At 45.4% G+C, this 534,150-nt stretch overlaps 5 protein-coding genes and 1 long non-coding RNA gene across 7 annotated transcripts; 5 read left to right on the top strand and 1 right to left on the bottom strand.

Moving 5' to 3' along the window:
* The first annotated feature begins 49,385 nt into the window (after window positions 1-49,385).
* On the top strand, window positions 49,386-342,331 carry LOC131592838 (exocyst complex component 4). 2 transcript variants are annotated; one of them, XM_058864649.1, is made up of 18 exons: window positions 49,386-49,509; window positions 65,664-65,853; window positions 69,296-69,490; window positions 83,949-84,133; window positions 85,594-85,703; window positions 93,218-93,461; window positions 98,456-98,633; window positions 132,790-132,935; window positions 136,232-136,320; window positions 197,129-197,225; window positions 268,135-268,354; window positions 287,203-287,339; window positions 294,487-294,642; window positions 300,065-300,243; window positions 314,373-314,514; window positions 316,304-316,482; window positions 317,724-317,883; window positions 341,067-342,331. In XM_058864649.1, exons 1-18 carry the CDS (start codon window positions 49,424-49,426, stop codon window positions 341,302-341,304), a joined length of 2,931 nt encoding a protein of 976 aa, XP_058720632.1. In that variant the 5' UTR covers window positions 49,386-49,423; the 3' UTR covers window positions 341,305-342,331. The 2 variants fall into 2 exon arrangements, with proteins under 2 accessions (XP_058720632.1, XP_058720633.1); XM_058864650.1 differs by lacking the exons at window positions 197,129-197,225; window positions 268,135-268,354; window positions 287,203-287,339; ... (4 more) ...; window positions 317,724-317,883; window positions 341,067-342,331 and adding an exon at window positions 180,523-180,642.
* Window positions 342,332-351,790: 9,459 nt separating this feature from the next.
* On the top strand, window positions 351,791-401,341 carry LOC131592670 (leucine-rich repeat and guanylate kinase domain-containing protein-like). The gene is made up of 20 exons (XM_058864343.1): window positions 351,791-352,009; window positions 353,773-353,880; window positions 354,498-354,579; window positions 355,632-355,732; window positions 356,126-356,207; window positions 357,009-357,133; window positions 360,268-360,411; window positions 362,648-362,728; window positions 363,350-363,436; window positions 365,225-365,331; window positions 369,071-369,190; window positions 372,421-372,517; window positions 374,964-375,077; window positions 378,363-378,564; window positions 379,566-379,695; window positions 383,880-384,024; window positions 388,438-388,496; window positions 395,181-395,303; window positions 400,555-400,718; window positions 401,025-401,341. Exons 1-20 carry the CDS (start codon window positions 351,830-351,832, stop codon window positions 401,339-401,341), a joined length of 2,568 nt encoding a protein of 855 aa, XP_058720326.1. The 5' UTR covers window positions 351,791-351,829.
* A 3,267-nt stretch (window positions 401,342-404,608) lies between these two features.
* Window positions 404,609-416,400, bottom strand: LOC131573484 (nucleotide sugar transporter SLC35B4-like). Its single transcript, XM_058827482.1, has 10 exons — window positions 416,196-416,400; window positions 412,723-412,836; window positions 412,150-412,252; window positions 410,905-410,954; window positions 410,186-410,267; window positions 408,725-408,785; window positions 408,226-408,335; window positions 407,980-408,055; window positions 407,201-407,276; window positions 404,609-406,372 (listed from the first exon to the last, which is right to left on the bottom strand). The coding sequence occupies exons 1-10, from the start codon at window positions 416,270-416,272 to the stop codon at window positions 406,126-406,128; spliced, it is 996 nt and encodes a 331-aa protein (XP_058683465.1). The 5' UTR covers window positions 416,273-416,400; the 3' UTR covers window positions 404,609-406,125.
* Window positions 416,401-417,262: 862 nt separating this feature from the next.
* On the top strand, window positions 417,263-420,089 carry LOC131592555 (uncharacterized). Its single transcript, XR_009280656.1, has 3 exons — window positions 417,263-417,328; window positions 419,012-419,177; window positions 420,008-420,089. It is a non-coding gene; the product is annotated as an uncharacterized LOC131592555 (long non-coding RNA).
* A 16,298-nt stretch (window positions 420,090-436,387) lies between these two features.
* Window positions 436,388-518,192, top strand: LOC131592669 (collagen alpha-1(VII) chain-like). Its single transcript, XM_058864342.1, is given in 74 exon segments — window positions 436,388-436,457; window positions 439,570-439,750; window positions 440,262-440,421; window positions 441,090-441,183; window positions 442,139-442,312; window positions 443,320-443,480; window positions 444,614-444,743; window positions 446,899-447,015; window positions 447,536-447,691; window positions 448,360-448,476; window positions 450,421-450,567; window positions 450,716-450,835; window positions 451,450-451,608; window positions 453,585-453,713; window positions 453,946-454,095; window positions 454,841-454,978; window positions 455,375-455,521; window positions 456,233-456,352; window positions 458,382-458,528; window positions 458,656-458,844; window positions 459,203-459,342; window positions 460,470-460,593; window positions 461,807-461,950; window positions 462,641-462,950; window positions 463,252-463,345; window positions 463,905-463,985; window positions 464,066-464,092; window positions 464,286-464,330; window positions 464,942-465,010; window positions 465,106-465,183; window positions 465,407-465,433; window positions 465,591-465,644; window positions 466,302-466,373; window positions 466,617-466,676; window positions 466,850-466,885; window positions 467,395-467,430; window positions 468,256-468,288; window positions 469,556-469,618; window positions 469,925-469,984; window positions 470,704-470,739; window positions 474,180-474,251; window positions 475,501-475,554; window positions 476,778-476,816; window positions 476,991-477,026; window positions 477,730-477,855; window positions 478,417-478,533; window positions 486,186-486,224; window positions 486,834-486,869; window positions 487,748-487,783; window positions 488,711-488,770; window positions 489,364-489,489; window positions 490,092-490,163; window positions 490,317-490,352; window positions 490,669-490,728; window positions 491,485-491,529; window positions 492,585-492,620; window positions 493,658-493,693; window positions 495,421-495,477; window positions 495,583-495,654; window positions 497,022-497,093; window positions 497,561-497,596; window positions 502,118-502,198; window positions 502,963-503,016; window positions 503,272-503,325; window positions 504,842-504,904; window positions 505,314-505,376; window positions 506,563-506,679; window positions 509,262-509,339; window positions 510,362-510,415; window positions 511,624-511,672; window positions 512,455-512,493; window positions 512,946-513,110; window positions 516,800-516,970; window positions 518,179-518,192. Coding segments are annotated over 74 exon segments (6,660 nt in total).
* Window positions 518,193-530,416: 12,224 nt separating this feature from the next.
* Window positions 530,417-530,875, top strand: LOC131573893 (urocortin-3-like). The gene has a single exon (XM_058828239.1). The coding sequence runs from the start codon at window positions 530,417-530,419 to the stop codon at window positions 530,873-530,875; it is 459 nt and encodes a 152-aa protein (XP_058684222.1).
* Window positions 530,876-534,150: the final 3,275 nt, after the last annotated feature.

Here is a 534,150-nt window from a genome sequence, read left to right as displayed (position 1 = left end):
ACTCGAGCAGCCGCCAGCACCTCAGCGGTGCTGAAAATCCTCTGAGGAGCGACTCAGGGAGCTGGGAAGGGGCTCAGAGGGGACCTTGTGGCCCTGCACAACTCCCTGCCAGGAGGGGACAGCCAGGGGGGTCGGGCTCTGCTCCCAGGAACAGGGACAGGAGGAGAGGGAACGGCCTCAGGCTGGGCCAGGGGAGCCTCAGGGTGAACATTGGGAAAATTCCTTCGTGGAAAGGGCTTGTCCAGCCGAGGCGGAGTCCCCATCCCTGAAGGGATTTAAAGCCATGTGCATGGGGACATGGCGGCCCTGGCAGTGCTGGGAATGGTTGGACTCGATGGTCTGAGAGGGATTTTCCAACCTAAACAATTCCATGATTCCCTGGTGTGCTGTGGGGCGAGTGCCCCAGGGCCTTGCTGCAGCCCTGGATCTGAGCTGGCGCCTCATCCCCTTTTCCACGTGAAATTCCCATTAGCACAGCCCCTTCGGGCATCTAATTTTCTTTAAAATAGATTAATAATGTTATTAACGAATTGCCTTTTCAGCCTACAAGATAAACTGCATCTGGATCTGGCCATTCTGGGGACCTCTTCTTTTACCTTCTGAAGTCCCAAATCTTCTGCTGGGTCAAATGGTAACAAATAGCAACAACCATGATATTTGGGAAACTTTCTCTTTGGTTCTTTTCCTCTTCCACGTCCTTCATTTCTTGCCTCAAGGAGGGAAAGCCCATTTGCACCGAGGTGATCCCAAAACCTTCCCCTCCCCTTTGTCCCAAGGTGGTTTTTGCACAGCTTTTTGCAGCCTGTGTGGGCTGACACCTCTCATTTCTCTGCCTCCACACAAACACCACCAGCAGCATCAACAGAGCTGCTCCTGCGTCCTTGATACATTTTCACAATTTTTATTTGGATATAAAGTGTCTGTCAGCCAACATTGCAGCAGTGTCTGCCTTCCTTGGGGCTTAAGATATTGCTGGAGCCTTGGCTGATGGCCACTTTGCTACCAAATAAAAACTGCTGGGGAATATTTCAAGGACATGAAGCTGTTCTCCTGAGGGGTGTGATGTGATGTTTATGGGCTGTTTTTATAGATGTTAAACCACTTTCTACGAGGGGGCACTGTTAAAAATTCACCATCCCTGCATCTGGGTTTTTTTTCTTCAAGGAATAAATGTGGATCTCTCTGTCTTCATTCTGAGCACCAACAAACTGATAGCATTCAGTTTTCTTTATTTTTCTCCTCTGGGAATGTTTTTAAAGGGTCAAATTGTGTTTATTCAGTGAGTGATGGAACTTGTGGAAATGCTTCAGCTCCAAATCAGAAGCAGCTCTTCCCAATTTGGCAGAGTCCAGACTCAACCCTCGCCTCGCTGAACAGAAAGATTTATATTTAGGAATTAAGGTTTTAACAACAGCTCTTTCCTACCAGGGGCTTTTTATGATTGTTTTCTATGGCTGGAAATTACAGAACATATGCAGAGATTTCAGCAGGGTGGTGGGGGAAAAAGGGACAAATGGGCAGAATTAAATCTCAAAATGGCTTTGGGTCATTTTGCTGTGTCTGGGAAGTTCAGAGCCGGTGGAAAGAGCAGGACTGAGGCACCCCAGAATTTATGGCTCCCCTATAATAGGTGGAAATGAAAGACTCTTTGCTGCAGGCCAGGGCTATCTATATGTCAGGAGCTTCTCTCTGTCGACTGTCAGACCTATTGGAGAGCTCTTTCGAGGGTATTGCTAGATGGGAAAAAAAACCCCAAACTATTAGAAATTAATGTTGGAAAAAGCTACAACAAATTTGCAGTCCAAAAATCATTTGCTAACTACTGGCAAATGAACTCGTGTCCAGCTCACAACTCTCAGGAGCAATTTGCAAATAGAAAGGGAAGCTGTGCTGTGTAAAAGTGGAACATTTTATATGTTCACATAAATAATGTGCTTATTTTAAGAGTAGTGTAATTGTGGTACATGGTATTGTTGGAGTTCCCTTCAGGGGTTAGTAGAGAGTGCATTTCTACCAGGGAAAAAGACAACAAAATAAGCAGAATGGCAAATAAAAGTGTAGCAATCGATATACATCTATTAATTGCTTCTGATGTTGATTGATCTGAACCCACTTCAGAGATGTGTAAGCAGAAAATCCATCTCAAACTGGTAAACTCCAGGTATTTAATTGAGAATCTGGAAAACAAGCAGAAACTTTAAATCAGAGAATCACAGAAAAATTTGGAAAAACCCTTTAAGATGAAGTCTGACCATTCCCCAGCACTGCCAAGGCCACCACTGAACCATGTCCCCAAGTGCCACCTCCACAGGACTCTGAAATCCCTCCAGGGGTGGGGACTCCACAGCTGGGCCAGGGCTGGACAAACCCTTTGGGAAGGAATTTTCCCAATCTCCACCCTGAGGCTCCAGCCTGAGGCCGTTCCCTCTCCTCCTGTCCCTGTTCCTGGGAGCAGAGCCCGATCCCCCGGCTGTCCCCTCCTGGCAGGGAGTTGTGCAGAGCCAGAAATTCCCCCTGATCCCCCTTTTCTCCAGGCTGAGCCCCTTCCCAGCTCCCTCAGCCTCTCCTGGGGCTCCAGACCCTTCCCAGCTCCATTCCTGGACATTCCCCAGCCCCTCAAGGTCCTTCTTGTCATGAGGGGTCTCAAAACTGAACACAGGAATTGAGGTGGGACCTCACCAATGCCCAAAACAATGGTTGTTGTTATTATTATTATTATTATTATTATTATTATTATTATTATTATTATTATTATTATTATTGTTGTTGTTGTTGTTGTTGTTGTTGTTTTAGGTTAAAAGCTTTCACTCTTTGTGCTCCCATGTGCTTTTCCATATTTTCCATTTTTATGGCCAGATTATAAATGCCTTTTTCAAAATACAACTCTCTTGTCCAGTCCTGTTTGTCTTAGTCTGAACATATTCCATTGTGGCAGAAACATTTCTTCTGCCTCTCAACGCTCAATTTTTCTGATGTTCTCAGCCACTGAAGGACAGCCTTGCCAGGCATTCCCAAATAAATCCTAACGAGCCCAGGGACAAATAACGATTAAAATTCAGGCTCTTGTGTCAGGAACTTTTAAAAATGCCGTGGAAACCCTGGATAGGTGAGGTGCAAACGGCTCATTGCACTCCTGCTGTCAGGTTTTGTTCTGGGGAGCATCATCCTGCTCACTCACCCGGCTGACTTTGCCAGGTGTCCCTTGGTGCTCCTCTGCTCCATGGAAATGCTCAGCGTGGAAGGGCTGGGATTGTTCCTCAGCTCCTCCTCAGCAGCCTCTGATCTGCAAGGTCTCACAGCATGGGAACAGCTCCTTCCTGGGGCATGGAACACGGAGCCTTCTGCTGGAAACGGGATCCCATGAGCAAATCATGGAATGTATCTTCAGGGCATGCAGACAATCAGGAATGGGATGGGTGGGAAGGGACCTTCGAGACCATCCAGTGCCACTCCTGCCATGGCAGGGACACCTCCCACTGTCCCAGGCTGCTCCAAGCCCCAGTGTCCAGCCTGGCCTTGGACACTCCCAGGGATCCAGGGGCAGCCACAGCTTCTTGGAGAATTCCAGCCCAGCCAGGAATTCCTTCCCCAGATCCCATCCATCCCTGCCCTCTGGCAGTGGAAGCCATTCCCTGTGTCCTGTCCCTCCAGGCCTTGTCCCCAGTCCCTCTCCAGCTCTCCTGGAGCCCCTCCAGGCCCTGGAATGTGCTGGAAGCTCTCCCTGGATCCTTCTCCTCTCCAGGGGAACATTCCCAGCTCTCCCAGCCTGGCTCCAGAGGGGCTCCAGCCCTGGAGCAGCTCCATGGATTCCTCTGGATTTGCTCCAGCAGCTCCAGCTCCTGCTGCTGTTGTCCCCAGGGCTGGGGCAGCTCTGTGGGTGGGGTCTCACCTGAGTGGGGCAGAATTCCCCCTCCCTCCCCTGCTGCCCATGGGGGGTTCTGGCTCTCAGTGCCCCTCAGGGCATGTCCAGCTCTCCGCCACCAACACCCCCAAGTCCTTCTCCCAGGACTCTCCCCCCATTGTCCCCCCAGCCTGGATTTGTGCTTGGGTTGCCCTGACCCTTGTGCAGGACCTTGGCACCCAGCCCTGGTGTGCCAAACCCCGGTTGGTGCTGTTGGCACAAGTTCCAGTCCCTGTCGGGTTCACACTCTGATCAACGATGAATTTTTCTTTTTCTGAGCAAAAAAAAATAAAAGGTGAGTTCAGTCCTTATTGTGTTACATGCAGGACCCTTGGATTTACCTATGGACTTCAAAGTGTGATATAGTAACATAATGCCACATTAATCTGTGATAATTTATGTTGATATCCTTTTATCTGACTGGTGTGGCTCCCATCAGCAGCAAGTGAGCTGTGGGATTTGTAGCCAGCACAACTGTCATCTCCAAGTCCAGATTTGATTCATGGTCTCATTTCCTGTTTTTTCCTCCCACTGCTCACAGACCTCTTTTTTTTTCTTTCCTTTTCCATGGTCCATTTATTAAATGTAGAGTTAGAAACACAATTAGAATTTACTCAAGTCTATAATGTCTGAATATTAAATCTTTGGAGCAATAAAAACTCTTTCTCAAATATTTCTTATCTGTGTTTTCTCTTCAGCTGATGAACTCAGGCCTAATTACTGAATGAGTGACCGAAAAAAAAGGACCTGATTTGATGCAGTCCAAGCAATACCTGTGTGAATAATCCTGACATTCCCAAGCACAGATAAAGCTTCTCTAATCTTAAATTAAGCCTTATTCCAGCACCCAAAACCTGAACTTCAGGGATGATTCTCATCCATTCCTCAGTACAAATAAAATATAAATGAAGATGCTTGTGGTCTTATAGAGCACGTTGTGTATCGGGGTTTTTGTCTTGTTAACAGAAAGGACCAAGGGACTGCAAAAATGAATTTTTAAGTGGCTGTTTAGAGCAGAGGGGATGGACTGGATGCCACAAAAGAGCTCCGTGGGTTCAGGTGATCCCTAAGGACAGGGATTGCCTGTCAGGGGTGGTCTCCTGAGCCTGGATAAATCCAGGAGGGCAGGGCTGAGCACGGAGCTGGGCTCCAGCTGCTCGGCCACAAAAGCAGGAGGATTTCGTGTTTAACATCAATGTCAGCTCCGATGTTCCCTGACCTTCACCAGGCTCTGCCCCCCGTGGAGATTTTCATCAGAGAGCTTGGCTGGGCTGGAGCATCATCCAGGACACATCCGAGAGCCTCCTGCAGGGAGCATCAAGGGCTCGGGACTTCCATGGAGAGAGCTGCTGGCCTCGCTCCTGGTGCTGTCACGAGGCCTGGGAGCTGCGCTTTCACCGCCAGGGTTTTGATCATTGTCTGTCCTTTCTGCTCTGTCTGAACAGAGAGAGAGATTTGAAGTTATTTCAGTTAATATTCACATCTTTCATCATATCATTAAACACCTCTCTCCCTTTCTTGGTTGTGTTTTGTTGTTTGGTTTGGTTTTTTTTTTGTGGGGGTTGAACTGCAGAATTCCTTTCTGGAAAACATTGTCTGAGATCTCTCTTTATTTTTTGTGCTTCCTCAGCAGCCAGGCCTGGTGTGCACAGGGAGCACAGGGGAAAGAGCAGCGTGCTCGTGGTGAGCTCCATGGAAACGTGGAAGAGTCACCAGGAGGGACCAGGTGTCCATGGGGAGATGGAGATTGCTGAGGAGCTCAGCCTCAGCCTGGGGGTGGCCTGGACACCAGGAAAAAGGCTCAAGAGGGGAAGAAGAGGAAGGAAAAATTAGAAGAGAAATTTACTTTTCCAACGTGCAAGGTGGGATCTCCTTGAGGGAGCCTATGGGGAAAAGCTCCAAAATCACAGAGGATGGGGAAGTCTTTACTGTCCCCCAGTAATGCAGGAAAGGGGGTCTGAAAAAAAATCAGGATACAAATATTTGCTTGGATATAAATACAACCGTCTTCATCCTCCTGTAATTAAATTTTCTGTGCCTTGTCTCTTGATTTATGAATAGGATCCTTCTACTTCCGCACTGCTCTTGTCCTGAATCCCATTCCCAGTCCTTCCATGACATGAGAGGAGTCATCCCATGTTGGGACATCACCTTCACTGTCACTAAAATAGACTTTGTCTGTAATGCAGCTTGTCCAGGCTGTCCAACATATCCAACATTGTGTGAAACAGCAGCTCATAAACTAAGTAGGAACCTTAAAATGGTGTAGGATGCAACTTAAAAAATGTGTAGGATACAGCTTAAAAATGGAGTAGGATGATGTAAAATTCTTCAGAGTTTTTGATAGTTTACTGTTCAAAAGAAAAAAATCTTAGTAATCCTGGGTATTCATTCATTGAAACCCCTCCATTTCTTCAGGGAAATTCAAGCCTCAGTCTTAGGGTTCATCTTTGGGGGAAAGTGAAACCCTTGGTTAAATCCAGTGCCCTAAAGTTTATTAGAGGAAAATGGATCAACATCACTTTGCTCCACATTGCCTAATGCCAGAACTATTTTATTCTTCAAGAGACCTTAATTCCGTGTATCCAAACCCAAAATGGAGAGCAGTCGGATTGTTTCTTTACACAATTTTCTTGGCAAGCTTTCCCCAGGGAAATCGTGGTTCTTTAATTGAAATGTGCCTGTATTTCCTTCAGCTCATTACAGCAGCTTTAAACAAGACCCAGTCTGTGGGAATCAGCAGGGAAAAGTCCTGTATTTGCCATCCAGGTTACTCCACTGGCACTGTTTGCTTTTCCAATAGTAAATTTTCCAACAGGCTGACAGCTCCGTTGCTAAAGTGCCACGGTAATTAAAGAGGAGATTAAACAATTCAAGAGAACGGTGACTAATTGAAGGAGGTGAATTTCCCCCTGAATGCAGCATGAGGGACGCCAGTGGTGACATTCTGCCCCAAAAATGTCTTCCAGAGGTTGGTGCAGTGTGGGTTGGAGCCCAGGAAGCAACTCAGCAAGCTTTGAAATAAAGCTTGGCAGTGAGTCAGGGAGCTCAGTGCTTCTGCCTTGACTGAAAGATGACTGATGGGTTATTTGATTACAGAGCTGAAACACTTCCACAAGCAGAGAACATTGGAGCTTTTCAACCTCACAGAAGGAAGTGCAGCAGAGGATGGGTGTTAAAGGAGGAGAAATGCGTTTTATGAGACAGATCTGCAAGGATTTGGGACAAACCTGAAGGAAAACCTGTGTCCTCCCTGAGTGCCTGGAGCAGGCTTTCCTTCAGGAGTGCTGGCAAGGGAAGGAAACTTCGTGGCAGGAGGGCAAAGTGGATTAACTGACCTCCACTGGTATGAAAAATCCTGTCCCTGTAGCTGCCAAGGAATTCAAAATCATCAATTAATCTTCATATTGTGGGCACGTGGATGATCACAATGAGGAACAGACTCTTGTGCTGCTCTGAAAATTCAGGTGTCTGCTCAGATTGGATTGGGGATATCCTGTGGGAACAGCAGGGGGAATTCAGGGAACTGTCCTGTCTTACTGCTGCTGTCAGGCACCTCAGTCTGCTGAAGGTGTGATTTTAGGAAGAAATTCTTCTGGGTGCCCAGAGAAAGTGTGGCTGTCCCTGGATCCCTGGAAGTGTCCAAGGCCAGGCTGGACAGGGCTTGGAGCAGCCTGGGACAGTGGGAGGTGTCACCTATGGCAGGGGTGGCACTGGATGGGCTTTCAGGTCCCTTCCCACCCAAACCATCCTGGGATTCTGGGATTCCCAGAAATGGGAGCTGTTTGAGTCTCAGAAGCCTCAAAGCATCCTGCCACTCTCATTTTTGCCCAACACAATTCCTTCCAGAGAGGCCAGAGCTTTCAGAGTGAGCTGGATGAAATCTCTGCTCCATGGCCAAATTTGCATCACCCTAACAAGGAGGGAGCAGTGGCCCTTCCATGACGAGCCTGAAATGGGAAAATGGCCTAAAAAAGGATTGTGGGGATCAAAGTGGGGAAGAACTTCAGTTGCCCTTTCCTTTGGCACAACCTTAACAAGGACCTCTTGCCTTTTCTGGTACCTCAGCAGATCTAACAGATTAAAACTAAACATATTCCTGAATTTTTTTCCTAATCAGATTCTTTTTAAGATACAATAAACCAACCAATAAAATGAATATTTCTGTCTGTAGCAGCTGTTGTGGCCACATTCTGGGGAAAGCTGGATGGTGCCATGTTTCTGCAGACGTTTGATCCCTTATTGGGGAAGGTTTTTATCTCTAATGTTCCACTCACACAGCCCAGTGCTCTGAGGTTTGTGTGGGGAGGTCACCAGCTTCTCCAGAGGCTTGCTCTGTGAAATTTGCTCTTTTCCTTTCTGGAAGAAATCACGCAGTCAACTGCTTGTGTGTGCAACAGAGGCAATCCAAGCAAAACCCAGAGTTGTGTGTTATTTGCCAGGATGGTGAAACAGCAAACTGATTAATTATGCATGACCCAAGCAGATTATTTACTCAGTCAGACACTAACACAGGATCTTTTGTCTTGTTTTCGGTCTTGCTTGCTAATCTGTTTGATTTGGCAGTTTGTAAATAACTGGTTAATAAAATTTGGGAATATTAAACTTGAGTGGTGAGTAAAGGGCAGCCAATGCTCACATGAAAGGGCAGCGAAAGAGACGGATCTTCTTTCATCAGCTGGAATGGGGAAGAAGAAAGCAGGGAGAGGAAACAAAGACAGACACCCAAAATGCAGTTTTGTGACCTCACCTGGGGTGCTGTGCCCAGGTCTGGGGCTCAGAATCATCTCTGCTACTGCACCATTTCTGTCTGCCACAACTGACATTACCCTGTAAAAACCCATCATGAAATATTTACCAGCTCTAATTTAACAGTGGGTTCTTTGGTGTAGTTGTTCGGGCCATGGACTGAACGGTGCAGATGAGAGGAAATTGTTCATCAGTCACACACCAAGGCAGCACATTTTGTGTTGCCATCTCCCATCCCTGTTATCACTCAATCTCTTATCTCAGGGTTGTGGCTGCCCCTGGATCCCTGGAAGTGTCCAAGGCCAGGCTGGATGGGGCTTGGAACAACCTGGGGTAGTGGGAGGTGCCCATGACAGGGGTTGGAATTAAAAGCACTTTAAGTTCCCTTCCAACCCAAACTATTCTGTGTTTCCCTTGTTATAGTTTCTTTAATTACAGCTTTAATTTACATTGAGAAATGCACCTATAAAATTAATATATAATATGTAATATGTAATTTATAATGTATAAATCAATTGATACTGAATAACACCTTGCTCACAAAGGCCTTTGGAAAGGGAAGCACTTTTATCCCCATTTTAGGTACAAAAAGCGAGGCACAGAGCAGGAGAGTGTCTGGCTCGGGATCACACAACCCCTGGCAGAGCTGAGAGTTCCTCAGGGAAGATGAGGAACTCATCTCCAGGAGATGGACCCTGTGGGGGATCCCAAACATCTGGTGTGACGCCCATCCCGATCCCATCCCCGTTCCAGGTTCATTTCCAGCTCCATGCTGTGCTCCACGAGGTCTCTGACCCTACAGGGGCCCATTTGCTGATCCCTTGCAGTGTCTGTGCTGGAGGAATGTTAAACACCTGATCCCACAGAGATTCCTCCTGCAGGACACATCCCTTCCGTGCTGGGATAACGGGGTGGGTCTGATCAGCAGCCATGGCAGGGTTTGTTTCCACACCCTGGGGCTGTGCCTGGCCCCACACTTTTCTTTTCTGCACACTCTTCAATCCCAGCTCTCCAGGCAGTGATTAATGCTCTCAAGGACTTCTCCATGGCAACAATCAATCTGCCATTCCCTAATTTTCGAGTGCTTTACTTTGCCACATTAACAGGGTTTCCTGTAAAAGGACGTGTGTTGTGTCCTGTATGTTTTTAATGAAGGATTTTAATCCTGAATGGGGAGCTTAAATTTGTATATTTCCTTCTATTCCAAAGATTTCTGAGGTAGCAGCAGCAGAGAGTTTTTCCCTCCAGAAGATGTGGTGGCCTGTGATGACTGGGAAGATTTTTGTCCTGTATTTCTATCTAGGGTTAGTAAATAAATGATTCCACACTGCAGAGATGCAGAAGCTGACAAGAGCATCGGAATCCATTGGAAGAGGGAGGCAGGAGGTCCAGACAGACACCAATGGGAACAGCAAGAAACAATTTCCTTCTCAATCACGGAGCCTGTGCCCAGCAGTGTGTCCTCAGCAGAGTCCAGTATGTAAATTGGGTTTCTATTTTCGTGGCTTCGAGGTAACCAGCAACAGATGGTGTTTTGAAACACTCATAATTTTGGCTAATAGAGTCGCTGCTGCCAACTGTGCTGTCCTCCAAGCAGTGATTAATACATTATTAGTAATAAATAATACCTAATGATGATACAAACAGTCCAAACCCTGAGTCCTTAGCCCTGTGCAACTCCCACACTCTCCAAGACTTTGTGCTCCTGCCTTTGGATGACAAAGTTTTTTCACTTGATCCGCATTCCCAACCCTCATTATTATTAACACACATCCTCCAGATGCCACCTGTCCAGTGGGAATTCCATATGGCCATCAGGAACGGAGCTTGCTCGTGCAGGATTCTGCCATGGAAACTTTGATCAGAGCTTCCATTAAATTCCATTAAATTCCATTAAATTCCATTAAATTCCCAGAGCATGGGAGTCAAAAAACTCGTCTGCTCTGCTTGCTCGGATCCAGATGGTTCTTTCCAACTCCATGGGAAGAATTTGAAAGGAAAAGTGAAATCCCATCTTTTATGGTTGTTGCAATAAGCTGGATGTGGCTGGAAGGAGAGCCAGTGACTTCTGCCTGAGTGAGTGAGCGGTGCAGGGCCAAACATTCCCGACAAAGGAGATTCTCGTGCTCCTGCCTGTTTGGAAACAGGACAGAGCACATGGAAAATGCAGCAGAAGGTGGGAGAGAGTCCAGCTTGTGGCCAGGCTTCAAAAAAAAGAAGCAGGATAACCCTGGAAGTCACTGTGCTGTAAAAGCAATGCCTACACTTACATGAAGGAGAAGAATAATGTGAGGGGAAAAAAAGCACTTCAGGATAACTCAGTGTTATCCTGAAGGATCAGGGGAGACCAAAGTGAAATGGAGATACTCAAGCCTGGAATGACAGGTGCAGTACAAGCAAAATGTTATATTATTCTATTCTATTCTATTCTATTCTATTCTATTCTATTCTATTCTATTCTATTCTATTCTATTCTATTCTATTCTATTCTATTCTATTCTATTCTATTCTATTGTATTGTATTATATTGTATTATATTGTATTATATTGTATTATACTATACTATATTATATTATATTGTATTATACTATACTATATTATATTATATTGTAGTATAGTATAGTATAGTATAGTATAGTATAGTATATTATATTGTAATATAGTATAGTATAGTATAGTATTACATTGAATTATATTACATTATTTATATTTTATTATATATTATGTATTATGTATTGTGTATTTATGTTATATATTATGTATTTTTATATATTATATTTTATATTGTATTATTACATTGTATTATATTACATTATATCTCATTATATATTATATTTTATATAGTATGTATTATATATTGTGCATTTATGTGATATATATTACGTATTTATATAATATATATTATATATATTCTATTCTATTATTTATATTCTATTATTTATATTATATGATGTTATTCCAAGTGGACAAACTCAGCTAACAAAAGGTGCAAACACCTTGCACAGCCGTGCAGCTCAGAATAACCTTCCCAAAACCAGCACCCCAGGAATATCATCCCTCTCTCAGAGAAAGCAGCAGCATTTCCATTCTCTCCTATTTAGCACATCCAATGTTTTCAGGCAGCTGCTGAAATAAAGAAATGGCTGCTCTGAAATTCCTGGATTACTCTCAGTGCCCAGGTGGAACGTGCTGCTGTTCCCTGGAGTCTTGCTCCTACTCCTCTCCACGCTTTGCTCATCCACACCAATTTCTCTGGCACTTTTGCCAGAGAAAGCGTTGATGATTTAAAAACTTGGCCCAAAACTTCAGAGCAGCCAAGGCAATAAACATTAGTCACTGTAGCAAACTAATTTGTTTTCCATATGGCATTTTCAATGGAGTGTGGAAGATTCACAAGTGAAATAATAATTACAAATGAGGAATACTTTGAAAAAAAAAGTGTTTTTCTCCCAGTGCATCACTTAAAAGGGTTTCTAATTAAGTCAATACTTGATTATGCTGAAGATGACATTGGCTGCCAAATTACAGTTTGTTGGGTTTTGTTCTCAGGGAAAGATTGTTCCCAAGGGCAGTAAAATTCCTGCATTTATTCAGCCTGCGGGGCTGCTGAGATGTGAGAGAGGTGAGAGAGGTGTTCAGTTCCCTTGGGAATATCAGGAGGTGAACATTTTCTTAATAACACTCCTGCCTATAATAGAAAATTCTGCTCAGCAAGATGAGGTTCTGATATTACTGATTCAGCCGAGCCAAAGACAGATGCTCTGAGATACCCTTGATCTGTACCTGGCAAAATCCAAATCCAGATCAGAGCTGGGAATTATTCTCCAAGGGAAAAGGGACAGAGCTTCCTGAGATCTCAGCCCTAAGATAACAGAAATGCAGAAACACCTTGTTCTCCTTCCAAACTCTGCTGGGGAGAGCTGCCACCACCCTGAGCTCTTCCCTGTCAGGGCTGTGCTGTCCATGGGGGATTCTTCTCCTCGCTCCTGTGTCCTCTGGGGTGTGTCCATCCCCCTGTCCCCATCCAGGGCTGGTTTTTACTTGGCAGTGGCCATGGAGGTGTCCCCAGAGCTGAGCTCAGGACAGGACCCTTGTTCAGGGGACATTTGTGGTCACAGGGACACCCAGCTCAGCAAGAACTGCCCTGAGACCTGAGACCTCTTGGTGTTGAATCAGTCCACAGACTTCTGCAGGTGGTGGCCAAAACCCCATTTACCAGGCTGCAGTTTCAGCCCAGACTCTGAAGCACTGGCAGGTTTCAATTTTAAAATATAAATATGAATTTATACATATAAATTTATAAATGTAAAATATAAAATGTAAATTTTGATGGAGATCCAAGATCTCTTTCAAGTCTCTGCTCATTTTCCAGTCTAGTCTTCTAAGGACATCTTCCCTGCAGGGAGTTTTGCAGAGATTTTCTACCTGTAAATAGGAAGAAATGTAAGAGTGATTTGTTCCTACTCCCTTGTAACCAAATTTGACAAGTTTTACTCCAGCATCCGTTTTCCACCTCCCAAAGCAGGTTCAGGCCAGTCCTCAGCTCTGATTTTCACTGCCAGTCAATCAGGGAACTTGCAGAAGCGCCACATCCACAGATGACCGAGCCTGAGCAAAGATTCAGACCCCATGACTCATTTTTTCAGTAGTACAAATGCTGATTGTGCTTTTCTTTCTTTCATGCCACTTGGGCCCTGCCTATTCAGATCTTTATATAAATTTGGATTGCAGCTCTTATCTTTTAATGGTTGTCCAGCACATGCACAGAGCGGCCGTGGCAGGGCCCTGCTCGGGAGGCAGAACATCCTGACGGGCTGGATTAATTAAATGACCCTCGCTGAAAGGAAGCCAAGGCCCGAGGCCTCACATCCCACAGGGAAATGTCCACTTCTGTCACATTTGTTGTTCCAGGGCCTAAAATGCTTTAAGGGTGAGGTTTTTCAAATGACCCCATGGAGAATGTAATTCTTCTTTCTCTCACTCGACTCCTTTTGGGAAGTGCCCAAACCAGACCTTTTTTTTGGTCAGGATAATCCCAAAATAGGCCACAGGCCGTGTTTTGCTGCGGTTGAATTTGGGGGAACATTTTCTCTTTTGCAAATGTATCCAGTCAGCAGAAGAGATGGAAAAGTTGAACAGCAGATTCATGAAAGGTTTGGGTTGAAGGGACCTTCAAGATGATCCCATTCCAAACCCCTGCCATGGGACACCTCCCACTATCCCAGGGTGCTCCAAGCCCCATCCAGCCTGGCCTTGGACATTTCCAGGGATCCAGGGGCAGCCACAACCCTGAGATAAGAGGCTGAGTGATAACAGGGATTGGAGATGGCAACACAAAATGTCCTTCCTCAATGTGTGACTGATAAACAGTTTCCTCTCATCTGCACAGTTCAGTCCATGGCCTGAACAACTCAGCCAGAACAACCCAATGTTAAATTAGAGCTGGTAAATATTTAGTGATGGGAGGGGAAAAGCTGCTAAAACCATGAAGTATTTACAGGGTAATGTCAGTTGTGTCAGACAGAAATGATTAGCAGATATGATTCTGAGCTTTAATATCTGATTTGAGGCTATTCCAGGCTTGGGAATGTGCAGCACTATTGCCATGGAAATTTATGAACAAACTCCTGAGGCCACATTTGTTTTCTGTTTATTGTTTTTCCTTGACTTTCATGACTGCAGGGTTGCCAGTGCTGGAGGATAATTGGTGTTGATTTTTATTGTCTGGTGTTATATCATCACCATTTCCCACCTGGGTTTGGGGTTTTTTTCTTTCTTTTTTATTTTTTTGCTTGGTGGAATTCTAGAATATCATGAAACTTGTAAAAGTCAGAGCACAGACCTCTAATGTGACTATCAGAGAAATTGTCTAGAAGTCATTTCCATCTGCCCTCTCCCCATTCTCCTTTGCCAGGATTATGCTGAACATGACAGATTTGGTACATGAAGTGCCTGAAGTGCAGAGAGGAGGATGAGAGACGATTACCCCACATCAGAATATGCAACTGTGAGCAGAGGAAAAAACCCTTGCCCTCAGGAGAGGCGTAATGAAATTAACTCACATGTCAAGATCCTCACTTTGAACACAAAAAGATTCACATCACATTTAAAAGATGTCAGAAGAGGATTCAATTGTGTCATTGTGCAGTTCAAGCCCTTAAAGAACTTTGCCAAAATTGTTAAGACTCTCTTCATCCTTGGGTGTTAATTAAGTGAGATAATGCAAGCTGTGGTATTACTGAGGTTGCAGCGTTTGAAATGGTCCCTGTCAGCCTCTGAAAACTCTGCCAAAATATCGCTTTGGGGGTGACATTTTCCACAAGGTTTGTCTTCAGAGCAGGGGCAGCATCTTGCAGTTGGGAAAAGATGCCTTGGCATGATTTTGGGGAAGAGCCCACCTAGGAAAGGCTGCTGTGCATGAGCCAAGCGAGGCCAGTTTAACTCCGTGCACCAGCAGCTCCTGTGGAACTGTGTCAGGTTGGATTTCAGGAAAAGGCTCCCCAGGGAATGGGCACATTCCCAAGGCTGCTCCAGGACAACGCTCTCAGGGTGTACAGGATGGGATTGTTGGGGTGTCTGTGCAGGGCCAGGAGCTGGACTGGATGTATCCAACTCAGGATATTCCGTGATCCTCTGATTCTATAATGACAGAACAGGGATTAAATCACTATGGAACTGCAGGGTGGGGGATTTGAGACAGAGATCACTCGAGCTGGAATCCAGCCAGGTCACTGGATTAACCCCCTGGCTGCTGGGAAATGCTGAGGGGTCTTTCATGGCCCGGAGTGTGGAGGAGCTCCTCTCGTCTACTGGCAGGAGAGGGAGGAATTATTTACTCTCTTTAACACTGGCCTTCTGTACCACCAGTGTCACAAAAGATATTCCTTCTCAGGCAGATGTTGGCTGCCAGTGGGAAGCTGAGAAATGCCAGTTTTAATTAAAAGCTTTATTTTCAAATACAATCCGGAGATTATAAGCGGTAAGAGGGACTTCTCCGCTGGGAGGCTTCAATGTGCGGCCCTGAGCAAAACAGCAGTAATTGAAAGACAAGGCCTAATTCCCCTTCTCCCAGCTGGGTCTGAGCACGAGGCAGGGACATCAATCCAGCCCTTGAAGGAGGGCTGGCAGCATCTCAGATTTGTCATTGCCTCTGTTGTCAGAGGGAAGGCAGCCAGAGCAAGGCTTTACATCCTCCTGTCCCTTCTCTCTAAAGTCGGCTTCGGAGGAAAAAACAAAGGAGAGGGGCAAAAAGGAGAAAGCTGTGCAGATTCCCATTACAAAATGGAGTTTTCACATTATTTTTGGTGTGCTTGTGCCCATTTCTATCCATTCCTGGATGGTTCTGGGTGACAGGAAGGCTTTTCTGGATTCAGCAAACTCACCCATTTTCCGTCTCGAATGAACACATAGGAAAAATGGGACGACACCAGACACGAGCACTCTATGCTGCCTTTCCTTAGATGGATAATCCCCAGGGCTTTTGCTGGACACTTTTAAAGGCATTCACTTCTTTTTAACAAAAAATCAGCTCACATCAACAGCTCCATCTGTTCTACAAATCATCCTCAGTGTACCTACCCTCTGTCTTTGGGGAGTTTTTGTGGTATCTGCACATCAGCTTCTGATTCCTTGATGGGTCTGTTCTGCTTCTCACTTATTGGAAGTCAAAATAAAGGAAACAGAATCAATTCTTTCCCTTTTGGATGTAATTCCTACTTTCAGTTATCCACACATCATCCTTTAGTCCTGGACAGCAGTGACCAAAGCCTTGCTGGGAAACTTCTTCCAGTGCCTGACCAGTCTCATATCAGAATTTGTCCTTATTTCCAGTCTGAGCCTCTCCTGCTTCCGTGCCCACTCCCTCCAGTCCTCCCACAAAGCATCACCACAAAGAGCCTGGTTGAACTGGTCAGGAATGATTTATGCTTGGCAAAAATCCATTCTAACCCTTCCTGATGGTTTACTCTCCTTGTCCTCAGGGATACATCACAAGAATCCCACCATGGTTTTTCCAGGGATCAAAGTGAGTCCTTTACATCCCCACATCTTTTTTTTTTTTTTTGGCCTTTTATATTTTTTTTGTCAGCCTAATCACAGAATCATGGAATGGTTTGGGTGGGAAGGGACCTGAAAGCCCATCCAGTGCTACCCCCAGCCATGGGCAGGGACACCTCCCACTGTCCCAGGCTGCTCCAAGCCCCAAAGTCCAACCTGGCCTTGGACACTTCCAGGGATCCAGGGGCAGCCACAGCTTCTGTGGGCACCAACCTCTGAGGAAATCCAGGTCACCTTACCTATCGAATTCTACTGAAATATGAAAACAGATTTAATAGTAACAAAAGAAGGATAATGATGCAGTTTTTATAGGACTGATAAATAAAAATGGGTTTGCTTTTAAAGATGTTGTTTTTTGACTAAAATAGCAGGGAAATCCAGAGTGAAAAGCATGAACTCTGGGGGCTTTTTATGGAATAGGCTGAGTTAGAAGGGATCAACAAGGATCCAGCTCCTGGCCCTGCACAGACACGCCAACAATCCCACCCTGTCCCTGGGAGCATTGTCCAAACACTCCTGGAGCTCTGACAGCCTTGGGAACGTGACCATGGATTTCAGGGAATTTATGTCCCAGGTTGTGGCTTGCCCTCAGCTGAGATAAATGTGACCCCTTTCCTTAAGTTCTTCTTAGTTTATATTGGCCTGAACATGGAAAAATCCTAAATTGGGGCAGATCTGCAGGGCTTTTCCTCCCCCTTCCCAGACTTTTTTTCCCTGCCTCTCCCAAGCCCCGCTGCTGTTGTACCGTACCAAGTTCTGTACATATATTTAAATGTAATAAGATAGATTACAAGAATTGATTTTCCCCAGGGTCGGGTCGATAAGGCTGCATAAGCAGGGAATATACAATGGATCAGGAAGAGCTGGCTGGAGTAGATTAATTAATGAGATGCAGGATAGAAACATCCAAGGAGCCGTGGCTCCTCTCGGCTCACCTGAGCTATTAACGGGAATCTCTGGCGGCATCGAACGCTCGCTGCCGACCCAACAATACACAAATTTCTCTTGGAGTAATCACAGCAGTGACAGAGCTTTTGAAGATCCAAAGGTTACTCTGCCCTTACTCTTTCAAGGAGAAATCACAGTGGGAAGTAAATAAACTTTTGAGCAGCACAGCGCTGACCTACCTAATCTTTATTGCAATCTAACGGGGGAAAATAAAAACCTGCTGTAAATTCTGAGTCACTTCTTGTTTTCCCAGGGATATTCAGTGTTTGGAAACAACAGGGAAAAAAGGAGTGGAAATAAAAGAGATGCTGCTTTCTGGCAGCATTGGGAAAAATTGTATTGGGTCAGCTGCACTGAGTAATGTATTTTTATTCATGGAATCATGGAATTCTTAAGGTTGGAAAAGATTATTGAGTCCAACTGTCAACCCAACACCGTGGTCACCATTAAATTATGTCCTCAAGTGCCACATCCACACATTTTTTGAACACTTTCAGGGAAGGGACTCCACCACTGCCCTGGACAGCTGTGCCAGGGCTGGACCACCCCTTTGGAGAAGGAATTTTCCCAATATCCATCCTGAGCTTCCCTTGGCCCAGCCTGAGGCTGTTCCCTCTCCTGTCCCTGTTCCCTGGAACAGAGGAGCATACCTTGCATGTGCTGCATCCTCCTTATTACATTTATTTTCTTTTATCCTTTCTTGGCTGTTTTTTGGTTTGTTTTGGGTTTGTTTGGGTTTTTTTTGCCTCCAGATAAAATGTTTGTTTAATTTTTTTTTTTTTTAATTTCCTGTGAAAGAAAAAGACATTTTATATAGCAAAACTTTCTTCTGAAAGACATTGCTAATCTCCTCAGGAAAAAATGGGTTAAAAGTTCAGCCTGAGCCGACTCTGACACGTGGTGCAGTCACTGCAACTTCAAGATCATTTCAGAGCAAGGACAGGGTTTAGCTCTGTGAATTAGGACAGGCTGGACACAAAAGAACCAGGGTTGTAACACTGGATTTTCACACCAGATGTGATTTTCCAAGCTCATTCACCGAGCAGTGAGACTTTCCTAACAGTTTGCTTGACCTTTTCATTACCATTATTTATGGGCCAGTAATGTGCAGCATCTTTTAAAGCCTGGAACGAGCCCTGCTGGGTGAAAGGTTGATATTTTAAGGGAACTTTCTTCTGCTTCAAGTTTATTATTGCTGAAAGTGGTGCTGTCGACACCTGACATTTATGGAGTCTGTTTAACCTCTGCTAATCCCTGAACATTTGGCAAATGAATGACCAGGTGCTGAAGGTTTTCCTGCCTTCTGCAATATCACCAGAGACATCCTAATTTACACCAAATGTCTGTATGGGGGCTGGCAAGGCAATGTCCTTAGTCAGGACAACTGATTCCTCCCCAAGAGACAAATTTTGGGATGCTTAGCTGCTTCTTTATGATTTTTCATGATCCTTAGAGAAGCTGGGGACCCTCAGCCCTTGTCTGTGTTTTCCAACTTTTTTTCTCTTGATCAGTTTGTCACCACTCCCTCTCCTTCACATCCTTGGGCAGCCACAGAAGGTCAACTCTGATTTTACCAATATTTCCTTGAGTTTTGTGTGTGCCGTGAGCACTGCATGCAACTCTGAATTCCCGGTCTTGGGAAGGATAAAGCAGAGCTGGAAAAGGTTATATGGGAAGGTTGGGAAGCAGTGGGATGCTTCCCACAGCAGGAATGGTCCTAGAAGGTACCACAGTGTATGGGAAAATGAGGAAAAATTAAGAGGAAAGGGAGAATTATGTCAGAAATCTGTAAAGAGATGAAGGTCTTGGAGAAAGCAAATTTGAAACAGTTTTTCACTGACTTTTTAAGCCAAGAATTAAGGGAACACCAGTGAAATGAGGAGGTGGCTGGCTCAGAGCACAGAAGGAAAGGCCTCACGCTCCCTGCTGCAAGAGGTGGGTGCTGAAATTTCCCAAGCAGCTCAGAGAAGTGTGAGTGCCCCAAAAAAGCCCCCAAAAGTTGTTAAACACTAAGATGACAATTAAGACACACAAAATTCATTATCTACCAATTTCTGGAGGCTGGGAAAGCACACCAAGCAAGTCTGGGTGTTTGAGCAGGACACTGAACAAGATACACCCAAGGGTAAGCTGGGATATTTTCTCTTATGTTCCTGTCTATAAATTTGTAAAATTCGGGTCCTTAAATTAAAGAAGAGTCCAGGCCTGTCTGACTATTTTTTTTTGCAGTGGAATGACCCCATTTTTCCTTTTTTTTCTGTGGCTGCTTTAAACAGAGACCTGGCAACTGAGATCCATTTCATCTGGAAGCAAATCCACAATTCACAGCGTAAATTGGAGGAACAGGAGCACTGGGATGTTTTCTGAATGGGAATTGTCGTGGTGCATTTGATGCAGACCTCAGATTCTTGATGTGATGTGTTCCTCTGTCTAGGAAATGCTTCATTTGTCTTTTCCTCCCAAAGGTGATTTCACTTGGTGTTTTCATTCTGGGGTTTGAAAGTGGTGATAGCACGACATGGAATTTAGCAGCAGTGCTAAATCCGTGCTGGGGAACTTCTGACTTGAATTAGTTATTCCCCAGTTGTGACTGCAAATGGAAAAATGAAATAGATGCTAAGAGAACAGCTGAGTTTTATTTTATTTATCTCACTGCCTTGCCTGACTAAGTGCTCTGACATATTGCACGTGTTCCCAGCATGTAAGATGAGGGTAACGCAGGCTGCTGGGCTGGATCACATCAGCCTGGGCTCCTCAGGTGTTTCATGTGACAGGTTATGGCAGAAAGTGCTTCATCCCACCCCAGAGAGCTCAGCTCAGCACACAGACACATCTCCACTTAGACCAGACTCAGAATGGCTGTGGGATCAACAAGGATTCCTTGTGAGGGGTCTGTGTTTCCACATCAAACCAGACAGGCTGGGGAGTTGATCTTTGGTTTCTCCTGGGCAGGAGACATTCCCTGTCTCACCTGTGTTAACTTTCTGCTCAGCAGTGCCCTTGGAGCAGCTCCAGTCTCTCTCCATTGCCTGCAGAGACAAATCAGCCAATGTAAACCAGAGAACCACAAAAAAAATCAGTGGGAAGGGACCTTAAAGCTCATCCCATTCCAACCTCCTGCCATGGGCAGGGACACCTCCCACTGTCCCAGGGTGCTCCAAGCCCTGTCCAACCTGGCCTTGGACACTCCCAGGGATCCAGGGGCAGCCACAGCTTCTCTGGGCACCCTGTTCTAGTGCTTGACCATGCTCTGAGTAAAGAATTTATTCCTAATATCTAACCTAGCCCTGCTCTCTGTGAGTTTAAATCCTCTCCCTTCGTCCTGGTACTATCTGCCTGGATAAAATGTCCCTCTGCCTCCTTTTTAGAAGCCCCTTTAGGCACTGGAAGGGGCTGTAAGATCTCCCCAGCCCCTTCCCTTCTCCAGGTGAACACCCCCAGCTCTCCCAGGCTGTCTCCATAATGGAATAGTGTGTAAATACTCACAGCACTGGGCTTTGTGGTATTTGGACATGCAGCATTATCAAACATGACACTAAACCAGCATTCCCGTGGCTCAGTGCCAATGCAAGAAGCAGGAATGCTGTGGGTCTTCCTCCTGCCTCTCCTCATCCCATCCAGTTTGTTATCCCGCTGTCGATATCCTGGGTGTCGGAGCTGCTGTGCTGCTGCTGGAATGCCAAGTGAAGTTCAAGCACGGTGCCCCTGCTGTTTCTCTGGGTGTCTCAAGCAGGTCCATGGAGGGCAGCCCTGCTGTGCTGGCCTGATGGCCTCAGCGTCCCACTGACACCCTGGACCCACTTGTAAGAGACGGTCCAAAGATTCCCTCATCTGTCTCACAACCATCTGAAGGACAGAGACCCTGAATATCACAGGGGGCTTGGTTTGGGGGTTTGGGCCTAGCTGAGGTGGATGTTTGCTAAGTGATTGTTTGCAGGTGGTTGCACGGTGCACTGCTCTCGTTCCTGCTGGTGAGCAGAGGTTTGTGTGTGGTACCCTGCACCATGGATTTCCACAACACACTGCCCTCATTCCTGCTGGTGAGCAGAGGTTTGTGTGTGGTACCTGCACCATGGATTTCCATGACACACTGCTCTCATTCCTGCTGGTGAGCAGAGGTTTGTGTGTGGTACCCCACACGATGGATTTCCAAAGCACATTGCCCTCACTCCTGCTGGTGAGCAGAGGCTTGTGTGTGGTACCTGCACAATGGATTTCCATGACACACTGCCCTCGTTCCTGCTGGTGAGCAGAGGTTTGTGCATGGTACCCTGCACGATGGATTTCCAAAGCACATTGCCCTCATTCCTGCTGGTGAGCAGAGGTTTGTGTGTGGTACCTGCACAATGGGTTTCCACAACACACTGCTCTCATTCCTGCTGGTGAGCAGAGGTTTGTGTGTGGTACCCTGCACAATGGATTTCCATGACACACTGCCCTCATTCCTGCTGGTGAGCAGAGGTTTGTGTGTGATACCCTGCACCATGGATTTCCATGACACACTGCCCTCATTCCTGCTGGTGAGCAGAGGTTTGTGTGTGGTACCCTGCACGATGGATTTCCAAAGCACACTGCCCTCATTCCTGCTGGTGAGCAGAGGTTTGTGTGTGATACCCTGCACCATGGATTTCCATGACACACTGCCCTCATTCCTGCTGGTGAGCAGAGGTTTGTGTGTGGTACCCTGCACGATGGATTTCCAAAGCACACTGCCCTCATTCCTGCTGGTGAGCAGAGGTTTGTTGTGGTACCCTGCACGAAGGGTTTCCACAACACACTGCCCTCGTTCCTGCTGGTGAGCAGAGGTTTGTGTGTGGTACCTGCACCATGGATTTCCATGACACACTGCCCTCGTTCCTGCTGGTGAGCAGAGGTTTGTTGTGGTACCCTGCACGATGGATTTCCACAACACACTGCCCTCGTTCCTGCTGGTGAGCAAACACTTCCAAGACATGGTTTGCTCCGTACCCTACACCTGCCCCCCGTGCAATGGAATTCATCACAATGATCATCAATCTCCTCTGGTTTTGGCCCTGTGCTCCTCACTTTATAAAAGACTATAAAATTACACCCCAAATTTACCTTCCTTTGAGATCTCCCCAATGGACAGGAGACTCTGCATCATTGGACGGCTGAGTGGACTTCGACGTTGGTAGCTATAATCCCCTTACTCTCTTTTCCTTATGCTTTGCTTTCTCCTCTTTTCCCTTTATCACATATTAGTGCTGATGAGCACTCAATAAAGTGTGTTTTGCTGTTTAAGTCCCTGGTTTGCTGATAATCTTTTGTACTCTAAGATCCAATAAAAGAACCACATCACAAATCCCACCTTGCAGACCGTGACACCGCTCCAGCTGTTCTGAGAAGGACGGCTCGGATGGGAAAAGTTGGAATTTCAGGTTCAAACGGTCCCCAGGGCAGATTGTCGCGGTTACATCGTCATTGCTTCCACTGCCTGCTGGTGGAAGCAGCAAATTCCGTGCTGGGAACGACACGGAGCAGGTGGAATGAAGGATGGGAACACCTCCTACGCCCGGGGATGAGCGGCTGTGTCGGGACTGAGGGTGTGTAGGAGCAAGGGCTCTCTGCCAGTTGACATTTGGAATTATTGCTGCTATTTGTCAGTCTCCCAGTCAGAGAACGAGGTACAGAGCTTGGCACAAAGGAGATGGACCTTGCCCAAAATAGATGTGCCTTGACATGAAATCAGTCCACTACGGGATGGGTTTTCCCTGGCTGAGGATACCAAGCAATTGAGAAGAAAATGAAGCATTTATTCACCTGCTGTGTGAACTTTGCCCTCTTCAGGAGGCAGAAAAGCAAATGAGGCATCTCAGCATGTCTGGAGAGTCTGGGAAAAATGGGACACAGACTGGGACGTTTATTAGTTATTAATCACAGAACCTCAGAATGGTTTGGGTTGGAAGGGACCTTCAAGATCATCCAGTGCCAACCCCTGCCATGGGTGGGAATTCCTTCCACTGTCCCAAGCTGCTCCAAGCCCCATCCAGCCCAGCCTTGGACATTTCCAGGGATCCAGGGGCAGCCCCAGCTTCCCTGGAAAACCTGTGCCAGGGTCTCAGGAGTGGCTCAGCATCAGTTGTGTGCCTCAAGGTACTTGGCTCCAGGAGTAGCAGTGCCACGGGAGCAACATTTTAGGGATTGATGAAGCAAAGATAGACAGAGGCATATTGATTTAGGAAAGGTGGGAAGGTAATTTAGCTGTCAGGACAAATAAGGGAGGGGTGGATTTTCGCAGTATTCAGTAGGAAAGGGGAGAAAAGAGAAGTCAAACACGATCTTTGGTTTCATCAGCCAGAAGGCAAGAAGAAGAATGGTGTTATTAAGTGTGTTTAGTTAACAGAGGTAATGGAGGGGGTTTAGAGGGAAGTGACTCCTTTGGGAAGCTGGAGCTGAATTCTGCAGCTCCTGGAGTGCCCCAGTGGAAATTCAGATAAAGCTGTAAACAACTGCAGATGAGTGGAAGGTGAAAATGAATGATGGGATAAACAAGATCCTGAGTATGAGATGAGGTCAGGCAAAGCAGATTAATGTCACTTAATTGGTGCTCCCCAGATGAAAGAATATGCAAATTGAGACCTCAGGAAGGTGGAGGAAGATGCAAATCAGAAGAGATGGACTGGAGAACAGAAGACAGATGTCTGCAAGCCACTGATGAACAGGAGAGTTTCAAACCTTCCTTGGGTTGGAACTACAGCTCAAAGAGTACAAAACCCCTGAGGATTCCAAAATATAGGGAAAACTGGGAGGAAGAAGGGGATGGCTGCAGAGAGAGAAATACTCAGGGAATATCCAGAGATGACAGTGCCACCAAACCGTGAAAGTCAAGAGAAAGCAAGAAGTCAAAAGGGAAAGATCAAGATGGGGGATAAAAATAAAACAAGGTTTGGCCACTTGCTCAGGTAGGAATCATTCCAAAGTGGTTTCCATGGAGACAGATGATGCTGGGTGGAAGCAGGTGAATGGAGAGGGGAAAAAATGAATATAAGAGAGATAAATGTTTAAAAGAAGTGAAAAGAGATGGGACAATAACTGGAATCACAGAAGAATCTAGAAGAGCATTTTTTGTGGAGGTGAGAGTGTTTTTGAAAGGGGAATTAAAGTATGAAAGGGAGAAGAAAATGTCCATAGAGCTGACGAGAGGGAGTCTGGGAAGTTTGAGCTAATTTTAAGGTTTGAAAGTGAGCTTCATGCAAAATTAATTTAAACCAACACAAGAGTTGCAAAGCTTCAGAAGGAGAAGGTCCCACTTGTGCACGTCCTATTTGAAAAATTAGGAAGAGCCACATTTGCACACAGATGAGATTTTAGATCCAACTGTTCCCAGCTTTATTCCCATTCCATGTCCGCTCTGCACTGAGCTGATCGTGGCAACGTCTGCTTGCTGGCAGCTCTGGGTCTTGCCAAATCCCTCCGTACTTAAATTGCAGCCCAAATTTAATTTGCAGAGCCTGGATTATCACACATAGTGCCCAGACAGAGAAATGAGCTCTCCTCTGCTGTCTGCATTAAAAACCAGCTCTGCTTCGACAGCCGTGGAGAAGCAGGGCCTTGGGAAGCCAGGTGGGGATTTAATTCCTGATGCACAGCAAACCTTACCGAGGGATTCTTGGACAGCAGTGTCCAAAATTTCCATGGACTGGGAAAACCCACCAGCTCTTCTCCTGCAACTCACAGAACTGCCTGAGGTGTGAGTCCTGAACATGAAATTGCCCCACATGGGAAACAATGACATCTCTACCCTTCCCAGGCAGGATTTTCCTCATTTCTTTCAGTAATGGCTCAGTCCAGAAGCCAGCATGGACGGCACTCATTTCACCCTGTCCCTTCCAAAAATTCATACCTGGTAGGAACCTGCAGGCAGAGAGGTGCTGCTGGGTGGCTTCCAGAGGTGCCACTTGGTGGCTTCCAGAGGTGCCACTTGGCTTCCAGTGGTGCCACTTGGCTTCCAGTGATGCCACTTGGTGGCTTCCAGCAGTGCCACTTGGTGGCTTCCAGTGGTGCCACTTGGTGGCTTCCAGCGGTGCCACTTGGTGGCTTCCAGAGGTAACATTTGGTGGCTTCCAGTGGTGCCACTTGGTGGCTTCCAGTGGTGCCAGTTGGCTTCCAGAGGTGCCACTTGGTGGCTTCCAGAGGTGCCACTGGGTGGCTTCCAGTGGTGCCACTTGGTGGCTTCCAGAGGTGCCACTTGGTGGCTGCCAGAGGTGCCACTGGTGGCTTCCAGAGGTGCCACTTGGTGGCTTCCAGAGGTAACATTTGGTGGCTTCCAGAGGTGCCACTGGTGGCTTCCAGAGGTAATATTTGGTGGCTTCCAGTGGTGCCACTTGGTGGCTTCCAGCAGTGCCACTTGGTGGCTTCCAGTGGTGCCACTTGGTGGCTTCCAGTGGTGCCACTTGGTGGCTTCCAGCTGGACAGGGCTGGGCTGGGGCACGGCCAGGACGAAGCTGCAAATGGAAGAAAATTCTACCTTTAAATCCCTTTATCCTTTCTGGGATTAAGCCCAAGTGGCAGCAGCCACAGAACCACAGAATCACAGAATGGTTTGGGTTGGAAGGGACCTTAAAAATCATTCCAAGCCCCTGCCATGGGCAGGGAGACCTTCCACTAGACCAGGCTGTCAGAGCCCCTACCTGGGCCCCATCCAGGGCTCCCCTGGCCAAAGCAAGGTGCTAAATCACTCAGATTTATCTGAAATCCCCACTACATCTGACTAAAATATCCATGATCAGAACTGCTCCTCTGTGTGTCTTTCCACATTCATTCCAAAGAACTATGGCAGATCATAAAAACCCGGCAACATCCCCCAAGCCCAGAGGGTTTAACGAAGAATTAAGGAGATTGTAACCGCATAGCTGAAATAATACTGAGGAAATTGAATTATTCCACCCATATTAAATGCATATATTCTGTAGTGCTTCTGCCAAAATGACTCTGCTAACCCATGGTGTGAAATCCAGGCTGTTTTCACATGGGTGTATTAAACAAAGCTGCCTGGTGCAGCCCTGAAGAGAACGGAGAGGCAGCAGGATGAAAAAGCGCTCCCGACGTATGGTTATGTCAGCTCTAAATTGTCTCACAGATGTTCCTGGCTCCATTAGATGGAAGACTGGGTAATTTATAGAAGTCATTTTTAACAATTTGATTGTTGGTATATATCTGCTGAATTGATTGGCTGGGGAGACAGATCTTTATTTTTATAATGGCAATAACATCCTTTGCAGATTACTGCTCAATTTATCCCTGATGTTCACCGTGCTAGCCAGCAACTCTCCATTTATATTATGCTGTTATTTCTTAATTATCAGCCTAATTGAAGGGAAGAGTCCAACATGGATGAGATTGGCTGGGCTGGACAAGAAACCACACAAGTGAGGGGTTCAGCACTTTCTCCTTGGATCTGCTCCCAGCTCCAGCTGAGATCAGTGGGATTTAAACACTCGAGCTTCGAGCCTTTAAATCTTTTTTGAAGTCTGCTAATCCTGTGTGGATTAGAGTTATAGTTCCCACTGAAATCAACGGGAATTTGGTTACAGATGAAGCCAGTCCAGATAATGTCCCCGTTTTTGCATCTAACGATGCTGGAGCTGCTTGAGCTGGCAAAGAAGGAGCTCCCTACTCAGATGGAAAGGCTTTGGTGGGCACCTGGGGATGTCCATGGATGAGCAGAGCAGTGGCTCTGTAATTCCTGCTGCTGTTTTTGTAGGCAGCCAGTGCCATTTGACTCCCAGGTGGCTCAGCTCCTCCCTGCTGAGAGGAATTTGTCCCCGGCCTCTGAGAGTCAGGATGTGGTTCATACCTTGAAGCTTGGCAGTATTTTGTCTGCTCTGAGCTCTTTTGGAAAAGTGCATTTGTTTCAGCTGCCTGTTTGAATTTGACAAAACAGCATCCACACCTTTGCTTTCAGTCCTTCAATTCTCCAAGCCTCAGCGCTGTTTTGGGACAGTGAGATTTGCAGATTAATTAAGCAATCTTTGATAAAATACCTTTTCACATTAGCTTTGAATTTGTCACCTCTTAGCTTTGTCTCACTGTTCTCAGGATAGAACAGAATGGGAAGTCTCACTCTGCTGTTCATAAATTTCTTATTTTCCTGCATATTTCTGTCAGTTAAATAATTAAAATTCTGAGGTACAGTTGCCTTCTGCATTTTCAGTCACCTAAGAGGAGCCACCACTCAGTGAAATAAAGAACTCAAGTCTTCCTCAAATTCCAGGCTAAATTCCTATGTTTTGTGCTATTAAAACTAGTCCTTGGTAGATAAATTCTTCTTCCAGGTGTTAATTTCAAAAACCAAAAGCAGGAATTCTATTTGGTGTTTCCCTGACCTTGGAGTGTGTTTTGTTAGACCAAGAATATGGGAGAGGGGATTCAGTCCATAGTCTGGTAAGCAAAGGACTCCCTGAAATACTCTGGTTTTCTTAGAGTGAAAGGGTGGAGGAAAGGATTGAAAGAGTTTGTTGGAAAATAACAGAGGGACCTTTTCTGCTTTTTGGACTTGGGAAATTTTGAGGCAGGAAGGAAAAGCACTGGAAACAGAGGTAGCTCGTTCTCCCCTTGCTCAGGGTGAGTTAATAGTAGGTGTAGTGAGCACTTAAAAATCCTGATTGTTTACCTTTGATGCTGCTCCTGGAGAGGTTTATCCCTCTGTTTTCATGTCACAGCCAAGTTTCTTCCACTCAGAGAGTGACACCACTGATTTATAGAATCATGGAATCATGGAATCATGGAATGCTTTGGCTTGGAAGGCACCTTCAAGATCATCCAGTGCCACCCCTGCCATGGGCAGGGACACCTCCCACTGTCCCAGGCTGCTCCAAGCCCTGTCCAGCCTGGCCTTGGACACTTCCAGGGATCCAGGGGCAGCCACAGCTTCTCTGGAATTCAAAGAAATTCCAGCCCAGCCAGGAATTCCTTCCCAATATCCCATCCAGAGGGAAACCATTCCCTGTGTCCTGTCCCTCCATGCCTTGCCCCAAGTCCTTCTCCAATTTATGTCACTCCTGCTCCTCATTCTCTTTCATCAAGGGGTGAACTGTTACTGAAATTCTGCTCAGAGGTTCTTATTTACCCCTGGATTGTTTGGGGATTGCTGAGAGCAGGATCAGAGCCCTGGGTTGGGTTTTTCTGATAAAATCTATTCTGTATGTATTAAAAAGAATTGTGTCCACATTGCTTAAATGTCACCAAGCCCAGCAGGCTCAGGGTGACATCAGTGGCTTGGATATAGAGAGGCACCAGCTCCCCTGGAGTTTTATCAGTGCAAATCAAACCAGTCTCCACTCAGCTGGTAATCCAGGGCTTCTAAGTGATGCTCAAATCCAATTTATTAAAAACACATTTGTTTTTCAAGCACCCAGGATTCCTGATTAATTTCCAGCACCGTGGGGTATTTAATGCTGTGGGTTTCATTGTCATCTTTGATTTTCCACAGAGTGCTTGATTGATAGGAGCTATTGTGAGCCCGTTCTTTGAGCACATTGTTCTTGTCAAACAGCAACGTGCATCTTATTGATGGGAAGTCAGCGTGCCTTTTATAGATGGCAAAATCAGCCTGTGAGCTTGGGGACCATGTGCTGAGCATATGCACAAATGAAGGAAGGGTGGTAAATTCCGCCAGGAAAGTTTAATGCTGTTGGGAAGTTCCTGTGCCAGTCGAATTCAGCTGGTGTGACATACCCAGCAAGCCATGACTCAGATGTTAATCAGTGTTAGATGCTCTTTTTATTTTTGTGCTACTGCTGAGCGGTACAAAATCAAGTGTCTTGTACCGAGAGCGCAAATCAATTTGAAATTAAATTAGCCTTTTGTTTGGGAGGCACTTGGGATTTGTTTGGGCTTTGTTAGCTGCCCCCAGAAATGGCTTTGCAAATTGCAGGTGGTAAAGGGGAGAAGTCTCTGCCTGGTATTTTGGTTTATCCTTCTGCTGCTTGTAGGATTTCACCCTGTGCAGAACCATCTCCTGTGCCCCTGCAGGGGCAAATCCTTCCTGCTGCTCCGAGGTGCTGCTGGGGAAGGGAGAGCAAATTCCTTTTTAGGGGAGCAGTGAGACCTTCAGGCATGAAAACCAGGAGTGAAAGGGTCAGGGCACCCTCACAACTCCCTGCTGTGACACCTGAGGCTGATTTAACTCACAGAAATGCAAATCCTAAGGTCAGGCAACTTGGGAGTGGAGCTGCAGCCTGGAGGAAAGAGGTTTCTCACATTCAGGGTTGCTTTAAGAGTAGAGGAGTCACCTCTGAATATCAATGGGCACCTTCACAGGTGCTGTCATCCAGCTAATGATACATGAGCCACCAAAGTAAATATTTTCCTTTTCTCCCCTTGTTAAGGATAAAGATAAAGATAATATCTTCTCACTCTAATCCCACATAATCAAATGTAGGACAGACAACACATTAGAAGGTGGAAGACAGGAATTAAATTCTTTATATTAGAGTCTGGGAATTAACTTGTTTGTATTAGAACCTGGGAAGGTGTAGAAACCACAACGTTAATTTTTTTCTGCCTTTTTCTGCACTTCTAGCAGGGTATTTCTGGAGGATTCCTTGCGGGTCCAAGGACTTTGTAAGGCCAAAGACTTTGCACATGGGAGAAGAGTTCAGGGATGACTCCATCCCATCCTTGAGCAGAGCCAAATCCTCACCATGGACTGGCAGCTGTGTGTCTGGGTGGGCTGTTCGAAAATGAAATCAGATGCAAGCTCCCACAGTGAGCTGTGGTGGGCCAGGCTGGTTGAAAGAGGATTTTGTGATCAAAATCCTTCTAATCTTCAATCTAAATCCTCATCCTTATGCCACAGCAAGACCTCTTCACGGGGACTTTTTGATATTAGGGTTCATGTCCATGAGTGGTTGTACATCAGCTTGGTTTTTGGCAGTTCTTACTTTCTAAACTCTACAATGAAACTTTCTTGGCTGGTCAAGCTGCCCATAGAGATGCTAAAAATCTCTTTTTGCACTGCTGTCAGTGAGGGAGGGCTTGTGTTTGTGGGGTTTTCTTCCCTGCTATTTGGGGTTGTGAGGGATTTTCTGCCTCTATTTGCCAAATGTGGGGAATTAGGGGAGTGCCTGAGTCAGAGTAAGAAAAATGGCTGGAAAAACTCCGTAGCTGTGGAAGAAAGTGGCTTAAACTTCCTCAGCTCCAAGCCAGCATCCTTGGCTCAGGGCTGAGCTCCTGTGTGCAGATTCTGAACCTTCCCTTATGAATCAGCCCCTCTCCACAGCTGCTCGAAGCTTTCACGTGAAGTTGTATAAATCTCCCACTAAAGTCCCTGATTTTCCCAGTGCTGGTAAGGGAAGAACATTAATTACCTGAAATTGTCTCTGCTCCACTGAGGCACGGAATTTGCCTCCAGCATAGCTGATTTTCCAGGATGAAAGTGATTCCACACATGCCTTCCTCTCCTCTTTACTCTTACCCACGCTTCTTAAAAAATCCCCTTGTACCCCTCAGCGCAAAAGCCCCAAACTTTTAGATTAATCAAGATATAAATTGCTCTCCTGGGAGGGAGAAATTTATCTGTGTCTCAAACCAAAAAAAAATATTAAAAAATCCACATTTTCTACTGTGCTGCAGTCCAGCACCTTGGCCTCAACAGGTGTGCAAGGAGCTGAGAGCCAGCAGATTGTCTGCTTTGAAACTCAGACACAGCAATGCATCAAACATGCAAATCTGCTCTGCTGCTGCAGCTCCTTTCCAGGAAATTTGCCCAAGGGAGCCGAGCAGCTGCTGCAGGAGCTTTGGTAGTTTTAGCACAGGAAAATTATTATTCACACACACACTGAAGGGAGGATTAATGGGGCTTCAGAGTTGTGCAAGGATGTTCCAGTCTATCCAAGATGAGAGAGGAATCTCCAGCTGAAGGAACAGGGTGGGAGTTAAGTCAGCTTTTGGGAGGAGCAGGGCTGACATCACTTCCAGGTGCTGCATCCCGCTGGATGAGTCAGAGGATCACTGAGGGTGGAAAAGACCTCCAAGATCGAGTCCAGCCCTCGATCCCCACCTTGTCAGCCACACCAGAGCAGGTCCAGTTGTTGCTGGAACAATTCCTTGGGCTGTTTTTCCAGAAGCTGTGTGTGGGACAGTGCTTTGTTCACCCTGTGACGAGGTGAGAAGGAGCTGTCCTCTCCTGCCAACCATCCTGTCCTGTCCAACATCTCCTGCCATCACGGGATCATGGAACCACTGAGGTTGGAAAAACCCTCTAAGATCATAGAACCCAACCATTCCCCCAGCTCTGCCATGTTCACCCCTAATCCATGTTCCTGAGTGTAATTTTTCTCTTTTTAATTTTGCTGTACTTCTCACACTTTTGGATTTCTCAGTCTCCTCTGAGCTGAGCTCCTTTGGGATCATCCCTCACAGGGAGTTCTGTTTATCTCAGTTCTCTGGGTCAGAAGAAAACTCCAGAGCTTGTTAGGATCTTGTATCTCGTGTTTATTAGGATGTTATCACAAAACTTGGCAGGTCTCTCCAGACTTTCTGCACAAGTTTAATTCATCCTGCCCCTTTGGCTCACTTTGGCTCTGATGGCACAAAATGGCCTAGAACCACATGGCTGTTTAATATTTATATTTTTTTTATCCAATTAACAATAGACACTTAAATTATTTTTCTTAATGACCCAATGACCCATCACCTGTGTGCTGCACTGTGACATTTTCTGTCCAATCACCTGCTATTACCCAAAAACCTCTAGGAGAAGAAAATTAAGAAGAAAGAAGAAGGAAAAGAGACAACACCCTAAATCCTCCATCTTGTCTTCTATTTTCTAAACTAGTTTAAACCCTAAACTTTAACTTTTTCACCCAGTGACTTAAGAAAACTCTCTAATTTACACACTCACACTTTTAGCTTTTCTATTTAACTTTAACAGCTGTTTTCATGTAACACCATGAAAACATGTGTTGGAGTCTGGAATACAGAGCATGTGCCCTTGTTTCTGATACTTAGTTTTAAGATCCAGAAAAACACTGAATTCCATATAACATGAAATTCATGAGCATGTTTTCATGGTGATAACATGAGAACAAATGTTAAAGTTAGATGGAAAAAGCTAAAAGTGTGAGTGTGTAGATTAGAGAGTTTTCTTAAGTCACTGGGTGAAAAAGTTAGTTTAGAGAACAAGAGACAAGATGGAGGATTTAGGGTGTTGTCTCTTGTCCCTTCTCTCTTCTTAATTTTCTTCTCCTAGAGGTTTTTGGTTAATAGCAGGTGATTGGATAGAAAATGTCACAGTGCAGCACACAGGTGTTGGGTCATTGGGTCATTAAGAAAAAAAATATACGTGTCTATTGTTAATTGGCTAAAAATAGGTATAAAGATAAAAGAGCTGCGTATTTCGGGGCCATTTTGTGCATCAGACATGAAGTGTGCCACAAGGCCTTGTTTGTACCATCAGAAGAAAGAAATGTACCAGATTGCAAAGATTAACCTGGTGTAGCCAGCCTGGAGAGACCTGTTAAGTTTTGTGATGACCTTTTAATAAACACGAGAAACAAGATTCTAATGAGCTGGGGAGTTTTCTTTAAATCATAAGAACTGAGATAAGCAGGGCTCCCCACAAGGGAGGATCCCAAAAGAATTCAGTCCAAAGGAGGCTGAGAAATCTGGGAAGAGACAGAAAAATACAGAAGAAATATAGCGAAATCAGGAAAACAGAAAAAGGATTTTTTGGAGAAAAGTTACAAACATGCCCATAAATTTCATGTTATATGAAATTCAGTGTTCTCTTGGATCTCAGAGCCACATCTACATGGCTTCTTAACCCTTCCAGTGGGATCCCTCTGCCCGCTCTGCCCACCTCCAGAGCTGCCTCCAGCTCTGCTCCCAGCGCAGGAAGGACCTCGAGACGCTGGAGAGAGTCCAGAGGAGGCTCCAGGATGAGCAGAGGAGTGGAGCAGCTCTGCTGGGAGGAAAGGTTGGGATTGTTCAGCCTCAGGAGGAGAAGCTTTGGGGTGACCTCACTGGGCCTGAAGGAAGGAACAAGATGCAGGACAGTTTACAAGGGATGGAGAGGCCGGACAAGGGGGAATGGCTTCAAATAGAAAGAGATAGCTTTAGACTGGATATTAGGAAAAAATTCCTGTCTGTGAAGGTGGTGAGGCCCTGGCAGAGAGTACCCAGAGAAGCTGTGGCTGCCCCTGGATCCCTGGAAGTGCCCAAGGTCAGGTTGGACAGGGCTTGGAGCAGCTTGGGGCAGTGGGAGGTGTCCCTGCCCATGGCAGGGGTTGGAACGAAATGAGCTTTAAGGTCCCTTCCAACCCAAAACCATTCCATGATTCTGATTCCCTGGTGACTCCACCACTGCTGTGGACAGCCAGTTTTGTGCTTGATCACTCTTTGGTGAAGAAATTTTTCCCAATATCCATCCTAAACTTCTCCTGATCCTTAAACCTCCCACATATTTTCTCACCCAAGGCACATTCTGGTGTGCCTCAGACCCTCAGAAGAAACACATCTGCACCTGGGCACAGCTGCAGAGTGTGTCCAGGCACAGATCAGGAGCAGGGCTGGTACCTGGAGATAACACAGAGTTATCCACAGGTGTCTGGAGATAACAGAAGTTTCTCACTCTGTGGCTGGGACACTTGAGTATTGGAGTGTTTTACCTGTGTGCACTCATGCCTTGTATTTTCACCAAAATTTTACAGACACCAGTGAAAAAGAAGGAAACAGAATGATTGAGGTGGGAAGAGAGGTCTGGATGTCACCTGGCCCAGCTGCAATATCTGAAGTAGTGAAGGATTAGTGGAAGCCTTTGGTGAGTAGACAATTAAATCCCTGTGTCCTGAGCCTCACTGATGTGCAAGTCACAATAACGTGTTCTAAAATCCTCAGATTTATCTCAGAAATAATCAGTGTTCACAGCAAGCCCCAGGGCTGGAGAGGTGCAGCACTTGAGGAGACGGAGAAGAATCAATTTTAAAAAGCCCATGTGAGGTCCTCTGGCCTTGGGTCCCTCCTAAACAGCACAGACAATGTTGGCATCTTCCTGAAAAAGCATTTTGACATTCTGATGAATCCTTTTAATTCATCAATCAAACCCTATTTATTTGATCATCCAAATTTCCCTGAAATCCTGATTTCCCCAGAGCATCTTGCTAAAAGTGCAAAACCAGAGGGAACAAAAAAAAAAAAAGAACAAGAAAGGAGAAAGCACAAGTCCTTTTCTCTTTAATGAGTTCATTTGCTGGTGTTCAACTCACAGTTTTGCTATTAATGTTAAATTAGCTGGTTAAATTAGCTTATTATGGAAAATGTGTACAATACTCTCCATTTGGGACAAGTGGTAGAGAAGAGCTACTCAGCTAAACTAGGGAAGAAGTTATTTTTTAAGACCAAAGAAATTAGATAAATAAATTAAATAATAATTAAATTAAATAAATAATTAGATAAATAAAGGAAACATTCAAATCAATCAGTGGTCTCTGCTCAGTATCCTGAGTGTCCAAAATTCAATATTTGAGCAGCCTGGTCTGATGGAAAGTGTTCCTGCCCATGGCAGGGGGTTGGAATGAGATGAATTTTAAGGTCCCTTCCACCCCAAAATATTCTGGGATTGTTTGAGTGAACAGGCCATGTGATTTTGAGGGAGCTGTGTTAATACATTATATATTTTTACATTTTAACATGCCTGGCTACAGGCTGTGTTTGTGTTTGCACTCACTTTACACATGGAAGTACATGGGAGGGCCCCTGTTATTCTGCTGTCAGAATAAATAAACTCAGGAATTCTGGATTCTCTTCCTGGCTTGGGAAAAATCACAGAACGATAGAATTAGTGAGGCTGGAAAAGACCTTCAATATCATCAAGTCCAACCTTAATTGAATGCCCACTAAGCCATGTCACAAAGTGCCATTTCCCCTTTGTTTTTAAACACATCCAGGGATGGGGACTCCACCTCCACCCTGGGCTGGACAACCTTTTCAGGGAAGAAATCTTTCCTAATATCAAAATCTAAAACCTCTCCTGGCCCAGCCTGAGGCCGTTCCCTCTCCTCCTGTCCGTGTTCCTGGGAGCAGAGCCCGACCCCCCTGGCTGTCCCCTCCTGGCAGGGAGTTGTGCAGAGCCAGAAATTCCCCCTGATCCCCCTTTTCTCCAGGCTGAGCCCCTTCCCAGCTCCCTCAGCCTCTCCTGGGGCTCCAGACCCTTTCCCAGCTCCATTCCCTGGACATTCCCCAACCCCTCAGTGGCTTTCTTGTCATAAGGGACCTAAAACAGCCCCCATGTTTTGAGGGGCCTCAGCTGAAAGGGGATTTTACTTTGGGCAAGTGCAGCCAAATAAATGCAAGTCGATTCAATTCTTGGAGTCCACAAGCTGCTCCGAATGACTCCTCCTATCCCTCTGTGTCTTTTGCATTCAGGCACCACACAGAGATTCCTCTGACTGGCATTTGTTGACACTTTAGCATAAATTTACACTTTTTGCTGCCTGTGAAAGACAGCACATCTCATTAAAAACCGATATTGATACACCGTCGTGGCACCTTGCTCGGGCCGCGAATTCAATTTCTCCTTGTTGCCGTACCCTGTTGAGCAAACATATGTCATGGCCTGTGAGGCTGAACGTGGCAGATGTCTAATTGACCTGAATGAATTTCCAGCACACACCACAATGGGTCATTGGAAGGTCCTAGAATCCCCTACCAAATTTTAATCAAACCTAACGAGACCAACGAGTGAATGCAGAGATGAATTGCGCGATGCAGCAAATGCATCCGGAGCCATGGGTGATTAATTCAACCCCAGTTTTCTCTTCCTGGAGCTTCAGAGGGCTCTGCTGGCTGCAAGGCAGGGAAGAGGTTGAAGCAGAGCCATTTAAGAGGCAGTCCAGGTGGATCCCATCCCAGCAACAGCGTGGAAGATTCCTCCCTCCAGAGGGAGTTGTCCTTGTTAGGGAGGAGATCTTGTGAATAGACCTGTCATTAAATGGAATTTCATCAAAGATCAGAGCCAGAAAGCCACAAAACCCTGTAGGACAGAAGAGCTTTGCTAGTAATGAGCTGCCTGCCCTTGGAGGAGAGCCAGAACCAGACATATCCCAAATAATTCTTCAGCTTGAGCTTCCACTTGCAGCTACCTGCTGCAGTGATGGAATGTGTGCTCCCAGCCCAGAATGTCTGAATGCAGATGGAGCTGGAATTTATGTTAAAATCATTTTAAAAGAAGTAGGGCCATGTCAAGCCTTCATATAAATGCGGTAGAAATGCTGAGGTTGAGTGTGGGGGCCTGGGACATCACCCCAGATTTTTGTTACCTCCCCCTAATTAACCAATTCAGCCAAGACTGAGGCTTCTTATTCCAGCAGCACTTGCTTGTGCCACCACGTTGTGCAAACCAATTTGCAAATATGCAAATTAAAGAGTATTTGCTGCTTGCCTTGAGGAGTTGACAGTCCCCATCAGTAACTCAAGGGACAGGTCTGGACAGAAGAGGTGCCCAGCAAGCAGGAATTCCATTTTCAAAGAATTAAGGAGATAAATCAGAGGAAAGTCAGTAAAGGTGGAGAAACAAAGGCATGGAGCAATTTAGGTTTGTGCTTCAGAGCCCGTGAGGAACCAGTTCCAGGCAAGGAGAGGACTCAGGAGTCCTGCACTTGAGGCAATGTGGGATGGACCCCAGAAATGACCGAGGAATCAAGGAATAACTGGACCAGCATCTCACTGAACTCAGGGTATTCTGCATAAACAGGGAGTTTTTAAGAGTTTTCACCGTGATTAAGTGAAGGTAAATTTGCTGTTTCATCCGAGTTTTTCTTTCTGCTGAGGAATCTTGTGATCGAAGAAGATGAAATGGCCTTTGAGCCTGCCAGGAAAATTTGCCTCCATTTCTGACCACAAAAAGCCTCAGGGCTGCTGCATGAGCTGAATGTGCCTTTGGGAAATTTAATCAGATCCTTTTTGTCATGGCTTCCAAAGCAGAACGAAAAATTGGGCGCCTGACAGAAATCTACCAGGTTGGAGGGGGGAAAGGCAGGAGCTGGGAGAAAGTAAAGCACAAAAACGTGTGTTTGCTGTTTCCTGCATTATTGCTGCATTAGAGGTGTCAATCTGCCACGGAAATTCGGGATGCAGAGATGGTGGATTCAGATTCAGCAAAACCCATTACATTTACAAAAGCTCAGGAGAGATGTCCCAGCAAGACAGTGATGTAATAACTACACGAAAATGTATTTTCAAAAAGATGGGCCCTTGGCTAAACTGTGTGCACCAGGGGATCTCTCAGCAGAAAGCTTCACTTATTACTTTCTTAAAATCCTTATTACATTTCCAGCTCTATAAAAACTGAGTAATTACTGTCTTCAATTACCTCTTGGCGCCAACTTGATTAATGTCCTTTACACCGATTGCTTTGTGAACTGTTGGAGAGAGAAGATGATCTGGGTCAACTCTATAAATGACTTTTTCAATGCCTTGTTAAGCTGAAAAATAGGAACTTGTGTTCTCAGGGAAGGGTCATCACTAGATTGCTCTGAGATGCTGGAAAGGACGGACATGTAGGAGCCAGATTTCAAAATCAGGGTCCAAAATTTTGGTGATCCAGTGGATCAGCCTTTCAAAGTCAGTTCTCTTTCTTTCCCCACAAATTCCCCTGCTCTAAATCGCTGGCCCTGAGGCTGCAGAGATGGCACTAAGTGGGAGGATCAATGGTTGTCTGTTCTGGCTTTAATAATTAAAGCTATTGAGCCGTTATGTCTTGGATCAACAAACAGGGCTCACAGGTCACCCTGCCTGGCCTTGTAAATTGATTATTTTTCTACAGACAGCATTAGGGTCAGGGGGTTTGCCTGACCTGTTCTCCCAGGTCTGGATATAAACAACTGCTGATTGGGACCATCTGGCCACGCTTTGGCTCAGGCCATTCATTATTCTCAGCACAAAAAGACTTTTCTCCTCCAGCAGAAGTGAGCAGTGTGTCGGTACTCTGGAGAATGGGACAGCAAATAGGATTTGCTGCTGGTGTAGTTCTACTACAACCTCAGGATCTGATAGCTCATTAAAATCCTGAATTCTCTCTCTTGGCCCAAGTCATTTTGGGACCTGAGTGCTGTGAATAGCTGGACAAACGCTCCAGAAAACTTTATCATTATTAAACTTTATTATTATTAAACTCTCATCTCCTGATTCAGCACCCAGTGCTGACAATGAGGAAAGCGCAGGAATTTCTTGAATTGTCAGGGAATGATCTGGAAGTGGGTAGAAGGAAGGTGGGAGAGGAACACAGCCACTTGAGCAGTGTTGGAGGTACTCTTGAATAACTCAAACTGCCCTAAGAAATCTCACTCTGCCACTTGGCCTCCTGCCCCACAGAGCCCCATTCCCATTGGGATTTGGCCAGGCACTGGGAGGAAGGCTAAGCCAAATCCTAAAAGAGGAGGGTTGGGTCTCCTGGAATGGCTGCTGGTTCTTTCCCTCAACACAGCGGGGAGCAATCCATGGAGCACTTCCAGAATCCAGAGTCTTTGCCACACATCACAATCTCCTTTCTTCCTTCCAAAATCAGACAAGCACTTGTCTTAACTTCCTGATCCCAGCTTTTTTATGGATCCATCACTTCTCCAAAGGTTCCCCACCCCACTTGAGGCAACTCCAAGGCCCCACATGGGCCAGTGTGGCCTGGGAAGTGCAGCCACACGTGGATACTCCAGCTGAGGACTCCACTGTTTGCTGCCAGCTGATTTTTGGGGTCACCTGGACCTTCAAAAGCCCAGCTGCCAGGCTCCAGTTTTAACCCATAGAGCCAATTACCAGCAGCACTAATTAGAGGGACACTGAGCTAAAGACTGCAGCATTTCTGCAGGCAGGGCTTGCAGCTGGCTCTGAGCACCACGCTGTGGATGCTGCCCCTCTCTCTGCCTCCCCAGACAGCTTTGAAAGCTCTCCCAGGCACATCCACATGGTCTGCAGCCACTCTCTGACTGCAGCATAAATGTTTCCATTATGATCCAAGGCTGGGAGACACATTCCAAACCTCTGGCTCTTCCTCCTGCCCAGCTTCCATGTGGCAGGAGAAGGTCAGCCTGAGAACACTTTGTAATTGCTGAGGATTAATGTTGTTTTGCAATGCCAAATCCAGATCCGAGTTGCCAAAGGATCTTCTTTGCACAGAGGATTTTCAAGCAGAGACAATGGGACATTTGCTCCTTGCAGCACAGTAGAACAATTCCCAGCAGAACATTAATCCATGCTTGGGTTTCATTCTGTTATAATCTCACCTGTCTGCACTTTGATATTTAACTCCAGGCTGTGCCCTCTCATTCCTTCATCAGGCTCACAGTGACACTTTCCTAATCAGGGCTTTCTGCGTCTCTCATTCTCAGCCTGAAATGTCTCCTTTTTCCTTTGATACCTGCATGAGTTTGGAACACATAAATTTTACCTGACTTTATGCCAGATCTTGATTTTTTCTTTCTTTCTTTCTTTCTTTCTTTCTTTTTTTTTTTTTTTTTTTTTTTTTTTTTTTTTTTTTTATTTTTTTGCTCATTTTCACATTTTGGGTGGGTTTTGCAATTTGAAGAACTTCAGCCTGGGACTGAAGGAGCCTCACTGATTTCACTGTGGGGTTGTGAGAGCCCCAAGAGGGGAGGGGTGAGAAGAACTGCTCAAGGTTGGATAAGTGTTCTAATCCCTGTGCTACCATCACTTGTTCCTGTGACAGGGGCTCAGACAGTGAGCTCTGTTCATCTCAGTGTGTATTGGATGGGAAAAGGGTGACAACACCAAATTTTTTTAAAGAGTGAGGCAGGACTTGCCTCATTCTGGCTGAGAACAAGGGCAGTGAGCAGCTCTGCTGGGATAAAGAGGCTTCTGAGTTGCAGAATGAAAAATTTCTGTCTCAAGGGATGGTTACTGGTGAAAATGTTGGCACTTAGAGAGCCTGCAGGGATTTCAAAAGGAGAATTTTGCTGCATTCCTGTGATCCGTTATCATCCATCCACACCTTCCAGAGGAGAGAGCTGGACCCAGAAGTTTCAGGTGTGTGCCAGCCCAGCTGCTCCATTTCCTCCTCTCTGTATTCCCTGCTCTTTCCCAGCTCAGGGAGAACTGAGCACGTGGGGGACACTGTGAAAAGAAAGAACCCAAACAAGGGAAAAAAAAAAATCTCTGGGTTTTGTTTTCCTTCTGCAGCATGTTGATTTATATTTCCAGCTGTGGTGGAAATAAAGTTCTCATCGATATTCCAGCCCCTTCTTATTCCGTGGAAGCAAGGGAGCATTAATTTTGTAAGAAATACACTGAGGAATATCTCTACCCCCATGGATTTTCCTGCCATCACATTCCAGCAAGTTCTGTATCCACTGAACTAAACCCACCTCAGACAAACAGCTTCTTGCTGAAGAGGCCGCAGCGTTTTGCTAAGGTTCCAAAATTTACTGAACTCATAATGACCACAGCCGAGACTGCGATTGAGAGACCAAGAGGTTCATAACCCAAGGCTACAAACTTATTGCTTCTTCCCTTGGAAAAATGAAAGTGAGGCTGTGTTTATCTCCTCTGGTTCCTTTCTACCTCAGTGTGAAAAGCACACAGCAAAGGCTTTTCACTGTTCTGCACTTTTCAACTCTTCTTGTCTGCCTAAATCCATGGCTGCCCTGAATAATCCCATGAGCACGGTTGGGTGGGGGCACTCTGCTCCCTGGAACAGTGATCCACGAGGGAATCTTGCTACCAACACAGAGAATTTCAGGAGAACACAAATCTAGCATGGATATTTGTGGTTATCACATACCCAGGTCCTGTAGCCCCCAAGACAAGAAAGATGTTGACCTCAGATTTGTGAGGGTGTCACAAGCACAGGGACGGAGGAAGGTGGAGAGGTCTGGAGATCTTCTGCTGTAATGACATCAAATCACAGAATCCTGGAATCATTTGGGTTGGAAGGGACCTTAAAGCCCATCCAGTGCCACCCCTGCCATGGGCAGGGACACCTCCCACTATCCCAGGGTCCTCCAAGCCCTGTCCAGCCTGGCCTTGGACACTTCCAGGGATCCAGGGGCAGCCACAGCTTCTCTGGGCACCCTGTGCCAGGGCCTGCCCACCCTCCCAGCCAGGAATTCTTTCCCAATATCCCATCCATCCCCGCTCTCTGGCAGTTTGAAACCATCCCCCTGTCCAAAGTCCCTCTCCAGTTTTCTTGCAGGCCCAGGAAATGGCTGAAGGCCTGGGGAAGTTCAAACAGGACACATGGGACACAATTTCAGCAGGAAGAGCAGTTTCTGCTTGGACAGGGTATGATGGGCCTGGGTGAGCAGCCCATCAGCAGATCTTCCTCAGTGACAATTTCCTGCAGCACTCACTGCATCAAGTCCATCTAAATTATGAAAGAAGCAAGAAAAAGTCATCACACGTTCACCTTAAGAGCAATGAAACCAACGTGGGTTCCACAATTTACATTTCAGCCTTCACTGAGGTGTATTTTATTACCCTGCTTAATTATGCTACATAAATCTCCACTGTGCTACAGTTAAAATGTGGCCTCTGCCCCAATGAGTTTATAATTCAAATAGATGAGGTACATGAGTTAAGGAGAAAGATCTGCCAGAGGAATCAGCAGCAGAATGATTTGTAAATTTAGGTTGCGTCACTACAATTTAAAAAGTATCAGTGGTATTTAAAAAATATTAGTGGAAGACATTGGGAAAAAATGAAGATGAAGGAAGAGGGAACACAATGGGAAGCAGGAGATGATTTGGGGAAGGGTAGGGAATGGAGGGTGGCAGTGAAGGGGTTGTGAAAGACAGCAAAAGGAGCAGCTGAATGGCCCTCAGTGTCCAGTCATCTCTAGAAACACCTCTTAGTTTGTGGGAAATAGAAGAGATGTGGCTGATCTAATTTTTCACCAGACCCCTGGAGCTGGGTACTCCTTGAAATGTTTTTCTTCCCCAAACCTGTAAAGATCATGGAAAAAAAAAATTATATTACATTGTAGGACTTGCCTTTCCTGAAGGGGAATTGTTACACAGCAACAGCAGTCACACCAGTGCTGTTTTTAACATAGAGGAGACCTTTTAGTTCATTTTATCACATTACCTTTCATTTTATAGGTGTGCAGCAGGTAACACTTCATTTTCTTGCTGAACATTTAATATTTCCTGACCAGACTTTCAATGGGAATCACAAAACCTCTGCTGAATCATTTGGATACACCACCACCTCTAGGAACTTTTCAGGTGCACTGACAGCTTAAATCCCTGCAATTCCAAGTGAATCTCACAAGAGACTCATCTTTCTTGTGTTCCAAAGGTCATGTGGACCTCAAAGGTCACCTCTGCTCCACTGACATCTTTTAAAGCACTGTCAGATCTTTTGGTGACTGAAAGAGCCCAAAATCTCCCGCCCTGCCTTGTCTCCAACCCTGCAGCAGCAGTGAAGGAGTTGTGGGGTTCATCTGCAAGGATCTGTGCTGTTGATTTTGTCCTTCTTGCTGACAACAACAGAAAAAAATTGGCAACATCAGTCTTCAGCCTTATTCTGTGCCCACAGAACACTGCTGCACAATAAAGTCTATTTAAATCTGTTCCTGTAGGTTTGGTGCTTCACTTGGCCCTTTATCACAAGGCTTTCAACGCCTGCAGCTCTCTGGGCATCCTCACCCTGCCCACAAACCCTTCACACCACCAAATATTTGGGATTTCCAATCACTGACCTTTTGCAGATTGGCTGCTGCTAAACAGGTCCTGGCTGGGACTCAGGCTGCCCGATGGGTTTGTCCAGAAATTTTAGATTTGCCCAGCCTGAGAGTCAGGGCAGGGACTTCAGGGTTCATCTTCCCCACCAAACTGGAATAATTCCAACATGATGCATTGTAAAGTTTTTGAGCAAACCCTTCTCCATCACCTAAGCTGTGGAGCTGAGTCTGGGCACATAAAATCATGGAATTGTTAAGGTTGGAAAAGACCGTTAAGACCATCAAGTCTTACTGTCAACCCAGCACCAACCTTGTTCCCCATGAAACCATGCCCTCAAGTGCCCCATCCTCACATTTTTTGAACACTTCCAGGGATGGTCACTCCACCACTTCCCTGGGCAGCCTGCTCTAATTCTTTACAACCTTTACCATGAAAAAAATTTCCTAATATCCAACATAAACCTCCCCTGGCACAACTTGAGGCCGTTTCCTCTCATCCTGACCTCATGCTGTCCCAGGCACGGGCAGGGATCACAACAGTGGGTGAATTTGACTGGCACCATCAAAGGCAACACAGCCAAAAACCATCAGCCACACGTGACAGACACAGGATCATTCAAGCTCAGAGTGGGATATTACAGTATGGAAGGTCTGAAGGGCTTTTTCTTAAAGAAATTCCCCAAAGAAACCCTTTTTTTCTCGTGGATTTTTATTTTTTAGTGAAAATGAAGGACAAGAAGGTGCTGGTCAAACAGTGGGAGGCTCAGATGTCTAACAGCAGTGTGGGAAGCCATTTCAAAGGCACCTCTCATGCTCTGTAAAATCACAGAATCATTCAGGTTGGGAAAGACCTCCAAGACCATCAAATCCAACCTGTGACCGATCCCTGCCTTGTCCCCAGCCCAGAGCTCTGAGTGCCACCTCCAGACACCTCCAGGGGTGGGAACTCCACCTGAGCACTCATTCCAATGCTTGACAACCCTTTCCATGAAAAAAATCCCTCCTGATGTCCAAACTGAACATTCCTTGGTGCAGCTTGAGGCCGTTTCCTCTCACCCCATCACTTGCTCCCTGGGAGCAGAGCCTGACCAGGCAATTGGTCCTTTCAACATCCTCCAAAGTGCCTGTGTCGAGCTGCACACCGAGCAGAAATCGTTCCAGTTTCTTCTCCTCTTGGCAGCAAATCCTTGAGATTGTCAGGTAAGTGGGGATTGTTGTTGTGGGCTTGATTTTAGCATCCGTGGGTCGCAGTTCCTGCTGTGAAACGGGGGTGTCAGTGACAGATTGACTTTGTCAGGAGCACTCTGGAAGTACAACAACCGTCGTATTATCCTGCTCTTATATCACCTCGGAGCAAATTAAATTTGAGGTCAGCAGGACTGCTCAGCTGCTGAATCTTGTGCTCCATTTTCTGCAAGACAAGCCTTGAAATTGGCTGGCTGATGTCTCATTTCAGGAGGATTGATACCGGCGCTGCTTCCCTTGGAAATACAAGAGCGCGTCGCTGGTACCGGGAGTTTTACTCACCTCAGTTCAGGTTCTTGTTGTTTCTCTCGCCTGGAGCTTCTGCTTCTACTCTGGTTACACAAACCAGAAAATATCCAAAGCTGCATTCAGCAGGATGAAATATTTCTGTGAGCACTGGAATTTCTAAAGTCTTGCTTCCAACGTTTGTCATGCTCAGCTGCCTGTGGTTTAATAAGGTGGAGTTCTGATCTGAGGGTTTTTCCTGGGGTTCTCTTCCTCCCCAATGGATTTGCTGGGATAGATGATCCAAGTGGTCCCAACTTCCCCTCAGTGCCAGCAAGATTTCTGGGACTTTCTTTTCTATCCAGCCACCTGTTTTCCCCCAAACCATAGGAATTTAGGCTTGGGTATTACTTGAGGCAAGAGCTGATTCCCAACAAATCCACAAGTCAAAACACGAGGAGCTTAATGGAGTCGGGTTAAAATAAGAAGTTTGTGGGTGGGATCTAGAAAATTCTTTACAGAAGGGGGAGAAAAACCATAATTAAACCTGGGAGAGTTGGAATGAGAGTGTTGTTTTTTATGTCTCTCATATACCTGAGGTTTTCCATGGTTCCAAAGGAAGATTAAAACTTAAGGATTTTTATTTCCAACAAGCAGCCTGCACCCGTTCACCCGAGGACTTGGAAAATGCCTGTGAACAACTGTAAAAACAACATTCCCTTAGTGAGCATAAAATAAAGGAGAAAAAAATGAACCAAATAACTGGATTTTTTATTTTTTTTTAGTGGTTAAGAGAAGGAGAACATCCTCTCTTACAGCATTTTACCTGCTTTTGCAGAGCAACGCCTCACACCTGCTCTGCTTTCCTTCAGGGACTGCATTACCAGAGGTTCTGTGGCTTTGACATTGGAAATGAAGCAGTATTTTTCCACTTAACTTAATCTTAGCTGTTATTTTTCTGCAGCAGCAGAACACAGAGCAATGTGGGAAATGTCAGGAGGCAAAAAACAATAAGGAGACATTTGAATCATATCTCTGCCTTGATTCCCAGCATTAAGCCAGGCAACTTCTTCTCCTGCCCCAGGAGTTTCTTCTTATTCACAGAGACAAAAAGAATTGATGGCAGCTACGTGCTGGGAAGAGAAACTGATTGTTGCTGTGTAGAAAATCCAAAAAACAACATTAACCAGCTTTAGTTCACACTTATTTAATGGTAAATAGGAATAATGAGGTCATCCAGATGTATGACTAATCCTAGAGCCAAATCCTCATGTTTCAGCACACTTTTACTCAATTCTTTACTCAGGCATTTTGGCAGAGCTTGGTAAAGCTTCATAAGAAAACCAGAATTATTTGTAAGAAGAGGGTGTCTGGAACTTCTGGATTCTTCACCCATGCACCAATTTCAGCTTAATGCAGCTGATGTGGGAGTGACCATCTATGTAAGAAGGGTAAAATAGATTTTATCAAACCAACTGAGAGATGCCAACAGGATTAGACTCACTTTCTACATGCAGAACTGCTCCTACAGCTTAGATGGAAATTCTGGCCTTCACTCTGCTCCCATCTACCCTGCTGGAAGTCAAAGGGGATTTCATTACAACCAATATAAAGGCATTACACATAAGGCAATTACACCTGTAAGAAGTTGGTGTGAGCTGAACCCTTTGGTCTGACATTTTCACTAATGTTTGAAACGAAATAATGAAGTTCCTGTGGTATTTTTTTCAAATGTTAAAGCTGTGGTTGAGAGACCCCCTGTGTACATCAGCCCTGAATCTCTTAGGTTTGGGAATTCCCAAGAATTCCCAGGAAACACTTAGAAAATATCAGGGATATATAATAATATCCATAATAATATAATTATCCAATAATTCCACAATAATTGTGGAAAGGGTTTGCAGGTAGAATCACCTCAGGAAAGGAGGGAAGCAATCCCTCAGTGTCACATAAATCATATGGGGAACGGAACTCTGGCCAGTGGAGCTCGTAAAACATTTCCCAAGGGAATAAATTGTATTGCCCAAAGAACTGCTCTGCCTGTGCCTCTTCAGAATTCTCTCTGGCAGAACTCTGCACTGTGTGGTATTCCCTTGGGAAAGTGGCCCAGCTGATGAGGAATAGCTCAGTACAAGCTCGCCCCTCCTTTCCTTTTTTATTGAAGAGAGGATGGGGAGGAGGAGTGAAGCCATCCGTGATTTCCAGTCCCTTCTGAATGGTGGGACCCTCTACTGAGCCAATCTGATCTCTATTGACAAGTTGTGACAGGGATTCATTCACCATCATGAACATTTTGTCTTTCTTTGGACTTTGGTTTGAAAGCTTGGACTTTCTTTGGTTCGAGTAATCCAGGAACCACCCATTTTACCAGGTACAGCTCAGAGTACTAAAATATCATGTGAAAGGGATGTGAAAAAGTAAGAAAGATTCTTTCCCCTGTTTTCCCTTCCATCAGTTTTCAGACTGAGACCCTTTCTTGTAAATTGCATAAGGGAAAATGATGTCCTCATGACCTTTCAGCCTCATAGTATCATATATTATTAATCAAGAGAGATCTCAGCCTTCACGTGCTGCATCAGCCAGGCCTCTGTTGATTTCTCCCCTTTCATTTAAGGAAAACATAAATTCCCACCTGTGGCTTTGCTTGGGTGAGGAGTGAAGGGAAAGAGCTGCTCAATGAAACCAGGCAGTAGTTTAGCAATTAGAGCTAAAATTTGATTGAAAGCCAGCCAGGTCACAGTTCTGGGGGAGATTTGTCCCGATGAAGTTCCTCCTCCATGAGGGGATTATTGCAGCTGTCAGGAATGAAAAGGTGGGACCCATCGATTTCACCCCCACTGCAGGCTCCAGGCTGTGCTGGAACTGAGCACTCGATGGGAATTGCCAGTTAACAAAAACAATATTGGCAAGTCGGCAGTTTGAGGAAAAAACTCCCTCCAGCCACTGCACAAACCCCTCGCCATTCAAATCACTGTCCTTGGGCAAAGGCATTGGCAAACCTGCTTGGAAAAACAAGGAAAATGAGATTTTTATTTTTGCATAGCTGAATTGGAAATTGTGGAGCTGAGAGCTCGTCTGCACAGGGGAAATGTAGCAGAACAGCTACAGAGGAACACCCTGAAGTGCACACCCTACTTGGAGATAAAAATCACTTTACTTTGGAGTAATTATTCTGTTCTGAAAACACATTGCTTATTCAAGAATAAAGTATCTTTTATTTCAGAATTAAAGTGCCCATGCTCTTACTCTGCCCTTCTGCTAATGATCATAGATACAGCTGTTGATTATAATAAATAGAGGCTCTTCCACAACAGCTACGGTGGAATTCTTCCCCTTGTAAATAAGGAATTATCATGCCTCCAATTACCTCCTGTTTCAAATACAGCTCATCTAAATGGGTACTCTTGACTCACCGACAGATTTCAGCAATTTCCATGCAATTAAATCGTTAAGGTGCAGTTTTGGGCAGAAAAAGCACTTCTGGAGGAGCAGCGTGTTTGACATGATGGAGTGAACCTGGTTTAGAAAACACCCAGCAGCTCCAAGGGATGCAAATGATGGTTCTTCCTGCCTTTCCTAAGGAATTCTGCCTCTGTGACAGCAGTCCTGGCGTTTGCATGGTGTTTTTTAACACAAGCTCTCAAAGGATGTGACTGGAAAAGTGTCCTTATCCCTCACCTAGAAATAGGGAAGTGAGGCAGCTCTTGGGAGAGGTTTTTATGGTGAAAAATGAGTTTTGGATCCCCAGCCCTGGACAGGGTGACATCCACCTTGCCTTTTTCCAAAGGTGATGCTGTGTCAAGGGATGGAGTGTGTCCATGGTAAGGCAAGGAGCTGCTGTGCAGGATCATGGACTCACAGCATTGTAGGATCACGGAATATCCTGTGTTGGAAGAGACACACACAGCGAGCGTTGGGTGTCAGAGCATTTCTGAGGATGTGAACAAATTTCAATTCCAGCCACCTCTGTCTGCTCCAAATCCACAATTCCTGTGCCAAACACTCAGGTTTGCTTTCAGAGCTCACTTCAAGGACCACCTGGGTTGGCTCATCTTTGGCCACCTCACTGACTTCCCACAGGAAACTGGGGAAATTATCCTTAATAACATTGTAGCTTAAAGACATTAGATTAAGCAGCCAGCAGCTCTTGTGGGTGTATTTGTGATCAGACTCCTTCTGGCTGTGACACGCTGTGATTATTTAGCATTACTAATTCATCGAACACGTTAATTTAAATACTTAGCGCACTTTACCCACTTTTAACTCTATAAGCATTTAAATCCCTCACTGCTCCATGAGGGCACTGAGGGAATGCTTCGGTCCCTCATGCCCCCACCCCCTTTCCTGCCGCTCCCAGAGTGAATGACGGCTTTTGGGAGCAGGTGTCTTTGTAGGTGCATCTGTCAGGTAGATAATTTTTTAACCTTTTACTCACATTTGTAACCACCTGGGGAAGGTTTCCGTGGGAATGTGTATCGCCGCCGCCATAAAAACTACAACTCCCAGAAGGCTCCGCGGCGCCGCACCCCACCTTGATTCCGCGTGCCCCGCCCTCCTCGTCTTCTATTGGGTGGCAGCCGGCCCTCCTCGGCTGTGATTGGCTGCGGCGCACCAGCACGCGTGTCTGCGCCGTGTAGAGGGGGAGCAAGATGGCGGCGGGCGATGCGGTTGGGAGGTACCGCGGCACGGTGGGCAGGAGCAAGGACCCCTCGGGGCTGCTCATCTCGGTTATCAGGTAGGGACGGCCCCGCTCCGCATCCTCCGGGCCTCTGAGGGTGACCCAGGGCCGGGTGCGGGCCTTGCTGTGCTGGGGAGGCCTGCCCGGGTCGGGCGTGCAGGATATAGGGTCCATGCTGGGCATTGGGTGACTCTGGGCTTGGGTTCCCGCTGGCCCTGGAGCACTGGGGAGGCTGCAGTGCTGGAGAAAATCTTGTTCTGAGGGCTGTGCCGCTGTCCCGCCGTCCTGCCCGGCTCATTTCCTCCTGCTCCCAGTGCTTTGCTTTATTCTGGGGTCAGAGGGACCTGGGCAGGTTGGATCGAGGGGCCGAGACCAACGGGGTGAGGTTCACAAGGTCAAGGCTCCTGTGTTTAACAACCCCCTGCTCTGCTCCGGGCTGGGGCAGAGGGGCTGGGAATTTGCTCAGCAGAACAGGACCTGTGGTGCTGCTTGACAGGAGCTGAACACGAGTCCAGGTGGGCAGGAAAGCCAATGACACCTGGTCTGTCTCAAATATAGTGTGGCCACAGAGCCGGGGAAGTTATTTTCCTCTGTTCTGAACACTGATGGTGCCATCTCTGGTGCTGTGTCCAGTCCTCGGCTCCTCAACTCAGGAAGAACCTTGAGGAGCTGGAGCGTGTCCAGGGAAGGGAATGCAGCTGGAGAAGGTTCTGGAGCCCCAGGAGAGGCTGAGGGAGCTGGGAAAAGGGCTCAGCCTGGAGAAAAGGGGGATCAGGGGGACCTTGTGGCTCTGCAAAGCTCCCTGCCAGGAGGGGACAGTCGGGGGGGTCGGGCTCTGCTCCCAGGAACAGGGACAGGAGGAGAGGGAACGGCCTCAGGCTGGGCCAGGAGAGGCTCAGGGTGGATATGAAGAAGAATTTGTACACAAGAATGGCCTTCAAACACTGTAGGGACTCCATCACTTCAGGGGCAGAGGTGGAGTCCCCATCCCTGGAGGCCCTGAAAAAATACTGGATGTGGCACTCCGTGCTCTGGTGTGGGTGACAAGGTGGGGGATCTGTCACAGGTTGGACTCGATGGTCCTGGGGATCTTTTCCAAACTGAGTGAGGCTGTGAATAAACCCTGCGGGTCATGCCAGCTTAATGCCACTCATGGAGGCCAAGGCACTGTCGTGTTATTGTTGAGGAGTCCATGAGTGACCCCTACCCTCAAACACAGCAGCACCAAGTACAATTCTTCTGTCTGGAAGTCTGAAAAACCAGTAAGTCCAGTAGGTAGACTCCATCCTGTGTGGGAGTGCCAGCGTGGGCAAAGTGCTGCTGCTTCCAAGTGTGTCTTGTTGGGATTGAAGAGTTATCTCCAGTCATGTTTAGACATTGATTTTTGTCTGCCCATATTCCCAATCTTGGCTCTGCTGGAGGATGATTCTGTGATAGACTTGGATGTGAATTCACTGTTTTCCCCCTCCCAATACGTTCTTTAGTTTCTTGTAAATCTTTTCTATGCTGCTTAAAACCAGTGGATTGGCAGCTGATTGCCTACAGTGAAAGTTTTAAATGTTCTTGTGTGTTTTGAATGTTCTTACGCAGCGGGTGTGGGCTGCTGCAGTCACACCAGTCAGTTGTAATGAGCTCCCAAACTTTGGATCCTACTCCAGTGCCTTGGAGAGAAACTGTAGTCATTCTGTTACTTTGGAGAAGTTATTGTGGCACTAGTTCTGTGTCTAGGACATGTTGTGATTTAAATATCCTCTGTGAATGGTAATGTTCAGGACAAAATTCCATTTTTTTCATCACTCTGGCCTTTAAAATCTTGCAAAACTTGAGGGAGACGTTGGTTCTATAAAAAAAAGCAGCTGGTGCCACTGTCTGTGGAAGAATAATAAACATTCACTGGTTGTGCAGCATTTCCTCATATAATCATCTTTTTTCTATGTTTCCTGTAATTTCCAAGGGTATTTTAAGGTCTTCCTTTTGTACCTCTATTTTAATAAATCCAGGCTTATTAAATTTGTTTAAAACCAGAAGAGTGAGCTCACAGTGCTCTGTTCTCCAAATAAAAAGAAATGTTTGTCTCATAATCTTTGGCTTCCAGGCACTGATACCTTGGCCAGTTTAGGCCCAGTGTTTTAGACACAACATTGACTTATTGACTTTATGAAATTAAAGTTATTCAACAGAACAGCCTGATAACTAAACTTCCAGAATTTAATTAGAACTTGGTTTGGATGTAGAGATTCTCTGCAGAGCTTGATGTGTCAGGTTGAGCCAGACCATGAAAACCTTGAGGGTAGAACTGATTGCAGAGGAAGAAAAAAGTGTTTTGGTGATAATACTGATGTTTCTCAGGCTTAGCCAAGTACAGAATGCAAACGGTGTGAAAATGAATTTAAATCACTTTTCTCTGTACGTTGCTTTTGTGTAGGAGCTCAGGTGAGGATGAACTCTCCAAGCAACAGGTCAATTTTTTAGTGGTTTGTGTCATGAAATACCACTGCAGACAAATTTAAACCTGGGTGGCTTAAATGTAATTTTACTCAGCTTCAGAAAAATATTACAAATCTTAACAGCAAGCTGTTGGTTTGAAATGTGACAGAGTTTCCTTTTGTTGATGTTTTATTTCCAAAACATTTATGCATAATAGAGGCTTCTGCCAATCCTTGTGGTTTTACACTTGCATGTTCCTGTTTATTTAGGCTGTTTATTTTTCCCTTGTTGCTGTGTGAAAGGTCCATAAAGGGAACAGTGGATGAAAACCAGCAAAGCTTTGATTGTATTTTTCTGCTGTAAATACACAAAGCCAGAGGAGTTTCTTCAAGTATTGATGTTTTACTTGGTTATAGCGAAGACAGGGATGTTTTCCAAAAAACAAACATTGTTTAGGTCTGAAAAATCTCTTCATATTGTCTATGAAATGCTTTGAAGTGTGAAGCTGAAAGGCCTTCTGTAAACAGAAATTATTTTATTAATGAAGGGATAATTTCTGATATTTACTGGAGCTTAGCAGCTCTCACTCACAAGAGACTGAATAATTCACTTTTCTGTGATCCCAGATTTATGGATTATTCTTGTTTTCTGACTGGATTTCCCAGGAGAAAGTGTCTCACTTCCAGGGAGAGTGTTTGGGGCAAGATCCATTACAAAGTTTAACTTGCATAGCAGCACTAAAATCCAGTCAGAAATGGGATTTTATGGGGTGTGGGGCTCTGGTTTGGGAATTTTAAGTTATCCCTGCTGTCTGTGGTGCTGCTTTTCAGCAGCTCTAAATACAGAAAGCTCTGAGATGAAGGAAAACCCAACAGGAAAGAGTGTCCCACTTGTGATTCCTGTCTGTCCCTGTGAAGTGTCACTTCTTCCTGTTGTGTCAGGGAACACATTTATTCTTTGGGAGTTGTTTCCTGTAGGAGGATCCATGCACTCATGGAATTCCCCTTGGTTTTCTGGTTGTAGCCAAGAATAGACACTAAAGGCAGCCTCAAGGATGGATTAATTTGGAGGAACGTTGCATGAGCACTGTCAGGAGTGAGGGATGTGCAGCTGTCCCAGGACAGGACTGATCCATCCCAAAAGAATTGGGAGCTCCCAGGGAATTCTCAGATTTAGGAAGTTGTAGTTTTGCCCCCAGCAAGCCTGGGGTCACACTGAGTTCTTGGCCAGTTCTCCTCTTGTTTCTCCCAGAGGAGAAATAAAAAGGGAATGTCCACAACAATTAAACCTTCTGGAAGTGAAGAGTGTCTGGGAAGCTTAATGAGTGTTTGCAAAGTCTGCCCTTAAATTCCCACTTTTGCCGCAGCTCCAGGGAGCTTTCCTTCTTTTCCCTGTGTCTTTTCAGCTGTTGGGAGTATCTTCAATTTGATCTTGTCCTCAGAGTGCTGAGAAGAAATGAGCATTATTAAAACAGCTCCTGGGATTGTGACTTCCAGAGTGGATATTGGATACCAGGACTTTACAACTTCTATCCCTGTGCTGCTGCATTTGTGCTCATTCCTCAGTACAGCCACCTCCAAAACCTGCTCATTCCTTCGTGCATGAGAAAGATCCCTCAACTCAAGTTCCTTAACTAAAAGGTATTTTGTAAGGTCAGGATGCTGTCACAGGAGACCAGAGACTTTTGTTGGAGAAATCTGCTAATCCCAGGAGCTTTGGCAATGTCTTTTTAAAAACCATGCAGATAACGGAGCAAATCTGGCTCACCTGCTGGAGGACAACTTGGGGAATATTTTCTTTTATTACTCAGAGGACAAACACGTGTTTGTATATTGATTTTTCTTAACCTTTTGTTTTGTTGGTAGCTGGCTGAAGCAGCTTTTGTATTCTGAAACAAGCAACCTGGCATTTAGCAAATGCTTTTTTTTTTTTTCACGAGAGAGAGATCTTGTCAGATTTTTAATTGGTGAATGTGTCTGCCTTTTATTTACTGTTGGGTGTTTTTCTTCCCAATTAAAGGTTACTATTTTTTAAAACTGGCCTTTAATTGCTTCTTTAATTGGGCAAGAACAAACTTAGCAGTGACTCCATAAGACCTCAGTGAAATCTTTGTGCTGAGCTTTTACAGAAGCAAACAGATTTCTGCAGAAGTTGAGACTGCAGGCAAAAAAACTTGAACATACTTTATTTTTTACAAGTGGGATTCTTTTTCTTTAATGCTTGTGGCCATTATTTTCATTATAAGTGAACTTGCTGAATGGATTTTTGCTGATGACCTGGCATTTGGTGTTCTCTTTGTTCTGAAGCAGTAGAGATCCCAATTTGTGGTGGAGAGTGAGGAACAGGGATGTGGAGCTGCTGCCCTTGTCGTTGCATTTGAGAAATAGCTGCTACAAGGAATAAACTCGAGTTATTCTGATCTGTAATGGTCTCTTAAAACCACTTTTATTGCAAATGGTATTTTCCAGTGTTATAAAGGTAGCAGTTCTTCTACGAGAAAAGTACTTGAGAAATTCCCTGAAAATAAATTGTATATGGCAGAGTGTGGTTGTAACTATAAATTTCCTTGAAATGATCTCCAGGCACTTGTATAAAATGTTTAGGTATTTGGCAAGTGTTGGGTTGTAGCTTGATACAGACCCTTGGTTGCATTTAAAAATGGGTAAAGGAGCACATATGAATACACAACCACATAGGAAAAGACAAGAAGTGTGACTGTGCCAAGTTAAAAGCTCAAAGTACTTTATTTTTCAGCTCTTATTTTAGCTTTAGCCAGTGCAGAGCTAGAGTTGAACCTACCCTGGCAAAACCAGGAAGTGGAAATACTGAGTTCTGTTAGGAAATGATTGTGCTTTTAACTCTTTGAAAGGTGTTGCCTTCAGCAGCTCTTGGTTTTGGTGCAGTTTTGAAACCTTCAGTTGAATGATTAAATTCCCCAAGCCTCCTGCTGGTTCCTGCAGGGCTGCAGGTGCTTGATACCAGGGATGGGGTCGTGGCACAGCATGGGCTCCCAAAATATTCTTTACACTTTAATTATCTAGGTGACAGGTGTGAGTGGCATTGTCCAGCCTCTGCTCTTGCAGATGTGCAAATACTGAACCTTAGGGCTTTGCCTTTCTCCTGGAATGTGGTAATACATAGAATGGTTGAATTAATTTTTGGATCTAAAATGAATTGCCAAAAGACCTGATCCCTGTGTTTTCCTGAACATGGAGACAGTCCTGGATAGGGTCTCACACAGTGGAGTGGGAGCTGAGTCCCTCTGCTTGTGCCTGGAGGTGTAACCAGCATCTCCTGGGGCTGTCTGCTGCCTCCAGCCCTGTTCCAGCATGGAAAATGTGCAGCTGCTTGGTGTCCCTGGGGTTTTCCTGTGCATGGGATTGAAACTCTTCCTGTGCTGCTGTTGGAGCCATCTGAAGGAGGGGAATTCTGTCAAAGCCACTGCAGGCCAGTCTTTGTTTCAGAAACCAGCTGATGGCTCTCTCCCCTGGCATCATTTGTACTGGTGTGAGGAAATTTGATTAAAGTTTGGTTAATTTAGCAAAATAAAGAATTCTCTGCTGGTATTTAGATGACTGGAGGCTGCTCAGCCTTTTTGCTGTATCTCTCCTGTATCCATCTGCAAGTCCTCAATGATAAAAAGATCACCAGCTTCTGTTGAAAATGCTCTAACCAACTGTGTAAACAGCATGAAAGATTAATGGAATGTAAGTAGAGGAGGAAAATGTTTTAAAATGCTGTTTGCTCTGGGTGCTTAACAGGATTGTGAACAGACTTGGTGCTGCTGTTCTTGTAGTGAGTTATTTCTTTGCACAAGGGAGAGGGAGTTCTCTGCAGGCTGAGTACCTTGTGCTCCCCTTGGTGAGGGTGGAGCATGCCAGCCTCAGGATTTCACTTCTTTTTTAATTTATTATTTATAATTATTCAATCAGTTCTCAGAATACCTCATTTCCCATGCCTGTTGGTTTGGACACCACAATTTTTGGCTACTTTTCTTTCTAGCACCTCATGGTCTCTGAAGAAATCTCTTTTCTGAATGCTTTAATTTCCTCAAATTCAGAATTTCACAGGAACAATCCATTAACCTATGAAAATAACGAGGAAACATCCCACATGTTGCTGCTGAGTTAAATTGTTAAATACCTTTTGGAGTTGGGTTTTTTCCCCTTCTGTCTGGCTTTGTTTTATAAGGACCCAACTTCTACAGTGAGCCTCTGGAGAGGTTTCAAAACATGAATTATCAGATTATACACGTTGAGGTAAAACAGTGCTGGAAGCTGTAGATCACCCCATCTGGGACTTGTCTTTAAGACAACAGTTTTCAATTATAAAATTCAAATAAGTCCATTTAGTTTAATGAACCTGTGGAAATTTGTAGCTCAGTGGAGACGCAGTGGGTTGAAGTAGAGTTGTTCTTGTCCCAGGGAGCTTTATAAAACATTTTTGATGTGATCTCTTGAAATGGAGCTGCTTGTGATGGCTCACGGGGTGTAAGTCAAGGGGAAGGATTTTTGCTGAGCTGCTCTGGACAGGCTCTTTTCCCCAAAGAGGAGGTTTTTACACCCATTAAAACAAGGTTGGAAGCAGGGGGGAGATATGAATAAACCCCTGAATTTCAGAAAGGAGCAGATTTTATTCTGATTAACTCAGGGACTTCAATCCTGGTAAGGTAAACGTGTTCAAAACGTGTCTTTGATCTCAGGTGTTGCTTGACATTTTCACTACAAGGCCCAGTCCCTGAAATGATCATTGTCAAAGCCACCAGGTGATGTTGTGTTTCCAGCTTTGAGGGGGGGAAGGTGGTAACAAATGAATGCATTTCTCATGGATTATTGCTTGCAGAGCACTGAAGTGCATCCTCCTCACCTCTGGGAAGTCAACACTGGATCCTCCCGACAACTTGAACTTCAAACTCCCTCACTGTACCAATTCCTGGGATCATTTTCAGCTTGACAGTGCCTGAGGAGCTCTGTGCTGGGCAGTGAGATGGAGGAGAGAGAGGATCCCTCTCTTCTCAGTTGTTTTGTTCCTCTCCCTCACATGCTGAGCTCTCTTCTCCTCCTGGGTGTCCTTCCCTGGCTCTCAGCACTCCTGCCTGGCTGAGCTGCCGCCCTCGGGCTCAGAGCTGCTGTCTCTGCTCTGCTGTGATGCTGCAGCCATCAGAAGGTTCAAACCCAAATGAGAAATGGAATTGTGTGGTCACGGCCATCAGCAAGAGCAGCCTGATGAGAATAACTGCATTCTTTTTACTCTGCTTCTGTTTTCCTCCTCCTTTTTAATACTGAAGTTTCCTTGGCACATTGCAGCTGCTTCCTGCAGAGAGGAAACTGAGCTTTCTAGACATCCACAATGCTCTGCTTAAATTATTATTTGTTGCTTCTAGCAACTGCTTTCTTTGTTTAACTCCACAAATCCTTTGTTGTTCACAATTGTCTTTTGGCTAAGGCTGTACTTTTCTGTACCTTGTTGTGCACTGGTTTGTGGTTTAGGTCCTTGGTGTGGTGTAACAAGGAGAGTAACAAGCCAAAATAATCCCTTTAATTTTCTTTCCTGAGGGGTGGTTTTGATAGCTTTAATGCTGTACTGTTTATTTTATTATCTGGACTGGTGTAAGTATATAAGTGTGATACAGATAATATAAATCCCCCTGTGTTGGGCACTGCTGAGGTCCCATCTCAAATCCTGGGGGCAGTTTTGGGCCCTGTGTGATAAGAGGGACATTGAAGGACTGGAGAGTATCCAGGGAACAGAGCTGGGGAAGGGTCTGGAGGTGCTGGGGGAGCTGGAAAGGGGCTCACCCTGGAGAAAAGGGGGATCAGGGGGAATTTCTGGCTCTGCACAACTCCCTGCCAGGAGGGGACAGCTGTGGAGGTTCAGGCTCTGCTCCCAGGAACAGGGACAGGAGGAGAGGGAATGGCCTCAGTGGAGTCCCCATTCCTGGAGGGATTAAAAACCCCTGTGGATGTGGCATTTGGAGATGTGGGTCAGTGGTGGGCTTGGCAGTGCTGGAGGAACAGTTTGACTTGATGAATTTATGGGTCTTTTCCAGCCTCAATGTGATAAATTGTGAAACACATTCAGCAGAGTTTTTATAACACCTCTGTGTAGTACCTCCCCAGCATTTGTTATCTGCAGATTTCTGAGTGAGCAGTAAAAGAATTATCCTTTAACTCTTACCCAAACCATAAAACAGTGAAAACCTCACCCAATTTCTTTGGGAGGAATGGATCTTGTGTACCCCAGAAATTCTGGATTTTGCCCAGGGCTGCTGCTGTTAAACAGATTTTTGGTGTTTTTGCTGGAGGAACAGGTCAGTACATCAGTGAGTCCTGCCTTGGCCACACATGAAATGCAGCTGGAGCTTTGAGCAGGACGAGCTTTCAGCCACGCTGCTTTGAGCAGTTGGTACCACAAACTGTGTGTTTGGAGCTTCAAAGGTGTTTTAAAGTGAAGAACTGGGAGCCTCAACAAGGTGTGTGATACAGCACAGAGCACTTGGAACAGGTGGTGGGAAGTTTACTGTGGATTCCTGTGAAAATTGAAGCTCTGTTTGATTCCCCCCCCCCAGTGATTCAGCACTCAGTTCAATTGCACTTCACTAAAATGTTCTTTTTCCTGATCAGATGAGAAATATTTAAATTTGATCAGCTTGCTTCTTTGGTTGGGTATTTTTTTGGTGGTGTTTCCCACTGTCTTTAATGAGTATTTTCATTTGAATGAGCGATGCTGAGTGAAGAAAAGTGAATTGCACGCTCAAAGAAACCTGATCTAGAAGGAAAAGAGGATTATTCCTGGATTTCCAAGCTGCACCTGTGCATCCTGTAATACTCTTTTCTGCCTTTAACCACAAATATTTACGTAAGTCTGCTCTGATGTTGAATAGCAGAAGCAAAAAGGCTTTTAGAGGGACACAAAGGTGCTGAACACCCACAGTTATGGTCAAAAACAGCCTCCTTTTCTATAAGAATTATCTGGTGCTAACTGAGCATTAATTTCCTAAAACTTGTATTTGCATTATCTGTTCCTTCAGTTTTGCATCATAAAAAGAATCTGCAGAAGCATAATGCCCACATACTGTTACTGCAATGTTCTTCCTGTGAAACAAATTTTCTAGTCAAGAAATTGATAATTAAGCCTCAGTTTGCCATCCATAGCTTAGCAGTAATCACACTTAACAGGGCTGGCCCTAGGGCAGGTAAAATAGGCAGACAGTTACACACCCAGCCTGGCTGGAGGCAACAGAAAAAGCAAATTTACAGAAATGAAACATGTATTATTCATTAATGTTAACAGTTTTCTCTTAAAAATTGACATAATCTAATTTTCTTGGTGTTTTATGGGGCAGGTAGGAAGCTGACTGCTGGCTGGCAAAAGGAATTGCTCATCTGCACTAGAAAACAGAGAAAAAATATAACTGTATGGGGAAAAATGAGTCCTCAGTATAAACAGAAATTCTTGCTGGATCTCAAATCTGGTCCCTGCTCAAGGTGTAATTGTGAGGTTGGTGCCTGTAAATGGATCATCTTAAAGGCTGTAGCTGATTTTTTTGCCACAGTGCAAAATATAAGGGGGTGGGGGGCAGCAAAATGCAGGATTTGGTGGAAAAAATACTCCTGTGAAAGGAATGAAGTGACAAGGAATGAGATGAAGTAGGGGGGTGTGGATGGCCCCGCAAATTCAGGTTCACAACACCGAGTTTGTGCATGCTCCAAAGGTATTCAGCACCTTCCAAACCTAAATGGGGACGGATTGTGGGCATTTGGAGCTTGAAAATTCATGGATTTGTGTCTATTGGAGCTATTTTTATTGTTGGTCCTTGTAGAATAAAAGAGAGGGAAAAATAAGACAAAGGGGAATGGCTTTAAGGTGGAGGAGGTCGGATTTAGATGACTTTTAAAGAAGAAATTGGATGGGGAGAGGCTGGAATAGAATTCCCTGAAAAGCTGTGGCTGCCCCTGGATCCCTGGAAGATCCAACCAAGGCCAGGTTGGACAGGGCTTGGAGCAGCCTGGGACTGTGGGAGATGTCCCTGCCCATGGCAGGGGTGGCACTGGATGGGCTTTAGGGTCCCATCCCACCCCAAACCATTCCATGGAAGCAGAGCTGTTTCTCCAGTGCTGCACATTCACAGGGTGCTGTGTGCTAAAACTGAATCTTCCCCATCAAACAGCAAATAGACTTGAAAATAGAGATTGAGGAGACTCCACATTTGTTTAGAAACCATTTTGGTTTTTTTCCACATTTGCTGTGGACATCTGTGTGAACCAAATACTCCATTCCCTGGAAGCTTTGTGGTTTGGCAACAGCAGCTGAGCTCTTTGGCCCTGTGACTGCCTGTAGGACCTGCCATGGTGCCAGGAAAAGCATTTCCTGCCGTTATTCTCAGTTTTGTGCTGAGTTTCTTGGTCTGGGGACTGAGCAGACAAATCTGGTGTGCATTTCATCCACATCAAAGCTCTTTTTGTAGGATTCTGGTACAGACAAGCTGCCCACATTTGTGGGAACAGGAGTGATACACAGAATAACGATTAACCCCTGTGTGCTGCATGTTCTCTGGTGGGATCTACGACGTTAAATCCTGCTTTGAGGCTGGGATGCTTTTGAAGCTGGAAAATATCATTTTTACAGAGGGAGGTGAGTGGTTTCATGGTTCTGCAGCTGATCATCCCTGTAGCATTGCTGTGCTCCTGGAGTTATCTGTTGTGCCACATGATGAGTGGTACAATGGTGTTTGTTTCCTTCTGCTGCTGACTAGCTCAGAAAACATCGTGTTCTCTCAGCTCCCAACAATAACAGAAGTGTATTAGCTTGTGGAGAAATGATAACTTATTTTCTGTCCTTTTACAGCTTCTGCCTGTTCTTTTGTGTAGTTTGAATGCTGGAGTTTACTTTTTCTTCCTTTCCTTCCCAAATGAATGCATCACAGTGTGGGAGTAATTTTAGGCAGAAGATGAGACTGGGTGGTAGTTGTTCGGTGGGCACATGCACATCTGGGCCAGAGCTATGGAAAGCATTGATTTGTCAAAGTACAAAGATATCTAACACTGTCTGTAGTGTGAAATAACTTCCTGTAGAGTGCATGGAGTGTGCTGGTGTTGGATGTCGCTGGGACTGGATAAATTACATTGGTTTGTAAAGGAAAATTCCTTTTATCCCTGCAGAATGTATGGTGGTTTTGAAGCTCTGTCTGTATTTCTGTGGTAAATGCACACCACAATTTTATACCTTATAAAAATGAGACATGGTGTGACTTCCTTCAAGAGTCACAGGACAGGTGGGATTGAAAGGGACCTTAAAACCCATCCAGGTCACGGGCAGGGACATCTCCCACTATCTTGGGGTGCTCCAAGCCCCATGTCCAACCTGGCCTTGGACATTCCAGGGATCCAGGGGCAGCCACAGCTGCTCTGGGAATTCCAGCCCAGCCAGCAATTCCTTCCCCAGATCCCATCCATCCCTGCCCTCTGGCAGTGGAAGCCATTCCCTGTGTCCTGTCCCTCCAGGCCTTGTCCCCAGTCCTTCTCCAGCTCTTCTGGAGCCTTCTCCTCTCCAGGTGAGCACCCCATCTCTCCCAGCCTGTCAAAACTGAGAGAAACATTTCAGTTTGCTCCTCAGATGAAAACTTGGAGACTCTGAGAAAAACCCTTTAATACCACAAGTGGGGTTTTCAACTGCTTCTGAGTACCTAGCTGAGCATTTATAATAAGTATGTAAATCAAAAGTGTTGCATTTCTCTTCACTAAAAAAGTCAGTTACCATTTAGCTTTTGATGGCTACAGTTTCTGCAGCTGCTTTAAGAGGACAGGTGAGAGTAAATTCAAACTTCTTCTGGGTTGTGGCACTTTGTCCCTTCACCTGAGGTGATGAGGCAGAAAGATTCTTGGAGAGCTTGGAGTTCATTTGGTGTTTTAGGTAGGTGCAGCCTCGTGCAGAAGTGATAGAGCTTGCAGTTATATATAAATATATATATATAACTGGGAATTCTTTTTCTTGTGTATTTACCTCTGGAAATGAGCTGTTCCAGGTTTTGATGGGAGCTCTTGATGGAAACAGTTGAAGGCTTTGGGCATTTGCACAATGACAAAGCTTCAGGAATCCTGAAAAAGTCTTTCCATCTTCTCCCTCTGCTCGTTGGGTTGGCTGCTGGAAATAGGAGATGAAAAATGCTTGTGACCTACAGATCAACTTCTACTAAAACAAATAGTCCCAAAGGACTTTTTTTATTAATCTAATTCCAGTGTAAATTCAGTGACCTCAGGGAAATAACAAGGTTCATTTATTTTCTCCTGAGAAAAGTGCTGTACATCCTATGATAAAAACATTTCAGGATTGTGTCTGATCATCTTCTCCTCAATCCTGTCTTCCATCTGTGGGAGTGACTCCAGTGGATGAAGCATTTTGCAGTTCTGTAATCTGTATTTTTAACTATGTAAAATCAGAAGTCAATGAGATTTGGCTCAATGAATTTCTGTTTCACTGTAGCATAAAAATGTCTCTCAGCAGACTCACAGACAGTTGGAATTATTGTAATCCTGGTGAGCTCTTGCTAATGAGACAAGCATCTGCAGCCATCCAGCTGCCAAATACAAATTCCAGGTATCTTACAGAGGAGGAGGATTCTCATTTGGAGCAAATCAAAATGAAAAAAAAATGCAAAAAAACAACCACATGAACTGCTCAGGAATTCCTCCTGGAAACCTCCACCAAGTTCGTCATCTGCTACTCAGGATCTAAACTGATTATTCTTGTTTGTCCTCTGTTTGGAATATTTTTCAGGGAGTTCTGAAATGCTGATGTATATTTATCATAGTTTCATAATCCTGTCCTGTTTTGTGATTCCCCCTTCAAAGTTCTTCCTGCAAAGTTCCTTTCCCAAACAATTTGGATCCTTTCTATTTGACAAACACTGTGTTGACTTTTCTTCTTCCTTGCAACACATTTTAATAGGACTAAAGTAAGCAGAGATGCCCTTGGATTACTTTTCTGCAGTGTTAGCAGGAGCATGTATAATCTCAAGAATATTAAGTATTCCTTCCTTTTCTCTTCTTTTTTCTTTTTTTTTTTTTTTTTGTGCAGAGCAAGATAAAGAAATGGCTCCTGTACCATGAAACTTAGATGAGAAATTCAGGTGTACAAAGTTTCAAATTCCAAGTGGTTAATCCAGACTCGTTATCACTGGAAATAACCAGATCCTAAACCCAAAACCTAACATTTCTAAAACTTACTGGATTTTTCAGTCAAGTGAAGGAAGAAAAAAAAAAAAAATCTTTGTTGCTTTTTTCCATTCAGGTCTTGTGTTTTGGTTTAAGCTCTTTCTCTATCTGTAAGAAAATAATCTATTATATATATACAAGTTGTTTAAAGCAAATTCAGGTGAATGGAGGGCTAAGAAGAAACCTGTTGGGGAAAATCTGTTGTTGTGTGGAATTTTTTATCCCTTTTGGTGCAGGACCTGGTGCCTGGGAACATGATTTAGTGGTGGCCTTGGCAGTGCTGGGTTAATGGTTGGACTCCATGATCTTAGAGGTCTTTTCCAACCTTCATAATTCTGTAATGTTTTGAACCAGAACAGATTGAAGGACTGTAAATAAATGCAAACTTTCTGGTCAAAATTTGAGTGTGGTATTTTTAGTGGTGATTGTTCCCACAGTATTTTCCCAAACCAGGTAATTAAGAAAAGCAGGATGTTCCCAATTACAGGTGTTTATTCTGCATCCAACAGAGGCAGCTGGAAATCCTAGAATGTAGCAACTGACGGAGCCTGAAACTTTGTTCATCTTGGTTTAGTTGTCTTTTCAAGGGTGAGAGGAGACCAGAACTGTCTCATGGTCTTTGTGTGATCTCAGTAGGAATAATCTGGTGGGATCTCCAAGGTTTCTGATTTCCAGCTGTCCTGGCTTTTTCCTTCTGCCACTGTTGGAGTTTCTGAGATCAGGAACTGCTGGGATCTCTCAGGCTTCACAAACAGCTCTGCTTTGCTGGGCAGATGTCAGGTGTTTTTAGCAAAATGTACTTTTTCCTATAGACAGGACAAGCTAAATTCAAATGCAAGGACAAAAAGACTGGGCAACACAATATAAATCTGCTTTAAAAATATGGCTGGGCTTTTTTAGGAAGCCTGAGTTGGATGGGAATTTGCTGGAGCAGTGGAATCCTTGTGGCATCCTCTGACATGAGTGATGTAGTCTTAGCTTTGGAGAGAGATCTTCAGCTTTTGTAACCAACTGCTGGCCCTGCAGATGGATTCTTTGGCAAATCCAAAATTGTGAAATTGAATTTTGTTTGATTAAAACAATGAACTTTCCCAGTCTGTGCTCTGGGCCAATTTGGTTCTGCTGCTCCCTTGTCTGTCTCCATCCAGGATTCTGCTGTGATCTGTGCCGCAGGTCAGAGAGGATGGATGTTTTCATTAACTGCTGGGACAGGCAATCCTGCACGGCTCCAAACCCAAACAAAATGTCAATTCCTGAGGAGGATATTCCTCGTGTCCAGTGTAACCATGCTGAAGAACATTCTTCCAGCAGAAATAAGCAGTTCTCCACAAAGAAAATGGATTTATCTGCAAGAGCTCTTAACAGAGGATGACTTTCTGCCAGCCTTGCACGTGATTTTCATTTTGGAGTCATGGAATGGTTTGGATTGGAAGGGACTTGAAGATGGTCTGGTTCAACTCCCCTGCCATGGGCAGGAAGCCTTTCACTAAAATTTATATTTTCTGGGCCCCAAGCAACCTTGTCTAGTGTTCTCACTTTTCAGATCCTTTTTAAAGAGCTTTGGCTAAAATATAATATTTTAAAAAATCTTTTTTTGTGAAAAGCTGATTTAAGACACAACTAAAAAGGTTTGGGTGTAGAACATTAATGCAATAACATGAGAAAGGATTCCTGTTTCTGTAGCTACCATACAGCATGGAATTTGAAATGTTGCAATGAATTTTATACTTTGGAAGAAGCTGCTTTGAAGGGAGACTCATGGGAGCTGCAGCTTCTTCAGGAGGGGCAGTTCCAATCTCTGCTCCCTGTGACAGGGACAGGTCCTGAGGGACCTTTTTTCAGTGATGTGCAGGAACTTTAAAGGTACGTGGGGCTGTGTCAGGGGACGTTGAGGTTGGATATCAGGAAAAGGTTCTTGCTGCTCTTCCTGGGATTTTTATCCTCTCAAAGGGAGAAGGGGAAGATTTCATTGATTCTTGAAATGTGGAGTGACATCAAGAAGCTTTGAGCTGTGGCCAGTTTCACAAGGTTTTCAGCAGTTTTGTTGTAATCTCAAACTTAATTATTTCAATAAAAAAATAAAAAAGAATCTTAAAATAATTAATTGATGAGGGGGAATAGGATCATGGGGCCTTTTCTTGTTGTACTGGTGTATGTTTGAAAACTGATATTGGAAGACCTGGATAGATTTGTGGTAGATTTCTCTGTGTCCCTGTGACACCCCTTATCTTTGGCAGTAAGTTACAGGAAATACAGCACTGCACAAGTCCCACTGATACCCATGACTAAAGTCAGGATTTTTTCCTTATAGCACTTCATAAATAATAAATCAAGAAATATTTCAGGTGTTATGTTGTGCCTGTATTAATGACTGTCTGGCAGTGTGATAACCAATAGAGAACTTTACCTGAAAATGGGGGAAAAAAAAAGCTCTGAAGGGGTTTGAAAAGTGGCAGAGTAATAAACCACAATATTGATGGTTTTTATTTTCTCACAGTGCATTGATCTGTACCGAGCACCAGCCACGCTGGACTAAACTCCAAATAACTTTTGCCACCTTGGTGTCCTCAGGACTTTATCCAGCAGCGATGACGTGGAGGACCGGGAGAACGAGAAGGGGCGGCTGGAGGAGGCGTACGAGAAGTGTGACCGCGACCTGGACGAGCTGATCGTGCAGCACTACACGGAGCTGACCACGGCCATCCGCACCTACCAGAGCATCACCGAGCGCATCACCAACTCCCGCAACAAGATCAAGCAGGTGAGAGCCAGCCCTGAGTGCTGCTGTGTTTGTGTCAGCTCCACAGCTGAAAATCTCCTTTTTTTTCCTGGCTGCTGTTGTTTTATCGGTGGTTTTGTTACCTGTAGCCGTCGGTGATGGAAGCCCCAAGCTGCCGTTCAATGCTTTTGTTTCTCCCTGTTTTTCCAGCTTTTCGTCATCGTTCTGAATGGAATAAAAATTGAGTTGAGAAAGTGCTGTTACCACTAAATTCCTGCTGAATTCTCACCTGGAGTAATGTGTCCAACTCTGTTGGAACAGGTCCAGAGGAGACTTCAGAGCTGCTCCCAGGGCTGGAGCCTCTCTGCTCTGGAGCCAGGCTGGGAGAGCTGGGAATGTTCCCCTGGAGAGGAGAAGGATCCAGGGAGAGCTTCCAGCACATTCCAGGGCCTGGAGAGGCTCCAGGAGAGCTGGAGAGGGACTGGGGACAAGGCCTGGAGGGACAGGACACAGGGAATGGCTTCCACTGTCAGAGGGCAGGGATGGATGGGATCTGGGGAAGGAATTGCTGGCTGGGCTGGAATTCCCAGAGCAGCTGTGGCTGCCCCTGGATCCCTGGGAGTGTCCAAAGCCAGTCTGGACAGGGCTTGGAGCAGCCTGGGATAGTGGGAGATGTCCCTGCCCATGGCAGGGGTTGGAAGATGATTTTTAAGTTCCCTTCAACCCCACATCTTGGCATGATCGTAATTCTAAGCTAGGCCTGAACAGCAGTGACTGTGTGTCACCACAGGACCATTGTCCCAAGCTGTGTCTTACTGGCAACATTTTCTGTAGGATCTCACTGAGAACAGGAGTCATTAAAAGTCAAACTGAGAGGTGGATGTGAAGCACAAAGCTTTGCAGTGCCCCTGTTCATTTATTGTCTGGGCATGTTGCTCTCAGGGTTTTGAAGTCTCTGGGGCTGCTGAGCTCACACCTTTCCATCTCATCTTTTCATGTTTTGCTATCTTGGCCTCCAGCCACCTCCTGAATAGTCTGGGTGATTCATCAGCTTGCTTCTTGCTCACAGAATATGAATTTTGATGCTGTTTCCAAGCTCAGCTGTGTTGTGTGAATGCCTATGAACCCTGTGCCCCCAAATCCTTCTGCATTTTGAGTGCTCACACTTGGGTATGGTGTCAGTAAATAACTCTGGCACTCGGGGCTGGGGACTTGTTAGAGCTGCTCTGCCCCTGCAGCATCAGATGAGTTCTTTGGGCTCCTATCTTGCACTTCCTGTGCAGTTTGCTGTACCTTAACTTTGCAAACCAGGCACCAAATTTTTCTAACTTCATTTTTTTTCCTTCTGACTCTGTGGAAGTCTCAGCTTAAAACCTTTCCCAGCAGTGCTTTAGGAGCAGCAGATTTTTACCCTTGTGGCGTTAGGTACTGACCCTTCTGACTTTGAAAATTCATTTAACATTTTCAAAGAAAATGAGAGCGTTCTGCTGCTTTCCAAGGGTAAGAGTTCATTCCAGGATTTATGGACAAAGCTCAGCACTCTGAAAGCAGAGATCAATTCCACTAAATTTGAAATCAACTGTAGGCAGTGGCCTGGTTTCACACAGTGTGCAAAGCTTTGCAGAGGTCAACACAAGCAGAGAGTGGTGTGACCTTTGGGTCCCACCTAGAAGAATGACGGTGAGGGTGAGGGACCTTTTGGTATTTAAGTTTGCTTATTAGTTTTGGTCAATATGTATTGAAGTGGTTTTGACCTAATCTCACAGGAGGCCCCAGATCTGGTTTGTCATCAATCTGTGTTACACTCCCAGGCTTGCTCTTCGTGTTCCCCTCTGTGCAAGGTGGGAATTGTACAAGTGACAGATATTCCAGATCCTCCTGTGGATCTGCCTTTTGTAGTCAATTCTTGTGTGAATTACTGGTGGGAAAGGTTTAGTTTTGATTTTAGCTACTGAGGTGTTGCTTCTGTAAAACTGAATTATGAAGCAGAAGCAATTTGGGCTCCCAAGGGGAGGTTTTTTTCAAAGATCTGTTCATTCCTTGCCCTGCTTCCAGATGTGGATGGAGTCAATGATCTTTCCTGTAGGGACAGGAGCAGGAATGTCTGGTGAGATTCCTCCTGGAATTCTGGAATTCCTTCTGACCTAATTTGGCTCTCTGTAGCTGCAGTCCACTGATGAAGCTATGCCAGGTCAGTGAGACATTTCCAATTAATGTATTGAACAGGGATTAGATGTGAAATGATCTCTGTGTGTATTTTAGTTTGCCTCTGCTTTTTGGACACTCTTAGATGGAGTTTTTTGTTGTTGGCTGAGGATTTTTCCATGCTTCTCTTTTCAGAAGGACATTTTGGAGTGCAGTATTGAAATCTCAAACTCTCCTGCCTCTGGACAGAGGCTGTTTTATGGAGCTGTTGTTATTTACCAGTGTCCAGTTTTGGTCCAGTGATGTGTTTTTCATCAATATTTTTTTTTAAACTGCCTTCAGGTGAACAAGGTAGGAGAAAGTGCAGCTGAAGTGGGATTTGTGGAGTGCTTTAAAGGCTCATTATTTAAAAATAAATTGAAGGGCTCCTTCTGAGTGTCTCTCTTCATGTGTAATTCAGTGAGAGTTCAGCCTGAGATAAGGTTGGACCCCAAGTATTCATAACTTCTCACACAACAAGAGTGCTGTGAAGGCAATGTGTGAAGCTGTGCTGCTAATTGCTTCCACGGATTGTTGATTTGCATTATGCAGGAAAAGCTAGGTTACACTGACCTTACCAGGGAAAATCTGAAAGCAGGGAATGCTGTGAATTGAGGGAATGGAAAAGGAAAACTCTTAGGGTTGCCTGAATTGAGAGAAATTAGGGATTTTGCCACTTGGAAGATGGCATGAGGCTTAGAACCAAACTGCATGGCAGCACTAAAGGGTTTGTAAATGGCTTGATAAATAATGGAAATGCTGATTTGGACTCATAAATGTTCTGATTAAATCTTCTCTTCCAAAAAAACTGGTAATGCTCAAGTTATTGGTAAAATTACTTTACTCTTAGCTGGACTTGTTTCAGAGAAAAAACACCAAACTTGAGAAAGGAGGAGGCTGCCAAAAGGTTTAATAGGCAGCTGGAAGATGTTTGCACCAGGAAAGTTATTGGTGGCTTATTTGCTTCCACAGAAAATTGGATTCTTGCTGTTGGCCAAAATACTGAATTGTTTTTGGGAAATGGCCTTGGTTGTGGTTAACAGGATCTGGTGTTTAATTGCATTGTGGTGCTTCAGTTAAATTCTCACTAGTGGTATCAAACTTGTATTAAAGAACATTTCAGTATGAGAGTTCAATTTCTAGGGTCTGAAAAGTTCTCCTCAGCCAAGGCAGTTATGAAGGAAATCAAATTTGGTTTTAGCCTGGTGATATTTTTGGAATTCCTAATAAAGCAAACGTGGGGAAGGGCTGCTCTCAGTTAAAGGGGCAGATGTAATTAACCCTTGCTGTGCTGCTGCAGGTGAAGGAGAACCTGCTGTCCTGCAAGATGCTGCTGCACTGCAAACGGGACGAGCTGCGCAAGCTGTGGATCGAGGGCATCGAGCACAAGCACGTCCTGAACCTCCTGGACGAGATTGAGAACATCAAGCAGGTCCCTCAGAAACTGGAGCAGTGCATGGCCAGCAAGCGCTACCTCAACGCCACGGACATGCTGGTACTCCCCTTTTCCCCCCTTTTCCCCCCTTTTCCCCCCTTTTCCCCCCTTTTCCCCCCTTTTCCCCCCTTTCCCCCCCTTTCCCCCCCTTTCCCCCCCTTTCCCCCCCTTTCCCCCCCTTTCCCCCCCTTTCCCCCCCTTTCCCCCCCTTTCCCCCCCTTTCCCCCCCTTTCCCCCCCTTTCCCCCCCTTTCCCCCCCTTTCCCCCCCTTTCCCCCCCTTTCCCCCCCTTTCCCCCCCTTTCCCCCCCTTTCCCCCCCTTTTCCCCCCTTTCCCCCCACCTGCCTGGAGCATCTTCTTTCTTAAAATCTTACCAATTATTTCAAACCCATTTTTATTATAGAAGGAATTCCTGTGTCCCTCCTCTTTCCTCCCAGAATGCACTCACAACTTTGGTCATTATTCAGAGGGGAAATTCTTTTGAGAGAACAAAGTCTTAAGGTTTAGGTTGGGCATTAGGAGGAATTTCTTCACAGAAAAGGTGATTAGGGTTATTAGAGCTGCCCAGGGAGGTTTGGAGTCCCCACCCCTGGAGGTCTCCAAGGAATGACTGGATGTGGCACTCAGTGGTGGGATTGGCCATAGGTTGGACTTGATGATTTCAGGCATCTTTTGCAACCTACTTGGTTTTGTGACTGTGTTTCTTTTCCCAGGCCTTTTGATCCTTTCTGCTTACTTCCAGCCCTTGTTTCATCTCCTTTTCTTCCTTCCTTCAAGTGTTTTTTTCTCTTCAGTTCCATCTCTTCTATAAGCTTGCTTTTCAGTTCCTGTCTTGTGCAGGAATTTAGAAGCTTCCTGCACTTCTCTAATAACAATCTTTCTTTCATTTTCTAAACTTAACAAGCACATTTCCTCACCAGACTCCAATCCTTCCTTACCTGGAACTGTCTCCTAGGAATTAAAAACAAGGGAGGTGATCTTTCTCTTCTCAGTCCTGACATGTGGAGTGCCCAGTCCAGTCGTGGGCTCTCCAGTAAAGACAGATGGAGTTACTGGGTCCAGGCCAGTGGGGGATTACAGGGATGTTTAAGGAGCATCTCACATGGAGAGAGGCTGAGAGAATCCTCAGGGAGATGTTTTTGATGATTTTTATTGTTACATGGGAGGGTGAAAAGAGAACAGAGCCAGACTCTCCTTGATGGTGCCCAGGGACAGGAGAAAGGAGGAATGGGCACAGCCTGAAACACAGGGAACAGTTTAACCCTAAACCAGCCCTTTTTTACTGTGGGGATGGTTGAGCACTTGAATAAGTTCAAGCTCTATAGACCCAGAGAGGTTTTGGTGTCTCCCTCTGTGGAAAATTTCCAGATCCAGACTGGACATGGCTCCATGCTTGACCAGGGAAGTGGATTTGGTATTCTCCAGAGATCCTTTCTGTCCTGAACCATTTTATGGTTAAAAGTGCAGGCAAAAGCATTTTGTTTCTTACTCTTTTCCTCTTACTTACTTAGTAAGACTTTCTTACTCTTCCTCTGTTTCTTACTCCTTTTTGCCAGACAGTGCCTTTAAGGCCATCTTTTCATTGCTTATTTTGTTGGTTTTTTTCCACTTTACTGTCCTTTGTTGTTTCTCTTAGCTGTGTCTCTTCACTTTTTTTTAATAAGTCATTACCCTGCAGAAGGAAAAGCTGGAAATTGTCACCCTGAACTTTAATTTCCTTTTAGCTTTATCTTATTTTAACTTAAACATGACTTTGTAAAACTTACCTTGTTCCCTCTGGTACATTTTCCACAGCTGGATGCCACTCTCATCCCACCCTCCCATGGCCTGTGGACCCCAGCTGGTTTTTGCTGTTGCTGTCACATCCTCGTGTCTGGTTTCACTCTGCCATCACCTCCCTTTTGTTTTTCTGTTCCTCCTCCTGTGCCAGCCCTGCTGCAGTCACAGCATCATGGAATGGTTTGGGTTGGGAGAGACCTCAAACCTCATCCAGTGATCAAACTTCCACCTCCCACTGTCCCAGGCTGCTCCAAGCCCTGTCCAAGCTGGCCTTGGACAGCTCCAGAATCAAAGTGTGGTTTTTACCTGGTATTTCCAATTGCCAGATGTGAAAAAGGAGGTGTAAATTAAGGGTGTTCAGTGTAGGTACCAAAATATGATACTCACAGTAGCCATCAGTATGAGTTGAAATGCTGGTTCTTTTTTCACCACTTTGCTTGGTTTGGGCTTTTTTTGTGAGTTCCTTTTTAAATTAAAAAAAAAAATCTTTTCAAAATTCCAGACAAGTAATCTATTTCCTATTCGAAATCTGTTAAGAAGTGTAAGAAGAAAAATAACCTTGCTTCAGATTTCTCATACATTATGCTTTAGAAATGGTTTTCAGCCGGTGTATTTGATATCTTACTGGTTTGCAATATTTTGTGTACGTTTATTTTAAATAGGAGCACTTATGTGTATATAAATGTCTGTGCTTGGATAAAGTTGCCTGTGGCTGTGAGGGAGAGACAGCATTAAATCTGTCTGATTTATAGATTTCTGCAGCATTTCTGTTGCTGTTCTGTTTGGTTGTTTTTTTGTTTTCAGCATAGTAAATTTTTTCTAATAAATCAAATAATAATGATATAAAAAGCAGCTGTTAGTTCATGGGCTTTTTTGAATATACATCAAGGAATGCTCAGAAACCTCAAGTAGAAATTGAGCACTCAATTTCAGCCACTCATTGACATTTGCAATTCTCATTTGAAGACAAATGTGCCTGTATAAAGAAACAGTAATTCACCTGCATTTGGAGCTTTTCCCTGGCCAAAAATCACTGCAGGCTCATTGGCTTTTGCCATCTTGTGTTAACACAGCTCTGCGAGGCTGTGATGTTGTAATCACTCACTGGCTGCAGGATAATTCCCTTCTCCTTTGATATGATAGGAACATTATGTAAAATCATTACTGATGTGTCAGGGAGGCGCAGTGTCCATAGATCTGCCTGTCCTTTGGTTTCATTCCTCAAGGTAAACAGCTGCTGGTGGCTCAGGAAAAGCCCAGAGTGACCTGACAAGGAGTTTGTAGCCCTCACCCTGCAATTGCAGCCCTGATTAATGCTGTTCCTGTAGCCTTGTGATCCATACAGTCGGAATCAGACCTTTGCAGCCCTGTGCTGGCTGGATGCAATCCCTCCAAAGGCATCATTCCAGCCTGCTGCATCCCATCCCTGCAGCCTGCTCTTTGTATTCCACTCACATTAATTGAAGTAATTTTGCCACTGAAGCGTGTTTCAAACCTCTGCATTTAAATTGAAATTTTAATTCCCTTATTGTTTGGAAAAGACGGCTGAGGATGGCTTGTTACAGGTTTCATTATCACTCAAAACTCTCCAGCTGCTGGTTCTAATGTGCAGTGACTGAGTAATGCAGGCAAGGATTGTTAATAAAAGACTGGCAGCTTTTCCCAGTCGGATAAACACAATGCAGAGGTGCTTTGTGACAGTTTACATTTGTATGAAGTTAATTTTTTTTTTAAGTGACAGCTTTTTTTTCTTTCTGATTCTGTATCCAGCCAGAGCAGCACACAAATATCAGGTGTTCCCGTTGTGTGTTCCTCCAGCATCTTGATAATTCCTGGAGCACAGGCAGTAGGATCAGGTTTGCTGTCCTATAATTGCACATTACAGGTTGTCTAAAAGAACCCATTTCTAGCATCCTTTGAATTGTGAAGCTTTGGAGAATTTGGGAATGTCTGGAACAGATAAAATACCTCTTTGAGCTGGAATGCATTTTAGTTATTTTCCATTTCTTTATGTGCCTTTTTTATAGAGAGAGTTTGTACGTTTGCCTGAAACGGAGCTGTTTGTTCACACTCTGAATTACTGGCAGCAATATTCACTTTTATGGGGTACTTGAGTGCACGTGCAGCCATTTGTGGGTGGTTTTTGTTTAATGTAAAACAAGGAAAGGATTTGGGGAGGAGGGACCTCGTGGCTCTGTACAACTCCCTGGCAGGAGAGGGGGCAGCTGGGGGGAGCAGGGACAGGAGGAGGAAATGGCCTCAGGCTGGGCCAGGGGAGGGTCAGGTTTATATTGGGGAAAATTTCTCACAGAAAGGGGTGGTGGTGGTGGAGTTCCCATCCCTGGAGGGATTTAAAGCCATGTGCATGTGGCACTTGGGGACATGGGCCAGTGCTGGGAATGCTTGGACTCGATGGTCTGAGAGCTCTTTTCCAACCTAAACAATTCCAAAATTCTGTGATCTGCTGTTGAGGGGAAATTCTGACCCAGGAGGAACTTCCTAAGACCAGTCTCCAGAGAGGGGAGCAGAGCAGGGGCCAGGGACAGATTGATGTCACTTCCCTGGAAGCCTGAGCTTGGCTGCTACAATGAGGAATCCAAGTTCTTCCAGAGGAGTTGTTTTGGGAATGCTCCACACCACCAGAAGCCAGAGCAGAGATCAGCAGCAGGACAGGAGATTCACCCTTGGAGGAAACAGTTTCATGTCCAGTCTTCCCAGCACTGTGCATTGATTATGCTCTGCATAGTAATCAATACATTAATTAGCTCAAGATCGTGGAGATCTCTGCTGTTACTTTAATTCTTCTGATTCCACTGTTGACCCATGAGGTCCCCATAGGTAAAACTTAATATTTGCCATTTGTTTCTATAATTTAAGAGCTGAAATGCTGAAAACAGTGAAGAAATATTGTTGAATAAAGTAATTCAAGGTCATGTCATAGAGTGAAATAAAAACTCCTTAGGCTACTTTGGTTTTGTGTCTGGATTTGCCCTTGTGGCAGGTAATAAACACTGAAACTGCAGGAATCTGTCCATGGAATAAAAGGGAGGATCATTGCTATTTCCAGCTGAATTTTTATTTATTAGGAAGACAAGAAGGAAGAATGAAGGTGGGAAGAAGGAAGGATGGAGCCCTTTGATTATTTTTCACTTGATTTCCCCCCATCCTTGTGTTGCAGAGTGAGGAATTTGTGTTTTCCTCATGGGTGCATCCTTCTCCTGTGTCCTTTTCCCAGGAAATCAAAAACTGTCACTATTTTATTTCTCCAGAAGCAGGGAATGCTCCAACACATACTCTTATTTCTTTTACAGTGTTAAAGACTTAAACTTCAGGTTTTTAATGTCAGGAAAATAATAATATACATCTCCTGCTCTGCTTTCTTGATGTGAGTAATAGCAGCAGGGTTTTTTGGAGCTGCTCACTTTCTTACTGCAAATTTGGCATTTTACAAAAAAAGTGATTTTGTTCTTTTAAAGGCAGGACTTTACAACACAACTGAGTGACTGGATGACAACAGGGGCAGAAGTGGAAGGGGTGTTCATGAGTGGAAATGCTGTGCAGAAATCATGGAATTGCAGAATGGTTTGGGTTGGAAGGGACATTAAACCCTCCCACTGTTCCAGGCTGCTCCAGGCCACATCCAGCCTGGCCTCAGACACTTCCAGGGATCCAGGGGCAGCCACAGCTTCTCCTGGAAAACAAATGGAGGTGGCACAGGAAAGAGATAGAGGAGAAATTAAGCAGGGCAGGGATACCCTGGAGAACAGTGAGGAACCCCACTGGCTGTGGGAACAGAGTCAAACAAAGGCTTTAAAATATTGAAATGTTTTCTCAGGAGCTGAGGGTGGTTTTTGCTCTGTGTGCAAAATATTTACCCTCTTCTTACTCATCCCATAATGAGCATCTCATTCCAGGGAAGCTGTGGCTGCCCCTGGATCCCTGGAAGTGTCCAAGGCTGGGCTGGACAGGGTTTGGAACACCCTGGGATGGTGGAAGGTGTCCCATGGGCACTGGATGGGCTTTAAGGTCCCTTCAAGCCAAACAATTCCATGATTCTTCATCCTCCTCAGCAACCTCCAGCGCTCCTCACCTTCCTGTGCACTCCACATTAATCCTCTGGAAAAGCTCTTGGAGTGACACCACATCCCTGGAAAACAGGAGCTGTTTGTAGCCCTGGGCATGGCTGAGATGTTTCATTTTTATTTCCTGTGGCTTTCCTCAGGATGGCGCAAGGAGAATCTTTCAATTAAAAACACCTTGTAGTGAGCAGAGTTCTTACACCTTAAGTAGCGTGGAATAATGAAATAAATAAAAATAGCAGTGCAGTTCTCAGTCTGCATTTTATTTACTGCCTGCCTTTCAGCTGGAACCAGGAAAATCAATAAAAACACTTTCATTTTGTTTCTGCATTCCTTAGTGCAGCGCTGGGATTCAGGTGCTGCCATGGAGGAGTTTTATATTTTGGAATTAAGTGAGTGGAAATAAGAGACCTGTGTTTGTTCAGGATTCTGTAGAAGTGCCTTTATAGGTAAATTTAAATTTTGGCTCTGCTTGAAATTCTCTTTAGAGAAGTGATGTCTCTGGGGTTGTATCTCATTTCATGTGAGGTTTCTATTAATTGTTAATGATTGGCAAATGCTGATTTCTTAGGGTGAGGGACAGGTGAGAAAGAGACACCTTGTTTTTTGTTAATTTTATTCATTCCACCTGTACCTGGAATATGTTCCAGAGATTCCCAGAACCATGGAACTCATGGGTTTTGTGTGTTTGGTGAAAGATCTGGGGCCACACCAGGAGGATCTGAGGGCATTTGCTTTGTCCCAGTTGAGTTTGGTAGAATCCTGGTAGGTTCACACAGAAGAACTGGGGATATTTATTCTTAGATCACTTTTCACCTCTCTTCTGTAATTTTTTCCCATTTTTTCTTCAAATGCTGCTCTGATTATTTTTTAAATAAACTTCAGGCTAGTTTTAAACACATTAGAACACATTTTTGTTCTAATTCTAATTAACACATAATTCACATAAATTGCCATCCCTTAGAAACACCTTCAATGACTTCCTCTCATTCTTTTCCTGCTGAAATTTGCATTATCAGGGCAGTCTCTTGCATGAAGTTTTAGTACCTAAAGCTGCCTCCTTTGCATGGCCAAGTGCTTGACCCCAGCTCCTCCTCAGGGCCTCTCCAGAGCATCATCAGGGGGCTCTTGCCTCTGCTAATACCAACCCTTCATTTCAGCTGGTGAAAGTTTATTTAATAAGAAATCAGGCTGTGATGAAGGTGGGGCAGAGTTGGAATACAGAGGATGCTTTTCCAGCAATCATCAGTTTTCTGGAATTCTTTTTTAAACTCTGAGGTGTAAGGCAGAATTTTATCCCCAGTAAAACGTTGCAGCAACACCATGAAAAAATTGTTGAAGGCTTATGGGCACTGTAAAATAATGCAGATAAATCTGATTGAATTACTTTGAAAATTCAGCTTTAAGGCTGACAGAAAGGTGTAATAAATTCAGTTTTTACTAAAGCATTTGAAACGTTTGGGATGAAAATGGAAATGAGAAGTGAAAGGGAAAAATCTTGGGTAATTCTTTGATGCCAGTAGATAATTCTGCCATTTCAGGGAAGTCATTTGTCTGTACTGGTGGAGAAATTGCAGAATTTGTGTTCAGGTCCAAGTAAGCAGTTGGATAAACCTCTTGTTTTTAGCCCCTCTTTTCCCTGAGCACCACTTTTGGTTCCAGCACTTTGTTGCTAGAAAGGCATTGATGAATTACAGCGAGTGGAGGAGGAAGGAGAATGATTGATGGGTGACTGAGGCAAATGCAAAAGAATTAAATTTCTGTAGCTGGAGGAAAGGACAGCAAGTGAGGAACATAATTTTATAAATATTTAAAAGTTTGCAGAGGGAAAACAGTCTTTGGTCACTGCCATTGGAACACTTGAGAAAAACAAAAGCCATTTGTCCTTTGTGTTAAGGTGTTTCAGACCAGGTTTGCCCAAAATAACCCTTTTACTTTTGTTTGTACATTTTTTTCACTCCTTCACCCCTCAGATCACTTTGCTTGTCCCAGGATGAGCTGTTTTCCTGTAAACTGAGCACCTTTTTTGTGTGTCTAGCTCAGAATCTCTCAAAATGATTTTCCAAACCTCTCCCCCTCTCAGCTGCAGTCATCTGTGTCATTCCCCCCCTTTCAAATCCTTTCATGCTGTGCAGTGAGTTCAGCTCTTCCCAAAATATTGCAAAGGCACCATAATCATAATTTATAGCTCTTTCTTTGCTTTTTGCTTGTTGATTCTTACAAGATTTTTACAGGTGAACAAAATTGGGAGTAAGTTCTTCCCTCACCTGAATATCCATCATGGCACAAAGAACTCATCCCAGTGCTGTCCATCAGCTCCTCATTAATCCTCGTTCCCTGGGTTCCTTTGCTCCTTCTCCTGTTTTTGGGGAGTCAGGAATATCATCCCTGATCTCTTTTTTTCCTGTTTCCCATCATTTTACCTGAAGATTCTCTGCTTTAGGATCACCAGGGTGGTTTTTGAGTTCAGGGTCATCCTGCCTAATTCCTATTTACTGGCTGGGCTTGATGCCACCTCTCACCTTGGCAATTTGGTAGCAGACAATTCCCAGCCTTTGGATTTCTTAAGTTTTCTTTGTATCCCATTATTTGGCTGGCCCATCCTCAAAGGCCATCAGCTTCATCCTGATTCACCTTGCAGCTGAAATACTGCAACAAATCTACAGCTGAAACACAGCCTTGATAAAACTTGTGTCGAGGTTGGGGTTAAAAGATATAAATGGAGCTTAAGTTAATCAGCTGCTCGTTAAGTGTTGCCAGCAGTGGAGGCTCCAAGTGCCTTTTGGGTGTTATTCTGTGATTCCAACTCTTCTGTGGTTACCTGCATTGTCCAGCAAAAATGTGGGAATTTTGCTGCCTTAAATTCAGGGGCTCCTTACTTATTTTATTGCTAATAAACTTACGAGTGATTTGGAGTTTTGAGGTGGGTAAAAATAGAGAACACAAACAAACCCTGCTGAAGGAAATGTTTTCTCACTGCTCTCCAGGTATGAATCATGTCCAACAGCTTTATTTACTCCCCTCTCTTTTCTCAAGTTGCTTTTTTCCACGGCTTTTGCTCAATCTGTCACAGCTCCTGTGCCGAGGCAGTGGGTGGCACAGGAGTTGGGTGGCAAAGGAATTGGGTGGCAAAGGAATTGGGTGGTACAGGAATTGGGAAGCACTGGAATTGGGTGACATGGGTATTGGGTGACACAGGAATTGCGAGGCACAGGAATTGGATGGCACAGGAATTGGTAGGCACAGGAATTGTGTGACACAGGAATTGGTAGGCACAGGAATTGTGTGACACAGGAATTGGGTGACACAGGAATTGGGTGACACAGGAATTGGATGGCACAGGAATTGTGTGACACAGGAATTGGTAGGCACAGGAATTGTGTGACATGAATTGGATGGCACAGGAATTGAGAGGCACAGGAATTGTGTGACACGGGAATTGTGTGACACAGGAATTGGATGGCACAGGAATTGTGTGACACAGGAATTGTGTGGCACAGGAATTGGATGGCACAGGAATTGTGTGGCACAGGAATTGTGTGACACAGGAATTGTGTGACACAGGAATTGTGTGACACAGGAATTGTGTGGCACCGGAATTGGGAGGCACAGGAATTGAGAGGCACAGGAATTGGGTGGCACAGGAATTGTGTGGCATGGGAGTTGGATGGTACAGGAATTGTGTGACACTGGAATTGGGAGGCACAGGAATTGGATGGCACAGGAATTGTGTGAAACAGGAATTGTGTGACACAGGAATTGTGTGACACAGGAATTGTGTGACACAGGAATTGTGTGGCACCGGAATTGGGAGGCACAGGAATTGTGTGACACAGGAATTGTGTCACACAGGAATTGTGTGGCACAGGAATTGTGTGGCACAGGAATTGGATGGTACAGGAATTGAGAGGCACAGGAATTGGGTGGCATGGGAGTTGGATGGTACAGGAATTGTGTGACACAGGAATTGGGTGACACAGGAATTGGGTGACACAGGAATTGGGTGACACAGGAATTGTGTGACACAGGAATTGTGTAGCACAGGAATTGGCTGGCACAGGAATTGGATGGCACAGGAATTGGGTGACACAGGAATTGGGTGACACAGGAATTGGGTGACACAGGAATTGTGTGACACAGGAATTGTGTGGCACAGGAATTGTGTGACACAGGAATTGTGTGGCACCTGGGAGTGTTTCTTGCTGCTCTTCTGCGTCTCACAGCACTTTGGTTCATGGGTTTGGGTTGGAAGGGACCTTAAAACTCATCCAGTTCCCGTGAGCAAGAACACCTCCCACTATCCCAGGGTGCTCCAAACCCTCACCCCCCTGGCCTTGGAGACTTCCAGGGATCCAGGGGCTGCTCTAGGAATTCTATTCCAGGGTCCCCCAGGGAAGACAGGGATCAGCATTTGTGTCTCTTTGCCCACTGCCAAGTCCCAAAAGCTGCAGTGTGAGGACTTTCCCATTCCACAGCAGTTTCCAGGCTCAGTCCTTATCTCCTGCACGTCAAGTGCAAATGGAATTCAGTGACCTGCTTGTTTAGATCTGCCTACATTTATTTTAGCTGGTTTTTAGTCATTTTCCTTTCCTGTACCTTGTGAAAATGAGTCCCTGGTAAAAGCAGCAGATCAATTCTCCTTTTAAATGTCAGAATTGTTGTATTCACTAGCGAGGCGGCTGGAACCTTCTGGGCTGTTGCTTATTTATTTACTCTTTTATTCTGAGGGCTCAGCTTTTTCCCTTTTGTCAGACTGTGTTTGTGTACGACTTTTTTTTTATCCTGAATTATGACCCACCGCATTGTTTTCTTTTAACCTTTCTCAGTTGTGTGTTCATGTTTTCATATCTGTTGTCTAAATTCAGAACAGACTGGTTTCCCAGCCAGAAGGGATTTGGTTTTCTAGTAAAATAATAAATAATTGAGGATGGAATTCTCCCCTGTGAGGGTGGTGAGTCTCTGGCACAGTTTTCCCAGAGAAGCTGTGGATTCCTCATCCCTGGAAGTGTCCAAGGCCAGGTTGGATGTGCCTTGGAGCAGCCTGGGATAGTGGAAGGTGTCCCATGAGGACTGGGTGATCTTTAATGTCCCTTCCAACCCAAACCATTCCATGATTTTATGGTTCTATCATTATTTTGGTTTTTTTTTTTCCTCTCTCTGGAAAGAAAACCATCTAACTGAGACTTTTCACTTTATCTCTGCTCACTCCAGGCCTGTGGGTGTTCAGCAGAACCTTTGAGGGAATAAATAGATTTCACTGTAAGCAGATTGGAAAACTTTGGCTGAAGTCAGGAAAGAAAGAATTTTGACAAATACCTTGTTAGCACTTAGGTTCTTGTTTGTTGTAAAATGCTGAATTAAACCCTTCCAAATTGCCTGTTACACTAAGCAAGTGTTTAGCTGTGTTTTCTTTTTAAGGCAATTAAGCCCTGCTATAAACTGCCTGTGACCTTTAAACAAGCTGCCTAATGGTGCTGGTGCCACGGTTGTTTTCTATAAACTTGCAATTTTTAGCTTAAACAAAGCACAGCTCTTTTTGCAGGCTTATTTCATCTCTATTTCCTAAAGGGTCTTTGCTTATTGTAGGTACTAATAAGTAGAGAGAGATAAGAAGATTTGAACATCAGGAATTACTATCAGATCATCTAAGCAAAATTCTGTGCTAATCCAGGCCAATATTTTAATTAGTGTTTGACTAAATTACAGTTATTGTGTGTTCATGAGCAGCTTTCAATGGGAGAGAGAGCTGAATTCAAGAATTAAAGGAGGTGCTGGTGGGGACTGCCCATTCTTTTGGTACAATTTGCTCATTGTAAAGCAGTTTTTTTCCACAAGAATAACAGCTTGGCTGTTGTTGATTCCTTTTCCAGCTGCTCTCTGTTGCTGTGGCTCCTCTCTGCACCCCAGCCCCTGCCAAAAGGTTCATGTGGGGGACCTCTTTTACCTGTAATTATCTTTTTTGTCCAGCTAATCTAACACAATGCCATGATCCCCCTGCAGCAAAACAAACAGAAATCACTTTATTTCCGTTTAACTGAGCTGTGTGTGTAGAAAAAAGAGCCAGGAAGGACCAGCAGCTGCTTTTTCTGGACCCTTGAACCACGTGTAGTCCTTCTGTACATCTCATTTCCAGGTTTTCTTGGGCTGCTTTTCCATTATCAGTATTAACTGGAGTCTTGCTCCAGTTCACTCTTCCTCTCTCTATCCAATTCCACATATTTTAGTCCTTTTGGATGCAGCCAGCAGGTGATGGGAGTGTTAAAAACCAGGGAAAGCTGATTGGCATCTCTTGCATAATTCAAATTTTGGTGTGTTAGGAGCTGAGTGGGGGCTTAAAGTCAAAAAAGTTTCTTCTAAAGTTTCACTGTTGATCTGCCTTTTGTGTATATTTAATTTTGCGCATTTTTTATTGATGTTTTTGCTTCCTTTTGGTTGCTTATGCAGTTCTGGGCTGGTATATCCAGCACACAAAGGTTTTAATCTCATATTTTTTATTCTGGAATATAATCCTGGGTGTTGCTTTGTTATCAGGACCTAAATCATCTTTCTGTGAACAGAACTGCAGAAAGGAAATGGTTTGGTTTGGTTTTTAGCATAATATTTATATTTGCTGCCATCTAAACCTAACTGGAGTCCTTCCTTTGACGCCTATGTATATATAATATATATATATATATATATATGTATGAGTATAATAAATGGTTGAATATTCCATTTTTTTCCTTAAAAGATGTCCTTGAGAGCTGTATTTTGGCCTTAATATGTGAGCAACAAACTCTTTAGGAACTGGCAGGACAAAACCAGAGCTGAGGGGAAAGTTAAAGTTCCCGTTCCTCGCGTTTCAGAGAAAACTTTTCCTGGATGTCTTGGAATTTTTTTTAATGTTGCTTTGCTCTGGATTTCACTTTTTTTCTGGCTGCTTTTTCATCTCAGTTTTTCAGTATGACAAATGTTGCTCCTGGTCCTTGCTCTGGTGGGATTTTTGGCCCAGCTCCCAGGGCAGTTCCAGCTCCCCTGAAGCGATGGGGAGGTTCAGGTGCCTTTGGAATGGGGAAATTTGGGGCTCAGCTCCACCTGCCAAAGGAAGAAGAGAGGAATCAACACTTCCACTTCTGCCAGAATTCCCCACAAAGATGGACAGTTTTTGTCTCAAGTGAGGAGATTTAAAAATTAATATAAAAAGCCTGGCTGTCCCATGGATATTCCAGTTTTCTTCTGGGCTTGGAGGGCAGCAAAGGAATCTGCTGGTGATGGATGTTCTTTCAGCAGAGTGCCTTTGGAATGGGGAAATTTGGGGCTCAGCTCCACCTGCCAAAGGAAGAAGAGAGGAATCAACACTTCCACTTCTGCCAGAGTTCCCCACGTGGTGTCTGCTGAGCTGCTCCACCTGTGTGAGCTCTGGCACCTCCTCTGGGGAAAAGGAAATTGGGATTTTCCTTCATCTTTGGGGTGGTTTTGTGACGTGAGGTGGCCAAACTTCCCCAGCTGTTCCCAGATGGATGATGATGGGAAAAAAAGAGAATGGACAGTATTGTGTGTCAAGTGAGGAGATTTAAAAATTAATATAAAAAGCCTGGCTGTCCCATGGATATCCCAGATTTTTCCTGGGCCAGCAAAGGAATCTGCTGGTGATGGATGTTCTTTCAGCAGAGTTAATATTTACTGGTACTGAGGGAGCAGCCCTGGGCTGGGCTGGATCCTCACTGTATCTTTGCTTTTAATTTTTAATGTTTGGCTGACAGGTTTGTTCTGAACCGAGATCCTGAAGTGCAAGCAAATGTCTTACTTCACTGACAGCATCCTCCTCAGTTAGCAGGGAACGGGGTTTTTAAATTTTATTTTCAACTTCTGCATGCCAAACATGCTCTTTCCAATTTCTTACAACGTCAGCACTGAGAGTTTGGAAGCTGCAGAGGGATGCCATCATTTATTTATTAGTAACTGGAAATCTCTGCTAAATAGAAAACCAACTGGGAGGGATGCACAGAGGGAGTGTTGCTTTTAGGCACTGATTTGTCATTCCTGGTGGGTTTTGTCTGTGTTTGGGTTTTCTCCATGTTTATTTTTAGGATAAAAAAGGAAATTAGGAAATTTCAGTGCCCATGGGATGTCAGCTGGTCATTATTTCAGAGGTTCAAATGGTGTGGCCACAGGACATAAACCTTGTGCAGCCTAAAGGATGAGGCTTCCTAAGCTTTTTCAGTCATGACTTTAAGCAAATTAAATTTAAGCCATTTTCTCCCCATTTGTAGAATTTGGAATAATGGTTTTCTTGGTGTTTCTGTAATGGAAAGAATAACAGCCATCAAACACCATTGTCACTATCTTCTTCTAACACTTTTCTACTTAATAATCCTCTTATTTGGGGATAAACCATGCTTTGATTTTTATTAAAGAACTGTGTTTTCACTAACTTGTTTTATACACATGCTTAATATTTGAAGGCTGCACATTAAATCTGAATTATTTGGATGTTGGACCCTTCTGTATAATTTGGGAATAAAGAAATATTACTTCAAGATTTTCTGCTTTAGAAGGGTTTTAAGGATAGAATCATCCTGGGATTCAGAGACTCCAAGAGGAAAATCACAAAACCGAACGAATTGATGGCGAGAGTTGAACGAATTGATGACTAAAAATCATCCCCTGTTTTCCCCCCAGGTGTCAGCAGTGGATTCCCTGGAGGGTCCCCTCCTGCAGGTGGAGGGGCTCAGTGACCTGAGGCTGGAGCTGCACAGCAAGAAGATGAACCTGCACCTGGTGCTGATCGACGAGCTGCACCGCCACCTCTACATCAAATCCACCAACCGCGTGGGGCAGCGCGGCAAGGACAGAGCCAGGCTCGGGTGGGACAGCCTTCCTCACCCCCAGCCCCAAATCTGCCACACAGACTGCAGCTCACACCCCAAATTTGCATTTCTGGAGTGCAAATCCCTCAGCATGGCTGTGGAGAGCAGAAAATTCAGATTTGTTTGCGTTCTTTGGCTTTCCGCGGTGCTTCTCCTGGGGTTTTGCTGCTTCCCACAGCTCCTTTTTGCATTCCTCCCTTCTCTGGTCTTATCCCTTCCCTACAAATGTCATGATCATGAGGCTCAGGACAGGAAAAAACTGCTCATTTTCTAGGAAATATCCAAGTTTTAAAAGCCTCGCCACCAACCATCAGGTGACGAGGTGGAGGCCACAATGCTCAAGTCTCTGAGCTGAAATGGGTTGGTTTTGATGTTTCCAAGGTGTTTTAAAGGTGTTTTAAACTTCTTACCTGGTTGGTGCCTGTGGTCAGTGGAAATTCAGTTAATGCAGGCTATTTTTTCCTGATTTTGCTAATTCTTGTTGCGTGGAAGGAAGAAAGTGGCTGGAAAAGAGAGACACAATATTGGGAGATAATTTTTGCAGAGTAGGAGAGGTGGGGAGCAAAAGGGGAGCCATTGATAGAGATGCAGAGAGAAGATAAATTAGCTTTTTATTGTGAGAATGAATAAAATTCTGCTTGCCCAAAATGCTAGGCAGGAGAGCCAGTTGCATGAAACAAATTTATGAAAGAAAGGATTGATTGAAATTGAAATTTCTACCAAGGAGGGTTGCTAGCAAGTCATCAGTCCCTTCCTTACACATCTTCTTAATTAAAAACAGCCACAAAGCTTTGGTGTTCCCAGACTGGGACACTGCTAATTAACTGCACTTTTGTGTGGCTGCTACAGGGACCTTTCTTTTACTCTGGATTCTCTTTTTTTTTTCACTTCCCCTGATGTACATTGTGGATATTTGATAACAGGAACTCTTGCAGCAAGGCTGGCTTGTTGCTTTGGGTGGTTCTTCTGCAGGATACCGAGCCTGAACCTTGTTTTTTTCATGTTTCCATGAATTTCCATCAATTCTGACCTCGAAGCAAACATCCTGAGCTCCACTGTAGGAGCTTTCCACATTTCTTTCTCCAAAAAATGATTTCTTGTTTGTGTCACCCCACCACATCCAGCAGCTGGGGCAGTGTGACACATTTCTGGCAACTAATACAATGTGAATTTATGATGAAAATAGCCAAGTGGAAAATGTTTTAATTTTTGAGTAAGGAGGTTCATTTGGGAAGGGATGCACATGGGTGTGCTCAGAACAGGAACGTCAAGGGCAGGAAAAAGGGTGGAGGTTTCTGGTGGGAATAAAGAAGTTTGGAGGATTGAGAAGTTGACAGAAGGCATGGAAATGGGAACATCTATTTCTTAGGCTTAAAATGTAAGGAATAAGGGGATTATTTGTTGTGAATAAATAGTGTAAATGATAATTAACTGTTTAATTCTGTCCTCTCACGCAGGTCCCTTGTGAAAGACGCCTCTCCCGTGCCTCTGATGGATGTCACAAATTTATCTACACCTCGGAAATTCCTTGAGACTTCCCAGTTCAGTACTCCTGGAAGCTCCAGCAGTGAGTATTTAAGCCATATATATTCATTTGTAGTTCTTCAGCTGATTTTGCTGGAGTAGGAGGAGGCAAATCATCCCCTGTTGGCTCAGGGGAAACAAAATCCTGGGAGGTGATTTGTGCAGTGTCACAGAACGAGGGGGTGTTGTGTCCAGGGGCAGAACTTACTTTTCTTCCTCATGGAAAATGATCTTTTCTCTCTCCTAACCCCCACCAGCTTCAGTTAAATACACTCAGTTTCCTGTGCCTGTTCTCACCTTGATCGTGTTCTTGATATCCTGAGCAGCAGAGGTTTGCAGTGGGTTCATTCTGTGAGGAGGTTTCCTCAGCATTATTTACTGCAGGCAGCCAGGTTCGTGTAGATATTACTCAAGTTTTTTATTATGTGGGAGCCAAAAGGTCAAATCTGTTCCTTGTGGGAGCTTTGTAACTTTGACTAAAGGTCTGGCTGTACACAGGAATAATCTGGGGCTGATCTTTTATTCGTGTTACTGCAACAAACACCGAGGAAAACTCTTTCACTGGTGCTTTTGTCTGAGCCTTTGGAAGGGCTGCAGGGAGGGGAAATTAATCTTTGTATTGTTTCAGGAGATTAATAAGTGGGGTTGTCCTTGATGAATAATACAGAAGTGACCTCCAGTCTCTTCCCCCTTTCAAACCTGACTGTTTCAGTATTCCTCAAATGCAGAGAATCTTCCCTTCTCTTTTCAGCCTTATTAATTCTTTTGTCCTTTTGTTTCTAGTTTTGTCACACTTGCCTCCGAGATTGTTCCATTTGATTACTCTTATCTTCTGCTCCTGGACGGGTTTTGTTCTTCAGCTCAGCTCCTGCCAGGCTGGTCTTGGTGCCTGGGGCTGTTTTTCTGTATCCTGGAGTTTTATGAGGAGTCACAAACTTCCAGAGCTGGAAACTGCAGCCTGGCTACTCAAAATCTGGAATAGAGGACCCATATGAAAATTCTGAGGAAAAAACTTAAGAATTTTTGTTCTGCTCTGTGATCAGTGGGAAGTTCAGTTCCATTTTCTCACAAAAGATCACAGGATTTTGAGGAACTGAGGAAATAAACCACAAAAACCTGAATCCCAGCATCACCACTGGAAATAGAACAGTTTGATTTGGAAGGGACCTGAAAGACCATGTAGTTCCAACCCCTCTAAATGTTAAAATACTCATTTTCTAGTGATATTTATAGTGTCTGCTATTTTCTCCCCCTAAAATACTGTTCTTCTGTATAGTAATAAAGCCCTAAAGGTCTGAAGTTACGGAGCTGATGGGAATCTCCCACCTCAGGGGTGGGGGACCGAGCAGGAGATGCCTCTCCTGATCTTGTTTTTGCAGATCTCCTCTTGCTCTTCACAGAAAATCTCTTCCCTGGCTCCTCCTTGTGCTCTGCATCACTCAGTGAAGTGCTGGACAAGTGTCCCTCAGCCTGGCAAAGATGTGGATTCTAACAGAAAACATTTCATCGGCATAAAATCTGCATATGGTTCTGCTTCAAGTGCACAATGTACTTATGTAGATTTTTTTCCCCACCCCGTGTAATTTTATTTAAAAGTAGCCTTTTCCAGGACTGCACAATTAGCAGAGAATTTCAAACTTATGTGTATGCATAACAAAAGCTGTTTCTGCCTGTAGTCACTTAAGTTCTTTGGCTTTTTATTGATGAAACAAAGTGTCTGTGCATATTAATGGCTGTCATTCTAAGGCACTGACTCATTCATCCCATCCCAGCTCTGATGCCAAAATTTGGAGTCCTTCCTGCTCTCCCTTCCCAGGGGAGATGTTACCTTGTGCTGTAGAATCTTTATAAGGAAATTAAAGCTGTTCCTGCCACCTGTAAAACAAACAAACCCTTCGGTAATGCTCACCTGAGGATTGGAGATGTGGCAGTTCACCAGTAACGCTTTCCCTTCATGCCAGTTCAGAGAAATAAATTTGTGTTTCTCTGCTTGAACTTTCTGTACTCTGAAGGGTATTTAGGAAGGTTTGCCAGGCTCTTCCTGGAACTCTAAAACGTGCTCACAAACCCAAGAGTGCCTTTTCCTGGGAAACTGGGACAGTACTTCTTAGAAATCCAGCAGAAGATGAGCTGGTGGTGACAATAAATACTGCTGTGGGTGGCATATGTAGATTTCATGCTGAATTGCTAATTTGTATTAATATTTTCTTGGGAGAAAAAAAGAGTTTGTAGGGCCAGGCAGTGTGGTGGTTCTAAGGTCAGGTTTGGGAACTATTCCTGGCTCTCTTTCTTCAAGAACCAGAGACTTCTGTGACAACACGTGGAGACCTCTAAACCTGCTGCTGCAGAATCCCTGCAGGAGCCAGAGCTTGCAATGTTCAATTTTCAGGGTGAATCTAAAAAATGCCATTGTGCCAGTTCGTTGTCACGGGTGCCTCTACTCCAAACACACTCAATAAATCTTCAAAATATTTCTTCTCTTCTTATGAACCTCACCTGAGGATCTGACAGCAGCTGGGTAAATTGCCTTTATCATCTTCTCTTAAAACATGATGATCTGGGGGTGTGTTTGGGGAAGGAAAGGGAAAATCAAGGAGATTTTAGATCTGTGTGGTGAAAGCCAGGAAAGTAACATATAATTGCTGTTTCTGTATAATTCCATGAGTTGTTCCTGTGTGTTGTCCCAACATCAAATAACTGGCTACAGTGCACTTTTCCTTTTTATTTGGAGACTTGCTTTTCATGCTTGTGGAGATTAGGAGGATTTTGAAGTGGGTTTTCTTCTGGGGTTGGTAGTGATGCAGAACAGAAAATTCCCAAAATCTTCCAAATCAAGGACCCATTTCTGCAGGAACTGCCCATTTGTAGCTCCATGAACGTGTCAGAACAAGGATTCAGCGCCAGGAATTAGCAGGTGATGTTCCTGCAAATCTGAAATCACGCCTTTGGGCCACCAGGAACCGGTGTGCTTTCCTCTGGAAGGATTGAAGGTACAAAGGATATCACCAGAAGGACATAAATCATGGAAAATAGTGCATTAAATTTTACAAGACTCCCATAAAAACCCGTGGATAATGAAACCCTCAGTAACGAGGAGCAGCAAATTTTGGCCGTTCACTGGAATGAAAAACAAGACCCAAGAGTCTTTTTTTTCAGCTGCTTTGTTTAAATGAGTTCCCAAAGTTGGCTTTTTAGGGATCAGAGCAGAGCTATTAAAAAGCTCCTTGCAGCAGGTTGGTTCCTTGGGAAATGGCAGCACTGAGCAAACGAATTCCAATTGGAACAGAGGTTTTTGTAGGGCATCATCAGAGCAGGGATCAGAGAAGCTCCTGGAGGTGAGGAATCAGTGGTGCACATGGTTCAGCTTTTAGGGGTTTAACCCACTTTAACCCAGGCTCAGCTTTTGCCTGCTTGAACACAGAGTTGAGCATTTTCAGGTGAAAAATGGTGATGAAAAATTTGTGAAAATGGCTGCAGTTTTATTAGAGAATCTGTCAAAATCATCATTCCTTCAAGCTGTTGTCTTAGAAGGCTTTTGCTAAGATGTATTTAAATGTTCTGCTTCACAAGAAGTTTGCAGACTTTGTCAGGACAAGAGGACCAGCCCAGTCAGAGGGTTCAGGAAAGGCAGGTCCTGCTTGGCCAACCTGATCTTCTGTGGACAAAGTGACCCCCTTGGAGGATGAGGGGAAGGCTGTGGATGTGTCAGGTCTGCCTAGACTTTGGCCAAGCCTTTGTTTCCCAGAACATTCTCCTGGAGAAAGCTGTTTGTGCTCCATCAGGTGAGGGGATCCAGGACACGCTCAGCAGTGACACTGGGCTGGGTGGGAGTTGATCTGCTGCAGGCTTGAGAAGCTCTGCAGAGCCCTTGGGTGGATCCCAGGGACCTGTGAGTGTCCTGGGGGTGTGGACTGACCATTTCCCTTGGATTCTGGGGCTTCCTGTGGGATTCTGGGCCATCCCTGCCTTCCCCAGCAGGGTTTTGCTGTTCAAGACTGAGACAGAAAAGGCATTTGGTGCCTCAGCCTCTTCCTTCTGTCACTATTTCCACCACATCCAGCAAAGGATGGAGATCCTCCCTGGCCCACCTTTGCTGCTGATGTATTTATAGAAATATTTTTACTGTCCTTTACAGCAATAACCAGGTTTAGTTCTAGCTGGGCTTTGGCCCTTCTCATTTTCTCCCCTCACAACCTCACAACATCCTTCTATTCCTCCTGAGCTGCCTTTCTGCATCTTCCAAAGGCCAGGAGCTCTCCTTTTCCCCTGAATCCAGTAAAAACTCTCTGTCCAGCCAGGCTGGTCTTTTTCCTGCCTGCTCATCCCTTGGCTCGTCGGGACAGCCTGCTCCTGTGCCTTTAGGATTTCCTTCTGGAAGGATGTCCAGCCTTCCTGGACTCCTCCAGGACAGGTTCCAAGGGAGTCTCAGCCAGGCTCCTGGACAGCCCCAATCTGCCCTCTGACAGTCCAAGGTGGGACATCTGCTCTCCCACCACTTCCTTCCAAGAATCAAAGCTAAGAATAACTTCTTGATCCCAAAGAATAACAAAGTCATTCATATTCCCAGTTTGTGAGTAAATAAAGCTCTCCCTTCTGAGAGCTGATCCCTAGGGACAGGGATTCCTCACCCACAGACTCCTCTGCCCACAGGCAGCAGCACGTGGGGCTGCAATTTTCCAGGTGAGCTTCGTAATAAATGCCTGGGTCCTTTGATGCCTTTCTGGAAGAGGAAAGGGACAGCAGGAGCTTGTTCCTGGGCCAAAGCTTTGTGGTCAAACAGCCCCTTGATGACATTAAATGGCAGGAGAAGATGTTTAAAGTGCGAGACACGAAGAAAGGACGTCCTCAGTTACCCAGGGTTGGGATCTTGTCAGATCTCACAGATAAATGGGACCCCAAAGCTACTCAGGGCTCCTGTTTAACAGGGACAATGTGCAGGAACACAGTGAAAACAGGATCCCACTGTTCTATCAAACAGCCAGATCTGACAGAGCCTCCAGACCTGTGTGCAGCTCCCAGATATCGAATTGCTCACTTTGCTCTTGTTTGTAACAGATGTAAATCAATGTCCTGACTATTTGAGGATGCTGGAAATTGGTTTGCTCTTTTGAAAATGGAAGAGTGTTTGTCTCAGTGTGCTGGCAGAGTTCTCAGCAAGATTGCTGCTTTTACTCCTCTTAAATGCTGTCCTCACATTTGGCTACAGCTCCATTTCCTTCCTCTTGGGTGTTCATTGTGTGATATTAAGAATAATTTACAGGCTGCTTACAGAGGGGGTGCAGCCTCATGACGAGACCTGTCCTCTGAGAGGCTGCTGAGCTGGGAAATATCTGCATTCAACTCACAGAAACAAGGTATTTAGGGCTTTTTTAAAAAAATAAAAAGAATAGGTTAAGCCTTTCTTCCTGTAGCATTTCTCAGGAAAAACCTGTGTTTTTTCACAGGTCTGGTTCCAAAGAGCTCATTTTCTGTGTCTGGGCCTGAGTTTTGCTGTGGGTTTTGGAGACTAGCAAATAACAATAACAGAGTGAGCAGAGACCAGGCCTGCAGCCACGAAGTCCTTTGCAGTTCTGTGGGGTGAAAGGTCTGTGATGGAGCAGAGCTTTGAGCAGGAATAGTTCTGCATCCAGTTGTTAAATTCCAATTGGTGTTTGAAATGTCTCTATATTATCCTTGCTTTTTTTGCTGTTTGGTTTTTTTTATTAATGCACTCTGTGTGTTTCTAGTTGTTTGTCCTGTAACTTGCTCACATTAAATTGGAAGTGTGAGTGAGAGAGAAAAAAGCACTGTTTGATCTTCCTGATGTTCATTGTCCGAGGATCATGGAACAGTTTGGAGTTGGAAGGATCTTTTTAAAGGTCATCCAGTCCAACCCCCCTGCCAGGGGCAGGGACACTTCCACTGTCCCAGGATGCTCCAAGCTCCATCCAGCCTGGCCTTGGACATTCCAGGGATCCAGGGGCTGCTCTGGGAATTCCAGCCCAGCCAGGAATTCCTTCCCCAGATCCCATCCATCCCTGCCCTCTGGCAGTGGAAGCCATTCCCTGTGTCCTGTCCCTCCAGGCCTTGTCCCCAGTCCCTCTCCAGCTCTCCTGGAGCCCCTCCAGGCCCTGGAACGTGCTGGAAGCTCTCCCTGGAGCCTTCTCCTCTCCAGGAGAACATTCCCAGCTCTCCCAGCCTGGCTCCAGAGCAGGATCCATTCTCACCTGGTGCTCTGTGTTCAAATGTGAGCCCTGTGAGCCGTGAGCTTGGTTTGAGGCAGAGGTGCAGAGTTTGGGATCACACTGCAGGGAAACAGCAGCCTCTTGATTGATTGGGGCTGATGTTGGTGTGAGCTGGCACTGAGGGGAGCATTACCCATTTATTGTGGTTATTTACAAACTGACACCGTCCTGGGGCCGTTGTTTTCTTGATCTTGCTCTGACTTAGCACTGGTGCTGCTCCTCTGGTCAGAGCCCAGCTTCAGGCAGCTCCTTGTGCCGTTCCTCACTCCTGCCATGTTCCTTCCATCCTCCTGCTGGATCTTTTGACATTTCTTCAGCTTCTTGGAAAAGTTTCGAAGTAAAAAAATCTGTCAAAGAGTTGAAACCATGGGAGTCATCTGTCACCCAGCAGCCTTTTCAGAGCCCAGCCCCAGTCAGATGAAACAGCCTTTGGGTTTTAATTTTGATCCAAGGATCTGGCGTGGTGGATGGCACAGAGTGGCTGTAGATCTTCCAAGATGCTTTTAATTCAGTTTGCCTTGAAGACACTTACTTCACATAAGTGTTTAAATATATTTATTAAATGTTTCACCCAGTCTTTAACAGAGCCGTGCTTTTGTTGTTGCTGGGTGTTATCTGTAAATTAAGAAATGTTGCTTAATGAACCTACTTAAAACAAGCAGAGTCTCTCTTGCTTTCCCATCCCCTGTCGCTTAGCAACAGGATTTCTCCCTGTGCAATCCCTGTTACTTCAGGACCATGTCTGCAATATCCTCTCTAATTCTTCTACTTTAGCCTTCTAGAAGCTTTGCTGGAAGATTTGAGTAACTTCATCAACCCCTTGACAGACGTAATAAAGCAGAAAAAGATAAAATCAAACAATCAGTCACTTGGGCAGCGCAAACTTTGCTGAATTCATCAGCAGTCTCTTAAGCTTGATAGTGTTTGTAATGAAAATTCCTCTCTTGTGAAGAAAACAGCAAGGAAAACCAGCTGAGGAAGAAACTGAGGGGGTTTTAGCTCCTTGAAACACATTTGTAGGGATATTGTACCTTCTCATTTATGAATATCTTAATTGCACCAGACTTTATTTCCTAACACAGAATTTACACCACAAATTGTTCCTAAATCAATCCAATGTGCAGGCTGCTGTATTTATGCCTAGGGAAGCCCCCAAGCAAACAGAAACATCCACTGCTTCCCCCCAAAAACCAAGTGTTTCTGGTTTCCTTGCTCATCTTTGGTTTCTCCACGTGCTGGGAATTCTGTGAAGCCACAGGAGCTCCTGTGCTGCTTCTTCAGGGCGCTGATGTTGGGTTCAATTGATAAAATCTGGGATTAAAATCTCTTCCAGTGAGAGACTCAAGCCTTCTGGAGATCAAAGAGGACACAGACCTGGATCCAGAGGAGAACAGCGCTGTCTTCATGGGAATCCTCATCAAGGGGCTGGCCAAGCTGAAGAAAATTCCAGAAACAGTGAAAGCCATCCAGGACCGCTTGGAGCAGGAGCTCAAGCAGATTGTGAAGCGTTCCACCACTCAGGTGGCTGACAATGGTTACCAGAGAGGGGAGAATATTTCCCAAGAAAATCAGCCTAGGTAAGGATATTTCAACTCCCAGCCCTTGATTGCTGCCAAAAAAGAGAGAAAAAAAAGTCCTAATTGATAATATGACTTGAAATGAGAAAATTCAGCTCGGTGATTTCGAGTGTTGCAGAGTCCAATTAAGCTGATGCAGGTGCAAAGCTTTGAAATCATGTATGGAACTAATTCTATCACAAATGTATGGCCAATTCTCTAATTGTTTTGCAGCCCCATTTATGTTAATAACAAGGTGTGGGAGCCAGCTGAGAGCTGTGTTTGTGCTGCTCCTCAGAATTCACTGAAACTGGCCTTTGGAAAAAAACAAACCAGATTCCAGCAGGAATCTCTTCCAGCTGAAATATTCATCTCCACAATGTCATGATCATTGTCCAAAGGGAGTTAATGGCAGAAAAGTAAAGTGTGTATCTTCATTATGTGCAATATTTGTAGAGGAAAATCACTCCCAAGGAAAACATCAGCTTGATAAAGACTCCTTTTTTTTAATTCTTCTCATCAGCACTGTTGTGGAAACAGTTCTGAAGAATTTGTAGAGTCACAGTGCTGATAACTCAGTGAAAATGAGCTTTTTTTAGATGGGTCAGATGGCAGAATTTTAGTTTCTGATGCCAAGAGTGTAACATATTCTTGATACTTGTTTTATGAACCAGTCTGGAGAGCTTGTGTGGCTCCTGGTTGTCTGCTGGAATTGATAAGTTGGATCAGATCATATATCAATGCCATTAACCTGCCCCGAGGGTCGAGTGAGGCACAGAAAGGTTTAAAGGATTTTGGCATTTGTTGGAGACTGTGAGTCTTTAAGATGCTCCTGTTCTAGAGCCATGGAAAGTGTCTTGAATTCTTGTTGAATACAGACATAATTAGAACCGGTTCTAAACCTAAATCACACATGAAGTTTACAGCAAGCAGGTGAATTCATTTATATTGCAAAGAATAAATTACAGTATGGAAAGGTGTCCCCATCCCTTAAATTAGCTTCAGTTTTAAATCAAAGCTCAGAGACTTTCCTGCTGTCAGGGGGAAAATAAATCTGAACAACAAGGCCCTGCTGCTTCAAGAGAGCTCTGTTAGACCCCAGATTTGAGCAGAGTGCAGTGTCCAGAACTGTTCATTAGGCTGTCAGATGATCTTTGAAGTCCCTTCCAACCCAAACCATTCTGTGACCAAGGATGAGACTGACATCTGCTTGGGGAAATTTTGGTGAAATTTTCCTATTGAGACACCATGCAACAATTATTTAGAGCTCTCATTTAGAGAGAAATGATTTGTAGAGCCTGGCCAGAAAAGCTGCAGATCTGATAATGGCAACTGCTGGTCTCATTCTTCTTACTTTTCAAATTTAACTCTCTTTTCATTCCTTCCTTAATAAGCTTTTCCATGTAGGTTTGTGCAGCCACCTTTTACATTTGTGTATAAAAATATTGTCAATTGCTCCCAGATTTTTAAACTCAAGTTTTTTTCTGGTTTGTGGTGACTCTTTGGGTGCTCTCACAGATCCTCAGAGCTTCAGGAAGGGCAGGAGGAGGTTCCAAGTAGCTCCTTGTCCGTGGGGGAAAGGGACAAGATTTTGAAAGCTCTGCCTGAATCTCACCACATTTTAGCTGAGCTCAGCTCTAAGTGGAAAATTTTCAAGTCTAGAGAAATTCTCTAACATATTTAGATCTCTGTGCTTGAAAGGAGTTTATGGAGAAAGGCATAACTATAGGAATTGCCACTGCCTTATCCTTAATTCATCAGTCTCACCTTCAGACTTAGAAATCCTTGTCTGGGGCTGTGGAGAACAAAGTGTCCCAGAAGAGGATGTGCTGAGTTTCCTTGGGCTGCTGCTGCACAGCCTCATGGGGCTCTCCTAAATTTTGGAAGACTTGGGGCTTTAGAATAACAATGTGGATAGATGCCAACTTGAGGGACAGATTTATGGTATATTTTGGTAGGGAAACATTAAAAATCCAGTCCAAGAAGAGATGGGAGATTGACACTTTTGCTCCTAAATCCTCTTGCTTGGATTCCATGTGCTTTTCCCTACACATCCATATTGTATTTTAACTTTTGCTCTCATCTCCAGGCTTTGAAATAAACACAGGAATTACGTCCAGGCCACCCCTCTGACCAGGCACAGACTGAAACACCGGAATTGTCATTAATGTCCTCACTCAGGTGGCAGCAGTCACTGGCAGCACTTCACTCCCATTATTGCCTGGACCATGGAAGTCCCTCCTGGCTGTGTGTCCCTGTCCCCAGCACCTTTTCCCTCTCTCTGGGTGCAGGGGTTGTGAGGTGGCTGTGACAAATTGCCTGAGCCAGGCTTGTGTCCCTGCTCAGCTCAGGGCACTCCCTGCTCCAGCCCCATCCTGTTGTTGATGGGTTTTTGTTGGAGTCTGAGACACAGAGTGTGTTCCCTTGTCTCTGATACCTGGCTCTGACATCCAAGAAAACACTGAATTTCATATACCATGAAATTTATGAGCGTGTTTTCATGGTGTTACATGAAAATAACTGTTAAATAGAAAAGCTAAAAGTGTGAGTGTGTAGATTAGAGAGTTTTCTGAAGTCATTGAGTGAAAAAGTTTAAACTAGTTTAGAGAGCAGAAGACAAGATGGAGGATTTAGAGTGTTGTGTCTTTTCCTTCTTTCTTCTTAATTTTCTTCTTCTAGAGGTTTTTGGGTAATAGCAGGTGATTGGACAGAAAATGTCACAGTGCAGCACACAAGTGTTGGGTCATTGGGTCATTAAGAAAAATAATTTACGTGTCTATTGTTAATTGGGTAAGAATAAGGAGTATAAAGATAAAAGAACTGCGTAGTTCAGGGCCATTTTGTGCCATTAGAGCCAAAGTGAGCCAGGTTATGGTGAATTAAACTTGTGCAGAAAGTCTGGAGAGACCTGCCAAGTTTTGTGATAACATCCTAATAAACACAAGAGAAACAAGATCCTAATGAGCTCTGGAGTTTTCTTCTGACCCAGAGAACTGAGATAAACAGAACTCCCCGTGAGGGAGGATCCCAAAGGAGCTCAGCTCAGAGGAGACTGAGAAATCCAAAAGTGCGAGAAGTGCAGCAGAATCAAAACAGAAAAAAAGTTACAGGTTTTGTCTCGTTGCCTGTGTCTCTTTTGGGGCTGCTTCTTTCAAAAATGACCTGACAGATTTATAACACTTTTAAGGAAAGGGAAAATTAAGGGAAGAAGTGATAAGCTGAAAACAAGGAGATGCGGGAATACAGTGATGAGAATGGAAGATGTGTTGGGGTGGCAGCTGCTGACACTGGAGGGTGGATCTGGGGGATTTCATGTCCAGCAGTCTGGGACATGGGGATAGGGAGACACTGGAATTTCAATCAAAAAGGATCTGATCAGTGTAGTATTATCTTAGAAATGGCTCCACAAACAAGTTGAAAATGTGAGGTCAGACTCAGCTAGTGAGGATAAAGTGAGCTTGCCCAGTTCTCCAGGTAGTTCAGTTCTGCAAAACTGTTCTTTCCTGGGGCAGCAAGGAGGAGTAGGGATAACTGAGTTCTTGTTTGTCATGGGATGTTGGTGGAAGCTGGACTGGCACTAAGAATATTTTCTCAGTGTTACAGAATTAATTGGCTTCCATAATTTTTTAGCATTTGCTGCTATTTTGAAATATGAAGAAAAGGGATATGTACACAGTTTATTTGGCTTTGTCCAAATAGGTATCTTGGTTCCAGTGGCTCTTTATTTTTCAGTCAAGAAGGTCATGAATTAATTCAGAGGGCTGGAGCCAGGCTGGGAGAGCTGGGAATGTTCCCCTGGAGAAGGATCCAGGGAGAGCTTCCAGCACATTCCAGGGCCTGGAGGGGCTCCAGGAGAGCTGGAGAGGGACTGGGGACAAGGCCTGGAGGGACAGGACACAGGGAATGGCTTCCACTGCCAGAGGGATGGATGGGATCTGGGGAAGGAATTCCTGGCTGGGCTGGAATTCCCAGAGCAGCCCCTGGATCCCTGGAATGTCCAAGGCCAGGCTGGACAGGGCTGGGAGCAGCCTGGGGTGGTGCCAAGGGATGATGTTGAGGGAGTCCCCAAAGCCATTCCCTGGTGTGTGAGCACTGCAGGAGGAGCGGGAGCAGCTCCAGCTCCTGCCCTGGGGATCTCAGCTCCTGCTGGACAGACTTGGAGCACGCGGTGGCTCCAAAGCTGCTGCAGGAAATGTGATGGAGCCTGTCTGTCAGAGCTACAAGTGCCTAACATATGGATTTGGGAAGTGTGATCTTCACGTTTTGGTGGGGTTACGTGGGGACTGGAGTTGCTCATTAAACGGCGCTGAACTCCATCGGCATTTTTCTGTTCTCAAATAGTAAAAAGTGTGATGGCACTGCCTCGTCACAAACTGTTCAGGACTCTGCAAAGGTGCTTTAATTACAATAATTGGGCAGTAAGGAACCATGGGAGCAGGTACAGTGCAGAGGATTTAGATGGTGTTATAGCTATAACAAATACAGGAGTAAAATCATGGCAAGTGATGAGTGATATTTTAGCTTTCTGATATTTCCTGTTGTTTGGAACCTGCCATATTAATTTAATAAGTCAAAAATAATTCCTTTTATCCTGTTTGTGTGGGTAAGTCAGTTTTTATTGCTCTGAGACTCACACTTTTTTCTGGGGGAAGAGCAGGATGTTTCCCTCCCTGCCTGCAGCCCTCCCTGGGGGTCTTACAATGGGCTCTAATATTACGTTAGTCCAGTTTAATTATTGTGGAGTTATTAATGGTTTTGTGTTCCCTGTAGGAAGGACACTTTTAAAGTGAGTAATGCTGATATGGGGAAGGGAATGAGGAGAAAAACCCTCAGGAATATTCAGATACCAAACCTGAGCTGAAATGAGCCCCCTGAGCCCACAGAGAGGGTTTGAAGCCAGGTGACCTCAGCATGTCCCAAAAGAGCACACAAGAGCCCAGTGCCCTGTCCCCTGCCCTGCTGTGTGCCTGTGGAACATTCCAGAAGCTGAGCAGAGCTGTTTCTGTGGTTCCCAGGTTGCTGCTGGAGCTGCTGGAGCTGCTCTTTGACAAGTTCAACGCCGTGGCCGCCGCGCACTCGGTGGTGCTGGGCCACCTGCAGCAGACAGTGGCCTCCCCCTGCAGCCAGTACGACGGGGAGATCAAGCTCTACGACATGGTGGATGTGTGGGTGAAGATCCAGGATGTCCTGCAGGTAAGAATCCCTCAGGTGGGCACATTTTCAGCTTGGAACAGCCTTTAGAACCTTGCCAGAGAATACTCGACGTAGCAGTGCTGGGATTTGTCTTTGGTTTTTTTTTTTTTGGTAAGTGGCCACGTTTACAACAGATTGTAAAACTCCAAAAGGCTTAAATATCAGCAAAAAAAAAAAAAATCCCATGGATTCATCCTTATGGTGTTTGGAAAGGTTGATTCCTTTTGCCTACCAAGTGATTTATCAGCAGCTTTCAAAGTGACATTTTTGTTCTGTGTTACCATGTCATGCCTGTCTTATAAAGTGTCACAGCTCTAATGGCTTGTCTTCTGCTGTCATTATGGCTGGGTTTAGGCAGCTGAGACACTTGCTGCCGGCATGTTTGCAGCAAATTCTCATTTGATTCTTCCTCTTTACTGCAAGAGACTAAAGCTGTACCTTGCTTAGGCTTTATTCAGGTGCTGTGCCTCGCACCCAGGGATCTGAGGCTCTCATCTGTCACATCTGTTCTCTTGTTCTTGCTCTGTTAGTATGTTTAGTGTTATATTAAACACATGTTTAGTGGATTTTTTTTTTTTATTTCTTGTTTTGGAGATCACCTTTATACATAGTGCACAGATGTGGAACTTCACCTGCCATGATGATAAAAGAGGTCAAAGAAGCGAGCCTGGCATTATTTACAGGAGGTGGAAGGATTTATGTTGGTCACTCCAGCTCTGGGCTGGTGATGGAAAATGCTCTCTGCCCCTTGCCCTAACTCACCTTCTCAGTTCTGGGCTGGCTTGTAGCTGTTATTCTGCAGGATTGTTTGACTGTGCAGTGATGCAGGTTTTTTTCCTTTACACAAATATCCCAACTTTGTGCATGGTATGAATTTAAATACTTGGAAATGATAAATGTAAGGTGTGGGCCTTCACTCCCCTCCACCCACCTACGAACTCCTTACCCACATATTTTTCTTTCTAAAATAATTATTATTAAAGAAATCTCAATCACTTTCCCTATACCAAAAACCTGCAGCTCCCTTCACACTGTTCTTGCAGAAATTTGCTTGGAAATGTCCAGCCAGAGGTTCTTGAGGGGTTTTCTGGACAACAGGATGTCACACAACTGAAGTGGGAATAAGGAAATGAAGAATAAAAGGGAAGAATTAAATTGAAGGATATGTGGAATGGGTTTGGGGAATCTGCAGCCATCTTCCTGTGATCCGTGAGGTCCAGAAAAACTTTGAGCTTTCATTTCTGCAGATTTTGCTCTGGAAAGAGAAAACCTTGGAGTAAGAACCCTCCCAAGATTGTTCCTTCAGTGCAGCAGAACATCAAGGCTGGATATTCCGGTCCTCTGTGGGAGTTTGGGATGGGTTCAGTCCTGGTGGGTGGTGAAATTTGGAGTGATTTCTCTTGGCTGTTCCTGAACAACGCTGATAGAACTCGAAGCGTGTGGAGGTGTGAGCACCGAGGAGTGAAGGTGCTTTCTGTGCTGGGGAGACAATGTCTGACCAAGATCTCTGCAAAAAAGTGTGCCAAGAAAAACACAACAACCCACTTGGAAAGGTTTCATTGTTCTTGGGTGTCGGGGGAGTCGGAAAAGCTTCCAGAAGAGCTTTTACAATGCATAAAAGCAGCACTTTAAGATCCATAATCTCTTGCTGGTTTAAGGTAAGAGATGAGCATTGAATGGCATGAAAGGGAGGAAATGCTGCATTTCTTTGTTCAAAATCTTGTGGGTGTTTGTAACTTAGTTCCGCTGGAGTGGCTTAAAATATTTTTACCTTAGAGTGTAAGAAAACCTTTGATCCCAAAGCCTAAATTATCTCTAGCCTGCTTTTCTGAGTAAGGATAATTTCTGGAGAGGAGATCTTACGTTTGCAGCAGGGGGAGCAGAAAACTCAGTTTTAAAAGTGTTTAAAGCTGTTGGGGGAGGCTGAAAACTCAGAAGAGGTGGCTCAGGGAAGTGATGCAGTTCCTTCAAATCCCAGTGAATGGAATTTAATCACCACAGCAGAACAATATCACACGAGTGCAGTTCACAGGGATAATGTTCTGTACGTGTGCATTGTGCATTTCTGCCTGTGAAATTCCTTACAGCAGGGTTATCTCTCCACGTCTGGACAAAACAACAGGAGCTCGTGGTGGGCTGGAAATTGGGGGTTGTGGGGAATGAGTTTTCTGCAGCTGATTTTTGGAGCTGAAAGCTCCCTAAAAACTGCACCAGGCGCTCTGGTGTAGTGTGAGAGGTGGCTCAGCATTGAGGTACAAAACATGCAGGTATTTTATATTTTTTACCTTCTCTGAGAATGGAGGAATAACACAGAAGACAGAGTGACCTTTTCTGGTTGATAGTGGAGTGCTGGAAAACAAACTACCAAACAAAAGCACTTTGTCAAAATATTAGAGCAGCCTTGTTCAGGAAAACCCCGTTTGAAGTTATTTCCCTGTCTCACAGCCAGCGTAGCCCTTGGTCATGCTGTTCCATCAAAGGGAGAGGGGGAAATTTGTTTAAATTTTAACTTAGAGTTTGGCATTTTGTGTGGAGCTTGCCGAGCTCTTCAGTGCAGGGGTGGATGGAACATCCCCTGAACAACCTCATTAATGTGGGATCAGGACCTTGGCTGCAGGGAACTGGGAGCCGTGTGCTGATGGGTCAGGATAAATAGGGAGGGAATTCTCAGGTTTTCTGGGACAATTCAGTGTCTGTGCTGGAGCCCCTCTGCTCTGGAGCCAGGCTGGGAGAGCTGGGAATGTTCCCCTGGAGAGGAGAAGGATCCAGGGAGAGCTTCCAGAACATTCCAGGGCCTAAAGGGGCTCCAGGAGAGCTGGAGAGGGACTGGGGACGAGGGATGGGGGGACAGGATACAGGGAATGGTGCAGGACCCCGCTGCAGGAGAAGCTACCAATGACTATTGGTGACATGAGTTTTAACAGCTCAGGCTGGAGCTGTTTGCCTCCAAGGAAGAGATCTTCTCTCCTTTCTTAGTGGTGAATTTGTTGTTGATGATTCTCAGTTTTTTGGGGTCTATATTTTTCTCCCTCCCACAGAAGAGAGGGAAAATCACACAAATTTTCTCTGGGACATAAATCTTTTAGCAGGCTCTCTGGTGGGCTGTCTGCTGAGAAGACACTGACAACTAATATGTTCCTTTTTTGGTTGTTTTTTTTTTTTTTTTCCTGTCTAATGCTTTCCTGTGTTTTCCAAAATTGGTGTCATTTAGCAGCCCAAACATTGCTGAAACCATAAGGAAACTGGGGAAGGAGGAACTGAAGCCTCCTCTCTGCCCACACACTCCTGTTGTGCTACTGCAGAGCTGGGGATATCAGACTCTGAGCACTGGGAAACCTCTCTTAAGGATCCTCATCTCCTTCCTTAGGAAAAGGAATGGCACTTGCTGGAGGCAGCAGGGAAATGGGATTATTTTGTGCCTCGTGGCTGGGTGCTGGGCTGTGGGAGTGATCTTGCAGAAAAGCTGCATTTAAATTGCATTTGCTGTGTCACACTTGTCCAGGAGTCCTGGGAGAGCACTTGGAGATGAATTTCAGGGCTCTGCTGCAGGAACCTGAGCCCCTCTCTGGGCATTTTTAAGGGAATTAATGGCATAAAGTGCTGGTCCCCTTCGGCACCCAGGTGAGCAGGGGAACGTCTGTGCAGTTCAGCATCCTCAGTTCCTCAGTGGGAAAGGTGTGGAGAGGTTTCAGCTCCATCCCAGCCTCTGCCAGCTGTGCTGTCATCCCCCTGCCTCCTTTTCCACAGCCCAGGATGTTTTCCTTGCTCTGGCAGCGCTGCTCATTCTCCTGTCAGGAATTTGATTCAAGGGAGTTGATTTGGCCAAGGGTTTGCTGCTGGCTGCTTCTTCTGCTCTCAGGTCCCTGAACTGTGGCAGGGCTGGCACAGGAGCGGGCGAGGGAGGGAAGGCACCGTGGAAAAGGGAAGGGAAAGGCTTTTTTCTTGTTTTTTTCCTGGCAAGGGAAGGGTTTTCCTACCTGCTGAAGCTGCTCATGGAAAATCCAAGTGGTTTTTGCTGGGTGGCTCAGCACAGGTCTGAACCTTTGCATTTAAAAATTGAACGAGCTGTTTGCGGCACAGTTGGTACTTGGAAAATAAAATAAGCTCCTTGCATGAGAGCTGTTAATGTGCCATAAATCCTGGTTGGAATGCCAGAGCAATATCTGAAATTGCTGCTGCCTTTGGGAAGTTCACCAGGTGATGTTTTGAACCCGAAGCAGTTATTTTTCACAAAGTGTCTCCGCAGACATTTAATGGCTTTGTGGTCATCCTCCAAATAATGGGCCTGACAGTCTTTGTGGCTCTTTTTAAATGGTCTGAAGTGTGTGGAACTGCTGCCCTTGGACTCCTGACTGGTTTGTCTCATTAATGCTTATCTCATTGAGAGAACATTGGTCATAAAAGGGATTTCTCTGCAGCTTTAAAAAAAAAAAAAAAAAAGCGGTTTCACTCAGTCTCTAGCAGAAGAAAGTGAGGAGGGAGAATTCCACTCCTCAAAATGCTGATATTTAAAAATGGAATTTAAATAATTAGAGTAGGTCACTTGATACTTTTCCCTCCCCCTGGTTATTTGAAGTGAGCTCAGCACATGCAGCAATAAATCCAGCAGGGTGTTATAGTGTTTTCTGCAAATATGTGCTGTGAAGAACACGAGAATTTCTGGGGAAGTTTGTAGTACAGGAAGAGTTTAATCTTTCTGGATCTAAGAAAGGACCAGCTGATTTTGCAGGAAGGTATTTCTTTGAATTTTTGCCTTGCCAAGAAGGTTTGTAGTTCCTGCCCCTCCTCTCTATTAAAATGTTTTATAGATTTGCTCCAATTTACCTAAAAATTGAAGTCTTCTTGCAATTTCAGATGACAAATAAATTGGTACCTTTCTCAAGCTCTTAAGAAGGTTCAGTTGGAATCTGGGGTGATGGAAATGGCCTGGACAAAGGGGAAAAAAAATGAGTCAGGAAGTACAGAGAGATTTCATGCAATCAACAAGAGATGGCAATGGCATCCTGGCCTTTTGAAAACAAAGAATATGAAGCAGAAATGCCCCAGATTGATCTGTTTTCACTTTGACTGGCCGATGCTGGCTGAGCTGTGCTCAAAACAAACTGAATTATGTGGTAACAGGTACCTGGACGAGCTCCAGAGCTGAGCTGGCTGCAGACATTGGATCATTTTCTTTCCCAGGAATGGCCCTCATTGACTGAGCTCTGCCATATTTTATTTTATATTCTGTTAGCAGGATGTCAGAGCAGAATTTTTCTCCCATACTCCTGCAGTAACAACTTTTGTTTGGACACTTTTTATCCTGGAGCTATCCTGGAACTGTTGATCCAATAAACACCAACATTTTTGCTGAAGTTCAAAGAAATCAAGCCCAGAATAAAAATTATTGCACAGTTTTAAGAAATATTAACTCCTTTAATGAAATATTTGCAGGTTTGCAAGCAAGGAAAAAAAAATCATCATCTTTGTTCCATGCTGTACAGCATCAAGCTGCTCTAAACTTCATTTAAGGTGGATTTTCCTTTTAATTGTTTATCTCATTTAGTTACACTATAGTTTTAAAGGTGTTTTGGAGTTTATGCCTAAATATTCATGTAACTAAATCCATGTGAGTTAAAAGCAACTTCAGCTCTGCTGAAGGTGCTGAAAAAGGTGCCCAAATTCTTGTAGAGAGAAGTAATTTCGAAAAGCTGTTTGGTGGAGTTGTGAAAGTCAGAGTCAGCTCTGCTGGGTGTTAGGCTGAGAGGAAAAGGTTGGGAATGCAGGATAGAGAGTGACACATTCCCTACTTCGATGTTTGGCAGTTGGCACCAAACCTGTGCCTTGTGAACCCTGGGCCATCATTAAATTCCTTTTAATTGATACAACTTGAGAACACAGACATTTTTTCCAGCTTTTCTTTTTTCCCCCCCAGTGATGCCACTTGGAAGCTTTTCTTTCTCAAGTTGGAAGATTCTCTGAGGAGGACTAAGGGGGTGTGAAGTGACCATCACACCTGATGTGTCTCTGTGATTCCAACAGGCATGTGAGTTTGGGAAGTAAAGGATGCAGGATTTCCCAGCCTGTACAAGGCTTGTTAGCCTCCATCTTCTTGGAGCTGATAAATAATGGGATGATGTGGAAGAAATGGAAACTCTGCTGCAGATTTTTAAAGCCATTCTCTTTTATTTTAACCATTTTTGAACAGTTTTGTCAGCTCTGATGTGGATTTTTTTTCCCCCCCATTTTCTGTCCGTGTCTGCTGCACTTCATCCCTGCTGTCACTGGAATTAGGAGGTGCTCCAAGGAGTCCATCAGCATTTGTGGACATGTTTTATAGGACTATAAAACCTCTCTTTTGACTTGCTGAGCTCATGCTCTGTCCCTGTGTGAGTGCCTTTAAAGGCTTTAAAGACTTGTTCCCTTCCCAGGACCATCAAACCACTGTGAAAGGAAAAATGTTGCATTAAAGAGGACGGGACTCAGTTCTTTATGTAGGAAAAGCCTCTTCTTTATTCCCATAACTCATTTTTATACCATTTTCACAGATTTTGTGTTCAATTGGCTAGTAGTTTTCTCCCCACTCAATTCATTGCTTAGAAGGTGTTTTTGTGTGTACTTGTTAAGACTTTTCCTATTCACAGGTGTTTACATTTTTCCTTCATGGACTCTCATGGGACAGATCTTTTGTTATTACAGGTGTGACTTATTTTTCTCTCCAAGAATAGGTTGTTATGCAGATGGATTCTCATTCTCAAGATTTTTTCACATGGGAACTTAGCTCACTTAGAACAAGCAGCAGGCTCACTGGTAATTCAGCAGAGCAAGGCCTGATTTTTTTAAGGCCTTTCTTTTATAACATTTTTACCTGTATGTAACAGAAAAAGGCCAAAAACTCCTCATGTCCTCCCTGCAGGGCTCCTCCTCTGACAGCAGAGCCGAGGGATCCATGCAGGCAAATTCCTGCTAATGGGAGGCATTATTTATTATTTCTGAGGGAAATGTTTGGAAATTGTTTTGCTTAAATGCCCTTCCTGCTCCTGTGCTGCTCTTCTCGTGTGGCATTTGCAAAACCTTAGGGTAGAATCTTATTTTTTCCTGAGGTTTTCCAGCTCTTGCTGTTTCTTTCCTTACAGGAAATCTCTGATTTTATTTTGGGGACCTGAAGGCTTTTTTTTTTTTTTTTGTTACGTAGGAAACTACAGAATTGCATCAACCAAAATTCTTCCAGAATTGTAGAATGTTTTTTTTTTTGGAAAGGATCTTCCAGATCACCTCATTCCAACCCTGTGCCACGGGCAGGGACACCTTTCCCTAGACCAGGTTGCTCCAAGCCCCATCCAACCTGCATCTGCAGGCTTTGGTATTTTATTTTGTACTTTTTTTTTAATGGTTGTGCTGCCCAGCTGCCTTTTAAAGTGGTTTTATTTAAGAGTTTTGCAAATATCTCTTGGTGGATTTTGAGCAGTAGATCGTTGGGTTTTGATGGACACAAGAGTTTCAGTAGATAAAGATAATAAATGATGGATAATAAAGACATGAGACTGTGAGGGCAGGCCCATCCTCTGAGGAAGTATTGAAGCACATAATCAGCCTCAAAACTTTTGTCTTAATTACTTTACATTTATTTTTTTTTTTTTTTTGGCTTCAGCCATATTTGCTGTACCAACTTTTAACCACTCAGCTCCAAAAGGATGTCATTTCTGCTTCCAAATAACTCATGTAAATGTGTTTGTGGAAGGCAGCAGCAAGGGGCCGATGATTCACCGCTGTTCTCGGGGCTGGGAGAGGCTGCAGAGCTCCTGCCTCTTTTGAGGGAAATGACAAAATCCCAGTTCATGCTGGGAACAACCAATTCCCTCCGCCCCCAAACCCTTCTGTTTCACTCAGCGGGGTTCTGCTCGTGGCTCTGGGGGTTCAGCATTCTTGGACATCTAAACATACACTTCAAACTCCATTTATTTGTCAGAAATAAACTGGGGAGAAGCTGCTTTCCCTGTTTTCATGGCTGAAATGGAAAACCTGCGTTGCATTTCATCCCTTCATTCCTTTGTGGGAAGTGCCAATATGCCTTGGGCAGATTGGAATTATTTTTTATTTCTTTATTATAAATGTTCTGATTTACTCTTTTTTAAGTGAACTGAAAAACTGCTTCAAAAATCTGAACTAAAATAAAAGATTAAATTTGTTTCAGCTCACTTTATTTCTTTTTTTTTTTTTTGGTTGGTTTTACATGCTTTTAGATTGGAGGAATTTTGCAAGTGGAGTGGAATGGTTTGGGTTGGAAAGGATCTAGAATTAGATAAGCCTCAAGATCCCTTCCAACCCAAACCATCCTGTGATTCTAGCACAGGAAAGACCCTTATCTGTCAAAAACCAGAATATGAGTACAGGAACAACAACCAGAGTCACTGTGTCCATGCTAGGAACCACGGAAACCCATTTCCACCTGGGAAAAGGGGGACAGGAGGGACTCAGGTAATTAAATGTGGCCTCTACACAGTGATTTTACTCTTGGGGTGTAATTAAATGCCTTGGAAAGCTCTTTGGGGTCTTTGTTTACTGAAGAACTGTGGCTGTGGGTGTGCCCTGGGTGAAGCTGGGAGCTGCAATCTGATTAAAAAACAAGTGGTGCATTGTGAATCCGTTCTTTCCAGGCAGAAAAGTTGCACTTCTGCTTTGAATTTGCTTGAAAAAAATCCCAAAACATTAAAGAGCAGCACCAGGAGAGAAGGAAAAATCCCCATGTGCTCCACTCTGGGGGCCCAGTGCTTTTATTGAGTTTTTAAAAGTGTTCCAGAGCCCTGGAATGTCCCTGATCACTTCTTGCCACGGTTCCTGTGGGTGAAATGTCATTTTCCAGTGGAAAATGTGGTGGTGGTGCCCACTGTTCCCAGTGCAGCATTGACTGAGGGGCCCTGGAAAGTGCCATAAAAATAATTCTCAACCTGTTAACTCAGACCTTGCCTTTCTGCAGTTTCTGGTGAACCACCCGGTGAATTTCTGTGATGGATGAAGTTTTCCAAAAGAACCAAAGGCATTTAGGATCTAACTCCCTTGGCAATCTGGTGGGAATTGGACAACTAATTACTTTGGATTCTTTGGAAAATCCCAGATCTAATTTTGTATTATAATAACATGATTTTAAATGGAGGTAAACCTCCAAGAAAAACAACATTTGGTGTAATTTTTACTTTTTTTAATAGACAGGAGAGCTGTTTTTCTGGCCAATTCTCCTGTACTGAACCTCCTTTGGAAAAGGCTTGGAGGTTGGATGGATGGGTTGGATGCTGCCTTTTCCAAAGGCTGACCTGTGGCCCTGTGCAATACCTGAGATGAAAACACGAGCAGGACTCTTGTCTGATGCACTCCAATTGCACAGAGGTTAATTGTGTCATTAATTTTCTCTCCTGGGCTTAAGCAGTTGGAATTTGCTGCCCGTGACAGGGAGAATAATCCAAATTAGTTACACCTCCCAGCAGGTCAGTAAATAAATAAATCAGAGCAGTCTCTTAAGTGTAATATCCAAAATCTGTCTGTTTTTACTGACAAAGGACACGGAACAACCCAGCAGATTTATCTGGGACACAGTAAAAAGGATGATGTCACTTTATTACAATGATTTGGTGTTCATTCCCTCGCTGCTTAATCAGGGAGTCACATGCCTGGTGCCCTCTTGGAAAAACTGCATTTTCCAGCCCCTTTTCCTGCCAAAGTGATAAATGACAGTGCCTCTGAATTGTTCCTCTCCTGATGATTTGCTTTAATTCAGGAGGGTGACTTTCCCTTGGAGTCCATTTTGGTCCTGAGGTGGAAAAATGAAGTTGTTCCCAGGGATTCTGTGAATGTGACAGCTGTGGTGGAGAACACTGGAAAACTTTGTGATCTCTCAGGAAAAGTGCTGCTGATTCCTCCCTGTTAAAGTCACAGATCCTGCACTGTAGGATTTCTTTCCAGTGGGGCCAATTTTAAAGCATGGATTTGTGAGGATTCATCTCTGCCAAGTCCACACTGGTTTTTTTGTGTCCTCCTTGCCTTGCAGTTCTTCTGTGCTCACCAGCACTGCTTGGGCATCTAGAAAAGAGGGATTTGAAGGTATTTCTCAGGAAATCTGCACTTTTACTTTCACACTCAGAGGAATAGTGGGGGAAAAAAGGATTCTAGAGAATGGCACACTTGTGAAAATTACTGTGAAAATAATTTCCAGTGCATGGTGAGGTTTTGCTTCTGCTTTTGGTGTGGGGACAGGCAAAAACCCTGGAAAACATCACACTGCAAGCAAAACCTGGGCATCTAGATTCAGCTTTTTAGTTGGAAGTGGCATTGAAGGAGAGAAATTTCCATCCCTGCCTTCATGTGTGGTTCAGGACAGAGCTGTCACACCAGCAACTCGTTAATGCTTTGCCTGGAGCAGAACTGTGACTCTCTTTCTGTTAATTATTAATTTGTCATTGTCAAATCTTAGTATTTTGGAGCTGTTTGGAAGGATGAGGGGGTTGGGACTGGATGATCTTTAAGGTCCCTTCCCAGATTTTATGATCTTTGTGCAACAGGCACCTCAGAGCATCTGGGTTTATGCAGATCAGAGGAGGTGATTTGCAGGAATTTGTACAGTCAGCCTTCCCTTAATGGCAACCTGTGTGATTCCTGCAATTCTCTGAGGTTGCAGGTTGTATAAAGCAGGTTAGAATTTGATCCTCATATTCCCAAATCCCGCTTTCCTTAGCAATGATTCTTTCAGCATAATGTTCTTTGGTTTAATATTCTTCAGAGGCTGAGTTTGAGCCATGTTCTTTGTTACTTGTGCCTCATATCTGCTGTTTTGCCTCTGCTCCCTTTGCTTTATCTCTCAGCTGTGTTTTCTGAGAGCCAGCAAGATGTTAATCTGAATTTTTGTCTGAAATGTGCCCCAACACCAGCAGCAGCAGCAGAACAATTTCCTCGTGCTCACAGTCCACCCAAACACACTTTGACACCGGCTGCAGAGTCACTTGGATGAAAATCCCAACATCAAACATGGAGTGAAGGGATTCTGCAGGCGCAGAGGAGACTGAGATTTTATGAGATTTATCCCCAAGGTCACCAAAAAGTGCTCTGCCTTTGGAGGAGTCCTCATTGTCACCCTGGGTGGGTCATTCCTCGTGCTGGGAGCCTTGGCATTTTTTTGGGAGTGCTTTTCTAAGGCCAGGAGTTCAAATCGAAGGTTTGTTTAAACATTCTTCTCTTTTACATTTAGTTTTGCTGTGAGCTATAAAATTACCCATTTCCTTAAAGATCAACTTGAGGGTTCACAGATTAATTGATGGTCTAAAAGCAGCCTCCTGTGATATTTCCTCATGGCCTGTGTAGGATTATTGTGTGATCTGGTAGGGAATTGTTCTTTTGGATGCATAATTTTGTGCTGTGTTCATGATCCTGAGGGCTTTTGGCTTTATTTTAAAAGGTGGTGTAGAAGGAATGTGAATCCCTTTGACATTTCCAAGCTACAACCCCCTCAAAATTGTAACTCAGTGTCTGCTGAAGGAGTAGATGCTGGAAAACAGGAGCAGCACAGTGAGCAAATGCATCCAGGGCAAGGCAATACAGTTAAATTCAGGGGGAATTTGGTAATTTGGATTAATTTTTTTCTATCTGAGGAATGGACAGGGGGCTCTTCCACACCCTCACCTTCCCTGTCATCCAGTGTCCATGAATTCCTGAAAATGTCTTTATCTTTCCACTGTAGTCCTGGCTGAGATATTGGAAAGGCAAAATTTCCTGAGGGTGTGGGGAGTGTTTAAAATACCTTTGTGAGCAGAGAACTGAAACTTTTGGAGTTTTTGGGTGTCAAAAAGTCTCTGCATGATATTGAAAGAGCTGCCTGTTGAAAATGTGGTTTTAAGTTTCACAGTGCCACATTTGGGGGTTTTGGGGATGTGCTAATGTGACATTAAGGAAGGAAAAAACAAAAAAGCAACGGCTTTTCCATTTTAGGGGAAAAATTGATGGTTTGGGGCTGTATTGAATTGTATTTGAGGGGTTTTTTTTTGCCTTGCTAAATAGTCTGGCTGTGTCAAAATAATCCCAGCCCCAGCAGCTCGGGAAGGTCCTGATGATGTTGGCATTTCTGCACCTGCTTAATTTGGGTTTGCAAGGGAGGCCAGCAAAGCTGCCTGGGAGACTTCACTAGAGCGAGGTGCTGGCGTGGCAGAACAGAGCCTGGTGCATTTTAATGACTCTGAAATCATTTCCACCACGTATTTGCTGAACCTCAGCTTATTTTTGCAATCCTGAAAATGGCTCATTAATTGCTGGGAGCCTGACCATCCCTTTGGACAAAAGAAGTTGGGGCCAAATTAGAGTTTCTCTTAAGCAGAGCTGACTTGTTCCTTTTGATCATCACCAGAGTGGCCCTGGGTAGTTGTGTTTGTTTTAAAGGAGACTTTGGGTTGAAAACATTGATTTTTTGCTTTATCTGCTTCATTTTGTATCTGAATTTTTACAGAATCATGGAATGATATTGGCACACACAATAAGTTTTGAGCCTTCTCTGTCTCAGGCTGCCCCTTGTGCTGGATGCTCTCTCCAGTCACCCAAACTCCTGCTGGCTTCTCCCTCAGCTTCTGAACCATCCCATCCTTGGATTGGGATCACTTTTGCTGTGATATTCTGTTCATATTTTACTGATTTTCCTTATCCATGATACTGTGTTTCACTGGAGGGGGAGGTTCTGCTCTCTAAATGCTCACACAAGTTGTAAATACAATTTGTGCAGTTTGATGTACAAATTGCTTTCCTGCACAGACTGAAAACATCTTGGATTTAAATCTCATTTTCTTTTGGATCTCAGGTGCTGTGATATCCTCTGAGATCCTTGTTGTCCTGTGATCTGGCTGATGGAACAGGCTGGGTTATTTTGGAGTGTCAGACGGAGGCAGAGGCTGTTCAGGAGCTGTTCTGTTGCTTTCCTGGTGTGTTTTCCTCATTCCCCAAACTCCCATCCTCCCTGAATTTACTGCTCTGCTCCTTCCTTACTGCTGCATTATTGTCTGCAATACTTCCTATTGATTTTGTGTGTTGGGGATGATTTCCTTTGCTGGGCACAGTTGTGAGGAATTGGAAGTCATTTGCTCAGAGAAGGGTTTGGGCCTCCTAAGATCTAGAAGATTGTTTAAAATCTCGCCTGTAGCCTCATTTGAGGAGGTTTGATACTCTTGTCCAGGGAATTGTCATTTTATTAAGGCCACTTGGTGCATTCCTGTTTCCTTGGTTGGCTTTGTTTTCAGCCAGCAGGAAAAGCTGTGTCATTTAAGTCTAAAAAACCTTATGTTACACATTAAATTTCATATTCCATTTTGGGGTTCTCCAAACCGTTTACTGAGAGCAAAAAACAGCAAAAAAAAAATCCATTTAGTCACTGTCAGATCAGTCTTGTGGAGGCTTGAGGGAAAAGGAGCATTTTGAGGTGAAGAGAGATTTATTTCAAATATTGCCTTGCAAGTTTTGAGTTGTTGAGAGAGGTGAATAATCCCCATACCATAATCTGTCAGAACTGGAACAGGTTCCTGCAAAATGTTCTATTTCTAGGGTTGAGCCAAGGGTTTAGAAATCACCTGTTCCTTTCTGATGTTTGAGCTGGGTTTTGCTGAGCCTGAATTTGCACCTGGAGGGGTCTCAGGGTTGTCAGGGAGGTTTGATCAATGGTGTGGGGAGCTCTGGCCCCGATCCAGAGGAGCAATTAATGGGATGAGCTGATGGAGGGACCTTTCCCAAGCTGGAAGTGGTACCTGAGGGCTCTGCTGGCTCCTGGCCAGGCTGCCCTGCAGGATAAAGGCAATATTTTCATAATAAATATGATATTTTATATCATTCTATATTTTATATTATTTTAATTTTATAGAAACCCTAAAATTTTAGGGATTTTAAGGTGTGTGTGAGCAGGGCCAGGAGTTGGACTGGATAATCCTGGTGGGTCCCTTCCCACGTAGGATATTCTGTGATTATTATAAATATTTTATAATAAATAACCACAAGTCCAGCCTTTTCCAGAAGGTGGTGGCAGCTCATTTCCATCTCTTTACTGGGAAATAGCCCAGCCTGAATCTCCCACGGTTCAGAGTGTGTTTTATGGAATATCAAGTGTGTTTTATTGAGTATCTCTGGCACTTCTGGACCAGGAGGATAAGGAAATAAAGTTGTCATTTGTATTCTGCTGTTTGTCAACCTGCAAACGGGGGGATCTGGGGATAACAGTTCATTATTTACTTAACAAAATCTGTCACGTTGGGGATTAAAAATGTCATTTCTCAAGAAGTGGAGGGGTTGGATGTGCTGCTGGAGCCAGGCACCTGTGTCAGAGCTGTTGTGTTTCCATATGGGAATGGATAACAGCATTTTCTCCTGTGCTTTCAGCCCTACCCCACACTGAAAATGGGGAATTGGCACTTTTTTAAAGACAGGGGCATCAAATTGCTCCAAGAATTGAAATTCCTGTGTTATCCTTGTCAAAAATCTGCTTTTGGAACTCTGTTCCTGACCTGCTGAACAGATTGCCAAGAAATCCCAGACCTAAAGAGACAAAGCTGATTTACAGCTCCAGTTAAATCACAGAGCCATGGAATCATCCAGATCATCTTGTCCAACCCTCAACCTGTCATCAGAGGAAGAACAATGTGGGAAAAGTAGAGAACTTTTGGGGTTTTGGTTCTTTAGGGTTTTTTCCTCCTCTGGTTCTCCAAACTCATGAACTTCCCCAAAACAGAGTTTTTGAGTCCAAAGGTTGCTCGTGTTTGAGGCACTTGTGAAATCCTCAGTTTAAAACCCTGACCTGGGTTGGGAGAATTGGATTCAAGTGGAACTTTTTGCAGAGAAGTTGCTGCAGAGTTTAGGGAGCAATTAGGGAAGGCAGGAGCCACCTTCTTGTTAATAAAATCCAAGACAGCTCAGTGACCCAACAGCTTAAGGGCACAGAGTAAAGGAGATTTGTTACTGATTATTGTTAAGAGAGAGCAAGTGGGGGTTTATTTGTTTTGTTTCTTTTAAGAGAGCAAAAATGAGTAATAGGCCCTTTCTACAAATAGAACTTAAATACAAGATCTTAAAGGCAGTAGGACAGTGACAAAGAAAACACTTTCTCCACTTTTATCTTTACAAATGGAAATGTCTAAAATCCGTGATGGCTCTTCAGTCAGAGGAGGATGAAGGGGTATTATGTGGATGCATCTTGTTGTCATGATAATTCAAGAGAGACCATTTTCTTATCCATCTGGAAGCTGGGTGGTGATAGATGTCAAATATTTGTCCTGGGTGGTAAAGTAAATATTTGCCATCTACCTGTCCCCATCAGTGAGCAAATCGCTTGCAAACAACACCATATTGCGAGGAGGAGGAGGAGGAACAAAATGGCATAAAAATTAAAGATGAAGCCACTGAATGAAGAGGAGACACTAAATAAACCTCAAAGTTAAATAAAAACGAGGTGGATGGATTCCCTTGTGATGGAGAAAGCCAAATTACAGAGTGCATTATGCAAAGGTGGCGAGATGACAAACGTCAGTGGGAATCTGTGAAGCTGTTTGCAGACGAGGCATGGAAGACAGACTTGTTGTAGGAGGTGGAGGAACATGCCTTTATTTAAAGAATTCCTCTGTCTAGGGAGAGAAAAATTCAGAGTAAGAGGGGGCCACGTCCAGGGACAAAACCCCTGTGCTGTAGGAACTGGAGGGTGTAGGCAGGAATTCTGTCTGGGGACCGAGGAGTGGGAATGGAGTGGAATTTTTCCTGGTGTTTCATGGAATTAAGCTGTGTCAGGAGGTTCAGGCTGGATTTTAGGAAGATTTCTTCCCCCAGAGGTTGGTGGGTGCTGAAGAGGCTCCCCAGGGAATGGGCACATTCCCAAGGCTGCTCCAGGAGCAGTGAATAACGCTCTTAGGGATGCACAGGCTGAGATTTTAGGGTGTTTGGACTGGATGATCCTGGTGGGTCCCTTCCCACTCAGGATATTCTGTGGTTAAACATCCACAGGAACAGGCTGAATATCAAATAATAAAATTAACAGAAAGGAAGGTAAAGCAAAAACCCAAATTCCAAAGTCCTAAACAGACAAAGAAAGTGAAATTCTTCATTGGCTGCTGCTTCTCACTCGTCCAGCCTTGCAATGATCTTGCTCTGGAGAGAAAGAAAAACACCAGACAGACAAACTCTGCCAAGGTTGGAGCTCGGTTTATTTGACACAAATAACTTAAAATGTAGAAATCAAGCCCTGGGAGAGCTGATAAACTGAAATATTTTTGAGAGGAGGCTGTAGGAGGGAAGTGAAGATGGCTGTTGCGGGTTTTGTGGATCAAATCTATTTGATGGATCTTTAGACCCTTCTAAACAAGACACCTGCAGAAGGCATCGTGGGTTTGTTGAATTGCACAAGATTTTGTGGGTTTTTTTTTAAAAAATCAACATTATGGGAAAGAGAAATGAATTCTTTGAAACCAGTCTGGAGTTGTGAGACTGTAGACGAGGAAACAACCCAGGAACTCTTCCCTTCTGATAATAAAAACACCCAGGCAGAGCTGGAGGCTTTAGAAAGAACTTTAAAATGAATTTAAGCTCCAAGGCACGATGTCAGAAGACTTTTTTAGGAAGGAGGAGTCTGAAGTCACTGAGGAGCCAGGAAAAATCAGCAGCCTCTCCTTAAAGCCTCCAGCTGAGGATTGGAGAACAAGCAGAAATGTCTTATTTACATCTACAAAAGAGCCTGCAAATTATTTATGTAGTGGAAAAATTGGCTCTTGTGAGGTTTATGTATTTAATCACTCAGAGCACTTGAAAGGGATAAAGAACTTTGCAATGGGGTTATTTTGTTGCTTGCTGTTTTATTTCTTTTTTATTTTGTTTTTAATTGACCAAAAAAAAAACTGACCAGGAGATTTAAACTAAGAATCGATGGGAAATTATCGTCATGGAAGGAAAAAAGGTTAATTCTGATTTGCTGATGATCCTTGTGGTGCTGATCAGGGCTTCAAAAAGGGCTGTGCAGGGTGACAGCAAATTTGGATGCCTGCCACAAAATCTTCTGTGATATTTGGGACAAAAAGGGAATGATGGATCTGTGAGATGTTTACATTAGTGTGGTGAGGGGGAAAATAAAATTATTTGTGGAGATTCCATGGTTCCAAAAGAGACAAAGGCAGGAAAGTGTCATTTTTAGGAGGCTCAGTGGCAGCTACTGTGAATGTACAAAGTGTGATCCACACTGGGAGAGTGTAAAGGAAATTTTATGTTGTTTTATAGAAAGGAATGCTGGCAGCCTCACTGGAATTGTCTGGGCTCACCCTGGAGGATATTGCAGGACAGGAAGGGATTGGGATTGGGGCAAGGGCTGTTTGTGGCACATTCACTTCCTGCCCTGAAAAGGAGAGGCTGGAGAAGCTGGGTTTGATTCCCTTAGGAAGAGAACAGATGAGGAGGAATGATAAAATAATGAGTGGGAAGTGGAAATTCCTGCTTATTCCTGCTCCGAGATGCAGAATTAGGGAATAATTTGGGTTGGAGGGGACCTTAAAGCCCATCCAGTGCCACCCCATCAATGGGCAGGGACACCTCCCACCATCCCAGGCTGCTCCAAGCCTGGCCTGGGACAATCCCAGGGATGGGACAGGAGCCATCAGCACGGCTGGGGGACAGGGATGGCTGGGAAAAGCTTTTTGGGGCTGCAGTTGAACAGAGGAGCTGCTGCTGGAATCAAACTCCCTCTGCCAAGGTCTGTGCTCATGGAACCATGGAATTAAGGTTGGAGAAAGAACTTGGAGATCACCAAATCCAACCATCACCACTAAAACGAGCCCTTAAATGCCACATCCAAGTGTTTTTTGGACATTTCCAGGGATGGTGACTCCATCATTTCTTCATCATTTACTGTCTCTGTATGGGTTTAAAATTTACAACTAGAAATGGACTGGAGGAGGTTTCAGGCATGAAACACATCCCAAAAATCTGAGTTTCACACATGTTGTTATGGGCAGATTTACAGGTGAAGTGAATGAAACTCCTCATCTGCTCTGCCTGACAAATGCCAGATTTGAGGAGACAAATCAAATCCGTGTGGTTTAAATGCTTCTCTGTGGGTTTTGTTTCCTCTTGCAGAGAATTTTATTATGGGCTGTCACCCTCCTCTCCTTCTTTGTAGTACCAGAAATGAGGTCAGGTCTGAGGGAATCAAAATTAGCTGAAAAGTTGGACAATTCTGAAGAAAATATTATGAAACCCAGTGTTTATTTTAGTGCTCTTTTATATATATTTATATTTATATTTATGTTTATGTTTATGTTTATATTATTTCTATTTATATATGTGTGTGTGTATGTGTGTTTATAGATATAGATATAGATATAGATATAGATATATAGATATAGATATAGATATAGATATAGATATAGATATATATATAGATTAAAAAAAAATGTAACAGTGTATTTATCGTTATGTGGTCCTTTCCAACTCAGAATATTCTGGAATTATTGCATTATCTGAAAAAATGATATGAAATCCACAGTGCAGTGGTGCCCAAGGAAGGTTTAGGTTGGGTTTCAGGGAAAATTCCTTCGTGGAAAGGATTTCAAAGTCCTGGCACAGCTGCCCAAGGCAGTGGTGGAGTCTCCATCCCTGGGAGTGTCCAAAACCAGCTTTGATGTTGGGGTTTAAATGGTGATGGTGCTGGTTGATGGTTGGATTTGATGATCTGGAAGGTTTTTTCCAGCCTGAATAATTCCAGGATTCTGTGATCAAGGATTTAGGAAAAAAAAAACTGAGGTGGAGGGAGGCCTTTGGCTTCAAATCTATCAAGAGAGCTGGAAAGGGAAGTGTAATTGTGTTTTCCAGGATGTGATCCTGTAGGAAGTGCTGAGTTGAAGCCTGGCCAGGGAGACTGGAACATTCCCTGTTTTCCCATCTATCCCAGTGGAGAGTGTGTGTAAGCAGGGAGTGATCTGGGGATGTTTATTGTGCTTGTGTATCCCCCTTAAAAACTTCCAAACATCTCTCAGACAGGACAACATTCCTTGGAGGATGGACTGGGTGATCTCCTGGGATCCAGTTTCCTGGGATTCCCTGAAAATCTCTGGGATTTTCACTCACAGGGATGGGTGAAACAGCAGAGAGCCAATGCAGCAGCTCAGGGGTGTCAGAGCTGTGGAAGTTCTCCTGTGTGATTCAGTTCCAAAGGCTGCCCTGCAGGTTGGGATTGGGAAGAACGTGGCAATTAAATGTGGAATTAACAGGAGGGGGAAGGGACGTGTTGCATTTAACTTCACACTCGTGATTTAAGTGCCAGAATTAAAATCATCAGCTCCCTGTGTGGTCTCCTTATTTGTAAGAACTCAAGTGACATTACAATTGGATTAAAATGAGCTTTTGGTTGAAGGGCCGATATTAAAATCAAGGGAGGCTGAAGGAGGAGGGGAGGGGGTGGTTTCCCTGCAAACTCCCTGTTGGCAGAGGAGAATTGTGTGTTTTTATACAGATGTGCACCCATCCTCCTCCTCTTAAAAGCTTTACCCTGACTGCAGCCATGCCCCAGCATCCTACTTGCCTTGATTTATCAATTATTTACACTTGGGCTGTAATGCATTTAAACTTTAGGAAAATAAAGGTGGATATTAGTGCTGCATTTCTGACTGATAGGATCGGGGGAGCTGCAGCAGACTAATGGAAGGGAATAAAGGGAGCACTTGGGAGCTGCTGGCTCATCCTTGACAGTGATTTGTGTGTCTGCAGGATTTCGAGTGCTCAGAGTGTTTAAAATGTGCCTGTTGCCTTTCCTTTGTCTGGCTGCAACCTGTGGGCCTGGATTTATTATTTTCTTTTTTGCCCTTCCTTGGTTCCTTCTCGATGCCATTTTTATTTGAATCTCGGTGATATTAATAAATGCACTCTGGATCTTTTGGATTCCTGGGCCTGGAGCTTTGTTCCACCCTGTGTGGTCTCTCCTAAACCTCCTCCTTTTATCTCTTGTAAATAAAAGTGACAAATCTCCCTGCCCTCTTGTCCAGCTGAGTAATGGAACTCCTTCCATCCTTCTCTTCTCTCTCAACTTCCATGAACTGATGCTGTGGGGTTTTTTTAACTGATTTTTTTTTTTTTTTTAAATTTATTTTATTTGAAATAATTCTGTTTGCTGGAAGCTGTTCCTGCTGGGAGGGGAAGGGAGAGCTCCTAACTAAACAGCTTTTTTTAATCCATAGGAAGGGATTGGTGTCACACACCAATAAATAGGTGACTCTCCTCGCTGCCAACGTTATTAGATTGCAGGAGACAGTAAATTCACAGACTCCCTCGTGAGTCACAAATGTCTTAAAAAACCTCACAAGTAATTATCTGAAATGGAGACAAGTTAATGTAGGTTTGTCTCTTCTAATTCTTGTTCATGGTTAGAAGCCATGTAGTAATTAGCTTTTTTTTACTGAAGTTATATTTATATGTGCTAAATGTACCGTGACATAACTGGACATGTAAACTGATGTACTGACAGTCCTCTTGATGTTTTTTGAGTTACAAGAGATGCAAGAAGGTGTTTTTTTTTTAAATAATTTTGGTAGCTTGAAGTGATGGGTGATGTCTGTGCAGCGTCCTGAGTAAATAAAATTCAGGATAATAAATAAATGTGCTTTGAACCTCTGAAATTTCGGAGCAGGAGGGAGTTGGTGCTGGGGGGGAGTGGCTGAACCTCGAAGGACAGAATTTGCCGTGGTAGTGGCAGCTTTCCTTCTGGGCAAGCAGCATTTCAGTGGTTGGGAAACTGGCAGAGCTCAGGAATGGATGCTCAGCCATCTGCTTTATCCTGGCTCCACCCTGTGGCATTCCCCTGCCAGTGGCACGCACATTCCAAGGAATTCTGCATCAACCTGGAGCTGGTTAACACCTGGATGAGGTGTTAAACACATGCACACGGTGTTCTCCTGCTCCTGTCCCAGGCAGGGTCGGTTTGGTTTGGAATTATCCATTTCTGTCCCTGTCTTTGTCGTTCAGTACCAAGAAAATGAATATTCAGGGATATTGGAACCTGAATTCAAGTACCCAGCCTTCTGGCCAGATTAGTTGCTGACATGGTACATTTTACCTCTTTCCCTTCAATTTTCAAACCAAACCAGTCCCCAGTTCTCTCATGCAATTGCAGTTCAAGCTGAGAATATCATCATTAAAACCTGACTGTGTGGCCCAGGGATGAGGTGGAGTTTCAGCAGGAAGGAGCAGGCTCTGGGATTCCTGTTGGGGACAGTCTGAATGGGACAGTCTGAATTCACACCCCAAACAACAGCAGAGGTGTTCTGCTGTAAAAGGCAGATGGAGATATCAGGATGCTGTTCAGGAGAGGCTCATTCTGAGCAGCAGCAGCAGCACCAATACTTTGTTTAAATCCTATAAAAACACAAATTGGAGGGGGTTTTTTGTTTGAGGCTTTTAGCTTTAAAGTGGATTCCTGTTGCTACTGCATTTACACTTCCTTTTGGCAATCTGAAGAGCTGTTTTTACCGAGGGGAACAATGATGTGCGTGATTGGGTCGGGTATTGGAAGGCACAGAATGATTCCAGCAGCTCTTACACTCTTCTGGGTAACCAGAAGGGACGGGTGCAGGTCTGGCTGGAGCAGTTTTATCTAAAATGATGTCAACACTTGCCAAAGCCAACGTGTTCTAGCAGGGCACAGAGTGTTCTCAGGGCTGGGGAGTGCTGTGGAAATTATATGGAGGATTCAGGGCTTTCCAGCTGGAGGCTCAGGTGGGGCAGCCCCAGCTTCTCTGGGGAACCTTTGGAGGCTTCCCCATCCTCCCAGCCAGGAATTCCTTCCCCAGATCCCATCCATCCCTGCCCTCTGGCAGTGGGAGCCATTCCCTGTGTCCTGTCCCTCCAGGCCTTGTCCCCAGTCCCTCTCCAGCTCTCCTGGAGCCCCTTTGGGCCCTGGAATGTGCTGGAAGCTCTCCCTGCATCCTTCTCCTCTCCAGGTGAGCACCCCCAGCTCTGCCTTTTCCTTCTCAGTTCCAGTTTCATTCTGATAATCAATTGGCTTTTTTAGCTGCCATTAATAGAGGAGGAAAGATAATCTTTACCTGGGAATTGAAAGCCTCTTGCTTCTCCCTGCCCACTCCTCGTCCCTATGTAGGAATTAATTTCATTGTTCCTACTCCATCCCTTTAAAGGAGTCAGAAGTGTCTTGAAGGTCACATTCCTCCTTGAAACTAATGATGGTGTTTTTCCTAATCCCATTACAAGGCCCCTGGTATCATTAGATGGAGCTGGTAGTGTTGAGCTTCATTTGATAAGCTGATGAAAGGGGGAGGAAAAGGCTCCCTGATGCAGAAAGGCATTCAGGGATCTGCTGGCATGGAACATGTTCACAAACATTATAATCTGCTTAACACTGGCATTTTGGTGCTGCACCTTTAGAGAGCAGCATAAAAGGCAGAAGGGAGCAATCCTGATGGATGCTTTAAAAGCTGGAATGCCTCGTGCACAGCAGCTGGAAACAGCTGGAAATTTTTATTGGTTTTGTTTTTTTTTTCCCCCAAGCCTGAAAATGGGAATCTTGTCTGTGCTGTGAGCTCCCCCCTCTGGCATCACAGTATTTGGAATAGCGTCAAAGGCCCCGAAGCCTTACAGAAATAGGTATTTCTGGAACGAGCTCAGGGGCACTTTCCTTGTTAAAATGTGATTTTAAACCTTCAAAACCAGAGCGCTGCCGGCACTGCTACAACTTCCACCCATTTGGGAAGGGGATGAATATAAAGCCATGGGTATTGTAGGTTTGACAAAGAGGTTCTGTAGCTCTGCTCTCATTTCAAAGACGTCAGTGGCCTTAAAGCTGGGCTTGAAATGGTGGCTGCTGGGTTGGTGTCAAAGGGGAACGTGCCCTTTCATCAACTCTTGGTGGCACTGGGCTCGTTCGTACAGAAACCTCCATTTCTGCCCTGGAATTTTGCTGTTCTTTTGTAGGAACTCTTCATGCCGCTAATTTTTGGGGCCGTGTCTCTCTTTTAGGTGCTCTGCCTGCGGGCCACAGTTGTGAGTTCAGATGTGGTTGGATCTTGGAGGGTTTGGTCAATTAGAAAATGCCAGCGTGGGTTTCAAAGGGGTCAGGAAAGGTTTCGGGGTTGGTCTGGTGCTTGTTAAGGGGGGATGGTGGGTGCCAGGGTCTTAAATCTGAAAAGGGTCTGAAAGCCAATTCTGACACGCAGGGGATGAAATAGGAATTTACAAAATGAAGGATTTTTTTTAAATGCAGCATCACAGCCCTTCCTGTGACATCTCTTTAAAAGCCTTTTACAGATAATGAGGCAACAACCCCGAGATTAACTATAGAAGATTTAATGTTTTTCCTCCTTCACACCGGTTTGTAAATCACTTTTTGGGTGATGTCTCCTGCTACAGAAGCAGATTATGAAGAGGTGGGTGGAAGTTTCCTTGGGTGGAAGTTTCCCTGCTCATCCTCCTTTTTTCGAGTCGCTCTGATGATGTTTTCAATTGATCTGGAGGAAGATGAAGCAACTGGTGGCTCTGTAGTTCTCTTACTTTAATTAACTTTCATTGTTCTTACACCATTTCTTTCTCACTATTTCCTTTCTATTTACCCTCCTTTCTCACTACTTGCTGTTCCAAGGCAAAACTCTCTGCTCCTCAAATCCCTTGCTCAGGTGCAGCCACCCTTCCCTCAGATGAGCATTTGAATAAAATACTAATTTTACAATATTTCGGCCTAAAGCATCCTCGATGGATCCCACAGATGGATCTGGACAGCCCTGCAGGGAAGGGCAGGATGCCCACACTGATCACAAAATCCACATTTCCCTGCCCGTGAGCTGAAATCAGAAACTGGAATCCTGGTTGATGAGAATAAATCTTAACACAGGTTTAAAAAAGGGCTGGGACTCCTGTCTGGGCACCATATTCAGTTTTTATATTGGACATAGCAGCTCTGGAGGTTATAAATGTGTAAATCCAGTAAATTACCAGCACGAGGGAGGGAGCCCAGGACTTGAACTCCTCACTGGGAGCATCGTGGGTGGCTCAGGGTTGGAGCTGAGGAGCAGCAAGCAGCACTCTGGCTGCTCTCAGGAGTGTCTGGCACCAAGACACGGTGCAGACACACTAAATTTCCTCCTGCTGGAGAAGTTTGTGTACTTTTGACTGGTGCTAATTGATGGGCTGTGCCCTGGAGGGGCATAAATCTCCGCGAGTCAGATTTATGAGGACCCTTATGTTTGTTTGGCAGCGTGAGGCTTGTTCCAGGGATAAATGGAGCGAGCAGGGAGAGCTGACACGCTGAAAAATGTGAGATCCTATTTCTCCCTTGGAATCCTGCACTTCCAGAGCCATAAAACTTGAATTCCTGGCGTTTGGGGCGAGCAGCTCAGAGCTGAGGACTGGGAGATGTGCAGGTGTTTCCTGAGGGAAGGATCCCCAGGTATTTTTGTTCCCGTGTGCTGGAGGGATATCACATGTTTTTTTGTCAAGTGCCTGATTAAGTTTGACATTTGAAAATAGAACTTCACGCCGAAATAAGTACTGTACTTGTGAGTATTTAATTAAGATGTTTAGTTCCTGTCAAGGTTGGTAGTTTCTCTTTGCTGTTAAGGGCGATACGTCTTCAACTGCTGAAATTTCAGAAACCTGTACTTAACCTTTACTCGTCATTCCATTTACATAGAAATCTGATTAACAACTTTTAAAGTTCAGAAGCTGCGACTAAATGCAATTAAAGCCCTTGTGGAGTCTGTTATTAAGAGCTGGCATTTAATGAAGACTGAGGGCACACTACTTTTACCATCCACACTGCAGCAGGATGTCTTCAGCAATTAGTTGAAGGCACAGAATACACAAAGTGTGCTGTATTACCCAGCACTGAACATGGTTGGTATTTAAGCAACATGCTGCCTTTTTTTTTTTTTTTTTTATATTTTTGCCCCTGTCTGTGCTGGATTTTCTGTGGTTCTTTGAGCTGCAGAAGCTCATCTTAAGTGGGTTCAACACAGCCCTGGTTTTGCTGTGCTTTAGAATTCTTCCCTGAAAGGTGGATGTGTGGCAGGCACTAAACACGAGTGGAGGAAGCCCCTTTTGTTGTGATTTAAAAGTGTTTAGTTTTACTTCAGTTATGAGTATAAATTTCTAGCTGTATCCTTCCCCACCTCCAAATCATGCAGAGCCACTGGAGCTTGGCTAAATTATAATTGCAGGGCAGAAATCTGCACTCGATTATCTGTTCAACTCTTACACTCCTCCTTGACCTTTTTGTGTGCTTCATGAACAAAAGGAAGTCCAGTCAAACTCAGGGGGATTTAACCCTAAAGGGAAATGCTTTATTTTGTGTCATCTACGAAGCAGGTGGAAATTGCACCTTTCTGATCAAGTTCCTTGTTTTGGTGCATTTTAGGGTGCATTTGGCTCATAACTGGATCAGATTTATTTCATCAACTATCACTCATATCAGAAGGACCATGTTCTAAGGAGATACATGGACTAGAATTGTAGAATCATGGAATGGTTTGGGTTAAAAATCATCTCATTCCACCCCCTGCCCAAGGCAGGGACATCTCCCACTGTCCCAGGCTGCTCCATGCCCATCCATCCTGGCCTTGAACTTCCAGGGATCCAGGGGCAGCCACAGCTTCTCTGGGAATTCTATTCCAGCCCCTTCCCAACCTCCCAGAAAGGAATTTCTTCTTAATATCCCATCAAAATCTCCTCTCCTTGTGTGTGAATGTATGTGCAGACATAATACGTAAAAACACACACACACACAAAGATGTTTTTATTTGGTCGTCACAGTCATAGCAATTACAAGCTACCACCCTGAAGCTGACTGTGTTCAGTTGTCAAAAATTCCAAAAGGATTTATTTTTCTTTATTTGTTTTGTGTTTTGTTTGGATGCCAAGAGCCTGATACCAAAATGAGGAAGTGGCCTTGTTACTCGGATCGTTTCTGCCGCTGTAATCTGTGTTTGCAGAACAGCTGAGGTGCCTGGAGAAAAATAAACGCTGTCCATTTGTTTTATGACCCAGTTAGTCAAATTGACTATTGGTAGCTTAAATAAATTTGTCACCAGTGTTTGTTTGTCTTTTATTAAAATATATAAATAAACCAGCAGAGCTACTGGGAAAGATAGTGGGGGGGAAATGATGGCTCAGATGTTGTTCTCATTTATAAAGACCAGGTTGGATGGGGCTGGGAACAGCCTGGGATGGTGGAAATGTCCCTGCCATGGGATGAGCTCTAAGGTCTCTTCCCACCCAAAATCATTCCAGGATTCAGCACAGCTCATTTGGCTTGAAACTGCAGCATAAAAATGAAATCACTTCTAACTTTTCCCCAATATTAACTCATGGGCCAGGCTGAAAATCCTGGCAGCTCTTGGTGTCCACAAACAGCCTCAAGTTTCCCTTTCTCGCTGCACTGGGAGGTTCCTGGTGCTCCCAGAGTCACCAGCCCCATTTATTCCCCGTGTCTGGACAGCCCCAGTTTGTCACTTGTTCTGCTCTCATCATCCTCATGGAGGATTTTAATAAATCTCACATTTCAGTGGTACAAGTTGTGCTCAGGTTATTAAAAGCCACAGCAAGACAGAACCTGAAAGTCCACTTTAAAGGTACAAGGACCCAGATATTAAAAACATCCACTAAAAAGCCATTTTTTAAGGATTTAACCTCCGTTTAAATCCTTGGACTGGGCACTTGTTACTGGGCCAGGGTCCTTTTCCTGGGATCTGTGGGAGCTGCTGTGGCAGTTTGGGTGAAAGTTGTGCTTTTCAAGTAATTCTGAGGTTTTTTCCTTCCCTTCCTCCTTCCCTGGAGGGAGATGAAAGTTCCCAGGTCTGCACTAATTCACAGTTAGCACTGATAATGAGGGGAGCACTGATAGCATTATCTGCAGACTTCAGGAGGGATTTTTTTTTACTCTTCCCCAAAAACAAAAGGAATTCTTCTTGTACAGGAATGGAATTGGGAGGTGCCTTGAAAGAATTAATTCTGGAAGGGATTTTATTATTATTACGTTTCAGTTAAACGAATTGGAGGAGCAACAAGAAGATCAGATAAAGCAGGTTGAGCAGTATTACAGGTGTTCACAGCCCCTAAAAATTTAAGTTTTGTTCTTTCAGACTTCCCCCTTTGGTGTATTTGCCAGGTGTGTGCTCAGCCCATGTTCTCCATGTGATAAAACTGACACAGGAAGCTCAGAGCTCTTAGAATTCAATTAACTGTTCCTCTTTTTTTATTGAAATGCCACAATTCCTGCAGCATTTTAATTATCAAGACTTTTGATACAGCAAATTACTGGGTAATTAGCTACAGACTGCTGCCTCACCGAGCTTTTCTTGCCTGGTTCTGGCACTTTGTGAACAGTTCTCCTGTCTCTAGAGCTTGGAATCACAGGATAGTTTGGGTTGGAAAGGATCTGAAAGATCCATCCCCAGTTCAGTCCTTGGGAATGATGCCTCTTTTCCACATTTACAATAAGTGCACCTCACAGCAGCGCATCCAGCTTGAATTCCCAGCTTTTTTTCCTGGCAGGATTCACTTGCAGTTGCTTTCCTTGCTCCTGGAATCACCTGTGGCTGGGTATCAGCATCTCTCAGGAGCCTGGTGCCTTCCCTCAGCGCTGCTCCCACTGAACCCTGGGATGTTGGATAACTGGAATCTGCTGTTGTGTTTTTAACCAGCTTTCTTCACTGAAATCCCATTAGGAAATCTCAGCTGCTGATTCCTCCTGCTTGGTCCAACTGGAATGTAATTCCAAAGCTTTCCCAGGGGCTGGCAGAGCTCAGGAGGAGCCCACGGTGTTCCCATGTCCAGGGCACCAAAGCATTAAACTGAAAATAAATTTTGCTCTCAGTGGCTGGTGTTGGACACCAAAATGCCAGAGACATCCTCAGATATCCTGGGGGTCATTTCTGTGAGGTTTTCCCTCTTGGTTTCCCTCAGAGCCTTCAGTTGGGGTTTCATTCCCAGTGGGTGCCATGGACAGGCCTGGGTGAGGAGTTCTCACTGGCACAAAGCCATTCCCAAACACAAACCTTGGCAGCTGCTGGTTTTATTTCCTATTTTATTTCCTGGAAATGGTCCCTGGAGCTTCAGTGGTGATGGTTCCCTGGTGCAGGAGCCACAGAGCTGGCACTGAGTGGCTTTAAGCTGAAGGAAGACAGAGTTAGATGGGATTTTGGGAAGGAATTCCTGGCTAGGAGGGTGGCTACACTCTGGAATGGAATTCCCAGAGAAGCTGTGGCTGCTCCTGGATCCCTGGAAATGGATCCCCTGGATCCCAGCCTGGGATCATGGAAGGTGTCCACCATGGAGGGTGGGATGAGATAGAGCTTTAAGGTCCCTTCCAACCCAAAATTGTTCTGTGAGTGGTGCAGCAGCTTTGTCAAGATCCCACACAGAGAACACAGAGCTCTTGTGGTCTCCTCCCCTAATCCTGATGATTCCATGGCTAAGACAAGCCATGGGATTTTCTGGAATTAATTCCTGTTTGACAGAGGGCCTGTGCTTTAGGAAGTCATCCAGTCCTGACTGGGGGAGAGAGGAGTCAGTGACAGCAAATTGGAACCTTTGCTATCCCTGGTTAATTATGCTCTGGAATTTAGTGCCTAACCCTTCATCACACACAGCTTCAACATCCCAGCCTCTGGATTCTTAACAAAAATCCAGCAGGGAAGGTGTTTCCCCAGCTCTGTTTCCTCGTGCTGGCTGCTGCAGTCACCCCTGAGCCTACTCCTCTCTCAGCTGACGAGGCTGAGCTCGTGTGATGCTGGAATTCCTGTCTGCCAGACTTTTAATCATTTCCAGGCTGCTCTCGTGCACCTTTCACCTCTTTTCCCTGATTTCTTGGTTTGTCACGCCCGGGTTTGATTTGGCATTCCAGATGTGAGATCAAAGCTCTGCTTTTTACAGCCATTTCCAGTGAACTGATTAATACCCATTACCTTTAATATCCCCAAATTTTCCAGAGTCAACTTTACACAATTATCCCATAGATCAAGATTCCTTTACTTTCTGTACAGGTAGAAATTTTCCTCTGCTGACATTGAAATCCTTACAGTACATTGATTATATTTATGAAAAGGGGAATGAAAAGCACTAACAGGAGACGTGATTCTCTGTGTTCACTTTATTACTTGCCATTTTTCTCCCCAAACATTATAATTTATAAACCTTCTCTAGTCATTTTCCATAGGAATGTGAGCCAGGAAAAGTTCAGGTCCATTCAAATCTGGAAAGGGCTTGAAGCAACATTTAAAGAATTTAAATTTAATCCACATTTAAAGCCACATTTAAAGAATCAAGGGATGGTTTGGGTTGGAAGAGACCTTAAAGATCATCCAGTTCTAACCTCAACACCTTCCACCATCCCTGGTTGCTCCAAGCCCCATCCAGTCTGGCCTTGAACGCTTCCAGGGATCCAGGGGTAGCCTCAGCTTCTCTGGGAAAAATCCTTTTTTGTGTGCTTTCATTGATTCAGCTTCTAATTACTGTTGTTTTAAAAATGAAGATGAGTTGATTTGAGACTGAGAAGGTTTCCATCCAACAGAAGAAAAGGAGGCTGGAATAATCTGGTATTTCTTTTGGAATATAGATGATAAAAAGAGGAATTAAGATTTTTGGGAGCTTGTAAAATCCAGTATCAGTGATTTTCTCATTTCTAGTTGAGCATTGTCCTGCACCTGCCTGGATTTCTTTGTTGATTTCTGGTGTTTTGGCTTTTGTCACATCCTTGGTAGACATAAATCTTTATCTCTTTCTGTTTATTTAGAGCTAAATTTGTTATCATCATAAGAATACTTTAACCAGGACTTTTCCATCTTCTGGAAATCCCTGTTGCTGGACATGAATTCTATTATTCTGCCTTAATTCTTGTTTAATAGAATCCTCTATCATCTGTTCTGTGATATTGTCCCTGATCAATATGAGGTGGAGAGGCCAGTAATTACCTGGGCTTCTCATTCACCCTTGGAAAATTCAGAGTGTGTTGGTTTTCCTTGGATTTTCTGGACCCTCCCAAGTATAGGAAGGATGATGAAAATCAGGGCTTGTGGTGTGAGTTTGAAACTGGTTTAGTGATGGAGCAGAGTGTCCACACTGCAGTTCCATCTGAATTCAGGGTATGTGATGGTGTGAAATACCAATTAAAGCTTTTAATTTATAGATCAGAACTTATTCAGAGCTCAGCCCTCCTATCTAAAACTTCACAAAAGCTATGAAAAACAAATTTATCTGTCGCTCTGGCCAGGTGTGTTTTAGAACCCATACTTTGTTCAGGTCAATTTTGGGCATGATAAGGCATAAAAACCTATCCAGCTTGTCCTGGGACTCAGCCAAGGAAGGAAAATGTGGATGTGGAGTGTCCCAGGAGCAGATTTGTCCTTGTGCCAGTGCTGCAGTCCAGAAGGACAGAGCAGAGCATCACCAGCTCAACGTGACGGCCAGGCCACACACACTGCCCTGACCTTTTGGAATTTGACAATTTAATTACAGCCCCAAATCCATAAAAATGGCTTTTTTAATAAACCACTTTGTATTAATTTTCATTCCCAAAGAGCAGTGGGATGCAGGGTGCTTTGTTCTGCTGCATTTATGGACAGCTTTGTTTGTTTGAGGGATGGAAACACAGCCCAGGGACGGCAGGATTCAACCACGGAGCACAAAGTCAAAGTCCTTGTTCCAGATGAATGGGATGCTGCAAACTTTACAGTCCCTCATAAATCTTGCTGTGCAGCCACGTGATTAATGTCTAACGAGGTTTTTGATTGATGCCTCAGCAACTCCTAATCAGGTGTGGGACCAAATCAGGAAATCCCTTACGTGGCTCCTTCAGGAAAGCTCCTTTCACTTACACGGGCAGGAAGGGCCCGGTTTTTTGTGACTTTTTAGTGGATATTTTTAATATCTGGGTCTTTGTACCTTTAAAGTGGACTTTCAGGTTCTGTCTTGCTGTGGCTTTTAATAACCAGAGCACAACTTGTACCACTGAAATGTGAGATTTATTAAAATCCTCCATGAGGATGATGAGAGCAGAACAAGTGACAAACTGGGGCTGTCCAGACACGGGGAATAAATGGGGCTGGTTACTCTGGGAGCACCAGGAACCTCCCAGTGCAGCGAGAAAGGGAAACTTGAGGCTGTTTGTGGACACCAAGAGCTGCCAGGATTTTCAGCCTGGCCCATGAGTTAATATTGGGGAAAAGTTAGAAGGGATTTCATTTTTATGCTGCAGTTTCAAGCCAAATGAGCTGTGTTGAATCCTGGAATGGTTTTGGGTGGGAAGAGACCTTAGAGCTCATCCCATGGCAGGGACACTTCCACCATCCCAGGCTGTTCCAAGCCCTGTCCAACCTGGCCTTGGACATTCCAGGGATCCAGGGGCTGCTCTGGGAATTCCAGCCCAGCCAGGAATTCCTTCCCCAGATCCCATCCATCCCTGTCCTCTGGCAGTGGGAGCCATTCCCTGTGTTCTGTCCCTCCAGGCCTTGTCCCCAGTCCCTCTCCAGCTCTCCTGGAGCCCCTTTAGGTCCTGGAAGGGGCTCTGAGGTTCCCAGGATCCTCTCTCTGGAGATCACTCCTGTCACTGCTCACTCACATTTCCAGTTCATTGCTTCATCCCAAAGAATTTGTGGAATTCAGGGCACTGGAGCAGAGCTTTGATCTGCCTGGCCCAGTTTCTCCTAGCCTTGAATTTTTTAACTGAAAAATGAACTCCCAATTCCTGTTTCTCTGTTTTCATCTTCTCAGAGGTCTCCACATCTCTGGAAGTGTCCCAGGCAAGGATGGACAGGGCTTGGAGCACCCTGGGAGAGTGGAAGGTCCCTGCCCATGGCTGGGGTGGCCCTGGATGGGCTTTGAGGTCCCTCCCAATCCAAACCATTCTGGAATCTGATGAATTTTGAGGAAAATTATCAAAATCAGCTTTCCAGCTTCTGACTTTTTCAGAGCCTTGTATCCAACCATCCTCCCCTGCCTATCTCTAGCAAATAGTTCAATCAAGTAAATTAATGATAAATTATCATTTTTCTCTAATTTTTCCCGATTTTTGGCATTTTCTGAATATCTTAGAGTGAACTCATCTCTTGGTTCTCTGTTTCATCTGTTACCCACAGGGATAATTCATTCTGCTCCCAACCCAAACCTCTCCTGGCTTACTGTAATCCTGGATTTCACACTTAATATTCCCTACTCCTGGATATAATGTGACACCAGAATCGTGGAATCCATCATAAATAGGTTTCATCCATAATGGAAGAACAAATTGCTTAATGTTTTTTTCTTCTTTTTTTTTTTTTTTTCAACTTCATTAAATTTGAGGGTTTAATTAGATTTTTGTGGCGATTTTGAGGTTGTTAATTTAAGTGGAGAAGATGAAATGCAAATAGGTGAATACAAACGGATTTGGTAAATTAGTGGCAGAAATTAACACAGTGATTATTTTTACCAATGAACATGAATTTTCAAAGCCTGTGCTCAGGTAAAGTTTTAATTGAGATGGTTTAGGATTCAGATTTTCTATGTGTTTCTATTATTATTTTTTTCCCAAACCATCCCAAATTGTTTCTAATTAGGAGCACGATTCCATTTGCCTGGATATTTATTCCTGTGTAATTTGTTTCAACTTAGGCAGCACAGGAGTGATGAATTCTTTTCATTACCTCCAACTCTCTTTGATGGGCTTTGACTGGCTAATTATTCACATGGAACACATTCCCAACAGCCTCTGAGGAGGTAAAAATTCCTGAAAATAAACAGACTTCTCAAATACACCGACAAAAGTTCATTTTTTGAGGGCTTTTATTTCATCTTCAGACACAAGGAAATTAAAATGGAATCACCTGGAGTCTGGTTTTACTTCTGCACATTAAATAATATCAAATATTGGGCTGCAGAGGTTACACAGGGGGGACCCTCGTGTCACAAAGGGAGCCCCCAGCCCCTCCTGGAGTGATTTGGGATTGGAAAATCAATCCTAAACTCCGCTGGCAGCTGCGGGAATTCGTATTTTTGATGATGAAAGAAGCATGTTTGGGTTGGGAGGTATTAAAGAACAATTTTTACAGCTTTCCTGGGTATTTTCCATCACATGTGGCTCCCAGCACACGCATGGATGTTTCCTATTTCTCCATATAAATATGCTGGAAATATTTGAGCATATAAATGCATTTATAAACCAAGGGATTTTAACTGCACTGCTCACTGTTGCAAACCTTTGTTTTTGAGAACATTAATTATATTTTATAATTAAATATAAAATATTTAAAATATTTTATATAATGTAGATTATATATAAAATCTCTATTTATATTAATATAAGATGATATAATATAAGATGATATAATATAATATAAAATGATATAAGATGATATAAGATGATATGATATAATATAATATAATATAATATAATATAATATAATATAATATAATATATGATATGATATGATATGATATGATATGATATGATATGATATGATATAATATGATATAATATGATATAATATGATATAATATGATATAATACAATATGATATAATACAATAGAATAGAATAGAATAGAATAGAATATTACATTACATTACATTATATTATATTATATTACAATATATTTATATATATTTATTTAATATAATATATATTAAATAAATATAAATATATAAGACATTATATATAAATATATATAATATAGATAAATATAATATAAATAAATATATTTATATATTTTATATATTATGAGTTATTAGTTTTCTAATCACTGTACAAAGCTCCCCCACCCTCTTGCTGTGGCTGCCATGGATGGAATCACTTTTGGGAACTTTTTGCAGGTTCCTTTTGGGACCATCAGGGACTTGGAGCAGATTGATTTGGTCAAAAACCCCATCCCTGGGAGTGTCCAGGGCCTTGGACAGGACTTGGAGCATCCTGGTGCTCATTCCAAGGGGTGGGACTCAATGATCTTGAAGGTCCTTCCCAACCCAAACCTTTCTAAGGAATATAAAATAAGTTTTTACCAAACTAGAGCCAGTCCTCAAGATGCCATTTCTTTAAACTAAAGCCGTGTTTCCATCAATAGAATTTTTGTGAGTTTCATCTGTTTTCCTGCCCAGAACCTAAAAATCCCAGGCGTTGCAGGGACATTGTGCCATGTTTTAGCCCAGCTGCTGAGCTCTCTCCCTCCCCTCAGATGCTGCTGACGGAGTACCTGGACATGAAGAACACGCGCACGGCCTCCGAGCCCTCGGCCCAGCTCAGCTACGCCAGCTCCGGCCGCGAATTCGCCGCCTTCTTCGCCAAGAAGAAACCCCAGAGACCCAAAAACCCTCTCTTCAAGTAAGTGCAGGGGTTTGTAAAGCTGTGCCTAAGCTGCCTTTGGTCCCCGAGTGCTGCTGGTAATCGCGGTTTCACAGTGTGAGAGGTGTGGAAGTGCCACCATGGGGATTTAATGCCCGGAGCTGAAGATGTGTCACAGATTCTGGCTTTTAGAGCTGAGCTCTTCCCAGGGCTCATTCCAGGACTGGGAATCCCATTACAGGAGCTGCTGCAGAGCATGGAGCGATCCATTCTGCCTCTCTTTGTCCACGGTAAATTCAGGACCTGTTAGAGGGAGTGATAAAGAGCACTGGACAAAGGGAATTAAGATAACTGTGTAATTACTGCATGGACTAAGCACTTAATCCTGTCACTAACTCCTTTAATTCAGCAGTCAGGCTGCAAAGAATTAAGTGGTTGGGAGCAGAGTGTAAGAGAGAGGAGGGTGAGAGAGGCTGGGTGGCCAAGGGAAGGATTTGGGAGAGCAAATTTGTGCAGCAGTGAGGAGTTGCTGAGCAGCTCTGGTGGGAGAGGAGATTCACACCTGGATTTGGAGGAGCTGTGCTGGAATTTTCTTCTCTTCCACCTTCTACCTGTGCTGGTCATTCTCTTGGGCCTCTTGAGAATTTTGAAGAGGACCTAAAAGTGCTGTTTTGGCAGAGGTGGTCCCAGTAGATGTCCTCTCATAGTACCTGAGATCCCAGTTAGAAATCCAAGTCTTCCACGTTCTTTGCTCTCCCAGGATGAGCTCTCCTGTAACCTCCTGTTATTAGAGGTTAAGTGTTGCCTCCTTCCTCTGTCAACCCATGATTATTACCCCTCACCCTATTTTTAACCCCCTCCCCATGGCTGTTTTGGGCTAAGAATTCCACTTGGAATTTTCTCTGACCTGCAGATGGATATTGGAACAAAACAGGGCTGCTCATCCCGTGTGTGTTCCTGGGTGTACAAGGACCCAAGTCTGGGGTTTGAGGACAAAGTTTGGGATTGCAGTTTGAGGAATGAGGCTGCTCTGTCTCACCTGGAGCTGGGTAGAGTTTGTCAGCAGAGAGGAGGTGGCAGTAATGGTTTAGAGGAAGGTGAATCACCTCGTGGGAGCAGCATCTCTCACCACTCCTGGCGCTGTCACCGAGCGGTGCCGTCCCCGCAGTGACAGCAGCACTTACTGGGATCTCTCATTTGCTTATCTGGCTGCTGTCAGCTGTCACCCTATCTATGGAAATCTCCCTTGAAATGGAATTTCTCAGCCCACTGAGGTTTGTACATGTTTGATGGAGTGTTATTCTTGTCTCCCCTCCCATCTTTGGCGTTTTCCGTGCCAGGCTCTTTTCCCTGCCTTTCCATTAGCCCTGTCCAGATTGAGGAGCTTTCCTCTTGTCACCACAAATCTGCATTTCCTTCCTCAGCAGCCTCTTAGGGCAGGGCTCCACCTCGTGTTTTGCTCACAGGTGTTGGTGCTGTGTCCTCTGGTAGCTGTGAGCTCATTTAATTAATATTAAATATTAAGCTAATTTAATTAATATTAAATATTTCTGCTAGTTGTGTCTTCAGGGAATAGAGGGAAGTTGTGTCCTGCTCTCTGGAAATCAGGAGCTGGTATTTAGAAGAAACTTGGAATCCTTATTTCCTGTAAAATGGTGTAAAATGGTAGTTTGGCATTTAGGAAAAAAGTAGAAATAATATATATTATATGATTTCTAATATCTAATAGATCTTATCTAATATATATAATATATAATATATAATATATAATATATAATATATAATATATAATATATAATATATAATATATAATATATAATATATAATATATAATATATAATATATAATATAATATGCAATGTATTATATAATATATAATATATAATAATAATATATAATATGCAATGTATTATATACTAGATACTATATACTATATAATATATAATATACTATATAATATATAATATATAATATATAATATATAATATATAATATATAATAGTATATAATATGTAATATGTAATATATAAGATATATAATTTTTAATAAATTACTTATTTAGTTGCAATATTGGCTTGAAAAAGAAAGCTTCAGATGAAGGGTAATTTGGGAATTTGGATAATTTATGCCATCATAAACCTGGGTTTCTTCTCTTCCCCAAAGTAGCCAAGGGCATGCTCAGGTTGCCAGCTCAGATTTCCAAGATGGAAATCGGGAAATAAGACAGTGAATTGTACAAGCAAGAGCTGAACACCCAATAAATCAGTCCCAGACTTGGCTGTAATTCTGTGCAATACAAAAATATTTTGAAAGCTTTGTGGGAAGGGAGTTACAAGGGTAGAGGAGTTAAGTGGGAACAGGAATGTGGGGAAGAGCAGCTCCAGGAGGTGGCAGAGGAAGGGAAATAGGGGAGAAAAGCTGGATGGTTCTGGAAAAGAAGGGATGAGATGTGGGTTTGGTGCCTGGAAAGGCCAGTGAGATAATGCTGCTGTTATTGTCTCACTGGGACCAGAAGGGAGCACGTGGGGAACACAGAGCCAAGAATTTACAGCTCATTTAATTAAAATCCAAAGGGTTTGTTGTATTTTGGTAAATTGTTATTAGTTCAGTCGCAATAACATCAACACTCACAGTCCAAATTAGAGCAGAAAAGCCTCATTAATAGTAATAATCTTAACACTAGTGCCCAGAAAAGCTGTGAAATGCTTTCTCCTGTCTCTGGTGGGATGCTCATGTTTGCAGGGTCCCTCTGGGCAGCCCTGGGGCTGATTCCATCTTCCTGAACCATGGAATTGGGGAGGGAATGAGGAATGTTACAGCAGACCATCAACACTTTGAGCTCTTCCTGTGACAGACGTTTCCTTTCCAGGTCTGGAGTCCACTTGGACTGTTTGAAGGTGCTTTGTCCCCACCACGAGCTCCCTTCTCCCTGGTCCCCAGAGCCCATCCAGGCACTCCCAGGGTTGGTTTTTTTTGGGGAAGTGCCTGCCTGGAGCTCAGGCAGGTCAGGCATGAAGCCCTTGGCCATGGGACACTTGTGGTGACAGGGACATGGAGCTGTCCTGAGTCACTGAGCTGGCAGATCAGGGCCCAGTTTGGGGCCTTTTACTGTTCTCAAAAATCCTGTTGATGGGGCAGAAATAGTTGGGAAATATTTGGATTGGTCCTCATTGATTATTAGAACCATACAATAAATAATAATTGATTTGTCCCCAGTTTCCAGGAGAATAATATATTTACATTTTGTATTACCCAGAGCTGAGTGGTGCTCACAAGAAGGATGCTTCCAGGGCTGGCTGAGTGCCTGGATTGACCAGATTCCTTTGAATTTCCAGGTTTGAATCCTCATCCCATGCCATCAGCATGAGTGCCTACCTGCGGGAGCAGAGGAGGGAGCTGTACAGCAGGAGTGGGGAGCTGCAAGGTATGGAAAGGGATCCTGGGGCAGTTGGAAAATTCCCTTCTGCTGGAGCTGGAATATCCTGTCCAGCCTCTGGCAGGTATTGATCTCTGCTCTCAATCTCCCCAGGTTTTAAGCTCTTTTTTATTATGAAGTTGTGAAAGGTTTCCCTTTATTCTCTCAGCATTTTCAGCTGGAGGTCGAGGTCTTAAAAAATACTCATAAAACAATGGGTGAAATACAAACAACCTCACCTTGAGCATTGAGTTTGGGTATTGGAGCTACCTTGGATTTTTAACTGGAATTTATTTCCTTACTGTGATACTTACATTGCTTTGGGGGCTGAGCTGAACTCAAATTTGAAGCTGGATGGACTAAAGTGACCAATTCTTTGTGTTTTGTACACTTGAGGAGCTGCAGAGTGTTGGCAGATGGTGAATCAGGGGACTTGGGCTGCTTTTGCTGATTTATATTGCCCATGGCAAGTGGTTTGTGTGCCCAGGGAAGAGTTTCCTGCTCCAGGCATGGCATCATTGCACTTGTTTTTCCTGAGTGATCCAGTGCTTGGGTTTGGCAGGAGAATCAAGGGACTATCCTAAGATTGCCATGATAATGTACAGCAGGACTAAATTCTTTTGTGTCTATTCCAGTTTCTTCCTGGGCTAATCATGACAAGAAAATAATTTATGCTCTTCAACTATTACAGCAATGACCAGGGGCAGAATTTCTCCCAGAATTTCCTGTCCATGATAATTTTCAGCTGGGTTTTAATTGAGAATGTTTTATAATTTGCAAGAGAATTTTCTGATGCCTTCGTGTTCCCTTCCTCCTTTCATAACCTGTCCCCAGCAACTCAAACCCACAAGGGTGTGAAAAAAAGCCTCGAGGGGCAGAGATTGCTCTTGTTTTATTCACTTGGGTGACTGCAGAGGTGATCTGAGCATTGATGATCAGGGCTGTTAATGGTTCTGTGGTGAATTCTGAGATCCTTTTGGGTGGACTGAGGAGGAAGAACCTGAGCTCAGGACGTGCTGAGGGTGACAGCTGCCCACCCCCTGATCCCACAGCTCCTGGGAGTGAAGGGAAGGGGAGATACCTGTCAGCTAAACTGGGATCTCACCTTTTACACCCTTGGGAGGTGTTGAGCTCACAGCTCTCTGCCTTTTGAGGTTCAGGTTTTCACCTTCAGAAGTGTCACATGTCCAGGATCGGCTGGGAAATGTCCCCCAGGTCAGTGGGATGTGGTTAAGCTGTTCCATCCCATTATCAGGTTTTATTCCAGGAGGATTTAAGTAGTTAATTCTCCATAATTATGAGCTCTCTGTTACAAACTGTGTGGGACAAATGTGGGCTCAAAGCCAAGAATTTTGCAGCTGTTGAAAATTTTGAGCTTTTTGGGGCCATCAGGGAGCCTGCAGGACTTGCTCCAGAATTTTCTGTCCCTTTGGGATGAGTCCTGTTGCCTTCTGTCATTTCCTGGCTGTCCATGTGGCTTCAAAAGCAAGCAGAGAATGGAACTGATGCTCTCCAGATCTGTGTCCTCCTCCAGGTGCCCTGAGATTTGGGGATTTTTGTGGTTATTGCTGTTACACTGAGGGTTTTAAAGAGCTCCTGCCCTGAGTTTGGAGCTCATTCAGAGCCAGATTTCATGGAAGAGTGTTTCCTTACGGATACAAAACAAATCCTGGGCCAGCATTTGGGATGAGCAGGCCACTGGGAGCACCTCCAGGAGAGGAGGATGCAGCAGAGCTGCTCAGGCTGCCCAGGGAGCGCGGGGTGGGGAAGAACAAAGCCCAGGATGTGCCAGAGAAGTAAAGGACAAAACAGGAATTAGTGTGGAGAGGGCCAAGACCCTGCTGCCCTCTGCAGCTCAATTGGAAGAGCCTGGATGTGATGCAATAGGTGACAAAAAGTCAGTGTGGGGAGGCAGTGAGGACAATAGATGAGATGACTTTGCTGAGATCCTTTGCAGTTGAACCATCAAGAATAAGTTTCCCTTTGAACTTCACGTTAAAAATGCAGTAACCTCTGTCTCTATTATGAGCTGCTGTTCCCTTTTAGGTTGCTCATTAATCTTCCTGAATCCCAGACCACAGCAAGATCTGCATTTGGATTTTTTTTTTTTTATATATATATATATTTATTTTTTTTATTATTTTTTTATCCCTTTTAAAGAGAAATACAGTTTAATTGTTCAATCAGGTTAGTGGAAAGCAGACATGTGACACTCTGTCTTCTGTGAACACTGCACAGTTTCTGTTCCCAACAGCCTTATCCACAGGGATGATTTTTCAGTGGCAGCAGGGGGAGGGTGACTTGTTAGGGAATCTTTTTTCCTGAAAAGATCTTCAAAGAAACATATGCATGAAAAGAAAGGAATTTATAAAAGTTTAGCTCACGCTAACTTTTTTGAAATAAGAATTTAATTTAAATAGCCTTAAAAATGTGTGAAGATCAGAGTGATGCTTTGTCATTAACCCCTTTGATTTGGACTGAAATAGTGCAGAGCATGAGGCTCACATTATCCCTCAGTGGGGGAAAGGGACCTGCTGCAAGTGATTTAGAGCTGGAATTCTTCTGCCTCATTCCACTGCAATTGCAGGAGAAAGACTTTGGCCAGGTGTTTTTCCCTTGAAGTTGGCCACACAAGTTCTCTGACAACTGTCATTAAAAACAAGGTGGGGGCAAGTACAGAAGTGAAATATTTCCTTCTGGACTGGTACAGGCTGGGGAGAGCTGGGAATGTTCCCCTGGAGAGGAGAAGGATCCAGGGAGAGCTTCCAGCACATTCCAGGGCCTGGAGGGGCTCCAGGAGAGCTGGAGAGGGACTGGGGACAAGGCCTGGAGGGACAGGACACAGGGAATGGCTTCCACTGCCAGAGGGCAGGGATGGATGGGATCTGGGGAAGGAATTCCTGGCTGGGCTGGAATTCCCAGAGCAGCTGTGGCTGCCCCTGGATCCCTGGAATGTCCAAGGCAAGGCTGGACATTGGGGCTTGGAGCAACCTGGGACAGTGGGAGGTGGCAGGGGTGGCACTGGATGGGATTTGAGGTCCCTTCCCACCCAAAGCATTCCATGATTCTCCGAATGGCACGGAATACCGGCTGCCACTTCATCCCTTGCCCCTCTTCTGCTTTTTGCACTTCACTTCCTGAACAGATTTCTGTTCAAAGGGAGATATTTTGGATTTGTACACTCTGTTTAGGCTGGGTTTGGTTGGGAATCCCAAGCAGGTGCCGCTCTGTGAGTCACAGCCAGCTCAGCTCTGCCCTGTCCTGCAGCTGGGCTGGGGCTGCCCATGGAATGGGAAGTGCTCTGGATCTCCCGTGGTTCCTGAGGATGTGAGTGGATTCCACACCTGCTCAACACCCCCAAAATTTGAGGCTTGTTGTTTCTTTCCCCCTGGAAGCTCAGAGCATTTCTGCAGTAATTCACCTCCTCCATGGCTTTGTAGAGCAGGATTTTATAGGGAATGTGGGATGGATTGTCCAGGGAAGGATGATGGGAGCAGGAGTAGGATCAGAATTCCAGAATCAGCACTCAGTCCCGTGTTCCATCCCACTGATTTTTATTGATTATTGAAGGTATTGATTTATAGACAGACAAACAGTGGCTGCCCTGCCACTCAGGAGGATGCTCCATGTGCTGTTCCTTGAGGAATCACTCCTACAAATATTTGTGCTCCGTTGAAGGATAGAAAATATTCTTGGATTGTTGTCATGCCTTTGTTTTATTTCCTTTTCATTTCTTCTGGGGTTTTTATGGAAAATTTTGTCTCTAATCCTGCTGCTTTGGCAACTTGAGGATGAGTTTGTGCTCTGCTGGCACTGGAATTTGGGACAGGGCTTGTTGTACAAGGAAAGGAGGAAAAAAATCACCTGACTTCACAGAGAAAGTCTTTAATAGAACAAAGGATGAAATTTGTGCCCCAGAGCTGAATCCTCCCACCTACTGGACACATTTTGTGTGCTGAACTGAAGCAGCAAAGATTCAATACTTTATGAAGTTATTTAGGCAGTTTCTGTCCAGAGCATTCCAGAGGTGCAGTGCACTTCTTCCTACTTGAAAAAAAAAAAAAAGAATTGGATAAGTTCCCCTTGGTTCTGTTTGAAGGAACGGGAGGGGAATTGAATGAGATGATTTTTAAGCAAACCATTCTGGGACTCTGAAGTTTCAGTTTTTCACAGGTGATTTTAAATACCCAGAACTTTTCTATAGGTATTTCACTCTTGGTGGGAGTAGTAAGAGTATTATATCAATATATTTATATACTAAAAATGGAATGTAAGAGGCTCTTGTGGATTTTAAATATGCAACACTCAAATATCTAAAAGCTGCCCAGTAGTTCAGCTGGAAGTGGAGAGCATTTCCACACCTTGGAACATCCAAGGCCAGGCTGGAGCACCCTGGGACAGTGGGAGGTGTCCCTGCCCATGGCAGGGGTGGAACTGGATAATTTTAAGGTCCCTTCCAACCCCAATCAGTCTGGGATTTTAGGAACCTTCCAGGTTGCTCACCTCTGGCAAAGGATGGCAGATGTGGCAATAAAACAAAGCTCTGGTATAACAACACAGTAAATTATAGTGGGTCATTTTTAGAAACTCCGGGGATTCTTTTTCTTGCTGGCTGGGTGATAAATGAAAAGCCTTAAATGTGCCTCTGACACAAGTCTAAATTTGGGAAGTGGATTTGTGTTACTCCCCACTCTGCTGCTCATCCATTCCCCACCCAAGCCCGAAAAATTCCTCACCATAAGGTTTTAAGTAATTAAAGAAAACCAACGAGAAACTCTGCTAATTAAGATTTTGACGCCAAGAAATAGCAGCAGAGGCACGCTTGATCTGATATGACAAGGGCATGATGTAAGGCCAGGTCCAGGGAAAATGCAGTTATTTGTAGGTGCCTTGTTCCATTTGGATTCACCCAAGGGCTGCTGGAGGGAGCCAGCTGTGCTCAGCAGTGACAGAAACCGATGCTGACATTTGGGATAATGAAAATTCGGTTCAGCACCTCGGCGAGATGCGGATGATAATGTGTTGTCAGTCAGAGGTGGTGGGGAGGGGGAGAGGGAAGGGGATTCGTGTCTGGTTAAAGGAGATGTTGTGACAAGTGGCCTGTGCTGGTTAAAAATATTCCTTAAGGAAGGACGGGGAAGAAACCAGCGGAAAAATCGGCCGAGGAGGGGGAGCTGATGTGATATCCCGAATTTCCTGTCACACCACTGCTTTTGTCTCCTGGTGATGTGCAGGATCACAGTTGGCTTTGAGCTTGGGCAGGGCTGGGCGAGGGGGGAGAGCAGGGATTTTCAGGGTTTTGCCAGTTCTGAAGCAATCAGCTCCCCCAGCCCCTGGAAAGCCACTCCTGAATTCCTCGGCGTGTGTTTGTCCCGGTGTAGCGGATTAACGGCACGGCCTCTTCAAAGGCTGCCCAATCAAGGAGGGGTTATTAAAACCGGGCTGCTTTATGACTGAGAATTAATTAGAGCACCATTTTCATGCAAAACATCCAATTTTTTGATTAGCAATGGAGCAGGGCCACAATTAACACTCTAGGAAGCTTAAATTTCCAGCGTTTTGATTCTCAGGAAATGAGATTATCAAACTGGGGTCAGGCTCTTGACAGCAAAAAGGGGATTATGTGTAAGAAAATCGTTTGTTTCTTGATTCTTCCTCAGAGATTGTTATTAAAGCTACAACAATTCAGAGGGAGACACCTAAAAAAAGGAGGCAGGAGGGTCCCTTTGCTTTGTCAGTGCAAAGAGCTCCCGATGTTGGGGAGAGCACGTTCGGCATTTCATCTACAGCAACAGGTTCCCATTGCTGGGTGGGGTCAGCCCTCCTTTTCCCATCCATGTGGGTTTGTTTTTATCCTTTTTGACAATGTTTTTGATCCCTTCCAGGTGTCTAAATGTGTGTATTGGCTGCTTATTAAAGGCTGACCTCAGCCAGCAGTGGAGTCTGTGAAAAAGGATCAGGGCATCTCTCTTAATCCCAGAGAACATTTGGAGGGGTTGAATTTCCCACTTAATTCTTGTGACTTCTCAGGGAGATGGGAGGTGTTGAAAGTCAGGCTTGGGCTGTGAAATCTCTGCTTTGTGTCGGGGACTTTGAGCAAGGTAAGGCAGGAGGAGGAATTTTGGTGCCAGGACGATATTTGCTGCCAGTTCCAGAGCACCGGTGGTGTCACTGTCATGGAAAGGTTTGGGTTGGAAAGGACCTTAAAGATCACCCAGTTCCAGCCCCATTTCCATGGGCAGGGACTCCTTCCACTATCCCAGGGTGCTCCAAGCCTCATCCAGCCTGGCCTTGGACACTTGCAGGGATCCACAGCTGCTCTGGGCCTCCCCACCCCAGTCTTGACCTCAGGCTCCTCTCCCTTTAATCTTTAGCCCTTACACGGTTCTCAGCTAGACCCACCACATCACTTCAGAGCCCAAACACCCCTCAGGTGCCACATGGTCCTTTTGGTACAGGAAAACCAAAAATAAGAGCATGGAGGTGGTGTATGAGGAGAGGAGTTTCTCAAATAGAGATGGAGAATCAATGCTTTGAGTTCTGTCACCAGCCTGGATTCTCCATCCTCAAAACTCTCCCACTTCTGCCATGCTTCTCTCCACTCTTGTGTGAGGAAGAACCATCCTTCTTCTATGAAATATCCCAGAAATATTCTCCACTCCCACTCATTTTGCTGGAAGTTGCTCCAGCCAGGACTGATTGGGTTGTGTTGTTACAACTGGGACTCGCTGTGTTCCCAGTGCCTTGTTTGCAAAGCAATCCTTGATTTTCAAGGCATTTATTTACAGCTCCTTTCCAGCTTTGAATCTGGATTACTGAAGCATTTGAGGGCTTTGTGGTGAATTTACAAAGACAACATGGAATTATCTTGTATTATGCAGATTAGAACAGAATAGGTGGAGAATGTTTATGCCTGTGATCTATAATACCCTGTTTTATATCAATTACTGGAGTTTTTTTCCAGGAGGAGCAGGCTTTTGGAAGTACTGAGCCACAGAATTTGTGCTTTTGCCTAAATGTCAGTAGTGAACCATTTATTTAAACACCGTGGAGTTAGGCTGTGAAATGAGGAATAAAATATCCATGGGAGTTCAGATTGGCTGGGTCAGAATTCAACCTGGTGGAAGTTGATCAGTTAATGCTGATTTTTTTTGGGATCTTGAGTCACCAGACAGGCCAAAACTGCAATAAATTTCCTTTATACATAGTGCTGAGAAGAGATTTATACTACATATGTATACACACAATATATTTGGACTCTGATCCTTGTGGGTCCCTTCCAGCTGAGGATATTCAGTGATTCCTCCTTTTTTTCTAGAGTGATTAATTGCTGTCTTGGCATTGTATATTTTTTTTTTTTCTTTTGTTTCTTCTGGCCTTTTAGATAGTGTAGAGTCCTGAGATGCTCATGGATGTTTATGTTTTCTATTGAAATCTTGCTGCCATTTGAATTTTTCATCAGGTTCTTCTTTTCATATTGAAGTTTCTCCACATCCATCATTTTTGCAGGTCAAATTTCTTTGTTTTCACCAGCTTGCTTAGCAAGACCTTGATAAATACATTGCTGAAACATTCCTTTTCTTTCTCCCATTTGATGGAGTGTATAATCCTAATTTAAAAAACAGCCCAACACAATTATCTGCGGGGACCGAGCCGCTTTCTTGCCTCTTCTGCAAATTTTATACCTTTCAAGCTGAGACTTCTCCAGGAAGTAATTCCACATCACAGGGGATGGCAAATTCCAACAGAGACCTTGAGGGTGAGTGTGGAGGGAGCTGCTGCTGCTCTTGTACCTGTTCAGGGGGTAAAGAAGTGTTTAATCTCTGGCCCTGTCATTCTGCTGCCTCTAATCTGTGTCTGAAATCCCTTCAAAATGCGACATCGTTGTTTTTCAAGGAGCATAACAAATGCACCCCAGACAGCTGCATTAGCATTTGGGGTTTTCCCCTCGCAGCCAAGAGGTTTTTATCTTAATAATGTTGAAATGGAACTTTCCAGTGGCAGAGGAATGGGCAGGCTCAGAAAACTCTGCTTTCAAAGAGGGTTAAAGCCATTTAGGTGAGCATGAATTAACATTTCCCTCATCTTGTAAAGGTCAGCCTTTAATTGAGATTCACCACGCTCAGCCCAAAGCCCGGGTTCCAGAGCCCTCTCTCGGAAAAGGATGCACAAATTGGCAGCATAATCTCATCAGAGGCTGAGGTTAGGTGGTAATAAATCACTCAATTCAAAGAGAACGAGGCTGCCACGGAGCACAAAACACGCCAGATGCTCCAAAGACTTTTGTGGCTTCGAGTTGGAATAACAGTTGGAGGATCTGTAGATGTCTTGAGTTTTTCCTAATAAGGAAGAACTGTTGGGGAGAAAGTAATTTTTACCTAATTAAATGATTAAAATGCTACACATTTGATTTAATGTTGGTTGTTACCCATTTTACACACACACTCTCCTGTGTTTCCATTTGTGCATCATAGAAATTACTGCCAAAAAAAAGGCAACAGCCTTCATAGATCCATTCTTCCCTGTCTTTTGTGAGGAGATAAATGTGTGCTGAGGAGGTGATTCTCTTCTGCAGGATGAGGATGGAACTTTAATCAGTGACAGGATGTGATTTAGGGATGTGAAGATAGAAAAGCCAATTCTCAAGGGCTCTGTGGGCCAAGTGCATCAATTGCTGTTGGGTTTTTTGTTTCATAGATCATGGGGGGTGTTAGAATATTTCCTTATCAGGACACAGAAATACGGATGTTTTCCAGGTGAGGAGAGTTTCCTTGAATAAGGTTTTACATCCAGTAATAATGTGAGGAGATGTGAAGGGAAAAGGGGGTTTTTATGGAGGCTGGAGATGGAGAGAAGGAATGTCTGTGAGAATCGTGGAATCAGAGACTGGTTTAGGTTGGAAGGGACCTTAAAATCATCCAGTTCCACCCCCTGTCATGGGCAGGGACACCTTCCACCATCCCAGGCTGCTCCAAGCCCTGTCCAGCCTGGTCTTGGGCATTCCAGGGATCCAGGGGCAGCCACAGCTGCTCTGGGCACCCTGTGCCCTCATGGTGAAGATTTTTTTTCCTGATAAAAGCAGCAGAACTTTGAATCCTCCTGTCAATGGGATTTGAAATCTCTTATCTCCTGGATTTTTGTTGGTTTTGGAGCTTGACTGGAATTGTGCATTCCAGAGCAGGTGGCTCCCTATGATGGTTTGGCCTTTAAATGAGGTGGCAGCCTCATAATTTAAATTCTGTTCAAAAGTCCATCGGGTGAAGTCATAGAAGGACATCATGTGCATGTTGAATCCATCTTTAAAGGAGCTCATTTTGGTGATTATTCCAATTTAACTGGAATGAGAGGTGTGAACTTGGATGCATTAATTGAAAAATTTTGGGCTGGACCACCCAGCACTGGGAAAACCGAACCTTCCTCTCAAACAGGCCCCGAGAACCTCTCGGGGGATAAAAATAACGTGAGGAGTGGAGGCTCCGTGGGGTGATCCTTGTGGTCAGCATCCTCTGGGACATGGCCTGGGTGAATCCACGTTCTTCTCCAAAGGGGAAGGCTGGGTTTTGGGATCAAAAACCTGTAAGTGATTGGGGGCCTTGAGTACATTTTTGAGTTATTCCAGGCCTCAAAGGTTATTTCTGAACCTTATAAATCTGGTGGAGTTGCACATCCTGGAGTGATCGGAGCTGGAAGGATCTGGGTTAGCTGAAGCAGGAGGGAAAGGTGCCTTGGGAAGGTTCTAGGGCTGTTCTTTCCAAGTTTACCTGAATTCACCAGAAAATGTGATTTTGGGCAAAATGTGAGACATTTCTCTACCTCAGTTTCCTGGAGAATTTGGGAGTGTTAGGACTTCTCAGGAGTGCCAGGATTGTTGCCTTGACGTGGCTTTTCTTCTGTGGATGCTCCCTCTCTCCTCCTAAAATTATGAGGCCCCTTTTTTCCTTATGACAACAGGTCTCTCTCTTTTCATCAATAGGTTCAGAGTTTCAGCAAATGTTTGGTGCTGTCACAGAGTCCTTGGGTTTTGTGTCTCCAGTGGTGACCAGGATAGCATTAATTGGCTCATGTGAAGTCTCCTCCCCATGAATTATTACAACATTATTATTATTATTATTATTATTATTGTTGTTATTATTATTATTATTATTATTATTATTATTGTTGTTGTTGTTGTTGTGGTTGTTGTTGTTGTTGTTGTTATTATTTTTATTTTATTTTATTTTATTTTATTTTTATATATTATATATTATATGTTATATGTTATATATTATATATTATATATTATATATTATATATTATATATTATATATTATATATTATATATTATATATTATATATTATATATTATATATTATATATTATATATATTAGTATTAGATATCAGATACTATTATATTATATATATTATTATATATATTATTATATTATTATATTATTATATATGATATGATTATACACCAGGCAGAGATTGGTCACCCTGTATAGTCATTAATGTGCCACACTGTTGTGATTTCCTAAAGCAAAGAGGGCGGGGAGGGTGTTCCATGTTCCAAGTGGTGTTTGCAGTTCCCCACATCAATGTGCACACCAGGGCCTGCATTTAAATTCATGCTCTGGATATCAATTTCCCAAATTTTCCCGCTTCCCTTGCCAGTCTTTTGAGCCTTGCAGTCACCACAAAGGCGGAGAAGTTGTTGAAAGCAGATTTTTCTGTGTTTTCTCCACATAAAACTCATGCAGCTGCCTGCAGGAGGTTGTTCCAAGTGTGCTGGAGAAAGCCAGACTGATTCTTTTTCCTCGAAACATTGGGTGCATCAAATCCTCACCACAGATCTCATTAGTGTTTTCATATCTCATTGTAATTACTTAATAATATAATACCAAAGCCTTGCTGCTCACTAGCTGGATTTTTACATAATATAAAAAAAAACCAAACCTGTAAGTGATTGGGGGCCTTGAGTACATCTGTGCTCCTCTTTGGGGATTTTAATTGCACTGATCATGGGGTTGTGTTTGACTTAATTGTCATCAGGAGTTATTGGATGAGCTCCCTCCATGCCCTGCATTCACTGCACCTCAGTGGCATCGAGGAATGTGGGAACAAATGGAACAAATGGCACTTCCTTTGTCTGCTTAATGAGTGTGGAAGTGATTTCAAATGGCCTCTTCCCTCACCAGTCCTTCCATGATGGGGGAAAGCTGTAATTTGGGTAATAAGTGGTTTATAGCACTCAGGGCTGTGCCCTCAGCAAGGGGAGATGCCAATTTGGCCTGACCCCAGCGTGAGGAGGGATGTTCCAGTGGCTGCTGGTACAGAAATCAGTGTTGGTGTCTTTTTAGCTGCTGTGGAAACGTGAGGATTTATCTGGAGTTGGCTTCAAGTCATTGGAACCATAAGCAGCCAGAATTTAAAGAGTTCAGGAGCCGTGATGTGAAATGGAATCATAAACTCAGAAAAGCCCTCAAAGATGACTGAGTCCAAACATTCCCCCAGCACAGCCAAGGCCACCAAGGTGGTGAAGGGTCTGGAGCATCTCGGTGCTGGGAGAGGCTGAGGGAGCTGGGGCTGAGCAGCCTCCAGAGGGGACACGGCTGAGGGTCCATCCATGGGGATCAGGATCCAAAGGGAGGCTCCAGAGGATGGAGCAGCCTCCGTTCCAGAGCATGGAGGAACGGGCAGGGTCTTGTCAGGAAAATGAATCCACAAACACCAGAGGATTTTATGTCCAAAAAGGAAACAGAAGAATCCTTTTACTTTATTTGAATAAAGGGAGAGGCCATGGACATTCCCCTGGGGTCTCTCTCCAGTTTTTGGAGGGTGCAGCCTCCTTTTTATCCTAATTTCCCAGCCTCATGTCCCTCTCTCTTTCCCCATTAACTGAGGTACTTGAGAGGAATGCCTGATTCCTAAGATTCCCCTCTAATGTATTATCCTCCCTCTTAATTTTTAATTCTTACGGAATTTATGGTGTTTCCCCATAAATTCCCCTTTAATCTTTCAATATCCAGTTTCATTTATCAGCAAACCTTCAGTTTGTTTGTAAAGGCAAATATCCTTTTCCATTCATCAATCAGTGGAATCCATCCCATTGCTTCTTTTATCTCTCAGTGCTGGTTTTATTTACCAGCAGACCCACAGCTTGTTTGTAAAGACAAATCTGTCATTGCTCTCAGTCTGATCCCATGAATTGTCCTTGGATTTGGAGCACAATTTGTGCCCTGGGCAGTGCCCAGCCCTGAGCAGAGCCCAGAGAGGGGCTGGAATCTCCTCCCTGGGGACATTCCAGAGGCACCTGGACATTCCCTGTGCTGGAGCAGGGAGTGGAACCCACTGTGGTCCTTCCCAACCTCTCCCATCCTGGGATTCCATCTCTGGAATAACAGGCTGTATTGTTCTGTGCATTCTTTCCATCTTTATTATTTTTCCATGTGAGTTAATTTGTAAGTGAAGCATTTTGATGCAGAAAACAAATAATTCACCAACTTCTTCTTACATGATTCCCCTCTCTGACTTAAACCAACCTTGATATATTCCTAACTGCAACTTCCACATTAAAATGTGGATAAAAACTAATTCCTTGCAGCCTTTACTTCCTAATTAATTCCCTGGAAGAGGGAAATTCTTGGAACTCTATTAGTGGTAATGGCTGGGGTGTGTGTAAAGAGGAGCTGATGCTTTGCAAGATGCATTTCCATGTAAATACCTGACACTTAATTCATGTCTCCTCTCCCTAGCTGAGGAGTTTGGTGGGGCTTTGGGTATTTCATGGATCTGGGAAAGAAAAGCCTGAACAAAAAGCCCTTCCTTGGCTTGGTAAGTGAAGAAGCCAAATGTTTGTTCAGAGGTGTTCAAGGAACCCACTTGAGCTCCGCTCACAAACACCTCAGGTCTCACTTGGAGTTTCAATGGACCAGATTGGCATTATTCCATCAATCCCAGCAAACTGGGAGCAGATCTCTCTGCTCTCCCATTGTCTCTGTCATTATATCCTGCCCTGCTGCTGGAATGTTCTCCCAGAGCCTCTCTAGAATATAGAACAGAGTATTACAGAGAAAAGCCAGGGGTGGGTTTTATTCAAATATTTATAGCTCATTATCCTTCTTGTTGTTTCAAGAACTCATTTTATTTATAGAAGTTTATATAATTAATTTTATTGATTATTCCATGATTCTTTATCAGAGCCTGTGCTTTTATCCAGAATTTTTGACCAGTTCACACTTTTGTGTGTCTGAGGGGATTTTGGGGGTACCCTGAGCCACTGGGCTGGGTGGAAATGCTCCTGTGCACCTCAGATCCACCTGGTCTCCCACAGTTACTGAGTGTTTGTGTCTTTAAAGGCTTTATTTTTATGACTTTTGTAAATGGAGGATCCAATTTAGGAATTTAACAAAAAGTCGCCCGCTGGAGCTTGGCCTTTACCTTTGTATGACAAAAGATGCTTTTCCTATTTCAGGTGCTGCAGCTACAAAGCAGAAAGGGGAGAATAACTTTATTTTTCCTTCTGCTGAGTGGTGATAAAGATCTGAAATACAGAGATGAATTTGCTTGGGGCAGGAAAAAAACCTGGCATCTCTTGTCTGGGAACTTGAGGAACAAATGCTCCATTCCCATTCCCAGTTAAAAGATGCTACAAAAAGGGGAGATGAAGGAGTTCCAGGACTCAGAATTGTGTCCATCTCTGCCTCTGCTTTGATTCCTTTGGGAAACTGGAATCCTTGCATAGAAAACTCGGTGTTACAGGAAGAAATGATTGGTAGTAGTTTAAACATCTGTCATGAAGGACTGGTTTTTGCTCACTCAAAGAATCACCATCAAAGGTATCAGCCAAAAATGATGCCATTTGAATTTATAAAAATGGGATTTGACATTTTGGGTTTACTCTTGTACTCCGTGGATGTAACAGCCAAAGGGAAATGGAGTTAGAATCGATTTAGAATGATTTCCACAGAGACCAAAGATGCAGAAGGACAGGGGAGACCCCGCCACTGGACAAGAGTTTAAGGGAATTAACGGTGTGGATCTCATTAGGATGGATTTAACACACTGCCAGCAAATTCCTGAGGGTTTGTTGTGGATCAGGGACCTCTGCCACGGGTAAGGGTGGATCTGTCACAGGTAAAGAATTCCAAGCCTTGAGGGATATCCCAAGGGAATTTTGAAGCATTTGGAGTGTGGCAGATAAAGCTTCATCCTCCATCCAAGGTGTCATTTCTGATACCTCCTTTTTTATTGACTCTGTTCACATTCTTCTCAGCCAGAAGTGATTAAAAACAAGTTAATTGGAATATTAAGTTATCCTGGTTTAACAGTGCACTGTGAACCCTCTCGTAAAAGACCAAAGAAAATAGATTTTACTTGAAAATTTCTTACATTTATTTTGTATTTTTTAATTCCATGCTATAATAGCACAATCCCTATCACCTTAAAAAAACATCTTAAAATGTAATTAGTGTAATTTTTCCAGGGGACACATGGTTTACTATCTTTTCATTAGTAAAAATCAGTTCCAGGCTGCTCTTCTGGCTGGGTTTAGTAAATGAATCTGATCTCTCAGGGCTACACAAAATCAGCTTTAGGTGAGAACCGCAATGATTTTGTTGTTTTTTTTAAATATTGGTTGTTAACTCTGTATTTAGTAGATATAGAAAATCAGAGAACCATGGAAAGGTTTGGGTTTGGAAAGGACCTTAAAGATGATCAAGTTCCAACCCCTGGCATGGGCAAGGAACCCATAAAATCACCTAGAATTACATCACAGGAGGAGAGTAGGAATGAATTTCCCTCCTTTCCCACTGGAATAAAGGAAATCCACATCAGTCCCAGCTGATTTCCTTGTTTTCAGTGGTCTGGGTAATATTCTGATACCTTATTGCCAGGACCAAAAATGCTTCATTTTATCTTTCTTTTCAGTCTTTTTTCCCCCTTACTGGATGTAGAAACTTCTGAATTAGTCCAAGCCAAGCACAAACCATGTCTTGTGCACTGAGTCATTAAAACTAAGTAATACCACACAATTGAATTAAATGTGGAGGAGGAAGATTTAAACCTCTTTCTCTCTGTTTTATTAGGAAGTTGATGCAAATGGCAGTGGATAAGCAAATTATAATACATTTGTATGAAGAAGTGGCAAGTTGGAGTGAGAGGCTGGGATGTCTGGATGGGAAGTTAATGATGCAGTTGTGAAGCAGAATGAGGGGATGGATGTGGTGGATGTAATACCAGGGAAATTAAGCAGGTTAATTCCAAGCCTTGCTGCAAGATTCCATTACTCTGCACTCTGAGAGCAGATTATTACAGTTATTTAATGTGTTTAACCCACTTAATGCTTTTGGATCGTGCTTATGCAGAAAACCAGAGGATGGAAATGTTGTAACTTCACTTTTTTTGCAGAAAAAGGGATTTTGGTTTTAATTTGAGAATAGCCACATATGGCACACTCAGTGACCAGTTGCTGGTGTTCCCATGGAGAGCAGGGATTTAATTGGAAATATTTACCTGGAGAAAAGGGCTTTGCTTGGTTTTCAAACTGTTATCCAGTGTGGTCTTTTTTATTTTATTTGGTTTTTATTTTTGTTTTATTTGCAGCTAAGTTTCCTCCCTTCCCCTGTTTCCCTCATTGCCTCCCTTTCCCCCCAAGATTTTTCAGCCTGGAGAAAACTCCAGGGACAGCTCAGAGCTCCCTCCAGGGCCTCAAGGGGCTCCAGGAGAGCTGGAGAGGGGCTTTGGAGAAAGAGAACAAATCCTGAAAATTTCCATGCATACCTGGAGGTTTTGTTTCTACACTAAAAGTGGAACTGGAATTTCGAAGTCCCTTAACTGACCCATTTTTGCTTTAAAATGCTTCCATTTCTCTTCAGCATCTCAGAAATGTCCCAAACTAGCTCTTAGGCTGGGATATTTGTGTTCAGGTTGGGCTGAGCCCTCAGAATTGGGGGGAAATAATTTTATTCCAGTTGTGGTGCCTGATCTTTTAAGAAATACAGGGACAGGCTCTGAATTTCTCTGGGTGAATGCATTGAGTGATCAAATCTTTCGTGCAACTTCCAGCAACTTCATATCCTGGAGGTCTCACCATTTTTAGAGGACCCAAAAGTTGTTGGGATTGATAGACTTTGGGGAGCCTCAATAAGTAGAATTACATCTGCCTTGCTTCCTGTAGAAATTTGCTCAAAATCTGGGTTGATGGGCTTTTTACCTAACAAGTTTTATATAAAACACATAAATACGCTTTTGGCAACTTTTGGTCAAGGGAGAAGTGGAGACAGCAAAGAAATAGTTATTTTGGGGCATGCAATTGATATTTTAGGGAAAGAAATAGGTATTTTAGGGAAATAAATAGGTACTTTAGGGCAAGAAATGGTTATTTTAGAGCAGGGAGGAGAACAGGAGGCTGCTGGGCTGGCAGGTGATGGAGCACAAACCTTTCACACCTGTGGGGTCTGTTCTGCTCTTCCCTAAAAGTGCCCTTAGGCAGAACCACGTTTCTTCACACAACGTGGGTTTTAATTTAAATTAAGTGGAGATTCCTGTTAAGGATAATTCAGGAAAACACATCAGGAAGTTTTCTGTATTCACACCTAATTCAGGTGTCAGAGATGGTTTAGATGGCAGCGACACAGGCGCCTGCCTTGGTCTGGAATGATTTTGGTTGTGCCCTGAACCATCTCCCAGGAGCACCTGAACTATTGAGGAATATCCTGATCCATGGAGATGGATTAGGAACCTGCAGGTCTGGATTAGGAACCCCAGTCCACACCCCTGAACTGACACTGGGATTCACTGCTACGCCGTGATCTTGGCTTTTCCCCACACCACAGGTTAAAGGTGTTTGGGTTTTTTAGGGTTTCTAGCAGAGCCTGCCCATGAGATGGTTCGTGCTGGGCATTTACAGAGAAATCCTCTGCTTTTTGAGCACAGCTCCTGCTGTTTGGGTGAACATTTTCATGGATCAAATCAGCTGTGCAGAATTATTTCCCCGGTGGGACCAAGGTACCTCCATGCTTTCAGCTCTGCTTGGAAATTTCAGTGTATTGGAGAAGGGGGAAAAAAAATAATAAATCTGCTCTTTGACAGGACCAGCAAATGTTCCTGGTTTCTGAGAAGCAAGAGCTGTGTGTATTTAGTTGGACCTTTTCTATTTGATGCTTGCTTCTGACATTCTGGACATTTATGGATGCATTTGCTTTGTCTGGCTTTCTAAGGAGGAAGCCATCTGGTACTGTCAGAGTTATTGGATCACCCTTCCAAAGAGAAAAGGAGGCTTTTGCTTTTCATCTTCTATTTGAAATAGCTCATTAATTAAAAATATACTTATTGAGAGACATAATACATTTATATATATATATTTATATATATATATATAGGGAAATGTAGTGCACTAGGCTGTGCACTGATCTTGGATTGTTCAGGGGAGGGCACAAGCCAAGGAGAGAAGTTCAAACCTCACTTGGCAGCAAAATCAGATCACAAAGTCCTGTCAAACACTGCACATAAATAGTGCTGGGGATGGCGGGAAGGAAGGGGAGGCAAAGCTTTCCCTCAATTCTCTGCACTTTGTGCTGGAGTTGAGCATCATTTCCAACCAAAGGGTAAAACCCCAAACGTCTTCATCTTGTCTTTCTCAGCCTTTCCTGGTGGGTTGTTCTCAGCCAGTTGCCTCGACAGCTTCTCCTCAAGCTGATAAATGAGGGTTGCATTGTTTTTATTACTCTCAATATGTTGTCTACTGTGCTGTTAATGCTCAGTGGCAGGAGAAATTCCTGCTCAAGCTCATGCGGGGAATCGCTGAAGTATCCAAGAGGCCCCAGAAGCAGATGTGAGGGATCTGATTTTCTCTGCTTGTTAACTGATAGACAGAAGATAAAAATTAATCTTTTTTGCTTCAGAAATTCTTGAGGGTAAGGCCGTGGATTCATCTTGACAGCTGGCAGAGAGTCCTTAATGGAACTGTGAGCTGCAGCATCTCTCCCCTTCCTCCTCCAGGACCACGCTCAGGACAACGCGGTGTGAAAATTGGGAAAATTCCTCTTGTCCTCATCTGGGAACAGGACACTCCTTCAGACAGGAGATGTTTTATATCTCTCTCTCTCTCTCAGGATTTACATGAGCAGTGGACACGTTTTGTGGCAAGTCCTGCCATGTTTTTCTCTGTCCCTCGTGTTCTTGCCCCTTTGGGATGCATCTTGTCCTGGTAACCTGAAGAGACGGCGGTGCTGACCCCACACGCGCTGGTGAGGTTTTATCTGCCACTGGAACTTCTCTGTCATCTCCAGCCTTACCTTGAGGGGTCTTTTTGCCACCATCTTTTTCCCTTTATCTCCCAGACCGCGCAGTCAGCTGGAGAGCGCCGTCCTGAGGGAGAGAGCTGACGCCATTTCCCCGTTGTCCTTTTGTTGCCTTGTTGGGACTACCCAAAAACAGAGGCCAGACAAAATTAAGGGAATAAAAAGCATAAAAATAAAAAGGTGTTTTTATTAAAGGGCCTTCAGGTACATTCAGGGCAGACGAAGCTCACCCGGGGGCTAAACCCCAAAAATGGACCACAGGTCACGGGTTTTCACACTTTTATAAGTTTGGTTCATTTGCATACTGGGGGTTAATCTTCCAATTACAGCTTCAGGTAATTAAGTCACTTACCCAAAGTTTGCTCCCCCCAACTCACTTTTGTTTTACATTCCTTGGGGCCTGAGACAGTGAGGTGTCCTTGAATCCCAGGCCTAGAGAGGAATTGTTCTGTCTGACCAAAATGGGAAAGCAGTGGCTGGCACTCTGTATGGGGCTCAGAGTTATACCCTAAACAATTGCAGGATTACAAATATATGAAAAATATAAAAGCTAAAATCCTAAGGCATCCCTTTGAGCCCCAAGCTGCCAGGGAGTGCCGCCATCTTGGGGAGGGGCCCCTGCCGCCATTTACCCTTTGTCTCCCTGTGCGTGGGCGCCATCTTGGGAAGGGCATTGCCGCCATTTTGGGGTCTCTTTGTTCCTGTGGGGTTCCTGAGATTTTGTGATTTTGTATCATTTTTGCTTCTTGCCATTTCACTTGTTGGTGAACTGTTATTTTTTCACTTATATCAACTCATAGTCATTGCTTATTGGTGGAAGGGGATCGGTTGAATTTAAGTGGAAATAACTTATTTTAGAGTGTTCATCTCTTTAAATTGTCTTCAACCAAAACAAGGGGCTCCAAAAGAGCTGGAGAGGGACTTGGGACAGAGGCCTGGAGGCACAGCACAAGGGGGAATGGATTCCCAGTGTCAGAGGGCAGGGTTAGATGGGATATTGGGAAGGAATTCCTGGCTGGGAGGGTGGGGAGGCCCTGGAATAGAATTCCCAGAGAAGCTGTGCCTGCCCCTGGATCCATGGAAGTGTCCAAGTGCCAGGCTGAACGGGGCTTGGAGCATCCTCAGATACTGGAAGCTGCCCCTTCCCCTGCAGGAGGTGGCACTGGATGAGATTTAAGATCCCTTCAAACCCACACCATGCTGAGATTCCCTGAATCCCATCACCAACCTCTCGGAGACATTTCCCAGCTTTGGGCTGTGTTTTATGATTTCTTTGGCAACACAGATGTCAGAAGAGAGGGAAGACTTCTGACTCCAGTGGTGGAAAAACAAACACAGTGAAGTTGTCTGCTCTTTCAGACCTGACTGATAGGTAGAGTAAATTTCAGGTTTGTATCGTGCCCTCAATACCTGGGTGTATATACTCAAAAAAATGAACCTATTCAGTTGGTAAACAATGTTCAGGAGGGGAAAAAAAGCTGCTCCATTGATTTGTTCTGTGTATTTGTATCTTTGCTTTGTGTACTCCTGTGTTCTGGGACTGCTGGAGAAGATCTCAAATGCAGGGAGCACAAGTCTAATTATTTTGTTCACTAGAGGCAATAATTGGCTTGTTCAGAAGTAATGAGATAATTCAGATGTAAATTCGTTTTGGAGAGGGGGAATTTTAATAATGGATAATCTAGGAAATTATATCATGAATGAAAGAATATTCTGTTTATAAAAGGAACAAGTAGTGTAACTACAGAAGGTTGGGACCATTTCAGCTCCTTCACAGCTGGAAGGAAAATCTGGGTGATTGCTGTTGACTCCTGTGTAAGTGCTGGGTGCTCTGAGCTGGTGCAGAGGGGCTTGAGCAAGGCTCTAATCCTGTGAGTATTTCCAGCATTCATCAACTTCCCTAAGGAGAGAGTTTCAGATATAAACTTAATGCTTGTCTTGGGTTTGGGATGTGCTTTCACCATTGTCCTGGGTTAAGAAAGCACATTGTAAGAGGGGGCCATTTAAGTGTAAACCTTATGAACACATTCTGGTGAACAGAATCCAGACTTGAGCAGTTGTCTCTTGATATTTTTCCTTAATCTTTTCCTTAGCATTCCTCAGAACATCCTTCAGGCAGTTTTGCTGAGCCAGTGAGTGTCTCCCTATAGAAACAGGGTTTGCTGTTTGCCATTACAACTCTGATTTTGAAGGGCTGGGCTTGGCTGATTTAATGCCACAGCTTTATTTTCCCAGTTCTCAAGCAGAACTGCTCTGTGCTGATTCCACATCCAATGCTGGCCTCCTCTGGAGCTCCTGAGGATTCTCCATGCCTTGGACTTTCAGCCTTGGTTTTGTGAGCTTTGCTCTAGTGGAAGGTGTGGAACAAGATGATTTTTAGGGTCCTTTCCAACCCAAACCATCCTGGGATTCTGTGAACCTGCTAAAGCCAACTGTTGGTGCCCAGTGGTGTCCCCAGGAGCTGTAAAGGTGAGGATGAGGTAGGTGGGCACTTTCTGCCCTCCACTTTAAGTTCTAACTCTGACTATTTTACCTGTGAATTCAGGGAATTGAGCGGCATGGGAAGATTTGAGATGCTGAACCTTGTTGAAGGCTCCTGGATTTAATCAGAGAACAGTTGTTGGCTTTTTTAGCATCCTTCTGCTCCTTTCCCCTCACCTTGTCCTTTGTTTCACCCTCTCCCTCTCCTCTGGAAGATCTGAGTTATGTGTCAAGCCCTTCTGGTTGGTCCTGTGCTGAAGAGCTGTGGCTAATTTTAATCAAGCCTGAACTGTCATTCCGGTTCATCAATGTCACATTAGCGTCATTTCTCTTCATCAATGTCACATTAACAGTAAATCCCAACTCCCTGATTATTAAAGTGGATGGAAATCACAGCTCTGTGTGTGGCCAAATAGCTGCTCATCAGCGGGGTGCTTGATGGGCCCTGATCGTTTCATTCAGGCCTTAATCAAGGACTCTCTGTTCTGCTGGGTTTATCCTCCAGCTCTGGAGTCACATTAACACCTGCACTCGCTCCCTATTTCTGTTCCACTCCCATCTGCAGCAGAAACCTGGGTTTCAGCTCAAGCATTGCTGGAATGAACAGCTTAAAGCCTCGGTGGTAATGAGACAGAATTAAGAATTGGTGTTTAAGACCGGGAAGAATGGGAAGGTGGGGAATGGTTAGGGAGGGAGGATGAACAAATGTGTTTAGTGCCTGGGATAAATCTTCACTACCTCTTTAACCTGGGGTTTGTTTGATTATTGCCTCAATTTCTTCCCTTTTCCCCGTGCTCTTTCCCTGTAACTCTGCCTTGCCCCATTCCCACAAGTTTGTCCCAGTTTTGACCCAAACTGGTCTAGTTACAGCTACAGACCATTGGTTGTGCTTGAATTTGTTCAGGGTGATCCACACTTGGCTCTGAAGGTCCAGGGTAAAGCTTTGGGGTTTTAATCCAGCCTACCCTTTGTTACTTCTCTGGGCTCTGTCTTTTTGTTTTGTCTGTGGCCAGACAAAAACTTCCACATTTCAGCAGAACGGGTGTTCTGACATCAGTGATCATGGGATGTGATTTTGGAAGCACAGGTGATTCTCAGGTTGGAGCTAGGTGGTCTTTAAGGTCCCTTCCAACCCAAACCATTCCATGATTCCATGAGGAGTCCAAAGCATCACCACAAAATCTCGTGGCTGCTGTTACTCCTCAAATCATTCCATGCTCTGTTGAATTCCCTTGAGGCTCTTGCCTACCCGTAACCCCTTATTAATGAATAATTTGCTTTTCCCCAGTTGGCATAAAAGATCCCAGTCCAGTGCAAGAAGCATTTTGGTAATTCATTAGTAATTAGATAAAATTGCAAGTTATTCAGCAGTGGTGCCCAGTAGCGTGACAAGAGAGGTGACAGGATGAAGATGCTCAGGCACCAAATTAAATTCCTATGGTCCCTTAAGTTTCCTCACACTTAGAACATAAATACCATTTATGATAAATATCTATTTATGATAGAATTCCATACAAATATCCATAGATATGTGAGCATTTAAGACTCAGTAAAGGAGTAAGAACTGAGCAAAGTGGTTTGTGATGCATTTTCTGCACTCCAGCCCAGGCTCTTTCTGCCTGAAGCCACTTGAGCTGCTGAATTTCCAAAACATCTTTTCCCCAATTCCTGCCTCAGTTTCTGTGTGCAGTGAGCTCTTTCCCAAGAATTTTTGCCCAACTTTTGGTGCATAATTGAGTCAGTCCTTCCACAGGCTTCACTGGCATTAGACTTAATTAGTGCCAGCCTCGTTAAAGGGAAGAAGAAAGCTTGTCCTGGGGTGTTTGTCAGTGGCAGATCCACTCTGTCAAGGGGAGTTAGAGTTAACCTTTAACTGGTTTGGATGGCAGCTAAAAGGTGCTTCCATCCTCTTCAGCTGTCACCAGGCCTGCTTAAAGGTCAGCATTTTGCTTCTGGCACTGGGATCCTGCCAGGGCACTCTCGTTTTCCCAAGATCCCAAATCAGGGTCTGATTTCCAAGCTCTACTCTCAAAAGACAACTATAAAGCTAAGAAATGAAATGAAATGAAATGAAATGAAATGAAATGAAATGAAATGAAATGAAATGAAATGAAATGAAATGAAATGGAAAAGAAAAAGGGAAAGAAAAAGGAAAAGAAAAAGAAAAAGGAAAATAAAAAAAAAGGGAAGAGAAGAGAAGAGAAGAGAAGAGAAGAGAAGAGAAGAGAAGAGAAGAGAAGAGAAGAGAAGAGAAGAGAAGAGAAGAGAAGAGAAGAGAAGAGAAGAGAAGAGAAGAGAAGAGAAGAGAAGAGAAGAGAAGAGAAGAGAAGAGAAGAGAAGAGAAGAGAAGAGAGAAGAAAAGAAAAGAAAAGAAAAGAAAAGAAAAGAAAAGAAAAGAAAAGAAAAGAAAAGAAAAGAAAAGAAAAGAAAAGAAAAGAAAAGAAAAGAAAAGAAAAGAAAAGAAAAGAAAAGAAAAGAAAAGAAAAGAAAAGAAAAGAAAAAAAAGAAGAAAAGAGAAAAAAAGAGAAGAAAAGAAAAAAAAGAAAAAAGAAAAGAATAAAAGAAAAAATAAAAGAGAAGAAGAGAAGAGGAGAGAAGTAAAAAGAAAAAGAAAAAGGAAAAATAAACACAGGTTCCATCCTAAAAACAACCAAGTAGCAAAGGACATGTTTTGGAAGGACAAATCCCTCTGTGCACTCTTCATTAACATGGCCTGGATTTAATTGGAGTCCTTAAATCAAAAGCCCTGGTGGCTTCTTTACCCCAGAGTCGCTTGTCAAAGAATCCAGTCATTAGGAAGAAGCTCTGCCCCTTGTTTCCTCCTGTACTTTTCTCTTTTTGGGGTCTGTTTTCAGGATATATTAAAAACCAAATTCAAATATTCTGCTCCTCGGGTGGGATTTGTCAGAGCTCAGCATCTCCTGCCTCTGAGTTCTTCCCTCTGGAGCAGCAGCTGAATCAAAGCTCAGCTTTAGCAGCACTGGGCAGCTGGAAGAGAGTGAGAAAAGGGATGTTGGAAGGAGACCTGGAGGGTGGCAGAGCCTGTTTTATCCCCTGAAGATTCTGGAGCCGTGGGAAGCCTTTGGACTCAAGATCCACAGTGAAAACGATCACAGAAGCTGCTTGCAAACCCAACTGGACTTTTAAAATCTGGACTTTTTATCATCCACATGGCCACAGCAGCATCTGAGGTGGAAACTTAACCCTGGAGCTCAGCAGATCCAAAGGCAGGTTAAGAAGTTCATGTCTGGCTCTAAAATCAGCTCAGGTTTGGGTTTATCAGCTGGTGAGCAGCAATTTAAGGCTGTAGTGGACTCTGGAAGGCATAAAAATCAGAGTAGCTGTGGGCAGGGGTAAAGTGTTTCCCATTCTCAGTATTTTATATCTTCCATGTTGCTAGAGCTGTGTGATAAATAATAGGATTATTGATATACTGGTACATGGTTTTGTAAGGCTTTAATTGAACAAGGATCCTGATTTCAAGCTCATTTATGTGTGGCATTGTGATACACTTCTTTATTTTGGTAAGCTGCAAATGGATAAAACACAAATAATTTTGCCTTTTTTCAATGATATCCACCCATGGTGGAAAAAACACCCATTTTTTAGGATCATTTATCAATGAATTGGTGCTGAGATTTTCCTGGAACTGCCACATAGGGGGAATGAAAAGCAATGACACAATTTACAAACAAGAGTAATTTCAGCTGTTTATACACAATTACATCTCTGCTCCCCAAGGAAACTGCTGAAGGAACATTGTAAGTTTAAGAACAGCTTTATTTTTATAAACACTTCTTTTAATTGCTGAGCTGAAGTTGTGTTTATTACTGAAAATTCCCAAGGCTTTGTGCAAACAGTGCCATCTCGATTTAGTTATGTATTTTCATCCTCCTGGTTATGCTCTGTTTTCCTCATCTCTTCTTAAACTTGTTTAGTCTCCAGGTTTCCATATATTATGGAAACTATCCCTGTTTGCCTGAGACCAATTCCAGCTTTCTGAGTGAACAATACTAAAAGTTAACAAAAAACTTTGTTCTTAAATACCATCCTCATATAAGGCTTGGAAGTTTTACAGAAATATTCTTATTTATTCAGTGTAAGCCTTGCCTGAAGTATTTTAATGTTGATTTTCCAGAGTAATAAAAGGAGCAGAGGGGGATTTACCTCATTTATGTGCAGCACTGAACGCTGTATTTTATACCCTATTTTACCTTTCTTGGATATCATGGAATGGTTTGGTTGGAAAAAAGGAATTTAAAGCTCATCTGGTCCCACCATGGGCAGGGACACCTTCCACTATCCCAGGGTGCTCCAAGCCCCATCCAGCCTGGCCTTGGACACTTCCAGGGATCCAGGGGTAGCCACAGCTTCTCTGGGAATTCTATTCCAGGGCCTCCCCATCCTCCCAGCCAGGAATCCCTTCCTTTGGGAAGGTTCTTGCCTTCTCTGTCTTCCTTTTGCCTGAAGAGTGCAGGAGGATTGAGCTTCATTCCACCTTGCAGTGATCCATCCTCTTCTTCTGGTTTTGTCACTCATCCAGAACCCCAGTTTCCCAGCTAAGGATTAACCTGGATCCCATTCTGGGGAGGAAGAGGAGGAGAATCAGCTCACCTTGCAATGGCACCTCCACTGCTGGAGGAGGATCCCTGGATATCCCTGAGTGAAGGATGCACTCCCCTGGCTCAGCACTCCATTCCAATTCCCTTTGAAACCTTTCCCAATGGATTCAGTAGCATTGTGACCTATTTTTGCTACTGATGCCTTGAAAGATTCAAATCACACTCTGTGAGTACTCCAGAGCTGTTTTATAGTCACTACAAAAAGCAGCTGTGGAGGGGGACTCAGTAGCTGGGATGTGCTTTTCTTCCTCAGTCCTGTTCTGCTGTCCCAAATACGGTTTTTAGGGAGAAGCTGAATGTAACTCCTGTCTGTGGTTGGGTGAGAATATAGAACAATCCCAACTATTCATTTTGGGACTGGTGAGAATTTCTTAAAGCTCAAGTGACCTGACAAATGAGGGTTTCTTTGTTTTTTACTTCTTCTCCCCAGTCTCTCTAATCCTTTCAGCACACGCAGAAATAGATTCCTTGCAAAACCCTCATGGCACAGCGACCTGTCCTGTGATTCCTGCCAAACACTCATTACCTTCCCTGTGAAACCCATTTCCCTAAATTCTCCCATTCCAACATCTTGATTTCCGAGTGCCTGTCCCACTTTTCTTTCTTTGCCATTAACAGGATTTTCTGAATACATCTCCTTGCAACAAATTAAACGAGGTTACAGCTTGGCGGCCCATCCGCACAAGAGCCTCAGTTCAGCTTTGTGTCTTCAATCTTTGAACTTTGGCTTTGTCCTTTTGCTTGTTGTTCCCTGAATGCTCTGGCACGAGGACAAAATTAAAAAGCACTTTAGCTGCTGCTGAATGGTGGGTGATGCTGAACCCTGGTCTTGAAATGGAAATTAAAGCCCCATCTTTTTTACATTCCTTTTCTTAAGCAACAGGATATTGATCCGCTGGGTTGAAGTCTTTAAAAGAGCTGCTCTGTTATCTTTCTTCCTGGTTTATTTTTCTGGAGGAGCACGTTTCAGTTATCTCTGCGTTCAGCGGCCTGAAAGAACGCGGAGATCAGATTTAGGTTATTAGAGGGATAAATCTTGTGCTTCATTCGGTGCTTTCTCATCCTGCCTCGTGCCGCCGATGAAAGCGGCGGGATCTGAGGCCCAGCTTTGTCTGGAAGTTTTTTAACTGTGGGAAGGGTTCCTGTTAAATGCCTATTTGAGATTAAAGTCAGATGCATCAAAACCATTGATGTGTTAAGCCCGAGCGAGCTGAGTTCCTATTTGGAGTTTCAGTGTGTGGTTGTGCAGCTGGACACGGATCTTTGTAGGACGGTCCCAGGTCATCCATGCAGTCGTTTCCTGGGAGCTGCTGCGTAAGAACCGAGCTTGGAAATGTTTTGGGAGCAGTGGTGGCTTTGTGCTGGCTACTCCCAGGAGCAAGCCCCAGCTCTGGGCAGTAGTATCTGTGTAGTAGGGGCTGTGTAGGTACTCACTGCTGGCAGCACATTCCAGTCTGCCTCGGTTCATTTCCATCCCTTCTTCCCAACTCCAGAGATTTCGGGAAAGATTAAAAATTGACTCCTCTACACTCAGTGCCTCCCAGAGAACTTGTGCAGCACGAGTGGAAAATCCAGCTGCTCAAGGTCAGGCAGAGGGGGACGCACTGCAGTGTCCTGGGGTTGTTCCATGATCCCTTCTCAGGATTCCATCATTCCAGGATGCGCTGCTGATTCCTTGGACAGACTGCCTGGAGCAGAGCTGGGCAGAGTTAAAGCAGGTATTAATTAAAGACCTTTATTAAATCCAGATCCACCCTGGCCAGTGCAGGAGCCTGGCAGAGGCTACACCCGAGAGGGATGACGGTCAAGAGTTTTTCTGCAGATCTAAGTTTGGTCCATTTGCATATCAGGGGTTAATTGTCCAGTTACAGCTTCAGGTAATGAAGTCACATTCCCCCAGTTTGCTCCTCCCCAATTCACTTTTGTTGATGCTTTTCAGGCCTGAGGCTGTGAGGTGTCCTTGGTTCTCAGGCCCGGCAGGATTGTTTTGTCTGCCCAAGCTGTGAAGAGAGCTTGCAAACACTCTGTAAGAGTTCAGAGTTATGCACTAATGCACTACAGGCTCTGAAACACAGAAAAGATAAAACTTCAGGCGTCAGGGGAGGCACAGCAGCGTCCTGGGGCTGTTCCACGATCCCAGCGTTCCGTCATTCCGGGATGCGCCGCCAGAGCAGATGGATCTCCATATGGACACTCGCTGGGGCTCTGCCACCTGTACTCAGGCTGGGCTGTGCCCAGGAGACGAAGCAAAGGGAGTACAGCAGTGAAATCAGGAACCACTCCAGTTTTTATAGGGCTTGCTGTTGTCACAGCAATTACTGGAACAACCAAAAAAAAATAAACAAATGGATTTAATGAGCGTTTCAGTAATCCGGGAACAAGTGTTTCCAACACCTCGTTACTGGGGTGAGGTGGGCTCTACATGTTCTTGTCTCCAGAAATGCAATATGATTTGTTTTGATACGGCTTTGGGGAGAAAAAAATGGAATTAAACAAGTTGGTTGTCATTAAAAGTATTGCTGCTGACTGATTTAAGCATGTCTTCATCTCCTAGAAATAATGATGTTCCAATTAATAGTTAATGATCAGTAGGAGAAGGTTTGAATTTTAAAAAAGCAGGGAAAATACATCCTATGGATGATTTGCCATAGATTTATTCTGTTAAGGTGGGATGTTTTACAACATAAATATGATATCTAAATTTACATTTCTTTGCTATTTTTCAAGCAGCTCTGTTACTGCTTTGGATATTATATAAGAGGTGGATCCTGTACTAGTAGGGATTTTATTAGAAACTAAATATAAATATGTGACTTTTAACAGTTTGAGAGTTTTTAACATCGTGTGTGATTTTCCAATAATCTGTCATTTGGGCACTGTTTTCTATTTCTTAGGCTTTGTTCTGGTATCAGGATTACAGTGAGAGGTGTGCAATATTTTATAATCCAAGGGAAGCAGCAGCAGAGATCTGAAGCTCTGGTCTTTCCAGGAGTTTTTGAGGTGGATTTAAATCATTGCAGTGTGTGCATCAGAGACACTTTTAATGTATATTGGATGGTGTTCAGGCTGGAAATGATGGATTTAAGGAGCTGGATGTAACAGGTAACGACTGGAGGACAAATCAGAAGAAATTCACTTTGTCTACACAGGGATGTTGCTGAGGGCCTTCCTTCCCCAGTAACTCCACGTGGAATGGGAAAATTCAGGTGTGTGAATTGACTTTGTTACCTCCTATTTTATTTAAAAGCTTTCTGGTGCAGATCCAGCCAAAAGTTTTAGTCATGGACTGTAAATTCAGCATTTTTAGCTAATCAAGACATTTTTTACAGCTCAGTGTCCTCAAAGTCGTGGCCATCTCTATTTAATTTTCTGTCTGTTGGGGAAAGAATAGAGAAGTCCCATAAAATTAACTTTTTTTGGTTCTCTTTCCACCCAGTGTATCAAATATACACTGGAACTGGGGGAGATTTAAGGTCCCTTCCAAACCAGACTTTCCTGGGATTCCCTGAATTATGCATTTATTCTCTGCTTTAATGCTCCCCTTTGCCAGGAATTCACTGAGCATGGAGAGGACAGGTTTTTAATGCCCCATCCAGCTCCGACAGCTTTTCCTGGGCCGTGGAAAAGCGGAATGGGAGCAAATTGTTCCATTCCCCAGGAAGAGGTCAGAAGTGAACTCACATCCCAGGGGTGAATGTGATGCAAACGAGCCTGGTGTCCCTGAGGAAGGTGCTGGCTGGGGTGATTCCTGAAATTCCATGTGTGTCCAGCAGCACAGAGTGAAGCCATTAAATCCAGGCACTTCCCTGCGCTCCTGGTGTGCCACCAGATCCGTTCCTAATGGATTGGTGCGGCTTTAATGACTGAACTTGTTTTCTCCAGGAAAAGCTCTTCCCAGGGACCTGACAGATCACCTCTGCCGTGCTTCCAGACGTCCTGGCTCTCTAATTCCTCTCCCTAACGAGTTTTGTGCTGCACGATAAAATATTCATGTTCCAATAGGTTCTAAACTAATTATCTGCAGCCGGCACTTGCCTGAGCAGTCCTTTGCTGTTAGCTTGGCTCAAGTTAATGGCTTGTATTTCAGTACAAATAGTCCCTCCTGGCTGTTTCCTGTCACTGATTCTTATCCTAAATGGAATTTCCATATGTGTCTGCAGCTAATTCTCGTGACATCCAAAGGAGCTTCCTCCTCCTGCGCCCAGGAAGAGGAGGAGGATGCGTTACAGATAATATTTTATGTATTATGCAGTTGCTGCAGCTGCCTTTTCCTTGGGAGCAAATGTCTCTGGGTCTGATCTCTCCGCATTGTGCAGTTGTACTCAGAGCTTTCCTACGCCTCGTGCATTTTTATCAGCTCTAAATTATGAGTTGTTCCACAGACAGGGACTGTTCTGGTCAGGCATTGAAGTTAAACAGCAGCAAAAAGGGAAGAAACTGATGTATCACAGGAAAACACACACAGGTGAGATAACCTCAGTGTTCCTTTGGAGGTGTCACGTTAAATTTGAGCATCATCAGAAAATCTTCATGATGTGGATTTGAAGCTTAAAAGTACCCTCAGAGAGGAATATGATAAAGGCTGAATAAAATGGCACTGGATTCCAAAAGGGCTAAAAATAATGTGAATTTTCATTATTCTGCTTGTGGTAATCAAGGGTTTTTCTCCGTACTTTTCTCAAGAGACAAGCCTGTATTTAAAATATTGACAGATTTTAATCTTTTAATGTTGCCCACTTTGAGTGAAAATGTAAATACTTCCATACTCTAAATGCATAGCAGTGATTTTAACTAATCACATGTCCATATGCCTAATTGTTGCTGGGATCAAGGTCTGCAAGTGCTAACATGGAAATAAATTAGAAATCTTTAGTTTTCCTTCTTATTTAAAAAAAAAAATCATATTTATAGCAACTAATTTAAACAGCTTGCAGAAAAAAAATCTGCTGAAGTTTCTGCTATTTTTTCCCCACATTAGTCCTAATGGGATGTTGTATCTGCCATGTCTGAAAAATTCATTTAGACATAAAATTTAGTGGAGATTTGTGTTGCAGAAGTGGAGAGAGAATCTTGCTGTGGGTGTTTATTTGATACCTGAAGAGGTTATTTTTGTTTTCACTTAAACTAATTCAGACTTTGTGCAATCCAGGGGACGTTTTATAGCTCCTCATGGACCCCACATGGGTGCACCCTTGGAGAGCTGCTGGGAGCAGATGGGATTCACCCAAGATCTGCTGGAAAAGAAACTTCTCCAAAATCCCTGATGTTGCAGAAATGAGCAGAACCTCTCTCCAGCCTGCACAGGGCACTCCACCTCAGCCCAGATCAGTTCATTTTCCCATTACTCTGGGTTATTTATTCTGGCATGTCACAAAAACTCAAGTTTGTGGGTCTGGTGGAGCATCTTTGCATCATCTGCAAAGCCCCTCTAGAGCTCTCATTTCTGGGATTCCATCTTTAGGTCAGCAGAACTTTGCAGATGACACCGGGCTGGATGGGAGTGTGGATCTGCTGGAGAGTGCAGAGGGATCTGGACAGGCTGGATCCCTGGGCTGGGAACAATTGGGATGAGGTTCACCAAGGCCAGGTGTTGTGTCCTTGGGTCACACCAACCCCATGGAATGCTCCAGGCTGGGCAGAGGGGTTGGAAAGCTGGGAAAGGCCCTGGGAGTGCTGGTGAGAGCAGCTGGACATCCCCAGGTGTGCCCAGGTGGGCAGGAGGCCGATGGCAGCGGGATTTTAGCAGGAATGGGGTGGCCAGCAGGATTAGGGAAGGGACTGTCCCCTGGGCTGGTGCTGCTGAGGGACACCTCGAGTGCTGTGTCCAATTCTGAGCTCCTCAGCTCGGGAAGGACCTTGAGGGACTGGAGAGTGTCCAGGGAATGGAGCTGGGAAGGGTCTGGAGCCCCAGGAGAGGCTGAGGGAGCTGGGAAGGGGCTCAGCCTGGAGAAAAGGGGGATCAGGGGGAATTTCTGGCTCTGCAGAACTCCCTGCCAGGAGGGGACAGCCAGGGGGGTCGGGCTCTGCTCCCAGGAACAGGGACAGGAGGAGAGGGAACGGCCTCAGGCTGGGCCAGGGGAGCCTCAGGGTGGACACCAGGAAGAATTTCCTCATGGAAAGGGTTGATAGGAATTGGAAGGGGCTGCCCAGGAAGGTTTGGAGCCCCCATCCCTGGAGGTGTCCAAGGAAGGCCTGTGGCACTTGAGGACAAGTGGGGGATCAGTCACAGGTTGGACTCCATGGTCTCACAGATATTTTCCAAATACCTCTGTTTCATATTGATGCTAAATTCTGCACATCCTCAGTATTTTGTGGAATTAAGGAGTCTTTAAACAAAACTCTCAGCAGTGCAGATTGGTGCTCGTGGGATTTGTTCCTTTTCCTCCTTGACTCCGTTATCCAAATAATCCTCATCTCTGCAGAGTGTGAATATCCAGGAAGACTTGAAGTGCTGAGACTTGAATCTCTTGTGCAGGGAAGGAGAGGAATGATCCTTTAGTGTGGGACTTGAGGGAATACAAGTTTTTTCCTCTGTTATTTGTATTCTGGAATGTAGTTGTTTTATAAATCCATCATTTACTTGTGCTCTTCCTCAACTGCTCGTCCCTCCCCGAGTGGTGTTGAAGAAATAATTTTCTGCTACATGAAAGATGTCTGATAGGAGGTAGAAATTGATATCTTGATCCTGGCTGTGCTTCCAGGTATTTATCAGTGATAATTTCTTCAATATCCTCTTGATTTGGCAAAAAAATAACCCTGTCTCTTCAGAAGTGAGTGGAATGAATGTTATCTTACCATGAGAGGAATGTAGATTTAAAATTCCCTTGATAGCAGCTCTATTGTGGTTTGAGCTTGATTTTCTAGGAAATGAGTCCCATCCTAAAGGAAATGAGTCCTTTAGGTTTGTTCTGTCCGTCCCTCCCCACTAATGGGATCGGTATCAGCCACATCCAAAAGGAGCAGGAGGTGCAAGGACGTGAAATTCCGGGGGAAGAAAATCGTGAACGTGAGCAGCTGCAAGAGGAATAAAAACAGGGAAAAACAAGGGAAATTTGGCCACAGTGGTTGGCAGAAGGGGATGAGAGCTTCAAACCACCCCTGTTTGGTGTCTCCTGGGTAAATGCCATAGGGATAGATGGAAATCTATGGATCTATGGATTTATGGATATTGTAGTGTGGAAGCTGAAGGGACAAAGGCAGCACATCTGTTTCTCTGAGTGGTGATCCTTTCAACAATTTTTTGGGGAACTGGAAGTGCAAATAGGATTTAGTTATTCCCAGGCATCATTATTATAGATTTCGGGCTTGATTCTTGTGTTCAACGTCCTCCACTCTGCTCAAACTGAAAACAAGAGGTACAAGAGTTCATCCTGTTTGGAAACAGCAGAAGTTTATTTTTCTCCTGTTGGAATTGAGACCCTCATGGACACTTCTTTCTCCCAGATCCATGATAATTCCTTAAACGTAGTATCAGAATTACCTCCCGCTTCTTGATAGCTTTGCCTCAGATATCTTGATTTTGAGAGGTTTAACGGGGCTGGGTGTTCTCCCAAAGACAGAAGCATCCCAGGGACGTGCAGCACGTCTGGGATGGGCATCAGGGGAATATTTGGTTGGCAGCAGTGAGATTTTTGTGTTGCTTTGACCAGAATTTAGCGTGGAGCGTGAGCAGGACAAAGCTGTGAATGAACTCAGGAGGTGCTGAGGTTAATTAGCTCTGGTGAGAGGCACTGAGCACATTTGTGTCCTGCTGGTTGTGCAAAAGTAATTAAGGGGCACTTTTTTAATGTGGTTTGGGTTTGGCCTGGGTTCTCCTAGGGGTTCTTTCACCTCTGGGTAGGTTTAGCTCAGTGGTGGAGCCGGCCACATCCACACATTTATTGAACATTTCCAGGAATGGTCATTCCACCATGACCCTGGACAGCCTATTCCAGTGATTTACAACCCTCTCCATGAAAAAAAAATCCCAAATATCCAATCTAAACCTCCCCTGGCACATCTTGTCCTGTCACTTGTTTCCTGGGAGAGGAGCGCGACCCCCACCTGGCACCGCTCTCCTTTAACACTTCATAGGCAAAATTATTTAATATTTATTTAATATTCATTTAATATTTATTTAATATTTATTCAGCTCCTTCTTATGTGAAGGAAAACATTGGCCACACATGAGCATTTCTGTGTAGGACTTAAGGGGGAGAAAAAGAGAGTTAAACCCAGGTCCTGAGTTAACTGAAATAATCCTAAATAAATCAGGAAAAGTCTTGGAAAGGAAGAGCTGTATTTGCATCAAGTAGTTCAGATATGGCACAAAGTGTTAAAGGGCTCCAGGAAAAAAATAAAAGCTTAGCATGCCATTAATTGTTACAACTCTAATTCCTTGACTCATCCCTCTTTTTAATTTTTTCCTTTTTTTTATCCTTATTTTGCTCCCTGGTTCCCTGTGGCCTCACAAAATTCCTAATTAAATTTGGTAATAGAAAGAATTAGTCAGGTGTGTGGTTCTGCTGGGAGAGACAAAGGTTCAGGCTGATGAGGAAGAAAAAAAAAATGTTGAATTTCACTTGAGCTTCCCAAAACTCTGACCTGAAACTGTGGAAGAGGAGCCAGGGAGTCTCCAGCAGGGGAGGGTTAAATGTGAAGGTCGATCTCCTCTTTTCCAGCGAGTGTTTTGGTGGCACAAATAGGAATGAAAAGGGCTGTAAACTTTATTTTGAGAGCCCTTTAAGAAAAGTAAGCTTTGTGCACCGAGTTTTTAAGAAAGGAGATCAGTTTGGCGCCATTGTGACTGAGCATTCTCCAGGAACATCTGTAAATTGTTGACTTTAATTACCCTGCAGCTGCCTCTGGTTCTGGGAACTTTTATTTCCTTTCACTCAGTCTCTCATTTCCCTTTCCCTGTGCCCTCCTGGTGTCATTTGGGAGTTTTTGTTGTTGTTTTTTTCATGTTAAGAAATAAATAACAACACAAACAGAGCTCCTTGAAAGAGCCCTGAAGAGAAGAGGGCTTGTCTGGAGGAGCATCTCTTGCTGCTGGAGCATCAATGGGTTCCAGCTGCTCCCATCCAGGAGAAGGAGGCTGGGAGTGAAAGGTGTTGGGGAACTTGGTTTGTTGGATTTGTTTGCTTTCCATTCTGATTATTTTTTCCCCATTTTTAGATTCTTTTCAGGATTGTTTTTAGTGTCTAACAAGTTAACAGGCAGTGCTGGATGGTTCCTGGAGCAGAGCTCAGCTGGGAATGGCAGGAACAGGAAGGATGAACCATTTTCAGCTGACTTTCCTTTTGTCCAGCAGAGCTGTGAATACAACAGTGGGGGTTTAGTGGTTTTTCTCCACTCAGAGTCCCTTGGAAATAATATAAAGGATGAGTTTGGGTGTTGTTTTCTTATAGAATCGATGTTGTCATGAGCAGAGGAGACAGAATTAGGTGACAACAAGGGGCTACAAAGGTGCAACTGGGACCTTAAATTTATTTTTATTATTGTTATTAATGACAGCTGGAGAGGGACCTGGAGGGACAGGACACAGGGAATGGCTTCCACTGCCAGAGGACAGGGATGGATGGGATTTGGGAAGGAATTCCTGGCTGGGCTGGAATTCCCGGAGCAGCTGTGGCTGCCCCTGGATCCCTGGAATGTCCAAGGCCAGGCTGAACAGGGCCTGGAGCAGCCTGGGATGGTGGGAGGTGTCTCTGCCCATGAATTTTAACTGGATGAATTTTAATACCCAACCCATTCTGATATTCAGTCAATCCTGTGATTATTATTTTCTCCCCAAAGCAACTGATCATTTTTCCTAGCTACTAAACAACTTACTATTCAATTCTACCATTTTTTGAACTTAGAACATTAAAACTGGCTCTGCAGATTTAGAATGTGTCCATTTTTTTTTTTCCCTTCCAAGATAAAGATGCACTTGATATTGGAAAAGGGCTCAGTAGTTTAACATCTATTAACTGGTAAATCACAGAACCCAGATTTTGCAAAACCTGAATCAGCAAATTTAGGGGAAAAAAAATTAAATTTAGGAAAGAGCAGCAATAATTACAAAAATTCATATTTTTAGAGGGGGTGGATGAAGGGAATCACAGACTCACTGGAAAATCTGTGCAGAGAGGGAGCCAAATATGTATTTACATCTAATATTAAATAAAGGCGTGTTAAAAACTCAATAACATTTGATGGAACATCTGGCGAAGTGTGTGGTATTGTTAAAAAATATTTTAAACAGCCAAAATATTTGCTGTAACAAAATGAAAACAAACTTCTGTGTGTCTGGGGCTGGGATGTAATTGCATCCAGAGCAGAATATATTATTTTCTAAAATCCTGTTAACAGCCTTCCCTACTGGAGATGGATATTTCCAATTAGGATTACAGCATTTGGAGCGCTGCCTGCGTCACCAAATCCAGCTCCTGAGGCAGGGAAATCCTTCAGTCCTGCTCATAAAGTTGTCACACGCCGTGGGGACAGCGGTGGCTGGGACGTGCGACCTCCCGATTCCGTGGGAAGGGTAATCCCGGTGTAATTCCTGTAGGGAAAAGCCGAAAGTCGTTAATGACCCGTTCTCCTTCCAGCTTGGTCCTGTGCCAGGAAGGATTAAGCTGTTTGTGAGGAGCAGCTGGGGTTTTTTCTTTGGGAGCTGTGGGATATGAGCGGATAAACCACCGGCGGGGGGAGGTTGGCGTCGCTTCAGTGGAGGAAGCGGTCGGAAGGCGCGGGATTAGGGAACGCGGCCTGAATGGGACACGCGCGCTCAGGTGGCACCGGGGTGACCCCACAGCAGCTGGGTCACTCTGCTGCTTGTGATCTCCAAAGAAATTCCTGTCTGGAGGCAGCTCAAGGCTTAATTTTGGAATTGCTTTTGGAATTGTTACAGGGATGACTACAGAGCTGCTGAATAAGAGGCCAGGATGGTCCAGCAGATATTTGTAGCTTTGAAGGATGGCAGGAGAGTTAGAAATCAAAAAAACTTTAAAAAAAAATGAGAAGGGAGGTGAAATAAATTGAGATTTAGTTAATACCTGGCCTTTTTATGGACCACACGTCTCTTTTAAGGGGAAAATTGAGTAAGAAAAGGTCCTTGTGAAACAGCTGTGGCAAAAGAAGTGAATGGTGATGGACAGGCTGTGGAGTAAATCCAAAGGAAACAGGAATGACTGCAGAATTTAAAAAGGGTTTGGATTGGAAGGGATGTTAAAGCTCATCTCATTCCACCCCTGCCATGGCAGGGACACCTCCCACTGTCCCAGGTTGCTCCAGGCCCGATCCAGCCTGGCCTTGGACATTCCCAGGGATCCAGAGGCAGCCACAGATTCTCTGGGAATTCTATTCCAGCCCCTCCCCACTCTCCCAGGGAAGAATTCCTTCCTAATATCCAATCTAAACATTTCCTCCTTCAGTTTAGGACTGGGGATGAAGTTGAGGGAATAAAAACAAAGCAGAAGAGCAGCCTGGAGAAGAGAGGCTGTGAATGTTTTCATGGATATGGATGTTTTTCCAGCATGCTCCCAACCATCAGGAGAAGGTGGAAAGTTTAGGGAAGAAGGTAAAATATCGGTAAGAATGAGGTTGATATTTAGCAAATCATCATAGAAGTAATTTGGCTTAATGTTGTGGAAGGAACAGATGTCAGAGGGAAAAAAATCCCAGGGGAGGCATAAGAACATGGAGAAATGGATGGAAACACCAGAACAGGTGATCAGATGTGGCAGATTTCTGAAATCTGGCTGAACTCCTAAAGGACCACATTGGGAAGTGTGAAAGTGGGATGGGAGCTGAGCCAGCCTCGGAGAAACAGACTGGTTTAATCCTTGGGTAATAATTAGATTTTTTTGGGTTTGGGTTGGAACAGTAGCCAAAGAAAATATTGTAACTTGTGAGTGGTCAAACACCAAGAAAGACAAAAAAAACCCAAAAAGAAACCCCTCGGTTTTTGGTAGTATCTGCTTTTTCTACATTTTCTTTTATAATGTTTTAAAATCCCAGAGTTTTATCAGCTGCATGTTATGGGGATGGAGAATCAAACCTGTGTTAGGGCACTGGTGATGTGAGGACTCCACATTTCCTTATTTCCACATTTCCTGTTTCCACATTTCCTCCCTGTTCCTCAGTGCTGATCATTATCCACGTGCAAAACCAACACATCAGGCAAAAAAAAAAAAAAAAAAAAATTTAGAAATCATTTAAAATGATTTCTAAAGATACGAGGAAGCTTCAACAAGAAGAAGTCTGAATATCTGGAATTCGTTAAAAATTGAAAATTGTGTATAAATATTTATGAGGAGGAATGGTGCTGGTGAGGGAGCAAAGCCATCTCGGGAGGCTTCCTGTCAATCAGAACACCCAGATAAGTTAGAGATGATTGAAATTCCTCAAAATGTGGATCATTCACAATAAATCTCCCATTTTAAGGTAGTGTGAAAAGCATCAAGGTTTGGGAGAGGGCAGCTTTTTTTGGTTTTTGGTGATTTCTTGTGGGTTGGTGCTGAGTTTTTTGGCCCAGAGACAATGTGGATGGGGAGGGAAGGAGAAAAACTGGGCTGGAAATTGGTCAGACAGATTTGTTGTGTGGTGCCACGGCTGAGGAAAAACAGAATTTGATTTTGTTTTGGTGGCACATGTAGGGATAAAAGGGAATTCAAGGATGTGAAGGCAAGACCCTTTGCAGGGCTTGGAATAAACACTCAAAAGATGCCTCAAAAATGGGCAGGGACACCTTCCACTGTCCCAGGATGCTCCAAGCCCTGTCCAGCTTGGCCTTGGACATTCCAGGGATCCAGGGGCAGCCACAGCTGCTCTGGGAATTCCAGCCCAGCCAGGAATTCCTTCCCCAGATCCCATCCATCCCTGCCCTCTGGCAGTGGAAGCCATTCCCTGTGTCCTGTCCCTCCAGGCCTTGTCCCCAGTCCCTCTCCAGCTCTCCTGGAGCTCCTTGAATTCCTGGAATGTTCTGGAAGCTCTCCCTGGATCCTTCTCCTCTCCAGGGGAACATTCCCAGCTCTCCCAGCCTGGCTCCAGAGGGGCTCCAGCCCTGGGGCAGCTCCATGGATTCCTCTGGATTTGCTCCAGCAGCTCCAGGTCCTGCTGCTGTTGTCCCCAGGGCAGCTCTGCAGGTGGGGTCTCACCTGAGGGGACAAAGTCCCTCCCATCCTTTGCTGCCCACACTGGGGACACCCCCAAGTCCCCCTCATCACTCTCAATAAATTCATATCAGTCTGGATTTGTACACCTTAACCCTTCGTGTGCCACATCTTCTCTCTGCTGTTGTTGTTGTTCACAGCAGGTTTTTCTGGTTTAAGCTGCAGAACTAAAAATCAAATTGCACCAAGATAAAACAGAGAAGAAACCTCTTGTTGAGATGTCACCCTTCACACCTTGAGGTAGCTGAGGGTTCAGAATCCAGGAAAAGAGATGAGCTTGTGCAGGATCACCAAGAGGCTGCAGAGTTCGGCAGAGTTCGGCTCTTGGTGATTGTGCTTTGAGTGAATTTTCCAGCCAGGGGAGGTTACAGCAATTTTTTTGTTTTGTTTTCCAAAGAGCAGAGTTTCCTGGGACAGTTGTTGGCCAAGGTGTGCCTGGTCTGCTGAGGGTGGCTTTTGAAAAGAGCAACCAAACAAATCTGGCACTGGCAGGGATGGGGAATGTTGCAAATCCCAGCCGCGTTACCTCAAAGGGAAGAGGATTCCTTGATGAGCCGCCTTTTGTCCTAAACTTTCCTCTGTTCCAGCTGAATAAAGCAACGATCCTCCCAGTCCTAACGACCACGGCTTTCTGGAAATGTAAAATTACCAGATCTCATTAATGCCGGGCTCTATCATTCATCAAAGCCCTTCTTATGCCTCATGCTGGCTCCTTTTCTCTCCCCCTCTTAATCTTTCTCTCATTATAAGGATGTGGCTGCCCTTTGGACCTATCTGCTTCCAAGGAGTTGACACCTGCAGAGATCTCATTTGGGAAAGACTCGTTAACTCTTTGAGAGTTGAAACAGCTGAAATGTAGGGAAAACAATCCGGTGGGAGCAGAGGATGCTGTAAATACCCCGGGGACAAAGACCAGGCAGAGGATGGCACATGAAGGAAAGGGAATTCTTTGTGTCCCTGTGCCTTTATCCTGATAAAATCTCAGTCTCATGGTCAACAGGTCCCTGCAAATGCACTTAATGGCTTGATTTTTTTATTATTATTTTTTTTATTAATTTTTTTTTATTTCTTTTTCTCATCTCTTACAAGGATTTTCTGCTGCTTTGGAGATTTCTCCCAACCTAATGCACTTTTCACGTGTGTCTCGTGTAGCTAGAAAGCTGAAAAAAAAATAAAAAAAAAAATAAAGATTTCAAAATGAGCCCAATTGCCATGAAATTAGACCTGGCTGGGGACAAAAGCTTTTGACACGTACGTGGAAACTGCTCCTCCAGATGATCCTCAGAGTTCTGTAGCAGCTTTTATCTCAAGAACTAAAGCACTTTGCAAACAGTCAGATTACAGAAGTGCTGCACTGATCAGGTATTTTAGCCAAATAAATACTATTTATAAAGGAATTTTCAAAAGAGCTTTCAGAGATACCTGTCACAGTTTCAGCATCCTTATTCAGTGACTCGAAGCTCTTATCTGTCTCAGTAGGGGATGCCAATTTACTGATGTACTTTTCAGTTAAAATCCAGCTTCCATAAGGCAGATTAGCAGTGAGAAAATGCAAGTCTCTTTGGGGGAAAAAAAAAAAAAAAAAAGAATTTGAAAGTTGTTTTAAAGTCGATTCTGTGATAAATGAGCCAATTGAGGAGATGTATCAGGTGCCACCAAAAAAAAAAATAAATTCACTGGAAATTGCTGGATCTGTGTTGTTCTGAGCACCCCACCTATGAAGCCAAGCAGCTGAGTTCCCTTGTTCCTCCTTTCCCCTCTGTATCCATCTGTTCCTGCCTCAAATCCCATTTCCTTTGTGAATTCCATGGGATCACACAGCATTTTGTCATTACTAAAAGCAGGCTCGTGCTCTGATCAGCATCTCCACTCCCAGATATTGATACTGCAGGTTTTAATTACTTCATTAAATAAAACACTGTTTCTCGTGTAGTGTCTGCCAGGCTCCTGTCAATATTTGATCCTGAAGGAGCTGATGTGGTGTAAGAGTTGTCAAAGAATATTGGGTTTGGAGGGATGCAGGAAAGTTCTGCAGGAATGAGGTTGAGTAGAGGCTGTATTTCCATTAATCATCTCTAAATACAACATGACAGCATTGGAGAGGCTGCTGCAGTCACTCAGTCATTGAGACAACAAATCACTCAAGTAGAGGAACACTTATATCAAAACTTGGCCTTTCTTTGATCTTCCACTGAAAAAAACAGCCCAGGAGTTCACTGCTTTGATATTTATTGCTGTTATTTTGATAACCCCATCTGGATTTTATCATGGTCACTTTGCATTTCATGTTTTAATGCAGTCTCAGAATACTTTCTTCCCCTCTCCTCTGTTTCCTCATCTTTTAATTTCATTAATTTTTTTTTCTTTTTTTCTTGTAAGATTGCTAATGCTTCTCCTGGCATCTCAGGAGTTCCTTAAATATTAATAGGATTCCTCTCCTGACCTTACTGGGAACAGCTCCCTGTCTCTTGGATCGTGTTTGCTTTTATGGCTCCATGGTCTGTGTGGCCCCAGGACTTCCTGTGATTGATGGAAATACTTGAATTTGTCTTCTAAAATGCCAAGTCACGCAGTGTTTACCTCATAGCAAACATTCTCAGTAGCTGAATGCACTGACATAGGCAGTAATAAATGACATTCCCTTGCTCCAGTGGCCAAGGTGTGGAGTGTCCAATTCTCCTGTGTGTTGGTAATGACTTCATCTCTGTTTCATCAGCACCTGCTTTTTGCACATCAACTCCTGACCAAAGAATAAATTGGAATATCTCCTTAGCTCATCCTCATAGATTTTAATGAGGAACCTCTCTGTAGTGCAGAAGTTGCTCTTTCAGTATAAATAATATTATTTTTTATTCCTTAAGTTCATTAACCCCTGCACAGTCCTGTTACCTTTCCTCCCTTCTCCACCTTGGTGTTTCCTTTCTCTCTGGATACTTTTGTTGTAATTATTAAGTCATTAAATGCATTATTAAAAACTTGGTTCAAATACCAGAGCTGCTGTGGCTGCCCCATCCCTGGAAGTGTCCCAGACCAGGCTGGACTGCCTTTGGAGCAACCTGTGATGATGGAAGACATCCATGGGAGGAACTAAAATGATATTTAAGCTCCTTTCCATCCCAATTCATTCTGATGAATCACATTTCAGAAGGAATTCAGCACTAAATCTCCAAATTCTCTTCTTTTCTGCTCCTGGCTGGTGCCAGCACAGTGGGAGCTCTTCCCCACACCCTTGTGGTCACCATCCTCACAAACATTCCCCGAGCACCACAGAAGCACCAGGAGCTTTTTGGCTGCTGTTTTTCCCCCCCAGCCACCTCTCCCCTGCTCAGGTGGAGCCGATCCCTTTTCCCAGAAGGACGAGCTGCTTTCATCAACTCCATTTCATCAATTTGATTTCTGCTGGCAGCCGGGCTGGCTGTGCTTGACAGATTCTGTCTGAGAAGGGCTCTGGTAATTGCTCGTTCTGTTCGGTGCCTGTGTTGGTGACAGATGGTCACACTGAATGTTTAAAATGTTCAGGACCCCTGCATGATCCCGAAGCTTATGAACAACAAACTTTGCCAGCATTTCTGTTGTCTATTAATTTAAAATGTTTGCTCAAATTACTATTTTTTCCCGTTACGTTTCAGGCGTATTTTGCTGGGTTTGTAGTTTTCTAAAACGTTCTCTTTTCCCATTTTTTTTTCCTATTAAAGAAAGTCTCAAGATGTTCGTACAGACTGGCAGAAGAAAGTGCCAACTGCTGTTGCAGACTTGTTAACAAATTTATTTTTGCCTGAGAATGGCACATATGGCCCAGAGCAGAAATATTAGGGGTCTGTAGTCCTTGTGAGGGCTGGCAGATATTGTCTTGGAAAAAAATAGCTTTTGGGTCAGTCATAAATTTAATTTTTATTGCTGGAAAGACTTCTCAATCTTTAATTTTTTATTTTTTTTTTCTGAACTGATGGTCTTCAATCATCTCACAGTCCTGTGACAGCTCCAGAGCTGCAAAAAAGATGTGGTGGGGAAGTGGCCAATTTATTTATGGTCTCTCTTTATTCCACTTGAGTAGCTGCAAACGAGGGAAGTTGGTTCATGAGGCCCATTGGAATTTCATGGACCACAGCCCGTGGTTTAGGGTGGCTTGGCTGACCTGCAGGGTTTGGTGCTTTAGCTCCTGCATCTTCATTCACAAGACCTGCAAATCCAAATTGTGAGTACAACAAAAATTATAGGGTCTTGTATCCTTAATTCTCGTTTTTTCCCAGTTTGAAATGCTGGACATATTTGTTCTAGGTAGGTTTTCAATCCTACAAACTCTAAAAGCAAAACAATGTTCGGGTTCCTGCAGATTGCTTCAGCCTCCCTGTGTTCTGATAAAGAATGGGATTTATTATTTTTGTTTTCGAGGCCAGGCTGGACAGGGCTTGGAGCAGCCTGGGATAGTGGGAGATGTCCCTGCCCATGGCAGGGAATGGGACTGGATGGGCTTTAATGTCCCTTCCAACCCAAACCATTCTGGGATTATTTCCAAATTCAGGATTGTCCTGTGCAGGACCAGGAGCTGGACTCACCCATCCTTTCAGCTCAGGATATTCTCTGATTCCATGATTTCCTGCCACATTTCTGTGCACAGCTGGATTTTCACACCATGGACCACCAGGGTCAAATCTTTGCTGATATCTCAGATTCCTCCTTGCTCTGTGAGCTTGCAGTGAGGGCTGGAATACCCTTCCCCAGCTTTATCCCGTTGGATCAGCGCTGTGTGCCCAGCAAAGGGGCTGAAAATGAGTTCCTTGCTCTTGCAGTCCCTCCTGATGGATGTCTGGATAATTGTCCCATCTGCATATGCGAAAAGGAGGAGAAAACGATGCCACCCCCAGCTCCGAGGAGTGAAGGTTATTCTGGAGATCTGCAGGGAGGGGATTGACGCAGCCAGGATGTGTTGGAATCAAATCAGTAAATTAATCAACATCTTCTTATCCAGCTTCGAGTGCTGGATTTAATTAGGCAAAAAAAGGAACTGATGTGTGCATAAATATATATATATAAATATATATATAAATACATATATATATATACACCTGTGTGTATTTGGAGGAACAGTTCAATATGACCGGACTGTGTGATTGCCTGGGATACAGGAGGGGAGCAGGCCAAGGATGGGTGAGTTTTCCCCCAGCTGGCAGTGGGAGATGCAGGTGGCTTCAGAGCTGGAGATGTCTCTGTTTTGAGCAGACCTCTGGCTATAAATGCAGTATCAGCCATGTTATTTCAGGTTTTTCTTTGGTTACTTTGTATTAGACACCTCATTTTTTTTTTTTTCATTGATTTAGTCCAAGATTTTTGTGGTGCTTTTTACCTGTTCTTAAATAGGATGTTCTTAAATTAAAATGTCATGTAAAGAATCCACGAGCTTCTCAATATTCCCTGCTTATTGTAGTGTTTATATAGAAATAGTTTGACTTGATGATTTTAGAGGTCTTTTCCAAGCTAAATAATTCTCTCATTCCTCTGGCTCCTTTTCTCTGTTTCTCACATCATTTCAGTGATGAAATCCTCAGCGCTGCTCCTCCTCATCTTTGGCTTGGGATTTTCAATCCTTGCATTCATTTTTTTCATTCACTGGGAAAATACTGGAGCAGGTGGAAATGATCTTCGGTGCTTCTCTCCACTGCTTTTTTTGATTTTATTTTTCTTTGAAGCTGTGTTTTGGAAATTAAGGATTTGGATTTCCAACTGGCTCCTGAACAAGTGCCTCAGCCCAGAACTGGAGACTTAAATCAGCAACAGTTTCATCACCTGAAGGAAATCTGGAATTAAACACACTGAGATATAGAAAATATTTTTGTTTTCCTGGTTTTTCAGCTGCTTTGAGGAGTGCAGGAATCTCATACCCTGCTTTGCTAAAACCCTGTGTCACTCCAAGGCTGATTTTCATCGCTCTCTCCAAGGCTTGTGGATGAGCTGGGATTATCAAGGATGTTCTTCACCCTCAGGGAAAGCAGGGATGTATCAAAATTGTCATTTTGAGTAAACCCTCTGCAGGCTGATGCTTGTTTGAGAGGCTCCAGGATGGGTCTGTCCTGATGACCCTGGTGAGAACCAAACCAGAGCTCATGAGGCTGCCCAGGAACCACCTGAGCGTGGTGGCATCGATTGTAGACTTTGGCAAAACGTTGGTTGGGCACTGGAATAGGGAATGGTGACATTCCCAAGGCTGACAGAGCTCCAGGAGTGTTTGGACAAGGCTCAGGCACAGGGTGGGATTGTTGGGCCGGTCCTGTGGGGCCAGGAGTTGGACCTGATCCTTGTGGGTCCCTTCCAACTCGAGGTTTTCTCTGATTTTATGAAGACAGCACAACCACTGTGCAGCTCTTGGCCTCTTTCCATGGAGCTCAAGACTCCTTGTGGGTCACTTCCAGCTCAGAACATTCCATGATTCTGTGCTGGAGACTGGAAAAGTCGCAGAGCACTTCTGGGAAAGCCTCTGTGGTTTGACTGCCTCAGCTCCTTGAGATTCCTTTCCCAGTTTAGGTGCTCCAGATCATTTAATCAGCTCTTTGGGATGGTCTGGGATTGGCTTCCAGCAAGGACTGCTCTGTTCCAGCACACAGATCGTTATTTTCTAAGGTAATTAAAGAGATTAATTACTTATCCAAGTTCCTTTTTTCCCCCTCTCCATGGAAGTGGGACCAAGGAAAGCCAAAGAGAGGGAATGAATGAACTCACCTGGTTCACCTGGTGGGACATCAACGTTGTCAAACTGTCACCCCCAAAAAGTCCAGTAACACCAGTCCAAAGCTGAAGTGCTCCAGATGGGGGGTGACCACCTCGAACTGCTGCCCCTGGGTTGGTGAGGTGGCTTTAGATGGAAAATATTCCAAGCAGGAATGTCCCATTCAGGTGAGCCAAGGGCAGCACAGAGCTTCGAAGGATCTGCTTTTCTCTGTGTCCAGTTTGGAGCTGGGATGGAGCAGGAGCTCCTTTCACAGCACTGCTTTTACTGCAGGATTTGTTCTTGACTTGATTTGTAAGTTTATTTTTTAGCTGTTGTCGAGGTTTTTGTAGTGGCAGCGTATTTTTGGGAACGGTTCCTTCCCTCAGCAGCTGCACACTCCAGTCTGAGGTGCTGAATTCTCCTTCCCTTGCCTTGCCCTTCAGAGTCTCCAATTCCAAGAGGCCACGTTATGCAAAATTAGCACAAGTTGTGTCAAATATTGTTCTCAGGTGATGTCGGTATTTAATTGGCAATTTTGTCACTTGGTGCCATTCACTGCCCTTCAGAACTCTGCTTTTTCATTAGGTTTGTTCTAGGGGATGTTTCAATGACTGTCAATCCTTGTAGTGATGGCCACAGTGATGATGAAGATGAAATAACCTCCAGGAGCTGGGTGATCTTGGGAATCCAAGGAGAAGGGATGAAATCTAATATTCAATTAGCTGGGAATTGAGCTGAGCTGAACTTGGAGCTAATCCATTGGAAATGGTGGGGCGTGAGGAAAACATTTGCTTCCAGAATTACTCCAAGACACCCAGCAGAGACTGGACATTTTTCATGTCACTGCACAGGTTCTCTGAAATGTTGGATGCAGTTTCTGGCAGTTTATATTGGGAAAAAAGGACAGTTTCATTCTGGAATTTGATCACATTGCCTACAAAAGGTATCAGGCACCTGGGAGGGCTGGGAAAGAGCTCCAGAGTGAAACGTGGAGTTTCCACAGACAGGAATGACGTGGCCAAAAGGAATTTAAACCTGGAAATGGGAAAAAAAATGTTTCTTAAAAGTAGAGAAGAGAGGTCTGAAGAGTGAAGGCAGGAACTGGGTTTGATCTTGAGGTGGGTGTGAAGGGGATAAGCTGGAGGTTGTGTGGAGGAGCTGAAGGGGCATTTAATGGCCCTGGCAGCCCTTTGGAGCTTTTTGTCCTCATTTGAAATCCTTTAGGTTTTAGTTTGTATGGAAATGGGGGGGATTTCAAAGCAACTCCAAGGAAAACTTGCTGGAATCATCCAGAGTTTGCTGGTGTTGGTTACAACTGCAAAGGGAAGAAATGGATTTATTTTAGAAAACAGCTGCCACTCTGTTTCTCACAGAAATCAAATATTTTTTATGGAATCCCAGAATGATTTGGGATCATTTGGCTCATCCCACCCCCTGCCATGGGCAGGGACACTTTTTCCACTACCCCAGGTTGCTCCAAACCCTTTCCAGACTGACCCAGATACTTTTTGTTGGTACTGAAGTCTAAGAAATGTTGAAAAACTAAAAGACTTTGTGGCTGCTGCCTTCTCCTGGATTTGTGAAAAATATCAGGTGCTCACAGTTGGAATTAGCTTGGAAACAGAGGCTTTTAAATTAAAATAATGATAAATAAAATTTCTCCCAAAATGCCAAAGTCAGGGGAGCAGATGACTTTGAAATAGTCCATAATGACTGATCCAGTAAATGAGATTTTCCTTCTGTGTCGAGAGCCTGAGTTAGTCCAGAAGAAAAAAAAAATCAGCTGGTAGAACCAAAACCACATAAATAATGAAAGTGCTAAAATTGCCTCAGTTTTGTAATGTAGATGAAGGCAAGGTGTCATGACAGGAACACATTTACATATTAGAATTATTTAATTATCGGATCTTGTCCTCTAAAGAAGCAAACCCATCATGAATATTCATGGCTTCAATTAAAATATTAATGGCAGGCTGAGGCTTTGGTTTTCAGGTCTCCAAACAGCCATAAACAGATTTATTTAAATGCAGTGAGGAGTGGAGGTCAAAAAGGAGCGGCCTTTTTGGGGTTGGGTGCAGAGGCTCCTGTTCTTCTTGAAGGCAGGGGGATTTTATTTGCTTCACATTTGCTTTGGGATGGTTTTTGGAGAGGAATTTTGTGGATTTTGAGGAATTTTGTGCTCTGCCCCCACATCTGGAAGTATCTTCAGCTGGAGCTGTTTTGCTTCTTCAGTGCCACCACCTCGAGCATGTTTGGTGTCATCCCAGAAATGAAGTTAAACCATCCTGCTGGCTTTCAATTAAGGAAGTTGAAGCTTTCATCAATAATTAAATGTACCCAGTCACAGGCAAAAAAATATTTCCAGCGTGTAGATTGTTTTAAAGGAGAGAATTGAGATCTTGAGGTGGTAAAAGCTAATGAGGGGCTACTCCAAAAGAATTCTACTCACTCTTAAATCTGATTTTGCTAATAAAATGCAATTCCTTGAGAAAAACCAGTCAGAAATGATGCAGCACTTTTGGATTTATCTACAGGGAGGAGGAGATGCATTTGATGATTCCATTTCAGTGATGCATTCCATTTATCCAACAAAAACAATTGTTTGGTTTTCCATTTTTGTCTGGTGCATTTTTCCATTTCTGGCTGTTACAAGGACTCTGACAAAGCTCCTGGAATTCAACTTCTCTTGGAATTTGACTGAGTTTGCCAGGCAGAGGGTGAGGAAGGAGGAAAGAACCCTTGGATGACAAAAGGAGATCATGGATGAAGGAGCTGAACTCCAAGAGCTTCACAGTCACAGTTCTGTACAGACCTTATTTAATATTTAATACACAACTTTTAGGTTTCTATCTGAAAAGGATGATCCTGTTTTTGTTAAAGCCCCTTTTCTCCAAGGTTTACATGGAAAATAGAAACAGGTTTCATGGATCCACGTGGATGCTCCACCAGGAGGGTGGAATGAGATGAACTTCAAGGTCCTTTCCAACCCAAACCAGTCTGGGAATCCATGAGAACCCTGAGATATTCGGAATTGTTTCCATATTGAGCCATTTTGCAGCTTTTGGAGACAAGACTCAGAGGATTTTTGCTTGCAAAGAGTTAAAGGCAGCTCTTGACAGCCAGGGCATGAATTCTGCATAGACAACCCTGCATTTGTTTTGAACTTTAAAAAAAACCCAATGCTCTGATTAGTTGGAACAGCTTTTCCCTGAGGAAAGACTATGGAGTGGTAATTTCATTACAAAATACAGTGCTTGGAGATGAGCTGGAGTTGGATTTTTATTTTTTTTTTTTCCCCCACCCTCAGGGATTTGACATTTCTATTTCTTGACATTTCTCTCATTGTTAGACTGGGTTGGTTTTTTTTTTTTGTGCTGCTTTTTCCCCTCCCTTGGTGCAATTGGAGCTCTCCTTGAAGCTTGGAGTGTCTCTTTTCTTGGAGGTAAAACTGATAATAGTTTGAATTAGTTCAACAAGCAGATGGTTGGGAAAGGAGCCTGTGTGGAAGTGTGGAGCACTGGGACATGTGATCTATTGCCAAAAAAAAAAAAAAAAATTAAATATGAAGCACAAGTCTCTTGAACAGGGATATGTGTAAAACTGTCATTAGGGAAGGATGTTATGTGGTAAAAAGAGGTGTAAAAATAGCTCTGGCTTGCTCAGAGCTCTGGCTTGAGGTGTGTTAAATGTGTCTAAAGCAGCACCTGAGGGAGAGTTGCTCCTGGAGCCCATTCTTTTAGGAACAATGGATGTTTGGACAATGGATTTCTCAGATTTCAGCCACTTCCCTGTTCTTTCCTGCAGTCTCTCCAGTTCAGTGGCTGCAAACCCCCACAGCTCCTCCAGTGCCTCGGAAGGTTTGTCCTTCATTCCCAGGATCTGTTTTTCCACCTCCATCCCTGGTGATTCCATGGGGGACGTGTCCTGCTGTGTTCTGGGAATGGGGAGCAGCCTCCTGGCAGAGCTCTCATCTCCTTGCCAGCAGAATGTTGGGATGTTGGGCGGTTTTATCCCCTAAAACCAAAATTCCAGTTGTAATCCCAGCTTGACAGACAAGGAATTCTGCACTTCCCGTGGCTCCTTTGCAGAGCATGGCTTTATTTTACTGCTAGAAACCTATTTTATATCAATGAATATAGAATGAATTTTAGAATGAAGCCCAAATTCATTCTCTGGTGCCATCCTGTTCACAGCTTTATTTTGATTCCTCCTAATATTTCATCTGAACATTTTCTTGCAAATGGAGGAAGAGCTTTGCTCCATCAGATGCCTGGGGGTGAGAGTCCAGAAGAATCCACGGAGCTGGAGCTCCTCAGCTCTTGAGCCAGGCTGGGAGAGCTGGGAATGTTCTCCTGGAGAAGGGAGGGAGCCAGGGAGAGCTTCCAGAACATTCCAGGGCCTGGAGGGGCTCCAGGAGAGCTGGAGAGGGACTGGGGACAAGGCCTGGAGGGACAGGACACAGGGAATGGCTCCCACTGCCAGAGGGCAGGGATGGATGGGATCTGGGGAAGGAATTCCTGGCTGGGCTGGAATTCCCAGAGCAGCTGTGGCTGCCCCTGGATCCTTGGATCCCCTCCAGCTCAGGATATTCTGATTATCAGGGATTCTCTGATCCCTCAATGCCCATCTGCACCTTGCAGGGGAGTTTGATACAAACCACAAAATTCCGGTGGAGATGGGAAACTTCAGCTCTGCAGTTTCTGCTGTCTTGTGGAACTTTTTATTCCCAAGTGTTGCTCCAAACAGCCCATCCCTTCTCCTGTGTCACATTTTTCTGCTCTCCCCAGCTGTGAGTGGACCTTGTATGGGAAGAGTTCTTGGAATCCTCCCTCCCTCAGATTTGGTGTCTTCTGCTTCTGATTTTTCTTGATGAGCTGAAGTTTTCAGAGCAAATTTGTGGCTGTTTGAGGCTGAAGGGTGAGGAGCAGAGCACAGGGGGACCTTGGAACTCCCCACTCTGCTCCAGTTTCATCTGTTTTTCCAGAGGGAAAATTTCAGCCTGGATTTTCAGGCTGCAGCAACAACTCAGCTTGGACAGCCTGGAATGTGCTCCGAGGTGTCGGGATAACCTTGGCTTGTGTTGTTTCTCTCCCTTCTTCTAAAATATCTGCTTGATGTCAAGTTGACTTTTTGCTTTTGCCATTTCTGGTTGTCCTGTGTCAGTGGGTGCTCCTGCTTCCTGCAGATGAACATGAGAACACAGATTTCCTTTAATTTTGAAATTAGAAGATGAAGATTCCAGATTTTCAGACTTCACCAACTGCTCAGTTCCTGTAGTTGGAAGCTGCTGAATCAGCAGAAACCACAAATTAATTCCTTTTTCTGGTGAAGCTGAAACATTCAAGTTTGGTTTCTTTAGCTTTTAACTGCTGAAACTTTTAAGCAAAATTAAAAATAAGGAGATTTGTAATAACTGAATTTTTTTCCACATGTACTTCTGAGCTTTTCATAAACTGATAGAATGGTTTGAGTTCAAAAATGATCTTAAAGATGATCCAGTGCCACCCCTGCCATGGGCAGGGACACTTTCCACTTTCCCAGGGTGCTCCAACCTGGCTTTGGACCCTCCCAGGGATGCGGCAGCTTCTCTCCACAACCTGCTCCAATTTTCTTATCCTTGATTCTTTTCATTGATCCTCCTCCTGCAGCAGGAGCAGCGATTAAAAAGGAAACAGAAATAAAGAAATCAATTAAGATTTTTCTATAAAAATAAGTTCTTGGTTGCTATTTAGGGGAAATGTCAGATTTCCTGGTGATGGAAATATCTGGAAACATATGGAAAAGGCTGGTCAGCCTTCTCCCTGGAATTTGTCATATTGGAAACATCCTGATCCTGACACAGTGGCTGCTGTGAAACAATGTTTTATTAAATCACCAGGTTATTCTTGTGCCACCAGTGGCTTTGATTAACACTGAATTAGGGTCATATCCTACAATAACAGCATTTCTAAATCCCTGGCTGCGTTTGAAAGAGTTGTGATTAAAGTTCTGGCTGTTTTCCTGCAATTTCTGAGGTCTCTGAGGGCTGAGTCCCCTCCTCTTTATTGGCATTTGAGTTTGGTTGCAGCCCCTGGGGTTTGGTGCCAATATCAGTGACAGTCTCAGGGGGAGCAACTCTGCATGAAAATGCAAGAAATAAAAGCTGTAACAAAATTAACACAGAGCTCACAAATTACCAGGGACCACGGCAGGGGTTGTTTCCTCAAGTCTTAATTCATCTTTGATTGAATTCCAGGCCAGACAAAGCGAGGGGGACGAGGAGGTGGGGAAAGCCATCTGAAAGAGATTATGGATGAACAGGTTGAAGGATGCTGCCTGACAGCTCCCACTCCTGCCCGTGCAGGGAGTGGCTCTGAGCATTTTGTGCGCTGCCATGGACAATCCAGTGCCGTTCCTGGGGGAAAAGCTGGGTTATTAGTGGGGATCATTGTGCATACTGCTGGAAAATGAATTTATTCCCAGCCGTGGAGGCGCGGATGAGGAGCTGGGAGGTTCCTTTGTTGGTGTGAATTTATGGAGGCATCCCGGTGTGGAATCACCGAGGGGGATTTATCCTGCCTTGTTTTACCTGCCAGGTTGGTAATATTCTCAAGCCTTGTCAAAAGATGGGTGAATTTATCTTCATTAGAACCGACTCCTTCGTTAAAATGTGGAAAACCAGCCCAAGAGAGCTTTCCTGGGGGCTGCTGGATGCCAGCTGTGTGACAGCCTCAGCATCTTCTCTTTCACCATCATGGTAAAAACTGAAGGAGTTTTTGACCTCCTGGTTGGGCTCAATGATCACAAAGATCTTTTCCAACCTTAATAATTCCATAATTCTGTATCTACTTCTTCCAGAAGACCATACAGGGTTTTATTTGGCACTTGGACAAGGCCTGGAGGGACAGGACACAGGGAATGGCTTCCACTGCCAGAGGACAGGGATGGATGGGATCTGGGGAAGGAATTCCTGGCTGGGCTGGAATTGCCAGAGCAGCCCCTGGATCCCTGGAATGTCCAAGGCCAGGCTGGACAGGGCTTGGAGCAGCCTGGGATACTGGAAAATCCCTGCCCATTGAAACTGGACAATCCTTAAGGCCTCTTCCCACCCAAATAATTTTGTCCTTCTGTAATTCCAGCCAATTCCTTTGTCTGAAATGTCCTGGAGCTTCTAAATATATTAAAAAAAAAAAAAAAAAAAAAAGAAAAAAAGAAGAAAAAAAGATGAAACAGGGGGATTTTAGAGTTAAACCACTTGTAAGAAAATAAACCAGCAAATAACACCATGTCAGGAAATATCTTACTTTATTTCACTTGCTTTTTGTTATTTCTGACATTAAAACTGAATAGAAAACATGTCAGGGATATAAAAAATTCAGGTAGGAGCCATTTGCTGCTACTGGAGATAAGATAAAGGAAGAAAGCTCGGAGCAGAGAACAGTGTAAAAGTGGATGCAGGGTGTGAGTAATCACAGCTCATTAGCTCCACTGCGTTTTCCAGCTCCGGATAAGGAATTCTGCTGCAGCCACGCTTTGGAAGAGCTCAGATCTGTACACGGGGAGTTTTAGGCAAACCAACAAAATCCTAAATATGCAAGTTGACAAATCCATTAATCAAAGTGCCTGCTGCTCAGTCGTGTGGCCTGGGGGAGAGGAAGGGGAAAAAAAAAAAAAAATCACAACGAGAAAAAGAGGAGAAATATGCATTTTAAACAATTTCTGTAGCTGGAAGGAGACTTTACATATGTGGCTGACACGGTGATCAAATGATAAAGGAGCCTCAAATTGAACCCCAACCTTTTGTGCAGGCTCTGAAAGCCAAGGCACGGCGCCGTTTTTCAAGGCAGATGGAGTGTGAGCAACTAATAAATCAGGTTTTGAAACATTAAAGAGCAACTTATTTAAATGCATATGGTGTTGGATCTCAGACAAGGCAGGATAGGGGAGCGGGGAGGGGTTGGGAACATCAGCACAGCAATATGGCAGAGCAGGGGCTCGGGGGCTGCATCCAAATCAGGCACCAAATCCTGGGGAACACGCTTGGAGAAGCTGTTTCAGGCAGAAATTTTGGAATTGCTGGACAGTTTGGGACATTATTCTGTGTTCAGTGGATAGCTGAAGTCAGAGCATGAATTTAAAACAGTGAATAAAATGTTGACGCCTTTTTCCTGACATCTCTCAAAACAGCTTTGCCAGGGGAAAGTTGGAGCCGCAATCTCAATTCCCCTTTTGGGGAGCTGAAATGCAGAAACCTGATCAGGGTCAGAGAGGCCACATCAGTCCCGTGGCTGGAATCCAGATCTGCCTCTCCTGCTTTGGGAAATCACTTTTCCTCAGGTTTGAAGCAGAGTTTGATCTGCAAACCTGAACACCAAGCCCAGCTCTGCTCAGAATTCCAGAGTGGTTTGGGTGGGAAGGGACCTCAAAGCCCATCCAGGGCCACCCCATCCATGGCAGGGACACCTCCCACTGTCCCAGGATGCTCCAAGCCCTGTCCAGCCTGGCCTTGGACATTCCAGGTATCCAGGGGCTGCTCTGGGAATTCCAGCCCAGCCAGGAATTCCTTCCCCAGATCCCATCCATCCCTGCCCTCTGGCAGTGGGAAGCCATTCCCTGTGTCCTGTCCCTCCAGGCCTTGTCCCCAGTCCCTCTCCAGCTCTCCTGGAGCCCCTTTAGGCCCTGGAATGTGCTGGAAGCTCTCTCTGGGTCCTTCTCCTCTCCAAGGGAACATTCCCAGCTCTCCCAGCCTGGCTCCAGAGCAGAGGGGCTCCAGCCCTGGAGCATCTCATCCCAATCCCTTTCCACTCCTCCTTTCCCCTTTTTATACCTGTAAGGGATTTGTGGAAGTTCAGCCATTAGACTTTACTTGATTTGACCATCCCTTAACTTCTGCCCAACATTTTCAGTGTTTCACTGAAAGATTTTAGGTTGGAGCCTGCCCTGCACCCCACGCTGGGGACCATCACCCCAAACACTGCTTTTGGGAGAACGGCTGGGAATTGATCACTGATGGAAATACTGAAATGGGATGAACTTCAGGGGGAGCTTAAAGTATTTCCAGAGTGACTGGCGAGACGTCAGCAGGGAGTGCTGTGGCTTTAGGGTGCTCCTGCCCTTGGCTGTGCCAGCCTGGTGTCCCCTGTGTCCTGTTCAGGCTGGTGACATCTTCAGCACTGGAAGCTGGGAGCAGCTCTTGGAGTCACTCAATCATCTCCCAGCTCCCTTCCTGCCCCAGGTCTGACAGCAGCCCGTGCTTTACAAGCAGTTACCACCTCATTCCCATCAATTTCGGGTCTTCTGGAGCTCCATCATCGCTCTGATCTCTGTTGATTTCGGGAAAATGTGGGTGCATGTGTGTTTGTAGCCATCAGCCCCTTTTTCCTGATGGTCCCATGTCCAAATTCCCACTTGCCATGATTAAAAGAAGAGCGGGTGATTAAGAGAAGCAAACAAGAAATGCAATCTTTCCTCTGTCAGAAACCTCTGCTAAATTGCTTCTCCCCTCAAGCAAGGAAGTAATCAAGTATTGGCTGGAACTTGTTCTTGTCTATCTTGATAATGTGGATTTTTTTATCTGGTGCACCTCAGTTCCCTCATTCCTATTCCAGGAGAGGGAAGGGAGCCCCCCGTGCTGGGTCAGAGCTGGGGTCACCACTCCCAGTTTGGGGGTGGACAGGGCAGAGGGAACAAAAACCATCATTAGAGAAGAACAGACAGAAAAATGTGCCTGAAATAATCCCCAAAATGCCACTGGAAGTGTCCAAGGCTGGGCTGGATGGAGCTCTGGGCACCCCAGGACAGTGGGAGGTGTCCCTGCCCATGGCAGGGGTGACACTGGATGGGCTTTCAGGTCCTTCCCAACCCAAATCCACTCTGGGATTCTCTGAAGGGAAAGAAGGTTGAGGATTCAAGACACGAAAAAGAATTTGAGAGATGATAAATCGTGTTTGGTTCCATGTGAAAAGAATTGAAATGTGTGAGTGCCAGTGCTGTGAATCACTGCTGAGAATCGGGGCAGGAGAGACAGGACCTGATGTTTGTGTCCTGTGTGGTTCATGGAGCCAGGCTGGGAGAGCTGGGAATGTTCCCCTGGAGAAGGGAAGGATCCAGGAAGAGCTTCCAGCACATTCCAGGACCTGGAGGGGCTCCAGGAGAGCTGGAGAGGGACTGGGGACAAGGCCTGGAGGGACAGGACCCAGGGAATGGCTTCCACTGCCAGAGGGCAGGGATGGATGGGATCTGGGGAAGGAATTCCTGGCTGGGCTGGAATTCCCAGAGCAGCCCCTGGACACCTGGAATGTCCAAGGCCAGGTTGGACACTGGGGCTGGGAGCAGCCTGGGATGGTGGGAGGTGTCCCTGCCATGGCAGGGGGTGAAACTTCCAACCCAAATCATTCTGAGATTTATTTGGGGGGTCTAAAATACAGGAATATGAAAACACAGATTTCCATTATAAAACTCTGCAGTTGCTGTTCACAGATCAATCCCTTCTCTCTGCTGAGCTGTTTAATCATCACCTGCTTTGCTCTCTTTGGGCCTCCTTTGCTTTCCTCCCTTTCACGCTGAATGAAATTTGAATTTCTATGCCTTGAGGATGATGTGCAGGCAATAACTGAGGTGTTGAGTCCCACACAGTCAAGAACTTTTGGGAAGCACCACCCCATGGCAACTGGTTCCTTTCCTGCTCTCAGCTTGTGCTGCTCCCTCAGAGTGGAGGAGCTGCTGGGATTTGTGGGATGTCTTAATTGCTCAATTGTTGCTTCAAAGCTTCAGTTCCTTTATTCTTCTTTATTCTTCTTTATTCTTCTTTATTCCTCTGTTCTGCTTGGATTAACATGGAGTGGCTCCCTCGAAAAGGTGCTCTGGTCATGGAGAGGAGCCCAGGAATTCTTCATTTCATGCCTGGAACCCGTTTAGGTGAACTGTGCATTGCAGAGAGCTCAATGAGCCTGTCCTGTGCTCACACAGGGGTGAGAACTGAAGTTTCCCTGTGCTCCTCATTATTTTGGGGTGTTGCTGTTTCCATTGATCCCAACTCAACAGTTCTTGGATGTTTTGGAAAGGGATTTACTTATCAGGCCAGTACTTTTGTGTCTGAAAAGTTTTAGGGAGTGGAAGGATTGAAAATGTGACTGAGGATAAAACACATTTAGACAGATAAAGCTCTGAAACAATGAGGTAACGTCTGATGACTCCAAAGTGACAGCATAAGAAATCTCACCCTTTTTTAGCTCCTGTGTGAGAGACAGAGAGAGCTTTTCTCAGGATGTTGATAAAAAGAAATTACTTCATTACTCACAATGAATTTTAAAACCTGCACAGAAAATCTTTCAAGGGGCTGAGCCACCTCTTCTCTGACGTGCTCAGGTCTTTCAAGGAACAGATAAATACAAAGAGAAATGTGTGATTCCTCCCTGGAACGTTGGAAGAGCGAGAGAATAGAATCCCAAAGTGGTTTGGGTGGGAATGGAGTTTAAAGATCATCCAATTTCACCCCTCCCTCTGCTCTGGAGCCAGGCTGGGAGAGCTGGGAATAATCCCCTGGAGAGGAGAAGGATCCAGGGAGAGCTTCCAGAACATTCCAGGGCCTAAAGGGGCTCCAGGAGAGCTGGAGAGGGACTGGGGACAAGGCCTGGAGGGACAGGACACAGGGAATGGCTTCCACTGCCAGAGGGCAGGGATGGATGGGATCTGGGGAAGGAATTCCTGGCTGGGATGGAATTCCCAGAGCAGCTGTGGCTGCCCCTGGATCCCTGGAGTGTCCAAGGCCAGGCTGGACATTGGGGTTTGGAGCATCCTGGGACAGTGGGAGGTGTCCCTGCCATGGCAGGGGTGGCACTGGGTGATCCTTAAGGTCCCTTCCCAACCCAAACCATCCTGGGATTCTGTGGCATTTTCTATAAATATGGAAAATATCCATGCAAACATTTGAATTTTAACGTACCGAGCAGAACGCAGAACTGAAGCTCTCCTAATGTTTGTTCTGACTTTCAGCGCCTGCAGAGATTCCAGTTTCCCTTCTCATCTCCTTTTTCATGTTGAAGCCTGACATTTTAGGCTCCATTTCAGACACATCGAGCTCTGTCACTAATGGCCCTGTCTCTGTCACCGCTTGCAGTGACATTCAGGTGGGCACACTTCATTGCCAGCACGGCAGGAGAGTGTCATTAACTCTGGGACAAATCTCACTTCTTCTCCATGTTTTCCTTATTTTTCTTTTGTTCCTCATAATTTATTACTGGGCAGATTAAACCAGCAAACTTTGCTGCTGAGAGGAAGCTGCCACAACAACGGTGCTTCCAGAGAGATGGGGAAGTTTTTGGATATTTCCCTGGACACTCTGGCAGTGCAGAGTTTGCCAGCTCAGCTCTGGTTTGGGAGGCTCCAGATTGGATCTCTGGTGGTCATTGATAAGGAGAGGAAAAAAGGAATTATTCCATATTCATGGAATTATGGAGTGGTTCAGGTGGGAAGGGACCTCAAAGCCCATCCAGTGCCACCCCTGCAGGGACACCTCCCACTGTCCCAGGCTGTTCCAAACCCTGTCCAACCTGGCCTTGGACACTCCAGGGATCCAGGGGCAGCCACAGCTGCTCTGGGAATTCCATTCCAGCCAGGAATTCCTTCCCCAGATCCCATCCATCCCTGCCCTCTGGCAGTGGAAGCCATTCCCTGTGTCCTGTCCCTCCAGGCCTTGTCCCCAGTCCCTCTCCAGCTCTCCTGGAGCTCCTTGAATTCCTGGAATGTGCTGGAAGCTCTCCCTGGATCCTTCCCTTCTCCAGGGGAACATTCCCAGCTCTCCCAGCCTGGCTCCAGAGCAGAGGGGCTCCAGCCCTGGGGCAGCTCCGTGGATTTGTCTGGAATCTCTCCCACAGGTCAGGGCCCTTCCTTCCCCTGCAGCCTGGCCCATGGGAGGTGTCCCTCTCTGGAACTGGGTGATCTTTAGGGTCCCTTCCCAGCCAAACCATTCTGGGATTCTCCACTCCCTGTTTTCTCCAGAGCTGCCAGTTTTGGGTTGTTGGGATGAAAGATCGTTCACCTCCCTGCAGGAGATGCTCTTGGTCAAATCACTCAGGAGGAAGGAATATTCCTGGAGTATTTTCTGGAGATGTTGGTGTCTCTCCAGCACAGGGAATTGGCTGGTCCATGTGAATTACACATTTCAGACCTTGATACAATCAGAATCTCCCGTGGAGATCTCCAATTCACAGGGAAAGGAATCCTTCACTCTCCAGGTGGGGATTTTCTCCAGGATTTTCCATGACAAAACTCCAGTGTTTAGAGCAGTGAAGGTGGGAGGAGCAATGGCATTAAAGTTGCACTGCTGTGTAGTTGGGATGTCCAGAGCATCACCAGGAATAAGATTTACACCTCAGCAACTTTTTTTTTTGGGTAAAATATTTAAATACAAACAAAATTCATCCCCCCCTGCACCTACCTGCAGAGCACCCACGATTATTAATGGAAGGCTGAGAGCCAAGGAGATGTAAAAGCACATTTTTCTCTCGGTGCCAGGCTTCTGTTCTCCTCAAATCCATCATCATCTGGCCCAACAGATCAGACAGATTGTTTTATTCCTCACCGTGGAGTTCATCCCAGTCAATAATATTGATTAGTGCAGGGTGACTTGATGGAACAAGAATAACACCCCTCTCTTAATTGGAGCCTGCATTTCCTCATCCCTGCCTCAGCAGCTCATGCTTGGCTGGCTTCTTCAATAATTCTGTTCAGACACGGAGCCCACTGGAAATTGCAAGATCTGACATTAACAGGGGAAGTGAATAATTTTCTTTTCCTTGAACTCGCTTCTCTTTTCTTCCCCGATTAAACTGCCACGTTGTGAGAGTTCACTTTTTAAACTGCCAGCTGAAATCCCTGGATTTTTTTTTTTTTTAGAGCTGCCTCTTTCTAAACACCATCAGGAAAGTTTAAAAAACTCTGTCTTCGGTTGCTTTGTGCTTCCCAAGTCCATATGTTGGGGTGGGATTCATCCAGAAGTTCTGTGTGCTCAGGGTTCATTCGAGGAGCTGAGTCAGCTCTGGAAATGTTGTGACTGCAGACTTCCAGTTTCCCAGGATTTCCCACTCCGTGGGGAATTCAGTGCTGGAGCTTTTCCACTCACATCTCAGAATTTATGGGAATTCTTGCAGGAATCACTCCTGATCTAGAGGGCTTGTTTAGGGTATGGAAATGCTGGTGTTGGTGACCTGCTCAGTCCTTGCAGATCAAATAAAGGATCAAATAAATATATAAATAAAAGCACCCAAGAGCTTTTTTTGTAGATTGATTGATGTAAAGCACATAAAATTCCCTTGGAAAAGGAAGTTGGAGTCACTTCCTCATCAGCTGTGTTGTTCCTCTTTCCCATCTGCAGAAATCCTTTTTGTTTGGTGATGTCAGGGTCAAGAATTTCGAAGACCTGCTGGGATAGTTTTGATTTCAAAACTCTGTAACAATCCTGTCTGTAAAGCTGTCCCAATAATGTGATTGGCTTCTGTATTTATTATTTATTATTTATTATCAGTCATTAAGGAGAGTTCACATGGAAAGGGCTTGATCCTACCTGGGATATTCAAACTTTGCCTGAGCACCTTTTTTGGGAAGAGGAGCTGTGGCTGCCCCTGGATCCCTGGAATGTCCAAGGCCAGGCTGGACAGGGCTGGAGCAGCCTGGGACAGGGGAAGGTGTCCCCATGGGATTGGAACTGGATGGGCTTTGAGGTCCCTTCCAAGCCAAACCATTCCAGGATGATTTGTGTGGGGTGTCTGGCCTGTTGTCCTAAAAATGTTTTCTTTGGGAATGGTTCCACGTGGACTTTATTGCTATCAGGACATGCAGAGCTTTCTGGAAGTTGATATTTTCCCTCTCTTTTCCCTCCCAATATCCAAGTTTAAGGTACTTTGGTGTCAGGAGCTGCCTGTGGAAGTAATTTTGGAATGATGCAGTGATGCTGGTCAGGTTTTATTGCCACTCCAAACCCTGGAGCCTGTGGTGTGTCAATGATGTTCCCTGAGTTGTGTTTCGCTGCCAAACTCCACAAATTTATTTTTCCTGTAGCTGAGAGCCCATTTGTACCCAGGTGGAACTCAGAGAAGGGAAACCACGCAGGAATTACAGGAGTCAGAGTTGGGAACGAACTCCTGGGGGAGGCAGTAATGCCAAATACAATAAACAAATTAAAATGTCAATCACTGGCATCCAAACCCAGGCTGGAATTGTGCCAGCCCCACTCAGAGGTGCAGCACTTGGAAGCAGGAAAATTCTGGGAATTCCTTTCCAAACATCTGAGCCATGTGGCCAAGGGCTTGGGTGATTGTCACCCGAGGTGAAGGACCTGGATTTGGTGGGGTTTGTGCCAAAATGTCCCCAACTCTGGAATGAGGAGCCCAAAGTCACCTCCAGACACCATGGGCAGCGCTCCCCCTGCCCTGGCAGTGCTTGGGGAGGGCACAGAGAGCAAAGCCCCCACGTTAATCACTGATCTTTCACCAGGAAAGAAGCGTTTAATTCCTGTTTAATTATCGCTTGCTAAATGTTTAATTATCACTTACTGTCTGAAAATCAAGGGATGTCAAGATCTGTTAGACAACTTGTTCCACGTTATTTTCCAGGAGGACCTGATGATAACTTAATTGAGGGTGGTGGGTCCAAGTTTGTCTGCAAACCAGGAGCCAGGAACATCACCATCATCTTTCACCCCCTGCTCAGGTAAAATCTGCCTTTCTGCACGTTTCTACAGCTGCAAAGAACTAGAATAAATAGAATTAAACCTCAGGTTTGTGGGGATGGTGGGCACATTCCAGCTCTGAGATCTGGGGTTGCTCTGAAGTTGTAAAGTTGTCGTGTGTGAAAAAGTAAACTTGACGATATTTTAAAATCTTTTTTCAAACTGAACTGTGATGTCAGGTGGGATTTCCTGTCTGGGTGCCCCTGTGTCACCAACCACTGTCATTTATTGACCTAAGCTGGGTGAAGTTTATTTGCAACCTGCCACAAATTGCTTCTTGCTGTTCTTTATGTTTATTAAAAAGTCAGAGGAGCTGCAAGGTGAGTTCATTGATGAAACACTGTGGGCTGGGGACTGCAAATCAATTCTTGATCCAGAGTGAGCCAGTGATTACCAAAATTATCACAGCTGGAACTTTACACAGAGCAAGCCTTTAATAAACCTCTTCTCATGGTATCATTCACCTCTGATGCTTGAATTTTGCTGCTTTTCTACCAGTTTGTCCTGTTGGTTTTGTGGAAATTAAATAATACAGTGTTTATCTGGATTCATGGCAACCTCACACCTCTTTTTTCCTGGGAGGGTTTTCCTTTCTCCCCAGACATGGCCTTTCCCAGCACTTTTGGGAGAGCATTTCCCTCCTTACCTGTGTTTGTATGAATTCACTGTCCTGAGTCACTTAAACAGGGGCTTCTCTCCACTGCTAAACCCAAGAAATCACAAAATAGCCATAAAATATAATTGGAATCTGATCCCCAGAAGAAGGAATCTCCTCCTGACACCTCTGTGGCTGAGAGCTGGGCTTATTTGTGACTTCTCAGGACTTAAAAACACAGTTGGAAAAGGTATAAATTCCTCCAAATCTAAATTTTTCGTATCAAAACAGCAGGGCTTGGAATAATCTTGAGAACATCCTGAAATGTGTTAGGGTGTGCAAGATCTTGCCCTGAAAAAAAAGAGTTTATTTCTTGCTTTGTGCCCATAACAAAGTGGAGAATTCCATAAGCACATTTCATTTCTACCTCTGTCTCCTTTAAACTGAAGAAATGTGCTAAAAATAAATTTGCTACAGGATAATTTATAGTTTTCAGCTATTTTATGGTGGGAAAAGATAGACAACTGAAACTCAATATGTTCTTCAAGGCATGACTGTGATGATGTGGACTTCAATTTCTAAATCATTAATGAATTTACAGACATCTTGCAAGCCCAGAGGGTGGTGATGCTCCTATTTTTATTGATGAGATCTTTCCCATTGATTCAAATTCTTTCTCTTTGCCTTCCTGCTTTATTTTTTCCCCCCTTTTTTTTGCTCCCATCTGAGCAAAACACGAGAAGTGCTTTAAATAGCACTTCTCCCAAACACTTCACTTTGCATTCCCAGCCTGCAAGTCAGGCAGGAGAAATCATTTGCCTCGTAAAAAATAATTGCATCGAGATGAAGGTATCTGTGTACAGTGTATTTTTCGTGCCAAGCACCTGCAACATCTTCACTCCTTTGCATTGAGGATCTCATCAATAACTTCAGGAAAAGAAGGAAAACATGGAATGACCCAGTTTGCTCTTTTCTCCCTGCAGGGTGGGAGAGTTTTGGGGTAGGAGAGGGTTCTAAAAACCATTTTAATGTGATTTTATTCATTTTAATGTTGGACTCAGGGAATGTGCTGAGAGATTTAACTCATGTTGAATGGGATGCAGAGAATCTGGGATGACCACAGGGTTTCTTTAGCTGACAATAATTCTTTTCCTGATGGGAATTCTGTTCCTGATGGGATAGCCACGGCCTGTCCCACCAGCAGCTGAAATGTTCAGTACAGTGAATTTGCTAAAATACTGATGCTTGCAGTAATTTTTGGCATGCAGAGTCATAAAATCATCATCTCTGGGCTAGATCCTTGATGCCCTTTTCCAGAAGCTCCTGTTTGAAATGTTCACCTCTCCTGGAGGTAATTCCTGCAGAGCTGTGAAGTTTCCACCGGTTTTATTTTCCTTTTTGAGGTTCTTTATGACCTGCACCACTCATATTTTATCCCTGTCCCCTGTACATGCTTGAAATGGATCTGGTTTGAATTCAAATGATCAATATTTTATTTACAAGGGGTTTTTTCCCCTCATTTTTCTCTAAGTCCCATGAATACGTTGCCAGAGGAGCTTCAGCACTGCACGGACTCGCTGATTTTATGAGTCAGCTGAGTTCTTCTGGAAGTATTAAACCAACTGGATCACTGAGAAACCAGACCCTGGTGTGCTGATTTAAAGCCTGAGCATCACACAAAGTGATGGCTTTAAAATATAATTCAGCCCTGAACTGTGGAGGGGGGGAGTTGGAAGCAGAGCATTCACACCCAGCAGTGGGAACTCCTCTCTTTTGTGCTATGAGAAATGCCAGCGCTGATCTCATCACACAGGGACAAATCTGCTGCTTATAAAGACACTTTTTAATCCTTCTTTATTTACAAACTGAGGGTGGAACCTGGCTCCAGATCCTCTTGAAGAGCGCAGGGTCAGACTTGGGAAGGGCTGCAAATGAACCCATTCCCAATAACCAAAGTTTAGAGGAACTCTTAATTAAAACCATGGGCAGTGTGAAGAAAAATACCAAAAAATGGTTTTCAAAGCTTTTCTTGCCTTTGAATTCCTTTAGAGCAGGGAGTCAGAGTTGGGAAGTGAGATTTGTGCTGCTCAGGATGTGTGTCCCTGATTTCCTCAAGGACAACTGAGACACACCAAGGCCCAGATTAATTACCAGCACTTAATGACACCACCACACACGGAATAAACGAAGAGCTTATTTCTGAGAGACGAGTGGGTGTTCTAGAGGAGATGATTCCTGGGAATGGGCTTTCCTAACTACATCTGGAAACTAATTTGGAAATTGAGGCAGAACCCACCTCTGATTTTCCTTAATTACATTTCATGGGAGGTGCCAAAGTATAAAAGTTACCAAAGGAGTCCATTTGCTTCCTTCATCCTTTGCTGGCAACCAGCACTGGAGTTACTGGGCTGAGGAATAACATCTCCCTCTGGAAGGAGGAATCACAGGAGCAATCCCAACGCCCTTCATTCCGGAATGTGGAACAGCCTGAGCGATGTCTGTCATACCATTTGCTTGGTGGGGATTTTTTTGATGTCTTTCATTTTTTTATTTTTTTTTTTTATTTTTTATTTTAATGTTTATTTATTTCAGCTGGCATTTGAAAGGCACTTGGCTCCTCGGGGTAATAATCATTTTACATATGCTTTATAGAGTGTGTTTATTACCAGACAATTGAGGAACAGATGTCTGCAGTCTCGAGGCTGGAGGGGGAGGAATGGGAAGGGTGGGAGATGGAGGGGATGGATGGTGGTGCTGAGGCAGACGCAGCTGAGCGGTGCTGGATGCTGGATATTGAGGCCGGGAGGGTTTCCATTTATTACCATCAGCCACACTTCATTAGGATCAAGCAGCAATTAAAAAGGTTGGAGGATGGAGGAGAAAGCCAAGTGCTCATTGATTCGGAAGCAAGAATGACTTCCCAACAGGACGTGACCTTGGGAAGGAGGAGTGAGGAAGAGGAATTACCCTGGCACTGGTCTGGTGGGGAGGACTGGGATGTGCCAGTGGTGTCCTGGTCACTGCCTTGGATTTCAGAGTCTGGAGAGGAAGAGAAAAACAAAGAGTAGGGGGGAAAAGGGAAGAGGAAAAGCAAAATTCCCAATTTGCCGCTGCTGGGATTGTTTGGGATGTTTGGAAGTTTAATGCTCTGAGCTGCAGTCCAGGGCACTGAGAAGTTCTCTGCCTCTTGTCTTTTGGGATTTTGGGATGGGAGTGGGGGGAAGAGAGCAGCAGTAGTTTGCCATTTTCATTTTAAATAAAATGCTCCTTTTAATTTCTTCTTCTTTTCCATCACTGAAAGCAGTGGGCTTCTCACTTGAAAGCAAATTTAGACTTAACTGCTTCTTCCAGTTCTTTCAATGCAAATGAAAAAGGGATTGCTCTGCTATTAAATAAAAAAAAAATCCTTTAGGGACTAACTGGGGAGGGTGGTGATGGACTTTTGCTTCCCACTGATGTCAGAATGCTCCTCTCCCCTGGTGGCTCTGAGCTGCTGATGGTCAAGTGTCAGATCCCAGGAATTCCCTGTCCTTGGAAGGGAAGGTGCAGGACCTGTGCATCCACCCAGGGATGTTTTATGGGAACAATCCTGTCAGGCTGCTGTTGAATTCAGGATACCTCAAGATAAAAGGTGCTGGGTGTGGAATTTAAATCCTGTTTATTTTGAATGTGTTGGGAGGTGACAGCAAAGTTGTCATGGGACATCAAAATCCTTTGGTCTTGGAGCATGAATGGCTGCTGGTGTTAAAAATTACATCCCTAAGTTGATCTAAAACTCAGTTTATAACTCAAAGCCACTGGGTATCTCACCAATAACCCCTTTTAGTATATCTGTACAGTAATAATAACAATAATAATAACAACAATAATAATAATAATAATCTCATTTTATTTTAAAATATGCTGTAATACCTCGTAGTTGCGCACTATAAAATGAATATTTGATAATATAGGGACTATGGGTCTTGGGAAGCAAAAGGAGTGTGAAAATTAGGTGAGTTTGTTACTTTTAAACTATGCTAAATCACAGCAAATAGGTTAAGAGAAATATGTTATTTTTAAAGTCTAAGGGTTATTTATTAGTAGTGAAGTAGATGGAAAATGTCAAGTCCTGTGGCACAAATACTGCTAAATAATGAGAACTGATGCCTTTGGCTTCTGAATCAAACCTAAAATACTTGATTTCAGAGAAATCAATAAGGCTGACTCAAGCTGGGAAAGGGCACTTAGAATGTTGACTACCTAAAATTTGTGTTTGAGTCTGAGTAATGTGCAGAGGATCAAGGTAAATAAAATAAAATATCTGAGGTGCTGTTAAGTGCAGAGGAAACGTGATTTGGAAACTTTTAAAGGTAGTGGGTCCTTGAAAAGAACCCTCCAGATGTCTTATATTTCAACAGATCCCCTTCAAAGGGTGGGAAAATATCAGTTATTTAATGGAATTCTTGTTTCTGCAAGGCAGGGAGTCTCTTCCTGCTCTCTGGGGCTGGGAGATGGGGCCTGGCCTCTCTGTGGTGAGACAGACGAGGCTCAGATCAGGAGATCACGAATTCCCAGGATCCTTGGAAAAGCCCTCCAAGGTCACCGAGTCCAAGCTGTGCCCAATCCCCACCTTGTCCCCAGCCCAGAGCCCTGAGTGCCACTCCCAGGAATTCCTTGGACACCTCCAGGGATGGGGAATCCAAACCTCCCTGGGCACTTCCAAACCCTTTCCATGGGGAAATTCCTGCTGCTGTCCACCCTGAGGCTCCCCTGGCCCAGCCTGAGGCTGTTCCCTCTCCTCCTGTCCCTGTTCCCTGGGATAAGATCCCAAATCCCCCCCGGCTGTCCCCTCCTGGCAGGGAGTTGTGCAGAGCCAGAAATTCCCCCTGATCCCCCTTTTCTCCAGGCTGAGCCCCTTTCCAGCTCCCTCAGCCTCTCCTGGGGCTCCAGACCCTTCCCAGCTCCATTCCTGGACACTCTCCAGTCCCTCCAGGGCTCTCCAGTCACGAGGGACCAGCACTGGACACTTGTGAGTGACCCCAAACTGGACACTGCCCTGAGGAGCCTCAGCAGCACCAGCACCAAGAGATCTCCAATCCTTATTTCAAAAACACGAAATTAAACACTGAAAACAAGGAAAGGACCTTAAAGATCATTTAGTTCCAACCCCCACCATGAGCAGGGCACCTTCCACCAGGAGAACTTTTCCCTGGATACTCCCAGCTTTATTTCAGAAATGCCACTCTGGATGCAGCTTCTCATCCACTCTCTGCTTCCTTCCACTGGCCCGAGTGGGAATTTTAGGGAGCAATTTGACACCTCCCTAGGGAATGTTTTTCCCTCCCTCTCTCCAGGTTTAATGAGTGTTTAGGAGGCTTTTAGCTGTTGGGTACTTTGTGTCTGTCAGCAGCAGGGATGGATGTTCCTGGCAGGCGAATCCCAACCCTTTCCATCCCTGACAAGCCCTCACAAAGTCGGCGTTGCTGAAGGATAAAGACACATCTCAGCAGAGCTCGTTGTTGTGACACTGCTGAGAAAAGGTTTCCTCCTGACTGGGGTTGTGGCAGGGATGGGGGACTCACACAGCCCAGGGATGGGGAACAGCTTCACATTTTGTGCCTTTTTTTTTTTTCTTTTCCCCCCACTGCTTTATGAGAACTGACAGTCTTGCTGTGTGTGTCTGATTAAAGATGACAGTTTATAAAAACCTTAAGGTGAGGCTGTTCATTTTCCATGACAGAAAATAAAGCGATCCCTACCCCCCCACCACCGCCACCTCCCACACAAACAAAAACTCTCACAAGCCAAAAAAAAAAGAAAAAAAAGAAAAACCCTCTTAATATGTGAGGCATTGATTTTATATTGTCTGTCAGAGAATGTGCTTCAGCAGATCAGTCAAGTTTGGAGTTTTCAAACATGCTTCATCCAAAGGGAAAATCAACAGCCTGTCAGAAATTTCACATGTCTCCAGCTCCTCCTTCCCTTTGGATGAAATACAAGCTGAAGGAACAGAGGAATTTTGACATTTGCAAGAGCTGGGGCTGAATAGCTGAAAACAGTGTTAATGTAATTCCATGGTAATGAGGTGCTTTGAACCAGGCTTGTGTTCATTGAGCCAACAAAGCAGGATGAGCTCGTTCCTTAATGGAATTACAGAATGGTTTGGGTTGGAAGGGACATTACAGGAGAGCCAGATCCACCCATTTCCACCATCCCAGATTGCTCCTGTCCAGCCTGGCCTTGGACACTTCCAGGGTTCCAGGGGCAGCCACAGCTTCTGTGGGAAATCTTCAATTTACTTCCAGCATTTCACTTGTGATCTCCTGGAAGAGGCTCGAGCTTCCCCATGCTGCTGAGCGCTGTTATTCTGATTTTTGTCAAGGATTGATGATGTCATGCGAATTTTCAGTGATTTATTTATTCCCTGGGGACAGAACAGTTCAGTCAGGAAGGACATAAAATGATGATTTCATCCAATTCCCTGAGCAGCTCTGGGCTCACCACATGGCCAGGGAAGTTCTGAGCAAAGCTGGAGGGGCAGAACGGATCCATCGATTCAGTTGAACCATCTCAGGTACAAAATTCCGGAAAAAAACTGAGTTCCACGCTGAGATCCACATTTAAGAATCACTCAGGTTGCAAAAGCCCTCTAAGATCATCAAGTCCAACCATTGACCAGCACTGCCAAGGCCACCACACATCCCCAAGTGCCACAAGAATTACCAAACACTTTGAATCTCAGTCACAAGGTGAGATTCTGCCACACAGGAGTTGGTGCTGTTCAAGCAACTCCTTTGTTATCGAGGAATTAACTTCCAGCAGTAGCTAAAACTTGCTTTAATAATCCCAACTTTCATTTCAAACATAAGAAATAATATTCTGACATTGCTAAAAAAAAAAATCTGTAGAGCAACAGAAGAGCTCCCATGGCAGAACCAGAAAAGCATCTTTGATTTTTGTGGTGGAAGAAAAGGGAAAAAGTACTTGACAAATTCTCAATTTGTAATCTGTCTATAGAAGCTGTTCAAAAAACTCTTCACTGAGGGTTTTCCCTGAATGGGGGAAATCCAAGGATGCAAACACAGTGTGGTTTAAGTCCACTTTGTGATACTGTTACCTTAAAAATTTTTATACAATGCCTGTGTTTGCTTTCATCAAGTTTTATTAATTTTTGATTGAAGGTGGGAGAGCTGGTGCTTGATGACAACAAGAAAAGGTGATTCCTGTATTTAGGATTTTCTATCAAAAGCAAAGCTCTAAAACCTGCAAAGATGGTGCCTTTTGGACCCCACATCCCCCATGCAGCCATCAGAGCAATAAAAGATTAATAATTGAAATTTTTGCTCATTATTTTGTTTTACATCAATGTGGTGGTGTTATTTTTGATAATCTGAACTGTTCATTTCAACCAGTCTGAGCTACAGATAATGGGTTTGAAGTTCCTTCACCACTAAGCTGCATTTTCCCATTCTACTGAATTCCTGGATACTGCAGGACCCTCGTTTATTCCTGTTTTATTGGGATTATTTCGTTCAGACACATCAGATGTGGCTCCACAAACACTTGCAGGGTTTTCACGGGCACATGGCAAAAGGAAAGTCCTGGCAGAACCTTGGGAAAAGCCTTTTAGGGATGTGAGCCCATGGAAAAAAACAGGTTTTTCAAGTACCAGGTCATGACACAAAATAACTTTTTTTGGTGGGATATTCCTGAGGGATTTAACTTTAAATTCTGTTGACTTTTGGAGATCTGCAGAATAGGCATAAATAAATTTCACAGGCCAGAAGTTGGCCTTTAGTTTGGTTATTTTGGGTCCTGGGAATCTTGAATTTCGGATGATAGCTCAGCAGGAATTTCACTTCGTGGAATATCACTGAAAAGCACTTCTTTAGTTTCTTTCTTCTGGTAACTTCCAAACTTTTCAGAGACAAAATTCATTCACACCTAAGTGTGAAATTGCTCTGTCCATGGAAATTCTGATGCTGGAACCACCAGGGAAGAAGTTGTGGACGACGTGTGGAGCTGAATGGTCCCAAATTCTGTGCAGATTTAGAATAAAGGGGAAAAACTGGAAGTCTTAAATTCCCACTGTTATTAATCAAGCTCCATATTTCCCATTTTATTGCAATTTTGTCTCTCCAAGTTGTATTTTTACAAATGGATTTGCTCTGGAGGTGTGACAGGTGACAATAATCAAATTTACTGGGGTGGCAAAGAGGGCTGGAGCCCCTCTGCTCTGGAGCCAGGCTGGGAGAGCTGGGAATGTTCCCCTGGAGAGGAGAAGGATCCAGGGAGAGCTTCCAGAACATTCCAGGGCCTGGAGGGGCTCCAGGAGAGCTGGAGAGGGACTGAGGACAAGGCCTGGAGGGACAACATCTTTTTTTTCTGGGCTTTATTACAATTTATGAACCAATCCTTGCAATAATACCTCAAAATGATGGTGTGGTGGTGCCTGGGATGCCAAATGATGTCAGAATACTTTGGAACACAAATCCCCCTGTGCTTATTTAGGGTTTCTTTTGGCTGATTTATTGAAGGGTAAAAAGGCTGCAGAGAAGGATGTGTGCCAGCAGTGCTGTGATGATGATCAGGTTCTTTGTGCCTTTAATAATCTTTGGTGACTTTTCAGCACTCATTATCTCTGGAGTAACAGTGGGACAGCGTTTTCAGAGTGAAGAAAAATAAAAAATTACAGCATTTTACCCTCTGTAAGGTGAAATAATGCTGCTAAATAAGTGCAGGTCCCTCAAAAGTTCCTCAGTTTTGGGATACCCAAGTTTGGCATTTTTTACCTGAGCCAAGGAGCTCATTCAGGGGATCCAAGACAGAATTGTTCCTTATATAAAAAAATACCTGGAGACCTTGTAGAAAGATCAGTAATTACAGCAAGAAGGGGGAAATGTTGACAAGTGTCATTTTCTAGCAGCTCTCCCAGAGGAAATCCTGGTGGATTTTGGAGATGAATGAGTGACAGCCTGGTCTGGTGGATGGCCAGAAACTCAGAACCACTGCACAGAGTAGGAAAATTTATATACTCTAAAGCTTTATAACCTTACAGGGAAGAAATAAAACCATCCCCTGGTGCTGCCTCTTTGCAAAAGGTGGAGGCAAGTCTGGAGTCTGGGATAATTCCTCATTTTATTCCTTGGGGTTGTGCAGTTTGTCACTGCAAACCGTCATTGAGACAATCCTTCCTCCTGATAAACCCAGGCTGAGGGATGTGGGGGAAAATTGATCTCGTGGTGCACCCTGATGACCAGACTAGACCTGCAGCACAGCCATTAATTGATAAAAATTAATAGAAGTTGATTAATTGCGGGGAATCCCTCGATTGCTGGTTGCTGTCTTACCTTAGCACTGGGATTTTGATGTCTCACCTTTGCCTGGCTCCTGAAGTGTTGTTCCATCTCCTTCCCAGGCTGTTATTCCAAGTTCTTCATGGCACTGAGTGTTTGGAACGGAACAGAATTATGGAATTATAGAATTAATTATGAAATCATGGAATGGTTTGGGTTGGAAGTTTATCAGTTCCACTACCCCAGGGTGCTCCAAGCCCCAGTGTCCAACCTGGCCTGGTGCAGGAGACAGATTCAGGAATCAAGAGACAACTCAGTCTGAGTTAGCTACTTATTCCATTTTATTGCAGTTTTAGCTCCATTTTTATAGTATTTTGGAAAGGTAACATATGCTCTGTATTTTATTATGATTGGATAATTGCTGTTTTTCACAGGTTAGCTTCTACATTTCTATTGGCCCAGCTCATAACACCCGAGCTCTATAAGATACTTTTTAGTGGAACTTATAAGATACATAAAGCGGTTATATAAGATTCATTCTGCAGAATTCACATCCTGACAAACCTCACGAGATACATTTTGCAGATTTCTCATCCTGAATTCTCATCCATTCTTCACTGTCTTATTAACATTTAGTTTTCTTCATGTCTTTGGTATGATATTGTGCAGGGAACTCGAGGTCAGGGTTGTGCAGGCCTTCCAGGGAGTTATGGCCTCGAGGAGCAAGCCCTTCTTCAACAGCCTGCGACACTTCCAGGGATGGAACAGCCACAACCTCTCCATGTTTGCTTCTTCCTGTGCAAGAGATACCAACCTTTTCACTTTAATGACAGAAAACTTCATCCAAGTTCCCCTCAGCTGCCTTTCCCCCACTGCTGACCCCGTTATCTGCGGGGTTCTTCATTCCACCACACAAAAACCCCACTTTTCCCATCTGCATCCCTTGGGAGCCTCCTAGGGAAATTTTTTGCCACTTCTTCCCTGTTAAAAAAAACAACTAGAAGTTGTCAAGGATGGAGAACTATTGTTGCAGTGAGCAGAACGGGTGCTTATTATCAGTTATGGGCACGCCCAGGTCAAGAGTGAAATGTTTTTTCTGTTTAGTTTGCTGAAAGGCTGGGATGGGTTTAATTGCTGGTTGTCATTTGTAATGGAGTAGATGCAGTATTAGAATTATTCAGATAATTTGTTGTAATTACCCACCATCAGGAGCTTTACAATGCTCAGAATACAATCTTTGAAGTAATGGAACTGAGTCCTTTGAATGAAAGGCAGCAGCTCCTGAGAGCACAGTATCATTTATAGACGTCAATCAACTCAGCGAGGTAAACAAAACAAAGGTGCTGGGCTTTTCCATAAATTCTTCCAGTGCCCTAAACCTTTCCCAAAAATCTTGGCAGAACAAGCAACATGCCTGGAGTGCTGGTAAATCAAAGCTTTTGCAGAGTTCCTGAAAGCACACAGGGTTGGAAAAGCACTGTGTGCCTTGACTAAAGCGTTATCCAGAAAAACCTCCTCGTGTCAATCCCCCGGGGATCGTTATTCGTTCTGGCTCCGCCGCAGGAGGAGAGAAAAATCTCTCTGAGGTGCTGCTGCCCCTGATTCTGGGTGAGAAACGCTGGTGAGAAGTGGGAAATGGGGCACAGCTTTCTGGGGAGGCAGAGGTTCCCATTTGCATTGCCCTCCTCTCCACACCCAAATGAATCAACAGATGCAAACGGAGCAGGAGAGGCTGAACTCCCAAATTTGTATTCTCCTGGCTCGGGGCCTGAGCCTCGTCTGGCAGAGACAGAGGGAGGGAGTGAAAAAACCCCAGAGCCTCATGAATAGAAGTGTGGGCTCCCAGTGACCTTTACCTACTGTGATAATTCTGATGTAGAACAACCAAATTCCTGGAGATGTTTAATCAGCAAAGTTGAATTTTGATGAAAGCACATGTCACTGTGCCATTAGTGCTGCAGGAATTAATTCCGATTCATAGCAATGTTCTGGCTTTGTGAGGATTAACACTGGTGAACTGTCACCTTTTCAAATTCCTTCCAGCCATGGTGGCCCAGAAGTTTCATTTCAGATGGAAAAAAATGTCAGCTGGCACCCAAAACCTGACAGGTGCTGGGCTGATCCCACAGCACGGGAGGGGATTCTGTCCCTGTGTCCCCTCAGGTGAGACCCCACCTGCAGAGCTGCCCCAGCCCTGGGGACAACAGCAGCAGGAGCTGGAGCTGCTGGAGCAAATCCAGAGGAATCCACGGAGCTGCTCCAGGGCTGGAGCCCTTCTGGAGCCAGGCTGGGAGAGCTGGGAATGTTCACCTGGAGAGGAGAAGGGAATCCAGGGAGAGCTTCCAGCACATTCCAGGGCCTGGAGGGGCTCCAGGAGAGCTGGAGAGGGACTGGGGACAAGGCCTGGAGGGACAGGACACAGGGAATGGCTTCCACTGCCAGAGGGCAGGGATGGATGGGATCTGGGGAAGGAATTCCTGGCTGGGCTGGAATTCCCAGAGCAGCCCCTGGATCCCTGGAATGTCCAAGGCCAGGCTGGACAGGGCTTGGAGCAGCCTGGGACAGTGGGAGGTGTCCCTGCCCATGGCCTGGAAAGGTCCCTTCCACCCCAAACTATTCAGTAATTCCATGATAAATAATCCAATATTGGGACATCAAACTCCACACGCAGTCAGACATGGAATTTATTTGGGTAACAAAGCTGAATTACAGCATTGTGTGTATATTCTGTATTTTTATCCTCGATTTTGGATGAAGAGGATTAAATTGATTATGTTTTTATTTGTCTCCAGGGAAGGACATGTCCATGTGTAGTCTCATGATGGGAATGACATCACTGCAAATTCCCTAAAATCATGACCCGGAATGTCCTTTAACCCAGGCATTTAAAAACCACTTGTTCCTCTAATTTAATATATTTTAACAAAAAAATAGAGATGAAAATTCCAATGCTGTGACAACAGTGATATTTTTCTCCTTTCAAACAGAAGTTGAAATAAAATTTTTGTTGGAATTCTTTCCACTTCCTGAAGCTCAGGTAGATCCTGGAGGAGACTTGTCTTTACCTTCAGGTGTTGAATTTCAAAGGCAATTTAAAATATGTTGTTTTCTTCTCTTTTTCCTACAAATCCAGCTGGGATAAGTGGAAGTGACAGTGTATTTTTATGGAGTTTAATGGGCATAAATCTCTCCCTGGCTGGAATCTGCCTCGGGAATGCCGAGCCGAGCTCAGGAGATGATCCATGTCCGTGTGTCCCTGTCCCTCACGGGCACTTCCAGAGACTTCCCTGGATTTGCTGGCAACTCCCAGCAGCTCCACACGGGAAAAAAAAAGTCAAATTGTCAAAAGTCATCAGTGGCTGTCACTTCATGGACCTTCACACCAGAGATCACCCTTTGGAATTTCATTGGAGTGATTTTATTTTTTCCTCTCCTTCAGATAAGTAGGACAATGTTGGACAAGACTGCTGGAATTTAACCCATTTGTGGTTTTTTTTGTTATGGCTGCAAAACAGTGGTGAATTTAGGAGTTTGAGGCTCAGTTCTGTGCTCTGCCAGGAGCTTTTTCTCCTTTTAATTATTCTTTTTAGACTTGAATTCCCCAATTCCTCTGCTCCAGGTCCACAATGAAGCTATGCCACCATAAATCTCTGCTCCCATCTCCTCCAGGACATCCCTGCTCCAAAGAAACCACTGAAGCAGAAGTCTGAGAGGGAGATTCTTTAAATAAATCCCTTTTCTGTCCCTCTGACTATGAGAAGTGGATTTTGGGAGCCCTATTTACACTTCTTTTTTCTCAGATTCTTCTCAAAGTGCTGCTGCTGCCCAAGGCTGCTGAGCCCGTGCTTCATGGGAAGTTATTTTTGCAGATTCCTCTTCTGCACAAAGTCATCCTGAAATAGAAAGGTTTTGCTTTCGTTTATATGCTTTGACTTCCCAAATTTTAAAGCATATATTAGTAAAGCTTTGGTTTCCTAATTAAATAACTAATTATATTTAGCAGTTTGTAGGGGGTTTTTTTGCTGCTTTCTGGTGGTTTTCGCTGCTCTGATCTTTGCTTTTCATGACATTTCCAACATATGTTTGAATTCTTCCATCTCCTGTGCCTTGTCATTTCGTTGCTCTTTTTTTTAGCACTGATATATAACTTTCGCAAAATAATTGCACAATAACAACTCCAGTGTTTTTTTGGTTTTTTGGTTTTTTTTAATTTTTTGGGGGGGGAAAGCCACAGGAGCTGCAGGTTTTCCCTCAAAGAGATGGAATAGAACCCTGATGCTGCAGGTGGGCTGAGAACAAGAACCCAGCTGGTGCTGGGAGTAGCAAAGGTGTAAAAAAAAAAGAGTTTTCTGTGTATTTTTACCATGATTTGTGTAAAATCCCCTTTTGGGAGCATAATATTTTGAGGGGAGAAAAAGAAAAGCAAAACAAGAGCATAGAAGTCACCTTAAACCTGGCCTGGAGGTGCTTTTTACAGTAAATCTTTTGACATTTTTGATATCCGCGTCACAACGAAGTTAGAGGGGACAATTCCCACCTCGTGTGGCCAGTGACCCCAGAGATGGCAGCTGTGTCACAGCCCATTAATGTCCATCCTCCCAAAGCTCAGCCTGGCTTTTCCTTGGCTCCTGGTGGCCAGAGGTGGCCGAGGGGGATGGAAGGAGGGAGGTTCCAGGCTCCAGGGCTGTCTCTCTGCTGCAGAATCTGGGAAAAGGCGGCTGGCCCAGCAGGGATTTGGGCAAGGTGTCACTTTGGGTTTAGCAGGGAATGTTGGTTTATGGAGGGATGGAGACGTGGGGATGCAGTGGTGCCAGCAGGGATGGGCAGCTGGAGAATCCCCAGCTGCAGAATCACTGCCTGTGCTTCAGCTTCCTCACTTTGGGGATGTTTCTCGTTGTTCAGCTGTTTGCTGTGGAACAAAAAGCACAGCAAAATGGTGCCCTCGCTTCTCAGGCATCACTGTTGGGTTTTGGGTTGCATTTCTGTACAAAGTTCTCTCACTTGCATTGAGGATGATGGGAAGGTTTTGGGGCAAAACATGAGAATTATCAGATTCTGTTCATTTTAATAGAAATCACTCAGCAGCTCGGTAGCGGTGCAGTCTGGTCTGGTTGTATGGAATCCAGAGCAGGATGGATTAAAAAGATGGATATTAATGGGTCATTGGGAGGTGTGAGAGGAAAATCAGCTTTTTCCTGCAGTCACAGAATCCCAGAATGGCTGAGATGGAAGGGATTTAAAGCTCATCTTATTCCACCCCTGCCATGAGCAGGGACACCTCCGACCATCCCAGGCTGCTCTAAACCCATCCAGCCTGGCCTTGGACATTCCAGGGATCCAGGGGCTGCTCTGGGAATTCCATCCCAGCCAGGAATTCCTTCCCCAGATCCCATCCATCCCTCTGGGAATGTGGGAAGCCATTCCCTGTGTCCTGTCCCTCCAGGCCTTGTCCCCAGTCCCTCTCCAGCTCTCCTGGAGCCCCTTTAGGCCCTGGAATGTTCTGGAAGCTCTCCCTGGATCCTTCTCCTCTCCAGGGGAGCATTCCCAGCTCTCCCAGCCTGGCTCCAGAGCAGGGGGGCTCCAGCCCTGGAGCAGCTCCGTGGATTTCTCTGGAATCTCTCCAGCAGCTCCAGGTCCTGCTGCTGTTGGGGGGGCCTGGGTTTGTCCGAGCCTCCCAAGGGCTCCTCAAGCTCCTCCTCATCTGATGCTGAAGGACAGAGCTCAGCTGATAATGAAATGTGCACATTTCCCTTCAGGATATTTATAACCACGGTGAGAAATTTCCTCTGGCTTTGCACCTCAAATGGGTGGGAATATGAATTCCTAGGGACAAATTCCATCCAGGGGGAGGACTGCGTGAACAGACTTCTTCACCTCCTGAATTGTATCTGAAAGGGAGAGCAAGATCCAGTTCTCTGTTTCCTGGAGTGAATGTCAGAAAGGACATGGCCTCATTATCCTGCTTCCCCTTTTCCATCCACGTCAGCTCTGGCAGCTTTGTGGGTGTTGTTCAAAACCGCTGATTTTTGTCATTGATCCTAGAATTTCCATAATTCCAGCATTCACCAAGGAGGTGATGAAGTAAATGTGTGCATTGTAATTATGTGCTGATATGCAACTGATGTTTTCTGGGTGAAGAAGCCGGGATTCTGATACTGATAAAAAGTTTAAAAACACCTTTTTGGTTAATCTCAGCCTGTGGCCATCTCAGGGTAATGATTTTCCTTGCTTAAAGTCCCATGACTTTTGGTTTTGCTGAGTTCACAGCTTTTCCTTAGACCACTCCAGTCAAATATCCAAAGCGCCCCCATTTCCATGAATTATTGGGATAATTCATTATTTGAATAATTATTATTGTTATTTTAATGCTTTTAAGTCACATATTACAGTGAGGGTGGATGATTTTCATTTCTCTTGGCTGCATTTCACAACAATTAATTAAAACAGGGGAACCTGTGGGAAGAAGGTGCTGAAGAGCCCTGTGGGGTTCAGACATCAGTGGCTCTTATTCTAAATCTGGGCAAATCAAATCCTTTTTTGCCTTTTCCCCTTGGGTTGAATCTTCCACTGAGAAGCTTCTAAAAGGAGATGGGGTGGGTAGAAGCAGAGGATTTCAGGTTTGAGATCAAGGCTGGTTGGACATTTGAGGGAATAACTTTGAGTTGTGCCAGAGGAGGTTTAGATTGGATATTTGGAAAAATTTCTCCGTGGAAAGGGTTGTGAAGTGCTGGAACCGGCTGCCCAGGGAAGCTGTGGAGTCCCATCCCTGGAAATGGTAAAAAAACGTGTGGATTGAGGTTGTGGTTTAGTGGTGAACATTGTGGTGGTGCTGGGTGGACTTAAAGGTCTTTTCCAACCTTTACAATCCCTTGTTTCTATCATTTCCTTTTAAAAGATGAACCTGTTGTCAAAACCAGCTGACGTGGCAGCACCAGCTCCCCCCTCCCCTAATGACATTTAAACCTGCTTTAATAGGAATTATTTCTTTCACTGCCACGGCCCATTGTGCATAAATCCCGGAAATTTCACCCCACCTTCGTCTTTTTAAGGACTCTTTCTCTTTTCTGACCATTTTGGTACAAATCACCATCACAATTGTACCAAAACTTCATTTTTCTAAACTTCCCATTGCTTTGCTGCCACCTTCCAGAGACCAGAGCAGAAGGGAAGGGGATCAAATCATATCCCAGCAACAAATTCACTTGGGGAAGGGTTCAGATCCTCCTCCTCCTCCTCCTCTCTTTAATGTCACTGCTGTCCCACAGTGACCTGATGCTGAGATGGATTTGCTTCCCCCAACTCGTGTCACAGCAAATACTGACCTGACCTTTACAAACAACACGTTAACATTTATAAATTTTTATTTTCCTGTGGCTTGTGGAGAGAAATGGTTCCTTCTGTCCTGGCATTCTTTCTCTCCTGGGTGTGGCAGCACGTTCCCAATGCATCCTTTTCTCACCCCATCCAGTCTTCCACGTTTATTTTGTCAGTGCCTGCTGGTCTTTGTCTTTATTAAATTGCTTTTTATGATATTTTCTACTTTGGCCATCACCAAACACAGATTAAAGGCAAACTTGTAGAGCATAGTTGATTTTTGGTGTCTTTGGGAAGGAGGAGTTTTCTTGGTTGTTTCAGTTCAATTTCTGATGGAGGTACCTGGTGGGGCTTAGGATGATCCTTGCCCACTTCTGAGCAAATCTTGGAAAATCCTGGCTGTGTTCTGGCTCCAAGCTGAAGTTTTCTCCCACAAGAGAAACGCAGAATTGGAGCTCACTCTCTTTGGCTTTGGCTCAGCAGTGGCAAACTTTAAATTTCACTTTTAACTGCCTCTCCTGAATTTATTTATGAAACAAAACTGAATCTGAAGGGGCAAATGTGATTTTTATCCATAATTATATCCTGTGAATAAATGCAAGTAGCAATTTGGCTAAGGAATAAATGGATATCATTTTCCCTTTCCATCCCTTGGTAAGACACAGTTTGTTGTCTTTTTTCCTGGCTGTGAATTCAGATATCTGAATTCTGTGCTCACACTCTTGGCACTTATGTATTAATTTTTGTTTTCAAACTCACTTTAATAATGCAAATTATTAAAAAATGGCCTAAGAAACCAAGTATTAACATGCTGTAAAGGACAGCTCTGGAATGCAGCTGGTGGAGGGTGTTTGTGTGGAGTGACCTTGGTTTCAGGGCTGGACTTTCAGAGGTTAAAATAAAATTAGGATGAAAAATGAAACGTCATTTTTGTGGTCTGAATGTGGTGTATTCCCCAGGACAGATGGGGAAGAGCAGGAAGCATCCCTGGTGTCCATGGCTGGAATGAGATGATCTTTAAGATCCCTCCCAATCCAAACCTTTCTGGGTTTCCATGGTTCTGGCGCCTAATTCTTGGAAGACCGGCATTTCTTGGATATTTTCTTTAGAGGAGAATAACTTAATAATGTCTTCATACACAGGACATGGAGCTTTAAATAGTTCATTTCAGGGAAACTTTGACTTGCAGAATTTAGGAGGAATTAAAAGGAACCTCAGTTTTGCTTTTCAGTATGTGGTGCAGCAGAAGGACCAAGATGTTCCTCTCACTCTGGATCAGTTTGGGGAACCTTAATTTGTTTTTAATTCATAAAAAGATATTTTAAAGAAGGTGCAGGCTTGATATAAATCCCAGAATTATGGGATGGTTTGGGTTGAAAGATGTTAATGCTCATCCACTTCCACACCCTGGCATGGGCAGGGTCACTTTCCACTATCCCAGGTTACTCCAAACCTCATCCAACCCGACCTTGGACACTTCCAGGGATGGAGCAGTATTTTGATTAAAGCAATCAAACCTGTATCAAAAAGCTTTTATAACTGAAGATCCAAAAAACAGGATCCAACTCCTGGCAGGACTCAATCCCAGCTCTCCCACTGGGGCCAGGTGCTCCTCCAGCACGGAGCAGCTTTGCTGCCTCTGCTCTGTTCCTCTGCCTCGTGAAGATCATCCTGTGTCCTTCCCAACCCTGCCAACCACAAAAGCTTTGGGGATGGCAGTGGATGTGTCACCAGCTGGTTGTCACCGTGTTCCTGTCCCCTCCCAGGGCGTGGGATTTGCTCAAGCAGCCAAGCAATTGCTGCTTAATGAGCATCCTCTGATAATGACTGGGATTAATTTCTTCGAGATGACACCGTAATAATTAATACAGCCCTCTTGGGCTGCATGGTGTGGAACTGAGTCCAGGAACTGGAGGTATTAAAGTGTCACCATCCCTGTCCCCACATGTGAGATGTCATCATCAGCTCCTGCAATCTGCCTTTATTAAAGCCATATTAAAATGGATGTTTTACATCTTCATTGCAGCCCATTAGCAGCATTTCCTTGATTTAAGGAATGGCTCCGGGATGCAAACCCAGCCCCATTTCCATGAATAAATTTAGCACTTGGATGTTATTTATTTACTCCATGCTATAAAATGGAACAAGATAAATAATGGGGTGTGGGGTGAGGTGGTGATAAACGTCTCAGCAGGTTGGGGAGCACAGCTCCAGTGAAGGAATAATGATGGAAATTCACAGGGCTCCCAGGGATGCCGTTTATATACCTGGATCCAACCAAGGAGGAATTACAGTGTTAACAACGTGCCTGGCACTGGGGTTGGGATGGGTTGAGACCAGCAGATCACCGGAACCTCGGTGTCCCGTCGGAGCTGGGGACAGCGGGAGTTTGGAGGATCTGATGTCCTGTCCGTGTGGAATTTGCTGGCTGTTGGATACCTGGGATTGCTTCTTTAGTGCCTGGGAAATCCAGTTCAGGACTTTCTGCTTGTCCAGTCATTCCTTGGACACCTCCAGGGATGGGCACTCCAAACCTCCCTGGGCACTTCCAAGGCCTGGCCACCCTTTCCATGGGGAAATTCCTGCTGCTGCCCACCCTGAGGCTCCCCTGGCCCAGCCTGAGGCTGTTCCCTCTCCTCCTGTCCCTGTTCCTGGGATAAGATCCCAAATCCCCCCCGGCTGTCCCCTCCTGTCAGGGAGTTGTGCAGAGCCAGAAATTCCCTCTGATCCCCCTTTTCTCCAGGCTGAGCCCCTTTCCCAGCTCCCTCAGTACCTCCAGACCCTTCCCAGCTCCATTCCCTGGACACTCTCCAGCTCTTTGAGTTCTGTCTTGTCCTGAGGGTCCCAGAACTGGACACGCCATGGAAGCTGTAATGTGTCTGGAGACAGCCACACAATTAGAAAAGTAAAAATCCAGTTGAGGTTGCCTCAATTTCCAGCTGGATGAACCATTTCTATTTTCAGGTGCTGTCTTTTGTTTTCAGCAAAACACCAGCTTTGAGTGGAGCAAATTGATTCTTTTAACGAGAACAAAACCATTTTATAGATAATTAATTGGAAGGAAAAATTGCAGGGATGATTTGTGACCACTCTTCATCATGGAAGCTCCATGGATCCACGGGCACACCCAGAGCAGATGGGCTGGATGAGGAATGGGCTCTTCAGACTCATCCCTTTTCCAAGCAGGCCCACATTAAATCCAAAGATAATTTACATATCATTGAGACAGCTGGAATTCCCAGTTGGACAGGAGGATACATGTCTTGTGTTCCATCTCCTCCTTTTCATTCTGGTTAAATAAATCCTTTCCCTGAGTGGGAGAATAAAGCTTTCCATGAGCTTTGGTATGCAGGAGCTCCTTCCCATCAGCAATTCACACAGCACTTGAAAGGAATCTTGCAGGAACAGCCTCCATTGGATATTTTTAGGAGGGAGAGAATGGCATCAGGAAACCACTAGAGACATCTCTTGTGCCTTTGGATACACATCCTGGAATAAAAGGAGCTGGTTGCTGTCTGATGAAAAGTGGAATTTGAAGCCTGGCATTGACTTTTGCCAAGTTTTTCACCTTCCCGGGCAAAATCCATTCTCATTTCTCTGCAGAAAGCTCCAGGAATTGTGTGTGGAGAGAAGGAGAGAGCAGAAATGGCTGCTGGGTGAAGTAAATTAGTTCAGGGACACGGCAGGCTTCCCTAATGGCACGTTTATGGATGCTGGATGTTTGGGGAGGTGTGGGAATGAGCCAGCTCTGATTGCTCTGGGTGAGGTTGATTTGTGTGTCTGCATCTGCCCCGCTCTCATTTCTGGAATCACAAACTCCACATCCCTCTGGTCTCCTAGGTAGGACAACAGGATACAAAGAGCAGGAATCCAGAGGAGAGAACTTCCAACCCCGATGTGGAGTGTGTTGGAAGAAATGCTCGTATTTTGGGCAAACTCGGCATTGGAGGAAGCTTCTCACTGGTTTTTGTTTGAGAAATGGAATCATCAGCACCCTGCCTTGTCCCAGCCCCAGGGCGGGGATTGTCTCTGTGCTGGCCCTGCTGAGGAACCCTCCAGAATCCTCCTGAAGCTCTGGGGTGAATGGAGAAGTTGCTTTACCAATGTGAGATGTTTAAATGCTCCAGGGAGAGCTTCCATGGAGCTGCTCCAGGGCTGGAGCCCCACTGCTCTGGAGCCAGGCTGGAAGAGCTGGGAATGTTCTCCTGGAGAGGAGAAGGCTCCAGGGAGAGCTTTCAGCACATTCCAGGGCCTGGAGGGGCTCCAGGAGAGCTGGAGAGGGACTGGGGACAAGGCCTGGAGGGACAGGACACAGGGAATGGCTTCCACTGCCAGAGGACAGGGATGGATGGGATCTGGGGAAGGAATTCCTGGCTGGGCTGGAATTCCCAGAGCAGCCCCTGGATCCCTGGAATGTCCAAGGCCAGGTTGGACACTGGGGCTTGGAGCAGCCTGGGATGGTGGGAGATGCCCCTGCATAGCAGGGGATGAGTCTGGATGGGCTTTGAGGTCCCTTCCAACCCCAACCATTCTGGGATTCTACAAACATCTTTTGGGATGTGCAGGATTGGGAATGGAGCATGGTCTTGCTTTTCCAAGACACTCAAAAACCAGAATAACAGGATAAGGAATAATGAAGAGGAAAACCCACTCCTGAGCTGTGGAATTCTGTGCTGGGAAGAAATCCCAGTTTCTGATGCTGTAGGAGAATAACGGGGGGAAGAGGGAGTGTTTATTCTCACAGATTTTAACAATAGCAGTGCTGCTCTTCAGCCTGGGAAATCCAAATATTCCATCTTTATCTTTCCATCCCTACAAGGGAGCGCCGTGTGACATCCAAAACCACATCTTTGGTGGCTCTGTCCACATGGTGCTAACGATCCCATAATGCTGGGAATTAACCCAGGGCCGTTCCTTCCTAATCCAAAATGAGTTTTGATGTCCAGAGTTGCCCCTGGCTACTGTTGGAATGAATTAAGATTCCAGCGCTGCCTCATATTTGCTAACTCGCCGTAGAATGAACTCGGAGTCAGATCCTCATTTAGTTAAAATAAATGTACTTCCATGGTTTTAAACAAATTTCAACCAGAGCACAATTTTGCCCGGGGGGGATTTAAGAGGTTGGGTGTCGGATCAGGTTCTGAGTTGAATTATAATGAGCAGGAAACGTGGAATATGTGTGGAATTTAAGGGAAGAGGTTTATACCAGGCTGGTTTTTACCTCATGCTTCATTTTCCTAATGGGAATGGGAACAAATGATTGTGCCATTGAACTGGAGTGGAAACAAATGGATGTGCCATCAAATTTGTGGCTTCGGGAGGAGAATTAGTCAATACAACTTTGGAATGAACATTCCTTCATTTTCAGCTGGTAGATGCAGCTTTCCCTTCATGTTTTTTGTTGTTTGGGCCTTGTGAAGAAAACATTTCAATGAAGGAAAAGAGATCAAGGAATCTCTTCAAAGTCAGCTCTTCCCCCGCCAAAACCTTTCAATCTCCCGGCTCATTTTCCATTCTCCGTGACCCTCTCGAATGTCACCTGCTCTTTTCCAACTGTAAAGCTTTTGCCTCTCCCCTCCTTTCCCTTGCAGGTCTCATCTCTTCTGAGCTGGCCTTTCTTCCTTTGTGAGCCTTCCCTCCTCCTCCTCTTCCTCCTCATCCTCCTCCAGCTGCCTCACTGGGGCTGACACCTTTTGTCAGCGTTACCAGGACTGGGGGAAACTGGGGCTACAAATCCTTCTGGGTCAGCAGTTTGTTTCCCCTTTGATTTCTCAGGACAAGGTGTCATTGATCCATGTCAGATTTGTGGCTAAGCCCAACGAGTGTGGGTTTAACCAGCTGAGGTTTCTTGTGGGGTTTTTTGAGGGAAACAGTGGTTGGGGTTTTTTGAGGGAAACGGTGATTTGGAGAAAAGGAGAGAGAAGAATTGGTGGTTGAGTTTTTAGCTCTTTTTTCACTGAACTTTGCATTTGTTTGGGTTTTTAATAAATGGTCTTTCCAGGCAGAACAGGGTAAGAAAGTGATCAGGATGGTCAAGGGAGGTATTTGAAATTTTGTCAGGTTTGGTGATTCTTTCTAACTCTCCCAAGAAATTCTATCAGGCCTTCATAGGCCCACCCCCAGAGCTGGGAGATGCCACTGGGTTGTTCCCACCTGCATTTCCCTCCTCTGACACTCAGCAGTGGCTTTCTGTGTATCTTTACTGCAGGGGTTTGAATGAACGTCCCTTGACCTTACACAAAAAGCCAAGAACATCCCCTTAAATCATGGAATTTATGTCTTTATTCCCACTCTGTAAAATGTTCCCCCTCTCTCTTAACATCGAGATTTCCTCTCCCTCCAAACTGGAAGAAAGTTGTTTTTCTGTCTTTCCAAATTCATGAATATTCACCCAGGAATTTCAGAGTGTTTGGAGCAGAGGGGCTCTGCTGTTCTTCACAAATCTCCCATCCCTCTCTGCTTACATGATCCATCATCACCTGTGGCCGAATTCCCAATCCTGTCAGCCCAGCCCGAGGAAGGGGCTGGAGCTGGTTGTGTTTCTGGGTCTCCTCAGGTCCCTGCCATCAATCAAAAAGCTGTGAAAGGAGCTCCTTGAAGCTCTGCCAGCTCCTTTTGCCCCAAATTGGGGGACGAGCTGCCGACAGCTCTCAGGGAGCTGCCAGCTCCATCTCAGTGGGGATGAGACTTTGGGATTGCTCCGGGTGTTCCTGCACAGACCTCCAGCTGCACATTGGTGTTTTCATCACAAATCCTATTTTTTGAAGACCTGCTCTCTCAGATCTCACTAAGCACACGAGGTCAGTTTGCAGATCCTGGAGAGGGAGTTTTTATTCCATAAGACAACAATTTGGGGCTTGATTTACAAAGAAGGAAAACCCAACGTGCTGATGTGTTTGCAGTTTTCCCAAAAACACTTTAATCCTGCCCTGTCCCAGTGGTGCCACTGGTCTGGAAAAGAGCCTGGCTTTATTTACAAACTTGTGAAGAGCTGAGAAGTTCATATTAAAACATAAAATGGGAAAACCTTTCAAACTCTCTCTAAAATAATATTCTGCAACATCTAAGTCTGCCACAGTGAAATGTAATTTCAGTTTGTATTAGACAGTGACTGAGGTTCGAATGAGCATCCTGTGTTTTATTTTCTGCCCAAACGGGTACTTAAGGGGAATTATGACTTTCTTAAATCTTTGAACTCTCACAGTTTATTCTTTGCTTGCTGCAGGTAACTGAATACATCCTTTTGGTTAAAATATTTCCCTTGGTTTTTACAAGGAATAAACCCTTCTGCTCTAACTCTGATCTGTGGCAAGGTTTACACGGTGGAGAGTCTGTTGTGTTGTTAAATGCTCTCATCTTTATTCATGTCCCGGGATGATTCAGCCTTTGCAGTGAATTCCAGGATCAGGAGCACTTTACAACCTGTAGGAGTTTAGCTGGCATCCCGAATAAACAGGGGGGGCTGTTTTAAGGTCTGGGAAATTTGTGCATCCCGAATAAACAGGGGGGGCTGTTTTAAGGTCTGGGAAATTTGTGCATCCCGAATAAACAGGGGGGCTGTTTTAAGGTCTGGGAAATTTGTGCATCCCGAATAAACAGGGGGGGCTGTTTTAAGGTCTGGGTCATTTGTGCATCCCGAATAAACAGGGGGGGCTGTTTTAAAGTCTGGGAAATTTGTGCATCCCGAATAAACAGGGGGGGCTGTTTTAAGGTCTGGGAAATTTGTGCATCCCGAATAAACAGGGGGGGCTGTTTTAAGGTCTGGCAAATTTGTGCATCCCGAATAAACAAGGGGGGCTGTTTTAATTTCTGGGAAATTTGTGCATCCCGAATAAACAGGGGGGGCTGTTTTAAAATCTGGGAAATTTGTGCATCCCGAATAAACAGGGGGGGCTGTTTTAAAATCTGGGAAATTTGTGCATCCCGAATAAACAGGGGGGGCTGTTTTAAAATCTGGGAAATTTGTGCATCCCGAATAAACAGGGGGGGCTGTTTTAAGGTGTGGGAAATTTGTGCATCCCGAATAAACAGGGGGGGCTGTTTTAAGGTGTGGGAAATTTGTGCATCCCGAATAAACAGGGGGGGCTGTTTTAAGGTGTGGGAAATTTGTGCATCCCGAATAAACAGGGGGGGCTGTTTTAAGGTCTGGGAAATTTGTGCATCCCGAATAAACAGGGGGGGCTGTTTTAAGGTCTGGGAAATTTGTGCTCGTTCAGGAGGCTCGAGCTGAGCCCTGGTGCGGTCGGGTCGGGGTTTTTTGGCTTTAATAACTCACAAAAAACGCGGTGCTGAGAAGGAACTGCCGGATTTTGGCTCTCTCAAATTGACGCTGTTTGATGAGAGATGCCCTCAGAAGCATCAATGCAAATTCCCTGTCTGGATTCCTTAAATCCAGTCTAAAAGCAGGACTGGGGGAGATTAGCAGCTCCCTCTGAACGCTGTAACTCGCCTTTCTCCGAGCTGTGCCGGCAGTAATTACCGCCTTAACATCCCTCTGTTTGTTCATCCTTACAGTAAATTAAGAAGGGAATATTTGGGACTTGTCTGGAACTTGATGGGCTTTGCAAATAGAGATGTGCCTTCAAAGAGTCATTTAGAGCAATTATTTGAGAGTAGTTCTTTGCTGATGGAGACAAAACACGCTATTAGAAGTTTAAAAAAAAACCATATATAAGACCAGCACAGCAGTTATTTTCTTAATGTGCTCCAGTTTATGGCTTTTTATTCTGGAATCATGGAAACCCCCAGCTTCTTACAACTGTTTTTATACATTAACAGGGATTTTGAATTACTACACCCGTAGCTCTGCTCCCAGGAAATCTCCTGGTGAAGGGCTGGGATATGATACCCGACTGTATTTAGGTGGATTTTTCTGACTGAAGTGGGTCTGACTCGAAAAATCTTCATTTTAATATTCCAGCGTGTCTTTTTCTTTATTCTTGGAAAGGCAGCGCTCTGCCTTTTCAGGGAAAGTGTGTTCCCACCAGGCAGGTGGATCCTCCTCCCTGGATCCCAGGCTGCTCCCCACGGGCACATTGGGATGGGAAACATTCAGGACCTGGCTTCAGAGCTCCTGTGAGCCCCCGAAAAAAAGATCCTGGATCTCCAGTGAATCTTTGCAGAGAGGCAGCAGCAATTTGGTTTTGTGTCAGCTGAGATAGAAATAGAAATTCTGGTTTGTGTCTCCTCTTAGGGAGGCTGTCCACTCCTCTTTAATTCACTTGGGGTGTGAATGGGGGTGTCCCTCCAAGGGTCAGCTCCTCTCAGACTCCCACAACAGCCCCCTGCTGCTCCATGAAGTGGAGCATGGCTCTTTTGAGGTTTGCACAAATCCCCTGTGTGTTCCTGAGCTTCCCAGCTCCCTGAGCTGCTCTGTGCAAGCAGTTCCAGTGTGTTCTGTGGTGATTTATTTCTCTCCCAAGGAAACATTCAGTCATTCAGCTGCAGAGTCAGGACTACCTGCAGCTTTCTGCTTTCTCCATCTTTTGTGCTTTTCTGTGTCCAGACATGGTGAAAACTCACATTCTGCTTTAGCTTTTCTCATTCCCTGGCTGAGTTGGTCTCAGTGTGCTGAGATCTCCCATTCTCACCTCCAATCCCTTTTCCTGCCCATCCTCATTCCTGTGGAGTATTTATAAATAAATAAACCAGCTCCACCTTCACAGAATCACCACTGGAGGATTTGGGTTGGAAGGACCTTCTGATCATCCCATTCCACCCCTTTGCCATGGGTAGAGAAGCTTCCACAAGATTTATTTCCCTCCTAAAGGGCATAATATTAACCCAGTTTTCCTCCTCGTGTGACTGTTGTCCCATCCTGTTGTTGGAAACTGGGATTGATGTGTTTTTAGGGACATCTTCTCTGAGCTGAACAAGTGCTGCTGTCCCGAGTTATCCATGCACATCCAGAGGTTATCAATGGTCTTGGGAAGTGATAGAAGAAATCCTGGGAGGACAAAGTCCAGAGGGAACTCTTGACACTGCAGCTTTGATGAGTAGTCCATCATTTGCTCATGAGCATCCATGTTTGCTCCTTAAATGCATTAGGACACCTTGGGGCAGGTAAATCTCAGTTCTTCCTTCTCATCTCGCTGCAAAGGTGTCAAGAAAATTAATCCACAAACCCCAGAGGATTTTATGTCCAAAAAGGAAACAGAAGAATCCTTTTACTTTATTTGAATAAAGGGAGAGGCCATGGACATTCCCCTGGGGTCTCTCTCCAATTTTTGGAGGGTGCAGCCTCCTTTTTATCCTAATTTCCCAGCCTCATGTCCCTCTCTCTTTCCCCATTAACTGAGGTACTTGAGAGGAATGCCTGATACCTAAGATTCCCCTCTAATGTATTATCCTCCCTCTTAATTTTTAATTCTTATGGAATTTATGGTGTTTCCCCATTGTCTCTTTCATCTTGCAATATTTCATTTATCAGCAAACCTACAGTTTGTTTGTAAAGGCAAATATCTTTTTTCCATTCATCAATCAATGAAATCCATCCCATTGCTTCTTTTTATCTCTCAGTGCTGGTTTTATTTACCAGCAGACCCACAGTTTGTTTGTAAAGACAAATCTGTCATTGCTCTCAAAGGCAGAGCAGGTCCTGGGGTGCAGCATTTCCACCTGGCTTCCTCCTCTCCTCATTTTTGTGTCTCCTCTGGACTGGCCCCAGCAGCTCCACTGGTGCTGGAGGCAGCTCTGCAGGTGGGGTCTCACCTGAGCTGGGCACGGGGGGATGATCCCATCCCATCCCATCCCATCCCATCCCATCCCATCCCATCCCATCCCATCCCATCCCATCCCATCCCATCCCATCCCATCCCATCCCATCCCATCCCATCCCATCCCATCCCATCCCATCCCATCCCATCCCATCCCATGGATCCCATCCCATCCCATCCCATCCCATCCCATCCCATCCCATCCCATCCCATCCCATGGATCCCATCCCATCCCATCCCATCCCATCCCATGGATCCCATCCCATCCCATCCCATCCCATCCCATGGATCCCATCCCATCCCATCCCATCCCATCCCATCCCATCCCATCCCATCCCATCCCATCCCATCCCATCCCATCCCATCCCATGGATCCCATCCCATCCCATCCCATCCCATCCCATCCCATCCCATGGATCCCATCCCATCCCATGGATCCCATCCCATCCCATGGATCCCATCCCATCCCATCCCATCCCATCCCATCCCATCCCATCCCATGGATCCCATCCCATCCCATCCCATCCCATCCCATCCCATCCCATCCCATCCCATCCCATCCCTCACCTCCTGCCCACCGTGGGTTCTCTTGGCTTCCTGGCCTGGGTGGACGTGGCCAGGGCATGTCCAGCTCTTCATCCACCAACACCAGTCCCTCTGCTCAGGGCTGCTCTCAATCCCCTCTTCAGGGAAATCCTGACCCACTTCAGCACCTTGCCCTTCTTGAACTTCATCAAATTCCTCATTCCTCAGAGCTGACAAAAACCCAAAGCTTTAATCAGTAACTGCTACGACAGGAATTTAAACTTTGGATTTGGAAATTGCCCTGCTGATGCACGTACCCCTGCCCTGAGTGCTGTACCACGGTGTTTTTCTTTACAAAAACACTTGGATTGAAGGCTTGTGATGTTCCAGGATGTTATTGGGGGCTGTTAAAGACGGAGGAGTCATCAGAGGTGGGATGGGAAAAGGGGAAGAGAAAAAGCCATCAGCTCTCTTGTTGCTGAAACAATGGCAGATGGGGTACACAGAACGAGCTATTGAACGACAGCAATCGAAAATGAACTCTATTATTTCTCACTCACTCCTTCTGTCAGTGATTGAGGCATCGCAGAGCACAAGCAGGAAAATAATAGGTTGCTTTCACAATGGGAGAAGTTTAACAAGTGCTAAATCATTCATTCGACATCAGGGCTGTCGTCAGTGAGACTTCATCGAGTGCTGCTGGTGCCTGGTCCTGATTGCTCCTCTTGCCTCTCCCACCCCATCTCCCGGCACTGAGGCCCTCAGCATCCCAATTTTCTGCCTGTGGAGTGGGATTGAAACACTCAGGGCTGTGATGAGGCTTCAGGGTGAGGCTGAACGCAGAGGTTTTTACACAAGTCTCCTGACACCGGGGATTTTCACACAATTCCACTGGCACGGGCACAAAGCCAGAGGATGGGGTTTGGAAGTGGAATATTCTCCCTGGGTGCTGATGAACACTTTGGCACCATGTGGATGTCTCAGTCCGTGTTAACCTGGGTTCCATTTCTGTTGTTTGAATTTCTGGTTTCTGTGCTTGGCAGGGCTTTATTTTGGGGCTTGGTGTGAGCTGTTCACTCAGTGTCTGTCACTCGTGCTCACAGGGTTCATCCTAAAGCTGGAAGTGTCCTTGGTGTCCTGGTTACTTGTTAATAATCACAGAAATATGGAATGGTTTGGGTTGGAAGGGACCTGAAAGATGATTCCAACCCCAGCCATGGACAGGGAAGAGCTGCTTCCAAACCCTGTCCAGCCTGGCTTTGGACATTCCAGGGATCCAGAGGCTGCTCTGGGAATTCCAGCCCAGCCAGGAATTCCTTCCCCAGATCCCATCCATCCCTGCCCTCTGGCAGTGGAAGCCATTCCCTGTGTCCTGTCCCTCCAGGCCTTGTCCCCAGTCCCTCTCCAGCTCTCCTGGAAGGGGCTCTGAGCTCTCCCTGGAGCTTTCTCTTCCAACTCTGAGCATTTGCATCTCAGCTGATGAGTTTGCTGGGATTTTAAATTCCTGATTTCTAATGAGGCTTTTGCCTGAAGCTTGAGAAGCACCTGGCAGGTTCTGTGTTTGGAAAGGGTAATTCTCCTGTGTTTTATGGATGCAAAAGCAGAGGTGTAGGAGAAGCTGTGAATAACCTGGCACAGAGAGAGGTAAAATTCCCATCTCCTTGTCCCCACTCCCTCCATGTGACCTCTGCAGAGCATCACTGCAGCTCTGGAGGCTTCTCAAATTGATTTGAAAAACAATCACAGCAATAAGAGAAATAATTTGTTGGTTTGTAGCAGGAACACGGTCCAGGAGGTGAAATTTCTATTTACCTCTAGCTATAGCAAATACCAGAAACATTCTCTGCTCTCTGGGCTTGTCCTCTTAATTTCCACTGCACTTGTAGGAGCCCAGAAACAAGTTTTCCTTTGGAATGTGACTGTTTACCATGGGGAATGGGATGAAGTGGAGCTGCTTTGCCTTCTGTCCATGTGGTGATGTCCAAAGTCCTCAAGGCAGGCTGTTGCTCTAAGGGCAGCAGTAACAGGCACGAGAAGAACATATGGGATTAAGTAGAGGAGTTTTGACAGCATCTTTCCTCAAACTGATGGAAAAATACTTTTATTTTTCCATTGCTCCTGCTCTGCTCATTAGGCAGAAGTTCTGCCTCCAGAAAATCCTCTTTAAAGCAGAAATTTGTGTCAGTGGAGCAGAAACGGTGGTGACACAGCTCTCACAGATACCTCAGGGCCACATTTCAGCCCAGCCCATCCTAAAATGGACTAAAAATAGCTCAAGCTGGCAGTGGCCACATCCCAGACCCCATCAGCTGCCCCCTGCTTTCACTTCCATTTGGATCCAGTCCAAAGCCCTGGAGATCAGAGGCTTGGGATGTGAAGAGCCCATTCATTATTCCAGGCTTGACTCTTAATCACCAGCAGCCTCATTTGGCCCATCAGGAGCAGTAAATATCCGAGTTAGTGTGTGCAGCCCTCCTCAGGCTTCACTTCAGGTCAGAAATTCCACCAATTTGTTAAAATACAAAATAAGAAATCATCTGCCATGTATTCATCTGGAAATAAAAACTGATCATCCCTCTTGGAACAGAAGTTTTTTGTGCTTTGATGGCTGTGGACGCCTGAGAGGAATACGTGAAATTGTTAGAAACATTTTCTCCTTTTTTTGTGTGTGTGTGTGTGATTTTTTATTTTTTTTCCCCTCATTTATTTCCTATTCCTGTGGTTCAGGGCGTACAAATCAATATAATCACTCTTTGGTTCTGATTTAACATTTTTTCAGCTCTGAATGCAGGAATTGAGTTACCTCAGAGAAGCTGCTTCCCTCTGGGTAATTTGGAGGCTTGTTGCTAATATTTAGCAATTTGGGCAATTTGTACTTGGTTGCTTTCTCCTCTTTTCACTGATCTCACTCAGTGCCTCTCCCTGTGTATTTGTGTCCCTCAATAATGTTGTGCAAAGCCTCTCTCCCAGGATTTTCACCATCCAGGGGGGAAAATGAGACTTTCTCCCTTCAGGGAACGTCCTGAGTTGGAAGGGACCCACTGGGATCCTTGAGTCCAACTGCACAGGACACCCCAAGAGCTGTCTGTAGGACTCAGAGGAATAATCCATCAACATTAGGGCCCAAATCTGGCAAATCTGAGCCCAAGCTGCTCCTTCCACAGCGAATTTAGGGAAGCAGAGATGCAACAATTCCATGGAAAAAGAGTGTGACAAAGCCAAGCTGTCGTGTGAACAACAGCAGCAGAAAATGGGATAACCCTTTGTTTCCTCTCCCATCAAATACAGAGCAGCAGAACAATCTCATCAGCTGAAGGAGAAAAATTAAGGAGCTTCCCATGATTTATTATGTGGAGATCTCCTGCCTCATTTGTTGGGAGTCAATAATTTGCCCACTCGCCGTGGCAGCCTCGCAGAACGTGGACGCTCCATTCCCAAGCAGCTCCCATTGGCATTTCTTTAATGAACTCATAATTTATGAGCTGTGGAGTTGTTACCCTCCTTGATTAAGTCAATAAAATCCATTTGTCTGGTTGGGTGAGGAGCTCTGTTTGGCCTCCCAGATTTTGGTTTTTTGGGGGAAAAAGGCAATGATAAAATATGTGAGAATCAGAACTCAGGCAGTGTCTGGAATGGAGGTGATGATCTGGAATACTCAGATGGTGACAGTGTTTGTTTGACTGAAGGTTTGTTGGTTTTAGATTACTTTTGTTGGTTTTTGATGGTTTTAGATTTTAATGATTTGGGTGGGTTTTTTTAATAATAAATAATAATAAATTATTTAATTTAATTATTAAATTATTATTTAATAATAAAGAAATAAATAATAATAAATTACCACTGCTGTGAAAGATAAGAGATGGTTCATGTGCTGTCTTCCCTAAGGATCAGCCAGAGTTCTGCTCCTTCATCCCAAAAGGTCACATTCCTGTATTTCACTTGTTATAACCTTCATGATATTGTCAAGGCCAGGGGTTTTATTTTTTGCTTTATTTTTATTTTCATTTTCACCTGCTGTGATTCTCAAATTACACCTTAAAGGGCTCTTTGCCAAGGGTGGTAGTTCCAAATTTAATCTAGTTTAATAAAACCTGTGTTTGTCTATTAACTTTCTTCCTGATCATGAAAAAGCTCCTCAGAGAAATGTGAAATAGCATTAAAATCCAACCCCTGCTAAGGTCCTGGATCCCTGGAAGTGTCCAAGTCCGGGCTGGACGGGGTTTGGAGTTCCCTGGGATGGTGGAAGATGTCCACAGGAACTGGGTGGGCTCTGAAGTCCTTCTCAACCCACAGAGCTCAGTAAATACAGCCCATGTGTGAGTCCTTCTGCCAGCAGCATCAAGGCTTTCAAATCCTTTTAATATTCCCTAATTTTTTCATGTTCTTTCTTTTTAATCTTCTTTTTAATATTCCCTAATTCTGCTCGTGACCAGGCAGGCTGGGCCTGGTGGATCTTGGTGGGAGCAGCAGCGCTCAGGTGGGTGTGGAGGGATCAGAGTGATTTTTATTTATCAATTATTATTCCTGTAAGTCTTGGGGCAGCACTTTCCTGAGAGAACAGTGCCCTGACCTCACTAAATTGCTTTTATCCAAATTTTAAGCACTGCCAAACCCCCAAAGGATTGGCAGGAACAGCAAGGACCAGATTCCTCTTGAGTTCCTCTTCTGGATTTTCTCCCTGTGCTTCTGATTGTTCTGGTGTTCCCACACAAAACCAGCCCAGGGATTCCTGGTCCTGGTTGCAACACAGCAGGAAAAAGCCAAATTTGGGCTGTTTCCTGTGATTTTTTGACATGAGTCAGCACTGACACTTCAGGCAGAGTTTCTGAACACAAACATCCCAAAAAAAACTTTTCACTTTGGAATATCTCTTTCAGTGCATTCCAGTGTGAACTCCCAAATCCCTCCTGGATCAGAGTTGCCTCAGAGCTGTCACGTTTTGGCTGCTGCTGTTTTGCAGTGCCTTTGCAATTGCTGATTCACAGAGCAATAAACCCCCAGGACTTGGGATTGGAACCTCTGAAAACGAAGCAGCACAGGAGGAATGGATTTCACCTTGCCACGAGGAGCTCTTGGCAACATTTAGAGTCTGTAGAGACAATTCATCTTCCTCTCCCTTGTAACTGCTGTGCTGAAGTCCCATTGTGAGGCAATAAAAAAAGGGAATATTCTCATTTAAGTCAGAGTTTTTGCATCAGACCACGTTTTTAGAGCTCTCTTGGAATGCTGTCTGCTCATTGCGCAGTCACCGTGGTGCCAAGCCGGTTTAACCACTGGTGGGTGGCAGTGACAGCTGCTAAATTGAGATAATTCAATGTTTTCTGATTAGCAAAACTACAAAAGCCAGAGGTAAAGAACCATTTTAAATTATCCAGGTGCAATATCTCTGTTTGTTACGAGCATTTTAGTGATGAATCAGCCCTTCAGCCTCAGTGGGGGCCCAGCAGGGCACAGGCTGGTGAAAAGAGGATGAAATGTGGCTGAAGTTGGCAAACAAGGGGTGAGAGAATAGAAGGATAATTACTCCCATTTTATGGATGGTGAATGAACACCCAGGGAGATCGAGGGATTGATCAAACAATCATTAAGGACCATGTTCATCGCTAAACCACGGCCTCAGGTGCCACATCCTGAGGTTTCTTGAACACTTCCAGGGATGTGAATTCCAGTGATTCCAGCCCTTCCCTGGGCAACCTTTTCCAATTCCTGTTCCAATCCTTGTGGGCTCTTCAATCCTGCAGAGCTCTGCACTCCCCTGGCCTTGATCCAACAAACAGCTGGAGCAACTTGGGATCTTTAATTCCTTGGAATCAGGAGCTGAACCAAAATTCCCGTGGGGTCCTTAAAATCTGATCCCATCCACCAGCTCAAGGAATGGTTTTCCTCCCATTTCTCAGCTTTGCTGATGCGTTTGGAGGCAGCAATTGAACATATTTTGGGGAAAGAAAACAACCCCAGATGCTTATTTCAAAAGGGAAGAAAGCAGCATTGTTAAAGCTGAATTTAAGTCGTTATCTCTTCTTATTACTGCTGCTTCTTTTAAGAGGCCTCTCCAGTTTGGCTTTCAGGGATAACAAACCTGGAGTGGGAAGCAGAGGTAGTGGCTGCTGGGCTATTCAACATCTTGGGGTTGGGAAGCAAAGAGAAAGGGAGAAATCTATGAATTGTCAAAATGTTGTTGGCTTTTCATTCCAGATCAATGTGGGATCTCTCAGCGCATGACAATGCGAAATGCTGCATAATATCACAGTCCTAAATTGGCTCAAATTATTGTGTTTTTAAGCCAAGCCATCTTTGTTTAAATAATGGCTTTGCCATGGAGATCTGTCTCATTGATTAGATACTTTGGAGTGGCAGAGCGAGAAAAATGAATTTGTGTCAGGCTGAATTACAGGTTTCCATATATTATTTAAGCTTTGCTCTTTACCTCTCCCTCTGTCAATCATCGTTTCCTTGCAGATTGCGCTATTTTTAATATTTCTCAGAGTTGAAGGTTGCTTTCTTCTCCAGCAGCAGCTCTAAAGTGAATTCTATTTTAGTGATGATGTTAATAGTAATTAATAATTATGGGATTTATCAATATGTGTGTGTTGCCATTCTCCCCCTCAACTCTCCTGAGACCCCACCTGCAGAGCTGCCCCAGCCCTGGGGACAACAGCAGCAGGACCTGGAGCTGCTGGAGCAAATCCAGAGGAATCCATGGAGCTGTTCCAGGGCTGGAGCCCCTCTGCTCTGGAGCCAGGCTGGGAGAGCTGGGAATGTTCCCCTGGAGAGGAGAAGGCTCCAGGGAGAGCTTCCAGAACATTCCAGGAATTCAAGGAGCTCCAGGAGAGCTGGAGAGGGATTGGGGACAAGGCCTGGAGGGACAGGACACAGGGAATGGCTTCCACTGCCAGAGGGCAGGGATGGATGGGATCTGGGGAAGGAATTCCTGGCTGGGCTAGAATTCCCAGAGCAGCCCCTGGATCCCTGGAATGTCCAAGGCCAGGCTGGACATTGGGGCTTGGAGCAGCCTGGGACAGTGGAAGGTGTCCCTGCCATGGATGGGGTGGAATGAGATGATCTTTCCAACCCAAACCATTCCATGATTCCATTATTTATGGGCAAGAAGTTTTTCTCTTTTCATTTACTGATCAGCTGGTTTTTCTGTCCTCTTGCCCTGGATTTGGTCAGTCTGCTGTTCCCCTTGCTGTAGGATTACAAAATGGAAATTGCAGCACACAGTGGGACTGGAACTGGAAATCAAGAGTTCCAACTAACAGAGCTGGAAGTGGAGGCTCCTCCTTCAGCCGCCCTCACTGGCACCTCACACTGCTCATGGAGATCTCCTGGTCCTTATTTCCATGGTTTCAGGAGGCCCCCAAAGAGTCCTTGCTGAAATCCTGTGAAATCCCACATTTCTTGTTCATCAGTGGAGCGACGCTGAGCGGGAGTGAGCCAGAGCAAAAGTCAATACCTATCACTTTTTCATCAAACCTTTAAACATTGCATTAAAAATGGATTGTTTGAGATTCCAGAAGGGGGGCACAGCAGAGAGGGCAAAGCTTCAGGAAATCTTTAGGTAACAGTTTACAGACCCAAGTGCTGGGAGAAGCAATTCCTTCCTTTTTGCAGGAAAATCGTTGGCCCTGGGTTTGTTCCTACAGGAACCTGAGCTCACGTGCAAAAAGGGTGGAGCACAAGAGATTCATTCCCTTTCTCTTTTCCTTTGGTTTTAAAATTTCTTCCCAATTAATTGTTAAGAACCAGGTCAGGTGAGAAAACCTGAGATCCTCTTGTTGTGCTGTTCATGGGTTTTGGAAAAGGAAGGATGGACAAAAGCTGCATTTTTATTGTGGAGCTGGTGTTTAATAATCAGGAATGCCGCAGGAAAAGAAATTCCAGATGGGAGGGGAAGAATTTGCTGCTGTGCAAGTGAAGAAGCATTCTAGGGATAGATACTTCCCTAGTGGTGAATAATCCATGGTCTGGAGGGACACACTCTTCCCGACAGGAGGATGGATCCAGGGTGGGATTGGCCTCATCTCCCAGGGAATGAGCAACAGGAGGAGAGGGAACAGCCTCAAGCTGGGCCAGGGCAGACTCAGGGTGGACATCAGCAGGAATTTCCTCATGGAAAGGGTGGTCAGGCACTGGAAGGGGCTGCCCAGGAAGGTTTGGAGTGCCCATCCCTGGAGGTGTCCAAGGACGTGTCACTCAGAGCTGTGGGGTGGGGACAAGATGGACATCGGGCACAGCTTGGACTCAATGGTCTGGGAGGGCTTTTCCAACCTCAGTGATCCTGGGATTCTGTGGCTGGAAAACCAGCTGGATGGCTGGGCCCAGAGGCTGGTGGGCAGTGGATTTACACCAGTGGGGCTGGTCCTGGGTAAGGTCTGTAAAGACCTGTGTAAGGTCTTCATCACACATCTGGACAAGGGGGTCGAGGGCACCTGCAGCCCGTTGTCACAGCAGGCTGGGTGGGATGTGGATCTGCTGGAGGACAGGGAGCTCTGCAGAGGGATCTGGACAGGCTGGATTCACAGGGGGAGGGACAACAGGACCACCTGCTGGGTGGTGCCCTTGAGTCACAACCACATCTAATGCCACAGGCTCCATCCCACAGCTGGATTTTTGATGGGAGAAGCAGTTTGGAGGAGTACAGCCAGATGTGCTGCAGCCAAACATCTCCCTCGTGTCTTCTCCCAAGGCCACCACTGGAGCTGCTCATCCCTTGGGGTGGGACGTGGCTCGAACCTCTCCCTGTTGTGGGAAATCACTCCCTCTGCACCACTCCTAAATCCTCATCTCTGACATTTGGGAATAGCTGGATATTAACAATTCTGTCTTGCAATTAGAAATGCTGGCACAGTTCTTGGAGTGGCCTGGTCCAGTGGAAGGTGTTCCTGCTCATGGCAGGGGTTTGGAACAAGATGATCAGTCTGGGATTCATTCCATGAAAATCCACTTTTTTTTAGCTAAAACAGCTTCAGAACAAGGCCGGTGTGGGGGCAGTGCTGAGTTCCACCATCAAGGTGCTCTTTCCTGTAGTTGTGGCCGTGGTTTTGTCACCCTGCAGTTGTGTTCTCTCAGCTGACACCATTTATAAAGTTTTGCAGGGAATTGTGGAACAACTGTAGAATTTAATTTTACAACTCATTGCAGAGGATGAAATTGTTTGTTTTGAGCTGGGGTGTAAATGCTGAGGGTTTAAACCTTAAATCAGCCATCCACTTTCCATGTCCAGCCTGACTAAAACAGCAAAAAACAAATCAGAGTTAAATTTTAGTTTGGTTTCATAACCAGAAAGAGCAGGTCAATATTTCATGAAACAGAGGGGAAAACTCTTCTTGGAAGGATTCTTTTAATCTTCAAAATGTGGTTTATTGTAAAGTTTTATTACTTAGATCTGAACTGAGTAAAAAGTTCTAAGCGCTGACAGCTCCATTCCATTCCATTCCATTCCATTCCATTCCATTCCATTCCATTCCATTCCATTCCATTTCATTCCATTCCATTCCATTCCATTCCATTCCATTCCATCCCATCCCATCCCATCCCATCCCATCCCATCCCATCCCATCCCATCCCATCCCATCCCATCCCATCCCATCCCATTCCCTGTGTTTAAAATCCCTGAATAATCCTGGAGAGATGATTGCACCTTATTTAACCATCTCACTACACCTGCTGATTTCTCCCCCTGGTCAAACAGTTGAGAATAATGCAGCAAATGTATTTTAATATTATATTTTTCATTTTCTTTGTCTCATTAATGGTTGTTCATCTTGAAAAGTGGAGTGGTTTATTTGACCTGCACCATACCTGCTCTGTCCCTGAACACTGTAGCTCTCATTTGAAAAATAACATTTATTTTTCAATGCTAAAAATTCATATGGTTTTTTTTTTCTTTAAAAATATCATGATTAGCTGGAAGAGAGCAGGAATGAAGAGAGTGGTATCTGCAAACTCAGGAGTTTTTCTGAACTATTTATGCTTCTTATCATATTTGAAACAACCTAGGAAATCAATTCCTGCAATCCCTATCCACGTCAAACCGGGCTTATCAACGGGAGCCTCCTGGAAGTTGTTCTTGTCTGTCTGAAAGCAGATGGATCTTGAGGATTGGGATATAATTCCTTTCTTCTGTTACACTTGCAGGTGATGTTGTGGAATGAATTTTATTTTTTTTTCCACTGAAGAAGGGTGATAAAAATTGCTCATTAAATTGTTCCAATCAAAGCAGCTTTTTATAAAAGTTTTCGGTGATAAGGGCAGAGCTCAGTGAGATGGGCATTGAACATCTGGAAGTGAGAGAGGTTTCATTTTGGTTTAGTGGTTGGAGTTGAGACGGTCAAAAAAATCAATTAGAGCCAGGGGGGGAAGGAAACAAAACCAAAACAAATCCACAAAAATTCCTTTGGGCAGAATTGCTGCAGTGAATCCAGAGGAGACCCTGGAGCTGCTCCCAGGGCTGGAGCCCCTCTGCTCTGGAGCCAGGCTGGGAGAGCTGGGAATGTTCCCCTGGAGAGGAGAAGGCTCCAGGAAGAGCTTCCAGAACATTCCAGGGCCTGGAGGGGCTCCAGGAGAGCTGGAGAGGGATTGGGCACAAGGCCTGGAGGGACAGGACACAGGGAATGGCTCCCACTGCCAGAGGGCAGGGATGGATGGGATCTGGGGAAGGAATTCCTGGCTGGGCTGGAATTCCCAGAGCAGCCCCTGGATCCCTGGAATGTCCAAGGCTGGGTTGGGTGTTGGGGCTTGGAGCAGCCTGGGATGGTGGGAAATGTCCCTGCATGGCAGGGGTGGAATGAGTTGATCTTTCAGGTCCCTTCACACCCAAACCATTCCACGTTTTACAAATAAGGAGTTAAATGCAACCACTTTGGGAATGTAGGAGATGAACCACTCACTTTTCCTGGACAAGGACATTGCCCCCATCACAGAGATCCAGCTCTTGCTGACTATGGACGACACCAACAGGGCTTTTCTTCCAGCCTTTACTTTTCCTTCTTTCCTTCTTTCTGTTTTCTGGTTTTTTGGGGTTTTTTTTTGTTCCAAATCACAAATGTTCAGCAGGATATTGGGTCACTTAATTGCATTTTGGTTTTTTGGTGGCTGCTGTTCTTATCACAGCAACACAAGACTCAGGGAGTTCAGTCAATGCTTTTGTAATCAACAGAAAAAATCACAAAGGACTCCTGGTAATTAGGGCAAAGCTGCTGCTTATTATTTTTCAATAATTACTTCAGCTTCCTACTTCTACAAATTTTCCAGAAGCTGGGGGCTCATTGAAGGAGGGGATCTTGCTTTACTGAGGACATGTCAGAATTCCACAATTCCAAGTGGGAATTCAAATCAGGGCTTTTTCTTTCAGCTCATGAAGGGGTTCTCAAGAAGACAGGGGGAAAAATGGGGCTGATTTTTATTTTTCTGTGGTGCCACAGAGCAGCTGTGCCATTCATGTTGTTCATTTCTCCTTGGCTTTGTGGCATCCGTGGATTTCTGAGGCCACTTATTTCCTGGGTAGTCTGAGATCCAGAAGGGAGTGGGGAGCTGATGGTTTGTCCACAGTAGGGTTTTAGGGGATGAGAGGGAAAAACCCCCATAAACCCACGTGCTTCAGTGCTGAACCACCCATAAAAATATTCCGTGGCATTTTCTGATCCCTCCCTTTGCTCTGCCGGGGAATCCACGGCGTGGATGAGGGGTGAGATCTTCATTGCTGTGCCAGCAGAGCCTCTCTGAGATGGTGCAGAGCAGGGCTGGGGTCAGAACCTCAGCCCTTCCCACCCAGATCCTGCCTCACCTGGAGAGGGAACACCAAACATCCGGAGGAGCAGCCTGGGTGGCTGGGAGAGGTCAGGGTGAACTCGTAATTGAAGCAGGGAAAAGTCACAGCACGGTTTGGGTTGGAAGATCATCTCATCCCAACCCAAACCATGGCCAGGGACACCTCCCACTGTCCCAGGTTGCTCCAAGCTGGCCTCAGACACTTCCAGGGATGAGGAGCTCCAACTGCGTCTCGGTTTTGGTGTTTGAAGGCACTTAATGGTCCATCCCTGGTGAGGCTTGGGAAGAGTTTCTGCCTTAAACACTGCTCTGTAAGAGGGAAAAATGTGTCCCATTATCCTGCACTCTCTTCCCTTCCCCAAAAATTGACTTTTTTACCCCAGGGCTCAATAAAAGCATTTGTGTCCTTGAATGTCCTTTTCCAAAGCAGCTGTGCTGGAGAGGAGCGGACCTGAGCTGGAGGACTGACCTGAGCTCGTTCCAAAGGAACTCAGAGCCCTTTCCAGCCCTTCTCTCCACCCTTCCAAGCCATGGGAATGTCCCCTCTGTTATTCCTGCACCCAGAGGAGGCAGAGTATGGATCCCACACGGTCCTGGCCCCGAGCAGCACCTTCTGCCCACCAGAGATCTCAGCACAGCCTCGGAAAAGGGAGAAAGGAGCAGGATGATTTCTTGGATTGTTTGCTTTGTGGGGTTTTTTTAATAGTTGAATCTATCACACTTCCTTTTACCCCTGTTTCCAAAAGTTCTGCTTTTCATGTGGGAAGTGTTGGAATTAATTTGGAAGTGTTAGTGAGGAGTCCTGGTAGACACAGCTGTAAAAGCACCAGGACCTGCAAAAGCCCCCAAAGAGCTGTCAGAGCTTGGCTCTCACTGGAGAAATCTAAAATTTATATTTTTTTTTTTCTTTCTCTTTTCTTTTATTTTTTTTTTTCCCCCAAATGTGCAGAAGCTTTTTGTCATTTCTCAAGATTCCAAGGCAGCTTTTTAAAATCTCAATTCACCACGTCCTGGTGCTGTGCTCCTGCTGTGCTGCCATATGGTGGTGACCCAGGTGTCCCAGCTTGGTGCCAGTCGTGGCTTCATCGGGAAGGAGATGAAATCATGGAATTTTAATGATTCCACCCAAGGAGCTGCCCCCTCCTTCCCCTGCTCTCACCAAGGCACAGACCATTAACAGACTGAACCCTTCAAAGGTGGCAGCCAAGGTGTGATTTGTGAGATTGCCACATCATTGCAGCCCTCAATTTTCTCCCCTTGGTCTGAAAACCTTAATAATCAGCCAGAGCTCGGTGTCTGTAGCTGCTTTTTTATGAGGGAGAAAGATGGGCCCCTCTTCTCATCTTGAAAATTCAGTTACATGTTGATTTTGAGGCAAAAATTGCCAAATATTTGGCTGTTGATGGCCCAGATAAGCCACACAAAGAAATCTTGGGTCAGTGTTTTTGTAGTATTGTGGCCACTGATCCCAAGATCCTAAAAGATCCTTTGGGATCATCTTTGCTGTTGACCAACAGACACAAATTTAAAGTTGTTCTTGTTGCCCAGTGTTGATGCCAAGTCCAGTTCTCATTTGTTGGGTTTAAAACTGAAAAAGAAAAGGTAACATCAGCTTTTGTGCTAAGAGAGAAAAGTTTCTCTGAGCACATGAAAATGAAATGAGGTTCTGAGCTGTCATTGCAATGATGACAGAAATCCATGGTTCCTTTTGCTTTTCTGTGGGAGACTCAGTTCCCACAAGGAATTAATCTTGATTTGGATAAATCAGGACATTAAAGCATTTGGTGGTGAGGCCCTTGCTGCTGCTACGTGGTCTGAGCTTGGTTTTGGGCTGTTTAACCTCCTTTTAAACTTTCCAACCACAAGCTTTGGCTTCGTGGGTGTCTGAAGGACCGAGCAGTGATTCCTGGAATGGTTTGGATTGGAAAGACCTTAAAGATTATCCAGTTCCAACCTCTGCCATGAGCAGGGACACCTTCCATGGGCAGGGTCACTTTCCACCATCCCAGATTGCCGCAAACCCTGTCCAACTTGGCCTTGAGCACTTCCAGGGATGGCTGAACACCTGCAGGGGTTGGATTTGGTCACCAATGTTCTCCTGAGCCAGCAGAGTTTGCCTGGTGTAAATCTTCCAGCTGGGAGGAGCCTTTCCTGAGCAGGACCTGCAGGGGAAGGGGGGCACAGGGGAACTCACTTCAAAAACAGGGGACTCACTTCAAAAACATCATTCTCACGGAGCTGCTTCATCTTCATTAGTGCTCCCCAGCCTTGCCTCCCTTTGGAGTGGCCATTTGATGCAAATGAGGTTTCAAAGCCACCCCAATCTCTGCTCTTTCCCTGTTAATTCAGTGGCCAGGCTGAGCTGCAGCTTTGTTGTGCTCTTTGCATTAGTGAGGACGGGATGAAGCCTTTTCAAGCTCGTCTCCAGCGATTGCCCTTTGATGTGGAAAGGAGTTTGTGCAAGCGGTGTTCCCTTGTCACATTCACCTCCCCAGCTCGAGGAGCCAACCCCATCCCAGCTATGACTTCGCATTAGAACTCTTCTGCAAAGGTTTTATTCCTGGAGTTTCATGTGGTAATTACAAAACGTGGGATTTAGGAATGGTTTCACCGGGTGAATATTCCCCTCTGCACACCTTTGTCACATTTACCAGTGAGAGGTACCAAGGAGGCAAAGAATTATGGAATTTGGGTGGGAAGGGACCTTAAAATCACCCAATTTCAACTTCAACACCTTCCACTGTCCCAGGTTGCTCCAAGCCCTGTCCAGCCTGGCCTTGGACACTTCCAGGGATCCAGGGGCAGCCACAGCTTCTCTGGGAATTCTATCCCAGCGCCTCCCCACCCTCCCAGCCAGGAATTCCTTCCCAATATTCCATTTAACCCTATCCTCTGGCAGTTTAAATCCATTCCCCCTTTGTCCTATCCCTATCTACCTGTGGAAAAAGTTCCATTTTTTATGGGCAACCTGTAAGTGCTGCAAGGACTGGTATCATCAGATTTTCAAGGCACAGAGAATACTGGGATTAAATTCCAACCCAAATCTGTATAATTCGTCCTCCTGTAAATGCTGTAATTCACTTTATGCACTGCTCTCCCTCAGAAGGTTCTGTAAGGATTTGGAAAATAAATACCCAAAACCACACAACATCTGGAAAGTTGGAGGTCTGGAAGCAGGAATATAATTTTTTCCAGGTGGCAAATTCTCCCTCTTGAGACCAACATCCAGAATGCCTCAGGAAGGTGCTGGAGATTGTTGTGCTGCCCTGACTTCTGAGAAAAAAACTCCTTCAGCTGCTCCCCTGAAGGGTTTTCTTGCTTCTCCATCCCAGCCAAGTGTCATTAATTAGCTTTAGTCTGGTTGTTGTGAATCTCTTGGTGTTCCCTGCAAGTTGGAATTCCATTGGTTCAGGTTGTAGCTACAGCCCGAAACAGCTGAAACCAAATTCTTGCTGCAAACATATTCTGGAAATGTGTAATTCCCATTATTGAGGTCTTTGGGATGCATTGATGGTGACAGAGCAAACAAGGAGCCTCAGATAAGCTGTGCCATTCCTTCCTCTCATTTCCTGCCTGGATTTGCCATCCTTATTAATCACAATTAATTATTGAGGGAAATTTCCTCATCATAGAAACAAAAACCCCAGGTTGGAAGGGACTCCCAAGGATCATCAGATCCAACCTTTCCTGGCAAAGCATTGCCTGGAAAAGGTGGCCAAGACCAATCTTGAAATTCCCAACCCTGGGGAATCCACCATTCCCTGGGGAGATTATTGCAGTGGCTGCTTGTTCTCCTTGAGAAAAGTTTCCCCCTTGTGTGCCACCAGAATCTCCCCAGGAGTAACTTGTGCCCATCACCCCTTATTTTATCCATGTGACTCCGGGGAAAAAGGGATTTTCCTTCATTCCCAAGCAAGGCACTCAGCTTGGGATGGTGTTTTCCAGAGTTTTCTGTGCTGGAAATGGGTCACCCAAAGCCTGTGGAGTGGTTTCAGAAAATTCCAGGATGGGAGAGGTTGGGAAGGACCACAGTGGGTCCCACTCCCTGCTCCAGCACAGGGAATGTCCAGGTGCCTCTGGAATGTCCCCAGGGAGGAGATTCCAGCCCCTCTCAGGGCTGGGCACTGCCCAGGGCACAAATTGTGCCCCAAATCCAGGGGCAGTTCCTGGGATCTGCCCGTTCCTCTGGGAGGCTGCTCCATCCTCTGGAGCCTCCCTTTGGATCCTGATCCCCATGGATGGACCCTCAGCCGTGTCCCCTCTGGAGGCTGCACATCCCCAGGCCCTGAACCAGCCCCACATGGCCCTGCCCCAGAGCTGGACACAGCGCTCCAGATGTGCCCCCAAACCTCCCTGTCCCACCTGGGGGAAGACCTGGGGCACTGGAACCCAGCACCATTTTGCATTAGCCCAGATGTGCAGGTGTCAGCACGCTGCTGGGCAAAATCTCCTGCAATTTCTCATTTTCCTTGTGAAAACCTGGCTAAAACTTGTTTAGCCAGACTATTAATAGCAAAATACTCCAAAATTGAGGTATTTCTGTTTGATCCCTCAGTCATGCCACTGCTGCTTTGACTTGCTAATGTCTCTCCACACTGCCCTAAACTCCTGCAAGCCAAACTAAACTGCTTTTCTGCGTGTTTATAATGCATTAAGGGTTTTTAATCTATTATACAAACCCTTCCTCAGTGCTGCAGCTGGATTTCCTCTGATCACCTCTATTCCATCACTCCAGAAGGCATTCCTGATCCAGAGAAAAAGCCTTTTATCCCGTTCTCTGATCATCTCTTTGCTCACAGTAGGTAAAACAAAAGGCTGAACGCCATCCCGGAAATCCTTTGTGCATTTTCCTGTTTGAAATTCCCTGTCAGAGATTTCTCCCAGGATAAGCAAGCGTTAAAATCCCGGTTTAGCCCGGCTGAGGTTGGTTTTTCTCCCAATAAATGGTGCTTTGCAGGAAGGTGGTGGATCCTGCTTTCAGAATTAGATTGTTTCCAAGAGAAGATTTGATTCTGCTGGAAGTTATTGAACGTAATAACATTTTATTGCTCTTTTTAAGCAGCTCAGAGTTTCTCGCAGAGGCTTTGATGGAAGGAAAAGTGAGAGGAAGAGGGGGTGGTGAGGTGAGGTAGAAACCACGGGGCAGGAGGAAGCTGGTGCAGCTGTGGAAAAGGCAAATGGGATCTAGGGAAGAGTTTCATTAGGAAATTAACAAATTCTTAATGAGAAGGGTTAATGTTGTTACACTGGAGTCGTTTGGAACTTTCCCTGTGGTTGATTCTGGTTGTTCAACTTCACAAAAGGGGTGAGAAGAGCTCTCAGAAAGAGCAGAAACCCCTGCAGGAGCAGAGTGAAATAAAAATATTGAGTGGCTTCTGTTAGGAAAAGGAAAGGTTGGATCTGGGCAAGCTCCAAACTCCAGCCAGAAACAGGAGAGGAAAACTCCAGGCCAAGGACTGGAGAGGGAATTCCCCTCTCTGCACACAAAACCTAAAAGACATTTGGGGTTTTGCACAAATTGTGCAAGTTTCCCCCCAGATTCTGGGCATGCATCACAATTTTTCACCAAAGTCAATAAAACTGGAATTAGGGTCCACCCAATCCTGTGCTCAGGGCAGGTTGGTTGATTTTGGATATTGATTCAGTTTGTGTTGCTGAAGAAACTTGTTCTGTAGAATAATCTGAAGTTTAGGATATTTTGCAGGATAGGATTAAGGTGGGGGAAAGAAAACATCTTCCAAAGGTTCTGTTCCCACTCAGATGGGATAGAGCCTGAATCTCGGTGCAGGGAAGCTGAAGAACCCACTTGGACTGTCCAATATCATATTAAAATACCATAAAAAGGAGTTTTATATCCCATTTCTGCTGCTGTTTTAATTAAATTGGAGAAGATTCGCTGTAAACCAGCACTGATTAAACAGCTGCACCTGTGTTAATATTGTCCAACTTATTACTATTTATTTGGAACATTTATTGTGCCTCAGATGAATTCTCTGTTGTTTAATCTCTCATTTCTTTGGGAGGTTTATTTACAAGATCTCCTTTCTGCCCCCACACCAAGCTCCTTTGGGTTTTCCTTCAAGGTTGGACGGGATTCTGAGCAACCTCATCTTGTTAAAGATGTCCCTGCCCATGACAAAAGGGTTGGATCAGGTGACCCTTAAAGGTCCTTCCCAACCCATTCTGGGATTCCATGAATTAGAAAATACCTCCATAATCCTCATTTCTGGATTTAAAGTGCTTTGGGACCAGGGTGGTTTTCTGGAGATTGTGTTAAGACCCAGTTTTTTTTTGGGATTCTGGGAATGTAACAGAACTGGAACAGCAACTTCCAGAGTCTTTGGCTTTGGGATGTGTGTGTGTCCATCTCCTGTTTCGGCTCTCTGGGGTGTTGGGGTTCTTTTAGGCATGGACAGCAGCCTTTAATTTCAGCAGCTTTTAAATTTCATTAAATTATTTATAGATTCTCCAACTCTCAATTACAAACATAGATGCTGACATGACACGTGGCCATCAAAACACAGAAAAAACAAGTTTAAAATGAAATAAAAAAAACAACTTTCCCTCCTCAGATCTAAAGATCTTTGATGAGGAAGAGCTTCTGTTGTGACAGAGAGAAATAAAAACATCCCATGGCGGGAAAACACCCCCAGAACCTTGAGCAAACTCTGTGCCTGAAACTCCAAATCACACCCTGAGTTCTTGTGGTCCTTATTCCATGAATTTTAAGCTGGCAGGAAACCTGATCTTCCAGTTTATCACCCAGAAATGAAATAAAAAATAAAAGGAAAGGGTAACCGTGGCTAAATCAGTGCTCCTCAAAGCCTGCAGGCACCACGGTAATGCAAATAATAAATTGGGAAATAATAAAGAGCAGAGTGGTGGTGAGGAGCTTCAGGCTGAGAACAGGATTGATAAACACAGAGTTTAACATCAAGCAAAAAAAAAATCCTTTGGGGCTTCAGCCTTCAGTGATTGTAGAGTGTCAGGAAAGAAATTATCGTTTTTGTTGTTGTTGTTTACCTCAGAAATTTTGGGAAGAGATTGAGAATGGAAAAAAAGATGCTCCAAGGAGCCCTCCTGGAAAAAGTCCAAGCATTGCAAAGTTCTGCAGATGAATTGATTTAATTAGGTTGCATCAACGCTGCTGCTGCTTCAGAGACAGACTCATAAAAGATATTAAAGATGCAGTCAGGGTGTTGCATTTTTGTTTCAAAGATGCCCATGACTCCTCAGCCGTAAAGAGCTTCCCCCTATTCCTTTTCCTTTTTCTGTACTGATTAAAAATGTCTTTACTGGCTTCCATTTACTGGCTGGAAATACTTAAACAGGGACAAAAACGAGGCAAAATCCTCGTTTCTGTGGTGGATGAATTATTTAGGAGGAAATTACAACCTTAAAAATTGGGGATGAAACTGGTGTGAGGAGAAGGGGATTGAGAACAAACAAAAAGGGGTTGTTCTCCCCTCTGGAGGATCTGTGTTGGTGCCAGTGGCCCAGTGTCCATCCAGATATTGGTGAATATTTGGGGTGGATCTTCCTTCAGATTCTTGGTGACCCAGCAGTGATGCTGAATTCCCTGGAGTTTGTTCCACGGGGACAAGAGGGGTTTTTTGGGAATTTGCAAATAAATTTTGAGCCTCCATCTCTCTCCTCACAAACAGGGGGATGGATGAAACCCCTGGGGGAAGTGAGAGTGAGCTGGGAGTAGGGCAGGAGCAGGAACTTCCAAACCTTGGCGTGAAGGACTCTGAGTCGTGGACAAACCTCTGCTTAACTCCAGGGATTTGTGGGAAAACCTGGTGAAATTAGAGGTGTGTTTCAGAAAAACCTGCTTTGTTTTGTTTTTTTCTGGAATAAACCACTTCCAGTTGGCCATGACAATCTTTGTGAGGGAACTTTCCAGGTTTCTCGGGGTGGTTGGGGACACTTTTTGTCCAAGCACTGATATGACCATGGGAATTATCCCATGCTGTGGTGGTGGAAGGATGGGAGAATCCTCCTTCATGCAAATTTTCCAGGTTTATTGACTGTCAGAGGGAAAATGCCAGGAAAATCCAGGTTTTCCTTGCCTGATACCATGGACTTGGTATCTGCAGGCTTGAAATCAGTGATTGAAGTCAGGACATTCCACTTCAACATGAGGGAATTCCACCTGGACATGGGGAAAAAACTTCTTTCCTATGCAGTGACGGAGCCCTGGAATTGATTGTCCACGGAGGAGGTGGAACCTCCTTCCCTGGGGATATTCCAGAGTTGTCTGGATGCAATTCTGTGCCAGTGCTCTGGGATGGCTTTGCTGGAGCAGGGAGCTGGGCCAGATGATCCCACTGTGGTCCCTTTCCAGCCTGGCCTGGAATCTGGGATTCTGTGATCCTGGGATTCTGTGAACATCAGGAAATATGTTTTTCCTGTGAGGGTGTCAAACACCGGAGCAGGTGGCCCAGGGAGGTCGTGGAATTTTCATCCTTGGAGATCCCCAAAACCAACCTGGACACGGTCTTGGACAATCCTCCAACTTCAGTTCTTCCCTAACTCCACGCCTCGACCTCAGGGTGCATTTTCCAGGCTGCCAGAACAAGATAAAGGATTAAAGATGACAAATTGAACTTTTACATTGTTTTAACTTAGGGAATCAGGAGTTTTTCTTCACAATCCTGAGGCACAGCACTGTTCAAAGTCTTCGTGCACGGCTCTTCCATGTCATAGAAAATAGACAACGCAGGGAATTCCAGGCAGTGCAGGGAATTCCACATCATTTCCTGGGCTCTGTGTGTGTTTCAGAGGTGCTGGGCAGAGCCCGATTTCTGCTCTTCTCTACCCAAAATTGTTTTATAATCACCGTGTAAAAATAAAAACCACGTTGGCAAGGCGCTGTACAATTACTTTGTTATGCATTTTGCTGTGCTGGTGGTATTTGTTTAATTAAGTTCCTTGCTAATTAGAGCTGTATGTACTTGTGTTAATTATTATTTGCTTAACACAATCAGCAGTGTAATTCTTTTCTGAGAAGCCACACACTTTCCAGTTCAACTAAATTACTGATTCCGTGGGCTCTCCAAAAGAATAGTTGCTCCATTTTTGTCAAATGAGAGGTTGCATTCTTTAATGTGAATGAAATTCAATTTAGATTACCTGAAACTTCACATAATATATTGTATTTTTAATTGGTGATTAAGCAAAGAAAGAAAAGGCTGGTTTGATTTGTACCTTGGCACAAAGATGTCTATTTTTTCTGACTGGATTACAAAATTGGACAGCTCTGCTATTTATCACCCTCCAAGACCTTTTTCCGTTTGACAAAGAAAAAGTACATTTGTCTTCAGGCTTTGGAAAGAAACTGCTTTCTCATGCTAGAAAAATGTAACCCTGTGCAACTTCTGACCTTTCACCAAGCTTTTAATTAATTTTTTTTAAAATGCAGAGAGCTATAAACACATTACACAGCCCTGTCGGGGTTTTAATGCTGTGCCCATTTCAGGGGTGAATTTCTGTTCAGTGCCTAAAACAGAAAGGAAAGTGATGCCATAAATATCTTTAATCCAAGTTAATAACCAAGTATTGTTATTTATCAGTAGGGTTTGTGTTCATCCACACACCCACACCCATCTGGGAAATCTTTAGGGCTTTGACTTCTGCAGGTTGTTGCTTGTTTGAGTTGCTGATCAGTTCTGCAAAATGTGTTTGGCATTTGGGGAAAACACCGTGGGTAAATGTGTTTTAGTTGGGAAGCTCAGGAAAGCAGGAAAAGGAGGAAGCAACTCCTACAGGAGGAGCAGATGGAGGAAATCGTTTCCCTGAAGGAAAACATAAACATGGCCATGATTATGGAGGGAGATGGGGAGGATTTGTCCTCATCCCAGGAAGGTTGGGGATGTTTCTTTCCATTTTTCAAGAAATTGGGTTGAATGTGGCATTGAATGGGAACTTCATCAGCAGAGGAGCAGGATATTAATGAGTGTGTGGAGCCTAAAAAGTTCTTCTGCACCTTATAAACTCTGAAATGGAACCGGGCAGGAAATGCAAACTCTTCTGGAGTCTTCTGCAATTCACACACGAGCCAATCAATTGGTCTTAAACATTCACTAATTGCAGTTATTTTCAACCCTGCCAGAAAATCAGCAGGAAGATTCTGTTTCAAAAGACAAATCCAGAACTTGGCTCATGGTTATCCCCATCCAATCCTGGCATTTTTCACCTGTGTTTGAATTCTGCCCCGTGACTGAGTTACCTTGGGAATGGAGGAGTGGAAGCAGCAAGAAATGCAAAGTGCTTCCACGGCGTGGCCTGGAATGCTTTGCTGAGCAAATGTTCAAAATGCACTTTGTCTGTTCATAACCACCATCCAAAATGTGCCAGGAAATGGGTATTTTACAGAAAGGAGGGATTTACTCCTCCGTACAGAGCGATGGGTACGAGGGCACCGTTGGATATTGTAACTGAAAAATCACAGGGTAAATAAAAAACAAGTGGAAGAATCAATAGTGATGTTAATGAGAACTGCTGGAAATGCCCATTAGTGGGAATCACTGTTCCAGGAATCATTTCCAGCCATCAGTCCTGTCGCCTCCCCGCACGAGGAGCATCTCAGGGATGTGAACCGCTTCCCAAAATCCCCAAAACCATCATGGTTCATTGGAGGGTTCTGCTTTACCTCGATCTGGTTTTTTCTCACAGAGTTTGTGTGAAAAACATCAGGCGGCCCCTCAGGCCCTTTGCACTTCTGTTGTCCACCTGGAGAAAGGGGATGGGAATATTTCACTGTAGAAGCGTGAAGGAAAAGTTGAACAAAGATTTCTTTGGTGGAATCTTGCTGATGGCACCCTCAGGAGGGAATTATTGAAAAAATTCCAGGGCAGTTGGCAACAAGGTCAGAACTTCCCACGAGCATCACAAGTGGCCACAGCAAACAGAAATCAAAGAATCATGGAAAGGTTTGGGTTGGAAGGGACCTTAAAATCATCCAGTGCTGCCCCATCCATGGGCAGGGACACCTCCCACCATCCCAGGCTGCTCCAAGCCCTGTCCAGCCTGGCCTTGGACACTTCCAGGGATCCAGGGACAGCCCCAGCTTCTCTGGGAATTCTATTGCAAGGCCTCTGCACCCTCACAGGGAAGGATTACCTTTTACCCCCTTAAATTCATACCCAAATCCATAAATTTGTCTTCCTTTGGGTGACTTTGTGCAGCAAAGGGGTCGGTGTCACCAGGAATTCCATGAGGAGGTTTCCATCCAGCTCCTCTGCTGTGCTCCCGCCATGCGCTTACAGAAACAGCCAGATTAATTTAAGCCTGCTCTAATTAATAAAAATAAGTAAGAACTAAGGTCTGACTGTGCAGGGGCCTCCACAAAACTCAGCTGGACATTCCTTGTGTTTGTTTGGATAGAATTGTTTCATTTGTCACCTCCTGGTGGTGCAGAGCTCCCGCTTTCCCCTGTGTTTGGGTTCTAATCCTTCTCCTTAGGGCTGCCTACAGCAAGGAGGAAGAAAAGAAACACTTTTAATCCATCATTTATTCCAAACAGGAGGGTTTAGGAATTGGGGAGGTAGGGAATGTTTAATAAGACAACAACATTCACTCACCAGCTCATTTCAAGGCAGTTTTTAGTATTCTGGAGGTAAATGAGCAGATCCAGCACCGGCCCCCGGCCCTGACATGTGTTTGCTAATGACAGTTAATTAGGGGCTGTCTGCAGCAATCATGGGCTGTCAGGCCTCATCCAGGCTGGAAACGTGAGGGACACAAGAGCTGCCTCCCCCCTCCTCCCCTAATTGGAGTGGTTTGCCAGGATTAACTGTGAATATCCAAGGAGGTGCTTTGACACTTAGAGCCTTCCCCACATGCCTGGGCAGGGCTGGAGTTCCTGCTGGGCTTGGCGTGGGGAAAGGGATTTGATTTCCAGGAATATTTCTTCATTTCTCCCATCTCCAGCCTTTCTCAAGAAGGACTTCTCAGGATTCCCCATAAAAAATTGGAGGTGTTTAATCCCACATGGTTTTTCCAGTGATGCTCCTCTCATCATTGTCCTGGGAAATGTGGGTCAAGCTCTAGGGAGGAGGTAATTTTGTTGTCACTCATGCAAGCTTGTACGGGGTTCTGGAAATCCTGATTCCCAGAAGTTCTGGTGCTCGCTGAATTTTCCAATTCAGGAAAATTGGCTTTGGAGCAGCCGCAACATGGAACCAAGTTCTCGTCCCACTTCATTTTTATCTCAATAAATCACAGAATGAAATGGAAGGGACCTTAAAGCCCATCCAGTTCCAACCCCATGGGCAGGGACATCTCCCACTATCCCAGGCTGCTCCAAGCCCTGTCTTGGACACTTCCAGGGATCCAGGGGCAGCCACAGCTCCTCTGGGCACCTGTGCCAGGGCCTCACCACCGGGCAGAATTTCCAGATTAATCACCTATTTATGGGTGTACTGGCCCTTTGCCCAGCTCCCCACTGCAGCTGGAAGTGAATTTTGATGTTGGGATTTTATAATTTAGGGCGTTTCCCTGGTTTTACGTCATTCCCAATTTACCAAGTCCTTTGTCTGGTTTTTTGCTGGCCTTGATGTTTGGTGGGACAAAGTTGTCTCCATTCGATGTTCTGAGAGTTTCTTTTGGGCCTTTTATTTAAGAGTTGGACTTGATGGTCCTTGTGGATCGCTTCCAACTCGGAATATTTGTGAATCTGGGACTCCTCTCCCTCAGTTGCCTCTCATGGCCTAAGTGGAGGAATCCCAGAGTGGGGGTGGTTCTTGGTTTGGTTGGGAATCCAGAGTGACCTGGAAATCACAGCTGGCTCTGGAAGACCCTGAACTGGAAAATCTCTCCCAGGAATTTTAGAGCAGAAAAATTCACCTGGCTGGATTTCTCGACACTCCTAAAAACCAGGACTCTTGGCAAGTGTTCTGCAGCTCAGGATCACTTGGAATTGTGGCTTCAGAGCAGTGACAGTGACAAACTTTGTGTCTTTTTTGCATCAAATTTTGCTGTTACAGCTCCATCTAATCCCTTATTAGTCTCTAATATTGCTCCCATCATGTCAGATTTTTTCAAAGTTCATTTAAATAAAATGATGACAATATTTTCTTCCTAATTTGTCCCTTTCCTGGCTGCTTCAGAGATTGTTGTGGCAATAATTACGATTTCATGGTCAGGCCCTGCTCCTCCATAGGAGTGATACAATTTTGCCCCCGCTGTGTCTTCAAACAAGGAATCTCCAAACAATCCCTGGGATGTCTCCCACTGCTCCAAATGATTTGATAAAGTGGAGAGCTGATAAAGCAATCAAACAAATCCTATTTATGCATCCCTGAGAGGATAATTCATGCACCAGTGAGCGCTGGCAATGGGAAATTACCTTTGGAGTTGAAATTTCCATCCCAAAGTTGCATTGTACTTTTGTTTTTGCAGGCTGTGAGTTTCTGCTTGAAATTTATATCCAGTTGCCACTTTTACTGTACAAGCAAAAAGCCTGAATGCAAAATATTTAATGTGCTTGTCTATAAATTGATATTTTCTAATAGCTTACTCGATGCTGCTGAGTTTTACATTTGTCTCTGGCTTCTCAATAGCTCAAACATGCAGTCCTTTATGTGAGAGGTGTTTTTTTCTTTAATCTAAATAACAAAAACAGCAGTTGGAAATTGATTTTCTGGGCATTGTTCAACATCCTCTCATCCCTTGTACTCTGTCATCGTCACTCACTCGGGGGTTTATTTGGAATATAAAAAAGTGCGAGATAAAGTGAGAAATCTGAGGTCTGTTTTTTGCTGGATTCTTCATGGAAAGGGCTGGAAGAGGTTGGAAAAGCATCAGAAAGGGCTGCCCAGGGCTGTGGGAAGTCCAGATCCCTGGATGTGGCACTTGGGGACGTGGCCAGTGGTGGCCTCGGCAGTGCTGGATATTCCAGACTTCTGTCTTTGCTTGGCTTTTTCATTTTGGGCATCTGCGCTGTGTGATGAGGACCCTGTCTGGCTTTCATCCATTTGATATTATTCCTAATAATCATTAATCCATGAGGTATTTTGGAAAGGAGTTTATGCCCAAATTTTACAAAGAGGGAAATGCACTCAGGGTTTGGTCATGTAGAACCACCCCGAAGGTCAGGAACAGATTCAAGGATCCTTGTTTTTCCTCCTGTTTTGGTGGTTTGACTTTCATAAAATCTTCCAAAATCCCATTTGGGAAGTGGAGGAATTCCCTGTGTCTGGAGAAGTTCAGGACTGACAGAGGGTAACTGCATGGAATGTTCCAGGCCAGGCTGGACAGGGCTTTGAGCAACCTGGGGTAGTGGAAGTTGTCTCTTCTCAATCCTTCTTTCCATCCTTTCCAAGGAGCCTTTGACCAAGCTCTGGGAAGAGTTTCAGTTTTTTAAATCATGTGACCACTTTCTGTTCGGATGGAATTATGGAAGGAAACCTCTTTTTTCCTGAGGATGCCTTTCCTTGTCTTTTTTTCTCATTAACTTAATTTTTGGGTGCTGAGTTTTTTGAGGCTGTGGCAAACGAAGGCGGTGAGAGGAGAGCACAGCAGGAGGGATCAAGTAAGAGGGACATTATAATTTTTTAATTAACTTGTCTTGACTTCATTCAGACCCTGCTCTACTGTCAACGTGAGGCTTTGTAAATCCAAGGAGTGCTGAGGATGTTTTTGGATGGAGATCCAGTGTGAGGCCTTTTTAATGCATCAGTTGAGATATAAATCCATTTCTTTTCCATATTCCATACCCTGATCCTAAAGCAGGGATGAATTAAATGGGTAAAAAACCACAGAAGGTTTTCTTTTCTATTTTGGTTTTTTTTCTATTTAATTAAAACCTCCAATCAAATCAAATTTTCTTTTTCCTTAGGTCCTCCACTGGTCCAGGACTCAGAGTTTAGGCCGATTTCCTTAATTTGATCTCAAACTTCTGCAGTTATTTTTTAACCAGAGCTTCCCTGAGCTCTGCATTTCCTCAGTTTCCAGCTAATTCTGCTGGATGTTGTTCAGTCACTCTTGGAATTTTCTTCCCACACCACTCTTCCATGGAATTATGTATTCTGTATTTCGTATCCTGTCCCTCAATCCCCATCCCATCGCTCCAACCTCACATCCCATGGTTTAAACCCCCTTGGTTTAATTCCCACCGTTCTGGGGCACCGTGGTTTGTGCTCACTGCTGGAACTTTTGGATGGTTTATGGGATTTTCCTTCCTCCTGTCCCTATTTTTATACAAACACAGGGATTCCTGAGACCCCTCCTCAGGTGATGGATCTGATTTGGGAATGCCAAAGGTGTCTCTTCTCCAAGCCCTTTCTTCCTCCTCATTTATTTGTTTTCTCCACAGCCACTGACCAGAAACATTCTATTGTCACTCTGCAATTTCTCCTTTTTCCTCGCTTTTTGTCCCATTTCTTCCCACTTTTTGCTCCTCTCAAAAACTCCTGGAAAATGCACGTCTCCCAAATCCCTCGGCTTTCAAAGATAAGCTGATCTGGAGCTACTTAGGTAGAGCCTATCTCAAATAACGCGCGTTTCTGATACGGAAAGAAATATTTATAAACCATTGAATTCTCTGAATTGGCAGAATCTCGGGTTTATTTAACATTTTCCGTGGGCCCATCTGCTGCTGCTGTGCTGCTATCGGTGCAATTATGATTTCATCGATAAGAGGATTGGGGGTGTAAATAAATATAGAGGGGGAGGAACTGAGAGGAGTTTTTTTTTCCGGTATTACTTCATTGGGGCTGAGTGCTGCATGCTGATGTTAAAGGGGGAAAAATCCAAGGAGAACAGAGCTCTTGGATTCCTCTTCCTGCTCTCCTCACTGGAGTTTCTGTCTGAGGAACGTGGCAGAGGTTGGGATTCCATCTGTGTTCAGCTTTCTCCCCTAAATTCTGTAATTAAATGACATCACAGGGGTTTAAATTCATCAGCTGAAGGCTGGAACATCCCACTGGATTAAAGGAATTTGAAAATCACGTAATTCCAACCCCCTGCCGTGGGAAGAGACTCCTTCCACTATCCCAGGTTGCTCCAAGTCCTGTCCAACCTGGAACACTTCCAGCTAAAATCAATATATTCTTAAAATGTATTTCTTTACAAGAAAAAGAATTGGCATAATCATAAATTTGGCTGAATAATAAATTATTCACAACGTTCAAGCACTATTAGTTAGAGGAAGAAGATGAAATATGCAGAGGACTAAAATGATTCACACAGGGCTGGATGAGTTAAGACAAGTATTAGAATTCCTGGTGCAGTTTTTACAGTGTAGGGCAATAAAAATTCACAGAGAAAAAATCCAAACTAAAACCGCTGCAACATCCATCATATCCATGAAGCTGCATTGCTACATTGTACACATATTTTTTCCCTCTTCCTGGTAATTGAAAAGAACTGGGAGTTGTAAGGAGGGAATGTGAGGAAAGTGAGCACAATTCACGGCGCAGGTGGCCACAAAGGCAGGGTTTATATCAGAAAAACCCACTCACATTTTCTCAGATTGCTGCTGAATATCTTGGTGGTTCCCAGGATTTATTTCCACCTCTTTCAGCTTCCCAAGCTGGGAGCTCTCTCTCATGCCCTGAAGGAATATAAACACAAACATGAGGCTTTATTTGCAGGGAGACTCCTGAATTCAGACTGGAAGAATTCCCACCCCTGGTGCTGTAAAATCCTCGTAACCCAATAAATGTGGGGTTTTGCCATCCCTCTGGAAAACCACCAGCTCCAACTGACCCTGTGTTTGTGGGATTGTAATTGGATTAGGAAGAACTCTTTGATTGACAGTGGAGAGTTAATTAGGCTAACGACTTCCTGGCGCTGTGCCTCTGGAGCATCCCTTTGGAAAATCCTGAAGTTCTGAGCGTGACCCCCCCATCCCATCACGGAAGGAGCTGCCATCCCCTCCCATCATCATCATCATCTCAGCAGGAGTGGTGCTGCCTGGCAGGGCAGGGAGGAAATCCTGCTAAATCAGCCCATCTGTTCCTGATCCTTAATTAGTGTCATTCCTGTCAGGAACGGGAGATTCCCCATCCTTGATGTAATTATGGACACATTTCACTGGAGGGTTCCTCTTGCAGTGTGTAAGGATGGGAGAGCTTCCAGCACATTCCAGGGCCCAAAGGGGCTCCAGGAGAGCTGGAGAGGGACTGGGGACAAGACCTGGAGGGACAGGACACAGGGAATGGCTTCCACTGCCAGAGGACAGGGATGGATGGGATCTGGGGAAGGAATTCCTGGCTGGAATGGAATTCCCAGAGCAGCTGTGGCTGCCCCTGGATCCCTGGAATGTCCAAGGCCAGCTTGGATGGGGCTTGGAACACCCTGGGACAGTGGGAAATTCCCTGCCCATGGCAGGGGTGGAATGAGATGATTTTCCAGATCCCTTCCAACCCAAACCATTCCTTGAAGCCTCAGGAGAATTCCCAGATGAAGGGAAGCGCCGTCCACATGACCTTGCCATGGAAAAGGATGGGACCTGTCCCTTTCCAAGCACTGATCTGTGTCAGGGGGAGGATGAGGACAGTGGCAGAGTCACCCTGAGCAGTGCCAGGCACTTTGTGGGAATTCTCTACAACCTCACAAATTTCCCAGCTGCCTCTTCCAGCTGGATTTGAGAGGAATATTCCTGGTCAACAGCCTGCACGTGTATCTGTGTCTGTGTGTAAAGATAACTTCCTGTCACACCAAAACACCACCCTTTGATCTGATAATCTGTAATTAAGAGCCAGAATGTGCCTTACTCCGTCCTTCCAGCCCCATTTCCCACAGTTCCGTGTTGAAAGAACCAAATCTGCTCCTCATGTGTCAGCACTGTAATTATGGGATAATCAACCTGACACACACATGAACATCCAGTGGCATTTCCCAGGGGCAGGAAATCGTTTCCCCACTGGCAGTAACAGCCCTGGATGTGTCTGTGCTCTTGTTTGCAGCAGCTTTATTAGGTAATGAATTAAGTGTGATTTGTAAGGATCACTCTGTGGGCAGAAGCCAAGTGTCTGGGCAGGAGACAGCAGCTGTCGGGAATTCCTCATTCCAGGTTTGAGGATCGGGAGCTGAGAAAAAAAAATGTCAGGCGTAAATGGGAATTAGTGAAATGAGTTTAAATTGGAATAATGTAACTCCTGGTGCTGAGGCCATGGGAGCAAAGGCCTTCACTCCTTAGAGAAGAGAAATGGAATCTTTAGATGTGGCACAGCTTCCAATTTGTCCAAATTTGCTGCCTCCAATAGCACAGGGCTGTTGCAAATCCATTCTCCTCATTAGCCTGGCCCAGACCCTGGATGCCAAATGAGGTGGATGATCCAAGGCAATCTCAGATCCCAGTTTTTCATCTCTTGTTTCCTCTGGAAGCTGGCTTTGTTTTCCCCAAACACATCCTGCAAACACTCCTCCTTGTAAAAGGAGCCCACTGAGCCTCTTCTCAACCCTCCAGAGGAGCAACAAAATCCTGCTGGTGTTTCCTTGCCATAAATTCCTTCATATGGGAAACTTCCAGTCATTTTTTTGAGCGTTTTCAGCCAGAGCTGCAAACCCTGGCTCGGTGGCCAAGGTGTGAATTTATTAATGATGAGAGCCTGGAGCACAGCCTGGAGCACTGGTTCTTGCCTTCCTAAATGGCAATATTGGTGTGTCCCAACTGAGCTCAGGTTTTCAGCCAATTAACTAATGAAAGTGATGAGCTTGGAGCTCTGAGTAGGTTAAAGTCACCAGGCTGGATTTGTGATCTCGACCTCAAAAGTGCAGAGTTGTTACCCTGGCAGCTCTTTATAAATGAGATCTTTGTGCTCCTGTGCAAACAGCTGGAACTGAACACCACAGAATGGTCTGGGTTGGAAGGAACCTTAAAATTCATCTTGTCCCACCCCCTGCCATGGGCAGGGACACCTCCCACTATCCCAGGCTGCTCCAAGCCCTGTCCCACCTGGCCTTGGACACTTCCAGGGATCCAGGGCCAGCCACAGCTGCTCTGGAAAAGCTGTTTTTTTTCTCCTCTGTGGTGTTGCATGCCCAGGGCTGGTGAGGAAGGAAAGTCCTCATGCTCCCATTGATCCATTGGAGTGTGACAGGACACCCAGTGATTCCTCACCTGGCTGTCCTGGAGGGATTTGTGTTGTCCCCGCTCTTCTGTCACAATTTCCATGGGATTGAGTGTGGCTGAAACCAAACTTGTGTGCCCAGGTGGGCAAGAGATCAGTGGCCCCTGGGCTGTGCCAGTCCCGGTGTGGGCACAGCCCCAGGGCAGGGACTCTCCCCTGGAATTCGGGGACAGCCCCTGACAGGAAAGTCCTGGAGAGGTGGAGAGTGTCCAGGGAATGGAGCTGGGAAGGGTCTGGAGCACCAGGAGAGGCTGAGGGAGCTGGAAAGGGGCTCAGGCTGGAGAAAAGGAGGATCAGGGGGAATTTCTGGCTCTGCACAACTCCCTGCCAGGAGGGGACAGCCGAGGGGATTGGGCTCTGCTCCCAGGAACAGGGACAGGAGGAGAGGGAACGGCCTCAGGCTGGGCCAGGGGAGCCTCAGGGTGGATTTTAGGGAAAATTCCTTCATGGAAAGGATCTAAATCATTGGAATGGGCTGCCCAGGGCAGGGGTGGAGTGTCCATCCCTGGAGGGATTTCAAGTCCTACTCAGATTCTCCGGTCAGGCAATAAGGCATGGAAATGATCTGGGATCTGTGTTCCATCCCACGTGTTTCAGGGTCTTACCAACAGGTTTGGGTACTTGATTAAAATGTGAAAGTTACTCAATGAAAGATTGAGCTTGGTGTTGACTGGGATAGAGGGAATTCATGCTCTGCCAGAGATTTCTGAAGTGATGGTGTCTTATTTCCAGCTGTTAAATGAAATAGTCTGGGAATTCCACAGAGTTCTCCATAGAACTCTGTTTCTCCAAATACTTCCATGGACACAGGTTATGGAATGTTTAACTGGCCATCCTGGCCTTTTCTCCATGTTGGATGATAGAAGATCCATCTGCTGTGAGAGGACAGCCAGAATCACTCCTCACACTCCCCTGGTGGTGCCACAGGCTGCTGTCCAGCCTGGACAGACCATGGTCACTCCTGCCCAACTGAGGTGTCCGTAACAGGACATCTCCACGTGTGCCAAGTTCTCCTGGAGCTCCACCAAGGTACTCCAGCATTGTCTCCTGGTGGGCTCTGGAGTTACAACCTTAATTTGGATTTTCCTTTGCCCTGGTGTGTTTTTTAGGATTTAACTGGCTGTCCCCACTCTGGAGATTCAGGAGTCAGGGGTTGTGCCGTCTGTCCACTGATTTATTGGAATGTCAGCACGGGGCAGACTAATTGGAGTCAGGACTAATTGGAGTCACAGGCACAGACAGGGATGGGGCTCTTTGCTCTCTGATGGTGCAGCAAATCTGATCTGATCCTGGCTCTTGTAGGCTCAAAGAATCTGCCACACCAAATCCAGGGGCTTTAAAACCTCTGGCCGGTTCCAGTTGTTCTTCCAAAGCCATCCCTGCATTCCCATTCCAAATTGGAACAACACAATCTAATAACCCCCAGTTTGTCCATTTGTAAAGCTCTCACTGCAGCTCCTCTATTAACAGAGCCATTTGAAAGATTTATCCTTGGCATATGTTGCTTTTTAAAAGGGGCCAGATTGAGAGCTGGGGGGTTGGAGCACAAAGGATGAGCCGCCAGATCTGATTGACAAAAAGAAAATTAATGGAAATAACAAGTTAATTTTTACAGAGCTGTTGTGCTCAGGAGAAAATGTGAAGTTGTGGGGGGTATCATTACATTCCAATGGTGGTCAACAAACTGAATGTAATAGGACATTAAAGGAAATGGGATTTAATAATAGGAAAAGCTGGAGTTAGTGAACTTCATGTTTCACTTGGTTAATAGGGTGGCATTATATGGTGGCTCTGTTAACATAATTATTGCTGTGATAGCCGAGTGTTTTACACACATTTGATGCTGCCTCACAATATATCTGTGTGATGGGCACAGGCAATTCCTGTGGAATTGCTGGGATTGTTTAAAATTACGGTGCTTTTAAAGCAGGGCTGGATGTATTTTCTACCCTGCATGGAGCAGAGCAGTAGAGAAATGGTGTTACCTGTTGTGGGAAATAAAGCTTTGACTTTGCTTTTATGTAACTTTAAAAAAAAAAGGGAGAAATGGTGGAGTCCTCCAGGTTCGGCTTCATGCCCTGGGTTCACATAAAACAAGGACATCACAGATCTTTAGAGAGGAATTGATGGAGTAGTTGGGGAATTTGTCTTCTGTAGGGTTGGATTTAAATTACAAATGGATGGATTGGAGGTGATTTAGTCCAGGGGTCATTTTGGGTTATCATCTCCATCTTGGAACAATCTTGTCACTTGCAGGCAACTTGGCTCCACCTCAGTCTGGCTTTGGGCTGGAAATTTAGGGATTCAAGGATGGGAGAGGAGAAATTTGGTACAGAGAAGCAAAGAGGTGGCTGGAATAACAGCTGGAATAACAGCTCAGTTCTGTATAAAGAAGATATTTCAATTATTAGTTTATTTTATTGGTGACAAAGGATGAAGTAAGAGCTCATCAAAGCTGGATTTGAGGCTGAAGGTGAAGCCTGGTGCTGTGCTGAGCTGAACATCCCAGCTCTGCTCCCCAGTCCCTGGAAAAGCAGCATTTCACATTTCCCTGTTCCCTGGATGTGCATAGTTGGGGTTTTTTTGGTGATGATCCCATCCTCCCCTGCAGTTCAGAGATCTCTGAATCTTTGAATCTTTGCCAACGTTCATTCTTGGGGAAACTCAGGCTCTGAGTTTTGGCACGCCCAAAAAAGTCCTCCACAAATGAGGAAGAGACAAAACCATTCTCTCAGAGGTTTCCTGTTTCCAGGTTCACGTTGTGAGGAACCCACAGGTGTTTTAGGGGATGAAAAGCAGCTTCAGGGCACAGAGGGAACACAGTAGCTCCGTTTGTTCTCCAGATGAACTCAGAGGCCTCGTGGCGTCCTTGGAGTCTGTAGGGAGTCAGAGCCTCTCCCAAACTTCCATGTGGGTCAGGCTGGTGCTGCTGGATCCAGGGCTGAGTTCTCTTGGGATACTCCTCCACAGGGAGTTTCCCTTATCTCAGTTCTGGTTTAGGAAGGATACCCCAAAAGCTCGTTGGGCTTTTGTTTCTCGTATTTATTAATATAAAATTAAAAGACTTGGCAGGTCTTCCTCAGACTTTCTGTTCAAGTTCAACTCACCATTGTTTGGCTCAAATGGTACAAAATGGCCTCGAAATACACAGCTCCTTTATCTTTATACTCATTTTCACCCAATTAACAATAGACACGTAAATTATTTTTCTTAGTGACCCAATGACCCATCACCTGTGTGCTGCACAGTGACATTTTCTATCCAATCACCTACTACTACCCAAAAACTTCTAGAAGAAGAAGAAAGGACAAGAGACGACAACACCCTAAATCTTCCATCTTGTCTTCTGTTCTCTAAACTAGTTTAAACTCTAAACTTTAAGTTTTTCACCCAGTGACTTAAGAAAATTCTCCAATTTACACACTCACACTTTTAGTTTTTTTTATTTTACTTTAATAGTTATTTTCATGGTGTTATATAAAATCCAGTGTTTTCTTGGATATCAGAGATAAAAGCACAGAGATAAGAATCCAACAGCTGGGGCTGTTCCACTCTGGGGGATTTCAGGGACACCCAGAGCTCCTGGAGGGAGCAAACATCACCCCCTGTGCTGTCCCCGCACACCAGGGACAGGGGTTTGGCTCAGAGAGTCTTTAGGGTCCCAACAAAGCTGGAGTTTTGTCAGGTTTGATCTAAAACCCCTGCAAAGGTGTGGAGCAAACTGGGGCCGTCTGCTGTAGGGGGTGAAAGCCAACCCCAGTGCCAGGATGGTTCGGGATGGAGGGACCTTCAAGCTCATCCCATGGGCAGGGACATCTCCCATTGTCCCACAGTGCTCCAGCCTGGCCTTGGACACTTCCAGGGATCCAGGAGTAGCCACAGCTTCTCTGGGAATTCCATCCAGCCCTTCCCCACCCCTCCCAGCCAGGAATTCCTTCCCAGTCTCCCATTTAACCCCACCATCTTTCAGCTCAAACCCATTAAGCCATTCCTTTAGGGAAAGCAGCGCCAATCCCTTGTCCCACAAAAGATTTTTCCCAGTGTTTTCCCAGGGCTGTGATGCTGATACATTTCACAGCCTTCCTCTCACAGTGACAACTCCAAGTTGTACCATTTTGTTCCTTTTGGAGCTCAATTTTTTCCAGGAGGGTCCCCAAACTCCTGGCTGCTCCTCGTGCAGATTTTTTCCCCTTTGAGAAAATCCCGCCTGGCTCTTCGCTGAGGTTTGGCAAAGCATGGAATTGCTGCTGATTCCTGAATTTCCCTCCTGCCCTCGCAAGAGATGAGAGGATGGAGAGCAGGAGAGCTGAGCTTCCATCCAGCCTCGCCAGAAACTTCCACTGGCTGGGGTCTCGGGATATTTGGGAAGGACGAGGGAGGAATCTGAGCTGCAGGGCACGAGGTAAACATTTCTCCACATCATGAATGTGATTAATTCTGCCTCTCCATCTCCTGGTCCCAAACACAAGCCAATATTCCCCTCTGGAGACATCAGAAGAAATTGCACCTTGAGAGAGTCCTGTTACATCAGAAATTTGTGTCCTTCAGGTGGCAGCTGAGCATTAAAGAAACAATATTTTTAGCAGTGGTTGAGAGCTAAATTTTAATTTAATTTTTTTTTTTCCAGGGTGTTTGTGGGTGTTTGCAGGACCTCAGAGACAACGAAACACTGATTTTTCTGTCACAGCTGCAGGGGAAGGAGGCATTTCTTACCTCAATCTCATGGCTGAGCAACCACAACACAGAAATCGATTCTTTAAATCTTGTATTTTTTTTAGCTGCTGTTGAAAAAGAGAAGTCCTGGGCTCTTTCATCTTCCAGCACTAAAGCTCTCAGCTCTGTGGGGACATGGAACCTTTTTACAGTAACCAAAAGAATTATCTCGAGTAGTTGAGCCTTTTTATGGTTTGGGAATTTGTGTTTGTACAGGGGAAGGAGTGGATTTGGTGATTTATCCAAAATAACCCATTAAACTCAGCTTGGGGTCGTGGGAACAACTCTGGCTGGTGCTGCCAGGTACTTGTAATTAATTATTACTTAATATTTCAGAGAAAAACACCCTAAATGTCGTGTTTGCTGTTAGCAGCACTCATTCCTCTGGTTGTCCCTTTCCTGAATGTTTTCTAGGCTATTTAATGTTTCAAAATAGCAGAAAATTCATGCTTTTTGTCTGGTATTTGGTGATTTTTTGGGTCTGGTTTTGCTAATATTTTATACACAAAGTAACAAAACCTCCTTTGAGCCTCCCAGAGTTGTGTACACTTCTTTTGGTGATAATATATTTTAATTATATAATAATTATAATAATTATTATATATAATAATAATATTATTAAATAAATTATATTGAAAATTATATATAATTTAAATCTATAATAATAATTTTAATTTTAGTCACATTTTGGGGTCACCTAGAAGGATCTTAAACCTTTTTTCCTCTCTTTGGAGTGACATTGTCCAGAATCAGCTCTATTACCTTGCATGGCCACGATGTTTATGGGCAAGGTGTGAAACATCAGTCCTGGGGTAGCTGATCATGGAGCAAAATAATTCCCTGCAGTGATGTTTTTAGGCAAAATGATGTGATTTCCGTTACTTTAGGATCTGATTAATTGGTCTTCAGTGGCAATGATCCATGTGCTGCAGGGAATAATTTGAATTTAATTGCATTTATTGTGTTCAGCACTTGTGTAATGATCAGGATCTTTTAGCCTGGGAGCACCTCCAGGCCTCACTTTGCCCTTCCAGGACCTAAAGGGGCTCCAGGAGAGCTGGAGAGGGACTGGGGACAAGGCCTGGAGGGACAGGACACAGGGAATGGCTTCCACTGCCAGAGGGCAGGGATGGATGGGATCTGGGGAAGGAATTCCTGGCTGGGCTGGAATTCCCAGAGCAGCCCCTGGATCCCTGGAATGTCCAAGGCCAGGTTGGACACTGGGGCTTGGAGCAGCCTGGGACAGTGGGAAATGTCCCTGCCCATGGATGGGGTGGAATGAGAATCTTTAAAGTCCTTTCCAACCCAATTCTTTCCATTATTCCACTGACCCTCTCCCAAAATTCCCACTGTTGATGTGAGGTGGCTTCCTGAGTGTGTCATGGACAATGTGGGATCTTCCAGGTTTCTCTCTTGGTTTAATGTGTCCTCAAACTTTCCAGAACTCACAATCCTGGGTATTTTATCTCTGATTTCCTTGAATCTGGAAAACCATGTTGGAATTTTCCATTCTGTCAGCGTCTGGGATCCAGTTCAAGGGATTTCTGATGTTTTCCTTAATGTTTCCTTGCTCTGTTGAAGCTCCCCAGAAGGTTCATCCCAGGTACTTGGATGTTTCATGACTAAGGCAGAGGGAAGAGAGCAGTTCAGGATCACACAAAAATGAAATGTAAATTTGGGCTGAATGTCAGAAAAAATTGTCTTAATAAGGTTGTGGAATATTTGATATTTTTTCCTGTCATTCATTGGTTTGAGGAGGGAATTTCAGATATTATTACCATCATCATTAAGGCAAAGAGTCATTGATGCTCTGCACTTCCAATGCCTTCAGTTTCTTTTAATGATTTAGAAGACATCTGATAACAAGGAGTCAGAAGAAAGCCTTGGGAAGGCAGGAGTTGTAGGTTTCTAAATCAATCCACGCAGCTTTTTTAGGTTTTACGCTTTTTATCCCACACTTTCAGCTTAGGTAAGACAGTGCACACAGCCAATTAAGTTGCGAGCTAGAATGAATTAAATTTTCTGAAATGAGGTGCTTTTTTTTTTCTTTTTTAATCCAAATGACTGTCATTTACCAAAAACTACTTCATTTCCCTGAAAGTGCTTTTCAGTCTAAGGGGAATGCTTAATTGCAGCCACAAATCACCTCAAATGCTTTTATAGGAGGATAAAACAAGTTGAAAATTGTGCATCATTTTAAAAATGCAGGTTCTGAATTCAGGATAAGGTACAAATTTCTATTTTTTTTTTTCCCCCTTGACTTCTCTGTTGAAGAACTCCATCCTCACTGTGACATCTAAAAGTGTCCTTCAGAGCAGGGATGTCCCCATGAGCCTTTTTTAAGGATTTCAGGCAATTCCCAGGAATATCTACAGTGACCATCATCCAAAATTTGGTGACACCCCTCAATCTGGATTCTTATTCAGACAAAGTATTTTTGCATTTTGGAGGTGGAACACAATTGATGGTTCTGAAATCAGGCTGGGAGAGCTGGGAATGTTCCCCTGGAGAGGGGAAGGGAATCCAGGGAGAGCTTCCAGAACATTCCAGGAATTCAAGGAGCATCAGGAGAGCTGGAGATGGACTGGGGACAAGGCCTGGAGGGACAGGACACAGGGAATGGCTCCCACTGCCAGAGGGCAGGGATGGATGGGATCTGGGGAAGGAATTCCTGGCTGGGCTGGAATTCCCAGAGCAGCCCCTGGATCCCTGGAATGTCCAAGGCCAGGCTGGACACTGGGGCTGGGAGCAGCCTGGGACCGGGGAAGGTGTTCCTGCCATGGATGGGGTGGAATGAGATGATCCTCGAAGTCTCTTCCAACCCAAACCATTCTGGGATAAATATTTCTGGAATAGCTGTGGGCCAAATTGCCTTTTTTAACCTCTAAAAGTCCCGTGGATGGCTTGGATGAGTAGCACAACATTTTTGGAGAGGACTCTTAGGATGTATTCTTTCCATGCTGTTAAACACTTTTTTGTTCTTTATAAAGAACAAATTCTGTTGGAATAAGCCAGACAGCAGGATTTGGAATTGAAATAAATAAATAGCACCGTGTGTGGCTATGAATGTGTGGCCGTGTCTGCCAGGCAGAAAACAGGGAATGTCTGCTGGCTCTTTAATGCCACCCAACATTTCCCATTTCAAACACTCATTTTCAGTTTCTTGTAGTTTGGCTGATCTTTTATTGCCAACTGGGCTGATTTTTTAAGAGAAATATATCTGAGATAGTTGGTTTTGGGTTTTTTTTTCTGAGAAGGAGAAGAAATTCTGGTTGAATTTTGGTGAGTTCTCCTTTGGCTGGGAATTTCTATCTCCACATTTCTCAGCAAGAGGAAGTGTTGGATAAAGGGTATGGAAAATAACCCCAAATTTGGTTTATTTGGACCCCTTGAAAGCTCAAGTGCAGCGCTCGCACTTCTGCTCCATAGCAGCCGAAATTCCCAATGGACGCAATTCCAGCTGGAGCTCAGTGAGACCAAGCCAAAGGAAAGGGCTGGTTCCTGAGCCAGCCCTCGTGGTGTTTTTTGGGCTTCCAAAACCTGCTGGGCTCCTGGCAGAGAAACACAGGATTTCCGAGTGGGAACCGTGGAAAATAAGAGAACTGATGGTGGAATTCCCAGAAATGGGAAGGATATGACAGGAAGAAGTCAGGATAGAGGGAAGCAGAGAGCCCTGTGGCACTGGGTGGCAGAAGAGTCACTCTTGGTGTCACATTTCTTCAGGTGACAGTTGTGTGTTGGTGTGACTCGGGAATTCCCAGCGCTGTGACATTCCCTGACCATCCCATTCCTTGGACAAGGATCATGGTGTCACTGAGGCTGTGATGTCCCGCACAGCAGGGCAAAGGGAGGTGGCACAGACAGCTCCCATCTCTTTTCACTGTTTGACTTTGCATCCTTAATTCATGGAATCGTGGAATGGTTTGGGTGGGAAGGGACCTGAAAGCCCATCCAGTGCCCTGTCCAACCTGGCCTTGGACACTTCCAGGGATCCAGGGGCAGTCACAGCTTCTCTGGGCAACTCTTACTCCTCTTAAATAGAAAATATTAATGTTTTCAGTTTTTAATCTGTTCTTCATGGAATTCTGAGTAACCCTCCCAGTCCAGCCCATGGAGGGTGCCCCAGTGCTGCCATTTAATGTCCCAGGAAGATTCCTGGTGCAAATTTCACCTGCACCTGGAACTTTGTGACCCTTGCTTGAGCCCCCTGCTCTTGTGCCCAGCAGGATTTTGAAGGTTGGAGCTCCAGAGTGGCTGCCTCGGGTGCAGAGCAGTGTGGGACTCATTCTGCCTGCTGGAAATTTGGAGAGGTCATCCCTGAACCACAGCAGATCCCAGCAAATGGGATCCCAGTTGTCCTCTGAGGCTGTAAAAAGTACCTTGTCCCACTGGATTTTCAAATCCAGGAACTCTGGGCCATTCCCTGCTATAAACCACACTCTGACACCCATTGTTCATTTTTCTTTACCTTTTCTCTGCTTCCATTTCCCTCGGCAGAGATCTTTGGGAATAAATGAAGACTTCACTGGTTTCCATTCCCATAATCATTCCATCAAACTATCCTTGAGCATCCCAACTGAAGGTCTCACATCCGTATCCTCCAGTTCTCTGTGCCCTGCACGCCTTCAGTCTTAATAACTTCCTGCTGCTATCGAGTTGAATTCTGCTTCCTAAGCTCCTGATCATTTGTTCTTTATCACAAGTGATGCTGAGCACTCACAAATCCCCCCTCAGCCAGTGCTGTCTGGCAGCTCCCTCGTAATCCATGATTATTTTGTGGTTCCTATCAAAGAAAACAGGGACATGGTTTGATCCTGACCAGCACTAGTGAACCACTCTTGTCTTGTCCATGCCAAGACGTTAAAACTTAATGAGTCATCAAGAAGTTTTCTGGAGATGAAGGCACAGATCTTTAGGAGAGATCTGGAATGGTGATTAATGCCAGGCACTGGGAAGCAGAAGTTCCTGGTGGCACCATTTTCCAGCACTGACCTTTAGTCTGTGGTGCAGGAGACATTTGGGAACACCATCAGGGTGTTGTGGGATGAGGAGTTCCACTGCTGTTGTAGGTCAGCACATCTGAGCTCTGATGGTTTGCACGTGGTCATTCTCTAAAGACTAATTTTACTTGATTTAGCCATTTTTGAGCATTTTCTGGATTTTAAAAGTGTTTAAAAGCTGTTCTGTCACTTTTCTGGATGATGCTCATTCCCAGTTCGGGCTCTTGAGCTCCTTCTTCCCACCTGAATGGTGTTCAACAGTAAATTTCACATTTTGGGGGAGTTCTGTGCTCAGTAAATAAACTCACAAAGGAAGAGTGAGAGATTTACTGACAGCCATGGAAGGACACAGTAAATGAGCTCAACACAGTCCCATCAACCCTGGCAATGTCCCCTCAAGGACATGAGTGGTGTCACTCGGAACCGGTGACATCAGCTCTGGTATTTCCGTGATCAGCTCCATGGAGTCTCTGCTCTCTTCCCAGAAAACTCTGCTCTTTCCCTGTTTTACTGAGCTGATTCCCATCCTCACCCTGTGAAATCCAGGGAATAAAGCTGCTGTGATTCCCTCCCTGCGGCATCTCTCTCTTTGGAGAACCAATCTCCCAACTGAATTCCAAAGGGATCCCCCCTCGGAAGCTGCATTGTCCAAATGTGTCACTCCAGACCCATGGGGTCCACAGGGGGAGGATTTGGGGAGAAAAGAGCTCGGATTGGAAAGAAATCATCCATGGGAATTGGCTCCTCAGTCAGTGCTGGGAAGGGAAGCGCCTCCTCTGGAGTGAGGAATGTGGAGGTGGAAAATTACGGATAATTAAGGAGATCTCATTGAAGGGTTTGGGAATAGGGTCAGTGGTAAGGAATAAAATCATGGAATCCTTGAGGTTGGAAAAGACCTCTGAGATCACCAAATCCAACCGTTGCTCACCACCAAGCCATGTCCTAAGTGCCACACCTCTGTTTCTTGTCAGGGATGGCGACTCCACACTTCCTGCTCCACTTCTCACTGCGTAAATTTTTCCTGATATCCATCCTAAACTTCCCTCAGCACAACTCACAACAGCATAGCTCAATCCACTATAGCTCCAGATATTCAATCCCCAATTGTTTTGAAAGGAATACCAATTCCACTGCCTCAGATGTAGTTAAAGACATGACGAGGTAATTTCTGGAATAAACTCCTCCGTGGTAACCAGATGGCGGCACAGAAATAAAGAGATTTTGCAGGAGATGGCAAACATTTGGTGCTAAAATATTCCCAGCATCATCCTGCTGCTCTGTGTGCTCAGGAATGGGATCCTGGGATGGAACAATAAAGGGTGATAAAAATACTCCATAACAGACATCCATAATGCAGGAGGATAATGGCATCGTGCATAGACATTGTGTTTTTTTCATGTTTTCTTCTGGATTTTGAGCTGGAATATTCTGTTGTTCTGTTTGGAACCCACCTGTGGGATTCAAGTGACCATGCCCAGAAGGAAGCTTGGCTTTTAAAAGAGACGTGTGGCATCCTAGATTTTTTAATGGTGATTTTATTTTTATAAGGACATCTTCCCAACGTGTCCCAAATGGAAAAGCCAAATTTTTTTGGCCAAACGAACAGGAATTGTGCCTGGGATGTGGATTTTCTCTCATTTTATCTGTCCTTCTCCAGCAATTTAGTCTTTGTATCACCAATTGTTTGTATTTTATCTTTTTTTTTTTTTTTCCTAAAATTACATCGTGGACCTTTTCTCCTCTTAATTCCCCAAGCTGGGACAGTCCATGGTCATTCCCACACTGCTGGTGCTCAGCTCTGAAACGCCAGAATAGCAAAGGCCAACACCAACAAATCTAAAGTGTCTGCACGATTTAATTACATTTACTTTCATTCTTCCCCTTTCTGTTTTCCAGGTTTATCCAGGAGATCGAGTTTGCCATGGAGCTGGGCCCGGGCAAGCAGTGCCCGCTGCGGGAGTTCCTCACCATGTACATCAAGAACATCTTCCTCAACCAGGTCCTGGCCGAGATCAACAAAGAGATCGAAGGCGTCACCAAGGCGTCGGATCCCCTGAAAATCTTGGCCAACGCCGACACCATGAAGATCCTGGGAGTGCAGAGGCCTCTGCTGCAGGTAGGAGCTGAGTGACCGCTCAGGACGTCCCTGGTTGTCCCTGTCCAGCCATGACCTGGTTGTGGATCCTATAAGGGAAAATGTGGAGCTGCTGGAGAAGGTCCAGAGGAGGCCACGGAGCTGCTCCCAGGGCTGGGAGAGCTGGGAATGTTCCCCTGGAGAGGAGAAGGATCCAGGGAGAGCTTCCAGCACATTCCAGGGCCTAAAGGGGCTCCAGGAGAGCTGGAGAGGGACTGGGGACAAGGCCTGGAGGGACAGGACACAGGGAATGGCTTCCACTGCCAGAGGGCAGGGATGGATGGGATCTGGGGAAGGAATATTTTCATGTGGTTCTCTCTCAGTAGTTCTGGGGACACCTGCCAGTCACAGAGCTCTGCAGTCAGGCCAAACACACATTCCAGGCTCCCAGGAGGAGCAGGGCTGGGATCTGATCCTCCCAAGCATGTTGGTGATTGATGTGGAGCCCCACAGCTCCCTCCATCAGAAAGAGATGTGAGGGATTTGGGTTGGAGATGGAGTGTTTGTAGGAGAAGTCTGCTTTGAAACACCTTTTTTTGAACTCCAGTGTGGAGCAGTGATAAAAGCAGAAAATTGTCATCCCAGCTCCATGGGGAACAGGACAGTGTGGAATCCCACCTCAAAATTCTGATTTTCATGTGCTGCCTGGAACTGCAAGGAATGAACTGACTCTTGCTGTTGGTCATGTCAAGTTCTCTTAATCCTTTGAAGTTATTCCCTCTTTCCTGGGAAATCCTCTTATCCATCCTCTTGTCAGGGATGGATAACACTGGCAGAGTCCTTAGGAAGCAGCACCTTTATCCCAAGGTTTATGTGGCCATTTTCCATCCCAGTGTACAGCTGTAAAACACAGGGATATTATAATGCCACACAATAATAGGAATAACTATTATTATTGTTGCCATTTCCAGAATTTTGGATGGATTTATGGTCACTAACTCGTGCAGCAGGGCTGGGATGGTCCTTTCAAAGCCAAAGGAAAATCAAATTCCAGAACAACATTTCCAGAAGTCCCTAGAGGGGAACAGTTTCTTTAGAAAGGGGTCAAAATTCTCTTAGCAGGAATTGAAATTCTGTTTTGAAGCTGCACAGGATCCCTGGATTGTTTCCTTCCCAAGCTTTACCAGCCTTAATAAGGATAAAGTATTTTTTGTGGCTTCACTTTACATGAAAATGGGTTCTATAATATCAGTATATTTCCTTAAAGGTCATTAGGGGTTGAAAACTCAGAGTGGCTTGGAATTTTTCTCATCCAGTTCCTTCAATTTGTTTCTCATGATGGATGGAAATCATTTTGAACTGGAATTACTCTTGGTCAAACTGTCCGTGGTCAGGAGGTCTCCTTGTTCCCGACATTAGAGAAGGGTAATTCTCTGAAAAGAGAAGAAAAATTGCTGCCTCTTTGAACCAGCTCATCCGAATAGCTCCCTAAAATAATCCTACTGATTTTCCATTAAAAGGGGGAAAAAAAAAACCCCACTATTTCTGCATGACAGTGCTGGAGCCTGGAGTCTCTGCTCCCATCACCTCATGGATATGATGGAAATGCGGTGAACCAAGCTCTCCCCCAGCTTTTCCCCGTTCCAGGGTTCCTGGTTTATCCATCCCACTCTTGGCTATCCCAAAGATCTCTCTGCAGCCTCTGGGGCTGTGATTGGAACACGGGGATTTATCAGCCCCCACCGCTGGGGCTGATAACGCTGCTTTGGGATCACTGTCAGAGTGTGGTTCAGCTGAATTAGGTGGGAGATAAGAGGTTCTCCAGCACTGTGTCCTCACAGATGAATCACCCATTCCTCTAAAGATTATCCTTTAAAAAAATCGTCCTCTCTAAATATTCCATTTTGCCGCCTTGTTTTCCATTCTTCCCTCTTCAAACGTAAAAACACTTGAAGCCCTTTTTCCTTTGCAGAGCGACTGATTCACCGTGAAACTCATTTGTCTCAAATTTATTCAGCATTAAATTTCAGGCTGTAATTGTTTAAATCGATCCTAAATTAGGCTACAAGTGCCTCGACAGCTTCTCACAGCCTGTTCTTGTTGGGTTCTCAACGAGGTGATAAATCTTTCCACCCAGGTGGTCACTGGCCTTAAAAACCTGTTGCTCCATCTCCAAAAAAATGCAAATTGCTTCGATCTGGAGCAGCAGGGTGGGATTTTTTTTTCCTTTCCTTCAAAGCCTCTTTCCTTTCCTTTCATTTTTTATCTCAGCGTGGTGTGGATGATGCACCTGATACTTTTCAGGCCAAACTCCAGCATCTGAAAATCCCAAAAAAAACCCTCCTTGAAGAGTCAGGGTGTGCAGCTGTTTTGCAGGATATTGCAGGAATTGCTGGAGCTAATTACCACAGCACCCACACCATGCACGGAGTCATTCACTTCCCAGGAGACATCCCGGAGAGCTTCTGGAATGTTTTCTTCCCATCAAACAAGTGGTTATTAAGGAGAAGGATGGTCCCAGCCAGCAGCTTTCAATGGCTCACCAGTGCTGATGGTTCCATGCTTTGATGGAGGCTGGATGTTATTATTTATTATTGTAAACAAATTAATTGTCTTTCCAGGCTGGCTCCCAGCCTGCAGCATCCATTAAGGAGCAGGCATGGCTGATCCATTGGGGTTTTTCCCATTCAAGGATAATTTTAAAGCAATTTTAATGGTTCTAAGGCTCATATTTAATTATTTTTGCAGCAGCAGCAGCAGCATGGTGTTACAACCAAGATGTTTTCAGCTCTTGTTTATGTGTTTCACGTCAAGAGGGTAAAACCCACCAGCAGAATTTGTGCCAAATCCCCTTTCCTAGCTTAAAATGAGAGGCAAAATTATCTCTTGGTGGGAGTCTGACTCTCCCTGTTGCTTCCAGTATTTCTTCAGATAGTTTTTCCTCTGGGGGGAACATTTAGTGCAGCTGCTGCCTTTTGTGGAAGCTTTCAGAAGGCTCTGGTGTAAGTCAGCTGCAGATGTGGGAGTTCTCCACTGAGGAGTTCCAAGCTGCACAAAAGCAATTGCTTTAGGCACAGCATCAGGGCTTCAATTTATTTTAAAAACTCAACTTTCACTTGCACGTTCAGCACATCCCAGGGCAGGGGAGTTGCGTGTGGACATTTTCAAGCAGTGCCCCTGGCAGGTGGAATTATTTTTGTCCTCTTCAGATCTGCACAAAAGCAAAGTCACGCTTCGCAAACCATCCCACAGATGTGAGTCATGTCTGACCTGAAGGGAGAAGTGTTTGAGGCCTCTGGATCCTGTTAATCCCTGAAATCATGGGATGCCTCTTCCATGTCGTGTGTAGGAGTTGGTCAGGAGCTGGATAACCCTCGTTTGCTCAGTGATGAATCATTAAATCGTGGGATATTTTGGTTTGGAAGGGACCTTGAAAGGCCTTTCAGTCCAGCCCTGCTGCCACGAGCAGGGACATCTTCCATGATCCCAGATTCCTCCGAGCCCCATCCAACCTGGCCTGGAGCATTTCCACTGAGAGTTGGGTGCAAAATGTTGATCCTGGTCCTCTCTGAAGCCACCGACGTGTTTTGTTCACCTCAGACAGAGCTGCCATGTTCTCCCCTCTGAGGGTGGGGAGGCCCCGGCACAGAATTCCCAGAGAAGCTGTGGAAATGCCCAAGGCCAGGCTGGACAGGGCTTGGAGCAGCCTGGGACAGTGGGAGGTGTCCCTGCCCATGGCAGGGGGTGGAATGGGATGGGCTTGAAAGTCTTTTCCAACCCAAACCATCCTGGGATTCCATGAAGGGACCTCACCCTCACCCTGGCCTGTGCATCTTAAATTCAGTGCCAGTTCATCCAGTACTGACTAGACACATAAAACCACTAAAACTTCCTTGTAATTTACATTATTTCCATTTTTTTCCCTCTTGCTTTCAGTTTTTCCTCAGAAATTGGAAGTAAACCACACGTATCTGCCCCCAACCTCCATCCCAGGCCTTGATTGATTATTTTAATTACCCGAAGAGCCCCGCCAGGCTCCCTTAGCAGCAGCACTGCTCTCATAAATCCTCATTTTGCCTCACAGGGCTGGTGTCAGACCCAGCCCCCGGTCCCTCCCTGGCCAGAGGAGAAGCCTTTTAGCCTGGCCACTCCCCTGCTTGTTTAAAGCACATTCCTCATTTGCAAACTCATTAGGAATCCCTGGCAGCAGAGCAGGGCCCTGGGATGCTGAGGCAGAGCAGCTTCTTCTCAGCCCCAGGGTGCTGCTGAAAATCCAGTGTGAAGTCACAGATCCAAGTGCCACAGGACCCAGTTTTCTGTTTTTCCTCCAGCTCTTTTTTCTCTCTAGTTTTCTGCAGTTTTAAACCAGTGCCTTGCCTCCGCTGGGGTTGTTTTGGTGATGGATGAGCTGCAGTTCCAGGAGGAAACTGGAAAGTCTGATAAACTGCATTTAAGGGAAGCTGTATTGCTCCATCACCAGTATTCCTCTAGGAATTTCTTTCATGGAATCCCAGAATGGTTTGGGTTGGAAGAGACCTCAAAGATCATCTCATTCCAGCCCCTACCATGAGCAGGGACACCTTCCACCACCCCAGGTTACTCCAAGCCCTGGCCTTGGACACTTCCAGGCCTGGGACATCAAAAACTTCTACAAACTTCTGCAGGAAACCTGGTTCTTCCATAACTTTCTTTTCCCTAGGAAAGTTTCATATTTGCTGTTCCAAAACACACCACTGGTTTAATTTGGGACCTTGGTTGGGCTGGGCTCTCTGCACCCATCAGCTGAAGTTTGGGTACCCCTCTCACATCACAGATATTTTTCCCTTCCCTCTGCTTGTTCCACTCCATAAATCCCAAATCCAGCCTGGAACAGTCTCACATGAAGCACTTGATGGATGGCTCCAAGAGAAGAAACTTCCCTGTGTTCTTGCCAGGCTCTTCCAAAGTCCCATTATTTTTCTTCCCTCGCATTTTGAAGCCTGGGCCCATTTCATGGAGGACGAATAACTCTCATTCCCAGGTTTTGAAATGTTTTGCTAATCACAAGTGCTGCATGAGAAGAGCCATCACATTGTGAATAATTGATGGCTACTTTATTGAGTTGTCAGCACTAATTCATCCTCCTTTTGAAGTGCTGCGATGTTCAAAGGAGTCATCCTTTCACAACGTGCTCATTTTTCAAGGAAAAGTTCATTTTTATAATTACTTTTTTTTTTTTTTTTTCCCTTTCTCCCTCCCCCACTGTGGAATGCAATTGTAGCTGTGTGGCGAGAGGGAGGGATGAGGCACCCTCCAGCTTCTGCACCCTCTAAAATGCCTTTATTCCTCCTCTGGCTGCTCATTTCTCTGCCTCCCCCCTCTCGCAGAGGTTTAATTATACCTGTTTTAAAAGTGCATTTTGAAATATGACACCCAGCTCTGCCACAGAACAAAAGAGACATTAATCTGTTGTTGAAAGGGAAGGTAAAAAGCTCTTTTTTTGTGTTTGTGGCAGGGGCTGCCCCTCCCTGACAAGCAGCGTTCAGTGGGAGTGGTTGGGATTTTGGAGGCAGGGACTTGTCAACAGGGGAATTATAAAAGGAACAACAATGCAGGGATGCTGCCATTCCATTGGAATATTCCTCCTGGCACCCTGGGTTCCCTCCCTGCCTCTGGAATCTTCCTCCTGATGTGGATAAACTTTGCAGTTGGAAGGTTCACAGTACTCTAATTTACATCTGAAAGAACTGAGGGAAGGCAGTAAATTAAAAGTTTCCCCTCCTGTTTCTAATCTGTAAATAGGGCCTTTCATCAACATAAAATAAAATAAAATAAAATAAAATAAAATAAAATAAAATAAAATAAAATAAAATAAAATAAAATAAAATAAAATAAAATAATAAAAATTTCAGTTTCCCTCATGCAGACAAAGCTGTCAGAATAGTAATATATATTTTTTTTTGCAAATGATCAGCTTGTTTTTTTTTCATCTCACCATGAAGCTTTTGGGGGCTACCGGGTCTGGTCATCCTGGGGCTGATCCAGGATTTCCTGGGGAATTCACCCCACTGGATGGGCTCTTTAACTAAAATATTTAAGGACTTTGTGCCTGATACTGATTTAGCAGAAAGCTGAGATGTTTTTGAGAGGACTCAGGTTTATCACAAGACATTTCCAACTTCTTCTCACCAAGTGTGGTCCTAGCAAGGGTGGTTTGGAAGGGCTCAGGATCTGGCAGCCAGGAATGCTTTACTTTTTGTTTGAATTCCTGAATTGTCTCTAAATGCTCTGCTCTGAGTTCCTGAATTCCTGTTGGTGATGGAATGGAGAGTGGGACATGGAGGTGAGGATGGGATTTGTGTGACCCGGGGTGAAAAATCCTCCCTTTCCACACCAGGTGCTCTGTGCAAGTGCCGGGATTTTGCTGGGGGACTGGAGCTTGTGAAAGCAGTTCAGCCAAAAAAAAAAATCATTTCCAAAGGGTATTTAACTGGTTCTTCACTTGGAGAGAGTTCAGGAAACTCCTTTTGGGAAGCTGATGTAACCACATCCGTCGGCCACCTCCGTTCTGCTGAAATGGAAGATCTGTAAATACAGATTGACCTCGTGTTGCAGCAACCACTGAATATTTAAAATTCCTCTTTCCTCCCCAAAAATTCCCTTTTTTTTTTTTTTGCCCAGTGATGGACCCAAATTTCCATTTCCTGTGCTGTACAGACCCCAGATGGGATGATTATCCCATTTCTCCATCACTTCTGCTGCTTGATGCATGTTCCCTGCCAAGCCTGGCCGTGTGTTATTCTGGATAAGACGGGAAATGGAAATGTTTTTTCTCCATAGGTATAAAACAAAAGCCTGAGCAAGCAGTAACTGAGTAGTATCCTGGTAGTAACTGAGTAGTATCCTGGTAATAACTGAGCTTCTCCAGTTTGTTCCTTCTGTGTAAAACTGAGTGAAATTTGCTGCCGTTAATTGCAACAACATCGGAGATGAATTCCCGCCATTCCATCCGCGGGAGATTAATTTCTCCTCGGCTCTCTTAGCATTCCAAGGGCTCTCCCATGAGCGATCTTGAGTGCCACCTGCCTTCCCAATAAAGCCTGGAATTCATCCGCGAATATGACAACAAATATGACAACATTCCAGAGACAAACGATCTCCACTCGGAGTTAATTCCTGCTTCCCAGCAGGGCTCCGCGGTGACCCCGCTGGGTTTGGAAGCACTGCTATTTGGTTAATAGATGAATGTTCTGTGTGGATGGCTCCATCGGAGCCAAGCCTGGCTCCCTCTCCTTCCCACTGAATGCCTGCATGGATTTATCCACAGGACAATCACCGAAAGCGCCGTTAGCCCCGGGAAAACAACAGGCGATAAAACAAAGCGCTCCTTCCCCGCCATCCGTAACTGCCCAGGAGGCTTCTCCGAGATTTCCACCCTCTGGCTGCTGGGAAGGGGAGATGGCTCTGGCAGGAAAATGATGCTCAAGTTCCATGTGGGAAGGGAAGATCCATAGCCTCATCCAGCCCATTTTCCAAGTGGGATTGCTCGTTTAGGGAGTAAACAAGAGCAGCACCGCCGTTATCAGACATCTCCCGTAACGAGCTGATCCAGTGGCTTTTTCACTTCCCAATCTGATGTCTTTTATTCTTTTTCCCTCTTGAAATGTGGCATTTTTTGAGGAAAAGACAACTTCTTTTCCACGCTGCTCTTTTGCTGGATTTTGGGAGTGGGGTTTTGCCGTCGCATGGGACTTTGTGATGACAGAAATCCTGAGATAGGAGCAGGTGTTTGCTAAAATGCTGAGTAGTTCCTTTAGTTATTTTTACTTCTTTCCAGCAGCTCAGAGGGTGGAAATACTCAGTGCTCAGTGTGGGAAACGGCGAAGTGCAGCTGAATAATTTTTGCTTCATTTTGGTTCGGTTTTTTGGATTAACAGGCGGGTCTTTGGGAAAATGGTGATAAAAATAGTTGGGATCTGAAGGAAGCAAAGGTGTCCTTGTGATTCAGGATTCAGGATTTATCTTTATTACATGGAGGGACAGGACACAGGGAATGGCTTCTCACTGCCAGAGGAAAGGGATAGATGGGATACTGGGAAGGAATTCCTGGCTGGGAGGGTGGTGAGGCCCTGGAATGGAATTTCCAGAGAAGCTGTGGCTGCCTCTGGATCCCTGGAAGTGTCCAAGGTTCCAATGTCCCAGGTTGGACAGGCCTTGGAGCACCCTGGGATAGTGGAAGGTGTCCCTGCCCATGGATGGAGTGGCACTTGGATGGACTTGAATGTTCCTTCAAGCCCAAACCATTCTGGGATTGTTTTGGGATTATCTGTGTCCCATCTAGGAGATTCCCAGAAAATCACAGAATCCCTGAGATTGGAAAAGCCCTCCAAGACCATCAAGTCCAACCTGTGCCTAATTCCCACCCTGTCCCCACCCAGAGCACTGAGTGCCCGTTCAGGCCTTCCTTGGACTCCTCCAGGGATGGAGACTCCACCAGAAATCCAAGTGATCCCATTTCTGCTCTGGTTTAAACTGCTGTGGCCGAGCTTTCCTAGTGGAGAAGGTCAGTCTGAAAGGGAAAGCGCCCTGCAGGCCTCTGGAATTTTCCAAATCCATCCCTCCTCCCAGAAATTGGGATACATGACTACGGCTCTCATCCTCACACCGTGGCTCCTGCTGGGAATCATCTTCCTTTGGGAATGGCCCCATCCTTGGACCTGTCACCAGCTGGGGCCTGAGGGAAGAAGAGACAACAGAAGGAGGAAACAGTGGGTTAAAAATGTTCCAATTTCACTCCCAGCCCACAGATCTCTGGTGGTAATTCCTGCTTCTCCTGGCAGGAATCAAAGGCTGCTGTTGCCTGTTCTCCCGTCTCCCCAGCTCCGAGTTTGTCCTTCCCGCGTCCCTGGGGGTTGGCTGTGGTCACTGTGGTTTGATGAATTCCATGTTAACACGAGCTGTCGGATCCTGGGAACAGCCTCCACGCATGAGGAATTTCCAAACAATCCTTTGGAGACATCCAGGGACAGAGCTGTGATCTCTCTGGGCTTTGATGTGCAGAGCACAAGGCTGAATTTATTGAATAAATCACCAGTGATGCTGGCACGTGCAGCTTCCCTGAGTTTTCTCCCGTCCCTGCTTTTTGGGGGCAGCACTTCAGGCTGGATTTCCCCTCTTGGGATGTGCAAAGACCCCCAGAATCACCCTTAAATTAGTCAACTTGACCCCCTGCTCAAGCCACAACGCAAAAAAAGCAAAATTTGCAATTTTTTTTTTTTCTTTTTGAGATGAAAACTAAAGTAAACCAAGAAAATACGTGAAATTAGCAGATTTTTTGCTTCATTTTGCAGGACACGAGGCAATTCTCTTTGTAGCTTCCAGCTTGGGAAACTCTGTATAATTCCAGGGGTTCCACAAAATCAAAATTAGGCAGGATGAAGGATATTTGGGTTCTGGTTTTGTGTGGAAACCTTGAGTCCATCACCTCCCATTTGCAGATGGTTTTGCTTTTTGAGTCATTCCTGGGAGGAGGAGCAGGGAGGAGCCCTCAGCTCTGCTCAGATTCTGTCTAGAGATGCTTGGGAGGCACCTCCTTGCTGAGCTGCATTGGGATTTCTCCATCCCAGCACCGGATTTGTTTGGAATCCTTTGGAATCAAAAGAAATGGAGATTGGGAATTCCAATGTCTTGCTTGTCTCAGAGTTCAGTTGCTCCACCACTGGCTGTGCAATAAAATATTGAAGTTCAAGTCCTGCTGAACAAATGATCTGAGGGAAAATTTTTTCTCCTTCCCATCCTTTTCCTAACCAGTTCCTCTCCTTTCCAATGGTTTTATGTGTAAATTGCATTCCAGCACTGGAACATTCTAATGGAAATGTGGAAAATTTTTCCCACTCTGTTGAGAAACACCTGAAGAACCAAACTGTCACCCTCTGGCCACCTCTGGCTTCTTGTGTGGAAACTGAGGTGGAAATTCCCCTTGGAGATATTTTTCTCCTTTAAATTTAAGACCAGCCTTAACCCTGCATAAAATCAACGCACAGAAAATAAAATGGTGAATTTAGTTGCCAATCATGGTATCCTTTGGGATGAATCCACAGCAAGGCCTCTGCTCTCTCCCCGTGTTTGCCAGGGATTGCTTTGGTGAACAAAGAATTCTTCATCACATTAATTACAGTTGGGTTAACGAAGAGTGAGACAGAAAGGTGAATTTTGGTGCTGAAAGGTGAATTTTGGTGCATAAAGGTGAGGTTGGAGTGTCTTTTGGGATCCCTCTTCTACCAAAACCCACTGGTGACATTGGCCTGGTCAGTCTGAATTTTCTCACCCTTGCAAATGAGACTCTTAGACACCTTATGCCAAAATCTGACAAATTCGCTTCTAATTTCAGTGAAATGACATCTTTGTGAGCCCAGGAGCTCATCCTGGCTTAGCTCAGGGTGCCTCTTAAGCCTTTACCCCTCATTCCTGGATTTCACCCTTTGTTTTCCAGTGATCTCTTGCATTTTCATAAATTTTGTTGAATTTAGATCATAATTACAGACTTCACACTGGACAGCACCAATTCAGATTTTCTTTTGGGATCTCAGCCCTGCTAAACCTTTCTCAATCCGTTTTTTCCCAATTTCTTTTGGTTTTTCATCCTCCAGCTGCCTTTGCCTTGGTCACTTTGTCTTTCCAGGAGCATCACTGAACATTCATATTCACCATCTCTCCAGCAGACATTTTTAATAGATAAATATATTTTAAATACTAGGGCCTTGAGACTGGAAAAAAAAAAAGAAATATTGATCTCAGAGCACATAAAAATAACACTGAGGGGTTTTATTCTCCAAACTGGGCCAGCTGTATGAAAACATTTATTAAAAACGAGCTCCCAAACGGACGGCTCTGCTCCCGAGCATCATTAATTCCGTGCTCCACGTTCCATTTGTGCCGTGTTGCAGCTGCTAATGATGTTCTAGAGCAGGGATGACAAAGGAGAGGGAAAGCTGCCACTCACCACTGGTGAAATAAATTTGTCACCTTGCCACCAGCTCACCTGTAATTGGGGGCGTTGTGTAAAAAAACCTGAGTAAAAGCCACTTCTAGGAATATTCAGGCACGGGGGTGAAAATGTCAGGGATGGTTTTTTTTCAGCTCCTGCAGCACAAACCAGGCTGGGATTCACTGGCTGCGAGTCCCTTTTCCCTGCACAAATGTATATTGATTAATAAAGGGAGAGCCTGGCCTGTGCTGGCACTTTTAAGTGATAAACAGTTCTGCTGCAGTGCAGAGGGTGTATTAAAGGCTAAGAGCTAATGACTTTTCTGGTGGATGTAACACATTAAAAGCAGCGGGAAGCTGCAGCTATTTTATCACCCCACTAATGTCCCTGACAACATTCACTTAGTGGGAGTGAATGGATGGGAATCCATTTGGAGGAGTAAATTAAAATACCTTAAAAAATGCCTTTAATAATAGCTCCAGAACTCAGCAGGATCAGAGAAGGGAGAGATACAAAAGACCAATTAAATTATCCCGTCCATCTCCCTGCCAAGGCACTGATATTCCTGATTATGCTGTGGCTGCTGGATCATTCCAGGAGGATTTCGGTGTCTCGAGTGAGGGAATAATGTCAGGGCTGGAAGTTGGGGCTGTCACAAACTTCCCCCTGTCTCCAAGCAAATTTTCCACTCCCTACGCCTCTGCACTGCACCTGAAATGGAAATAAATGAAAGAAAATCCTTGTCCAAGTGATAATTTTCCCATTCTGTGATTTTTAAGTTTGTGGCAGGGCTGGGTTAGGAGCCATCTCGGGATCAGGGATTTATTGGTTTGAAGATTATGGAAAGGCATCTCCTCACGTGGATGCTTCCAGTCCAGCTGGGATTTTTGGAGGTTTTGAGACCACCTTGGCAGGGAGTTCTTGGATTGTCCAGCATTGGAACAGCTGCCCAGGGAAATTATGGAGTCACCATCCCTGGAAGTGTTCAAAACCCACGTGGAGGTGGCACTCGGGCACGTGGTTTGGTGGTGGCCATGGCTGATGGTTCACTCAGAGATCTGAGAGGTCTTTTCCAGCCTTAACCCCAATCCTGCTGGGATCCAACCCTTTTAGGGATGCTGGGAAGCTCCTGGGTGCTGGCTAAGAGCTGTTGTGCTGAGAATTCCCGTTTTGTGGGGAATTCAGGAGATTTGAACAGTTCTGGAGTGTTTTGGGTGGACAGATTCACTTTGCTGGTGCTGGAGAATAAAATGCCACCACCTTTGGATATTCCAGGGTCAGAGCTCCTGGGATGGGGCTTTTGTTGGATTGAGGTTTTTAAGCATAATTTGGGTGTCTTTTGCTGTGGAATTTGAGCTCAAAGTCAGAATAAATTCACCAGATCTGCAGCATAATCAGACAGCAAAGTTCACCCAGTGATTTTTCCACCCAGTAATTTCCTCATCAAGTCCGTAATTCCGTTGGGAATGTGTCAACTCTCCCAGGAAAGCACCTGGGCTTGATCCTGAGCCTGTCAGAGATGGAGAATCCAGCAGACCCAGCTGTTCCTGTGGTTAATTAAGAAACACTGAGCTCATTTCTGCCCTCTTGTGATCCAGCTTCAGCTCCCTGGATCTGCTGGATCTCCTCGTGGCTGGCTGGGAAGTCTGGAATGAAATAAAAACAAGGAGTTTGGAAAGGATTCCAACATCACAGGCATTCAGGAAACCCAAAGGAAAGGGGTTTTTACCTTTTTCTGTGCAAATATCAAAGTGTCATGAGAGGTCATCAGGGCCATGTAGAACAGGCAGCTGAGTGGAGCATTTCTCCTTGGAAAAACTTTCCATGTGGAGTTCTCCAGCCACATTTTTCTGTCTTGGCAGTGGCAAAATTTGTTTCTGCTGGGACAAACGAGCTGAAGGTGATGGGAGTGAACGTCACACTTGACACTGAGGGCAGTGGGGAAGAGCTGAGCGGCAGCCCAGGGGTTAAATCCATGTCCTGTATGGAAATCCATGCCGGGAGAGGCTGGATGGGTCTGGGATTCTGTAGGAAGGGACTCGGTTTAATTGGAAATTGGGGAAATGGAGCCAGGCTGGGAGAGCTGGGGGTGCTTCCCTGGAGAGGAGAAGGATCCAGGGAGAGCTTCCAGAACATTCCAGGAATTCAAGGAGCTCCAGGAGAGCTGGAGAGGGACTGGGGACAAGGCCTGGAGGGACAGGACACAGGGAATGGCTTCCACTGCCAGAGGGCAGGGATGGATGGGATCTGGGGAAGGAATTCCTGGCTGGGCTGGAATTCCCAGAGCAGCCCCTGGATCCCTGGGATGTCCAAGGCCAGGATATTCCTGGAATGGTGGAAGGTGTCTCTGCCCATGGCAGGGGGGTTGGACTGGATGGTCCTGAAGGTCCCTTCCCACCCAAACCATTCCATGATTCCATGAAATCTTTCTAAGGAAGCTTTTCCTTGCAGTGAAACCAAATCTGGAGCACAAAAGTTTATCTCAAATTTAACAAAGAACCTGATGAAAATCCCCATTCACCCCACCCCATCCTTGTGCCTCCTCTTCCTCAGCTTTGGGATTTGGCCTCTCAGATTCCAGAAAAGCCACGAGCGTTTGAGCTCCATGGGTTGAATTGGAAATTTCAGAGCTGCTGATTTATTTTTGAATCCTTGCAGAGTTTGCAAACTCTGGTGGCCGCCTCCCCTCCCTGTGCTTTAACTGGTTCCAATTGGTTCTGCACCTCCTGGGATTGTGCAGGGCTGGCCCAGGAAATGTTAACTTTGTGTTCCAGCCAGGGGACATCTCTGTGACATCCCAAATATTGTGAAATCCCGAATATTGTTCAGGGGAGGGAAGCTCTTCAGCATGGTCACAGTAACACAGCAATGAGCAGATTTTATGGTTCATGCTCTCCTTTTTAAAAAAAAAAAAAAACAAACAAAAAACAAACAAATGTACATTTTGCTCTTCATCAATATTCCAGTTCACTGGAGCAAAGCTTTCCTGGATCACACAGTGCCAGGTAAATAAGATTTATCCAAGACCTTGTTTGTGCACTCATTTGGCTCCTGCAACATCACATTTAAAGCAGAGAATTCCTGCAGATCCTGGGCTCACATCCATGGGGTGAATTCACTCAGGACCTCTCAGGAAAAATCCTGTAAAAATTAAAATATCACCTGCATTGAAACAGGCAGAATTACGGTTTAAAAAAAAAATTAAAAAATAATATAAATATAAATAAATATATTATAATTTATATTTATATATATTTATATAAATATATTTATTTATATAATTTATATTTTATATACTTATATATAAATATATAAATATACAAAAACATATAAATATATAAATATATAAATATTTGTTTATACATTTATACATATATAAATATAAAAATATATAAATATAAATATTTATGAATATATATGTTTATATATTCATATATAAAATATACAAATTTATTTATAAAAATAAGTAAATATATAATAAATAGATAAAATAAATAAAATAAATAAAAGTTTGTAGTTTGGAGCATTTGGGAAGCAAAGTGCCAGAAAGAAAAGTGGGAAGATGGTGTTATCACTCCGCATGGGATAACCACTGATCAATAGAAGAGGGAATTTAGACTTTCCTCTTTCCTCTGTTAGCACCAAAATAAAATGAATTTGGTTGGTTCAGGGCTGGTTTTACTCCTTAATTTTACTGTTTTTATTTTTTTTTTATTCTTTTTTAGTGTTGGTGCTGGAATAGGGCTCCAGGCTGACTCCCCAGGGATGGATCCAACTCTTCCCATTCCCACTCCCGTGGCCTCAGGGCTGGTGTTGGCTATTTTAGAGCCACCAAAGAGCATTAAGCAGCCCATTTATCCCAAAATTCCAAGAAAACTGGCTCCCTAGCTCCTGCTTTCCAGGTTTCAGTGATTCCCATCTCTAACTCTGCTTATTTAATGAGTTCTCCCAGTGGCCTTATGAGGTATTTGGGAGAAATTTGGGCAAAAGCTCCCAATTTCTACCCCTCTTTGCCATTGCTCTCCAAGGCACTGACAGCACTTGGTATTTATCAGATTCCTAGAGCCTGGCCAGGGATTTAAGCTTAAGGAATTTAAGTTTTGTCCCTTGGGAATGGTCCCAAATCCAGACCTGTGGCTCAGCACTGAGGCTGAAGAGCTTTGAAAACTTTCCCTCTCTCCTGTCCTGCTTTAATTACAGCTGGGTTGGGTGCTTAAAAATCGTGAGGTGTCAGCTAAACTCCAGCTTAAAAATTAGATCAGGCTTTGTCAATTCTCCTCCTTTGAGGCAACCACGTCCTGCCCTCATCTGGTGCCTTCCTCTGCCAAGGAATCTCGAGGAGGTATTTTGTGATGGGCAATAATCAACTGAAAATGGACAGGTTTTCCTGTGCCAAGGTCTCTTCCTCCATCTGCTGTGTTCTGGGGAAGACATTTCTGGGCAGGATATTCCCATCTTTTGTCTGCTTTCCCCATGGAAGTGGAGTGAGGGAGTGGAGATTCTCCCTCCCAAGGCATGGGAAAAGCTGTGATTTCTGAAAAAAAAATAAAAATAAAAAATTAAAAAATCGAGGGGGAAGATTGTTCTTCTGATCCAAGTGCTCCTCACCAGGGAGGTAGAAAATAAAACAATGCACTTCCCATCCCTGGAAAAGTCCATGGTTGGATGGGGCTGGGAATAACCTGGGACAGTGGGAGCTGTCCCTGCCCATGGCAGGGGTGGCACTTTAAGGTCTCTTCCAGCCCAGATTGTTCTCTGATTCCATGAAAAGCTGAAAGTTTTGGAGGTTTGAGCTGTTGGTTTGAATTCCTGCATGTCGAGGGCTCGTTGAAAATCACCTTTATTGCCCTGAAACTGCGATTTTAAGGAACCCTTCAAAACACCCCTCCAGCTGCATCGTTTCACCTGCAGTGCTCTTCCTCCAGTCATTTTAAACCCCCTTGGCTGGGGATGCACAGGGCAATAATCCCAAAGGAATGTCTGGAATATTGAAATCCCAAAGGAATCGCTGGAATGGTATCTCCATGTTCTGTGTCTCCATTCTGCCTGCCCTGGAGCTGCTTTACATCACCTGAAGCTCCAGCCCAGCTGGGAATTAGGAGCAAATCAAGGGATAATGGCAAATGTTTGCAAAACCCATTAAAGACAAACCCCACCGTGTTAATAACCAGCGGTGCTCTCTGTTTTATCCCCCACAGCAGCTGAGGGACAGGAGGGCGTCAGGAGGAATTTCTTTTTATTTTTAGCAGCCTTCAGCCTCTTTGAAAACCTTCCTGGAGGAGTAATGAACCATCCCCTCGGCGTGGTGTTGGGATTCAGGTGTGAGGAGCTGGATATTGTTCCCTGGATGAGTTTCCTTGTTAGTGTGAGGTTTTTTTTTATTAAAAAAAGGCTTCCTTGAAGTGCCTCTCTATAAAATTAAGCTTTGATCACATCCATTTGCTGTTAACGAATCCAGATGGGGCAGAGGCAGTGGGGTTGTGGCTCTGGGATAATGTGTGAGCTGCCTTTCATTTTGGGGACTTTGAGAAGCTCCAGGCCTGGCCCCAGCTGTCCCAAATGCCTCCTCAGACAGGGTGTCCCCAGGGACACCTGCAGAGGTGGCAGCAGGGCTTTGGGAAAGGTTAAGATGTCGCAGGGAAAGGGCCATTACGTATCTGGCAGTGCCTTCTTTCATATGGAAATTCCTTTTTTTCCTCCCTTTTATTATTTTTTTTTTTTTTTTTAATCATTCAAGTAGCTCTGTGTTCCCTTTAGATCAATAGGGTTTATTCTAAATTCCAGATACTGGCAGGAGCTTGGCTGGAATTTTAATGTTGTTGAGGAAAATAAGTGGGGAAAACTCCATAAAAACCACAATGCTTTCTGGTTTAACATCCACTCGTGGGTTTTTAGGTTGTTTTTTCCAAATGCTGAGTTACAAAAAGAAATGGAAATGAGCTGGGTCGAGGCCAGGTTTGATTCCTCCTGGTGTGGTTTGGTGTCCAAGCCAGGAGGGTTCACATGAGGATTCCTGGCGGGACAGATCCTGCTCCTGGGAAGCTGTGGGAGACCAGCTGATGCCACAGGTCTGCTGGAAACCTCCTCCCACCACTGAAATCCTGGTGGAAAAGGAAAAAAGCTGATTATCCACACAAAAAGGAAAGGAATTGCTTTTGTCTTCCATGTTGCTGCACGAGCTAGGGAGGATTTCTTATCAATAAAATCTTAAAAGGTTTTCTTTTCTTTTTTTTTACTCCTGAGGGATCAATGGTGACTTTAATCCCTCAGCACATTTCTCAGCCCATCCTGGTCTTGACTTAAATCTCAAAGCACATCAGGCTCTGCTCAGGTGAGACCCCACCTGCAGAGCTGCCCCAGCCTTGGGGACAACAGCAGCAGGACCTGGAGCTGCTGGAGCAAATCCAGAGGAATCCATGGAGCTGCTCCAGGGCTGGAGCCCCTCTGCTCTGGAGCCAGGCTGGGAGAGCTGGGAATGTTCACCTGGAGAGGAGAAGGCTCCAGGGAGAACTTCCAGCACATTCCAGGGCCTGGAGGGGCTCCAGGAGAGCTGGAGAGGGACTGGGGACAAGGCCTGGAGGGACAGGACACAGGGAATGGCTTCCACTGCCAGAGGGCAGGGATGGATGGGATCTGGGGAAGGAATTCCTGGCTGGGCTGGAATTCCCAGAGAAGCCCCTGGATCCCTGGAATGTCCAAGTCCAAGGACGGGGCTTGGAGCAGCCTGGGACAGTGGGAGGTGTCCCTGCCATGGATGGGGGTGGAATGGGATGAGCTTTTTTCTCCAAGTGCAGTTGGGAGCCAAGAACGTACCAGGAACAGCACAGGCGGTGCCTGAGCCTTCGGGGAACCCTTATCCCAAGGATTTGGGAGAATTCCCCATGAGGATGAGGTTGGAAGGTGCTTTTTTACCAAGTCAGGGACAGGGAGCGGAGCAGGATCAATTCCTGTCCCTCAGGGGAGGAACAGAATCAGGGATCAGGGCAATGTTGCCGTGCTTTAATCAGAAAATCAGGGGAGAAGTGGAAATTTGGCTCGTGGGGAGGTGACAGAGGTGGCGATTTGAGGGTTGATGAGATTTTGCTCTGAGTCACCAACTTCTCCTCACATCCTGATGGACACAGAGGGAGGGGGGCTCTTTCTAAATCCCTGGGATCCTCCCATATAATTTAAGTCCAGAATTTCTCATATCAGCCAGGGGTCCCAAATGCTTCAGTATCTTCCTTTGCCTTTGCTGCAGGTCAGGAGAAACCCTTCACTCTACTCAGACTGTTAATAATTCAATTTATATCAACCTGGGACTTCTGGGACCTCCCCTCTGTCTTGTTTGCAGCGACAAAATCAAACACAGTGGGCAAAATAAAATCCAAATTGTGCCAAGTCGCCTTGGGGGGGTCTCAGAAATCCCAGAATTCACATGGAGCTGTTGAAGTCTTGGACATTGTTGGATATATGGTACCTCCTGCAGGCTGGAGGAAACCAAAGCTGCTCATTGGGGGTTTTAGTGGCACTCCTGGCTCTGTTTGGGGTGGCAAGGTGGAGATTGATCAAAGGTTGGATCAAATGATGATCTGGGAGGTCTCTTCCAACCTCAGTAATTCCTGCACCTCTAAAAATCACATTTTTGCCTTTTGAGCTTTCACCTAATGAAGGAAAGACCTGGTGAACTTCAGGAAGTGGCTCAGAAATCCAGACTTCCCAAGCTGATACTCAAACCCTTAAACCACTTTCCTCCTCTTCTTGCCCAGTTCTTTCCTTTCCTGCATTTATTCAGCCTCGCAGGAGCCGCTGGCAGAGCCTCTCCAGGACTGGGGAACATCAGCTGTTCGTTTGCATCTGTGACAACAATTAGCAAAGCAGGAGAGGGCTGGGATAAAGATTCACCGAGCTGCTGCTCACACCTGGGCTTTTGTCCCCTCCCCAGAGCACGGTGATCGTGGAGAAGACGGTGCAGGACCTGATGAACCTCATGCACGACCTGAGCGCGTACTCGGACCAGTTCCTCAACATGGTGTGCGTGAAGCTCCAGGAGTACAAGGACACCTGCACCCTGGCCTACAGGTACAGCCCAGGAGCACAGCCCAGCAGGGAGCTGCTGCCCTTTGGGGTCAGCTGTTCTGCCATGAGCAGTCAGGGGTTGCTTCTCGAGTCGTCTCTGCTGGGCTGGGTGAGGTTGTTTCTTTCTAGGGTGTTTCCTTCTAGGGGTAAAAAAGCTGGAATAACAATCAGTGGGTGTTGCTCTGTTGGGAACAGCGAGAAGAATGACACAGACACTCTTGTGAGTTGGACAGGAGAGTTCTTTCTCTTAAGGTTTATAACTTGAGATCTTCTTTTATAGACTGATATGTGAAAGTACAGAAAGGTAAAACTCTTATCGGTCAGTGAACTAACACATCACCATCATTGGTCAGTGGGGTTCACCACCCCTCGACCTTCTCTTGCAAGAAAACAAGGAACAGACAAACAGCACCTGCAAGGCTGTTTTCTATCTCTGAGGATTGTTTTAATTCCTCCCTATGATTTCCCAGGCCACTTTCTCAGGCGAGACTGAGGAAGTTATGTGGCCTGCTGTTCCACAGGCACTGTGCTCCCTGCTTCATAGTTAGCATCCACAGGTGGGATGTGGGGAGTTGTGGTTTCCCGGTGGATTTATCCACATCTCAGCGTGGTTTAGGGTCTTGAGATGTGGATGACAGGGGTGGTAGAGCTTAGGAATTACTCCAGTTCTTCCCTTAGTCCAGACTTTACAGGGCTTAAAGGAGCTCCAGGAGAGCTGGAGAGGGACTGGGGACAAGGCCTGGAGCGACAGGACACAGGGAATGGCTTCCACTGCCAGAGGGCAGGGATGGATGGGATCTGGGGAAGGAATTCCTGGCTGGGCTGGAATTCCCAGAGCAGCCCCTGGATCCCTGGAAGTGTCCAAGGCCAGGCTGGACATTGGGGATTGGAGCAGCCTGGGATGGTGGGAGGTGTCCCTGCATGGCAGGGGCTGGAACTGGATGGTCCCTTCCAACCCAAACCATTCCAAAATTCCACGGTAAAAGGTGACCTCAAGCTGGCCACTGAGAGCCTAAAGTGTCATCCTTAAAAATAAATGGCTGAATGTGCCTTTGGCTCTCTGGTAAAGTAATTCAGGTTCTTCATTTCAACTTTTGCAAGGAATTCAGCTTTGTTTGAATTAATTCTATTGAGTTTTGGGTGTTCAGGTCTCATGGCAATTTGGGAATTTCAGGATGGGAGGAAATGGCCAAAAGTTGCACCAGGAGAGATTTAGATTAGATATGAGGAAAAATTTCTTCCGTGAAACGTTTGTCAAGCATTAATTGGAATTGGGAGGAGTTTCCCAGGGCAGGGGTGGAGTCCCTGTCCCTGGGGGGATTAAAAGCCCTGTGGATGTGGCACCTGGGGACAGGGGTGGCCTGGGCAGTGCTGGGAATGGCTGGATTCAATCCTAGAGGTCTTTTCCAACTTCTAAATGATTCCATGATTTTAGGAATCAGTAACCACATGAATCCACACACAATGAGTTTGGTGAAAGTTTCCCAAAACAATTCCATAAACTGACAAAAGGGAGTCACCAAATGTTCTGTCCTTGTTCCACTGGCATTTTGGGATGATCCATCCCTAACGTTCTCCAACCAAAACACGGAAGATCAAGGCACCACAATCCCACTGGCCATGGATGTGTTTGGGTTAAACCCCTCAAATACTTGATTTATCAGAGATTTCCTGGGGAAATATCAATAAATAACTTCTAAGGACATCCCAGTTATCCATCTGTGAAATGGACAGGAAAACCAGGATCATGCCCCATCCCATGGGGATAAATAATTCCATTAAAAACCACTACAAGATGCTGCAGGACTGTGGGCTGGAACAGCTGTTCTACATCATCCCCTCCACACCTTTTGAGCCTGAAAAAGCCCTTGTGCTTCCTGACCAAGAAATTACTTCCCATTGCCTGATTTTATTCAGGAAAAACTTCATCCGGCAAACGGGTTCATCATCATCATCATCATCATCATCATCATCATCATCATTATTATTAACAATAGCAGTGAGCAGAGGCTAAACTTTGCCTGAACACCCCCTGAAATTACGAACTGCTCGTGTGCCATTGTCCAAAATATTCCTTTTTCACCCAAAACTTCGCTGCCTGGAGCCAGACAATGGATTTGATTTGTTTGGCTTGAACTCCAAGGTCCTTCCTTCCTTCCTTTGCCATTCCTGGCTTTGGCACCTGCTGAGGGCTAATTAGGACAACGCTAATTTGGCCATCTCCTGATTGCAGCGAGAGGAAAAAAAACAGGAAATGTTCTCGTTTTGCTGCTGGCAAATGACTGAAATAGAAATCCGTATCCATTCCCGGGGATGCAGGGGAGCGGAGCAGCTCCCGGCGTTCCCGCTTCCATCCGTGGGGATGTTATGCCCTCTGCAGGGATCCGGGCTCCACACAGCCCTGCCCTTTGCTCCAGGGTTTTCCCTGGGCTGTTGGATGGATAAATCCAGTGAAGTTGGTGGAGTAAGGATTATTTACAGCTCCTTAAAACCAGGATGAACTCCTTGGAGCTGGGAGTCGATCCCGTCCGGCAAAGCTGGCGGAGCAAGGGCTGCTCTTGGGATGGCAAAGAGTGAGAATTTGGGAAGCCAGAGAGGTGCTTTTTTAGGGTTTGTTCCTTCAGGGTGAATGTGAGCAAATGTGGGTGAAAAGCATCCAAAGGGAGGCTCCTCCAGGCAGGATTTTATCCAGAGCTCTCTGCGGAACAGCTCGGGAAAAGACGTCAGCACTGGGAAATGCACAGCTGAGATTGTTCATGTCTGAGCTCCATTTGGCTCGTGTTTTCCAGGGATTTAGAAAGAAAAATATCAAACCTAAGGGGGCTGGATGGGATTGGACATTCCTATAAATGGCAGCTCTCGTGTGTTAATTGATGACGAATTTTGGAAGTTCAGTGTAGGTGAGGTGCCTCCTGCAAATCGCATTTTTGTCCAAATTCCAATTCCAGTTTGCCACCCAAACTGTTTACAAACGTCAGCTCTGATTTCTGACTAATGGATGAGGGGCTGGGGCTGAAAATGCAAATAAAAACGGGAGATGGAGCCCCCAAACCTCCTGCCGTGCTGGCAGCACTTTCCAGTCGTGTCCAACCCCCGTCTCCAGCAGATTTCCAGGAGAGCAGCTCAGCTCCAGAGTTAAAAACCATTTTATGTTAAAAACCAGAGTATAAAACCATTTTTGTGGGATATTTGGAGATACTGGAAGGAGAAATCTGCCCAGTTCACAGTTCCTCCCTTTAAGATGAGCCCTTCTTTTTAATCTTCTGCCAACACCCTTCTCTGACAAAATTTGCTGTCTCAAATGCTAAAATTAATCTATTTCCATGTCTTTCTACATCAGTTTTTACACCACTATTTACTCATGCCCACATTGAAGTGGCGTATTTTTATTTTGTTGTCCACTCCAAGCTCTGTCTTGTGCATCCACCCTCTTCTTCCCCACCTTCATCCTCGCCTTGTTCATTTTTGAACCTCTCTGAAGGCTCTGAGCAAAGGAATCCCTCACCCAAATGAGTCTTTTTAGTCTTAAAAAGAGATGGGCATCACCAAAATGTGGTTCAGAGAGTTTTAAAAGTGATTAAATCCTCAGGAGGTGCTCAGCTCCCTCTCTGGAGGCAGCTTGTGGTGACCAGAACTCCTTTGTCTAAACTCTCTCAGCTAAATTTGGGGGGGAAAAAAATGGGAAATAAGTGGGCCTGAATCACTCAAAATGGTGAAGAAAAGAAACCCCTCCTGCTTTCCAGCTAGGCAAAATAAATCTACAACCCTTCTTTGAGAAAAAGAGCAGATTAACTCAGCCAAAATGTGGCAGCCAAACCGAATTTTTCAATTCCCCAGGAAATGCTTTTCCCACTCGTTTTGCTGCTTCTCAATGGCATCTTCCTCTCCTCGTGTGAACTTTTGGGGTTTAAGTTGCCTTTTTGACTCTTTTTGGGGTGGGGGTGTCCCCTCAGGCTGTGGGTGCCTGGCCCAGCTGCTTTTTAACCCATGGCAGCAGGAGCTGAGCATGGAAACATCACCTTGCCCAAGGGAAAAGGGAAAAACCATCCAAAAATCCACCTGGCACGAGGCTGAGGAGCCCAGTTCGCCCCTGTGGCTTCCAGATGTTTCCCAATGGAAAGCCACAGCCCCCCAGCTGTGTCCAGGGATATTCCCATATTATTTCCCATTGGAAAAACGATTCCTCCCAGTGCAGGATTGGTGTGGCACACACCAGGATTTTGGCCACGGCGTCAAGGCTGTCGCTCCAACATTCCCCCTCACCAGCAGGCTGGGAATGGGAAAGATTTTGGGACAGAGATATCCAGGATGGCCGTCCCAGACTGATATTCCATATTTTATGATGTCTGCTCAACAATAAAAGGGTTTTTTTCCATCATTTTTCCTCCCTCTGTCCTCTGAGGAGGGGAGTGATGGAACAGCTCGGTGGGCACCTGAATCCAGCCAAGGTCAGCTCCCTCTGGCAGCAGCAGGAAAAATGATGGAGTTTGGGATAAGGGGAGTGGGGAGAAAGGAAAAGTTTTGAGTTGTACTAGAAGATGTCATCCCATCCTGGGATAATTCACTCAAGGACCCAAATTGGAAGAAAATGTGGGAAATGGGAGCTGGGAAAATCTGGGTGTCCAGTGGAGATTGGGGATGTTCTACCCTCTTCAGCATCTTCTCAATGAGGGGTGGTTGGAGTAAATCCATAAAAATCAGGAGGTGTTGGAGCCTTGGGAAAGAGTGGGGATGTAATTCCAAGGGATCCAAGTAGTGCTGGAGCTGTCCCAGCGTGGATTACTTGGGAGCTCGCTGATTTCAGTGGATCCATGGAGCTTGTCCAGAGGGGACTCCCCATCCCTGGAGGTGTCCAAGGCCGGGCTGGAGAGGGCTTGGAGCATCCTGGGACAGTGGGAGATGTCCCTGCCCATGGCTCCAGTTGGGCTTGAAGGTCTCTTCCAGCCCAAACCATTCCAGGATTCCCTGGAGCCATGGGTACCAGCAAAAGGTGAGGAAAGCAGGAATCATGGATCAGGCTCTTGGAAAACGCTGACCCTGGAAAAGCGAGGACACCAGGCTGAGTTTGCAGCTTGTTGGAGTATCCCAAAATCCTCCCCCGTCTCCTCCCCAGCACTGGCTCCACAAACAACTGGGATTTTGAGGACAGAGGAAAATAAGGATGGTGGCTCTGTGTAACTCCACCAGGACACTCCCAAAGATGCCTTGGAGTCGTGGATGTCTGAAGGGCCACGATAAGGCTGGAAATAATTGAAGGGAGCAAACAGTGGATGTGGAGAGAGCTGAGCTGAGAGGGGAAATAACGGGGAGTAATGGGATGAAATCGAGGAAAATAAAACACGAGCTCGGTATCAGGAGTTTTTTTATCCAAGAGTTGGATTTGTTCAAGTGTGAAATAGACTCCCAAGGGAAGGAGAGTATTACTGCAGTCATTTAAATGTGCAGAGGACAAAGCCCTGGCTGATGTATTCCCTGGAACAGTTGTCTTGCCTTGGCACAGCAATGCCCAGATATCATCAAATCCCCTTTTTCCATCTCAGATGTCAGGGCTGCAGGATCTCTTTTATCCCCCTCAGTTTTCAACCTGGTGAAAAATAAAAAACCTTTTTCTTTTTCTTTTATTTTTTTTTTTTTTCCCCCTGAATGGAAAAACACCAACTCCCTCCCAGCAGCAGAAGGCCAAATGGGAATGTTGACACCAAGGTCTTGTGTGGCTGGAAACAAAACTCAGCCTTTTGTGTGTGACAGATTGAATGTGAAACTTGAAGGGAAAGGAAATTTGTTTGTAAGTGCATGTGACAAATCCGTTTTCACAAATCCTGTGCAGTTCCTGAGCCGAGCTTGTTTTCCTGGTGGATGGGGAAAGGGTGGGATGAGAAATGAGCTGTTCTCTTCAGGATGGATCAGAGCTGGCTCCTGTCCTCCTCTTCTCCTTTGCAAAGCGCAGATGCTTGGGGTGTTGTTGTTTTTATTTCTATTTATTCCCCAAATCACCACCTGAATGCTGCTGACACCTCATTGCTGCCCCAGCATTCCCACCTGGATCCAGGAGGGTTGGAATGGCTCTGCCAGGTCCCTGTCAGGGGGTGCTGGGGTGTGGGAGAGTCTCTGTTGGCTCAGTCCATTCCAACCTGGAGCCAGGCTGGGAGAGCTGGGAATGCTCACCTGGAGAGGAGAAGGATCCAGGGAGAGCTTCCAGAACATTCCAGGGCCTGGAGGGGCTCCAGGAGAGCTGGAGAGGGACTGGGGACAAGGCCTGGAGGGACAGGACACAGGGAATGGCTCCCACTGCCAGAGGACAGGGATGGATGGGATCTGGGGAAGGAATTCCTGGCTGGGCTGGAATTCCCAGAGCAGCTGTGGCTGCCCCTGGATCCCTGGAATGTCCAAGGCCAGGTTGGATGGGAATTGGAGCAGCCTGGGATGGTGGGAGGTGTCTCTGCTCATGGATGGGGGTGGAAATGAGAATTTTTAAGGTCCTGGATTGACTTCTCCAAATACAGCATCCCGTTTGTCTCCTGAAATTCCCAGTCAGGAATTCAGATGAGTTACCCTGCCAAAAATATGAAACAGGGAAAATCTTCCCAATTGGAACACGCAGCAATCCCTGACTCAGTTTCCCACGTAGGATTTAGCTGGAATCTTCATCAAGAGATGCTTTGGATGACTTGGGAAGAAGATCTTGGACCCTTCATTCCCCTTCATTGCTTCAGCCCTGGTCTCCAGGCTGGGCCAGCTCAGGGGGGGTGGTGGCTTCCAGCCAGGGCTGGTCCCACCTTGGGCAGAGGCTGCTGAGCTCTGCTGAGATTCCAGAGGAAAATGATCCATGATCAGGGTGACCTCCTCCAGCTGGTTGCCAAACTGAATTTCCAGAATTGGGGAATTTAGGAAAATTACACTTTTTCCCTTAAAAGATGTCTCAAAGTCCATCAGGAGTTGTGTGTTTAAGGGAATTTCCTGCCCTGTCCACCCGCATTGCTGTCCCCTCCGTGTCAGCTCTGTGTGGAATTCCTGTCTGGATCCTTTCCTCACTGCTTAATCCCCGTTTGTGTGAAATGGAATTCAGTGGATAATACAGAATTAAATTAAAAGTGGCACTAGAAGCACAGCTTGCTCCTCTCTGAGGTGGTTGTTGGTGTTTTCCCTGCAGGACCATCGTGCAGTCGGATGAGAAGCTGGTGATCAGCGCGTCCTGGGCCAAGGACGATGATATCAGCAGGCTCCTGAAATCCCTGCCCAACTGGAGCAACATGGCTCAGCCCAAGCAGCTGAGGCCCAAGAGAGAGGAGGAGGAGGATTTTATAAGGTAAAATATTGTGGGAAGTTGTGAAAGGGTTTGGAGGAGAGCAGCAACAAAAAGCAGGAACAGATTTACGGTGTTTTCGTAGCTGTCGTGTCCCCAGGTGTGAGGAGAATCCTGGAATCATCTGGGAAATGGGAAAGACTTTGGAGATCATCGAGTCCAAGCATTTCCAGCCCTGCCAAGGCCACCACTGACCACGTCCCCAAGTGCCACATCCACGTGGCTTTGAAATCCCTCCAGGGCTGGGGACTCCACCCCTGCCCTGGGCAGCCTTTTGGGGAAAGAAATCTTCCCAACATCCAACCTAAGCTTTTCTTGGTGCAATTTCTGCTCACTCTGCTGTTCAGGCAAAGCCATTTGGAGAGTTGTCTTTGTGGTCCAAGCCAGGGAAGTGCCTGGGATTGGGGAAGGAAAGGATTGTTTGGAATCCTGGCAAATCCCTGTGCTGCTGGTTGGTGCTGATCACCCTCGTGGTGAAGGGAGCAGCATTTTCTGACCCAGCTGGTTGTACTGGGCAGGAATTCCCAAAAAATTAATGCTGTCAAAGGAATCTTTAATTTGAGCTGTGACCTGGTGGAGCTTCCCCTCCATCCCAACTCCAGGAACTAACTCAGGAGAACAAATGAAAATTTCTGATTATTTCCAGAATTATTTCCAGGAATTCTTTTGGAGACGACTCTTTGTGCCCAAACCAGGTTGTTCCTACCTTCCATGCCAGTGAAAGCCTGGAAAGAGGCAGATTCCCTTTCCCTGCATGCTGGGAATGGCTCAGCTCCTGTGAGATTCCAAAGCCTGCACATTCCCATCCCTATTCATCACTTCCTTGATTGGCACTTGGCTGTAAAACTGGAGGAGGAGGAGGAGAAGCTGTTGAAAATAACAAGTCTAATTTGCCCAGATTGTCATTTTCCTCCTTCCCTGCCTGGAAGCCCCGTGACAGGGAGGATGCAGCCTGGAGAGGACGGGATCTGTGGGGTCACAGAAGGGTTTGCAGCTCATGCAGGGATTTAAAACATTCCCAGTGGAACAGGGGGAGCCCTTGAGGTCACTGTGCAGTCCCTGAGCTGAATTTCATGGATTCAGTCCTCACCTCAGACCTCACCACGTTTATCCTTCATTTCCTCACCTGGGAAGCTGCTGGGAAGCCCCTCCTGGCTCTTCCTGGGATTCCTGATCCATCACTGTGGGACAGCAAAGCTCCAGTGGGCTCTGCATGGAAATTCATGGCCAGGCAAAAATGGATGGCCTGGTGCTGTCAAGAGCCTACATTTTCATTCTAATATGCATTTTATTCCATTTATTCCATTCTCCTGGCCATTAATTGAAGTATTTTGTGACACTGGATCAGAGGAGCTCCAATGGAAAGCCTTTAGGAAAAGCCTATTAAGTCATCCATGCTGAATTTCCTGGGAAAAGCTCCTGTGCCGTGGCTTTTTTCAGCCCAGGCTTTAGGACAAAGATCTTTTCTCAGTATCTGTTTGCACAGAGCATCATCTATTAAGCCCCAGTTCCTCCCAGTGCCGTGTGAACGCTCCTGTAGCATTAATTTAAATCATAATAATTGGTCTGGGCCAGATTTAGCCATTGATGGCTTAGAAACTTCCTCCAGGATGGGTGGTGGTTGAATAGATCCCTCCTGAAAGCTTCAAAATAAAATTAATTGCTCGTCCAATTTTTTTTTTTGTCATCCTCTTGCCATTTAAGCAGCCTTTTCCCAGCCTTTCTCCTAATACAAAGGAACATGATTTCTTCACTGCTGCTGCTGCTTCTTTCTCTTGGCACTGCTGATGAATTGGGAATAATTCTGCCTGGACACTGCAGCAGAGCCAAAGAGAAGAGGGTCCTGTGGATCCCTTGGTTAGCAGGGAGATCTTGGGAGAGCTCATTTCGTTATCATTTAACCTCTAAGATATTTAAAACTTCAATATTTGATGTTCACGGGCCCCGATTCTGCCCCAGCAGGGCAGGACTACACGTCCCTTCCTGGAAAAGAAGGTTCAAGCTACTGATGAAATTTGGGGAAATGTTCTTTTTGCACATGGAACTACTCAGCAGCATATTGAATATTGATAAATTAAACAAATCCTGGAAGTTTTAAACAAATCCTGAAAGCCACCAGTTTTTGTCCCATGGCAGAGACCCATGCACAGCTTTCCTTCCCTCCCCAACTTTCCTGTAACTCATTTGTTTAACAAAAAAGAATCCAAACAAAACAAAATCTTAGCAAAAAATAAAAATAAAAATCTTCTGCCTGTGGGCAGAGACTGATTTCATTGTCTCACTGTCTCCTGAGTGAGGAGAAGTCAGGAGGTACCAGCAGAATTTCCCATTAATATTCCAGCGGGAATTCCAGAGGGACCTGCTGGAGCATCTTAGAGAAGCTCAGAGCTTGGCGAGGGGAGGAAGGGAAGCAAAGCCCAACCTCTGCTGCTGGAATTTGGAGCTCTGGAGGTTGTTTGGCAGCGGGGTGGGTGTGAAACAGGCTGCCCTTATCTCCAGAGAAAGGAGATCCCACAGTTCATTCCCCAGGAGGAGGTGCTGGTGAGAAACCCCAGAGATGTTCCCAGCTCTGCCTTGGAGAGGGAAAAGCAGTGGGAAAAAGAGCTTGGATCTGGTGGTGTGGAAATTCCTGGGGTTTGGGGCAGCTCTGCAGCAAGTGGGGAAAGCCTGCTGTGTGTGCCTGGGGGAAACCACAGATGTGGGAAGCTCAGGAGGTTTTTGGGAATTCACATTCCAGGTTGGGATGAAGGTCACTGCTCCATGAAAATAAATCTGGTTCTAGAGCTGAGTTCCAAACTTGAGCTGTGGGGATTTTACTCCCACTTTTAGCTCCCAACAAGCTCCTGAAGCTGAACTTGGGATCAGGTTCTTGGGCTAAATTGAATGGAATAATTAAAATACCCTTCCCAGCTTTTGCAGGTGGCACAGGAAGGGTCTGGAGAGGGGTCTGGAGCTCCAGGAGCAGCTGAGGGAGCTGGGAAGGGGCTCAGCCTGGAGAAAAGGGGGATCAGGAGGGACCTTGTGGCTCTGTCTTGTCTCCCTGCCAGGAGGGGACAGCCAGGGGGGTTTGGGCTCTGCTCCCAGGATCAGGGACAGGAGGAGAGGGATAATTCTGCACTGCAGGGAGTTGGGAAGGCTCCACGAACTCTTCTCCAGAGGGTGCTTGGAGGTGGTAAATTCAGGAGGTTGGGACAGAGCTCCTGGGACAGGTCACACCTTGAATCACTTCAGCTGTTTCCAAAGGCATCAAGGTGCTGCAAATTCCCGTTGTGTAAATAAAGTCTGGGCAAACCCAGAAAGTGGAATTGGGAAAGAATCCCAGAATTCCAGAATGGTTTGGGTTGGAAGGGACCTCAAAGCCCATCCAGATCCACCCCCTGCCATGGGCAGGGACACCTTCCACCATCCCAGAATGCTCCAAGCCTCATCCAGCCTGGCCTTGGACATTTCCAGGGATCCAGAGGCAGCCACAGCTTCTCTGCCATCTTTCCCTGCCTTGGGATGGGATTGATGTTCCCTTGTTCCCCCTCTCTGGGCAGCCAAGGTTTTCCTCAAAAGCTGAATCTCAGTTTGTTCCAGCTGCTGTTCCAGACATCTGCCAGCTTTTTTTTTTTTTTATTTTGCACTGTTGGGCTTGAAGGTTTCCATTATTTTTATTCTCTTTTGCTGTCTCCATGTTTTTCCCACCACAGGTCCTTTCCTGAGGCCTTCATGGGAGGCTTTTCCCTTCCCTCTGAGCTCTCCCATTCTCAGCTTTTCTGGCTCTCTTCCCTTGTTTCTTTCTCTCTCAGGTATAAAAGATCTCCTTCTCCAATCCCTCAGGCTCCATTTATTATATCCACAATACTTCTAAAAGGTGAAAGGACAGGTTTGTACAATTGGCAGCAAATTGGAGCCCTTTTTCCCCTTTGGGAACACTTTTTTCCCCCATCATGGGACTATGAATCTGTGGAGTTTTCCATAGGTGTGAATCATTTCCATTTGCTCAGTCTGCTCCTTTATATTCAAGGGGTTTTTAGACATTTTCCCCCAGGAAAATCTGCCTCATCCCAAGCACAAATGAATAAATCCTGTTATTATCACAAGTTTCACCTCAGGGGTGTAAAACTGAATCAGTACCTGGGTCTTCCTTCCATATCCCAGAAGTTTCCTTCTGTTTTGGCTTGTCTCAGGAAGGCAAAGGAGTTTTGGAGGATTTGGGCTCAGTTTGGGGGTTATTTTTGAGGATTACATAAATTCTGACCCCTAATACATGAAGAATCTCCAGTTTCATTAATCCTACAAATGGCACTGATAATCTCAAAAAGTTCTTTTTAAGGGAGGCTATTTTTGGGTTTTTTGCCTTTAATTAATCCAGCTGAGCAATTTAAAACCATTTCAGGATTGGGGGATTTTTTTGCTTTGTTTTATTTTTTCTCAAGTGCCAGTGAATTCCCACAAATCTGGGGATAAAGTCTGGCAACAAAACCGCTCAGACTGACCAGAAAGTGCCAATATTGGGGTGATTTTGTTGCTCTCCTTGGAGCTCTTCTGCTCAGCAGTGCTTCCTCATGGTGAGCTCAGAAAAGAGCTGATGGCAGGACGTGGAGATTTGCAGAGTTGGATGGAAGTGGAATTCAAATTCCCAACAAAAGAGCAGTTAATGATGGAAAAATTGTGCTGAGGAGCAGGGGAAATGTGCCTCACTTTGAGCCTGGCAATGAATCCATCCGGGTTCAGCTGGGAGCTCTTGGAATTGGATGTAGGAGCTGTGTCCTGATTTTTTTCCATTCTACTGATGCCAAAAAAGTCATGTGGAGTCTCCTCTTTTACCTGCAAAATGAGAATATTTGACATGGGAATACTCCTGGGAAGCAACCAAACATTCTTCTTCATGGAGACAAGGATTGGGAAAGCTAAATCTGGATGGAAAATATTTTTTCCAGCTTTTTTGGGTTAAACACGTTTCTCTTGGTCATTATTTTTCACCAGGTGGGATCTCCTTGGCATTCAAATAATTAATGATATTCAAATCATTTATCTGTCATGATCAGCCATTGGGGTTTCACCAGGAACTTGTTTAAATGGATGTGGGGAAAAATAAGTCAGTCGGGGATTGCAAGAGCTGATTTCCAGGGAAAGATGGAAAAGTGTTATTTATGGAAATCCCAGGGAGACACTGGAAGCACCTTCAAGGTGTGAATTCCCTGTGGGGTGAGGAGGGGTGGGAGTTTGGAATTCTGAGGAGTGAGGTGGGATTCCAGGATTGCAATTGCAAGGAGAAGGATGGGAAAGACCTCCCTGGGTTTTTCTCTGGAATTCCCTCAGAAAACATCCCTGGGATGGTCCCGCAAGGGCTGGGTTGAGCTTCCCTGAGGTGTAACTGAGGCCTCCTCCTGCTATCCCTGATCCCACGTTCCTGAGGGGGCTTTGCTTTCCATTCCAGGGCTGCTTTTGGCAAAGAATCCGAAGTTCTGATTGGGAATTTGGGAGACAAACTGATCCCGCAGCAGGAGATCCTGCGGGACGTCAGCGACCTCAAGGCCTTGGCCAACCTGCATGAGAGCCTGGAGTGGCTGGCAGGACGCACCAAGGCAGCTTTCTCCAGCCTCTCAGCATCCCAGAGTGAGTAATTTCCATGGGAAACCTCTGCCCGGGGATGGGAACAGCAGAAATACTGGATTTTAGCAGGAATGAGCACCTTTTGTTCCCGCTTCCCAAGCAGGTTTATGTCAGAGGGAAGCAGAGAGCGAAGCGGTTTCGTCTCTTTGTTCCTCATGGGGGCACCATGGGAGGGCCCCAGGAATATCACTTCCAACCTGGAAAAGTCTTTCAGCCCTGGAGCTTCCCAGCAGTGCCTGCTGATGGCATTCCCAGGAGTAGGAAGCAGTGCCAGGCAGGTTTCACCTGCTCCAGAGCATCGAAGCATCACCAGGCCGCTGAACATTTAAAAAGAGACCTGTGTTAGAAATCCCAAGGGAGACTGGAATATTTAAAAGGAGATGTGGTTAGAAATTCCAGGAGCAATTGGAGGGGATTTAATGAGGAAGATCCCCCTGGGTGTATCCCTGGTGTCACCCTGGGTGAAGTGAGGTGCCAGGAGAGCCCAGCGCTGCTCCTGCCTGAAATGGGCATCACCCATTTCATTCTCCTGGGATTCAGCTCTCACTCCTCCCCTCAGGAACAGAGATTTCTGGCTGGCTGGAAAGGGCTGGGGATGTGATTAGTGTGGTTTCTCTCCTCACTGCAGTCGGTGGGGCCTGCTCAGAGGCCCATCCACAAAAAGCTTGGCATGGACTGACCTCAGCTCTGCTGCTTCCCAGAGAAACCTCTCCACTGCCATTAATTCATGAGGAATCACCCACAGCTCTGTCACCATCTCAGCCCAGGACCAGAGGTTGGGTCTCACCTGCCAAGATTCCCAAAATTCAATATTTTCCAAATATTAAAGGGCACCAGCGTGACTTTCAGGCCTCAGAGAGGATGTTCCACGCAGTGGTGGATAAACATAAAAACACAAAATATAATATTTCACTTGGCAGCATCCTCCTGACAATAAAAGTTCACCTTCCTTTGTAATAACTTCATCCTCAAATGTCTGTCACCCTGGTGAGGTTGCCTTTGTCTTGGTTTGAGCTCTTCCTCCTGCCCAGGATCCCTGGAATTAAAACCTGTGTGTTTTACAAATACTGAACATCCCCTGCTGTCTCAGGGTGTGCAAGGAAACATCTGAGGAGCTGGAAAAACAAAAGCACGGAATAAAAATTCCACAGAGCTCGAGGGGATCCCGGGACTCAGGGGAATGTGGTGAGGATAGAGGGAATTTCTGCAGTTTGGTTTGGAAATTGGGAGCAGAATCCTGGAGATGCCCAGGACTGTGGGCAGCTGAGCTCTCCTGGGAGTTGGGAATTGAAAATCAGCTCAGACTTTTTTTTTTTTGGGAATTCATGAGGGAAATTTGCTGGTGCTGAATAAAGTCACAGTGTTTTATGTCCATTAAATCATTGTCCCTTGGCAGCAGAGCCTCTCTGGGTGACTGAAATCCATCCTATGGCTTCTAATTCTGCTCTAGAGCAGGACTTTAAACTCCTCACTCAGCTTTCCATGATCAGATCCTTTGGATCCAGAAGGATAATTAATGTTATACAATCAGTTAACAATTAAAACCCTAATTACTCCAGGTAGCTTTAATATTCCTGTAACCCAGACCTTGACTTCTCAATACCTGGGTGACAACACTTGCTCTGTTCTCGCTTTAGAGAAGTCTAAACAAATAACAAAATTAAACAAAACCCAGTGGGAAATGCTATCAAAGTTCAGTAGCCAAATATTTATTTAGTTACTAGGAGAGCTGGAGGATTTATGTTCTAACAGTCAGAGCTGTTAAAATAAAACATCATTTATAATTTCAGGTCTGGTTGAAACTCAGGTTTTTTAATAAATCAATATTTTCCAGATATTAAAGGGCACGAGCGCGACTTTCAGGCCTCGGAGAGGACGTTCCACGCAGTGGTGAATAAACATAAAAGCACAAAATGTAATATTTCACTTGGCAGCATCCTCCTGACAATAAAAATTCATCTTCCTTTGTAATAACTTCATCCTAAAATGTCTGTACACAAATGCCAGGAGTGTCTGGAGCAAGGGGAAGAAGGGGCCAGCAGTAGGAAGTGACAGAGGCTGTCCTGACCTCGTGTTTATAAATGAACTTTTCATCCTTTGATTGTTTCTCTTTTCTGCCCCAACAACTTGAGATTCAATCCTGGTCCCACTCAGGGCATCACCCAAGTGTTCAGTGAGTGATCAGGACCTGAATTTTTGGTGTAACTCCAGAAATTCCTGAATGCCAAGAAGCCCATGAGTAGAGGTGGTGGCCCTGGGAGAAGGCAGGGGTTTTTCCTTGGATACAAACAGGGAATTTATAGGCACAGCTCTGAACACCCAGAAAGCACAAGATGGAGCTGGGCAAGTCTGATTTTGGGAAATGTTAAAAAGAGGCCCTGACCCTGCTGGTGGCTTTGGGGTGAGGCTGTCAAAGTCCCCTTCCCTGAGATAAAAATTCAATAATCTTTGGCTGCGGACGTGCCACAATTATCCCTCATTTAAACCCAGCCGTGCTAATGGAGAGTTTTATCACGCTGGGCAACCTCTGCACTGTTCATTATTTGGTGTTTGCTGAGCTGATGGCTCTTCCATGGCTCTGCCCTTATCTGCTCCCCTTCAGAATTGGATTTTGTGTTTCCCGAACCAGTCAGATATGACAAAGTCATTTCCTTCTGCTCTTGTCTTTTGAGGGAATAAAAACTCCTTTTTAACAATAACCGTTTAAGGATTAAAGTTGCTGGCTGAAGGTGAATTCGCTGAGGAAGTCGAGTCAATTTTAAAGGGGTTTCATAGGAAAATGGAAGTCAGGTTTCCCCTCCTCATCTTCTGTGCTTTGTCAGCTGCAGACAGAACACAACCTCATCCTTTTCCTTTGTGAAGCTTCTGAGGTTCCCTGAATATTTTAGAGAAGGAATAATTATGAGCCATGAATGAGTTGTGTTGGGGTCAGAGATGCAAGGTATATACCTTTATCTGTAATGCCTAACTCTGACACCCAAAAAAGCACTGAGTTTTGCATAGCACCATGGAGACAACAGGTAGAGTTAAGCAGAAAAGATTGAAAATGTAAATGTGTAAATTAGAAAGCTTCTTGAATCACTGGGTGAATGGGTTGAGGTTTAAAGTTTAAAGTAGTTTAGAGAGCCAAAGACAAGATGGAGGATTTAGGGTGTTGTCCCTTGTCCTTCTTCTTTCTTCTTCATGTTCTTCTCCTAGGGGTTTTTGGGTAGTAATAAGTGATTGGGTAGAAAATGCCGCAGTGCAGCACACAGGTGTTGGGTCATTGGGTCACTAAGAAAAATAGCTTGGTTGGCATCTGTTAATTGGGTAAATGGACATATAAAAGACCTTGAAGAGGATCTTTGTTAGCCATTTTACCCCTTTTCTATCATAGCGCACACAGCTCCTTGTACCTTGTAATGCTGATAAGAAAAAAATAAACAACTGAGACCTAACGGGAAGAAAAAACCGCCACCCTCTCATCAATCTTCAGTTCAAAGGGAAAAAGAACCCAAATATAAAAGTCTAGTAATAAGACAGAGTTGGACAACCTTTTTGATGATTTTTAACATTTTTAAGACCATTGCTTGCTGTGTGCAGGGAGGAGGATGAAGATGAGTTGTTGGCTTCTGGAGTTGGAGCTGCCTTTTAAATTCAGCTGCCCTTGGCACCTTGTGGCTTTGGATTGTTGTGACCACCAGGGAATGACTGAAAGGTTTAAACTCGGAGTTTGGAATTGCTTTGTCATGGAATTAAATGGTTTGGGTGGGAAGTGACCTCAAAGCCCATCCAGTGACACCCCTGCCATGGCAGGGACACCTCCCACTGTCCCAGGCTGCTCCAAGCCCTGTCCAGCCTGGCCTTGGACATTCCAAGGATCCAGGGGCTGCTCTGGGAATTCCAGCCCAGCCAGGAATTCCTTCCCCAGATCCCATCCATCCCTGCCCTCTGGCAGTGGAAGCCATTCCCTGTGTCCTGTCCCTCCAGGCCTTGTCCCCAGTCCCTCTCCAGCTCTCCTGGAGCCCCTTTAGGCTCTGAGCTCTCCTCCATCTCAGATAAACCAGAATTGTCTTTCTCTTCCAGAAGGTTTCTTGGAATTAAACTTTTTGCATTTGTACCGTGTATCCATGGCTGCCACAGCTCAGAGGCTGCTCTTCCCTCAGCCCCTTCATGCGGAGAAATCTTTATTTGCTCCATGTTTCATGTTCACCTTCTGTGTGTGGGCCTTGTCTGGGTCATCCCTGATGAAGAGCAGCATTTGAATGTATTTCCATTTCTAACTGGAAAAACAGCCACCAGCCTGAGGAGGGACCTCCTCACAAAGAGAAAATCTCTTCAGGAGCAGATCCTGAGGCCATTTGGCCTCTTCACTGCTTTATCTCATGTCCTCAGCTGATATTTTCTCCTGTTCACCCCAAATTCTGAGGGGGTTTGGAAGATGTTTTCACTTTTTGCTCTGCAGTGCTTCCCCACAGTCCCAGTTTGGGTGAGCTACAACTTCATTCAAAAGCAGGGGAGGAAAAATTGAGGTTTGCTACAGCTTTTTCCTAAAATCCTGAGTTTCTCTGCCACTACCTGGCTTTATTAACGATAACACTGAGCATTTGCATCTCATTTTCCAGCCATGGATCTCAAAATGCTTTTCCAAGCTCACTGAGGGCCATTAGAGCATCAAGACCATCCTGGGCCACTTTGCCCCGAGAGGATCATCAGCCTCTCCTTTGCTTCCCTGAGCCTGGAATGGCCTTTGATGGTGGAGAGGGAGCATCCTGCCCCATTCCTGGAATGATGACTTTAAAATGGACACTGGAACCCTTTCTGCCACAGGGAGCTGTCATTTAAAGTCACTTTAAGGCCCCTCCAGAGTGATGCAGAGGGGTTTCAGCACAAATGGAAATCAGGCCTGGCGTGGAGGGGAAATTGCTGCCTCTCATTTCTCAGTCAGGCCACCCAGCAGTGCTGAGCTCAGGCAGGGCTTTGTGTTTAACCCACTAATGGACTGAATTCAGCTCTTAAATGGGGCTCTATTTCTCTCAAGCTGCAGCTGATTTCTTATTTTTTTTTTTCCCCTGTCACTGAACTTGTAGCACATCTTGCTGTATTGATTGCTCATGGGGAATAGATTTTTTTTTAAAAGATATATTAATAGAGAACCTTATTTAAAAGCCAGATTAAAGATGACCAACACGGGCCTGCCGTGGGGCAGGCGAAGGACTTGGTGAATGCTGTGGCTTTGTTATTGCCAACAAAAGTAAATTTCTGTCTAAACCAGAAAAAGCTGCACATTTCCACCAAATGCAAACCATCTGCCATTAAATTAATAAGGTAAATCTTGAGTGCTTTATTTGGTGAATATCTGCTGCTTCAAATATGACTTAATCTAAACGACAGCTTTTTATTTAAGCTTCATAAATAGCCTTATTTTCCAATATTTCCTCTTTCCCACTGCCTGAGTGGTTGGGGCTCTTCTGGAAGAGCACAAATCCTGGCCAGCTGCCCCACCTCCTTTTTGTGGCCATCCCAACCTGCTGTGCCCCTGTGGATGCTTTAATTCCTGGGTGCAGGAATTAACCCGGCCTGGGAGCTGCTGGTGCTGGACAAAGTCACTCAGATCTTGTTGGTTCTGAGGAGGAGCAGAGGAAAAGAAGGAAAAGCTCTTCCTGGGCATTTTATCTGCTTGGCCTCATGTCCACAGATGTTTCTGTCCATCCCAGAGCTCAGCCTGTTCCTGCTCTGGGATGCTCAGAGATTCCCAGTGTTCTCCACAGGCTGCTCCAAACCACACAGCGAGCTTGGGGTGGTGTTCAATGGAGGAACGAGGTCCCTGCCTGGTTCTCCTGGCTTTCCCAGGTGGGAATACCCTTGAGCAAGGACAGGGAGCTCCACAAGCCTCACCCAGAGTGAAACGGGATCTGCCAAGTCCAAACAAAAGCAAGGGTGATCAAGTAATTAATTATTATTTTATTTTTATTATTTATTATTATTGTTTTAATGTTATTATTTTAGTATCAATTATTTTATTATTAATAATTATTATAATTATTAATTAATGCTAATTAATCACCATTTATAGCTTTGGTAGAACTACAAATGGACTCAGACTTTGCAAAGCTGCTGCAAACATCTGGGAGAGCTTCCAGCACATTCCAGGGCCTAAAGGGGCTCCAGGAGAGCTGGAGAGGGACTGGGGACAAGGCCTGGAGGGACAGGACACAGGGAATGGCTTCCACTGCCACAGGGCAGGGATGGATGGGATCTGGGGAAGGAATTCCTGGCTGGGCTGGAATTCCCAGAGCAGCCCCTGGATCCCTGGAATGTCCAAGGCCAGGTTGGACATTGGGGCTTGGAGTAACCTGGGATAGCAGGAGGTGTCCCATGGGATTGGAAGGTCCCTTCCAACCCAAACCATTCCAGGATTCTACAGGCAAGAGCTGAGCAGAGCAATTCAGGCAGAGAACAAGAGTCCAGCTGCGTCCCTCTAGGCTGAGTTGACTTCTGGAGGACTAAAACCATGGAGAAACTCGGCTAGAAAAGTGTTAAAACACCTTCAAGACCATCAGGGAACTTCACAGAGAAAAAATGCCTGGTTTGATTCACCTGAGCATGAGGATTATTTTGGTTTATTTTAGAATTTTGGCACGAAAATTTCTTCCCTTAAAAATGGCTCCACTTTGCTGGAGCTCAGGGATTGAAACCACACAGTCACCAGTCACCTAAAAACTCCTGGTTTTCCATCAAAGTGATTTCCTGGTGCCTTGAGAGCTTTTTTTTTTTAACTTCTGGAATGTCTGCAGTGAAGCTTTTCCCATGGATTGCAGCATTCCCCAGCCTCAGCGCTTTCCATCAAGTATTTAATGGGATGAGGAAAGGAGACTTTGTTTCCCTACCCTGGCTGCTCATTTATGGTTTGTTGTGGGAGACAACACCGGGAATCTGTGCCGGGATCGATCGGGTGCCCTGGGGTCAGCACTTAACTCACCATCATCATCACGCTAATTACTCTCATTCCGTCTTTCCTTCCTCCCACCCACCAGCCCTAAACGCAGGGGATTGTCATGTAAATAAGTGACCTAATTAGCAAAGCTTTCAAACTGTTTTACAGCCAGGATCCTGCTTGAGTAATGCCAGGAAATCGGGGTTTTATGGGAATGGCTCCAAGGAGCCTGCTGGCCAGTCCAGTTGGTTCATCCCATTAAAGTCCTTTTATCTCTTCCTGGAGAAAATCATTCCCTGATGGCAGAGATGGAGAGCAGAAAGTCCTCCCTGCTCCTCCTCGGAGTGACAGAGGTGACACTTTGCCCTGCTCTGAAAGGGGAAAAAGAATTGTCAAAATTATGGGGTGGGGACTCAAAATCCCAGCCAGGGTTTGAGGACACCCTTGGGTCACTCTGATCTCACCAGCACTTAAATTCCTCTGGGATTTGGGGGAATGGCTCTTAAATAACCAGGAATTGTGGAGAAATCGGGCTGAGTCTGATCATCCTGGTGCTTGTCCCTTTTTCTATCCCGTTCTTCACCCCGGATTTGAAAACTCTTCATCATTCCCATGGATGTTCCCATTCCCACCTTCCTCTGGATTCCCTTGGACAAAATTCTTTCATTCTTTGCCTTCCAGACCTGTGGGCTGCTCCTCTTGCTTTGCAAACCCATCTGTTAAACAAACAGCCCTCAAAAAACCCCACTTTTATCTATAATTGTCAGAAAAAATGATTGCTCAGGATCTGTTTCACTGTATTTATTTTTATTTTTTACTGAATGTATTTCATATATAAATACTGAATGTATTTATTTTCATTATACTTTTACTGCTGGGCATCAGGACCGTGACTAACTTCAGGAATTTTATTCCTTTCTCTTCCACTAAGCCCAACAGACTGAGAGATTTAAGGTTCTTTTGCAAATCCATCCCTCTCAGACCCAGAGAAATCCTGCAGGGAGGTTTTGAGGGTGTTTTTTTGGGAAGGTCCAGCTCAGGATTCTGGAGGACTCTGAGGAGAAGTTGGGGTGAGTTTTTGGTTTGCTGTAGATGGAAGTGTCTCCATTCATCTGTGATCTTCCCTGTTTTAAAGGAAAATTTGTTGAAGCACATTGGGAAACACCAAACAGGAAAAAAAAATTAAAAAAAATAAAAATCCTTCCCAGAACTCAGAAGAAGCTGAAAGGACTTTTAAAAATCAAGTCACTTCTGAGATAATAGAATTCAGCCCAGGAAATAATAATTCTGAGAAGGGCAAGTTCTGGGAAAGTTACATCATAAATGACTGAAAACAGAAAAAAATTAACGCAGAGGACTTTTCCCAGCTGAGGAGCTCTGGAACAGCAAATCCTGAACTTTTTAGGGAATCCTTCCATAGTGCAATCAACTCTTCCTAATTCTGTGTTAGGATCCTGCTCTTAATTCTCCCTTCACACTTTTGCTTCCTTCCGTGAAAAAAAACCCAGTTTTTTAGTGAAAAACGCCTGATCTTTGGAGGATTTTTTATAAACCAATTGTTTTTGGGTGATTTTCAAGCCTTTTCCAGTGTTTAAAGAAAAATGTGGATCAACCAAACCTTCCAGGAGTTGTAGGATGGAGCTCAAACCTCCTCACACATTTATGTTGCCCCTCTATTTTATTTAACAGGTTCCTCTCCCCCCCTCCAAATAATCCTTTCTTTTTTTATTTTTCCCAAAGCTGCATCTTTGCAGAAAACCAGAAAACAAACCACATTTTTTTTGGAGGAATTATTGCCTTTTTTAAAGCGCTAATTTCCTGGGGAAATTTATGCCCAGGCAGCGGAGGAGCTCCGCAGGCAGCGCTAACGAGACAATTCATTAAGGGCCGAGTGTACACACGCCGTAAAAAACATTAATTCCCCAAATGAAAAACTAATAGAGTGTTTAGGCTTCTCTTTATCACCGGTGACAGTCTGGGCTCTGCTCATCATTAGTGTTTACCCAGCTGATGGGGGCTGCAGCTCTTCCTTCCCACCTCTAAAAGGTCAGGATGCTTTTTTCCCAGCTTTGTCCCTTCTCCCACACTTGGATTTTAAGGACACAGAGGCCTCGGGATGAAATTCTCAGTGCCAGCCCTTCTCTTTTCTTTTTGCTTTTCTTTCTCTCTTACTTATTTTTTTTTTATTTTTCCTTGCAGTTCTTCCCTGTCAGAACCTCGAGATTTACAAGGGGAAATCCCTTCTTTAAGATTCCTCCACCACAGCCCTGATTTTTCTCTGAGAAAACAGGGCTCATTAGTGGGAATTTGCTTGGAGATTTATTAATGAGCAGCTCTCCCTGAGCTCGTTTCCTCTTCAATTCTGTTTGTCCTACAAGAGTAACTTTGTCCTGTTGGCACCAGTGAGTGCCCTTGCTGTTGATCCCAGTAAAAGCTGAATTCCCAGTAAAATGCTGGGAATTTAGACAATTTAGACAGCTGAGATCCCAAATCCAGGTGTGAGGTGCCAGATATGCTGAAGGTTGGACTGATGGCCTTTAAAGTTCCCTTCCATCATTCTTGGTTCCATTTCCAAAATCCATTCCATGATCTTGGAAGCCTTGGGGGAAATCATTCCTCTGAGTGTTTTATTTCCCTGGATTTAAACCCTACAAAAGAGAAGAATTTTGGTAAAAAGCAGCAATATCTGGGTGAATATTTGAAATATCTGTTCATATCTGAGAGGCCCAAATATTCACACCTCAGAGAAGCAGAGGGAAGGTGCCAACCCCAAAATCCAGCCTTGCTTTCTGAATTCCCATCGCTCTGAAATGAATCCTGTGAACTGTGGGAGCATCAAAATCCAGCTCCAGCTTTCATGGCTCATTCCAGTCCTTTCCTAGAAAGCTGGAACTCCCAAATTTAGGAGAAGGCAGTGACTGATCTGTACCTTGGAGTCACCTTTTGGTGGGGCATGGTGACCTTGGTGACATTCCTGTCCCCTCACAAAGATTTCCTCACCAGCAGCACCTTTCCCTTGCTGGGTCCCAGAGTGACTGACCATAAAAAAACCACAGAGGTGGCTTTTAAATTATGAAATATTAAAAAAGTACTAATTTTTTCATGATTTTTTGCGTGTAGAAGTCAGATTTTTCCCAGCAGGAATCCTGCTGAAATAAGTCCTCGATGTTGGATCTGGTGTTCACACCCTACTCCTTTAAAAAACCATCACATCTCTAATTCTGCCCAGCTTCACCCAAAACTTTTTTCCTTTAAATACCAGATATTCTCCTTTATGAAGGTATTTCAGCAGCGATTTTGTGTCCTTGTGGCATCATCTCCTCGTGGTGCTAAAAGCTGTGGGAACGGGAGAGAGGGAGAACTGAGTCAGCTGGAATGGCAGTGATGGATAAAAACACATTATCCAGGTTTTACCTGCTGGGAACTCAAGCGCAGAAAGTGGTGCCTGAGATCCCCAGGAAAGTCTCCAGCAGAGAGAAGAATTAACCCTGACTCTCTAAAGGCTTAATCCAGCAGCTACCCCATGACAAATTCCCTTTTTCCTATTTTTTTTTTTTGAGTTACCTCTTCTGGAGAGGAAGGGAGGAAGAAATTCAAATTTGAGGAGCTGCGAACTGGTCCTTAAATTCATCAGGAGTTTCTTGCTGCATCTCTCTCCTAAAGAAGAGGGATTTTTTCCCCCAGCAGAGCTGTAAAATGGCTCTGTGAGCCTTTCCTTTCCCCCATAAAGCAAATTAGGGACTGCTGTGCAAATCCTCAGCGTTTTGGGGGTTCCTTCCTCAGGCTCAGGGTGCAGAGTTTGTCTCCTTGGATCGATTTTGCTCCTTTTGCTGTTCAAGCACTCGGATGTGTCAGTGGTCACTCTGCTCACACCTGAGCAGCTCCAGGGGTTTTGTTGAATATTCCAGAGGCCTGGCAATCTGCATCCATCGATTCTGTCAGGAGGCACCGCAGAGCCACTGAAATCCTGGGTGACAAAGCCTGTGCTGAGTTTATTTCTCTCAGCTTTGCCAGAATGAAACGTTTCTTTTCCTCAGAAGGAGAGGACTGGGCTGTGATTTCAGCCAGGGAGGAGAAATCCCAAACAAAACTGGGACTTTTATCCAGCAGCATGGAAAATTCACCTCGGGCAAATGAATCTGTGAATTAATTATCCAGGATGATAAAGGCCAGTGGAGCAGAACATCGGCCAGGGTGTTTTGGTGGCCAGGTGGGCTCATGTTCAGCTGGGTGGAGATGGGTTAGGAAGGAGAAGGGGAAGAAGAATTTGATGGCTGATCTGTTTTTCCAGCATTCCAGATTATTTTTTTTCCCTTTTCCCAGCATTTTAGCAGTCTGAGATCCCTCCCTTTTTCAGAGTGTGGTGTGTCCACAGCCACAGGAAGGTTCAGCCTTTGCCCAAAGAACTGCCCAACTCCACATCCAGCTCCAAATGGCATTTTTTACTCAAAGCCCTTTAATAATTTAGGCTCTGATTATTTTTTGCTGCTCCAGCTCATTTGTTGGCTTCATGCTGCCAAGAATGATGGAGTAAAACTATCTGGAGTGAGACTTAAAGGAATGGGATTTTCTCTTCTGGATGTCCAGAGAAGAAAGGAAAATTGATGGGCTCTGAAAGGTTTCCTTTAAAAGCAAAAACACACAGGAGAAATTCAGATTCACCCCCCCAAAAGAATCTCACCTGAGCCTCCTCCCTGCCAGGGGGGGCTCTGAACACCCAGAAGGATTTCAGTGCTTTAAACAGGGAGCAGATTGTGCCCATCTCCCTCCTCCCCTTATCTCCACTGACAAATATAATTACAGCTTCACTTAAAGTGCTGCAAATGAATTGTGGAGAGGAGAAAAATGGTGTGTGCATCTCCCTGCAGCAGGAAGGAGCTGACTCCTGCTTTTCGGGTGATGGCTCCATCCATCTCCAGCACTTCCAGGGTGGCATCTCCGGAGAGAGCTGGCTCTGCTAAAGAGAGATGATTCCTGCACCAAGTGCATCTCCAGGAGGATAAAAAACTTCTCCAAATGGAGGATTTGAGGCTAAAAAAATGGAAAAAAAAAAAAGAAAAAAGTTTTTTTTCTGCATGGTAAAGGTGGGGTTTTCTGCTTTGTCCTGTCACCAGATAATTGTCCCTAGAGCTGACCCTGAGCTGAAGTCCTGCCACCCTCTGGTGTCACTTGGAGGACAAACAGCTCTCCCCAGGCACCTCCTGAGAGTCCTGGGATAATCTGGAATTAGAGGTTGTGTAAATAAGACCCTCACCCCTCACTGGAAATTTAATTTTCTTTGTGGGACAGAGCTCAGTGAGCAGAGAGGGGCTGGCAGGAGTCTCAGGGGGATGAATCCTCGTCATTCCCAGCCTGGATTGTCACCCTCATTTCCCTTTTTGTTCCTCTTACACACTCCAGGCCAGTTCATTATTTCCAGCAGTATTTGCCAGGCTGGGAATTTCTCAGTGTTCCTTGATTCAAAAAAATGACTTAATGAATTTTGCTGTGATCTCAGGAGATGCTGAGAGAGGTTAATCCATGGAGTTAATTCATGGAATGGGTTGGGTTGGAAGGGACCTCAGGGATCACCTCATTCCAACCCCTGCCATGGGCAGGGACACCTTCCACTGTCCCAGGGTGCTCCAAGCCCTGTCCAGCCAGACCTTGGACACTTCCAGGGATCCAGGGGCAGCCACAGCTTCCCTGGGCATCAAAGGCCATCTACTTCCATGATTTCCACACATAATTGTACAGTTCCCTCTTGTCTGTTCAACTCTGCTTTGTTTTGCACCAAAAAAAATAAAAATTTGGGGTTTTTATCTCCTCACTATGATTTTTTAATCTTCTCAGACTGGATCATGTATTACATACACAAGTACATGTGTTTCATTTTAGGCTGATTATTTTTAGTGTGTAATCCAAAGTTCCACTCCCAAAGCAGGGAGTACAAAAGTCACGTTTCCTTAAATCAGCATCACTCAAAAATGGAAGCTGATTGTCAGCAGCTCCTTGGGAATGCACAGATCCTTCCTGTGCAGGGTTGGGTTGGATCTGGGAAGGGTCTGGAGCAGCTGAGAGAGCTGGGAAAGCTTTCTCAGCCTGGAGAAAATCTTTCCATGATTCAACAAAGAGATGGAGAACTCCGTGACGGAAAAAATAATGTTGCTGTATAAAGAAGCAAATACAAAATATCAATGAATGTTAAACAGGAAATTTGATCCCAAACTTTACCTTCCCTGTTACAGAAGTGTTTTGGAAGAGGCAGCAAGGGTAGAAATCTTTTATATGGCACAGGAATCTCTACTTGAAGCCACAGGACACAAGGATTGGGGGAATGGAACTTGGAGATCCAGGAGATCTCTTGGAAATCGCGTTATTTAATTCAAGTGTTTCAGGGCAGCCTGATTTCAACCTCTGCTGATCACCCCAGACAGGATCTCAGCTCCAAAATGCTGCTGGCATGAGGCCTTGAACTTGGATATTTGGGATGCACTTCCTCAGATTAGGGTGGAATGTGGGATAACAGAGGGTTCCTCTTGTCAGGAGCTGCTTCTGCAGGATGGTCAGGGCTCAGGCCCTGGGGTAAAATACAAGGGATGAAGTTATGGAGCTGGAGCTGCTCTGGTGGCTGGGATAAAATTCCAGGAGCTTTTTCAAGGAGTTCTCAGTGGGAAGGATACGATCCATGAGCAGCTCATGGGTGTTTGCTGTGGTTTAATTTGCTTTTTACTGCCACAAGGGATGAAGTTATGGAGTTAGACCTTCACTCATGGCTGGGATAAAATTCCAGGAGCTTTTTCAAGGAGTTCTCAGTGGGAAGGAAATGATCCATGAGCAGCTCCTGGGTGTTTGCTGTGGTTTAATTGCTTTTTACTGCCCAGGATCTGCAGTTAAGGAACAAAACCAAAAGAAGGGATGGGGACTCAGCTGAGGTGACCAAAAAGGACCCTCTTACCTGTGGGTGCCTTGGCTCCCAAGCAGCTCCTCCCTCCCAGCAGAGCAAGATAAACGCTCCTGGACTCTGCAGCCACAGGAATTCTCACCCCAGAGCAATCTCTTCCCAGGAAAATCAACCTGGTGGTGATGAAACCCCTCAGATCCACTTGGGAGTTCAATCCACTGCAGGAGAACTTTGTTCCTTGATCCACCCCTGAATCAGAGGTGGGATGGGAGCACACAGGAGGCTCTGGATGGGATGGAGAATGTCCCAAATGTCGCTCTTTTCTCTTGCTAGCCATGTCCCCAGGCCAGGACAGCCATGCCAGCCTGGAACACCTTCCTGCATCCGAGCAGATCCTGCAGAACCTGAGTGAGCTGGCCAGGTCCTTCCAGGAGATGGCTGATCGCTGCCTGCTGGTGCTGCACTTGGAAGTCAGGTAAAAAATCTGGGATTTGGGGATGGAGGGGGATCTTGGGAGGCTGCAGGTGAAGATGACCTCCAGACAATCCAGAGGAGACAAATAAACTTGTCCATGGCAACATCAAAAGTTAGTCCAAAAATGCCAGGTCACCAAATCATGGGTGGCCAAACGAGGGATGGAGGCAGGAAACCGAAAGTGGAATTTCTTAGGGAGGTTTGTATCTTAACTAAAAGAGAATTTAGGAAGAAATCCCTTAATGTGGGTGTGGTGAGGTCTTACCTGGAGTTTCCCAGAGAAGCTGGGGCTGTCCCTGGATCCCTGGAAGTGTCCAAGGCCAGGTTGGATGGGGCTTGGAGCATCCTGGGATGGTGGAAGGTGTCCCTGCCCATGGCAGGGGTGGCACTGGATGATCTTGCAGGTCCCTCCAACCCACCTGCTCTGTGATTCCATGATTATGGTTCAGAGACCAGGAAAAATGTGATTTTCAGGGACTTTGTGCTTCCAAAACAACACAATGGTGTTTTCATGGTCTAACAGGTGTCTCCACAGTTTGGTTGTGGTTTTGGGGATTGCAAATAGGAGCTTCTCCTCCTGCTTTTTCAAACAGGAACTGGGGGACCAGCTGGATTTTTTTCAAGGGCTGGATAATTCCATGAAGTCTCTGCCTTTCACATGCAAAGATCAAAGGCAGCAAATCCCTTTCTTCGGGCTTCCAGCTGCCCACCCCAGGGCTGGGAAAACATTTTTCCCTGGGGAACTGTTTAGGCCAGGTGTATTTTCATTGCTTCCCTTTGCTCTGAGGCATCAAATAGAAGGGGAATGTCAGAGATTTGATGGATCATCAGTTTGTTCTTCGGTGACACATCCCAAGCCATGTCGCGTCCCCGTGTGCTCTGCTGGAGTCAGTGTGGAGCTCTGAAAAAATAATTCACATTAATTCTTGTCAGCACTCCTTCATCCTGCCATCCATCACCTGCTGGGCTTGGGAGGGTTTGAGGAAAAGGTGGTGGAAATATGGAAATGGAGCAGTTTTCCAGCTGGGCTGTAACAGGAGGTGATGCCTGAGGTAACCTGGACTCATGGGATGGGTTTCTGGCCTCTGTGGCTTTTCATCAGGCTTGGGTTAAGCAAAAATCCCTAAAATGGAATTCAGGGATAAACTCTGCTGTAATTCAGAGCAGAGCATTGCCCAGCTCCTCCAGTGCATCCAACAGGAGCCGAGTTTGGAGCTGTGGATTCACCAAACCACGTCCCCATGTCCAAAGGGTGGAAGGGATTGAGGAGAGGTGCTGACATCAGGAAAATCCCAGTGGGGTGGGAGCTTCCCTGGATCCCTCACTCTGCATTTCCAACCACCTGCAGTAGCAGAGAACAATCCCAGTCCCCCTGGTGCCTGTGTGTGAATATGTGAAATAGTGTGAAATGCTTGGGAATAGGCACAATTTTGGAATTTTAACAGTCATTCCATGGACCCTGGCTCGCTGGTCCTGCCAGTTATCAATTTTTATGAGGTTTTCATGGAAGGAGTTTTTGTTGGAGGACTGATGTTGTATGTGAAGATGGGGAATTTTTGGGAAGATTCATTGGGATGATGGTGATCAGATCTGTCACCAAGGATCTGTTGGATCCATCCCTGAAGGTGGGACAATGACAAGAGGAGGATGCCTTTAACACAGACATCACCACCCACCTCCTAAAGTTATTTTTCTACCAGCGTGAGGAAGGGGAAAAAACACTTTGTATCCCACAGATATCTTAAAATATTTTAATTTTTTTTTGTTTGTTTCTCTCTTGTGCCTCACAGGGTTCACTGTTTCCACTACCTGATCCCTCTGGCCAAACAAGGGAATTACGCCATCGTGGCCAACGTGGAGAGCATGGACTACGACCCGCTGGTGGTGCGGCTCAACAAGGACATCAGCGCCATCGAGGAGGCCATGAGTGCCAGCCTGCAGCAGCACAAGTTCCAGTACATCTTTGAAGGTCTGGTGCTTCCCAATCCTTCCTCAATAAAGGGTTTTCCATTCTCATCCCAAAGCTCCACGGGATTCCTTTCGGGGGTGAAGCAGACTGAGGTGGGGTTTGACCGGCTGGGAGAGCTGGGAATGTTCCCCTGGAGAAGGGAAGGATCCAGGGAGAGCTTCCAGCACATTCCAGGGCCTGGAGGGGCTCCAGGAGAGCTGGAGAGGGACTGGGGACAAGGCCTGGAGGGACAGGACACAGGGAATGGCTTCCACTGCCAGAGGGCAGGGATGGATGGGATCTGGGGAAGGAATTCCTGGCTGGGATGGAATTCCCAGAGGAGCCCCTGGATCCTTGGAATGTCCAAGTCCAGGCTGGACACTGGGGCTTGGAGCAGCCTGTGACAGTGGGAGGTGTCCCTGCCATGGCAGGGGTGGCACTGGATGGGCTTTGAGGTCCCTTCCCACCTGAACCATCCCGGGATTCTGTGATTCCCTGTTTGTTCGAGAAGAGGGAAATGACTCCACACAGAGCCACGGGGACCATTCACATCCTGTTGAAGTTTAAATTCATACCCAGGGTCCTCCTTAATCGCAGGCACCTCTTAAACCTGGGTCTGAGATTTACAGATGCCCCGCACTGGCTCCCTGTACATTAATTAAATCCTTAATTTAGACTTTTAATTGGCCTCTGGGCTTGCCCAGAGCTGTGCAGTGTAAATCAGGCTGGGTTTCTGCTCTTTGTAATGTGACACGAGTGGGTGCATGGTTTTGGGGGTGCCTGTGTCCCTTAACCCCAGCTGTGTCCTTCTGACCTCCTTCAGACACAGGAAACTGTTCAGGACTGATCAGAGATGGGTTGTGCATCAGGGGAATTGAAATACAGCTCATTCCTGCTCCTGGAGACTGAATCATCCAGGGAGAACAGGGAAAACACCACCCTGGATAGCAGATTAAAATCCTGTGGTTTTACAGGAGCTGCAGTGACCCATTGCTCTGCCCAGACAGGGAGAGGGACTGGATGGGACATTATGCAAAGCCTGATTAAAAATCAGTGGTTGTGATAACACAGCTCTGAGTTTTGGGGCACTTTTGTGTTTTTACTAAAGAGGTGGAAAGTCCTAAACTGCACCATGAAGATCACTGAGGGTTTCCAGGTAAAATCCAGTTATCCCTTGATCCAGCTGACATGCACCACTTAACAGTGCTCATTTTGGGGGTTTTACCACGAATTATTGGCACTAAATCCCTTCCCCTTTGCAGGTTTGGGCCACCTCATCTCCTGCATCCTCATCAACGGCGCCCACTACTTCAAGCGCATCAGCGAGTCCGGCATCAAGAAAATGTGCAGGAACATCTTCATCCTGCAGCAAAACCTGACCAACATCACCATGTCCCGTGAGGCTGACCTGGACTTCGCCAGGTGAGCACAAACCTCGGGCTCTGTCACTCTTCTGGTGCCCACAGGAGCAGAGGTGGCTCCTTCCAAAAGCCTCAGGTGGCCAGACGAGCGTCAAGTTCAACAAGCGGAGGTGGAGGTGGCAATTTTGGCTTTCCTTTGGTTGCACAACATTCAGAGGGATGTGGGATCATAGAATTGGGAGGATTATTAAGGTTTGGGAAGATCTCCAAGGTCATCAAGTCCAAATGTGGATCAGTTGAGGCTGATGTGAAGTCCCAACCAAAGTGTCTGAGCTTGGCGCTTCTCCAAAACCAAAACCCAGGCAGGGAAAAGCTGCCAAAGGTAGAGGGTAAAACTTAAACAAGATTAAACTGGGGCTTGGATTTCTTTTCAGGTGAGAAATGTTTTGGTTTGTTGAAGGCTCAGGGTCACCAGATCCAGGTTGGCTTGAAGGGACATCTCCCTCAAAATAAACCCAAAACCGGGTGTGACAGACCCCCTGCAAACCTCTCCCACATTTTGGGATTTCTTCACTCAGGGAGGACTGAGGGATGAGCAGATAGGAGAGGGCAAGCCCTGAGCAGTGGCTGTGGCCCCTGGACTTGGGGCTGGCTCCTCAGCTGATCCTCTGGAGCAGCAGCTGGGCCCTGGAGCAGCCAAAGGAAAGGTCTGGAACTTGGGAATGAAGGAATGGGGTCAAATGAGAGAGGTTTGTGTGGAACTTGGACCTGACCCACCACAAACACTGGGAAAACTTGGTGCCATCACTTGGCCACTGCTGTTGGAGGCTGAATTAGGAGGGGAGTTCGAGCTCCCTGGATGAGGAGGGAGACTGGGTGCCTCATTTATTTGGGATCTCATCTGGGGATGGATCATTCTTGAATCCAGTTCTTCAATCAGCATTGGCACCAGGAAGCTGCGAATGCTGAGGCCTGCAGGAGGGGGAGGGAGAAAGATCCACTAGAAACTGCAAGGAATAACCATCCCAAATTTAATCTTTTTTCTTAAATGACCATCCTGTGGTGAAAGAATTTTCCTGATATCCAACCCTAGCCTCCTCTGGCACTTCCTTGTGTCCTGTCCCTTTTTCCTTGGGGGAAGAGTCTGATCCCCACCCTCCCACATCAGCTTTGTGCAGATTTCTTCCCATCAAATCAATCCAGCAACATTTCTTTTCTTGCTTTCACAGCTTCATCACTTCCCTCTTTTCTTTTGGGGCGTAATTCCGTGCTCTGGTCTGTTTGATTCTTTAGTTCTTCAGATGACTCCTGAATGTTTAAGTGCTTATTACCCAGATTCTCCTTTTACATAAACAAGGCTCTGGTGCATCCAAGCCCTGCCCTGCTCACCTGAATTCACAATCACCCCAGCAAGGTTCTCACCTCACCCCAGGGACTCCACCCTACCCAGGTCTACTCAAACTATTAAATAAACATAACAGCTCCCCTCCAGAAGGCATAAAACAACATCAGGCTGGGATAAAAGTGATTTGTACCTCTGTGATAAGGCTCAGGCAGGAATCTGTAAATGCTCTGAGCTGTGGTTAACTCTCACTTTTGCCTTTTTCAAGATAAAGTGATTTTTCCATGGGCAGGAGCAGTGGCAGAGCTGATGGAGAAATCTCCCTCCCCTGCTCTCCCTTCCCCCTGCACCTCCTGGGATAAATTCCCTCCCTGCTTTGCTTCTCCAGGGAATTGGAGGATCGTGGGTGGGACTGGAGACTCCCAACCCTGCCTGGATATTTCTGTGCCCATGGCACCGAGGGTTCAAGGAGCAATTAGCCACAATTAACAATCAGTGCATCATTCTCCATGCATTAAATCTGAATTCTGGAACAGGTCCTTTTCTCAAAGTGAACCTGTTGGAGAACCAGTTTGTAAGAAAGACCAGACCAGTTGAGAAAGGACCAAACATTTTTTAAGGCTTTCCTGAGAGTTGTGATTTTGATTTTGCTTTTATTTTTCAATTCTCATATGGTTTTCAAGGCTTTTTAGAGGCCTCAGAGAACACTGGGCATCTCCTTTCTTCTCTGCTCAGTACTTCAGGCAGTAGAAATCCCAGCCAGGGAAGCTGGAAGGGGAAGCCCTTTCTCCTCTGAAGCCAAAATCACCTGGAGGACTCTCAGCAAACCCAGGTAACATTTGTTGGTCCTGGTGAGGCTCTTGCTGCTTAAACCCCATTTTTCCAGAGCTCTGTCACCCACAGGTGACAACAGCAGCATTTGCTGCTTTGGGAGGAGTCCCATGGCAAGGGGGAAAATGTGTTTTAAATGAGTTTTGCTTTAAGATTCTCAGTTCAAGGCAGGGAAAGTCTCAGCAGAGCATCACAGAGCAGAGCCGGAGCACGTTTCCATTGAAAAAAAAAAATTAAATTGCCAAGCGGTGTGAGGAGTTTTTTCCACCAGGAGAAAGGCTGGTTCTGACTGCTGAGGTGTCACAAAGGATTTGTAGCATTTGCTAAATTTCCTGCAAATATTAATAGGTTTTTCACTCCTGTGTGTGTTCAGTATCTAGGCCAGCAGAAATGCAGGAGGTTGTTGGGGCTTCCACTGCTTTATTAAGGAAAAAGCAGGATTTTCTCCCTGTGGAATATCCAAGAATGTGCTGCAAAGTCCAGGACTGAGCATGACTTCCAAATACCTCCAAATTTCCAAAGTTTCACACCCGTAATTAGATTTATGGCATGAAAGGAATGAAAGCTTCAGATTTGAATTCCTACTCAGGTCCTTTCCCTTGTGCCTTCTTTCCTCCTCTCCCTCTATCCCCACCCAAAAATTCTCTGGGTTTTTATGAAGATTTCATCAGAGGTAATCACAAAGGGTGAGGATTCTGCTTCAGACTCACCCTTCAATAAAAAATCACTGGAAAGAAAGCGCCGTTTTCTGAGTCGTACAAGTGTTAAAATTGAGTGTTCTGGAGAGCGAACTGAGGTGGCTGCAAGGGGAACAGAGAGAGCAGGGATGAAATGGGAACATTTTCTCTAACAAGTGTCACTGTGACCTCGGAAATGAAGGTTTCTGAGCAGTGCTGTCATTGTCCCTGGGTCTCAGTGTCCCCCCTGTCTCTGGAATCCAGAGGTGTCCCCACACCTGGGAGTCGTTTGGAGCTTTCCCTGTGCTGCCATTCCAGTTGTTCCCATGGCCACTCCTCCTGCAGGGACCAGGATTCCTGCAGGAATCTTTTCCTGCTGTTGAGGACATTTCCAGGGATATTGGCTGGGAGATTTTCAGGGATATTGGCTGGGAGATTTCCAGGGACATTGGCTGGGAGGTGTCCCCACAGCAGGGACATTGGCAGTGCCGGTGGATCCCCGGGGAAATGGGCTGGGGAGAAGCCATCAGAGCTCCACTTGGTGCTGGTTTGGCCATCAATAAACCCAAATCATGGACTCACAGCACCATAGAAGTTGGAAAGGATTCCTAAGACCATCAAGTCCAAGCTGTGGCCAACCCCCACCTTGTCCTCCACCGAGTGCCACATCCAGGGATGGACACCTTGGACACCTCCAGGGATGGGGGCTCCAAACCTCCCTGGGCAGCCCCTGCCAATGTTTAACAACCCTCATGGAGAAGGAATTTTCCCAATCTCCACCCTCAGGCTCCCCTGGCCCAGCCTGAGGCTGTTCCCTCTCCTCCTGTCCCTGTTCCTGGGAGCAGAGCCCGACCCCCCCGGCTGTCCCCTCCTGTCAGGGAGTTGTGCAGAGCCAGAAATTCCCCCTGATCCCCCTTTTCTCCAGGCTGAGCCCCTTTCCAGCTCCCTCAGCCTCTCCTGGGGCTCCAGACCCTTTCCCAGCTCCATTCCCGTCCCTGGACACGCTCCAGCCCCTCAATGGGTCTGGGGAATGCTCCCGTTACTCAAAACCCATCTTTATTCCAAGGCCAGGTTGGACGGGTTTGGAGCACCCTGGGATAGTGGAAGATGTCCCTGCCCATGGCAGGGGGTGGCACTGGATGATCCTTAAAGTCCCTTCTCTCCCAAAGCATTCCACGATTCCATGATCCTGTGAAAGGGGAGGATGGGAGGGTTTAGAATGGAGGATGCAGCTGGAGCTGAGCTTTTGTCAAACCCACCCCAAACCCTGCATCACTGCTGGCTTGGGGAGCAGGGCTGCGGTGCCAGGTTTGGATCCTGGGCACTCAGGGCTCCTATCCTGGCAGGCTGGGCAGTTTTTTGTTCCATTATCCCCCAGATTTCTGCTGTTCCCTGCTGCAGGAATCAGCAGTGACCTGCTGCCATCTACTGGGAGCTGCCGAGGGAAAGGGAAGCAGTTAAACATCCCCGTGCTCTGGAGGAAGACTTTTCACTGCCAAATCTTATTTCTCTGTCTGATTTTACTCCTGATAAATATCATGGTTGTGCCTGGGTGCCCAGGTTCCCTGAGGGTGGAGCTGATGGAGGGAATCTTCCTCTGAGAGCCATCTTTGAGCTCAATTTGTGTGTGGAGAGCATCAGATCCAGCAAATCCCGACCTGGATCCCTTTGTTCAGAGTCAGGAGTCTCTGCAGAGCTCCTGTGATGCTCTCCTGCCATCTCTGGGTGAGTGAAGTATCTCAGATGTTCTCCTTGGGGTTGCCCTCAAGGCAGGACTAAATTTGGGGTGAAGATCATTCAGTTTGAGTAAACCCCACATTAGCTGAGGAACCAGCACACTCTAATCCCCCCACTTCACAGCCTGAGCTGTGAAAGGTAAAAATCCCCAAATCTTCACAGTCTGGATCCCAGGAATTCCCTTCCCTTCAGGGGATGAGGGACAGAAGAGGCTCTGGAGGAAAAGCTTCCCTTTGCTGACAGTGTGGGAAAGTTGTGTTGTCTCCATCACAGACCGGACTCCTGTGTCTGGAGCACGTCCTCGTTTGGGCTCGCAGCTTTTAATTAGCAAAGCTGCTTTAGTTTTCAATTAAAGACTCAGTTATACAACAAAATCTGTATTTTCCTTCCCTTTCTTTTTCCGCCTTGTTTGCTCCCCCCTGTAGTTTCCACTGAGCTTTGATCTCAGTGCGGGTTTAATTAGCTGTAATTAGTGGTTTCACCGCATTAACCAAAACTCCCCATTGCAGAGGATTAAAAACCACCCCTCAGCTTGATGCCCTCATCCTCACCTTCCTCCTTCTGCTTCCCCAGGGGGATTTAGGGGATCAGAGGGTCCCTGTAGGACCCTTCCCCAGATGGGCACTGCCCCTGCATCCCAAAGATCCACATTTTTATGGGATCATCAAAACTCCCCAGAGCAAATCACCCAGCCCTGGATTTCATTCCCAGTGGAATCTGCAGCTGCTGGGAGTTTTAGGATGGCACCACTTGGTTCCTTCACAGCATTCCCTGGAGCATTTCTTGGGGTGTCTCCCTGTTTTGGGAGATCATGGAAGTGTTTAGGTTGGAAAAGCCCTCAAAGATCAGGAAATCCAGCTGTTCCCTCAGCACTGCCCAGGCCACCAGTGCCCTTGTCCCCAAGTGCCACATCCACATGGATTTTAAATCCTTCCAGAGATGGGGACTCCAGCACTGCCCTGGGCAGCCCTTTCCATGAGGGAATTTTCCCTAAAATCCACCCTGAGGCTCCCCTGGCCCAGCCTGAGGCCGTTCCCTCTCCTCCTGTCCCTGTTCCCTGGGATAAGATCCCAAATCCCCCCCAGCTGTCCCCTCCTGTCAGGGAGTTGTGCAGAGCCAGAAATTCCCCCTGATCCCCCTTTTCTCCAGGCTGAGCCCCTTTCCAGCTCCCTCAGCCTCTCCTGGGGCTCCAGACCCTTCCCCAGATCCTTTGGCCTTTTCAGCCAAGTGCCTGCTCCAGGTTTCCCAAACTTTCAGCTTTTCCAGTCCTTCACGAGCTCCTGGAAGCTGTGGCGTGCCCAAGTTCTTTGCTGAAACTTCTCAGCTCCCCAGCACAGGATTGGTGAGGAGATTTTGGAATATTTTGGGAGCTGTGACTCTGCCCTGAGGAAACCCCTCTCTTCTCCATGGATGTGCCCAGTCCTTCTCCTCAGGGCTGCTCTCAAATATTCCTCAAGGACAACCCTCGAGGCTTTCCACCCTGTAGCAACCCCAGAGTAACAGGATCAGGGGCTAAATTCACACAGCAGTTCCTCTAGCCCTGAACACGCTGGATGTGGGAAATCACGGAGCATCCCCAATCCATGGGGAGCGCTCCAAGTGCCAGAAGGAAGCATCTGGAAAGATCAGCAGGCTCTGGAAGGCACCGCTGCTGCTCAGCCTTTCCAGTGTTGACTCAGTGTTTTATTTTGATCAGGCTTCTCAGCCCTTCCCGGAGGCGCTTTTAATCTTCGCTCTGTAACCTTTAAAGAGAGAGGTTTTCGTGGCCTCTGCAATGATTTTCATTGCCTGGACGGGGATGTCTGAGCTGCTCCGAGTAAAGAGATTAATTCAATTTTCCTAAACTGGAAATGGACTGAAAAACTGAGAGGCTTCATTGACTTTTCCTCGCTCGGTTTGTGGCGTGTTAGAGAAACAATCAATGGGGGTGAACTTCTCAGCCAGCAGAAACCTGGCGTTCCCATTTCCAGGGAAGCGGCTGGGGAAGATGGGAATAAACACTTTTAAGAAGTCTGTTCTGGCCAGAGCACGTTCCTCCTCTGCCTTAAAACCATCAGGATATATTCTCCTGGAAATGAATTACAAACAAATCCCTCATTTATCCCTGAGGTGACAGTCTTTTGCTGATATGTGCTTTCTGGAGACTAATAAGTTTTGAATGTCGGTGGGGGGGGGGGGGGGAGAAAAAAATCAAAGTAATTACTTTGTGTTCCCAAGCTCCTTATTTGTGTAGGTGCCTGTGTGTTTATCTCCCTCTGTCATGCTGCATTGCTAATGGTAATTAAAGGCAAGGGATTTTTCTTGCTGGAAGTTTTTCTTCTTATTTTCCACCTTTAGTGATTTTGGCCTCGGTGATGATGCTTTGCCACCGGCCAGTTACTTGTGGAAGTGCTTTAATAGAAGGTCTGAGTTCAGGAAACTCGGCTTGTCCAGCTGGAATTGGATCATTTTGTTTCTCCAGGCCTGTGGAATGTGAGGTGGGCATTGTTTTCTTCAGGCCAGGGTTTGAGGTGTCAGTCCTGGTGGCCACTGTCACCTCTGTGGTGGCTCTGGGAAATCGTCAATGTTTTCTTTATTTGCACAGAATTTGGGTTGTGGGTGATGGCAGCAAAAATATGGAGCAAATCCACGGGGTCCATGGTGGGCAGTGGGGTGGGGTCAGCTCCCCATGGGCTCTGGATCCTTGGGAAACCCACCCAGGACACATTGGCTGGGGCTCAGGGGGTGGGACAAGGAGTTCTGCCCGGTTCCCAGCTTTGCAGGGGCCTTCAGTTTCTCCCTGCGGTTTGTTTCCCACAGGAAACGTGGAAAATGTTTCGTTGGGAAGAGGTTTTGGCTGGGAAGAGGCCCCAGGGCTCTCCCCACAGCTCCCCCCAGGCTGCAGAGTCTTAGACCAGGTCTAAAGTCTGGATCAGGAGACCAAAACTGCAGTTCCAGATGGTGTCCAGATCCTGATAAGATTTTCATCCCAGAGAAATACGAGGATGAGTGTGAAAGCTCATTTTTAGGTCCAGATAAAGCCTCTGTGTGTGTGTGTGGTGGATCCACCACTGGCTTTAGCAGGATTTTGTGTGCACAGAGAGCAGCTTTATTTGTGTGCTTGCTCTAAAACTTCCATAGGAACATTCCAGCAAATCCTCTCCTCTCTGTCCAGTCCAAGGAGCTTCCTCTGATTCCCTGCACTTCCACAGCTGCAGGCTCTGGAAATCTCATGGAGCATCACATGAGGGTTGGGCTGGAGACACGGATGGATGCAGGGATGGAAATGGGATCCAGCGGAACTCCAGGCGAGGAAAAAGAGGGAATTATGTTGGTTTTCCTTAATTAAAGGGGCTTTTTTGCTTTAGAGTAGCAAAGAGTGGCACATCCCAGCACAAGGAATGGGCTTCAGTGGATCATCTTTTGGAATCAGGGAATCATTTGGGTTGGAAAAGCCCTCTGAGATCATTGAGCCAAATCCTTTACCTGTCACTGCCAAGGCCACCACTGCCCCTGTCCCCAGGTGCCACATCCACACAGCTTTGAAATCCCTCAAGGGATGGGGACTCCACCAAGGCTGGAAAACTTCTGGGGAAGAAACTTTCCCTGATATCCAACTTAAACCTCTCCTGGAACCTGAGGTTGTTCCCTTTTGTTTTGTCAGCTTGGGAGAAGAGCCCAACCCTCAGACTGAGCTTGGGCAAACATCCAGAGCCATCCCATGGGAACAGATCCCGCTGTGAGTGCACGGGAATGTGAACCCCATGTCTGAGCTCTCCCATAAGACTTTGGATCTCCTGTTTGGGTTAGAAACTGCTTTTTCCTCCCATGCTTAAAGGCGGGTTCTGTGCTGGATCCTGTTCTGGGAGGTTCTGATGAAATTCCCGACAAGCAGCTTTAAGGGAAAGGGCAGATTTTTAAGAAGGGAATTGAACACACATAAAAAAGAAATGACTGTGAAAAAAAATAAATAAAAGGAAGAACCATCAAGTGTGTCGTGAGCAGCCATCCCGGGCATTTGTCTGCAGCTGAAGGAAAGGTAAATATCGGATTGTCAGCTGGAGACGCATCTCTATTGCCCGGCTCCCACCTGCAAATGGCAGCAATTAGGAAAATGTCCTGCCTTTTTCACAGGAGGCAGCATCTTCCCAGCAGGAGCCCCACAGCCGGAGAGGCCCAGGAGGAGCAGATGGCTTTGCCCTGGCACTCAGATCTCATTAGGAGCCCTCAGACCCCGATATCAGCTCGGGAATTACCGATCCCAGCGCTGGCTGATGGTGCTGCAGCCACTGCAGTCAAACCTCCCTCTCTGTCTCTGAATCAGACTGAGGCAGGAGTGGAGCTTTCCCAGCTGGGAAATGTGTTCCTTGGGAGGGCTGGGAATGGGCAGGGAATGGCTGGGAGGGAGGGAAATGGCGCTGTGGGGACACAGAGGGACAGCGAGGATGTGGCCAGGTCGGACTGGAGGGATTGTGAGGGGAGAGAAGGGAAAGGGGGAAATGGGAAGGGGAAAGGGAAAGGGGAAAAAAGGAAAGAGGAAAAGGGAAAAAGGGAAAAGGGAAAAGGGGAAATGGGGAAAAAAAGGGGGGAAAAGGGGAAGGGAAGGGAAGGGAAGGGAAGGGAAGGGAAGGGAAGGGAAGGGAAGGGAAGGGAAGGGAAGGGAAGGGAAGGGAAGGGAAGGGAAGGGAAGGGAAGGGAAGGGAAGGGAAGGGAAATGGAAATGGAAATGGAAATGGAAATGGAAATGGAAATGGAAATGGAAATGTCCCAGGGTCAGTTCAAGGGAGAGAAATGTCCCAGGGCCAATTCCTGGTGGGATAGAGTAGGGAAAAGGAAAACTGAGGAAAGGACAGGAATAGCAGAACTGAGAGGACCAACCATGACACGGCATTGGGGTAGAGCAGGGATGGCCTCAGGTGTAGCCCAGGAACAGCAGGGTTCCAGCTTTTTAAGTCATTCAGGGAAGGTTTAGATTGGATATAGGAACATTTTTTTTTCCCCAGAAAGGGTTATAAAGCACTGGCACAGCTGCCCAGGGCAGTGGTGGAGTCACCATCCCTGGAAGAGTTCAAAACCGTGTGGATGTGGCAGCTGGGGATAAGGGTCAGTGGTGACCATGGTGGTGAAATGGTTGCACTGGACACTTGGATTTCCATTTCCTCTATATTTAATTACTCCTTAATCAACAAGATCTTTAATTCATTGACTTTTGGCTTGGACGTTCTAGCCAACTCAGAGCTGGTGGTGAGTCCTGATGCAAAGCCACACGTTCAGCTGGTGAACCTAAACAATCTTAAATAATCCTAAGTAAGGATTTCCACCAGCTCCATTCTGCAACCAGGAGTTTCATCCTTCACCTTCTGCTGAGGTTCCCTAGGGATGTGCAGGTCATTCCAAGATCTGTAACATTCCCAGCTGTCACTTCGTACCTTCAGGGTTTATTCCCTTTGGCCAAAGAAAGTCCCAGGATGATTTTTTTCCACCTTTCAAATGGTGAGAGCTGGGGGTGCTGCTACTGGGGGCACCTGGGGACCTTCCTTTGTCACCAGGGCTGAAGGACTGATGATTGTGGGGGGAATTTGCCCTCATGCCAGGGAATGTTCTCAACAGCCAGCCATCTCCTGGCTCTGGGATCAAGGAATCCTGGGATGGTTTGGGTTGGAAGGGACCTCAAAGCCCATCCAGTTCCATCCCCTGCCGTGGACAGGGACACCTTCCTCTATCTCAGGGTGCTCCAAGTGCCTCACCACCCTCACAATAAAGCCTTTCCTCCTAAAATCTAATCCAAATCTCACCTCTTTTAGTTTAAAACTCTCCTTTTGTCCTTTCACTATCTGTGGCCTGTGTAAAAAGTTGCTTTCCATATAAATATATATATTTATTTTTTTTAAATTAATTCTCATTAGGGATTTAAGGCTGCAAAGAATTTGGGATGTAACCAAGATTTTATGGGCTCCATGGGGTCAGCTGGGGACAAGAAGCCACTCAGCATTTTCTGACCCATGGAGGAACAGCTCCACATCATCTTCTTCCCTCCCCTTTCCTCCCTCTTCAGCTGTGCAGCAACATCTTATTTGGGGGATTCAGCCGCCCCCGCAGCGTTCCCCAGGAGCTTTCCTGGGAAAGGCGGGATCCATCCAAGCTGGATTTTGGTGTGATTGCTATAATTACCCTCTGACTTCCACCCTCGAGTGAGATGAGACGGCCCAAAAGGAGAGCTGTGATTTTTGCAGTTAAAAAAACCAACAAAACCAACAAATAAACTGAGAAATTATTCTTGAAGTGCCAAAGGCGAGAGGCTCCGGGGCAGGAATGAGCGGAGAATGCAGATCAGGCAACGCCGTCTATCCAAGGTGGAGCCTCTGCTGGGGCTGACATTAAAAATTCTGACTCAAATGCGGGAAACATGGAGTGAAGGAGGTGAATTATTGATGGAGAGCAGGGATTACCATATCTGACAGATGGAGACTGTCTGAGAACATTTTGCAGAGTGGCATCTGCACCGCGCCTGATTGGCGTCCCTGAACTTTCGCGCGTCAGATGTCGAATATCAACACACAAACTCTGATGTAGCAATTAAATCTGTCCTCTAATGAACCTGGGCCTCGCAGCCAGGAGAAATCCACACACTTAGGTAAAGTCCAAATGCCTCAATTCTTATTTTTGAGGGAGATATTTAAGTAATTACATCCAGAGCACTGCACTGAAGACACGCACGTGTGATGTCGACTTTCAGATATATTCAGGAAATTATGCGCAATGGATCACGTCTTACTCCAATTTTACTGAAGGCTGTAAAGCTCCCCTTGTATTTTATAATTTGTATTCCAGATTTGAGCTCAAATAACACAGAGAAGCTCTAAAATTCAGCTGCCACCTCACGTCACAGAGGTGCATTAACACCTAAAGCTGAAATGGGTCTCTCAAGCGCACGCAAAAGTCGTAGATCAGACACGGATTCCACGTTGTCACGTGTGGAAAAACAAAGAGGAGAAGGACAGAAGTGAAAATAAGAGCAAGTTTGAAGCTTTGGTGGGGAAGAGCTTGGATTGGGAAGAAGCAAGATATAAAATATGATTTTTCTAACAGGATTCAGTGCCTTCAGATCCCGGGTTGTTTTCCTAAGCCCAGCTAAATGTGGGAAATGGGTGAATTTTTCTGCTGTCTGTTAAAAGTGGGGCGCTGGGGGAAATTCAGTTTTCCTTCATGATTTTGGGAATCATCAGGGAGATGTGCTTTTAGCCCCTGGAGGGGCTTTCAGGGATGGAATCTGGGAGGTTACTCAAGGAGCATCAGTATTAGGAAAAATCTCTTCAGCCAAAGGGTTGCCCAGGGCTGGAATATCCGTCCCTGGAGGGATTTAAAGCCATGTGGATGTGACATTTGGGGACATGGCCAGTGGTGGCCTTAGCAGTGGACTGGATGATCTTAAAGGGCTTTTCCAAGCTGGAAGTTCCGTGATTCCATGATTCTGTGGGGTGGCTGTTGCTGGGTTGGATGGTTGGATCCATCCCGTTGGAGACACAAGGAGCTTCCCTCTGGCCCTGTAGTCACAGAACGGATGAGGTTGGAGGGGACCACTGGTGGGGTCACTGGTCCTTCTCACCCTCAAAGCAGCCTTTGAGAGAGCAGAGAAACTCTGCACACGGTGTCTCCAAAGCGCCTCGGGAAATTCTCAAAAGGGAATTGCCAGAGGTTGATAAATTAATAAATGACTACGGGAAACTCCAGCTTCAGCTCTCCCAGCAGAGTCCTTTGGAGAGCCTGGAGGTTTTGTGCAGTTGAAGGTGCGTTCCTGGGAGGAGATGAAAGGCAGTTCAGAGAATCGCTCTACTTTTGATGGCTCTGAACTACTCCACCATCCAGAAGCAGTGCAGGGATTCTCTTCTCACTCTGTGGGGACCAGTTTTGTTTCCAAGGAGCTGCTGTTGCGCTGCAGTGGAGTCTGTCCATAAAAAGTGATGAGCAAAGGGATGCAACTCCAAGATATTCCATGAGGAAAACCTTGTTTTTCCATGCAGTGGAGAGTGGAGATAGAAACCCCATGTACTCTGGGTTTTACCCTGCACTGACATTGCTTTGATAATATTTTCATTTCAAATGCTCAGATTTGTGCTGTTTGGTAAAAAAATAATATTGTAGTGAAGCTCTGTTGGATGAAAAAGTTGGGATAATTGGAGCTGAACCCAGCAGGAATGACCAGAAGAGGCCACAGCTGTGCTGTACACAGCAGTGTGGGAGCTGCTTTTTTAGCAATGCTGGGTTTAAATCCCTCTGAATACGACTTTTGCCCTCAAAATGATAGAGAGGGAAAAGCAATTTGAAGCAAAAATGCTGGAAATGAGGAACAGCTGCCTGTAAAAACCTGCGGTGTCAAACCTGGAGGTTTCCAAGCGCTGGGAGAAGTGTTGAGAACTGGCAGAGTTGGGATGAAATGTTCCTCAGGCCAGTGGCCAGCACAGAAATCGAGGAGAAGAGGGTTGAAGCTCTTAATCCCTCATCCAGCAGACCCACAGCTCCATGATGATGTCCACCACTTCTGGACATCTCAAACTGTGGCACTGAACCCATCCTGGTCTCTTTCTGTCCCATTTCTTCTCCTTGGGTGGTGGCAGTCGATGTCCTTGAGGTCATGGTGGTGGTGGTGGCACTGTGGTGGGTCACTGGGCTGGGTTGGAGGCTGCTGCAGGGGTTTGTTCCCTCCTGGTTTGGATAACTCAAAATAATAATAACAATAATAATATATATAATATAAATAATATATATAATAGATACAATAGATACAATATCTATAATATACATATAATATACATATAATATGTAATATATAATATATAATAAATATATAATCAATAATATATAATCAATAATATATAATAATAATATATAATATATAATATATAATATATAATATATAATATATAATATATAATATATAATATATAATATATTATATATTATATATTATATATTATATATTATATATTATATATTATATATTATATATAATATATTATATATTATATATTATATATAATATATAATGTATAATATATAATATACAATACATTAGTATTAGTATTATTAGTATTAGTATTATTAGTATTATTATATTATAATAATAACAGGGCCATGAGGCAAGAGAATCCAAAAAAAATTAACTCTTCCATGAAAACCATCAGTGTGATCAACAAAAAATTATAACAAATTAGATTTGGTGTCAGCTTGTCCACAGAAAAAAATCTCCATTCCTGAATTTTGGAAGCCACCACAGCATTCAAAGTAAATGAGAAAAGGTGAGCAGAAAAATTTGGAGTTTTCAACAATTTGGGGCTGTTTGCCCAACCCCTGGGGAAGCTCCTGGGAAGCACCAGACCGTGACCTACTACAGGGGAGCATGGAGTTGTGGAACCCAACCACAGCCTACTACAGGCTTACATTGACTTGTGGAACCCAAACACAACCTACTACAGGCTTACATTGACTTGTGGAACCCAAACACAACCTACTACAGGCTTACATTGACTTGTGGAACCCAACCACAACCTACTACAGGCTTACATTGACTTGTGGAACCCAACCACAGCCTACTACAGGCTTACATTGACTTGTGGAACCCAAACACAACCTACTACAGGCAGCCGTGGAGCCGGTGAACCCAACACCAGCCACCACAGACAGACATTGACTTGTTGGACTCAACCATAGTTACTACAGGTAAACTCTGGCTTGATGGACCTGACTACAGCCAACTGCTGGACCCAACACAGCTACTACAGACTTAATGGACCCAGCACAGCTACTACAGACTTAATGGACCCAGCACAGCTACTACAGACTTAATCCACTCAACCACAACTACTACAGACTTAATGGACCCAATACAACTACTACAGACTTAACAGACCTGACCACAACCTACTACAGACTTAACAGACCCAACACAACTACTACAGAGTTAATGGACCCAACACAACTACTACAGACTTAACAGACCCAACACAACCTACTACAGACTTAACAGACCCAACACAACTACTGCAAATACTGAGTTGACCACAACCCACCACAGACTGACACTGACTTCTTGGACCTGGCCACAACTACCACAGGCAAACATTGACTTGTTGGAATCAACCATATTTACTACAGGTGAACAGTGGCTTGATGGACCCAACCGTGGACCTTGATGGACCTACTACAGGCAGACACTGACTTGAGGAACCCAAACACAACCTACTACAGGCTGACATTGACTTGTGGAACCCAAACACAACCTACTACAGGCTGACATTGACTTGTGGAACCCAAACACAACCTACTACAGGCTGACATTGACTTGTGGAACCCAAACACAGCCTACTACAGGCAGACACTGACTTGAGGAACCCAAACACAACCTACTACAGGCTGACAGTGACTTGTGGAACCCAAACACAGCCTACTACAGGCTTACATTGACTTGTGGAACCCAACCACAGCCTACTACAGGCTTACATTGACTTGTGTAACCCAACCACAACCTACTACAGGCTGACAGTGACTTGAGGGCTTTGCTTGAGCTCCTGCCCCAGTTCACTGCTCCATCCCCATCAGGTAGAACCAATCGTACCCTTCCCCCATCGGCAGCTCCCAGCCGTCCCTGGTTTATCAAAGCTCAGCCAGCACCACTGAGCACCTCCCCAAACACATCCAGTTCCACCTCACTTGATCCTAAATAAAGCCGGGGGGTTGCCACAGGAAGTGTTGTTCCCAAAGGGAAGCAAAAATTGTGGGATATTTTTGCTGACTGGAGCAATCTCTGCAGCACTTTCCGTGGAAGTGCTGACTCCCTCTTCTTTCAGGCTACATTCGTTTCCATGTTCCCTCCAATTTATGCGTGAAGCAAGGGGAAAAAAAAAATCCCTTAATATTCCTTATAAATGGCAGATGGTATAGATAATTTATTTTTTTTTTATTTTTACTATATGCAGTAAAATGTAAATGTGTGTGGCTTATTTGCAAATGCTGGCATTAATAACCGATATTTAAACAGGTCAGATTAACACTTTTACTGATCTATTAAAAAGATTCTTTTCCAATCATTTGCACACTCAAAATCAATTTTAATACCACATGTAAATTGAATTTAATTTTTTTTTATACAAAATTGCATTTATCTTCCTGAGCCATTAAATTTACTATTTAATATGTACTTTCCAGCTCACTTGGCTAGAATTTCATTGCTCTTTATCTGTATAAATTTAATTAGCCTTGATATCATCAGTATATTATAGAACTAATTAAAGATTTAGATAAGTGCTGAGGGTGCTTGTTTAATACCCTATAAAGTTCCATTTGGAGAGCAAGAATTTCCATCTTTCATTAGGATCAGCCAGTTTGGAGCTGCAAGGAGTGGCTCAGACATTGTTTTTTGAAGAATTATTTAATGGGCTTTAATGGATTTATCCTTCCTTTGAAAAGCTGTGTAATTGCTGTGTCTCACTGCGCTCTGGGAGGGGGCTCAGAGGTGTTCAGGGATGGGTTTAAGGAATTTCTCCGTGCACGTGGGGATGCTCAGGGATCCCCATTCCCAGAATCCTGGGATTGTTGAGGTTGGAAAAGCCCTCCAAGGTCAGGGAATCCAAGCTGTGCCCGGTGCCCACCTTGTCACATCCTTGGACACCTCCAGGGATGGGCCAAACCTCCCTGGGAAGCCTTTTCCAATGTTTATCAGCTTTTTCCATGAGGAAATTCCTTCTAATCTCCCACCTGAGCCTCCCCTGAAGCTCCCCAGCAGGGCAGCGTTGTCCAAGCCATGAACCCCAGGAGGAAGGGAAAAGGAAATAAGGAAATATTAATGAGAAAATGATAGAAAAGGCAGATAAACAGCAGGATAAAAAGGAGGAAGGAGAACAGGAGAGAGCTTGGGGAAGGGTGGTGATGTTGTGCACGTCCCTTACCCTTCCCTTTGCTAATAAATTCTGCGTTTGAGGGGTGATTTCTCATCTGTGTTTGACAAAAAGCTCTGCACTGGTGACAAACCCAGTGACAGAGCTGCACGTGGCACCCAAAGGTGTTGGCTGGGGGGTTTTATCCAAAATGGCTTCATCTGTATAAAAAGGAACCCCCAGGTGAGCTGATTTGTATGTAGGGCTTCACGCGCCGTCTCTGTGCTTTAAACCTTAAAAGAGAAAATAATTGGATTTTCTAACGAGGTTGTCTCTAATTAGAAGGCTGCGCTGGTGCCCTTTTGAACAAATACACTTGTTTTTCTTGCCTGGCTCTGCACCTGATCAGAGCCCTGTGTGGGTACTGAGCAAGGGGTGAGGGCTTCCCATCTCTGGTACTTTTTCCTGCCTTGGATAAATTACTTCATTTTAATTATTCTTCCAGCTTTTTAAAAATCCCCAATATTATCTTTCCATCCCTTGATTATTTATTAAGGGCTGTGATTTGCACAGCTACCACTGTACTCCAAATTCACTTTTAGTTCTTCCTCTCGTGCTTTGTTTTCTTTCCCAAATCGTTTCCCATCTTGGAAATTCGCAGTTTTAGGTTTTTAAATGTTTTTTTTTTTTATGTTTTTGTGGTAGCACAGCCCCAGAACCATTTGTGCCTCCTGCCCCAAATTGTGCCACGTGGTGATGGCGCAGCTGCTTCCAAGGGTATGAGCACGGAGAAGGTGGAGATCACAGTGACAGGAACATTTCTGGCCTCATTTTGGGAGTTTTTAAGTCCATGGTGTTGGAGTCTGAGACACAGAGCGTGTGCCCTTGTCTCTGATGCCTGGCTCTGAGATCCAGGAGAGCACTGAATTTCATATAACATGAAATTTATGGGCGTGTTTTCATGGTGTTACATGAAAATAACTGTTAAAGTGAGATAGAAAAGCTAAAAATGTGCGTAAATTAGAGAGTTTTCTTAAGTCATTGGGTGAAAAAGTTAAAGTTTAGGGTTTAAACTAGTTTAGAAAATAGAAGACAAGATGGAGGATTTAGGGCGTTGTCTCTTTTCCTTCTTTTTCATGTTTTTCTAGAGGTTTTTGGGTAGTAATAAGTGATTGGATAGAAAATGTCACAGTGCAGCACACAGGTGATGGGTCATGGGGTCATTAAGAAAAATAATTAACGTGTCTATTGTTAATTGGATAAGAATGAGGAGTATAAAGATAAAAGAACTGCATAGTTCAGGGGCCATTTTGTGCCATTAGAGCCAAAGTGAGCCAGGTTATGGTGAATTAAACTTGTGCAGAAAGTCTGGAGAGACCTGCCAAGCTTTGTGATAACAAATAAACACAAGAGAAACAAGATCCTGACGAGCTCTGGAGTTTTCTTCTGACCCAGAGAACTGATAAACAGAACTCCCCGTGAGGGAGGATCCCAAAGGAGCTCAGCTCAGAGGAGACTGAGAAATCCAAAAGTGCGAGAAGTGCAGCAGAATCAAAACAGAAAAAAGTTACACATGGAGCCATGTAGGGACTTCTTCCTCACCCCAGGCACGCAGAAGTGTCCAGGTCTTGGTGTGGTGTCCAGGAGGAGCTGAGGTTGACCTGAACAGCAAAACTATCCCTGATGTGAACTCCCCTAAAGCACTTGGGGCTCTTCTGGAGGCACAGAAGGAACATTCCTGTTGTTGTCCCCAGAACTGCTCCACATCAATTGAAAATCGAGGCAGAAACCCAAAGAAGTCGATCAGGATTTACATTCCCTCATGGAATGGTGTCCTGAGGGCGGTGTCCCTTATTTTAGGGTCGTAGCTGCAGTTTAGGATGAGCAGTGGTTGGAAAGTGGAACTGGATCCATCCCTGGAAGCGTCCAAGGCCAGGCTGGATGGGGCTTGGAGCAACCTGGGATAGGGAAGGTGTCCTGGTTGGAATCAGAAGATCTTTAAGGTCCCTTCCAACCCAAACCATTTGTGATTCCATGAAAAGCCGTGATGCAGCTGCCACCCCCCATCCCTGTTTTCCATCTCATCATCAGAAGCTCTGGAGATGGAACCAGCAGCTCCCGTATTTGCAGGTTTTTGATTTAAAATGCTGCTCACTGATGCCTGTGTGCAAACATCCCCGCAGCCTTCACGAGGTGCAGAAATTACAGTAATTGCTGCTTTACCTGGGTTTTCCTTCGGTGTTCTGAGCTTTCAAAATTAGCTTTGCAAACTCCTGGCTGGAACTCGTCTCTCCTGCCCCAGCTCCAGTGCCCTATAACCATCCTCAGCTCTTCTCCATTCTCACCTCTAATAACTCCAAAGGGAAAAATGCCCCATGGGATTTTCTTCTTGGTCAAGCCAGGCCTGAAATTCCATTTTTTCTGCATTACTTGACTGAAGTCACCAAGTCTCCTAATTCATGCTGGGGTTTTTTTTTTTTGTTTGTTTGTTTGTTTGGGTTTTTTTTTGTTTTGTTTGTTCTCACTCATCCCCCTCTATATTTAAATGTCATGTTTCCACCATGATCTTCAAATGTCAAAATGGAGTGATTTTATAACCACAGCTTTGGTCTTTTTTATCATCTTCTGTTTCTTGCTTGTCCTGTCTGGTGGCTTTTCAGGATTTAGGTTGGAAGGGACCTTAAAGATCATCCAGTGTCACCCCCACCCTGGGCAGGGACACCTCCCACTATCCCAGGGTGCTCCAGCCTGGCCTTGGACACTTCCAAGGATCTGGGGGCAGCCACAGCTTCTCTGGGAATTCTATTCCAGGACCTTCCCACCCTCATCATAAAATCTTCTTTCTATCCTGCCTTCCTCTCCCCTCATTTAGTTTTGATCCAGATTTTCCTACTAAGTGCTTCCTACTTAACCTTTTTGACTTTCCCATTAGAGCAGCAATTCTGGGTGCTGCCAAAGCACCTCCCCAGTCCCCCAAAAGAGAGGGAGATAAAGGTCAGAATTTATATTTCTCCTTTTTGTTTTGGTTCCTTTTGGCTAATTCAGCGCCCAGACTGGAATTCCTGACCGGAGAATCCGTTCCTGTCTAATGCAGGGCGAGCCCCCAGCTACAGCAGGGAAGGGATAATTAAAGTGGGATCCTTTATTCTGAAATCTCACACCAAGGTCCTCCTGTGAAGAAGAGATCAAGTCATTCTCAGGGAAATCAGGATTTCATTTGGAATTCACCTGGCCACCTTTTGAAAACTTTTTTTTTTCGGGGTTAGAGGTGAACATTAGCATTTAAATGGAGAATGGTATTAATAGCCCTCAGAGGAGCTGGGCTCATCCTGATTGCCTTTCCCAAGTTTTTTTTTCCCCTAAATGAGAAAGCTTCTTAATTTTTATTCTCTTTCTCCAAGAAGAGAGTTCAAGAGACCATTTTTTTAATATGGATATCTACAGATATATAAGCTCAAAATGCCTCCTTGCAGGATGGGTTCATGGTTGGAAATTTGCTGTTTTCTTTCAAAAGTGCTGCTTAAAACCCAACAAAACAAACCAGTTTGGGGGTCAGGTGGATTCTGCATTTTTGTTTTGCCCGTGGAATGTTCCTTCCTGCAGCTGGGAACCATTTCCATCCCATTAAAGGGATGTTTAACCTTCCCTGTCTGCTCTTAGCACAGAACTGTTCCTTGTGTTGTGGTGGATCTTCCAGGGGAAAATCCAGATGGATAAAGGGAGCAGGGAGAGTTCAGTTTTGTATTATTTGCTCTTAGGTTTGTCCTAAAAAATGCCCCAAAAAATTCAAGGCAGCTCTGGACCCATTCCCATTGCCAGTGGTCAGAGGAACAGGCCACAGGTGTCTTGGTTGGGATGTGAGTTATTCACGTGAAAAATGCATTTTACTTCTTAAAAATTAACAAATCTTTGTCATCCAAACCATCAAAATTAATTAATTTCCCTGTACAAGCAGGATATTAATGATTTGGGGTCCCTCAGGTAGTCCTTCACTCCTCATTCCCCAAAATGTGCCATCAACACTGGAGCTGGATGCCAGTGGAGAAGTTTTTTCACCATCCTGAAGGAGCTGAAGGCTTGGAGCAGATAAATTCCCTTGTAAAGAGCAGCTGTTATTCCACAGGAATTCGGGAGAGCTGCTCCCTAAGAACCTGTTTGTGTTTTTGTGTGTAAAATCTCTTAACTGAACCTTTTTGACTTTCCCATTAGAGCAGCAATTCTGGGTGCTGCCAAAGCGCCTCCCCAATCCCCCAAAAGAGAGGGAGATCAGGGTCAGCATTTATATTTCTCCTTTTTTTTAGTTCCCTTTGGCTAATTCAGCATCCAGACTGGAATTCCTGCCTGGAGAATCCATTCCTGTCTAATGCAGTTCAGCCCAGCAACACCACAAATAACTGAGAGTAAACATGGAAATAAAAGGATTTCTCTGTTGGGATGAGTCCCTGGGATGCTTTGTTCCCATCAGCTGCATTCCCACAATCCTGGAATGAGTTGGGGCCTCCAAAATCATCCAGTGCCACCCCTGCCATGGCCAGGAACACTTTCCATCATCCCAGGCTGCTCCAAGTCCTGTATTTGGAAATTTCCTGGGATCCAGGGGAGGGAAGTTTTGCTCCAAGCCACAGGATCCATGGCCTTCCCAAGGAGACAGAGCACCTTAAAGGGAAAAAAAGGCAAAAAAGGACTAAATCTGCACTAAAACTGATCACTGGACGCAGCCCCATCTCCTCACAGCTCCTTCCTTCCTCATTTGTCCTAAATCTGGGCTTACTAAAGAATTCCTGTATCTCACAAGCATGGGATTCATCTGTCACTCTTCTCAGGATCAGATTATTTTTTAATTAAAAATTTCCTCTAAAATAAAAAGGGGAGCAAGCAAGGCAGCAGGGAAGGAGCACAAGGTGTGCATTTTTAATTGGGTGCAATTAAAAACCTGCCGCTCTGGCGTGGCAGCGCCCGCGGCCAAGCCCGATTTGCATGAGTAATTATTCACTCCATTACAGAGTCTGCTCAACTTTGCCTTCCTTGTCTTTGAAAGTATTAATAAATATTGATCAGACACTCTCCTGTTTGCCTTCGCCCAAACAGCTCTGATGGACTCAGCCTCTGATGTTATCAAATAATGAAATATGAAAGAGGGAGTGGGACGAGCCTCTTGTTCTGTGATTTTTTATTTAGGCTCTTCATTTTCCTTTCACAAGTGTGTTTGTCCCTGCCATTATAAACCCTCTTTTGATTATCAAGAGGTGGCTGAGGGAAGTGAGTTGTAAAAGGATGGAGGGAATAAATAAATGGAGGACAGGTGAGGGGAAATCTGCTCCGTGGAATGCTGGCCAACCTCTTTGTGTTTTTAAAGTTGAGGTTTAAAACCAAGGAAAATAATTAAAAGTTATCAGAAGCTCAGTTTATCATCTGACAAATGGGTTAATAAATAATTGTATGGGATTAGCAAACATAACCAGAGAGCAAGTTTAGCTCCCCAGGATTTCTTTTGGCTTTAATGTGGATGTGGCCATGCGCAGGGAAGCTGATTTACCCTTCCCAGATCATCAGCCTGGGCAGGAAAAGCTTCCAGGGCTCAGCCATGGGATATCTGGAGAGGGAGGGAGAAGTGAGATCATAGCAGAGCTGGAACCAGGTGGGCTTTAAAGGACTCTTCCAACCCAAACCATTCTCTGAGCCTCAATAAAGGGGATTTCTGGCACTTTGAGACCAGCCCAGGTTGGGCACAGGGTGTCCAGAGCAGATCCTTGGAAGTGCCCAAGGCCAGGCTGGAGCACCCTGGGACAGTGGAAAGTCCACGGCAGGGAGTAGAACAAGAAGAGCTTTAAGATCCCTTCAAACCCAAACCATTGTGGGATTTCAGGATGATGTTCAGCAGGAAGATGTCTGCGCTTCGTTCAGCTTTCTCTGCTCGTGGCACTGCTGAATGAAAGCAGCAGCCGACAGAATTCTGCAAAAGCCAAGGTCTGGGCCATCATCAAACACCACAATTAACCAGGGTGCAAGGATTCATGGAATTCTGCAAAAGCCAAGGTCTGGGCCATCATCAAGCACCACAATTAACCAGGGTGCAAGGATTCATGGAATTCTGCAAAAGCCAAGGTCTGGGCCATCATCAAGCACCACAATTAATTAACCAGTGTTGTTGGACAGTTCAGTCTCTTCAGGGCTGACCTCTTTTGGGATGCTCTCTCACGGAGAGTTTCCCTTATCTCAGTTCTGTTTTAGGAAGGATACTCCAAAGGCTCGTTGGGCTTTTGTTTCTCGTGTTTATTAATATATAATTAAAAGACTTGGCAGACCTTCCTCAAACTTTCTGCTCAAGTTCAACTCACCATTGCTTGGCTCAAATTGGCACAAAAGGTACAAAATTACCTCGAAATACGCAGGTCCTTTATCTTTATACTCATTTTCACTCAATTAACAATAGACATGTAAATTATTTTTCTTAGTGACCCAATGACCCATCACCTGTGTGCTGCACTGTGACATTTTCTATCCAATCACCTACTACTACCCAAAAACTTCTAGAAGAAGAAGAAAGGACAAGAGACAGCACCCTAAATCTTCCATCTTGTCTTCTGTTCTCTAAACTAGTTTAAACTCTAACTTTTTCACCCAGTGCCTTAAGAAAACTCTCTAATTTACACACTCACACTTTTAGTTTTTTTATTTAATTTTAATAGTTATTTTCGTGGTGTTATATAAAATTCAGTGTTTTCTTGGACATCAGGGCCAGGTATGAGAGACAAGGGCAGGCTCTGTGCCTCAGACTCCAACACCCAGGGTGTTTTTCTCCTTCCAGGCAGTACTACGAGATGCTCTACAACACGGCAGACGAGCTGCTGAACCTGGTGGTGGACCAGGGCGTGAAGTACACGGAGCTGGAGTACATCTACGCCCTGAACCTGCTGCACCGCAGCCAGACGGGCGTGGGGGACCAAACCACGCAGAACATGAGGCTGCAGCGCCTCAAGGAGATCATCTGTGAGCAGGCTGCCATCAAACAGGCCACCAAGGACAAGAAAATCACCACCGTGTGACCCCCACGTCACCCGCGGCTGGCACCTCCCAAGTTTTTTTTTTTTTGTTGTTGTTTTTTTTCCAATTTTTCCCCTGTTTTAATCAAATTAAAAGTGGAAATCTCCTGGCCATTGTGGTGAGGAGGGAAATGCCGCTTGAGATTTGGGGTTGGGGTGGTTTGGATGTGTTTCCACGTGAAGCTTCTTTAATGTTCTCCCAAAAGTGATTCCACAGCAGGAGCCCTGGTGGGGTTTGGGGTGGGATATTCGGCTTTTCTCCGCTGCTGCTGCTTTGCCTTGAGATGTAAATGGAGCTGTGGGGTGGGAAAAGGGAAAATTGGGTCTTGGAAGTTCAGACCACACCAAATGATCAGCACCCTGCCAGTCAACCCGTGTCGATCACACGTGGGATCTTGATGTTTTGGAGATCTTTTTTTGGAGCTCTGCTGTCTCCAAGCTGTACCCACGTGAAGTTTTCTGCTGTTTCCACCGCTAAAAGATGTGATTGTTTATTCCTTCAGGTGGTGATGAGCCAGTTCTCCACGTGGGAGGTAACAGGGGACCATTTGTTTCCACTTCTCCTCTTTCATTATCCCGGAGCCATCTGGCGCCGGCTCCTGCAGCGCCGGGTGGATGCAGGAGAAAATTGCCAATATAAAATAAAGAAAAAAAACCTTTCTTTTCTCATTCTGAGTATTATCTTTGAGCCCTCCCCCCAGCTCCAGGGATATTTTGTGGCTGTCACCTGACGCACTGGAAGGACAGGCAGGGTTGTGCAGCTCAGCACCAATGATCAGCAAAGGGCAGGAGGGCACCAAATCCAGGGGCTGAGGCACACCCAGGGCACCAATCCTGCCCTGCCTTGACTCTCTAAATCCATCTGGAAAAAGGTTCCTGACTCCTCCAAAATCAGAATCCACTGCAGTTGTATTTGCTGAGAAAACTGGGGACCCAGCTGGGTTTCCTGTGCTGAGAAAGGCTCTCTCCGAGCTGTAGGTGCTTTGTGTTCAACCTTGAAATTGCAGAATTAAAGGATGATCAAAGGCTCTGGTGGTTTGTCTGGCTGTTTTCAAGAACTGTCATTCCTGAGGTGTTTAAAAGATTCCTTTCCAGGTCCAAATTCAGTGTTCTCCAAGGCTCCATCAGTGTGGAAATGATTTTCTGAGCCATTCACTCCAACCCTCAGCTACCGCAGACCAACTCAAGACCCTTCTCACCACCCAGGTAAGAAGCAGAGCCCATCAGTTCTCGTTAGAAATTTTCTGAGGGGTTTTCTTTCCCTCATTTTTTTCATAATCCAAATTATTCTCAATTGGCCATCAACTGCAGGAGTTCCTCCCTTTCCCTGATGGGTTTGTGGGAGGGTGGAGAATTCCGTGAGGGATGGTGATGGGAAGTTCCTGGGATCACAGATCTGTGTTCACCCTGCTCAGACACTGAGATGTGCTGCGCTGTAGGTCCTGGAATGCTGGATATTCCCTACCCAGACTTTGGAAAAGGGAAAAGGAGCTGCTTGGTACAAGGAGATCCCATTTCAGACCCTTTGAGGTGTGGCAGTGATACGTGAGAAGCTCTGAATTCAGACTGGGCTGCTGTGGCTGAGCATGTAACTGGTTAATTATTAATTTCTTAATAATCTGAGGCTCTGCTTTGCTGATCTCAGGCTTTGCAGTCCAACATTTCCCACCCACCCAGCAGCTGTGCTTGTGGGGGCCAGGACAGATTGGATAAAATCTGGGAAATCTCATCTCTGGGAGTATTTTTGAGTCTAAAACAAATTATTGAAACTGTTTTTCCTTGAGCTGCTCCTCACATCGTCCATCACAGCCCCACAAGGTGTGAACAGAGCAGCAGTGACACTCGGGGACTCACCTGCAGCAGGTGGGGAAAAGAAAGAGAAGATTTTGCAACTGAGGTAATTAAAGTTTACAATTAACTGGTGTCTCCTCAAGAGCTCAGACTCTCAGTCCTCTCCAGACCTTCACGAGGGAAGTAAATATTCCAGGGATCACACCAAGGAGAAAAGCAGGAGCAGCATGTGGAATGTGGGAATCCACACCCCCAGCACCTCATTCCAGCCCCCCACGGACATTCCCTGCTCCAACTTCCTCTCTCCATCACAAGAGCACTGGACTCGATGATCTTGGAGGTATTTTCCAACCTTAATTCCAAGATTCTTCCTTGCAGCAGCATCTTAGAATCCTCATCCAAGGATCCTTACTGAGTATTTTCTCCTGGGAAGGTGGTTTTGGAAGGAACCACATTTTCTTCCCACCATGAGCGTAGCACACCACGGATGTTGTGATTTTGAAGTACAGAAATTGGGTTGTTTATCACAGAGTTGATCAGCCTGGAGAAAAGGAGTCTCAGAGAGGACCTCCTCACTCTCTACAACTCCCTTACAAGAGGTTGTAGCCAGGTGGGATTTGGTTTCTTCTCCCCTAAGAACAGGAAACAACCTCAAGTTTTACCAGGAAAGGTTTAGACTGGATATGAGGGAAAAGATCCCCTGGCAAAGGCTCTGGCCCGAGTGTCGGTGTTTGTTTCAAACCTCGCTCACAGGAGATACCGTGGGTGTCGGGGAGAGATTTTGGGAACAATTTGTGTTTACAGAGCTGGGCTGTGGGTAGAGACAAGCTGTCGTGCTTGGGAGTAAATAACTCCTCACCGTGTCCACACACCCTCCAGCATCCCTCTGGAGCCACGCTCGGGGGTTTCCTCTGGAAGGACAGGGTGGCTCTGACACACCCGAGGCTCCGGAGGTGTTTGGGAAGTCCCCTGAGGACACTCCTGGTCACCAGGTGTTTGAAGTCCCCACAGAGGAGCCACCACCCTTGTGGGTTCTGGCCGAGTCCCACAGTCCCTCATGGGTGTCCTCATGGTCCTGTCCAGCTTTACCAATCCTGGATTTATCATTTCTTAGGGATGGAACAGAAGCTCAAGGCCCCTGAAAGCAACAGCCCTTGGGAAACTTTTCTGCCTTCCCAGCATTGATTTTTCCTTTCCTGTTGTCTGGTTCCTGTTTCTCCATCCCAGCCTATGGAAATCAGTCACACGGGGCATTTACATCACCTCTGCAGTGGGAGATGGTTTCCCAAAGGGAAAATAAAAACCACAAGAGGGTGTTGCAAATTGCAGAAATCTCAGGAACCTCCTTTAGCTTCAATCTGAGCTGTGCAGAGCACGGCCTATCCCAAATCTGCCCTGCAGGAGGGACCCAGTCCTCACTCCAGGATCTCTTACAAGAGCAGAGAACATCTCCAGTTCTGCATCCAGTGCTGGGATCCAACAGCAGCAGAACCTGGAGCTGCTGGAGAGAGTCCAGAGGAGGCCCTGGAGCTGCTCCAGGGCTGGAGCCCCTCTGCTCTGGAGCCAGGCTGGGAGAGCTGGGGGTGCTCACCCAGAGAGGAGAAGGATGCAGGGAGAGCTTCCAGAACATTCCAGGGCCTGCAGGGGCTCCAGGAGAGCTGGAGAGGGACTGGGGACAAGGCCTGGAGGGACAGGAGCCAGGGAATGGCTTCCACTGCCAGAGGGCAGGGATGGATGGGATCTGGGGAAGGAATTCCTGGCTGGGCTGGAATTCCCAGAGCAGCTGTGGCTGCCCCTGGATCCCTGGAATGTCCAAGGCCAGGTTGGACATTGGGGCTTGGAGCAGCCTGGGATGGTGGGAGGTGTCCCTGCAGGGGTGGAACTGGATGGGCTTTGAGGTCCCTTCCAACCCAAACCATTCCACGATTCTTTTCCCTTGCACAGCCCTTCCCCACAAATCGTTCTGCTGTCCTGACATGACCCTGCAGGACACAACAGCTCACAGACAAAGCCTGGAGATTTTGTTTTGTAAAGCCCCATGAAAAGCCGGCAGCTCTGGCAGGAATCATTCCAGGGAAGTGCTCCTTTGGTGCTTAAAGAGACAAGGAAATACTTCTCCAGACCGCAAACCCGACATGCTTCCACGGGGGCTGTAAATGTTCATGAGGGTTTCACAATTTCCTTTTTACAGCCTCATAATCTTTACTGGGTTTTAGTTACGCCACCATCTCGACGCCTGTGCCAGGCACAATAGGAAAGGTGGAAGGAAAAGCAAATTGCTCTGGTTCCTTTCATGGTCTGAGTGCCAGCCTCCAACACGTCCTCTCCTGAGGGTTTCCTCCCTTTTTTTGTCCTCTTAGGGATGATACAAACCTGCCTGGCAGATACAAATTCATATATTGGATGTACACACACGGGCATGAGAGATGGATGATGGATGGTTGATGGATGGATGGATGGATGGATGGATGGATGGATGGATGGATGGATGGATGATGGATGGATGATGGATGGATGATGGATGGATGGATGGATGGATGGATGGATGGATGGATGGATGGATGGATGGATGGATGGATGATGGATGATGGATGGATGGATGGATGATGGATGGATGGATGGATGGATGGATGGATGGATGGATGGATGGATGATGGATGGATGGATGGATGGATGGATGGATGGATGGATGGATGGATGGATGGATGATGGATGGATGATGGATGGATGATGGATGGATGGATGGATGGATGGATGGATGGATGGATGATGGATGGATGGATGATGGATGGATGGATGGATGGATGATGGATGATGGATGATGGATGGATGATGGATGGATGGATGGATGGATGGATGGATGGATGGATGGATGGATGGATGATGGATGGATGATGGATGGATGATGGATGGATGGATGGATGGATGGATGGATGGATGGATGGATGATGGATGGATGGATGGATGATGGATGGATGGATGGATGATGGATGGATGGATGGATGGATGATGGATGGATGATGGATGGATGATGGATGGATGGATGATGGATGATGGATGGATGGATGGATGGATGGATGATGGATGGATGATGGATGGATGGATGGATGGATGGATGGATGGATGGATGGATGATGGATGGATGATGGATGGATGATGGATGGATGGATGGATGGATAGATGGATGGATGGATGGATGGATGGATGGATGAATGGATGGATGGATGGATGCATGGACAGATGAACCCCCCAGGGATATCAAGGTGTGGATCCCCCCCAAACTCATCACCTGCCATTGACAGACAGCTCTGGCTGGAGAGGTTTGCTGAGGAGCCTTTCCACTGAGTCTCTCTCTTTGTCTTTTACTGCAGCAGTTTAATTTGATGAGCATGAATCATAATTGCAAATCTCATTCTGGGGGATGACAGCGGAGGGGAGGGCACTCAGGGAGCGGGGAAGAGGTGACAGCAGGAAATTCTCACTGCAGTGATGTCGGTTCTGTTGCTCACAGACGAGCAGGGAGCTGTGTTTGAAGCGGAAAGGAGTTTTCTACAGAGCTGAGACATGGAAAATCCCACAAACAGCCGCTTGCACGCCTGTCCTGAGGCTTTGGGCTTCATTCCCACCCTGTGATACACAAGCCCCGCTCAGCACCGCAGACCTTGGCCACAAAGCTGCCTGTGCTGTAATTCCAGGGATTTATTACCCAGGGATTCATCCCACCATCCTTTAAATACTCAGTGACCCACGTCAGTTCTATCCCAGGAGCAACCTGAGCCTGGATGTCCGAGGCTGTGAGTGCAGAGCAGGGAATGTTGTGCCCTGAGGACAGATGATAAATTCCAAAGGAAGCTGAGATCCAGGGAAGTCAAACGTTGCCCTCCAGGACTCAGTCCCTGGTGGACTGGCCCTGTTTTCTTTCATTCCTGGCCAGGAAATTAGGATTCCATCCTAATCCGAGCTGGAGCTGCCCGTGCCCTGCAGTTCAAGTTCCCGCTTTTGCACTGAGCGGGGAGCGTGCTCAGCAATGAGGTGTTTTACTTTATTTTCCATTCCTTCCTTTGCTGATTGGATCTAACCACCGAGCCAGGAACAAAAAAAACCGAGGTGGCTGCAGCCAGCATATAATCATTAAATTTGCTTTTGGATGACCTGTGCGAAATTCATCAGGAGCGATTTATTGGGAAGTTCATTGCATCAGTGTTCATTATTTACTCTGTTAAGCTGAGGCACAGTGGCAATCAGGGGAGAAAATTGGACTGTTCAGGCCTTGGACTTGGGTGTTTGTAATTTCCTCTATTGAGCTGCAGCATGAAATGTGTTTGGCACAGGCAGATCCCCTCTCGGGCTGCCTCAGCTCATCCCGTGGCACCCAGCCGCTGTCAGAGAGGAGGGAAAAGGAGAGGGAAACACAGAGCAGGTGGAATCCTGCCCCTGGAGCACTTCCAAAGGCTTGTGGGGACTTTAATGAATATTAATTCCGTGCCTCTGTCCCCCAGCTGGGGCAGTGTCGGGGTGTGACATTGGTGGCTGGGTTCTTTTTCCCCAGGACCGAGATTAATGAGACTGAGGCTGTTTTCTCCTGTTCAGGCTTGGTTGTTTATTCTTTCCTTATCTATATTACATGTACACAGAATACAAGGAACTACTAAAACAGAAAGGTGCAAAATTGAGAACAAAGAATCTCTCCAAGGTGTTTTATGTGTCTATTTGTCCAGTAATCAAATGGAAAATAAGTTATTTTTCTTAGGGACCCAGTGACCTCACACCTGTGTGCTGCACTGCGGATTTTTTATCCAAACACTCATTATTACCCAAAAAATCTTAGAAGACGATGAAGAAGGAAGAAGGAGAATGGGACAACACCCTAAGTCTTCCATCTTGTCTCTTATTTTCTAAAATAGATTAAACCCTGAACTCTAACTTTCTCACCCAATGGATTAAGAAAATTCTATCTACTTACACACATTCCCAGTTTTTCTGCTTAATTTTAAAAGTTATCTCCATGGTGCTGTGCCAAACTCAGAGCTCTCTTGGGTGTCAGGCACCAGAGACAAGGGCACATCTTCTGCGCTTCTGACCCCAACAGGACAGCGTCACTGTCAGACACAAAATGATTCACACAGAATGCAGCTCCAAGTGAGATGAAAGAAGAAGGAAGTTTATTTGTTCTTTCAGTATTTATAGGGTTTTTTATTATTTTTATATATTTATTTTATATTTTTTTTATTTATTTATTTTATTTTTTTTATTATTTAGTATTTATTTTATAGGGATTGGATAGCCAGGTCACCACCTTCCCAACCACACTGGCCGTGAGAGACGTCCATCAAAAGGCAAATCTTTAATGGAATGTATAAACACCTGTGTTTATAGTTACTTTCCTGGGAAAGTGGCTAGAAATTATGAAAACAATATCGAAAGGTCTGATCCTCAGGGTGACAGGGCAGAGCTGCTGCTCTTGCTCCAGGCTGAGTCCCCTCTCTGTGGCTGGGCTCTGATGGGCTGAGCAGAGCCAGGACTAAGGAGAGAGAGCTGGGCCCAGGATGGCCCCAGGGCAGGGAGTGTCCCCTGTGCTGGCCCTGCTGAGGGACCCCCTGGAATCCTGGGGACAGCTCTGGCCATTCCTGAAAAGGTGTTGGAGCCTGTCCAGGGAAGGGAATGGAGCTGGGAAGGGTCTGGAGCCCCAGGAGAGGCTGAGGGAGCTGGAAAGGGGCTCAGCCTTGGGAAAAGGGGGATCAGGGGGAATTTCTGGCTCTGTACAATCCCTGCCAGGAGGGGACAGCTGGGGGATCGGGTTCTGCTCCCAGGAACAGGGACAGGAGGAGAGGGAACGGCCTCAAGCTGGGCTCAGGGTGGGTATCGTGTTAAAAAATCTTCCTGGAAAGAGCTGTCCAGCCCTGGCACAGATGCCAGGATGGGAATCCCCATCCCTGGAGGGATTTAAAATCCATGTGGAGGTGGCACTTGGGGACATGGGTCACTGCTGGCCCTGGCAGTGCTGGGAACTGTTGGACTCAATGACCTTTGCAGTCTTTTCCAACAACTCTGCAATGTCCCAATCCACTCTTGATCCCTGATCTAAGACTTTCCAGATCCCTGCAGGGTGCTGGCAGCTGTCCCCACATGGGGCCTTCTCCACATTCCAGGCAGCCACCTCTGAGGTGACACAGACACTCCTGTCTCCAGCCCACAGCGCAAAATTTTGGGAAGGTTCAGCAAGAAACAGAAGAAGATTGTGGGGAAATGAGTAAACCCCAGCCATCGGCTGCAGGGAACTGATTTAAGGAGCTTGGATGTGCTCCCAGCAGGAATCCCAGGACACACAGCCCTGGGAAAGGTGTCAAATAAATTCCCACCTCTGCCCCACCACCATGAAAGCTGGACCTACAAAGCTGAGTTTAATGGGATTTAAGTTGCCTGCTTTCCAAACTCACTTCTCTTCCTACTCAGGAGCATTTGGAGTTCCCTCCTCCTCCTCCTCTTCCCTACACCCAGCTGGGTCCTTTTATTGCCTGGAGCTTCCTGGTGAACCACTGAGTGAATTTGTGTGGGGCTTTAACAAGTGCAGAGGGCTGCCCATAAATCTGCTTTGCATGTGGCACGGATTTGGGAGCTGATTGTTTTAATAATTGAACAATAAATCAATGTATTTAAGGCCAGTGTTTGCCATTAACACTCCCGAGCAGGAAGTGCTCCCTCTGTCAATAGTGGGGAGGTTTTATGAGGACAATAACTGCAGATTTACAGCTTCAGCTCTGGCTTTTGGGGTTATTTTTAATGGTCAGTCAGTGTTTGCTGTTCCAGAGCCAGGAGAATTTGGGGAACGTTTCACACCGCAGCCAAGCAGTGCCTGAAATTCAAAATGAGTTGGAATATTTGGGGAAACACCTCACCTGTCTGTGCCCCACCAGGCCCAATTCTCTGGTGCAGGAGCAAAGCAGGGGGTGATGCTCCTGCAGCTTGCAGAAGGCAAAGCCTGCAGATGTGGCCTATAAACCAGCGGGGTTTGGGAAGGAGAACATCCCGGAGAGCTTGGAACAACCACAGCAGCACGACAGGGAGCAAACAAATCTCTGCCCTTGAGCAGCTCCTGCGTGGCTTTGCAGCTCTGCTGATCCAGAATTGTTCTCCTGGGTCACAACAAACCCCAAACCCCACTCCCAGACAGGGCTCCCCCTTCCCTTCCAGCGTTTTTTGTCCTTTTTGAGCTCTCCAGCCTTTCCCTTTGTTGCCCATCCCCGGAGCAGCCGGAGCAGAGCCTTCGGTGCCGGGGGCTGCGGGAGCGCTCAGTGGAAAAGGAATAAATCCCATTAAGGGTTTTAACATTTATGACCAGCGAGATAATAAAAGGATGTAATTTGGGGTGGCTTTATTGTACTTATCATAATGTTTCCCTGAAGCGCAGAGATAAAAGTCAGCCAGTAATGTCCATAAGGAGTTTTTATCTCTCCCTCTCCATTTTTTTCTTAGCAATAAACCACCTCGTTCAAAGACTTTGTCACTTTACCAACAATGGAAATTCACTGCAATAACCCCATCCCCAAAGTTAAATTGTTTCACCTCATGGATAAGTTCTTTCCCCTCGTTTCTCTTGCAAGGACTTGTGTTTGGAGACATCTTCTTCTCCTTTTCCCCTTTATTTTCCTTTATTTTCATTCTCATTTTACCCCATTCTACAATGTTAAAAAAAAAAAGAAAAAAAAAAAAAAAGAAGGTGGATGTTAGACCTGAAAATTCAAATATCTTTACCATCTTTTATGTCAAATTTGTATTAGGAGCTGGTTGGTGTCTGTGAGAGACACTTGATATAAAAAAAGGACAACACACAAAGATATCTCAAAAGCTGTAGTTTTGCTTTCACCTGCTGTGAGTCTAATCTCTTATTATTTCCCAAAAAATTGGCAAAATTATATAGAATTATTTTTTTCCATCCTTGTGGAAAGGATGGAAATTGTGCCTTTTTCTTGAGGAAAAACAGTAGTTCACCGCCAACTATGGAGCATTAATGGTGTGTTGTGACAGAAAGTATAGTACCAGAAATTATATTTATATTTATATGTCTATATATATGTATATATATAAAAAATTAATATTCCCAGGTCCCCCCAGTGCAATTGGAGGCACAAAACTCACTCATCTCTTCAGGCAGGAGAAGAGACACAGTCATTTACTGATCCCTAACAAGAGGAGGTGTCTCCCCCTTCAATCTTTTCGCCCTGAAATTCCTCTTTTATGCTATTTTCGGCCCTTCCCAATGGGATGGAACAGTCGTATTTTACAGGCAGCATCCTAGGGACCGTGCAAATCGGGCTTGTAGAATAAACTCTTCGGTCTTCCTCCAAACACTGAGGCAGCAGTAAAGGCTCTATCGTCAGAGAGTCTTTGTGCACCTCTTTATCTCCTTTAATTGATATATTTATATCATTTATATGCTTGTTCTGCACCTCGAGGCGGGAGCGAGGCCAATGGCCGCTTCAGGGAGGCGAACTACAACTCCCAAGATGCTCCGCGGCTCGGCGGACACCGCGAGGGAGCACCGCGCTGAGAACTACAATTCCCATGCTGCACTGCTGCAAGCTCTGCGCTCCTATTGGCTGGCTGAGCTGTTGGCGCGAATTGCCGCCCGCTGAGGCATCTCCATGGCAATCAGTAAACAAATGGCGGCGGCCGGGTCTGAGCGGGGACGGGACCGATAGCGGAGTTCCCTCTGTCTGCTCCTTCCTTATCACAGCTCATGGCGGGCGGCGAGCAGAACGGGGGAGAAGGCATCCTCGGGGAGCCGCTTCCTCCTTCTCACGAGCCGCCGCAGTCCCTCACTCAGGGGTTCCCCGAGGAGCAGCCCCAGCCCGGCCCGCCTCACGGCGAGGATGAGCAGGAGGAGGACGGCGAAGAGGAAGAGTCAGAGCGCTCAGAGGTTCAACCCGGGGCTCCCCAGCTGTTTGGGGAGGGGTGGGTGCTTGTGGGGGAAGTGCCCTTTCCCCCCTCATCACTCAGTGTAGATGTGGGGAAAGAAGGGGGAGGGAATGGGAGCATCAGGTAATTTGGTTTGTGTCCCGCTCACCTCTCATTTCTGCCTTGTTTAGGGTCCCTTCCATCCCCGTGGCGTCCGGGGTACTTCTAGATGGTCCCTCTCTCTCACAAAATCAATTAGATTGGGAAAAAAAACTTTGAAGATTGTCAATTCCAGCCACTAACCCAGCACTGCCAAGTCTCCTGGCCATATAAGATAAATTGGCATGTGTATGGCCAAATTAATCCCATTTCCTCTTTAAATTCCCAGCCCTCAGCTTCAACAAGCCCCCAAGACACGTGTGGATATTCTCTCCCTTCCCTGCTGGGCTTGAAATCCCAACACCACAAAATATCACCTGATCACTTTGCCTTGTGGAAATTATTCTGCACTCTCCCGTGCAGAATAAAATAAAAACACGTAGGTGCTGTAATTCAGGTGATTCCATTATTTTTCTCGCTCCCTGGGTTAGCAATTGTCTTGTGGCTCCTCCGAGCTCGTGGGAATTTCACAAACCATTGGCTGATTTCCTCATTAAAGCCACGCCGTGGTTCATTAGTGCCATCTGTCAAAGCTGCCTCTTTGGCAAAGATTTCTCCTCTCAAGAGCAGCGCTGAGCCGCTCATGCCAAATGTTATAGATACAAATTATATTATTGGCCTTTCGCAGATATTAAAATGAATGTTACATGTGTAAGGTTAGGAAACTTTGTTGTATTAATATAGTTTACTGTTATCGATGAAACTTAGAAATAGTGGTATATTACACATATATGTTAGGCTATAACATGATATTAAAGCAAAAACTACTTTTGTTTATATAAACCAGAGACAAAAAAGACAGCCAGAGACCCCCTGCATTCTTAAATTGTTTTATCCAGATGAAGACAGCAGTGACCAGTGTTCCAGGGGAGGAATTTATTTCACCTCTGTTACCGCAGAGTGTGAAGCTGAAGAGAGAAGATTGATCTATTGGGAAGGGGGCGAGTTAAAACTAAACAAAGAAACATCTGAAACTTAAGAGAAATGTTTGAATTATGCATGAGAATTTGTAAATATGTAATAGGGTTCTGTTTTTAAGGGATAATCCTTTGTCAGTAAGGTATGCCCTCAGCTGAATGCTGAGGCACCTGGCCATATTTGTATATTTTACTTTATTTCTATCTCATAATTGCCTTTCTATTAAACTTTTTAAATTTTATATAAAAAATACATGAACCCTATTTTTCACACCAAACAAACGGAAAGGGCTTCCAATAATGTGCATTTTGGGGTGCAGCACCCTGTCAGTGCCGGGATGTTAAAATCCGTAATCAGTGTGAGCTGCGTGGCTCAACATCCCGGGGAATGGGTCCTGTGCTTCATCCAGGTGGGAAAAATTAAACATCCCAGCAAAAACCTGATGAGCCTTCTCAAATGGATGGAGCTGGCACATGGCACGTTTCTGTTTAGCTGTTTGGAGGGCAGGGTTTTTTCCCTAATAATCGTTTTTTTTCCCCCTAATAATAATTTTTTGTAGTGGGGTGGTGAAGCACTGGAAGCAGCACTTGATTGAGGGCTTTTATCATCCCTGCTCCCACTGGAACCCCTCTGGATTCTCCCAAGTGTGGAATTTCCCTTCACAAATCTCCCCTTAATCAATTTTTCCCTGTTCCTGGTGTTTTTTAGGAGCGGCTGAAGGGGGTGTTGGATGAAGACACCGCCGCTGAGGGACTCCACACCTTGGGCTACTCAGCCCCTGGGACTGAATATGCTTATCTTCATCTGTCACTTCCAGTAAGTACAAGCAAAAAACATCAGTTTAAGGCGCTTTTCTGCACAAATATTTCCTTTTTTCAACAGCAAATAGTTGGCCTTGTTTAAAAAAAAAAAAAAAAAAATGCCAAGAGGCAGATTTTTGTCTCTGCCTGCTTCATGTACAGGGTTTTTGATAAGACTCAGAGATTCTCCTGTTGACTGCCAGAGGTTTGTTTTTTTTCATGTAGTAACATCAGCAGTGAGATTTTTGATCCAGTCCTCAGGTGTGAAAAATGTATCTTCCTGCTCCAGTCAGCTGGAGGGAAAAAAGTGGAGGAATGTGTAAAACACCTGGAAATGCTGCGTTCAGGAAGTTAAAGTGGTTGTGTCTTTTCAAAGCTCTCTGCTGTTCCTCTCTTTTCCACACAGCTTTGCTTTCCTGGCGTTTTTCCTGGCTGCAGCTCTCTTTTTGTTGTTTCAAAGTCATTTTTTTTTGGCATTTTCTCCATTTCTGGCTGCTCCAGCATCACTTTGTGTAGATGTCACCTTGTTCTGCTGCTGCAGCTGGAGGGACCTTGGGGCTCCTCTCCAATGTTCGAGTTTACACAGCCGGTTATTAAAATCATGATTAAAATCCCTTCCTTTCCTTTTTCCAGGGTCGAGAGCTGAGTGACATCAGCATTCTCTCTGGATACATTCACCTGCAGAAAATGGAGCTTTCCTCCAATAAAATTAATGGTATGGAGTAAATAAACTACAAATTCTTGGGTTGTGAAACTGTTTCAGATGAGAAATGCACTGGACCACGGAGCTTCAGTGTCACAAAGCCTGGCTGACATTTCAGTGGTGTCAGACATTCCAGAGAACCAGGCTTGATCTCCTCCAAAACACCCAAAATATCCACGGCTCATTAAGACCAGCATATGTTTATCAGAGGGAAAGTGGAGCTTAAACTCTCATTTTATTACCCAGAGACAAAATTCCAGCAGATATGTCAAGGTGAAGGTGGAGATTTGACGTGTGCAGGTGGCAGAATATTCAAGTTATGCTTGGTTTGGTTTTCCCAGCCTTGAGTTTTCCCTTGTTGAGGTTTTCCATGGGTGACAAAAGGTAAAAAAAAAAATCACTTTTTTTTTTACATTTAGAAAGCTGCCAAATGGAGACTGGGATTAAACTCCATCAGCTGCTCCTTTCCTCTCCCTCATTTTTTTTTTTCCTACACATTTAACATCAAGTGGAATAAGCAGTGGTGGGGCAGCCACATTATTTCTCTCAAGTTCCTTTCACTTGAGGAGCTGGAGTCCAAGAATAGCAGCACTTTTGTAAAGCAGCTCCTCTCCCTGCTCATTTTAATAAGAGGTTTTTTTTTTTTCCTGTGGAGGCCAGATATGAACAGAGCAGGGACTTTTCCATAGCAACCACTCATTTACTCCTCATTCGTGGCCTAAATGCTTTTCTCCACTAATTGATAACTCAGGACAGAGTGAATCTGTCCTTCTAGAGGTGGATAGAATATAAAAATAATTTCTTGCTTAAAGGCGAGTCAGCTGGCGTAATGAAAATTAAATGTCGAACTCGGATATTTATTCTTTGTGGTTTATAAACCTTTTTTTTGTTGTTGTTTCCTCTAGGAGAAGGTGTTAATGTATCTGATTTCTGCATTTTAGGCATCACTTTCTGAGTGTGCAGCTCCAAATTGACTCTTAATTGCTTCAGGATGTAATTATCACATTTTGCCGTGATGATCTTTGCATTCAGGCACAGGATTTGACATTTTGTTTCATTTCTAGATCTTTCCTGTGTCAGTCACATGCCTTATTTAGTAGAGCTGAATGCTTCCAAAAACAAACTGACCACGTATTTCAGTTTTAAGGCACCTAAAAACCTCAAGGTAAGTCTGAAAAAAAAAAAAAAAAAAATTTAAAGGTTTAAACCCAAAACCATTTTCTGAATCTAAGTTAGACGTGTTTCAGCATAGGCAAAAGTCAATTTTTATCCTTCTTTCTTACCTCAGTTCACATTTTCCTTTTCCATCTTGCTTTTCCAAGTTCATTTGGGTCTGTCTTTTATTTATGCCTTTTATTTATATTTATATGTGTATTAATGAGTATTTTATTTGTATTTTTGTTTATTTATTTGTATTTTTATTTATGCCTTTTATTTTCTTCACCACTGAACCCCTGCATATGGCGGGAGGGTGGAACACTCAGCAAACTCCCAGCCAGAGTAAGTGCTGAAGAAATAACCCCAAATTCCTCTCTTTCTTTTTTTTTTTTTCCTTTAGGAAGTAGATTTTTCACACAATCAAATCCCAAAAATGCAAGATTTGTCAGCATATCACTCACTCACCAAACTCCTGCTGGATTGTATCCTTTGGGGAATTTGTGTCTCAGACTCCGACACCTGGGGCAGGGTTTTTCCTGATTTTGGGCAGATTCCTCTCACTTCATCCATTTAAAGGAGAAATTGGAGCTGGATTTGTTGTCAAAGGTTCTTTGTTTAAGGAATTTGAGGAGTTCTGTTAATGCTGAAGTTTGTTGGGAGGAATTCTAATTACTTGTATTGCTGTTTTTAACTGTAATGTTAATTTAAAATAAAAGAAATAATATAAAAAATTAAATCAATATTAAAAATATTAAAATAAAATTTATAAAAATAACATTAAATATAATGTAATATAATGTAATATAATGTAATATAATGTAATATAAAGTAATATAAAGTAATATAATGTAATATAAAGTAATATAAAGTAATATAAAGTAATATAATATAATATAATATAATATAATATAATATAATATAATATAATATAATATAAATATTAATAAAATATTTTTAAAAAAATAAAATAAAAATAAACAGAAAATAAACATAAAAAACCCTGTAAAATAAACATTAAAAAATAAACATAAAATGTCCTCTCAGGACAGATGGCCAGGACAGAACAGGTATAATTTAGACTGGAATAACCCCATAAAATTATAAATTATTGAATAATTTCTGCAGAATGCTCCAAGCAATGGGATTTAAACCCCTTCAGGATGAACCCTCTCCTGCCCAGCTCCCCACACCATCAAATCAAACTCAGTTTGTTAATTTATCCCCTGATTACCGCTCAGGTTTTGCGTTCAGCTCTTTGTTTTTTTCCTGAGAGCTCTGCACAGTTAACGAGATTGAGGAGATCCGAGGGCTGGAGAAGTGTCACAGCCTGAGCCAGCTGGGTTTGTCACACAACAGACTCACCACCATCCAGGGCCTGGAGAATTTGCCCATCAGAATCCTCAACCTGGTAAGAAAGAAATAATTCCTGATGGTTTTCCTGCCTCTTATCAATATATCAATACCTTAATGAAGATTATTACAGAACAAATTCCCAGAGGTCTCTGCAATATTGCTTTTTTTTTTTATTTTTTTTATTAATAATACAAATGTTGCGCAGAAACACAACCCAAACCTATTTTTGATGCAACCCAGTTGCTCTCAAAACATCAGGCTGCTTTTAAACAGCTTTTTCTTTGTAATAAGAAGTGAAAAATATTTAGTGGGACTTTCAAAATGAGTCCCAAAAAAACTATACAGAGCTCCTATTGGCTAGATTAGTTTTAAGCACCCACATAAATATTTGAAGTGAAGTGAATTAATCCCTTATCAAGAATAGAAATATTCTTTTCCAATCCTTTTTAAAAATTTAAAGGTTTTTCTTCTATTCTGTAGAAATGGATATAGAAAATACCAACTGAGATTGGCCCTTGGCTGCTGCAATATTCAGGGAAGGTGTTCACATTTAGCATGCTTTGAATAATATATTCAAATAGTGTTAATAAAATTATATTTCAGATCTATGATACCTCCAGGAGCTCTCAGTGATTCCCTCAGTGGCAATAAATTGGAATTTGTTCTCATTTTAGTGGGGAAGATTAACTCAGATTGGCCAAATCCCATCAAAATGTTCTGAAAGGAGCTCCAGGAGTGTGAGGATCTTTTTTTTCTAAATACTTTGAAGCTCTTTTCTCCAAATTTGAGCCACAGCAAGTCCCTTCACCGCCAATGTCCTGCTTTGTTTAAAGGTCTAACAGGAATTCCCTTGGGAATCTGCTCTGTCCAATGTAGGGAGATTGATAACAATTAAATCTTATTAAATATGGACACAATCCTCATTTGGGGTTCTTAGGTGCTGACATCACTATTGATAACACTGCTCGTCTTTTTTAATTAGCCACGTGGAAATTATGGAAATTGATTTTAGCAGAGCATTTTCTTTGGCTAATTGGAATAAAATGCAGTTCTTTTTTTTTTTTTTAATTGTTATTTTTATCCCCTCTCTTCCTAGTGATTCATCTTTCTCTCCCATTTCCCCTTGAGCTTTTTAGGCTGAAAAGAATAGAAAGTTCTGAAGTTTGGGAAGAAGACTTCAAAACTTGTAAATTCTGCCTTGCTGTACCAAAAACCCCTTTATCCCACTCATGTTTGCAAGGAAAAAATTAAAATGAGAAGCACAGCTCTAACGAACTGGACTCTTAGGAATTTTCTGCTTTTAAAGGATCTATCCCCAAATCCCTTTTGTTCACAGAATTTTCCCTGCACCTCTGGCTCAGCATTTTGCAACTCCAGCTCCGAGCTGCACCCGATTAACCAGAGGTCTAACGAAGCTCAGGAACAGAGAGGGAGCCTCCACGCTATTAATAACCTAATTAAACATTTAAAAGTCAGGAAAAATGTCAAGGACAGACAACTGGATTAACATTAGAGTCAGCTGGCTTATTTATTTCAACAGTTCCTAAATATTTATTAATAGAAGATGAGGCTTCCAAGCTTTTAGCATAAGATGAGGCTGATGGCAAAATAAAATCTGCAAGGTTATGGAGGAGGAATCCTGTGGAGAGGCCATCTGGGAGTGTGTGGCCACTGGGACAGGGATGAGCAAGGAATTGTTATCCCTGCTTGGAGTTTGTGGCAGAAATGATTTGTGGGGCCCTGAGGAATGAAACCATCTGGAGGCCAGTGAGAAACCAGGGCCTCGTTTGCAATAACTCTGAGGGTTGGTTATGGGTTCTCAAAACTTCGGAGTGTTTCATGTGGGAAAGTCTGGAAGAATTTACAGGAAAATAGTTTGGTTTTTTTTAAAAAAAATATTATTTTTTAAACATTTCTGTGCTGTCCCTGACAGTGAACGGAGCCTTTACTTAATGTGCATAAACACGGATTTACGTATTCCAGAGATTTTTTGTATCAGAGAATTGTGGAATCAGGAAAGGATTGGGCTGGAGGGGACCATAAAGATCATCCAATTCCACCCCTGCCATGGGCAGGGACACCTCCCAAAATCCCAGACTGCTCCAGCCTCGGATGCTCCCAGGAATCCAGGGGAAGCCACAGCTCCTCTAGGAATTCCATTCCAGGGCCTCCTCACCCTCCCAGCCAGGAATTCCTACCCCAAATCCAATCTGAATCTCTCCTCTTTTAGTGTATCATGTTCAGTGTAATCATGGAATGGTTGGGTGGGAAGGGACCTCAAAGCCCATCCACTGTCCAGGGACACCTCCCACTGTCCCAGGCTGCTCCAAGCCCTGTCCAACCTTGGACATTCCAGGGATCCAGGGGCTCCTCTAGGAATTCCAGCCCAGCCAGGAATTCCTTCCCCAGATCCCATCCATCCCTGTCCTCTGGCAGTGGAAGCCATTCCCTGTGTCCTGTCCCTCCAGGCCTTGTCCCCAGTCCCTCTCCAGCTCTCCTGGAGCCCCTCCAGGCCCTGGAATGTGCTGGAAGCTCTCCCTGGATCCTTCTCCTCTCCAGGGGAACATTCCCAACCCTCAGCCTGTCTCCTCTCCATCCTACCTTAATTTTTTCATTATTTATTCTGTAATCACAAGTGTAAATAGAGCCATGATTACAGAGGGAAATTCAATGTATTTATGTATATATATTCCATAATTTTCCATGCATCTCTGTGTTCTAAATTTTGAGGTGGATGGTGACAAGAGTGTTCTTGGGCCAAGATCAGCTTTTAAAAAATGTCAGAGCTCTTTTTATTGCTGTTGTCTCTTCAAGGTGAGTTGGAGATAAGCTAATCAGGAGAGAGCTGATTCCTTTATTTCCACGAGCAGGAATGTGACATATCAGGATGTGCATGAGGCTAATGCAGAAAGGCCTATTTGTGACAAGATTCTCCACCAGAAAGGATCCTAAAATCCAACAAATAGCTCTTTTTTCCCCTCAGAAATGTTGTTTTCCACAGAGGTTTATTAGCAGGAACGTAACACATCAGGAGGCTAACCCATAAAGGCCTACTTGTGACAGGTTTCTCCATAACAAAGAACCCTCAAATCCAACAAATAACTTTTTTTTTCCCCCTCAGGAATGTTGTTTTCCATAGAGGTTTATTTACAGTTTCTCTGCTTTATTTTTGGTTTTTTTTCCTCTTAGAGCTTTAACCAGATTGAGAAGGTGAATGGGCTGAAGACCTTGAAAGCTCTGCAGAGGGTGGATCTGTCCAAGAATAAAATCAACAGTCTGCAAGGCTTGGAGGAGCACAATCTACTGGAGGTGATCAACCTGGAGGATAACCAGGTACCAGGCTGAGCTCAGCCTCTTCCAACAACCCAGAATACTTTAATTTTTTAGCACTCAACTCCTTGAAGGGCTCCAAAAAATCACTCAGCACTGCAAGAAATGAATATTAGAAAAGACGAAATCTTTTCTTTTGGTGTTTCCCACGTGGATTCCTGGTGTCCTCTCAGCCCTTATTTAATATTTTAGGTGGGTTTCTCTCCTCTCAGGTCCCACTTTAGCACTCTCACACTTTGAGAATTCCCAGTGCTCCCCTGGCTGGGTCAGACAGGGATGAGTTTGCAGCTTTTCCGGCTGGATTATTCCGGAGGATCTTTACTTACACCACAGCTCTGCTGCTGCCAGGCCTCAGGGGGGATGGTTAATATCTCTCAGCTCAATTTTATGACCTCAGATTCTTCTGTGCTCTCAGCTGGAAACTCCCTGCAAGGCAGAACTGCAAGAACTCAGTTAAAAAGTGGATTTTGTTACGCAGCACAATTTTCTGTACTGGAAGTACAATGGCACCATCCGACTCATTTGAATTTTGAATGCCAAACCAAGTATCCACAGTAATTTTGATATTGATCTTCCAGCATCTTTAACTGAAAAAAAAAATCAATTTGTGAATCACTCTGACGTCAAAGACTTGCAAAAAAAGAGATAATCTAAGAAAATAAAAATATAAAGCAGCAGCGAAACATTTTCTGTCATTTTTTCCCCCCTAGAAAGAAGATTTAATTCAAGTCACTGTGGATTCTTTTTCTCCCTGTGTTTAGGTTGACATTTAAAGGTACCTCAATTGCAGCAGACAGGAAACTCTCTAATGGTGTGGTTGTTATTAACATTAATAACACCACTTCCACTGCCTTATTTATTTTCCACTGTTCTTCACAGCACATAAAAACTCTTAATTTCACCTCATCAAAACTTGCCTCTTTGAGTGATGTCATTGAAACTGTTTAATGAGTCACCTTTTTTTGAATGTTGCTTTCTGAAGGATAATTTAAAGAGGAGTTTTAATTGATTAACATGTGGAGTTACTTCAGCTCACGACCACTCAGGATGATCTTAAATTCTTGGGTTTTTAAAAAATGGGCACAACAGGTTTAGCTGCAAATGTCCTTTGTAAACATTCAGTGATTTTCAACTGTTGATGGTTGGAATCGTGGGATTTATTTAAGAAATCCACTAAAATCACATTTAACTTTGTGAAAACTGTCCTGGGTGGGGTTATTCTTACCTCAAAGTGAGTTTTGAGTAGGCTGTGGTGGAGGTTTATGTTTTTAGACACTTTAAAAGAATCAAGTATAAATTAGGGAGAATCTGGAATCTTTTCAGTTCAGTTGGGTTTTTGGGATTTAAAAGTGGCTGTGAAAGAGATGGAGAGAGGCAGGAGAAAAGGGAATGGTTTTACACTAAAAGAGGAGAGATTTAGATAGGATTTGGGGAAGAAATTCCTGGCTGGAATTGTGGGGGGAGGTCCTGGAATGGAATTCCCAGAGGAGCTGTGGCTTCCCCTGGATTCCTGGAAGCATCCAAGACCAGGATGGAGCAGTCTGGGATTTTGGGAGGTGTCCCTGCCCATGGATGGGGTGGCACTGGATGGGTTTGAAGGTCATTCCAACCCAACCCATTCCACATTCTCCCCAAACCAAGAAAACCAGGTTTCCTTGGACCACACAAACCTTGATTCACCCCCACAACTGAGTGCCCAGCTTTCCTTTGTGCACAGATGAGACCCCAAACAGCTTGGACCCTCTGGACCCCCTCATTTTTCCCTTTAGACACCCCCACGGACAAAAATCCTGATCCTTTTTAGCCAAGTGCTGCAAGTTCTATAGGACAAACTTGAACTTCAGTGAAAAGAAACTCTTAGAAGGATTTTTTTTTAAATTTTTTTTTTATTTTTTAAACTACCCAGCCAGAGCACGAATTTAACTGCAGAATTGCCTCACTTAAGCACATCAGCACATTAAAAGCCAAATGCATTAGGGCTTGACATTTCAAAGAACTGGGAAAATGCAGGTGCTTGGAAATTGCTGTGTGGATTATCCTGCTGCTCCAGCTAACAGCCAGGTTGTCTCCTTTTGTGCCTCATGGAGTGCAGTTAACATGTAAACCCCTTTTGTGATTTATAATAATTTTTTTTAATGCCCAGATTTGAAGAGCAGGCGTTAAAATACTTCATTTTCCCCGCACTGTTCTCACGGGTTGTGTTGCTGCTGATTTACGCTCGGTTTCTGTCCCTGCTCAGGTGGCTGAGCTGAGTGAGCTTAAATGGATTGAAGATCTGCCTCTCCTCAGGGTTTTAAATCTTCTAAAAAACCCTCTGCAGGTAAGAAAGAATCAAAAATGAGAACCTAAACGTGGTGGTTTGAATCCTTTTAGCCCCAGTTTCTGCCTCTAGAAGAGGACAGGTCATTTCTCTTGAGTGATCCAAGATGATTCTATCCCAACTCTTGTGATTTCTAAATTTTGTGTGAACTTTACAGTCATTCCCAATGCCAGAAAGAAGAAAAATATTAAGAGTTTAATTTTTTTTCTTGTAATTGCCAGGTTTTTATTGCCTTTTATGAGGCTGGTCTGTGTGGCACATGATGAAATTAGCAGGAAAAAGTACCTGAAATAGACTGTTCCTGGTTTTCCATAGTCTGAAAGGCTTTTCCTGCTGAAATGTCCTTCTCCTAAGCAAAGTCTGATCAGATCCCTTTCCATTTTTAAATTCCCATCTTGGCATTTTGAATATTATGGTTACAAGCTTTTGAAGAACTCAGCTCTTGCTGCAGCAGCTGAGCTCATGAAGGGTCAGTTTGGGCAGTGTCTTGACACCCTTCAGGGTAAAAAAACCTTTTATTTTCCAATGTATTAAGGCAAATTTAATTTTAACTGATTGGAATTAAATATTGGCTGGATTAAATTAAGTGTTTTCTGTCAAAATGGAAAATTTTTCCCTCAGGAAGAGGAAGGTTATTGGCTCTCAGCGATTTTCATGTTGCTCCAAGTCACAGAACTGGATCTCAAGGAGGTTTCTGTGGAAGAAAAGGTAAGCAAACACCATTTCATTCTGGAAGTTTTCTAAATAAAGACCATAAATTCCAGGCTTGCAGTTGTAGCAAACCTCCTCCCCCAAAATCCCACTTAGCTGAAATTCTGTTGGATTGGAAACCTTTCCCTGCTGTGGTGGAATTTGGTGTCTGTGGTGGGCCCAAGCCGTGCTGGAGCTGCTGTATTTCAGGGAATTGTCCTTTCAAAGCCATCCTTTCAGGGAATCCATCGCTCCCAATTTTATCTGTATAAATTTTGGGGTTTTTATTTAGTGCCAGGCTCTCTCCATCCTGAACACACAGATGAAAATGATACCAGAGTGCAATTTTCCCCGGCTGCCCAAGATGTTGATCTTATTCTTTATGTGCCAACCTGTTTTCATCTCAATACAATTTTGAATACATCAGTGAAATTTTTTCTTCTCTATGGGCTGTAAAAGTGAACCTGAGTGACTGGTTTTGACCAGCATTTCACTTCTGAGTGATAAAAGTTGTTTCACAAAATCCTCTCCTCGTGTCATTTTAGGGTGCCTCCTCTAACCTCAAGAATTCTCTTGCCAAACTGAATTTGGAGGCAGCAGCTCTCTGTCTAACACAAAATGGATGTACAGGAATGTGGGTTAGATCAGGAATGTCGCTTGGAAGTGGAATTCCTGCTTGTCCAACTCACCATGCGATTCCCACTGCGGAGAATAAATATCTCTTGCATTAAAGGAGTTCCTGAACTTCCTTCAGGATACCAGGATGTGCTCCCAGCCGCTAATTCAGAGCAAAGGACCAAATTAGAGCTAAAATGAAATTACTTCACTCCTCCTGAATTGTGGGGATGTGGAGTTCTGAGTTCTGGGTGTTTCCCCTCCGATTTCCCCACGCTGCTGGCTAACGCAGGCGTGGCTGCCACACAGCCCTGGGATTCCAGGCTGGAAAGGACCTCATGGATTGTCTGTTCCAGCCTTTCTTGGGAAAAGCACAATCAATATAAGTCCATGTCCAGCCCAAAAAGCAACCAGCATTGGTGAACCCACCACTTCCCTGGGGAAATAAATTCTCATGGAATCCAGGAGGGTTTGGGTTGGAAGGGACCTCAAAGCCCTGCCATGGGCAGGGACACCTTCCACCGTCCCAGCTTGATCTGAGTCCCATCCAACCTCCTCTTGGTTATTCCAAAGGCTGATTGGTCTCATTTTGGGATTGGAAATTTGGAATTGGAAATTGTCTGTCTCATGTCCCACGGGCTTTGCCTCGGTCATTCTTTAATTATTTCTGAGCATGTGGCGTTAATAACCCCCAAAATACGCAACTCGTTAGTGGTCAGCAGAGCTTCCAACAGGATGGATGGAGGGAATCCTTGGAGTCTGAGTGCTCTCCCTCCCAGGAAAGGCAGGAATGCGCTGTCAGGGGTCTGCTCGCTTTGTTAATGCCCATCCTGTAACAAACGAGTGGCTTCAGTCCCCAAGGATTTGAGTTTGGCACCTTCCACCAGCACTGAGAGGATGCAAATGAACGGGTAATTAAAACCTCAGCAAAACCGCTCTTGCATCCTATGGGGCATCCTGTTTTCTTCCCAGGAAAAGGTCGAATACATTAAAGACAGTGAGCTGTGTCTGGCTGCCTTCCATCCATCCCTCAAATCATCCTTCAATCCCCAGGAAAGATTTCTGCTCCTGACCCTCGGGAGCACAAAGCCATCCTGACTCCTGGTGATCTGCCAAGCCTTTTGCAGCTGGAAACAATTCCATCACTTCTCCCTTTCCTTTCCCCCCCCTGCCCCTAAATTTTGGGAACAGGTCGCTGCTGTGAATAAAGGGGACCCTCCTCCAGAAGTTGTGGCTGCTGAAGATCACAGGACTCACCTTTTGTACAACTTTAAGCGGCCCCAGAGAGTCCTGGACAGGTGAGTTCATTTCACAGCTGCTCCTGACGGTGGCACTCAAGTAAAGCAGAATTTTGTCACATTCAGAGGGACATTTTTCCCGAGGAGAACTCCTGCAGGATTCTGCCAGCAGCCCGAAAACGAGGTAAATCTGATTTGGTTCAAATTGATTACGAAACGAAGCTCTTCATTCACCTCTAAAGTCTGAGACAGATTGTCCACAGCTCCGCTGCCTTTCCTCAATCTGTTGGAGCAGATGGGCACTCGCACCACAAACGAGAGATGCAAAATCCCTCCCCGTGCCCAAAGGCACCGGAAAAATCCCTGGAGGCAGCAGAGAGCTGGAAAACTTCTCCTTCCCCTTCTGCTGATGCCTTCTCTCCCCACTGCTGGCATCCTGGTGGGATAAAATGATTTTATTTGGTGGCTTTGGGGCACATTTTGAGTTCATAAGGGGAAGTTTCCATGTTTTACCAGAAGAAGATGATTCCATGAAAAGAATGGAAGGGAGAGGCAGGTGGATGCTCTTTTCCCAGTGTCACCATTCCCAGGTGACTTCTCCCAGTCTCGTTTCTCCTCTGAAAAATGGAATTTTTGCTGCTCTGCAGCTGTGTCCCGATATTTGAGGAGTTCTTGGAAAATTCTTCCACATAATCTGATGGAATGCACTATAAATATATGTGGATTATTGTTATATTGGCTGCAGTGGGCACTGAGATCAACCTTTGTGCCCCGTTTTGGTGCTGAATTAATTAATAACTGAGTAACCTGATAGAAAATCCAGCATTTGGTAGCTCAGAAATTTGTATTTTTATTGTGACTCTGTTTTCTGAGATCACCCACAAAAACCAGGAGCCTTCCCAGTTGTGACAACAGCTCTGAGAATTCTTTTAAAAACAAAATCCCAAAGATTTATTTATCTTTTTATTTTTGCAAGATTGGAGATTTCCTAAAATAATAACACAAAATTGGCTTATTTTTCTTCTTAAAAAAACCCCAAAACCCCTAAGGATTTTTTTTCCCCCCAGGGCTGTGTTTAAGTATTTACTTTAAATATTTGCTTGGTGGATTTTTAGATTGATGGAAAGAAGGAATTCTGCCTTCTGCCAGAGGAAGTGTGCACACAAACACAAAAACATCGGCCCAGCCTTTGTGGGACTGCCCCAAAAAATTAATGATGCCTCGAACATTGGCCCATGCTCAGCTGGAAAGTACTCCAGAGTCATTAATGAAATCTTCCTAATGATTATTGCCTTTTCCACCCAAAAAAATGCTTTTTGGAACCAGATCGGGGGAGTTCATTTGCATCTCTCTTTCTCCATCAGGTTATAATTAATTCTGGGTTAGTGATATCTTTATTATTACAAATAAAACCTGGAAACAAAGCAAAAAGCTCAATTTTTGCCTGCCCCACAGGAAAAAAACATTGAATTTCCTTTTCTTCCCTCTCTGAGTTGGTGATTTTACCTGTAATATTGTGGATATTTTGGGTATTTTCACCTCTTAGAGATGCTGGTAACATTTGAAAATGTTGCTCAGCTACACGGGGAGCAGAAATTTAATTTAATCTCCAGTTTCATGGGCCAGGACAGGATGATTTTTGGTACCTGGCTGTTGAGGAGAAACCCATTCAGAGAAAGACCCAGAGCGTGGTTCTTCTTGACAATTAAAATAATTAATCATTGGAACAATTTACCAAAAGTTCTCCACAACTGGAAGGTTTGAAATTCAAATATGATCTCACGGAACCTCCGGTATCGGGCCGGAAACAGGAACCAGCTTGGAGAATTCCAAGTAGGATGAGGGGAGGGTGATTTTGATCATCAAGACAATCCCTTCTGGCCTGAAAGTTTATTAATCTTTCACAGCTGTGCCCACAAAGACAAAGAAATTTGAATTACGAGCCCAAAACTCTTTTCCAGAAGCTTAGGAACCCCGAAACTTTTAGTGTTGAGAACCAAGAAGCGGTGATGGAATGAAAGTCAGGATAATGGAAATGTTCTCCCTGTTCTCCTGCTGAAATCCCAAATCCCAGGAACCTGAGGAGGCGGGGAACTGGGGATTTCTTGAACAGAATTTGAATTTTGAGGGTGATCTTGTGGAGGGATGATTTATTGGGTGTAACACATCCTGGTGGAAGGAAAGATGCCAGAGGAATTCTGCATTTCCCACGCCTGAAACAGGAACTAACTTGGAGAATTCCAAGTGGGATGAGGGGAGGATGATTCTGGTCATCAAAACAATCCCTTCTGGACTTAAAATGTATTAATATTTCACAGCAGTGCCCACAAAGACAAAGAAATTTGAATTACGAGCCCAAAACTCTTTTCCAGAAGCTGTAGGAACCCCCAAGCTTTTAGTGTTGAGAACCAAGAAGCGGTGATGGAATGAAAGACAGGAAAATGGAAATGTTCTCCCTGTTCTCCTGCTGAAATCCCAAATCCCAGGAACCTGAGGGCACAGGGAATTGGGAATTTCTTGAAGAGAATTTGAATTTTGAGGGTGATCTTGTGGAGGGAAGATTTATTGGGTGTAACACATCCTGGTGGAAGGAAAGATGCCAGAGGAATTCTGCATTTCCCATGCCTGGAACAGGTCCTGTGCAGGGAGAAGGAAAAAAATTCTTTATTTTAAGGACTGGGGAGGCTCTGTCACAAGTTTTCCAGAAATTTTTAAATTTTTACCTTTAGTTTTACCTTTCATTTTACCTTAAATTTTTTCCCAAATTTTTACCTTTAATGTATTGTGCTAAATCAGCTTTTTGGGCTAATTATATCCATATATTCTGGTAGGTGACAGAGATGCTTTGCTGCTCCTGAAATAGGAGTAAAGCCACGATTTTGTATTTTTTTTCCTCCTTGATTATATTGGAATGTTGTCCTTATTTCTTAAAGAAGGAGTTATTTGTTGGAGGGATGGTAAAAGAAATTTATTCTATTTTCAGGTGTCTGTGTTCACCTGTTTTAAATCCCATTAAATGGACACAGAGGCAGTTTTCTTTCACTCAAAATTTAGTTAAAACTACTTAAAAATCACTGAATTGGAACTATTTCAATTATTTATGACATATTTCCAAGTGGCCCAATCAAAATCTACCAGAGATTTAAAAGTGAATTGAAAAAAATTAAAAATTAATCTAAAATTCTGTTTTTATCTGCCTAAATAAATTGTTGGACACTCATAAGTGCAGAAATCCTCTTCATTCTCCTACTTAGAGCTGGAAGTGGAAAATCTGAATTTAATCCTCAACTCAGCGTGGAGAAAATGGAGAATTTTATATTTTTGCAGCGCTTTTATTGTGGTTTTATTTCTGTTCAGTGGAGTTTTAAGGATCTGAGTGGGGTTTTTTTTGTATGTTTAATTGAAGAATTTTTACACTTTCACCTGGCACAGGACATGGAAGTCAATGAGGAGAGTGGAAAAATCTGTAGGATTGAGTTTATTCCAGGTTTATTCCAGTTATCCTGCTCATTAAAATATTCCCATCTCTAAAAAAAAAAACTCAGCAAACCCCAGCCTTTTAGAAAAGGCTGTAAATCAGGTGAGATCAGACTAAAAATAACATTATTCCTTCCAAAAAAGAGGGTTTAATGCAGATTTTTTTGCTATTTTTACGTTCAGAGCGCCTCCATTTTTGTCTGCGCTGCAAATGACATGAGATGAGTTGAAGGGGTGATAAAATCTCTGGAAAGCTTTGTAAAAAGCTGCTGAAATTTGATTTTTAGGTGATTTAATGCGCTCTGGTTTGCCTTTCTTGCAGCACTTTGCTTGATGCTGGTGACCCCTACCCCATGCTGGTGTTACTGGGCCCTCTGGCCTGTGGGAAGAGGCAACTTTCTCTCAAAATCTGCAAAAAACTCAAGAATTTCTTCAGATTTGGGTAAGTTCTGCTTCCTGAGGTTAAAAAAAAAAACAAACATCAAAGGATCAAGGTTGGAATTGTTGTTGGTTTGATTTGTGGGTGATTTTTTTTTTTGGAAATGAGTTAAAACCAAAGAATTTTGCTGCATTTTCTTCTCTTGCCAAGGCTTGACTGCCTGAAGTCAATGGGAGAAAAGATATTTAAATTATAAATTTCTTTTCAAAAGTGAACAGGGAAGAAACAAAAAAGCAAAATAAACAAACAAACAAATGGAAAAAACCCACAAGCCAAAACAGGAAAAAAAAACCACAGGAAAAACCCAAACAAATAAAAAAAAACCCCAAAAAAACCCCCAAAACCAACCAAACAAAAACCCCACAGACCAAAGCAAAACAACCAAAAAACCAAAACCAAAAACAAAAAACCAAAAACAAAACCAAAAAAGATCCCAAAATCCAAATCCCCGTAAGAAAACCCAAATAAACAAAAAAACACAACCAAACCCCCCCTCAAAAAAAACCCAAAAAAACAAGAAAAAAGAAAAAAAAAAAAAACAAACCCAAAAAAGCCCCAAAATACCCCAAACAAACAAAAAAACACACAAAAAAAACCCCCAAAAACCCAAAATAAACAAAACCAAAAAAAACCTGCTCTGAATTCCCTTTTTCCCCATTTTTTATAGCACTAATTTATCCATTCATTTTTATTTTTAAGGGAAAAATCTGTTATGTCACTAAAAATTCCTTTTTTTTCCCCCCTTTCTTTAAACCCATAGATTGAAAATGACAAATTCAACTCCAATTGAATTTTTCCAAACATTCTGTCAGGGTATTTTTTTTGTTGTTGTTTTTTAAGAGCATTTTTATATTGTGTGTTTTATTCCCTAAAACTTCCACCCATGAAGGGGGGGAAAGAAAAAATAAAATAAAAGGGAGAAACAGAACCTTAACAGAGCAGAAAATTGCATCCATAAAGCAAAGTTGTATTTTTAATTATTCAGGGGAGATTTGAGCAGTTTTATGGCTTGATATTTCAACCATTCTGCTCATTAAAAATGGATTTTATGCAAGATACTCTGGCAGTCTGAATGTAAACATGGCCCTGCAATTAAAAAGGGCTGAAATGTGTAAAAATTGCAGGAAATCGAGTGAAATTGGCCCCTCCAACCATCTGGCTCGTGCTCAGCAGTGACCTTTGGAGCTGGGTGTGTTTTGTGTGATCCCAGAAAAAATCAGGGAATTTTACAGAGTCTGTGTGGAACTCGCTGCTCTCATTTTGGGGTTTTTTTTTTTGGGAAAAAAGTGCCACCCTCTGATGCTGGCACTGAATTTCTTGAAGGTTTTCAGCTCAGCTCTCTGGAATAAATGAGCAGAAATGGCAGGAGAAAAATCTGATTTTTAAACAGAACGAGAGCCACTGAATATTTCAGGCCCAAATTGTTACCTGCATTAATTATCTAATTTTTGGGGTTTTTGGGTTTTTTTTTTAGTGTTTCACCCTGGTGGCTGAATTTTATCCTCATGGGATAGCAGGGAATTCCTTTCCCAGCCTTTTATCCCTCATTAATGGCAAAGCAGAAACAAGGAAAAAAAAATCTGATTTTCAAACAGAATGAGAACCACTTAATATTTCAGGCTCAAATTGTTACCTGCATTCATTATCTGATTTTTTGGGGTTTTTTAGTGGGTTTTTAGTGTTTTACCCTGGTGGTTGAGGTTTATCCTCATGGGATAGCAGGGAATTCCTTTCCCAGCCTTTTATCCCTCATTAATGGCAAAGCAGAAACGAGGAGAAAAAAATCTGATTTTCATACAGAATGAGAACCACTGAATATTTCAGGTTGAAATTGTTACCTGCATTAATTATCTAATTTTTGGGTTTTTTTGGGGGGGTTTTAGTGGGTTTTTAGTGTTTTACCCTGGTGGTTGAGGTTTATCCTCATGGGATAGCAGGGAATTCCTTTCCCAGCCTTTTATCCCTCATTAATGGCAAAGCAGAAATGAGGAGAAAAATCTGATTTCCAAACAGAACAAGAGCCACTGAATATTTCAGGCTGAAATTGTTACCTGCATTAATTATCTAATTTTTGGGGGTTTTGGGGATTTTTTAGTGTTTCACCCTGGTGGCTGAATTTTATCCTCATGGGATAGCAGGGAATTCCTTTCCCAGCCTTTTATCCCTCATTAATGGCAAAGCAGAAACAAGGACAAAAAAATCTGATTTTCAAACAGAAGGAGAACCACTGAATATTTCAGGCCCAATTTGTTACCTGCTTTAATTATCTGATTTTTGGGAGAGTTTTTTGGGGGTTTTTAGTGGGTTTTTAGTGTTTCACCCTGGTGGCTGAGCTTTATCCTCGTGGGATAGCAGGGAATTCCTTTCCCAGCCTTTTATCCCTCATTAATGGCAAAGCAGAAATGAGGAGAAAAATCTGATTTTCAAACAGAATGAGAACTACTGAATATTTCAGGTTGAAATTGTTACCTGCATTAATTATCTAATTTTTGGGAGAGCTTTTTGGGGTTTTTTTAGTGTTTCACCCTGGTGGTTGAGGTTTATCCTCATGGGATAGCAGGGAATTCCTTTCCCAGCCTTTTATCCCTCATTAATGGCAAAGCAGAAATGAGGAGAAAAATCTGATTTCCAAACAGAAGGAAAACCGGTTGAAATTGTTCCCTGCATTAATTAGCAGGGTTTTTGGGGGATTTTTGGTGGGTTTTAGTGTTTTATCCTGATGGGAAGCTCAGGTAGCTGAGGTTTTTACTTTCCCTGCCTTTCATCCCACTTTCCTCCCCAGTTTCAGGATTGTTCCTCCCCTTCCCATTAGAGATCTGTCGAAAAATGGGATTTTTGAGCTCTTTCTTAACCTCACAGTCCATCCCAGCTCCTTTCCCACATTTAGGATTTGACTTTCTATCATTCCCTGAGCTGACAGAAGTGGGGAAAATAAATGGATTCATCATTTCTCAGTCCCAGGCTGCTGTGACAGCCTCAGCTCAGGCCAGCCTGGGCTGGGCAGGGATTTATAGCCAAAATACCCCGTTACATTTAACTTTTTTCGGTGTATTTATGGGTTAATCTTTCAAAAACGCAGCACTAGGGGTGTGATTTGCACCTCTTTCTATTTCCCATATTTCTTTGCTGCTTAAAAATGAAATGATTTCCAGTTTTCCCTCTTTCCCCCCTTCCTGCTGCTGTTCCAGGGATTGAAAACAGGTTATTTCTTTATTGTCCCATAAATCTCCCAGGCCCTGTCACACCACCAGGACAGCTTATTTTGGGGAAGAAAACAGACTCGATTATTATTTCATTTCTCAAGAAGAATTTGACAAAATGGTGAAAGCAGTAAGTACCTGACTCCTGTCCTTGCAGCTTTTTTCCTGCTCCCACAGTGAACTCAACTTCTCTGTCCAAGCCTGGTTTAATTTTCATATTAAATTAAATTTATATTCATTTATAAATTATATTAATTTATAAAATTAATTTAAAATTAATAATATATTTATATATAATTTATATATTTATATACAATATATATTATATATTGTATAATTTATATTGTATATAATTATTATTTCTATATTATATATTATATATTATATATTATAATATATAAATATTTGTATTTATTTATATAATTTAGATATTAATATAAATTATATAATTGATAAATTATTTCAAATTTATAAATTATATTAAATAATAATAATATAATTTATAAATTATTTTAAAGAATAATTATAATTTATAAATTAAATTAGATTTTTAATATTAAATTTGTGCCTGGGTGTGACTGTTTATTCACTCTCAGTTGTGTTTTTAAGGTCACAGACAGAATCCACCAATTTCTTGTAGATTTGTGCTGTCTTTTCTCCTGTAAATGAATTTATAGAAACCACCAAATGGGCAAGAAGGTCACTGGGGAATATTTATATAGTAGTATAACATAGAAATAAACTTATTTTCAGGCACAAATGTAGTGTGGGGTTTATTGGTTTTATTTTTTCAACATTCTCCAGCAACCCTGCAGGGAATTCCTTGGAAGTTTAGCAAATCCCCCCCTTAAGGAGTGATGTTTCTCTGAAGGATTTCTGCCTCCAGCTGCTCTTTTTGATGCCTTTTGCAACAAAACTTCGCCTTTAAAAGCCTCAGCAGAGCCCATTATTTGTATTTATACAAAAAGAGGAAACCAGCAGAGCCTGAAACAACTGAGCTGTCCCTTTGTGACAATTATCAAGAAGTTTAATTTTAAAAACATCAAATAATCTGCTTCCATCTCTCTGGGGCTGCAGAACTTTGAAATGCCCCATCCAATCCCATATTTTCCTTGCAGATGTGTGGAATCTCTTCCTTTCCCTTGGAATCTCCCATTTTTCCATGGCCTGGTGTGGTTTGATGTAAAATCAGCAGAAGGAAGTGCCTTGCTTTGGATTTTCCTTTCCAGAGGGAAGGGATGGCCCAGGAATGCTGTCAGCTCTTTGTTCTCAGGATTCTGGAATTTGATTATCCATGGCACAAGCCCAGATATGGGGGCTCTTTTCTGCTGATTTTGGGCTCTCAGTGCTCTAATTAACGCTGATTTTGGGCTCTCATGCCCTCATTAACACTGATTTTGGGTTCTCATGCCCTCATTAACACTGATTTTGAGCTCTCACCACCCTCATTAACACTGATTTTGGGCTCTGGTACCCTCATTAATGCTGATTTTTGGCCCTGGTGCCCTCATTAACACTGACTTTGGGTTCTCATGCCCTCATTAACTCTGATTTTGGGCTCTGGTGCCCTCATTAATGCTGATTTTTGGCTTACACCATCCTCATTAATCCCGATTTTGGGCTCTCACTTCCCTCATTAATTCCGATTTTGGGCTCTCGCTTCCCTCATTAACTCTGATTTTGGGTTCTCAGTGCCCTAATTAACACTGATTTTGGGTTCTCATGCCCTCATTAACACTGATTTTGAGCTCTCACCACCCTCATTAACACTGATTTTGGGCTCTGGTACCCTCATTAATCCTGATTTTGGGCTCTCCCTGCCCTGATTAACACTGATTTTGGGCTGTCAGTGCCCTCATTAACTCTGATTTTGGGCTCTCGTTCCCTCATTAATCTTGATTTTGAGTTCTCACTTCCCTCATTAACACTGATTTTGGGCTCTTGTGCCCTCATTAACACGGATTTTGAGCTCTTGGTTCTCTCAGTGCCCTTATTAACACTGATTTTGGGCTCTCATGCCCTCATTAATGCTGATTTTGGGCTCTGTTGCCCTCATTAACACTGATTTTGGGCTCTCACTTCCCACATTTTGGGCTCTTTTGCCCTCATTAATTTTGATTTTGGGTTCTCATGCCCTCATTAACGCTGATTTTTGGTTCTCACTGCCCTCATTAATGCTGATTTTGGGTTCTCACTTCCCTCACTAACGCTGATTTTTGGTTCTCACTGCCCTTATTAATTTTGATTTTGGGCTCTCACTGCCCCCATTAATGCTGATTTTGGGCTCTCACTTCCCTTTTTAACGCTGGTGTTGGGCTCTCAGTGCCCTCATTAATCCTGATTTTGGGTTCTCATGCCCTCATTAACTCTGATTTTGGGCTCTGGTGCCCTCATTAACGCTGATTTTGGGCTCTGGTGCCCTCATTAACACTGATTTTGGACTCTCATCAATCCTGATTTAACCAGGAAATCAAAACAGGGTGAGAAAGCAGAGAAATCCAAAGTGATCCTCTCATTTGAGGAAGTTCTTCCCCTCGGAATATTTCCTTTGGCATTCTCCTTGTTCCAAATTCCAGGGGGAATTTCTGGCAACCTACGAGTACAGCGGCCACCGCTATGGACTGGCAAGGGACACCCTGGAATCCATAGCCAGGGAGGGGCTGGGTGCCTGTGTCCACCTGGAAATTGAGGTGAGCATCACTATTTCTTCATGGGATTTGGGACAACACCAGAGGGAACGGCCTCAAGTTGTCTTCAGGTTGGATTTCCTGAAAAATTCCTTCCTGGAAAGGATAACAAAGGATTGGAACGGGCAGTGGTGGAGTGGAACAATTCCCATCCCCAGGAATTGTTCAAAGAACACGAGGATGTGGCACTTGGGGACATTGGTGGCCTTGGCAGTGCAGGGGGGATGATTTTAGGGGGCTTTTCCAGCTTTTCCTGCTGGTCTGGTTTTTAAATTTTCAATTTCTGGTCTATTTTATTCAACTTTCAGCATCAGCAGCACTTCCCATTCCAGCACCCTCAGCTTTCCAGCCAGGAGATTCCCACCCATCTCCAACCTTCAGCAGGACCAGTCCAGATCACCCCTAAAACAAAAAACCCTTTTTCTCCTTTGCTGATGAAACCACAGAGGGTTTGAGGCAATATTTGGGGCAGAACTATCAAAATTTGCAATTTTTTTGAGGGGTTGCTCTGCCCTCTCAGAAGTTTGTCAGGTCACAGCACTGGGTCACAAAAAAAGTATCAAAACCCCTCTGTTGGAACCCCAAAATCTGAAGTTTTTAGCTAATTTTCTAATTAAACTTCTCTTTCCCTTTTATTGACCTTTATTAGCTAGGTGAGGTGACAAAAAGGAAAGATATTCTGAATTTCCTTCCAAATGATTTCTTCAAAATAAGCTCCAAATAGGTGAAATTCCAAACTGAGAGGCTCCAGAGAGTGCCTGGAATGGGGCACTGAGTAAAAAGAAAAAAAGAGAGAAAAAAGAAATGCAGGAGAGTGCAGGGCTAACACAGGATCCTGAGCTGAATTTTTAAATCCTGAGCTGATTTTTAAAATCAAAAACTGATTTTAAATTTCAGGAATTACAGAAAGATAATTTTGTTTGGGAAATTTGTGATCAAAACAAAAACAAAACTGATATTTGAGCTGAATAAAACAACAGAGATAAAAAGAAATTAGGTCAAAACCTGGTCAAAAGCTGATTTTTAATTTCATTAATTAAACAAAGATAATTTTGTTTGGGAAACTGGTGATCATAACAAAAACAAAACTGATATTTCAGCTGAGTAAAACAACAGAGATAAAAAGAAATTCGGTCAAAATCTGGTCAAAACTTATTTTAAATTTCATGAATTACAGGAGGATAATTTGGTTTGGGAAACTGGTGGTCAAAACAAAAACAAAAACCAGTTTTTCAGCCAAGTAAAACAACAGAGATAAAAAGAAATTCGGTCAAAATCTGGTCAAAACCTGGTCAAAAACTGATTTTAAATTTAAATTTTTTTTTTTTAGGATAATTTTGTTTGGGAAACCGGTGATCAAAAATCTGATTTTCACTTGACTGCCTTGGTCTTCTTGAGGAGTTTGGGCCCAAAAGAAATCCATGCACATCAGCTGGATGTACATAAATAAATGTACAAATAGCATAATAAATGTATAAATAACACAACAGCAGCGTGGTGACACTTAAAAATAAATATTTCCTCTCTGAAATGAGCAACAATTTAATGCTGCAATGCTTTCAAGTGCCCGTGGCTTGGCTGATATTAAAGAGCAAATTAATAACCTCATTATTAGATATATAATTATTATGTAATTAAATATTATATAAAATAAAAATTAAAATTTAAATATTATATAATTAAATATTGTATGAATTATGTAAATATTTATATAATTAAATGTAATTATATAAAGGAGCTGCAGCTCCTTTTTCCCCTCGGTTTTGATGGAGCCATGAATCACAACCACAAATTACCAAAAAACCTCACCTGAACAATGACATTTTCCAACACCAAAAAAAAAAATTAAAAACAAAACAAACACCCACAAAAAAACCAAAACAACTCTAAATTTATCATCTCTTCAAAACAACAAAAGATTTTGTAATTTAATATTATTCATTCTGGTGCTAAGTAGTGCTTTACCTATTAAATAAACAAGTTTTTTCCACTTTTCTTGAAGAAATCTCTTCCCAAACCAATTAAAAAATAAAAAAAATTACATAAATTTACTATATTTTAATTATTAGATATTTGTAATTATATAATTATATATATTATATTAGTATAAAATTATATAAATTACAATATTTATATTTAATATATTGAATTAATATTTATATATTTTTATTAATAATATTAATACTATTACTAAATCATTAATATTATTAAGAATATTAATATAATATATAATATAGATAATATGATAATATATATTAATATATGTAATATATAATATAATAATGTTTATATATTCATAATATTAGATATAATTCTATATATTAATGTTTTATATTTATATATTTATCTATAATATATAATTATATCTAATTATAATATATAATAACATATAATATTATTAATACTATTAATATATAATTCTAATAATATATAATATAAATAATATATAATTTAATATATTTATATTATATTATTAGATTAAATTATATTATACATTATATAACATAATATATATAATATATTATTAATGTATAATATTTTAAATTAATATATAATATTTAACATATTAATTTAATATATTAAATTTAATATATGTAATTTAATGTAATATTGAATATACCTTATATTTTACTAAATTTACTGTAGTTTTGTATCCCTGCAAGCTCTAAAAAACAATAATTTTGAATTATGGGTGGGAATAGAAGGTGCTGAGTCCATTATCTTCTGCAGGGCTCAGAACAAAAGTGATTTAGTGCCATTAAAGGAAATTTTAATTAAGGGCCATGGGCTGAGACTGAAAATTAAGAGTTATTCATTCCCTTTAATTTAGGGTATATCTTGGGCTGCTAAAGGAGACCGACACCAATTTTAAAAGTTAAAATCTTGCTGAGCCTACACTTGCAGTTGGAGAAGTTGCTGCAGGTCTGACTCTCAGTTCTGGTTTAAATTAAATTAAATTAAATGTTTGCAGCGTTTCCCCTCTGCTCCGGGAAAGCAAAGCAGAGCAACTTCCAGCCAGTAATTAGGGATAAAACACGGAGAAAAAAAAAACCAACCAAAACTCAGTTTTTTTCCAACAAAAATCCAACAAACATTCAGTTTCAGGAATAAACCCCTGTGTTCCTCTGCTTTATTTTCACGAAATTTTCATTTTTAATTTCATATTTTGTCACCCTTCATTTTTTTTGGAGACAAAACTCCAAGTTCAAGAAACAGCTGAAAAAAATCAGTTTCAAGGGAAAAAAAAAAATTTAAAAAATATCAATTTTTCTCTGCTTTCTTTCCAAGGGTGTTCGTAGCTTGAAAAATACCCACTTTAAACCCAGGTACGTCCTGCTGGTACCGAAGGACAAAGAGAAATATAAAGAACACCTGAGGAGGACAGGATTGTTCAGCAGGCTGGAAATCGAGGAGGCGCTGTCCAGAGTGGACGTGTACCTCCAAATAAACCACGGCTTCCCCGGCTACTTCCACGCGCTCATCAGCACGGGTGAGTTAATTGCTGATGGACTTTGGGGTAATTAGGAATGGAGGTGGGTGGGAGAATCCCTTGGGAACAGAATCCTTCGGTTCTCATGGGTCACTGTCTCTTTAGGGACTTTTGGATTTGGGTTCTTTTTCCCTTTGAACTGAAGATTGATGAGAGGGAGGCGGTTTTTTCTCTCGTTCGGTCTCAGTTGTTTATTTTTTCTTATCAGCATTACAAGGTACAAGGAGCTATGTGCACTATGATAGAAAAGAGGTAAAATGGCCAACAAAGATCTTCTTCGAGGTCTTTTATATGTCCATTTACCCAATTAACAGATGCCAACTAAATTATTTTTCTTAGTGACTCAATGACCCAACACCTGTGTGCTGCACTGTGACATTTTTTACCCAATCACTTACTACTACCCAAAAACCTCTAGGAGAAGAACATGAAGAAGAAAGAAGAAGGACAAGAGACAACACCCTAAATCCTCCATCTTGTCTCCTGTTCTCTAAACTACTTTTTCACCCAGTGATTTAAGAAACTTTCTAATCTACACATTTACACATTTCCTATCTAACTTTAACGTTTGTTTTCATGTGTCACCATGAAAACATGCACATGAATTTCATATTATATGAAATTCAGTGTTTCTTTGAATCCTGGAACTAAATATTAAAAGCAAGGGCACACAGTCTGTATCTCAGACTCCAACAGGTCACCTTCTGTGTTGGTGGGTTTTGGGGTTCTCCGCGTTAAATCAGAGCGTTGTGGGGTAAAATATTGCAAATTTGGAGTTTGCGGTTTAAACACGGCCCTAAAAAAATAAAATAATAGGAAAATATTTAGGTGAGTGCAGAGCCTGAATTTCAGCCTTTTTTGAGCTGTTTATGAAGGTTTTCCTCCCTAATAGACGTTAAAAACGTATTTCTGTGTCAAAAAAAATCGGTATTTCTGTATTTTCTGGGTGAGTTAAAAACGCATTTCTGTGTCAAACTGGTGTGATTTGTATCTTTGTGCAGATGATCTGGACAAGGCGTTCACAGAGCTGACTCACCTTGTGAAGGTCTACCTGGGCTTGGAGCCACCTGAAATTCTGGACAACATTGAAGGCGTCAGGAGCAGGGCAGGTAAAGGGGCTGGGAGCTCCGGGTTTAATCAGCAGAATATTCCTATTTATCGCTAATTGATGTCCTGAGATCTGTAAATGATGCAGCCTGGGAGAGCCGAAAGCTCCACGAGCTGCTCTGCAATGCTCTCCCCCAGGCTGGTTCCTCCAGGAGGATGGGTTTGGGCTCAGATGGAGTTTCCTGACTCCTCTGAGGATGTTTTTTGACTCTGGATGGTTTCCCAACTCTTTTTTGTGCTCTGGATGGAGTTTCCTGCCTCCTCTGAGAATGGTTTTGGGCTCTGGATGGAGTTTTCTGACTCTTTTTTGGGCTCAGATGGAGTTTCCTGGCTCCTCTGAGGATGGGTTTGGGCTCTGGATGGAATTGTCTGACTCATTTTTGGGCTCTGGATGGAGTTTCCTGACTCCTCTGAGGATGTTTTTGGGCTCTGGATGGTTTTCCTGACTCTTTTTTGGGCTCAGATGGAGTTTCCTGACTCCTCTGAGGATGGTTTTGGATTCTGGATCTCCTATTCCTGATAAATCCCAAGTGAGGGGTGCTGGGAACCAGGGAACTCCTGGTTTCATTAGCAGAATATTCCTATTTATCGCTAATTGATGTCCTGAGATCTGTAAATGATGCAGCCTGGGAGAGCCAAAAGCTCCACGAGCTGCTCTGCAATGGCTCCCCCAGGCTGGTTCCTCCAGGAGGATGGGTTTGGGCTCAGATGGAGTTTCCTGACTCCTCTGAGGAGAGTTTTGGGATCTGGATGGTTTTCCTGACTCTTTTTTGGGCTCAGATGGAGTTTCCTGGCTCCTCTGAGGATGGGTTTGGGCTCTGGATGGAATTGTCTGACTCATTTTTGGGCTCTGGATGGAGTTTCCTGACTCCTCTGAGGATGTTTTTTGACTCTGGATGGTTTTCCTGACTCTTTTTTGGGCTCAGATGGAGTTTCCTGACTCCTCTGAGGATGGTTTTGGGCTCTGGATGGAGTTTCCTGCCTCCTTTGAGGATGGTTTTGGACTCTTGATAATTTCTCAGCTCTTTTTTGTGTTCAGATGGAGTTTCCTGACTCCTCTGAGGATGTTTTTGGGCTCTGGATGGTTTTCCTGACTCTTTTTTGGGCTCAGATGGAGTTTCCTGACTCCTCTGAGGATGGTTTCGGGCTCTGGATCTCCTATTCCTGATAAATCCCAAGTGAGGGGTGCTGGGAACCAGGGAACTCCTGGTTTAATCAGCAGAATATTCCTATTTATCGCTCATTGATGTCCTGAGATCTGTAAATGATGCAGCCTGGGAGAGCTGAAAGCTCCACCAGCTGCCCTGCAATGCTCTCCCCCAGGCTGGTTCCTCCAGGAGGATGGGTTTGGGATCTGGATGGAGTTCCCTGACTCCTCTGAGGATAGTTTTGGGACCTGGATGGAATTGTCTGACTCTTTTTTGTGCTCAGATGGAGTTTCCTGACTCCTCTGAGAATGGTTTTGGGCTCTGGATGGTTTCCCAACTCTTTTTTGTGCTCTGATTGAAGTTTCCTGACATCTCTGAGGATGGTTTTTGACTCTGGATGGTTTTCCTGACTCTTTTTTGTGCTCAGATGGAGTTTCCTGACTCTGAGGATGGTTTTGGGCTCTGGATCTCCCATTCCAGATAAATCCCAAGTGCGGGGTGCTCATGGCTGAACTTTTTCCTCCCAAACTTGAGCAACAAGAGACTGGGATGACACCGGGACCTCACTTTTTTCCCCAGGATGGCACAAGGAGCAGGAAAATCAGGATAATAAGATGAGAAGACAACTTAAAAATCCACTCCAAGTGATTTTGGGGTGACCCACTGTTCCCAAATTATCTGTGGTGTGTTTGAAAGAAGCTTTTTAACCCCTGAACGGCCGAGGCTGGAGCCTCATGGCCACTTCCATCTAATCCAAGTGCTTGCTGTCATTCCTGCTTTTTTTTGGGTCAGGGAATGGTTCCATGCAAAATTTCATGGAATTTCTGAGTGGGAAGGGACCCACAAGGATCACCCAGGCACAGACACCCCAACAATCCCACCCTGGGCATCTCTGGGAGCATTGTCTGAACGCTCCTGGAGCAGTTTTGGGAATGTGCCCATTCCCTGGGGAGCCTGGACAGTGCCCAGCAGCCTCTGAGGGAAAAACTTTTCCTAAAATCCAACCTAAAGCTGGCACAGCTCTGGTTGTTTCCTGTCCCTGCCACAGGGAGCAGAGATTGGAGAGACCCCGAGGAGTCTCCCCTCAGCTCCTCCTCTCCAGGCCGAACAAACCAAGCGCCCTCGCAACCTCCTCATGTAAATTCCTAAATTAACAAGGGAAAAATGAACCCCAAATCTCCCCCAAACTTTCAGACAGTCTAATTATTTATTAATTATTTATTATTTTTTATTTATTAATTATTAATTTAATCATTAATCCATGCGATTGGCTCCAGGAGGGAAAGGGAGGGAGAAGAACTTCAGTAGAATAAAAAATAATAAAAATAAACAAACAAAAAAAAAAGGCATTATGGTAAAAAGAGGATGTGCAAGATGAATGAAAAAGAAGCTCATTTTTAGGAATTTTTTCCCTCTGTCTCCAGGAGTTTCCATTTATGGATTTATTTCCATTTTAGATTTGTTGGAACAGGGTGGAGAATCAGTTCCCCGAGGAACGCAGAGCCAATATCCACGGCCTGCATGGCTCGGGAGGGCTGCAAGTAAAAGTAGCTGAAAAAAGGGCAAAATGTCTGAAAACTGTAATAAAGGACAGTGCAATATTCATCAGTTCATCATTTCATGTAAATTTGGATCCTGGAAGAATTAATAATATTAATTTCCCAGTGGACTCAGGAAAAGCTTCTGCACACATTGTGGCTTCTCAGAGTTACAGCAGTGAGGACTTGGCTGAAAAATCTTATTTAGCCTTAAATTAAGTAGATTTTCTTTTAATTTCCAGAACTTCCACATTCATCTGAAATGAAAAAGGTGATTTCCTTGCCTTATTTGCTATAATATTGTATTTTCTTGCCTTAAAATCTCTGGGGACGTTTTGTCTCGAAGGCAACAAACCCCACCAAAACCCTAGAGAGATTATTAGAAAAGAAGAAAAAAGGGTGAGGATTGAAAAGAAAAAGATTTTTTTATATGATCCTGGTACTTTTGGAGATAGATTTAAGTATCTGAAGCGCCTTTAAAGGACTTTGTATTCCTCAGCAGCTCTTTCAGAGAGTGACTTGTCACTACAGAAACTTCATTAACACCGCAGGATTTGGGCAATTCTGCTGCTCATAAAGTAACTTTTAAATTTACTACACACCATTAAATTCACTTAGAGCCCCATTTATCCGTGTTTAAATAAGTCCAACTCTCCTATTTCTAGAGATCCTCTCTTCTCATGGACTCTGGGAAATAATTCCTTTTCCAAACCTTGCCCCAAGGTTGATTTTAAAAGGGTCTTTTTCAGTGAGATTGGAGCAGGGGGAAGATTGGTTGTGGGAGATTATGAGAGGTTTATAATTCTCTTTTTTTTTTTATTTAAATGAACTGCTGGGTAAGATCTTTTGCTGGTGAACAGAGTAAAAAAAAAAAAAATCCTGGGAGAAAATAGATAAGTTCTTTTAAAAAACTTTCAATAGCAGAAGTAGAACATTTTTTTGGAGCTGATAAAGTTTTGTACTTCCCTTGGCAGCTTTTATCCATGGGATCCAGAGATTTGAAACTATTAAAATCCTGGAAGGATCTGGGTTGGGAGGGAATTTAAAGCCCATCCAGTTCCAACCCCGACACCTTCCACTCTCCCAGGGTGCTCCAAGCTGGCCTTGAACACTTCCAGGGATGAGGAATCCATAAATTCCCTGGAAAACCAGGAAGTGCCAGAACCCTCAGAGAAAAAAAATGCCAAACAAAAAATATTTAAAATGTTATTTCCACGGCTTTGTTTCATATTTAGATGTGATTTTACAGACAGGATAAAAGTATGGAATATTTTTTTTTTCCCTTTTCAATTTTGGAATAATTTGAATTATTGAAAAGAATTTTGGTTTTAAGAAGTGAGTTGTGTGGAGAGACCTCAAGGCCCATCCAGTGCCATGGGCAGGGTCACCTTCCACTATCCCAGGTTGCTCCAAACCCCATCCAACCTGGCCTTGGCCACTTCCAGGGGTGGAAAACGCCCCTTCCTTCCCGCTTGTGCTCAGAATATTTTCACTGATCGTTTTTTTCCACCCCAGGTTCCAGATCTCCGCTCTTCCCAGAGGAAAGGTCGGGCAGAGGAACTCCCGTGCGCGTTCGCTCTCCATCCCTCGGTGACTTCTTGGATCCTTTTCCCAAAACCTATCCCAGAGATCTGCTGGACGTGCTGAGCGCGCCGCCAGGCTCCATGGTAAGGAACGGCTCCTCTCGTCACCTCAGGAATGAGGAGCTGGAGTCAAACCTTCCTTTCTCCAGGGAAAACTGACTCCTGTTCTCCGCCCCGTTTCCATTTCAGCAACATTTCACAGTTTTCCTCAATCGTGGAATGGTTTGGGTTGGAAAGGGGCCTTAAAGATCATTGGCAGAGATACCTTCTGGAATTCTTGTTCACATTCCCAAAAAAAGGTGAAGGAGCTGAGATGGGAAGTTTTGGAGCTGAGGGATTTAGGACAGGAGTTGTCTCTCCCGCCACAGCTCTGGGTTGGATCAATTTAGGATTCAGGCACTAAAAAGGATTTAATTTTTTTTTCCCCATAAATACTCACCCCTGCCACGGCAATAAAAATAATGGGGAGAAATCCAAATCCCAGGATCTGATCCCTATTTTTTCCAAGATTTGGCTGAGCCTCTTGGCTGTGGTGGAATCCTGGAATGGTTTGGGTGGGAAGGGACCTTAAACTCATCCAATTCCAGCCTCTGGACACTTCCCACTATCCCAGGGTGCTCCAAGCCCTGTCCTTGGACATCTCCAGGATTCCAGGGGCAGCCACAGCTTCTCTGGGAATTTATCTCCAGGGGAAAATTCCTTCCCAAAATCCCATCCAACCCTTCCCTCTTTCAGCTTAAATCCAATCCCCCTTCTCCTGTCACTCCGTTCCCTCGGGACTGAGGCAGCAAAACTCAGGGAAGAGCACAAATTGTTGTTTCCAGCCCGTTTTTACTCCAGAATAAATCCATGAATGATTCCATCCCTCTGTGAACTGGTGTAAGGAGCAGAATCTCATCTCCCACTTCTACAAAACGACGTGGAATTGTCCTGTTTTGTGGGAATAACTGGATGCACTTCACAGGAGCATTCCTTATGAATATTCATAAGGAACATGATTCATATTCATAGATATTTAAACACATATAATTATTATATAATATATATTATAATTACGTAATTACATAATATATAATGTGTAATAGAGATTATGATGTAATATCTATTATATATAATAAATATTAAAAATATATTATATATATTCTATAATATATATTAATAATGTACAATATATTATATATAATATACAATAATAGTATAATTATATAATTATAATTATATATCTTATAGATAATATTAAATATAGATTACATATCATATATATTATATATAATTATTATAATATAATAATTTATTTTTATATTTTAAAATTTATATATAATATTCATATATATTAAAAATATATATTCTATCATATATATTATATATAATATAATATATATTATATATAATATACAATAATAGTATAATTATATATAATTATAATTATATTCTAAAATAATAGTATAATTATATAATATAATTATAATTATATATCTTATAGATAATATTAAATATAGATATATATAATATATACTATATATTATATATAACTATTATAATATAATAATAATTATATATATATACATATATATATATATATCTATAATATTCCTATTCCTTATGAGCATCATCCCATAGCAGTAGAAAACTCATCCAGCCGAGCCCTTCCCAGTTTTATTCCAGTGACAACTGCCAGGCATCAAATTTAATCACATTTTTCACCAGCTTTTGCATTTTCAATCAACAAAATCCTTTTATTTCCAACCACCTCTGGAAACTCCAGCTTCATCCCTCTTCATTTTTTTTCCCCATCTTTTCTCCCTAACATTCCTTTCCCCCAGGAGATTCCCTGTGAAATCAGTTCCATCCCAGGGTGCTGCTGGCATTACGATCAGGGACAATTTCCTTTTCTCTGCGTATTTAAAACTCCTCTGATGTCCAAAATCCGCGCAGGAACAGCCCCTGCCCGCCTTTCCCAGGATTTAAAAGCGGTGTGGGAGGAAGTTACAGCTGAGAAATGTGTGATAGAAATAGGGAAACTCCCACTTTTCTGGAATTTAATCCCTCTTCTCACGTGCAGAGTTCCCAAACTGCCAGGAGTTCATTTTCATCCCAAGCTTTGTTGGTTTAAGGTGAGGGAAAAGCCAAAATATTTCCTTGGTGAGACTCTGCCATCACTCCTACCCCAATAATTCCTATTATTTTTTATTTTTTTTCACTTTTATTTTCAAAGTTTACATTTTGTGAATTGGTTTATGGTGGAGGAAACCGTCATTTACCTCAGGTTTAACTCACCTGGTGGCCACAAATCTCTTTTTATTTTAGTGCTCTCCCTTTCCAGGAATACATTTGTGATATTTACTGCTCTGAGTTTTCACGGTGTCAACATCCAAGGTGAAACCCAGATGCCTCTCAGACCAAATTAAATGGGAAAAACAAAAATATTTCTGCAAACTTTAAAGGCAAATTTTGGCTCAGCTGTTAGGTTTGGGACTGTAAATGATTCTGGCACCCAAATAAAGTCCTTTCATCAAAGTGACCACACTCCCCTCACTCCATGGAGAGCTGAAATAAAAATTAAGAAGAGATTCATGTGAATTATCCATGAACAAAATAAGAATCTGATTCCTTGCAGCCTCCTCCCTTGTGATCAGCCCTGCCCTCATTTTCTCTGGCTGTAATTAATTATAAAAGGTGAGAAGAGAAAGGTTCTATACTGATAATCCACCCAGGGATTAAAAAAAAAGGTCTGAATTCTGCATTTAACAAAATAAAATTAAATTAAAACCAAGCTCAGTGGGCATCTGAGCAGGGTAAAATTATTTACTTGGGATAAATAGTGAAGGAATTCACAATTGTAATGTGAATTTTGAGCAGTTTAACTGTGCTCTGTCCCAGCCCGTGACAGAACATCTCTGCTGCAGCCACGATTTCCCCGTTAAATCAATAAAATCAATAAAATTATCAATTAAATTATCAATAAAATTGATAATTATCAGCGGTATCAGCTGATAACAAAGCAGGATTTAATAAGGTCCCTCTGTAATTTGAATTTTTACCATGTAACTCCTCATTTCCCAGTCTGCTGAGATCTCGTTGTCCAAAGTTGTTTTAATTTGCTCGGATTTGCTCCAGGAAATTCCTTCTTTGATGAAATTAATTAATTGTCTCTGATACCTGGCTCTGGCATCCAAAAAAAAACCCACTGAATTTCACACAATGCCATGAAAACAACTAAAAAAAAAATATTAAATGAAAGTTAAAATATTAAATATATTAAAGTTAAAGTATTAATATAAATACTAAATTAAGTGAAAAATAGAAAAACTGAGAGTGTGAGTGTGTAAATTAGAGAGTTTTCTGAAGTCACTGGGTGAAAAAGTTAAAGTTTAAACTAGTTTAGAAAACAAAAGACAAAAATAGAAGATTTAAAGTGTTGTCTCTTGTCCTTCTTCTTTCTCCTTCTTCTTCTGGAAGATTAATTTAATTTATTTAATTAGTAGTAGGTGATCAGATAAAGAATTCCACAGTGAAGCACACAGGTGTTGAGTCATTGAGTCACTAAGAAAAACAATACACGTGTCTATTGTTAATTAAGTGAAAATAAATATAGATATAGATATAAATATAGATATAAATATAAATATAAATATAAATATGCTGCATATTTAAAAAAAAAATACATTTTGCACCATTTAAGTCAATTTGAACCAGTCAATAGTGAGTTAAAGTCTGGGGGGACTGCCAAGCCTTTTAATAATATATTAATAAACAGAAAACATATAATAAAAAACATATAATATAATAATAATATAATAATATGTAAAAATATAATAAAATAACATAATAATATTGAATAATATTTAATAATATATAATATTATATTAATTTTATATTTATATTATATATAATAGATAATATTATATATTACTATAATATATAATATAATAATATATATTGTAATACATAATAATATTATAATAAATAAAATAATAAAAAAATATAATAAATATATTAATAATAAATTGAATACATATAATAAATATATTAATAATATAATAAATAAAATAATAACATATAACAAAACAAAAAACAGGAATCTAATGAACCTTTAGAATATTCTTCTTGACACAAAACTAAAATAAATGAAATTCCCAGTGAAAAAGTATCCTAAGAAAAGCTGACCCCGTTGGACTCGTGGAGATTTTTTTTTGACTCCTGTGAGCAAATCAATCTTCACTGAAAAACAAAACCTACATCACTCCAAGCCAAAAATATTTCCAACCCAAATTTGTTATTTATGTGGATCCAACCCCACTGTTTTCCCGGGATATCGAAGTGGAAACCCCTCTGGAATCTCAGCTGGAGCCAGGAGGATCCCGGACATTTCAACCACCACAAATAATTTTAAATAAAAATTTAAATTAAATTTTTAAATTAAATTTTTAATTTAAATTTAATATAAATTTAGATTTTAAATTGTAAAATTGGTGATTTTATTTTCCCCTTCCCCAGGAAGAAGCCTCTCTCCAAAGACATTTCTCTGCAGCACGTCAGGTGCTTCATTTCCACAGGTAACCCCAAATAATTCCAATTAAATCCCTTGCAATCCACTCCAAAAAACGCATTTTTAGGGATTTCTTTCCCGTTGTTCTATATAAATATATACTATTTATATATGTATTATATATGCTATATAATAGTATATAATATATATATAATATATATACTTATATATAATATACATATATAACATAATATATATATTATATAATATAGTATATATAATATAATACAATATATATAATATATATAATATATATACTTATTTATATATATTATAATTTGTATATATAAATATATATATAAATATAATATATGTATAATTAATTTATATATATTATGTTACGTTATATTGTATTATATTATGTTGTATTGTATTATATTATTTTATATTATTTTCTATTATATTATTTTCTATTATATTGTATTATATTATATTATTCTATATTATTTTATATTTATATTGTATTTATAGTTAAATTTGTATTTATATTGTATTTGTATTATATTTATATGTATATTTATATGTATATGTATATTTATATTTATATGTATATGTATATTTATATGTATATTTATATTTATATTGTATTTATATTTGTATTGTATTTATATTTGTATTTGTATTTTATTTATATTGTATTTTATTTATATTGTCTTTTATTTATATAATATATAATATATATTATATATATATATATTTCTATATAATTGATCAGAAATTATCAGAGGGCTGCAAACCCCACAAGGAAAAACTCCTTTTTTTCAATCCAGCCCTCCAAATAAATCACAACCCACCCTGATTTTTGATTTGGGAGTGCAGCAGTCCCCAAAGGAACGCTGAAAATCTCCCAGCCACCGCTGGCTTGTCTAAAACAATGAAATTATCACAAATTTCTCTGAGAGAAGGAAAAAAAAGAGAATTTTTTTGGCAGCTCAGAGTCCCTGAGGTGATTTTTTTTTAGCAATAATTAGTGGTGGAAGGTCAACAGCAGGGATTTTTTATCTCTGTTTAAACAGGATTTTTAAAGCTGATTCCACTTCTTAATTTTATGTTTTTTTACTGTTTTTTAATGGATATTACCTTGACTGATTTTCTCACTCTTCTTCCTCATGGTCAGAACCTCCAAAATTTGGTTAAAAACTTTAGAAATCTCAATAAATCTTCTTTGATTGAGCTTTTGTGGCTCTCCTGCCCTTCCCCCTGGTGTGAAACTTCCTATAAAAAATAGAGGAATATATAAATATATATAGAGAGAGATATATATTTTATATATTGATATATATTTTATATATTGATATATATTTATATATATCTATTTTTATATATTTATATATAAATATATTTTTATATATTTATATATAAATATATTTTTATATATTTATATATATTTATATATTTATATGTTTTGTATATTTTTATATTATTTATATTATTTATATTTTATATATATAAATCCAAATATATATATTATATATATAAATATATATATTTTAAATATAAATATATATTATATATTTATAAATATATAAATATATATTTTTATATAAATATAAATATATATTTTATATATATATAATCCAAATTCTTTTCCTGCCTACTGAAAAACTCACAATATTGGAATTTAAAGCAGCAAAGGGAACAGAAAAGTTCAAAAGCTCATTGCAGCCACCAGCTCCACATTCCAGATGTGAGGATTATTCCAGTGGCAGAGTCTGGAGACTCAGTCCAAAAAAAGAAAAAAGAAAGAAAATTATAAAAACCTTCAGGATTAAATTGTCTCTAAAAAAACAAAGGTTTGAGCTTATAGGCAGATGCATTTTGCAAATTTTTACTGAAAAAAAAAGGTTTTTTAAGTAGTTGATTCATTAATTTTTGATAATTTTGAAATGAGGAAAAATAAATTTTAAAAAAGGGAAATCAGTGTTTTCTTTTGCTGGAGGGTTTGGGGTTTGATTTGCAGCATAAATTCATTTTATTTATAAAAGGATAAAGACATAAATAAAATATTAATAATATTTATATTTAATATTAGATAATATTTATAATTATACAATATATAATATTTATAATAATTATATTTATAATAATTATATTTATAATTATAAATTAAGGATATTTATATATTTAGAAAAGGATAAATATATATAAATAAAACTATATTTATAATTATAAATTAAGGATATTTATATATTTAGAAATGGATAAATATATATAAATAAAACTATATTTATAATTATAAATTAAGGATATTTATATATTTATAAGAAGATAAATATATATAAATAAAACTATATTTATAATTACAAATTAAGGATATTTATATATTTAGAAAAGGATAAATAAATATAAATAAAACTATATTTATAATTACAAATTAATGATATTTATATATTTAGAAAAGGATAAATAAATATAAATAAAACTATATTTATAATTATAAATTAAGGATATTTATATATTTAGAAAAGGATAAATAACTATAAAAACCTCAGTTTGCTTGAATGATTGGTTTTAGTTCCTTTTATTCCACAATTTTCCCTCCTGGGAAGTTGATTTGGGAGCTGAGCTCTGGGACAGGTGAGAGAAAATCCTGTCAGCTCCCATCAGCATTTCCCCAGGAAATCTGGGACAGGTGGGAAGGGCAGGCAAGAGCAGACTTGAGAAAAATCCCTGGAATTCTGAGGGAATGAGAGGAAAAAAAACCTGGAATCAGGGAGCCAAGTGTTGCTTTGTTTAAATGAAATCGAGGATTAAATCAGAATTAAATCAAGAATGCAATGGAATTAAATCAGAATTAAATCAAGAATGCAATGGAATTAAATCAGAATTAAATCAAGAATGCAATGGAATTAAATCAGAATTAAATGATGGTTTAAGCACCCACCAGACTGAGGTTTCACATTGGAAAACTCGGGAAAATTGCTGGATTTTTCTCTGGATATGGAATTATGGAATTATGGAATTATGGAATTACGGAATTATGGATTTTTTAATTATGGAATTATGGAATTATGGAATTATGGAATTTTGGAATTATGGAATTTTGGAATTTTGGAATTATGGAATTTTGGAATTTTGGAATTATGGAATTATGGAATTATGGATTTACATAATTATGGAATTATGGAATTATGGAATTATGGAATTACGGAATTACAGAATTTTTGAATTATGGAATTACAGAATTTTGGAATTTTGGAATTATGGAATTTTGGAATTTTGGAATTTTGGAATTTTGGAATTATGGAATTTTGGAATTTTGGAATTATGGAATTATGGAATTTGGGAATTATGGAATTATGGAATTTTGGAATTATGGAATTATGGAATTACGGAATTTTGGAATTATGGAATTATGGAATTATGGATTTACATAATTATGGAATTTTGGAATTATGGAATTATGGAATTACGGAATTTTGGAATTATGGAATTATGGAATTATGGATTTACATAATTATGGAATTTTGGAATTTTGGAATTATGGAATTAGGGAATTAGGGAATTTTGGTATTATGGAATTATGGAATTACGGAATTTTGGAATTATGGAATTTTGGAATTATGGATTTACATAATTATGGAATTTTGGAATTATGGAATTATGGAATTACGGAATTACAAAATTTTGGAATTATGGAATTACAGAATTATGGAATTATGGAATTTTGGAATTATGGAGTCATCCCTGGAAGTGCCCAAGGCCGGGCTGGGGAGGGTTTGGAAAAATCTGGGATAGGGGAAGGTCCCTGCCCATGGGATTTTTGAGGTCCTTTCCCACCCAAACCATTCTGTGGAGCAGATGAGGAGGATAAAAAATGGATTAAAGCTGATTAATTTCAAATTTTGCTGGGAAATAACAGAAATTTGGCTCTGAGGGCTCTGCAGGAAACCTGAAGGAGCCTAAACCAAGTGTTTCACACAGAAAATTATAATTTCAAAGAACAAATTCATGACTTATATAGATAAAAATTATTTTGTAATTTTATTTATCCTTGTATTTTTACCATGTGGAAATACCAATTTAATCACCTAAAAGTTTCCCTAATAGTTTATATATATATATAAAATATAATTAATAATATTAATAGTAACATTAATTTATAATATTAATATATTAATATTTATATATAAAAGTAATATATAGTTACATATATTAAATTATTATATATCAAATTATAGTATATTAAATTAGATAATAATAATATAAATATTAATAATATTTCTATGTCATATATAATAATATTTATTATAATTATAAGTATATATTAATAAATATATTAAAATATTTAAAATATATATTTATTATAATTATAAAATATAATATATAATAGAATATATAAATACTATATATTTAAAAGTATATATCATTTTATATAATAAAATGATATATTATTATTTATTATTTATTATATAATCTATTTTTATAATATATAGTATATATAATATATAGAATTAAATATATAAGTTATATAATAATATATAATAAATATACAAATTATAAATGTAATAAATAATATAAATTATATATTAAATTATTATATATTAAAAAGTTTTCCCGCTTTTATATATATATATATATTTTTAATTTACCTGCTTGAGCAGATTTTATCTGTCTCAATGTTCTCAGGAGTTTTATTTGAGGATTTGGATCCTGATTCCTCTGGTTGAAAAGAGTTATCAGTGCAAAGCAGATTATTTTTTTTTAAACCCAGGCATTTTTTTTCTGTCATGAAATGAGGAAGAATTAAGTAATTTTAGTATTTATTACTAGAAGTATTAATTATTAATCATTAAGAATTAAATTATTATCATTGCTATAATTCATATTATTAATAATGAAATTATATAATATAATATATAATGTATATATACTATAACATAATGTAACATAATGTAACATAATATAATGTAATGTAATATAATGTAATATATGTAATTTATTTTATATATTATATACAATATAATATAATATACATATTATCTATTATATAATATATATTATAACATAATGTAATATAATATAACATAATGTAATATAATATAATGTAATAGAATAGAATAGAATAGAATAGAATATATTAGAATATATTAGAATATAATATAATATCTTTATTAATTATTAATAAAATATTAATTTAATATCAAAAATCGAATTTCCTCCCTGTCTGCAAACCCATTTGTGCTGGAATTATGCTGGGAGAACACTGGGAGCAGAAATACCTGGTTGTGACCAGAGCTGCTAAAAAACCTATTCCAATTAAAAAATAAATCAAAATCCCACGAAATACCTAAAACTGCTGCCAAAAATAGCAATAAAGTTCCTCAAGCACTTAAAACGTGAGCATCTGTTTATTTTTTTGTAAAATAAAATAATATAAAATAAAAATAAAATAATAAAAAATAAAAATAAACAAATAAATAAAATAAATAAATAAATAATATAAAATTAAATAATAAATATAAATCTGTTGCCTCAGTAAATATTAAAAGATGAATCTCCTCATTGCACATTTTAATTTAAACAGAAGTAGATTGCTGAGTTTTCCTGAGTCTGGCAGGAAATTTGAGGCGGTGTCACACAAAAATCCAACTTATTTTATTTATGGCAACCCTGCAGGGTTATCTGCATAAATTTGGGTCCTTAAATGTAAATTATTCTTTGCCTCAGGCTGTGTGCAGGTGTAATTAAAGTCGTTTGGGTGTCTCATTGCCAGGTAATGTTTGGATTTCAGTGGTTGTTTGCGTGTTTTTTATCAATTTAATTTTTCAGAATCGCAGATTTAGGGCATCATTAAGGTGGGAAAAGACCCCTAAAACCTCTGAGCTCAGCGTTTCATTAAAGGCTTCTCTCAATTCGCTGCTTCTCGTGGGTTTAAATCTGGTTTAAGCCTGGAATTGAAGTGGTGTCCACACAAATTTGCCAGAAATGCTGGGTTTTAGTTATTTTAAAGCAAGTTCCTCACTTTTGGGAATTATCCCACAAGGGGTTGGATTAATCTCACCTGAAACAGAATAGAATAGAATAGAATAGAATAGAATAGAATAGAATAGAATAGAATAGAATAGAATAGAATAGAATAGAATAGAATAGAATAGAATAGAATAGAATAGAATAGAATAGAATAGAATAGAATAGAATAGAATAGAATAGAATGAAATAATAAAATAAAACAAAATAAAAATAAAATAAAGCAGAATAGAATGAAATAAAATAATAAAATAAATAATAAAATAATAAAATAATAAACCAAAATAGAATAAAATAAAGTAAAATAAAACTAATAAAATAAAATAAAATAATGGCATGAAATGAAATAAAATAAAAAATAAAATAAAATAAAAATAAAATAAAACATAATATTATAAAATAATAAAATAAAATAATAAAATAAAACAGAATATTATAAAATAAAATAATAAAATGAAATAATAAAACAAAAATAAAATAAAACAGAATATTATAAAATAAAATAGTAAAATAAAATAATAAAATGAAATAATAAAACAAAATAAAAATAAAATAAAACAGAATATTATAAAATAAAATAAAAATAAAATAAAACAGAACAAAATGAAATTAAATGAAATGGAAATAAAATAAAATAAATCTCAATTTCTCTCTGAGCAAGTTGCCCTCTCCTGCTTCATGTTCTGTACATGACAAGAACTTTATTTTTGGATCATTTCAGGGATTTGGATCCTGAATCCAGGAGCTCCCGCCAGCAGCTCCTGAAACCAATCCCAGCTCTGTCCTCGGATGCCAGGAACATCCTCCAGGAGCAGAACCCGTCCCTGGCTGCCCCAGAGAGCAGGTGAGCTCACCTTGGGCTGGGATGGAGGTTAATTATACACATCCTAATTAAACTGATTAAATTCATTCGCCACCAAAAATGAACGGTTTCATTTTGCCGTCGTTCACACCCACGGGAAGGGGATTTCCCCAAGAGCTTTCTTTTGAAGGGGAGAAGATGCTGCAAGAAACTCGGTCCAGGTGTGGAAAAGCAGAATTTGAGCGAGAAATAACGGTTTTAAAAACGAATTTATCACTTGTCACACTCAGAGTTCATCTCTCTTTACACCATTCCTGCCCAGTGGCATTCGGGAGACGTCACAAAATCTTGAAAATTCCTCAGGAACTGAAGCGAGGAGCTTGGAATGCAAATTCCAGCGGGTGCTGAGCTCTGTGCTGCCTTCACCTCCCTCCCTGAGCCTCGGGTCGCGACAATTCTCTCTGCCCTGGACGATGAACACCCTCATTGATTTATAAATAAATATAACCTGTCCACAGCTGGACAGGTGACACCTCCTGTGACACTTTAGGGGGGGTGACACCTCCTGTTCCATTTGAAGGGGTGGAGGTGACACCTCCTGTGCCATTTGAAGGGGGGGAGGTGACACCTCCTGTGCCATTTGAAGGGGTAGAGGTGACACCTCCTGTGCCATTTGAAGGAGGTGACACTTCCTGTGCCATTTGAAGGGGTAGAGGTGACACCTCCTGTGCCATTTGAAGGGGAGGTGACACCTCCTGTGCCATTTGAAGGGGTAGAGGTGACACCTCCTGTGCCATTTGAAGGGGAGGTGACACCTCCTGTGCCATTTGAAGGGGGAGGTGACACCTCCTGTGCCATTTGAACTGGGGAGGTGACACTTCCTGTGCCATTTGAAGGGGTAGAGGTGACACCTCCTGTGCCATTTGAACTGGGGAGGTGACACCTCCTGTGCCATTTGAAGGGGTAGAGGTGACACCTCCTGTGCCATTTGAACTGGGGAGGTGACACTTCCTGTGCCATTTGAAGGGGTGGAGGTGACACTTCCTGTGCCATTTGAAGGGGGAGGTGACACCTCCTGTGCCATTTGAAGGGGGAGGTGACACTTCCTGTGCCATTTGAAGGGGTGGAGGTGACACCTCCTGTGCCATTTGAAGGGGGAGGTGACACCTCCTGTGCCATTTGGAGGGAGCTGGTGACACCTCCTGTGCCATTTGAAGGAGGTGACACTTCCTGTGCCATTTGAAGGGGAGGTGACATCTCCTGTGCCATTTGAAGCTCGTAGAGAGCAGAAGATTTGAAGAGGAACCATCTTCACCATTTTTGGGCCTGCAGCGTTTCCTCAGCGTCGCCCCTCACCAGGAATCTGTGGTTTCCTCTCCTGTTCCCATTCCAGGAGGAGATCTGAGCTCTGGCTGTGACCAGGGATGGATTTTTTCCGGGATAATCCCTTTTTTTTCCCCTCTGTTGTCACCTGATGCCCACATGGGACACCCATCACGGCCTAGGGGAGCAGAGCAGGCCGGATCCCATTCCCACACACGGAATTAGGGCTGGGCCTTTGGAACAACCCCAAAGCTCATCTGAAAGCTGGAATTCAGAGTCAGCCGCTGTCTGTGCCCTCTGGCTGTTGGCAAACTGGAATTTCATGGAATTCTGGAATGGTTTGGGTTGGAAAGGCCTGAAAGATCATCCATGGGCAGGGACAGCTCCCACTGTCCCAGGCTGCTCCAAGCCACATCCAGGGCACTTCCAGGGATCCAGGAACAGCCTCAGCTTCTCTGGGAATTCCATCCCAGCCCCTCCCCACCCTCACAGGGAAGATTTGGATCAGGGGCTCAATCCCAGGCCTGATTCCTTGTTCTCCTTCCATCCCAACCTTTGCTGTTCTACCTAAACACCAGCCCACGGATTTTCACCAAGGCGCTCTCACACCTTGTAAAAATCACCATGAAATAATCACATTAAATAACAATCACATTAAATAATAATCACAGTAAATAATGATGACAGTAAATATTAATAATCACAGTAAATAATGATCACAGTAAATAATGATAATCACAATAAATAACAATCTCATTAAATAATAAGGTGCTTTTCACATTAAATCACATGAGAAGAACTCAGCATCTTTAGAGATCTCACTCATTCCCTTCATCTTGAAGCAGAATTCTGAGCTAACCTCGCTACAAAAACCTCTCGGAATTCCCTTTATATCCCAGCCACATTCCCGGATGCGATGTACAAATGTTAATTGCAGGCTTTTAATTAACGCCCTGGAAAAAGGTCGGATCCGGAGGCTCCTGCAGCTCCGTTTATCCCAAGAATTTGTGCCGAGGGCGCTCCTGAGAGGAGCTGGGTGTGGAATGAGGGAATCTGCATCATCTGTCCTCAGCAAGAGGCAAGACCTGGAAGTGTGAAGTTGGAAAAGTCTCGCCCTCGGCAGATGGGAAAAAAATCTGGATTTCCACCCCAGCACGTTTGGGTGTTGTGACTCGAGCAGTGTTTGCATTTAACACTCTCAAAAACAGAGCGGAGGAACAACTGTGAGGGGAGGGAAAAAGCAAACTGCTCATCTGAGTCATTTCCCAGGCCTTGCAACAAAATTGTGGTGGAAATACGGAAAATTCGGGAAAAAATTGGATTAAAGGGCTGATTGATTAAAATCCTTTTGTATAGAAGCAGCTGGAATGTTGGCGAGAAAAATCTCCCATTTCTGAAATATTCTGGTCCATCCTGTAGTGGGTTTTTGGTTTTAAATATTGAAGTGGTTTAATTTTTTTTTCTTCTTCTTTCTCTCCAATTTTATGCTTCCAACTCTTGGGATGGAAGAAAGAGTAAACTAAAAAAAGCCACCGAGGGGTAAGAACATGAACATGTTGAGCTCCAGATATACCCAATGAAGGAAATGACATTTTCCAACATCAGGGATTAATCCAATCATGGAATCATTAAGGCTGGAAAAGACCTCTGAGATTATCAAACCCAACCCAAATTTTTGGGTTTTGGGTTGTTTTTTTGGGTTTTTTTGCATTATTTGTCCAATCTGACAATTTTTATTCAGGAAAATAAAAACCTTCATCTGTGTGGGAACAACGTCATCATTCCTCAGGTCATTAACACTCCTTGGAATCAAGTCCTGCCATTGTCCTGTTACTTCTGCTCTACAATTAAAATAAATCTAATTCAATTTATTCAAGTAAAAATTAAAGGTTTTGGTTGGACATCTTCCCTCTGACCTGCAGGACAATTTCTAATTTGACTGCTAAGACCACAGCTCTGGTCTTCAACCTGTGATAATTTATTTTTCCTGATCCCACAGCAGTTTCCAGGGATTTTTGGGTTCTCCCACAGATGGAAGTGTGGATTTTTTTTGGCTTGAGCTTTCATTTGTTTTTACTTCCAGGTTTGGACTTGAAAAGCAGATTTGTTTAGGGCAAAATATTCTACAAATGTCCTTTAAAGTAAATGATAAATTCTCTGAGGCCCTGTCTGCTGTATTTCACTGCTCACTTTTCCCAGTAAATGTTATTTTATTTTATTTTATTTTATTTTATTTTATTTTATTTTATTTTATTTTATGCTATTTTATTTTATTTTATTTTATTTTATTTTATTTTATTTTATTCTTATTTTATGTTATTTTATTTTATTTTATTTTATGCTATTTTATTTTATTTTATTTTATTTTATTTTATTTTATTTTATTTTATTTTATTTTATTTTATTTTATTTTATTTTATTTTATTTTATTTTATTCCTGTTTTTCATTTCTTTTTCCATGCAGCTAAAAGGGAAATTTTACTAAAGGGAAAACTAAAATTTGGCTGCTTCACCTCTAATAATTCTCTCTGCTGAGCTTTTCAGGACAGGACTAAATTCACATTATCCAAACTCATTTATAGACAAAAACCAGGAAAAAGAGGGAGATTTGAATTCCTTCTGAACACCTTGGACATCTCCATGGCACAAACTCCCTAAGCTCCCGTTTTTCCCCCATTTTTTTGACATTCTGGAGTAATTTTAGAAGTCTTGTATGATTTTTACAAGTGATGGAGTATTTTTATAAGAAGGCTGAATTAAATTACACATTTCTGGTGGCTCTTGGACTAGGAAAGCCTTCCCCCTGGAAATGATTTCCCACAATTTTCCTGATCTGCTGCCCTTGGAGAAGGGATGGCCTGAGAGAAAGGGAATATCTTGAACACTGTAGGATGCTGGATTTTGACACAGCAAAGTCTGGTAGGATAAAATGTTCCTTTTCCAGGATAAAATATTCCTTTCATGGGATAAAATATTCCTTTTCCAGGAATAAAAAAATATTTCTTTTCCAGGATAAAATATTCCTTCCCCTTGAAGGCAGCGACAAAATTCTCTAAGACTTCCCCAGTACCTCTGGTAGCAAAAACTTTACTGTTTCTCATGGAATTTCCACATTTTTATCCCACTATTCCTGATCCCTTCTTCCTGATGTGTGGATTCATTAAGCCACCACTGAAATATTTTTTTCCCCCGTAATCACAGCTAAATTCCCACAAGCTAAAATGCCAGCAGGACAGGATGGAATTCTTTTGGATTTCTGCACCATGGATGAAGTCAGGGTGGATAATCTTTGAACTCCCTCCCAGATCCATAAATCCATAAATCCTAAATTTCTGAGCTGGCCTAGACCAGAGACGTTCTGGGATATCTGGAGCACTGCCAGAGAAATCCTTTATCAATCCAGGCCTTTTCCTTGCTTTCCTTGGAATAAACTGATGTCGTCTGGATGGGAATGGGAAGCTTTTATCGGAGCTCCAGCGGGGTCGTTATCGCTGGCAGGGTCTCGGAGCTCTCAGATTTTGGCTGTGGATTTTGTGCAGATAAGGAATTTGGGTTTTTCTGCAGGAGATACAACAACTCAGAGGTGCCTCCTCAAGGTTTACGTCATCCCTGGGGTGTTCCAGAAACCTTTTCAAGGAAATTCCTCTTTTATTTACTCGGGATTCTTTCCTGCGGTGCCGCTCCACAGGTTTGGGAACAGGAAACTCCAATCCTGATCTCCCACCTGCTGCTGAGCCTCATTAAATCAGGAAATGAAAACTGGGAGCTGTGGGTGTTGTCTTTGCGAACTCCCGAAGTTCTGAGAGGATTGGGAACAGGTTTTGTGGGATGGGGAAGTGCTGGGATTTATTTCTCGCTCTCCCAGCTGAGCTGTGCGACTGCAACATCAATAACTCCGTCAGACACGATGAATTTCCTTTTTTTGCTCCTGTTTTTAAACCAGGAATCTTTTTCCCCCCCTCAGCTTCAGGGAATTTGGGCATATCAGGGGACACGTTTTTGTCCCACCTGATGCAGCTCTCACCGAAAGTCTGTGGACCAAGTTTCCCATTCCTCGGAGGCAGCTCCCAGGAAAAGCCAGAGCCGAGCAGGAGGAGCCAGGAGGAGCTGGAAAAGGAGTGGACATATCGAGAGGTTGGAGTGATATTCATGGAATTACAGAACCAGGATGGTTTGGGTTGGGAAGGACCTTAAAGATCATCCAGTTCCACCCCCAGCCACGGGCAGGGACATCTCCCACTATTCCAGGTTGCTCCAAGCCCCATCCAGTGCTGGACACTCCCAACATTCCAAATTAGTATTAAAAAAAAAAAAACCCCAGTGACAACTTAGGCATAAATGGATGAGGTGGAGATCTTCCCCCAAAACCACTGGAAATCTGTGGTAAATTTTCACTTTTCATTGGAATAAACCCTCTTCCCTTCTCTGTAATTCCTGCAGAGACTGAAGTGCCTGGTGAGAACCTCCTGAGGAAATCCAGCAAGGCCAATTTGGGTTCTTCTCCTGTGCCTGGTGAGAACATCCTGAGGAAATCCAGCAATTTGGGTTTTTCTCCTCTGCCTGCTGAGAACCTCCTGAGGAAATCCAGCAAGGCCAACTTGGGTTCTTCTCCTGTGTCTGGTGAGAACCTCCTGAGGAAATCCAGCAAGGCCAATTTGGGTTCTTCTCCTGTGCCTCAGCTCCAATCCCAGCCAGGTTCCCACTCCAAACCTGTCCTGCCTCCAATCCCACCTGGACAGAAAAGCACCGACCCCTGATGGTCACTTCCATCCCAATTTTTGTCACGCTGACACTTTCTAACCCCGCTTTTCATCTTTTTCTCTTCAACAAAGTAAAATCTATCAAATATTATTGCTGAATCCATTTCTGATTAACTCTCAAAAAAAAAAAAGAGAAAAAAGAGTTATTTATTTATAACTTTATTAAAAAGTAATTTCTGTATTTCCCAAAGCTAGAAATTATTTCCCTAGGCACTCACAGCTGGGAAATGGTGGAGAGTTTTTTTTCCTACCACGGAATTGTATCTTCCATTAATTTTATAGATTTAATTGAGGTGTGGAAGCGCCAGGGCTTCTGATAATATTATCTATATTGTAGGGCTGGTGAATTATTTAGAAGAGGGATTTTGTGAAATGTTCAGAGGGAAACTGGGAGCAAAAACCAGTTCGGAGTTGGATTCTTTTTTAAAATAAAATGTGGTTGAGTCACAATGATTTGATTTGCAAATGGATTTAAGCAACCTAGAGAGGAGTCATCAGCAAAAATGAGAATTATTGAGAGCCAGCTGAAGGGGTAACAAGTGAGTGAAGATTTGGGTTTTCACTGGACAATAAAACTCGTGAATTAACATTTGTCCTGATTAATTTTTGTTGCCTTCTACATCCAGAGCCCTTTTGCCTCAGCAGGTTCCTCCTCAGAGCCCTTTCCCTGCAGAGAAAATGGGATTTTGTCCCAGTTTGGAGCCATGGAAGAGCCCAAAGTGTTCCTTGAGGCCAAGGGTTTTGTTGATTAAATTGGATGAATTGCACCGAGCAGCTCAGGGTGAGTAATTCAGATTCAGGGAGCCTCAAATTCCACAGCTTTTTAGGGAGCTCTTTCCATGGAGCAGCTGGCTGGATCCTCAAGCTGGAGATCAGCAGATCTTCCAAGGCTTCAGATTTCCATGGTGGATTTTGGCAGAACAAGAAGTGATTTTGTAGCCCTGGGGCACAGTGAGCACAGAGCCAAAACTTCAAAATTTGGTTGTTTTTTTTTAGGCCAAGGCAGTTCAGTGAGTGCTGGGCTGGATTGAAAAATCACCCAAAATCCTGCAGCAAGCCATGGAATCATGGAATGGTTGGGTGGGAAGGGACCTTAAATCTCATTCCATGTCCAGGGACACCTCCCACTGTCCCAGGCTGCTCCAAGCCCTGTCCAACCTGTCCTTGGACACTTCCAGGGATCCAGAGGCTGCTCTGGGAATTCCAGCCCAGCCAGGAATTCCTTCCCCAGATCCCATCCATCCCTGCCCTCTGGCAGTGGAAGCCATTCCCTGTGTCCTGTCCCTCCAGGCCTTGTCCCCAGTCCCTCTCCAGCTCTCCTGGAGCCCCTCCAGGCCCTGGAATGTGCTGGAAGCTCTCCTTGGAGCCTTCTCCAGGCTGGGAATTCCCAGCTCTCCAGAGCAGAGGGGCTCCAGCCCTGGAGCAGCTCCATGAATTTCTCTGGATTTGCTCCAGCAGCTCCCAGCTGTTGGATCCAGACCTGGATGCAGCATTCCAGCCACGTCAGTCTCTCTTTCCTTTTGTTTCCATCCCTGCCCAGCTCTCCCAGCCAAGACCATTCCATGCTCATCCCCAGCTCCCCACTCTTGGAATAGTTGCTCCCTCCTGCATAAAACAAACCAAGTTTTCCCAGAATTTCCCCACCTTGGAGTACAGAATCCTGCAAAATCCTTGTGCCTCTCGAGCAACCTCAGCGATTCAATCTTCTCCTATTTACGGGAAATTTTAAAGTTTCCAATCCAGGAACTGTATCTTTATTTGGATTCTGCAGAGCTGGGGGTGCAGGTGCAGGATAAATATTCCTTTTATTTCCCAGCTGTAAAAAGAAATTGTTTGTTTCCCGTGAGCAGGGGCTGGCTTGGTTTCAGGTAATAATTTTGGAAAAATCATCTCCTATTTCGCAATCACTTCTTGAGCCCTGAGCTTCCAAAACTTCCACAGGTGGGCCAGGGAATGCAGACCTTGCACGGAAATAGGGAAAAGGGATTTTTTAAAAGGGAGAAGCCGAATTTCCTCAACTCAACAAATCATAAATTTCTCACCTTTCCTCCCTCAGCCTTTCCGCCGTTCCCTCTCTTGTGCTCCCTTCCCAGAGCATGGCTCGAATTCCCAACTCCAACATCAAAATTCCTTCCCAAAACATCTGGATTGCGCTGCCCCTTTCCTGCATCTTCGAGTGTGGAACATCTGGCTGAGGTTGAAGGCAGAATTGCGGTTGGATCGTAATTTTAATATTTACATTTCATTTCCCAGGTTTTTTTCAGGGAATTCTGGTTTCATCGGCAGGGAAGAATGTTTGGATTACAGCAGAGTCACACCTTGAGTTGGTCAAGGTCAGACTGAGCCTGGAGTTTTACAGAGGATTTAAAGTTTTTTTGAAGAACCTCAGATGTTTTGAGGATTTGAATCCTTTTGGAGCGCCTCAGATTCTGATGAAGATTTGAGTCTTTTTGGAGAACCTCAAATTCTGATTTGAGCCTTTTTAGGAGAAGCTCAAACTCTGATTTGAGACTTTAAGTCTTTTTGAAAAACTTCAAATTCTGATTCAAGGATTTGAGTTTTTTGGGAGAACGTCAAATTTTGATGCTTTGAGCATTTGAGCCTTCTGGAGAACCTCAAATTTCGATAGTTTAAGGACTTCAATCCTTTTGGAGAACCTCAAATTCTCATGGTCTGAGATTTTGAGTCTTGGGAAAACCTCAAATTCTGATTTGAAATTTTGGGTCTTTTTGGAGAACCTCGGATTCTGGTTTAGATTTGAGTCTTGCCTGGGACCTCAAATCTGGACAGTTGTGAGGATTTGAGTCTTGCTGGGAAACCTCAAGAGGGTCTGAGTCGTGCCTGGGGAACCTCAAATCCTGAATTTCCACCACCCCAACTGCTCCAGGCTCCCATTGGTGCTGGATTTAGGGAAACTTGGATCTGATGGTGGGGTCTTCTCCTGAACCCCAGCCAGCCAGGCTGAGTCTTTCCTATTTTCTCTGATGTTAAAGAAAAATGGTGAATTGTTATTTAGGTTGGATATTCATGGAAAATTTCTTGATGGAAAAGGTTGGAACAGGGCTGTGGAGCCGCCATCCCTGGGGAATTTCAGAGCCACGTGGATGTGGCACTTGAGGACATTCATTAGTGGTGGCCTTGGCACTGCTGGGAATGGTTGGATCATCTTAAAAGGGCTTTTCCAACCTCAACAATTCCACAATCCCATTAATTTCCCAGCCACCGGCAAAGCACGGAATGAGAAACAAACCCAAGGGAGCCTTTGAAGAGGATACAGATTTATTTCTCTTTAAAAAAAAAAACCAACTCAAACCCCAACCTAAACCCAACCAGCCACCCCAAAGGCAGTCAGGCTCCTTCCCTTTTCCAGCCTCTGCTAAAAAATAGGTGCTCTGATCTCTACACAAACATTAAAACCCAACTAATCAGCGCCCCCAGCCTGGAGGGGGAGCCTGGATTTAATTAATTTTGGCTAACAAGGCCCTTCTGCCTGGACCTTTCCTCCTCTGTCCTCCAGCAGGAAGGGAATTGCTGCCACTCCTGTGACTCCATAAATATTCCAAACACACTGACCACGCCAGGAAGTTAAAAAAATCCCCCTGATGGGAACAAACAACCCAAAGCCGATGTGTTGGGAGTGAAAAGCACATGGTTAAAAAAAATGGGAATGCCCAAATCCCCCAAACATTCCCGCATCCCACGGGAACTGGGGACAACATGCAAGTTCCTGGAGTGGAAGAGTGACCCAGAGTATGCACAGATTGTTACAGCTGGGAGCAGCTCCCTGTCGGCTCTGCTCAGTGCCTGGATCCAACAATCCCTGGATCCAACAACCCCTGGATCCAACAGTCCCTGGATCCAACAATCCCTGGATAAAACAATCCCTGGATCCAACAATCCCTGGATCCAACAATCCCTGGATAAAACAATCCCTGGATCCAACAATCCCTGGATCCAACAGTCCCTGGATCCAACAATCCCTGGATCCAACAATCCCTGGATCCAACAATCCCTGGATAAAACAATCCCTGGATCCAACAATCCCTGGATAAAACAATCCCTGGATCCAACAATCCCTGGATAAAACAATCCCTGGATAAAACAATCCCTGGATCCAACAATCCCTGGATCCAACAATCCCTGGATAAAACACCGTGGATGTTCAGTTACGGCTCTGGCGTTTCCCCGCCTGTGCCAGGCTGACACAAAAGCCACGAGGAAGCTGATCCCAAGGGATGGGAGGAGAACTGGGAGTGTAAACCCAGCCCTCTCAGGATCCACTGGGCAGACTGGAAGCTCCAGGCTGTATCCCACATCCTCCCAGCACAGGGATCAGGGATTCCCACAGGAATGGGGCTCAGCCATCAGCTCCAAACGCTGGGACAATTAAAGGACGGCACCAAACCAGCTCAGGGTCCAGCTGATCCGAGCCAGCAGCATGAGAAGTTGGGCTCCCAGCTAAGCTCTGAATCAGCTTTTCCTTAAAAAGGGTTATTCCAATGGAAAAAAAAGAAAAAAAAAAAAAAAAAGAAAAGGAAAAACCAAACAGGAGGAAAAACTGGAAGCAAGAGGGGTGGCATAAAAAATACCAACTGGCAAAAAATAACCGGATTGTTTCTCCATGATCCGTTCCCCAAGTTCCCAGCGGAGGCTCCCCATTTTCCCAGGAGCTTGGCACAGCCAACACCTGCTATAAAAACACCCCCTGGGGGAGGGGAGGGGGCTCCCTGCTGCCCTGCTCTGGAAAACAACAAAAAGGTCCCTGCGGAAAATCCCTGGATTCACTCCTCCTTGGGCCTCCTCCGGCAGCGGGCCAGGAGGGGCCCGAGGCTGTTCCACACCTCAGTGTACATCAGGGTGCCCACGAAGACGAAGGCGGTGCCCAGCCAGTGCCACCCCGTGAAGGGGTTCTGGAAGTAGAGGATGGAGAAGATGAGGCTGACGAACTTGCGGAGCGTCACCACCAGGGTGACGGTGAGGGACGTGCACTCGGTGGTCAGGATGAAGACGCCGCGGATGCAGACGTACCTGGGAGCGGGAGGTAAGGGATAGCAGGGATGGAGATTGGGGATTCCCTCTGGGAATGGGAAGGAGAGATGGGCAGCCTGGTGTGGATGGGGGAAATTCCTGCCTGGGATCAGCTGGGTTGGATGCTACAAACTCAGGGACACCCCAAATCTCCCTGCTGTGTTGGCAAAGGGTGACAATCCCTGCCACAGAGCTGAGGGAAGCTCCAGACTCCTCCATTTCCATGGAGCAGAAGTCCCAGAATCCCAGAACAAACCAGGTTGGAAAACACCTTTGAGATCATCGAGTCCAACCTTAAAAACAGAAGTTCCCTTTCCCTGTATTTTTGGAGTTACACCAACAGCAGCTCCTGAGGGCGGGAAAGACTCCAAGGATTTACCTCCTCCGATAGCAGGGATGGAGATTGGGAATTCCCTTTGGGAATGGGAAGGAGCAGGGAGATTGGCAGCCTGGTGTGGATGGGGGAAACTCCCCCCTGGGATCAGCTGGGTTGGAAAAGGACACCACAAACCCAGGGAAATCCCAAATCTCAGATGTCCCCACTGGAGCAGCTGGGGCTGAGCTGGACAAGGGAAGCTCCAAACTCCTCCATTTCCATGGAGCAGAATTCCCAGAATCCCACAATGAACCAGGCTGGAAAAGATCTTTGAGTCTTTTGAGATCATCGAGTCCAGCCTAAAACACAAAAGTTCCCTTTCCCTCTATTTTTGGAGTTACACCAAGAGCAGCTCCCAAGGAAAGGGAAGATTCCAAGGATTTAGGAACCCAGACTCCCAGGATTCAGGAATCCTGCTCTGCCACCCCACTGGGATAAAGGATAAAGGATACTGGGTGATGACGTTCATGAGGAGGTAGAACCACATGATTGGCAGGGTCAGGCCGATCACCGGCACCTGGAACAGCTCTGCAGGGAAAAAGGATGGGATGAGGTCACTGCTGGAGGAGTCTCTCCCCTTCCAGGAGGGATCCAGGACTCCCTGCAGCCTTACACAGCCCCTCTGCTTGGAGTTCCACAGGGAATAATGGAAAATAAGGAAAAATTAGGAGAAATATTAGGAGCAAAGCTCTGTCTTGCTCTCCCGCGTCAGAGCTCTCCTGCTGCAGGGATCCACTCTGCTCCCACGGCAAATCCTGGGAAGCATCAGCAAAAAACCAAACCCAGCAGGTCCATGTTTGCATCCCTTATTGAGGATTCGGTCCTGGTACTCCCATTTTGGAGTTACCACGTTCCTTTTCCCAGGGATTGCTCTTGGATGTGGCTGGCATATGGGAATTAGAAAGGAATTTGGGCTTTAATCATGGAATCGTGGAAAGGTTCCTTAAATTCCACCCCCAGCCTTGGGCAGGGACACCTTCCACTATCCCAGGGTGCCCCAAGCCCCAGTGTCCAACCTTGGACACTTCCAGGGATCCAGGGGCAGCCACAGCTTCTCTGGGAATTCCAGCCCAGCCCCTCCCCACCCTCCCAGCCAGGAATTCCTTCCTGCAAATTCCTCAAAATTCAAAGGGCTTGGAACACCCCAAGACTCCAGCATGCACAGCTGCAGGAAGAAAACTTCCCATGGGATTTTCCAGAGGATAGGAAGGCCCAGGAGCAGGGCACTCACCAGACTGGTTGAAGAGCACGGCGTGCTGGTAAATGTTGGGAGCCAGGAGCAGGAATCCAGGGAGTGGCAACGCGTGCTGAGGGGAGAAACAAATCCATGGTGGGATCAGGGGATGGGAATCCACCCCAATTCCCTGCTGGGAAGCAGCTGGATCAGAGCAGGCTCCTCAGGGCAGTGTGGGATGCTTTTTGTGCCCAGTCCAGGAGTGGAAGGGACCTGGGAGCAGGGAAAGCCCCAGGGACTCACATTGTAGAACAGGGCCTCCTTGGAGTGCTTCCCAAATTTCTGGTAGAGCGTCTCCTGGAAAATCCCCATCCTGGCAGACATCAGCAGGGCGAAGGTGAGGGCAGCAATACCTGGAAGGGGAGCACAGCCCTGCAGCTTCAGCTCACCAAATTTGGCTTTCAGGGGGAAAAAAAACAACAACCAAACCGCCCAGACTCAATGAAAAAACTAATAATGATTCTGGGCTTTGATTACAGGCTGAGATCCAAGAGATCTCCTACAAATACCAGGAATGCAGTTTGTGCCACTACCGGTAATAATCAATCCCAGATCTCCCAAAGAGCCACCAACAGACCCAGGGTGGAGGTAGAAAACCAAATTTTAGAGCCTCCTCTGTGAAATCTTATGCTGAAGGAAGACCTGGAGCAGCCCCAGCCCCTCCCTGCTCCAGGCAGGGCCACTTTTGGCAAGAGAATTCCAAAAATCCTGCCAGTATCCCAGAAATGTGGCCCCCACGTACCCAGCATCCACCAGAGGAAAGCCTGGGGTCCATCCTCTTGGTTTAAGCTGGAGTCAGATGCCTGAAGGGAGATCAAGAGTCACCAAGAGCCACCAGGTCCCTCCCTGCAGCTGCCCCACACCCTCCTCCTGCCAGAGCAGGGCTGGGAGCAGCCACAGGCTTCCCACTCTGCTCCAGGGAATGCAGAGATTCCAGGAAAAAAGTGGCAGAGTCTGATCAAATCAGGATTTTTCCTGAAAGGAACAGCCTGGTTTGATGAGACTGAACTCTTTTAGCCACAAAAATAATCAGTGTCACTTTTCAGGCTCTCAAAGCCAGCCCATTCCCAGATTCCAGTGTTCCCATTCCTAGGTTCCAGGCCCCCATCCCATTCCCAAGTTCCTGTGTCCCCACTCCCAGATTCCTGGTCCCCATCCCATTCCCAAGTTCCTGTGTCCCCATTCCCAGGTTTCTGGTCCCCATCCCATTCCCAGATTCTTGGTCCCCATTCCCAAGTTCCTGTGTCCCCATTCCCAGGTTCCTGGTCCCCATCCCATTCCCAGATTCCTGGTCCCCATCCCATTCCCAAGTTCCTGTGTCCCCATTCCCAAGTTCTCGTGTCCCCATTCCCAGGTTCCTGTGTCCCCATTCCCAGATTCCTGTGTCCCCATCCCAGAGTGTTTAGGAAGGAACAGGATCTCTGGCCAAGCCCCAGTCAGGAGCTAAAACCAGACCTAAAACCGGGCTTGTGGCCAAGAAAACTTGAGGAGATCAGGCTGAGGCCACAACTCCAGCCTGACCTGCCCCAGGAAATCCCATTATTCACCTTTCCCACAACTGCCAGCTCCACCCCAAAATTCCAGCCCTGCTGATGGATAAAAAGCTCTGAAATGATGGGGAATTTGGAGCTTTGACAGCTCCAAATTTTCCATTTCCAAACTCTCCCAGCCGGATTAAGTGCAGACAATTTTCACCAGGCCAGCACTTTCTGCCATTTTTTTTGTCATCAGCTGACAGGGTCAGGCCGTGGGTGCTGACCCAGGAAAAGCTCCGAGTGTGTTCCACATGGATTTGCTTCCCTCCCTCCTGCTCTCCAAGCACAGACACGTTATTTTAGGGTCAGGCTGGAAAAATCCAGCCTGAAAGGCAACAGTTTCTTGTGGGATGGAAAGAGGGAGGATTTCAGATGGCTGAGTTTTGTTTAGGATTCACCTGCTCCTGCCTGCAACACAAGGCAAGAAAATGCAGCTTCTTTCTGTTACTTCCAAGACCAAAAAAGAGGTTTATTCCCAGTAAAAAGCAGTGTGAACAGGTGAAGAGACACCTGGAATTAAATGAAATCCCACACATTCTGTGCATCCAAACCACAGGAAAATAAAACCAGGAGGAAAAGCTTTTGGGGAGCAGACGTTGAGGTAGGAGGCACCTGGTGTCTCCATGAATAATCAGGCAAAGGGAATTCCCGAGGTTCCCAGTCCTTACCACTTGTTTTGCAGACATCAAAGTGCAGGTGAAGATGCCCAGGGACACCAGAGCTATGGAGGTGTATTTTGACACGCTGTACCTGCACAGGGGACAAGGGACAGGTCACTGACCCTGCCTGGCTCGTGTCCCTCCCCTGCTTCCCCGCATCCCTGCCCCAAAGCTGGGAAAACGGGCACATTCCCACTTCCTAACCCTGAGGGAGGACCAGCTGACTCCAGATCAGCACCTAAAGAAGCTTTTCCCACAACATTTATCCCAGTTTATCCCAGCACTTCTTCTGGTTTATCCCAGAGCTCCAGCCTTGACTCTGTGCAGGCACAGCTCAGTGTTATCAGCATGTTATCAGTGTGTTATCAGTGTGTTATCAGCGTGTTATCAGCGCTGCTACAGCCACAATCCCCAGCAGGAGGAAGGCACTGAGCTCCATCCCAGCCACAGCCAGCACAGCATCCCCCAGGAGCACTTCCAGAAGAACCAGGAGTGCACACAGAGGCTGCAGCCCTGTAAAATCTCTTCCTGGCCCATCATCCCACCCAGGAAAGGAGGGAGAGGTGGAAATGCAGAAGGAGCTATTCCAGCCTCTACTCCACGCTCCCTGTCTCCCTTCCCCATCATTAAAATAAGAATATTTAACAGGAATAGTGATGGCACAAAACACCCATCAGGATTATGTCCGTGGCAGAGCATTCCCTAAAGATAAGAAGTTTGTGATTTACCTTTTCTTCAGGATGATGATCCCTAGAGCCATGCTTGCTATGAGAGAACCCTGGGGGGGAAAAAAATAGAAGGGAAAACTAAAAGAGGAGGTCAGCAGGACAGAATTCCCCAAATTGGGATGCCCATCCCAAAGGGACACTGTAAACTCCATGTGGTGGATGCCAAAACACCAATAGAAACGCTGAGTTTGAGGCAGGAAAACTGACAGGGAGAAAAAACTTCCTTAAGGTTGGATATTGGGAGAATTCCTGCTGTGAAAAGGTTTTCCAGCCCTGGCAGAGCTGCCCCATCCTGGAAGGATTTCCACTCCCTGTGGAGGTGGCACCTGGGGACATGGGGCAGTGGTGGCCTTGGCAGTGCTGGGAATGGTTGGACTCCATGAGTTTAAAGTTCTTTTCCTGCCTCAATGATTCCATGATTCTGAGTCCCTCCATCCAGGAAAAGGGGAGAAGGTGAGCTGGGTGCCTCGGGAACGAGGATGCTGGGTTGGATCTCCTGGCCAGGGGACATCCCCTTTATTTTCACAGTGTGTGACCAGAACGTGGCCAAATCCCACTGGTTTAACTGGGAACAGGAGCCCAGCCCCAGGGGTTGAGGGCAGGACCAGAACCACCCCTCACAGCTCATGTGGGACAGGTCTCCTTCAGTGTGGTTTTATCCTTCTGAACTCTCCTGATTCCAGATATTCCACCCCCAGGATGTGCTGTGGGAAAACAGCCACCATCAGGAGATTTTGGGATTCCCACCAGCTGGGGCTCCATTTCCTTGGGTTTTAAAATGACTTTTAGCCTGGAACTCATCCACACTTAAGTGAAGATGCAGTTTAATGTTTTTTTTTTCCCCAAAGAAAAGACCTGTGCAGGTGGAATTAGGCCAAATCCCAAATCCACACTCTCTGACCTGCCACATTCACCTCTTGGTGGCAGGGAAAGCTGGATCCCTTTGGCCAACCAGAGTCTGGGATTGGTTTTGTCACTGTCACTTCCCCCTCACCTTTGGAGTTCCAAAGCCTGTCTGAGCCCATTTCCCTGTCTGTCCATTAAGCTGGAATTTAATGATCAACACCATAAAGTGAAACCTTTGGAGCTGAGCTTCGGAGCGAGGCTGCTCTCCCACCAGCTGGAATTCAGGATTTCCACAGGGGTTTGGTGCTCTCAGGTGGCAGGACACATGGAGCAGGGATAATTCCAGCAGAAATGATGGAATGGGAGCCCCAGGAGGAGGAGGAGGAGGACGGGGCTCACCGAGCGGAAGATCATGTGCAGCGGCATCGCGATGTTCAGGTTCAGGGCGTAGTTATTGACCACGCTGACGGTGAAGAACATGGCCACCATGATGAAATAGTTCCTGAAACATGGAAAAATACCTGGGAGGTGTTCAGGAACCTCCCTGAGATGCTGAGAGACCCCTGAGGAATGGTCGTGGGATGCACAGAGAGGTCTGGGGCGGAGCAGGGCAGAGCTCCCGGCTCTGTCACCAAATGCGAAGTGAATTTGGGTGATTTTCCAAGAAAACTGTCCCCTCCCACTCCCACCACACCGAATCCCAGAGATTAAGAGCTCTTTAAACTCTTCCCAGTGCAAAACTCTGCCCTGTTCCTGAGACAGGGAAGGATCTGATGGCAATTTCCTATTAAAAATTCCCAATAAAATGAGTGCATCTTTTATCCAGCCTGACAGCTTCCCGACGTGGCTCTGCAGATGCCGCAGGATGGATGGGATTTCCACGGGATAAGTGGAAAAGCCAGTCCATGAAAAGGTTTTTAGAGATAAGAGAGATCCAGGCAATTCCTGCTTGGGAAAACATTGGGATTGTACCTGATGGGGATGGCCGGGCGCTTCCTCCCGAAGTTGGCCTCGAAGATGAAACCTTCCACCGCGATGAACAGGAACTGGGAGAAGGTCACGATGTTCCCACATCCCGGGAACTGCCTGCAGGCACGGAGAGACCGGCATCAGAGCCATTCCACGGAGAACAAACACTGGGATCCAAGAAAAGGAGGCGGCAGCTCCTGATCCCAGAGCGAGGATCACCCCGGAGAGGCTTTACTCAGGCTTTATTCACCTGAGCTTGTGCAAACACCTGCAGGGAGCCCTTCCTCAAACATTTACCAAGAGGAACCGGACATTCAGGTCAGGAAGTGAAAGAAAAAACTGCTGGATCTCCCTCTTTCCCATGGGAAGTGGCTTTAGGACGACTCTGTCCATTCTTAACAGCTGCTGGGTTTGTTAGAGGTCAGGTAATCTGAGGGAATCTGCATTTCCAGGAGGAAAAGGCAGCTGGAAATTTGATATTCCTCATTCCCGTGGCAGGAGGGAAGTGCCAAGGTCAGGTCTGTGCTGGCAGAGTGTCCCTGGTTCAGATTTGCTCCTCTAAAAAAGCTTCAGCTCCCCTGGGATTTCTGGATGCAAAAAAAAAAAAAACCCAAAACCTTTGGTTGTGAGTTCTAGAAGGGACTAAAACCCCTCAGAGGAGCCCAAAAAAGTCCTGGCAGTAAATCCCACGTGACATCCATGGATCTTGTGAATGTGACACCAACTCCACAAGGCTTCAAAATCCACAAAATTTTGTCTTGAGCTCAAAGGGGACCCTCTTGGTCCCTTTTTGTTCCCACTGGAGGGACCCAGGAATGCAGAAGTGCCACCACCTCCGAGCAAACCAAGGTCTGTGTTTATCCCGTGGGACCTGGAATTCCTCAGCAGGGAATTCAAACAAACCCTCCCTGCACCCTGATCCTCCCAAAGGAGCTCCCAGGGAGGAAGGAAAGGATTTCCTGGGAATCAGAAGCTCAGAGGAGGCTGTGACAGGGCAGATAATGAGAAAGCTCGTGGGAGACGGGGGATTTAGGGAATCTTTCCCTTTTTTTCTGCTGCAAGACAGAAACTGAGGCCAAAGATTCCCGGGAGAGTCCTGCTCCTCATGGAACACACTGTCCCTGGAGGCAATTTTGCAGGATTCAAGCTGGGAAATGCCCTGGAAAACAGGAATTTCTAAGCTGTCTCCTCCAAGTTCTCCTCTGTCACCCCACAGATCTCTCAGGAGCAACAGTGACCTGGGGAATGCAGGGCTGAGCCAACAGCACCCGGAAAAATCCCCTTTTCCCTGTTTTTCTCCAGAGACAGGCACCAATTCCCACGTTCTTCCCAGCTTCGTTATCCATAAAACTTCAGTTCTGAGGCTGAAAGGTTCAAAAGTTCCTGGGAGAACGAGACCTTGAAGCAGAGCCAGAGCTCCAGGATTGCAAACCTTATCTCCAGCCTTATCTCCAAACCTCTCATCTCCAGAGGGGATCACAAGGAGCTGTAAAACCTGGGATAAGCCGAGGCTGGCTCCAAGCACTGGACTTTGCCTCTTCCCAGATCATCCCTGGGAATGACCCCACTTGATCAGCAGCGCTGGCACTCAGGGTGTTGTGCTGCCTGATAAGAGAGAGATAAGAAAGGGCCTCTTTTTTGGCTCACAATCCTCACTCAGATCCACCTAAAAAACGAGATAAATCTGGATCTATCAACCCAAGATCTGCTTCGCCTGCAGACAACTGACAAGAGTCCTCCCAGTAAGAAGTTTCCCTGCTCTATCTCCTACTTCACCACGTGGAAAGGAAGAAAATCTGATTTTGGGGACCTGATTTACATCCCTTCCACAGCAATTTAAGCCCCTTAAATCAAGAAATTTGAGATTTCTTGTTCTGCTTCCACAGCCCAGCAGAAATATTTCTCTCCTCTCCTCTGCAGCCACTCTCCACACATTTAAAGCTCTCAGGCATTTCCAGATTAAACATTTCTCATTCCTTTACTTTCCTTATAAATCCTGAGCAAATTTCTTCCCAATCACCTTTGCTACTCCTCACTAGCCTGGTCACTGTCTTTTCCTGGGATTCTGCTCCAGGATTTTGCTTGTTATGGGAATATTAATTGGCAGAAGGAATTTATCCTTCCAAAACCCAACTAAATAATTGGTGTTATCCCAATTTTGGGACTAAAGATGAGCAGGGCAAGTAAAAGGCACAGGAATTCAGAGAAGGTTTTGTGTGAATAGCAGATTTTCCTTGACGTGTGCAATTGGAACTCTGGAATTTGCTGCTCTGGGGTTCAGCCACCTTTGAATAACTCAGTCTTTGAACAGGGCCAAATGTTTTGGTTTAAGGTTTGCTTGGAGGAGAGAGGAGTGGCAAAAAGCCAAATCCAAAGTTTTTTTTGCTTCCAAAGGGTTCATTCCTCCTCTGTCACTGATGCTGCCAACACAAGCCAGGCTGGAAAGGCAGAGGTTGGACCAATCCCTGAGAGGAAAGACAACTCCTCACACAAGGTCTCTTCTTCCAGGAACTGCTTATTGATTTTTCCAGGGACTGTGCAACCTGGTGAATCCCAGTTTGGAGCAAATATCCCAACTGCTGGATTTTGCAGTCCCTTTTATACTTAATAATCTGGGATATGGATGGGCTGGGAGGGAGTAAAGGCTGGTTTTGAAAGCTGAAGTGCACTGAGGGCTCAGGGGGTGCAGCCTCACGCTGACTCACTGGGATTTTACACACCCAACCAGTTCAGGCATCTTTCTTTTCCAGTCTGCCCTTCCCAGCTTTCTGACCAGCCCTTTCCCAAGCCCCCCCAGCCTTCCTCCATCGGGGTGAGGATGGTGAGATCCCCAAAAACAACAAGGTGAGAATGGTGAGATCCCCAGAAACAACAGGGTGAGGTCCCCAAAAACAGGGTGAGATCCCCAAAAACAACAAGGTGAGGATGATGAGATCCCCAGAAACAACAGGGTGAGATCCCCAAAAACATCAGAGGGAGGATGATGAGATCCCCAAAAACACCAGCCCCCAATTTGGGAATTCAAGGGGACTCAGTGACTTTGCAGCGAGTGACGATTCCCAAGATCGCATTTCCAGATGGAAAACATTCCCCGCTGTCCCCAGGGCCAGCCCCTGCTCGTCTCCTCCCCGGGACGGGCTGGGATGAGCTGGGGACACCCCCGTGCTCGGGCAGGTCACCGACACGGCCCACACCGAGGGGACAACCCCAAAACACCCCAAAAACCCCATCCGGCCGGGACACAAGGCGATGATCCAGGTCTGGGCTCATGGATGAGGAGCCCCAAGGCCTGAGGGGGTAAAACCCCTCAGTGCCAGCCGCGGGTACCCCCACAGCCCAAATCCCCCCCCCCCAAAGCCCAGCCTGGCACCGCTGCTGCTGCGTCCCCTCACACACCCTGAGGCCTCACCCCGATCCCATAGCAATGGGCTCCCTGACCCTTTATCCCTCCCCAAATCCTCTTCGCGGCCCCGCACCTGGCCAGCAGCTCCAGGAACACCACGTTGCTGCAGCAGCCGCCGAACACCAGCCCCACCGCCACGGCCGGGTGCATGGTGTCGCTCCGGGCAACGAGGCGGCGTCCCGGGCCGCCCCCGCATCCCGATCCCGGGACGCTGCCCCGCTCCCGGCCCCGGCTCCGCCGCCCCCGCTTCCTCCGGCCGCCGGTAGTTCGCTCCCCGCCCGCCGCCACGGAGACTACAACTCCCGGCAGGCTCCGCGCCGCCTCAGCGCGGCTCCCGGCGGGCGCCCCTCCGCGGGGCACGACGGGAGTTGTAGTTCTGAGATGAAGGGTGTAATGGCGGCGCTGAGGCGGTGTCAGGAGGAGGCGCGGCTCAAGCGCTGTTTGTGGTGAGGCGCAGACCATAATTGACTTTTTGGGGTTGTTTGGTGACCCCAAAACGCCAGTTAGAGGCAGTTCCTAAGGATTCCGTATCAAAGAATTCTTTCGCTGTTCAAAATAATAATTATTGAAAGGCTGGGTGAGCTGGGAATGTTCCCCTGGAGAAGGCTCCAGGGAGAGCTTCCAGCACATTCCAGGGCCTGGAGGGGCTCCAGGAGAGCTGGAGAGGGACTGGGGACAAGGCCTGGAGGGACAGGACACAGGGAATGGCTTCCACTGCCAGAGGGCAGGGATGGATGGGATCTGGGGAAGGAATTCCTGGCTGGGCTGGAATTCCCAGAGCAGCCCCTGGATCCCTGGAATGTCCAAGGCCAGGCTGGACAGGGCTGGGAGCAGCCTGGGATGGTGTGACGTGTCTCTGCCATGGCAGGGGTGGCACTGGATGGGCTTCAAGATCCTTTCTCACCTGAAAAATTCCATAATTCCCTTATGGGTGGAACTCCCAGTTCTAAAGTTTGTGTAGAATCCCCTCAAAATCATCTGTCAAACTCTCCGTGACCAGTAGAAACCACGTCGACACAAAAGTGGGAATTCCATCCCACAGATATTAATTTTCAATCCGTTTTTGATCTGAATCAGACCCAAATCTCTTTTTTTCATCTTTGAATGCCGCAGGTGTGAAATCCCATTGTGAACAAATCTCGACCAGCCACAGTCAGTCCAGGAAAAAAGCATAAAAAGTGAGGCCCTTCCAGCACCTCAGAGAATGTGAGTGAAACCTGGGCAGCTCCTCTGCTGCTCAAAGCTGCTAAAGATTGGGTGAAACTGCCAGGATTTCCCTTTTTTTCTGGCTCACTGGAAGAGTTTTTGGGCTCTCTAACTCCAAACTGGAGATCCCAAGGTTTTAAATTCTTACCTGGGGGCTGGAAATGGAGATTGATCAAAGCTCAGGACTTGAAAACCTGGAAACCGAAGCAAAAAGAGGCAGAAATGTTTGGGTATTTCGAGGGTTTTGCCTGCAGATAGAAACCTTGCAGTGTCTTGATGAAATCATACCAAAATCTGGGGATTTGGAGCCTCCTGTGTGAGATTTCCAAGGATTTGGGCTCTGAATTTAACTGAAGTTCATTGTGCCCACACCTGACAAAATAATTCGGTGTTTTCCGACCTCTCTCTAGGTAGAAACCCTCCAAGTGGCTTCCTTGATCTTCCATCGAGCCTTTTTAAGTGGTTTATTTTTAATTCAAAAGCAAAATGAAATTAAAATTTTAAATAAATAAATAAATAAATAAATAATCATCATTTGAATTAATTAAAATTAAAATTTGAAGTTAAAATTTAATTTAATTAGCAGCAGACAAAGCCAATTTCTAGGCTTTCCTGGTACTTTTTTTTAACATTTCCAGGCTTTCCTCCTCCCATCTCCTCAGTTCTGCACAGGTCAGGATGATGGATTTTTTATTTTCTGTTCCCTTCACTAATCAGCTCTTGCTACTTTTGGCCTTTTAATTTTGCTTTCTTGGAGCTTCAGAGGGAGGTTTTGATGGGGAATTGAGGTGGTTTTGCTGCCACAAAAAATGCAGCAAAATGCTGCTGTAAACTGGATTAAAACCACCCAACAAATCGGTTTTTTTTTTTTTACTGAAGTGTGAAAATAACCCCTAAATGTCAGCTCAGGAAGCTTTTGGGTTTTTTGGCCATTTCCTCCCATCTTGTCCTTTATTCCCTGGGAGAAGATCCTGATTCCCACCTGGCTCCATCCTCCTGTCAGGGAGTTGTGGAGAGAGATTTAAAAATAAAATTCACTTAAAATTAAAAATAATTCATAACTCAGTTCACATCCATTCTGTGGCATCCAAATAAATGGAAAAATAACGTTAGAAAATAGACAAAAATTAATTAATACTAAAAAAAAAAATAATAAATATATCTATGGATGTAATTTAAGAATCAGTTTGCCTTCACTGGTACAAATCTGTGGCACTCCAAGGTTTGGGATAAGCCCTGGCAGCAATTTGAGGTCCTGACTCCTGGAATTAAGGGAAAAAACAGAATTGTGGCCTCTTGGGATGTCGATGAAGGATCAAGAATCCTTCAGCTGTGCCACAATTTGAGCGATCAGTGAGAAAATGCCAGCAGGGGATTCAGAATCCCAGATTTTTTTTAGTAGTTTGCCACTTTTCCCAGCCTCAATCCCACAAAAGAATCAATTTTTGGTCTTTCCTTTGGGTACAAACCCAGTGAGAAGGGAAACCAGGAAGAGCTGGTTTGTCCTGTGTGAAAAATTCTCATTTTATCTCCAGGAAATCATTTTTTATGCCTGATAAATGGGGCAAAATGTGATAAAAACACAGGAAATTTAACTTTGTGACACGGAGGGGCTGTGGAAATTCCATCCCTGGATGGGGCACCTGGAATGACCTGGATTTTCTGTTTTCTCTCTGGTTTTAGGAGCTGAGAGAAGATAAATCCTGATGAGTTATGAGTTTGGAGCACCTTGAAGATTCCCACTGTGGGAGGCTGATCCCAGGTTTTTGTGGGATTTAATAACTCAATAAACAGCTTGGAAAAAATGCACTCAGACATCTCCAAATTATTTTCCCGAAATCCCAGCAAGGTGAGATCCCCCACCTGGCTCCTCTCCTTCCCATTCCCGTGTCTGAATCCCATCCTGCTGCTTTTCCCAGAGAAATATGAAGAATTCCTGTGGGATTTGGCTGTGCAAACCTCTCTTCTCCTCCAGGCAATTGTTCCCTGCAGCTGAATTCCCATCAGGATAAAAAAGATTTGGAACCAGTTGGGAAATGATACTCAGGGCGACAAACTTGGGGATTTATTTGGGGGTTTATTCCTTGTTTTTCATCCCAGGTTTTTGGGAAATGGAGTGAGGGAAAAAGAGGGAAGAGCACCCTGGGTTTTAGTGGGATAACAGCCAGCTGTGGGATTTGGAATGCCGAGCTGGATTTTTTTTTTTTTTAGGGATTTTTCCCCTCGGTTCTTCAGCACCTTCTTTTTAATTCCAATTTTTAGTGGGTTTAGGAGGGGAGACTCCCACACAAGATTCCCAGAGAAGCTGTGGCTGCCCCTGGAATCCTGGAGATGTCCAAGGACAGGGCTTGGAGCACCCTGGGATAGTGGGAAGTGTCCAGAGGCTGGAATTGGATGAGTTTAAGGTCCCTTCCCACCCAAACCATTCCAGAATTCCACCACAGCCAAGAGGCTCAGCCAAATCTTGGAAAAAATAGGGATCAGATCCTGGGATTTGGATTTCACTCCATTATTTTTATTGCCGTGGCAGGGGTGAGTATTTATGGGAAAAAAATTAAATCCTTTTTAGTGCCTGAATCCTAAATTGATCCAACCCAGAGCTGTGGTGGGAGAGACAACTCCTGTCCTAAATCCCTCAGCTCCAAAACTTCAAACTTTCCATCTTTTTTTTTTAAATAGGAATTCCAGAACTTCCATTGGAAATGCCCCAACCCTCTGGAATTTTGCAGCTGGAGGGGTTTTTCCATCCTCTCTTGGGAAGATTTTGTGGTTGTTTGCTTTAAATTCCCACTTTTTGTGTCCGATCTCATCACCAAAATAAACCCCTGAGATATTTTGAGGAGCTTTTGGAGGGCTGAGTCTCCTTAAATTGTCACCTTCTTGGGATTATTTATTCCATCAGAAACTTCCAGCTCCCCCAACTCTTCCTGCTGCTCCCTCCTCAGCAGAGGTTTTCCCAGGAATTCCAGTTATTTTCTAAAATGTCATTTTTGGAGCTTTCCTCAGCTCAGCATTCCAGGAATTATCCCTATTTCTCTGGATGGAGAGGAGAAATTCCTGCTATCCCAAACATTTCATTTTCCATGAGATCCAACCGATTTTTTTTTTTTTCCCCCCCCACTCCTGGATTTTTCCCAGAGTTTTTTCCCTTGGTCCAAAGTTCCAGGCTCCTTTCTCCTCATCAATTCTTAAATTCCCCCCCCCCTTTTTTTTTTTGGTTCCTTTTATTTTCCTCTGCCAAGTTTTTTTTTATTGGGGGATGAATTCCAAAGGATTCTTGCAGCTCCAGCTGCCTGTGTGTGTTGGAACTTGTCAACAATAGTAAAGCCTAAAAACTCCAGGCATATTTTGGGGGAAAATTTGAAATAACTCAATTTTTATTTTTTTTTTTAAGCTTTCTCCCCCCTTCCTCCTCCTCCTCCTCATTCCTTAAGGTTGTTAAATTTGACATCCCTGTAAATCAGCTGGAAAAACTCCAACCTGAAGTGCTTTTCCCTTTGGAAAACCTCCCTGAATCGGATTTTTGCTTTAGGCAAGCGACTTTCCAGAGGTGATTGATAGGAATCTTGTCCATTGAAATTCCCTAAAAAATGTGCAAAGAGGAGGAAAAGAGATTTTTATAATTTTTGAACTGTTTTTTTATTTCTTTTTCTGGAAAATGAATCAGAGCCATCTATATCCAAACATGTTTGCATTTGGAATTTTTGGCTTCAGTGGGATCCAAGGGAACATTCCCTAAAATGGATGGATGGAGGGAGGGAGGGAGGGAGGGAGGGAGGGAGGGAGGGAGGGAGGGAGGGAGGGAGGGAGGGAGGGAGGGAGGGAGGGAGGGAGGGAGGGATGGAGGGAGGGATGGATGGAGGGAGGGAGGAAGGAAGGAAGGAAGGAAGGAAGGAAGGAAGGAAGGAAGGAAGAAGGAAGAAGGAAGGAAGGAAGGAAGGAAGGAAGGAAGGAAGGAAGGAAGGAAGGAAGGAAGGAAGGAAGGAAGGAAGGAAGGAAGGAAGGAAGGAAGGAAGGAAGGAGGAAGGAAGGAAGGAAGAAGGAAGGAAGGAGAAGAAGGAAGGAAGGAAGGAAGATGAAGGAAGGAAGGAAGAAGAAGGAAGAGGAAGGAAGGAAGGAAGAAGGAAGGAAGGAAGGGAGGAGGGAGGGAGGGAGGGAGGGAGGGAGGGAGGAGGGAGGGAGGGAGGGAGGGAGGGAGGGAGGGAGGGAGGGAGGGAGGGAGGGAGGGGAGGGAGGGAGGGAGGGAGGGAGGGAGGGAGGGAGGGAGGGAGGGAGGGAGGGAGGGGAAGGGAAGGGAAGGAAGCTTTTCCCACCCCATCCTTTTTCCATGGTTAGCACCGTTCCTGGCATGAAAATGTCCCAAAAATTGTCACATTCCCAAATAATGCCCAGATCCAGTGTGGAGCAAGGAGTGGCCAGTGAGGACTCAACTCCTTTTTGGGTATAATTTTTTAGCTATAAATTAATGCTATTTATATATTTTAACAGAATCCTTGAGGTTGGAAAAACCTTCCAGGGATCCAGTCCAAGAATCCAGTCCAAGCTGAGCCCGATTCCACCTTGTCCCCAGCCCAGAGCTCTGAGTGCAAGGTCCAGGAATTCCTTGGACCTTCCCTTCCCTTCCCTTTCCCTTCCCTTCCCTTCCCTTCCCTTCCCTTCCCTTCCCTTCCCTTCCCTTCCCTTCCCTTCCCTTCCCTTCCCTTCCCTTCCCTTCCCTTCCCTTCCCTTCCCTTCCCTTCCCTTCCCTTCCCTTCCCTTCCCTTCCCTTCCCTTCCCTTCCCTTCCCTTCCCTTCCCTTCCCTTCCCTTCCCTTCCTTCCCTTCCGCACCTTCCCTTCCCTTCCCGCACCTTCCCTTCCCGCACCTTCCCTTCCCTTCCCTTCCCTTCCCTTCCCTTCCTTCCCTTCCCTTCCCTTCCCTTCCCTTCCTTTCTCCTTCTTTTTTTTTCCCCTTTTTTTTTTCCCCTTCTCCTTTTTCCCTTTTCATTTTTCCTTTCCTTTTCCCTTTTTTCCTTTTTCCCTTCTCCTTTCTCCTTTCCTCTTTCCTTTGCCCTTGGGGCCGGCAGACCCTCACACCCTCATTCTAAAACACCTCTAATTAATCTAAATTGACTTTCCTTTAATTAAAAACCTTCTCCTACCACAAATTTGTTCCCAAAGTTTTTTTCTTTTCTTTTGAGGCCCCGGAATCCTCACCTGAGAGAAACAACAAGAGAAGAAAAAATCCCATTTCTTCTCTTGCTGCTCCATTGCCCGGAATTCTCTCCTGAATTCCCTTCTGGGGGTGGGATAATCTCAAGGACCATCAGATCTGGACAGGGGTGGCCTCCTGGAGGTGAGAAATCCTGGGAATGAAGCTGGGAATGGCTCGCTCCACCTTTAACCCCTCAGCTGCCAGCACAGCCCCTCCCTCCTCTCTTTATTTCACTCCAGCGAGGAATTGGAGGTTTATTTCTGCTTGTGGTGGGGGTTTAGGGTGGGTTATGGATGATCCCTGTTTGCCTCAATCATTTATTCCCTCTTCAGCTGTCCATAAATTACTCCACTTGTCCATAAATTACTTCATTTTTCCATAAATTACCCCATTTTTCCATAAATTATTCCAGTTGTCCATAAATTACTCCAATTTTACCATAAATTACCCGATTTTTACATAAATTACTTCATTTTTCCATAAATTACTCAATTTTTCCATAAATTACTCTATTTTTACATAAATTGCTCCAGTTTTCCGTAAATTACTCCATTTTTCCATAAATTACTCCAGTTTTCCATAAATTACTCCCCTTGTCCATAAATTACCTTTTTCCCCCTTGGCTTCCAGGATTTTCCTGCAGCTCAGCCTCAAGGGAATTCTATTTCCATGTGGATTTTCCAGGTTTTTCCAGCCTCCAGGGCACTCCAGGGCTTTCCAGGTCATGATGTCATTTTGGATCTCACCGCGATGCACGGACAGTATTCCCAAGCAGTTCTCCCAGATTTTAAAAACCCAAATCGTGGAATCATGGAATGATTTGGGTTGGAAAAGACCTCCAGGATCATCAACCCTGAATATTCTTAATCCCGTTGTCAGGTGTCACATCCAATTGGTTTTTTTGGACACTTCCAGGGATGGAGGCTCCACCATTTCCCTGGAAAACCCATCCCAATTCCTGACCACTCTATCAGCGAAGGAATTTTTCCTAAAATCTCACCTGAACCTCCTCTGGCACAACTTGATGCCTTTCCCCCTCATCCCATCACAAGATTCCTGGGAGAACAGGAACCCAAAATTCCTCCTTCTAGGGAATTTTGGGATTTTCCTTGTGCAAGAAAAGAAACCAAGGATTGAGGCTGAAACCAAGGAGAGGAGATAAAAAGTGGGATGAAAACCCATGGAAATCGTCACCACAGGACTTGGAGAACGTTAAAAAAAAAAGCAGTGGTTAAAAAATTTCAAGATTCCCAGAAGATCCTGCAGGCTGGCGAATGGAAACACATTCCAAGGTGCATCCAGGAGTTCTGGATCCCTGGATTATGGAAGGACGGAGCCGTCTCCAGGTGCTTTTTCCTGCTCTTCCGCTCCTGTTAGGAGGGAACAAATCCCAACCTCCGGCCGCAGCTCCCGTGACTTTCCCTCATCCCTCGCTCCCAACATCTGCTGCTTTTGCAGGAATATTTCCCTGGCACCAGCTGCAGCTCCTGGCAGCACGAGAGGCAGCAGGGTTGACTCCCAGCTCCTTGATTTTTCCTGGAATCTGCAGGATTTTCAGTGCGTCCTGGAGTGCTCAGCTCCTTTTCCATCCCCGGCGAGGCTTCAGAGGATGAAACGTCTCAAAAACGCTGAATTTTGGGAGCTCCCCTTTCCCTTTTTGTCTCCCATGGAGCAGGTGAGTGAAAAATGGGAGAAATCTCTGGAAAAAACGGGGGGGAAAACTCCAAAGTGAGGACATGAGACAAGGTTGGAATTCTGAGTCTGATTGGAATTGTGCAAAAAAAAAAATATATTGCAAAAGAGGGAAAATCAGATTTATTCTTTATCTTGTTACTGGTGTTTTTATTTTGTGACCTTCTCATGAATTTCCAGGCTGGCAAATCCAACTTGGAGCAAAAAAAACGTGGAAAAGGACAAAAAAAAAAATTAAAAAAAGAGATCTGTGAGGTTCCTTAAATATTCTTTGGGACACTTGGATTCAAGAGTACGATGCAAATTTAGGGATAATTTCCCTCCCTCCTTGCATTAAATCAAATCCTGCAGCTTAATATTTACAGGAGAGAAAATCTGAAGTGGAGGCTTAAAATCTCATCCATGGGAGTGTCTCTGGTTATTTTTAGGGATCCCTGGCTGGTTTTTCCATGGGATAAATCAGAATTCCAAGCTGGCAGCGGTTGGGGTCCTGTGCCGTGGCTGGGGTGGGTGCCTGGCACCATCAGGGCACACTTTTGTGTCCCCACCTTTTACCCTTTTCCATTTGTTTTTATTTTATATTTATTTTATATTTAAATTAATTTGTATTTAATTTAGATTTAATTAATTTATTTATATTTTATGAAGAAACGGGCTCAGCCTGACGTTCCATGGCAGAAATGGGATTTTATCCCTCTGTTTTCCTTCTATTTCCCTGTGGAACAGCCACAAGTTTCATCCCATGGGAAAAAAAATCCATGGGATTTCAAATCAAAACCCCAGGAAGGGCTGGTGCCAGAGGCCATCCTTTCTCTGTTCAGAAAATGCAGGCAAGAAAGCCAAAAAAAAATAAAATATTTATTTTATTCCCATTATTCTTTTCCCTTTCCAATTCTTCTAACCTTGGCAACGTTATTATTTAATATTATTAATATCCTAACAATATTAATATTATTAATAATCTGTAAAGATTAATATTATTATTAATACCCTGGCAACATTAATATTATTTCTTTAAGGACAGACTGGAGGTGGCACTCAGGGGCTGGGGACAAGGTGGGGATTGGGCACAGGTTGGACTCGATGACCTTGGAGGGCTTTTCCAACCTAAATAATTCTGAAATTCCATGGAACGTGATCCAGAGGATCCCTCCAGAGCTCTGGGAAAGCTGGCAGGGGAAGGGGAAATTTTTGGTGATGGGAAAAGTAGGACCTGAGTTCTTCAGTTCCAGCTGAACCTTCTGGAAGTTCCTTAGATGCTTCCAACAGGGAATTCCGTGCTTGGAATGGGGATGCTCCGTTGGGTGGGATCCGTGGCTCAAATCCCTCCCCATCCCACATCACTTCCCAGCCTTTCTCCAGGATCCCAGAACTTCCACCCAAATATCCCGGAATGAGAGGAGGCTCCAAGGTCTGGGAATGATCAGCCTGGGGAATAAACCCCACCCCAAAAAGCAGAACGGACAAAAACTCTGCTGGATTGCAACCAAAATTGCGACCAAAAAATTCCCAAAGCGTGGAATCGCAAATCCCATCCCTTCCTGGAGCTCACGGGGCAGAGCAGCCTGGGAAAAAAATCTTGGGAAGGGGTGGGAAAATGCTCTTAATTCCTCAAATTTCAGCAGTGAGGGAACCTTCAGACAACAGAAACTTGGAAATGGTTCTGCATCAGCAGCTCCTCTGCGGGGCTGCAGGCAGGGTTTTTTGGGATGTTTTTAGGATGTTTTTAGGAGCTGGAGTCCCGTTGGTTTTGGGATATTTGGGATATTTTCTGGGGATAGGAATATCTACGGATGATGGATTTCCCTGCGCTGGACTCCAAAAGTGGGAATGGATCCCATTAAAAACTTCAGCTGTTTCAACTCCTGTGGTTTTCTCTTCAGCTAAATGATGGGTTTTTAACAGCAGAATTTTGGCCAGGTTTGTGCTGCTCCCCAGTTTGGGGTGACCCAGCCTGAGGAGCAATCCTGGCAGCTCCCAACCTCTGGGAAGGGGATGAATCCAAACCTCATTGCTCCTTGTGACCACGATGGCTGATAACCCCAAATTCTCATGAATTTCCCTCTTTTTTTGCCATTTTCCTCTCCACAGGGATCATCCCAGGAGGACACCACTGGGAATGTGCTCCAGGAATGAGCCCAGGACCTTTTGGTCTCAAAAGCGTTGAGAGAAGAGGCCATGATTGGGTTGGGAAATTGAAAAATTGGGAAATTTGGATCTCAGGCCGCTCCTCTGCTCAGTGACCAAACTTTTTCATCCCTGGCAAAGTTTTTTTCACTTCCACCACGGAATTTCCACCCAGCTCCGCACCAGTGGAGCTCTGGGACTGGCAGCAGCACATCTCAGCCTGGAAATCCCAGAATCCCGGGATCGCTGAGGTGGGAAAAGCCCTCCAAGGTCATCCCGTCCAAGCTGTGCCCGATCCCCACCTTGTCCCCAGAGCCTCGATCTGGAATCACATCCAGGAATTCCTTGGACACCTCAGGGATGGGGACTCCAAACTTCCCCAGGCAGCTTTTTCCAATTCCTACCAACCCTTTCCATGAGGAAATTCCTGTTCCTGGAGTCGCTCCCTCTGGATTCCACGTTGTGATGTTTTCCCTGGTTCGGATTTCCAGATTTCCTCTCCATTTCTGTTCTAGATCTGTTTTTCTTTGCCACGTTGAAACATTCCCAGTGAAATCCTCCACCTTCCAAATTAAAAATCCCTTTCCCAGTGTAATTTAGATCACCCTAAATTGAGAAACCCCAAAATGGTCCTGAGTGCTCCAAAGGAGATCCTTGATGGATTTTAATTTTCCGTTTTCTTAATGGAATTGATGGGTGCTCCAAAGGAGATCCTGAAGAGATTTTATTTTTCTGTTTCTTAAAATGAAATTGATGAAAGCGGGGGGAATGTTTGGAATTGTTTGCCATGGATCCCATGCAGGGTGACACTTGGATGAGGTGCCACCTCTCAGGCTCCTGGAACTCATCCAGCTGTACATTCCCCGGAATCCAGCTGTGCTTGGATTCACTCTGGAGATCAAAAAAGCTGAGCAGGGAACCAGGACTGGTCCCATCTCCTCATTCCTAAATCACTTTTCCAAAGATTTGGAGCAATCCCCTTCTCCCAGACCACGAATCACTGCTCCAACGGGGGCTGCTCTTGTTTCCCTGGACCAATCCTTGGGTTGCTCCTGGTATTTTTGGCTGGAAAAGGAGCAAGTTTTGGCATGGCCATAAATAAATGAAAGGTTGAAAGGTGTCTGTGGGGAGAACCAGTTAAACCAGTAGTGGGGAGGAGGGCATTTCCCAGAATCCCAGAATCCCATTGACACTCCTGTTGTGGGGTTGGTCATTCCAAGCAATGTTTCATCTCTGTGTTTTCCATAAAAAAAGGAGGGAGAGGGATTTTTTTTTTTTAATGTGGATATAGTGACAGGACCCAGGGAATGGCTTCCCACTGCCAGAGGGCAGGGATGGATGGGATCTGGGGAAGGAATTCCTGGCTGGGCTGGAATTCCCAGAGCAGCTGTGGCTGCCCCTGGATCCCTGGAATGTCCAAGGCCAGGCTGGACGGGGCTTGGAGCAACTTTGGATAATGGGAGTTGTCCCTGCCATGGATGGCACTGGATGGGCTTTAAGGTCCCTTCCAACCAATTCTGGGATTCTGGGATTCTAAACCATCTTTGTTGGGTTTTCCATGGAGCAAAGTGAGAGAGTCCAGCAAGGAAAACAACTGGGAACACAATTTTGGGCCGGAGCAAAATCCACTCCAGTGACTTGGGAGCTGAACTTATCAAACAAGAGCCTTTATCTCAAAGTGGGGCTGATAAAAACCATCCCAAAAACCCTAAAAGCTCCACAGGGCTGAGTGAGACCTCGTGGAGCATCTTCAGTCCAGCTCTGCTTGGCCTCTCTGTCCCATCTCTCATCCCAAAAAGTCATTTTTGGGTCTGCCCTGCTGCTCTTGGGGCCTCAGGAAGAGGCAAGGTGACAGAAACAGGCTGGGAGCCTTCCCGGTGTTTTTCCAGAGGTGCTTTGGGATCAGAAAATGCTGCTGGACCTTTCCCAGCTTTTATCTCATGGATGAGGTGTGGCTGCCAGGGACTTTTTGAAGCCTGAATTCCAGCAGATGGAAACCCTTCCCTCTCCAGAGGGCTTGGAATTCCGGGAAGTGGCGACTGCACATGAATGCTCCTCTTCGTTTGTCTTGCTCCCAAATATTCCTGATTGCTCCAGGAGCTGAGGAGCCTGGCTTGGAAAGCTCCCAGATTTGCTTCAGCACCGTTTATTTTTGTGGTTTCCATTTGGCCTGAGTTTGATTTTCCCCACCCCCCACACTCCTGCTTTTTTGGGGTTTTTTTTGGCAATTAAAGAACTCGTTTTGTTCTTTAGCCCTGCCCTTGGCCTTTGGTGGAGCCTGTTCAGCTCCAGGGTTTGGGAATAAAAGCACAGAATTGTTCAGCTCCAGGTGTTCCCATCACACCTGTCAAGAGCCCAGCATGAAAATTCCACATGGCCCAGATCCATGGGGAAAAGTGACCCATCCCAACATTTATGGGCACCTCCCACCATCCCAGGCTGCTCCCAGCCATGTCCAGCCTGGCCTTGGACATTCCAGGGATCCAGGGGCTGCTCTGGGAATTCCAGCCCAGCCAGGAATTCCTTCCCCAGATCCCATCCATCCCTGCCCTCTGCCAGTGGAAGCCATTCCCTGTGTCCTGTCCCTCCAGGCCTTGTCCCCAGTCCCTCTCCAGCTCTCCTGGAGCCCCTCCAGGCCCTGGAATGTGCTGGAAGCTCTCCCTGTATTCCCTTCTCCAGGTGAACATTCCCAGCCTGGCTCCAGAGGGGCTCCAGCCCTGGGAGCAGCTCCATGGATTCCTCTGGATTTGCTCCAGCAGCTCCTGCTGTAGGGTGTCCCCAAGTGTCACATCTCCACTCCTCCCACCCCCGGCAGGGTTAAACCCCCCTGGATCTGGGTTAAAACCACAAATCCTTGTCCTGCAGCATTTTGGGCACCTCCAAAAGGCAGCTGGAGCCCCCAATCCTGTCAGGAATTGCGTTGGAGCTGCACAAACACCTCCTGATTGCCCCACTCCGGGTTTGGGAGTGGATTCAGGCGCTGAATGCAGATCCAATTGCAATTAAGGCCATTCAGCTCCCTAACGAGGCATTCAGGGCTTTGGGAGGTTTGGAGGCTTTGATTAGACTCAGTTGTTAAGCCTGACTTTATGGAGTGTTCCTGGGATCGGCATCAATCCCTGAAACTGGAGTCATCCCTGAGAGCTTGGAGGCAAAAATGATCTCAAGGGGAGGAAAAATGTGGATATCTACGGACAGGAAGCAGTTAATTCCTGGAATTTTTCTGCTGGAGTGGGGGAACATCAGCTCAAGTGATTTCCCTGCAGGCTCAGGCCGGGTAGAGCAAAATTCCACCTCTCCCAACTTTGAAACCCATGGATATTTGAACACCTGGGAGCTGATGGATGATTTAAATCTCTTTTAGCAGCTGTTTGAGGATTTCATTTATGGATGGGGCTGTGCTGATCCTTTGGCTTCACCTGGAGCCAGGTGGGGCTGGGATTCCCTGGAATTTTCTTCCATCTGAAGCCAAATTTTTTCCATCCTGTTCACCCTGGAGGCTCCTGGTTTTCCCTTTTTCCTCTGTCCTTGACCTTTTTTTAGCCCATTTAGCTCCTGGCCAGAGGATCTTTAGGGATGGATGGGACCTACCAGGGCGAGATCTGCTCTTCATCAGCTCTGGAATTCCCAGGACCCCGGGCACGGAAATCCTCGGTACAGATCCCCCACTCCGAGCAGGAAAACTGCTGGGTTTTGGGATGTGGGGTCTCTAATTCTTCTAATTTTAGTTTATTTTTTTCCCCTGAGCTGAAATCTCCTCTGTTTGCGTGGTGGGAGTTCCAGGGGTGGCTGGATTGGGATTTTCCCAGTGGCTGGAAGCTGCCTGGGGATCCAGCTCTGGATTTGGTTGCAGGAGGAGATTGGAGCCAGGGGTCCCAGGAGGATGAGAATTCGGATTTATTCCTGGGATCCTGTTTGGAGCCAGGAGTGAGAATTCAGATTTATTCCTGGGATTCTGTTTGGCGCCAGGAGTGAGAATTCAGATTTATTCCTGGGATCCTGTTTGGAACCAGGAGTGAGAATTCAGATTTATTCCTGGGATCCTGTTTGGAACCAGGAGTAAGAATTCAGATTTATTCCTGGATTCCTGTTTGGAGCCAGGAGTGAGAATTCAGATTTATTCCTGGGATCCTGTTTGGAGCCAGGAGTGAGAATTCAGATTTATTCCTGGGATTCTGTTTGGAGCCAGGAGTGAGAATTCAGATTTATTCCTGGGATCCTGTCTGGAGCCAGGGGTCCCAGGAGGGTGAGGATTCCAGTTTATTCCTGGGATCCTGTCTGGAGCCAGGGGTCCCAGGAGGATGAGAATTCCTGTTTATTCCTGGGATCCTGTTTGGAACCAGGGATGAGATTTCAGACTTATTCCTGGGATCCTGTTTGGAGCCAGGGGTCCCAGGAGGGTGAGAATTCAGATTTATTCCTGGGATCCTGTTTGGAGCTGATCTGCCTCCCCAGGAATCCCCATGGAATGTGTCCCACACGTTCCCTGCCCACCTCACCCACAGCTTTGGGGTCACCCCACTGTCCCCACCCCAAGGAGCCGAGGGAGGTGCTTCTGTCCTTTTTGGGGTCATTTTCTAAGTGTTTGAACCTCAAACATTTCCTTCCCTGCCTCAGTTTCTCTCTGCTTCACAATCTCGACCTGGGAGACGAGAAGAATCAGGATTTCCTTTGTGATGTCCTCACTCCTGCCCCTCCAGCCCCCCCAGCAATGTCAGACTCCAGTATTTAAACCATAAATCAGTTCTTCACCCCATTCCCGGTGTTTTCCGCCCTCTCCAGGTGCTGATCCCTGGAGTTTTCATCTCCCGGGGAACAAACTTCCCCCCTTTCCCTGCGCCGGCCCCTTCCCTTGCAAACATCCCAGTTATTTTATTATCATTTCGTGCCCACGAGGGAAAAATATTTTAATTTTTTTTTTTACCCCCCACTTTCCCTCCCCCCTTCTCCATTCCCTCAATTCCTGCCCAGAGCGTGCGGGGTGGCATCTCCTGCCCCGTTCTCCCCTTTCCATCCATCCATCCATCCATCCCAGCTCCGGGGAGGAACGGGAGCTGGAAGGGGGGAACACGCCTGGAGCAGCCCCTCCCCTCCTGCCTCACAACTCCTTCTTTCCCCGAGCCTGTGGAAGTTTTCTCCGCCGCGGATTCCCGCTGGAGGGACCCCGGGACGCTCCCGCGGGGAGAAGCCGCCTTTGCCCGGGTGAGCAGCGGGGTCTGTCCGTCTCTGTCTGTCTGTCTGTCTGTCCGGCCGGCCGCGGTTCGGCTCCCGTGGGGGTTTTTTTCCCCCACTTTTCGGTCTCAGGTTGCAGTTAAAGAACTGCGGAGGGAGAGGGGCCGGGGGAGGAGGAGGAGGAGGAGGAAGAGGAAGAGGAAGAAGCAGCTCCCAAGGGGGAGGAAGAGGAGGATGAGGAGGATGTGGAGCAGCAGCTCCGGATGAGGAAACTGAGGAGGGAGAGGAGGATGAGGAGGCAGCTCCCGATAGGGGGGGAGGAGGAGGAGGAGGAGGAGGAAGAAAAGGAAGTTGAGGAGGGAGCAGCTTCCTGATGGGGAGGAAGAAGAGGCAGCAGCTCCCAGGGGAGGGGATGAGGAAGATGAGGAGGATGAGAAGGAAGCAGCTCTGGATGAGGAGAATGAGGAAGCACCGCATAGGGAGATTGAGGAGGAAGAAGAGGTTGAGGAGCAGCTCCCAAAGAGGAGGATGAGGAGGATGAGGAGCAGCAGCTCCCAGGGGGGGGGATGAGGAGGATGAGAAGGAAGCAGCTCTGGATGAGGAGGATGAGGAAGCACTGCATGGGGAGATTGAGGAGGAAGAAGAGGTTGAGGAGCAGCTCCCAAAGGGGAAGATGAGGAGGATGAGGAGCAGCAGCTCCCAGGGGAGGGGATGAAGAAGATGAGGAGGAAGAGGAGGCAGCAGTTCCCAGGGGAGGGGATGAGGAAGATGAGGAGGAAGCAGTTCTGGATTAGGAAAATGAGGAGGAAGAAGAGGATGAGGATGATAAGGAGGCAGCAGCTCCCTGATGGGGAGGAAGAGGAGGATGAGAAGGAAGCAGCTCTGGATGAGGAGGATGAGGAAGCACTGCATGGGGAGATTGAGGAGGAAGAAGATGTTGAGGAAAAGCTCCCAAAGGGGAAGATGAGGAGGATGAAGAGGTTGAGGAGCAGCAGCTCCCAAAGGGGAAGATGAGGAGGATGAGGAGGCAGAAGCAGCCCCAGCTTCCCCCTGCACTGCACAATTTGAACCCCTTGGTGCTGTCCCAGAAGGGTCTGAGGTGCCCCAAACCTGTTTGAAATTGGAATTTTGGGGATGACTTTTCACTTCCCCTGGCGGGACGTGGCTCAGGGGCATCAGGGAGAGATTGGGAAGGAGATTCCAGAGCATCATGGAATATCCAAGTTTGGAAGGGACCCACAAGGGTCCCACCCCTGGTCCTGCCCAGGACAATCCCAAAATCCCAGCATGTGCCTGAGGGCATTGCCCAAATGCTCCTTGAGCTCTCTTGGCATTGCCAGAGTTTTGTTTTGGGGGTTATTGAGGAATTTTTGGGAAGAAGCCAATTCCTGTTGCTCCTTTGGTGCATCCAGGGGGTCTGAGCATGGAGCGGGCAGAATCTGATCCCAGAAAACTTCCCACCAGTGGGATAAGGAGATGGATTTTTCCCTCTGATCTTGTTCTGTGTGAGGTGGCTGAAAGCAAGTCCTGGATCAAAGCTGTGACAACAACGGAGCAAATCCATTGGGAATTATTATAATTCCAACAAAATGGATATTTCAGTGGGCTGAAGTGGGAGAAGCAGCAGGAAGGGTTGGTCCGGGGCCATTCCTGGCTGGGGATCTCACAGATTCCAGGGTGGAATTCCCCTTCCCTGCTGCAGGTTTGATTGTGGCAATGGATGCAGGAATTGTGTGGCTGGAATCCACATCCCGTTGTGGATTTGCTCCTTTCCCGATCCAGCTTTTCCTGCCCCAGGAGCACCAGTGACTGAGATCCACTCACAATTCCCAGCTTCCCCTGTGGATCCTGGAATGATGTTCCACAAATTTCATTTTGATTCACATTTATTATTGTTTTGGCCGCTCTCCATCGTGGGCCCAAAATAATGGGAATTCTGCTGCAATCAGGAATTGCAGGGAAGTGTTTTTCCTCCAGGGAGAGGAGGAAATCAACCACCAGGAGATGATTCCTGGAATGTCTCAGAAGTCTTTGAGGCTCTTCGTGGTTTGGGTGGAATTTGTAGGAATCTCTTCCTGTGTCTGGTCACTGCATGTGGGAGGAGGAACAGGAAAGGGACAGGGAATGTTGGGGCTTCCCAATTTTCCTGCAGCTCCAAGGACCCTCAGGAAAGGCTGGAGGTTGTGTTTGGAGGGTTGGCACAGGGATATGGGGGCACATCCTGGATATTTTGGGTGTCATTCAGTCCTTTTTGGGTGTCACTGGATTTTTGGGATCACTGGAATTTTGGGATCATGGGGTTTTTGGGTGTCACTTGGTCCTTTTTGGGATCACCCTGTTTTCCCAAGCATGGCTTGACTGGGAATGGGAAAACCCAGGGGAGCAGGGGATGGATGATGGATGGATGATGGATGATGGATGGATGATGGATGGATGGATGATGGATGGATGATGGATGATGGATGGATGGATGATGGATGGATGATGGATGGATGGATGAAGGATGGATGGATGAATGGATGGAGGATGGATGGAGGATGGATGGAGGATGGATGGATGGATGATGGATGGATGGATGATGGATGGATGATGGATGGATGATGGATGGATGGATGATGGATGGATGGATGATGGACGGATGGATGATGGATGGATGGATGATGGATGGATGATGGATGGATGATGGATGGATGGATGATGGATGGATGGATGATGGATGGATGATGGATGGATGATGGATGGATGATGGATGGATGGATGATGGATGGATGGATGATGGATGGATGATGGATGGATGATGGATGGATGGATGGATGGAATGTGACTCTTTCGGATTTGTGGTGCCAAAGCTGTGGGATGTTCCCACCTCAGGCCTCACCTTCCTGTGGAATTAGGAATTAATAATTAAATAAATGGGAAAAGTCCAAGATTTGGGATCAGATCCTTGGCTCCAGCTCAGGGACTGGGGGATCTTTCCCTGACTGGGCAGGGGGCGCCTCTGGATCAGCCTTTCCCATTCCCTGCCCATAAATCAGGGAATCACGGTGGGGTTTGTGTTAGAAGGGACTTTAAACCCGTCCAGTTCCTACCTGGCCATGGGGCGTTGGATGGGCTTGGGTCAGGAGATGGGAATGTGGAAATTCCATGCCCAAGCTCTCCTTGCTGGCTCCTTCCATGTCCTTATTCCAGCAAAAGGGGATCTGGGGGCAGGGAGCAGATTCCTGCTGGGAGAATTTCTCCGGCCCCAAGCCCAGGAGGCTCCCAGGGGATGCAGAACCTTTGGGATCTTTGTTCCCTTTGTCCCAGTTCCTGCTCCCCTCAGGAGCACTTGGAAATGTGAATAACCTGGAAAAGTTCCAGCCAGAGGAACCGGAGCGGTGCAGCCCTGGCTGCCAGCCAAGCACTCAATCTCTTTATCCATCACTTTCCAACCCCTTTTTTTAACCCCTACCTCCTTCAACGATTTTCCCAAAAATCCTCACCTTTCCTTGGCCATGAATCCTTCTTCCCTGGAGATATTCCCTCTTTGGGAGTGCATAATCCCATTCCACCTTTTTTAAGGGAAAAAACAGCTGAACAAGCGTCACCCCCTGGATGCCCCACGTGGCAGCAGGGTGACAAAACTGCAGATATCCCGTTCTTTGTTCCATGAATCCATCTGCTGAGCGGTGATTCCCAGCAAAATTCCCCTTTGGAGTCACCCACCCCAAACCTTCACCCCTCTCCTGGGATTTCTTGCAGGAATTGGAGCTCGGGGACCCCTCCTTTGCTGTTTTCAGCACCTGCATGGGCAAATCCAACATTTTTTCCCCTCAAACTGTGCTTCTTGGAGAGGGAGGAAGGTTCTGCCTGGAGATGATCTTCCCAAGAAACACCCAACTGGAATTTCCTGCTTGGAAAAGTCTCTAAATTTAGCTTTAAAAGGTGTTTTTAACGTGAAAATCTGATTTGTGGGGAGTCACCATGGAGTGGGAAAAAAGGAGAGGAGGGTCTGGATGTCATTCCCAGGACTCACCAGGTGTTTTCCTGGGTGCTTCCAAGCTGAAATCCTCCATCCCAAACTCCTGGAACATTCCTTGTCACAGGAATATTAGACAGACTCCTGATTCTCGTTAATCCCTGGTGTTAATTGGGATGGAATCCCTGGAAAAGAGCGAAGCTGGATGCAGCCATTGAGAATTTTATTTTTTTCCTCAAATCCATAATTTCCACCTTGGAAGTTGTCCATGCTTCCGTGGGAACAGGTGAGGCTCAGAGCAGGAGAACTTCTGATTGCCCATTAAAAAAAGAATAAAACTCCTTTTGGCAGGAATTCTGCCAAAATTGGCAGGAATTCCCTGCTCCACAGGGAGAATTCCATGTTTTCCAGAGGGGGAATTCTGCAGCAGTTTGGGGGAAACATTAAACCACCAGCAATAACCAAAATTCCAGACTCCTCTGGCATGGTGGGCTGGATCCTCAAGGAAGTTCATCCTGGATTTAGGAGCCTGGAGAACAGGGTTGGATGCAGATGATTCCTGATTTTCCTGGTATTCTGGATTAATTGAAGTGGGAATTTCTCCTGCTTTTATCCCACCACCAATATTCCCGTTTGGATTTCATTGCCTCAGGTGGATGTTGGGAAAGGAGGGGCAAAGCTGAACTCTGAGCGTTAGTGAAGAAATGGAGGAATTCAAGGATTTATGGATTTTAATCCAAGTTTTCCAGGCCAAGAGGAGCCTTTTTAGCTGGAGAAAAGCTTTTCCTGGCACTGAGGGTGGGTGGGAGCGTCACCCTCAGGTGGCCCCGTCTCCAACCTCTTTCCTTCTGCAGGCGAGGGACTCTCCAGGCTCTGTGCTGACTTCCAGGAATTTCCAGGAGCTGCTTCCCGAGGGAAATGTTGTGTGTCCCCATCCTTGTCCTGGCGGTGGCCACGGGGCCGTTCCGAGCTGGGGCTGTTCATGAAGGTGAGTGACCAGCGACACCTGGGTCACCACGGGTGCAGCACCCGGGACATTTTGGGGAGGAAAATCTCTTTTCCAAGCAGATTTTCCTGCTCCTGGCATGGATCCACACATGGATCTCTCGGGGTGGAGCTCTGGTGCTTTTAATTCCTGCAGAGGATCCTCTTAGGTTGGGATTATTTGGATAACGGAGCACCTCCAAAGGAATTCAGGGCCTGAGTTCCTGCTCTGGGATTTATGGAGAAATCAGGGCTCTGCTCCAGAGAAAAACTGGGAGAAAGGGAAAACAAATCCCATCCTGATTCCTCCTCTGAATTCCGAGATGTGGTTCCAGCCACCACACAGGGAGAGGAAAAACCTCAAGGAAGCCTTGAAACCTTCTCCTGCTTTTTAGGGAGCTGGGATGGCACAAGGATTCACCTCCCTAGCTCCAGGCAAGCCCACAGAGAGCTTTTGGGATGAGGGGCTGGATCCAAAAATCAGCAGGAAAAATAATTCCAGGGGAGAGCCTCATGGATGACCCAGGGTGTATTTTTGGTCCCGGGGGGTGATCCTTGAGAACTTCCTCCAGAGCAAATCCAGAGCTCCCAGAATTGTCCCAGGCTGGGTGGGATCCTCTTTTTTTTTCCAACAACCCCCAGGTCTGGAGGTGCAAATCCATCGAAATCCATGAAATTCAACAAGGGGTTAATGGAACCTTCAGCATCAGCTCAGAAATTAACTCAATTAAGCTGCTGTCCATCAATTAACCAATAAACTCGAGTCTAATGCTGTTTAATTCTGAGCTGGGAGCGGAGCAATAAATCAGCGTTGGGAGATGTCTCTGGCAAAGCCGTGATGGATGGGACGGGATTGTTTCGGGGGTGCACGGAAAATTCCAAATCCAGTCCTATCCCGCTGTGATTAATAGAGCTGTCTGAGGTGGGATTTTCTCCAGAAGGTACCAATCCAAATATCTTTAACATCCCACATTTCCCAGGACAGCTCCAGGTGCCTGATCCAAGCAGGAATTCTGAGGTTTTGGGAATTTTGTTGCGGAAAAAATAAAAGGAAAGGCCCCAGAATGGGCTGGGATTGTCACTTTATGGGGAAAAGGGCAACATCCCATCCTGTGGAATCCCAGATTTGTTGTTTTCCTCCTCCTTATCGCTGAATGCAAATGAGGGTGGGGTGAGGAAGAGTCTCAAAAACCAGGATGGGTGGAAGAAGCTCTCTGGGAATTTGGGATGTGCGTGAGGCAGCAGAGACCCCTCTGATACCAATTTCGAGGATGTTTTCCAAATCCGGGCCAAGAAATCAGGGAAATCTGCACTTCCTGGATTAGCTCCAAGAGGTGGGCAGTTCTGGATTTTGTTGGGAATTTCTTGTGGGAATACAGGGTGTGGTTACCCTGGTGAGCTGCTGAAGGATTTCCACCAGTCCTAAGGATGGAGATCAGGACTGGGATTTGCTTCCCTCTGTCTTTCTGGGGGAACAGGGACATCAAAACCCCAAAGGTGAGGAAAAGGAATAGATCCAAAATAAAAGCAGCAGCTGGGAAAGGAGCTCGTGGTGATCCATGAGCAGCTGAGCTGCTCCCAAACACCCCAGACAGGGAGATCTCTGGGAAGGAGAATTGAAGTAATCGTCTCCTATTTTTCTCAAGGAAAAGTTGTTCATATCCCAAATTCAACCCAAAAGAGCCAGTCCCTATTTTTCTGCAGTAAACAGAGCTGTGCTGGGAAGAACTCAGTGTCAGGAGGCAAAAAGAAGGATGAAAACCCAAAAATCCTTGGATAACATCCACCATCCACAGCTGGAAAATGATCCCTCTCCAATCAAAGAGGATTGATCAGGGACACAGCAATGAAGGACAGCACAAAACCCAAATATTCCCAAGCCCTTTGGGGATCCTGCTGGTAGGAATGGGATAAGAATCCAGGGAATTGAAGAGGTCAGGCTAGAACAGGTCTTCCATGTGAAGCAGAATCCTGGGAAACACACCCAGCTCCTCTCCCTGGAAACCAGGACAGATTCTCCAGCCTGGCTGGAGGGAGTTGGGGCTCCAGACTGCTGGTGAAAGTCAAGGCTGGGTAAAATCCAAAATTGCACAAAATGGGGAAAAAACTTTAAAAGGGACATTTTAAAATAATAATAATATAATATAAACATTTTATATTATTTTTTTTTTTTAATATAAATATAATAATAAACAGGTTGAACCCAATCCTGGCGAGGAAGGTTTAACCCCCTCCTCCAGCAGGGTCTGGAATAAATCCCTGCAAGGGAGAGAAATTCCAAGGAAAACACAAATTTCCCATATCCCTCGCAGAGTCTTTATGAGTTTAAGCATCCCTAAAAGTCACCAGATTCCTGTACATTAAATGGATCTATGAAATGCCTGAAAAATACGGAATTCCCCGCTGGAAGGGAACACTGGGAAGGGAAAAATGCTTTGCTGTTGGTTCAGGGAATTTCCCTGTACTCCTGTCCATTCCCTGCCATCAGAGCTGTCATGGAAAAAGCTTGGAAAAACACTCCCAATTGTTCATTCTTTGCAGAAAATCCTGCTCATGCCCAGGCTTGGGTGGTCCCACATCTCCATCGGTGTCCCTGGATGAATCCCAGCATGGTGGATGGGATGGCAGAGCTGCCACATTCCCAAATTTCAGTCACGGGTGGCTCAGGGGCCTGTGTGTGGCTCTGGGAATGTGGGATCCCCAGGTTTGGGGTTCCACTCTGGAATTCCCTTTTCTCCAGAGTGTCCTACACACCCGATGCTTTGATGGAGCTGGGATTTGGGGTTTGTGCTGAAAATCATGGAATGGCTGGAGTTGGAAGGGGCTTTTTAAAGGTGATTCAGTCCAATCCTGCCATGGACCTTCCACTATCCCAGGTCATCCTGGCCTTGGACACTTCCCAGGATGGAGCATCTCTGGATGAGAAACTTCTCCTGGGTTGGAACATCCAAATGAGGAATTAGTGGGAAATTAAGGCGAGCACAACACCTGTTACTCCGGGAAGCACCTAAACATGGTGTCTCCATCTCCGTCCCTTCGGAATCCTGGGAATTCAGGAGATTTTCCTCCTTCCATGGTGTGGGATGAGCCTCCCTGTCCCTCTTGTCCCCTCCCAGCCTGCAGGACAGCAGAGGTGGCCAATGTTCTGTTCCTGGTGGGGCAGACGGACGGTGCAGGGAAGGAGAGCTCCCGGCTGCTCCAGGATTTCATCGGGAGCGTGGCCAGATCCTTCGAGAACACGGAGACGGGAAGAGGAGGCATCCGGCTGGGCCTGGCTCTGTATGGGGAGACACCAAGGTGGGTCTGACCATCCTCCTCCAGACACTCCTGGATTCCTGGAATCCAGCTGGTGGATGAAGAGCTTCCACAGCTCTGGGGAGCCTCTGAGCAAGAGCTGAACCCTCAGCAGAGTCATCCGGAGCTGCTTGGCCACAGGGAATTCGTTCAGGGCAGGAAGGATGGGTTTAACATTTAAATTCAGACTTTCAGATCCTGGGTTGTGGCACCACGGTCTGGGGCTCGTTCCCTGCACTCACCTGACCATGTGAAAAGAACTTCTTGGCATGAGTTAAATCCATGGAATGGTTTGGGTGGGAAGGGACCTTAAAGACCATTTCATTCCAGCTTTCATGGCCAGGGAGACCTTCCCCCATCCCAGGTTGGTCCAAGCCTCATCCAGCCTGGCCTTGGACATTTCCAGGGATTCAGGGGCAGCCACGGCTTCTCTGGGCAACTGGAAACCGAACTTCAACATTATTGCTGGTTTTGGCCATTTTCTGCTCTTTATTCCCCCATTTCTCATTCCCAGGATGAGAGTTGAGCTCACGGACTACGCAACCATCAAAGGAATGCTGGATGCAGTTCAGGATCTCTCCTTCAAAGGCAGCAGCCTCCAAACAGGCTCAGCCCTGGCTTTTGCGGCTCAGGCCTTGTCCCACCAGGACACCCTGAGAGAGGAGGCAGCAAAGGTGGGTGAGCTCCTGAGGTGTTGTCCAGGGATCAGCTGGGCCATCCCAGAATCCTGGAATTGTTTGGGTCAGAAGGGAACTTAAAGCCCATCCAGTTCCACCCCCAGCCATGGACAGGGACACTTCCACCACCCAGGCTGCTCCAAGCCCTGTCCAACCCAGCCTTGGATACTTCCAGGGATCCAGAGGCAGCCACAGCTCCTCTGGGAATTCCATTCCAGCCAGGAATTCCTTCCCAATATCCCATCCATCCCTGCCCTCTGGCAGTAGGAAGCCATTCCCACTTTGTCCTGTTGCTCCATGATCTTGCAAGTTGTCCCTCTCCACAGGGAAGAATTCTGTCCTGGTATCCAATCCAAACCTAGTCCTCCCTTAGGACATGAGGATTTGTAGGGATGAATCCTCACCCTGTGCTGGCAGGAATTTCCTCCCAGAGTTCCTGCCCCAAGCAGAGATGAGATACAAGGGCGGGAGAGCCATGCAGAGAGGATCCTCAGAGGAGGATTATTTCCCAGCTCATGGAAATGATTCCATGTGAGTTTCCTCAGAGGTTTTTAAAGGATTTCATTCCAAGAGAGGGATTTCATCGGTGCGAAATGCCACAGCTCCGACCGTGACCTCCTGATGTTGTGCCTGTTTTTCCCTGGCTCTTATCCCAACTCTTGCAGGTGGTGATTCTGATCACGGATGGGAAATCCAGTGATTCCGTGGAAGAGGGAGCCCGTATCCTGCAGGATCAGGGGGTGACAGTGTTTGCTGTGGGTACGTGTGGCCACCAAAACCTCAGTGTGATCAATCCTCGTTCTTCTCCCTGGGGAATATTCTGGATTCACAGGAATCTTCCTAAAAACTGCTCCCAGGCTCATCCTTTGGCAACCACTGCAAGTCCAGGAAAATTGTTGTGTTCTTGGATATTTTTGTTGTTGCTGTCAATAACTGATTTATTCAGTGGGAATCGGTGATTTTGTATCTGTCAAAGCCACTTGGGAGTTCAGATGGAGTTCGATAAATGGTTCCATAAAAGTCAAAATGTTTTGATGTGACATTAAAAAAAAAAATAAAAAAAGAAGCAATTGAAAATGCTTTTGCTTCTGAAGGTTTCCCTTAATGGGGTTCAGGGACTGACTCAAAAAAGTCCTTCAGAGTAATTCCATGAGCAAGGAAAGGTTCCACTGCTCGCCTCATCCCCAAGAGTTAAATTCCACCAGTCAAATCCTTCCCTTCCCCAAATATTTCAGGGAATGACAGGAATGGTGGTGGGGTTTCAACACAAAGAGCAAGCAGGTCAGTTTGAATCACTGTGAGGTGAAAATGGGGGAAGGATTGATTTGTAGGGTGGGTTGTTCCCCCTGGAATTTTCAAGCAGCCTCCCAAAATCCTGCTCAGCACAGGAATGTCTCTGTATCCAATGGGAAGGATAAGGTTGGATCCTGCCCTGTTCCTCTTTTTTTCCACCTCTCAGCCCATTACCAGCAGTGAGACAATCTCTGTGACACGTCTGGAGAAATCCTGACCCCTTTTCCCTGGTGGAAGAGGCTTCCTCTGCTTCCCCCATCCAGCCCGAGACTCCAATCCTTGTTCCCTCCTTTTCCTTTTCAGCACAACCCAAAATTGGTGTCAAACTCAAAGCCCGGCACGTCGCACCCCCTTTCCAAAGCCTTCCCTGCCCCATGGATGATGTTTGATGTCCTTTTTTCCTGCTCTTTCCCTCCCCTAGGGATTAAGGATGCTGACAAGAACGAGCTGGGCAGGATTGCTTCAGATCCCGCTGCGGAGCACGTGCTTTACGTGGAGGATTTCCATCTGCTCCCAAATGTGGCTCCCAAACTGTCTCGGAGGCTCTGCTTCACCGCCTCGGAGCCACCACGTCCTGTCAAGCAGAGGGTGCAAGGTGTGTCCAGGTTCTCCCTCAATCCTGCTTTCCATCTGCTCAAACCGACCTCTGGATGTGCTTCCATGGGGATGGACTTCCCACATCCCTCTGAGGGAGCTTGAGGGGTCGGGTGGTCCTAGAGGAGCCACCAGCTCATGGAGCAGCTCCTGCTTTGGGATAGTGGTCCTGGGGGTTTTTCTTGTGGCTGCCTCTCCGTGGTTTGTTTAGGGATATCAGATCCTGGGAATTTTGATGCTGGATCAAACAAAGGGATCAGCAGTGGGATGGAGCAGCATCTCTGCTCCTTGGGGTATTTTGTTGTGGGATTGTCACAGGGAATTCTGGTGGCACAGCTCGGGGTCTGGACAAGAACTTCATTTCCTGCTGAAGATGCAAAGAGCAGCCAAAGGGATCTCCAAAGAGATCTCCAAAAATATCTCCAAAGAGATCTCCAAAGAGATCCAGATCTCTCCTCAAAGAGATCCTGACTGCAGTGAATCCAGAGGTGATGATGCTGAATTCTTGCCCTTTCTCAGCTCACGAGCTCATGAGAAGCTGAGTTAAAAGTTTGGGGTAGAAATGGGGGTAACTTCACCTGAGACTTCTAAGAGTCTCTATTTTTTTGCTTCTTCTGTGGTTCTGCAGCACTTCAGGGCTTCCTGTGACATTCCATGGAAATTCCAGGCTTCCTGTGACATTCCATGGGGAGTCCAAGCTTTCTGGCAGATTTCTCCAGTGGGGGAAGAAGGGCAGGGAGGAGCTGCTGCCTTGTGCATTAACCGGGTGTTCACTGGGGAAGTGTAACCAGAACCAATTTTGGTTTCCCGCTTCGTGCTGTCAAAAAACTGGCCCAAAAAAATTCTGCTGGAATATCTCCTGTCCAGAAGCAGATCCCAGGTGTCCCTGTGCTCCCTTAACCTGAGCGACATCCACGCCTTTCCCAGTGTGGAATATGTTGGCTCCATCCATGAACTTCCACACGTGGTGGAATGCAATCCAAACTTTTTCCTCTGTGTTTTTTGCAGATGAGCAGATCCTGGGCCCTCGGGATCTGCGTGTCAGCGAGCACAGCCACAGCTCCCTGAGGCTCTCATGGGTGGCAGCCACGGGCAGGGTGACAGGGTACCGTGTCCATGTCCACCCCTCGCTGCCACCGGGGCAGCCGGAGCCAGAGCACCAGCAGCAGGTAGGGTCATGTTCCCACTTCCCAGGGCACCAGTTGGGTTCCAGTTCCCAATGCTGGGTTCCAGTTCCCGGTGTTGTGAGGTCATCCTGTGTTGAGGGCTCCTGGTTAGGAGGTGGCACCACATCCCTCAGCCGTCTGAGTGGCAGCAGGATTGGCAGGAATTCCTGAGGGTTGAAGTGAAGGTGTAGATCCACCGTAGGATCCACCAGTTTCAGTTCCCAGTGTTGGGGGTTCATCCATGTTGAGGGAATGCCTGGTTAGGAGGTAGAACCACATCCCTCAGCCATCCCAGGCACAATGGAATTGGTGGGAATTCCTGAGGGTTGAAGTGAAGGTGTAGATCCACTGTGGGTGTAGATTCACAATGGGATCCACCAGTTAAAATTCCCAGTGTTGGGTTTCAGTTCCCAGTGTTGGGAGGTCATGCTTGGTTAGGAGGTGGCACCCAATCTTCTCAATATCCAATCCTTTTTCTTCTTTCTGATTGCCACCACTCAATCCCATCCAGCGTCCCTGGCAGCATCTCCTGCTTCCTCCTGCGTTCATGTTTTGGGTTTTGGGATTTTCCATGTCCTTGTGTGAGGGGTGCTGCCATGTGCTCCAGCTCATCCCACACCACACAAAGTTTGAGAGTAAGACTGAAGAGTAGAAGGTATTTGCCCTAAAAGCTTTGATTCCTAATAATAGAACAAAGCTATGAAATCTTAAATTATTAAGGTGAAGATTATTAATTGTATCAATTATTAAAATTGTATTTAACTGGAATGATCATCCTTGGCAGCTTCTGTGTTTTCCCTGTTATTATGAGACCCTGAAGTTCTGTTTCCATCTCATGCCCTCAGGTTACATCAAAATTTCCTTCCCTGAGCTTTAAAGGAACTTTCTTGATTGTTTTTCCTTCATTTTCTTCAAAGGAATTTGAGATCACCTTTACCCTTCATGCACTCTCCATGTTTTATTTCCTGGGCAATTCCATGGCCTGTTCCATGGGCTATTCCACAATTTGAGGATCATGTCTGGCTGAGGGCTCTAAGAGGCTCCTGCTGGTGGAAGTCACCTTGAGCAGGTGTGGAAGGTGACCTGATGTTCTGCGGTGGTGGTGTAACGGTGTCCCTTGTCCCCCTGTGTGACAGATGGAGGTGGATGGGGACACAACCACGGTGCTGGTGACAGATCTGAAGCCCAGCACCAAATACGTGCTGACGGTGAGGGCCAGCTATGGAGGGGCCCTCGGGGAGCCTGCAGCCATCAAAGGGAAAACAAGTGAGTGTCCTCTGTGGAAAACACCCAGCCCAAAGCTGGAGAAGATGGATGGATGGATGGATGGATGGATGGATGGATGGATGGATGGATGGATGGATGGATGGATGATGGATGGATGGATGGATGATGGATGGATGGATGGATGATGGATGGATGATGGATGGATAAGGGATGGATGGATGATGGATGATGGATGGATGGATGGATGGATGGAGGGAGATGGATGGAGGGAGATGGATGGATGGATGGATGTGGATGATGGATGTGGATGTGGATGGATGGATGCATGGATGGATGGATGATGGATGGATGATGGATAGATGTGGATGGATGATGGACGGACGGATGGACGGACGGATGGATGGAGATGGATGGATGGATGGACGGATGCATGGATGGATGGATGGACGGACAGATGGACAGATGGACGGATGGATGGACGGATGCATGGATGCATGAATGGATGGATGGATGATGGATGGACGGATGCATGGATGCATGGATGGATGATGGATGGATGGATGGATGGATGGATGGATGATGGATGGATGGATGGACAGATGCATGGATGCATGGATGTCGCATGTGCTTGGAGCTCCAAAGTTTATTAGAGAAGCTCCTGTTGAGTCTCAAGGTGCAGGAAGGACTCCTTGGCCTTCCAGATTGCTCCAAGAGGAGCCTGGATAGGGCTGGATCCAATCCCACCTCTGGATTATCAATGGATTAAATCTAAGGAGTTATAGAGGTGTGGTTGAACCTTTGCCCAAGGATTAAAGATGGCAAACCAGGCATATTTGTATTAAAATCAATGATTTCTTATGATAAATGAGTAGATAAAAAGATCTTAATCAGAATTATTTGCTGCACAGTAGAGAAGCTAAAACTACCAGGATAGAATTGTGCACTTTATCAAAGTAATTATACTGTAGTAATTATGTTAAAGTAATTATCTTGAAGTAATTGTAATACAATTAGCAAAAAATCACAATTATTGAAGCAGAGATTGATGTCACTCACCCAGACCAATGTCCAGGGGCAAATCTCTTCTGCTGACTCTCGAGGAGTGACTTTCAGGGGTGTCCCCACCCAAAGGAGGAATCCTCATTCCCAAGGAGGGATATAGGGATATGTCAGGACAATGTCTCCTGGCACGACTCTGGAAACAATCCAGGATAGAGATTTCCAGGCACTCCAGGATAGAGGAGAGTCCTTGGAAGGACTTTTCCTTGGAAGAACCAGCTGAGGATGATGCTGTGAATTCCTTGCTTGCCCTGGCAAACCACTTCTGCTGACCCTCGAGGGGTGAATTTGAGGAGTGTCCCCACCCAAAGCAGGAATCTCAATTCCCAGGAAGGGATACGGAGATATGTCAAGGGAACGTTTGAAAGTGGGACTGGACTTTTGTCATCTCTGCCTTTAGGAATTTTCAGAGTTTAAGGGGTTCACTAATCCCACTCACATCCCTGGATGAAGCACGAATCCCACTTTTCCCAAGGAGTTTTGTAAAGAATTATTCCTTTCTTCCCTGTCTGCTGTTCCTCCCCGCATCCTCTGCGATGTCTGGAATTCTTTGTCTTCTTGAGGGAAGATCTCTGACAGGATGAATAAATAAAGCTCCTCAATGAGGTTTGACTCATCTGTACTTGCCAGGAAGAAGATGGAATGTCTTTATGGGTGGAAATAAAGCCGTTTGATCTCTCCTCTTATTATCCCCAACACGAAGCCAGAGGCAGGAGCTATAAATCCGTCTGCCATGGCTGGCTGGATCCAAGTGGGCTCCTCTCCCTTGGAATTGTGGCTGTGGGAGCAAAGCAGGGTTTGATTCATGGCTTTGATTCCTGTTCAGCCTGCAAGAACTGCGGAGTTTCCCCTGCCCAGGGCAGATTTCCTCTGCTTGTCAGAGTGTATTTCAGATCCCAACACCATTCCCAGAGAAAACTCCCAAACTTTCTGCCTTGGGATGTTTCGTTCCTATTTTCAAGTGGAAAAAAGGGTTGGCAGGAGGGGGGATTGTTGGTTTTAAGAAATCAGCTGAGGGAGAGTTGGTGCTTCACCTCCTTGTGTCTCTCTGTCCCTGAAAAGATTTTCCAAGGATCTTTTCCATTATTCTGGCACTGCCACCTCCATTTCTGTCCTTATTTTTGTGTCCCCAAAGCTCCTGTGCCTCCAGTCACCAATTTCCGGGTGATAGAAGAAGGACTTTTCAGCCTGAAGGTGGCTTGGACACCTCCCCTGGGAAAACTGGAGGGCTACAAGATCTACATCCCCAGGGGTGAGTTTTGTTGATTTTTAATTAATTTAAATCAATTTTTAGTTGATTTTTCTTGATTTTTCTTAGTGTTTGCTTTAAAAAGAGCAGTGATCACCAAAAGAGTGATCCAGCAACCAAGGGAAAGTGCTGTTAACTCCTGGAATGACTCTGGAAAGAGTCCAGGATAGACTTTTCCAATATTGTAGTTCATCCAGGATAGAGGAGAGTCCTTGGAAGGACTCTTCCTTGGAAGAACCAGCTGAGGATGATGCTGTGAATTCCTTGTTTGCCCTGGCACATCCAGATGTTTTTCCCACTCAAGTCCCTGCTCTGGTGGGGATTTGGGATGAGTTCAAGCCTTTGGGATGCCTCCCACTCCCTTCTGTGGAATCTGAGGGACAGCACAGCCAGAATTCTGAGCACCACATGGATTGGCAGACTCCAGCCACACCCCTGAGCCATCTCCATGGTGTGAAGACCTCCCTATGGGATTTAGCCTCCTGGAAAGGCTTCACCATCCCTTTTCTCCTTGATTTTGCAGCCAACAAGCCCGGCATGACCCTTGAGCAGATCCTGCGGGGCGATGTCTCTTCCCACCTGCTGGAAAACTTGCAGGAGGACAGGGAATACAGCATCAGCATCTACGCCGTGTATCCTGAGGGCCCGAGCCAGCCCGTGGCTGCTCTGGGGAGGACACGTAAGAGCCGTGACCCCGTGGTTGGTCCCTTTTGTCCCCAGCTGTTGTGTCCCCACCTCAGAGCTGATGCCCTCATGCAGGACCTTCCCAGTTCCATCCTAACTCTGCCCCCATGGACATCCTCAAGGCCATCCTGCAGTTTGGGGAATGTGGGAGATCGTTTTCCCTCCTGTTTTGCACCCACGCTTCACAAGGTTGGCGCTTGGAGATGTTTGGTCCTGGACAGTCACAGGTTGGGCTGTTCTGCTTCTGGTTTAGGAGATTCCCCTGGGCAGGAGCTCCTGGAAATCCCTCTCATGGAATCATTAAGGCTGGAGAAACCCTTGGAGATCCCCGAATCCAACCATCCCCAGCACCGCCATGTCCCCAAATGCCACATCTACTTGGCTCTGAAGTCCTTCCAAGGACGTGACTCCAACTCTTCTGACCACCCTTTCCATGAAGAAGATTTTCCCAATATCCAACCCAAACCTCTCCTGGCACATTTTGAGGCCATTCGCTCTTGTCCTGTCCCTCATCCCATGGGAGCAGAGCCCAGTCCCACCTGGCCACCTCCTTTCAGGTGTTCCCTTCACCCAGCTGAGCTGGAGGAACATTCATGGAGAGCCAGCAAAGTCCTCCACTCCCAAGTGGATGCTCTGAAATTTTCTTCCCTGTCCTCCTTCCAGTGAAGCTCCTGCCTGTGGAAAACCTCTTGCTGCAGAACGAGACCACGGACACGCTCCAGGCCCGGTGGAGCCCTGTCCGGGGAGCAACGGGATACAGGCTCACCTGGACATCAGCAGGTACGGACAGGGTGGGATTCAGGCTCACCTGGACATCAGCAGGTACAGACAGGGGTGGGATTCAGGCTCACCTGGACATCAGGTATGGACAGGATGGGATTCAGGCTCACCTGGACATCAGCAGGTATGGACAGGGCTGGGATTCAGGCTCACCTGGACATCAGCAGGTACAGACAAGGTGAGATTCAGGCTCACCTGGACATCAGGTATGGAGAGGGGTGGGATTCAGGCTCACCTGGACATCAGCAGGTACAGACAGAGTGGGATTCAGGCTCACCTGGACATCAGGTATGGATAGGGCTGGAGGTGTCTGCCACTGAGCAAAGCATGGAAAGATGGGAGCTGTGAGATTCCCAAGGTGTTGGATACACTTTGGATTGGATTCCATCTTTGTCCAGAGGGAATTGGGGGTTTTCTCAGGGTCTGTGACCGGTGGAGTTCTCTCTGCCATGGATGCAAAAATTCCTGCTGTGGCTCTGTGTGAAGCAGGCTGGTGGATATCCAGCCTTGCTACATGGAATTATTATTCCATGGATTTACTGGACCTGAGGAGCCTTGGAATAGCTGAGAGGAGCTGGGAAAACCCTCCCTGCAGAGCTGCACAGCCCCTGAGTATTTGGGGTCACCCATTTTTTGGGGGACAATTTAGTACATGACTTTTGGGGGGACAGCCTGGAAGTGCCTGTGCTTGTTGCTTTCCTCTCTGCAGCACCAAAACCAGGCTGCATCCCCCAGAATCCTCATTTTTAGGCAAATTTGGGTGTTTGGAGACAGATCCACCTTTGCAGCTGGAGCTTTTCCCCTGACCTGAACCCAAAGATATTTTCCTGGGTGCTGGGAGTGAGAAATTCTGGTTTGACGGCAGATTTTGGCCCTGGGAGATGGACGTTTCTGGAGCTCAGGGATGTCAGGACACCTGGGCTCTATCCCAGGCTTTGAATAAAAACCGCATTTCCACTCCCTCAGCTCCCCTGGTTATGATGGAAGGAGGCATCTCCCACCAGGAGAGGCGGGGATTAGTGGGAAAACAGCTCCAAAGGTCACCAAAGGAGGGAAAAATCTTCACAGGGAAGACATAAAACAGCTTTTATGCTTTGTCATAAAAAAACAACACCCCAAAACTCAGCAGTTTGCCCAGGCTGTGCCAAATATCCCGGCTAGGAAAGGAGCTCGGCTGGGGACACTGAAGGGACAGTGGTACAACCTCCTCAGGTAGAACAGGAAGAACACATCACCTCCACCCCGAATTTCCAGCTGCTTTTCCACCTGATACCAGCTCACCCCAATTCCACCCCAATTCCAGGGGTGGAGAAATCCCAAGGGCAGCCCCCCCCGGCCTCGGGGTCCTCTCCCCACACTCCCGGAATTAGGGATGTAGCGATGGGATCCAGACCCTGCCACCCATCCCAAGCACGGGAGGGGTTTGGTTTTCCTCGTCTGACTTTTAAAACCGGGATTAGATAAACACAAACTGGAGATGGGAGCTGTGGAGAGCGGGTGGGAAAAGGGGGATGGGGCTCCGGCTGCTGCTGGAACAGAAAATGGGGACGTGGCACCATCCAGTGACCAAACTGGAAAAGACATTTTCCCTCCTTTAGAGGTTTTCCTCAACATCCTGCTGCCTGCACCTCCCTGACCCTGGGAATCAGGGATTCAAAATTCGGGATTTCGAATTCGGCATCACAGGAATTCGGTTTTAACTCTTCTCCTGCTGGGCTGGGTTTAGCTGAGCCGGGTTTAGCCGAGCCGGGTTTAGCCCACAACAAGGACATTAAAACTGCTTTTTGGGGCATTTGCTTTGCTTTGCGAATCCATGGGTTGCCTCAGTGATCCCGGAACTCTTCCCGGATGGATGTGGATTATTTCCACCCGCAGCCACCTGGGGTGGTCCCGGTGTGCTGCAGGGTGGGGTGGGCTGAGCTGGGGGACACTTTCCCTTCACAGAGGGCAGCATCCAGGACGTGACCCTCGGCAGCTCCTACAGCTACTACATGATCCAGGGGCTGGAGCCGGGCACGGAGCACACAGTGACCATCAACCCCGTCTTTGGGGACATCGAGGGACCGGTGGTGACTGGCAAAGCCACCACGGGTGAGTGTCCCATGTCAGCTCCTGCAGACCCGGGGGTGCTGACACAGAGTTGGCGTCACTTCTGCCACTTCTCTGCGTCGTTGGGTTTGGGGACCTCTTTGAAGCTGTTGGGACCTCGGTGGAACTGGGAAACTCTTCTCTCTTGCAGTGGCATCCAGCACTGTCCAGATGCTGAAAGTGAGCGAGATTTCCATCAACAGCCTCCTGGTATCCTGGGATTCGGTCACGGGAGCCACCGGGTACAGGGTGGCCTGGGGTCCGACACCAGGTGAGATCCGTCCCTGCTCTCCCCGGAATGGGAGAAGCTCAGGAGTGCTGGGATTACGGCAGGTCCAGCTCTGAGCAGCCTCTCCCACAATTCCAGAGCATGAACTGAAGCCAGGGATTATTCCTGGCCCTGCGGCACCAACCTGGCCCCAGCCCAACACAGAGTGAGTCCCCAGGAAGGAGACAGGGAACATTCCCAGATTCCTGTGGTCCCTGGATGTGAGATGGTTTGGATTCAGTTCCTCTCAGCTGGTTTGGGTAGTCTAGGTATTAAAATTCCAGAATAAATAACCACAGGAAAACTCTCCCGTGCCCGGGTGAACACATGGAATCCCAACATCACTGAGGTTGGAAAAGACCTCCAAATCCAACCTGTGCCAAATCCCCACCTTGTGATGGAAGTGCCACATCCAGTTGTTCCTTGGATGCCTTCAGGGATGAGGACTCCAAACCTCCCTGGGCAACCCCTTCCAATGCCTGACCATCAGGAAATTCCCCCTGAATTGTTCTGGAACAGGTGTCCTCCAGCAGAAGGAATGTGGTGGATTTCCCGGGATTCAAGAGAGCCGCTCTCCGGACTCTTTCTCCTCTCGTGTTTTATTTTCTCTTCCAAAGAATTCTTTGGCAAGGACCGTCCCCGTCACCTGGCCCTCAGCAAGTCGGTGACGTCCCACCAGCTCCGCAGCCTGGCCCCTGACACCGAGTACGTGATTTCTCTGTCCGTGCTCTTCGGCTCCGGGGAGGGCCCCGGGATCACCACCTCGGCCAGGACGGGTGAGTGCGGGTAGGACGGTGGAGTAGCTACTACGGAACGCAACCTCTGTGTATCTGGTGTGTACCCCTGTCTGTTCCTGTGCTCTGGGCTTGGGAAGAGATTCAGATTCACAAGATCCCAGAATGGTTGAGCTTGGAAGGGTTGGAAGCCCATCTTGTTCCAGCACCTCCCACTATCCCAGGTTGCTCCAAGCCCTGTGCAGGCTGGCCTGGGACAATTCCAAGGATAGAGCAGACACAGCTTCTCTGGGAAACCTGTGCCAGGGTCTCCCCATCCTCACAGCCAGGAATTCCTTCCCAAAATCCAACCTCAACCTGCTCCCATGCAGTTTAAAGCCACTCTCCCTTATCTGAAGTTCCTTCCCAGTGGTGAAGTGCCCAATCTGCACTCACTGAGCTTCCAGGTATCCCAAAATTCACACCAATATTGTCCTCCACATTGTTAGAACACATCCGAAAAACACCTGAAAAATAGGAAATCTGGGCAAAATCTGTTCTAGGAAAAGATAGGAAGATAAAGAGGGTGGAACATCCTGGTGCAGTCCTTTTTGCTTGGTGGTAAGTGCTGCCTCCTGCCTCAAAGAATTCCATAATTCCAAAGGAATCTTTCTGGGAGATCAGATTCCCTGGATAAGAGGCAGCAGGTGCAAATCCTTTGTGTAAAATGGGGGAAGTTGAGGCACAAACCTTGTCACACTCTCTCAAACTTCTGGGCTGCTGCCCTGGGAGCAGGGGACAGGCAGGACCACTGATCCAAAAGCAGAGGTGGGATTCTTGGAAGAGGTTCCAAAGTGGCAGCAGGTGACTGGAAACCCTGGAATACCACATGGAGAAAATGGTCTCACCCTTGTGAGGAAGAGAACGGGGAATGTTCGGCAGCTGTGAGAGCTCTGGGTGGGTGTTTCACCTGGGGCACTGGGATATGGATCCCCTGACTCCATGGATCCCTGAGCCCAAGGATCCTGACATGGATCCCCTGACTCCATGGATCCCTGAGCCCAAGGATCCTGATATGGATCTCCTGACTCCATGGATCTCCTGACTCCATGGATCCTGATATGGATCTCCTGACTCCATGGATCCCTGAACCCAAGGATCCTGATATGGATCTCCTGACTCCATGGATCCCTGAGCCCAAGGATCCTGATATGGATCTCCTGACTCCATGGATCTCCTGACTCCATGGATCCCTGAGCCCAAGGATCCTGATATGGATCTCCTGACTCCATGGATCTCCTGACTCCATGGATCCTGATATGGATCTCCTGACTCCATGGATCCCTGAGCCCAAGGATCCTGATATGGATCTCCTGACTCCATGGATCTCCTGACTCCATGGATCCCTGAGCCCAAGGATCCTGATATGGATCTCCTGACTCCATGGATCCCTGAGCCCAAGGATCCTGATATGGATCTCCTGACTCCATGGATCCCTGAACCCAAGGATCCTGATATGGATCTCCTGACTCCATGGATCTCCTGACTCCATGGATCCTGATATGGATCTCCTGACTCCATGGATCCCTGAGCCCAAGGATCCTGATATGGATCTCCTGACTCCATGGATCTCCTGACTCCATGGATCCCTGAGCCCAAGGATCCTGACATGGATCTCCTGACTCCATGGATCCCTGAACCCAAGGATCCTGACATGGATCCCCTGACTCCATGAATCCCTGAACCCAAGGATCCTGACATGGATCTCCTGACTCCATGGATCCCTGAGCCCAAGGATCCTGACATGGATCTCCTGACTCCATGGATCCCAAGGCCTGGCCTGGCCTTGCTCCCATTGGATCTGGGCAGGACGTGCTCCTTGATAACCTTGATGACCTTGGTGTCTCTCCAGGAGATGAGGATGAGGAGACACCAAGGATAAGCAAAGACCCTTTGATATAATTTTAACTCATTAACGCGTCAGTGATGAGCCTTTGGGCAGGAATCAGGATGCTCCTGATGTTGTCCCCATCCTGCAGCTCCTCTGGGATCTGTCTCCAACTTCAAGGTGATGTCCCACACCAGCACCAGCCTGTCCTTGGCCTGGAGCGCCACAGCCGCTGCCACCAAATTCAAACTCACCTGGAGCCCCATGGGAGCAGGCAAAGGTGAGCAGGGGAAGCACATTCCAGGCACCTTCCCAAATTCTTGACCTGCTTCTGGGGGTAGGAAAGAGATCCCACGGCTGGGAAACTTGGTCCCGTTGGTGATGGCTCCTCTTCCTTGTTCTGATGGTTTTATTGATGGAGATAATCCCCAGAGCTCTGGGACAGCAGGGCAGCAATTTCCTTTGGAGGAAGGAAATGAACTCCAGGCTCTGAAATATCCCTGTTTTTCCAGGAAAACAGGTTGCCAGGACTCGCTACCTGGGCAGCAGAGTGTTGGCTCATCGGATTGAGCACCTGGTGCCCAACACCCTGTACAGGGTCGGTGTCCGGGCTGTGTTCAGCAGGACCGAGGGGCCAGAGGTGGTCCTGACTCACCACACAGGTAATTCCTGCTGGAAAAACCCTCCTTGAGTTGGGATGCAAAGCTTGGATTGGTCTCGGGCATGGGATTGGCTCTGTTGGTCAGAGGCCTGGTGATAAAAACACCAAAGTTTTGGGTTCAATCCTCGTGTTCATCCATTTGAGACTTGGACTCCATGATTCTGGTGGAGATATCCAAGATATCCTGTGGATGGTGGAGGCACGAGCTGGTGGTAATAATCCATGGCTGTTCCCATGGGAGTGGACACATCCTTCTGGCATGTTGGACAATCTTGGATTTATCAACACAATTCCCAGAGCTATTTATCCACCCAGGGAATGCAGGAGCCTCTCTGCAGGCACCACCCAGGGTCATCACCAGCCTTCACTCTTGAGGTTTGGGGAATTCCTTGGATTGTGGCTTTGCCTCTTCCAACACAGAATTCTGGCTCCTTCCAGTGTCTTTTTCACCAAATTCCATGAGTTTTTCGTGGAATTTGAAGATGTGTCTGGATGATCCATCCTTTCTTGGAGCTTTTCTCGTGTCCCTTTGTGTGCCACCAGTTTGGTGTGGGTGGTAAGAGATGTGGATGAGATTCCTCAGCTGGGAATCCATGGATCCATTAGGAATTTCAGCCTGGCATCCTGGGTAATGTTTGGAAAGTAGATATTGATTGAATGCCCAAATTCTTCTCCTCCACCACAGCTTGGAGCCAGGGTGCTGCTCTGGGGCTGAGCTGAAATCTTATCCTGGCTCATTTTTCCAGCTCCTTCTGGAGATTCCAACCCCACCCTGACCATCCAGGACCTGAGGGTTACTGACACCGGTGTAAACACTTTGAAGCTGGCTTGGAAAAAGCTTCCTGGGATAAGTCACTACAAGGTATCCTGGGAGCCATCCAATGGTAAGAATCCCGATCTGTTGGTCAGGGAGCACAAGGAACCAACAAAAATGGGGAGTTTGGCACAGGAAATTCCTTTTTCCATGGGTGCTTGGGGCAGGAGGGGATTTTAATGTCTGCTGGGGCAGTTTGGACTCCTCTGAGCCTTGAGCTAAGCTTTAGGCTCTAACCAAGGATATAAATATAGCTGGGATTTGGGAATTCCAAGAATCAGTTCCTTTCCGTAATTGTGACTGGACGTCTCTGATGCCTGTGCCTCAGTTTCCCCGTGGGAAAAATGAGTTCCTGACTCTCCTCCCTGGCCAGGTGCTGTCAGATGCGCATGAAGCTGCTGTAGCAATGACTCTTACACTTCCCTTTCCATGGGCACCGCGGGTTTTTTGGGATGTCTCCTCTCAGGCGACTCGGAATCCTCCCAGCTGGTCCCAGCGGATGCCGCTTCCTTTGCCATTCCCAAACTGAAGGACAACACCAGCTACACCATCTCCGTGTCTGCGGTGGGAAAGGGACGGGAGGGAAAGCCCGCGGTGCTCACAGCCAGAACCTGTGAGTATGGGATTCATGGCTTGGGATAAGAGCATCTCCATAGGGGACTGAAGAAAAAGAGCAATTTTGGCTGATGGACACCTTATTCCTGGAATTCCAGAATGTTCTGGGTTGGAAGGGGCCTTGAATATCATCCACTTCCAACACCTTCCGTAGGCCAGGTTGCTCTAAGCTCCATCCAGTCCGGCCTTGTTTCTTCTCAGATCCCACCAAAAACCAGGCATTGATCCTTTCTTCTTATTATTGAGGATTATTGGGATTTCCCTGTCTTCCTCTGCCAATAATCCCCATTTTTGTGGCACGTTATCTTGGAATTCCCTCTTTATGCAATATCTTGACCATTTCCAGCAGGAAAAGGCCAACATTCCTCATGAGTTGTGCCAAAACGGGCAGGTTTGGAGATCAGAGGGGAAAGTCAGGGATGTGGGGACAACACTGGGATTTCAGGGAGCATCTGGGAAAAAAATCGCAGGAAAAACTTCATTACCCATCCCAAAAACTCACGTTTCAATCAGTTTAGAGTCCAGACTGAAGATCTGGCAATATTTCCCTCAGTTCCCACCAAATGAGAACCTGATCTGATCCAACTTCTTGGAAAACACCTGAAGTGCTGGAGGAACTCCTTCCTCTCCCCGGAATGGAATTTGGGAGGCAGAAATGTCCCCAGAGCTGTTTCCAGCCCCTAAAATTTGTTCCTTGCTTCTCCAACAGTGGATTTTCCCAAAGTGGCGGAATTCACAGTGCAGGAGGCCACGGATTCCAGCGTTTTGTTGTCCTGGGATGCTGTTCCTGGAGCATCCCTGTATTTACTGACGTGGGGATTGTCCTCAGGTAATGTTTGGTGCGGGGAGGAAACCCTGATCCATCCCTTGGACTCCTCTGGATCCGGATTAGCAAGAGAACCCTGGGGTTTCCATGGGTTCCTTCATCTCAGCTTCTCCATTTGGCTGAAAAAGAGGGAAAAATGGGAGCTGGAGGAGGCTCACAAAATGTCCCATTTGGCCATTGCAAAGTCCTTGGAGGACGAAAAAAAGGAGGGGTGGGAATAGCTCAGGAAAAAAGGAATTTTGGCATTATCTGTGTCCCTTCCTGTCCATCAAATCAAAGGTGGATTTTTGTCACCCGTAAAACCTTGTTCTTACCTGTTTAAAATCTCTGCTCTACTGTGAAGAACTTAAAAAAAAAAATAATTACTTAATCTTTCCTCACCGTTCCTTTTCCCAATTTGGCTTTTCAGGATTTTCCCTTTTAAAGCACCGACTCCATGATTGTTTCCTGGATTGGACTAAAATCCTCTTTGAGTTTGGAGTTTTCTGTCTCTGTGGCTTCAACCACAAACTTTTTCCCAGGATCAGTTCTTGTCCAAAGTCACTAAAGAAACCAAATCCAACAGAATTCCCTGCAGTTCTTTCGGCTCTACCAGGAGCTTTAATTTATTTTTTTTATTATTATTTTTTTTTTTTTTTAATTCCAAGGATATTTCAGGATTGGCAGCTCCATACCTGCAGGTTGTGTCACTCAGGATGAACAGCCCCATGACAGCAGCATTTTTTTGGGATAAATATTATGGAAGAGTGATTTGGGAATGGAACATTTGGATCTCTGGGGTGATTTTAGTGATTTAAAGCAACTGTTCCCTTTCCTGTGCTGTGCTGTTCAAATATTGATCCAGAAGGATTCAGAAATCCCTGATTTCAGAGCAGTCTGGGAATAGGGAATGGATAATCCCACGTCTGACAGTCCCTCCATCGATCCTGCTGGAATGGGTTTATAAATATTGATTTCCCATCACCGGCAGATGAATCCTGACCCCACCTCTCCACAGGATAAAATTTATGCTCCTGAGTGAGTAATTCCAATTTTTCCTGGGTAGTTATCCCAGCAGCCAACACTGGTGTATAAAAGCAATTAAGAATTTGGTCGTTATTTTTTGTCTTGATTAATTTTTCTCCACACAACTTGATTTTTTTTCCTAAATGAGCATTTCCTTGCTCCCTTTTAAGCTCATTGAATGCCCTTTTCCCATCTCATTCCATCCAGCCTGTCCCATAAAAAAACTGGATCCCTTTCTCTTCCACTTGGGATCATCAGAAAAAATAAACCAATTATGGCTATTTTGATTTGACTTTCCAAAAAGAGTTTAAGTCAAATTTCAAGAGGGATTTTACTCTTTTATTTAAAGGAGGAAAACCTCCCCTCTGAAAATTTTTGTGGAGAATTGAGAACAACGAACTGGATTTGATCTTTGGAGATCTTTTCCAACCTCAATTCCATGAGTTGATGACAGATTATTTGCACTGATTTTATTTCTTGCCATAAAGACTGAGCTTTTGGGGTGATTTTTTTTAAAGCAAAATGTTATTTCAGAATAAAAAAGATACAAATTCCACTTTGAACAGTGTCAAATTCATCATTTATTATTTCTAAAGCAAGGCACTTAGGAAACGTCAATCATTATTTTAAATCAAAACTATGAATTGTGTGCAACCAAATTCCTCAGTCACATTTGATTTTATTTTTCATCAAACTTTCCATTAATTCCCAAAAAGAATCTTATTTCTATCCATAAGAACCACTGGATAAAAATTGGTCTCTCAGCCTTGAGCACCACTTGCACCAAATCCCCTAAATTCTTGCATAAATTCCAATTTTTTTTCCTTTCTATTGCACAAAATCAACCTAATTTCATCTGGTTTAGGACCTGACCATTGCACTTTGTAAATTATTTACTTTTGCCTCTTCTCCAAATCCTGGGAATCATCTCATCCCCAAATTCCTCTTTTCCAACAGTGATGCCACAGAAGTGGGAATTCCCCCGAGTTTTTCTGGCTCCCAGTCATGTTTCTCCTGTTTTCCACAGCTCCCTCTCTTTCCCAGGAATTGTTACCAGCAGCTTCCAGATCGTTTCGAGTGATGGGGCTGCGCTCCAAGGAAATGTATTTGTTTTCCATAAAACCAATGTTTGGAGACTCGGAGGGACCGGAGACAACGCTGCTGGGACAAACAGGTATGAAGGGTGGAGACCTGGATTTTTGGGTTGAATTTTGGGTTTTCTACCCTTTTTCTCTTTGCTGGAGAGTGACATTGTGGCTAAAAGAGGTTTAAAATTCACCTTTTCTGTTTGGGTCCTACAGCAGGAGCTCCCGGGGAGTCACCGACCACTCCAGTGGTTCCTGCACCGTTGGATACGGGGAAATCTCCATCGGGATCTCCCAGCAATGTGGGGACCACTCCTCTCCCAGTGCCCACCAGTACAAAGCTCCCAGAGCCCCCAGTATGGACCAGCACGGTGTCGGCACCGCTGACAACCCTGCCTGGGCTGCGTGAGTGTGGGGATGGGGATGATGATGATGTAGAAATGATGATGATGATGTAGAAACGATGATGATGATGATGTAAACATAGACAAAGCTTCCAGAGGCCAAGATCTCCTCTGATCCCAGGAGCTAAAACCGGTCTTAATTCCTTGAATAACGAGAGTGGGCGATGTCAGGGAAGGCCCAAACCCCATAAACGCAGTGAAGGCCTCAGCACTACTCTGAGGGGTGAAAGTGTTGCTGCTTGCCCAAAAGTTGGCATCACAAGAGGTTTGGGGTTTGTTTTGTTGCTCTGAACACACAAAACCATGGGATTCTGCTTTAGGAGCCCTCAGCTTATGGAATTCCTCTCTTCCCTCTGCAGTTTGTGGGAAGCTCAAAGCAGACGTTGGATTCCTGGTGGATGAATCGTCCAGCATAGGCCAGAGCAACTTCAATAAAGTGAAGGATTTCCTCTTCCGGATTGTTTCCTATTTCCCCAAGATTGGACCTGAAGGGACACAGGCAAGATTTTCTTATTCCATTTCCTGAAGTTACTTTCTTTCTATTTTCTCCTTCTGCTCAGCCCTGCCTGGAGCAGAACCTACTCACCCAGGAGTTGTGGAGCAGAAAGGTGAGGGAAAGACCTGTGTGGAAGAAAAAAGCATGAATTAAACTCTCCTCAATGCCAGCTTTCCCATTTCCATTTCTTGGTTATCTTTCCAAGACCAAATCATTGGGAATAAAGCAAATTCCACACCTGAAATGCTGTCTAGGTCAGCCCAGAGGCCTGTCAGGTGCATATTCCCCTCTCAGATCCCATTTCTGACCCTATTCAGAGTGGGAATGGTTGGGAATACAGACTGGGAATGATTGGAAATCCAGAGTGGGAATGGTTGGGAATCCAGAGTGGGAATTGTGGGAAATCCAGAGTGAGACTTGTGGGAAATCCAGAATGGAAAAGGTTGGGAATCCAGAGTGGAAATGGTTGGGAATCCAGAGTGGGAATGGTTGGGAAACCAGAGTGAGGATGGTGGGAAATCCAGAGGGAGAATGGTTGGGAATCCAGACAGGGAATGGTTGGAAAATCTGGAGTGGGGAATTGTTGGAAATTCAGAGTGGGAATGGTTGGAAATCTGGAGTGGGGAATTGTTGGAAATTCAGAGTGGGAATGGTTGGAAATCCAGGTGTGGATCCAAGTGGGAAATGCAGGATGTCCCAGCAGCTCCCTCCTTCAACAAACAGAGAACCAAAGCCCTGGGTCATGATGGGAATCACCTCCAGGGCAAATGAAGCCTGAAGGATTTAATGACAGCAAAGCCAATGGGAAGACTCGGTTCCTCATTTATTTGGGGTCATTTATTTAATTAACGGCATATTTTAATTAGGGGGATTTACAGAACTCAGTTGAAGTCGAGCAGGAAATGGGAATTTCTTGGACTCTGCTTGGAGGTTTTAGGGGAATGACGAAATTACCCTGGGTCAACAAATAACTCTGTGAACATAAAAAAATGTTTTGATTTAGGTGAGGGTCTGGCTCCCTTTTCCCAGAGAATTCAGCCTCTTCCCATTCCCGGTGCACCATGCTCTGACTCGAGGCAGTCTGTCCCATTTCCTGTGGATTTGGGGATTTTAATCCCAGATTTTGGCAGGTTGCTGTTGCTCAGTACAACGAGGAGCCCAGGGCAGCTTTTCACTTCAACCAACACCGCGACCGCAACGGAGCCCTCGGAGCCATCAAAGGGCTGAGCTACACCGGAGGCAACACCAAAACAGGTCTGGGAGGGCATCTGGATACCTGGGATGATCCTTCTGGCCCTGGAGAGATCCTGGAAGCCAAGGAAAACATTTGTCTGAGTGGTTTGGAGCCATTTCCTCGGTGGGAATGTTGTGCCCAAAGTTGTTTTAAATTTGAGAACGGATTAAATTTAATTTTTGGGAGAGGCTTTTTTCAACCACTTGGTGCTTTTCACATGTCCTGGTTTTTCCCCTGGGTTTTTCTCATTGTTTTATGATTTTGCCTGGACTTGAGGGAGGTTTTTATACCACAAACATGAGGGTGGCTGGTTTGAAGAATTTTTGCATCCCAGAAATCCAGATATTTTTGTCTCATTTAAAAAGCTCAGAGAGGGACGACACTTTCCATGTGCTGATTCCCAGATGGACACTGGGAATACCTGGTTCCCCTGGAGGAACACAACCAGGAATGGTAAATTAAAGATTGTTAGTTTTAATTTAATCATTTAACCAAATTGGTTGGAACCTGGTGCCAGTAACTCCAAGATTCAATCCCCCTATGGATCTTTCAGGAACTGGACTCAATGATCCTTGTGGATCCTTTCCAACCTGGAATATTCTGGAGTTTTGTGATTTTTCAATGAATTCTTCACATCAGGAAAGCTTCGAGGCACCCAAATCCCTCACCCTGCCTCAGTGGTATTGGACAAGAGCACAAAAAAACAGGGACAGTCAAAATACAGGAATTTTCATGGGATTGGTTAGGAAAAGAAGGCATGGAATTACTCAGGCTGGAAATTCCTGGCTAACCTTGCCTCTAATCCTGCTTTTTATGGAGTTTGTGTCAATAAAGACATTTTACTCCATGTAGGATTTTTTCCATAGAATTTTAGAGCTTCTTGACCATTTCAATCTGTGGGAGATTTCTTCGTGAAACTTTCTTGGTCTTTCCAAAGACATTTGGAAATGGGAATTCTGTGGATTTTTTTTTTTTTTCCCCCTGAAGTGTAAGAAAAGTGCTTCAATTTTCTGAATATTTTGGTTTCTCTTTTCCAAAACTATCTGTTGATTCCACCAGAACCATTCCAGCCAAGCTGATTTCCTGTTGTTATCCCTCAAAAGATGTTTTCCCATGCCCAGGGCTTTCCACTTATGAGGAATTCCCTTCATTCTCCACCCCTGGAAGAAGATCCAGAGTCCAAACCCATGGAATTAATCCAGACTCCCACCCTGCCTCTCCCTGTCTGCTCAGGCCGTGCCATATCCTACGTGTTAAAGGAATTATTCCAGCCCTCCAGAGGGATGAGACCGGGCTTTCCTCACATCCTGGTGCTTGTGACCGATGGACAATCCCAGGACGACGTGCTGCCCCCAGCCAGAGCAGCCCATGCTTTGGGTAGGAGTTCCCAGTTGTGTTTTCCTTGGTTCTCCATGGATTTCCAGGGAGTTGAGGTTGCCCCATTGTGTTTTTATCAGTTCTCCATTAATTTCCAGGGGGTTGAGGTTGCCTCCTTGTGTTTTCCTCAGTTCTCCATTAATTTCCAGGGAGTTAAGGTTTCCCCGTTGTGTTTTCCTCAGTTCTCCATGAATTTCCAGAGGTTTGAGGTTGCCCCATTGTGGTTTTATCAGTTCCCCATGAATTTCCAGGGGGTTGAGGTTGCCCCGTTGTGTTTCCCTCAGTTCTCCATGAATTTCCAGAGGTTTGAGGTTGCCCCATTGTGTTTCCCTCAGTTCTCCATGGATTTCCAGGGAGTTAAGGTTGCCCAGTTGTGTTTCCCTCAGTTCTCCATGGATTTCCAGGGGTTTGAGGTTGCCCCATTGTGTTTCCCTCAGTTCTCCATGGGTTTGCATGGCTTTGAGGGTGGTGCACCATGTGAGGAGTCACTTTGAGGGCACTTTTGGTTCATTCCTTCCTTTATCCTTTCTCTTTTCTCTTCCCAACTTGTCTTGGTTTGCTGTAACTCACACCCAGCTCCAGGTGACTTCTCTGAGGGTTCTACCTGATCCCACCAGAGGTTTTTACCAGGTAGGGCTTTGGAAACTCTGATCCCAAGAATTAGGAGTGGTGGAATCCATGTCATTCCAGGGCTCCGTGTCATTGCTGTGGGGGTGTCAGGAGCTGACCCCATGGAGCTCCACAGGATTTTGCTGCAGCAGAACCCCCAGAATGTTTTCTACGTCAGCACCTTTGATGACTTCCCCCAAATCCTCCAAGAGCTGATAGATGCCATTTGTTCTGATCCTCAGCTTCCAGGAACCCAAATCCCACCGGGAAAGGTGAGTTCCTACTCCTGGGAGTAAATCCAGCTTGGAGTGGGTCAGGCACAAGGAAAATCTTCTTCCCTGAGGGAACAAAGTAGACTCAGAGTGGATTTCAGACATCATGTCCCATCCTGACCTCGCTGTCCAGCCCTAAAGAGCAAAACCTTTGAAATCCAGGGCGTGGAACTGAGGAGGCCAGGATAGAGCTGGGAATGTTTTGGTGGATAAAGCCGCTGCAGAACACTTAGATATATTAAAAATTCATATTATAAATGCATAGGAATAGACTGTAAATGTCTGAGTATTCTCCTGGGTGGTCAACTCTGCTTCTCCCTTTCTTTGCCTAAGCCAAGGAATGTTCTAGTCTGTGTTTCCTGGTCACTCCGGTTTCTTTGCCATCCTTTGGTGGATTTTAATTCCCTGATAATTTATTTTTTTCTCTTTTCTGTTGAAGAGCTCCAGGGACTCAGCAGCTCACAGGGGTTATGAGCCCCACAGCTTCACCACGAAGGGAGAGAAAGGGGAGCGGGTGAGTCACAGAATATTCTCAGTTGGAAGGAACCCACATGGATCATCGAGTCCAGCTCTTAAGAGAACATCCCTACAGCATGATCCATTTGGATAGTTAATATCATGGAATCATGGAATGGTTTGGGCTGGGAGGGACTCAAAAGATCATCCAGTTCCAACCTCGACACCTTCCACTATCCCAGGTTGTGCCAAGCCCCAATTTCCAACCTGGCCTTGGGCATTTCCAGGGATCCAGCCACAGCTTCTCTGGGAATTCCAGCCCAGCCCCTCCCCACCTTCCCAGCCAGAAATTCCTTCCCAATATCCCATCTATCCCTGCCCTCTGGCAGTAAATACAACCAAATTACGACCGAGGAAGTGTTCAAGGAAAGAATCACCCTCAGGTCTTTTCTGTTGGTGTTTTGCTCTTCCTGCTCCATGCTGGCTTTGAAAATCCTGGAAAAGGGAATTGCTCTGGGATTTGGGAATACTCTCAAGTGTTACGGTGCTGTATGAAGCTGTTTGGCTTTGCTGGTCTGAGGTTATCCCCTCCAGGCTGTCATTTTCCATGTTTTTAGGGTCTCCCTGGGAAAGACGGCATTCCTGGGCTGCCGGGCAGGCCAGGCCGGCCAGGTCCTCCAGGTCCCCCTGGAATCATGGTATGGATTGGATTTAACAAACTTTTCCAAAGGACTATTCCAGGGAAAACTGACCAGTATCCCTCTGTCCTGTTTTGCAGGGGCTCCCTGGCAGCCAAGGTGACATTGTGAGTATTTGGAATCCCGGGTTGGTTTGGGTTGGAAGAGACCTTAAAACTCATCCCATTCCATGGGCAGGGACCCTTCCCACCATCCCAGGTTGCTCCAAACCTGGCCTTGGACATTTCCAGGAATCAGGATCCATGGTTGTGTGGGTGTTTTTCTGTAAATAAATTCTTCAGAATTTATTTTTAATTCCAGGGATCTCCAGGCTATCCAGGACCAGCAGGGCCAAAAGGAGACAGAGTGAGTTCCATTCCTGGATCACTGGGAGAAATTAATTTCATTGTTGTGACCTCTATTTTCCGAGCATTTTCACCAGGATCTTTGGTGAATGTGAATTTTTAAGCTGTGTCTACCTAATCCTACACTCCCTGTCTACAGCTTGGGGGGTTTCCCTCGGGAATTTTATGTCTTTGTGGAGAAAAGTGCTCAATCCTAATCCCAGGTTCTGGGCACAATTAATTAGTTAATTGATTGCAGTAGAAGGTGGGGTCATTCTGCCTGAGTCTCCATAATTAACAAACCTGGTTTAATCCACTCAGGACACTAAAATATTTCAATATTTACTGGGGGCAGATCCCAGGAGGAGCTTCCTGCCTTTCTCCCAGTCCCCATTCCTCCTTTTTCCTTGCATCCCCCTGAGCTGTCTGTGCAGATGAAGAGTGGGAATGGACCCTGCTGGAAAGCCAACTTCCACTTTTTTCCCTGGGATTAATTCTTTCCATACCAGCAAGCAAAACTCAGGTCACAGCCATGTGGTTTTGGGTGCCAAGTGCTTTGAGTTGATGGAATTGCCCCTAAATCACCCAATTTCCCGTCTGCTCCTGGATCTCCCAAAGTGCTTTTATCCACAGGGAGAGCCAGGCTATGTCCTGGGAGGAGTGGAGGTGATTCCTGGCCGGAATGGGCAGCCTGGCCCCGCTGTGAGTATCAAACCCCAGGTGTGGGGGAGCCTTCAGCTTCCCAAGGGTTGGGAAAAATCCCAAATCCCTCCCTCTCCCACTTCTCCTTGTCGCAGGGACAGAAGGGGCAGCCAGGAGTTCCTGGGGTTCCAGGACCACCAGGTTCTCCAGGGCCACCAGGAATCTCCATCAAGGTGAGTTTGCAGCACAATTCTGGGATATGCCAGAGGAAAGAGAGACCCAACACCAAATATTGCGGGTGGAGGTGTCTGGAGACCTCTCCTCTGCCTTCTGGTGGGAGTTGGAATTTTGCTGTCTTGAAGCAAAAATCTCCCAGATTTTTTGCTGGGATGAAGTTTGGTGCAGAGCCCCTAAATGCCCATCCCATGGGAATTCTCCTTGTCCTTTGTGTTTCAGGGTGAACCAGGGAATTCAGGAATTAGGGTGAGTACCTAAGGTCAGCTTTCATTTTGGGATGAAAAGCCTTTTTTCCGTAGGTTTTTTTCCAAACTGCCCAGGAAGTTCTGGCTTCCAAACTTCCAAATTTCCATGGAGATCCGTGAAGGGATCATGGAGTGAGACTTTCCTGTGCTTCATGCAGGGTCCCCGTGGGAGGAGTGGCCTCAAAGGAGACAGAGGAGACACGGGAGAGCCGGTGAGCGCTCCCAGGAAGTCAGGGAAAAACTGGAACAGATCCAGAGGAGGGAAAAATGTGGATCAAGAGCGTGAGACAACAAATGACCCAAACTGGCAGCAGATCCAAAACGAGGGAAGGGGTGGTTCTGCCCAAAAATCATCCCACAAGGAGGTTTGGGGTTGGGAAGTTTGGGTTCAAGGGGAGATACAAGAAGGAAAAGAGTCCATGGAGGATGGACTCCATGGGAATAAAAGGCACCGGGATTGGTTTGGGAATTCTCTGTTACAAATGGCTCAGTCTGAAGGATAACATCAATGTGCTGCTTTTCCATCCTTTTTCCATTCTGTTGTTTTTGCCACATTGGAGAGCCATATCCCATAAATCAGCCTTTTCCATGGATCTGGATTCACCATTCCAGACCAACCTGGGCTCCCAGCCTCTGTCTTCCATTGTTTCCCCCTTCCTGGGTAAAGCCAGGGATTCACAACTTATTTGTGAGGGAAAAGGAAATTTGGGAATACACATCCAGCTCTGTAATTCCTCATTTTAAAAGGAACTGCTCAGATGGACAGGTCAGGATAAATATTTCCCTGCAGAATTAAAAATAAACCTTTCCAGTTTGGAGGGAAAAAAAAAAAATCAAAAAAAGATTTGATGATGTTCCTTCCTTTCCAGGGAAAACCTGGTTTGCCAGGCCCTGTGGGGCTCCATGGGGCTCCTGGACTGCCTGGACCACGGGGAGAAAAGGTTGGATAATTCCTGAATCCCTCAGCCCAGGGGAAAAATGAGAGGAATAGTAGGGTGGACCTGTGGGAAGGCATTTTGGGATGTGCCCACATTCCTGGAATTTACTGGCTCTGCTCAGAGCCAAACATTTCCAGAGGAAATTTCTCCCCTCCTGTTTTGCTAAGAAAGACTCTGGAGCAGAAATCTGGGAAGGATGGGTGCTCTGGGATCAGCATTCCTGAGGATTCTGTGCTTTCCTTGCAGGGAATGGCGGGAATTGGCATTCCTGGCACTGCTGGCATGAAGGGGGAGGAAGGAGAGCAGGTGGGTTGGGAATCTTGCAGTGAGATTTGCATTAAAATCCTCTCGGAGTGTTCAGTGTCTCCAAAGCCTCCTCCAGTATTTAGGTTTTTCCTTGGAATCCCATGGTTCCACATGGAAAGGGAATATTTGGGGATTAAAGTTGGAGCTTTCACTGTTTCCTCTGTTGTTTTCAGGGAACGATGGGACCTCCAGGAGCACCGGGACCAAAGGTGGGTGCTAAAATCCTGAACCCAAATTCCCGGGGCTGAAATTCACGTTCCAAGGAAATTTTCTGCTCCTAACCAGCACCATAATTAATCATCATAGTAATTCCTGTGGGAATCATTGGATCATGGAATGGTTGGGTTGGAAGTGACCTTCCAAGGCCACCTGGTCCAAACCCTCTGGACTGAGCAGGGACACCAGCCTGACCTGGAGCCTTCCCTCAAAAGCAAAGAAAGGGATTAATTTCCCACTCCTTGGACTCTGGAATTCCTTGCTGCCAGGAGAGACCTGGAATGGCAGCAGTGTGGGATATTTTAAATAATTTTAAATAATAAATGGCACTTTTGTGGCCAGGGAGACTCCAGAGTCCCAGGCTGGAAGAGCTGTCCTGTAATTGATGGAAAATTGAGTTGAAGAGCTCCATCCCCCCTTCCCTCCCTCTGGATGGCAGCAGGAACCAAAACTGCTGGATCTGTTTTCATTCTGGTGAAAATTCCCTTCTGATTTCTTCCAGGGAATTCCAGGACCTCCAGGGCAGAAGGGAGACCAAGTAAGAGAACATTTGACCAGCTCAGGTGCAATTATCCCGATTTTTCCCAGCTTGTTCCCTGTGGGATCCAGCAGGGATATCCTTGAGCTCTGTTTTCCCCTCTCCTTGGCTCTTGTGCTTCTGAGATGAGTTTGGGCATTATTTTGAGGAATAAATGGTGGGAAAGGGATGAGCAAAAAGTTTTCCCCGCTTCACATTTTTCATTCCATTGGCCACCATTCCTTCCTCTTGCCTTGCAGGGAAATCCAGGATTTCCAGGTGCTCCAGCCTTGGAGGTAACTTGGAGTGGTTTAGAGCCCTTCTTGTCCTTCAGCTGTGCAGCCTCCATCCCAAAATGCCAGGAATCCAAGAGTTGTGTCCCACAGAACTGCGGGAAGAACACTCAGACCTTTTCCCTGACCCTTCAGCCAACTTTGCCCTCTTATCCCTCACTCCACTGGTATTCCCAGTATTCCCATTGTCCCCTCAAAGGAGCTCCACTGCCTGTCCAGGAAACATAAGGATAAAAATTCCCACCACTGAATCCGTGTGCTCCGGGTCTGTCCCTGCTCAAGCTCCTCATCCACAGGGATGAGCCCTGCTGGACACCCACAGCTCTCCATGACCCTCCAAATTCCAGCTTTAAGGAGAAACCTCAGTGGTGGCCACCTCTGTGTCCCATAACAATTCTGATCCCATAACAATTCTTATCCCATAACAATTCTTATCCCATAATATTCCTTGCTTTGGAAAAGGTACCATGAAAATGAGATTTTTTAAATTTATTTTATTTTTTTTTTTCCCCACCAATAACTGAGGATTTCTGTGATTTCCTCTTCTCCTCAGGTTTTGGGACCTCCAGGCAAGAAAGGTGTCAAGGTAAGACTGATGTTTAATTAAATACTTAATTAGCCTTGCTTGAAAAGGCAAGATCTTTTCTTGGAAAAGCAGAGGTTGATCCATGTTTCCTGAATTCCATCACCCTTGTGATTGACTGGAGAGGAGAGAGTGGAAAAGTCTTGTCCTGGGGCTATTTCCCTTGCTTTAATTCACATTTTGTACCTGGTGTTCTCATTCTAGCCTTAGTCCAGGGGAAATTTTGGGATTTCAGAAGGAAGACATCATTCAAGCACAGATCCAGCCCAATCCCAGAAGATACTTCCAGTCAAGGGAGGCTAAATCAGGGATAGAAGAGGCTGGAAGGGATTCTTGGATTCTCCAATCCCACCTCCTGCTCAAAGCAGGCCCACTCCAAAGCTGGGTCAAGTCTCCTGTGCTGAGAATTCCCATGGATGGAGAATTCCCATGGATGGAGAATTCCCACATCTTTAGGCCCCTGATCCAGAGTTTGGCCTCACTGGGAGAAAACTGAGTTTCCCAAACCAAGGAGCTCTCAGTCCCAGAGCTGTTCCCTGGCTGTATTGTCCATATTTTCCAGCTGCTTTAGAGAATTCCAATCACTTTCTCATTGGCTTTGAGGTAAAACATGACCTGGAATATTTTAAATGGAATTTTTTAACTTTTCTTTTTTCAGTCTTGCTCTCTCATTGCCATCCTGCCAAAAACCTTCAGTCTGTGAGAAGGATTTACTGCAGGACTGATTCCCCTTGGATTTTCCATGGAAATTCCCTACAGTGCTTCAGACCTCCCTCATTCCATAGACACAACGAATTTTGACTTTTTTGCTGGGATTCTGTGTTGGAATCACCTCCTTTTATTGATCTTTTATTGATCTCAGACTTGCTTGGCTGGCAAAATTCTTTTTTTTTTTTTTTTTTTTAGGCTTTAGTGACCTGGGAATTTTGCTGTGGCCTTGAATATCTGAATTTTTTTTTTTTTATTATTCCTGATATTTCACTGCCAACCTGCAGAGAAATGACAGATCTTCATTTTATTCAGTTTAAACCAGTAAAAATGTGTTTATGATGCTTTGTAGTGTGGCAACAACTGCGATGAATTTTGGATGGCAGAAGGCAGAATGGGAAAAAAATCCTTATAAATCCAGGATGAAGGGATGGGTTGATTTGGCAAAGGATTTTTTTCCAGGGTGCATTAGAAGTGCAAAATGCAGCCCCAAGGAGTCACGGGAACAGGGCTTGGCTTCCTGCAGGATATTCTTGGTCTCAGGTGTGTCTTTTATTCCCAGGGAGATCCCGGACCAGCTGGACTGCGAGGAGACAAAGGAGTCCCGGGAGAAAAAGGGGAGAAGGTGATGACCCTGAGCTTCCTTTAGGGATAAAAGGATTTATTTTGTTTGTGGCCACTGAGGAAACTCTGGGGGAGATGGAAATTCCTCCCCAAGTCATCCATCCAGGAATCCAGGGGGAAACTTCCATGTGTAGAAATCCAAATCTCTTGGGAAGGAAATCGGGGAGGGAGGAAATGCTCAGCTCCCTGGTTGTCCATGGGGATGGAAATACCTTGGATCTGCTCTGGCTTTTCCTGCTCTGTGGAGATCTGTCCTGAACTTGGAAAAGCTGCCTTGGCAAGACCCTGTATCCCTTTGTTTTTTCAGGGAAGTCCAGGATTTGGAATTCCTGGCCAGCCTGGGCTGAAGGGGGACATCGGTGACAGGGTGAGTGGGACAGTGGGGTGGGTGTGGAATGGGAAGGACTCAGGGGACAAACTCGGAGGTTTAGGGACAAAATCCCTCCGTCACCTCCATGGATTTGTTGGCCTTCTGCCCTGAGGAGATGGACACGGGGGAGGTGACAAGGAACCCTGCTGGTGACCCTGTGGAGCTCTGGGGGATCATGAGCTCTGTCCTCAGATCAGGTGCAAATCCCCCAAAATGTGGAGAATTCCTCATGACTGGAGAAAAACACAGATGGTCAATGCTCAACTGCTGACTCTGTGGACAGAATCCAATCTTGGTGGACAGATTCCAAGGAAGTCCCATTTCCAATTATTTCCTCTCCTGAAAGTCACCTTGATCTTCATCTTCCTGACTTTTGTGTCTAGGAAGGTTTTGGTGGCTCCCGTGTGACTCCACTGATGTCCAGGAAGGGTTGGGTTAATCCTTGCTGTTCCCTTCTCCAGGGACATCACAGTCTCCTTCCTTTTAATCCAGAAAAAATTGCCAAATCCCAATATTTATGGATGAGAATCCTTTGGAAGAGGGGTGGGAAACTGAAAATATCGATGGTTTCAAAGTGTGGGTGACAGGAGACACCTCTGGACAGGGCAGGCTTGGTGCAGCCCGTCGTGGGACATTCCCTGTTTTCCCCTTCTCTGATTTTAGCTGCTGACACCTGGAATTGTCTTACCTGTGTCATTCCTTCTGTGTTTCTGCAGGGAAATGTGGGATTGTCTGGGAAGCCAGGCCAGAAGGTGAGTCCATGGAAAGCTTTGTTCCCTGTGAGGATGGGGAGGCCCTGGCACAGAATTCCCAGAGCAGCTGTGGCTGCCCCTGGATCCCTGGAAGTGTCCAAGGTCAGGTTGGATGGGGCTTGGAGCACCCTGGGATAGTGGAAGGTGTCCCTGTCCATGGCAGGGGGTGGAACCAAGCGGTCTTAGAGGTTCCTTCCAACATCTTTGGTCAGGCCTTAAAAAATTCCTGCTACTCCTCACCTGCAGGATTTTTCCCAGGAAACATTCAAAACCAGTCAAGAAATTTCTGGAAAAGATCCCACCCGTGGCATTTGTTCAGTGAGTGCCTCACTGTGGGCATTCCTCAAACAGGGATCTCCCCCGACTTGGCTGGAGGAGGGTTTGGATTTGGGAATTGTTCCGTAGATCAGTGAATGGAATTTTTAGGCCAGATCAGCTCCCAGGGCATGGAAAAAAGGGATGTCACAAGAGATAATTGGGATGCAGCCAAGCCAGGAGGTGTTAATGAGATGTGTTAATGAGGCTGCAAAGTGGAGACAAGGAGAGGTATTTGGGGTTGGGAGAAGGCCTGGAGAGTGTCACAAATTTCCCAGATTTCATGGAATATTCCAAGTTGGGAGAGACCCACAAGGATCATCCAATCCAGCTCTTAAGGAAATGGGATCAAATCCATGACCTTGTGGGACAAACATCAGAGCAGATGAGGACCCATCCATGAGAGCTCAGCTGATTTAAATGGGAATAAAAATTGAAACATGGAATGGGAACTGGTCCTGTGTCCAAGACTGGATCCATCTCAAGTCTCTGGTTATCTGAGCTGCTCCTGGAGGTGGAGAACCTCAGGAGATTCTGTCCTGAGTGAATTCCAGGGATGGCTGTGGAGTCTGGATAGATCAGGTTAGAGCTGGATGCTTTCCAGCCCAATAACCCTGCAAAAATAATAATACTATAATTAAATAAATTGAAATACTATAAATATATATTATTAAATAAATCAAAATAAACTAGATATGAATAATACAAATCCTGCAATCCCAGCCATTCCTAGCACAGGGTAAATGCTCTGAGCCCAAACTTCATTCAGGATTGTGGAAGCTATTCCATGATCATGAATGTGCTGTTGGAATCTGCCCCTCAGTGTGGGAGGGCTCTGGAATGCAGGATAGGAATGTGACACATCTTGTTTCCTTTAGGGGGAGAGAGGTGAACCAGGATTCCCTGGAAAACCAGGAGAGGCCGGGCTGAGAGGAAAAGATGTGAGTAAAGGCAGGATCCAGGGGGATGGAGCTGCTGATCCCTCGGGACCAACCAACAGCCCCAGCTCTGCCCTGCAATGGCAAACAAGGGACAACTTTTCTTCCTTGTTATCCAACATCAGTTCCCAGAGCAGCTGTGGCTGCCCCTGGATCCCTGGAAGTGTCCAAGGCCAGCTTGGACAGGGCTTGGAGCAGCCTGGGATAGTGGGAGGTGTCCCTGCCCATGGCAGAGGGTGGCACTGGATGGGCTTTAAGGTCCCTTCCAACCCAAATGATTCCAGGATTCTTTGATCAGGATTTTTGTCACTGAGTCACATCAGCTTGATGTGGATTTAGCACGAAGTGCAGCCACACCAGCCCTGAGAGGTTCACTTCTGGTTCTGGGCCTCAAATGATCTCAACTTGGAAAGGATCCATAAAAATTATGGAGCCCAGCTCTCTGCTCCTCACAGAACTGCCCAAATAATTCCCTCTTGGGGCCAAACAAGGTGGGCCCTCACAAAAACATCAGAAGAGGCTTCCAGAAGTTTCTTCTGACCCCAGTGAAGAGCTTTCCTCAGCTCTGAGAGCTGGGTTGATCCCTGGAAATGGAATAGGATCCCTATTTAGAGTTCCTTCTTGGGATCAAATGAGGTGGCCCCATGGAAAAACAAGATGGCTCCTCAGAAAAACAAGATGGCCCCTCGGAAAAACAAGATGGCCCCTCGGAAAAACAAGATGGCTCCTTGGAAAAACAAGATGGCTCCTCGCAAAAACAAGATGGCCCCTTGGAAAAACAAGATGGCCCCTTGGAAAAACAAGATGGCTCCTTGGAAAAACAAGATGGCTCCTTGGAAAAACAAGATGGCTCCTCACAAAAACAAAATGGCCCCTCACAAAACTTAGGTGGCTCCTCACAAAACCAGGATGGCTCCTCGCAAAAACAAGAGAGGTCCTTGCAAAAACCAGGTGGCCCCTCACAAAAACATCCTGACTGGCTTCTGGAAAACTGGATTTTTATCCATTGAGCTTGACTTCACCAGATCTGGAATATCCCTGTGGTCAGTTTGGGTCACCTGTCCTGGCTCTGTCTCCTCCCAACCTCCCATGAATTCCCAACTTTTCTCCTGGGAAATCTTTCCTGACCACCGTCAGTGAAGAGCTTTCTCCCAAGGAAATTATGGGGAAAAACTTGGGAAAACCCAGAGGACTTTTGCGTTGGAGGGAGAACCAGGGAGGAAAGGCTCCTCTGGGACCGAGGTGATCCCATCCCTTCCCGAGGTGCCAGGAGAACAGCAGCTGGAAAATGAAACCTTTGGATTTGTCCTGAAGTTTTTTGTAAAATTTTTGTAAAATGTCCTGCTCATTTTATTTCCTGTTTATTTCTCCTTAAGTGAGGCTGTGGAGAATCCTCTTCACCTTTCTTTTATCTTGGATTTCACATTCCAAAAGTCTGGAATGCAAAAGCCAAAAAAATAACTAAACTGGTTTTTGGGGGTTTTTTTGGGTTTTTTTTTCTGGGAGACGCTGAAAACAGAGTGCCATGAATGGAATCCCAGAATATCCTGAATTGGAAGGGACCCACCAGGATCATCCAGTCCAATTCCTGGAGCTCAGAACGGTGGAATTTGATGGCAACCACCTCATCCTACTCCTAACTTTCAATATTCCAGTCACCCCACACCTTGTGCCCCTTTCTCCTCATTTGTGGGAACGCTGTAAAACACCATCCCGAATTTAAGACATCCCAGATATCCCAAAACCTGCCTCTATCCCCGTTTTCCAAGCATTAAGCAGGGCTAAAGAGATTTAATCTCCATTAGAGCCCCCGGAGTGTTTGATGGACTCGGTTCTTTCCCTTTAAACCCTTTCCTCCAGGTTTAAGTGCAACAAAATTCCTATCACTTGATGGGAAAACATTTGGAAAGCTGCTCCTCTCTTTTAGGGAGAAGCTGGAGTCCCTGGAGAGCCAGGAGTGAGAGGAATCAGGGTAATAATTCAATTTTTCTCACTATTATTATCATTTCCTGCCCTGCAGAGTGGTGGGGCTGCTCTGTTGCCCCTCTCCATCCCAATGTCCAAATATCCACTTCCAAATATTCCTTTCCTGTGGGAAAAAATAATATTTTCCTTGTTGTTTTCCTTTTCTGAGCTGCTGCTCAGGCTCAGTTTGTGATTTTTTTCTCTCTCAATCTCTTCTTGCAGGGTCCTCCTGGACTTCCAGGACGACCTGGAGAGCAGGGAATGAAAGGAGATCCAGGAGAACCTGGAAAGGATGTAAGGAATCCCTGAAGGAGCAGCCGGGAGAGGGTGGATTTTGGGAAATTTAGTTATATAATATATAATATTACATATATATATATAATATAAATATATTATATATTACATAAAATAATATTATATTTTTATTTATATATTTATTTTATATATAATTTTATTTATATAATATAAATATTTATATAATATTACTATAATATATTTTATAATTTATTTTATTTATAATATATTATATATTATATATATTTATATATAAATAAATTTATATTTATTTATGTTTATTCCCAGCATTATAAATAAATAATATTTATTTCTTCAGATTGGGGTTGGATGGATCCAGCATGGATAGATCCAGCAGAGATGGATTCACTCCATCCTTTTTTCATCCCCACAGGAAAAAAAAAAAAATCAGGGAAAATATTACCAAGTTTCTCATGACTTTACCTAAATCTGATCTAGGAGATTCCCAAAAATATCAAAGCAGCTCCTCTCCCTCTTCCACCCTTCTCCCTGTGTCCATATTAACAAGAATTGGGAGTTTAAAATTGTAATTGAATTATTTAATTTACTTTCTTTAATTATTTAATTTACTTTATTGAATTTATTTTATTGAATTATTTATTTAATTTATTTTGAATTTTATTCATTCTTGCTGTTTCTTCTGCGGGGACGGGGAAGAACACGAGGCAGAACAGTGACAGCAGCAATTCCCAAGAAATTTTGCTGTGCTGGGAGGGAAAACTCATTCCCAGAGGTCCAAAGGGTGTCTTTGGATGGATCCTTTGCAGCCATTCCTGCCAGATTCCCAATTTACCTCACAGGACTCGTGTCCTGAGTCACAGGAAAAATGGGATTGGGAGAAAAGCTGCAGGAAATATCCCCATGGATCCAAAACAGATCCATCCCAGGCTTTCCCAAAGAAATGGTGTTGCTTCCTCAGCCAAGATGCTGTGGCAGGGAAATAAAAGCAAAATTTGGGTTGCACGTGAGGTAATTCCATTGTTCTAGGTGGGATAGCAAGGGAAAAAAGGAAAAGCAGGAAAGATCCCAGGAACCTGAGCCCTTCTGAAGGTCAAGCTTCAAGTGAATTCAAGAGCAGAATTGCTCCAAATTGAACTTAAAAATGGGAATTAGGGAGACACGAGAAGGGGTTGGTTGGTCCCTCTGGAAAAGGTGGTGTTAGTTTGGGATCAGCTCCTGGGAAATGGGAATTTTAGAGGGGAGCTCACACATTCCTGCTGGTTTTCAGGGAGATCCTGGGAAGGACGGCCTGAGAGGTGAAAGAGGACCCCCAGGTCCAAAGGTAGGTCATGAATCCACATTTTTGTGGTGGTGCCACCACCTTGGGCAGATCAGAGGGGAGGAAAACCCAATTCAGGTCTCCTCTGACCCCCCAAAAATTTTGGGATTTAAAAGCAGAGCTCCTGGGATGGGCTCAAGAACTGGTGGTCGCGCCGTGGCCGTGGTCCCACATCTCCAGAGCTTCTTTTGGAAGAAGAATGTTCTTCAGGAGTCAAACGGGATAAATTTCTGGAATGTTCACAGATTGTTCCTTCCTCTCCTCCTCCTGCAAGCTGGAGAGCGCATGGAAAGGGGCGGAAGGAGGAATTGCTTCAGATCCCACACATCTGAGATCTTTAGATGTGGGAACAGCTCCTTCCTTAGTGGAGAGGTTCTCCATTAACCTTAATGGAGAGGTTCTGCAGGAAGCAGCACCAGTGGGGACAGGGAGATTTCCTGGTTGCCACGAGATCCAGACCTTTGGAGAAGCAACGATTTATCCAGGGGACGTGCATCCCAAATTCTCCCTGGCGCACCTTGGCTGGAGATGCCATCGGGGCCTTCCTGGTGCCCTTCATTCCACCGGAATCTGTCGATGCAGAAGCCAGATTTCAGTGAAATGAAGCCCCTCAGAGAGGCAGGTCAGCCCCACCTCAGCAGATGTTCCTCACCCCAGGAGCCTCCAGGCTGGACTTCCCAAACCCCTGCAGCTCATCCATGATTTCATCTGCTCACGATCCAAGATCTCTCACCTGGAGATGGAATTCCATCGCTGTGGGAGCCCATCCCACTGGAGATGTTGGACCCAGCCACGTGTGGGGCCAACAGCACCGTGGCCACCTCCAGAAGCGACCACCAACCTCGGGGACACCTTGGCCATCACCTCATTGGTGTCCTCTGCACTGGTGGCACCGGTGGCACTGAGGGACCTCAGGAATCTTCCCTTTTCCACACATTTGTGGCCAGGAGGTGGAGAAGGGGATGGAGCAAAGCTCTGGTCCAAACCTCACTTGGATGCTGCTCACGGGCCAGGCTTTCCCTACAAAATCCAGCTGTGCCTGTGCCCAGTGGAGGAGGGAAGGAGCCTGTGGAGCAGGGTGGGATTCAAACCCCTAAATGGGATTTATCTGGGATTACGGAGCGGGCTGGTGGCAGATGAAGGGCCAGATATGGGATTACTCCCCTTCCTCTTCTTGCTCCTCATGGAAATGATGGAATTAATGAGCCAATCTTGTTTATTCCAAGGGAGAACCAGGCCCGCCAGGAAAAGGAGTGGAAATGAAGGTAAACAAATCAAAATTAAACACCATGTGAACATTGGAAGTGCCTCCCTCTCTGTCTGGGTTGGGATGGCAGAGGGGACCCAATGTGTGTCCCCTTGGCCATCAGCCACCTCCAGGAGAAACCTCCTGGAGAGCAGAGGGGGAGAAGTTGGGACCATTTTTTTCCCCTTTGCAGGACCTGGAGAAGCTTTTTGAGGCGTACGGGATCAAGGTAGGAGATCCTTTGTCCTTCCTCCTGGCCAGGGGTTGTAATTTGGCTTTTCCATCTCTTCCCTCTGGAATCCTGGAGGTGACATTTGCTCCCCCAGCAATCCCAGGAAGGTTCATTCCATTTCCTTTTCGAGGTTGTATTTAAATACTTCTGGGACAGGTTTTTTGGTGCAGTTTTATGGGGTGGGTAGTGGCTTTGAGGCCACTGTGACAGTGACACTTGGACCCTAAAGCCCCTCTAATTCCAACCTCAACACCTTCCACCATCCCAGGTTGCTCCAAACCCCATCCAGCCTGGCCTTGGACACTTCCAGGGATCCAGGAGCAGTCGTAGCTTCTCTGGGAATTCTGTTCCAGCTCCTCCCCACCCTCACAGCCAAAAAATTCCTTCCCAATATCCAACCCAAATCCTCATTCAGTTTCAAACCCTTCCCTCTTGTCATATCCCCATATTCCCATGGGAAAAGCCACTCTCCCTCTTTTTTAAGTTCTGAAAGTTCCAAAAGGCCACAAATGTGGGGTTTTTATTTAGGAGAGACCCATGGATCAGCTCCTTGATCCCAAACCTGAATTTAAACCATCCCTGCCCTGTGAGCCCCTGGAAATCCGTCATTCCTTGTTTTGGGGTGGCTGCTCTCGGATTGTCACGTCCTGGGGACAGGAGGGTGGCACTGGGCTGCCTCACTGGTGTGCTCCGGTTCCAGCTGGCGCTGCTGAGGGACCTCTCCAACGCGATCCTGCGGGATGGGCTGGATGAGCTCCTGTGGCACCGGGGTGGCTCCAGGACGAGCAAAACTTCCAGGGAAAACCAGGCAGCCGTGCCTGTCACCGTGAGTAGTGTCACCTGCTGGGGGTGACAGATCTCCAGGGAACGAGGGAGATGGGAATGAGCCACCTGAGGTGGCAGGGTCACCTCTGTCCTCGAGCGGGTGGCTCGGGAGAGGCCACGCCTGGCACCGGGATCTGGGATCTTTGGGATAAAAGGATACAAAACATTCATTTTTTTAGTGGGAATGAAGGAATCAGTCAAGCTTTGTTCTCCATAGAAACTGTTCCCAAAGCCACCAAGGTGTCTTCGTGCCCTCTGGGAACCTTTGGAGTGGTGGGTGTGGGGATGGGAGCGCTGAAAGGGAAAATGAGAGGAGTCTGGACAGGAAAAGTGATCCCAGTGAGGGATGAGGATTCCTTGGAAGGAAAGTTTGGATGTGGCCAGCAAGGAATTGCTGCCCGCTCGCCCCATCCTGGCTCAGAAGTGTCACCAAGCGGAACAGAGTGTGCTGGAAGGTTGGGAAAGGTTGGAATGAAGCCACAGGATCCGGCTCCTCACGGGTGTGGATCCTGGGAGCTCAGGGCTGTCACTGTCACACCAATCCCTTGTTTTGGTGTTGCAGGATCCGCTGGTGTCCGACACTTCCCACCGTGTCCCGGCCGGCACCGAGGTGACAGGAGAAGGACAGAGCCTGGAGCTGGAGGCTCTGGAGGTGTCGCTGTCTGGAGGATTCCCTGAGGTGAAAAGATGAAATTTGGGTTCCCTGAGCAGGAAAGATGAAATTGGTGTTTTACTGCATCCGGCTCTGGGCTCTTCCAATCAGGGAGGACATGGAGGTGTCCAGGGAACGGAGCTGGGAAGGGTCTGGAGCCCCAGGAGAGGCTGAGGGAGCTGGGAAAGGGGCTCAGCCTGGAGAAAAGGGGGATCAGTGGGAATTTCTGGCTCTGCACAACTCCCTGCCAGGAGGGGACAGCCGGGGGGATTTGGGATCTTATCCCAGGGAACAGGGACAGGAGGAGAGGGAACCTGACCTCAGGATGGGCCAGGGGAGCCTCAGGGTGGGCAGCAGCAGGAATTTCCCCATGGAAAGGGTGGCCAGGCCTTGGAAGTGCCCAGGGAGGTTTGGAGTGCCCATCCCTGGAGGTGTCCAAGGAGCACCAGGAGGTGACACTCAGAGCTCTGGGCTGGGGACAAGGTGGGGATCAGGCACAGCTTGAACTTTATGGTTCTGGAATTCTTTCCTGTCCTGGGATTCTGTGGAGTGTCTCCTGCCCTGGCAGGGATGGATCCAATCCCGTTGTCAGGATGGATTGGGATTGTCCATGCTGGGACTGCCGGAGCTCCAGGGACGCTTGGACAACGCTCCCAGGGACAGGGTGGGATTGTTGGGATGTCCTGGGCAGACCCAGGAGCTGGGACTGGATGATCCCTGTGGGTCACTTCCCACTCAGGATATTCCATGATTCTGTGACTCCAGAGCCCTCATTTGGAGTAACCAGACAAATCCCAGCCACCTGCATCCTGATTAACTGCTCCTCTTTATGGGAATTAGGAATTTATCCACAATTTGAAGGCTTCTCTCCGTGCTGGGTTTCCTGTAGGAGGCATCTCCTGGGGTTTTATCTCCCTCTGTGGCTGGATCAGGATGATCCAGTTCCTCAGAGACTTGGACAAGGTGGGACAGGACATCCACTCTCAGCCCCAGGCTCCTCCCGTGTCCTCAGGTTTTTCCCAGATTTTTCCAACCGGGATTAGGACATTTTAGGGCCTTGAGAGGGGAGGTTTGCACCGAGAGACACAACCCTGGAGCCAGCAAAAGCTGGGATTTGGGCTACAGAGACCCCAAAACTTTCTCTGCTGAGCTTTGGGAGCCCAACCCAAACTGGAAGAAAGGATTTGGGACCATCAGAGCATCCCTTAATGCCTCAGGGAATCCTTCCTTTTCCATTGGTGCTGATTGAATGGATGCAAAGGAGTTAAAATTCCCAGAGCTTGACTGGACAGATCATTAGAATTTTGAGTTTTTCCTCTATTTTATTGCAGTGGAAAATTAAATTAGAGAGAGGATTTCTGCATGGATCAGTGTCAGGGCCTGGGAAAGAGTCCTGCTGTCCGTTTTCCCCATTTTTTCCAGTATTTAATGGAATTTTATCAACATTTATCCATCCTTCTCTGCAGGGCTTGGATGTGCCCCCACCACATCCAGGAGATCTGCAGGAAAACCATTCCCTGGATTTCCTCCAGCCCTTGGAGGAGAGGCTGGAAGGAGAATCCCAGCAGGACACCAGCCAGGTACGTTTTTCCAAGGATTTCAGACCAGTGATGGACTGGGATGCGAAACTTAATCCTGATGTGGCTTCTCCATATCCCTGGAGATATGGAATGCTCCTGGAATGGGCAGGAGGCTGATGGGAGTGACAAAAATCCCTTGGGAAATGTTTTGTTGGTTAATTCCACAATTTTGGGGGGAAAACCAGGATAATCCCATTTTTTCTGATCCCAACTGGCCATGCCATACTTGTATTATTCCAGTTTGGAATAATTGAAGAGTTGATGATTCCAAAGACTTTTAAAATGGAGATAATGCAGACTCCAAACAGGGAATTTAAAATATGCCTCCTACAAGAAGTTTCCTTTTCCTTCCCACTTTCCATGGGTATGGAAATTCATGGATACGGTCTCAGGATATTCCACCGATATTCCAGGATATTCCTGCTGTGCTCTGGAGCATCTGAGTCACTTAAAGAGGAGGATTTTAGGGCCTAGGCAGGAATTTGGAGATTTTCTCTGATCCCTAGGATCCATTTCCCTCTGTTTTCCTGCACTCCTGGGCAGAGGTTCCCTTCCCAAATCTTGCTCCAAATCCAGCACTCTCCGGTTTGGACATTGTATCCCTGTGGAATTCTTGGAAACACCCAGCAGCAGGACAGCAGCAGCTTTAAAAAGTGAAGGGAAAAATCCCTTGGATATTTCCTTGGAGCTGCAGGCACAACATCAGCAAGGATATTTTTAAGGATGGCAAGATGGGAATAACTGGAAGTGGAACTTCAGGAAATCCTGTGGTTTATCCAGTTTGCCGAACTCTTCCTTCTGCTCCCATCCCTTTATCCCTGCCCTGGGATGATGAATTCCAGGGTTAATCGTGGAGCTGGAATCACGAAGGCTCAGCAGCCACGAGAGGGCTCCCGGCTCAAACGCAAAAACCTGGAGCGGGATCTGCGGCTCTGGAGACGCCGGGATGTGCCAAGAGCATCCCAGGGCTCTGCTTTTCCTCCTGGATGCAGCAATTCCCTCTCCTGGGAATGGTTAAGCTGGAGAACCACAGAGGATGGAGCCCAAATCCCTCGGTTTTTAGAATCATGGAATGGTTTGGGTGGGAAGGGATTTTAAGGATGATCCCATTCCATCCCCCTGTCACGGGCAGGGAATCTTCCACCATCCCCGGCTGCTCCAACCCCCGTGTCCAACCTGGCCTTGGACATTCCAGGGATCCAGGGGCTGCTCTGGGAATTCCAGCCCAGCCAGGAATTCCTTCCCCAGATCCCATCCATCCCTGCCCTCTGGCAGTGGAAGCCATTCCCTGTGTCCTGTCCCTCCAGGCCTTGTCCCCAGTCCCTCTCCAGCTCTTCTGGAGACCTTTTAGGTCTTGGAATGTGCTGGAAGCTTTCCCTGGAGCCTTCTCCTCTCCAGGAGAACATTCCCAGCTCTCCCAGCCTGGCTCCAGAGGGGCTCCAGCCCTGGAGCAGCTCCATGGATTCCTCTGGATTTGTGCCAGCAGCTCCTCCAGTGGTCCCTGTTTTATCAGGAGCTTTACAAACACAGAACAATTCCCACAGATTTTTTAGGACACTCCAAACTCCCTCAGCAGGACGGGATCTGCATCCCAAGGATGTTTTCCTCGCTTGCATTCGGAGTAAAATCCCATTTATCCTCATGGGAAGGGAACAGCGGATTCCAAAGGCTGGGAAAGAGCAGCTCCCACACCCTGGAGATGCCAAGGAGGGATGGAGCCAGATTTCCTGCCGTTTTTCCTGCCTGTTTTCCCAGTAGCAGCAGCAGGAGTCACGAATTTCCACCTGCTCCAAGGTTCACGGAGCCTGGAACAACCCAGGAGCTCCATCCCTGAGGAGCAATTCCTGGCAGGAATTAATTGGAAGCAAAGTCACTCCTGGGAAGAGCGGGGTGATCCCAAATCCACGTGTCTGGGGCTGGATGCTCATCCATGGATGGGGGTTATGGGACCATCCCAAAAAATTCCTGCTCCTCCACCCACAGATTATTCCTTTCCAGAGTTAATTTGGATAAATCCCCCTCATCTCCATGTGGATAAACCCACAACTGCTCCCTTTTCCTCCCTGAAATCCTGACTTTTTTTCTATTTTTCCCTTTCATTTTTGCAGGAATATTTTTTTCCTCTCCCTCCTACTTCCATTTTTCCCTTCCCTCCTTTTCTCCCTTCCCTCTTTTCCTTCCCCCCCCTTTTTTTCCCCCCATGCCAGTGACAAATCCTTCCTTGAGGAAGCAGCAGCCTCCCAGATTTTCTTGGAAATGCCTCATTCCTGGAGCAGGAAACTGCCAAAATTACAGAAGAATTAGGCAATTAATGGAGCCCCATTACCTCCAGCAATTTCCCAGAAAATGGGATCCCAGGGAACATTCCAAACCTCAGCCAGGTCTTGGCAACCTCTGGAATCTCTGGAATCGCCTCCACGAGGATTTGTGGAGCATTTTAGAGCCATTCCCAGGGAAATGAGCAGTGCTGGGGAAGGAGGGACGGGAAAATCCAGGTGGTGCCATCCCACGGTGCCATTTCTGGGAGATTTTCCCAAAAATCTCCCAGATTCTGGGAGAATTTTTTATCCACAATTTTTTTTTTTTATCCCCAAAACCCCACCCCGGATGGGGTGTATGGAAGGATGCCAGTGTATCCTTCATCCCTCTTTTATCCCTTTTCCCCTCATCCTCTTCCATGAAGAATTCCAGTTTTAATTGGCTCCAAATTGGGTTGATTTTTTTTTCCCTTGTGAGCCAGAAATTTGCTGTGTTCTTATCCGTGAGGTGGAATTATCCCGTGGTTTGTTAAAATCCGGGAAAATGGGATGATCATCCCTGAAAACCTCACCGAGCTCGCACTCACCAACATTCCCTGGAAGTTCAGGATTTATTTTCCCTGCTTAAACCATCCAAAAATCCATGAAATTAATGGAGGTGAATCCAGATCTTTGTTCCTAAAAAAAAAAAAAAAAAAGGAATATCCCTAAAAAACTGCACCACATCCTGATTTTTCCTTCTCCTTTTTATTCTCCTGGAAGTGATTGAGGCTTTTATGGCAAATAAATGCAATTTTTGCTTTCAGATCCAAATATTCCCAAAATATTCAGCTCAGGAAAGAATTGCTGGGAATATTCTCGATAGGAATATTCCCATTTTTCCAATGGATCATTTCCTCCTGCTGCTATGGAAAAGCAGGAACAATTTAGGAGACAGGTCAGGAATTGTTTTCATAACTTTGTGTGCCGTAAATATTCCAAATTATCAGCGAGGGGCTGATTAACATATGGCCATTAATTGGCATTCATTGATGGTTTATTCCAATTGGATGCTCCAGGCACAATAAACACGGAGTTGCCTGGGAATGGCCGGAGTAGGGCAGGATTCCAAGTTGGAATATTTTAGGTGGGGTTTTATCGCTTTGAAAATCGTGGAATTCTTAAGGTTGGAAAAGCTCATTTTGGTTTGTTGGTGGTATTATTATTATTATTATTATTATTATTATTATTATTATTATTATTATTATTATTATTATTTTATGATTAGAACTTCATGGAATCATGGAATGGGTCAGGACAGATCCTAAAGCCCATCCAGTTCCGTGGGCAGGGAACACCTTCTGCTATCCCAGGTTGTTCCAAGCCCTTTCCAACCTGGCCTTGGACACTTCCAGGAATTCCAAACTCCCCATTCCCTGGGGATGGAATTTTTTCCTCCCATCCAATCCAATTCTCTCCTCTGTTGGTTTTGAACCATTCCTTGTCCATAGATCGGCGCGCTGTGTTTCCCTTCCCGCAGGAAAATGGGAATTCCAACAACAGCTCCATGATCCCAAGGCAGAGATCCAGGAGATCTCCCTGGCATGAGGGACACCCCACAAGGATCCCATTCCAGAGCCATCCCTGTGATCCAGGAGGAAGCAGTACCCCTTCCCTGGAGGCTCCATCACCAGCTCATCCCCCTGGTGCTCCGGGAGCTCGGAAATTCCCCTCGGGATCCACGGTGAGCAATGGAAGTGGATCCCTGTTTTCCCACCCGGGCAAAGACACAATGAATGTGGAAATTTAGGGATAAATATCCATAAATAAATCAGGAAACAGCTGCTGCAGGAACCATTTTTCATGGACAAACAGATCCTTCTCCATGAATTTATCCAGGGAAATTAGAGAACAGAATAATCTGGTTTTTGGGGAAAACAGAACCACTGGAATCCCCTGGGAATGTTGAAGATATTTCCCGGTGGGGGTGGTGATAAACCTGCCCATTCCTGACATGCCTGGACATTCCAGGGATCTTTACCAGGAGATCCCAGAAATGGGGGGAAAAAAAAAAAAAAAAAAAAAAGTTGATTTTTATAAAATTTAAGAGCAAAAATTCCCATTCCCAGAAATTAAGGATGGAAAATTCGGGATGGTTTTCCCGTGAATGGATTTATTTGAAAGCAGGGAGTGACCCTCACCCTGCATTCCCAGGAGGAATGAGCTGAGCTCATCCACATCTTTTCCAGAAATTCCAGGGTTAAAATGGGACACCTGGAAAGGCTGGAATTCCTCAGGAATTGCTCAGGAATTCCTTGGTCCTGGCAGCTCCCAGATGTCCCATCCAGGCTGGAGCAGATCGGGAGCCTGGAGGCCTCCAAAGGATCCTGGAGATCCCTGGAAACCCCCAGCTTCCCTCTGGGATTCCCCACTTCCCATTCCTCACTTCCCATTCCTCAGGGGTGTCTTTTCCATGGCTCAAGGAAAAGTTTTTCCAGCTGCTCTCACGCTTCCCTCTCCTCTTTTTAATCCAAGGCATATCCAGGCCCTCATCATCCAAGGAGAATTAAGGTACGGAATTCCTTCAGTCCTGCTCTTATCCCTGGGAGGAGACAGCTGCTCCTTTCTCCCAGCCCAGCCCATCCCATCAATCCCATCCCATCCCATCGATTCCATTCCATCGATTCCATCCCATGGATCCCATCCCATCCCAGGAATCCCATCCCAGGAATCCCATCCCATGGATCCCATCCCATCCCAGGAATCCCATCCCAGGAATCCCATCCCAGGAATCCCATCCCAGGAATCCCATCCCATCCCATCCCATCCCATCCTATCCCATCCCATCCCATCAATCCCATCCCATCCCATCCCATCCCATCCCATCAATCCCATCCCATCCCATCCCATCCATCCCATCCCATCCCATCCCATCCCATCCCATCCCAGGGATCCCATGGATCCCATCCCATCAATCCCATCCCATCAATCCCATCCCATCCCATCGATCCCATCCCATCAGTCCCATTCCAGTGATCCCATGGATCCCATCCCACTGATCACATCCCATCCCATCAATCCCATCCCAGGGATCCCATCCCATGGATCCCATGGATCTCATCCCCCTATCCTATCCCATGGATCCCATCCCATCCCATCCCATCCCATCTCATGGATCCCATCCCAGAAATCCCATCCCATGGATCCCATCCCATGGATCCCATCCCATGGATCCCATCCCATCCCAGTGCATTTTTTCCTGGCAGAAGGAGGGAAGTGGCCCAGCAGATCCCTCCTCCCGTGGCCCAAAGGTCAGTGCTGTTATCCCACTTTTTTTACTGCGGATTCCTGGGATAATGATCCATTTTCCCAGAGCTGTCTCACTTTGGAAACTGAGGAGTCGCAGGCAAAAATCAGGAAATCCAAGATGAAATCAAGAGTTTTGCCATTGGTGATGAGCAGAAATTCCAGGATGGAATCTTTCAGAGCTGATCCAAACATGGGATTTGTGTTTTGGGAATCCTCAATCGGTTTGGGATCCCTCCTGTCTCCTTCAAATTCATGGAATTCTTTAAGATCTGCAGTATCCTGGGATAGGGAAACCCTCGATTTGTCACTTTTCCCTGGCCTTTGCTCCAGGATTTTTGGTTTTCCCTCTGCATTCCCACTGTTCAGGGTAATTCCCAATCCATTGTGGGAATGCGAGTGCTGGAAATCAGGGATTCCTCCATGGATATTTGCCAAAATCCGGAGCGGGGATGAGGGCAGCACCCACCCGGTGCGAAGAGGGAAGGGAAAATTCCTTGGAATAATCAATTTTTGAGATTGATTTTTTTGGGGATTGGTTGTTTTCCAGGGAGAAATGGGAGCTCCTGGAGCCCGTGGAGACAAAGGAGAAAAGGTAGGGATGGGCTTTTCCAGCCTGATCCTTTGGAACCGGAATTCCCTCTGCTGAGAGGGCCTGGAAAGGGAAAGGCAGTTGGGAATATGCTCATGGATCGGGTCCAATGGGAACTGGGATTGGCACATTCCCACCTTTATCCCCAAACCTTCCTGGGGGCTTTGTTCCCAAATTCCAGCGGTTTTTCCACACATCTGCCATGCTCAGGAGGAAATACGAAATCCAGAGTTTGGATTTAGTGATTTTTGAGGAATTTTCCAGCCTAAATGACGGAATTTTTTGTGTTCTATGATGCCAGAAGTTCAAGGGGAGGATTCCCGATGTTCATTTTCTGCTGGATAAGAGAACGAAAAGATGGGATGGACAAGGAAAATCCAGCCCTGGCAGGAGGATAGGGATGGGAAAAAAATGCCACAAAAATCCTCATTTTCCACTTTGGGCTGTGAAAATTTATTGGGAGCAGGTGGCAGATGCAGGGAAGGGGAACACGGAATTTCAGGAGAAAGGGAGGGTTGGTAAAAGGAAGAATCCCGTGGGGAATTTTGGGTGGAATCCTGGGAAAAAAGGAGGGGGAAGAGAAGTGGCTGGAAAGGGAATTTTGTCTTGCAGGGACAGCCTGGGGACGTGGGGGAGCCTGGAGAGAAGGTGAGTGCTGGAATCAGCTCCAAAGTTTATTTGGGAATCTCCTCCAAGAGCAGCCCGGGTGGGGCTGGATCCAGTCCCAACCCTGGGAATATCGATGGATTAAATCTAAGGAATTACAGATCTGCAGATGAACCTTTGTCCAGCAGGATTAATGACAGAAAAGCAAAAATATTGATATTATTATTATTATTATTATTATTATTATTATTATTATTATTATTATTATTATTATTATTATTATTATTATTATTATCATTATCATTATCATTATTATCATTATCATTATTAACATTATTATCATTATCATCATCATTATCATTATTATTAATAAGAATAAGAATATCAATATTATAATTTATAATTAGTATATTAATAATATTATAATTATAGAATGTAATTATAATTATATACAATTATATAATGATAATTATTTTATAGTTATATGTTTAATAGTAATAATAATAATAATAACAACAACAACAATAATTTGACAAAAAATCTTCATCAGAATTATTTCTTATAGAGAAGCTGAGTCTCCCAGGATAGGACAGAACAGTGCACGATACCAAAGTAATTCAATCAAATGAATATAAATTAATTATTTTGCTGGTTGAAAACTGAAATTAATTATTTTAAAGCAATTAAAATTAGCCCAAACCCCCAATAATTGAAGTAGAGATTGATGTCACTCACCCAGACAATGACCTGAGAGGGGTTTGATGTCCACTCTCATCCCATCACCGAATTCCTTGGAATGTGGGCGTTTTCCCAGTTCCCCCCCCCCCCCCATTTAACTGATTCCAGTCAAAGAATCCCTGGGAATCTCTTGCTCAGGGGTGACAACTCCATGACCTCGGAATCTTCTCTTTATTCCCCAGGGCACCAAAGGAGACCGAGGGGACGAAGGCCAAAAGGTGAAGGACAAAGTTGGTGCCAGCCAGGGGTGGCTTTTCCTCCTTTTCCCAACTCCCACCTTCCCACCTCGGGATCGGTGTCCAGGGCACCCCTGAGGTGTGGCTGGGGACCGGGATGAGATTCCAGGAGGATCACATGGACAGGAATGCGTCTGTCCCAGAATCCTGGGATAGCATTCCCAGTAATATTCCAGAAGGATCACACGGACAGGAATGAGTCTGGCCCAGAATCCTGGGATACCATTCCCAGTAATATTCCAGAAGAATCACACAGACAGGAATGAGTCTGGCCCAGAATCCTGGGATACCGTTCCCGGTAATATTCCAGGAAGATCACACGGACAGGAATGAGTCTGGCCCAGAATCCTGGGATACCATTCCCAGTAATATTCCAGAAGGATCACACGGACAGGGATGTGTCTGGCCCAGAATCCTGGGATACCATTCCCAGTAATATTCCAGAAGAATCACACGGACAGGAATGAGTCCGGCCCAGAATCCTGGGATACCATTCCCAGTAATATTCCAGAAGGATCACACGGACAGGAATGAGTCTGGCCCAGAATCCTGGGATACCATTCCTGTAATATTCCAGAAGGATCTCACAGACAGGAATGAGTCTGGCCCAGAATCCTGGGATAGCATTCCCGGTAATATTCCAGGAAGATCACACGGACAGGAATGAGTCTGGCCCAGAATCCTGGGATACCATTCCCAGGAATATTCCAGCTCCCTCTTTTCCAAAGCTGATTCCCAGCAGCTTCGTCTCATCCAGAGGAGACGAGGGCTCTGTAGGAACCCTTGGAATGGGATCATTCCTGTGGGATTTCAGCTGGATCTCCATGGAGCAGCACAAACCAAACTCTCCCTGTCCTGGGTTTTCACTGGAAGGAGAATTCCTGATTTTTCCTGACTTTCCTTTCACAGGGAGAGCCAGGAATTGGGTTCAGAGGTCCGGTTGGCCAGGCTGGGCCACCTGGATTTAAGGTAAGGTTGGATTTATTTCTTCCTGGGATTTTTCCTCTTTGTCATCCTGGTTTTCCGCTGCTGGATGTGGAGCATGGAAGTGGCTGCAAAGAGAAAGGACCAAAATCATCCTGGAAAGGTGGGAGAAGGATTTGGGATAGAGGGAATGCTCTGTGCCCTCCCAAGGGTCGTTTCACAGGGACATCCTGAGGATAAATTTGGAATCGTGGAAGGGTTTGGGCTGACCTCTCTGCAATCAGCAGGGACATCCTCAGGCTGGGGGAAAAAAAAAAATCCAGGGAATTGTGGGTTCAGCAGGAATGAGTTCCAGGGCTCCCCAGGGTGCTGGAATTCACCACAAGTCTGGAGCTAAAGGCTCTGTCCTTATTTAGCCACAGAAAAGCCCTTTTGTCACCAAAACTTGGGAAGAAAAGAAATCCCAAAGTTCGGTGACAATTCCAGCAGCCCTCAGATCTCCTCATGGATCAGGACTGGAAGCAGTGTCCCAAATTCCACGCACCGATCATGGGAATTCAAGGAGACATCCCAGACTTTCTCCAGGAGCTCCAGCAAATCCCACCCAATATCCCAATTCCTTGTGATTCCCTCACCAGGGCGAGCCAGGGGCCCCGGGACCTCCAGGAGCTCAGGGCATCCAAGGAATTCGCGGCAACGCCGGCACTCCCGGATCCCAGGGGGACAGAGGGGCTCCCGGTGTGCCTGGAATTCCAGGACAGAAGGTGAGGGGACACCTTGGGTTGTGTTTGTCACCTCAAGGTGACCCCCGTGGGTCAAACCCCCACAGTTCCAGGTCTCCTGGATGTTGTCAGGGAAGTGGGAACAAATCCCAGTTGGAAAAGGAAGGGTACCGGGAATGATTAGAATGATGGGATAATCCTCAGGTTCCAGAATAAAACAGGGGAGCTCCTGGGAAGTTTCTCTTCCTGGGAATTTAATGGTGGGACTGGAGGAGGGGACTGGGAAGGAGCGGCCATCGCATCGGGATGGCAGCTGGAATTTTGGGGTCATTAATCCCTGGGAATAGAGGGAGGAATCCCAGAATCCCAGGGTCACTGAGGTTGGGAAAACCCTCCAAGGTCATGGAGTCCAAACCTGCCAAATCCACAGTGAGTGCCACATCCAGGAATCCCTTGGACACCTCCAGGGACTGATGGGGACTCCAGACCTCCCTGGGCAGCCCCTTCCAATGCCTGACCACCCTTTCCATGAGGAAATTCCTGCAGGGAACACTTGGATCACCAGCTCCTGCTTTTGTCCGGATCAGGGAAACCAGGACCTTTCCCATCCGTGTGTTCTCCTCTCAAAGGGTTTTGTTTTCCAGGGGGAACGTGGGAGGAGAGGCCGGAGTGGATTTCCTGGGCCCGTGGGGCCATCGGGATCCCCAGGAAAAGAGGTGGATTTGTACACATTCCCTGTGCCTTTTGGGAGGGATGGATGAGGGATCTGGGCTGGATGGGCTTTGATCCTCTGGGAATGTTGGGATAGGAGAGCACGGAGCACTTCCAAAGCAAATCCTGCCCTTTACTTTGTTTTCCTTGTCCTACAGGGAATTCCTGGGACCCCTGGAGCCAAAGGCAACAAGGTCAGCGCCACCCTCCCAGGAAAGTCACGAGCAGAAATCATAGGAATGGGAATGGGAATGGGAATGGGAATGGGAATGGGAATGGGAATGGGAATGGGAATGGGAATGGGACGAATCCCTGTCTCCATCTTTCTTAATCCCATTCCACCCTCACTCCCATGATTGCTGGAGCACCCTCCAAAGGGAACAGCAGAAAATCCATGGAATTGAGTCTCCTGAGTCTTCCTGGAGCTTCAATCCTGGCCAGAATAATCAGGGATTCTGTGGTGGGGTTTCCCTGCTCTGAGTGACGCCTCTGGAATTCTCTGCTTTCCAGGGAGAAGCCGGCGTTGGAGCTGCTGGCCCGAGAGGTCCCCGTGGATTCCCTGGCCCTCGGGTAGGTCCATCCATAAATATTCCAGGCTTGGATTCCTGCGGCCTCCAGCCCCCTTTGGAGGCAGCTTTATCCATCACCTCCCTCCCACCCATCCCAGAAATTCCTGAAGGGTTTCAGGTAGCAAAAATTCCCCTTTTCCTCCTTTCCCTGAGAAGTTTTGTTCTCCTTCTGGCAAAGACGGAGTCGGAATCGGAAAATCGTGTTTAAATTGGCTGCTCCTGTGGCTGTCCCACAAATAAATCGGGATTTTATGGCCCAATCCATCGGGAAAAATTCCCCACCTGCTTTTGGATGAGGCCCCTGAGGCGAAACACTCCCCAGAAATGTCAACAGCTGTGGGTAAACCTTGCTGGAGTTTCATTATCCAAAGGAAACGTTGGAATAATGTTTCTGCTCTTCTGACTCCGGCACAAATCTAAATCCCAGGATCTCAGGTTGCTTTGGCTTCAGGTGGGAGACCCAAATTTGGCCTAAATTATTTGGAATTTGAACAATTCCTGAGGTTTAAAGGCAGGTTCTGTGGGGTCAACTCAAGGAGGTCATAAAAGGCCTTCATGGACCCTCCAGCGCAGCTCTGTCATCCCAATCCATAAAAACACCCGGCACCTGATCCTGATGGAGGGAGAAAGAGGCTGGAAAAATCCTCTGGGCACGGGGAATTCTGCCTGCCCCATTCCCAGCGGGATGGTTTGTGGGTTTGGGATTCCCTGTGTGCTGCATTCCTCATTGCTATCCCCACCCCTCCGCATCCCCCAGGGCGACGAGGGCATCGTGGGAATGCGGGGTCCTCCTGGAATGATGGTGAGTGTTCCAATATCCCGGAAAATCCCGGGATCCACGGCTGGCAAAATCCCCACGAGCCATGAGAGGAATAAAATGGGATTCTTCCGGAGGGAAATAGAGGTTTGGGAACCTGAATTCCAGTGGGATAAGGGAGTGGAAAATCGTGTGAATTCCTTGCTGTCCTTGTCCATTTGGGTGGCTCATCCCAAGGTTGGGAAGCCCTCCTGGAATAACAATCCCCCCCCTGCTGTTGTCAGGTCTATGGGAATTTCAGGGATTTCAGGACAGGGATTTCAGGCTCTTGTTCCGCTGGAGACACAAATGACAGCTGGAATTTGGATAAACTCATTATTTATTAATTATTCATTATTATTTATTAGGCTGTTATTTTTCATGGAATGAAAGGAAGAGGGTTTTTTTATAAGGACACGGAGCAATAGGAAATGGGGGAATGGTTTTAAACTGGAATAGCACACAGATAAATGGTATATTGGGAAGAAATTCTTCCCTGTGAGGGTGGGGAGGCCCTGGCACAGAATTCCCAGAAAAATTGTGGCTGCCCCATCCCTGGAAGTGTCCAAGACCAGGTTGGATGAGGCTTGGAGAACCCTGGGATAGGAAAAAGTATCCCTGCAGATGAAAATTCCCATCTTCCTGCATGTTCCAGGGAATTTAGCAAGCAGGGGTGACCATGGTGGCTTTTCACCTCTCCAAATGTGCTCCCCATCCTGGCTTGGCCTCCAAAGGATCTGGAGATCCCCATCCAGGATCCTCCTCCACCTTGGAAGAACATCTTGGAGCAGCTTGGCTTTTCCTTGATGTTGAGGGTCCAAAAATCCCAGTGGGATTCTCAAAACGAGGGAATTTGGCTGAATTTATCAACCTGCCAGGAGATCCCGGTGGTGGGCAGAGGATTAAAGTAGGAGCTCCCGTGCTGGTTCTTCCAGAGGTTTTTCCATGCTGGAAGCAGCTCTGCCTTTGGACAGAGGCTTCTCTTTCCCAACATTCCCACCTTCCCACTTTCCTCCTGTTATTGTGGATCCTCAAGTGGTTTTTATGTGGTTTTTTTCCAGGGTCCAAAAGGCTTCCCGGGTGTGAAGGGCCAAAGAGTAAGAACTGATCTTATCTGCAACTCTTATCTGCAACTCTTATCTGCAACTCTTATCTGGAACTCTTATCAGAAACTCTTATCTGAAACTCTTATCTGAAACTCTTATCTGCAACTCTTATCTGAAACTTTTATCTGAAACTCTTATCTGAAACTCTTATCAGAAACTTTTATCTGAAACTCTTATCTGCAACTCTCTTATCTGCAGCTCTGATCTTCTCTGCACAGTTCCTGGTGTTGTGGGCGCCTTTTAAACCAGTGGGAATAATCCCAGGATCTCCTGGGAATGGATTGGGGGAGCCCCTGGATCAGCCTTTGGGAATAATCCCAGGATCTCCTGGGAATGGACTGGGAAAGCCCCGGATCACTTTGGGAATAATCCCAGGATCTCCTGGGAATGGACTGGGAGATCCCCTGGATCACTTTGGGAATCATCCCAGGATCCCCTGGAAATGGACTGGGAGAGCCCCTGGATCAGCCTTTGGGAATAATCCCAGGATCTCCTGGGAATGGACTGGGGGAGCCCCTGGATCAGCGTTTGGGAATAATCCCAGGATCTCCTGGAAATGGACTGGGAGATCCCCTGGATCACTTTGGGAATAATCCCAGGATTTCCCAGGAATGGACTGGGAGAGCCCCTGGATCAGCCTCATGTGCTCTGCACTCCAGCTCCTATTCCATACAGATTCCATTAAAAGATTTGAGGGAGAAATTTGGGAAATCCTTCATTTTTAGGATGTCATCCCACCCCTGCTGAATCCCATTGGGATGGGAATTCCAGCAGTAATTCCACATTGTGCTGAGTGTGGAGTCAGGAAAACCAGCTCAGCCCTCTGGGGTTTTTATTCATTGTCAGTGCCGTAAATTTGGGTTTCCCACAACATTTTGTGGCGAGCTGAAGGTTTTCCAGAGTGTCCAGAGGATCTGACTTCCAGCTCCGGGAGATTTCAGTGGCTTGGAGTGGGAATCAATGGCCTGAGAGGGAATAAAAAGGGAATAATTCTTTTTTATTATTATTATTTATTTTCCTGTTTTTAGGGTGATCGGGGACTTCTGGGACCAAAGGGAGAACGAGTAAGGACATTCCAGATATTTTTGGGGTTTTCCTTTCACTGTGTGGCTCCAAGAAAAGCCTGGATCCATCCTCTCCTTGTTCTGCCAATGGAATTAAGATGAGGAAACACCTGGATTCTGCCCCTCCTTTTTGGGGGGGTTTCCACCAGTTTAAATCTTTTGATTCCATCCTTGCACTGGGAACATTTCTTGGAGCTGAGTTTGCGGGGTGGATTTGATCCTAAAAAAAAAAAGAATTAAAAAAAAAAAAAAAAGAAAAAAAAAAAAAAAAAAAAAGAAAAAAAATACTAAAGTAATTTTGGGAACGATTTGCTGAGGCACAAAAAAAAAAAATCCTGAATTAAGGGAGGAAGAAAATTCCACCTGATTTTTGGAATGAGCAGCTGACCCCAAAGCCAACCTTAATTTCCAGCAGCCCGAGCTGGCTCCTGACAGGTAATGGGAAAATAGCTCCTCGAGTGCTCCTGGAAAATGCTCCGAAACCTCTGAACTCGTGCCCGGCGTTTTGTTAAGTTCCTTCCTGGCCGGAATGGCTCGTTGGAAAATGAGGTTTGGAAAAGCATCCGTGATGATGCCGCCTTTGAGTCACGCAATATTCAGTGATTAAGGCCCATTTGTCTCCGAGGAGGCTCTTCTGGAAAGGAACTCGCTCCGGAGACCAATCAATTCTTAATTTGCTTCGTGAGGAGGCCTCGAAACTCTTCCCAAGCCGAAGGAATGTGGGATGCATTTTCCAAAGGATGCCTTCATAAAAGAGGAGGTGGAATCGGAGATAAAACGGGAGCAGGAGGGAAAAATTGGCTTGGCTTTGTTCCACCTGACTGCAGCTTAATTTTCCCTCTCATTCTCCCTGGATCAGTGTGGGAATAACTCCACACTGGAATCCCAGGGTTGGATTAAACTGCAGGATTTTCAGTCTCCCTTTTATTCCCAGAATTTGTTGAGCCCCATCCTGCCTCTGTCAGAGAGCTGGGAAGCAGGAATGTGTCTGAAAGCAGAATTTGGGCAGGGTCCTGTGGTGAGGGTTGGAGTCCAAAAAATTTTTTTTTGGAATATTGACGGATGTGGAGTTGGTAAAAGCCCAGCAAGGCAGAATCACCCAGAACAGGAATATTTGTGCTGAAGGGAGTCGAGGGAAAGGAATTTTTTCCAAAGGGAACACCAGAAGGTGCCTCATCCCTTTTGGAGACACAACCATCCCTTCTCCAGAGCAGAAACATTCCTTGGAATAGCCTGGATTCCACTCTCTGAGGAGCTCGGCACGGATGTGTCCATGGGGTTCCTGTGGCTCCCAGGTGACACTTTGGGGGTGTCACCCCCCAAACCTCTCTCTGAGGGGTGACCCCAACGCCGTTCCCATTCCTCAGCTCCGAGTGCATCCATGAACACCACGGACAGCTCCATTCCCAACCCTGGAAGAGCTGGAAATCCCGACCCCCAGGTGTCCCTCATGGATTCTGTCCCAGCAGCGTCAGCCTGGGATCAGGGAACGATCCTGTTGTCCCTTTCCATCCGGGAGAACTGCACTGGGATAATTCCAGCTTTAGGGAGTTTTTTAGGGACAGGACGTCACCGGGAAACATCAGGATTTGGAGTTTCCTGTGCACGTTCCAGCTTTTAATTAAGGGTGATTAACCCTAGCAATTAATGTAATTGTTAATCACTGCATTCCCAGTGGGATCCATGAGCTCCTGGTGGATCCCTTTCCCTGTCTCTCCTCTCTCCAGGGTGAGTCCATAACTATTTTTGGACCCCAGGGCTACAAAGGCACCAAAGGAGATCCCGTAAGTTTGGCTTTCCAAGGTGTCCCTTCCCTGCCTGGGATCAGCTGGATCCTTCCAGGAGAGTCGGAAGAATTCGAATCCAGCAATTCCTGGTTTTCCTTTCAGGGTGAGCAGGGACTGCCGGGTTTTGATGGAGACAAAGGCGAGAAGGGAGAGGACGGACCCGTAGGAGAAAAGGTGGGAACTTCCCAAAGCCTGTGAGGAAGGGACCGAGGGTGTGAACGGAATTCCCAGAAAAATTATGGATTAAAAATTATGGATCCCTGGAAGTGTCCAAGGCCAGGTTGGACAAGGCTCGGAGCAGCCTGGGACAGTGGAAGGTGTCCCACGGCTGGGATTGGAACTGGGTGATCTTTAAAGTCACTTTCACCCCAATTCCATCCTGGAATTCTCCGGTCTCTGCTGGAAAACACAGCCACACCCAACTCTAGCACTGACAGGGAGAGGAGGGGGCTGGGCAGGGCTTGGGGACACCAAACACATCCCATTTCTCCGGTGTCCCACTGGGACAATTCCATTCCCGCATCCCCCTCTCTCTCCAGGAGCTGTCCCTGCTCCTGGAGCCTCTGGAATGCTCTTGGCAAGGCTTGGGTGGCTCCCGTGTCCCTCTTGTGTCCCCTGGGTGGTGGCAGAGCTCCTCCCTCTCCCTCTGCTTCCCCGGGAGCTCATCCCAGGTCCCAACCCGGCCCCGTTTTCCTGGGAAGAATCACGGAATTCTCCCACTCCCAGCTGAGTCACGGCTCCCATCTCCGTGTCCTACTCATCCCAATTTCCATCTCACGGAAATGGCTTTGGCTTCACGAGCCTGACCCAGGACTGAATAAATTGAAGCTGCTACAGCAGCAGTGACACATCCAGCTCCTGTTATTTCCCATGGGAAGCTGGATCCCGGTGTAGTCCAGGTGGGAATTGCCTGATCCAAGGTGGGCACGTCCCTTGGGAAGAGGCAGATCCTGACCTTTTATGATCCCGCTCCCCAAAGTGAAGGAAACTCTTGGAGGTTCTCCCGTGGCGGGGGGAGGTTTTCCTGCGTTTTAAAGTCGGATAAAACTCCACATATTTTATTTGTCTGGTTGGACTCCGATGAAAAATACTCCATAAAAAATAATCCAGAAAAATATTCCAGAAAAAAAATAATCCATTAAAAATTACCCATAAAATATTCCATAAAATAACACACAAACATCTCCTCCTGGATGAATATCTGGATGACTTTGGAGAGTGGAATCTCTGGCCCCAGTGAACCCCTCAGGGTCTTCTCCTGGATTTTTGGCATAGGTTCAGCTCATCCCAAGGATCCAAACCCCCTTCCTGCCTGTTTCCCTTCCATCCCCACCACTGGGCACGGAATCTTTTCCATAACAATTCCCAGAGGTTCCTGCCAAATCCTGGCACTGGCGGCTTCCTTCCCGACCCCTGGGGATGGAATTTTGGTATGGAAATGGTGCTTTTGGTCACCTTTGTTATCTCCATGGGTTTTTCCATGGATAAATTCCAGAGAGAAGGTGCTCAAAAGGTATTTAACTGGGATTTTAACATTTTAGGGAATCAAAGGAGAAGCTGGAGCCAAGGGAATGATGGGACTTTTTGGGAGCAGAGGACCCGTGGGACAGAAGGTGAGCTCCAAACTTGAGGCATCTCCTGCCAGGGCTGAGATGGAAAATCCCACCCCAGTTTTCCCGTGGAATATAATCCTCCCTTCCCTCCCCAAAATTGCTGATTGGAATGATTGAGGCTCTGGAAAAGCAGGAGCAGCTGCACTTTTCCAGGAAAATCCTAAAGATTTTAAAGGAGCAGAGAGCGCTCCAGGAGCTTTTCCAGGCTGGAATGGTCAGTAAGGAGTTTCTGGAATGTCAACATTCCAGAAGGAAGGTGAGAGAAGTTCTCCAAGCTCCATTTAGAGCCGGTGGAATCCGTTGTTTTCCAGCTGGGATATTTGGGATATCCCACTGTCCTTCCAGCTGTTGCTGTAGGGAGCTCCTCAAAGCTCTCCTTCTCCCTTTCCCAGAATTCCTACAGCATTCCCTGTTTCCAGAGGGATCTCAGCTCTTCCCCAGGATAACTCAACCCGTTTTCCTTGCAGGGGGAACCAGGAGAACCAAGCTCACCGGGATCTTCCGTGAGTTGGAAAATGTTCCCTTGTCTTTCCAAAGGCCTGTGTGGCCTGGGCATTTCTGTCCCACAACCAGAAATGTGGGAAGGGGTGGGAAGAGGCCGTGGGAACTGGGAGATACTCCCCAAAGTCCATGTTCCAAGAGGTTTTGCTGGAAAACCAGCGTGGATACCAGGGATGGCAGGTTTGGGGTTATGGCTTGTGGAAGAAATCCCTCTCTGTGAGGATGGGGAGGCCCTGGCACAAAATTCCTGGAAAAATTATGGATGTCCCTGGATCCCTGGAAGTGTCCAAGGCCAGGCTGGGGAGGGCTTGGAACAACCTGGGATAATGGGAGGTGTCCCTGCCCTTGGGATTGGAACTGGATGGGCTTTAAGGTCCCTTCCCCACCCCAAACCATTCCATGATTCCACAAATCCATGATTTTGCATTAAGGAACACAAAAAAAAGACATTTATTTAATGTTTGTAATTCCTTTGGTGGATTCGCCCCAAGTGGAAAAGTCTCCAAGCCCCAAAGACTCTCAGAATCACAGGATCATGGAATATTTGGAGTTGGGAAAGATCCACCAGGATCATCAAGTCCAGCTCTTAAATTAAGGGCCCAAACTCCAAATTTCCAAGGTTTTCCGAAGAAATAAGTCCCCGTGGGTTCCTGGTCACAGCACGGAATTACTGATAGGCCTGGAATCCACAGTGGGAATTGCTCCCTGAGGAAAAGGCCCTCATCCAATTAATTATTTTATTAATAATTATAAACAACCCTCTGAGCACTTGGCCAAAGCCTGGAGGCCAGAACTTGCTGCGAGACCTGGGATCAGCACTGGTAGGATTGAGGATATTCATGGAATTGTTTTGTAGGGAAGACCTGAATCCATCCAGGAACAGAGCAAAGTTTGCCAAGTGCAAAGGGATCCCAGCATCCCATTTTTCCATGGATTTTAGGGATAAGAACTCCCACAAAGTGATGTCCTGCCATCCACCATCCGAGCAAAACAAAGGAATCCTTCTCCTGGAAATATCCTGGGATTCTGCTGGTGCAGGGCAAAGCTGGGATTTTATCCTTCACCACATTCCCAAAATTGCAAAAGCCAGACCCGAGCTGCTGGAAGATCCACGATAAATTCTGGAATTCATCCTACCTGGGGCTACCTCTGCCAAGTTCACTTCCTGCTGGTTTTATTGGAAGATTTAGGGAATTCCCATCATTCCCATCCATTCAGGCACCTGAGGGAGGATCCTGATGGGAATTAAGGCCCCACTTTATCCCTTAAGTGCTCCCACTTTGATTATTCCTTCCCTGAGTTATTCCCGAGCTGTCCATCATCCCCCAGTTCCTCTTTTTCCCTTTTCCTGAGGACAGAATTCCCATCCTGCCTGGATCCAATGCCAAATCTTTCAGGTAAAGCCTCACGCTCCTCATTTTCCTCCATTTCCCATCTTTTATTCCCACAAATTGCTGCTCCTGCTGAATTCCCTGTCAGTGATTTCAGCGCCCTCATCCATTTAGTCTCCCGATTTTCTGATCCATGGAAGTTCCCAACCGAGCTGACGGCATTTGTGTCTTCTCCCTGCAATTATTCCTGGGAAAAATTCAATGGAACCGCTCGACCTCACGACCGGGTTCGGTTTTGATATTCCAGGCGCCTCCTCCTCCTTTCTCCCCTTTCCTAAAAGCTCTGCTCCCTTTTTATTTTGCTGTTCCTGCCTCGATTCCCTCTTTTATTTTCCAATTGCCGCCCGTTATTCCCATTAACTCCTCATTTGGATCATGGATCCAAGCTTCCAGCTCCTCTTCTTTATTCCCTGAGATTGTGCATCAGAGTAACAACAAATTAACCCATTATTCTCCCCAAAACTCTGATTTTTATTAGCTTTTCCCCCCATTTCTTGCTCCCTGTTTTGGTTTTTCCAGGGATTCTGAATCCCTGGAGCATTGGACTCCAAGTTCAGCAGGGGTGGGAATGGTTTATAAGCAGGAATTTGAGCTTATTACGGATATTAAGTTTCCCAGGAAAACTGGGATCACACAGAATCCTAAAATGCTGAGGGTTGGATCATTCCCTTCCAGATCCTCTCATTCCAAACCCCCTGCCAAGGGGAATTTTCCACTAAATCAGGCAATTCCCACCCCAAACACCAAATTTTTGGGGGGGAAAGGAGCTCAAAACTGCAGCAAATTCTCCTGACCAGACCCATTCCACCAAAACCCGGCAGGGAAGGGATAAAACCACGGCTGGAGCTCTGAGGTGAAGATTCCATTTGCATCATCCCATCAAATACTGAGGAGCAGGAGCCCGGGAGGTGGAAAACCTTTTAGGAGAAGTTTGGGAATTCATCCTCCTTTTGATGTGCGGCTTCAAACGGCTCCATCCTTTCGGGGGAGCATCCCGATGGATTCCAGCTTTTCCCAGGGTGTCCCTGCTCATTCCCAGCTTCTCCCTGGCTCCTCCCTGGCTCCAGCCCGGAGCTCTGCGGGAATTTTTTGCCTGGAAGCGGAGGATCCAAGGTTTCTCTGCGTCACAGGATTTGGTGACTCAGCCTCTCTGCCGGAGCGTTCGCAGTTAAATTCCAGCAAGGTTTTAACCCCAAATCCAAGGAGCCGGAGCCGTTTCCAGTATTCCCGCAGTAATTGCCTCTAAATTGCCATTTCAATTTTCATTTACTCCCATTTATTGTCCAGCCTTGATTTCTCCGGCACAACACCGGGATGCAAATCCGAGGGAACAAATTTCCATTTGGCCTCTTTGCATTTTCTTCTCTTTTTTCCCCTTATTTTTCTTTTTTTTTTTCCCTCTTTTAACTCCTCCTATCCCATCTTTTCCCTCTCCTGGGAAAGCATCACTTCCATGACCTCCTTCTCCTTCAGGTCCAATCCCGATTTTAAACCTTCCAATCCATATTCCAAAATCTTTCCAGCCCAGGATAAGCAGGAAACCACTTATGGAAAGATAAAACCTGGGTCTAAACATTATTTATGTTGCCTGGACTAAGTAGGCCAGGCTTAGACCCAGCTTTCCAACACATCCTTAAAATTTTAAACCTTCCAATCCATATTCCAAAATCTTTCCAGCCCAGGATAAGCAGGAAACCACCTACAGAGAGATAAAACCCAGGTCTAAATCTTATTTATGTTGCCTGGACTAAGTAGGCCAGGCTTAGACCCAGCTTTCATTCAGCCTATCCTTAAGTGAGTTAAACTTTTCCTAAAACCATTTGGGATCCTCTCAGGACAAGAAGGATCTCATGGAAAGCAGGAAGACGACTTGGACACGGACAGGAAAACATGGAAAACCTGGCACTGGAGATATTTGGGATAAGGGAGAAAAAATATTAAATAATATTGAAATAATTGTTAATATGAATAAATTAATTATTAATATGATAAATAATTTGTATTAAATAATATCTATTAAATACTATTAAATAATTGAGATATTAAAGCTAATTAGGAGAACTCTTAAGGTTTTTTAGTGCACAAAAAGAAGATTTTTGACCCATCCCTGGTCTGATCCCAGCTCCCAGCTCCTTCAAAACTCCAGGCACTTGAAGGTATCCTGGATTTGTGGGATTTAATCACCACACAAATGGTTTATTGCCCTCCAATCTATCCCAGCAAACAGAGATATTCCCGTTTTCCCGGGGTTTTATGGTTTATTTACCTCTCCAGATGGAATTTGAGATTGATTGTGTCAATAAATAGTTACCAATAAAGAGATATTTGTGCCTGATAACACCTGGAATATGGAGGAACATGGATTTTCCCTGATCCAGGGAGTCTCTGGCACATAAATCTGGATTTATTTTTTTTTTTAATCTGTATTTTATTTTTAATGGATTTGTTTCCTTCCAACAACCACAGCAAACAGATTCCAAGCAGAGAATTTCCCTTGTTCAGCTCCTGATTTGCTCCAGCAGCCGATTCATTCTCCCCTGAGAGAGCTGAGGGGCTCAAGTGGGAATAAATCCAATTTTTCCTTCACATCCAAGTGCTGGAAAATGCCATCAAAATTGGCCAGGATGGATGAGGAGACTGTGACAACCTTGGGGAAAAAAATTTGAAATTTAGAAATGAAAAACAAATGAGGATTTTTAGCAGCTTTATTTGCTACCACAACAACGGAAAACTCCATGAAAAGAGATCCCAGTGCTGGATGTGGCTCCAGAAGCCAAAAAATTCCAAAATGGGATAAAAAACCTGGCTCACACATTCCTTAAATCCCTGTTCCCATTCCCAACCCCATCCAAATCTTCTGGAATGAGCCTTTTGCTGCCGCATTTTCCTGAGCTGGAATTACAAATTGATCCCCTCCCAGGTTTTAGTTTGCCAAGGATTTCCAATCCCATGGAATTGGGGTGAGGGATGGGAGCTAAATCCCAGCCTCAGGTTTTGGGGCAGTTCCTGGGGGAGCTTCTGACCTCGGATTGAGGGATCCCACAGTTGGGTTTCCATGCTGGATTGTCCTCATCCCCCTTCTCCTGAAAAAAAAATGGGCTCTGGAATGGATTTTTCCCAACTTTCTGGCAGGGTGCAGCAGGAGTGGATGGGAAGAACGGGATCAAGGGAGCCAAAGGTGACAGAGGCCTTCAGGGACAGAAGGGGAAGCCGGTGAGCGGCAGGAAAGGACACGGATGGTTTGGAAAAGTCTCTGCTGCTTCCTGGATCCCACATTCCTGCCTGGATATTCCCGGATCCCACATTCCTGTCTGGACATTCCTGGATCCCACATTCCTGTCTGTGCTTTCCCGGATCCCACATTCCTGTCTGTGCTTTCCTGGATCCCACATTCCTGTCTGTGCTTTCCTGGATCCCACATTCCTCTCTGGACATTCCCGGATCCCGCATTCCTGTCTGTGCTTTCCTGGATCCCACATTCCTGTCTGTGCTTTCCTGGATCTCACATTCCTGTCTGTGCTTTCCTGGATCCCACATTCCTTTCTGTGTTTTCCTGGATCCCACATTCCTTTCCCTTCCCCCTAAAGGCCTCAGGGCCTTTCTCACAGTCTTCCTCAGAAGCCTTTCCCAAATTCTGGAAAAGTCTCCAAGGCACATCCTGGCCTGGTTTTTGGGGCTTGTCCTCCTCCAGTTCCCATATCCCAAAATTTCTTACTTATCCCATGTTTCCCAGCCTCAGTTTCCCTCTGTTTCTGACCAAAGCCCAAACTTCAATTTCCTTCACATCCCAAGTCCCTCTCTGCCTGCTGGAGAGCAGGAAACCAAGGAATCCTTCACTAAATCCCTCCTGGATCCCACTTTCCTGGGATCAGCTCCCTCACTACAGGGAGGCTCCCAAGAAACCTTCCAGCACACGGATAGGATTTTGGGCTGTTATTCCTGAAAATTCATCTCTTTCATCCTTTTTTTCCATGTAGGGAGGGAAAGGTGACCCTGGGACCACCGGTGACACCGGGCAGAAAGGGACAAAGGTAGGACATGGATGAGATCCCAGGAAATCTCCATCCTTGGAAAGGCCCCAAATCCCTGGGAATGTGGGGGAACAGCTTTGGGTGGCACTGCTTGGATTGGGAGCTGGAGAAACGTTCTCCAGAGCTCCTTCCAACCCCAACCACTCCACAATCCTGGGAAATAAAGGTTGGGACAAGCAGAGATGGGGAAGGAGCTTCCAGCACCTTCAGAATTCCTCCTCTTCCCTCATTCCCTGTGATCTCCTTTCTTCCCAGGGCTTGCGAGGGCTTCCAGGCCGGATCGGCGCTCCCGGAGCCAAAGGTGCCAAGGTGAGCCAAGCCCGGCTTCCCGCCCTCCACCACCCCATTCCCAGAACTCCTTCCCACTCATTCCCAGGAAAGCTTCCTGCATGGAATCCTGAGGAATCCACCCCATTTCTGTGGGAAAATCCCTCTTGGAAGGTCCCATGAAGAGCAGGGAATCACAGATTGGGAAGTTTTAATGTTTACAGGGAATTTTGGGTTAATCTGTGGTTAAAAACTAAACTAAACCCTGCCCAAATCCCTTCTGATCGATGACATGGAATCCTGAGGAATCCACCTAATTTCTCTGAGGAAAATCCCTCTTGGAAGGCACATGAAGAGCAGGGAATCATGGACTGGGAAGTTTTAAGGCTTGTCAGGAATTTTGGGATTATCTGGGATTAAATCAAACCCTGCCCAAATCCTTCCTGATCCATGGCATGGAATCCTGAGGAATCCAGGGGAATCCACCTCATTCCTGTTGGAAAATCCCTCTTGGAAGGCCCATGAAGAGCCTGGAATCACGGATTAGGAAGTTTAAATGTTTACAGGGAATTTTGGGTTAATCTGTGGTTAAAAACTAAATTAAACCCTGCCCAAATCCCTTCTGATCGATGACATGGAATCCTGAGGAATCCACGTAATTTCTCTGAGGAAAATCCCTCTTGGAAGGCACATGAAGAGCAGGGAATCACAGACTGGGATTCCCCAATGTGATCCCAACTTAAAACAAGTTTTAAGGCTTGTCAGGAATTTTGGGTTAATCTGTGGTTAAAAACTAAACCAAACCCTGCCCAAATCCCTCCTGATCCATCGCATGGAATCCTGAGGAATCCTGAGGAATCCACCCCATTTCTGTTGGAATATCCCTCTTGGAAGGCCCATGAAGAGCAGGGAATCATGGACTGAGAAGTTTAAAGGCTTGTCGGGAACTTTGGGATAATTGGGGTTAAAAACTAAACTAAACCCTGCCCAAATCCCTCCTGATCCGTGCCTTAGCAACGGCCTGGGCTCAGTTCTAAATTGGTGCCGGGATCTTATCAGCACCATTAGTCCCTTATCAGTAAACAACGCTAATGAGCCTTGATGGGCTTTTTATGGAAGGTTTGGAAAGCTTGATGAGGGAAATGGGAGCTGTTGGTGGCAGAGGCAACGTCGTTGTTATTGTGGTCATAATCAATTTTAATTAATATTATTTGGATAATTATTATTGCTGTTCATATTTGGTATCTGAATTTGGTAACTGAATTTTTGTCCAGGGAATTTCCCACTGTACTTTCCTTGAGGAGAGCCTGGAGTTGGGATAATCTCCAGTTTTAAGGATTTCCAATTATCTTTGTTGTGAGTTAAATTGGAGTTAATTAGTTAATTTGCCTCCTTCGTTATTGGTTAAATTTCAGTGATTTGAAATTTCCAGGCTGAGGTGAGACTTTATCTCGGAGTGGCATCCCTGGATTATCCATTTCCTTGCTTTTCCAGAGTTTTCCCAATGGTTTTGGGGTTCTTTGTCCTCACAGCCCTTCCACTGCTTTTCCATCCACAGGGAGAAATTGGCAGTCCTGGAAAACCAGGAATTCCAGGATCGAATGGAGAACATGGACCAAAGGTGAGGATTTGAATCATCACAGAATTATGGAATGGTTTGGGAATGGTTAAAAATCATCCCCACAAGAGTTTCCCCAGAAGTTTTCCCAAATCCACCTCTGGAAAATGCCAAAGGGCATAAAAAATTGGGTTTTCCTGGATCTGTTCCCATAAATCAGCATGGATTGGGTGAAGATTCTTGGATATTGGGACTGGGATATTTACTCACCTCCTCAACTGACCTCATCCATCCCAATCCTGATGCTCCACATCTTTTCCATGGGAATTTTCCCTCTCCTGGAATACCCCCAGTGCCCAGACTGAGATGACACTCAGTAAATAACCCTAATCCAAGGAAAAACCAGTTTATTCCCAAAATCCCAGCCTTTCCAAGCCCACATTGGGCATGATTTTACCTTGTCTCCTTCCAGGGCGAACCAGGAGCGTCAGGGAATGACGGCACCTCGGGAATTCCTGGGGAGAAAGGAGAAAAGGTTGGTACTGACCACAGATTTATTCCATTCCCAAGGAAGAAATCCCACATCCATCAGGAGTTAACAAAATTTAACATTTTCCACATCATCGGTGCCCTTTCCAGAGGGGAAATGTCAACTGGCTGGAATGTTAGGGCTGGGAAAAGTTGGAAAAGGGCAGGGGAGAGAGGTTTCCTTAAATTCATCTCTGTCTGTGGATAAAATCCCAGGAGGAGCCAGTTTAGTGTGAGGAAAAGCCATCCAGAGGGGCTGGGATGCATTGTCAGAGTTTTTCCATCACCATTCCCAGGGCAAATCCCTGGGAATGCTCTGGGATAGGAAAAGTGGATTGGGCTGTGGCCACCTTGGCCTGGGAAATGGGAAAGGTCTCCAAGCTGATCCCAATTTCTGCTCTCATCTCCCTGAGCAATTCCCACCTGGATCACTCCCCACCAATCTTCCTTCTCAGAATTCCTTAATTTCCTGCTTTATTCCTTAAAAAAAACCCACACCTAAACTTGTACTTTTCCACAGAGGGAAAAAATACGTGATTTCTGTTGAAACCGTAAATTTCTGAGGAAAAAACCAAAAACCAAACACAACCTCAACAGCTTCCATCAAATCTCTTGGCATTTTCCAGCCCCTCAGGCCCTTCCCGCATCCCAGTCTCCAGCGGATTTGGGATCTTAAAGGATTTCATGGATAACAAATCTGTTCCGCATTCCCCGATGGTCGAACACCTCCTGAAGTCTCGGGATGGAGGCTTGGAGATCATTCCCAGGGAATTCTCATTCCCTTCTGCTCCTGGTCTTCTCCTCTCCCAGAAATTTGTCTTCCACCACTGCTGGGTGATGGATTTTTCCTTCTGCTGGGTTTCATGGGAATATTTTGTTCCGGCAGCTCCGGGAGAAAGCTCAGTGGTGAGGATGAGTGGGAAATTTATAGGTTTGGGATCTTCCTCTTCCCTCGTTTTTCCCAGGGTTATAAATGAAAGGATTCTGTTCAGGTGGAGAGCTGGGAATTTAGGAATTCTTGGGAAGAGCTGGATGGAAAATCCATGTCACCAAGCACATTCTGGAGAAGGAAATGTGGAGAGCCGAGCTCCACACCAAAGGAATGTGGAAGGTGTTCCCGTATTCCCAATGCCATGGAAGTGTTTGGATGATGTTTGGCTGCCCCATCCCTACAATCCCCCTGTGATTCCCAGGGAGCCAAGGGAGTTCCTGGACTGGGAGGATTCAAAGGACAAACGGGATGGCCTGGGAAGCCTGGAGGGGCCGGAGCAGCTGGACCTCGAGGGCCGCAGGGCGAGCCAGGCCCACAGGTGAGCAGCGGGTCCTGAATCCCACAGGAATCCCACAGATCCTGAATCCCACAGGAATCCCAACAGGTCCTGAATCCCACAGGAATCCCACAAATTCTGAATCCCAGCAGGTCCTGAATCCCACAGATCCTGAATCCCACAGGAATCCTAGCAGGTCCTGAATCCCAGCAGGTCCTGAATCCCACAGATCCTGAATCCCACAGGAATCCCAGCAGGTCCTGAATCCCACAGATCCTGAATCCCACAGATCCCGAATCCCACAGGAATCCCACAGATCCTGAATCCCACAAATCCTGAATCCCACAGATCCTGAATCCCACAGATCCTGAATCCCACAGGAATCCCACAGGAATCCCAGCAGGTCCTGAATCCCACAGATCCTGAATCCCACAGGAATCCCACAGATCCTGAATCCCACAGATCCTGAATCCCACAGGTCCTGAATCCCACAGGTCCTGAATCCCACAGGAATTCCTGCATGTCCTGAATCCCACAGGAATCCCACAAATCCTGAATCCCACAGATCCTGAATCCCACAGGTCCTGAATCCCACAGGAATCCCACAAGAATCCCAAGATCCCGAAGCCCACAGGGATCCACACCTGGCCACCCTCGTGTGACCCAACCCCCCCGAAGTGTCCCCCTGTCCCCATCTCCCACCTCTCCCAAGCTGCCTCCCGAGCTCTCCCACATTCCCTCTTTCTGCGGGATCTTGATCCAGGAATTTCATCTCCCGGTTCATTTTTCTCTGGAGATTTTCCATCCCCTTTCCTCCCCTCCTTTCCCGTCTCTTCAGGGGAAGATCTGACCTCTCCACGGAGAGACAATTCCAAGTGATCAGGACATCAAGTCGTTAATTATCCCGGGATCAGGATGCCAAGGCCTGGGAAGGAGCCGGTGGCTCTCGGCTCCCGTTTTTTAATGAATATTTTTGCATTCCAGCCACGCTGGGCACCTTTAGAAACTAAGGGGAAAAATCCAGGGAAATGAGATGTTAATTCCATCGATGAGCAGGATCACCCTGCCCTGGAAGTTTTCTTGAGACAGCTTTGAGAAATAAAGAACTTTCCTAAGTGAAAAAAAGGCTGGAAATTAAAATTCCCAGCGTGGTTTTGCTGGGAGTTTCAGGATTGGATTAAAGAATATAAAAATTATCTGGAAGATCCAAGAATAAAAGAAAAGTTGGAATGAAATAACCTGAAAAAGCAAATTTTATCCATAAATCCTCTCCTTGGTTCCTGACAATGACAGAAATAATTTGGATTTTGAAGGTTGGAAGTTGGGAAAATTCCCAATTTCCTGGGAAAATCTGAGTGAGTCTGGATCTCATCAGATCCACTCTCCTGGATCTCCAAGGTCTCCTTATCCTACGGATTTTTGCAGGAATTCTGATATGGATGGGTCACTAAAAAAAAAAAAAATATTTATTCCACCTCATTCCAGAATTTTCCTACTTTTTTCCCAAGCCTAAATCCATTGACAACTTTTACACCACATCAGCTCCATCAGGATCAGACATTGACAGGATTTGGGCAAATTCCCCATGAAAAATAATGTTTTAATTAAGTAAGTAAATGAAAACTACAATATCGATATCGGGAGCGGGAGATGTTGATCAGAATATGAGGCAGCTCTTTGGAAAGACAAAAAAATGTGTGATCCCATGGAATTCACAGAGAAAAAAATGGGATTTAAGGCAAGAACAGAGTGATGCAGAGCAGAAAGGATGAACAAGGAACTCAATCCACATCCAGCAATTCCCAATAATTATTTTTTTTTGGGAGGGGGGGAGGGCACCAGATCTCCTTAATCAATTCCTTTATCACAAAATCAACTTTAAAACAACTCCCAAATATTTCTCTTTTTTTCTTCCCCGAAAAGACTTGGATTTTCTCCCTGCAAATTTGCCTTAAGGAAGCTGAATTTTACCTGGAAAATACCTCTGGAAATTGGCATCTTCCTTAAAAATAAGAGCTTGAAGTCACTGAATAAAGATGCTGGAAGTGTGACAGGGATCTTTAAAAGGAATTTTGAAGGGTGGTTATAGGAAGAAGGTAGGAAAAGGTCCTTCCAGAACAATAAAATATGGATTAAATCCCACTCCAGCCCATGGAAACAAAATTATTCTTCCTTCTCTTGCTCCCCAGGCTGTGCCTTGCCATGAAAAATAAATCAAAGGAATCACAGGAGGGAGGAGGGAGCCGAAAGTACAAGATTCCCTCATGGATATTTAAAAAGGCTGGAATTTTTGATGTTATTAGCGAGCCCAGAAAAGCCTGTCTGGGATAATAAATGGCTTTTTTGTTTTGGACACTGATTAAAGAGAGGCTGTGAGGTGCCACTTTTTCCACCCACGCTGCTCCTTGGCTTCTCCTGGAATTAAAGGAGAAACTCCAGGAATGGCTTGTGGGGTTGGGACAAAGGGAAAAAATTCCAGAGCACTGATCCCATCCCATCCAGAGAGCACCTGAGGAGTTCGGAGTGTCTTCCACTGATGCCCAGGTTGGGTTTTAGGGGGAAAATCCCAAAGAAATGTGGGATATCTCTGGAAGTGCTGACCGAACTCTCCTTTTCCTCTCCAGGGCCCACCAGGGAAAAGAGGGAGATCCCAGCTCTGCCTGCAGGGGCCCCCGGGCGTGGATGGGCCAAAAGGAGAAGTGGTCAGTGTGGAAATGATCCAGTGGGGTTCCTCAGCGCTTCCCAAAATTCCAAACTGGGGGTTGGATGAACCTTGGATCTTCCAGGTTTCATTTCTCAGCTCTTCAGATTTTACAACAAGAGCAGAGAGGTTGGAATCCCAAATTCCAGGAATTTGCTGCCCAAATTTCTGCCTGGAGGTGTCTCCAGCTGGGGGAAGATTCCTTTGGGAAAACGTCAAACTTTGGATCAGAGCAGGAACCGAGGGATAATCAGTGCAGGGCAATTAACACTCAATTAACACGCAATTAACGCTCAGCAGAGAATTCCCAACAGGAGCTTTGGATCCCGATCCCAACCTGTTTGGGGTCAGTCCCTCCACCCTGCAAATCCCAGTGTCCCGAGGGATTTTAGGATCAGGAGTGGCAGTGCTTTAACTCTATGTTCTGCTGGTGGATAATGTGATTTTTCCCGGCACTGGAAGCGAGCGTGGATTGAGAAAAATGATCCTCCTAGCTTTAATTGGGATCATCCTTCTTGTGCTCCTTGTCCTTTAATATTTTTAAGTACCCTTAATCCACAAATCCAGTTTCCAGCAGTTCTGATTGGAAAATTTGTCAGGGTGTTTTTATCCCTTGTTGACAAAGCTCAACAGCTCCTGGTTTTTCCGTCTTTCCAGCACTGGAATTGCAGCTCCAGTTTCAAATCTTCTGCTTGAGCTGAATCCCAAAGATTCTGTGCAGGCCGGACCCTCTCCATGTATCCACCTCCTCCAACTGGAAAATAAACCTGACTTAAAGTGTTAAAATCCACACTGGGATGGAGCAGAGCTCCCAAAAAAATCTGGGATCTGATGGACACATGGATGAGGCCGTTCCTGTCTGCCTGCTGAGCTACTCTCAGATATCCCTAAAATTTATAGGAAAACACGTGAGGCCTTTTACCCATCTCCCTTCCTAGCTATCATCCCTGTGGAGCATTTATTCCCGGAGCATTTCATGGACAATCTCCGGAGATTTGGTAACGATCAAAGTGTTTTTAACAGGGGGAAAATGGTCCGGCCGGGCAGAAAGGAGCCAAGGGAGATCCGGGCCTTTCCGTGAGTGCTTTCTCCCGAGATCGCTTCCCGTTACCAGGAGAAATGGAGAAAATCGGCCAAACCAGCCCTGGGAGGCCGAGGGGAGGAGGGAAATGCTGAGAAACGGATTTGCTCTGAGAATATCTGGGAAATGAGGCTGTTGGTGTTAGAGCAGGCTGGGAGCAGAGCTGGGCTCTCCAAAGCCAGGCCTAAAGCCCCAGGCAGGTTTTCCTGTCCTTTCCATGACTCCCAACTCCCGCTTTTCCGACAGGATCGGCGCTCCAGGGCTGATCCAACCCGAAGGAAAAGCAGGAGAGGGAAATGTGCCCCATTTTCAAAGCCTTTAATTTGGGATTTAATGGGAAAAGCTGCTGCCCTGGGCTTCTCAATCCTGAGGAAGAAGGAGGGGTTAATTCACACGGATCAGGAAAAAATTCCTGTTACAGCTCCCTCCACATCCCTTCATCCCGGATTTTGTGCCACTTGACTGACACAAAGGCAATATTTCCATTTTTCCAGGGTGTGGATTAATTTTCCAAGCAGGATTAATTTTAGCAGGGGGCTGGTGGGAAAGGATCTCCTAAATTCGGGCTGCTGAAAATTCCAGCTCCCTACATGGAAAATGCCCCCGGATTTGGAATCCCAAGAAGAGGTGGTGACCCCAGAAAGTCCAGCAGGGCATCCACCACCCCACAGGGAAGATTCCCAATGGGATCAGTGGCTGTTGGCTGTCCCAGGGATGAAGGACGGGCTCCAGATCCATGAGACTGGAGATTCCATAGGGAATGGTGTTGGCTGGGAAAAAGCAGGAGGAGGCGCAGCTCCAAATCATGGAATGTGGTTCCACAGCTCGCTCCCAAGGGCAATCCTGGAGGAAAACTGGGATGTGGGTGGCTCCATGGCTTTTCAGAGCTCAGGGAAGTTTGGGAGATCGTGGCTTTGGGGACAGTGCCAGGAGGGTGGGGACATTCCTTGGAAAGCCAGCCCAGGTTGGAGGTGTGACATGGATTGAGGTCCCACTCCTCGCACCTGGAGGTTTTCCTGGCTGCAGGAAAACCAGGAATTTCCAGAGGGAATGAGCCACAAATCTTGAACCGAGCTCCCCGTGACACCAAATCTCTGCTCTCATTACACCCCAAACGAGGTGGCTCCACCTCGGTGGGACAAGCAGGGAGATGGTGCCGGGGTTGGAATTCATCCCTAAATTCTGTTTTCCTGCTCTGGCACAGGAGGAAGAGGTGAAGGAAGTGCTGAGGAGCGAAATGAGAGGGATTTGTGGTGAGTTGGCCCCGGAATGACCCTGCCAGCGGATAAATTGGATAAATTTTCCGTGCCAGCACGCATCCAAATGTCACCCATTAGCAGCAGGTGGAGCTGGGGCCCCTCTCCAGGAGTGTGGAATTCCAGGCCCTGCAGATTCCTGAAACTCTCCATTTTTATCCCTTAACCCCCCCAACCCCCATTCCCATTCCCATTTGGTTTTGTCAGGAAATCTTTCCCCCTTTTCCTGGTGGATCGGGAAGGCGCTGGCTCACGGAGGGAAGCTTGGGGCTCACTGAACCTTTTAATTCCTGGTTTTTTGTGGCGTTCCTTGGCACTCGGAATTCTCCTCTCCCACAGGGAATAACTGCCAGCAGCACCACAGGAAAAAACCCAAACAAACAAAAAAAAAACCCCAATAAAACCAAAAAAAACCAAAAAAAACCCAAAAACAAACCAAGCCAAACCAAACAAAAAAAAAAAATTTGAGGATGGTTTTATCCCAAAATCCCAACATTAAATGTTTTTGGGCTTTGCTTTCCTTGCCCTGCAGAAATCCCTTTATTTCAGATCCAGCAGAACCTTCCTGCCCTATTCCCTGGGCTTTCCCTACGGATCTGGAAGATTATTAGGTTCACCCCCACTGGAGTTTTTAGGAAGCATCAGGATCCTTGAAAAGTGGGAGGGAAAAAAGGATGAAAAACAATCCATAAAAATAATGATTTCCTTGAAAAATCTTATTTATGTTGGGAAAAAAAATGTATTAAAACCAAAGCTTTCCCTGTCTCTTCTGCCTGCAGGTTGTGGAGGTGAGTTGGGAAGGATGTCCATGGAAAAGGGTAAGGATGGGAATTCCTGTAGGAAAGGATCTTCTTGCCCCAAACCAGCCTGAAACTGGAAGTGAAAAGCTGTTTTTAGGAAAAAATGTTTTTTTTTTTTCCTGGGATTCAGTGCAGAAAATGTTGGATCACCAACAGCTTTTGGATCCTGGTTGGAGGGGGATGGGTCTTCCTGAGTCTGAGGGATCAGAGGGACACCTGGAAGTCTCCTGTTTTCAGGAGAAAACAGGACATGATCAAATCCCTTCCTGACTCCCAGATTTTAAAGCTGAACCCACAGAAATCCCAATCCCTGCCCACAAAATTCCGGGATTGCTCCACCGTCCCAAACCATCTCCAGGATGAGCTCCAGGACTCATGGAATCCTCAAATCCAGTGGTCCACGGAGCCTGGAGAGCTGATCTGTCAACCCCAGAGCATCGGATTCATCCTCAATGATCCTCAATCCGCAGGTCTGGACGCAGCTGAAGTCCACAGGCAGCTCCAAGGGTATTCCCAGCCTCGGGAATACGCCGGCAATGGTGGAAATTGGGAAGAAAAGCTCGGCACAACTCCCGGCAAGACCACGTTGGAGACTCCGGTGAAGCCCTTCATGGAGCCACCTCCACTCCTTGCAGGTGAGTTCAGCTCCCTCCTTCCCATCCTTCCAGCCACGGAATCCTCTGGAGCATTCCATGAGCCTCGTGATAAATCCTTTTCCCTGGAATTGGGCGGGAATGAGGCAGGGATGGGATTCCCAGTGAGGGCTCCCACGCTCTGGGAGATTACCTCACCCTGGAAGGTGAGGAAAACCTAAATATTTGTGGGATTGGTGGTGATCCCAACATTCCAAAGGGTTTCTTTTCAAAGGCTGGGGGGAGGCAGCTGTTTCCAGGCTGGTTTTGTCCCATTTTTCCCGGCACATCCTTGGCAAGTTCCAGTAAAAGTTCCAAGTGGGCAGAAATGGCATCTCTGAGACCAAACACTCATCCCAGACTATTTCTGTCCAGGGCCTCGTGACACATTTTAATAAAGGGTAAAACCACAGCTTCAAACTCATGGAAAAACAACTGGATCTGCTCCTGTTTGTGTTTTCCAAGAGGGAAAAGCTCTGGGAGACCCAGATCTGCTCCTCCAGCAGGTCAAGAGCCATCCATGGACCTCCCGATCTCCTCATCGGGGCTTGGATCTCCCTCTGGATTTGTGGGAGAGAGGGAAAACAGGAGAGGGGGAAATTGAGGGATTCTGGAGTCATTTGTGGCAGGATTCCTCCACTTGGAGCTCAAAATCCAAACTTCAGGACAGGATTAAAAAGGAGGGACAGTTTGGGATCGTTTCTTGTCGTTCCGCAAATGAGGATGCTCGGATTTTGTCGCCAGGAGGAGGGAGAGGAGGGTTGGGTACCATGGATGGCACAGCCAGAGAAATAAATTAAATAAATTAAATAAAAATTAAACAAAAAATTAAATTAAAATAAATAAATTAAATAAATTAAAAATAAATTAAAATTAAAATAAAATAAATTAAAAATCCCATTGCACCAAGCAGGACACCCCAATGTTGTCACCTTTACACCCCAAAATCAGTTGTGGGGTTGTCCTACAGTTTACAGGTATGGGATTATTATGGGATGCAAGCGTGATGTTCTTTGGGAATTTCCTCCAAATTAGGGGGATGGAGCAGTGGAATGGTTTTCCAGCCTGGGGGGTTCAGGGTTTAATTAAACTTGATCAAATACCGTCATTAAATCCTCTTTGTCACCCCGAAAATTTCCTCTAGGGGAGGTCTCAATGCTCCAAATTCCAGTCTAAGAGGGAATTGGACTCCATGGTCCTTTCAAACCTTCCAGCTTGGGACATGGAATGGTTTGGGATGGAAAAGGCCTTAAAAATCATCCAACTCCAAGGCAGGGAGTCCAACAGAGATTTGGATTCCAGGGTTTTTACAGACCCTTCCAATCTGGGACATGGAATGGTTTGGGATGGAAGGGACCTTAAAAATCATCCCATTCCAACAGGATTTGTCCCATCCAGGGATTCCAACAGAAGGTTGGACTCAATGGTCTTTATTGATCCTTTCCAATTTGGGACACGGAATGGTTTGGGATGGAAGAGACCTTAAAAATCATCTGATTCCAAGCCCAGGAGTCCAGCAGAAATTTGGATTCCAGGGTTTTTACAGCTCCCTTTCCAACTTGAGACACAGAATGGTTTGGGTTGGAAGGGGCCTTAAGGACCGTCCATTCCAAGCTCATTTTCCATGATTCCATGATTCCCCAGGCTGGAGAGCTTTGGGAAGAGCTTTAAGAGCTTTGGGAAGGGTTTAAAGTCAAACCCATTGATGATGGCCCCATGTAAGGAATGAACACATCCCAAAAAATCCAGCCAAGCCTAAAACCAAAGCCCAACAATCCCCACTCCTCTCCCGCCCCACTCCCGACGTCTGTGCCGGACGTCAGAGTCTCCCATCCGGATCTAAACTGGATTTATACCACGGCAGCACTCGGGATCAGACGGATGGGACATTCCAGGTGTTATTGAATCACGGCAGCAGCCAACAATCCCATTAAAAACCGGGGCTGAGGCAGGAGGGCTCATAAATCCCTCTGCTAAGTGACGAGCGCCGAGCGGCTCCAAATGTTAACAGGATTCTGCAGCCGGAGCGTTATTGCCGCCAGATTCCAATCGCTCCCGGCTTTTCCGAGGCTCCCCAACTCCAGCCTGACATTTATCTCCGGCAAACAACCGCAAACGCTTCCATTTTCTCTGACGAACGCCCGGCCTTTCCCACGGAGTTGTTTAACACCATTAAGGGTTTTATTGCCGCCGGTTCCCAGCTCCCCGTGGCCGGTTGCTCCGTGACATTTATCGGGAGAGCTCGTTAGGCACGGAAGGCTCCGAGGATCTTTATTTAAATGAGGGATAATTTGTTTGCGCGCCCTTCGTTCCGTGTGATTTCCTTGGTTTTTTTTTTCCCCCCTCCCCAGCCCGGGCGCAGCAGACAACGGGAAACTCGCAGCCAGAAGGCGACAGCCAATTACCAGGTGAAAATCAGGGAATGAAGTGGCATTTAGGGAAGTCACTTCCCAGGTGGGAAGGGCTGCTCGGCCTTGGGATCAAGGGATGTGGCACTGAAGGAGTCAGACGAGGTTAAACCTCAGTTTGGGCTTGGCTTAAAGCACTCCCAGGGGTGTGGAGCTGGTGGTGAAGGAACTGGAGGGGGTTTGGATCCAGAAAAGTGGGAGAATCCTCCTGGAATTCCCTGAATGCAAACATTCCTGTGGAAATATCCCACCCGGAATCCAGGTGGGATAATCCCTTCGGATAGGTGAGGGGCAGCCATGGTGGGAATCACAGGGGTGGATGATGGAGCAAAAAGGAGCTCATCCCACTCTGGGAATTTCCTGCTGGATCCCCTCTTTTATCCACTCTGGGAATTCCCTGCTGGATTCCCTCTTTTATCCACTCTGGGAATTCCCTGCTGGATCCCCTCCCTTGTCCACTCTGGGAATTCCCTGCTGGATTCCCTCTTTTATCCACTCTGGGAATTCCCTGCTGGATCCCCTCTTTTATCCACTCTGGGAATCCACTCGGATTCCCTCCTTTGTCCAGTATGGGATCCGACCCCTGGCTGGGTGTGGGATTTTTCCAGAGCAAATCCAACCTGTGGATGGTTATGAGGATGTTTTCCAAAGTGTGCCCTTTTCCCACCTGGATCCAACCCCTGGATGGCTGTAGGGTGTTTTCCAGAGTGGATCCAATCCCTGGGGAATGTGGGCTGTTTTCCCACCAAGAAATTCCATGGGGAATTCTATTCCCACCAAGAATTCCATGGGGAATGTCAGTATTTTCCCATCCAGATCAAATCCCTGGGGAATTTTGGGGTGTTTTTCCAGCCGGATCAAATCTCTGGGGAATGTTGGGGTGTTTTCCCATCCAGATTCAATCCCTGGGGAATTTGGGGGTGTTTTCCCATCCGGATCCAATCCCTGGGGAATTTGGGGGTGTTTTCCCATCCAGATCCAATCCCTGGGGAATGTTGGTGTTTTCCCATCTGAATCCAATCCCTGGGGAACGTCAGTGTTTTCCCATCCAGATCCAATCCCTGGGGAATGTCGGTGTTTTCCCATCCAGATCCAATTCCTGGGGAATGTCGGTGTTTTCCCATCCAGATCCAATCCCTGGGGAATTTTGGGGTGTTTTCCCATCCAGATCCAATCCCTGGGGAATTTTGGGGTGTTTTCCCATCCAGATCCAATCCCTGGGGAATTTGGGGGTGTTTTCCCATCCGGATCCGATCCCAGGGGAATGTCGTTGTTTTCCCGCAGCCCCGTGCCTGCAGCCCATGGATGAGGGCTCCTGCCACCGCCATTCCCTGCTCTGGTATTTCCACGGCCCCACAAACTCCTGCCGGCCCTTCCTCTTCGGGGGCTGCCGAGGGAACAGCAACCGCTTCCCATCCCGGCGGGAATGCGAGCGGCGCTGCCGGAGCTACGCAGGTGAGGCTGGGCCCTCCAAATTCCTCCAAATTCCTCCAAATCCCTCCAAATTCCTCCAAATCCCTCCAAATTCTTCCAAATTCCTCCAAATCCCTCCAAACTCCCATTTCCCGAAGGTGCCCCACTGGGAAGCGCCAGGAAGTTCCAGGGTTTTCTTCCTTTCCCATTCCCAGATGATTCCCAGGAGCTCCCCTGGGCCGATTCCATGGGTGGGATGGGCTTGGATGTGTGCGTGGATCCGGCTGGACACCAGGTCCTGATATTTTTGGGTGTCTTTTGGGCTTTCCCAAGGACTGAAATTGGCAGGAATTTGGGGATTTGTGCCCTGGAAAGCCTGGGATGTTCCAAGGGCATCTCCAGGCAGAACCTGGAGTCTGGTCTAGACCCGTTTAGGTCTGGATTAACACCCCAGGATCAGGATCTCACCTCATCCAGGGATCCAACGGGAAAATCTCCTGGGAGCACAGCTTGGCTTCCATTGCCAGATCCAGGGCTTTTGGGATCAGTTTCTGTGGATTCTCCCTCATCTCCAGGTCATTCCAGGAAAAACGAGCCCTGGCAGGAATTCAAACCCTGCTCCAAGCAGGGCAGGAGCTGTGGCTGATCCCGGATTTCCGAGGAAAATATTCCTCTCTCAGAATTCCCTCTGCCTGGAGACCTCTGGGGAAAAAAAATCCATTTTTCATCAATTCTCCACAATCCGTTAAAAAATTCTCTGCTGAGGTTCACCTGCTCCGGGTTTGAGGGAAACTTAAAAAAGGGAGAGGAATTAAAGGCTCAGATCCGTAATTTTGGGAATCACTCCAAGGGCTTGAAATCCAGGCCCGGCAGCACCAGGAAATGAGTGAAGCCCCTCCTGCCCAATATTTTTTCCAGGGAATTCGCTTTAGGAGCCACTGGGAATTTCACAAAGCAGCTGAAGGTAGATCCAGCACAGTTTGCGGGAAGAAACAACCACCGGGAATGGGATTAATCCCAATCCAAGACAGATTCCTGAGTCCTCCGTGTTCCCATTTTTTCCTGGCTGATCCTAAACAGAGCCAGGATTCAGCCAGGACCGGGATATTTGCTTTTTATGGATGTGGGATGGGACAATCCCACGGTGTCCGGGACCTCCCGAGCCGCTTGGGAATTCCAAGGGAGAGCCCAAACTGCAGCCAACTTCCGGCATTCCCGTTGTTTCCTCTTCCCTCTTTTTCCCGAACCAGGCAGAGGGAAATGAGCGGCTCCAAGTGCTTCATTTAAATCCAGCGGGATTGGGAGGAGCGAATCCGACGCCTCCGGGAGGGACAGGAAAGACAAACACGAAGATGTTGGGAAAAAAAGATGTCGGAAAACCGGAATGACGGATATTATGGGATGAGGAGAGGGGGAACCTCAGGAAAAGGAGGATGGGAAGGGCAGAATTCCTGAGCCAATCCAGGCAGCACAAGTTCCCGAGTTTTATTTTTGTAAAATAAAAGCGTCTCGATGCCGTGGAATTCTGGGTCGTTCGTCTGGAAGGAGGAAAACTTGGGAATGGCAGAGAAAGGTGGGAATATCTATTATTCCAAATTCCCTGGGGCCTTCAGGAATTCCCTGGAGCCTTTAGGAATTCCCACCTCCTCCTCCACTTGGAAATTCCCTGAGTCTTTTAGGAATTCCCACCTCCTCCTCCACTTGGGAATTCCCTGAGGCCTTTAGGAATTCCCTGGAGCCTTTAGGAATTCCCACCTTCTTCTCCACTTGGGAATTCCCTGGGCAGGTTAAAAAAAAAATCTCCAAGGAAAAAATAGGGATCCAAGCCAGGTTTCTCCCTAAAAAAAATGCCACTTCCCAAATTCCCTGAGGAGCTTGGAGCTGCAACTTGTGGAATTCCAATAATGTGGGAATCCAGTAAGAGGGATTCTGAATCCCTGGATTTTGGTCCCATGGAGACACGGACACAGCTGAGAGGGATCCCATCCAATGGAATCTCCATGGGACAATCCCTTGGAAAGGTAACAGGACTTCCAATGGAAAACCAGGGATTTATGAAAGGTTTTCCATGTAATTTGGTAAAACTGAGCTCGGAATTCCCAGGGTTCAGAGTTCCCAGATTTCAGATTTCCCAGGATTCGGGGCTGGCTCTTTGCTCCTGGTAGCACAGGCAGGAAAAGGATTCTCCCAATCACAAAATCCCAGGATTCTGCTCACCCGGAGATTTGGGGACTTTCCTTCCTTTTCCTCCCAAAAAGAAATGAAAATCATGGAATTCTGTAAACCTTGGCGAGGAGCCGAGTGCCATTTCCAGAGTGACAATTCCAGCCTCTCTTCCTGAAATCCTGGAATTCTGAGAAACATTCCCACTTTTTCCCATTTTCCTGGTTTCCCGAGGAGAATTTACCCAGGAATGTCCAAGGATGCTGATCTTGGGATGCTGCAGCCTCTGGAATTCAACATCCCAGGAAATATGGAAGGAGTGGAATTCCAGCCCTGGGGGGTTGAGCCCATCCAGAGAAAAAAAGGATTTGAAATAATCAGGGAAAAAAATGTCATTCCCAAATTAAATGGGCAAAAATCATCAGGGAAACAGAGACTTGGAGGAGCCAGAGGTTTCCTGGTGGGAAAATAAAATCATGGAATGGTTGGGATCGATTCTTCCGCTATCCCCGGCTGCTCCCAGCCCCAGTGTCCAGCCTGGCTTTGGACATTCCAGGGATCCAGGGGCAACCACAGCTGCTCTGGGAATTCCATCCCAGCCAGGAATTCCTTCCCCAGATCCCATCCATCCCTGCCCCATTCCAGTTTCAAGCCATTCCCTGTGTCCTATCACTCCATATCCATGTTAAAAATCCTCTTCATTCCATTAGGGATAACAGCCTATTCAATACTTAAGTGTTCATTAAGAAATCAAAGTGGAATTTTTTTCCCAAATCCAAGAGGAAAAATCCCTCATCCCCCTCTGTGGATCCCTTGGCAGGTGTGGGAAGTTGTCTCCGAGGCTGAGGAGACGCCAAGCAGCGGAAATTCCATGAAAATCATTTTTCTGGGAGCTGGGAATCCCCAGGGGTGGAGGCGACAGGAGGGGAGAGATGGACCTGTGGGATCTGGGAATTTCCCTTCCTGGGTTGTTATTCCCAGAATATTTTGGACAATCCCTTCATTTTCCCTTTCCAGCCCAGTGCCATCCCTAAAAAACCAGACCTCACCTCCCCGGCTCTGGGATTTCTCGGCAGCTTTTGGCTCCAAATCCCAAATCCAAGGCTGGAGAAGGATTTGGCCTCCTGGTCCAGGAGGATCCAAAGGAATTCCCAAGGGAATGATTTGGCTCAAACCCCTCCTGAGGGATCCAAATGATTTAATCCAGCTTTGGAAGAGCTGAGAAGTGAGAGCCGATATTTAGGCAGGCCTAAGGTCGAGTTCAGTGGATTAAACCCGGCTCAAATTCGCATCAGAGCTCGGGGAAATTGAGGGCTGGAATTTCTTTTCATCCCCCCTGGATTAATCAAATGTTCCCTATGGATTTGCCATCCAGGCTTTGGCAGGGCCAAAACATTCCGGGAAAGGGGCGCCGACGTTTCCCTGGAAATGTCAGGTCGGCCTAATCGAGTTCCTTGGAATGATTTCAGAGCGGGAGTGGGGAGAGAGGATTTAGGGCTCTCCAGGCTCCGAACCAGAAAATTCCCGAACATCCTTTGGCCTTGGAAAAAGCAAAGCTGAGCACTGGAATTCTGAGATTTAAAGCACATCGAGCACGCTGACAGATCCTCACGGAATTTGGGAATAAAGAGGGATTTTGGATCGTGTTCCGATCCGAGGGATTTGCGGCTCCAGCCCTGAGCCCAGGGATGCGAATCCATGGATTTAGGAGGGCTCCCAGCCCCTTTCCAGGAGGAGATTCCCGGTGCATCCAGCCAGGGAATCTTGAAACTCTCCCGGCCGCAGCCTCCGATGTCCGCGGCAGTTCCTAAGCAACCCCGACAAAGGAAAAGGGATGGAGAGGGAGGAGAGGCTGGATCGGGATAATTCGGTAATTGGATAATGAGCCAGCCCTGAAATGGCCACGGCTGAGCCTCATCCAGCACCCCCTGGATGTGCCGGGAGATGGGCTTGGATACGTCGGGAAGGAGCCGACAGAATCCTGGCAGATGGAAAAGCAGCCCAGCAAATCCCCGGTGGAATTGGGTGGGATCGTTCCCAGCTGGAATTGCGCTCAGCCCGGCTCGTTAATTATGGATTTTTACAAGGGGAGGAATTAAAGATGCCGTTAATGGAGGGCTGGATTTAATCCTGGAATCATGGAATGGTTGGCTTGGAAAGGATCCAGCCCATGGATCCATGCTCAGCCCATGGGCAGGGACGGCTCATCCAGCCTGGCCTAAATCTTGGAAAAGCCTCCGTGACTCCCTCCACCCTCTCCAGGAGGTTTTCCTGCCATCCACAGTCCTTTTGGGGTGAAATCCCTGTCCCTGATCCCAAATCCTCATCCCTGTTCCCAAATTTCCATCCCTGTTCCTAAATCCCCATCCCTGTTCCCAAATTCCAAACTCTGTTCCCAAATCCTCATCCCTGTTCCCAAATTCCCACCCCCATCCCTGTTCCCAAATTCCCATCCCTGTTCCTAAATCCCCATCCCTGTTCCCAAATCCCTGTTCCCAAATCCCTGTCCCCAAATCCCCATCCCTGTTCCCAAATTCCCATCCCTGTCCCCAAATCCTCATCTCTGTTCCCAAATCCTCATTCCATCCCATCCCAAGGCTGGAATTGCATCCCAGCATCCCCAGGAAGGCGAAAAATCATCGGAAAAGCCTGGAAAAACCCCAATTCCAGGCAGCTCTGCCAGAGGGAAAAATCGGGATGGGTTTGCCCCTGGAAAACCAAGGGAAAATCCCACCTGGGGCTGTTTGTCCTGCTCCATTTGGCACCTGAAACCACCTGGAAAATCCCGGCGAAAAAATCCTGGAAAGGCAACAAAACCCACCTGGAGGGAACAAAGCATTCCCTGAACTTTTCCAGCCTTTCCCAGCCTTTTCCAGCCTCAGCAGTGGGATCGGATCCCAGCTCTGGATGCAGGAAAAAGCGGGAGCAGCTCCATCAAGACTCAGATCCTTGGGATAAAAGCGGATTTTACATCGGGACACACAAAACCAGGGAAAATTCCCGGAGTCCGTGTGAGGATCCAGGCTCCCTTTGCATTTTCCTGGAATTTTTTTGGTCCTTCCAACCTGGAATGTGCATTCAGGGAGGTGCAAAAAATCCCTTTGGAAAAGAGGAAGGAGATGAGGGAAAGGAATAAAAACATTCCAGGAAAAATGTGGAGGATTTGGGATTATTTTTCCTTTTCCATCACTTTTTTCTCCTCTTCCTTTGGAGGGAAAGCCTCAAAATCCAAGTTTTAATTCCATTAAATTCATTCCCATTGCTGGTGGAGCTGGAATTTTGGGTTTGACCTGAGGGATTTTTGGGAATTTCCAAAAAAAAGCCCCAATCCAGTTCATCCCAAGGAGTTTTCCTGACATCCCACTGGCATCCAAAAGCTCCAAAAGGCTTTAATTAATTTAATCAATTGAATTAATTTAATTAATTCCCCAGGAGATGAAACAAGGAGAGCTTTGTGGAAATCCAGGGATGCAAATCCCCTCGGAAAAGGCGGGAAAAAGGGCAAAAAAGGCAAAATAATTCCTCCAAATTCTGTCTTCCCGGCTCTTCTCTTCCCAATAGATGGAGTTTTCCAATATTTGGCCACCTTGGGAAAACTTTGTGGATTTGAGCTGTTGGAAGGAGTGAAAATCACCCCCAAAATGGGATTTTAAGGAAGAGAAATCCCATAAAATCCCATAAAATCCCATAGAATTCCCTAAATCGGCCTCAAGGCAGAGGAAGCGTTCACTGTAGGATTTGGGGGAAATTGGGAATTTCCCAGGGAAATTCTCCTCATTCCACAGCCTGGAAAGTGCAAATCGAGTCCTAAAAATTGGGGGGAAAGGGACAAAACCGAGCGGAAAAATCCTTTTTGTCCCTCGGCGCGTCCACATCCGACTCCTCCACGGAATTCCGGTGCTGGAAGCACCAAACGGGATCTCCTGGGCCTGGCAAAACTTCCTGGATTTGGGATTTTATTTTGGTTTTCGAAGTTCCTGGGATGAAAAGAGCCCAAATCCCTGATTTTCCCCGGCTTGCCGAGATGAAACTTTAATGAGCTCCAAGCGATGATTCACTCCCGGAAATTCAGCTCCCGGGAAAGGTGAGGAGAGGTGGGAAAAGGGTCCTGATCCTCCGGAATCCGAGGGTTGTGTGGGAATGCTCCTCTCATCCTGAGTTTTTCAAAAGTTTGGGATTTATCAGGGAAACTTCCGGAAAGTTTGAGGCCTCCGGGTGCCCCTGGATGTTCCTGGCTCAGCTCCATCTTTCCCTAGGGATGTTTCTACGGATTTTTCCCTTGGAAATACAATTTTCCTGAGGCAAATTCTCCTCTCTGCTCCTCCCGGGGAATTCCAAACCGTGGCAGCCAAAAAAGTCGGATTTGCTTTTCAAGGGATGAACCAGGAAATTCCTTCTTTTTTCCTTCTCTTCCCTATTTTTCCTTAGGAAAAGCACCGTGAAAATTCCATGTCTGGAACACGGAAATTCCCAGGTCTGGAGCCTCCTACCAGGACAATTTTCCCTTCCCAACAAAGATTTTCATGGGAAAATAAATTTGTGGGGGAATAAAACTCGGGAAAACACCCCAGGATCGGATCCAGAGGTGGAAAAATCTCTTGAGGCCATGCCCCGATCCTTTTCCTTGGAAAAATCCCTTCCATGGATTTTCCCACCCAGCTCCTTGTGTTGAAGATTTTTGGGAGTTTTCTTTGCCAGAAACAGCTCCAAAATTCCAAACATTGGGAGAAGAAAATTCCCATCCAGACCTCGGGGAAGGAGGGAAGCCAAAACCTCATTCCAGGAGCTGGAAGCTCGGAATTGCGGTGGGAGAGGAAGGAATTGCCGGAGAGGTGGATCCCCTTGGGCAGAATTCCCAAAGTTTGGAGCCAAAGGGAAGCTCCCGCCATTCCCAGCTCAGGTCCTGGATCCTCATCCAGGAATTCCCACGATTTTGGCTCCTTCTCTCCAGGCCAGGAGTGGGAACATCTCCCCACCCAAAATCAGAGCCCATCCTGGGTCTCTGACAGTTCTGGGGGTTTTTCCATGGATTTTCCCACTTTTTGCAGGATTTTCCCCATTCTCAGGGATAACAGCTCCCCTCCAGCTCGGTGATGGCTTTTCCAAGGAAGTTTCAGGAAGGAAGTTTGGATAATTTGGTCCTGGAGCCTCCAGGAGAATCCGGCCCAGCCACAAATCCATGGTGGGACCCTTTGGAGGGAGCACCAGAGACCTGAGATCTTCCTTGGATCCCATGGAAAATCCCTGTTCCCAAATCCCCATCCTCATCCCTGTTCCCAAATCCCCATCCTCATCCCTGTTCCTGAATTTCCATCCCTGTTCCTGAATTTCTATCCCTGTTTCCGAATTTCCATCCCTGTTCCCAAATTCCCATCCCTGTTCCCAAATTCCCATCCCTGTTCCCGAATTCCCATCCCCATTCCCAAATCTCTATCCCTGTTCCCAAATTTCCATCCCTGTTCCCAAATCCCCATCCCTGTTCCCAAATTTCCATCCCTATTCCCAAATCCCCATCCCTGTCTCTCCTGCTCCCAAACTTTGGGGGATTCCAGGAATTTCCTCTCTGGGAATCCCACACTGGAACCAGTCTGGTGCTGGGAGCCCAAACTGGGAATTTTTCCCACCCAGCTGCTGGATTTTTGGGATTAATCCCAGATTAATCCTGCTGGAGTTTTAGGGAATTGGAGATTTTTTCCCTCATCCCACACCTCGTCCTTCCCATCCTCTTCCAAAGCTCCACCCGGGATCGTGCCAACAAATCCCGGAAGAAGTTTCCCAAAATTTCCATTTCCCAGAGTTTTTCCTGCTTGAATGGGAAAAATTCCCTGGAAATGGGGAAAAACAGGGAAAACCCTCCCAGATCCCCACTCTGGGAATAAAACCACATTCACTGGGATAACGTCAATCCATGCTGGAACACCAACAATCCTCAGAGCCGGAAAAACCTTTGGAATTAAAACATCCCTGCCCCCAAAACCCCGGGGACAAAGCCGTGCGTGATCCTACAAAATGCCAGCCCCACTTTGGGGTGACTCTTCCCAGATTTTTGGGATCCGACGTCTTTTTCCCCCCCCTCCCCTCCTTTTCCCGGATTTTTTCCCTGCGGATGGATGGGGAGAGGCTCCGTGACGTCGCCGGCTCGCTCTGATCTCATTTTAATGAAATCATTCCCAAAGCACGGCTCCGCGTCTGGAATTACGACTCCAACCCCGTGATCCCTCATTTTTTATAAATACACCAGGGAGGGGGGAAAAGGTTTCCAGAGAGAGGGAAAAAAATATCCCGGTCCCTGAAAAAGGGATCAGGGAAGAGCCAGGGAGGAGAAGCTCGGGAAAGGCTCCCGATGCCTCTTTCCCGGGAGTGATTCCACGGCAAATCCTTCCCATCCCAAGAATCCAGGAGAAGCAGGTGAGTGCCTGGGTTTCATTTATTCCCCAGTTTCCAGAAACTTTCAATATTTCAGTGTTTTCCTTGGGAAATCGGATTCCAGGGTTGTTGTTTTTGGGGTTTTGGTTTTTTTTAGGGAGAAATAAAATTAGGCAGAATCGGGAAAAGCAATCCAAGGTATTTGGATATCAAGGGATTCAAAATTCCCATCGCTGTCCCTCCTAGGAAAAATAATTTATTATTTTTATTATTATTATTCCGGTAATTTTGGGAGGTGGGTGGGAATAGGCAGCATGGGGAAGGATTGGGAAAATTTGGGAAAAGGAAAAATCGGGAGATAAATCCCTGCTGGCACCACAGGGATGGGGAGGAGAGCGAGGCACTGGATTTTGGGAATCAGCAGCGGGAAAAGCTCCTCAGGGAAGCGGAGGCAGGCAGAGTTTAAGAAGTCTCCAGGTCCCATCCACAGTTTTATCCCAGACTTACTTTGGATCAGGGAGAATCCCGCTCCATCCCGATCCCGGTCCCGAGGAGCGGCTGGAAAGCTCCGATCCCGCTTTTCCAGAGCTGGAATTTGGGCGTTTTCCTCCTTCCAAAGCAAGCGGGAGATTTCCCAGGAGACACAAACGCTCCTGCCGGCTCGGCAACATCCCGAGAAAATTCCTGGAAAACGCTCCTGGGTATCCCAGCAGTTCCCGGCGGGAGGAGCGGCTCCCTCCGGCAGCGCGGATTTCATTCCCATCTCCTCGGATCCACCGCGGGTGGGTTTTCCTCCTTTTCCTGCCTTTTTTTAGCGAGGAGAAAACCCCAATTCCAGCTTCTCTTCCTGCTCCATAAAAACTTCCTGGAGCGGTGGGGCACAACCCCCCCGGTAAAAATGAACCCAATCCCAAAAAAATCAGCTTTTCCTTGTTTTTTTCCCTTTGATTTCTGCTCGTTTTGCCAGGATATCCATCCCGGCGAGGAGCAGGAATGGGTGTGGATGGCTCCAGCCGCATTTTCCCCTTGTTCTGCCTTTCCCTTTCCTCAGCTGAGATTCCCAGAGTTTTGTTAAGCGGGAAAAGCTGGGGGGAAAAAATCCCAGGAAAAGGCGCTGGATTCAGTCAGTGGTGAAGGAGCTGCGGGGGAAATGCAGCTCCGGGATTCCAGGCGGGGCAGGAAAATCCCAGGGCTCCCCCAGGCAGCTCGGGAAGGGTTTTTGGCAACATTCCCGTTCCCCATCCGGGATTTGGGAATCATGCAATGATCCAGCCCCCAGGGCTGGGAAAATCCCCGATCCCAAAATTCCCATCCCGCAGGAGCTCCGGGAATTTGGTGAGGGTGGAGCGAGGTGAAAGAGCTGGGAAAAACAAAAAAAAAAAAGGGAATTTTGGGGTGGGAGAAATCCTGAGTGCTTCAGGAGCCTCAGCCTTGGAACACATGGAAAAATCCCTGTTGCCAAATCTCCGTCCTCTTTTCCAAGAAAAATTAAATCCTGGGATATTCTCATGTTTAAATCTCCAAATGTGAGATTTGGGGCTGGAGGAAAGGAAAGTTTGGGGTCCTAAACGATCCCATGTGGGATCCTGGGAACCTGGGAAGGGTTTTCCTGCTTTCCCTGGATCATTCCATGGCTCTTCCTCGTCCTCTCCCATCCGGATCCAGGGGATGGATTTTTGGGAAGCCCTGAGGGGTTTTGGGAAGGGGGAAATGAGAGGGAAAGAAGCGGAAATGGAATCCTGAGGGAGGATTGGAACGGCCAAACCTCGGGAAGGTGGGAAAGGGAACGAAATTCCCAAATCTCTCCCTTTTTCCATAGAGAGCAAAGAGCAGAATCAAAGGGATAAAGCTGCACAAAATTCCCGCTCTGAGGAACAGCAAAGGGAAAATTGAAGGGGAGAGATCTTCCCAAAATTCCCTCTCCAGAGGATGGCAAAGGGCAGAATTCAGGGAATAAACTTTCCCAAAATTCCTCCTCCAGGGGTTGGCAAAAGGAAGAATTCAGGGAATAAAACTTCCCACAATTTCCTCTCCAAGGAATGACAAAAGGCAGAATTTAGAGGATGAAAATTCCCAAAATTCCCCCACCATGGACAACAAAGGGCAGAATTCAGGGAATAAACCTTCCCAAAATTCCCACTCTGAGGAACAGCAAGGGGCAGATTTAAGGGAAAAGATCTTCCCAAAATTCCATCTCCAAGGGATGGAAAAGGGAAGATTTAAGGGGATAAACCTTCCTAAATCTCCTCCTCCCTGGACAATAAAGGGCAGAATTCAGGGAATAAATCTTCCCAAAATTCCCTCTCCAAGGAATGACAAAAGGCAGAATTTAGAGGATGAAAATTCCCAAAATTCCCCCACCATGGACAATAAAGGGCAGAATTCAGGGAATAAAACTTCCCAAAATTCCCTCTCCAAGGGATGGAAAAGGGAAGATTTAAGGGGATTAACCTTCCTAAATCTCCTCCTCACTGGACAATAAAGGGCAGAATTCAGGGAATAAAACTTCCCAAAATTCTCTCTCCAAGGAATGACACAAGGCAGAATTCAGGGAATAAAACTTCCCAAAATTCCTCCTCCAAGGAATGACAAAAGGCAGAATTTAGAGGATGAGAATTCCCAAACCTCCATGGACATGGAAAGGCATTTTCAGGGACAGATCCCAGCCCAGGGATTGAGTTTGGATGGATCTGATCCCCCATTCCCAGGGATATTCCCAAGAATTCCGGCTGCTCCGCGGGAATGGAATCAGCAGCTCCCAACCCCAAAATCAAGGATGGAATTCCAGCCCCAGCTGGAATCCCTGGGGATTGTCCCCAGCCAGGAATTGCCGTGAGAGCCGCTGGCCACAAGATGGGGCCAGAAGATTGGGAATGCCAGCAGGATTCCAGGTTTTTGGGAATTCCTGAAGGATTCCAGGTTTTGGGGAATTCCAGAAGGATTCCAGGTTTATGGGCATTCCAGAAGGATTCCTGGTTTTGGGAATTCCAGAAGGATTCCAGGTTTTGGGAATTCAAGAAGGATTCCAGCTTTTTGGGAATTCCAGAAGGATTCCATGAGCTTGGGATATTTTTCCATCCTGGGAATGGGCAAAAAGCCCCGTGGGAGATCCTTGGTGGCTTTTTGGGGATAAAGGGAGATGGGGAGGGGTTGTGGAGCAGGAGAGTTTTCCAGGGATTTACAGCCCCCCAAAAAGACCCCAAAATGACCCAAAAAATGACCCCAAAATGACCCCAAAAATGACCCCAAAATGACCCCAAAAATGACCCCAAAAATGATGATATTTCAAGAAGGAGGAGGTGGAGAGGGATCCATGGGAATCGTCCCCGTGGTCCAAACTGAGTCTCCAGCAGCAGCCACGTGTGTTCCGTGAAGGAAAAGCCAAATTCTCCTCTCCATGGAAGTTCCATGGAAGCAAAGGTCAAATCCTCTCATCCATGGAAGCTCCGTGGAGCTCCAAAGGTCAAATCCTCTCATCCATGGAAGCTCCGTGGAGCTCCAAAGGTCAAATCCTCTCATCCATGGAAGCTCCGTGGAGCTCCAAAGGTCAAATCCTCACCTTCATGGAAACTCTGAGGAAGTCCCATGGAAATTCCATGAAGGAAAGGCAAAATCCTCCCCACCACGGAAGTTCTGTGGAAGTTCCATGGAAGCAAAGGTTAAATCTTCTCTTCTGTGGAAGTTCTGTGGAGGTTTCATGGAAATTCCACAAAGGAAAGGCCAAATCTTCTCCTCCATGGAAGCTCCAAGGAAAGGCCGAATCTTTCCTTCCATGGAAGTTTCAGGGAAGTTCCATGAAGGAAAGGCCAAATCCTCCCCTCCATGAAAATTCCATGGAGGCTCCAAAGGCCAAATCCTCTCTTTCATGGAAGTTCCATGGAGCTCCAAAGGTCAAATCCTCTCAGCCATGGAAGCTCTGTAGAAGTTCCATGGAAATTCCACAAAGGAAAGGCCAAATCCTCACGTCCATGGAAGCTCCGTGGAAGCTCCAAAGGCCAAATCCTCCCCTCCACGGAAGTTCTGTGGAAGTGCCATGGAAGCAAAGGTTAAATCTTCTCTTCTGTGGAAGTTCTGTGGAAGTTCCATGGAAACTCCACAAAGGAAAGGCCAAATCCTCCCTTTATGGAAGCTCTGTGGAAGCTCCAGAGGTCAAATCCTCTCCTCCATGGAAGTTCCATGGAGCTCCAAAAGTCAAATCCTCACCTTCATGGAAACTCTGTGGAAGCTCCAAGGAAAGGCCAAATCTTTCCTTCCATGGAAGCTCCATGGAAGCAAAGGCCAAATCCTCACGTCCATGGAAGCTCTGTGGAAGCTCCAAAGGCCAAATCCGCAACTCCATGGAAGCTCTGTGGAAGCTCCATGGAAGCAAAGGCCAAATCCTCCTCTCTGTGGAAGTTCCATGGAGCTCCAAAGGTCAAATCCTCACCTCCATGGAAATTCCACAAAGGAAAGGCCAAATCCTCCCCTCCATGGAAGCTCTGCGGAAGCTCCAAGGAAAGGCCAAATCTTTCCTTCCATGGAAGTTTCATGGAAGTTCCATGAAGGAAAGGCCAAATCCTCACGTCCATGGAATCTCTGTGGAAGCTCCAAAGGCCAAATCCGCAACTCCATGGAAATTCCACAAAGGAAAGGCCAAATCCTCTCCTCCATGGAAGTTCCATGGAAGTTCCAAAGGTCAAATCCTCACCTCCATGGAAGCTCCACTGAAGCTCCATGGAAGGGAAGCTCCTTGGACATCCCACCTGCCACCAGCACCCCAAATCCAAGGGCTGGGGGTTGCAACCCAAGGAAGCTCATTCCCACCTGTCTGAACCTTTAAACGGGACCTGGGAGGAGACTCCAATGGCGCAGGGAGGGGAGTTCAGGGATTGGGAAGGGATGAGGAGAGGCCGGATCTCCCCCGGTCCCACGGGAAGTTCACGTCCCTCTCCTCGGTGTCTCCATGGCCAGGCCACCGCCATGTCCCACCCCAGGCTGCTGCTCCTCCTCATCCTGCTCGGAGCTGCCGGGACCGGCCGGGCCCTGAGCCTCTCCAACGCCGCCTCCATCTTCAGCTGCCTCAACGCCGCCCTGTCGGAAGCGCAGAAGATCCATCCCGAGGAAAACGCCGTCCTGGACAAGCGCGGCTCCGAGTCGCCGTCCCTGGAGGAGGCGTCAGAGGAGGAGGCGGAGGAGGAAGAGCTGGGGAAAAGGACATTCCCGGGGGACGGCCACTCCCCATACGCGTCCCAGGCGCGGCTGAAGGGCAAGAGCTCGCAGAACCGGGCCAAGAGCGACCGGCACACCAAGGTCACGCTGTCGCTCGACGTCCCCACCAACATCATGAACATCCTCTTCAACATCGCCAAGGCCAAGAACTTGCGGGCCAAGGCAGCAGCCAACGCCCACCTCATGGCCCAGATCGGGCGGAGGAAGTGACCGGGCCAGCGCCCGAGGGGACCGATGTGTGACAGCGGCCTTGTCTGGTTCTGACCCATCCAGCCACCTCGCATCCTTCTCCCGCCCTTCTCTCCTCCCCGCTCTCCTCTGTCGTTCCTTCCGGACATTTCCACGCGCAGGGAAGAGGTTCCCGTTGCCAGCGGGGCACGGGGGACGCGTCACCCGGGAAGGTTCCTGATTAAAGCTGCCATTTCTGGAGTTTCCAATGCTCTGTTGTCCCATCTCCTGCCCCGGCTGCTCCGGGGATCATCATCCCCATAGGGATTCTGAAACCTCCCCCAGCTCAGCCTTGTGGCCCTGTCCCCACCATGGCCTTCCCAAATTCCACCACGAGCTGTCCCTGCCGCAGCCACTGATCCACTGGGAAGGGAAAAGTACCAGGACAACCTCAGGAGGGATCTCCCAGATCCTCCTCCTGGGTTTTCCCTGGATTTGTCACCATCAAGCTCCCCACGGGGACACCAGGGCCACCCCACGGCCTCGGGGGGGTTTGGATCCCAGGCAGCTCCGTGGCTGCTCCGTTGGGTCCCACCACAATTCCCACCTGTCCCTTCCCACTTTCCCATGGCTCGACCTCGGTTTTCCAGCTGGTCCAGCTTCAGCTCTTCATCCACAGACCATCCGTGCTCATCCTGCTCTTTCCCGGCCCTCCCTCCTCAAAATCTTTCTCTCCACCTCCCAGCCCCGCCGAAATTCCACCTCTTCCCTCATCCCCGCATTCGGTGGGTTTGGGAGGTGGAGAGAAATTTGGGAAAGGAATCTGGGGAAGAGATTTGGTCCTTCTACCCCTGGAGATGCTCAGCAAGAGGAGGAAACGAGATCCCACCAGCCCCATCCAGGGCGTGGCCACGGGGAGGTTCCAGGTGGGACACCAAGGGACATGGAAATGTCCCGGTGGGTTGGAAATGTCCTGGAGAATCATCAGAGGGACGATGACTCCGCCCTCAGCTCCAAGGGTGCACGGGGAGGGGCTGTTCCCATGGAAATCCGCTGGAATCTTGGATTATGTGGATTTTTATAGCCCAGTGAATTCCCAGCGTTCTCATCCAGTGGGACACGGGCATTGTCCCCGTTTTCCAATCCAGGGAAACTGAGGCACGGGAAGAACAAGGTCACACCTGCTCCGTGTCCAGCTGGACACTCATCCCTCTGTGGGTTGTCCAGGTGTCCCCAGGTTTTCCAGGCTCCATTGGGACCTTGGGATGTGCCAAGGATCCTTGGAAGGAGGGACAGAGGGATTTGCTCAGAGCTGAGGGACAAATCCCCGCTTTGAGCAGAAAGTCGGGAGAGATTTTCCACTGGATCCCCAGGATCCCAGTCCAGGTTGGGAATGGCTTTTCCCCACGACCAGCCCGGCTTGGGATGCGTTCCCAGCCCTGGAGACAAGGACAACATCCCAGCCCTGTGGGAAAGGCCGGAAATCCAAAGGTCGCCTGCCTGGAGCTGCCCCTGGAGCTTCCCTCCTCTGCCCACGAAGGAAAGGAATTCCCAGGGAAGTGGGAAGGGATGAGCCCAGGGATTTGCTGGCTCCAGGCTGAGCTGAGGCAGGGACAGCTGGGAAGGAGGGATGGGGAAGGCAGGATCCTCCTTCCCAGCTGCATCCCGGCGGGAGAATCCCGCCCACACCTGGAACCCAAAGGGATCCTTCCCAAATGGATCCTTCCCAAATTAACCCTTCCCAAATGGATCCTTCCCAAATGGATCCTTCCAAAATTAACCCTTCTAAATGGATTCTTCCCAAATAACCCTTCCCAAATGGATCCTTCCCAAGTGGATCCTTCCCAAAATAACCCTTCCAAAATGGATCCTTCCCAAATTAACCCTTCCCAAATGGACCCTTCCAAATGAGCCCTTCCCAAATGGATCCTTCTCAAATGGACCCTTCCCAAATTAACCCTTCCCAAGCGGATCCCTCCCAGGCCCTACCCAGCAGGACCCGGGTGCCGGAGGGGCAGCACGGGCAGATTTCCTGAGGGAACGGGATGGGAATGGAGCCCTGGAACCTCCAGCAACGCCCCCGTGGGGCTGGGAGCACCCAGAGCTTGGGAGCGCTTGGGAAGGGCAGCATCGGTGCCTGGGGGGATTTGTGGGGTTTTGTAGGATCCAGGGGAGGATTCCAGGCAGGATTCGGCCTTTCCTGCCTTTTCTCACAGGGATGAAACCAAAACTCTGGGAATTGCAGCTGGAGCTGCTCACCCAGACCAACAAATCCTTCTGCTCCCACTGCCAGATCCCATCCAGCCCATCCCAATTCTTCTGCTCCCACTGCCGGATCCCATCCAGCCCATCCCAAATCCTTCCCACTGCCAGATCCCATCCACCTGATCCCAAATCCTTCCCACTGCCAGATCCCATCCAGCCCATCCCAAATCTTCCTCTCTGCTGGATCCCATCCAGCCAATCCCAAATCCTTCCCACTGCTGGATCCCATCCAGCCAATCCCAAATCCTTCCCACTGCCAGATCCCATCCAGCCCATCCCAAATCCTTCCCAACTACTGGATCCCATCCAGCCCATCCCAAATCCTTCCCACTGCCGGTTCCCATCCAGCCCATCCCAAATCCCCCAGGCATCCAGCTCTTCCCTGGCCTCCAGGAATCCCCTCATCCTCCTTTTCCTCCTCCACGTGCCAACACTCCAAGGTTTTTTCCCACTTTTTTCACTCCCATCGGAGCAAACCGGAGGTGCTGCAAGAGTTCACACATTCCCAAGCACAGCAGGATCCCGAATTCCATCCTGGGATCAAGGAGGATCCAGCCCCACCTGGTGAGGGACAGATTCCCAAAACACATTCCTGATATCTTGGGAATTCACATCCGTGGGGTTCTGGCTGGGAAAACCAAGGCGATTCCCAGCAGAGACCAAGGAATGGGCTGGATTTGCAGGGAATTCTGTCAGGAGCTCTGGAGCAGGGCTGTGGTGCAGGTCCACCCGGAGCCATCCCTGGTGGAATGGATCCCCTTCCCAGGATTCCTGTCCCTGCTCCTGGAATGTTCTCTCCCACCGCTGGGATGCTCCTGGCATTCCTGCCTGCTCTGGGTGGGGCTGGGAGCACTTATCCCGGGATTTCAGGAATTCCCACCAGGCAGGAGCTCCTCATGGAACCCCCCAGCACATGGACAGGAGATGGAAAATCCAGGACCCTTCCCCAAATCCCAGCCCCAGCTCCGTTGGCTGCTGGCTGGGATCTGCTCCATGTCATTCCCACAATTCCCAAGAATCTGCTTCTCCCTTGATTCTCCATCCATTCCCTT

This window comes from Poecile atricapillus, chromosome Z (genome assembly GCF_030490865.1).
Source record: "Poecile atricapillus isolate bPoeAtr1 chromosome Z, bPoeAtr1.hap1, whole genome shotgun sequence".
Taxonomy (NCBI): Eukaryota; Metazoa; Chordata; class Aves; order Passeriformes; family Paridae; genus Poecile; species Poecile atricapillus.
The sequence above is the reverse complement of the archived record's forward strand: the minus strand, read 5'-3'. Positions and strand labels throughout refer to the sequence as shown.

Coding starts and splice junctions, on each gene's coding strand:
- LOC131592838 (XM_058864649.1), top strand. CDS start 49,424: ATGGCGGCGGGCGATGCGGTTGGGAGGTACCGCGGCACGGTGGGCAGG. Junction 197,226..268,134: donor ATCTTTCACCCCCTGCTCAG/GTAAAATCTGCC, acceptor TCTGTTTTCCAG/GTTTATCCAGGAGATCGAGT. Junction 294,643..300,064: donor GAGGAGGAGGATTTTATAAG/GTAAAATATTGT, acceptor TTTCCATTCCAG/GGCTGCTTTTGGCAAAGAAT.
- LOC131592670 (XM_058864343.1), top strand. CDS start 351,830: ATGGCGGGCGGCGAGCAGAACGGGGGAGAAGGCATCCTCGGGGAGCCG. Junction 369,191..372,420: donor AAGAATTTCTTCAGATTTGG/GTAAGTTCTGCT, acceptor TAAATCTCCCAG/GCCCTGTCACACCACCAGGA. Junction 375,078..378,362: donor GTGTCCACCTGGAAATTGAG/GTGAGCATCACT, acceptor TTTCTTTCCAAG/GGTGTTCGTAGCTTGAAAAA.
- LOC131573484 (XM_058827482.1), bottom strand. CDS start 416,272: ATGCACCCGGCCGTGGCGGTGGGGCTGGTGTTCGGCGGCTGCTGCAGC. Junction 410,268..410,904: donor ATCATCATCCTGAAGAAAAG/GTAAATCACAAA, acceptor TCCCCTGTGCAG/GTACAGCGTGTCAAAATACA. Junction 408,336..408,724: donor TTTCCTCTGGTGGATGCTGG/GTACGTGGGGGC, acceptor CTCCCCTTCCAG/GTATTGCTGCCCTCACCTTC.
- LOC131573893 (XM_058828239.1), top strand. CDS start 530,417: ATGTCCCACCCCAGGCTGCTGCTCCTCCTCATCCTGCTCGGAGCTGCC.